Source organism: Kogia breviceps, chromosome 12, assembly GCF_026419965.1.
Source record: "Kogia breviceps isolate mKogBre1 chromosome 12, mKogBre1 haplotype 1, whole genome shotgun sequence".
Classification (NCBI taxonomy): domain Eukaryota; kingdom Metazoa; phylum Chordata; class Mammalia; order Artiodactyla; family Physeteridae; genus Kogia; species Kogia breviceps.
Window position 1 is genome coordinate 5,948,229 of NC_081321.1, and position 551,109 is coordinate 6,499,337.

General features: G+C 50.4%; 31 protein-coding genes, 5 long non-coding RNA genes, 2 other non-coding genes and 1 pseudogene across 125 annotated transcripts; 23 read left to right on the plus strand and 16 right to left on the minus strand.

Annotated features, from left to right (window-relative positions):
* Positions 1–290: 290 nt before the first annotated feature.
* Positions 291–7,778, minus strand: ACRBP (acrosin binding protein). Of its 2 annotated transcripts, XM_059082558.2 has the most exons (10): positions 7,637–7,778; positions 7,192–7,410; positions 6,905–6,999; positions 6,316–6,436; positions 5,247–5,631; positions 4,617–4,749; positions 2,492–2,671; positions 2,217–2,384; positions 1,141–1,224; positions 291–601 (listed from the first exon to the last, which is right to left on the minus strand). In XM_059082558.2, the coding sequence occupies exons 1-10, from the start codon at positions 7,677–7,679 to the stop codon at positions 479–481; spliced, it is 1,551 nt and encodes a 516-aa protein (XP_058938541.1). In that variant the 5' UTR covers positions 7,680–7,778; the 3' UTR covers positions 291–478. The 2 variants fall into 2 exon arrangements, with proteins under 2 accessions (XP_058938541.1, XP_058938542.1); XM_059082559.2 differs by lacking the exon at positions 7,192–7,410.
* Positions 7,779–7,815: 37 nt separating this feature from the next.
* On the plus strand, positions 7,816–13,754 carry LOC131767377 (uncharacterized). 2 transcript variants are annotated; one of them, XR_009338682.2, is made up of 3 exons: positions 7,816–8,105; positions 11,123–11,248; positions 11,398–13,754. It is a non-coding gene; the product is annotated as an uncharacterized lncRNA (long non-coding RNA). The 2 variants fall into 2 exon arrangements; XR_010835746.1 differs by having other exon boundaries at positions 7,835–8,105; positions 11,109–11,248.
* ING4 (inhibitor of growth family member 4) lies at positions 8,597–16,028 on the minus strand. 3 transcript variants are annotated; one of them, XM_059082603.2, is made up of 8 exons: positions 15,955–16,028; positions 12,528–12,599; positions 10,638–10,804; positions 10,344–10,458; positions 10,068–10,173; positions 9,670–9,817; positions 9,329–9,390; positions 8,597–9,225 (listed from the first exon to the last, which is right to left on the minus strand). In XM_059082603.2, exons 1-8 carry the CDS (start codon positions 15,989–15,991, stop codon positions 9,186–9,188), a joined length of 747 nt encoding a protein of 248 aa, XP_058938586.1. In that variant the 5' UTR covers positions 15,992–16,028; the 3' UTR covers positions 8,597–9,185. The 3 variants fall into 3 exon arrangements, with proteins under 3 accessions (XP_058938586.1, XP_058938587.1, XP_066864727.1); XM_059082604.2 differs by having other exon boundaries at positions 10,353–10,458; positions 15,955–16,026; XM_067008626.1 differs by lacking the exon at positions 15,955–16,028 and adding an exon at positions 15,699–15,776.
* Positions 16,029–18,593: 2,565 nt separating this feature from the next.
* ZNF384 (zinc finger protein 384) lies at positions 18,594–37,964 on the minus strand. 19 transcript variants are annotated; one of them, XM_059082547.2, is made up of 12 exons: positions 37,765–37,783; positions 36,538–36,597; positions 29,866–29,936; positions 29,341–29,578; positions 29,057–29,104; positions 28,521–28,854; positions 27,581–27,673; positions 23,850–24,074; positions 22,967–23,149; positions 21,411–21,489; positions 20,479–20,637; positions 18,594–19,918 (listed from the first exon to the last, which is right to left on the minus strand). In XM_059082547.2, exons 3-12 carry the CDS (start codon positions 29,929–29,931, stop codon positions 19,553–19,555), a joined length of 1,791 nt encoding a protein of 596 aa, XP_058938530.1. In that variant the 5' UTR covers positions 29,932–29,936; positions 36,538–36,597; positions 37,765–37,783; the 3' UTR covers positions 18,594–19,552. The 19 variants fall into 19 exon arrangements, with proteins under 19 accessions (XP_058938530.1, XP_058938519.1, XP_066864728.1 ...); XM_059082536.2 differs by lacking the exon at positions 37,765–37,783 and adding an exon at positions 37,499–37,749; XM_067008627.1 differs by lacking the exon at positions 37,765–37,783 and adding an exon at positions 37,127–37,287.
* Positions 37,965–42,004: 4,040 nt separating this feature from the next.
* On the minus strand, positions 42,005–48,614 carry PIANP (PILR alpha associated neural protein). 4 transcript variants are annotated; one of them, XM_067008645.1, is made up of 6 exons: positions 48,365–48,614; positions 46,121–46,180; positions 45,364–45,875; positions 44,535–44,616; positions 43,534–43,755; positions 42,005–43,215 (listed from the first exon to the last, which is right to left on the minus strand). In XM_067008645.1, the coding sequence occupies exons 2-6, from the start codon at positions 46,135–46,137 to the stop codon at positions 43,194–43,196; spliced, it is 855 nt and encodes a 284-aa protein (XP_066864746.1). In that variant the 5' UTR covers positions 46,138–46,180; positions 48,365–48,614; the 3' UTR covers positions 42,005–43,193. The 4 variants fall into 4 exon arrangements, with proteins under 4 accessions (XP_066864746.1, XP_058938575.1, XP_066864745.1 ...); XM_059082592.2 differs by lacking the exon at positions 48,365–48,614 and adding an exon at positions 47,882–48,321; XM_067008644.1 differs by lacking the exon at positions 48,365–48,614 and adding an exon at positions 46,558–46,826.
* COPS7A (COP9 signalosome subunit 7A) lies at positions 47,876–73,308 on the plus strand. Of its 7 annotated transcripts, none has more exons than XM_067008648.1 (9): positions 47,900–48,042; positions 66,919–67,335; positions 67,815–68,019; positions 69,641–69,716; positions 69,931–70,019; positions 71,087–71,313; positions 71,908–72,013; positions 72,153–72,304; positions 72,460–73,308. In XM_067008648.1, the coding sequence occupies exons 3-9, from the start codon at positions 67,858–67,860 to the stop codon at positions 72,497–72,499; spliced, it is 852 nt and encodes a 283-aa protein (XP_066864749.1). In that variant the 5' UTR covers positions 47,900–48,042; positions 66,919–67,335; positions 67,815–67,857; the 3' UTR covers positions 72,500–73,308. The 7 variants fall into 7 exon arrangements, with proteins under 7 accessions (XP_066864751.1, XP_066864749.1, XP_058938577.1 ...); XM_059082594.2 differs by having other exon boundaries at positions 47,909–48,042; positions 71,111–71,313; XM_067008650.1 differs by lacking the exon at positions 66,919–67,335 and having other exon boundaries at positions 47,876–48,042; positions 71,111–71,313.
* An 11,908-nt stretch (positions 73,309–85,216) lies between these two features.
* MLF2 (myeloid leukemia factor 2) lies at positions 85,217–102,840 on the minus strand. 7 transcript variants are annotated; one of them, XM_067008655.1, is made up of 13 exons: positions 102,586–102,840; positions 101,728–101,816; positions 95,625–95,710; positions 91,392–91,614; positions 89,661–90,394; positions 89,004–89,081; positions 88,624–88,750; positions 88,332–88,367; positions 87,642–87,695; positions 87,116–87,244; positions 86,792–86,951; positions 86,006–86,218; positions 85,217–85,759 (listed from the first exon to the last, which is right to left on the minus strand). In XM_067008655.1, exons 6-12 carry the CDS (start codon positions 89,051–89,053, stop codon positions 86,031–86,033), a joined length of 744 nt encoding a protein of 247 aa, XP_066864756.1. In that variant the 5' UTR covers positions 89,054–89,081; positions 89,661–90,394; positions 91,392–91,614; positions 95,625–95,710; positions 101,728–101,816; positions 102,586–102,840; the 3' UTR covers positions 85,217–85,759; positions 86,006–86,030. The 7 variants fall into 7 exon arrangements, with proteins under 7 accessions (XP_066864756.1, XP_066864753.1, XP_066864755.1 ...); XM_067008652.1 differs by lacking the exon at positions 95,625–95,710 and having other exon boundaries at positions 91,392–91,650; XM_067008654.1 differs by lacking the exon at positions 95,625–95,710 and having other exon boundaries at positions 102,586–102,617.
* On the plus strand, positions 97,756–104,073 carry PTMS (parathymosin). Its single transcript, XM_059081453.1, has 6 exons — positions 97,756–97,791; positions 99,329–99,901; positions 102,838–102,909; positions 103,079–103,154; positions 103,295–103,356; positions 103,521–104,073. Exons 1-6 carry the CDS (start codon positions 97,756–97,758, stop codon positions 103,569–103,571), a joined length of 870 nt encoding a protein of 289 aa, XP_058937436.1. The 3' UTR covers positions 103,572–104,073.
* A 1,473-nt stretch (positions 104,074–105,546) lies between these two features.
* Positions 105,547–111,488, plus strand: LAG3 (lymphocyte activating 3). The gene is made up of 8 exons (XM_059082619.2): positions 105,547–105,927; positions 106,232–106,379; positions 106,761–107,020; positions 107,670–107,933; positions 108,340–108,615; positions 110,371–110,613; positions 110,902–111,029; positions 111,314–111,488. Exons 1-8 carry the CDS (start codon positions 105,870–105,872, stop codon positions 111,422–111,424), a joined length of 1,488 nt encoding a protein of 495 aa, XP_058938602.1. The 5' UTR covers positions 105,547–105,869; the 3' UTR covers positions 111,425–111,488.
* Positions 111,489–114,052: 2,564 nt separating this feature from the next.
* CD4 (CD4 molecule) lies at positions 114,053–139,998 on the plus strand. 4 transcript variants are annotated; one of them, XM_067008665.1, is made up of 11 exons: positions 114,067–114,107; positions 119,013–119,217; positions 126,463–126,568; positions 126,704–126,868; positions 134,038–134,196; positions 134,721–134,954; positions 135,966–136,304; positions 137,025–137,225; positions 137,787–137,908; positions 138,158–138,225; positions 138,484–139,994. In XM_067008665.1, exons 3-11 carry the CDS (start codon positions 126,520–126,522, stop codon positions 138,512–138,514), a joined length of 1,368 nt encoding a protein of 455 aa, XP_066864766.1. In that variant the 5' UTR covers positions 114,067–114,107; positions 119,013–119,217; positions 126,463–126,519; the 3' UTR covers positions 138,515–139,994. The 4 variants fall into 4 exon arrangements, with proteins under 4 accessions (XP_066864764.1, XP_066864766.1, XP_058938553.1 ...); XM_067008664.1 differs by lacking the exons at positions 114,067–114,107; positions 119,013–119,217 and adding exons at positions 120,025–120,147; positions 124,393–124,543 and having other exon boundaries at positions 138,484–139,998; XM_067008663.1 differs by lacking the exon at positions 119,013–119,217 and having other exon boundaries at positions 114,053–114,107; positions 138,484–139,998.
* An 824-nt stretch (positions 139,999–140,822) lies between these two features.
* On the plus strand, positions 140,823–146,608 carry GPR162 (G protein-coupled receptor 162). The gene is made up of 5 exons (XM_059082549.2): positions 140,823–141,000; positions 142,593–143,893; positions 144,609–144,798; positions 145,392–145,549; positions 145,853–146,608. Exons 2-5 carry the CDS (start codon positions 143,027–143,029, stop codon positions 146,405–146,407), a joined length of 1,770 nt encoding a protein of 589 aa, XP_058938532.1. The 5' UTR covers positions 140,823–141,000; positions 142,593–143,026; the 3' UTR covers positions 146,408–146,608.
* A 603-nt stretch (positions 146,609–147,211) lies between these two features.
* P3H3 (prolyl 3-hydroxylase 3) lies at positions 147,212–157,739 on the plus strand. Of its 5 annotated transcripts, none has more exons than XM_067008661.1 (16): positions 147,829–148,239; positions 148,324–148,381; positions 148,916–149,068; positions 149,407–149,605; positions 149,762–149,893; positions 150,368–150,504; positions 150,946–151,035; positions 152,090–152,142; positions 152,262–152,329; positions 152,442–152,566; positions 155,142–155,243; positions 155,519–155,669; positions 155,891–156,008; positions 156,086–156,161; positions 156,898–157,038; positions 157,184–157,739. In XM_067008661.1, exons 3-16 carry the CDS (start codon positions 148,973–148,975, stop codon positions 157,337–157,339), a joined length of 1,644 nt encoding a protein of 547 aa, XP_066864762.1. In that variant the 5' UTR covers positions 147,829–148,239; positions 148,324–148,381; positions 148,916–148,972; the 3' UTR covers positions 157,340–157,739. The 5 variants fall into 5 exon arrangements, with proteins under 5 accessions (XP_066864763.1, XP_058938504.1, XP_066864762.1 ...); XM_067008659.1 differs by having other exon boundaries at positions 148,206–148,239; positions 148,324–148,389; XM_067008662.1 differs by lacking the exons at positions 147,829–148,239; positions 148,324–148,381 and adding an exon at positions 147,212–147,265.
* Positions 157,740–157,832: 93 nt separating this feature from the next.
* GNB3 (G protein subunit beta 3) lies at positions 157,833–165,507 on the plus strand. Of its 2 annotated transcripts, none has more exons than XM_067008667.1 (10): positions 157,833–158,918; positions 159,159–159,245; positions 159,527–159,565; positions 161,358–161,464; positions 161,553–161,616; positions 161,734–161,896; positions 161,981–162,047; positions 162,137–162,338; positions 163,903–164,119; positions 165,109–165,507. In XM_067008667.1, the coding sequence occupies exons 2-10, from the start codon at positions 159,189–159,191 to the stop codon at positions 165,222–165,224; spliced, it is 1,032 nt and encodes a 343-aa protein (XP_066864768.1). In that variant the 5' UTR covers positions 157,833–158,918; positions 159,159–159,188; the 3' UTR covers positions 165,225–165,507. The 2 variants fall into 2 exon arrangements, with proteins under 2 accessions (XP_066864768.1, XP_058938567.1); XM_059082584.2 differs by having other exon boundaries at positions 158,260–158,918; positions 164,908–165,507.
* A 1,904-nt stretch (positions 165,508–167,411) lies between these two features.
* Positions 167,412–169,246, minus strand: CDCA3 (cell division cycle associated 3). The gene is made up of 5 exons (XM_059082599.2): positions 169,057–169,246; positions 168,680–168,806; positions 168,127–168,420; positions 167,885–167,988; positions 167,412–167,760 (listed from the first exon to the last, which is right to left on the minus strand). Exons 1-5 carry the CDS (start codon positions 169,174–169,176, stop codon positions 167,605–167,607), a joined length of 801 nt encoding a protein of 266 aa, XP_058938582.1. The 5' UTR covers positions 169,177–169,246; the 3' UTR covers positions 167,412–167,604.
* A 713-nt stretch (positions 169,247–169,959) lies between these two features.
* On the plus strand, positions 169,960–183,468 carry USP5 (ubiquitin specific peptidase 5). Of its 2 annotated transcripts, none has more exons than XM_059082618.2 (20): positions 169,960–170,504; positions 173,254–173,379; positions 173,632–173,698; positions 173,898–174,031; positions 174,188–174,333; positions 174,577–174,761; positions 175,227–175,321; positions 176,171–176,364; positions 177,094–177,165; positions 177,419–177,506; positions 177,635–177,760; positions 178,241–178,394; positions 178,731–178,905; positions 179,527–179,615; positions 180,439–180,561; positions 181,143–181,286; positions 181,372–181,517; positions 181,737–181,890; positions 182,136–182,220; positions 182,846–183,468. In XM_059082618.2, exons 1-20 carry the CDS (start codon positions 170,394–170,396, stop codon positions 182,937–182,939), a joined length of 2,508 nt encoding a protein of 835 aa, XP_058938601.1. In that variant the 5' UTR covers positions 169,960–170,393; the 3' UTR covers positions 182,940–183,468. The 2 variants fall into 2 exon arrangements, with proteins under 2 accessions (XP_058938601.1, XP_058938600.1); XM_059082617.2 differs by having other exon boundaries at positions 170,064–170,504; positions 180,439–180,630.
* A 1,400-nt stretch (positions 183,469–184,868) lies between these two features.
* On the plus strand, positions 184,869–188,521 carry TPI1 (triosephosphate isomerase 1). The gene is made up of 7 exons (XM_059082601.2): positions 184,869–185,118; positions 186,254–186,377; positions 186,481–186,565; positions 186,640–186,772; positions 187,059–187,144; positions 187,710–187,797; positions 187,928–188,521. The coding sequence occupies exons 1-7, from the start codon at positions 185,004–185,006 to the stop codon at positions 188,044–188,046; spliced, it is 750 nt and encodes a 249-aa protein (XP_058938584.1). The 5' UTR covers positions 184,869–185,003; the 3' UTR covers positions 188,047–188,521.
* Positions 188,522–188,630: 109 nt separating this feature from the next.
* On the minus strand, positions 188,631–214,933 carry SPSB2 (splA/ryanodine receptor domain and SOCS box containing 2). 6 transcript variants are annotated; one of them, XM_067008673.1, is made up of 5 exons: positions 206,245–206,377; positions 197,701–197,986; positions 191,336–191,464; positions 189,947–190,697; positions 188,631–189,005 (listed from the first exon to the last, which is right to left on the minus strand). In XM_067008673.1, the coding sequence occupies exons 4-5, from the start codon at positions 190,611–190,613 to the stop codon at positions 188,878–188,880; spliced, it is 795 nt and encodes a 264-aa protein (XP_066864774.1). In that variant the 5' UTR covers positions 190,614–190,697; positions 191,336–191,464; positions 197,701–197,986; positions 206,245–206,377; the 3' UTR covers positions 188,631–188,877. The 6 variants fall into 6 exon arrangements, with proteins under 6 accessions (XP_066864774.1, XP_066864773.1, XP_066864771.1 ...); XM_067008672.1 differs by lacking the exon at positions 206,245–206,377 and adding an exon at positions 206,578–206,621 and having other exon boundaries at positions 188,631–190,697; XM_067008670.1 differs by lacking the exon at positions 206,245–206,377 and adding an exon at positions 206,548–206,618 and having other exon boundaries at positions 188,631–190,697.
* On the plus strand, positions 206,752–213,679 carry LRRC23 (leucine rich repeat containing 23). Its single transcript, XM_059082586.2, has 8 exons — positions 206,752–206,866; positions 207,502–207,674; positions 207,752–207,861; positions 208,314–208,567; positions 209,657–209,787; positions 210,448–210,584; positions 212,503–212,794; positions 213,369–213,679. Exons 2-7 carry the CDS (start codon positions 207,552–207,554, stop codon positions 212,768–212,770), a joined length of 1,023 nt encoding a protein of 340 aa, XP_058938569.1. The 5' UTR covers positions 206,752–206,866; positions 207,502–207,551; the 3' UTR covers positions 212,771–212,794; positions 213,369–213,679.
* Positions 213,669–222,009, plus strand: ENO2 (enolase 2). Its single transcript, XM_059082572.2, has 12 exons — positions 213,669–214,106; positions 215,242–215,341; positions 215,856–215,951; positions 216,113–216,171; positions 216,470–216,539; positions 217,120–217,253; positions 217,474–217,696; positions 218,952–219,149; positions 220,013–220,214; positions 220,461–220,569; positions 220,734–220,792; positions 221,094–222,009. The coding sequence occupies exons 2-12, from the start codon at positions 215,257–215,259 to the stop codon at positions 221,161–221,163; spliced, it is 1,305 nt and encodes a 434-aa protein (XP_058938555.1). The 5' UTR covers positions 213,669–214,106; positions 215,242–215,256; the 3' UTR covers positions 221,164–222,009.
* A 4,063-nt stretch (positions 222,010–226,072) lies between these two features.
* ATN1 (atrophin 1) lies at positions 226,073–237,731 on the plus strand. Of its 5 annotated transcripts, none has more exons than XM_059082510.2 (10): positions 226,074–226,221; positions 230,479–230,665; positions 230,939–231,127; positions 231,222–231,335; positions 232,020–234,004; positions 234,167–234,383; positions 234,773–235,469; positions 236,352–236,495; positions 236,824–237,004; positions 237,173–237,731. In XM_059082510.2, the coding sequence occupies exons 2-10, from the start codon at positions 230,639–230,641 to the stop codon at positions 237,204–237,206; spliced, it is 3,588 nt and encodes a 1,195-aa protein (XP_058938493.1). In that variant the 5' UTR covers positions 226,074–226,221; positions 230,479–230,638; the 3' UTR covers positions 237,207–237,731. The 5 variants fall into 5 exon arrangements, with proteins under 5 accessions (XP_066864769.1, XP_058938493.1, XP_058938494.1 ...); XM_059082511.2 differs by having other exon boundaries at positions 232,023–234,004; XM_059082512.2 differs by having other exon boundaries at positions 226,075–226,221; positions 230,939–231,076.
* Positions 237,732–238,443: 712 nt separating this feature from the next.
* Positions 238,444–240,417, plus strand: C12H12orf57 (chromosome 12 C12orf57 homolog). 2 transcript variants are annotated; one of them, XM_059082611.2, is made up of 3 exons: positions 238,444–238,946; positions 239,244–239,420; positions 240,187–240,417. In XM_059082611.2, the coding sequence occupies exons 1-3, from the start codon at positions 238,895–238,897 to the stop codon at positions 240,336–240,338; spliced, it is 381 nt and encodes a 126-aa protein (XP_058938594.1). In that variant the 5' UTR covers positions 238,444–238,894; the 3' UTR covers positions 240,339–240,417. The 2 variants fall into 2 exon arrangements, with proteins under 2 accessions (XP_058938594.1, XP_058938592.2); XM_059082609.2 differs by lacking the exon at positions 238,444–238,946 and adding an exon at positions 238,965–239,051.
* Positions 238,570–238,631, plus strand: LOC131767502 (U7 small nuclear RNA). Its single transcript, XR_009338712.1, has one exon. It is a non-coding gene; the product is annotated as a U7 small nuclear RNA (small nuclear RNA).
* Positions 240,418–240,491: 74 nt separating the features above from the next.
* On the plus strand, positions 240,492–256,528 carry PTPN6 (protein tyrosine phosphatase non-receptor type 6). 2 transcript variants are annotated; one of them, XM_067008674.1, is made up of 15 exons: positions 240,492–241,101; positions 246,603–246,725; positions 246,926–247,120; positions 249,595–249,784; positions 249,943–250,059; positions 250,146–250,259; positions 250,385–250,481; positions 250,841–250,920; positions 251,086–251,235; positions 252,637–252,768; positions 252,892–253,046; positions 255,161–255,228; positions 255,329–255,480; positions 255,579–255,670; positions 256,027–256,528. In XM_067008674.1, exons 1-15 carry the CDS (start codon positions 241,088–241,090, stop codon positions 256,139–256,141), a joined length of 1,794 nt encoding a protein of 597 aa, XP_066864775.1. In that variant the 5' UTR covers positions 240,492–241,087; the 3' UTR covers positions 256,142–256,528. The 2 variants fall into 2 exon arrangements, with proteins under 2 accessions (XP_066864775.1, XP_066864776.1); XM_067008675.1 differs by lacking the exon at positions 240,492–241,101 and adding an exon at positions 245,539–246,524.
* Positions 256,529–260,408: 3,880 nt separating this feature from the next.
* Positions 260,409–265,252, minus strand: PHB2 (prohibitin 2). The gene is made up of 9 exons (XM_059082621.2): positions 264,819–265,252; positions 264,571–264,655; positions 264,182–264,261; positions 263,113–263,297; positions 262,573–262,702; positions 262,367–262,470; positions 261,875–261,952; positions 261,431–261,514; positions 260,409–260,742 (listed from the first exon to the last, which is right to left on the minus strand). Exons 1-8 carry the CDS (start codon positions 264,943–264,945, stop codon positions 261,434–261,436), a joined length of 870 nt encoding a protein of 289 aa, XP_058938604.1. The 5' UTR covers positions 264,946–265,252; the 3' UTR covers positions 260,409–260,742; positions 261,431–261,433.
* Positions 262,044–262,298, minus strand: LOC131767539 (small nucleolar RNA U89). Its single transcript, XR_009338745.1, has one exon. It is a non-coding gene; the product is annotated as a small nucleolar RNA U89 (small nucleolar RNA).
* Positions 264,346–270,758, plus strand: EMG1 (EMG1 N1-specific pseudouridine methyltransferase). Its single transcript, XM_059082606.2, has 6 exons — positions 264,346–265,500; positions 269,177–269,278; positions 269,388–269,529; positions 269,889–269,947; positions 270,024–270,173; positions 270,484–270,758. Exons 1-6 carry the CDS (start codon positions 265,333–265,335, stop codon positions 270,595–270,597), a joined length of 735 nt encoding a protein of 244 aa, XP_058938589.1. The 5' UTR covers positions 264,346–265,332; the 3' UTR covers positions 270,598–270,758.
* A 222-nt stretch (positions 270,759–270,980) lies between these two features.
* LPCAT3 (lysophosphatidylcholine acyltransferase 3) lies at positions 270,981–303,440 on the minus strand. 3 transcript variants are annotated; one of them, XM_067008680.1, is made up of 14 exons: positions 303,160–303,412; positions 300,918–300,998; positions 277,444–277,551; positions 276,634–276,740; positions 276,046–276,139; positions 275,862–275,899; positions 275,297–275,475; positions 274,470–274,578; positions 273,732–273,818; positions 273,473–273,639; positions 272,083–272,230; positions 271,849–272,007; positions 271,613–271,741; positions 270,981–271,383 (listed from the first exon to the last, which is right to left on the minus strand). In XM_067008680.1, exons 4-13 carry the CDS (start codon positions 276,736–276,738, stop codon positions 271,625–271,627), a joined length of 1,203 nt encoding a protein of 400 aa, XP_066864781.1. In that variant the 5' UTR covers positions 276,739–276,740; positions 277,444–277,551; positions 300,918–300,998; positions 303,160–303,412; the 3' UTR covers positions 270,981–271,383; positions 271,613–271,624. The 3 variants fall into 3 exon arrangements, with proteins under 3 accessions (XP_066864781.1, XP_066864782.1, XP_058938547.1); XM_067008681.1 differs by having other exon boundaries at positions 300,918–301,028; positions 303,160–303,394; XM_059082564.2 differs by lacking the exon at positions 300,918–300,998 and having other exon boundaries at positions 303,160–303,440.
* LOC136792242 (uncharacterized) lies at positions 273,869–277,693 on the plus strand. Its single transcript, XR_010835747.1, has 3 exons — positions 273,869–274,941; positions 275,107–275,315; positions 276,241–277,693. It is a non-coding gene; the product is annotated as an uncharacterized lncRNA (long non-coding RNA).
* Positions 303,441–318,719: 15,279 nt separating the features above from the next.
* C1S (complement C1s) lies at positions 318,720–330,664 on the plus strand. Of its 6 annotated transcripts, XM_067008679.1 has the most exons (13): positions 318,720–318,862; positions 318,982–319,078; positions 321,979–322,107; positions 322,344–322,551; positions 322,749–322,926; positions 323,791–323,916; positions 324,712–324,911; positions 325,105–325,258; positions 325,766–325,881; positions 326,296–326,374; positions 326,917–327,045; positions 327,606–327,680; positions 329,437–330,664. In XM_067008679.1, exons 3-13 carry the CDS (start codon positions 322,085–322,087, stop codon positions 330,234–330,236), a joined length of 2,088 nt encoding a protein of 695 aa, XP_066864780.1. In that variant the 5' UTR covers positions 318,720–318,862; positions 318,982–319,078; positions 321,979–322,084; the 3' UTR covers positions 330,237–330,664. The 6 variants fall into 6 exon arrangements, with proteins under 6 accessions (XP_066864780.1, XP_066864779.1, XP_066864778.1 ...); XM_067008678.1 differs by lacking the exon at positions 318,982–319,078 and having other exon boundaries at positions 318,736–318,862; XM_067008677.1 differs by lacking the exons at positions 318,720–318,862; positions 318,982–319,078 and adding an exon at positions 320,890–321,082 and having other exon boundaries at positions 321,976–322,107.
* A 5,328-nt stretch (positions 330,665–335,992) lies between these two features.
* On the minus strand, positions 335,993–345,668 carry C1R (complement C1r). Of its 2 annotated transcripts, none has more exons than XM_059082523.2 (11): positions 345,469–345,668; positions 344,523–344,751; positions 343,064–343,256; positions 342,602–342,748; positions 342,301–342,497; positions 341,862–342,009; positions 341,633–341,754; positions 339,535–339,613; positions 339,047–339,202; positions 337,441–337,515; positions 335,993–336,881 (listed from the first exon to the last, which is right to left on the minus strand). In XM_059082523.2, coding segments are annotated over exons 1-11 (2,118 nt in total). In that variant the 5' UTR covers positions 345,471–345,668; the 3' UTR covers positions 335,993–336,111. The 2 variants fall into 2 exon arrangements, with proteins under 2 accessions (XP_058938506.1, XP_058938505.2); XM_059082522.2 differs by lacking the exon at positions 345,469–345,668 and adding an exon at positions 344,850–344,995.
* Positions 345,669–346,306: 638 nt separating this feature from the next.
* Positions 346,307–357,714, minus strand: C1RL (complement C1r subcomponent like). 6 transcript variants are annotated; one of them, XM_067008702.1, is made up of 6 exons: positions 357,572–357,714; positions 356,175–356,451; positions 351,583–351,769; positions 350,126–350,251; positions 349,926–350,000; positions 346,307–347,537 (listed from the first exon to the last, which is right to left on the minus strand). In XM_067008702.1, exons 2-6 carry the CDS (start codon positions 356,433–356,435, stop codon positions 346,699–346,701), a joined length of 1,488 nt encoding a protein of 495 aa, XP_066864803.1. In that variant the 5' UTR covers positions 356,436–356,451; positions 357,572–357,714; the 3' UTR covers positions 346,307–346,698. The 6 variants fall into 6 exon arrangements, with proteins under 6 accessions (XP_066864803.1, XP_066864801.1, XP_058938552.1 ...); XM_067008700.1 differs by lacking the exon at positions 357,572–357,714 and adding an exon at positions 357,169–357,293; XM_059082569.2 differs by lacking the exon at positions 357,572–357,714 and adding an exon at positions 357,017–357,161.
* A 6,674-nt stretch (positions 357,715–364,388) lies between these two features.
* LOC136792243 (uncharacterized) lies at positions 364,389–370,873 on the minus strand. Its single transcript, XR_010835748.1, has 3 exons — positions 369,610–370,873; positions 367,116–367,266; positions 364,389–365,860 (listed from the first exon to the last, which is right to left on the minus strand). It is a non-coding gene; the product is annotated as an uncharacterized lncRNA (long non-coding RNA).
* CLSTN3 (calsyntenin 3) lies at positions 370,182–398,226 on the plus strand. 3 transcript variants are annotated; one of them, XM_059082616.2, is made up of 19 exons: positions 370,182–370,286; positions 371,287–371,958; positions 374,248–374,370; positions 374,803–374,998; positions 376,558–376,766; positions 377,027–377,176; positions 377,434–377,619; positions 378,171–378,452; positions 379,595–379,707; positions 382,877–383,039; positions 383,877–383,933; positions 384,630–384,787; positions 384,918–385,066; positions 389,427–389,653; positions 389,956–390,126; positions 391,285–391,430; positions 391,666–391,801; positions 397,190–397,392; positions 397,500–398,226. In XM_059082616.2, the coding sequence occupies exons 2-19, from the start codon at positions 371,895–371,897 to the stop codon at positions 397,638–397,640; spliced, it is 2,874 nt and encodes a 957-aa protein (XP_058938599.1). In that variant the 5' UTR covers positions 370,182–370,286; positions 371,287–371,894; the 3' UTR covers positions 397,641–398,226. The 3 variants fall into 3 exon arrangements, with proteins under 3 accessions (XP_058938599.1, XP_066864784.1, XP_066864783.1); XM_067008682.1 differs by lacking the exon at positions 370,182–370,286 and adding an exon at positions 370,542–370,696; XM_067008683.1 differs by lacking the exons at positions 397,190–397,392; positions 397,500–398,226 and adding an exon at positions 391,995–392,231 and having other exon boundaries at positions 370,220–370,286.
* On the minus strand, positions 370,891–373,379 carry LOC136792244 (uncharacterized). Its single transcript, XR_010835749.1, has 4 exons — positions 373,129–373,379; positions 372,254–372,478; positions 371,533–371,583; positions 370,891–371,207 (listed from the first exon to the last, which is right to left on the minus strand). It is a non-coding gene; the product is annotated as an uncharacterized lncRNA (long non-coding RNA).
* Positions 380,272–382,785, minus strand: LOC136792245 (uncharacterized). Its single transcript, XR_010835750.1, has 2 exons — positions 382,657–382,785; positions 380,272–380,540 (listed from the first exon to the last, which is right to left on the minus strand). It is a non-coding gene; the product is annotated as an uncharacterized lncRNA (long non-coding RNA).
* LOC136792308 (uncharacterized) lies at positions 394,345–397,183 on the plus strand. Its single transcript, XM_067010278.1, is given in 3 exon segments — positions 394,345–394,363; positions 396,000–396,344; positions 396,347–397,183. Coding segments are annotated over 3 exon segments (933 nt in total). The 3' UTR covers positions 396,916–397,183.
* A 12,861-nt stretch (positions 398,227–411,087) lies between the features above and the next one.
* On the plus strand, positions 411,088–431,042 carry PEX5 (peroxisomal biogenesis factor 5). 15 transcript variants are annotated; one of them, XM_059082528.2, is made up of 16 exons: positions 411,088–413,600; positions 414,216–414,378; positions 414,697–414,732; positions 415,002–415,134; positions 415,358–415,489; positions 421,381–421,486; positions 422,011–422,101; positions 422,503–422,613; positions 422,879–422,971; positions 423,339–423,458; positions 427,467–427,610; positions 427,816–427,886; positions 428,272–428,484; positions 428,730–428,895; positions 429,236–429,393; positions 429,594–431,042. In XM_059082528.2, the coding sequence occupies exons 2-16, from the start codon at positions 414,232–414,234 to the stop codon at positions 429,793–429,795; spliced, it is 1,923 nt and encodes a 640-aa protein (XP_058938511.1). In that variant the 5' UTR covers positions 411,088–413,600; positions 414,216–414,231; the 3' UTR covers positions 429,796–431,042. The 15 variants fall into 15 exon arrangements, with proteins under 15 accessions (XP_058938511.1, XP_066864797.1, XP_066864798.1 ...); XM_067008685.1 differs by having other exon boundaries at positions 413,422–413,600; positions 423,363–423,458; XM_067008686.1 differs by having other exon boundaries at positions 413,422–413,600; positions 423,369–423,458.
* A 30,140-nt stretch (positions 431,043–461,182) lies between these two features.
* On the minus strand, positions 461,183–499,138 carry CD163 (CD163 molecule). 2 transcript variants are annotated; one of them, XM_059082514.2, is made up of 17 exons: positions 498,868–499,138; positions 497,641–497,727; positions 496,660–496,980; positions 493,445–493,765; positions 491,258–491,578; positions 490,415–490,735; positions 480,690–481,004; positions 480,278–480,592; positions 479,813–479,905; positions 479,419–479,733; positions 477,976–478,296; positions 467,394–467,702; positions 467,003–467,038; positions 466,692–466,799; positions 465,358–465,453; positions 464,255–464,390; positions 461,183–461,419 (listed from the first exon to the last, which is right to left on the minus strand). In XM_059082514.2, exons 1-16 carry the CDS (start codon positions 498,911–498,913, stop codon positions 464,374–464,376), a joined length of 3,342 nt encoding a protein of 1,113 aa, XP_058938497.1. In that variant the 5' UTR covers positions 498,914–499,138; the 3' UTR covers positions 461,183–461,419; positions 464,255–464,373. The 2 variants fall into 2 exon arrangements, with proteins under 2 accessions (XP_058938497.1, XP_066864805.1); XM_067008704.1 differs by having other exon boundaries at positions 464,255–464,307; positions 498,868–499,137.
* LOC131767332 (dihydropyrimidinase-related protein 3 pseudogene) lies at positions 474,588–476,416 on the plus strand (annotated as a pseudogene).
* Positions 499,139–551,109: the final 51,971 nt, after the last annotated feature.

A 551,109-nucleotide genomic window follows, 5' to 3' on the forward strand; every position in this document is an offset into this window, starting at 1 on the left:
CTCCGGAGGGACAATCCTACACTCACATCTGAGATCATGGGATCAGGGCTTCAGAAATGGAGGCACCCACGCCCTCATGGCCCACATGGTCCCCGAGACACCGGCTGTGACCTTCTTCAATCCAACTCTGATTTCTCAGGGCTTCTCCTCCTGGCAGAGGGCTGCTTCCCTGAGTACGATTCCCATGGTTCCCTCGCCTGCAGATGGATCCAGGGGTTGGAGGGTTGACTCCCCCGGGGCAAGGGGGGCAGGGCCAACGAGGGGATAAGAACCAAAACAGGCCACACGGGTTGAAAATAAACACTTTATGTAAAGATATCCTTTAAGGTAGGTGGAGTTCCCATCGCAGACCTCTCCGGGGACGGGGACGGCTGCCCCAACCCGAGGGAAACGTGAGCCTGGGCCAAGTAAGAGGCAACCTGGGGTCTGAGAGCCATGGAGGGTGTGGCAAGTGGGTGGGGAGAGGGCAGAGTCCAGCTCAGCCGGCCTGGTTGAGAGTCAAGGTGCTGAACTCCTGGCTCCATCGAAGCACGAGGTCCTCGCTCTTGGCCGGGGTCAGGACGATGTACGTCTCATTCTGCAGACATCTCATGCGGGACACCTGCACGGGGATTGGGCGCACGTGCTCCAGGCAGGAAAGCCAGGAGCCAGAGGCGTCGGAAATTCAAGAACAGGAGGTGGGTGGCGTGGGCACAGGCGGCAGAGGGAAGGAGGAAGCTCAGACGCAGGTTTTAAAGCGGGGGACACGCCACGTAGCCCGACCGCCCCCCTCAGACATGAGGAGCCTGAGGCTGGAGAGGAAGTGACTTGGCTGAGACGACTTGGTGAGTAAGAGAGAGAGGCAAGACTGAGGCCTCAGCCTCCCTCCTGGAGTATCCACAGGGCCTCTGATCTGCAGCCTCCCTCCCTCCCGGAACCCTCTGCCTGGGGGCCTGGGAGAGCTGCTCGCCCCAAGGTGGGAGGGGTGGGGGCAGAGCTGCACGGAGGAGGCCCTGCCCGGACACGCACCCGCTCTCCACACCCGTGATGCTCGGTCGTCACGGCGGGCCCAGAACGGACCAGGGAGGCGGCACGGCGGGCCCAGAACGGACCAGGGAGGCGGCGGGTTGGGAGGGGCCCGCGGCAGAGGGAGGGTCTCACCTTCCGGTTCCGGTTTCTCATCATACACTGCTGGCTTTTGAAGGCACAGTAGTTCGGGTACTGCACATATTCTGTGTCACAAATCTAAGCCAGGGGCGGGGCATGGGAGGTGGGAAGACATCAGAAGCCTCCCGGACACCAGCCCTGCAGAGCGTGCCCACGATGGCAGGACCAGGGCACAGAACCAGGCCCCCTGCACCCGGGCCGTCCCCTCTGCCCTCCCCGTCCCACCCTCAGCCATGGTTCAGTTGCTGGGAAAAAGCCAGGAGCTGGAGCTGAGAAGGGGGCGCCCTGCTGGTCACCTAGCTGGGAAAGCAGCCGAGGGACGAGGGCCAGGGAAGAAGGGGCCCAAGCAGCAGTCCCACCTCAGGGAGCTTCCCAGGGACTGTTCAGTGAGGAAGAGGTCAGAAGTGCCTCTGATGTATGACCCTGGGGCAGTCACTTCCCTCTGTGAACCTCGCCTGCCCATCTGTAAATCCAGGGGAGCAGCTGAGGCCTTCCGAGACCCCCTCCAGATCTAGGGGGCCAGGGAGAAGAGCTGGGCAGAGACCTCTCGGCTCAGATAAAAGCCCTTTCTTAAGCTGCCTCTGCTTTTCCTGGTCTTGATTTTTCCTGCTAAACCACAGAAGGGAGGGGCCGGGCTCTCAGCTACAGCAGCTAGTTCCGGGGGCAGGGAGCAAAGTTGATCCCATTGAGAGGGAAAGCACTGGAAGATGTGGGAAGGAGCCTCCAGACTTAGGCAGGGAAGCACGGGGTCACGGCCAGGGAGCAGCCGTTTGGGGCAGAGATGAAGTCCCCCACCCCACCCCCTGCAGGTAAACCGGCAGGGCTGCGACCAGACCTGTCTCGTGCCCCCCATATGCCCTGTGCCTGCCCAGCCCTCCAGATCCCTCCTCCTTTGCTAAGCACAGTCCTGCTCTCCTGGGGGTCCGGGGGGCGGTCTACTGGGGAGAGGCAGGAGGCTCCGTGAGGCCGGGGCCCCAAGGCCCCCTCCACATCCTAGGGGTCCCCAGAGCAAGGGACGGGAAGGAACCAGGATGAGCAGGGCGGGGCTGAGCTTTGGGGAAGGCGCTGACCTTGGTGGGGAAGTCCCCATCCTGGAAGCTGAGGAACTCGGCCTGGAGCCAGCTGGCGACTCGACTGTCCTCGCAGCCCTTGGTGGCCAGCCGGGCACACCAGAAGTCCACGCGCAGCCCGCCGTACAAATCCAGCCCGTAAAAGCGGCCCGATTTTAGGGTCCCTATCTGTGGCGCAGGGCACAGGGGAGGGGTGGGCGTCCTGGCCCCCCCCCGCTGCCCCGTCCTGCCGGGGGCCTGAGGCCCCGGCCGCCGCGGGCCACCCTCCTCGGTACCTGGGCGCCGGTGGACATGCTCTGGGACGTGAGCAGGGGGCTGAGGAAGGGCGTCCTGTGGGAGCTGTCACACCGCTGCCGCTGCAGGTTGGCCTCCGAGTGGCACTGCTCCAGCTTCAGGGAGCAGAAGTCACAGAGGGTGCACGTGGCGAGGTGTCGCCGCCCGAGGCTGTCACAGACCTGAGGAGGAGTGTGGCCGAGGAACCGAGGCGGGGGCTCCCCCGCTGCCGCCCTCCAGAGCCGCTCCGCAGAATGTCTCCGCATTAAGACTCTTCCAGAAGCTCCCGTGGCTTTTCCCTGCCCCCCTCCCCAAGGGTCCTCAAGGGCCTCCCGTCGGCTCTCTGTTTCTTCACCCTCTTCCTGGATAATTTATCTACTCACAGGTAATGTTCATCTCCCTGCTGGTGACACCCAAACCGTTACCATCACTTTTGGTCTCTTTCCTGAGCTCCAAATCCCCACGGCCAAGTGCCTGACAGACGTCTAACTTAGGCTGTCTGAAAAAGACTCATAACCCTCCCCTCCTCTCCGCTAGTGGTAAGGCTAACATTCACAAAGAGTTGGCACAGAGCTGCACACCGTGGCGATAAATGCCATCATCTCCTTTGGTCCCCACGGGAACCTTCTATTAGCATAGGTACTAAGCAGGCCTCCGTTTGCCTGACGAGGAAACCGAGGCTCCGTGAGGCTGAGTCAGTTGCTCAAACCCACGTCTTGTGCGTGTGGAGCTGAGGCACTGGTCCTGGTGCTTCCAACTCCAAAACGTGTCCTCTGCCCGAGCACCTAGGTTCTGAGCCTCCAAGTTCCTGGAGGACGTTTTGGACGTGGAGCCCATCACCTCCTGGTGGGGCTCTCTGCCCTGAGCGAGTCTCCCCAGCCTTCCAGGAGGAAGGAGGATCCCGCCCCGCGGCATCGCCAGTCCACCCCGTCAGCGCAGTCGCAGAATCTCTTACGTCGCCTTGCTTGCTCCTCCTAACAGCTCACGGGGGGCGCGTCATCATGTCCCCGACCCCAAATCATGATTGAATTCTCTTTTCTTACCAAGTTAAATACAAATGCTTCAGACTGCCATTCGGGATTATTCACATCATGACCCTTATTATCTCTTTGCCTCTATCTCCAGGTCAAACGGTCTCCTTACTGTGCCCTCAACCAAGCCTCAAAATCCAGGGAGCCCTCCACCACTCCTGACTTCCTACACTCCAAAACAAAAACGAAAAGACCCAGAAAGGCTCTCTCTCCAGCGCCTGCCATACTCCTTTTGTAGGGCCACTGAACGAACCCCTGCTCTCGGCTCCCTGCGGGCCGGCGGCAGCAGCAGCGCGCTCGTTTTTTGGTTCCACGTGGAATTTCTTCTCTTTCTTGCCTCCGAGACTTTGCACATATTGACACTAACCCCTCCAGCAGGAAGTTCTACCAACCCCTTCTTTCGCCTGGTTAACTTCTTTTAGCTCCAGGTCTCAGTTTACACGTCGGTTCCTCCCAGAGGCGGTTCCCCGATCCTGCCCCGCGCGCCGCCTGTGCTCTCCATCTTCTCTCTGCACTTTGTACTTATCCGGGCTCCAGGAGGACGGGATGGGATCTGTTGCACTCATTGCTAAAACCCCTAAGACAGAGTTGCTAACGTCTCCAATACCTAATAGCCCGATCAATATATGAACAAACGGATGAATGGGTTGGCATACCAGCTCTCAACAAACATTTGCTAACTTGCACTTTTTGAAAGTCCTATTTCCTGGGAATAGGACTTGCTGGGTGCCGAGGACACATCGAGGCTGGGATCTCTCTACAGATCCCTGGAAAGGGTTCTACGATCCCTCTGGAAAGAAGAGCTACATCTAAGGTAAAGCCAAGTCCTGCCGGTGGCGAACTGGCTCAGAAGAGGACTCAAACCTAACAAGGCACAGCCACAGAATGAATTCTGGATTGAAATGGATTCCAGACTCCGTCTTGTGCCTTCCTCCTTTACGGGGAGCTGGAGACACCCTTCCAAAGAAGGGATTCTCACTTGGAGAGAATCTCCCCAATGATGCCTCGGGCTTTGTGTAGCCCCGCCCATTAATCCTCCCGAGGCCCAGAGGATGCCCGGCGAGCATGGAGCCATTACACAGCACGGTGGGCATACCGACTTCCCGAAACCAAAGATCTCATCTTCCAAGTGCTGCCAGGCCTTGGCTGTAGGGGTTATGACACAGGTGTTCTCCACAATCGAGTAGCACAGTGCCAGCAAGGCCTCCACGTGGGGCAGTTGCAGGAGACTGCAAGAAGATGGCACCGGCTGGGAGGGAGGGGCCAGAAGGCTGGGGCAGAAAGCCCGCCCACTCCCCTCCCCTCCCCTTCCCTTAGCCTCTCGGCTCAGTCACACACATTCAGCATGCTGGATGGGGCCTCGGAGGCCTCCAGACCAACTGCCTCCTTTTACAAATGAGGAACTGAGATCCAGAAAGGGGAAGTAAAAGTTGCGGAGCTCATCAGGGCCAGGGACAACCCCAGAACCCAAGTCTGGTAGCTCTAGGTTCAGGGCGCACCCCAGTACTTCATGTAGAGACAGACGTCTAGGGCAGTGCTTAAGCCCATGACGGCCACAGAGCAGGCGAGGCGGGCAGCGGCTAGGTGCACCTGAAGCCCAGGCAGATCTGAGTGGGTCTGAAGGTCGAGACCTCCAGAAAAGGGGTCTTCTCCAGCAAAGGGGGCTTCTCATCCCCAAAGACAGCAGGGAGGGTAGGGCCAGTGGGGCAGACAGAACTTCCTGTACCTGCCGGGACTCTGGGCTTTCCAGATATTCTCCTCCTCATACACATCATTCATTTCATTCATTTCATCCATTTCCTGCACGGATCGGATGAGCTCTTGGACGTTCTCCATCACGATGGGAGTAGACTCCACTTCCCGCACCCGGCGGGTGAAGGAGACAGGGTTGGAGGATACAGATTCAGACTGGGTCTTGGGCTCCGGGTCTGCCTGCAACCCAGACATGGCCTCCAGCGCCTCCTTTGTGCCCTGTCCTTCCTCCTGCTCCTCCTCCTCCTCCTGCTCCTGCCCTTGATCCTGGCCGCCCAGGGACAAGGAGGATTGTAGCAGCTCCTCCACGTTGCTGTTAAGCCGCTCGGGCCAGGGCTGGAAGGCCTGTCGTTCTGTGGCTGCAGCAGGGTTTGGGAGGGACCAGGAGGGAGAAGGGAAAGGGACGGTCAGGTTTCTGACCCCAGGTGTCTTTGTTCGCAGAGGGACGCACAGAAACGCAGACATAAACACGTAAACACACACAAACACACACATAAACACGAAGGCAGAGGAAGGCAGCGCAAATGACACATATTCACGCAGTTGAGCATCAAAAAACACAGGAAAGAATACAAATAGCAAAATAAAAGAATATTAGCACGGCGACAGCGGTGGCAGCGTTACCGGTCCCCTTTCCACCTCCCTTACAGGTGGTCCTCTTCTCTAACCCACCTCAAATACCACCTTTTGTCCCCCTCACTTAGGAAACACCAAGTATTCTGAATACTTAGCAACCAATCCTTTCTAGAGTGAAGATCTTAGCTGGGAAAAGTCCCAGAGCACTTCTTAATGCAGGAAGGTCTTGGGGAGCTAGGAAAAATCGGTTCAGGGCAGAAATGTACGTAATGTCGTAAAACGTCCTGGGACAGGAAAGCCCTAACTTGTATTCAGAAAAAGCAGGCTCTCCCTTATGTAAATAGCTGCCCGTGGCCACCTCCACTGGCTCATCTCCCCATGTCCCTCCCACTGATGCCTTAAACCCTGGGCTCGGGCACTCGTGGGAGGAGAGGCTGGGAGTCTCCCGGGTGCTGGGAGGGTCTCACCTGTGATGTGGGAGGACTTGGGGGAGGTCATCGTCGTGAGCAGCGGCACTTCAGAGGAAGTGTCCACCTCCTTGAGAGTGTTTGGTGGGAGTATTGAGAGTGGCTGGGAGCACCGGACCCTCTGCAAGGAGAGAAGCAAAGTGGGAACGCCGTTCCCAAAGGGTGGACTTCTACTCCTGCTTATCCTCAGTCCCTGTCCCTCGGGTCTCCTCTCTCACAGTTCCCGGGCGGGAATGAGGGGACATGGCCCCCGGTGGAACTCTCTAGACCTGAGAAAGGGTCCCCTGCAAGATCAGACTCCCGTCTGGCCCACACTCCTGCCTTCAGTCTTTTGCTTTTGACTTGAATGACATCACTGACCTGCTGGAAGGGCTTATCTCTGCCCCCTCCCATCCCTCTTCCCTACTTTTCCTGCAGTAACAGGACTGTCCTGACAGTCTGAATGCCCAAGGTGAGACTGTACGCACGTATAATCTGGGTAAATGATGGCAACGTGGCAGGGAGGGAGGCCCTAAGGCTGGCTTGGAGCCACTGCCACCGCCTGTCCCTTGATCCTTGACACCAGATCGGACCTCTGTCCCGGCCTCACCTTGGCGTAGTAGACGTGGTTGGAGCAACGGTACTGAGTAAACTGGCAGAAAGACTCAAACCAGGAGGCATAAGGGAGGTCGGAGCAGACAGCGCCTGCGGAAGGGCGCGCGGCGGAGGTGAACACACCAGGGGACAAGCCCTCTGGGAGGGGGGCACGGCCTCTGGGAGGGGGCGGGAAGGGGCGGTGGGCTCCTGGGGTCTGGAGAGGCCAGCACGCGGGCTCAGCGTGAGGTGCCAGCCACGGGTGCAGCGAGCACAGGCCTGGCCCTCGAGGCGGGCCCTCACCTTCCGGCACCAGGCCGTGGTTTTCATACTGGTCCAGCTGGACGAGGGTGGGGTTCCGGCAGCCGTGGGTTGCGCGGAGCCGGCAGGAGGTCTCTGCCTTCCAGGTTGGGGTCAGCAGCGCAAAGAAGCGCTCATACTCGGCGGGAGAGAGGGGGCTGCCCGGAGTGGAGGTCGAGAGGGAATCCTGGGCGGGGGCCGATGCCGGAGGCAGGAGCAGCACTGCGGGGCGGGGAACAGACCACGGATGGACCCAACTCCCGACACCCGCCGGGCCGGGCGGCCGCAGCCGGGTGAGCGGGGCCGTGCACACGGGGACAGGGGCGTCTGGCCGCCGAGCCCGCGGGCGAGGGCGAGAGGGCTGGGGGCGGGGCTGGAAACGGCCGGCCCCGGGGAAGGCGATTCAGAGACGGTGCCGGGAGGGCTCCGGGGGCGGACGCGCGCTCACCCCTCAGGAGTGAGAGAAGGGAGGCGGCGGCGAGCTGCCTCATGGCCCCGGACGGCCGCCCGTGTTCCCCGGACCGAGCGGCCTCTAACGGGCCGAGCCAGGGCTGGCCGGCGGGCGGGTGCCGCGCGTGCGAGGCCGCCGACGTCACAAAGGGCGGGGCGGGCCACGCGGGGGGCGGGGAAACGGACGCTGGGCGGGGCTCGGCCGGAGGGCGGGTGCGGGTCCGCGCGTGTCACGCTCCAGCTCGAGAGGACAAGGAGGGCGAGAGCGATCACTGACTCGGTGCCGTGGATGGCGGAGCTCCCGCGTTGTTCCTTACGTGTGACCGCTATTCCATCTCAAGGTGGTCCCGTAAAGTGGGTACTGTTATTAGCCCTATTTCACAATCTGCCCAAGAGCGGGTGAGGCCTGGAGGTGAGGCGGGCGGACATGGGACGCACAACACAAAGTCTGGAGAGGGCGCCTCCAGGTAAGGAGCCGAAAGAGAAGCAAGAGGGGGTTCCAGGGGCTTCGGGTGAGGGGGAGACGGGGCATAAGCGGGGCTCAGTCTAAGGAGGTGGTTTCCTGGTGGAGGCGGGCCAGACAGCTCACAGGTGTAGGGCAAACTACGTATTTTTCTGTTTTGTGTTTAAAATAAGTCAGCCTGATACTTAGTATAATTGCTCACGTATAAAGCACAAAATACACATTTACTGGAAATTAAGTGAAAGGTATCTGAGGGAGAAAAGATGCAGAATCTTAAAGGTTTTGTAAACCCCTGGTCTGAGGCCCAGTCCCCAGGCAGCTCTGGGGGTTCCCAAGTTGAGAAGTTGTGGATTCTGGGGCAGAGGTACCACTTCTGGTTCCACATCTTGTCCCACTTATGGCATGTCATCCTCCCATCTTTTAGCCAACTCAGAGGATGCAAAATATGCTTAGCACATGTACTAAAATAGTGTCTCTACAATAAACACAGCAGGCCAACATGTACAGCTTTTATTCACCGACCCAATTCCTTTACATATGAGATATCTGCACTCCACCCTGCCCCTCCCACTCACAAACCAGGACGAATCCTCTTGGCACAGAGGAAGGGGTGACCCTTCAGCCAGGGCCGCAGCCCAGATGATCTGGAGGAGCCCCCACTGGAAAAGCAGGAAGAGAGTGAAGAAAGTTTATCACGCCATGGCCCCCCACGAGGGGAGGGGATCAGGAGGCTGGGGGAGGGCCCCATACTACTGCCCCAGTCCTTAAATACAAAGCAAGGGGAGTAAAGAGGACCATCCCTCAAAAATACAGCACCAACCTCAGCATGGAGGCAAAAGGACAGTGGGCAAGACCCCTTCCCTCTGGAGGGGGCAGGCTGAGTGAGAGCACATACCGTTAGTGGCTGCAGCCACCCCCGTACCAGGGTCTGGGTGCAGCCTCAGCACCAGGAGTGGGGATGGGAGGAGCGGGGATGACGGCTCTGCACCACCCGCCTCTCCCTGACCCCAGCCGGGCATCCCGCTCCCCACTCGCCCAGGTCAGGGGATGTGGAAGAAACTCTGTTGGAATCCAAGGCCCTTGTCTATTTCTTCTTCCGTTCTTGGGAGCAGCGTGGGCAAAACCTACAGAGGAACGTGGCAGAGAAGGGGAGAGAGTGAGCGAAAGGGGGGGTGCCCTCTGTCACTGAGCTCGTGACAGCCCAGCCCCACCGCAGCTCTCACTCACCACTTCCCCCGAGGCTTGGTGGTCAGCCCCACGCAGGCAAAGTGGAACCACTCGATGGAACACTGGGAAAGGAAGAGGATGGAAGAAGCAGAACTCAAGGACCAGGGTGGGGCAGAGGAAAGAAAAGAACCACCCCCCCACCCTCCATTCCCCCCCCATCCCTTAGGAGTACTCCCTTATTCCGTCCCTTGGGAGAATTCTTGAAGGGTCCAAGGCCAACCAACTCCAACTATGTCCCTCCTACCCCAGAGTCCCACTACTCAACCGTCGCCCCCCTTCTTGTACCCAGCCCCCTTCACGTCCACCAGAACCCCGCCACCCTGAGGCGAAACCGTTCTTACGTCAGGATTGTCACAGCCAATCATCTCTCCATAGGAGACCTGGTGACAAAGGCAATAGGTGGGCTCGTTGGGGTCCACAGGCATATCCAACACATCAGAGGGGTGGACACTGCCAAAGGCCACTGAGGGCATCCCATACTCGGGGCTTCTGCGTGCCAAGAGGAAGAGAAAGTGTCATCTGCAGGAAGGGAAGCTACAGCTTGAGATGCTCCGAGCCGGCAGAGGAGGTCCCTGGGGGGCTAGTGGTCTGTGGCCTCTCCTCTGTATTCAGCAGATACCAAAATGGCAAGGAGAGTTGTTGGCACAGAAGACAGCAAAGTGGCAAGGGGCGCTGTGGCTGGGGTGGTGGCGGGAAAGAGGAGTCTGTCCCTTGGCAAAATGCTTCCTGACACACTCACGTGCGCACAAGTTTTAACTTCTTCTGGGTGGCCTTGGGGGCTTCCTCGTCGGAGTTTTTCCCTTTGGAACGAGCACGGGCAGCTTTCTTCTCCTTTTGAGTCCGGCCTTCTGGGCAAGAGGGGGGGAAGCCAGAAGGCAGGGAGACAGAAGGATGGGTTAAGGCCCCCTCCCCCGGCCCCTCCTCCGACGCGGCGGCCCTCCCTTGGAGCTGAGGACCAGGCCGGCTTCTCCCTGGGGTCCTCGCCCCACCTGCCACAGCCCCACCCCCTCCTCACTCTTTTTGCCTTTGCTGGAAGAGCTGTCATAGTCGCTTGACTCAATCTGCTTCTCCTTCAGATCAGCCTCGAAACGGGCCAGGTCTGTGTCCAGTCGTCGGATGTGTTTGTCCACCTGGGTGGAAGGAAGGGGAAGGAAGGGCTACAGGGCTGGTTCCAGTGAGAGAAAACAGGCTGAGGCAGAGTCTGTGGATCTCCCAGACCCAGAACAGATCCCAACACGGCTGAAGGAGGGGCTCTAGGACCCCGAGGAATAGCCGGGAGGCAGGTGGGGAGCCATGAACAGGGCCATACCATCTCATAGGTCTGCATGGCAAGCTGCACCTTGTCGTCACCAAATCCCTTGCACTTGCCATAGGCTTCCTGGATCTGTCTGAGAAGGGCCAACTTCTCCTCGGAGCTCAGGCTGCGGGCGCTACTCATATACTCAGTGGCCAACTTGTCAATTTCAGCCTTCAGGTCTACAACAGAGACAGAGGCCTGGTCACAATGGCCCCTGAGTGGCTAGGTGGAACACACTTCTTCCTCTTGCTCCTTGGACCTTTTCCATTGACCATCATAACCTTCGAATTAAAACGTACTGAACGTTCCTAGGTACTGCGCCACGTACTCAAGTAATGCAACATGTTCACAATATTTGTTTCAAAGGTGCTTTCGGGTGCTGAAAACATTGCTATCATGGTTGGAACTGAATTTATTGAACCATAATGAGGGATTCTTTGTACCCGGCACTAATACGAAGTGTGTTTTTGTCGCTGTCTGAAGATGCTTCTTTGCAGGGCTTGCTGCCTCGTGAACCATGAACTTTGTCTCAAAAGTCATTTGGTTTCTTGTCTCGAAAACATCCCACGACAGCTCTGAGTGCTACAAACCAGGCTGGGTGATCTGCTGCTGCTGGCTTCCAGGTCTGTACATCTATATCTCATCATTTAAAATTAGGCCCTGGTCCATGCACGGCACAGTCCTTCTACTTACTGCCCACCCTGTTTTGCTCATCGTTTACAACTTGCTTATATTTCCCATCACTTTTTTTTTTCCTGTTTGTGCATTTTAGATATTGCTCCAAACGTTTCTGCGAGGCTGGTGAGTCCCAGGACAGCGAGACTTTCAATGCCCACTGCCCGGTATCTGGTAGTGCTCACAAAAAATGTCGATGGAGAAAAAAGTAGGACTGCGACGCGGGGCAGCAATAGGTAATAGGGAAGACGTGCGCGCACACCAGGTTTACGCCCCGCTTCGTTCGAGGCCCTTGGAGGAAGCTGGACAAGCATGTATGGAGCTCAGTTAACCTCCAACTGGCCTTTCTGTGCACGAACTCAAGAGCTGGGACGGCATGACAAAGCAAAGAGCTGGTACTCAGCATTCGGCAGGGAGTTCTCAGGGGCCTACGTCCAGGATTTTAGATGACGTTCACCTTTTCACGAGTAAACTTACCAAGGGTAACTTAAATCACAGCGTTAGGTATTCTAACAACAGCTTGTTACATCCTTGGGCACAGTTACATGGGGACGCACCTATATATCCTTCAGCAGGTGTGGGGAGAGAGCTCCAACAAACACCTTTGACCTTGAAGAGACAAAGCTGGCCACTGTAGTGTGGCCTCAGGCTCCAAATGAATGCCTCGGTGCAGCCGAACTTGCGCAACGTCCAGGCAAGGCCACAGATGGCACCTAGTGCTTCTGTGCGGCTGAAGAATGTAGTGTAGAGATCCTGATGTTTGTGAATTGCTGCTCTCCCTTCTTTTTTTCTTGCTTTTTAAGATCTTCTCATGCAGCACAGTTCCTGTCTACCAACATGAGTTGCAGTCTAAAGCCACAGTGAATTTTGTGACAGTAACATTAACAATCCAATGGAGTAGAAACACTCTAGTCTTCCTATAAACGTATTCAACATGGAGAACAGAAATGATTCTAGGAATGACTTTGGTTTTTTAAATTCTTCTTGAGGGAGATATAAAGAGCATAGCATCTTTGAATTCTTGAGGCACTGTCACAATACTCCATATGTTATGGAAGAGCTGACACACAAATATAGGTCATTATTACTCTCCTTTTAAGAATTGCAAGAGAGTGAGAGAGAGAGAAGCTGCAGCAATCCAGACCAGATGATATGGTAACACCAAACAGAAGAAGACACGATCATATACACACTCACTGTACACTGGACTCCTTACTCTGTACGTACCCTCTGTTCTTTGGTCCAGGTCCCTCATGAGCTGGAAGTTTCTCTGCAGTTCGAAGGGGAGGTTTTCAATACCTGGGGAGAAGAGGAGAAATTGAGCCTCCCTGGACGCCCTAGGCCCTACAGCTGCTTTTAAAGAACAGGTCCAAACGCACACTCGGTTTTCCCTCCTTCAAACCGCTGGATTATCTGTGATAGCACTCACCATTCTGCTTTCAGGAGAGGTCACGTCTGCCTCGTTCCACAACTAACCCCTCCATCTGTACACAGTTTTCCCACCCTTCCTCCCTTCAGTGACTTTACTCTACAAATCAGCCTTCCCCTTTCCTTTCCATCTCTGTCTCCAAGCTCCTTGCCCTCAACTTACAAATACCCTCCTGGCATCCGCCACCACTCCTCACACACACACTTCCAATCTGCTCTCCATACAGCAGCAAGAACGTTCTTTAAAAACTGCAGATCTGATCAAGTCACCATCCTGTTTATAACCCTCTAGTAACCTCCTACTGCAATATTCCTATTCCTATTCTGCACTTTCTGGCCCTTGCTTCCCTCACACCAGCCCTAACTCACGTCAGCCCCGTCTGTGCTCTCTCTGCTCTATCATACTGGCCTCCTCCGAGTGCCCTGAACTTGCCAGTGCCCTTCAGGACACTTGGCTTTTCACACGCTACCCTCTCTGCCCAGAATGCCCTGCCCAGTCTTCTTCATCCCACCTACACCACACCTCCTGGCCTACAAATTCCTGTTCATTCTTCAAAGTTCAGCTCAACCCTGACTGCCCCAGACTCCAACAAGTGCCCTGGATTATGCTGTCATACAATTTTTTTTAATATGTATTTCGCTGCACGGAGTCTTAGTTGCAGTGCACGGGATCTTTGTTGCCGCATTCGGGACCTTTTAGTTGCGGCATGTGGGATCTTGTATTTGCAGCACGTGGGATCTAGTTCCCTCCCTGACCATGGATCGAACCCGGGCCCCCTGCATTGGGAGCGTGGAATCTTAACCACTGGACCACCAGGGAAGTCCCTGTCGTGGTATTCTATGTCTACCCTTTTGGGCTCTTTATCCAATGTACTTAAATAAGTAATTGTGTAATTAGTTATTTGGTATGTCTCCCCAGCTCTCCAGAAGGGTTAGATGTATCTGTCTTCTTTCCTATTTCTCTAGAGTTTAGAACTATGATGTGCTACAGAGGATCTTCAATAAATACTTGAGTAAATGCATAAATACTTAAGTCTCTCTCATAAAAGAAAAATCTCTTCCCATGACTCCACTTCCAACTTTTAAAATGCCTCCACTGCTTTAACCTATGAACTCAGGTTCGCCACCACCAGTTTACTGAGATTAAGTCGTCAATGACTTAACAAATCAAATGCTCGGTTATTAGTCCTATCCTAAAAAAAATTACGTTTGCAGCATCTGGCACCATCTTCCCGTCTTCGAGTAACTTTCTTCCTCTTAAGATTCCAAATCTCATCACATAATTTTCTAGCAATTCCATCATTGACGTTTCCTTAGCCTGTCCCTTAAATGTTAATATTTTCTTGAGCTTACACTTAATTTAATCCTCTAATTTTCTCACTTGCTTTCTCTGAATGATCTCCATCTCAGTCACTCTTACAGATACAATTACCATTCCTATGCTTAAATCTAAGTTGAATAAATATGTTACTGTTACTCCTGAATTTCCTATGTTGTTGATGACTTACTGTCTACCTCACCTCCCAAACGGGAAACAGAGAAGTCACCTTAGATTCCTCCTTCTCTCTCAGCCACTCAGTCATTCAGTGAATCCTGTATTATCTAACTCCTAAACACTTCTGTCACTCCCTGAGATCAGGTCGTCATCTCTGACCAGGACTGTTATCACTAACTGATCTCCCTATTACCAATGTCATCATGCTCCAATTTATCATACAACATTTATTTTCCTTTATATTAAAAAAAATCACCCTATTTAGAAAATCTGTTGGTTCCTCGCTATTTAAAGTGCACGCTGGTGGACTTCCCTGGTGATGCAGTGGTTAAGAATCTGCCCACCAATGCCGGGGACACAGGTTCGAGCCCTGGTCCGGGAAGATGCCCCATGCCGCGGAGCAACTAAGCCTGTGCGCCACGACTACTGAGCCTGCGCTCTAGAGCCCGCGAGCCACAACTACTGAAGCCTGCGCGCCTTGAGCCCGTGCTCCGCAACAAGAGAAGCCACAGCAATGAGAAGCCCGCGCACTGCAACAAAGAGTAGCCCCCGCTCACCACAACTAGAGGAAGCCTGCGGGTGGCAACGAAGATCCAATGCAGCTAAACCAAACCAAACAAAAATAAATAAATATAACGTGCAAGCTTCTTAGCTTGGCTTAAACGACCTTGCACAACCTAGCCCCAGCTACCTTCTCCAGTCTCATTTCCCAATCTTCCACCTCGGAGTCCTATACATCAAACACTCTGGCCTCACTTTTCCCTGGCTTTGCCACAAACCCATCACAACGCCTTTGCTGATGCTCTCCCCAACCTGCAATTCCCTCTCCCTCTCCGCATTCAACCTTCCAGTTTCTATACATCACATCCTCTGTAAAGCTTACCTACACCCCCAGGTAATGAGCCCCTCTTTCTCCAGTGTTACCTACTGTCCTTTTAATGTATTTCTATTATTTCATTTGTCACACTGTTTTATAAATATTAGCAGAACCTGTGTTCTACTAGACTATGAGCACTTGGGGGCAAGAGCCGGGTCTTATTCATTCTTCTATATCGCCAGTACCTGCCATTATGTCTGACCCATAGCAGGACTTCAAAAAACGAATGAATGAATGAATGACCCTCAACGGTAAGGCAAATGTAAGGGCATAGGGTGACAGACTCTGTGAAGAGGTAGGTTACACAAATGGCATAAACATAACACCAGATTTCCATCTGATGGGAATTGGATCTTCACTCCAAGAGGAGAAGCCTTCCAGTTCATCATCTGACAGTGGTCACTCGTAACCCCCCATCCCCACGAGAAGCCGCTTCTTCGAAAGAACTGGTTGGAGGAGCCGCGAGCAGATCTTCATCGCTGCTCCAAATGGCAGTGGATGATACATCAATACGAAAACGACCGATTCGGAACGACTTTAAGAAAATGATATATGCTGAGGCCACAGACCCTGCAGACGCGGACAGCAAATATCTTACCGGCTATGCCCACCAGCCCTTCAAGAGCTGTCCCCCAGCACTGCCGCGCAGCCCCTCCCTCGTCTACACCCCAGAGCGAGGCCTCGACCCCGGTGCCCCGCCCCCTATTTCTTCACACCCTCCAGTATTTTCTCTCACTCAACCCTTCACGACTGTGACTTTCTGACCACCGTGACTTCGGGGCCGTAGAGCTCCTCGGCCCCGATCCCCCCCACCCGTCTGTGACCCCTGACCCCCTCCTCCAGCCTGCTCTTACTGTCCAGATAGTGTTCCAAATACATCCCCGCAGCCATCTTGAAGCAAAACAAAGCAACTTCCGCTCCGCCCCGGAAGTGACTGAAAGCGAAGGGAGCCGAAGCGCTCCTACCCGGCCTGGAGCCCTTCCGCCCTCACGAGGGGAACTTCCGCCCTCACGAGACGAACTTCCGGTCTGAGTAGAGGGCCCTCCGAGTCGCCTTCGCCTGGCGCAGACGCTAGTCCGTGGCGGGTCGGCCGGGTGCCGGGCCGGCGGCGGTGGCCGCCGCGGCTGAGGGCGCCATTTTGCGTCCTCGCTCAAACTTCCAGCCCCTCCAGGACGGGGACGTGCGGGCGTGAGAGCAAGGAAACCTGTCTCTTTGGGCTCTCAGCCCACAAAGAGTCCTTCTCAGCAGCTGGGGAATGTGAATCGGCCCCTTGGCGGAATGTGAAGCTGGCGACCAGGGCAGGTGCCTTCTCCCGAGTCGCCGGTTTCTTTGGGAAGTTGAGGAGGCGCCTGGCGGTGCGAGGTTTAAATCCTCCCCGTTTCTGTTCACTCGCGCGAACACCAACTCCCCAGGATTATGTTTTAACGTGGAAACAATTATTTATAAACTCTACTTAGGAGTACAAAGAACTACTCACACAATAAAGCTGCGACTCTCCACACCTTTTGTCAGGGTACCTGTCACTTGAGGACGTTCTCGCTTGTAAAGTGACAGAGTGCTTCTGGCCTTGCCCTCCTGTTTGTCTCCCTTTTTATTCGAGTTTGTGTACGATGTTAACTGGCACCATGATTCTGAAAGGATCGGGGCACGGAGCTGTCACAACGGGGCCAGTTGGATGCCCGCTATCACCCTGGTCCGCGACATCACAGCGACAGCTACGCTCCTCGTCCGGATGGAAAGCCACCAAGTGCACGACAGGCCGCCACCACACCAGGGACGCAGAACTCAACGCCCAGAGCCGCAGAGTGTTAGTAAGACAGTTTTGGAGATCACTGTCACCCCTAATCACGCGCTCTTAATATTAATGTCACGTGGCAGGTTTGGGTTTGGGGGTTTATTGGGTTTTTTTCGACTGCCGCGGCTTGTGGGTTGTCGTCCCCCGACCAGGGAGTGAAGCCACCAGGGAGGGAAGCCGGGTGGCGGCAGTGAGAGCCCAAAATCCTAACCACTAGGCCACCAGGGAACGCCCACATGGTAGGTTTTCAATGAAACATTTCAGCCACATCATTCAGCTCAAATAGGTAAAAAGGGGGCAAGGTGAAACCCCAGGTTTACTACTGAGCAGGTGGTGGACAGAGCAATAGAATCTAGAAGACGTCCCTCTGATTGCAAGCGGCAGGCCCTTGGATGACACGATCTCCGTGCCTATTTCCTCCTCTACCATATGCCTGGGACACTGCTTACTTCATAGGGTTGTTGCTGTTGAAGTGTGAGGGAGGGCACCCTTCCAAAGAGATGCTGGTTGTAATACCGGTGATGAAGGTAGGGCTCTCAGTGTCAATTCAACAGTGGGAGAGAACAGGGGGGAAAGGAGTAAACACGCAGGCAACTAACACGCTGCACGTTTGGTCATACGTGATACGGTCGTCAGTATCACACCACAGGCTGAGACTATCTTGGATGCCCACCCGAGAGCACAAGCCCTAAGCTAAGAGGTGTTATTTCACTGCCTATCCACACGCCACCAGCTAATGAGCGTGGCTGCCCGGCGGTCCCACACAGGACGGCCACGTTGTCAGACGTGGGAGCTCTGCCACAACTTTTTCGGTGCTTAAAGATTTTTAATTTTCGGAAAGGAATCTTGGAGGTGATGTAGCCCAATCCCTTCATTTAACAGCTGAAGAAGCACTGCGGCCGACACTGGTTGATGGGAGAGCCAGGGCGGAGGTCCAGGTTTCCCGCCCATGCTCTCCGCCTCAGCACTACAACTGTCCTGTTTCGTTCTTCAATCCCGGTTATGGGTTCCACCACTGGAAACCTCTGGTTTTAGGTGCCACAGGATATGCCAGCTGGAATTAGCACTGAGCCCACGGATGCTCTGGCAGCAGTGCAGGTCCTTCCAGGAGGCCGTGCTTCCATTTCCTGGATAGGGAGAGCTTCGAGGTATCTTGTTAACACACGACTGAAACCCTGCTCTTACACCTTAGGCGACACAGTCCTGACAGCAGGATTTGTACGCAGGAACCCTCATAAGCCAAGATTTCACTTCAGAAATTTCAAAGGTGTGCCCTTCTATGGCTAGGGATACACACACGGCCCCATCACACAGCATTCGTTCTTACCGTTCGCACACTCTACTGTAAATCCTTAGCACTGGCCTTGAACGTCTCCCCAAATAGCTGTTTCCCACGCTTATGCTCACATCAGTAGCTCCACTGCCTCTGATCCTTTTACACGAATTTATTTCTATACAAGGTTCTAAAAACACCCCTTGGTTTTGTACATAAGTTTTTCTTTTTTTCCTCATTTTAAATTACTTTATAACAATTGGTTTCCTGATTTTTTTTTTCCATTTTCTCCTTTCTCTGAAATCTGCCATGATTTAAAAAAAAAAAAAAAAAAAAGACGAAAGGAAATTAAAATGCCATTGGCCAGAAGACAGGGTGGAGAAAAACAAAAGGGACAAAAATAAACAGAACATCAAATATGAAAATTCTCAGAGATAATGCATTTATAAACACAGAAATGGTTACAACAAAGATGGCCGTGATGAGTGGGTATATATATATTTATATATATATATTTATATATAAATCCGTGTCCGGCAACTGACCGCGGCACCTAGGGAGCTAAGTCCAGTCCTTGCATCGGCCCCGAACCCTCCCTTCTCTGCAGCCCCCTTATTGTGGGGTTTCATAAAGAACCCGCAGCTCCTTAGGCTGGGGACGGGGAGACTGAGCACAGGGCCTCGGCTGGCAGCGAAGGGGAGAGGCTCCAAGGAAAGCCATAACCCACACTTCTAAGCCACCGTCGGCCATTTTGGGGATCTCCGGCCCCTTGGGGACCACATCTCGGCCCTTTTGCCCCTTTACAAATAAAGGGGGTCTGACCCGCCCCAGACCTCCCTCCAGCATCAGGTAGGAAGTGAAGTGAGATCATGAGGGGAAGAAAACGGCTCCCAGGGACAGGGGCACGGGAGGAACCTCTGTTCTCTCGCAGGCAAGAACAGAACAGGAGGCTGCTTGCATTTAGGGCTTCCTCCTCTGTGACGTCTGGGAGTGCCAGCCTCTAGTCCTCTGTCAGCCCGAGCTTGGAGGATTACGAGGGTGAGGAGAGAGTAAGTGCCCACGCTGGAAAAGTCTCTATGAGGTCATAGCAAACCCCTCCCCTGAGCACCAACCCCCAATGTGAAAAGCTACGCTTAGGCGGGAGGCTGCTGGGTTACGCGACCAGCTCAGTGCTCCTCTGCCATTCGGGAGGGCTGACGTTCCTTCGGAAGAGGAGCTGAGACAATAAGGATGGTATCCTGTGAGAGAAGGCCATGCCTGAGGCCCAAGGAGATGGAGCCGTGGCCTGTCAAGGAAGAAGAGGACTTTTCCCACCAAGAGGAGCTGGAGAAAGAAGGGACCAGAGCCTCTCTCCCCTCTCCCCGGGGGACGGCAGCACAGGTCTCTACGAGCTGGCCAGGTGCTCTACCTGGATGGTGCTGGTGGTGACGGTGAGGCAGATGTCCTTGTGGTGCTCTGCCGTCTTATAGGGGGTCAGGTCGAAGGAGCACTGGGGCGGGGGATTGGGGTTGCTGTCCCCGCCACCCCCGCCCTGAGGAGCCGCCCCCGGGGACTGGAAGTGCGGAGGCTGTGGCGGCTGCTGCTGTGGCTGCTGCGAAGCCTGGGAGGCCTGGGCCTGCGCCTGCGCTTGGGCCTGCGCTTGCGCCTGGGCCTGGGCCTGGGCCACTGCCGCCGCTGCCGCCGCTGCCTGCACCTGCTGCTGGAGATCAGGAGGGTTGTGTTTGCGCATGTGCTTCATCAGGTACGTTTCCTGAGGGGGATGGAAGAGGGGTTGAGGGGAGAAAGAGAAGGAAGGAAGCTCCCTGTAACCAGCACCCCGGGCTGTTACCTTGAACAGAACGACGCTTATACAGAGGTGCTCTGGAGCCACGCACGTTCTCCCCACGAGCCACTTTCAGTGCTCGCACCAGTGGACAAGTGGTGGGGGGAACCTTTAGGGTAACCGTGGGCATTCAACTGGCACGGGGAAAGCTGTCACTCTCTCAAAGATCTCTGACTGGAACAACCTGACCACCTTTTTCTGGAGTCTAATGGAAAACATCTAACTGAAATCTCTCGTCTCTCACAATTCCAAGATGCTTTCTTTTGTCCTATGTCTCAGTAAAATGAAGAATCACTGCTGAGCAATCGCTATAGGCTTAAGGGACCAGGCACCCCCCGATTCCTCAGCTCTGGGTCTTTTCAGTTTCTGTTCTCTTTACTGATCCTGGAAGTTGGAGCAAGGGATGGGGTGTGTTCACTGCGGCAGCTCTTTATCAGAAAGGTGGGGTGAAGCCGCTTGCGGGGGAGGGGGGGTCTGTGAGTGCTCACCGACGTGTATGCCCGGCTGCAGATGGTGCAGGTGTACACCTTGGCATGCTTCACTGTGTGCGTGGACAGGTGCACCTCCAGCGAGGTTGCGTCTGTGTACGCCCGGTGACAGTTGTGGCACTTGAAGGGTTTATCTTTGTTGTGCTGCCGCCTGTGGGACTGAGAAAATAAGGAGAAATCAGGATGGCACGCGCCAGACTCTGCCCTCCTGCCTCCTTGACCTTAATGGAAAGCCCTGGGCTGGGTGCCAGGCCTCCTGGGTTCTCTTCCGTCTGAAGGCAGCAGAAATTGCTTCAAATGAAACTTCCGACGCTACCAGCTAAGGGAAGCAGCATCCTGCAGGATCCTTAAAGCCAGAACGGCGGCTACGCCTGGTCCCACTAGTCCAGTGGTTCTCAACGGGAGAACGGGGATTGCTAGGGAACACCAAGACCTTTTCAGGGGGCCCACAAGGTCAAAACTATTTTCAAAATGATAATAAGAAAAAGACCCTGTTTGTCTTCTCACTCTCATCCTTTCATGACTATACAGAGATTACACGATGTGTAATGTTGTAAAGACTGAACGCAGCACATAAGAGAATCTCTCCATCTTCTAGTAAGCCAGACATTAGAGAAACGGGCATAAACATAAAGCAATGCCGTTCCTCTCACTAAACTTCTTTTTGTGGGGAGGGAGGTTAAGAGATATGTTATTTATGTTAATGTACAATGGGGTTTGTTATTTTTAAACAAATTACTAAGTAGCTTGTCAGTTTCATAATGTCTACGTAATTAGGTGTTACCCACATCAACGAAAGCTCTTTGGGCTCCCCAGTGACTGTTAAGAACGTAAAGCGTCCTGAAAACGTTTGAGAACCACTGTACTAGTCAAACGGCACTGTGACCCCAAGTCTTAGACTCAAGGCCTCGCGTAGAGGGTGGAACACCTACCTGCAGGTTGGAGAGCTGTGTGAAGGCTTTCTCGCAGCCCGGGTGGGCACATTTGTACGGCCTATCCCCGGTGTGGATTCTGCAAGGGACGAGAGAAGAAGAAAGGGGAAGGACATCAGCAAGGCCGCTCAGGGACCAGCGGCTTAACAGGCCTCCTCTGGGAGCACAGGGTGGGTCTCCAGGAGACGCCGGCTCAGGCCAGCGGGCCCGACTGCTGCTCGCTGCCCACACCACTCCGCTCAAGCTGGGCTCCTCTCTGCTGGGGCAGGGCCGGGGGCTTGGCAGCCAAGGCGCAGGGAGGCCACGATCCGGCAGCCAAGGCAGCTCCGACGGTCACCGGCCCTCACGAGAGTTCAGAAATGTGAGATAAACACACGGCGAGAACAAAGAAACACGTAACACTTCTCCCGTGGCCCCCAACATACAGCCAGAAACTACCCCTTCAGCCTTCGCACCAATCCCAGAGAAAGTTCTGGGGTCAAAGAAAAGCACAGAGTTATGCGAACCGTGAAGGGCAGCAGCAACATCGATGCTGGTGGAAGCTCCTTGGGGCCTTTCCCAGCTCAGCCCCTAACGGCAGGAAATGCGTAGGTTAGTACTGACGTGACCTCTTTCCAAACACTATAGGGCCCTGTACTGAGACGAGCCAAGGACTTGAGGGGTTGGCAGACCTCTGCTCCTCGGCGGGGACTTCAGAAGCATCTCTGTGACCAGGTGCTTTTCGAGATCCCGGGTGTAATACCCTGAAAACCTCGCAGGACACGTCTCCTTGCGAGGGAAGCCCGATTCCTCCTCTTTGAGAAGCAAGCTGTCGGAACACTTTAAGGGAGATCGCCACCTCCGGAAGCAGCCGGGAGAGGAGACCTGTGGCCAGCAGCAGTCTGGACTCCAGCTCAACTTGAGATCCCACTGAAGGAGACCATCAGCTCTTCCAGGAGGCAGGCCCACCTCCGAGCCACTCCAGATTCACGGGACAAAGTGCACGTCCTTACGGAGTCGGGGCGTTTCTGTTTCATTTGCCGCTCCTCTGTGAACATTTACGCTGCGCTTTGTTCTCTCCTGTACTCCTGGCATCCCTTGGAGTTTTGCTTGGTGCTGTAGGTGTCGCTGGGTTGGTACCCAGCTAAAGTCTGATTATGCCTCCTCCCATTCACAATCGGTGCCCCAAGGGCCAGAGGGATGGTCTTCTCCAACCAAATGGCTCTGCTTTGGCATCGAGGAGAGAATCTTGCAGGATGTGTGCACAGGTGTCTCCAGGGAGGGAAATGAGGGAAGGAAACGTCGGCTCTGCTCCCAGTGAGTTTCCTCCTCCCTCGGATCAGGGAACGTCCCACAGTCACTGTGTCTGCTCGGCGCTGCTTCTGCCCCACAAGGGCTCTCTGGGCATCCACTTGCATCTCCAGTCCTGCTTGGTCTTCCTCCCAGATGCCAGCTGCGCTCTCCTCCGGCCAGCTCTCTCCCCCGCCCCCCGCATGCGGGTTTTTGTGTGTGTCCGGGGCGGGGGTGGGGAGGGCATGCCCGCGGGGCGGGGGCAGTCGCCCGCCACTCTCCCTTACCGTGTGTGCTGCTGGAGGTGGGAGAGCTGGCGGAAGGCCTTCTGGCAGTAGGAACAGTTGTAGGGCTTGGCCCCCGAGTGGATACGGAGGTGCTGGGCCAGGTAGGAGGTGTTGGCGAAGGTCTTGGAGCAGTGCGGGCACTTGTGGGGCTTGATGGTCTCCGTGTGCATCTTGGAGTGGATCCTGCCGGAGAGGAGAGGAGGGAAGGGGGCAGGAGGGAGCGGTTCGACACCAAGGGCTCAGCTCTCCGCTGGGTGAAATGATGTTGCTTGACGGATGAGAGCACCCCTCCTCCCTCCCCCCAAACCCGCGCCGGCCTGGAGAGGCTCGTGAAGAGGACACCCACATCTAGGTTGCTGCTGATCTTAAGTCGGTGGCTAGAATGGCAGTGAGATGATGAAGAGCTGCGCCCCCGGCTCCTGCGACCTTAAAGATCTCGGTGTCGTCAGCCCTCTGCTTTGCGCCAAGGTTACACACTCACCACAGACACCCTGCTTCCAAACAGTAATCTGAACAAAGACCAACACCGCCTGTGCCCCATGGACCTGAGGTTGAATGCACACCTTGGCTCTGAACTGAAGCACACAGTAAAAGCAGGGCCTGCTCTGCAGAAGATTTCCAAACACAGACACAGAGAGAAGCCACACAAATCGTTCCAGACTTTGGGACCGGAGAGCACAATTTTCCAGGCACCACCCCCAAGCTGCAGGGATGTGTAGTTTAGTTTTCACAGACAGCAGTGGGAGAAAATCGAGGCTCCCAAAGGGCAGAGTTGAAAGGGACAAAAGAAAACATGTGGAGAAAAGAGGAGGCGTGGGCCACGTGGCCTCGGGGTGAGGGGTCCACGGCGGGGAGTCAGGGGGGAGACTGAAAGCAGCCTTACCGGGTGTGCTGCTGGAGGTGGGAGAGCTGGCGGAAGGACTTCTCACAGAAGTTACAGCTGTAGGGCTTGGCCCCCGAGTGGATGCGGATGTGCTGGGCCAGGTAGGAGCTGTTGGCGAACGTCTTGGAGCAGTGCGGGCACTTGTGGGGCTTGGTCTCGGTGTGTGACTTGGAGTGGATCTGCATCTCCGACTTCGAGTAGAACGTCAGGGAGCACATCCGGCACCTGGGCCGAGGGAGGCGGCGGTTAGGCCCCGCCCACCGGGAGGGCGCCGCTGAGCCCGCCCCTCCGCTTCCACAGATGCCGGCCTATCCGCTCTCTCTTCTATTCCAGCGACAGCGCGAGGCCCTCGAGAGGAGGAGCTCCATGTTTTCTATCTTTACAGCCTGCACTTCTAACACAGCCCAACACAAGAATTTCGTAAGTGTTTGCTGAATGCCTGGACTCCCTAAGTGTGCACGTAAACAAGAATTCAACCAGGTAAGACGGGAAAATCTTATTACAGGCCCTGGGCTGGCATGGCTTTCACCGGACCAGGAATATCACCTAACTTCTGTTTTCCTTCGGCCTGTAACTTGACTTCAGCCTTTTACAGAACCCCTTTCCCCAGTTTCCCGTGGAGAAAGCACATCCCTCAGGTAATCCTCAAGCCCCTGAGGTGACAATGCGGACAAACGGACTAGATGCCTCAGGGGACTCTTCTCCTGTCTCCTCAGCTAATTGTCTTCTCTCAGAGTTTCTCCTTTTTGCCAGTGATTTCTAGAGGGATGAGGTGAAGAATTATCAGGATTACTTGGAGGGGGCTTTTCCCCAAACCGTATGTCCGGCCTCCGCTCCGTATCTGATGTTCCACCGACTCCCCCCATCCCCCGGCCCCCTGGCAATCAAGTGAGAATTACTTCCGCAATGAGCCAAGGCGACTGCCGGAGTGGCTGTGGCCCTCAAACATTCAGGAGCAAAAGGCTGGCGAAACGCCGAGCTTCCCCGCGAAACCTTCCTCCTTCCCGGCGCACCGTGCCCGCGCTTCGGGTTGACAACAGTATCATCGGAACATACTTTCACGCACCATCTGAGCCGGTAACCCTTCTCCCTGCTCTGACACCGCCCAACAGTATCAAACAAGGAGGCCCGCGGGCAAGATAAGTCACAGCTCTTCAGACTTTACTGGGCGAAAGCTATCTACGTGTGAGCTGGCGCCCATCCCTCAAGCGACTCACGGGCACACGGTGTGGGCTGGCAGCCGAGGGCCGCGGCCCAGAAGCCAAGCAGCTGGGGCAAGTCCCTCTTCTCTGAGACCCACACAACTTCTCTCTCTAAGAGGGGCTTAGCATGGTGAAGGGTGACTTCTGCTGTTCTCCTGATCCCAAGAGAATATTCAGAGAATAACTGAGATGCAGACTAAAAAGAACTCTGAGCTCCTCAGAGAAGCAGAGACCACTGTTACTTGGGGGCATGGTTCCTGTATTAATGCTTCTATTAAAAATCCAATCACTGAGGCCACTTTCTAGTTCTCGACTCACCTGGTAAGTCTGAAAGAAATCCGATTACCTGTTTACCAACCCCCGGCTGCTGTCTGCGATGCCCAACCATTGGGCGGGAGGGCGGGGGGTTCTGTTTCTAGTTAGCAGGCTCCGAAGGACACAGCCAACGGAAGCCTGGACACCGGGGCTCTACTCAGGGTTCAGTTACAGGCTGGCTCGTCAATCTAGACCTCAATTTTCTGGTCTGTAAAATGGAGAGATAAATAACTGCCCCCAAAAGGGCCAGCAAACACCCAGGATGGTCAATGGGAAGCCACGCATTCTCTAACAATAAAACCGCATTCATGTTAGCAGCGTCAGTGCTGAATGAGCTCATGCTACTATGTATTTCACTAAAACTGAGGTTAGAAAACTAGACACATTGCCACTTGGAGAGGAACTGCACTGGAGTTACAAAATAACTTCCCTCCACTAAGATTTCTCAGACAGGTGGAATGATTTTAGCTCAAACAAAACCTCCTTAGTTTGCCTGGGAATGCTGAACACATAACTGCACCCCTTAACCTGAAATTAATTATAGAAGAGAAAATAACCCTCTTCCTCAAAGTTTTCAACTAGGCAAGAATCTGCAAAACTTAAACTCACCGATAACGGACTGCCAACGAAACGAGCCGTCTCCGGAGGTGTGAGTATAATACGGAGAATCATCACAGTAACATCATAATCACGGCAGTAACAGTTGCCACCTGTTGTGGTGCCTGATCCTGCTGGGCGCCAACTAGGTCCCTTAAACACATTGTTTCCGCTCCTTAGAACAACCTGGCAAGTACTGTCCCTGTTCTACAGAAAGGAGCACAAAGGCTCAGAAAGGTAAAGCAATTTGCCAAAGGGCGAACAGTGATTCATCCTCACCTAACCCTTAGATTCCTCACACTAGACGTATCCAGGGGGAAGCTGGACCATCCTATCACCTGCCAGAAATGCTTAAACACTAGAAGTACAGAGAAGCCAAATAAGTACAAGCCTAACGCAAGGTGTCAGGTGCTGGGAAAGAAACCCGATTACGAGAGCTGTGGCAGTGGCAGTGGCCGTGTCGCTGGGTGCACAGCTCCGGGGGCACCATTCACACCCGACACCACAGCAGTGCTCCCTTGGAGGCATGCCAGGCAATGGCCTTGGTTACAGTAACCGCTTTGAAGTGAACTATCAACCCTTTTTCCCCTAAGATGTTCAAAAACACTTTCAGATACTCTGATTTTCCCTCGAAACATTTCCACGGGATAGATGAGGGCCATGACTGGTCTTCAAATTTTACTAGAAATAAGTTGACTTGCCCAGAGAAAAAGAACCCAGTTCCCCCAATACCTAGTCAAATGCCACAGACCACAGGAATGGATGTGGTTGGCCCACACCTGCATCGAAACAGGGATTCTTGGTGATTAAAAAGATTCCTTTGGAACCTCAGAGTTCCGAGTTTCTGAAGAAATTCCGTTTCCCTATAACAGAATCAGTCTCCCTTACATTCAGAGTTCTCTTTAGTCACCTGGAGGTAGTGTGTGGAAAACCCTATCAGGGCTGCCCTCCAATCGTATGGGAAGTCCAGAAATAGCTTTAATGTGGGTCCGGAAGACAAAGAGAGAGAAACCTTGGCAGAACCAGATGACGCTGATCCACGTGAAGGGCCCTACAGAGCGTCAGGGAGCCCTCCCACCGTTCCTGCAACAACCGGTCTTGTTCAGGTGTAGCTCCACGTCACAATGACCTCACTTTAAGCCAATACATACAAATCCAAATTTCTATAAAATAAATTTAAAAGGGATTTGCATTTTATGGAATGATACCTTTAAATGAACCAAACTTGTCAAGTACCTTTATAATATGATATGATGTAATAAACATTGTTCAGGAACTCTTTTACTGTATAAAGTGGGGGCACACCTGTAATAATAAAGCTGCAGTGAACTTTCAGATTATGAGCTGGAATTCTGCAGTGCTCAATACTTTCTGCATAGCAACACTCCCCTCATTCTGACTTACAAAGACGAATTTAAACGCTCTGAACTGTCCATGGTAGAAGTGTACAACACATAAAAGTAAATGCTAAATGATGACTATTTCTCATCTCTTTCCAAGTTCCCAACATTTCAAACCTCATTTGATATATACTCCCAACAACTGGGAGGCATAAACAGAATTCTCCCCATTTTACAGATGAGGAAACTGAGGCCCAGAGAGGGGAAAAGGACTTGCCCAGGGTCACACAGCAAGTTCGTGGTGGAGCCGGGAACTGAATCCATGAGCCCAAGGCTCTGTCCATTTCCTGTGCCGCAGTTCCCTTCGCTCCTAAAATGGGAACAACATTGCCCATCTCGGTACCCTAAGGACAGACCCAGTCTCCCAGCCATGCACATCTACCCCTGTCTGCGTCAAAGCTGTGACGGTGGTTATTCCACTCTGTACACTGGGACCAGACTCCCCAAACCCACTAGGGTCCTTGACGGTTCTCAAGGGGATTAAAAGATTTCCACCTTTCAAAGGGCGGGGAGTTTAGATATGTAATTATTTTTGTATAGTACCGCATGCAAATATGCTTATAATGCTTTTTGGCAGTGGACCACTTAAAGGAAGTGGAGGATCAAAAGAACTTCCATGAATGAGAAAGTGAGCAAATAGCCATTTCACAAGCATATACTCCACAGGGGGGAAGGGGAGGTATCCTATTCATTCCACCTTTTTATACAGACCCCTCCCATCATCCCAACCATGCAGGGTCAGGCAGGCTCAACGCTCAAATACGGCCCAAGAACCGGTGGATAGCACACCGGTTAAGGTTAGGGGCTTGCCAGAAATGTTTCTTGGAAAAATAGGAATGGAAAATGTAGAAACCAAAAAGGAGCTGGAGACAAGAGTCTCAAACCCAGTCTAAAGCCTCATTACAAGAAAGAAATTCCATTACGTCACCCCAAAATAAGTCAATGCTGAAGACCTCAAAAAAGGAAGGGGTGAAATGGGTCTGCATCCTGGGGAAGAGGAGCCAGAGAAGGGCCAGAAGCTCCACCTTCCTACCCCTCAACGGAACACCTGACATGCACGTGGATCTGAGGTGGAAGCTGCCAGAGCACAGAGCCCGACGGGGGCGAGGAAGCTGAGCGCGCCCCACCCCGTCCTGCCCAGGCTCTGATCCTTTTACCTGTAGGTCTTGCCGTCTTTCTGATGGTCATCGTCATCCTCGGGAGAGAGGACGTAAGGGTCGTTCATCTCGGGCAGCCCCGATTCCAGCATCCGCTTCTTCTTTCGGCCCCGGGGGGGCTTAGCGGCCACAGTGCCACCGCCGCCGCCACCGCCGCCTCCTTCCTCTGTTAGGGTCGATGCTACCTTCTTAGAGAGGTCAGGGACCACCTGCAGGGCTTGTGAGCCAGGGGGAAGAGCTGAGACAATCATGGGAGCCGAAATGGGGAAGGTCTGAGCTGACGAGGCTGTGGTCACGAGGGAGCCTGAGGGGGATGTGATGACCAAGCCGGGACCTAGGATTGGGAGAAACAGGAGACGGTGTCATGTTGCCCAGTCCTGGTCCTGGTCCTACGTCACTCTCCCCACATCATTGTCTATTTAACCCCTCCCCCCCACCCCCCCGCCCAGAGTATACAGGAAACCCCAAACCCTGTAGAAAAACAATGGTCTCCTAACCCCTGTCCCCACCCCGCCCCCAGTAACAGTGAGATTTACCCCTTGATTGACTCCCTTCTCTTCTCCACCTCTGAGAACAGGAGACTCCTTGATTCAGAGAAGGAAAGAATGTCACCTCCTCAAAGGCAGGGACCGCATCTTCTACTTCTTTGTATCGCCCACAATGCCTAGCGCATTGCTAGGCACACAGTAGGCACTTAATAAAAATCTGATTGAGTAATCAAACACATATCCCACTCCCCATGTCCTTGGCGCCCTCCAGCCTGGGGTACTGATCGTGGAGGATCAACACCTCAGATTGGAGAAGAGCAGAGGGTGCTCACCAGCGGTCATCAGTCCTGTCGACGGCACAGGGACCACCGTGATATTCTGGGTAACGGACGCCTGGCTATGTGGGGTCAGCTGGTCTGACTTGGACTCTGTGTCCATGCTGATGCCCGAGGGCAGGGACACGGAGGCAGGCACTGTCAGCAAGGTGGGGTAGTGGGGTGGAGCCAGCCCACAGCCCTTCTCTGGCAACAGCTGGTCCTTCATCTTGTTGATGAACATCGTGTTCTCAATCTGAAAGACAAGCAACGGGACAGTGGCCTCTGAGGGAGAGTCCCGAGTCCGTCTGCTCCCTCGGCACCTTGCACTGTCCATCCTCTGTGGGGATCAAAAGCGGGTGGTTAGTATCTGTGCTTCCAGAGAGCAGCTGAACAGAAACACTGTGTAATTCTCAATGATGGGGGGCCTGGCGAAACAGCATGGAATCCATCTTGCTTCGGTGTCCACGGTAATAGAACTTGCTACGCAGAGCTGAAAGAAGTACACAATGGAGCAGGAGCAAAAAACCAACCGCCACCTACCTGTCCTGAGACCGTGGGGATGGAAGGCCAGAAGTACGGGTTAGAATTGAAGTGAGATTCTTCCATTCTACCTGAAGAAGGAAACGAGACCACATCACACTCGGGAATCATGTGAAGCAGCGAGCAACGGGCGAGGGGCGCTGGGGAGCGCCTGGTCTCCTCCCACAGGGCTGGGGGTGGGTACTCACGACCGCAGGAGCTAGCGTACTAGTCCCTCTGGTCAGAGCCACTCACCACTATGTCCCCCTCCAACAGAGGCTATCCCCGTTCAGATGCTGGTGAAAGAACTCACACACGCCTCATCTACCCACACAGTGTTTCCTGTACCCCAAATAAACAGAATTGGTATTTCTTTCTTTTGCTGACAAAAAGAGAAACTGAAGTCACGAGAGAGGAAGGCATGGACCCAAGGTCCACACAAAGCAGATCACCGATCGGCTTGAAAACAGCCAGGGTACCTATGATTGTTCCTCTCCTTTCATCCCTCAAATCCATCTTCCTTGAAATAAAAAATTTCAAGGGTTCCAACTGACATGTCTATAGTTTCTCTGTAGCCTGAAAAGGTTCTAGGGAAATGCCCAAGAGAATTAAAGAATGAAATTGGCGAGAATCAGAATCAAGGTCTTTGGGGAACCAGACGGTATCTGAGGACCACGCCCCGTGGATCCCACCAAGGTCTGAGAACATCTGTGATGCTGCACTGGGTACCACACACACTGGACTCAGCAGTAAGAACCTAGGAGTTACCAGTTTTAAAAGGGGTTCTAGGGAGTTTCCTGGAGGTCCAGTGGTTAGGACTCTGCGCTTTCACTGCCGAGGGCTCGGGTTCAATCCCTGGTCAGGGGACTAAGATCCTGCAAGCCACATGGCATGGCCAAAGGAAGAAAAGGGGGACTGTTTCTAGCACCAGCACCCCAGATCTCCACCTAAAGGGATTTAGAACAGGGGCAATGGTGGGTGAGAACACACACACATTAGCAAACTCCTCTGTAGCTCTCAAACACTACACCTCTAAGAGTTCAAGTTCTCCTCTGTAGGCGGATGACAAGTAAGCTTAAGACCTGGGGAGGGAAGAATAAGAAGCAAGAAAAGGAATCCCTCAGAATCATGTTGCAAGTCACAGATGGGTCCGAACCCAGGATCCCCCCACTCGGTTTCATACTCTGACCGCTTCTCCTAACAAGGCTTAATTGCAGGCTATTGGTCCAGAGTAGCTTCCCAAAAGCCTCGGCCAGGAGAGGGCCGGGCTGGCAGCAGGCAGGTGAAGTGGGAGGAGGAGCCCAGCGGGAAGGGGAAGTGCGGAGGAGCGGGAACAAACACTGACACCGCGGTGCTGCTCTGGGCCGAGGGCGGCCAAGCTCCAGGAGGGCGGAAGGACCCACAGGACGCTGTGACTTGTAGCCTGGTCACCACATGGTCCCACTGAGGACACGCTGGAGGCGAACACCAGGGATTCTAAGAGATGGGTGGGTAGACCGGGCAGAGAAACTGGGGCTCAGGCAGTGACTAAGGAAACCAGGAAAGTTCTTCAGCAAAGGAGGTGAAGCAAAAGATCTCACTCTAAATGCAACGGTGTTCCTGGTCCTTCTCCAGAAGTCTCATCACATTTTTTGCTCTACTGAACAACACTCTAAATTTTCATAAAACCTATAAAAGGAAGCAGAACTGAATTTCAGCCTATTTTTCCCCAAAAGTAGCAAAGTAGAGTAGCAAACCTGTGGCCACCACAGCTTCACACAAATGAGACTCAACTTTAAATGCCCTGAGGGTCAGGCACAGACAAATCCTGCTCCCGGAGTTATAAACACAGTAAAACCAGACACTCTCCGCACGGGTGCCACCCAGTTCCCTGCCAGCTTTATAAAGGGCCTTGAGCCTCAGGCCCTCCGTAGGCAATGGACATTGAGAAACAGTGAGATCACAGTGTAAGGGGACCCGATCTTGCCCAGCTTTGGGGGAGGCAGGGGCCACATCCTGAACTGCCCCCAGGCTCTAACACAGGACCCCACCACCCAGTAGGCAATTCCATACTTGGGGAATCGAGTGGCAGCAGACTACGCATACGGACCCTGAAAGCCAAGCCAAGGGCTCCAACTGGGACCCACAGCCCCCATCCCTCTAACCATGTAGCCGAGAGGCCTGAAATCGACAAGGGTGGCGGCTGTGGTGGAAATGCAGTAGAGAATCAGGCTGGAGAGTAAAGGAAAGGAGGATCTAATCATAATATCCCCCAAAAGAGACAAGGAAGTAAACGCATTACGGATGTGAAAACTTAGGAGGGAGGAACTGAGAGCCTGAAAATAAGGCTGTCCTCAGGGTCCTGGCGAATAAGGCTCCTCCCTGTGCCCAAACTACATCCATCTTAGTGTCCTGCCACGGGCTCAGGGGAAGCAGTTTCTGAGTCAAACATGGCCTGCGGGTTGTTACAAAGGGGCACGAAGTGACCTGGAGGACAATATCACCACCACCATTAGCATCTATTAAGAGCCCGCTGTGTTCAAGGTTCTGTTCTGAGCGCTTTACAACCATCACGCCATTTAATCCCACAACAATTCTATGAAGCAGGACAGTGTAATCCCTATTCTTCTGTTTTCTTTCTCTTTAAAAAACATTTTACTGAAATGTAGTTGATTTATAACCTTGTGTTACCCATTTTTCAAATGAGGAAACTGGAGGCAAACAGTAAATAGCAGAACAGCGATCTGAACCCAGGACCAAAGAGCAAGCTAGAAAAGGGTCCTACAAGAGACCAACTTAAGTACATGCTCTCTGATGCTGGGGCTTGATTCACAAATCAAAATTTAAACTATTTCCAGAAATGGACTATATACTTTTCAGGTAGTTCTCAATAAACGCTTTCAACAATGAAGTTTTCGGGGAATTCCCTGGTGGTCCGGTGGTTAGGATTCCACACTTTCACTGCCAAGGGCCCAGGTTCAATCCCTGGTCAGGGAACTAATATCCCACAAGCCACAGCATGGCTGCCAAAAAAAAAAAAAAAAACCACACCATAAACGAAGTTTTCAATGACAGCAAAATGCAGTGAAAGATGATATCCTCTGTCCACATCCAGTGAAACCTCACTGATTTTAGAATGATGGGGTCTGAATTAAAAGGCCAGACTGTCCGGAAGGGGTAAATAGAAGAAAAGGCCTCTCCACCTCCCTGGATACCCAGTCTCTCACTCTGCTTTGGTTCTTAAAAGAACAAAGCTGAAGATCAGAACCACAGCTGCTCCTAGGACAAAATGATAACACGTGTCTGTGGGCTCCTGATAAATACATGAGCCCAAAAGGGGGGTGCACGGGGAGCCCTGCTTGCCCAACTGGAAACAATATCTGCCTGCAGGGTGACACCAGAGAAAGGGTCAACACTGATCTGATGCCAGAATGTGATGTAAATGGCCCCCCCTGGGGCTGGGTCACAGGGTGCCCTGGCACCAGCTCACCCAAATACCTGCCAACTGTTGTTTTACCACTTCTCCTTTCAACTCTCTATCACGCATGGAGGAACGCCCACCAAACCATCCTGACATCCAGGTACGCACATATGAACATTCTTGAAACCCCAAGAAAGTAATGATATCACAGGGAAACTTCATCTCTACACAGAGCGCCAGTTTTCTTTTGTTTGTTTTATATTTTGGCCACGCCGCACATCTTGCGGGATGTCAGTTCCCCAACCAGGGATAGAACCCAGACCACGGTAGTGACAATACCGAATCCTAACCGCTAGGCCACCAGGGAACTCCCCACAGAGCGTCAGTTTTGATGATTATGCCAACACATTAAAAACAAACCAGAAGGGGTTTACCCTAGACTGGGAAGGAAGAGGCAGGCTTCTATGAAAGCCCCAAAGCTCAGGAAAGAAGGAAAAACACAGTAGGTGGAAAGATGATGTTGGCAGATTGAAAATCTGGGTTCTAATTCCAACTTTAGTACCGCACCATGCCTCCGCTGTTCTCCAATAAGAAGGGACGTTTACTATAATTAAGTTGGACAGCATTTTCCTTTCAAGAGGTTCGGGAACTACATACTCCTTTTCCAATCTCAAAAGAAATCTTGGAAGACTGAGAAGGTGAAGAAAAAAGACAATATTAAGTTACGTCCATAAAACACATAGGAGGACTTGAACTCTTGAACCAGAGCTTTGTCCACCTGTCCATCCTTCCCCAGTGCTACCAGCCATCCAGAGATAAAGACATCACTGCCTCCAGCATTGCAGTTTTCGTAGAAGTGCTGAAGACCACCACTTCTTTCCTGGTACTTACAATTTTTACATTTTTTTCCCCAAAAATAAAGCATGATTTTCTTTTCTCAAGAAAATAACATTCTCTCACACAACCAACCTTTAGGAAATCATGAAATACACCAACCCAATTTAGTAGCCAGAGGATGGACCGAGGAATCAAGGCTTCCAGAATCTAGGTTTCGGCCCTACATCAGTAAATGACTCTGAGTAATTTACGACTCTCCTAAATTTCTACTTGGGTAGAGGATGGAAAAGTATAAAACCCCTAAAAAAATTCATATGGCACATGGGATTGAGATGGAGACAACACACAGGAGAAAATGAACAAAAGGCTCAAAGTACCCCTGAGGAGAGTCAGAGAGACACCTCCATGGGATGAGGACGATCAGTGACAATCTGCAGAAATTACACAGAGACCACATAATTATAAAGGAACTACCCAAAAGTATCAGATCCACAGCCCCCAGCTTACTAATCACCACCTAGAAGCACTAACAAGAAAAAGAGATGCAAAAAACAATCAACTCAAATTCAACTACAGAAAGAACTTGAGGGGCTTCCCTGGGGGCGCAGTGGTTAAGAATCCACCTGCCAATGCAGGGGACATGGGTTCCAGCCCTGGTCTGGGAAGATCCCACATGCCACGGAGCAACTAAGCCCGTGCACCACAACTACTGAGCCTGTGCTCTAGAGCCCTCGAGCCACAACTACTGAGCCTGCATGCCACAACTACTGAAGCCCGAGCGCCTAGAGCCCGTGCTCTGCAACAAGAGAAGCCACCGCAATGAGAAGCCCACACACTGCAACGAAGAGTAGCCCCCGCTCGCCGCAACTAGAGAAAGCCCGCGTGCAGCAACGAAGACCCAACGCGGTCATAACTAAAAAAAGTAATTAATTAATTAAAAGAAAAAAGGAGGGCTTCCCTGTTGGCGCAGTGGTTGAGAATCCGCCTGCCGATGCAGGCGACACGGGTTTGTGCCCCGGTCCGGGAAGATCCCACATGCCGCGGAGCGGCTGGGCCCGTGAGCCATGGCCGCTGAGCCTGAGCGTCCGGAGCCTGCGCTCCGCAACGGGAGAGGCCACAACAGTGAGAGGCCTGTGTACCACAAAAAAAAAAAAAAAAAAAAAAAAAGAGGAAAGAACCTGACACATGGATCTCAGACGCTCTATTGAAAAAAACTGTTCCAAAATGCACAACTGCAGAAAGGTTGCAACATTAGCTAAAGATTTGAAGTGAGGAAACACACAGGACCATTTTTCCTCAGGAAAAAAAATCTTTTTCTCAGGTCCTAAGGGCATTCAAGAAGGGCCATCCCAATAGGATCTGGGGACTTCCTACTGTGAACTCTCCCAAGTACAAAATAACTGAGAACAGGTTTATCCCAATTCTATTGGGAAAGACCATCACACCATGCCCAAAGAGAGCAACAGGACCACTACCACCACACAGCTGGCAATCGGAGCCAGCACCTTCTACCCTGGGCACCACTGGCCCACTGTACCTGCACCCTGCAGGAAGAACGCCATAGCGGCTCCCCTTGCCCTGCCCGTTCCACTATTAACTGACGGATCAGAGCATTGTGAGGCAGGAAAGAAAAAACAAACAAACAAACAAACAAAGACTGGAGAAGAGGGAATATGCACCTAATATTTAATCACCAACTTGGCTCAGAAACCGATGGGGAATAAATTTTATAAATCAGCCTGGAATTGGTTCTCAGAAGACACCTCTAAGATTATAAGCTCTGAACTCAAACTCTTTGGGGTTGATATATTGTCACTTGCAGGGAACCTAAAACTCAATCACCATCAAACCTCATATTCTGAATTCTTCCAGAGCTACTTCTGGAGTCTACTCCATACAGTTTTATCCATTTTACTTCAAACTACCCACGAATCAGTTTTTTTCCCCAAAACTTCACCCTGCCACGTCAAATTCAAATGACACCACGCCACGGATTCTAATCACTCACCAGATCCACGCCAAACACTGAAGCAACGTTAAGGATACAAACTCCACTCTAAACTCAGTTCTGCTTGTTCCAAACATGGGAAAGCAATTCCATTAGCTATGCCACAAAGGCTACACTGGCAACTAGGGCCCATTTATCTCCAAAGCAGAATAAATTTCTCCTTTGGACACAATGCAACACTGCTTAGTGAGTTCACCTGAGCATTTCACAACTCATTCTTGTTGAGGACTGGTGGGTATGGAAGGTGACAGGGTACAATGCCAACTTTCTGCACAAAACTTCCTGCGTATCCTCAAGAGATAATACGAAGAGGCTGACTTTTCTCCCACAGCAAACACCAGTATTACTATTACTTGAACAATTGTCACGCTGTCCGCAAAAGGGCCATTTGATTATGACCCCTTCGCCCCCCAAAACTGTAAAAGCCATTAACCCCAAATTGTCTTACCCTCTCTCTCTCTTCCTCCTGTCGTCTTATTCCTTGTCCTTTCCAGGGCTCCTGAACTTTCTGTAAACAAATTGTCTGGGTTACAGGGGCCGGTAAGGGTGCAGCCACCGGAGAACTGTGGAGAACCTCAGGAATTCTTTGACCATCAGCACTCAGTCCAGAAGGCAGGCGGACCCCCGACCAACGATCCAAAGATGCAAGGATAGAACAACAAGAGTGCAGGGCCACCCCCTATGTGGATACGAGGGAAATACATCCAATTCCCAGGAACTAAGATGAACTCTACCACCAGTGCGTGGGGTCCACCCCTGGGCTCAGACACTGGTTCTTCTTGGTCTCCCGGGGCCGCAGGTAACCGGAGGCGGGGGCGGGGGGGCGTGGGGATGGTTAGAGAACAGAAGAGCTGGAAGAAGAGAAGCGTCCCTGCCTCCCAAGGATTGGCTCAGAAGGCAAAGCTGAGGACCCGGGGGGGATGCACAAGCCCTTGTGTCAGGCACAGTGCCAGTTCAGGCCCAGGCACTTCCTCTGGCCTCCCCCCCACCGCGAGGACTTCGCCCCTGCCTACCCAAGGCCCTGCGCCAAGAAGTACCTCCCTCAGCCTGCACAGTGGTTTAGCTACTGGAGACCCCGGCTGTCCCCCAGACACCTTCGCTGCCCTGAGACAGCCCCTGGGCGCCTTCTCCTGAGGTCGCCCACCACCCCTTCCTCTAAGACCCCTCTTTGGGACACCTCTCCTTCCTCTCCAGGGAGGTGAACTCTGCCACCCACCAGACAGACACCCGCCCCCTAAACCCCCCCATTCCTCCCCATCGCCCGCTCCTCCACAACCACTTCCGGTTCCGGGACGGACACACGTACAGTCCCATCGTGGACCCCCCCCTTCCCCGCCCCCCCAAGGAAAAGGGGAGGGGGAAGGAGCAGAGAGCTCGGCGCGCGCCGGCTGCAGCGGCGCGAGACTCACCCGGCGGCGACGGCTGCGGCGGCGCCAGAGCCGGAGCCAGAGAGCGGGAGGGGCGGCGTTTGCTGGGAAGGAGGGAGCCGAGTGCGGTGGGAGGACCCGGAGGGGGCGAGGGGAGGGGGATAGCGCCAGGCGAGCGCGCGGGCACGCACTTTAGGCGCGAGGCAAACCCACACACTCACACGCACGGATCGTGCGCGAGACACCCGCAGGGCGGGGGCGCTAGGCAGTGGGTGGCCCCCTCCCTCCCTCCCTCCCTCAACACTCACCCGGAAGTGGTGCCGCAGCTCGTGCTCCCGAGAACCCCGATTCCTCCACGCCCCCTCCCTCCCTCCCTCCCCCCACTGGCTCGGAGTTGAGCCGCGGTTGAGAGAAGGCGGGAGCGCCGGAAACGAAAAGGGGGGAGGGAGGGAAATAGCAATGTTGGGGGGGTGGCAATGGGGAAGGGGGGGGAAATGCAAAAGTCGAGTCACTTCCGGGAGCAGTTAGAGCACATCCGGCGCAGCTAGCGCTCAAGCATATGCAGGGCGGAAGTTACGACAAGTAGGGGCGGAAGTAGCTTCTGCCCGGGGACACGGTAGACCCCCCAGGGATGTGACGCCACAGCGGAAGTGAAGGTGGGTTCTGCTAAGGGCAGGAGCCGAACCTTCACGACTGCGGTTCCGGGCTTCCGGAAGGGACTTCAGAGGAAGTGGGAGGGTGGGAACGCGACAGGTTCATGAATTATGCATCAAGGTACGAGGGGCGGTATGGATTCTTAAAAGACGGGTCTTGGTTCCCTTACCCCAAGGGGACATAGGCAGACGTAGGGAGTTACCATTCTTTTTTCTTACATACTCTCAAGAATGTCGCAATGCTTTGAATATGAAAGAAAGGAAAAGGATGTGTCAGTTTTCTGAGGTCCCTCCTTAGGCCCAAAGCATGGCTAATAACCCCTCCCAAGCCTCAGGATCCGACCCCTGCCTAGCCACACCCTTTACTCTCTTTGCTTTGGTCTCTAAGTTCTTGTGGCCCTCTTCCACATCTTTATCTCCTACTCACCCAGCTTTACTTTTAAATATAGCGTTCACCTCTACCTGATTCTATATTGTTGGATGTCCTCTTCTCACTGGAATATCGGCCCCACGAGGGCAAGGACTCTGAATTGTTCGCTGCTGTATCCTCAGAGCCTGGCACTTCGTTAAGCAGTTGGTAAACGTTTGTTGCATCAATGAACAATTAATGTGAACTCTTTCAGGAAGCCTTCCTTGATTGCTCCAACGGTCTCGTTCTCCGAATTTCCACAGCATTTAGTCCGTACCTTTTTTTTGGGGGTGGGGGCTGTTTTAACTGTTTCATATATGTGACTCTTCAGCAAGTTTGTCAGCAACTCGGGAAATACTCTCATACATGGTACCCGCCCACTGCTTTGCTGAGCACACAGTAGATGCTAAATAAATACATGCTATTTGAGTAAATGAATGCTGCCACCAGCCTGTCCCAGATCTGACCAGAATCCCTCTGGGCTCAGCTCTATTTTAGTGAAACAGAATCAAAGTGCCTCCTATTAACAGTAATAGTTCCTTGCTTAGAGATCAAAATAACCCGGATAGGAATAACTGTAATGCCAAATTTTACATACAATGAACATAAGACTCTGAAGACTTAAGTGATTTTTCCCAAGGTCACAGCTTCCGCAGGAAGTAGCAAAAGACACCTAAAATTAAAAAGTCCAATTAAATGCTTAAATAGGAGATACGTATTTGTAATTGTATCTTTTTAAAAGCGTCTGCTCTCTTTATCACATTTTGGGACTCTGTAACCTGTGTCAACCCAATAGTGACACAATAAGATAAGGGTCTTAAGGGCGCAGATGTGACCAGACATTGTTGCTGTATGGGTTAGAGATCGATGATTTGAGAAACCTTGACTTTGGGGGCAGAGATAGAAAAGTGGGAGCAAAATGGTGGTAATCACTATAAGTCCTGGTTCTCTTTCTGTTGTTCTCCTGTTTACAATAACTGGCACCCCCACCCGGGGCCTCGGTGTCTCCAATTGTCAACCCTGCCCTTGCTATAAGAAGCAAGTTTTAGTGCTTTGAACTCCTTAGAGAAAAGCTTTAGAGAGATAAATGTGGGGCGTAGGGGGAGGAGGGCTGTTAATTTTAGCCTGGGGTTTTCCAGCTGGCACACTGTTTTCATCTTGAATCACTTCCACACCCTGAGCTCTGCCTGGGGGATCCCTCCTCCTGGGGGCTTCCCCACTCCCTGATTTGGTCTGAGCCACAATGGTAAGCATTCCAGAAAAATGCGTAAGAGAAGCCTGGCTTACTCATTCGATGCACAGCTCAGGAGGCAAAGAAAGCATAGAGATGAGAGATGCGGGTCCCGGTAGTGATGGGCGGCCTCCAAAAAGCAAAGGGGTGGTATGGCCACTGTTTCTGTTCTTGATCTGTGACTAAGCAGTGACTCTGCTTTGCCACTTCGAGCCTTCTGAGGACCTCCCGAGGCCCCACAGTTTCAGTTTCAACTCTACATGAGACAGTTAGGATCCTTCCCCAGGGCCTCCTGACTCTTCCTGGTTAGCATAACAATGGAATTTAGTTTGGGATCATTCCTTTAGGACAACTCAGAACACTCGGACATCTTTCTCCTCTGGCTCTCCCTGCCATCTGACTTTCCATGGGGAAGGAGGGCATTTAGGGAGAAGGAACAAGTAAGAATTTCCTGTGTCTTGCTGGTATATTTTATTTAAATTTAGAGGAACAGGGCTTCCCTGGTGGCGCAGCGGTTGGGAGTCCGCCTGCCGATGCGGGGGACGCGGGTTCGTGCCCCGGTCCGGGAAGATCCCACGTGCCGCGGAGCGGCTGGGCCCGTGAGCCGTGGCCGCTGAGCCTGCGCGTCCGGAGCCTGTGCTCCGCAACGGGAGAGGCCACGGCAGTGAGAGGCCCGCGTACCGCAAAAAATAATAATAATAAATAATTAGAGAAACAGCAGTCTACTCAGGTGATAATTAATTCCCTCTTCATTGGGGACCTTCATGTGTGCCTTTTGCATATGGATGAGACTTGGGGCCACACTGTCCCTCTGAAGAGGAAGGTGATAAGAGACGCGTGCTGTCCGGGCACTTCAGCTCTTCCCCCCAACCCCCAGCTGACAAGGACTAGATTCCTGCGGGGAAGGAAGGGAAAGGGTAATGAGGCTTCCTCTCCCGTCATCCTCCTCCCCCTCCCCCTCCCCCTCAGGTCCTTCCCTCAGTACCCCCAGCCCATCCCAGCAGCACCTCTTCCTGCACCCTCAGGTCTCATCCAGCCCTCTCCCTTCCACCAGCTTCGGGCTGGGGTCTCTTCAGGTCCCACTGGGTTGACTGAGCCCGCCTGAGCAGCATGTTTGCCTCGCACCTCTGTTTTTAGCTGGTTCATCACCCCTTGGCCCGGATCTGCTGCTTCTTTTTCTTAGAGAGTCTGATGACCCGAACCCATAAACTGCTCTGATCCTGAGAAGTACACTCCCTCCACCTCCCTCACCGCTGTGTGCTTCGTGGACTCAGGCTCACTTCACTTGAGTACACAGTAAAGCGCCCCAACCCCTAGAGCACCCACCTACAGATACATAGACATTCCTGATTCTAGCTGCACAAATAAATACATGGAGGCCAACACACGCCAGGGCAGCCCCCCTCTTGCACGTGACCATCTCCTCTCCTCGCCGGAGCACCCCCATTTCCTGGGAGCAAGTGGGGCACAGATGGGGGTGGGGGGAGAAATGGGACCTGGGTGGTTACCATGGGAACAGAACCTAGCAACAGCTGAGAGGCTGCCGTGTGGGTTTTTGCAGGGCTGTTCTGAGAGCCAGACCTAGAACGGGGGGCTCAGAGGTGACCGATCCCAGCTGGGCAGCCTGCATTCCCTCCTCCAGCCGCACCCCTCGATTCCGCGCCCACACCCCAGCAGTGCCTCTCAGAGAGGGCAGAGCCGGGAAAGCTGAAGAGAGCTAACCGGCTCCTGGGGGCGGCTGTGGGCGGGGGCAGGTGAGGGTGCAAGGCTACAAATAAGGCAAGCAGGGCAGCCACAGCCTCTTTGCTGCGGCTCCCTCTCATTGCTTGCCCGCTTCTCCATTTTTTCTTCTCCTTTTGCCCTTCCACCTCCGTGTGTCTATCAGCCTCGCCCCTTCCTTTTCTTGCTGGCGCCACGTCGCCTGTGCTTCTACGTAAGTTTCCCTTTTCTTCTGCCTCGTTTTCTCTCTCGACCTGCTCTTGCAATGAACAAGAAGCCACTCTTGCAATGAACAAGAAGCCACTCTTGCAGTTTCCCTCTTGCTCTGGCTGCTCTTGGTCAAGACTGCGCCCTTCAGTGTCTCTTCCTTCCGTTCCATCCCGAGTCAAAGCTGCCCCGGGTCAGAGCAGGCCGGGTCACAGGCCAGGTCCGGAGGGGTTGCCCGCACCCCCCCATCCTTCTTTTCCTCCCTCTTAGCTGCCCATCGCCCCTCCTCCTCTCTGTGGGGCTCATGAGGCAGAACCAGGGGACTCAGGTATCTTGCAAAGGCTTTATTTGAAAATTCTGAAACTTACATCCCACAAGAATTCAAGATTATCACCACAAGAAGAAAGAGATAATACAAAAATATATATCACAGCATAGGAGCCAGGTAAGAGAGGGAAGTAGGAAGGAAGGTGGGAAAGCCATGAGAAGTCAGGACAAACCCGAGGGGGGGGACGGTGCAAAAGGAGGGAGAGTGGAGGAACCAAGGTGGGAGGGGGGGGGCAGATCGGGAGGCTGAGCTCCCAAAGGCCTTGAACCAGCCGGCTCCGTCCCCGGCAGCCTAGGTGGAGTCAGGGAGGCCCTCGGGGAGGCCGGAAAGTGGAGGACTGGCTCAGGGGGCTCTGAATTCCAGAGCGACACACACAGACAGCCAGGACAGACAAGACAGAAGGACTTGGGAGGGAGGCAGGGGAGGGCAAATGGGAGCCCCTTTCTCATGTAGTGCAGCAGGTGACTCCCCACAAGCCATCTCCCAGACAACAGAACTTAGCAGTGGAGGGGCTGGGAGTTTGGGCCCTGAGTACTCCCATTCCCGCAGGGAGCCCTCAGGGTAAGGGGTGCTCGCGCCCTCGGAGCGGGATGGGGGAGACGGCGAAACACAGGACGCGAGCGGGACGGGACCGTGACGGATGGAGGTCCAAGGGGCCCCCAGCTCACCTCCCACCCACCTCCGGGGCAGCATGCAGGGGCCACAGAAACTCCATCAGTGGGTGTTCATGAGGCGAGAGCGACACACAGCGCCACAGCGCGGGGCTGGGACATGCACACGGGGGTCCACGGGAGTCGCCCACTGACCTCTGAGCGCTGGGCCACCGAGCGATGGGTGGCACGTGGGAGAAGACAAAGGCAACGGTGTGAGACGAAAGGGAGGATGTGAGGGATCCGCGGCGGGGGGAGAGACGCGGCCAGGGAGACGGGCCGTACGAGAGCGTGAGTGTGCGCGGTGGCTCGTGAGGGGAGAGGTGAGTGTGCAAGGCTCTCGTGTGAGTGTGCCGGGCCGGGGCCGGGGGCCAGAAGCCACAGCCACGTGAGGCCCCCACCTAAAGAGGCCCAGCAGGTGCGCTCACCCGCGGGCTAGCGAGCGTTCCGAGGTGCCCGCGGCCGCCCTGCCCTCAGCGGGATGGGGGCTGTGCCGGCCCCTTGGCCCCCTGCTCGGTGGCAGCCCAGCCTTGGGGGGCATCACAGATTCACCAAGGGAATCCTGAGAGGAAAAGGGAAAGGGCGCCGTCAGGAACCAAGAGGCAGGCCAGACTCGAGAGGGCAGTCCAAGAAATAAAAGGGACCAAGGTTAAGAGGGCAGAGTTGGAGTTAAATGGAGGCATGAGAACAGGACACGGAGCCACAGACAGAGGGAGATGGAAGGGTGCCCCCGGAGAGGAGGGGTCCAGCCTCCCGGGGTGCGGGTGGGGGGCAGGTCTGCCGCCTTTCCACCCACCCGGGAGGGAGCGCCCCGATCCCACAATCGCAGCCCCGAGATGCGTCCCCGGCCCGCCCTCCCAGCCCTCTGCCCTGCCCTCACCGGTGCAGCTGGAAGGCCGGAGCCCCCTTGGGCTGGGGCATCCCAGGCCGGGGTCCCCCTCGGGGCTCCTCGTGGTCAGGGGTGGGGGTGGGCGAGTCCCCGAAGGCCCCCAGCACAGTGACCCCGGCTGGGGACAGGTCTGTCAAGGGCTGCTGGCTCTCCTCCTGCCTCAGGGCACCTTGCTGCCCAGAGGGCCTGCGCCGCTTCTGGCTGCGGTCCCAGCTGGTGCCCCGGAAGGAAAGAGGTTCTCACACACTCAGGAAGCCCCAAGCTGGGCTTCCAGCGCTGCCCACCCCTAGCCTCCCTCAGGCACCTGCAACATCCTACAGCAGAGAAACCAGCCTCTAACAGGTCCCTAAGCCCCGCGTTCTGAGACCGCGTCCACAAAACCACTTCCTGTCCCCGCCAGGGGGCCCGGGAATCTAAGCCACCCTCTCACCTGGTTCAGATCCACAGAATGAGTAGCCCCTCCCCACAGACAGAGTCCCCCAGAACCGCCTCTCCCCCACGCATACCCAGCAGAGCCATTTCCCTCCGCAGCAGGCGCCTGGCAGGTTGAGCTCTAGTTCAAAGTCAAGCTAATGACCTGGACACCTGAGTCTAATGATTCTTACAGTACAGTGGGAAGGACTGAGCGACCCGACATTAAGTGTGTGCAAAGGAAGCTCGGATTTTTCTCCCTCCTCCGCAGGCAGCCTTAAGAAGGGGCTCTGCAGGATGGGTCGTGGAGGGTACGGGGACAAGGGGTAGCCACCAAAGCCCCCGCGCACACAAATGACTCCCCCCCCCATCTCCCATCACCCTTGTATTTCCCCAGAAGGAATCTGCACTCATTTCTCAGAGCTTCCCCCACCCGAAACCTTCCTACCTTTTCCCAAAGGCTTGCCTTAATCCACCACTTCCTATCCCACCGCCAGCAAAACTGCCGCCCTGGCTCCTTCCCTCCTTCCAGCCAAACATTGATGGGGATGCCAGCATCTCCTCCCCCCACCCCAGCTTACCAGAACTTGCAGATGATGCCGGTGGCCACGAGAACAATGATGACGGAGATGGTAATTGTGACATAGAGCTGAGGGTCCACACCTGCTTGGGGTAGGGAGAAATTTTTAGGGAGGCCTGAGGTGGGGGGAGCCGAGAGAGGCTGGGGGTGGGGTTGGAGTGTTGCCGTTTGAAGCCACGTCGCCCAACTCTTTCTGCTTCTCTGGAGCCTCCCCGCTTTATTTTTATCATCAGCTTTCCCCAGAGTTTTCAGCTCTTTTCCTCCCAGATCCTTTATCTCCACTTCCCCAAATCTTCTGTATATATGGGATGAGGAGGAGGTTCCAAGATCAGAGAGAACTTCTCTCTCTGCACAGAAACTGGGGGCTGGAAACGCCCATCTCCACCCTGGCCCCACCCCCAGACCACTGGCCCAGTCTCAGCGCTCCCTGAGCCGAGATGTCACCCTGAAGGGCTCGTTCATTTCCTCTGCCTGGAATACTTCCACTGTTTCCAAGGTCCAGCTTAAATGTCAATTCTTGGAGGGTGTCCTGAGCCCCAGGCAGAAGTAGTCTCTCCCTTCTCTCTCTGCCTAAAAACATGCTGTGCGCGCCTCCATTAGAGCGTTAATTACATTGACGCGTCCCCAAGTGTTTACACATCCGTCGTCTCCAGTGGACTGGAGCTCCTCTGAGGCTCAGATGCATCTTCATCTCGGCCTCCTGTGCCAGGGTTCGTGCCCGACACATTTGTGGAAGGAGCTAACAGGCAGGACCTCTGCTGCTTCCTGTAGAGTCTTCAGGCAGCCTCCCCACCCCCAAATCCCTACCAACCTCCCCAACTCCCACTCACCTTCCCCGCGGCCCCCGAACAGGACCGGCCGCAGGGTGGCAGGTGCTTCTCCAAGGCTAAGCCCATCTCCATCACCCCGCATGGAGTCTGAGTTGGGGTGTGGGGTGGCCAGCCCATGCGGGGCTGCGAAGCCATAGTCCAGGGGCAGAAATCCAGGATTGGCAGGGTTGGGGTCCCCCCCATCCTCTCGAGACACTGTAGGACCCCACACAATAGCCCAGGGGTACTGGGATGAGGGTGGCCCCTCTTCAAAGCCTGATGGGGTGGCCGGGGGCGAGGTGCCCGGCAGGACTTGCCGACGTGATCTTGGGACCCGCGGGGAGCGGCTCGGTGGGGGTGCCCGCTCCCACACGCACACATGGCGTGGGGCTGAGGGCCCTCCCCGGGCACAGGGGGGCCGGGCTGGGGCTGGTGGGGTCCGAGGGGAGGAGGAGGAACCTTGAGCAGGTGGTGGGAGGGGCAGCAACAGCAGTGGCCAGAGAGGGAGGAGACGGGACAGCAGCAGTGCCGGCCTGCGGGAAGGGAGAGAGAGCGCGGGTGAAACCGAGGCCATCTGGGGCTTATGTGTGCAGAGGACAGGCTGCCTCCCTCCAACACGCTGTGCAAAAAGTAGGTGGGCCTTGGGAAGACCGGTCTCATTTCCCATCTTCCTAGGCTCTAGCCCTCAGGATGGAAGGCCCCCGGTGGGCCTACCAGGGAAAGGGCCAAGACCCCAGGGAAAGTGGCTTCCAAGCTTCCCCTGCTGGGCCAGACTTACCACATTCTGGACTCCATGTCCAAGATCGTCCTCAGAGATGACCCAGATTTTCGGCTTTTACTGGGGGAGAGAGAGGTCGTCACATCCCAACCCTGCCCTGACTTCCCCAGCCCATCCATCCACCAGCTCCCCTCCAGCTCCCCTCCCAGCTGTGGCTGCCAGCTATGCTGCGGCTGCCAGCTATGCTGCGGCCACTCAGGACCCACCCCTGCCTAGCATCCTCTTGCGGGGGGCGGGGAGCAGAACCCCCAGAATGGTCCCCTGTCTAGCCCCAGGCCCCTACCTACACAACTTCCGGGGTCCCCGTTACCTCCCCACCCCAGGGTCTACCCTCACTTCTCTGGCTTCCTTCCCTCTCACTTCCTCTGCCCACAGCTCCTAGCTTTTCTTAGATCTTAATTTAGAGCCAAGAACCTTGTGATTCCTTGAGCACCTACCGAGGGAGGGAGGGAGTCTGAGTGGGGGAGGGAAGAGGAAGTCAGTCTGAGCGAGTGTGTGAACGTGTGTGCGGCCGCACAGGGGGAGCGTCCCAGCCTGCCCCCCCCCCCACTTGTTGTCTGAGGCATTTCGCTTACGACTGAACGGCCCCAGGAAGCTCATCTTCAGGAGCAGGGGAAGAGGAGATGGAGGGATGGAAGGAAAGAGAGAGGTGGGCGGGAGAAAAACTACAGAATATAATATCTGCTCAATGTTCGATCATCCAAATGCAGAGGTGCCCTCTGAGGGGAGGTGGAGTTGGGCAGAGGCCACCCCCCCTCAAACGTAGCTCTCCTGGGTAAAGAGTCCTGGGAGAATCGGGATGGATGGTTTTGAAAGAGGAGGACATGTTCTCAGAGCTGAGGGTGGTGGATCCAGGCGGCGGCAGCAGCAGGCTCCCCAGTGAATGAGGATCTGACACTTGGTGTCCTCTGGGTTCTGGGTCTAAATCTGGACACCAAGCACTCTCAGAGAATAACAGGGGAGTAAAGGTGGGAGAGTCTGGGGAAGGGATCGGGCAAGTGGGCTGTGGGGAGAGATGTGAAGGGATGATGGCCTGAGAAAGGGAAGGCTGGTCAGGCGTGAGAAGGGAAGAGAAAGGTGAAGAGGAAGGAGGTAAAGGGGGCTAGTCCTGAAAGAACGGACTGGGGGGCCGCAGAGAAGATCGGCAGCCGGGGGACGCTGAGGATGAGAGGAGAGGTCAGGGAGGGAAGCTGAGAGGGTGAAGCGGGCACAGGAGCCGGGAAGAAGCAGGAAGGGCAGGAGGAGGAGGAAGGAAAGGCCCAGGCAGGATGGGAAGTGGAGATCGTGGAAGGGGAAGGGCGAAGAGGGATGGAGGAGACCAGGGACGGGGAGGAAGGAAGGGGGAAAGGAGAGAACGTGGTACTGAAGACAAAATGAGACAAGGAGGGGACGGGGGACGGAAAACGGGAACAGCAAAGATGGAGGAGATGGAAATTGTTTCTTCCAACGGAAAGGGATACGGAGCTACGGAGAGAGGCAGGGATGGGGGCCTGGTGGGAAGAAGGGAGACGGAACCGGGAAAAGAGCGAAGCTGCAGGGACAGAGGAAGGCGTGTGAGCCAGGGGAGGGGAAGAGGGCTCCCAGGGACGTCTGCGGCCAGCTGACTCCAGGACCCACTCGCCTCTCCGCCTGTGCTTTCCCCCCTCCCCAACCAACGTCATCTCCAGCCCCCGGACCCCGCACCCCTTAGCCACCCCCTCCAGGAAGCCCCAAGTCCCCAGGCTGGCGCGCCGCCCCACCCTCCCCTCGCTCCTCACCGACCTGTTGTGCGCAGGAGACGAGCTGGGGGTGGGGCGGGAGCCTCGGGCTGGGGGAACCGGGCCCCATCCCCAGCGCGGCCGCGAGCCCACCCCTCCCACCGGCCCACGCTCCCCGGACAGGGCTGGAAAGCGACAAGGGGGGCGGGGGACGAGGACCGGGAGGTAGGCGAGGGGTCTCCTCGGGCGGGAGCGCCGAGAGCAGGAAGGCAAGCCGAGGCAGGAGGGTGCAAGGAGCCGAGCCGGGGGCTGAGCCCAAGGCGGGAGGAAGGCGGCGGCGGGGACGGCGGCCGCTGCGCCAGGAGGGAGGGATGGAGTCGGGACCCGCGGAGCGAAGGAAAGCGTGGTGGGGAGGGCGCGCTTATGGGCTGGAGGCTCGAGCCGGGCGAGGGTCGGCGCCGGGAGGGGCGGGGGGCGAAAGGCGCGGAGTCGGGGAGGGCAGGGCCGGGCTCCCTCGGGCGGGGGCGTGGGAGTCCCTCTCGCTCACCTGCATGCCCGGCGCGGCGGCGCGACGGCTGCGGGAGCTCGGGGCTGCGCCGGGCTGGGGGGTCGTGGGAGCGGGTGGGGCACTGGGCATGGTCGGGGGGTTCCGAGGGCAGCGGGGTGCTGTAGAGGGTGGGGGCGGGCGCCCGGGGCGCGGGGCGGCGGCGGCGGGAGATGCTCGGCTCGGCTCGGCTCGGCTCGGGCTGCGCTCGGCCCGGCGGGGCTCGGCGCGGCAGCTCGGAGCGCTCGGTCTCCGCCTCTCCCCCTCCCGCGTTGTTTAACCCTCCCGCTGCCGCGCCTGGGGAGCCGCGCCCGGCTGCGTCCCAGGTGGAGAACGCGAGAGGGCGGCGGAGGGTGAGCACCGTCCGATTCCCCGGGTTCCGGTGGCGGGCTTCTCCACCCTTCACCCCAACTCCATGGACACCCTTGGTTGCCCCAGTCAATCTCTGAGATTCTGAGTCACCCAAAGCTCTGTGACCCCAACTCTGTTTCGCTCCTGCTGCAGAGTGCTGAGTACCGGGGATGAGGTCGGGGTGAGGGTGGGAGTGGAGACCTTGGATTATCCCAACAGCTTGATCCCCTGATTCCATTCTGGTCCTGCTGCAATGCATTCTCCCCGAAGCAAACCAAACGATCTTTAAAATAGGTATACCGAGTTGCATTACTCAGCTTTTCTAGCGCTCAGGGTATCCAAACTCCTCACCGTGACTTACAGGGCCCTGTATAACCCGCCCCCGCCCCTCCTAACACTCTTCATGCCCCAGCCACACTGGACCTGATCTATGTTCCTAGAATTAGAAGGGCTTCACCTGCCACAGGGCCTTTGCATTTGCTGTTCCCACTGCCTGGCTTTTCACAATGATTCACTCATTTCATTAAAATTTCACTTAGATCCAATGTCACCTCCTCTGCGAGGCCTTCCCTAACCTCTCTAAGTGGGCTTCCCCTGACCCCACTCTCATCCTGTCCTACCCCCTCCCCCGCGCTTTCAGGTTACCCTGTTTTACTTGAGTTGCACTTCTAGGACACCACACTCTTCTAGTTTCCCTTCAACCTCCCTGGCTTTTCCTTCTCCATCTTCTGCTTGACCTCTAAATGTTAGAGCTTCCTAGGGCTTAGTCCTTGGCCCCCTTCTCGTTCCACATTCTCTGTCCAGTGATGTCATCCAGTCCCAGGGCTTAAATACTATGTAAATGTCAGCAAGTCCTAAATTTACATCCAGCGCTCCAGACTCATTTATCCAACAGCCTACTTGACATCTCCACTTGGGTGCCTAATAGCTGTACAAAGCTCATATGGCTCAAATAGATGTCTCACATTACCACTGCTGCCCCCCACCAATCCATTTCTCTCCCAGCAGTGTTCCCCATCCTGGGATATGATGGCTTCTGCTTGTTCAGGCTAAAGACCTAGGAAACATCCTTCCTCCCTTTCCCTTTTCTCACTGATTCCCACCGTGTATCTAATTCTTCAGCAAGTCCTGTGAGCTCTGCATCTAAAATATGCCCTGAATTCCTCTCCTCTCCATCATTGTTATAACCTTGCTAGAATCTTGTTGCTTCTGCCTTTGCCCTTTACAAACTAGTCTTCACAATATCTAGTAATTTTTTTATACAGCAGGTTCTTATTAGTTATCCATTTTATATGTATCAGTGTCTACATGTCAATCCCAATCCCCCAATTCATCCCACCACCACCATCCTCACCCCCCCGTGGCTTTACCCCCTTGGTGTCCATACGTTTGTTCTCTACATCTGTGTCTCAATTTCTGCCCTGCAAACCGGTTCATCTGTACCATTTTTCTAGGTTCCACATACATGCATTAATATACGATATTTGTTTTTCTCTTTCTGACTTACTTCACTCTGTATGACAGTCTCTAGATCCATCCACGTCTCTACAAATGACCCAATTTCGTTCCTTTTAATGGCTGAGTAATATTCCATTGTATATATGTGCCACAACTTCTTTATCCATTCATCTGTCAACGGGCATTTAGGTTGCTTTCATGACCTGGCTATTGTAAATAGTGCTGCAGTGAACATTGGGGTGCATGTGTCTTTTTGAATTATGGTTTTCTCTGGGTATATGCCCAGTAGTGGGATTGCTGGGTCATATGGTAGTTCTATTTTTAGTTTTTTAAGAAACCTCCAGACTGTTCTCCATAGTGGCTGTATCAATTTACATTCCCACCAACAGTGCAGGAGGGTTCCCTTTCCTCCACACCCTCTTCAGCATTTGTTGTTTGTAGATTTTCTGACGATGCCCATTGTAACTGGTGTGAGGTTATATCTCATTGTAGTTTTGATTTGCATTTCTCTAATAATGAGTGATGTTGAGCAGCTTTTCATGTGCTTCTTGGCCATCTGTATGTCTTCTTTGGAGAAATGTCTGTTTAGGTCTTCTGCCCATTTTTGGATTGGGTTGTTTGTTTTTTTAATATTGAGCTGCATGAGCTGTTTATATGTTTTGGAGATTAATCCTTTGTCCGTTGATTCGTTTGCGAATATTTTCTTCCATTCTGAGGGCTGTCTTTTCGTCTTGTTTGTAGTTTCCTTTGCTTTGCAAAAGCTTTTAAGTTTCATTAGGTTCCATTTGTTTATTTTTGTCTTGTTTTGTTTAATTATTTATTTATTTATTTTTGCTGTGTTGGGTCTGTGTTTCTGTGCAAGGGCTTCCTCTAGTTGTGGCAAGCAGGGGCCACTCCTCATCACGGTGCACGGGCCTTTCACTATTGCGGCCTCTCTTATTGCGGAGCACAGGCTCCAGACGTGCAGGCTCAGTAGCTGTGGCTCACGGGCCCAGTTGCTCCACGGCATGTGGGATCCTCCCAGACCAGGGCTCGAACCCGTGTTCCCTGCATTAGCAGGCTGATTCTCAACCACTGCACCACCAGGGAAGCCCTATTTTTGTTTTTACTTCCATTACTCAAGGAGGTGGAGTGTTCTTCCTAGGTTTTCCTCTAAGAGTTTTATACTGTCTGGTCTTACATTTAGGTCTCTAATCCATTTAGAGTTTATTTTTGTGTATGGTGTTAGGGAGTGTTCTAATTTCATTCTTTTACATGTAGCTGTCCAGTTTTCCCAGCACCACTTATTGAAGAGATGTCTTTTCTCCATTGTATATCCTTGCCTCCTTTGTCATAGATTAGTTGGCCATAGGTGAGTGGGTTTATCTCTGGGCTTTATATCCTGTTCCACTGATCTATATTTCTGTTTTTGTGCCAGTACCATATTGTCTTGATTACTGTAGCTTTGTAGTATAGTCTGAAGTCAGGGAGTCTGATTTCTCCAGCTCCGTTTTTTTCTCTCAAGACTGCTTTGGCTATTCAGGGTCTTTTGTGTCTCCATACAAATTTTAAGATTTTTTGTTCTAGTTCTGTAAAAAATGCCATTGGTAATTTGATAGGGATTGCATTGAATCTGTAGATTGCTTTGGGTAGTATAGTCATTTTCACAATGTTGATTCTTCCAATCCAAGAACATGGTATATCTCTTCATGTGTTTGTATCATCTTTAATTTCTTTCATCAGTGTCTTATAGTTTCTGCATACAGGTCTTTTGTCTCCCTAGGTAGGTTTATTCCTAAGTATTTTATTCTTTTTGTTGCAGTGGTAAATGGGAGTGTTTCCTTAATTTCTCTTTCAGATTTTTCATCATTAGTGTATAGGAATGCAAGAGATTTCTGTGCATTAATTTTGTATCCTGCAACTTTACCAAATTCATAGATTAGCTCTAGTAGTTTTCTGTTGGCATCTTTGGGATTCTCTATGTATAGTATCATGTCATCTGCAAAAAGTGACAGTTTTACTTCTTTTCCAATTTGGATTCCTTTTATTTCTTTTTCTTCTCTGATTGCCGTGGCTAGGACTTCCAAAACTATGTTGAATAATAGTGGTGAGAGTGGACATCCTTGTCTTGTTCCTGATCTTAGAGGAAATGCTTTCAGTTTTTCACCATTGAGAATGATGTTTGCTGTGTGTTTGTCATATATGGCCTTTATTATGTTGAGGTAGGTTCCCTCTATGCCAACTTTCTGGAGAGTTTTTATCATAAATGGGTGTTGAATTTTGTCAGAAGCTTTTTCTACATCTATTGCGATGATCATATGGTGTTTATTCTTCAGTTTGTTAATATGGTGTATCACATTGATTGATTTGCGTATATTGAAGAATCCTTGCATCTCTGGGATAAATCCCACTTGATCATGGTGTATGATCCTTTTAATGTGTTGTTGGATTCTGTTTGCTAGTATTTTGTTGAGGATTTTTGCATCTGTATTCATCAGTGTTAATTGGTCTGTAATTTTCTTTTTTTGTAGTATCTTTGTCTGGTTTTGGTATCAAGGTGATGGTGGTGTCATAGAATGAGTTTGGGAGTGTTCCTTCCTCTGCAATTTTTTGGAAGAGTTTGAGAAGGATGGGTGTAAGCTCTTCTCTAAATGTTTGATAGAATTCGCCTGTGAAGCCATCTGGTCCTGTACTTTTGTCTGCTGGAAGATTTTTAATCACAGTTTCAATTTCATTACTTGTGATTGGTGTGTTCATATTTTCTCTTTCTTCCTGGTTCAGTCTTGGAAGGTTATACCTTTCTAAGAATTTGTCCATTTCTTCCAGGTTGTCGATTTTATTGGCATAGAGTTGCTTTTAGTAGTCTCTTAGATGCTTTGTATTTCTGTGGTGTCTGTTGTCACTTCTCCTTTTTCATTTCTAATTTTATTGATTTGAGTCCTCTCCCTCTTTTTCTTGATGAGTCTGGCTGATGGTTTGTCAATTTTGTTTATCTTCTCAAAGAACCATCTTTTAGTTTTATTGATCTTTGCTATTGTTTTCTTTGTTTCTATTTCATCTTTTTCTGTTCTGTTCTTTATGATTTATTTCCTTCTGGCAACTTGGGTTTTTGTTTGTTCTTCTTTCTCTAGTTCCTTTAGGTGTAAGGTTAGATTGTTTATTTGAGATTTTTCTTGTTTCTTGAGGTATGCTTGGATAGCTATAAACTTCCCTCTTAGAACTGCTTTTGCTGCATCCCATAGGTTTTGGATCATTGTGTTTTCATTGTCATTTGTCTCTAGGTATTTTTTGATTTCCTCTTTGATTTCTTCAGTGATCTCTTGGTTATTTAGTAACGTATTGTTTAGCCTCCATGTGTTTGTGTTTTTAACGTTTTTTTCCCTGTAACTGATTTCTAATCTCATAGCGTTGTGGTCAGAAAGGATGCTTGATATGATTTCAATTTTCTTAAATTTACTGAGGCTTGATTTGTGACCCACGATTTGATCTATCCTGGAGAATGTTCCATGCGCACTTGAGAAGAAAGTGTAATCTGCTGTTTTTGAATGGAATGTCCTCTAAATATCAATTAACTCTATCTGGTCTATTGTGTCATTTAAAGCTTGTGTTTCCTTATCAATTTCCTGTTTGGATGATCTGTCCATTGGTGTCAGTGAGGTGTTAAAGTCCCTCACTGTTATTGTTTTACTGTCGATTTCCTCTTTTATAGCTGTGAGCAGTTGCCTTATGTATTGAGGTGCTCCTATGTTGGGTGCATCTATATTTATAATTGTTATATCTTCTTCTTGGATTGATCCCTTGATCATTATGTAGTGTCCTTCCTTGTCTCTTGTAACATTCTTTATTTTAAAGTCTATTTTATCTGATATGAGTATTGCTACTCCAGCTTTCTTTTGATTTCCATTTGCATGGAATATCTTTTTCCATCCCCTCACTTTCAGTCTGTATGTGTCCCTAGGTCTGAAGTGGGTCTCTTGTAGACAGCATATATATGGGTCTTGTTTTTGTATCCATTCAGCAAGTCTGTGTCTTTTGGTTGGTGCATTTATTCCATCACGTTTAAGGTAATTATTGGTACGTATGTTTCTATTACCATTTTTTTAATTGTTTTGGGTTTGTTTTTGTAGGTCCTTTTCTTCTCTTGTGTTTCCCACTTAGAGAAGTTCCTTTAGCATTTGTTGTAGAGCTGGTTTGGTGAGGCTGAATTCTCTTAGCTTTTGCTTGTCTGTAAAGCTTTTGATTTCTCCATCGAATCTGAATGAGATCCTTGCCGGGTAGAGTAATCTTGGTCGTAGGTTCTTCCCTTTCATCACTTTAAATATGTCCTGCCACTCCCTTCTGGCTTGCAGAGTTTCTGCTGAGAAATCAGCTGTTAACCTTACGGGAGTTCCCTTGTATGTTATTTGTCATTTTTCCCTTGCTGCATTCAATAATTTTTCTTTGTCTTTAATTTTTGCCAATTTGATTACTATGTGTCTCGGCGTGTTTCTCCTTGGGTTTGTCCTGCATGGGACTCGCTGCACTTCCTGGACTTGGGTGGCTATTTCCTTTCCCATGTTAGGGAAGTTTTCAACTATAATCTCTTCAAATATTTTCTCGGGTCCTTTCTCTCTCTTCTCCTTCTGGGACCCCTATAATGCGAATGTTGTTGCATTTAATGTTGTCCCAGAGGTCTCTTAGGCTGTCTTCATTTCTTTTCATTCTTTTTTCTTTATTCTGTTCCACAGCAGTGAATGCCACCATTCTGTCTTCCAGGTCACTTATCCGTTCTTCTGCCTCAGTTATTCTATTGATTCCTTCTAGTGTATTTTTCATTTCAGTTATTGTATTGTTCATCTCTGTTTGTTTGTTCTTTCATTCTTCTAGGTCTTTGTTAAACATTTCTTGCATCTTCTCTATCTTTGCCTCCGTTCTTTTTTCAAGGTCCTGGATCATATTCACTATCATTATTCTGAATTCTTTTTCTGGAAGGTTGCCTATCTCCACTTCATTTAGTTGTTTTTCTGGGGTTTTATCTTGTTCCTTCATCTGGTACATAGCCCTCTGCCTTTTCATCTTGTCTATCTTTCTGTGAATGTGGTTTTTGTTCTACAGGCTGCAGGATTGTTCTTCTTGCTTCTGCTGTCTGCTCTCTAACGCATCTATTCTTGATAAGAGCCCCTAGAAGGCTCTAGAATGTCCTGTCTCTATCCCTCCTCCTGGCCCCACTTTTCCTGTCAGCTTGGTTTTTAGTTCAGCCATTCTTTCTTGAGATTCCTTTCAAAACAGGCGAACTTTTCACACTCGGTGTCACCTTTCACCTGTTGTGGGCAGTGATTTGACTGTGGACCCAAGCCCCCTTGATTGGATTCCTCCAAAGAAAGTTCAGCACTAGGATTAAGCACCTTTAACTGGAAATGTTGGCTTATCTGCTGCTAGTGTTGGAGATCTCCTGCAGAGGCAGCGGGTGGCTGTGGCTCACCGTGGGGACAAGGACACTGGCAGCAGAAGTTCTGGGAAGTGATCCTGGGCGTGAGCCCTCCCAGAGCCCTCCATTAGCCCCACCAAAGAGCAGGTAGGCCTCTAGTAATGTTTTGAAAATCTAAATTGTATCATTCTTGCCTGCTTAAAATATTTGAGTGGCTTTTCATTGTGCTTGGAGTAAATCTGAACTCCTTGTTAGGAGAGGCTCTCCAACTCCTACTCCTCCATAGTCAAACAATGTGCCAGATCAAACTTCTTGATGTTCTAAACATCTGAATTATCCTCTTGGCACCCCTGTACTTTTCATGCCCTCTTCCTGGAATCCTTTGCCCCCGGCATCTTCACCTAATTGGCCCCCTCTTGTCATTCAGCCACCCACTCTGTCTCATTAGTACGGTTCACTGTTTTTCCAACTCATCACTCTCTGAAATGATCTTATATTTGTTTACTGTTTATTGTCTGACCCCACCCACCCCCACATACGCTAGAGAACAAAGACCTCATTTGCCTTGTTTACCCTGTATCTTTCCTTGGCACCTGGCAGATAGTAGATGCTCAATGTTTATTGCTTAGCAAACTTCACCTGGGACCCCTGCCCACTCCAAGCTGTTCATTCTCTCCTCTGCTCTCCACTGCCTTTCCGGTCTCTCTGCCTGCTCTCCCTGATCTCTTCCCTGTGCAGAATGCTTTAAGCCAAGTCTCTGCTTACACCCTGGCCCCTCCAGACTCTCACCCCTCATCCCCTGTGTTAATTGCTATCAGTAGCCTGACCCGCTCTCCTCCCGGAAGGAAACCTGCTGTTCTGACCAGCATCTGTGGTGGCTGCCCTCCTGCTTGTCTGTCCCTGACAGCCCTTTATTCCGAGCTCAGAAGACAGTGAGTGAGCCCTCCTCCTAGTGTCTCCCAGTGGCAGGGAAAGATGGTGCACACCGGAGGCAAACCGGGCCATGTCAGGCAGGGTGTGCAAATCCTAGGCCCCAGTGAGCCCCAGCTGCATCCTGAGGATATGATGGGTGTGGGTCAGATTTATCAAGTGAATATTCACTAGCAGTGTAAGTGACTTTTACACTGAAGACTTTGGGTCATTATGAATGATTTCTCATATTCTCGATTGATTCATTCTTTCAGTGACTATTTTTTGAACACCTACTACACGCTGGGTACTGTGTTACAGTCTGGGGCGTGGTGGAGAGCAAGAACAAAGTCATCACTCTCTTCGTGGAAACTTAGAATGGAGCCAGGGAGACAATGAAACACAGAGAGGTACATGTGTCTTCAGATGAATTTGAGGACCTTCTCACACTCCACAGTCCTTAAATTCTCTCCTTGTGCCTGGCTCTGCTGGTATCTTTATCATTATCTCTGCGCTCACTGGGACTCCCCAGTATTTGTCAGGGTCAATTTCTGTCTGTTTCCTGTCCTCAAATGTAGGTTCTCCTGAACCCTTCTCACTCTCAGCCAGCTGATGATCTCACGTGTTGCTTTTTTGAGAAAATAGAAGCAGAAGAGAACCTCCCCACTTGCACCACCGCCTCCCAGCCACACCTCCTTCTGGGAGGGATCCCAGGCCTTTTCAACCACCCAAAGCCATCACTCCAGTGACTGTCCCTCCCTCTCCTGCCGCATCGCTCTCCTCCTCTCTGCTTGATTACGCCCAGCAGCACGTACACACACTGTAACTTCATGCAGTTTAAGCCTGAAACAAACCCTGGTTAGCTTCACGTTTCCCCTCCAGCGTCCGCCCTTCTCTGCTTCCCGTTACAGGCAAAGATCTCAGAAGATGCTCTCTGTTCACCAGCTCTTCCACTTCTCCTCCCACTCCTTCCCTTTCTCTTTTATTAACTTAAGCTTTAATTTTTGTGATTTATTACTTTGAATTGGTAATACATTCCCATGTGCAAAAAAACGTTTCCAATGTACAAAAAGGTATGTAGTGAAAATTCTCATTCTCACCCCATCCACTATCTGTCCAATTCCCATCTTCTGCCTCCAGCGTGACTAATTTCGACATATTCTTCCAGAGTCTTTTTATGCCCACACAAGCAAACAGTAATGCAAGTTCTTTTTCCCCCATGTATTTGACATAGACTTGCCATACCATGTACACTGTTCTACATCTTTCCTTTTCGACTTGGAGTATCTTTGTTATCTTGCCATAGCAATCAATAGGGGGCCTTGCCATCCTTTCACACATCTCCATAGTATCCTGATGTATGGACGCCCTCCTGATCTCGCTTGAACCCACTCCCGTCAGGCTCCTGCCCAAACTATGCTGAAATGCCTCTTGTCAAGGCTACCTGGGACCTCCATGTTTCCAAATCAAGATGCCAATTATCAGCGTCATATTACTTGGTGATCAGCAGCCTTTGGTACAGGTGATCGTGTCCCATTCTAGAAGCACTTTCTTACCTGACTTTTATGATACTACGCTGTCCTGATTTTGTGCTACCACACTGGTTCCTCCTTCTCAGTCTTCCTTGCTAGTTCCTCTTCATTTCCATCACAGCCACATCTTCCAACGTTTTCCCAGTAAGAATGGTGTTTGCTGTAGTGTTTTGTTGGTTTTTTTTTTTTTTTTGGCTGTACGCGGGCCTCTCACTGCCGTGGCCTCTCCCGTTGCGGAGCACAGGCTCCGGATGCGCAGGCTCAGCGGCCACGGCTCACGGGCCCAGCCGCTCCGCGGCACGTGGGATCTTCCCGGACCGGGGCACGAACCCCTGTCCCCCGCATCGGCAGATGGACTCTCAAACACTGCGCCACCAGGGAAGCCCTGTAGGTTTTTTTTTTAGTATTAAATTTTATCAAGTTAAGGAAGCCCCCTTCTATTCCTAGTTTGCTAGGAGTTCTGTCACATGTGGTTGTTGAATTAAATGCTTTTCAAAGCCAGTTTTTATTGTGAAAGCTAACACATAAAGATAAATGCAATGAGAACATAAAGTATATTGACTAGTTATAAAGGGAATGCTTAGAGAGTATGGTTACTCATGTAACCACCATCTAGGCCAACTAAAAGAGCCTTGCCTGTATTCAAAAAGGACCTCTGTGGGCTTCCCTGGTGGCGCAGTGGTTGAGAGTCCGCCTGCCGATGCAGGGGACGCGGGTTCGTGCTCCGGTCCGGGAGGATCCCACGTGCCGCGGAGCGGCTGGGCCCGTGAGCCATGGCCGCTGGGCCTGCGCGTCCGGAGCCTGTGCTCCGCAACGGGAGAGGCCACAGCGGTGAGAGGCCCGCATACCACAAAAAAAAAAAAAAAAAAAAAAAAAAAAAAAGGACCTCTGTGATCTTACTCCAACATATACCATTCCCTCCTCATGGTAGATCAGTAGTATTTTGACTTTTATGGCAATCACTTCCTTGATTTTCTTAGTAATATCCCGGTATGTGTCTACATGCCTTAACAATATAGTTCCTTTTGTCTACTTTTGAAGATACACATGTAATAATACTACGTGTATTTGTTATACGTGTAGCAGTGAATTACGGCATCATAGATGGGCATCTCCCACTTTATTAGATAATGCTAAACGCTTTTCCACGGTGGTTGAACCACTTGTCCTCTCATTAGCTGTGTAGGAGAGTTTCTCTTGTTCCATGTACCCGTCAACACAATATTTTCAGACTTTAGTTTAGGCTACTTTGGTGTATACAGCGATATTTCATTATGGTTTTAATTTGCATCCGTCTAATTATAAATAAGGTTGGGCACTTTTTCCTATGTTCGTTGACCTTACGGATTTCCTCTTGTGAATTGCTAGTTCAACTGTTTCGTTCACATTTATAATTTTTATGGTTAGGATTTTTTCTTACTCACTTGTAGGAGTTCTTTATACATCCTGGACACATCCTTTGTCGGTGATAATGTTACAAATTCTTCCTTCTATTCTGTGGTTTGTCTTTTGATGCACAGATGTTCTTGATTTTAATGCAGTCAAATGTATCAATCTTTTCCTTTATGGTTAGTGTATTTGTCTTAAGAAAGATTTTCCTACCTTGAATTCGTGAATAAATTCTTCTACATTATTATTATTTTGGGGGCCATGCCACATGTCTTGTGGGATCTTAGTTCCCCAACCAGGGATGGAACTGGGGCCCTTGGCAGTGAAAGCCTGGAATCCTAACCACTAGGCCACCAGGGAACTCCCCTACATTATCTTCTAAAACCCTTTTAATTTGCCTTTTACATTTAGTCTGTAGCATAGTAGGGAATGATTTTTGTATATGGCTTGAGATAGGGGTTCAGTTTTATTTTTTCATATGGAGACCCCCTTGTCACAGCAACATTGAAATGTGTGTCCTTTCTCTCCTGCTCGAATGTGCAAATCTATCATAAATCGTGTCTATGTATGTGTGGATATTTTTCTGAGCTCTGTATTATGTTCTAGTGGTCAATTTATCTATCTATCTTGTGCCAGTACTACACTATCTTAATTATTATGGCTTTGTAATTATGTCCTGGTATCTGGTAAAATAAGTCTTGTTCATTTTCAAGAGGCTATTTTTGACCTTTTGCAACTCCATGTAAATTTTAGAATTGGTTTGTCAGTTTTATACACTCACAAAAAAAGCCTGTTGGGATTTTGATTAGGATTGTACTGAATCTATGAATCTCTTTAGGGAGAACTGACTTCTTCATGATATTGAGACTTCTAATCTATGAATGTGAAATATCTCTCCGTTTATTTCAGGTCTTCAGTGTCTCACAATAAATAATAATTTGCTGCATATGGGTCTTTCTCATGTTTTGTTACATTTATAGCTTGATATTTGATATTTTTCATAGTATTGCAAGGGGTAACTTTTAAATCATTCATCATCTGATTGTTGTTCATATATAAATATATTAATTGATTTTATATTTTCTTAAGCAACCTTGTTAAACTCATATTCTAATAATTTATTTGTAGATTCTTTTGAATTTTCTACATATGCAATCACATTTTGACATTTTCTGTAAATGATAACTGCTTTATTTCTTTTTAAATCTAATTGTTTTACCTTTTTTTTTTCTTTCTTTCTTTTCTTACTCCTCTGTCTAGGATCCCTGTTACAAGACTAAATAGAATTGGTGGTACCAGGCATTCTTCTATCAGATGTACAATTTCACTTCTAGTTTTCTTCTCTTTTTTTGACCACACTGTGTGGCTTGCAGGGTCTCAGTTCCCCAACCAGGGATTGAACCCTGGCCGCACAGCAGTGAAAGCCTGGAATCCTACCCATTAGGCCACCAGGGAACTCACACAAGTTCCCTTCTACTTTTCTAAAAAAAAAATATTTTTTTTAACCACAAATGGATGTTGATTTCATCACATGCTTTTTCTGTATTTATTGAGATGATTGTGTGATTTATTCCTTTAATCTATTAAAATGATGAATGAAATGAATGTATTTTCTAATATTAAGCTAACCTTAAATTCCTGACATAAATTCAAGTTAGTCTTGGTGTATTATCTTTTTTGCACTTTGCTAGATTCAGTTTGCTCTTGTTTTATTGAAGATTTTTGTATCTCTGTTAATAAGTGAGATTGGCCTGCAATTTTCCTTTCTCGTATTACCCTTTTCTGGTTTAGTTATCAAAGTAATTCTGGCCCCATAGAATGAGTTATGAACTGTCCTTTCTTTTCCTAATTTTTGGAAAAGTTTATATAAGATTAAAATGATCTGCACTTTGAAAGCTTGGTGCAGCTTGCCTGTAGGATGTAATTTTTAACTTTCTTTTCTTTTTACACCTCACATCTCATCCATTTGCAAATTCTGTTATCCTCAGCTTTAAATTAAATTCAGAATCCAACTACTTCTCACTTCCACTGCTACCACCTTCATTTAAGTCACCACAATCTCTCACCTGGATCACTGGAGTAGCCTCCTAAATAAACTCATTGTTTCTGTCCATGCAGCATCACAATATTTTAAACATATGGGTCAGATCCTATTCCTCCTCTGCTCAAATCCTCCACTGGGGCCCACCTCACCCAGAGTAAGAGCCAAAGTCCTTACCATGACCCACAAGGCCTGATATGACCTGGCCACCGGGCTGTCTCTCCCACCTCAGCCACTACTTCTCTCCCTTCTCACTCTGATACCGACTAGGGTATCAGATCAATATAAATTGACTAGAGGCCAGACAAGAAATTCAGGCAAAGCTTTACTGGGGCTCCTGCAGCCACAGGCCGTAGCGAGAACAAACAGCAGCTTCCCTTGATTGCTTGCTCCCCGAAGGCGGGTCGAGCTGGTTTCTTATACGTGATGGTCGGGGGTGTGTCGGGGGGGGGTCAGGCCGGAGTGGTGGCTTAGGTGTTTTGCTTACCCCTTAGGTGGTGTTTTGTGTGGGGGTAGGGGGGCATGCACAGTACCCTGTTTTTGCTCCTGGCTCTGCAGAAGTGGCAGTTGAGGTTTTAGGTCTTTTTGTATCGTTTTGTCCATAATTTGTCCCAACTGTGCTTACACATGGTTATTTTTAGTCCCTTATAGTTTCTTTATATCTTGTAGCTCCAGGAGCTGTTTGTCCAGTTGTAAGCGTCGCAGCACTGCAGCAAAGAGTCCCAGGTCCCAGCCTGTTTCAACTCTGCTCTCACCACACAGGCCCCGTTGCTGTTCCTCATACTCATCAAGTGTGTTCTCATCTCAGAGACTTGGCACTTGTAGTTTGCTCTGCCTGGGACACTGTCTCCACAGAAATCCATATGACTTGCTCCTTTTTCTTTTTTTAAAGTCTCTGCTCCATTGTCACCTTATCAGAGAGGCCTTTCCTTATGACCATATACAAAAGAACAAATGTCTCTTGCATTCCCTATCCCCCTCCTTGTTTTTTTTTTTGCTTCATAATTTTCTCCTGACCACTTATGTGTGGACCTATGTATTTATTGCCTGAGTCTCACCACAAGAATGTAAACACCAAGAGGGCATCTATTTTGTCTATATCCCTAGTAGTTAGAACAAAAGCCTGACAATGAGAGGTGCTAAATATATTCTTCTGAATCACTGATGAATATTTTATTATGTGTCTGACTCCTTAGACATCAGACAGCTTCTCTAGCTTTATTTCAGTGCATCTTGTTTTCTACCCTTAGCATTAAAAACACAGCACCTGACACATGGCCTTGTAAACAACTGTCACTTAGTAACAAATGAATGAATAAATGTTACATCCTAATCTTTGTTTACATTTAATTAGCTCCTATCCTCCCTTGGAGATCTTTACTTTTCTTCCCACTTTCCCCTTTTTCCTTATTTCTATTCTTCTCTTTCTCATATCTACCCCTCTTCCTCTTCTCTCTCTGCCCTTTCTAATCTCACTTCTTTAGTCCATCCCCTCTCCTTTCTCCAAATTCTCCTTTTCTACTTATCAATTGTCCCCTCATTTTCTTCTCTTATTCTTCTGTCTCTCACGGGACCATAAAACATCAGAATCAGAGCTGGCCTTAATCTCTTACTTTGCAGATACTGAAGAGGAGCTACCACAAGATGGCACAATTCACTTTAAGGTCATAGCTAGTGTAAAACTGAATGAGTCAGGACTAGATCTCAGACTATCTCTTTCTCCCTCCTCTCTTCTCTCTTTCATTTCTGCTTTTTCTTCTCTTTCTTAGCATAGTGTTGGAGTCAGACAAACTTGCATTTGGATCTCAGTTCCATCACTTATACTGGTGACTTTCAACAAATTATTTAACTTCTGTGATCCTCAGTGTCCTCACAGGTTAACTGAGATATTAATGTGCACCTCAAAGGGTTGTAAAGGTTAAATTAAAAGTTGAACAACAAAAACATACACAGACCCAAAAAAACCCCACAGCTAACATCATACTTACTAGTGAGAAACTCGAAGCTTTCTAAGATCAGGTACAAGGCAAGGATATCCTCTCTCAGCATTCCTTTTCAACATTGTACTGGAAATCCTTGCTAAAGCAATAAAGCAAGAAAAAGAAATAAAAGGTATACAGATTGGTAAGGAAGACATAAAGCTGACTGTGTTTGCAGATGACATAATCATTTATGTAGAAAGTCTGAAAGAATCAACAACAACAAAAATCTCCTGGAACTAATAAGCAATTATGGCAAGGTTGCAGGATACAAAGGTTAATATACAAAAGCCAATTGCTTTCCTATATATCAACAATGAACAAGTGGAATTCGAAATTAAAAGCACAATGTCATTTAGTAACCAAAAAAAGTGAAATACTTAAGTATAAATCTAACAAAGCATGTAGAAGATCTATGAGGAAAACTACAAACCTCTGATGAAAGAAATTGAAGAAGAACTAATTAAATGAAGAAATAATCCAAGTACATGGATAGGAAGACTCAATATTGTCAAAATATCAGTTCTTCCCAACTTGACCCATAGATTCAATACAATCACAACCATAATTTCAGCAAGTTATTTTATAGATATCAAAAAACAGATTCTAAAATTTATATGGAGAGGCAAAAGAGCCAGAATAATCAATACAATATTGAAGGAGACGAACAAAGTTGGAGGATTGACACTATCTGATTTCAAGACTTACTCTAAAGCTACAGTCATCAAGATGGTGTGGTATTGATGAAAAAATAGACAAACAGATAAATGGAACAGAATAGAGAGCTCAGAAATAGACTCCCATATAGCCAACTAATCTGTGACACAGGAGCAAAGGCAGTACAATGGAACAAAGATAGTCTCTTCAACAAATGGTGCTGGACATCCACTTGCAAAAGAAAAAAGAATCTAGACACAGACTTTACACCCTTCACAAAAATTAACTAAAATGGATCACAAACCTACATGTAAAATGCAAAACTATTAAACTCCTAGAAGATAACATAAGAGGAAACCTAGATAACCTGGAGTATGGTGATGCCTTTTTAGATATACCACCAAAGATATTATACATGAAAGAAATAATTGATAAGGTAGACAATTAAAATGTAAAGCTTCCTCTCTGAGGTAGACAATATCAAGAGAATTATAAGACAAGCCACAGACTGGAAGAAAATATTTGCAAAACACACAGCTGATAAAGGATTGTTATCCAAAATATATGAAAAACTACTAAAACTCAACAAATAAGAAAACAACCCAATTAAGAAATGAACCAAAGACCTTAACAGACACTTCAACAAAGAAGATATACAGATGGCAAGCTCCACATCAGATGTCATCAGGGAAATACAAAATAAAGTGGTAATGAGATACCACTAGACACCTATTAGGATGGCCCAAATCTGGAACACTGACAACACCAAATGTTGGTGAGGATGTGGAACAACAGGAATTTTCACTAATTGCTTGTGAGAATGCAAATTGGTACAGCCCAGTTGGAAGATAGCTTAGCAGTTTCTTACAAAACTAAGCATACTTTTACCATATGATCCAGGAATGGGGCTCCTTGGTATTTACCTGAGGGAGTAGAAAATTTGTGTCCATACAAAAAACTTGAACATGGATGTTTATAGCAGCTTTATTCATAATTGCCCAAACTTGGAAGAAACCCAAATGTCCTTTAATAGGTGAGTTTATAAACAAACTGTGGTACATCCAGACAATGGAATGCTATTCCTCACTAAAAAGAAATTAGTTACCAAGCCACAAAAAGACATGAAGGAAACTTATAGTGAAAGAAACCAATCTGAGAAGGCTACATACTGTATGATTCCTACTCTGTGACATTCTGGAAAAGACAAAGTTATGGAGATGACAAAAATATCAGTAGTTGCCAGGGGTAGGAGGCAGGGAGAGATAAGTAGGCAGAGCACAGAAAATTTTTACAGCAAGGAAAATACTCTGTATATTATAATTATGGATATATGTCATTATACAGTTTTCCAAACCCACTGAATGTATGCCACCAAGAGTGAACCTTTAGGTAAACTATGGACTTTGGGTGATTAGGATATGTCAATACAGGTTTATCCTAGGTAAAAAATGTACCATTCTGGTGTCTGATGTTGATAATGGAGGTTATCTATGCATGTGTGGGAGCAGGGGGTATAGGGGAAATCTCTGTACCTTCCTCTCAATTTTATTACTATAAAACTAAAACTGCTCTAAAAATATAAAGTCTTTAAGGGACTTCCCTGGCAGTCCAGTGTTTAAGACACTGTGCCTCCACTGCAGGGGGCAGGGTTCTATCCCTCGCTGGCAAACTAATATCCTGCATGTCACAAGGCCAAATAATAATAATAATAAAAGTCGTTAAAACGTTGAACAAATAAAGACCTGGCACATAATAGAATATATGTTGCCTCCTTTCTCGTTCTTTTCTTGTATTTTTCTTTATCCTTACCTCTTTAGATGGATATGGTTGGACTCATTAATTCTTTGGTTCCTTCAAACTTTGGATGCTTTATTATGCCTTTGATTCCTTCTCCTCACTTTCATGTATCAGCTCTTTCATTTATTTCTCCTTCTTTCTCCTCCTCTGCCTCTTCTTCCTCATTTTCTTCTTCTCCTTCTCTTTGACCTTTCCCTGTTTCTGTTTCTCATTTTGTATCATGAACCAAGCCATGTGGACAATAAACATTGAGCTTAAAGTCCCCTCAGCTCCAGCAATCTACCAGTTCTATGATTTTTTTTCTTCAGTTATCTTCTTTTTCCCTTTATCTTTCCAGTACTTATAAATTACTTAACTTCCCTGGGCCTCAGTTTTTCCATTTGGAAAATGGAAACAATAATGGATTGTTATAAGCATCAAATGAATGAAATAAAGCTGTTAGCTCAGTGCCTCACACAAAGGCTCCAAGACACCGTTAACTTTGCTCTCGTTTGACTTTCTGTGAGCCCCGTATGAAATAAAAAACACTATAGAAATGTTATTTCTTTTTCCCCTAAAGTATCACGGTGAACTGGAAAGTTGGCTCCAGGTTTGAAAAGACATGGGTTCCAGGGAAAACTCTGAATTCTTATGAGCCTCAATTTTCTGATCTATAAAATGAGAATAACAATATATGCCTTCCCTCCACCTAGTGTTTTTTTCCTTCCCGGGAATTAAAAAAAGTCAATGTGTAGGAAAGCATCACCCTGTAAGTACATGTTGTAATCATGACAGATGGTGTTCTGGAGTCACAGTGGGGATGCTGTAAAGTTACGAGGATTCAGTGGGATACATTTTTAATTTTAAGTTTCCTGACCTACAGTAAGCATTCGATACACGCTAGCTATTACTATTTCCTTTACCGTTTCCCCTCTTTTCTCTAGATCCTCCAAAAAAAATGAGTGGTTGCGTTACCCAGGTGATCTCTGCTGCTCAACTTCTATTATTGATTGTCCCCGTCCTCTCTCCTCGTCAACCCACCAGGCTTTTTTCCTCCTCCCCCTCTCTTTCGACCATAGCTTTCCTCTCGCCTCACGCACCCTGTGCAGCCAGATGTCCAGATCTCAAGCAGCTTAGAACTGCCGGGACCGGCCTGAGACCTGGAGTTCCTTCCGCTTTTAGCGTCTAGCACTCTTCCAACAATAAAGTTTTATTGAAAAAAAGCCGGAAAAAAGGCGCCCGTCCTTCTTTCTGCAACGGCCAATCAGAGAGCAGAATGCCTGCTTCACTCACGGGAGCTTCAGCAGTCAGAGGCAAGGGCGGGGCATGTCGCGCCCGAAGCCCGCCCCGTAGGAGCGGAAGTACGGCCGGAAGCCAGCCATAGAGTTTAGGGGCCAGAGCGGCCCTGCAGGGAGTGGGCAGGAAAGGCTGGGAACAGCTGCCGGAGGTGACGGAGCGGTGGCCCCGCCCGGTGCGCTGGAAGACGAAGCTTCCAGGTAGCTGTCCGCAGAGTCTGACCCAGAGTACGACGGGGCAGCCGGCGAGAGCCCACGGTTCCTGGGCGGCCTCTTTAAGGGAGGGGGCGGAGCCACGTGGAAGGATCCCGAGGGTGAGGTCACGTGGTTCGGGGCACATGCGGGGCACAGTGGCGATTTGAGGGAGCGTCGTCGTTGGGGTGGCCACTATGTGACATCCCTCCCCCCAATACCTGTGCCTTGGGGTTCAGTGGGGTGCACTGGTGGGACTTGGGGATAGGCCCAGGGATGGGGGAGGTGGGCGTGGCAACCGTGTGTCAGCCAGGCTGCCATCCAAGTGGCCGAATTTACGATTCCTAGATCCAAGTGTTAGACTGTTCCATCTCTGATTTCCTCGTTGCAAAAGTGGCTCAGTGCCTCTGCAATAGAGGTCCTAGGCCTTGTGCTTTCCATCCTCCCCAGTTCAGCAACCTCCAGCTTCACATCCTCTTTCCTTGCAGCTCCAGACTTCCTGAGCCCAGGTACCCCCAACTCAGTGCAGCCATGAGTGCCGAGGTGAAGGTGACAGGGCAGAACCAGGAGCAATTTCTGCTCCTGGCCAAGTCGGCCAAGGGGGCAGCGCTGGCCACTCTCATCCACCAGGTGCTGGAGGCCCCTGGTGTCTACGTGTTTGGGGAACTGCTGGATATGCCTAATGTTAGAGAGGTGGGTTCTTGGCCTGGATAGCACCCAGGGAGGCTTGGGGCTAAAGTTTGAATCTGAGAACGGGTGGGCAGGGCTCATTCTGCAACCCCATAAGCATTCAGTTGAACAAGAATATGGCGATTATTAACTGGCAGCATGCGGAAGTAAGTAGGCAAGTAAACCTCTTAATTCCCCTTTGGAGATGAATGATCTGTAAAACCCAGTATTTTTCATTTGTAAGCAAAAGAGCCTGTGATTCAGAATAGGAGACCTGATTCTAGACTGTCTCCATCAATGTCGTAGCTCTTAATAATCATATTGCCTTGATCAGGTCACTTTTATTTTAGGGCCTAAATTTTCTTTTAAAAACGGACCTGATACTGCCCCTCACTATTGTTGTAGAAATCAGATGAGATTATGGGAAGGTATAAAGTCTGTTACAAGTGGAAGGAATGAATGTGAAACTGGCATGACCTGTTCTCTCCCATTTGCAACATATGCTAATTCACTTAAGGTAGAGTTGTCTTTTTCCCAAAGACACATGGCAGGATGCTAGGAACACAGCAGAGAGAACTGTTCACACAGAAGTGGCAGAGTTAAGAGTTTAAAGTCCAGTAGGTTGCCAAGATGTATGACACCAGCCAAAGCCCTGACATGCTATGACAGTGGTAGGAGGACAGCCGTGAGTGAAGTTTTTGAGTGCCAGGGATTGAGTCAATGAATTTAGCCTTTCGGAAGCCTTCTGGTCCAAAGAAATCTGGCTGCCTTCTTTCCCTGCTTTCCTCTGCAGTGGAATTAAAGAGAATCAGTGTGAAGAAAAAGAAGTATGTTTGGGGCGCCAGTTTAGCACTCTGCTAGTCATCTGGGAATGCCAGAAAAGTACAAGACACAGTGCTCCCCTTCTGAAACTTACATTCCAGTTGCGGAGAGAAGATGAATGGATATCCATGTGTAAATCATTTATTTAGCAAGTATTTATCAGCAGAGCCAACTACATGCACAGCTCTGCCAGACCTCTGCCACATCTGTTGAAAAGAAAGATATTCTTAGGTAACAACCTCAGGTGGGCTTCGATTGACTACGTGGTGACCAGTGGTAGGGGAGGAGGTCTGGGTGGTGGAAGCTCCCGGGTGAGGCCGGTCTGAAGCAGAGGCCACAAATCCCAGTGCCGGCTCAGTTCGTGCAGCCGTGAAGGGAGTGAGGCTGAGGCAGAAGTCTTTGGTGAATTGGGGGGTACAGCAGACCCCCTAAAGGTATCCAGATTCAGAAATGCTAAATATACTCTGAGGACCAGACAACACACTTTGCAGTGTTTGCGGGGTGTGCGTGGTGTGTGTGTGTGTGTGTTAGATACTAAACACTGAAAGTTTTCAACTCTGAATTTAGGGTAGGAATTGGAGGCGGATGGAGCAAGAGGGCATTGTGGATTGGGGGGGTAGTGTAAGCAAAGGCCCGGAGGTGGAAATGAGGCCTTGCTGTGGGGAGAGTGATCGGAGAGGCAGAGAGTTCCTTTCGGTGAGCTGGGGAGCTAATGTTGGAGGGAAGGCTGGGGCCAGAAAGTGGAGCTCAGACTGGGCGAGGCTGGGAGGGTGGAGAGAGAGGCCCTTGCTGTCACTTCTTCTCTCCCATCATGTTCTCACAGCTGGCTGAGAGCGACTTTGCTTCCACGTTCCGGCTGCTCACCGTGTTTGCTTACGGGACGTATGCTGACTACTTAGGTAACGGGAGGGGCTGGAGGTGGGGGAAGGGCAGTTTACCGAGGGACTAAGAAGAAATTCCGGGGATAACCGACTTAGATCCCTTCAGTACACAGGGTCAGGGTCAAGACCTGAATTGGTGTGGAAAACTCAAAAAAAAAAAAAGGCAAGGGAAGGAGGCTAGGGCTTTCCACAAATGTGAAATCAGGATTTCTTTGTCTTTTTTTTTTTCTAGCTGAAGCCCGGAATCTTCCCCCACTCACAGAGGCTCAGAAGAATAAGCTTCGACACCTGTCAGTCGTCACCCTAGCTGCCAAAGTCAAGGTGAGTGACGGTCCCCCCAGTCCCGCGCCACAGAGAACCTTCTGTGTCTCCCTTCTCGAGGGTCCATCTGAAGGGAACGGCACTTGGACGGCCTTTGACCACCGGGTTGCTTCTTCCTGCCTCGCCCCATGCCCTCCCTCCAAGGTCTGTGTCTGAACTCTGCGACCTGCGGCCTTTGGGGCTGAATATTATTCTCCTAGTTTTCTATTTTTTCTTTTTCAGCCAACTTAAGTTCTAATTAAAACACCTTTTCTGTTTGGGGTCAGTTACCCCTCGCTGTCGTTCAGCAGCTATAAAGTCCTTCCCCCCGCTGTAAAGTCCTCTGCAAACAGCCGCGGCATCCAGAGCCGGAACGAAGCCCTCTCTTCTGTTGAGGGGCCAGCTTCTGTTTTGCTAAAATAAGAAACACATAACCCAGGGCATTCCCTGACGGCCCACTGGTTAGGACTCGGCGCTTGCCCTGCAGTGGCCTGGGTTCAACAATCCCTGATCGGGGAACTAAGATCCCGCAAGCTGCACGGCGCGCGACCAAAAAAAAGAAAAGAAAGAAGGAAATACATGACCCAGAAGTGTCTTTGTATATCCTGTTGGGTTCTGTTTTTGTTAACTGTCCGCCTCCGCCCACCTGCATCTCCCAGTTGTTACTGACTCTCTGGCATGCTCGTGGTTTTACTTAAACCAGGCTCTACTGCAAGATGCCTCTTTGGAGGTAGACGGAATATAAATGGTAAACAGAGTAGCTCCAGACCTCTCCCACACCACATCCTCCCATTGTGTCAAGCTCATCTGGACCAGGTCCGTGTTCTGTCCTGAGCTGGGCCAGAGGATGGACATCCAGGCAGATGTCACCCTGGGGTGGGGGAGGGAAGGGAGTAGGGGAGCGTATGTCTTGTATTTAAGATTGTTCTTCTCATGTTGTTATTTCTCAGGTGGGAGTACTTTTATTTATTTTACCTTAGAACCAGCCTCTTAGAGGCAACGATGTAGGAGTAGGAGTGGAGGGTGGGTGGCGGGGAAAGGAGGGAAGAAGAATCTTGGAAGCCCTTCTCTGCTGCGGAACCTCACAGCCCCAGCCCGCCCTCGGGCCCCAGTGTATCCCATACGCAGTGCTGCTGGAGGCCCTGGCCCTGCGGAACGTGCGGCAGCTGGAGGACCTCGTCATCGAGGCCGTGTACGCGGACGTGCTGCGCGGCTCCCTGGACCAGCGCAACCAGCGGCTGGAGGTTGACTACAGCATCGGGCGGGACATCCAGCGCCAGGACCTCAGCGCCATCGCCCGAACCCTGCAGGAGTGGTGAGACCCCCCGTGTCCCGGCGCCGTCCCTTCTCTGCTCGCCCCAAGAAGGGGAGGGATGCTTTGGAGGGGTGTGAGGTGGGCCGGGCGGCAGAGGTGGAACCCAAGAGGATGAAGGGGAGTGAGAGCTCGTTCCTCCAGAGGCTTCTGAGGGAGAAAAAGAGTGGAGGAGGGCCTGGGGGGTGTAGTAACTGGGGGAGGGAGGGGGTGGTACTCTTGAGCGCACCCCCTGGGGTGTGGGTCACCTGTCTCAGGCTGCATGCAGCCCCCTGGTCAGTGAGCAGCCCTGTCCACAGGCCAGGGGCCTCTCCCGCTTCTGTTTTCTGTGTTCTTGTGTGACTTCAGCTCGTTAAGACACCTCCTCTTTGCCCTCTTTCGCCTCCCCCATCTTGCACGTCACCGGGCACTTCTCTCTCCTCCCTTATCTTACCTAGTGTCCTGCTGGCTCCTGGGAGTGTCGTCGCAGGTGGCCCCCAGGTGCCCCGGCGAGGCTTCTGACTCCGCCCGGGGTCCGATGGCAGGGTTGGGGGTCTCCGCGAGCCCCTCTTGCGTGAGCCTGACCACAGCCTCCCCTGCCCGCCCTGCTTCCCGCAGGTGCGTGGGCTGCGAGGTGGTGCTGTCAGGCATCGAGGAGCAGGTGAGCCGTGCCAACCAGCACAAGGAGCAGCAGCTGGGCCTGAAGCAGCAGATTGAGAGCGAGGTGAGCAGGCGGGCGGGCGGGTCCCCCGCCTGGGCCGGGTGCCCGGGCAGCCAGGGTCGCAGGCAGGCAGACCAGGTGGCCGGGGGGCTGTCCGGTCCTGCAACCTTCCTCGTTCGCCCCGCTCCTCTCATCCTGGTAGGTCGCCAACCTGAAAAAAACCATTAAAGTCACAACAGCTGCCGCCGCCGCGGCCACATCTCAGGACCCGGAGCAGCATCTGGCGGAGCTGAGGGAACCGGCTCCCGGCAGCAACCAGCGCCAGCCCAGCAAGAAAGCCTCGAAGGGCAAGGGGTGAGCGGGGGGGAGGGGGGCGGGAGCGCCGGCCGGGGGGCCCTGCTGCTGCTTCCTCGTCCCTTCAGTCACCTGCGTGGGGCTCGGGAACTGGGGGGCTTGCAGCACCGAGGGGGTTCCCTGCAGCCTCTCTCTCTCTCTCTTCCCCTTGCCAGCCTCCGAGGGAGCGCCAAGATTTGGTCCAAGTCGAACTGAAGGGACTGTCGTTTCTTCCGGGATGTGGGGTCCTAGCTGCCCAGCTGCCCCTTAGGAGTCCTCAGAGAGCCTTCCTGTGCCCCTGGCCAGCTGATAACCTAGTTCATGACCCGTCACCTCCCTTCTTCTCTCCCACACCCCCAGGCGTAGATCACACCGTCTCTGGGGGGGGAGGCAAGTACAAGTCATGTTTTTGTTGGTACTTTTGTTTCATGTAACTTTCTCGTGTGTCCCATTGTCCCCTCTTCCCCCCTGCCACGCTCCCTCCCGGGTTTCTGTAGGAGCCAGCTCTGTCCCTGTTTATTATACGTCACTGAGTGGGCGGGGCTGCCGTGTCTCCAGCATAACCCACACGTGATCCCTTCCCCCTCCTCCGCCCCAGCCCTGCATGCCCCGCCTCCTGCCCACCGGCCTGTTTGGGCAGCATCTGAAGAGCCATAGGGCTCCCACCTTTATTCCCACCCTGAGAGTTCTGGGAGCCATTCTAGGAGTCACTGGACGCTCACATCCTAGAATCCTGTCACTCTGCAGCTGTTTCCTGTCCTCTCTCCTCCCCTTGGGTCCTGGGAGTGCTGCTGCTTCAATGACCCCAGAGCCTCAGGGCAGCTGTTTCTCGAGCTGTTGCGAGATGGTCCTTTCTTGGCCCTGGCTGTCTTAGAAAGCCTGATGGCAATCCTGGAAGGATTTATACTTCCTTCTGTGAGGTTTGTGGGGAAGGGAAGGGGATATAGATTGTATAAAAAGAGTATATATACGTATATCTATATATAACATGACACAAATAAATCTATGAGAAGTCTATCTACAAACATGCCCTGCACTGGGTATCTTCTGTCTTTGGTGTTTGTGGATGGGAAGAAGGCTCATTCCCAGTCCACTCCAAAGCAAAGTGCTAGAAAAACTAAAGAAACGGGTGCTGGAGACCTAGATCGTGGGCCGTTTGACTTTGGCCAAATTGGCTCACTATCTCGGCGTCCTTTAAGGAGCAGTGGATGCTTACCGAGCAGCAGCACGTGGCAGGCTCTGGAGGTCCAAAGTCATGGGCACTGTCCCTGCGCTCAGGGAGCTTGACTTCAGCCTGCTTCCTTCCACCTTATAGAATTGTAGGTGGAAGAGTTGCTGGTAAACTCCGATTCTTGCATCAGTACCACACAGGACTCTCAGATCTCAGTAAGCAGCAGCAGTCGGGCTCCTGTCCCCGTCCCAGGCTGCGAGGATTGGTCTCCTTGGCTCAGTGCACTGCTGCACACGCCCTGGAGTTGGGAAGCTCTAGCGTAAAGGACAGCTGGCCCCCCACGTGCATGAGAGGCGATTGCCTCCTAAGGGTCCCAGTGTTGACCGAGCTGCTCTCCCAAGCTTGTGCTGTCCTCTAGGTGGAGATGTAGGACAGACTACTCTTTACTGGTCCTAAAGGTGTCAGTTGTAGAATTGGAAGTGGCGGTAGATCCCGAGTTTTCGGTTAAACGTGGGCCGGGTGAGCCAGTTAGCTTGCGGGGCAGTGGAGACTTCATGGGACCGGTCCAGTGGGCCCTGTCTCAGGAATTGACACTGTTGGCCTCTCGCTTTAGCTTTGGCCTAGACTAGCCTGTCGGGCCTGTTGCATCTTGAGTCTAAGTCTCTGAAATAAACCCCTTCTTCCTCCCACACCGTCCACTGTGCAGAGGTCACTAACTCCTGGTGCTTCGAGCCTTTGCCGCCTTTCTCTGCCCAGGCCCCATTTTTCTCCTGAACTTTAGTATCTCATTTTCCTGTAAGCCGCTTCCAGCCATGACTCCACAGCTGCCCTGATCTCTCTAGTGCCAGCTTTCAGTGGGTATCTCTACAGTCGGGTGTGGGCTGGGCTGGGACTGCCTGGTCCTCCACCCAAGGAGGGAGGAGGGGCTGTTCACGGCCCCAGGGACCTGAAAATTCAATTTGTCTTCGATTTACAAAGACAGGGCTCTTGGCTCCCAAGGCTTGGAGATGGGGGAGTGGATTCTTTGTGGGCTGTTTTTGACCATGGACCAGGAAGGTTCTCCCAAGCGGAAGTCTTATCACCACTTGCACCTTCTCACATGCTGACCCCTGCTGTACAGCAATCTCAGAGGAGCTTAGGGCTGGACCACTATGGTAGGGAGAAAGAGGAAGAGAACTTGCCTTCTGTGAATTCAGAGTTCATGCACATGAAACAGGTGACCCTTAGCAGGTGAAGACAAAGTGTCCCTATAGCTAAAAACCACAAGTGGACTGGGGCGCACCTTTATGCACAAGAAGAGCAAAGGCAACGTCTATGGTCAGTGTTTCACGCGATCCTGTTAAAGAGAGGTTAGAAATTCTCTGCTTAGGTTCAACTTCCAACACGGGTGGAGAGAAGGGAGTTCCGTGGGGCAGGCCTAGGCAGCGTATGAGTTCCCTTGCCGTGTCACAAATTACCCTGAAACTTAATGGCTTAAAACAACACACATTGATTATCTCAGTTTCTGCGGTCCGGGAATCGGCACAGCTAAGATGAGCTCTCTGCTGAGTTTTCAGGGTCCCTCCCAAGGCTACAGCACAGTGTTAGCGAGGGCGTCTCATCTCAGGCTTCCAGTAGGAAGGACTCACTTCCGGGCACACCCCGTGATTGTCAACAGGATTCGTCACCTCTAGGTGGCCAGACTGAGGACTTCATTCCCTGGCTGACTGTGTGTCAGAGGCAGCCCCGTTCATCAGAGCAAGGGCCAGAGAGAACACATCAGCAAGGTGAAGTCAGTCTCTTGTAACCTAATCACGGAAGAAACAGCCCATCAATTTTACTAGTCACCGGGTTCAGCCTGGTGACTTTCGGAAGGCAGGGATCGTTGGAAGGCATGTCAGAAGTTTCCTACCTCAGGCAGTGTTTCTTCGGTCCCCCGGCATCAGAATCATCAGGGGAGCTTTTGAAAATGCATATTCCTGGACCCCAGTTCCTATTGAATTAGAATCTCTGGGATTGCACTGGGAACGGGACCTCACCGCCCTCATTGACTCAGCTCTGAACTGTGATGTCCCATTTATATAAGCAGACTTGCCCAGATAAGTGCCACCTTAGATAGGTAGCTGAAAAGGCTTCTACTGCAGGGCCTTGGAGGACGGGTGAGGAGGCCCTGGGTCACCATCTGGAAGAGAATGGTGAGCAAAGGTGAAACTTTGAGTACAGGGCTCGGGAGAGGACTTGTCTTCTGAGGTTCTTAAGTATATTGTTATATAATTAAAAGTGTGATAAGTACTAAGAAGTATAGGGTGACATGAAAGCGCTTACCAGGGGATCTACTTGCCTGGGGTCAGGAAAGCCTCCTCCGAGGATGTGACCTTTAAATTGAAATTAGAAACCCAAGCAGCAGCTAAGCTGATAAAGAGGAGGGAGGATGAGCTTTCTGAGTGGCAAGAAAAGTGGGGTGAAGGCCTAGAGGCAGAAAGGTTTCATCCTGTGGACTACTGCAGCTCCCCTAATGTGAAATGTGTAATGTGGGGAATCCCATCCTATACGTTTACTTATTGTTCATCTGTCCAATCAATTGGTAAATAGATCTTGACTGAAAAATCTGAAATAATACAAACCATAATGCATATATTATACTTCTGGGCATTGGGATTTGGGGTGATTTTTGTCTTTTTGCCTGTCTCTACTTTCCAATATTTCTATGATAGTTTCTAATAATAAATAATATTATTTATTACTAATAATATTTATTAAGTGCTTACTGTGATCAAGCACTGTTCTGAGTGCTTTATGTATATAAACTCATTTAATACACACAACAACATTCTGAGATTAATATCGCCATTATCCCCTTCTAAAGATGACAGAAGTGGTACAGAGAGGTTATGTAACCTGCCTAGGGTCACACAGATCATAAGTGGATTAGGCACACACCACCCTGTCTCTCTCACGCTACCGGACAGAAGGACAGAACCCATGGAGCAGTTATCCGAGATCTATGGTAAATAGTAAACAAAGTAGGGAATTCCCTGGCCGTCCAGTGGTTGGAACTGCATGCTGTCACTGCCGAGGGCCCGGGTTCAATCCCTGGTCGGGGAACTGGGGTCCCGCAAGCCATGCGAATTCAAAGTTCCACTAAACCGGTGGTGAGTTTACCATTTCCCCCGCCTCCAGTGTTGCCCAGATTAGACTCAAAGACAGCCCCAAACCTAGCAGTGTACATGAGGTGTGCACTGAAAGAGCCCCCTTGGAGTCTCCTATTGCACATCTAGGGAGCAGAAAGCGACGCCTACGGGTCAGCGAGTGGGGAAATCCCGTTTTTCTTTTTCCCTTCTCCCACCTCCAGCCCCAGGGAACACCATGGTGGCGGCAGCAAAATGACAGCAGCAGTGGCCTGGCAGGCACCTAACTCTAGGGAGGAGAAGCTTCTCTCTGACCACAGGAGCTCTGGTCCCCAAAACGTGAGGCAAATCCCCTCTGCTTTTTTCTTTCTCTGTTCTCCTGATGCTTGGTCCAGACACACAGTGAGAAATGCCCAGCAGAGTAGAGAAACTAAAGGCCCGACTTTGGGCCAGAAGACTGGGAAGGGGAGAACCAGAAAGTGTCAGGATATTGCAGAAAGGGGGGAAATCAAGAGAACAGCCGCATTGAGCTCTGTGTGAACTCCTGGGCTCACCTGCAGACGCAGCGTGGATCTCACCTGAACAGCTGAACTGAATGGGGTTTTCGGCCTCTTCGGTGTAATATGTGTGACAACTACAACACAAAGGAAGGAAAGTCAAGGGACCTGGGTGATGGTCAAGTTTGTACACTTAAAAGGAGTTGGTGAGGTACCAGTTCTCAGTGAACTGTGAGCATATGTATTTTATAATCCCTAGAGCAGGGGTCAGTACACCAGAGTCCACAGGCCAAATCCAGCCACTACCTGTTTTTGTAAATAAAATTTTCTTGGAACATACTTACACTTCATTCATTTACATATCATCTGTGGCTGCTTCCACACTATAGTGTCATAATTGTGTGTTGTAACAGATACTGTGTGGCCTGCAGAGCCCACACATATTTACTGTCTGGCCCTTTACAGAAAAAGATTGCCAATCCTGCCCTAGAGCAACCACTTAAAAACTAGTGAAAAAAATCACTAGACAAAGTGGAATACTAAATAGTATCCAAATAAACCAAAAGAAGGCTGGAATGTAGACATAGTGGAATTATAAACAGAGGGCCAGGGACTTCCCTGGTGGCGCAGTGGTTAAGAATCCGCCTGCCAGTGCAGGGGACAGGGGTTTGAGCCCTGGTCTGGGAGGATCCCACATGCCGCGGAGCAACTGAGCCCACACGCCACAATTACTGAGCCTGCGCTCTAGAGCCCGTGAGCTACAACTACTGAAGCCCGAGCGCCTAGAGCCTGTGCTTGGCAACAAGAGAAGCCACCGCAAGCAGAAGCCCTCGCCCTGCGACGAAGAGTAGCCGCCACTCGTCACAATTAGAGAAAGCCTGCGCGCAGCCACAAGACCCAATGCAGCCAAAAATAAATAAATAATTAAATCTTAAAGAAAAATAAAAATAGGGGCTTCCCTGGTGGCGCAGTGGTTGGGAGTCCGCCTGCCGATGCAGGGGACGCAGGTTCGTGCCTTGGGTCTGGGAAGATCCCGCATGCCGCGGAGCGGCTGGGCCCATGAGCCGTGGCCGCTGAGCCTGTGCGTCCGGAGCCTGTGCCCCGCAACGGGAGAGGCCACAGCAGTGAGAGGCCCGCGTACCACACACACACACACACACACAAAAAAAAAAAAAAAAAAAAAAAAAAAAAAAAAAAAAACAGAAGGATAACAGGGAAATTGTCAAACACTTGGAAACTAAACAACACACTTCTAAACCCAGAGATCAAAGATGTGGTCTCAAGAGAAATTAGAAAATATTGTGAACTTAACAAAAAGGAAAATACAAAATATCAAAATATGAGATGCATCTAAAGCAGTGATTATATGACAAATTATAGTATCAAATTCTTGTATTAGTAAAGAAGGTCTGAAGTCAACAATCTGCACTTCTACCTTGAGAAGGTACATAAAGAAGAGCAAAAATAAGCAGAAAGCAAGTAGTAGGAAAACACAAGAGCAGAATATAATGAATATGAAAACCAAAAAAGAAAAAAATTGGGACTTCCCTGGTGTTAAGAATCCACCGTCCAATGCAGGAGACGCGGGTTTGATCCCTGGTCGGGAAGCTAAGATCCCACATGCTGCAAAGCAACTAAACCCGCGCACTGCACTACTGAGCCCACGTGCCACAACTAGAGAGAAGCCCACACGCTGCAACGAAGAGCCCTCGCGCACCAACTAAGACCTGATGTAGCCAAATAAATAAATATTTTTTTTAAATCAATGAAACAAAAAATTGATTCTTTGAAATGATCAATAAAATTGATAAACCTCTAGCCATAGTGACCAAAAAGAAAAGAGAGAGAGAGAGAGAGAAAGAAAGAAAAGAGAGAAGATAGATACAAATAACCAATATCAGGAATAAAAGGAGATATCACTGCACACCCCACAGACATTAAAATGTTAGTAAGGGAATACTACAAATAATTCTACACACAAATTCAACAACTTAGATGAAATGGACCAAATCTCAAAGTTACAAGCTACCAAAACACAACCAAGAAGAGAGATGTAAATATAAATGTACAACTATAAAACTTTCAGAAGATAGCAGAAGAAAATCTTAGTTACCAGGAGTTAGGCAAAGTGTTCTTAGATATGACACCAAAAATATGATTTGTAAGAGAGAAAGGTGGTAAGTTGGACTTCATCAAAATTCAGAACTTTTGCTTTGAAAAAGACCACACCAAGAGGAGGAAAAGATAAACTACAGAATGGAGAAAATATTTGCATATCCCTATCTAACAGACAACTTCTAACTGGAATATACAAAGAACGCTTAAAACTCAACCGTAAGAAAATAACCCAATTTTGAAAAAAATGACTGAAGGACTTAGACACTTCATCAGAGAGGCTATAATGATGACAAATAAGCACATGAAAAGATGTTCAACATCATTAATCATCAGGGAAATACAAATTAAAACCATGGTGAGATGTCTATAAATATCTCACTGTGAATAAAAGAATACCCACACACCTAATATAAAAACTGACAATACCAACTGCTCTCCAGGATATAAAGCAACTGGAACTCTCTTACATTTCTGGTGGAAATGCAAAATGATGCAGCCGCTCTGGGAAACAGTTTGGCATTTTCTCACAAAGTTAAATATGTACTTACCCATGTGACCTAGCAATCCCAAGCCATTTCACTCCTAAAGAAATTAAAATATGTTCACACACGTGTACATGATTGTTTATGGCACTCCTGTTCATAATTGCCAAAAACTGGAAACAACTGGAATGTTCTTTGACAGATGAATGGGTAAACTGTAAACACACAGTAAAATAGTACTCGCCAATAGAAAGGAGTGAACTATTAATACACACAACAACGTGTGTGCATCTAAAAGGCATTATGCTGAGTGTAAGAGCCACTCTCAAAAGGTTACACACCACAGGCAATACCTTTATTGCTGGTTTGGTTCCAGAGCAAGTCCCATGAATTTTTTGGTTTTCCCAGTGCATACAAAAGTGATGTTTACACTATGCTCTAGTCTATTATATGTGCACTGGAATTATGTCTAAAAAAAATGTACATACCTTAATTTAAAAATACTTCATTGCTGGGGACTCCCCTGGTGGTCCAGGGGTTAAGAATCCGCCTGCCAATGCAGGGGACAGGGGTTCGATTCCTGCTCCGGGAAGATCCCACGTGCTTCAGAGCAACTAAGCCCGTGTGCCACAAGTACTGAGCCCGCACTCTAGAGTCCGCGAGCCGCAACTGCTGAGGCCGCGTGCTGCAACTGCTGAAGCCCACACGCCTAGAGCCCGTGCTCCGCAACGAAGGGTAGCCCCTGCTAGCCGCAACTAGAGAAAAGCCTGCGCGCAGCAACGAAGACCCAGCACAGCCATAAATAAATAAATAAAACAATGAAATCTTAAGAAAAAAATACTTCATTGCTAAAAAATGCTAACCATCATCTGGGCCTTCAGCAACTCATAATATTTTTGCAATAGTAACATCAAAGATCACTGATCAGCATCACAAATATGATAATAATGAGGAAGTTTGAAATACTGCCACACTTACCAAAATGTGACACAGAGACATGAAATGAGCAAATTCTATTGGAAAAATGGTTCTGACAGACTTGCTCGATGCTGGGTTTCCACAAATGTTCAATTTGTAAAAAAACGCAGTATCTGTGAAGCACAATAAAGCAAAGCGCAATAAGGCAGGGTATGCCTGTTTATGATTTCATTATGTGACATTCTGGAAATGGTACAACTATAGCAATGGTGAACAAATCAGTGGTCGCCAAGGGTTAGGCCTGGAGGGAGGGGCGGCCGCAAAGGAGCAGCAGGAGGGGCTTGGGGGCGATGGAACTGTTGTGACCCTGATTGTGGGGGTGCTTACACAGACCTGCATGCGTTCAAACTCAGAGAACACACACACAGAAATTTTATTGTATGTTAAAAAAATATTGGCCTTCCCTGGTGGCGCAGTGGTTGAGAGTCCGCCTGCCGATGCAGGGGACACGGGTTCGTGCCCCGGTCCGGGAAGATCCCACGTGCCGCGGAGCGGCTGGGCCCGTGAGCCATGGCCGCTGAGCCTGCGCGTCCGGAGCCTGTGTTCCGCTGCGGGAGAGGCCGCAACAGTGAGAGGCCCGCGTACCGCAAAAAAAAAATAAAGAAAGAAAGAATCTAGCTTTGTTTACTTTCATCAGACCATTTCCCACCTCGGTGTCACCTTGACCTTTCCCAGGGTATCTCTGCTCCTTCTTTTAGAGGCTCAGTCCCACCTCTTCGGGCCTTTCTCATGCCGGCTTCTCTCCCACCTTCCAGCTTCATGTGTCCAAATGTCCCGGCCGCAGACCCTCAGACACTTAGTTGGCCTCCCGGCTGGAAGACACTAACATCTTGGGAATAATTGTTCAGAACCTTCAAGTCATCCAGGGGGCAGGAGACAGAGGAGATGAAGAGGATGCGATGGATGCTGGGAGAAAGCAGGGCAGCACCCTATTCCCATCCTCTAGAGAAGTCTCCGGGGAAGAAGAATCACAAAAGGCAGAGAAAGCCCAAGCAACCCTGACTGCTGACCCAGCTCATCTCAGGGATGGTCCCCTTCCCAGAAGGGGGAGGACGCCCTGCTTCCCCCTGTCTCCCTGGAGATACTGTTCAAGGCCAGACACTGAGGCTGGGAAGGCTCAGGGCCCGTCGGCGCTCTGCAGAGAGGGGCTTCAGGCCCACCTTCTTACCACGGCTCTGCCGGCCTCTGCATCCCAGGCCCCTCGGGTACCCTTCCCTCAAGCCACGCCAGCTCCCTGCCCCCCGCAGGCTCTCCCTGGGGATGGAGGCTAGTTGGGAGGCTCCTTCGGGGAGCAGCTACACCAGGTCTCTCCCTGTGCCCCGTCTCCGTGCTCGTTTCTTACCTCTTGGTGCCTCCTGTGCCTAACCGTCTTCATCTCTCCCTCCTAGTGCCGCCTCATCTGGCTCCCACTTCTCCTGTCTGAAGAACCCACCGATGTCTAAGAGGAAGAGAGGTTAAGGGTACCTTTTTCTTACCCCGACCCACGGCAGTGGCCTGGGAGGCGGGAATGACCCATTCCTAAAACTCAGGGCCTCGAGGCAGGACAGGTCTGTGGAGTTAAATGCACTTGGAATATGGGGGCTGGGAGACCAGACCCTGGGTTCTTCTTGTGGATCAGCTCCTGGTTCTCTGGGTAACCTGTCTATAGGACTTGGGCACTGGGCAGAGGAAGGGGGCATTGGGTAAAGGGTGTTACTAGGACTCGAGGCCCTGTTACCTCGGGAGGGGAAAACTCCCAAACTGCAGGCAGGACTGGGTCAGCACAGCCCCCAACGTTTCTACATGTTGGTCTGTGAAACATGAAAGGGTGAAAGACAATAGTCGGTAGCTGGGAGAATGGAGGCTGATGCAAAGCCAGTAAGACCATTTCGAGGCCGTGTCTGAAGGTATCTCAGGGGTCCTGAGGATGGAACGGGGCATGAGGGCCACCCTAGAGCACTGAAGGTGCAGGACAGAGGCAGGGGAACGGGGGCGAAATCAGACATCCATCCTGTGCCCTGCGTCAAATGCTTCCTCTGTACTAACTCACCTAATTCTCGTAATTCTGAGGTATGAATCCACGTCCCCACTGCCACCAGATCCTAGAAAAAGGCCCATTTTACAAAGCGGGAAACCGACGTTGAGAGATTAAGACTCTTCGTCAGGGTCAGAGGTAAGCGGCGGGACCCGGGCTTGCTTGTAGCAGTCTGTCGTCGTAATTTCACTCCTCTAATTCACAGCCTGCCACCAAGTATCCGCCTCTCCCAACCTGTAATTTTCTGGGGTGGGAGAAATAGTCCAAGTGAGTGTGGCCATGTGCCCTGGACACCTGTCAGGTGGGGGGCTGGGTGGGAGGGGGGCTGTGGACAGGCACTGTGAATGAGGCGGGCCAGACCTGGAAGTCAAGGGTCAGCATTCTTCCCGAGACTCCTTTCCCGTGTCTGCTCCCCGGCTCTCACCCCACATGGTAGACAGGTCAGGAAAGGGCCAGGGGGCTGGTCCTAGAGCGTCTCACTCAACTCTGCTAACGCCCAATGCCCCACCACGTACCCTCGCTGAAAAACGCTGTCACAGGCCCTACGAACACGTCCTGGGTTGCAGGCTGGTCCTCACCCAAGAGCAGGGAGCAGGGGTGAAGACGGATTGGTTTCTGTGTCTGGAGCCAGGACCCAAATGGGAAAGCCTGTGAAGCACTGGAGGACTCATCTGGATTGAAACCAGGGCAGCCCCTGTCCTGCTCCAGCCCCTACACGGGCACTGTGAATGGAATCCAGGCTGAGAGGTTGGCCTTGAGCTGTGCTGAGAAGGGACCCCCACAGCTGAGGCCCAGGGAAGGGAGGGACCTGCCCAAGGACACACGGCTGCGCCGGTGGCAGAGCTGAGCTGGGGGGCTGCCTCCTCAGGGACTGACCACAGCTCCTGCAGCTCCCAGAGGGCGGAGCCACGTGCAACCCGGACGGTGCACAGGTTACGCTGGAAGCCGAGGGCTGTGGATGCTTTGAGCTCCACCACCCACAGGTCGGGACCCGGGCGGAGAGGAAGTCCCTCTGCCTGTTTGACTTGTGGGATTCCTGGAGCCTTTTAGCCACTGGCTTGGTTCCATTGACCCTGGTGGTGCGTCGTTAGTGGCCTGTTTACGCAGTACCTGCCCTGGATAGGACGTCAGTGCCCGCTTGCCAAGCTCACCTTTGTCTCTGCTTGTGGAGGGACTCTGGACAAATCCTCTTTTTTTTTTTTAATTTAAGTTTATCTTTAATTCATTGCAGCGTAACATGAGTTAGAGCTGCTCTAATACATGAATTCTTCAGTTTGGTCTTAAGGCAAATCAAACAGTCCTTTTTTCAGAAGAGTAGCTTCTGACGTGATCAACGTAACATATAACCATCTTTAATATTCAGAGTTGCTATAGATTGATGCTTACCCCTCAGGCTGCGCCATGGAGCCAGACTTCTGACCTTATACAGAAGTCAAAATGGTAAGGCATATAACAACAACAACATAAATATATAAATACAAATAAATAGATGGATACACACATTGACATATGTGTATATATATATGTGTGTGTATATATATATATATATATAATTCAAAAATAAACATTTGTGTGATGTCATAGTTTACAAAGACTGTTGATATATATCCCTTGGAAACTCTTTGGCTCATGTGATTTTTTTCAAATGTCCCAGAGATAAACTATAGATACTCAGACCCTTTTTGATTTCTACATTCTGCTCCTTATGGCTTCAACATCATCAGGATGGACAAATCCTCTTGAATCTGTTTGTCCACCAAGGAAGTGGGGAAAATCCCCTTCCCTGAGAGGACCCGGGGCCTGGAGCGGGCTGTTTTTGCCTTTGATTTACCAACTGACAAGGACAGAAGATGTTTATAAAGCAGAAACCGGCCTCGGACTCTCACAAGCACTTGCCATCACTGAAGAGTCCCCGGGAGGAACAGGGCGGCCCGTTTGCTGAGCCGGCTCGAGCGGCGAGCAGCGTCTTGAGAAATTTGAGTGCCTCGTGCCCGTCCAGTGCTGCTCAGGTTCCAGGCTGGTTTTCTTCCCTAGGCTCAAGTTCTCAACAACTGGGGCTGGAGGGTTTGAAGAACACTGCTAACCCGACTTCCTCCCCTCTAAAGACCTGAGTGGGGTTGTTTGGGCTTCTTCCTGCTCGGCACCCCAAGTGTTCCCGCCCACAGCCCAGGCCAGAAAGCAGCCCACGGACGAGGGGCAGAAAGCTCCTCAGGCACCTGAAGGTGTGCCCTGTAATCCCCCTGACGAGTGAAGGTACAGTGAAAGCGAGGGAGCTGGCAGGACAGCTGCCGCTGGTCTCACCCCCGGCCCAGCCTGGCCGCATCCACTGCGGCTTCCCACCCACCAGAGCTCCGGCAGCCCCACTGCGGTACCACTGAGGTGCTGGGCTTGAACTTGACTTAAGAAGGCCACACACGGAGATAGAGGGAAGGGAAGGTGACTAGGAGACAGGTGGGTTGAAATGGAACAGGGAAAAGAGCAAAAGTGAAGCCAGACACCGCACCGTAGATCAACGACATTTCAGTAAAATAAGTTTTAAAAAAAAAAAGTAATGCCAGAATCCTACTTGGTCTTTTCTCCATTCTCCTTTATTCCATAAACACCTAGTTACAAGCTGCACAAATCAAAAAATAAAGGCAGAGAAGGATGTGGGGCAGATTTTATGATGCGTAGCGGCTGGGAAGGGAGACTGGGCTGGGAGCCGGTTCTTCCCTCCACACACAGCCCTGGACCGGGGCTATGGCCCCTGCAGCGGGGAATCTGGGGAGGAGGTGGGCAAGGATCCAGGGTCACTGAGGCCCCTCAACCCAGAGCCCACCCCAAAAGCCCCTTCGATGCATGGCAGGGGTAGAACAGAGAAGGGAAGGAGTTTCAGAGATGGGGCAGCAAAGTGAAAAATCAAGTTCGTGGATACAGAAGAAGTGGAGTTATCATGGTAAGCAGATTAAAGAAGGAAAACGGAGGTAAAGGGGCAGTGAAAGGTTCTCGCTGAGACCCCCCAGGGAGAGGTGGGGGCCAGCTGGCCTGTTAATTTAATATTAAATTGGGAGTGGGAGTTGAAGAGGACAAGTTATTTCAGGGGATGATTTCTCAGCCTCTCAGCCCGTACCTGGAGGGGGAAAAGAGATGAGCACAAGTCAAAAGGAAGACAAAATATAAAAGGCAGGGCTGGTGTCTAATCCCTCATTCCGGTGAGGACGCTCGCTCATACCAACTAAAACTTCACTGGCAAGGGCGGTGTTTGCTGGACACGTGGGCTGCTCCTGCCTCAAGGCTGAGAGGGCGGGCACCACGCACTCCCCACCCCCGGCCCCCAGCCCCGCCCGTGCCTGAGGCCTCAGCCCCCAGTACTTACCCGAGAGGCCGAGGGCCCGGGGCCCTCACCAGTCATAGCGGCGGGACTGTCGGGAGGGGGAGTCCTCAGGTCCCTGGATGGCCAGGCGGGGCGGCCCCTCAGCCCTCCGCCCCCCACCGCCGGAAGCCTCGTGCCTCCGAAATTCCAGGGGGCGCTGCTGCCGGTATCGGGAAGTCTCCCTCCGCCACTCATCATCAAAGGCGGCGGCCTCACCTGGGGAGCACACGGAGAGCGCACACGACCCCTGTGTACCGCCGGGCTTCCCGGGGGCAGACGCGGGCCCCGAGCCACAGGCTCTGCGTTCAAAACCCAGGGCCAAGGCTGAAAGGCTGGGGGCGGGGTGGTGGTGCTGGGGAAGGGAAGCTACTTATTTAGCAATTTTGAATTCAACATGGCTCCTGGAAGCATGGAGGCAATCAGGAATGGGATAATTACTTAGTTACTTAGTGCAGTCCCACGCACACTGTAAGCATTTAATAAATATTTGTTGACTTCAAAAAAATAAGTAAGAAGAACTAAAAAAAAACGGATCCAGATGGAGACGGGTAGATTACTATCAGTATCTGACTTAGGTGACAGAGTTTGCCCTCCGCGGGGCACGCACTTAGCCCTAAGCTGACGAAAAGGCTCCAAGTAAGTTAAGGACATGGGGCTCATCCATAACCTTGCCCAAGAAACATATACGGAGCTAGGGAGAGAAAGCTGCCATGTCGTAGCCCACGGGGCCGGGGCGAGGGGCTGCGGGCCAGGACGCTGGCAGGCTGAGGAGCGGGAGGCAAGGCTCACTCTCGTCCAGGTTGATATAGTCCTGCCGCTCCTCCTGGTCCCCCGTGCGGTGGTTTCGGGAGCGCTGGAGGATGTGAGCCCGGTCTCGGATGTGATGCCCAATGGACATCTGCTCCAGCCCACTGTCTGAGTCCCGTACAGTCCTCCGAGTCTCCCGGATCTGGGGGGAGACAGAGCACGGCACACTCAGCAGCTCCTTCCAAAGCCCGGCCACACCAGCCCAGAAAGGCCGCCCGGGACCCAATCCTGAAAACAGCGGCCAGGATTTCTGTGGGGGCCATCCGATCGTGCCTCCTCTGGGATAGGAGGAGCCCTCCAACTCACCCCGCCTGGGGCCGAGCGCATCTCTGCTGTCTCTTGGTAGACCTTGGGCGCGCCGGCGCCCGTATTGGAGTAGGAGATGACAGTGGAGGAGGAAAAGGTCTGGCAATTACCTCCAGCTGTCATGTGCTCCTGAGGAGGGAAGGGAACAGCAGGGCTGTGTGGGAAGGGGTTCGCCTCCAGAGAAGGGATCCCTCCCTTCAGCCGCCTGTGCCTGCCCATATCTTTCTCACAAAACGTGAGAACCAGGAAAACATCAGGACTCATCATTACCCCCCAAATTCCTCTGAGTCCAACAATACGCCAGAAGGACCTGAAGAGATGAAGCCTTAACTGCACACTTCGCAGGCTGCACTGCTGCTTCCCACGCAGGAAGCCGCACTCTCCGGGCCCAGGGGCCTATCCAGCTTGCACGCGCCCCAGGTATGCCCATGCCCTCCCCCACTGCCGCCTCCGGGGACTCGAGGTACTGCCAGCCATCCCTGGGGACAGGGCCAGGGAAGGGGACGGGACGGGGCAAGAGTCTCACCATGTTCCCGATCATGTCGTTCATCATCCCAAACATGTCCATGAAGCCGCCCGACTGGAGCAAAGAGATGGAAAACAGAGTCAGGAAGCAGGGCCATGATCAGAGGTGGGTGCGCTCCGGCTCCCACGGGCTACACAGCTACACGTTCCCTCTCTCCCTTTCCTTCACATCTAGCAGCTGCTCTTCTCATTCATCGTGAACAGGACCAGAATAGGCGTGCTCCTCTCCACGCTTCTCTTCCTGTATGCCACTGCCCTCCTCCTCCTCAGTCTCTATGGCTGCTCTGATGCCATGTTCCTTCTCCTGGCTGCCCTATTTCCTCCTACCTTTAGGAAGCAAGCCAGTGTCACTGGATTCTAACCTATAAGGGGTTGGTTCTGAAACTGTAGAAAAATCTTCAACAAGCCATCTCTAGTTGGCCTTTCAACAGCACCTCCTTCCTCAAAAGAACAGTTATATCAGGCAATTATATCTTCCTAATGGGTACAGCTCCTAGAAGTACAGCAGCTGGTAAGTTAGCATCGTGAACTCACAGGACTCAGCACACAGCAGCAGGCCCAGAGCTCTGTGAACACTACATGAGTATTCCAGGGTTACCCATAAGGCTAGCCAGAGAGGCACATTTGGAAATAATATCTAAGGGTATAGAACATGTCTGAGATGGAAGGACGCAAGGAGATGAGGACTCACCATTCCCAGCATCCCGAAGGGGGAGACAGCCCCAGCCTACAGGAAGACGTAAGGAACAGCAATTAGGGACCACATACTATCTCATGACCATCCCAAACCAAGCCCATGGCCTCTGTTGCTTATCCATCCTCCTCTCAAAAGGGGATCACAAAGCGTGTTTTTCCAGACCCCTTTCCCCAGTCCTCGAAGGCATTCCACTTGCTAAGCTGGTCACTGTGCAAGAAAAATCAAGCACTTTACTGACCACGCTCCAACCTTTTGTCGGGTCTCAGGTCTGTTGCAGCACCATTACCTGCATCCTGCGGCTGGCAGGCCTGGTCCCTGGCATGTTGCCATCTGTGATGCTGAGGAAGGGGCTGTATCCAAAGCCGCCCGACAACATCCGGTTCATGTGCTGACGGTGAATGGCAAAGGGGTCCCTGTGCAGGGAGTACACGGTGCGGGTGGCCGAAGGACCAGCAGTCAGTACCTCCCACCCGCCCCTCCCCCGAGGAAAAGAGCCATAGGGAAACAGTGGCACAGATTTCCCCTCGAAGTCTGAGCTGGGGCTGAGTGGCCACCAAGCTGTGATCAGTGCCCGCGACGGGAGCCCAGATGTCTGGCTCAACTAGTCAAGAGACCTGAAGTGGAGCGGATGCGTGCTCTAGAGCAGGAGGGGGAGGGGATACTCACATCAGGAACATGGGGTCCTCAGGCTCCACGTCCCTCATGAAGCGGAACATCCTGATTTTAGCTCCAGGGGGCTCCACGCTGTGAAGATGTGGAGGCTCAAATGTTGGAGGCGGCCAGGCTTTTCGCACACCCGCTCAGGGCAGGGACTCTCAGAGCATGGTCCCTTTCCAAATACTGGAACTGGCCCCCCAAACTCCAGGGAGACCCTCCTGCAGGTGTTCAACATCACCCTCTAGGGAAAGCAGAGCTCTTCAAACCTCTCCCCGAAGGAGGACCATGGAAAATTTTTCCAAGCCTGTTTTCTGCCTCCCCCACTCAGAGCCATCCTCTTCCCAAAGCCCTGGCCAGAAGCATACTCCCCTTCCCCCGACGCCACCTTTCCGCAGGCGAATCCCAAGTGCCGGCCCTCCTCCCGCATTAATGACCCCCACCCCGCCCCCTCCTCACACTCGGCCGCGGCCAGGCCTCCACCGGGCGGGCCTCACCGTCCCCTCCGCGCCTGGCGGCGGCACCCCCCCAAACACTGCCTCCCTGCCGGGCGAGCAGGAGAGGCAGGCCTGACCCGCTCCCCTCCCCGCAACCCAGGCTCCTGGGGACCCTGCAGCCCCACGGGCCGCTCCCACCCCGGACCGGCTGCCCGCTCCGCTCGACCCTCACCGGTCCCCGATCCGGACTCAGCGGCCCATCCGGCAGGTCTCGCCTCTCGGTGCGCGGCAGGATCGGGGCTTGCGGCCCGGGACGCGGGATTGGTCCGGGCGTGAGCTCCTCGGCCTCCCGCACCGCCTCCTCGCACAGCTGCCACCTCTGTGCCCCCCCTCGGCCCACTGAGCCCGAGCCCCGGCCAGGCCCGGGCGGAAGTGACGTCACGACGGGACAGCCCGCTTCCCCCCCCCCCTTAGGCCTGCGGAGCTCCGCCTACAGGCGGCCTTGTGGCGCGCGCGCGTGCGCGCGCGCGCGGCTGGCTCCCGGGCAGCGGAGCTGGGAGTCGCGGAGTCTTCCGGGACCAGGGGAGGGGAGGCGTCGTTAGTAACCTGGATTTGGGTCCTGTGGACTGGAGGAGGCTCCCTGTAAGGGTGTGGGGGAGGAGCAGAGGAGTCCATTGCCGCGAGGGGAGGAAGACGGAAGAGGACGCGGGCAGATTCCCATGGGGGAGGGCGGGCTCCTCACGGGCCCCACGAGGTGGGGCGGATCCCTGGGGGAGCAATAAGCAGATTTCTACCTGGGAAGATTTCATCCCAAGAGGGAGGAAGGGCGGCAGTTTTACGGGGGAGGCGCTAGGGCCAGTCCCCTCGAGAGGAGGTGCGTTCCAGGCAGGGGCAGGGCCCTCGGAGTGACGTAGGAGAGGAGGTGACAGTTCTGCCCAGGTCTTCCTCTGGCTTCGAGAACTCGGGCTGGGGCAAAGAGAATCCAGGTTGGGGACCGGCCGCCAGATGGCGCTCTTTGGCCAGGCTAGAACCGCAGCCCCTTGGGAACTGGAGTTGGCGAGGCTCTCGGACCGCCCCCCCCCTCAGTTACCCTGCTGTGAAGGGTCACACTGGGGAGAGGCCCTAGTTCTGAAACCTTTTCGTTTAATGCCAATGCCCGCTTTCTCTTCTCTAACTCCTGTATCCTCTGGAGCTCCCAGTCCGCACAGATCTTTTCTTGCCTCGAGTCAAGTAGGTAGGTAGGTCAAGGGTCTAACGTTTGGGAGAAGAAAGGGGTGGAGCTCTCCATTAACTAAGCTCACCCAGGGGCAGAGTTGCAGACAGGCCCAGGAGACCTGACTCGAAGGCCAAAGACTGACACTTTGACATACTAAATGTCTTGCATAAAATCTGGCCCGACTGGAGAGAAGGGCCCTCCCCCTGGGTGTCAGGGGATTTGGACTGTCCGGGGTGGACTTTAGACCGGACCCCTCCAGACTCCAGCTCTCCTAGTTCTTTACACTGGCCGCTAGCCACGTTAGCGGGCCTGACGTCTGTGGGCCTGACAGTGAGAGAGACTTGTTCCCATCCCCAGCACTTCCCTGGGGAAGGAGGTGAAGGGGGTCCCTGGTGACTCAGGAGAAGGTGGTGGGAGTGGGGCTTCTCAGGTTTCTTTGGACTTGATCATTATTAAAGAGGAAAAACACAATAGTGGAGACAGAGGGGAACAGAGAGAAATTAGAAGCTGGCAGACTGGCAAAGCTAAAGCCAAAGACAGAAAAAAAAAGAAAATGTATTTTCCATTGAGATTTCTGGGGAAGAGACTTAGTAAAAATCTTTTATCTTCCAGATGCTCTATCTCTAAACATGCCATCATGCAAGTGCCCCTTTTCCTCTTGCCCCCAAACAAAAGCATTTTGACATGTGATCAAGAGTTGTCCCAGGAGAGTTCTGCAGCTCAGACTTAAGGAAGAGTGGGCCTTACCTTCCAGCCTCTCCCTCCTCATTTCATGTCCAGCCTTCCGCAGAGATGCATAGGAGATGCAGCTTAGCTTCTAGCCTCCTCCTTTGGTCTTTTTCCATTACCTCGTATCCTCTACCTACTGCCTTTAGGTGTCCAGAGCTCTTTCTCTTCTTCCTTCCAAGACTTAAGAATCTGATATCAGGGACTTCCCTGATGGTCCAGTGGTTAAGACTTTGCGCTTTCACTGCAGGGGGCACGGGTTTGATCCCTTGTCAGGGAACTAAGATCCCGCATGCCACACGGTGTCACCAAAAAAATGAAATTAAAAAGAAAATCTGATTATCAGTCATTTTTACCTTTGCATGATTTTAAATCAATTACCTCTCCTAGGAATATTTACAAATTACAGTTTAGCATCTAACTATGACCTGGGCTTTGTCTCAGCTTAGAAAGAGATCCTTGGGACTTCCCTGGTGGCGCAGTGGTTAAGAATCTGCCTGCCACTGCAGGGGACACGGGTTCGAGCCCTGGTCCGAGAAGATCTCACATGCCACGGAGCAACTAAGCCCGTGAGCCACAACTACTGAAGCCCACGCGCCTAGAGCCCGTGCTCCGCAACGAGAAGCCACCCAAATGAGAAGTCCGCTCACCACAAGGAAGAGTAGCCCCCGCTCGCCACAACTAGAGAAACCCACACACAACATCGAAGACCCAACGCACCCAAAATAAATAAAATTTTTTTAAAAAAGAGATCCTTGAACAGATGGGGATGAAGGAGGAAATGCAGAGCTCATTTTCAGAGTGCCCAGCGATGGACCATATAGGCAGCCATACAGTCCAGGAATTGAAGGAATGTAATTTTACAAGTAACCTTTCTGTCCCCCAGACGCAGTTTGTGTCTGTCTTCCTTCTCTGTCACCTTCCCATCCCTTCCGTCCCCCTCCCTCCCCGCTTCCTTCCTTCCTTCCTTCCTCCCTTCCTTCCTTCCTTCCTTCCTTCTGTCCCTCCTTCCTTCCTTTCTTACATCTCTGTCCAGTGAATTCTGATGAACAGAAATTCCTCAGTCATTAGAGTTTCCTGTAGATGATAAGATGTAGGAGGGAGGGTGGGCCCTGCCAGGGGTGAGGCTGAGCTCAAAAGGGGATAAGCATTGTTGGGAAGGAAGAGAAACAGTGGTTTCTCTTCACTGCTTTATCTGATAGAGCCAAAGTCAGGAAGTCCTTGAGAGTAGAGCTGGGATAGAAAAGAGGCCCTTGTTAGATGTGAGCTCACGCATCTGGAGCAATCCCAGGGCAGTTGGTTATTGGAGCAGAGTGAGGATGGGGTGATGATGGAGTTAGGGGAGACGGGATTCCAGGATTCCAGCCTGAGCCAACGTGAATGGCTGTGATGATTTGTGTATGTGTATGTGCATGTGTATTGGTGGGGGGGAGATAAACCTTGACAATTAGCACTAAGTTGCCCCAGGTAGAGAGACAGCTGTATAGTGGACACCAGATCAGAGTGAGATTGAAAAATGACTCAGGAACATGTTTTTAAGAACCAGCTTTTCAGTTTGTTTTATATTCACATCCATTCAACAAATATTTATTGAATGCCTACTGTGTCAGGCACTGTTCCTGGCTCTGGAGATATAGTAATACACAGAGAGAAAAATAAAGCAGGTTGGAAGTTAGGTAGAGGAACAGGCAAGCAGCTGGGAGGTGGTAGTTGCTTTTTAGAGTGACTAGGGATGGCCTCATTGATAAGGTGACTCTTAAGCAGACTGGGGTTAAGGCATTCTGGGCAGAGGAAAAAGCAAGTGCAAAGGCCCTGAGGCAGAAGTATGCTTAGTGTGTTCACGGAACAAAGAAGCCAATGTGCTTAGACTGATGTGAATGAAAGGAAGAGCAGTAGTGAGAAACAAGGCACAGAGCAAGAAGGAAGCCAGATCCCGTGGGACTTTGTAAGACCTACAAAGGACCACTCTGGCTGTTGTATGGAGAATAGGCCATTGGGGGGACCACAGCAGAAACAGAAGGACCTATTAGCATGCTGTAGCCATAATCCAGATGGCTTAGAGTAGGTTAGAAACAGTGGAAGCGAGAAATGATCAGATTCTAGGTATGTTTTGAAGATGGAGTTAACACTTTGCTGATGGTTGGATGCAGTAAAAGGGAGAAGAGTCAAGAATGACTCCAGGGGGAGTTCCCTGGCGGTCCAGTGGTTAGGATTTGGCGCCTTCACTGCTGTGGCCCTGGGTTCAATCCCTGGTCGGGGAAGTAAGATCTCCCTCCGTGAGCCGCAAGGCGTGGCCGGAAAAGAAGGAAAAAAAAAAGAATGACCCCAGGGTTTTTTGATCTGGGCGACTGAATGAGAAATAAATGAGCAATCTGCTGTACTGTGGGCACACTGTACTGTGTGCATATAGGATTAGCTTGAGAATATATGGAAATTGTGTCTGGCTGAAATTGTGATCCTAACCACATGGCCACACAGGATAACTGAGTGGACAGTCTTCCCTTTAGAAGCTAGCCACCCAAAGCAGGAGGAGGACGACAGGAATCCATGAATGCCATGCCTAGTTCGACCATAAGATATTAGATGTTAGACTACCTTGGGCAGGTATGCTAATGTTAATGGTTGGCATTAGCAGTGGAGTTTTAAGTCTTAAGAACTTCCTGTTGTCTGTTGATCGATCGTTTCAAGAAGGCATCCCCAAGGAGGGAGCATGTCTCGTGATTAACGTGGGCTTTAAGGATTGAAGTTTGCGCTACCTGTGTGGTAGTTCCTGTCAGTGACCATTTACGGAGCTCCGACTATACGCCAGGCACAGTGCAAGGTGCTGGAGATGAAAAGACAAGTAGGACATGGTCTCTGCCCAGCAGGGTTCACAGTCCAGTGAGGGTTGCCAGCATGGAATCCATGGTAATCCTGGGATGAAGGCCGCCATAGGAAGATGTATATGAAAAGGGCAAAAGTGGTTCAGAAGAGGGAGTGAGTGGCCGGGGGGTGGGGTAGGGCAGCCAGGAGAAGCATTTCAAGCGGAAGGTGAGATCAATGCAAAGGCACAGAGGTAGGCCCCATTAGGGAGGAGCTATGAGGAGTAAAAAAAATGCTGAAGCAAAACTTTTGAGGGAAACTTGGTGAGAGCTAAGGCTACAGAGGTTAAAAGGGACCAGACCTTGAAGGGCTGGGTTTGCTTCTGGACTTTATCCTAGAGGCCGGGGAAGCTATCAGAAGGTTTTATGGAGGGAGATGACAACAGTCTATTTGTATTTTAGGTAGAAAGGCAGTTTGTGCATTTCAGCAAATTTTTACTTTTTACTTTTTTTTGCGGTACGCGGGCCTCTCACTGTTGTGGCCTCTCCCGCTGCGGGGCACAGGCTCCGGACGCGCAGGCTCAGCGGCCACGGCTCACGGGCCCAGCCGCTCCGCGGCACGTGGGATCCTCCCGGACCGGGGCACGAACCCGTGTCCCCTGCATCGGCAGGCGGACTCCCAACCACTGCGCCACCAGGGAAGCCCTCAGCAAACATTTTTGAGCATCTACAATATGCCAGGTACAGCGGTAGGTGCTGAAGATACAAAAACTCTTAAATCATGATTGAAAACCCAAATTAATTAAGCTTAAAGTCAGTGAGTGATGTTGACCCTTGGAGCAGGGGCAGGACTGGGCTTGGAGAGAAGAAGAGGTGCTCAAGGAACCTTTAGAAAGTGAAATGTGAAGGATCTAGGGAAGAAAGGAAGAGGCGGTGTCTCGGATGACCCCTTGGCATGAATAAATGGGTGGGGGACAGGATCTTTAACCGAAATAGAAAAATGGGGAAGTTGCAGTTGGAAGGCATGGGGTTGAGGCACTGTGGAGGATCCAGGGAGAGAAGACAGAAGGGAACTGGAGTCATGACTCGCACTCAGGAGAGAAGCCGGCGCTGGAGATACGGGTTTGAGAGTCATCAGGGTTTGAGGTGTGCGTTGGCAGCGGGACTTGCACCATTGGAGGTACATGATGGAGTCGCTTAGGGAGACTGAGTGAGAACAAGGACCCCTGAGACCTGAGCCACCTGCATGGGTTCAGTTGGCACTTGGCTGAATAACCTCCTCCTGGTTATTAAGTCCTCCCTCGGCCTTTTACCCCGTGGGCAAAACAAGCCTCTAGCTGTCACTCGTGGTCCCATCTTCCCTAGCTTTTTCACTTTCACTTTCCTCTACTCTGGGTCAGCCACATCGCCTGTTTCATCTGTGAAAATGTGGAAATCCTGAGCAGTCACGCACCTGTGGTAAAGTACATGACAACAGTGGCCCAGGTGACCTTCCAACACGGCAGCCAGAATTGCTTTTGACTTTCCATGTACAGAACACTGGGGACGGAGACAAGAAAATGAGATAGAAAAAGATAAGGCATTTTAGGACCAAGGTCTGAAGTGGTACTATCCAATATGGTAGCCACTACGGCTATTTAAATTGAATTAAAATTGGGACTTCCCTGGCGGTCCAGTGGTTAGGACTCAGCGTTCTCACTGCTGTGGCCTGGGTTCAATCCCTGGTCAGGGAACTAAGATCCCACAGGCCGTGCAGCATGACAGAAAAAAAATAAAATAAAAAAGAATGAGGTAGACTTCTATTTAAAGTAAATAAATAAGGGACTTCCCTGGTGGCGCAGTGGTTAAGAATCCACCTGCCAGTGCAGGGGACACGGGTTCGATCCCTGGTCCTGGAAGATCCCACAGGCCGCGGGCTACTGAGCCCGTGCACCACAACTACTGGAGCCCACGCGCCTAGAGCCCGTGCTCCACAACAAGAGAAGGCACCGCAGTGAGAAGCCCATGCACCGTAAGGAAGAGTAGCCCGCGCCCAGCAACGAAGACCCAACACAGTCAATAAATAAATAAATAAATAAATTTAATTAAAATTGAAGTAAAAAACGCAATTCCTCAGTTGCACTAGCCGCATTTCAAGTATTCAGTAACTACACGGGGCTTGTGGCCACTGTATTGGAAACTGCAGATATAGAACATTCCCGTCATCACAGAAAATTTTATTGGACAGAGTCCAGCCTAACTAAATCTAGGAATCCATCTCCTCTCAACTCTCTACTGTCTTGAGTTTTGAAAAGATTTTTTTTTTAAAGCAAAGGAAAAATGAGGAATAGCAAACGAGGTCATTGGGAGTGGAATGGGATGATAGCATAGTGAGGAGTGGAGAGGCCCAACTTTCAGGTTTCTGTCCTCCCATCCTTGAATGATAGCTAACAACACCTTCCTTAGCACTTAACCTATCAGATAAAGAGGCAAACTGAAAAAACCCAGGAAGCTGAAGAGGGGGAAGAATTTACTTAAGAATGAGATGGAAATAGTTATAGAGTTGAACACCTTCTACAGAGTAGTGAGGGAATTGCTGGGATGTCAGAAGTCATAGTTTCCAGGGGGCTCGGGCCTCCCCTATTCTCACCTGGCCTTCCTTTTCCCACCTCCCGAAAATGTGTAAGAAGGCACAGGTTTCCCCATTCTACCAGTGGAAAATTCTCCGTTGAATTGTGGACTGAAAGAACTCTAGGAATAGGCAAACTTCCACAAGGCCTCAGAAATCATTCTTTGGAAAGTAGTAAACACAGGCTGGCATCATTTAACACTCTTGGCCTCAGAGGCCCAGAGACCAACCCCAAGGAATAGGGGGTGGGCTTTCGGCATCCCACTCATTCGGAATTCATCCTAAGTGTGTAGCTTTCTTCTTAGGAAGCCAAGACTTCAGGAGACATGTGTTGTCCAACCAGAGAGCGAGGGCTAAGGGGTGCTTCTCCCATGCAGGAAGGAATTAGATCCAGCCCTCCTGCTTCCTACTTTTTCCTTTGGTCCCTGCGGACCCTAGTGTCCAAACTCTTAGATTCTCAAGGCTCTCCCTTGGGCCTTGGGGCAGGATTCCCATTCTCTGCCTCTCCATCTCCCTGGAATTTTCCACTGCAGCTGCCTCCGCTCCCAGACACCCCTCCCTGGGCAAAATTCCCGGCTCCCTCCGCCTCCCCTTCCCTAATCACACCTCATTCCCACCCCCGGCCCTCAGGCCCAGCCCACAGTCCAACCCACAGCCCACACTAACCCCGGTGGTCCCAGTTAGGGAAATGGGAAGCCAGACCCTTATAAAAGGGTGAGAGGGAGGGTCCCAGGTTCTCTCCAGGGCGGGGATAAAGGACACTGGAGGGGCTGGTCCCCTGTGGGGCTGGAGTGGGGGGAGTGGCCCTCCTCAAATCCCCATATAAGGTAGGGCAAGCAGTTAGGCTCCTGGATTGGCTGATTCAAATGAGCATTCCACCTGGCAACAGAGTTTCTATTGGCTCTCAGGAAAAATAGGAGGAAGGTGGATGGAGGTTGTTGGTGGCGGTGATTGGAAGGGGGGGAGGGGAGTGGAGATGACCGGAGTGGGGGGCGGTTACCAGGGCAACAGGGTAAGAGCCCAGCAGGGTGTCCGAGACAGCAGGCGGGGCTGCTAGGTGGAGAAGGGGGGAAGAGGAAAGGAGGGTGGGAGGGAGAGGAAAGAGACTGACGGGGAGGGAGCGAGACAGGGAGACTGGGCGGGGGGGGGGGGAGGAGGGGGGAGAGGGAGATAAATGAAGCAAGAGAGTACAGAGATGGAGAGGGTCAGAGATCGCTAAAGACATCAGCGAGTATGTCAAGAGAAACAGAGACAGAGATGGAAAGATCTCAGAGAAAGATGGACAGAAGTCGGCAAGGAGAAACCTGGGTGGGGCTCCAAGATTTCGGAGGAGACAGAGACTGAGAAACTGATAGAAGAGTCGAAAGAGAAATTAGGAGGTGTGGACACCAAGGGACCAAAAGATGGGGTATTTAAGCACTCAAAGACTAAATGGTGATGATTGGTCAGTTGTCTTTTTTTATTAAGAAAATGAAAATGATAAAAAGATGAAGACTAATGATAGACAAATACAGGAGCGCACATACACCAAAGATATCTTTTTCCAAACCCTAGACTTCCATTCCATCCACCTTCCTGACCTTTGCTACACACCCCAGGCCTCCTGTCCCCTCCTGAAACCCCAAGCTTCTCAAAATGACCCAAAGATACTGAGACTGAGGGAGAGGAGCTGAGCGTGTGTGGAACAGTGGGGGCTGGAACCCCCTGCAAAGGAAGCAGATATCCAGAAAGGCTGGGGAAGATGGCAGCAGAGGAAAGAGAACGACCAAGAGAGGGAAAATGTGGGAAATAAGGACAGGAAGAGGAGTTGAGGAAAATCAGCTAAGGATATAGGGCCGGGTGACAGACTCAGATGAGACAAGAACTGTGTTGTCTGGAGAGAGAGGCAAGGCAGAGAGGGAAGGTAGAAGAGGGCAAGTAAGAAGTGGAGAAGGGGCGACAGAAGAAGAGAGATGTGAGACAGAAATGGATGAGGAGGGATGAAGATAGAAGGACCAGGCAAAGAAGAGTGAGGTGGGATGGGCAAAGAAGAAAGGTCGAAGATGGAAAAGGGGAAAGGAGATTGGAGGGCCTCTGACTACTCCCCTCAGATCACAAGCGAGAGCCCGGAAGGGAGGAACCCAGCAGGGGTCACAAAAGTCAGCCTAGGGCTGGACGGAGGGTGGGCGGCCCTTTCTGCTCTCTCAACCCCTCCCAAAGCCACCCAGGGAACTTAGATGCCGCAGGAAAGGGGAAATCAGCGAGATGTGGAAGTAGCTCCCGCCCTCTTCCTCCTCTTTAAGCTTTTGGTTTCTCAAATACCTGCCCGGCCTTTCCATCTGCTTCCCCCCCACTTCACCCCTTGGCAAAAATCTCGAGGCTATTGGTGGGGTGTCTGTAGGATCCAGGCCATCCCTCCCGCCCGCCCCCAAAAGACACACTCCACATTCACCGGCAGTAGGTCGGGATTCGGAGAGGTCCCTCCCCGCAGGAACCCCACCCCTTCCCACCTCCTCGCCCCACTCCTTTCGCCGCGACCGTAGTCTCTCCGTTTCCCCCTCCTGGTGTAGTCCTCCCTCCCGCCTCTCGCGCGCTCCCTCCCCTCGCTTTCATCCTCCTATCCCCACCTCTCCAACCTCCGCTTTCATCCTCCTCCCCTCTCCTCTCCTCCCCGCTCCCGCCTGCCCCACCCCTGGGAAGCCCCTCCCGTCGGGCAGCGCCGCTTTATAAGCGGGTTCCCTGGCCGGGGGCGGCAGCGGCTGGTCGGCGGCAGCTCTGCGGGTGCGGGGGCGGCGAGCAGAGGACCGAGCGACCGCGGCCGGAGCGCGCCGGCCACCGCCCGCACCGCCCTTCTGCCCGCCCTCCGGACGGCCGCAGCCCTGCGGGTCTCCGCTCCAGACCCACCCCCGCCCCACCCCGCGCGCCTCTGCCGCCTCTTCCTGAGCCCCAGCTTGCCGAGCGGCCGCCGCTGCCGCTGTCGCCGCCGCCGCCGCCACCGCGCCAGGTTCAGGCCGCGGCCACCCTCCGCCGTCCAGGGCCCTTCCGTCCCGGCCGCGGGACCCCGACTCCCCGCCAGCCCCGGCCCCGGCCCCGGCACCATGTCGGAGAAGAGCGTGGAGGCAGCGGCCGAGTTGAGCGCCAAGGTACGGGCGGGGCCGGCGGCGGCCCGGCCCCCGCACGCCCCCCGGGCTCCGCGCAGTCGTGTGCCCCAGGCCGCCCCCGACGGCCCCAAGCTGCTGCCCGGGTGCGGGGTCCCGGCGGACCCCGCTCCGCCCTCCCCCCGCGCCCCAGCCTGGCGCTGCCTGCCCCGCTCCGCGCGGCTCGCGCCAGCGCCCTCTAGCTTCCCGAGCGCTGTGCGCCCGGCTCCCGGCCTGGCCGCTCCGGCCTCGCGCCGTCCCCACCCCTCTCCGGCCCCGGCTCGCGCGCCTTCACCCCGGCCGGTGACCGTCGGAGCTCTGCGCGTCTCATCTACCCTTCCCCCTCCCCCGCGCCCCTCTCCGGCGCCCCGTCCCCTGTCTTCCCTTGCAGTCTGACCTCACCTTTCCTCCGCTAAGCGGTTTGAGAGCCTCCGGTGTAAACAGGACTCTCCAGGGAGGCTGCTTCTCTCGGCCCCTCCCCTCGAGGCCCAACCGTCTCTTGCTTCTCTCCTCCGACAGCTAGTGACTGCCTCTATTTGCTCCTTCCCTCCCTTCCTTCCATCTGAACCCACTCCTTCATCCACTGGCCTTCAGCTCTGTTAGTCTGCATAGCCCTCCTCCATCGTCTCCCCCCACGCTTAAAGAATCTTGGATTCCTAAAAACCTGAAGGGGGCCAGGAACAGCCTTCGAAAAAGCTGGGGCCCAGCATTGCATGGCATTGCATCGCGCCGCCCTTGCTCCCGTCAGCTCCCTCCCTGGCCCCATCCCTTCGGCCTTGCCTCTCTTCCAGCCTTTCTCTAATTTCCCTAGGGAACCTGCTGAGTGTCGCTTGGGGAAATTAATTCGGCCAGGGTTTGGGGGCTGGGAGCCCGACCTTGGGTGGGGGAGTGATTGCTGAGGAGGTCACAGAGGTCTCCTGGAGGCCGGTGAAGTGAAAGGGAGAGCCAATGGGATTCGAGGCAGTGGGAGACAGGGGCTCCGTGTGAGATCTGACAAGGTGTGCTGAGCGGCCCTCCGGTGGGCTGTGCGGTGGCATGTGACTTCACTGAGTAGGTGTCTTTGTATGTCTGAAATCCAGCGAGTGTGTGGGACTGCCCGTGTCAGTTACATGTGTGCGTGCGGAGACGTAGCTGTTCTGGAGCCGTGATGCTGTTTTGTGAGTGCCGAGTGGCTCCACTGTGCTCTTGTGCTGTCTCAAGAGTGTGTGCCAGAATGCCCAAACACCGGGCCATGTGTCTCCGGATCGCGTGGGCGCTCCTCTGTAGCTGTGTGTGTGAATCAGTGTCAGCCTGTGTCAGTGTGTGTCCCCGTGTTGAGTAAATGAGGCCAGAGAGCTGCCTAGCACAAGACCTAGGTCACATACCCTCCTGGAAAAGGGATCATGGAAGGACAGTGACCAGAAGGACAGGACCAGACAGGGGAGGAGAGGGCCCGGCCCCTTGGACTTCGGCCTCTGGTAGACTCCCTCTCTCCCTGGCACTCACTCTCCTTCCCTCCATCAGCCCCGATGAGAAACTCAGGCCAGGGCCGTGCAGACCTGGTGCTGGGGTCCCCAGAGAGAAGCTGACAATCCCCTGGCTCTCCAGGCCCAGGATGTAGGGGAAAGCCCACCAGGTGGTAGAAATGCCATACCGACCATGTGGCAGAGAATTGAGGACAGCGAAGTGGCACGAAGAAGTCTAGCTGGAGTGAGAGGGGCAAGCGTTTTGCGCTCCCTATAAAGGGAGAAGGGAATTGAGCGTCCCTCCAGGCCAACCACCCAGCACCAAACCTCTCTCCTGTCCCAACCCTGTTCCAGAAAGGACACACCCTCCCAGGGTGATCTACTCACCCAGAAAACTTCCATCCCCGTGGAATCGGATACACAGAGTTGCACACCAACACCAGATCCGATCCGATCACACAGAGACACCACAGTGCCTGCCAAGGGGTGGGGTAGAGAGAGGACTGGAATCTCAAATGGAAGGGCCGGTGTGGTGTCCCGAGAGAGGGGACTCTGTGAGCGCCTCCCTGGGCCACATCACATCAGGACAAGACACCAAAGGTGTGCCTGCTGGGGTCTTGGGAAGGAGAGAGGGGCCGTGTGGAGGGAGGGGACTCTACACAGGGACCTTCCCCTCTACTTTCCCATCCCGCCCGCACAGACCTTGTCTGTCTCTTCGTCTACCAGGTCCCAGAGTCTCCCTTCCACGTTTCCCTTATCCTACTTCCCCTACATCCCCCCCCCGCCCCCCGCAACGGTGACTCCTAGCCTTCTGCCACACCAGTCAGTGCACACGCCACACGCGCCATGGGTGGTCGGGAGGGGGAAGCCACCTGCACTGTCTGGGGGCAGGAGTGGGCAGAAGTGAGAGGGGGTACCGGGAGTCGCGCTCAGGGGCTCTTCCTATTCCTGTAGCGTTGGGCCAGGTACGAGCCTGGGATTAGGGGGGCACAAAGGCAGAAACAAAGGCTTTCGCAGCTGAGAGGGAAGCTGGGAGGGATGCCCAGGAGAGAGTACTCAGGAAAAGGCCCCAGAGGTAGACAAAAGGCAGAGCAGGGCCGGCAGAGGGAGGGGGCAGGCGAAGGAGGGACCTCCAGAGGGGGTGGGGCGTCAGGGCTGCGAGCGGACGAGGGGATTGGCTTTGCCGAGCTGAACTCTTCAGCCCGCGAGGTTGGGCAGAGCTCGGTGGGGGTGATGAGCGCTTACCTTGGCTGCCTCTTCCCGGGCTTCATCACTTTTCTCCTCCCTCGAGTCTCGGGGAAGGTGTCTGGTCCCAGCCCCTCTGTGGCTGTGCGGACCCTGGGACCTCTGTGCAGTCTCTACGCCGCACTGCCCACTTTCTCCATCTCCCACTCCTCTAAAGTCACTGCACAGGGAGAACTGGGCCTGGAGGGACTTAAGGGCTGCAGATCGTTTGTGCTGAGAGGAAGGTGACCTCTCTCTCTCTCTCTCTTGCAGGACCTAAAGGAGAAGAAAGAGAAGGTGGAGGAGAAGGCAAGCCGGAAAGAGCGCAAGAAGGAAGTGGTGGAGGTGCGGAGGGGTCACCTGCCCACCGTGCCCCCAGCTCCCTTCCTGGGGGCCCGTCTTTCCCTGACCCCTCCCATCCTCGCCGCCCCGCCCCCTCAGGCCCCTTACCCTCGGCGGTGATGGTGGCTGGAGGCACAGGGCCATCCTGACCCCTCCCTCTCCCGGTCCGCAGGAGGAGGAGAACGGAGCTGAAGAGGAAGAAGAGACCGCCGAGGACGGCGAGGAAGAGGATGAAGGAGACGAGGAAGGTGGGGAGGGGCAGGGCAGGCTGGGCTCCAAGGAACCGTCAGGGTGGGTTTGAAGAGCTGAAGCAGGGCTGAGGGCCGCCACAGGGGGTCTCTGCTGGAGCTACCAGCCCTTCCCCAATGACCCATTTCTGGCTCCTCAGATGAGGAAGAAGAAGAAGATGAGGACGAAGGGCCCGCGCTGAAGAGAGCTGCTGAAGAGGAGGTTCGGGCTGGGTTGTGGGCTGAGGGGCTGTCAGGGATGCAGCAGGGCCGGGAGCCCTTTGGATTTGGACCTAGATCCCGGTGGTGCAGGGCGGGGGCTGGAGCAGCACAGAGGGCGGTCCCTCTCCCAGGTGACAGCTACCGCAGCTCTTTCCCTCTCCACAGGATGAAGCGGATCCCAAGCGGCAGAAGACAGAAAACGGGGCGTCGGCATGAGCCCCCTGCCAGTGGGCTGGGGGTGGGAGGCCCCGCGGGGGCCTGGAGGGGAGGGTGGGGACAGCCGAGCACAGCCGCTCTTCACCTGGCTCCCTGCTCCGGGCCCCGCGCCAGAGCTGCCGCCCTCTGTCTCCCCAGCCCTCTCATGCCGCCCCTCCACACACTGCCCCCTCCGTCCTCACTGCCATCTCCCACCTCCCGACCTGCTCCATCTGAGCTCCCCAGCTGCTCCCCAGTGGCCCCCTCCCTCTCCCCCCTCTCTTCCTCCATCCCCGCAGCCCACCCGACCCTCCTCTGGGAGCCTCTCCTTCCAAACTGCATCCCAGCCTCACATCCTGCCCATCCCTACCCTGCCTGATCCCTGGGTCTCCCTCAGATCTCCTTCTCTCAGACAGCGCCAGGCCGGGGTGGGAACAGGGTTGGGGCCGAGCCCCACAGCTGCCCCCCTCCCCTCCCCTTTTTGTATAATTTAATAAAGAAACGGTCGCGCTTCTGTTTTTAACCTGTCTCCTGCTTTCCCGGGCAGAGCGAGGAGGGTGGCCGATGGCACATTCTCTCAGGACCCCTCCCCTCTATAAAAAAATCAGCGGCACCCTCCTACCACCCACCCCGCGAAAAGACAAGAGCAGCAGCGCTCCGGGTGGACGGTGGGGGGGGGGGCGGTGTCTGAGAGCTGACTCGCGTCCCGGTTTTGGATTCTTGGGGATGCTCCTCCGAGCCATACACACACCCTTCCCTGCTAACCCACACCAGGCTAGACACCGCTGAGCCCAGTGGAAAGCTACCAGCCCTATTGTGCTGAACCAGGCAAAGAAACAGCCTCAGAAACAGGAAGTCCCGCCGCTGAAGTGGGAGAGGGCAGGAGACCTGGGTCTCAGCCTCTTTGGATGGAGTGAGAGTTGCCCGGCACCGAGCAGTGAGCTCCTTCCTGGTCAAGCAGGGAGAACTCCAGGACCTCTTGTGGTTCCAGGCCTGCTGCAAGTTCTGGCTCCGCAGGCTGGGTGGCAGGCTGGGTGGCGTGGGGAGCAGGAGTTCCCCTCTGGCCTTCTCAGGCTTCCTTCCCTAGTTCTGCCTCAGTTTTTCCTGAGGCGAGATCCCTGCTGCAACATTTCTGCATTTTTCCGTATCACCCTTGCCCTCTCTTAGTTCAGAGCCTCTGGATTGGGAGAGCCTGCTGATTACACAGAGGTCTGAGCTGTAGAGGGGTGTGTGTGATTCACTGATACCATTCATCCCCAAAGATGAGAAGACACCTGTAACTCACCCGGGGTCAGGGTCACACACAAACACACACACACACACACACACACACACAGAGCTTTTGTCTTCACACTCCCTACCTGACCTTTCATCTCTGAGCCTGCCTCAGTTTCCTCGTGTGTACAATGGGGGATAGTATTAGATTTCATGAGTTACTGTACACAAAGTGCCCACTACAATGCCCAGCACATAATGAAGGCACAATACAGTGTAGCTATTCTTTTCCCTGTGTGTGGGGTGTCCCTCTTCAGACCTACCACCTCTTAGAGTACAGTAGAGCTTCTAGGAGTCATTGGATGGGTGGAGAGACAGGTAGACGAGGGTAATGAAGTTCTGGGAAGGTAAGGGAATGAGGGAGGGGATGAGTACCAAGGAAAGGGCTTGCCAAGAAAGTGTGACTGGGGCCTGGGGGGGCAGCGCAGAGATGGGCAAGTGGGTAGTTCAAGGCAGAAGAGAAGGGCAGAAGTTCCTAGGGAAAGAGAACAGTCAAGAGGGTGGGGGAGGAGTGGAGAGGGCGGTGGGGACACCCAGGACTGAGGAAATAAACAAGGGGAGCGCCACCACAGGGGTGGAGGTAATGCTGCTGGGAATCAGCCCCCTCAGACTTTCCACTGCGAAGCGAAACCGTGAGCCCTGGGGTGCTGGGGGCGGGGGGGGGGGGCAACGGGGAGGGGAAGTGCAGAAGGTGGAGGGAAGACAGAAGGACAGGGGCCAGGGCCCTGGGAGCAGCAGAAAGGCCTCTAGCTCAAGACAGCCACCTTACCTCCACTCTGCTCTCTGCCAGCTCCCTGCCCCGTCCCCCGGGACCCCCACACCATCCCTGACCGCACCCTCCGTCGGCCCGATCTGCCGGGCTCTCCTCTAGATTCCAGCCCCTGGTCGTTGGTTCCTCCCTCTCTCTCCAGGCCTCCATTCCTCTTTTTCTAGATTCTCTTTCTCCAACACGTTCTTTGCAGAACCTCTCTTTTGAACATCAGTCCTTCCCCACTTTCTGACCTCTTCCCTTTGGAGGGCTGTGTGGCCCAGGCCTCAGAGGAGATGCGGGAGGCTCGGTTCCCAGTCTGGTTGCTTCTGCAATCGCTGTGGGCAGCTGCAGGTAAGGTGGGGACCACCCTCTGGGAGGGTTGACCTCCAGACCCACAGCAGGGGGTGAGGAGGGATTTCTCGATGACCACACAGATGCCAAGGTCCTTAGATTAGGTGGATTCTTCTAAGGCCTTTCTTGGGGCAGTCCTTCAGCCCCCAAAGCCTCTCTTAGGTCTCCCCCTTGGCAGGGAAGTGGCAGAAACCCAAGGTCTCCCTCAGCCCTATTTCTCCCTCAGAAAGCACTGAGGCTCCTTCCCTGCTTTGAAGTCTCTTGTCTCACGGCCCCTCCCCTTGGCCTCTCCTTTCCTCCCCAGTGGAGGCTCCAGACCCTGGGGCAGAGGTCCCGGTGGTGTGGGCCCAGGAGGGGGCTCCTGCCCGGCTCCCCTGCAGCCCCACAATCCCCCTCCAGGATCTCAGCCTTCTGCGAACAAGACAAGTCACTTGGCAGCATCTACCGGACAGGTATGCACCCCAAACTGCAGCAACAAGACCCCCAGATCCAGCAGTAAAGGCATGCAGACTTCCAGTCCCAGGCCCAAGCCAGCGCCCTGTGTTCTCCCCCGAGCTGTCAGTCCCTCTGAAGCCAGTGGCTCAGCCTCCCCTGCCGCCCACCGCCCCCCTCCCCGCCCTTCCTCCGCAGCCTGCCCCCCTCACACCTGCATCCCCCAGCACGCCTGCCTCTCTCCGGTGCTGGCCTACCGGAGCCGGGACGGGACGGTTAGCAGTCCAGAGAGCTTCCCTTTGGGTGGGCTTCCTCATCCTCAAAGTGTGGTTGGACGGCCTCTTCCCCGGGGGGCGGTTCCTTCCCCTCGGATTTCTCAGTCCCATCTCTCTCCCGCCCAGTGAGCCCGCGGCGCTCTCCCCCCGGGGCCCGGGGCCCCGCCGCTACACGGTGCTGAGGCTGGCTCTCGGAGGCCTGCGCGTCGGGAGGCCGCCCCTGCAGCGCCGCGTGCAGCTGGATGAGCGCAGCCTCCAGCGCGGGGACTTCTCGCTGTGGCTGCGCCCGGCCCGACGCGCCGACGCCGGCGAGTACCGCGCCGCTGTGCGCCTCGGGAACCGCGCTCTCGCCTGCCGCCTCCGTCTGCGCGTGGGCCAGGCGGCGGGTAGGTTGGGGGGGGGCGCGGAGGGGGGAGCGGGGCTAGGAGGAGGGCGCCCCATATCCCGCCGCCCCGGAGGCAGGAAGGGCTGGGCAGAGGCTGGCAGTGCTTCTAAGGATGCGCCCCAGGTCCCGCCGGAGAGCCCCGAGCGGAGGGGCGGAAGGGGGGCCGGCGAGCCTGCCTGCGGGGTGGAAGGTGCCCCCGGAGAAGCACGTGTGTCGGGGGAGGGCCCGGTGGAGAGATCGTATCACCCCCTGAGCTCCCCTTCCCCGACCCACAGCGGCAGTGCCAGGGTGGAGGAGGGGAGGCACCCCTTCGAGGGGAGAGTGCGAGCCTGGAGTGACAGCGTTGAGACGTCTGTAGTCTGTAGCTGGGGTGGGCTTAGTGGGGACCCTCAAGCGAGGCCTGGAGAAGGGGAAGCGTAGACCAAGCCCAGTGAACTGGAGGCAGCGGGCAGGGGAAGTAGGCAGGGGACTCCTGGGCATGCCTTTTAAGCACCTCCAGGGGCCAGGCCCTGGGCTGGGTGGGTGGGAGGAGCGTTGGCAGAGAGAAGACAGAGATCTGCAGCCAGGTGCCTGCTTCCAGGAGCTTCCAGCTTAGTTGGCCTGATGTGTTGGGAAAGCGGGCCTGACCAACCTTCTCTGTCCTTGCCCAGTGACTGCCAGCCCCCTCGGGTCTCTGTGGACCTCCAATTCCGTCATTTTGAACTGCTCCTTCAGCCGCCCTGATCTCCCAGCCTCTGTGCACTGGTTCCGGGGCCCGGGCAGAGTGCCCGCTCAGGAGTCCCCCCATCACCTCTTAGCCGGAAACTTCCTCTTCCTTCCCCACGTCAGCCCCTTGGACTCCGGGACCTGGGGCTGCACCCTCACCTATAGAGATGGCTTCAATGTCTCCACCACGTACAGCCTCAGTGTTCTGGGTAACTCCGCCAGTCTGCCTTCACGCTTGACCACAATCCCTTCCTGCCCCCCCCCGCCCACCCCCGTCACCTCCCCCGGACTTATGAGCCCCCAAACCAAGCTGATGACACCTGTGATTGCTCTGGGCCTCACTGTCCCACTCCTTTCTCTTTCCCTCTGCAGCCTTTCAGCGGCTTCTCCCTTCTAGCTTCTCCCTTGGTCATCCAGCCTCACTTGCCGGCCTTTGGTCCCCTGCTGGCCCGCGCACATTGGGGTTCTGGGGTTCTGAGCGTCCTCAGTTCATGTACCTTATTCTGCTCCGTCGCACTCTTCAGAGCCGCACCCCCCCTTCACCCTTCTTCCTCCCTCCCCTGCAGACCCAGCGCTCCAGCCCCTTTGTAACTTGGGGTTCCCTTTTCTTTGCAGGCCTGGAGCCCCCAGTCCCGCTGACAGTATACGCTGGAGCCGGTTCCAGGGTGGAGCTGCCCTGCCACCTGCCTCCGGGTGTGGAGACCCAGTCTTCCCTCAATGCCACGTGGGCCCCTCCCGGCGGAGGCCCCGACCTCCTGGTAGCTGGAGACCATGGCAACTTTACCCTTCTGCTAGAGGCTGTGGGCCAGGCCCAGGCTGGGACCTACACCTGCGGCGTCCAGCTGCAGGGGCAGCAGCTCAGTGCCACTGTCACTTTGGCAGTCATCACAGGTCAGCCCCAGGTGGGAAAGGACAGGAAGGGAAGGCTAGCTGGGCCAAGACTGGGCAGGTCCTCCTCGTGATGCCAGGCCACTAGGCACAAGTTGCAGGGGGATGCCCCTTGTGGCCTCCGCTTTTCTCGCCCCCATATAACGAACAGAAACTGAAAATCTCCCCCGAGTCACTGGATGAATGTTCCACTCTTCCGTGAGGGACTCCCCTGCTCTGAAGTGGGGGGAGGGTCAGAGAAGTTAGAAGGAGAGGTGGCAAAAGTTTGAATGGTTCAAGAAAAGTGGAATACAGTTCAAGAAGCCGTGCCCACTTTGGGGCCAGGGCCTGGGTTAAAGTTGCAGGAAGTGGCCTGGATTGGGGAGGAATTAATAAATCCGTCCCTTAGTCGGCAAATATTTACTGAGCGAGGGCTTTTCAAGACAGTATAAAACAAACATAGAAGAAAAAAACCAAACAAACTCAGAAAGTATGTGTTGATTGATCGGTAGCTCTCACCGCTTGGTTATGTCTGCCGTACTCACCTATGCCACTAAATAGCAGCACCACCACGTAGGCACCTAATAATGCATATTGGTTGAATGAATAAATGAATCTGCCAACAACACATCTCCTGAAGCAAGTGGATTTCCACTTGCTTCCCACATATCTCTACATAGATTATGGTACCCACACCTCAGCCTCACTCGGAGCCCCATCTTTTCCTCGCACCCAATCCTCTTGCTAAGTCACCTTCCTGTCAGTAACTGCACTCGTGTCCTACTCATCCTCAACTTCCTCCTTCCCAGTCAGTTACCGCAGCTTACCAATTCTTTCTGTCCAAGGTCTTCTTGAGGGTCAACTGTCTTGAGGCAGTTTTCCAAGCTATCTGCACGGCAGCTCAACGGGAGAGAGATTGTTGTCCCTGTTTTACAGAGAAGGAACTTTCCCAAAGTCACAGAGCTGGGAAGTGCCAGACTTGGGGCTAAACGCAGGTGTCTGTGCCAGCAAACCTTCCGGGGCCTGCATGCCATGCTCAGCTCCAGGCCATTCATCTATTTTCTCCTACCCATCCCCACCGCACAGCTTCGAGATGCTCTGTCTCTAGATCGGTTGATCTGTCCTCTAGACATTCAGAAATGAGGAGAGAATTCATCTGGGGGACACAGATGTGAGCCACAGCATGGAAGCAGGAAAAGTGCAAGGTCTCTGGGAGGCCAACTCACCTGAACGATGGGGGTTCTGAGCGTTTGAGTAGAAAGTCATGGAAACGAATCTGAAATATTTGTCATGTGGTCCTTCGGGCCCGGTTGGAGTTTGAACCGTCCCCCGAAGGCAGTAGGGAGCCTGGAAAGTTTGGGGGCAGCAGACTGATCTGACCAGAGCTTTGTCTTTTTTTTTTTTTTTTTTTTTTTGCGGTACGCGGGCCTCTCACTGTTGTGGCCTCTCCCGTTGCGGAGCACAGGCTCCGGGACGCGCAGGCTCAGCGGCCATGGCTCATGGGCCCAGCGGCTCCGCGGCACGTGGGATCCTCCCGGGCCGGGGCACAAACCCGTGTCCCCCGCATCGGCAGGCGGATTCTCAACCACTGCGCCACCAGGGAAGCCCCAGAGCTTTGTCTTGATGAGATTAACTGGGCCATGACCCTGATCTCCTCCCCTCAACCTCACCCAATCAGAGCCCAGGGGAGTCAAGGCAATTGAGACTTGGGAGTTGAGCCTATGCTTTCACGTAAGGGGGTCGGGGCTCCAAAAGATCTCTTCCCTCTAATTTTTTCAGTGACCCCCAAATCCCATGGATTACCTGGCGACCTGAGAACACTGCTTTGTGAGGTGACTCCGGCGTCTGGACAAGAACACTTTGTGTGGAGACCCCTGGACAAGGAGTCTCGCAGGACCTCCACAGGCCCCTGGCTGCTGATGCCGGAGTCCAGGCTCCTTTCTCAGCCCTGGCAGTGCCGTCTGTACCTGGGGCAGAGGCTTCTCGGGACCGCGGTATACCTCGCGGAGCTGTCCCACCCAGGTCCGAGACCCCACAGCGCCGTAGCCCCAACTCCAGACCAGTCACCCCCATCCCACTTCCAGACCTCCTCCCCACACCACGCCCCGTCCCCGCTCCTTCTCTCCAGCCAGGGAGCTGACCTCCAGCTCTTGTCTAGGCCTGACCCACTTCTGCCGATAATTAGCTGAGTGACCCTGGACAAGTCCCTTAAACTCTCTGGGTCTCATTGTCGGTAACATATGGGGCTATGGTAAGATGTCCTTCCAGCCAGGACCCTATGGCTATTGCAATCCTGACCTCTCTCCGTAGGTGCCCAACGTTCCGGGAGAGCCCCGGGGGCCTGGAAAACAGGCCACCTCCCTCTCCTCATCCTCGGTATCCTCTTCCTGCTCGTGTTGGTGACTGGAGCCCTTAGCTTTCATCTTTGGAGAAAATGGGTGAGCCGGGAGCCCCCCTCCCCAGTCCTCGGTGTGCTGTCTGGCACCCCTTCCTCAGGTAGATGAGCAACGTTGACCCCTGAACTTGCCCTCAGAGCCCCCTCTCCATGAGCCTCTGCACTCCAGGGACCCCCTGTGCCTGAAGCAACCAAAGGAGGCTCGGAGGGGCTGAGAGAAGGCCTGGGACCATATGGGCAGGGAGGGGCCTGGGAAGGAATAGCTTTTCCCCTTTCCCTTCCCCCTCCTCTTCCTCCTACCCTCCGTGTGTGTCTGTCTTCCCACAGTGGCGCCCAAGAAGATTCTCTGCCTTAGAGCATGGGACTCACCCACCTCAGGCTCAGAGCAAGATAGAGGATCCGCAGCCGCAGCCGCAGCCGCAGCTGAAGCAGCCCTGAGCTGGAGCCGGGCAGCCCCTGCATCTCCGCACTTCAGTGCAAATAAACTCCCCGTCAGCAGCAAGCCTGAGTCTGGCCCCTTCTTGCCCGGGGAAGGTTCTGTCTCTCCCCAGCCTCTCGGGCTCCCTTCTCACACCCTGGCCTTCTGACCTACTTTCCCCAGGCAGCCTTGCATCTTCCCCTTTTCCGTTCCTGGTTTCTTCGTGATTCTCTCTTCCTGGTCTCTCTCCTGGGGAGTCGTTTTCCTGAAGGTCCGAGCAGCCCTCACCGCTCAGCCCTCCAGCCCTCTCCTCCGTCCTGCTCACGTTGCTCTGGCTGCCCGCTTTCCTTTATATTTTGCCCCTAAGGCCCACCCCACGCACGCCATACCTCAGCACTGTCCTTGGCCCTCTGGCGGCAGCGCGCGCGTGCGCGCGCGCACGCGCACGCGCACACACACACACACACACACACACACACACACACACACACACACACACACACACACACACACACACACACACACACACACACACACACTCAGCCCCGCCGGGTCAAGTCCTCCAGGAGATGGGGTCTCGCAACCTTTCTGGGTGGCAGCCTCCGCCTCACCCCTACGTTCCGCAGCCCTGGGCGACCTGTCTGGTCCCAGGCACGAGGGCACACCGCCACCCAGTGGTCTCTGTTTGTCACACACCACCGGAGGTCACAGGGCAGGCTGAGGCAGATTAGCGGTGCGTGCACGGGGACCAGGCAGCTCCGATGCCCCGTGGGCTGGCTCTACCTTTGTGACTGCGCTCTCCGTGGTCCGCGCACGAGCGCGCACCCAGCAACTGTCTCCCGCCCTGTATGGCCTCAGGACAGATCACCCTGGCCCTCGCAAAGTTATGACCCAAGTCTGACACAGGGGAGTCCTGGGGACAAAGTCCCCCACGTGGGCAAGAGAACAGACAACCCAGACTCTGGCTGCTGCTAAAGCCTCAGGAGTCCGCAACCCTGGCTTCTGATCCTGGCTGTGCTGATGTGACCAGAGCTAGTCTCCTTGAGCCTCAGTTTCCTCATCTATTAAATGGGACAAGGACGATAATACACCAAAAGGGGGTTGTGCAGATATTGGATAATACAAGGGCTCTGAAAGCTGTGATTGTGCTGAGCGTCCATTCGTGAAGGAGAAGACCCACGAGCCTGATTGCCTCCTTGCTCTGTCTGTCTGTCTCTCTGGGAGGGAACATTTCTCTGGGCGGGGCAGATGGTGCTTTAGCAGAGCGCGCGCGCGCGTGCACACGCACACGCGCACACACACACACGCACACACACACACACACACACCCCTCCGCCTGCAGTGTTTGCAGGGCGCTGGACTTGGGCTGAGGGAGCTGTCGCCCTGGGCTGGAGGGAGAACACACTGCAAGCGGGTGGGAGCTGGTCTACAGGCGCCAAGGGGTGGTGCGACACGACACGGGATGTGGCAAAGGCCCTGCCACTGTCCCCCGAGCCTGTGTGCTGTGTGCAGTGACACAGACACGAACCATGAAGCTGAAGACCTGCCCTGTGGAGACACAATGGCCAGAGACTTGGGGACAGAATGGGGAGAGGGGCACCTTTGTTCCGTGCAGAGCCCTGGTGGGGAGGGGCCTGAATAAGGACCCATTTGAGACCATCTGAGGTTCCCAGCCTTAGGAGGGTGGTGACCCTTGTCTCGTCACAGGCAGGGACACAGGGGCGCAGAAAGGAGGCCCTGGGGCTCGCCAGGGACGGTCGCACTGCAAGGAGAGGCCTGAAGCCCCTCTGAGCGGCCTTCAAAGCACCATCTCCTCCCTTTGCTGTGGGCTAGGGGTGCTGCCAAGGACACTCCTTAGCTCTGCCCACAACCTGCTCTCCACGGCTGTGGTGGAAGCCGCCAGGTTTTCATGGAGCAGGGGTTTCCTGGAAAGTTCTGTGGGTGACATTCTTCCTCTCTACGAGGTGACACCCTCTGCCCTTTGGGCTTCTGAGAGGAGTCACTGAAGATTCACAGGCTCTGTGCAGGGACATCCCCTCGCTCCTGCACAAAGGGGACAGGGAGGGGACAGAGGCCACCTGTTCCTCCACCCACTGAGGAAGAGAAGAGCAGAAAACGAGAGCGGAAGGAAGAGGGGGCAGGGGGCTTGTGTAAACAGTGCTCCTTTGATTAATTCTCACCCCTGTCCCTGTGGGATCTCTCCTGGGGGCAGGGTCACTTTCCTGCTCCTGCCTCTCTGGCCCTGAGCCCCACTCCCCATCCAGCAAGAGAGCCTCCAGCCCTTTCCACGTCCTCTTAGGGTCCAGGGAGTGAGGTTAATCCATCTTGTTTCACCAAGTTTATCTGCAAACTGACATTCCAGGTTGGGGTCCTGGAGTGGAAAGGGCAGCAAGGAGGCAGGGAGCTCATGGGGGGGTGTGGGGAGGGGGAATCGTCTTAGGTCCTCGTTAAAAAGGAAGGGAGGGGAGCTCCCTGGTGGCCTAGTGGTTAGGATTCCGGGTTTTCCCCGCTGTGGCCTGGGTTCAAGCCCTGGTAGGGGAACCGAGATCCCGTGAGCCACGCGGTACAGCCAAAAAAAAAAAAAAAGGGAAGGGGTTGTATTAGTTGTTTACTGCCACGTAACAAATCACCCCCAAACTCAGTAATTTAAGACAGTAAAGATATTCTCTCACAAGTTCCGGAATCCGGAAGCAGCCTGGCTGAGTGAGTAGTTCTGGTGCGGGTCTCTTACGGGGGTTTCTGCTATGATTTGGGCCAGGGCTGTAGGCATCTGAAGGCTGGGCCAGGCTGGAGGATCTGGTGGTGAAAAGGTTCCGTCAGGCGGCCGCCGGCCAGGGGCCGCTGGTCTCTCCCCACATGGGCCTCTTCACAGGGCTGTTCATGACCTAGCAAGACGAAGGCTACCATGTCTTTACAACCTAATCTGGAGAGTGCCAGGCCATTCCTTCCGCTGTTTTCTGTTGGCCACAGAGCCCATGCTCGTACAGTGTCGGGGACAGCATGAGGGTGTGAGGTGAAGGGAGCAGGAATCGTGGGGGCCATGTGGCACCCCGCTATCATAGTGGGGAACTGTGCCCGAAGGAGACATAGGCCAAGAGGGGGAAGAGGCCTCTCTGAGGACCTCCACCCCCAGCCCTGCCAGGAACCTGACGGCCTCCTCCAGAACTTCTGGAGGCCAAACGAGGTCCAGAGCTTTGCCCAGTCCAGCATTTCAGGCAAGAGCCCATACCGTGCGCCTTCAGGCCTGTGGTCACCGTGGCCGGCGTGTCCCCCACCCCTGATCTGGTCTTCTCATCTCCACGGGGCAGGGCAGCCCCGCAAAGGGCCCTGCCTCACCTCCCCCAGCAGCCAGAGGTACTAGGCCTGGGCACCTGCGGTTACCCCTCCCCCAAAGGAGGTGAGCTTAGCTTTCCCTGCTCGGGCCCACCTCAAGGTGGGGTTCGCCCTTTGAAGGGAATGAGGTTCGTGTGGGGATGGGTTCTATCTGCTCCACTCTGTGGCTGACAGTTTCTCCAGGGCCTGCAGGTGCCAGCTGGCAGAGCCCAGGCTGGGCTCTGAAATTTGCCTTCTCATACTTCCCACGGGGCGGGAGGCCTTGGAACCGCCCTCTGAGAGTTGTAGAAAGTGGTCGTGGAACCGGTGGGGGGAATGTGGCCTGGGTGGAGGTGACTCAGCCCTGCAGAACTCTGCTTCCCAGAGAACAGCCTCTGTGTCCCCCTCCCCCCACCTCCCCAAGCCCCGCCTGCACCCCGCTCTGCCGAGGCTGTGGAGGGTGCCGCTGCAGCTGTTCTGGTGAGGAGGCCACCACAGGACTGCACCTGGGGCTTCCAACCTCCCTGCTCCACAGGCGGCCCCAGCCCTCCTCCCACCGCAGCCTGGGTGCTGGCTACCCTCTGCCTCCATCTCTTGCTCCCCCCTTGGTCTACCCCCGCACCTCCAGGCTGGAGACAAAATACACGCAGCAAAAATAGCTTTGTCTCAGGAACCAGGAGACTTCTGGAAACCCCCATGCTCCGTGCCTACCGTCATATAATGGGGCAGAGAGCTTAACTTCGGTTTCTTCTTCTGTAAAATGAGGCTAGTAAAACGTGCTGGAAAGGTCTGGCACGTGCTAATGTATGTGACAGTGCTTTGAAAATGGAAAATGTCTCTATAGATGTGAGGGATCGTGGTGATGCCGAGCTTCAGAAGCCCCAGATGAGGTCACTGGCCTCCTACCCGCTCCACCGCTGTGGGAGGAGACTTCCCGCCGCCTCATCCTGGCCTTCCCTTTTTTAAAAAATTGAAGTATAGTTGATTTACGATATTATATTAGTCTCAGGTGTACAGCATAGTGATTCAATATTTTTATAGATTATACTCCATTTAAAGTTATTACAAAATGATGGTTATATTTCCCTGTGCTGTACAATGGGTTCTTGCTGCTTATTTATTTTATACATAGTAGTTCGTATCTTGACCACCTACCCCTATCGTGCCCTTCCCCCTTCATCCTGGCCTTTCTTTTTTTTTGAATTTATTTTATTTATTTATTTTTGGCTGCGTTGGGTCTTCGTTGCTGCGCACCGGCTTTCTCTAATTGCTGCGAGCTGGGGTTACTCTTTGTTGCGGTGCACGGGCTTCTCTTGTTGTGGAACACGGGCTCTAGGCACACGGCTTCAGTAGTTGTGGCACATGGGCTCAGTAGTTGTGTCTCTTGGGCTCTAGAGCGCAGGCTCAGTAGTTGTGGCACACATGTGGGATCTTCACGGACCAGGGCTCGAACCCGTGTCCCCTGCATTGGCAGGCGGATGCTTAATCACTGCGCCACCAGGGAAGTCCTCCTGGCCTTTCTTTTTTTTTTTTTTGCGGTACGCGGGCCTCTCACCGCTGTGGCCTCTCCCGTTGCAGAGCACAGGCTCCGGACGCGCAGGCTCAGCGGCCACGGCTCACGGGCCCAGCCGCTCCGCGGCACGCGGGATCCTCCCGGACTGGGGCACGAACCCGCGTCCCCTGCATCGGCAGGCGGACTCAACCACTGCGCCACCAGGGAAGCCCCTCCTGGCCTTTCTTAATGCAGAGGAGAGGCAGTAGGGTGAGGGGACCATCCAGGGATTAGGGGCCAAGCATGTAAGTCCAAATCCTAGTGCCATCAGGTATAGTTACTAGCTTTGTGACTGTTAGCGACTCTCTTCAACTTTTCGAGCCTCAGTTTCCTCATCTGTGCATGGTCTGGAAAATAATACTTATGCCCGATCATTGCTGTAAGGATTAAATAAAATACACAACCATATAAAGCACACAGCAGTTCTAAATGTTCAATATAAACTTGCTGTCTCTTCCCCTTTTCTTTTCCTGCTTGAAAACCCCAGAGGGAGGCATTGTTTCCTGGGAACCCACCTTCACAGGCAGTCACAGGCCACAGACCCAAGAGCTGGGTAGCATCACACCGTCCATCTGGTACATCAGTTGCAAACTGGTGAGCCCTGAGCTAGATCCAGCCCTTGGAATGCTTTGTGTGATTTATTCAGTGTTAGAACAAAACACAAAATTAGTTGCCAACATTAAAATTAGGAGATATTACATAAATGTCTGGTTTTCCACCTTCTCTTGAAATTTTGGCAGAGCTGGCGACTCTGGGTTCACGTTCCGGTACTACCTCTACTGTCAGCTCAGCTGGAGCTGTGTGGTTAGTAGCTGCCCTCATTAGCTGAGGCAGGGCCTCTGTTTACCTCAGTCCTCACCCCTCCCTATTGTTTACTACCAGCTTTTCTCAGTTATAATGCCTAGCAGGCTCCTATAGGCATTTAAGTCTGTGAGCCTTTCTGTAGCCCCTCTGCATTCATTCATTCAGAAAGTATTCAACAGCCAGGGGCTGGGGGGAGGGGGGAACAGAGAGTTTGCTTTTAAGAGGGACAGAGTTTCAGTGGGGGAAGATGAAAAAGTTCTGGAGATGGATGGTGGTGAAGGTTGTACAGTAACATGAACGTACTTAATGGCATAGAACTAAACACTTAAAAATGGTTAAAATGGTAAATTTTATGGGATGCATCTATTACCACCATCTACTTAAAATCAATCAATATCAATACAACTTAATATTTAAAAAAGTATTCGACAAGTATTAAGAGTCTACCAGGCGCCAGGCTCTCTGCTGGGTGCTAAGTAAGACAGACGTGGTCACCACTGTAGCCCGAGAGACAGACACTAAACAATAATTTCATAATTGTTTCACTTGGATAAGGGCTTCCAAGGGAGAAGCCGCGCGGGGTACTGGGAGGTCTTACCATAAGGGAACCTTCATTCAGCTGGGGCGCCTGAGCAGCCTTCTCAGACGATGAGGAAGGGTCACGCGGAGGACGATACAAAGAGCTAATCCTGCCACTGGGGTAGGTGTGCCGTTCCGCACCCCACAACCCTCACCTCTGGACCACCCACCTCCAGGCTTCTTTCAGGGGAGAAATCAACTTCAGTCTCATTCCAGCCTCTGTTATGTTGAATTTTCTTTCACTGAGGGCAGAGCCCAGTGGTTACTGATCCGTGCTTCCCGTGGAAGCCTTTCTCAACCTCCCAGTTGCAATGAGGTTCCCTATGATGAGCTGTCCCAACATTCTGTGCTTCTCCCTTTGTAGCACTTATCCAGTTGTGATGGAATTATTAAATGTTTCGAGTCCCTGTCACCACGTCTAGCTTACTCAACATCACACCCCCAGGCCTCAGCAGAGTGCCTTGGGCTGGTAAACACTGCCCATTTGTTGAATATACGAATGAATGGAGAGAACTGGGCCAGGTCAGGGGTTATAATCTTAAATGCCTACAGGAGCCCGCTCAGTCATGTAAATGAGAAAAGCAGGCAGGCGGTACACAGGAAGGATGTTTGCATTCCTGCCTGAAGGAGGACACACCCTCTCCCTTGAAGGACACGCCTTAGAGGTTGCACCTAACACTTGCTCTTATTTCCATTAACCAAAACCGAGTCATTTAGCGATACCCAGCTGCAAGGGAGGCTGGGAAATATAACTTAAATCTGGGCAACAATGAGCTCAGCTAAAAATCGAGGGTTCTATTCCTAAAGAAGAAGGAGAAGACAGATTTGGGGGACAACTTAAAGGTCTGTGCAGAGAGAGAGCTAAGATCTGAAGAGTGGATACAAGTTTTCCAGTCTGGTGATTCTCAACGTGTGGCCCATGGGGGTCCCTGAGAGCCTTTTGGGAAGGGGGCGTGGCCAGGTCAAACCATTTTCATAAAAATAATAGGACATTATTTGCCTTTGTCACTATGTTGACATTACAGCGATGTTGCAGAATCTGGGTGAGACTTGCTGCCTTAGCACAAATCAAGGTCATGGTGTCAAACCATGCTACGCGTCAGTCATTGCGCTCTCCGCCGCCAAGCACTTGCAGTAAAAAAGGAAGAAAAAATTAATGCCAGTTTCACTTTAGAATGCACTTGATGAAGCAGTAAATAAATATTAATCGTATTAACTCTCAACCCTTGGGTACACTGTGTTATGAAATGAGAAGTAACAGAAAGTGCCTTGGCTGCAAATAAAGCACAATGGTTGTATCAATGGAAACACTTGTATTAGTAGCTGGAGTTGCAAGCTGAACTAGCCACTTTCGTTCACAGTAAGGGAATGCCGCGATGACGCGTGCATATTGGAAGGACCACTCGGGCTGCCGTGCAGAGGATGGCCCGGAGGAAGGTAGAATGGAGAGGCCAGGAAGCCAGTGAGGAGGCAGGAGCTGTGGTCCAGACGAAGGATGATCATGGCACCGTGGGTTGGAGTGGTGGTGGTAGAGTGACTTGGACGGACTTCAGAGCTGCTTAGAAGGTAACGTCCAGGGGAATTGGTAAATCAATCCATGGGAGGGGGTGGGTGAGGAAGGAGTCAGAGATTGCACCCAGTTCCTCGGGCCTGAGCAGCTTGCTGGATGGTGGGGCCCTCACCGAGTGGGAAACTTGAACAAGAAGTAGGTTTGGAGGGTAGTAGTTTTCAGGGGATGAGTTTGCTTCGGGATGCATTGAGTTTGCTATGTCTGATGAGCATCCAAGCGGAGAAACCCGACGGGTAGACGGATACCCCCATTTGGTGCTCATGAGAGATCTGGGCCAGAGAGACACATTTGAGGGTTGGCAGGAGACGAAGGCCCAGAGGAAAGGAGCCCGGTCCACGGTCACTCTGGGTGTCTGAAATGCCTCAGCCCAGGCCCTTTCTGCTACACGGGCCCAACGATAATGCCCCTGTGGAGGGAGCCCCAGAAGCTCCCCCTGAACAGATGTCCTCAGGGCCCCGGAGCCAGGGGCCGTGTGGGGCTGACCACAGCGGCTCTCTATCGCAGGCCCTCTACCTCCCCGCCTCCCGCGTCTGCTTTCCCTGAAGCCCAGGCCAGATTGTAGTATGGCTGACACAATCTTTTTCTTGAAAAGCACAGTGACCCTTTTTCTCGCTGCTCAATGAGAAGCGCAGTGACACTCTGGGCTCTGGCCGGGTTCTGCTGTGGTTTTTCCCTTGACTCGGCCATTTTCAGTTTGACAACTTCCCCGAGAGGCAGGGGGTGGGGACCCCAGCCCCAGGTGGTGACGCTGGGGGCTGGCCCAGGTCTGGGGCGTGGAGGAGCCTCACTGCCAGGCTTCCTGTCTCTCCGCTTCAGCACATCTCTGCAGAAGTAACAGGCGCCCTCCCCACTGGGCTCCCGCTCCCCAAACTCACATAGACACACCTGTGTAAGAAGCAGAGGGGAAGAGAGATCCAGGCTCAGAGGTAAGAGGGACAGACAGGGCTTCGTTCCTTCCCAAGGGTCGGGGAAGGGGAGGGGAACGTGGCAGAAGATGTGTTGGATTTCCAGGTTTCTGCCCGCAGCTCTGACCACCTTCTCTTGCATTTCTTGAGCACTGCTCTCCCCTTGGGAATGGGAGCTTGCAGAGGCCAGGGATAAGGCCACCCTTCTCTCCGCAGTCCCATGGCGCACAGCTCAGTTCCCGGAGCGGAAGGGTGACGACTCGGAAAGGGTGACTCTGAGAGCAGAGAAGGAATGGGTGCTCAAGGGCCCCGGGCTGAGCGAGGCCACTAGTCGTGGGCAGTGGAGGAGGTGAAGACAGGGAGAGGGGGAAAAAAGACAAGAGGGAAGGAGGGATGGGAAAGACATAAAAATAATCCACAAATATTAAGGAGGGAGGAGGCCTAGAAAAAAGAAAGGAAAAGAGAAAACAAAATAAAAGCAAGGAAAAGAGAAAGAGAAGTAGAATCTGGTCTAGAGACCACTCTCCCCTAAAATTAATTTTCCTAATGACCCGATCACCAAAAACTCACACCAGAACTCATACTTGCAGCATTTCATAAGCTGTGTGATTCATGGAGCCTCCATCAACTCCCTGTTTATGTGTTGCTACACTTTTGTTTACTTATTGTGCATTTTTAGGAGTTTTGAACAATATGTCTAAAGGCACTTGCACTTTAATTAGCTTTAAAATGATTAATGAAGCAGCAGAAAGGTAAAATTCCCAGAAAGGGTTGAAACTGAGCTCTTCGGTATGACACGCTGTAAAAGTGACAGATACGTATTTTTAGGCCACGACATCATTAGAAAAATTGGTTCTAAGGAATTGGTTTTAGGTGTCTCAGCTGCTCTGGAAAAGGAGGCTAGTGGGGGGTCAGAAAAGGATTTGCAGACCCTCCCCGGGCTTGGTGGGCGTGCGTGTGTGTGTGTGTGTGTGTGTGTGTGTGTGTGTGTGTAACGCAGGAGGTGATACCCCTCAAGGGGGATGCCCTGAGGACCCCAGCATTCCGCTTCCACGCCCTGGGTTCTTTCCTCTTTCCTGAGGCCTCCCTGGCCTCCAGCCCTGTTCCCTGGGTGTCCTCTGTCCTCCCTTCCCGGCTGGATTCTGGGCGAGGGGCCTCCCTCCCCATGGCCAGATCCCTCAAAATAGAAAGGCCCCATGCTCGCTAATTCAAAGATTTCCCTCTGGGTGGGATAGCTCTACCTGAAAGTCCTGCTCTTGTGGCGTGACTTTTTCGGGGTGCGAGGCTGACGGTAGAACCTGACCGGGGAGGTCACCACACCTCATGTTCTGACAAACAATTTCTTGCGCTGTGTCGGCTCTGGGCTCGAACAAAATGGCCGCCCTCCTCACCTCAGATGAAAGGGTTCCCAGAGGACCAGGTCAGAGAGAAGCCCGGGCTGTTTCCCTCGTTCAGCGTGGGGCCCCTTAGGTAGAAGAGGCCCCCCTGGGATAAAATCTCCCCTGACCGACCAGTTTGGGGCAGAAGCCCCTCAGCCCTTGGGCCCTGACCCTGGCCACGGTGGTGGTGTCCGCCACGCAGGTCGGGGAGCAAGGGCCCGGCGCGCCCTAGACCCTGCGTGAGTGCTGGTTGCATGCACTACCTCTGAGGAGGGTGGGTGTCGGGCAGGAGCAGGCGGGGGCCTGGGTTTGTGGGCTCCGAGGCTGAGGACTGTTCTGCACCTTTCGGGGGATTGTGGTGGGACGGGGGCTCCGCTCTCCCCACGTGGGCGGCAGAGGCAAAGGAGAGGATGGCGGAGGTTGCAGCCAGGGAACCACAAGGGTCCCTTAGAGGGACCACGTCTCTAGGAAGTGAGTTCCTGTGAAGCCGGGGAGCAGCAGCCGGGCGCGTGGAGGCCGCATCCCGCGGCGGGGCTCGAGGGGGCTGGTGGGGGCCCCGGGGAGGAGATGAAAGTGCCTGTGGGACCACAGACTGTCGCTGCGGTGGGGATGCGTCCCCCCCCCCCCACAAGCCTCGCTCCTCAGCCCAGCCCGGGGCGGGGGGAGGCTCGGGGCGCCAAGGCCCGGGGCGCCAAGGGTGTTGCGATGCCTTTTGCCACTTTGGCCTCTCCTCGCCCCTCTTTGGGTGTCCTGCTCCGGGCGTGGGTCTGGCCTCTCGGAATTTCCTTCGCTTTCCCTCTGCCTCTACCTTGTTTGTACGACCCTGGGCTTTGTGTGTGATCCTGCGCTGTGCGAAGTGCAGCTGCTGCTTTAATGAGCTGCTCTGGGTCTCTCCCTGCCGCCCTCTTTCCTACCCATCCTCCCGTCATCCTCCCTTGGGGCTTCTGTGTGTTTCTCTGAATCTGTCCTTTCCCTTTTCTTTTCTTTCTTTTTTTTTTTTTTAAATTTATTAATATAATGAATTGATTTATTTTGGCTGCACTGGATCTTCGTTGTGGCACGCGCGTGAGGGATCTAGTTCCCTGACCAGGGGTCGAACCCGGGCCCCCTGCATTGGGAGCACGGAGTCTTACCCACTGGACCGCCAGGGAAGTCCCTGTCCTTTTCCCTTTGTGCAGCCTGCAGCCGTCCCCCTGGCATCCGCCCCTGGGCTCCAGGCTGTGTTCTGCAGGCTCCCTTCACATGGAGGCTTGGGAAGCCTGCCTCGCTGCCAGAGGTCTGGATGCCGGTTTCCAGGTCAGAAGGGCCTAGAGAGTAGTGGTAGCTGGAGAGAGGAGGGATGCCAAAGGAGGAGAGGCGAGGGGCTCTCCAGGTGAGCCCAGGAGAGCCAGACTCGCCTCCTGGTGTCTGAGGCACAGAGGAAGGGGGACACGGATGCAGGGAGTTGGAGGTGGAGGCATCGGTGTGGGGAAGCATAGGTGCAGGAATGCCCGGATGTGAGCGGAGAAACGGTGCAGGGAGAGGAGCCAGGCCCCCGGGGACCAGCGGGCCCTTCCAGCCACTCTCGGGGGCTGTGGTGTACAGGATGCTACTGTACCGGGGCAGAGCATCTCTGGGGAGGCTGAGGATGTGGAAATCAAAGGCAGCAGCGGAGGCCCCAGGCAGCAAAGCAAATGGCAGCTGGAAACCCAGAACCTCCCCCATCAAGCTGAGCCCTGCGGTGGTTTGGGGCAGCTGCAGGGAGCTGGTGGCAGAGCGGCCCTTGCGCAGACCCCAGCATCACCGAGTGGGGAAGAGAGAATGACCGCCACCTGGGGAGAGGCAAGAATGTCCCCAGCCTTGCTCAGGCATCTAGGCTGACTTTGGACCCCAGGGGAGGGCTATCCCACATGCAGACTCCTTCACCCTCCGCTCACCAAGGACACGGTGAGTCTAGCAGTGGGACCCGCTCTCAGCTGTCAGCGTGTGCCCTGCGCTAGGCTTCCACCCCGGCCTTCCCCTCTGTGCCCCGCGGCCTAGGCCAACTTGCAAAACAACTTCACCCGTGACTAGCCTTCTTCTTGCTTTCCCGGAAACCTTCTTCCTGACCTCTCCTCTTCCTGTTTCCCTGGTTTAAAAGAGTTCTATCAAGTTCCCACCATGAGTTAGGCCCCGGATAAGTCCTCTTTCAGGGAGATGGGGCAACAGGAGGGGGCTTTCTCCCCACCCCCCCAACCTTATGAGGAGGACCAAGCCCTCAGCATCCATCTGAGTGCTACCTCCTTATCATGGATCAGTGCCCAACGGGAAACAGAACGCATCTCAGATGGTTCAAGAGCATCTGCAGAGAGAGCTGTGGGCTGGGGCCCAGCCGGCGTGTTGAGGCACACCGGACACCAGTAGGAAGAGGCAGAGTCCCGAAGGGGAAAAGGCCAACCTGGTGTTTCTAGAACCCAGTGAGGGTTTGAACTGTGATTAGGGAGCCAGGAGCATAGTCGCCAGGGGAGGGAGCGGGGAGATAGGGAATACAGCCATTGCCAGAAAATATGCCCAGAGCCGGGAGAGAGTAGGGATAAAATACCCCAGCCTCTCTCCCCGGCCCTCCCATCTCTCGCGGGTGCTTCCCAGCGGCCAACCCCAGCCAGGAGGTGGAGCGCGAGGGAGCCGGGGTGACACGCTGTGCAGGGCGTGTAGCAGACAGCCTCCTTGTGGGAAGCAGGGCAGAGAGGGTGGAGCCTGCCTGGGGGGAGGCGCTCAAGAATAGGCAGCGTGGATGCGGATGACTGGGCTTCATCCAGGCCAGGCTTGGCTGGGTACAGACCCTTCCATGACCCATTTTAGTAACAGAATTAACATGTTGAGTACAGAAAAAAGTAATCAACGGTTTCCCCTCTTCTGTTCAATTCAGTTTGGTTCAAGTTACCCAAACACACCCCGAGACCCTTCTCTGTGCTCCAGCTGGTGCTGGTGGAAGCACCGCTGGCTGGACCATCACCTCCAAGCCAGAGGAGATCAAGGTGGTGGAGGAGAGGTGGGAACCCAAGTCACTGCACCCGAAGGTAGAAGGTGGGACGTGCCCGAGGGGGTGGTGTCAAGTTCAGAGTGGGAGGCTGTGGAAGTTCAGAGGGGGCAGATCACTGCAAAGGTGGTCTCGGCGGGGAGAGAAAGACCAGGCAGGGGGGAGAGAAAAGTAGGTCTGGATGCACAAATTCTGGGCCAGGTGCAAGCCGACACTGCCCCCAAGGCCGTCTCTGCTCTGAGGCCCGCCTTACAGCCTGGGCCTGGAGTTCAAAGACACTTTTCTTTAAATTGCAGTACAGTTGATTTACAATGTTGTGTTTGCTTCTGCTGTACAGCAAAGTGATTCAGATACATGTATATATATATGTTCTTTTTCATATTCTTTTCCATTATGGTTAATTACAGGATATTGAATATAGTTCCCTGTGTTACACAATAGGACCTTGTTGTTTATCCATTCTGTATATAATAGTTTGCATATGCTAATCGCAAACTCTCAATCCAACCCTCCTCCACCCCTGCTCGAAGACACTCGAGCCTGCCCCTGCCTGCCTTCGAGGCACTGTCTGGTGGCCTTCCTTTAGTCTCTATTTCCTCCGTGTCATCTATCTGGTCCCGTCCCGTCACCACATCAAGCCTCCTAAAGCTCTACAAAGACCACTCACATCTCTGCTCAAAAAAACAGCAGCGACTCCCAGTGGCCTGCAGAGCCGAGCCCTAACTCTCTCGAGCCTGCCTCTGAAGATTCAAGGTCAGGTTCCACGCTGCTTCCCATGTCACCCCCCACTACTTCCCTCCCCAGTCCCCTGACCTTGCACATGGCAGGGGGATGCCCCTCCCCTTTCCTTTCCAGCTAGCGCAGGGTTTTCAGACTTGAGTGTCCATTGGTCGCCCAGAGGTCTGTGAAAACACAGACTGCTGGACACACCCCCCAGCCTCAGATTCAGCAGGTCTGGGGTGGACCCGAGACTTTGCCTTTCTCACATGTTCTCAGGTATCAGCCGCTGCCCATGACCTGTGACCACACGCTGAGAATCACTGCTCCAACCCAGTGCCGCCCATCCCTTGAGGCCTGTTCAGAGCCTTTCTGCAACCCCCTCATCCGCAGCCTTGACTGTCTCCCAAGCCCACAGAAACTCTGAAACATCATCTTTCTCCCTGTCCCGCTCAGAGGCCTCACAGGGTCGGTCAGACGGCGAGCAGGGAATCGCCCTCTGCTCTTCCTCTGACTGCATCGCTCACACGGAATGAGGCCCCAAGTCCTGGCAGTTTTATTTTATTTTTAAAATATTTATGTATTTGGGCTGTGCCTGGTCTTCGTTGCGGCATGCGGGATCTTTAGCTGCGGCATGCAGACTTCTTAGTTGTGGCATGCATGTGGGATCTAGTTCCCAGACCAGGGATCAAACCTGGGCCCCCTGCACTGGGAGCGTGGAGTCTTACCCACTGGACCACGAGGGAAGTCCCAGTCCTGGGAGTTTTGATTCAGAACCCCTCCCTCAAGTCCGTCTCTCTGAGTTCAGGCCTCATCTTCTCTCACCAGGATTCTTGAAATCCTGCCTCCGGAGCTTGACCTCCTCCAGCTCATTGTTTGCTGGGCAGCTGAAGGCATCTATCTTGTAAATCTACTCCTGTCCTTCTCTAAGTAAAGCTCCCTAACGCCCAGGGTCCCAGGGTCGAGTCCCAGCCTCCCAGTATGGCACTCAAGGACCTTCATGACCTGGCTTGGCTCCCTGGTCCTAGTTCCAATTTACCACCTTCTCCCAGAATCCGTTTCTGGTCCCACCTGGCAGAGAACCCACCCCTGGCCTGGGCGCAGCATGCGTGGTGCGTCCAGTGGGTGTCTTGTTTAGAGATCTGCATGTCCAGGTCCTGGCCAGGCTGCCCAGGTCCTGAAGGGGTCCCAGGCCAGGTGAATGCCTGCTGACTGCTGACTGCTGACTGGTGTCTCCCCCAGGCCCTGCCTTTTCTTCGGGGGAAGGCCCAGGTCCCTGCCTGCCTCAGCAAAGCCACAATGGACCCCGGAACCTCTCTTCGGCTCCTGTTCCTGGTGCTGCATCTGGGTGAGTGCTCAGACTTGGAGTCTGGGTGCAGGGGGCCTGGGAGGAAGGGCTGATTGGGAAATGCAATGGGTGGGGGATAAGGCAGAGGCAGGGCAGCCACACCCTCGAGGCCTGACCCCCTGTTCTTCCACCTAGCGGTGCTCCCGCCTGGCACTCAGGGGACAGAAGTGGTGCTGGGTAAGGCAGGAGACCTCGCCGAGCTGCCCTGCAAAGCTTCCCAGAATAAGAACCTGCCCTTCAGCTGGAAAAATTCTTACCAGGCCAAGATTCTGGGGCGTCTTGGCTCCTTCTGGCACAAAGGTAGGCTGGCCCCACTCCCCGTTCAGAGAGGAAAGCCCCAGGGATTGAACACCCCTGGTGTCAGAGCCCAGCTCCTAGTAAACTCTGGGATCCTGGAGGTTCCAGCTGAGAGTCTCAGGGACTCTCCAAGTCCAGAGCCTCCCTCAGCCAGCTGCTGGTGGTCTATTATAATTTCATCATTTTAATGGATATTGGAAAAATAACTATCATATAAAACCCATGATTTCAGGAATATTGTTGCTACAGATCCATGACCATACTTTGTTTACTTCCATTAAAAGCAATAGAATGATTTATTTCTAGCTTTTAAAGTGGCAAGAATGAAGATTTCAATACTCCTTAGGAACGTTATTTTGCAGTAAGGGAGATAATTTTCTCACATAAATTTTACCCTCATGCTTCTCTTTAAATAACTCTTCTGTTTTCTGTGTATGGCCTCTAATATTCAGCACATTTGAATGAGAGTGTCATATAAGTCAAAAGTAGGGAAAAAAATGAGTCAAAATGCCACCAGTGGCACCTCTAGCAGCATGAGGGGCGGAGCCTCGGGTGCTCCAGGATCGTGAAGAGTTGCAGCAGGGATAGGGGAGGATGGGGGCGACGGCTGCTTCTTCTAGACGCTAAGGAATGCACCTGGACCTGGATCCAAAGCAGGCACTCCATATCAAGCGGACCTGGAGGACAACGCCTGGCTGGAGGACCAAGCGGAGCAGAGAAGGCCAGCCACCCTGTGCCTTTGGATTCAAGAATTTAACCCATTTACATGTAAGCTGTGTGGCTGACAGGGTCTTAGTGCTCTGGCCGGGTGTCAGGCCTGTGCCTCTGAGGTGGGAGAGCCGAGTTCAGGACTTTGGACCACCAGAGACCCATGTAATATCAACTAGCAAGAGCTCTCCCAGAGGTCTCCGTCTCATCTCTGTCTCAACGCTAAGACCCAACTCCACTCAACGAGCAGCAAGCTCCAGTGCTGGACACCCCATGCCAAACAACTAGCAAGACAGGAACACAACCTCATGCATTAGCAGAGAGGCTGCCTAAAATCATAATAAGTTCACAGACACTCCAAAACACACCATTGGACGTGGACCTGCACACTAGAAAGACAAGATCCAGCCTCATCCACCAGAACACAGGCACCAGTCCCCTCCACCAGGAAGCCTACACAACCCACTGAACCAACCTTAGCCACTGGGGGCAGACATCAAAAACAATGGGAACTACAAACCTGCAGCCTGTGAAAAGGAGACCCCAAACACAGTAAGTTAAGCAAAATGAGAAGACAGAGAAATACACAGCAGATGAAGGAGCAAAGTAAAAACCCACCAGACCAAACAAATGAAGAGGAAATAGGCAGTCTACCTGAAAAAGAATTCAGAGTAATGATAGTAAAGATGATCCAAAATCTTGGAAATAGAATGGAGAAAATACAAGAAACGTTTAACAAGGACCTAGAAGAACTAAAGAGCAAACAAACAATGATGAACAACACAGTAAATGAAATGAACAATTCTGTAGAAGGGATCAATCACAGAATAACTGAGGCAGAAGAACGGATAAGTGACCTGGAAGATAAAATAGTGGAAATAACTACCACAGAGCAGAATAAAGAAGAAAGAATGAAAAGAATTGAGGACAGTGTCAGAGACCTCTGGGACAACATTAAACGCACCAACATTTGAATTATAGGGGTCCCAGAAGAGGAAGAGAAAAAGAAAGGGACTGAGGAAATATTTGAAGAGATTATAGTGGAAAACTTCCCTAATACGGGAAAAGAAATAGTCAGTCAAGTCCAGGAAGCACAGAGAGTCCCATACAGGATAAATCCAAGGAGAAACACACCACAAATTAAAACCACAATGAGATATCACTACACACCTATCAGAATGGCCAAAATAAAAAATAGTGACAACACCAAGTGCTAGTGAGGATGCAAAGACACTGGTTTACTTTTACATTGTTGGTGGGAGTATAAAACGGTACAGCTGCTCTGGAAAACAGTTTGGCAATTTCTTTAAAAAACTAAACATGCAACAACCCAGCAATTGTACTCGGAGACATTTACCCCGGATAAATAAAGATTTATGATGACACGGAAATCTGTATAAAATTGTTGACAGCAGCCTTATTAGTAATAGCCAACAACTAGAAACAACCCAGATGTCCTTTAATGGGTAAATGGTTATATCCATGCTATGTACTATTTTTCAGCAGTAAAAAGAATGAACTATAGATTCAGACCACAACCTAGATGGATTTCCAGAGAATTATGCTGTGTTAAAAAAAAAAAAAGCCAATCCCAAAAGGTAACATACTGTATAATTTCATTCATATAACATTCTTAAAATGACAAATTATAGAAATGGAGAACAGATTAGTAATTGCCAGGAGTGGGGGGAGGGGTCTGGGAGGGAAGGGGGTTTGGCTGGAACAGGGAAAAGGGTAACATCTTTATGCTGCTGGAAATGTTCTGCATCTTGATTTGTATCAATGCCAATATCTTGGCTGTGATACCGTGCCATAGTCTTGCAAGCTGTTACCTTTGGGGTGACCTGGGTCAAGGGTACTCCAGATCTCTCTGCACTATTTCTTACAATTGCATAGGAATCTACGGTTTTCTCAGAATAAAAAGTTTAATTTAAAAAATCAGGGACTTCCCTGGTGGTGCGGTGGTTAAGAATCCACCTGCCAATGCAGGGGACATGAGTTAGATCCCTGGTCTGGGAAGATCCCACATGCCGCGGAGCAACTCAGCCCAGCTACTAAGCCTGTGCTCTAGAGCTTGCAAGCCACAACTACTGAAGCCTGCGCGCCTAGAGCCCGTGCTCCACAACAAGAGAAGCCACCGCAGTGAGAAGCCCGCGCACCACAACGAAGAGTAGCCCCTGCTCTCTGCAACTAGAGAAAGCCTGTGCGCAGCAACGAAGACCCAGCGCCGCCAAAAATAAAATAAATAAATCTTTTAAAAAAGAAAGAAAAGAAAGTAAGCTATATATGTATCAATAATATACTCCCTTTTCTTTTTCTCTTTTTTTTTTGCGGCACGCGGGCCTCTCACCACCGTGGCCTCTCCCATTGCGGAGCACAGGCTCCGGACGCGCAGGATCAGCGGCCACGGCTCACGGGCCCAGCCGCTCCGCGGCACGTGGGATCCTCCCGGACCGGGGCACGAACCCGCGTCCCCTACATCGGCAGGCGGACTCTCAACCACTGCGCCACCAAGGAAGCCCTATACTCCCATTTTAATTTAAAAATTCAATGTGCGTGAATATATGTCTGCATGAGCAAAGAAAAAATCGTGGAGGAATCCACACCAAGTTGTAGTATTAAGAGGGTGGGCAAAGGAGAAGTGTTGAGTCTGTATAATTTTTGTAGTTCAAATAAGTAACGGAAAAAGTAAAGATGATCTTAACACAACTTAAAAAATGTATATTATGAATATTTCCATTTCATTAAAAATTATTTATAAATATCATTTTTGGTGCCAACCTAATAGTCCATCAAGTTTATATGCTCTAGTATACAGCCATTATCCTTTGATCTGATCTTGTACCCTATTAACAACACTGTAATTATTGTTTTTGTACCTACATTTTGGCTTGCATTAAAAAAAATTTTTATTGGGATATAGTTGCTTCACAATATTGTGTTAGTTTCTACTGTACAGCAAAGTGAATCAGCTATACGTGTACATATATCCCCTCTGTTTAGGAATTCCTTCTCGTTTAGGTCACCACAGCTTGCATTTTTTAATTATCATTTTAAGGATAAAGTTCTAGAAATGAAACTAAGGGTATGAGCTTTTAAAATTAGTTGGTATATACTGCAAGATCACTTCCAGAAAGGTTCTAGCCATTTACAGTAAGTCTAGATAATAATGTCACTGTGTGCCTATCTCACCAGCACCCTTGCGGACACTGAATAGTAATATTTAAAACTTTTTTTTCTTGGCTAATTTGATAGTTGAAAAATATATCATTGTTGGTTTAATTTGCTTTTCTATGATCGCCTGTGAGATTGAAACATATGTGCTCCCTTCTAAACATTCTTACCTCTTTTGTGTCCACGTTTCTGTTCTGTTCCCATGATTAGAATTTCCTTCAGAACAGCTCCCCTTCCCGGCTTCCTGAGCTCTGGCCACGGCGGTATCACTCTACTGACTCCCCCAGTTTCTGAACCGTAGAGGCAATTTTTTTTTTTCCCCTGACTTCAGTCCCTGATTTCCCATCAGTCACTGCTTATGGCCATTCCTTCCCGTGGAAGTGTTTTTCTGTTTCATCTTCTTTGTTCTCATGGGAACGCCACCCTCATTAGCCAAGGCCACATACCCCTCCCCTGGATTACAGTGGAAGCTTCCTGGCAATTCTCTCTGCTACCAGTCTCTCCTACTTCGATTCTCTTCCTCCTGCAGCACTACCGGCTCCCAAAGCAATGCTTTGCGTGTCACTCTCTAGTCCATTAGGCTAAGCCTGGAAGCCTCTGCCTGACATTCTTCCCCTCGGCATCGCTTGCTGCAGCTCCCCAGCTAGAAATCTCACCCCCAGGTGTTTTCCTCACTGCTTTGAGGCGGTTGCCTGTGCAGCTTTCCTGGAGCTTTTCCCCTCTTCCTAGATGTCCTTGCTGCAACCCTTTCCTCTAGGTCACCGCCTGTACTTCTTTTAAGGCTTGGTTCAGTACTGGTCTCCTCCATGAACTGATCCCAGCCACACTGATAATCTTTGACCTTTCACAAAGTAGAATCACTTTTACAAGGTACGGAACAGTCTGTACGAGGGGGTCATGATGAGGCTCCGAAGCAAGGAGGAAAAGCTATTTTAGGGAAAGGGTGTTACATTTCATTTGGAACCAATTGAGTTTTGGGTGATGGCAGGACATCCAGGTAAAGTCATCCCTTGGGCCGCTGGAAATGTGGGCCCAGGATGTAGGCAAGAGGCTGGGGCTTGGGGTCATCTGCAGAGCCGACAGGGGATGCAGTGGAATTGAGAATGTCTACGGAAACGGGGAAGAGGATCCAGGAGAGAGTCCGGGGTAGCACCTCAATGTAGATAGCAGAATAGGAGTCCAAGATGAAGAAATGGAAAGGGTCCTCAGATGTGGAGGAGAGAATCGAAAGACGTGACACGGGGGCAGAACCAGAGGAGGCTACCCCTTCAAGAAGTTTGGTAGATTGTAAAAGGGATGTAGTAGGATTTCAGAAAAATTGGGGAGCTAACCAGCACACGGATCCAGGGGAGAGAGCGGGGAGGGTAGGGACTCCTGCAGGACAAATGAAAGGGGAGGTGGGCAGAGCTGGAGGAAAATCTGGGGTGGGTGTGAGCCCAGGGCTACAGGTCATCTGGAAAGGCCTCCTGGAGAGGGTGGAAGCGAGCAGCGAGAAGGGGCTGTGAGGTCTGGAAGAGGCAAGAAGGGAGAATGACAGCCGACTTGACAGTAAGTCTCCCGCACCAAGGCCAGAATGGGGAGAGGGTCAGGGGGTTGAGGGTGGGAGCTTGATCTCAGCCGCCTTCTCCCCGTCCCTCCAACTATGCGTTCTAAGAAAAAGCCCGTGTGTTCACTATGCACATTTAGCTTCTAAAGCCCTTCATTGTAAGGAAGTTCTGGAGCTGCTGCTGCACCCAGAAAATGGTTAGCTACAGAGCAGAGCTCCGTCTGGGCACTGGTTGTTAGTTCTGATGGGGAGACCGGAGGAGGCCGCATGTCCGTGCTTGCAGTACTTTCCAGAGACAGTATTTCACAGCATACCCAACAGCCTGAATCTTAATCCTGGCTCCACCACTTACTGGTGTCCAAATTCAAAAGGTAGAAAAGGGCATAAAGTGAAAAGCCCTCCCACACCTGTCTCACGGGGATGCACTTCCTCTCCCTAGGGACTACCTAGGCCACCATTTCCTTATGTTCACCTCTAGAAATATCCGTTCATATACAAGGCAGGATAGATAGAGAGACAGATACATAGATGGATAGATAGATAGATGGATAGAGATAGAGAGATGTTAAATAACTTTCCCCCTCCTTTTCAAGCAATGGTAGCCTGCTTAATATCTTGCTTTATTCAGTTAATGATGTTTCTTAGATATTATTCCATCTCAGAATAGAAAGAGTATTCTCATTCTCCTCTTACAGCATTCCACTGAATGGGTGAACTCTAATTTATTTAACCTCGCCTTTCTTGGTGAACATTTAGTTCTGTATGTGAATTTGTAATTCTGGTAGATATTACAAATTACCTTCCAGGGGAAGGGATAAATTGGGAGATTAAGACTGACATATACACACTACTATATATAAAATAACTAACTAATAAGGACCTCCTGTACAGCACAGGGAGCTCTACTCAATACTCTGTAATGACCTATATGGAATAAGAATTACAAAAAGAGTGGATGTATGTATATGTAGAACTGATTCACTTTGCTGTACTGCAGAAACTAACACGACATTTTATTTTATTTATTTATTTTATTTATTTATTTTTTTTTTTTTTGCGGAACGCGGGCCTCTCACTGTTGTGGCCTCTCCCGTTGCGGAGCACAGGCTCCGGACGCGCAGGCTCAGCGGCCACGGCTCACGGGCCCAGCCGCTCCGCGGCACGTGGGATCTTCCCGGACCGGGGCACGAACCCGCGTCCCCTGCATCGGCAGGCAGACTCCCAACCGCTGCGCCACCAGGGAAGCCCCTAACACGACATTTTAAATCAACTATACTCCAATAAAAAATTTTAAAATGAAAATGAAAACAAAACAAATCACCTTCCACAGAAATTGTACTGGTTTATGTTTCTGCGGATAATGTGTAAGCAAGAGTTTGGGCAACTACTTAATTTCTCTGAGCCTCAGTTTCTTTATTTGCAAGATAAGCAAAACAGTACCTATTTCTCAGAACTGTTGTGAAGATTACTTGAGATGATGCATGTAAAGTGTTTGGCGTGTAGGAGTTGGTGCTAAGTGAGGATAAGAGTTTATATTTGGGGTTAGTGAGATGTCGTCCTGGCCTGGTACAAGAATGTGTTGGGACCTCCTCGCCAGTCTGCGGTTCTCGGATTAGGGCCGGAGGCAGATTCTGCTGGAAATGAGCAACTCAGATCAGCAGAGTTGTGGGCACCGCCCTCGCCAGGGGGTGCCGTGCCTCCAGGGTACCCCAACCTCCTCAATAAGCTGGCGCTCTACTCCCAGGTTCCTCCAACCTGAACTCTCGAGTCGAATCAAAAACAAACCTGTGGGACCAAGGATCCTTTCCCCTGGTCATCAAGGATCTTGAAGTGACTGACTCGGGGACTTACATCTGCGAAGTGGAGGACAAGAGGATGGAGGTGGAATTGAAGGTGTTCAGATGTGAGTGGGACAGCCTGGGATGAGGACACCTCCAGCCAATCTCCCTTCCTCCTTGACTCCCATCCCTGTACCCAAACCAGGGCCTGAGCTGGTGGCATTTCAACAGTCCAGAGGCTGATCCCACAGGCCGCTGCGTCTCCTCAACCCCTCCTCAGGCCTTGGGTCAGGCAGGGGGAGTCAAAGAGACCTAGGGGTGGGGGTGAGGGTGATGGAAAGGCAGGAGACAGAGGGAGGACTGAGAGAGACAAGAGGGGAGGACTAGGAGAGACAAGGAGGGAGGATTGAGAGAGACAAGGAGGGAGGACTGAGAGAGACAAGGAGGGAGGACTGGGAGAGACAAGGAGGGAGGATTGAGAGAGACAAGGAGAGGGGGAGGGGAGAGGGAAAGGCTGCCTTGGGCTGGGGACGGGCCGAAGGGAGATGTTGGGATGGGGGTAACGGAGAGAGGCCCTTGGTCTCCTGGCTTCTTCCCTTCTCCTTGGAGATGGTGCGTGTGTGACACAACTGGCCTGCTCCCCCCACAGTGACTGCGAGCTCGGACACCCGCTTGCTGCTGGGACAGAGCCTGACCCTGACCTTGGAAGGCCCCTCTGGCAGTAACCCTTCAGTGCAATGGCAAGGTCCAGGGAATAAAAGGAAGAATGAGGCCAGGAGTCTGTCCCTGCCCCAGGTGGGGCTGCAGGACAGTGGCACGTGGACATGTACCGTCTCCCAGGGCCGGCAGACGCTGGTGTTCAGCAAGCGCGTCCTGGTGCTGGGTAAGAGGCGCTCCCCTCCTCTGCAGGCCCCCTGCCCGACAGACACTCCGTCTTCCCCCGCTGCTGCCCCACTTCTGGGTCTGGTGTGGGCTGGAAGGAGGCCAGCGCCAGGGCCCCCTGGAGCAGAAGCCTGGCCTGGGGGACATACTGGGCCCTCTCTTCCTCAAGATGCTGAGTTACAGCCACGCCTCAGGGTAGTGGACATGGGGGAAGGAAGGGACGGGGGTGGGGGTGTGAGGACGTGAGGGACCCCAGAGACCCAGGAGGAAGCCCCAAGCGAGGGCTGTCAAGGGCGTCTATGTTCTCCGTTGCCTCAGCTCCCCCCTCCCACCAAGTTGGCAAAGCCACTAATTCAGGGACACTCACAGCAGCAAGCCAGCCCTGATGAAATTTGACGTTGAAAATTTGATGCCTCCTGAGCTAGGCATCGGGAGGGAAAAAAACAGCCCAGGAGGCAGGCAGTACCCCAGATCCTGTCCTCCAGGTGCTTATGGGACACACGGTAGGGTAGTGTGGTGGTGAAGCGCATGGACTCTGGTTGAAATCCTGGCCCTGACTTAACCGTGTGGCCTTGGGCAAGTTACTGAACCTCTCCGTGCCTTGGTTTCTGCATCTGTAAAACAGGGACGGTCTAGCCTACCTTGTCGTGCCATGGGCAGAAGTAACGTACTGAATGCACTCACAACAGCGCCTGGCACGTATCTGCTCTTATCTCGCGAAGGGTGATAACTTATGTACCCAAGTGGTGCAGGCCAAATGGCCTCTGTGCTCCAGGATCCTGAGGAGGTTGTGGCTAGGCTGTTCTAGGAGGGCTTCTAGGGGGAGGCGGTGCTGCCGTGGGAACCTCCCTGGGGTGCAGAGCTGAGAGAGGAGAGGAGAGGTAGATGGGAGTTTAGGCGCCCGAACGGCAGCCTAGGTGTGTGGACTCCTCGGGCCTCCTGCCGTCTCCCCCCACTACGTGCCCGCCTGCCGCGTGGCTGCGTGCGGACCGGGCTCTCTCGTCCCCTCCAGCCTTCCAGGAGGTCTCCAGGACGGCCTATGCAAAGGACGGGGAGCACATGAACTTTTCCTTCCCACTCACATTCGATGATGAAAATCTGAGCGGGGAGCTGAGGTGGCTGCAGGCAAAGGGGCATTCCTCCCCCGAGTCCTGGATTACCTTCACCTTGAAGGACAGGATGGTGACTGTGCAAAAGGCTCGCAAGGACCTCAAGCTCCACATGAGTAACAGGCTCCCGCTCCACCTCACTTTGCCCCAGGCTTTGCCTCAGTACGCAGGTTCTGGAAACCTGACCCTGAATCTCACCAAGGGGAAGTTGTCTCAGGAAGTGAACCTCGTGGTGATGAGAGGTGAGTAGCTAGGCTGAGAAGGTGAGGGCGGGACGGGGGAGGAGGGACCCGGCCCTGGGACCCTCCAAGGCAGGACAGGCCCCCAAAGGGATGCCTAGGCCCTGGCTGCCCGACGGAGCCAATCAAGGGCTGGTTTTGAACTGAGGTTGCAATCCTCTGTCCTTTGCTGACGTCCAAGAGCCGGCCTAGGGTGGCCTCCGCTAGGATTCCCAAGGGGCCTCCCTGAGAGCCAGGCCCTTGTTCTCCCTCTGCCTGACCCTCCGGGGGTCGGCTTTCTCCTAAGGAGGATAACTGTATGAGAGCGTTGGTGACAATGTCAGGCGTCACGTTGAGTTCTCCCCATCCTCATCTCCTTAATCGTCATAACAGCTTCGCAAATAATAATGGCTAATATTTGACGCTTTGTACCTGCCAGGCCCCATTCAAGCGCTCTACATGTATTTCTCCATCTAATTTTTGTCTGGGGCTCAGGTGGGTAAGTAGCTTGTTCAGGGACTCACAGATGGTAAGCAGTGGGGCTGGGGTTCAAATCTAAGACTGCTGGACCTCAAAAACCCTGTTCCCTCCATTATAACTGCATGGAAATGTGCTCTGAGAGGCTAAAAGAGGGATGCCAACGTAAAGTCTCATTTTCATTGTCCTACGAATCCCCTTCGAGCATGGAGGTGCCGGGAACCCAGAGGTCCAGGCTCCCAGTCTCAGGCTCTTGTCCCTCTGCAGTGACTAAGTCCCCAAACAGTTTGACCTGTGAGGTGCTGGGACCCACCTCGCCCAGCCTGACACTGAGCTTGAAGTTGGAGAACCAGAGTCTGAGGGTCTCAGATCAGCGGAAGCTGGTGACGGTGCTGGACCCTGAAGCAGGGATGTGGCAGTGTCTACTGAGCGACAAGGGCAAAGTCCTGCTGGAATCCAAGGTCAAGAGTGAGTGAGAGTCCAGGTTCCGTGGCCTAACCCCGAGCCCCTACCCTCCTCCACTGCGGGACCCTCCCAAGGCTGGTGGAGACCACCCAGCCTCCCAGTTGCTCTGAGATGGGTGGGTTATAGGTGTGGTGCCTGGACACAGGGGTGATGAGGGGAGGTGGGGTGTGGTCCTGGGCTCTTGTAGTCCTACAAGTTCCCATCTCCCTAAGGTCTACAGCCCAGAAATGGGGCCCACCTTACCAAGGGCCCCCCTCCCTGGCTCAAACCCAGACAGACAGACAGACAGACACACACACGTACACACATTCACGCGCCCGGCACGTGGCGTGGACCGCCGCGTCTATCTCCCCAGGGTACAGTGCAGGACCTAAACCTTAAAACTCCTTCCCCAGCCTTTCCCTTCCAGCCCTGGGGGCCGCTGAGGGCCCCGTGCAGCCTGGCCCGCTCTCCCAGCCCAAGGAGCAGACACAGGCGAGGCAGGGCAACGGGGCCCTCCCTCCTCGGGTCCCCCGAGCCTGACTGCAGCGGGCAGGGCGCTGAGCACTGCTCTCTCTCTTGCAGTTTTGCCCCCAGTGCTGGCCCACGCCTGGCCGAAGCTGCTGGCTGGGGGGCTGGGGGGAATCACCAGCCTGCTGCTTCTCATTGGATTTTGCATCTTGTCAGTTAAATGCTGGCACCGCAGGGTGAGTGAACCTCGCCAGACCCCCTTGTCCCCCCACAGGGCACTGGCGCGCCTGAGGCCCGTAAGGCAGTGACCTGGCAGCTGGGCCCAGACCCCACGAGGAGGGAGGGGCGGGAAGGCGCAGAGTTAATTCTGGGACAGATGGCCTCAGCCACAGCTACTGCCTCTCCCCTCCCACGCCCCCCTCGAAGGGGCAGCTCCCTTTCAGAGGCCTGGGACCCTCACAACTTCTCTCTTTCTCCCTGGACAGCGCCAGGCAGAGCGGACGTCTCAGATCAAGAGACTCCTCAGTGACAAGAAGACCTGCCAGTGCTCGAAGTAACTAGGGGGCGGAGGGGGGAGGGGGGAGAAGGGAGGGGGGAGGGGAGGGGAGGAGAGACGCGGGCAGGGACGGCCCAGGAGGTAGGTAGCTGGCGGGAGCAGAGGACGGTGAGGTGAGGGGCAGGGGGCCTGCGATGTGTCCGGAGGCCATCACTGAGCTGGAAGAGAAAAGCAGGGTCTGGGAGCCAGGGAGGGCCTGGAAAGCAAGGAGCTGGGAAGGAACAGGCGTGCGCCTCTTGTCCTTCGTCCCTCCAGCCAACTCCAGAAGACGCGTAATCTCGCCTGAGGCCCCAGCCAGGAGGAGCTTCCCACCTGCAGCCTCCCCAGCTGGCTCCCCCTGCATTTCCTGTTGGTCTCCTGGGCCTGCGGACCACATGAATGTAGCCGGCATAGCGCCTCTGTCCGCCTCCTGCCCTCCCCGTCCAGTGGGCCTTGGGTCCGCCCTTCCAGAGGCTCACTCACACCCCCTCTTCCTCATTTCCTTTTCACTCAAACCCTGGCCCTTCTCTGATGATTTCTTCTCGACCCTCTCCCTCACTGCCCACTTGCATCTCAGGGGAGCACGTGGGACCAGCCCTGCCTGGCCTGGAGGGTGAGGCTGGGTGTCTAAAGCACGGAGCACAGGGCTGTCACTGTACGGGAGAGGACCCTGGGACCAGAGAAGGCAGGGACTAGCCCAAGATCACACAGCCAGTCAAGGACGGATCCAGATCCAAAGGCTCCTGACTGCCAGTCTGTGCTGCTCCATTCTGCCTGCGTCTTACCCTGTGTTAGCAGAACCACAGACTTACATCCTGACCTGAGCACAGACCAGCACCCCGGGCACACTCGCGCGCAGATACAGTTCCTTACCCCCCAAGCAGCGTGGCGCTGTCTACAAATCAGTTTCACATCCTTTGTCTATTTGAACCTCATGAAAATCCTACAAGACTGGTAGTGACAGGACCAAGATGATCATCTCCAGTTTATAGACCAGAAATGGAATGCAGAGAGGTCAGACGATCGCCTAGGTTCACACGGCTAGTACGTGGACTAGCCCAGGTCTCTTGACCTCTAGGTCCACTGCTATCTCTTGAACACAGGGACAAATACCACGCAGATCTCTGCAGCTGGCTGGTCATAGATGCCCGGTATGTACCTTGGATTCCCTTCACCGCAGGGAGGTTGCCTCAGAGAGTTCAGGGCCTCCCTGCCTAGGATACCCTCCTTCATCACCTGCTGGCAGCAGAATCCTGTTACCAGAGGACAAAACCTGCAGTTCTCCTAATCAGGGCACAGGCTGCGAGCACAGGCCCTGTGGGAGAGTGTGCAGTGACCCGCCACTCACCCTATCAGAACCTTCTAGAAGGTGAGCTTTGCCAGAGGGACAGGGTGGGGAGCTGGCCAGAGAGTGAACCCTCTGAGGGTACCTCTGGGCCTCAGAGATAGCCCCTGGGCCTCAGTCTCCCTCCCCCATACCCCCCTTCATCCCTCCCCCAAATGATTCAGGAGCCAAGAAAATTGGGTTTCCAAGTTTTCTTCTTCCTCCTCTTCGTGATCCATTTCTCTCAGGATCCCCAGCCTCCTCTGCCTCTCTCTCCTCCCCTCTCTTTCTCACCACCTCCCGCAGTCTCTACCGTTTCCCCCTTTTCCTTTCCTTGCAGCTTGCCTCTTCCAGGAAGACCACCGGTTTGTCTCCAGGGCTCCCCACGGCTTGCTTTGTATTCCGGCCCACTCCCCACCCCTGCCTCCCTGAGATGACAGAAAAACTCAAGAGACTGACTTTAAGGCAGATGCTCTTCTTCATTTGTGTGTGTGTGTGTGTGTGTGTGTGTGTGTGTGTGTGTGTGTGTGTGAGAGAGAGAGAGAGAGAGAGAGAGAGAGAGAGAGAGAGAGAGAGAGAGAGACCGCTGGCTCTCTTCTGGGACCTGCAATCTTCTGATCTGTGGGGTCAGACCCAGAGGAGAGGTTGCCCGGCTTGCCCCAGGCAGGGGACGAAGTTTCCCTGGGGAGGGAAAAATCCTCTGGAGGCCGATTACCCACCTCCCCACCCCAGAGGGCCCTGAGTGTGCGGGTGTGCGATACACTGAAGGAAGGGCAGAGACTACAGGGGCTGTGTGTGCCCTGCCCGTGAAAAACTGTGATGTGTGCCGGAGAATTGTGCATGTCGCTCACACAAGTGTGCATCTGTGCTCCAGGAGGGGGAAGTGGTGCGCATTGGTGGGGTGCTTTCGTTCAGCCTGTGCACCCCGCATCCCGCCAGCAGCCCCGGCGTCCTCACCAGCGCCCCTCGCTCGGCAGCCTCCAGCACATGCCCGCGTGAGCTACGCCCGGGCACAGCCCTTACAGATCCACACGGTGACACTCGGTGACACACGTGTCCAACTCCCCGAGCAACACCAGCTGCCTCACCGAGCTGGAGTTCCTGTTGGAAAGCGGGTGGGGTGGGGGCAGGACACGATCCAGTTCTCCAATGAAGCCGGTTCCCCGCCGTCCTCCTCGCTCCCTCCCTCCCGGCGCCTTCTTCGCCCCTCCCCCTCCGAGTCCCCACCGTCCAGGCCCCCGCCCCGCGCTCGCCCCCGCCCCTCGAGGCTCGCCTCCGTCCCGACCCGGGGCTGCGGCGGCTGGACCCGGGAGAGAGGGGCTCGGAGGGACGGAGGGGCCCGAGCGGAGAGGCTGGGACGGGCGGGAGGAGGGAGGCCCGGAGGGAGGAGGGCGGAGGGCGGCGAGCTGGAGCCGGGGAGAGCCGCTTCGGGAGTGCTGTCTCCATGGCAGTGCTGGGCGCAGCCCGAGGTAAGGCGACCCCGGCCCCGTCCCCCGTGGTCCCCCCCGCTGCCCCCGCCGCCTCCTCTCCCCTCGGGCCGGCCCCTCCTCCCCAGCCACCTGCTGTTTCTGCCCCGGAGACCGCGGTGGGTGGCGGGCAGGAGGGAGGAGCCGCCTGACCTTACCCCTTTACCCCGAAGGGCGAGGGACCCCTTTCCGCCCTGGAGTCCCCCGGACCCCCTCCCACCTTCCTGTGATCTCTCTCCGTCCTTCACCTCCTCTCTCTGTCCTTCACATCCTTCCTGCCTCCCTCCCTCTCCGAGTCCCCAGCTCTTTCTTCCTGAGCCCACCCTCTGGGCCTGGGTGGGTGTGGATGGGAAGGGGTCCAAGGCTGGAGGGGAGGTGGGGGCGCTCCTGACCGACTCCCTCCATCTCCCTCTCGCTGGCCATTGCCATGGCAACTAGGGTGTACTGGGCTCCGAGGGAAGACAAAGGTGGGGGATGGACTAGGACCTCTTGGGGAGGGCAAGGGTCTAAGGGTCTGCTACCGGAAACAGACCCTACCACTGATGCGCCCCATTTTTACTTCGCTTACCCCAGAGCCCTTATGCCCGTTCTTCCTGGCTCCACTCTCTTCAGGCTCTCACCCGAGTTCCTCTGAACCCCCTCCCCAGGGCTCCACGAAGCTCAGAGCCACCAAATTCAGAACATCCCCCGTCCCAAAAGGGGGAAACTGAGGCTCGGGGCAGGGGAGGAAAGAGTTGGGGGCCTATGAGGTGGAGGGAGTCCGCACCTTACTGAACACTGGGCTTTTCTGCTCAGCCTCCCTATTCCTTGCTCCCTCCCTCCCTCCCCCCTCACCTCCCCCCAAAGCCTCCTCTCCAGGGGTCTCTCGGCTTTTCCTTCTATTTTCAAATACTATCACTTTGCCCCCTCTTTCCTTCTCTTCTGTTCAAACTCTCCTCCTTCCCCCTAGTTCCCCCTCTTTCCTTTTCTGGATGCTTCTGATGCCAGTGGTTCCCCTGCCTTCGGCTTCCCTGCCACCCCCCACCCCACCCCACCCCCGCCTCGGTCCCAGCCTCCTTTCTCCCGTCTTCCCAGAGAGCCGGCGAGTGGTGAGTGGGCGGGTGATCACGCAGGCTTGGGGAGATGGAACTGGGCACCTGGACCCCTGGACCCAGGAGCCCGGAAGGTTGGGGAATGGCTGTAATACCATATCCCAGTTTCCAGTGAGCCCTCAAGAAGAAACAAGTCTCTCCTCTGCCATGGTAGCTCTGAGGAGAGATTCAGGGATGTGAAGATAGCGGTTGAGGAGTGCTGGGCAGGGGACAGAAAGAGGGACCCGAGAGCGCCAGAAGCAGGAAAAATGGCTGACGAAGGGTGGGAGACAGGAGGTCAGGATACCTTCTTTCCCGGAGGTCTGGAAAGCAGGGCTCTCATCCGCGCGGGGTGTTAGAGTGACCGTCTGCTTTAAGGCAGGAGAATGTTCTGAATGACCCCATGACCCCTAGTAACCAGTCATTTCTTTCATTTCAAGAGAAGGGAGCCTTGGGTGCCAGCTGGAGACCAGCCTGGACCCCACCTTTGCTCCGCCCCTTCCACACCTCATCTCTCCCTTGCAGTGTGTCCAGGCGGCTGAGCCCCGCCCCCATGCCCCTTGAGGCATCCAGAAGACCCGTGACTGGCCAAGCACCAGAGGCAGCAGACAGCTGGAAGTCCTGACATGGGGACCGGGGCTTCTCAGCCAGCCTCCTAGTTGGGAAAGCGGTCAGCTTGCCCCCCCCCATCAACTACAGGGATACTTCTGGAAAGGTCCCACCCAGCATGGAGGCGGAGGACCACCTCTGCTGACCCTCAGTCTCCTCCCCCGCCCTCCACACCCGGCCTTAGCTGGGTCAGTCGTGCAATGCTGAGCACGAGGGTTGGCCTAGGGGCGGCCTGCCTCCCTCCAGGGCAAAGGCTGCGGGCATCATGGCGGGGTGTGTGAGTGGGGCTCCCGGGTGAGGCCTAGCCCCCACCCCCAAGAGTTCAAGGGGGGTGGGGGGACCGGCGAAGGATGGCTCGGGGTGGGCCGGGGGCAGAGGAGGCCTCCCTCCGCTCAAACGCATTGTCCTGGCTGGCCTGCGGGCTCCTGGCACTGCTGGCCAACGCCTGGATCATCCTCAGCATCTCGGCCAAGCAGCACAAGCACAAGCCGCTGGAGCTGCTGCTCTGCTTCCTGGCGGGCACGCACATCCTGATGGCGGCCGTGCCCCTCACCACCTTCGCGGTGGTGCAGCTCCGGCGCCAGGCCTCCTCCGACTATGACTGGAACGAGAGCATCTGCAAGGTCTTTGTGTCCACCTACTACACGCTGGCCCTGGCCACCTGCTTCACCGTCGCCTCGCTCTCCTACCACCGCATGTGGATGGTGCGTTGGCCCGTCAACTACCGCCTCAGCAACGCCAAGAAGCAGGCGCTGCACGCCGTCGTGGGCATCTGGATGGTCAGCTTCATCCTCTCCACGCTGCCCTCCATCGGCTGGCACAACAACGGCGAGCGCTACTACGCCCGCGGCTGCCAGTTCATCGTCTCCAAGATCGGCCTCGGCTTTGGCGTCTGCTTCAGCCTCTTGCTACTTGGGGGCATTGTCATGGGGCTGGTCTGTGTGGCCATCACCTTCTACCAGACGCTGTGGGCCCGGCCCCAGAGGGCTCAACAGGCCCGGAGAGCGGGGGCTGGGGGCTGGGCCAAGGCGGGTGGGCCAGGGGGGTTGGGCACCCGGCCAGCCTTCGAGGTGCCGGCCATTGTGGTGGAGGATGCCCGAGGGAAGCGGCGGTCCTCGCTGGATGGGTCCGAGTCGGCCAAGACGTCCCTGCAGGTCACCAACTTGGTCAGCGCCATCGTCTTTCTCTATGACTCACTCACAGGGGTGCCCATCTTGGTGAGATTGGGGCTCCCCCCGACCTGCTCTCTCTACAATATCCAGACCCCAGCATGATCACCTGACCTCTAGCTCCATCATCCATCTTCCTCTCCTCTACCCAGCCCCACCTGTGAACCCCCATCTCCAACCTCCATCTCCTAGTTCCCATTAGCCCGGCTCTGTAGCCTGTTCGCCAGTGACCAGTACTCAGCTCCATCGTCCATCCTTCCGTCCCACTCCCTGTCCTCTGGCTCCGTCATCTATCCTGCAGCTCCACTCTTCAGCCCCCCAGGCCTATCACCCAGATGCTAAGCTCCACACTCCACTCCCGAACCCCCTCTGGATACAGCAGGGTCTTGAGCACCCCTGGGTGGCAACCCCAGAGAGCTCACCGCCCCCCCCCGCCCCCAGCTTTCTGAATCCCCATCTAGTCCCTCCTTCTGAATTTCAGTCTGTCTTCGAGGTTTACTGTACCGCGTCGGCTCCTCTCCCTCTGGACCCCTGGGCTTCCTCTCCAGTACTCTCTCCCGACCTTCCTCTGAGTCAGTCCCTTCCCCTCTGTTCAACCTTCTTCACCTCCAACTTTGCCTCGGTCCTGATCCGATGTGATCCGGACCATCCGCTCCCGACTTCTTGGCCCGCCCCCGGCTGCACTAGGATGTCGGATCTGGGGTCGAGCGGGCCCCCTCGGCTCTGGGCCCTGACCCGGGGCCACTCTCCATCCTCCTGCCAGGTGGTGAGCTTCTTCTCCCTGAAGTCGGACTCGGCTCCCCCCTGGATGGTGCTGGCTGTGCTGTGGTGCTCCATGGCACAGACGCTGCTGCTGCCTTCCTTCATCTGGTCCTGCGAGCGCTACCGCGCCGACGTGCGCACGGTGTGGGAGCAGTGCGTGGCTATCATGTCCGAGGAGGATGGCGACGACGGTCAGAGGAGGGACTGGGCTTTCGCTTTCCTAGGCGTCGGCTCCCTTTCCTGCCCTTTTCTACCAGCCCTTTTCCTTGTGGGGACGGGCTGCCCTGGAGTGCCCCCTGCTGGACAGAACCTGCAGCGCCCCTGGGTTGACTCGTGGCTCCCCTCTCCCCAATCATCACCCCGATGCACACCCACTGCTTCCTCCTCTCGGTGTCTGTTCCCCCTCGAAGGCCACACTAGCCAGCTCTGCCTCCGCCGAGCCTAAGAGACAGTCCAGAGAACTAACACAACCATAAAGGAAGGCTGTGGAACCGAGGGAAAGCTAAGCTTCCTGAGAGACACTCCCCAGCTACAGGGACAGCTCCTGGCGTGGGACTGGGGGGCCAGGGGTAACTGTTTCAGATAAGTGTGTCTATATGTATGAATCGCTAGGGATTCGGCACTGAATGCAACAGACGTTGGCCACTCTTGTTTTCCTCTTGGAGCTTACAGACTAATGGAAACAGGATTCTCTGGGGAGCTTATAAGGGGGTGGGAGCTTTTAAAGGGGGTGGGGAAGTGGGTATTCCCTGCCTGTAACCACTCTGCCCCTTTTTTCTCCTAGATGGGGGCTGTGATGACTATGCAGATGGCCGAGTGTGTAAAGTTCGCTTTGATGCCAACGGGGCCACAGGACCAGGGGGCAGGGACCCTACCCAAGTGAAGCTGCTGCCTGGAAGGCACATGCTCTTTCCCCCTCTTGAGAGGGTCCACTACTTACAGGTATGGGACTAGGCAGTACATCTCCTATTCTGGGTATCCCCCCACTACTTTTCTCCAGTCTCTGTTATCCATCCCGAGCCCCTATTCCCTAGCCCCAGCCTGCAGGGCACATGAGGAGTAGGTGAAAGGAAGGCATGGCAAGGGAGGCTCCCCTTCAGACCGCTCAGAACCAGGTTTGCCCATCAGAGGATGTTTTGCAGAAGTGTAAGGGGTGGAGCCATCTTGCAGAGTCCCCACTTTGGTTCCTGCCTCTACCCCCTTTGTCCCGGCAGCACCCCTGGGTCTACTTGCTCCTCTCCCCAGGTCCCTCTGTCCCGACGTCTGTCCCACGATGAGACCAACATCTTCTCTACTCCTCGGGCACCTGGCTCCTTTCTGCACAAGTGGTCATCCTCTGATGACATCCGCGTCCTCCCAGCCCAGAGCCGGGCCCTAGGGGGCCCTCCTGAGTACCTGGGACAAAGGCAAAGGCTGGAGGATGAGGAGGAGGAGGAGGAGGCTGAAGGTGGGGGGCTGGCCAGCCTTCGCCAATTCCTGGAGGGCGGGGTTCTGGGGTCAGGTGGCGGACCCCCCCCACGGGGTCCAGGCTTCTTCCGAGAGGAGATCACCACCTTCATTGACGAGACGCCTTTGCCTTCTCCGACGGCCTCGCCAGGGCCCTCTCCTCGCCGGCCCAGGCCGCTGGGAGTCTCACCCCGCCGACTCTCCCTTGGGTCCCCTGATAGCAGAGTCGTTGGACTTCCTTTGGGGCTAAGTGCAGGGCGACGCTGCTCCCTGACAGGAGGTGAGGGGAGTGCAAGAGCTTGGGGAGGATCGTGGGACCCAGGTAACCCCATCTTCCCCCAGCTGACCCTGTGAGCCCAAGTGGGCCTGCTGGACTCGGGTGGGGGGGCGGCCTGGGTGGGTAACACCTCGTTCTGTCCCTGAGCCTGAAGCAGCTGCCTCCAGACTCTGGGGAGATGGAACCCCTGCTGTCTCCCATCCAAGTGACCAGATGCCCGACTCACCTTCCATCATCCCTAGCAAAATGTATTAAAGTCTGAAGTGTCACCATGGAAACCTGTGTCCAGTGTGCTGTGGTGGCCAAGGGGATGGTCAGAGGCTTGGGGGGTGGAATGGCTCATAGAAGACAAACTAGAGCCGGCACACTGGACAGAGGCACAGAAAGAGACACGGAGAAAGACAAACATGCAGACGTTCACAGAGACGGCCTTATAAGAGCACCTCGGGCTGGGCTGGGCTGGGCTGGGCTGGGCTGGGCTGGGCTGGAGGGGGGTGTGGAGGGTGGAGGACATAGGGAGACACTTGAGCTAGCTGGTTTGGGGTTTGAAGGATCTTCGTTGAGATCTGTGGAGGTGGTTTTAGAGGATGTCTCTTATCTCCCATGCCTCAGCGCTCCTCCTTTTCCCAAATGTGTATGCGCGCACTTTCTGGGCAGGAAAGGGTTCGAGCAGACTTGGTGTCACAGACCTTGGAGTTTACCCCCTCCCTGCTGCATTCGAAAGTTCTTTGTCCAAAAGTGCGTGTGTGCGGGTTTGTGGGAGGCATCCATGCTCCTTCTCCTGGACCCGAGAGCGGAGGGGAACGCAGCCGCAGTAGCTCTTCCCGCCCGCTGGGCCTCGGCGGCCGGAGTCAGGGGTCCTAAGAGGCTCCTCAGGCTGTCTTCAGAGCTCCAGGTCCGCTCCACTGCGGGCCGTCTGCCCCGCGCTCCCCGCGGTCTGTTTCTTGGTCCACACCACCCCGCTCGTCCTAAAGCCCGCGTTCTCCACGTTCCGCCAGGCGTCAACTGCCTCCTGGCTCTCCTTCCCAGGGTTGGGGCTCGCGTCGGCGCCGCTCATTCCTCCTCTCCTCCCTCCTCTCTATCTCCTTCCTTTCCCCTCCCTCTTCCTTCCCCGTCTCCTCCCTCTTCCTCGCGGCTCCCGCAGTTCCCTCCTGCAGCCGGCCGGCGGCTCTCGCACGATGTTCCGGCTCCTCCGGTGGCTGCCGCTCTTGCTGCTGCTGCCTCCCACGGGGTCCCCCGAGCCCCCCGGCCTGGCCCCGCTGTCCGCGGGGGCGCCCCCCCAGGCCCCCGACTTGCTCTACGCCGACGGGCTGCGCGCCTACGCGGCGGGGGCCTGGGCGCCGGCGGTGGCCCTGCTGCGGGAGGCGCTGCGGAGCCGGGCGGCGCTGGGCCGCGCGCGGCGGGACTGCGGGGCGCGCTGCGCGGCCGAGCCGGGGGCCGCGCTCCCCGCCCTGCTCCCCGCCGCCCCGGGGCCGGACTCCGGGCCGGGAGCCGCGCTCGGCGCCTGGGAGCCGCTGCTCCTCCGCGCCGCGCTGCGGCGCGCCGAGTGCCTGACCCAGTGCGGGGCGCGCAGGCTGGGTCCGGGGGGCGCGGCGCGGCTCCGAGTGGGGAGCGCGCTCCAGGACGCCTTCCGCCGCCGGGAGCCCTACAACTACCTGCAGAGGGCCTACTACCAGGTGCGCGGCGGCCCGGGCCCCGGGGGTCCTCCCCGGCCCCGCCGCCGCCGTCCTCCTCCAGCTCCCGGGAGGGGCGGCGAGCCAGCGCCAGGACCCGGGTGGGGCTGTGTGGATAGGACCTCTGTCTTTGGAGTCCGTCATCAAACCGCGACAAACACCCATCGAGGCCGCCGAGGGACAGCCTTGGGAGAGTGGGAGCGAAGTTGGAATGGGTGTCATGCGGCAGGGTGGAAGTAGGTCGGAGAAGGAGGACAGGGGCCTGGAGTTTTAGAAAGTCTTACTGAGACCTACGTGGAGTGACAGCCGCCTCTTCCCAGGAATGAAGGGGGAGGATTAGGGTTGAGATCCGCCGCTGGAGAGAGAGCATGGGGGCGGGTAAGGGGGTGAGTGTGAGCCTTCGCTTGGGGGCAGGAGGGAGCTTCGGGAAAGAAAGAGGAGCGGACCAGGGCTGAGGGGGTCCCGGTGTCCCGGGGCAGGGGCAATGGACACTGCGCGCTACTGGTGCGGTCGCTGTTGCCTAATAATGCCTACGTGGCCGGGGAAGGGGGGCGCTGGTCACACACACCTCAGCTCAGGGTCCTAGAGCCCAGCGGCTTTTGCTGGTCGCTCGGGTCACCTCTACTTCCGCACCTCGCTTAGCCACCACTTCCACTTCGTCTCTCCAGCGAGGCCCCTCTGCCCATATCCCACACACTCCGGTCTTCAGACCCCGCTTCCGTAGCTACCAGACTCCTGAGAGCCCCAACATAGTGGGGGTCTGGAGGTTGGGTGGTGGGCAGTTCTCACCTACCGGTCTTCCAGAAGGCTCTGGGGCAGCGCCAGGTGTGTCTGGGCCGGGGAGGCTGGGGAGGAGGCAGAGTCTGACACCCCTACCCCAGGGCTGACTCCCTCATCCTTCCCGCTTCTCAGCTGAAGAAGTTGGACCTGGCAGCAGCCGCAGCGCACACCTTCTTTGTGGCCAACCCAATGCACCTTCAGATGCGAGAGGACATGGCTAAGTACAGACGGATGTCCGGGGTTCGGCCCCAGAGCTTCCGGGACCTGGAGACGCCCCCATACTGGGTGAGACCCTCAGCACGACCCCTGTCCCGCCCCCCAGTCTTTGACTGGCTGGATACACAGGTCTCGCCATCCTGCGCATTGTACGCCGGGCATCAGAAAATCTGGATACCGTCCTCCGTGACCCTCATGGGAAGTCACTCTCTGGGGCTTACTTTTTTCCTGAGATTCACAAAGTCCCGCGTCCTAACATTTGGATTCCGAGGCCCACCCTGTATTCCCCAAGGTGAACCGGGACCTGGAGTCCAGGCCCCAAATGAGACCCACACCCCTCCCCTTGATCTGGTCTGGCAAGCCTCGCCCCAGGGTTTCAGGTGGGTGACCACTCCCCTCCCCATCAGGCAGCCTATGACACCGGCCTGGAGCTGCTCGGGCAGCAGGAAGCAGCACTGGCACTGCCCTGGCTAGAGGAGGCCCTGCAGGAGAGCCTGGCCCAGGTGGAGAGCTGCCGGGCTGGCTGCGAGGGGCCTGAGGAGCGGGAAGAAGAGGAGGAGGAGGAGGGGGCCGGGAGCCAGGGAGGCCTGTATGAGGCCATCGCGGGTAAGGGGCTGGGGCTCGGGAAGGAGAGGAGGAGGAGGGGGCCGGGAGCCAGGGAGGCCTGTATGAGGCCGTCGCGGGTAAGGGGCTGGGGCGCGGGGCCTCGTGGTGCCGGGGAGGTGCATCACAAGCTGAGTGGCGCGCCTGTGTCCCCCGCAGGGCACTGGATAGGGGTCCTGCAGTGCCGGCAGCGCTGTGTGGGGGACACGGCCACACGTCCTGGTCGCAGCTTCCCTGTCCCAGACTTCCTTCCCAGCCAGCTGAGGCGGCTGCATGAGGCGCATGCCCAGGGTCAGTGGGGCAGAGGGTGAGCCCTGGGGGTGACTGAGGTTGGAAACGGGGAGAGGGAAGGTTTGTCTCTGATGGTATCCCGAGGCCCATCCCTGCATCCCTCCGTCTGTGTCCGCATCTGTAGTCGGTCAGGGCTCCATGGGGACCACCACCTCAGGAGGACTCTTGCTCTCCTTTGGTGCCGTTGTGGAAAGCTTGGAGATGGGTCACAGGGCTTCTTCTGTCCTTGCTGTTTCTCACCTTCCTTTATCCTCTCTTCTCTTCCTCCCCTCTGAGCTCTGCCCACTCAGCTCAGGTATGTTCCCGTAAGCTTTGGAAAGAAGCAGTGGATGAGCCTGTCTGCTGGGTGGGATGGGGCCCTGGGAGGCCACCTTCTCTGGCTCTGCCTCTGTCCCCTTGGCTTCTTGTCTCTGCCCAGGGATCACAGCGGTGCCCCGTCGCTGGGTCCCACCCCTCGCTATTCTCTGTCTCCAGTAGGGAATCTGTCCCAGGCTGTGGAAAATGCGCTGAGCGTACTCCTCTTCTACCCGGAGGATGAGGCTGCCGGGAAGGCTCTGGACCAGTACCAGGCCCAGCTAGGAGAGCCGCGACCTGGCCTCGGGCCAAGAGAGGTAGCCCCTCCACACTCACCCTGTGAGGTAGCCCGACATCAAACAGATACACTGGAGAAGTCACCTGGATCCCGCCCCCTGTTCTGGCCGAAGGCGACCGCAAGTCCAGCATCTACTCGGTCTCCACTCCTTGCTCCCCACCGCAGGCTCTACTTCTGAGTCCAAGCACCAGCCCCACCCTCTTCCACTAACCTCACCCCTGCCTGCCCCCACCTATGCACAAGTGCACATGTGCACAACACACACACACACACACACACACACACACACACACACACACACACACTACCTCCAGTCTGAGCCCCGACACCCTGATGCTGCTGAAGGAGGAGGGTTGAGCCGAGGGGCACAGCCAAGGTTAGGGAGCCTGCGGGCTCCCCTGCCCTTCTCCAGCCTTAACTTCCCTGCCCCCCACTCCCCCCCGCTGTCCCCCTTCTCCAGGACATCCAGCGCTTCGTCCTTCGATCCCTGGGGGAGAAGAGACAGCTTTACTATGCTGTGGAGCACCTGGGGGCCAGCTTCAAGGACCCCGTGAGTGACCCCCCCGCTCCCCACCCACCCCCAGGAGGGGGGCAGCAGTAATGCCCTATGTGGATGTGCCACATCTGTTGCCAACAGCGTCGCCCATTTCTCCATAACCCTTCGAGGGTTGGAGAGGACTCTGTCCCAGCGTCGCAGGGACAGAGGCAGGCGCCTGTAGTTGAGGGCGGCTTTGGGGTCATGCAGGCCTAAATGTTGGTCTCTCTGCCACAAACAAGCTCTGGACCTTCACTTGCCTCGGCCTCAATTTCCTTACCTGTAAAATGGGAACATCACACTTATCTCATAGCCCTGTTGAAGCCATGTCGCTTGCTCCCAAGTACAGAAAGCTCTGTTGCTGCTGCTTTTCTTACTCTTTGTTGTAGTTGTGAGAGGGAACTAAAGGGCAGAGGTTAGTCTCGCTAGTGCTGCAGCATAAGGCAGGCTTCCTCAACCTTTTTGCCACTGTTGCCATTTTGGACCAGATACCTCCTAACTGGGAGAAGGGGGCTGTCCAGGCAACGTAGCACCGCGTAGGCCAGCTTACCCGGCCTCTGCCCAGTAGGTGTCGCTAGCACTCCCTGAGTCCTGACAATCAAAACTGTTTGCAGACATTGCAACATCCCCTAACGGGCAAATCTCCCTGTTGGGAAACCGTTGGTTAAATCCCAGCTCTGTCCCTGATCAGCTGTGTGATCTTGGGCCTGTTACTTTACGTCTCTGTGTCTCAGAGTCCTCTCAACTGCAAAATGGGCACATGACCACGACCTGTTTGATAAGACTATTGTGAACTTTAAATGATAAATTCCACATCCGTGTATAAAGCTCTTAGAATAGCACTTGGCAAATAGTGCTACATAAGTTGGTGTTTTCATTATTATCATTATTATTGCAGAGTTTGGCCCGGTGCCCAGTGCCCGGGGCTCCCGACAATGAGTCCAGGGCTTTCTCCCCCTCCCCCTTCCCCTCCGGAAGCAGGAGGACCTTCATGTGGTAGCTCAGGGTCTACCGTCAGGGATTCAGGGGCGGACTTGATGGGTGATGGTGCTTTTCCTGACTGTCCCAGGATCTCTGGACCCCAGCAGCTTTCATCCCTGAGGCCCTTAGAGAAAAACTCAGGTAAGAGGTGCCTTTTGGTGGGAGGGGCGTGGCCTGAGCTGCAAGGGGAGGGATGGGTGCTGGGGAAGATGGGTCTGGACTGGCCTGTGCGTCCGCTGAGCGTGTCTCTCACCCCTGAGAGAGGATCGGGAGAAGAGGCCGTGGGACCATGAGCCTGCACAGCCGAAGCCCTTGACTCACTGGAAGGGTGAGTTCCTGGGACAGCAGGAGACAGGAGCCTGGAGGGGCTGGGGGCTGCCAGCTACCGCTGGGCCTGCTCTCAGGGGACCCTCAGCCCCGGCCGTGTCCCTCCCCGGCAGATGTCCTCCTCCTGGAGGGGGTAACCCTGACCCAGGACGCGGGGCAACTGAACGGCTCGGAGCGAGTGGTTCTCGACGGGCTGCTCACCCCAGCCGAGTGCGGGGTGCTACTGCAGCTGGCCAAGGTGAGGAGACCTGTGAGGGGGGCTCAGCCGCTACTTGGGGACCCTCTGGCACGGCTGCCTGCCCCCTGTCCCGCCCTCCCTGACCCTCCAGCGGGGACTGCTTGCCACTGCCTCCCCGCTGGGGACAAGTTCCTTTTCCTCTTAACTTAGCTGACACGGGCTGGTCATTTTACAGAAGGATTTTGCGAGAAACTGATAGGAAGAACAAAATACAAAGCATAAATGCATCAGAAAGGGTGAGTGCGCAGGTGCAGATTCCTTGGTTGGTTTCTTGGCCGAGAGCTCGGTTATTGGCTCGGCAGACGCGCAAGCTGTTTCTCCATCATCGCATCCCCTCCTAGATTGGGTGGGATGATCTGTATTCACCAGGTTGAGTCTGCCATTTCATGAAGCTTCAGTCTCACTCTGGGCTAGCGTTTCTTTGACACACGCTCTTTGAGACCCTGCTGTATACTGGAAACGGCTAGGTTCCCGGGAGAGGTAAATGAACACAGACCGTGCATTTGGGAGCTCAGTGTATAGAGAAGGACTCAGGCCTGGAGACATAATCGGAGTGGGTGGTGAGTCTGATGAAAGGAGTCTGTACGGGGCACTCATCCAGGGACTTCCCTGGCCATCCAGTGGTTAAGACTCCAAACTTCCACTTCAGGGGGCATGGGTTTGATCCCTGGTCGGGGAACTAGGATCCCGTGCCAAGATGCAAAGTCACGGAAGGCTTACCGGAGGGGCTGGCCTTTGAGCTCAGTCTTAAGGATGAGTTAACCAAACAGAGAGGGAAGGAAAGTCAGGCTGCAAGGGAGAAGAGCAGGGGGGGTTCTGGGCACTGCAGTGGAGTTAGAGCACAGGAGTGAAGAACACAGGCCAGTCCCGGCAGGGATTACCTGTGTGACCTTGGGCAATGTATCTTAACATCTGTGAGCCTAGTTTCCTCTCTATGAAATGGGGCTAAATGCAGCGGTTATGTTGTAGGGTTGCTGTGCTCGCTGTGAGGATTAAATGAGTCAGTACATGGTAAAGTTCTTGGAGGAACGTGGAAATAGTATGATCTATCTCTGTTAACATCAGGCCATATATTATCCAGAGGCGGTGTAGGGGTGGAGGCACAGGAGATGGGGAAGGGCCTCTGTACCCTACCAAGGAGTTTGGACTTTATTTGTGGATGGCTTACTGAAGGATTTAAGGAGGAGTGGACTTTTGTCTTCCTGCAGAACCTCCAAGGGCAGGGTCTGGAGCCCTCATCCTGTAGGACTGGGAGCTCCCTCTAGTGGCAGTGTGGAGAATGCAGCGGGAGAGGGAAGTGAGGGGGAGCTTCTGGGATTGCAAGAGGGCCACCGCCCTAGGTCAGATTCTCATTTCAAGGGAATGAAGGTGGGGACAGATGCGAAATATTTAGAAAATCAAAGAAAGAGAATTTGAGGACTAAATCTATGTGGAAGATGAAGAAAGAATGGGGTCAAGGATAACTCCCAAGTATCAGACCTTTCTGTTCCTTGACTACACTAAACTCATTCTGGCCCCAGGACCTTTGCACTTGCTATTTCTGCTGCCTGGAACATTTTTTCTCTCAGCTATTCCTTCATATCATTTGGTTTCAATGTAGATGTCACCTCATCACTTAGCTGTCCCCTGACCCCTGCTGGGGCACTCTCAGGGTTGTAACCCTGCTTTAATTTTCCATGTGACACTTATCACCGTCTGAATTGATCTGGTTTGTTTGTTTGTTTATTATCTCAACATATAAACCCCGCCGGAACTTTTCATGTTCACAGTTGAGTCCGCAGTGCCTAGAACAGTGCCTGGCATATAGTAGGTGCTCAGTGCCTACTGAGTGAATGAATGAATAAAAGGATAGAGGGTTAGATGGCTTGCGTGGCCAGGTAGCCTCTTTATAAACCTCTCAGAGATGAGGCTTAGATACGGGGTAATTAGATAGTGGTACCTTGAGTTTCAAAAAGCAGACGGAATAGAAAAAAGAAAGAAAAAGCAGACCGTAGGTGTCAGGAAAGGGACACTCAGATACTAGGAGACCCCCAGTTGATAAGAGTCATGTAGGCAGTTGGGTAACTGAGACTTAGTATCAAGGGTCCTCAAGTTCTCCAAGAGCACGTAAGGTGAGAAGGGATGGAAGAGAGACACCTTGGCTGATGCCATGTCCCTACCTCAAGACAGCCAGGACGTGTCCCGACTGTCGAACCTCCTGCCAGCGTCCTTTTCCAGAGAAACTGCCCTATTCTCGGCCCATCGGGATGAGAGATCAAGCCCCTCCTGCCCCCTTCCGCAGCTGTCCTTAGCTCTCAGGGCCCCTTCCCCACTGTAGGAAGCTCTCCAGAGTTCTGTGCTCAGTCCCTTCTGTGAGTGGGGTTCCAGATCTTTACCAGGAGTGACAGCACAGACGCGGAGTTAGTCGTTCTCTGGGAAAGGGCAGCAGCTCAGAGAACTCCGGGAGCTTCTGGCCTCTTCCAGGGAGTTGGGAGGGTTGGAGGGAAGGCCACGTGGCCCTGTGGGCAGTGAGGTGGGCAATAGCCCGGGGCCGGGGAGGGTGACTCCCCAGCCAACCCCCTCCCTCCCTGCTTAGGACGCGGCTGCGTCTGGAGCCAGGTCCGGCTACCAGGGCCGCCGCTCCCCCCACACTCCCCACGAACGCTTCGAGGGGCTCACGGTGCTCAAGGCCGCGCAGGTGAGAGGAGGCCCCCAGGCCCTGGCCTGACGCCAGAACTGGAGGAGAGGGCCGGGCATCTCCCGGGGAGGGCTCTCCCGGGACCCAGAGTAGCTGAGTCCTCGGCCCGGGGTTGAGGAGGGGCTTCCAGACCGAGGGGCCCGGGGTGCCGTCATGGAGCAGCTGGGCGGAGGGGCGCCCCCAAACTGTGGGTGAAGGGCAGTGGAAGTGGGGCGGGGGCGGGGTCCACCCTTCCAGTGCCTCGCCCTTCCCGGCCCTTCCTTCTCTGCTGGCAGCTGGCCCGGGCTGGGGCTGTGGGCAGTCAGGGCGCCCAACTGCTTCTGGAGGTGAGCGAGCGCGTGCGGAGCTTGACACAGGCCTACTTCTCCCCGGACCGGCCCCTGCACCTCTCCTTCACCCACCTGGTGTGCCGTAGCGCCATAGAAGGTAACCGCCGGGGACCCTGCTGCTCCGCCCCTGCCTCGGGGCCCCTCGGGGCCGGCCGCACACCTTCCGCAGCCCCAGCCGTGTGTGTCCCAGTCCTCACTGCGCGAGGACTGACTCCCCCGCCCAGGCCGGGGCCCGGCTGTGACCCCGGAGCTGCAGGGTGGGTGTCGGTGGGAGGGCACCAGGCAGCAGGGCGCCCACCAGGCCCCTTCACTTCCCAGGAGGGCAGGCGCAGCGCATGGACCTGAGCCACCCGGTGCATGCAGACAACTGTGTCCTGGACCCTGACTCCGGGGAGTGCTGGCGGGAGCCCCCGGCCTACACCTACCGAGACTACAGGTGGGCGGCCCTCCAGGGGTCGGGCAGGGGGGGCCTGGGCCGGGGTCTCACCGCCTCCTGTCTTCCTCCCTCCCCAGCGGACTCCTCTACCTCAACGATGACTTCCAGGGCGGGGACCTGTTCTTCACAGAGCCCAACGCCCTCACCGTCACGGTAAATGGGTGCTGGGGCGCGGGACAGGGAGCCCAGCGGTGGGCTCAGGATTCGAAACAGAAGGTTCCCAGAGGCAAATGCAGGGAAATGGCTGGGGCCGCCTTAGCCCTCTCCTTCTCTGGCCTCCCCAGCTCCTCCCACCACTTGTGTGTTCAGGGGCTCTCCTAGCCCCTCCCAGGAGACCTCCAAGGGGCCCCTCCAGGCCCTCCTAAAGGAGGGCGGGTGAAGCACGGGGCCCCAAGCCCCTATCCCAGGTAAAAGCCCGGGGATAGGACGAGTAGGAGCGGAGCAGTGCTTTTTCAATGTGCATGGCTCTGCCTTATCCAGTTACCTCCTTCTCTGTTCACCACCTGTAATCCAAGCTCTCTTTGGAGTGGAAAAGTGTCCTCAAGATCCTTATGCCCAGAACCCAGAGTCTGGCACTGCTCTCGTGCCTTCGGGCGGCTTCACACCTGGTACAAAGAGTTAGCCGGGAAGTCAGGGCACTGGGGCGGATGGAGGTCCCTTCTCCTTTTGGCTCCAACTCCTCTAGCCTCAGTCTGGCACCTGTGCTCCCCAAGTGGAGGCCCGTTTCCCATTTCCCATTTGCCCCCGGACTGCCCTTGAATTAAGGAGGGCAAGTGGTGGGCAAGAGAGCTGCCCTCCCTGGGCCCCCTACCCTGGTCCTACTCCAGGGACTCAGGACCAGGTTTTCCGTGGGTCTCTCCCTGGAGCTGAATCCGCCATCGCCCGCCAGGCACAGGTCCGTCCTCGCTGCGGGCGCCTCGTGGCCTTCAGCTCCGGCGTGGAGAATCCCCACGGTGTGTGGGCCGTGACGCGGGGGCGGCGCTGCACCCTGGCGCTGTGGCACACGTGGGCCCCTGAGCACAGAGAGCAGGTGAGGAGGCGTGAGCGGGAGTAGCCGTGTGAGGGGTGGGCAGGCTTGACGGGTTAGGCGCCAGGGCCGACGTGACCCAGGGAGGGTCCTTGGGGCACGGTGGATGCAGGAGATCAGGCCAGACTCTCCTCTCCACGCCCCCCAGGAGTGGACAGAAGCCAAAGAGCTACTGCAGGAGCCAGAGAAGGAGGAGGGAGAAGAAATACCCAGCAGAGACCCCGCCCCAGAACCCCCCAGCCACAGGCTTCAGCGGGTCCAGGACAAGGCTGGGGAGGCGCCTCGTGTCCGAGAGGAGCTGTGAGGGGCTGAGCCAGCTCCTTGGGGGTGTGGCCTCTTGACTTGTGGGGGGTCTGCCTTGGTGCCAAGACCCCCGAGAAGTCCCCAGGTGACAGGAGGAGAACAGCGAGCTCTCCGTCCCTGCGCGCCCGCCAGCCTGGGGGTCACAAGGGCCGTGCAGCCCCGGACTCAGAGGACACTGCACAGACTAGCCTGGCGAGCCAGGCCTGGGTCCGGCTGACGGACCTCCAGCCCTAGGACAGACAGAAGACGCGATGATGCTGCCGCCGCCGCCGCGGAAAGCAACGGCAGGGGGTAGGGCCCCACTGCTTTAAATGAGGAGGATGCGAGGGAGGGTCACCCCGCTGCCCGCTCCCCGCCTGTCAATAAAGATCCTGAAGATCCCTCAGCCGGGGCCCGGTCAAGTGTGTCGCAGCAGTTTTCCTGGCAGCTGGAGGGTGGAGAGGCTGTGACCGGCCAGGGAGGACAGGTACCGTGGGCCTCCCAGAGGCAGGGCCTCTCCAGCCTGTGGTTAGTCAGGGAAACCTCAGCCACCTGCTCCCCTCACGCAGATGAACCCTAACCCTGACAGCTGCTCCTTGGGCCTCCTACTCTAAGCCCTGTCTTCCCTCTGAGCTTGCCTGGGACTCCGGGCAGCCTCACCCCTCTGGTTCTTGCCTTCTCAGCCCCAGCAGGACCCTGTGAGTCCCGGGGGCCAGCAGTGGGCCCAGCCCCGATGGGAGCAGGGGACGGGGTTGCCCTCCACTTGCCATTCTTTCTCCACCCAGAGCTGGGCCAGGCCTGTCCATCCTCCTCTCTGGAGCCCCCGGACCTTCCCCCTCTCCCCAGGATCAGACCCTGGGGGCAGCTGGTTGGGGCTTGTCCAGAAGAAGGATTATCCAGATCAGTCCCTTCTAATCTCAGCTCGGCCTACACCCTCCCCGTACTCACCGTAGCCCTCTCCGCGCCCCACCCGGAGCTAAGGAACACAGTTTTGGGTATTGACAGTGGGCTGTCTCTCACCCTCGTTCTCTGGCCCCTGGACTGGTTGCCAGCCCGGCCCTGACTGCCAAGATCATCACCAGCGGTGGGGGCCAGGGCGGGGCGGCGGGGGCCCCCCCACGGCTGTGGCTGAGCTGCCCCTTTGCACCCCTCCCAGACCCAGCCCTTAATCCTCACAGCTTTGCTCTAATCCCATGGGGCCCGATGCTCTGCACCCTGCCTGGAGACTGGCCGGGGAAGCACCCGCACCCTCTCCCCGCTCCGGGGCTCGTTATGGGGGGGCCGCTTCTCCCTAGAGCCCCGCACTCCTGCTCCCACCCCCCCGCCCAGCCTGGGCTGGGTCCGAGCCTCTGGGAAGCCACATGCCTCCCGCCCTGTCCTCTCCCCCCATCCCGGCCAGCTGACTTCATTTGCCTGACGTCGTTGGCCCTACCCTTCCCTGTCGGTGTCCCCCCGCCCCTCGCCCCCAGTCGGGGCCAGGCCAGGCCAGCTCCCCTGGCAGCAGAGCCGGGGCAGGTGACGGGCGGGCGTCACAGCTGAGGGAGCGACGAGGCACCTGGGAACCGGAGCTGGAAGCCTAAAGAGGCCCAGTCAGAGCCCAAGTAAGAGGGAGCTGGGCTGGCTGTGCCCTCTGGGGCTGGGGGCTGCAGGCAGGGCTGGGCCAGCGCTGGGCCGGCTGCACAGGACTCCACGCCGGGAGGGGTGGGCGGGGAAAGTGGTGCAGACCAGCCAGTCGGTTCCCTGTCTGGGGAGTGGGCTCCCGCCTTCGTGAGGGGTCCGGTGTGGGATGTGAGGGACAGAGACATGGGGACCCCCCTACACCCACCCCGTGTTCCTGGCAGGAGCCGGAGCCACCCCTCAAGCCGTCCGCCATGGGGGAGATGGAGCAGCTTCGGCAGGAGGCAGAGCAGCTCAAGAAGCAGATTGCGGTAACCCCAGGACCTCCCACCAGGGAACCCCAGAAAACAAGGAACCGGCCCATGCGGGAGTGGGGCCTGCGGGGGGAGAGGGCTGGATTCATTTACCCTTGAGTGACACCCGAGAGACCCCTGACCTGGGAGTCACCAGAGACCTCCTGAATCTGGATCTCATATTTGAGAGGCACCCCCAAACCCTAGAGCCCCAAACCCACCCACATCAGACGCCCACGCACACACACCCCCACCGACACCCTGCCCTTACCGTCCCCTGATGTCTGCTTTGCCCCCAGGATGCCAGGAAAGCCTGTGCCGACATTACTCTGGCAGAGGTGAGCGCTCCTGTCCCCCTGACAGGGCCGGGGGGGTGGGGGGAGGAGTGGGGAGGGGAGGGGAGGGGAGTGGGTGGGAGCCCCTGACCAGCCAAGGCCTGGTGCCCTAGTACAGCGTGTCCTTGGAGTGAGGAATGACATGAATTCATTCATTCAACAAACATTTTGCGAGGTTGGTCTGCTCTGGGCCAGGCACCGAGTCGGAGGCTAAGGAGGCAGACTCTGTCCTGTTCTTATCCATAAAACGAGAGTGAGGGACTTCCCTGGTGGCCCAGTGGCTAGGACTCCGCGCTCCCAATGCATGGGGCCTGGGTTTGATCCCTGGTCGGGGAACTAGATCCCACATGCTGCAACTAAGAGTTCGCATGCCGCAACTAAGACCCGGCACGGCCAAAAAAATACATAAATAAAAATATTAGAAAAACAAACACACAAACAAAAAAACCCGAGCGTGATTACCCCCCCTCGCGGGGTGGCTAGGATGAAGAGCGGAAGGGCTTTGTCAGTCAGAAGCCCTTCGCGACTCTAGGTGCTAACTGTCTAATACTGAAGTCGTCAGTTCTAAGATGCATTTTTTTTTCACATTTTGACGTCTCGGAAATTGAGATGCATCCAACAATCGATGCCTTACAATTACAATTCGCAGCATTTTTTCTTTCTTAGTGATCCATGTAAGAATCGTGCTTCTTAGAACTGGTGGCATCTTAGATTGGATTAAATGTTAATAATAAGAGTAAACATTTACCGAACATGAGCCAGGCCCTGGGCTAAGTTGCTTAAATACATAATTTCATTTCATTTTCAAGACAACCCCATAAGGTAGGTGCTGTAAACCTCATTTTACAGGCTCAGGGGAAAACAGGCTCAGAGAGATGAAGTAACTTGCCTGAGATAACAAAGCAAGTAAATGGAGAGTCAAGTCTTTTGACCCTGGAGCCCCAGCCGAAGTCTAGAAGGTCGAAGGGGTTTCAGGGGCACAGGACTACAAGTTTCAGGAGGTGCAGTTCAGGGCCATGGAGCTGCTGCGGGTGCCCCGTGAGATCTGGCCGAGCAGCAGCGCCGGATGAGGGCAGAGGCTCCTAGCAGCTGGGGTCAGCCAGATGTGTGCATCTCCTCCCAAGTCCATGTGTGGTGGTCTCACAGTAGCAGCTTGAATTGGTCAAGGTGGCATTATTTATACGATGGCAATCCCCCTCCCCCTCCCCCTCCTCCCCCAGCCCACGCAGGAGAGGCGGTGGTTAAACCCTTAGCAACGTGCCTGTGTCTGTCTCCGCAGCAGTCGAAGCCACTGCCGGGCAGGGCCTGGTAACTCTGAGGCTGGGCCCCTGACCCCCAGCCTGGCACGAAACAGAAACTTGTACAGATCAGTGGCTGTGACACGGACACGTGGGCACGCGCCCCGCTCAACCCCTGATTTTCCTTTTTTTTTTTTTGCGGGACCTCAGTTCCCCGACCACCACGGATCGAACCCGTGCCCCCTGTATTGGGAGCATGGAGTCTTAACCACTGGACTGCACTGCCAGGGAAGTCCTCACCCTGATTTTTTTTTTTTTTTTTTTTTTTTTGTTGTATGCGGGCCTCTCACTGCTGTGGCCTCTCCCGTTGCGGAGCACAGGCTCCGGAGGCACAGGCTCAGCGGCCATGGCCCACGGGCCCAGCCGCTCCGCGGCATGTGGGATCTTCCCGGACCGGGGCACGAACCCGTGTTCCCTGCATCGGCAGGTGGACTCTCAATCACTGCGCCACCAGGGAAGCCCCCTCACCCTGATTTTTAATGCTCCCTTTCCTGCAGCTGGTGTCTGGCCTAGAGGTCGTGGGACGAGTGCAGATGCGGACGCGGCGGACGCTAAGGGGACACCTGGCCAAGATCTACGCCATGCACTGGGCCACCGACTCCAAGTGAGGCTTAAGAGGCGTGGGCGGCCGGGGGTGGGTGTTAGGGGGACACAGGAAGGAGAGTTGGGTGGCACGAGTGTTCTCTCCCCAGGCTGCTGGTAAGTGCCTCACAAGACGGGAAGCTGATTGTGTGGGACACCTACACCACCAACAAGGTACCAGCCCTGTCTCCCGGCCCCTCTGCCACCCTCCTTCCTGGGGGCGTCCTGCTCCCCTTCTCTGCTCTCCACCTGGGAGCTCAGCGCCGGCCCCCGCTGCCCTGCCCCCCACAGGTGCACGCCATCCCGCTGCGCTCGTCCTGGGTCATGACCTGTGCCTATGCCCCGTCGGGGAACTTCGTGGCATGTGGGGGGCTGGACAACATGTGCTCCATCTACAGCCTCAAATCCCGGGAGGGCAACGTCAAGGTCAGCCGGGAGCTGTCTGCTCACACAGGTGAGTGAGAGACTGAGGGTCCCTGGAAGCCCCGGCCCTTCGGGGGGCAGCCGGCAGCCAGGGCACTGTCCTAACTACCCCCAGGTTATCTCTCCTGCTGCCGCTTCCTGGACGACAGCAACATTGTGACCAGCTCCGGGGACACCACGTGGTGAGGACCGAGCGCTGTGGGTGCTGGGGCTTGGGGGGCACCTCTGTGCTGGCCTTTCTCTGTGACCCCCCTCTCCCCACCCGCCGCAGTGCTCTGTGGGACATCGAGACCGGGCAGCAGAAGACTGTGTTTGTGGGACACACGGGGGACTGCATGAGCCTGGCCGTGTCCCCTGACTTCACACTCTTCATTTCGGGGGCCTGTGATGCCAGCGCCAAGCTCTGGGATGTGCGGGAGGGCACCTGCCGGCAGACGTTCACGGGCCACGAGTCGGACATCAATGCTATCTGCGTGAGCAGCCCCTCCCCCCCGCCCCCTCTGTTCTCTGACTCCCGGGAACACCTCTCCACCTCCAACACACACAGCCTTCATCCCCTCCTGCAGCCCCCTGCCCCTTTCCAAAAAAAATTTATTCATTCATTTTTTGGCTGTGTTGGGTCTTCGTTGCTGCGTGCAGGCTTTCCTCTAGTTGTGGCTCGCGGGCTCTAGAGCGCAGGCGCAGTAGCTGTGGCGCACGGGCTTAGTTGCTCCGCGGCGTGTGGGATGTGGGATCCTTCCGGACCAGGGCTCGAACCCGTGTCCCCTGCATTGGCAGGCGGATTCTTAACCACTGCGCCACCAGGGAAGCCCCTGCTCCTTTCAACTTTCCGCTGTGAAATAATTTTCCCTCACAGAAAAGTTGCAAGAGTAACAAAAAGAGCTCCCATCAACCCTTCACCCATATCCACTGTTACCTTTCTAACACACTTGCTTCTTCATTGCCTCTCTGTAGAGTGAGGGAGGGATAGATGGACAGACGGACGCAGACACACACACACCTAGATGTAGGTATAGACACGCTTTCTCATTAACTTTTTCCCTGGGTTTGAAAGTAAGTTGCAGACCTCATGCCTCTTTACCCATTAGTTACTTCAGTGTGTGCTTCCTAAAGTCAAGGTCATTCTCCTTCGTAGTCACAGTCTAATTCTTAAAATCAGGAAATTTAAGTTGACGCAGTACTATAGCCTATAGTCTATATTCAGATTTCACCAATTATCTGAAAAATAGCAATGTTTTTTTTTTTCTGTCCAGGAACATGTATCGCATTCCCTTGCCTTGTCTTTTCAGTTTCTTTTATTTTTTAAAATTTTTTATTTTATTTTATTTTTTTCTTGCGGTACGTGGGCCTCTCACTGTTGTGGCCTCTCCCGTTGTGGAGCACAGGCTCCGGACGCGCAGGCTCAGCGGCCATGGCTCACGGGCCCAGCCGCTCCGCGGCACGTGGGATCCTCCCGGACCGGGGCACGAACCCGTGTCCCCTGCATCGGCAGGCGGACTCTCAACCACTGCGCCACCAGGGAAGCCCTCAGTTTCTTTTAAACCGGAACCGTTTGCGCCCTTTCTCTGTCTTTCATGAGATCGACATTTTTGAAGAGTACAAGCCAGTTTTCTGTAGACTTTCCCTCCATCGGGTTACATGACATTTCCTCACGATGAGATTCAGGATATGCATTTGTACTTGGCCCTGTGCTTACACACGGATCCAGCCGCTCGTTGGCGTCTGGGACAGCCTCCACCCTTCTGGCCACGTGACCCTGGGCACGCTGCCCCCCTCCCTCAGCCCCGTGCTCTCCCCTGAAACGTGGAAATACTGTGGAGCAGGGAAGGGGGTAGGGAGCCCGGCTGCAGCTGGCATGTGACAAACGTCAGCGGTGAAGAGCGACCGTGCTGGTGGTGGAAGGGATGGGGGCAGGGGCCAGAGAGGCTGAGGGAAACAGCTGGGCCTGGAGCCGCCAGGGCAGGAGCAGGGAGAGGTCAGGAAAGGCAGCAGGCTACCCAGGTCTGAGTCCTGACCCCTGGCCACCTGTACCTGCAGTTCTTCCCCAACGGAGAGGCCATCTGCACGGGCTCGGACGACGCCTCCTGCCGCCTGTTTGACCTGCGGGCAGACCAGGAGCTGACCAGCTACTCCCACGAAAGCATCGTCTGCGGCATCACATCCGTGGCCTTCTCCCTGAGCGGCCGCCTGCTCTTTGCGGGCTACGACGACTTCAACTGCAACGTCTGGGACTCCATGAAGTGCGAGCGAGTGGGTAAGAGCCTGCCCACCGCGGCCACCTAGCCCCCCTCGTGGGGACCCTCTTCCCGCTGCTCCCTGGTTACTGGGTAACTGAGCTCTACCCCTAGAAGCCAGTCCCCCTTGCTTCCCAATCTAGGACCACCTTGTCTCAAAGCAAAGTTGCTCTAATGGGCCCTTCCCCAGTGCCCCCTGCCATAGCTGCTTCCCACCAGAAGAGCTCCTTCCGGTCACCCCCAGACCCATGGGCCTTGAATGTCCAGTCAGTGCTGGGTTTCAGGGGCATCCAGCAAAGGGGAGGGCCATCTCAGGGACTATGCAGTGACAGAAGTAAGGGGATGGAGAGTGACCTGATGGCCCTGACCCCAGCCTGGGTGCTTCTCCAGGACTGGCCTGGTCTGAAGTTGACTCAGACAGTGTGGCGGCTTCTCCTGGGAGAGGCCTGGTGGCCAGTGAAGATAAAGCTGGCCCAGAGAGTCAGGATCCGTCTTCATCCCACTGCTTACTTTCTGAGTGGCCTTGGGCAAGTCACTTCTCTCGGGGCCTAAGTCTCCATTTGGAAGCCCTCCCCATTTTCTAGTGCCCTTGCTTTTCTCCCGGCCACGTTGACATGTCCAGCCCTCCCAGGTCCCTCCCCTCCCCTCCGCCACGGCAGGTTCTACACAGAGAGACTGGCCTCAACAGAAGACCCGCCCCTTTGGGCGAATCCTCTTTCTCTTCCGGGTCAGATGTCCCGCCTAGCTAACCTCGGGGCCCTGTGTGCACACACTCCCTGCCAGGCTGACTCCCCGCCCTTTTCTTCAGGCATCCTCTCTGGCCACGACAACAGGGTCAGCTGCCTGGGGGTCACAGCCGATGGGATGGCTGTGGCCACTGGTTCCTGGGACAGCTTCCTCAAAATCTGGAACTGAGGAGGCTGGAGGAGGGGAGGTAAAAGGCCACGAAGACACTCGGCTGCCCTCTCCCCTGCCCGATTTCTTTAAGATTTTCTCTTCCACCCCGCAGCCGCCCTTCCCGCCCAGCTGTCCCCTTTGAGGGCGTGGGGAGTTTGGGGAGCGCGCCTTTGGGAGGCAACACCAGGGACATGGGTGGGGAACTGCCTCCCCTCTCCATGGTCCTGACAGCTTCTCCCTTAGTGAGCAAGGACAACGGACCCCCGGACCTCCAGCCTTGGCAGGCCTAGGAGGCTTCCCATCTGAGGCCACAGGCCCTAGGATTCCCCCCGCCCCCCACCGAGCCACCACCTTTGTCTAGACCCGAGTGGCGCAGAGCCCTCAGCCCCGTGACTACGGCTCTGGCACCACTAGGGTCCTGGCCCCCTTCTCCTTTGTACTTTCTCCTTTGTCTACCTTCTTGCCTCTCCTAAAGCGCTGGCAATAAAGTAGTGCCCTGGTATGTCTGTGACGTTTGCCTCCCACCCCACTTCTGTTCCAGACAGACGCAGGTCCCACTGAAGTAATAAAGTATTACACGTGCAGTGATAAAGGCTGGGTACCAGAGAGCTGTGGGCAGAAAGGAGGGTGGAGGCAGGAGCCCAAGGCTCACGGGCAAGGCCTGAGCTGGGGCCGGAGGAGAAGGAGGCTGGGAGCGGGGCTGCGCACAGCAGTTCCCCACCACCTGCCTTTGGCGCATGTGTGCGTGTTTGTACGGGAGGGTTGTGTCGAGAAGGAATCAGACTGTGAGAGGCCTAAAAAAGCTAAACAGTCTAGACTTTATCCTACAGGCAATGCGGGACGATGGAAGAGTTTTGAGTGCAGTAGTAACGTGATCGGTGATGCTCCTCGGGAAGACGGCCCTGGCAGCAATGTCGGTTGATGAAAGGGAGGAAGGGGAGCCTGGAGGAAATGGAGGGAAGCAAGGTAGGAGGCAGGTGGCAAGAAATGCAAGAGCCATAGGACAGAGGGGGATGGGAAGGGATGGGGAAGGGAGTAAAGATGCAGAATCGCCAGGAGGAAGAGACCGACGCCTAGGCTATGGGATATTCAAAGGGAAGGATTCACGGTAATGGCCAAGGTTAGGGTTTGGCAACTGGGTGGACAGTGCTGTCATTCACTTGGAGGGAGAATAGGGGAGGATGAATAACTTTGCGGGGAAGATCACAAATTCAACTTTAGACAAAGCTCTGAAGTTCCTCTGGGGCAGCTGGATGAAGATCTGGGTTAGGTAGAGAGGCCTGGATGTCACCAGAATACAGATGAGTAACAGATGAAGCCCTAGAAGTGAACACCCAGGGACAGCAAGAGGAAAGGGCCAAGGACAGTGCCCTAGGGAACACCAGGATTTAAGGGAGGTGCGTAAATGAGGCCTGGAGGTGTCAGTGCGGGGACACTCAGGCCGTGGAACACAAGCCCCCCCCCCCCCCCGCCCCAGGCTGCCTTTCTGCATACAGAAGACCCAGTGCAAGGTTTAGGTATAACACTTAAAAAACATCATTTAAGGGCTTCCCTGGTGGCGCAGTGGTTGAGAGTCCGCCTGCCGATGCAGGGGACGCGGGTTCGTGCCCCGGTCTGGGAAGATCCCACGTGCCGCGGAGCGGCTGGGCCCGTGAGCTGTGGCCGCTGAGCCTGTGCGTCTGGAGCCTGTGCTCCGCAATGGGAGAGGCCACAACAGTGAGAGGCCCGCATACCACAAAACAAACAAACAAACAAAAAAACAAAACTAAAAACAGAACTACCATATGACCAAGCTATCCCACTACTGGGCATATACCCTGAGAAAACCATAATTCAAACAAACACATGCACCCCAATGTTCACTGCAGCACTATTTACAATAGCCAGGTCATGGAAGCAACCTAAATGCCCATCGACAGAGGAATGGATAAAGAAGATGTGGTACATATACACAGTGGAATATTACTCAGACATAAAAAGGAAGGAAACTGGGTCATTTGTAGAGACGCGGATGGACCTAGAGACGGTCGTACAGAGTGAAGTAAGTCAGAAAGAGAAAAATATCGTATATTAACGCATATATGTGGAACCTAGAAAAATGGTACAGATGAACCTATTTGCAAAGCGGAAACAGAGACACTGACATAGAGAACAAATGTATGGACACAAGGGAATCTGGGATGAATTGGGAGATTGGGATTGAAATATATACACTTGATATTATGTAAAAAGATAACTAGTGAGAACCTACTGTATAGCACAGGGAACTCTACTTAGTACTCTGTGGTGACTTAAATGGGAAGGAAATCCAAAAAAGAGGGCATATATGTATACGTAGAACTGATTCACTTTGCTGTACAGCAGAAACTAACACAACATTGTAAAGCAACTATACTCTGATAAAAGAAATCATTTAAAATCACTTGCTTTAATATACAGAAACACATAAGACACAAAGAAAGCCAAGGAAGCTCTCAGTCCCAGAGCTGGTAGTGTAGGGGGAGTTGGAGAAAACGAGCCTTTCCAGTCTCCCAGGGAAAGAAGGGGTGAGAGGACACAGAATATCACTAGGCCCCTGGTGAGTCCCAGTGCTGGGGCCGTGCATGCCCTAGTTCTCTACCAAAGGAAAGTGTTGATTTTCCTTGTCGTGGCCCTGGCCTTGCTCCCATGCTCGTCCTCCAGTTTTCAGAAGTCGTCCAGTTCCCAGAACAGCCCCTTCCTTTAGTTCCCTAACATTTTCACTCAGGGGAGAAGGCCACTTTCCCTGCAAAAGGCAGTGGGTAAGGTGAGGGAGGGCGGGAGGTTGTTCAGGGGAAAGAAGATCGGGGAAAAGGGCTCCCATCTTTATGGTGGATTTCCTAGTAATAGCTTTCACCCTCTCCCTTTACCTGTCGTGGGGTCAGAGTCCCGGGGGAGTTGTCGTCCTGCAGGACGGTGAGAGGGGATCTCCCTAGCACCTTGCTGTGTGGTTTCCATCTGCTGCACTTAGAACCTAGGGTTGGTAAGGAGTTAAAACAAGGAGCCAAGATTAGGGGGTTTACAGTTTATTTCTCCTCCATCCATTCATGGACATTATCCCAGAGTGTTCTCCCAATTTCTCTACCCCATACCTTGCCCTTAGATTCTGTACCTGAAGACCGAGGAGTCTCGGGGTCTCTCAACGGCTTGTCTGAGTCCTGGCTGGCCATAGGGGTTTCTGAGGCATGTCCTATTTCCTCCTTGGAAAACACCTGCCTGGAGGGGAGCTCAGTCTGGCTCCAAGGTGGCATCTGATCCTCAAGGGAAAACCGGGTGCCCAGAGGCAAGTCCAGTTGAGAAGATGAAGGTGTCTCTAGGGGCAGAACAGGCTCTGGGGGAAGACTTAATGTGGGGTCTTCGGTCTCAAATACGTCACTCAGCTGTTTCACCAGTGGGCTTGGGGGCTCTATGGGGGGGAGAAGTGAAGTGAGATAGTGACCCTCTGTTACAAATCATTCAGCAAGGAGGAAAAGATACATGAGCCTTAGGGGTCATGCCCTGGTGGGTGAGGGACTGGGAAGAGAGAAGTTGGTGAGAGGGAGCAAAGTGTTGAGAAAAGAGTGACATGGGTTCAAAGCAGGAGGATGGAGGCCCCTTCTGATAATGCTGTCACCCAAGGATGCTAGGTGACAGCATTACCAGAATTCCCTGGGCCCAGCACTTACCTCCGCTGGTCTTCATAGGTGTCCGTGCAATACCAAGGGTAGGAGAGCGGGGATCTGAGTCCTGGGACTGCTTAGGGCCCCCCAGCTGCTCCCCTGCTGGCAGGTTTGGCTGAGGAGAGCTCTCTACCTGTCAGGACCAAAGACTAGAACAAGTCTGGGCCCTCGCTCTTCCCCCGCCCCAGGTCTCTAGCCTCAGGTCCACACTCCAGACGGGAATTGCCAAGGCCCTCAGACACTCAGCCTACTTCACCGGGATTGAGAATGTGGAAAATAAGGCGGGTGGTGGTGGCGGGGAGTGAGCTCTCTCAGAATCAGGTTAGGCAGAGGCCCCCAAATTCAGACAGTTTCGCTGCCTCCCCCACCCCGATCCTGAGTACCTGGATGGGAGTGCGCAGGATGCCGGCGCTAGGGGAACGGGGGTCCGCCACTCGAGCCAGAAGCTTGTTGTGAGGCGGAGGCCGCGCTGGAGTGACTGGGACGCTCTTGGCTGAGCCCATCTCAACCAGAAGAAATAGGATGGGGCAGGGCCCGGCCCGGGCGAGGAAGGGATGCCTGTGTGAAGTGACTCAGGTCTCAGTCCTTACCGCGACCACGTTCGCCCTCTGACTCCAGACCACCCGAACTTCCCCAGTTCCCCGCTAAGGAAGCGCCTGGCCGCCGGGCCAGAGGTCTCAGAGAGGATAATGACTGATACAGATGACAAGGCAGCTCCTTCCGGGCCTCCTGGGCCCTCTAACTTATTCACTAATTTATTCAAATCATTTACCGCGCCCCAGTTCCAGCTTTGGGTGCAAAACAGCTCGATCCTCAACTCCCGAAGCTAAGTTTCAAACTTCCCGCCACGCCCCTGCCCTGACCCTATTGGCTGAGTTACCCTGTTCCCTATAGGCCTGCTATGTGAGACCCGCCTCCAGTGCAGGAAGCCACTGGGCTGGGAGGACGTCTATCATGGGGACATTGGGGCCAATGGACGACGGCTTGACTTGCCGGGGTGACGCCCCCTCGATAGGGGGACTTTGTTCAGTATAGGGCTGCGAGCTGTCTGCCGTAAGACTTTGCAGAATGCCCATTTTCGCTTTTGAGACCTTCAGTTTCGAAATCAAATGATTTTATTAAAAATAGAATCATGAATTATTATGCTATTATGTACATATCCAGCTGGAGACGGAGTTATGAAGATTTTTCTGAGGCCAAGGAGATCGTAATCCTTATTGGTCGACAGAGCTCGCAATCACTCGACACTAACTCTCAAACCCCGCCTCATTGGACAGCCCCTTTTCAAATATCAATACTACAACTGCCCTTCTATTTTCCCATTGGACAGGTCCCCAGGAAAGTTTCTGGGATTGACTGGTTTAAACCACCGTCAGTTTCTGCTCTTCATTAGACAGCACGCTAATGGATTGTAGGGTCCCGGAGTCCCAGCAGCCAAAACTCCGGGGCCCACCTCACTGCTCTACATGCGCTCTGCCCTGGAGGAGTGGGATTGGCTCTTCCGAGCATCGATTGCATTAGAAGCGCTTTTCATTGGCGATAGTCAAGAGCCGGGCAGAGGGCGGAGCACTAGCGGGCAGGCTCAGCCCAACTGCCATTCTCGCGCGTCTTTCCTTCAGCGCATGCACCTAACGGGTGGCGCTCATTGGACTAAAGGGTAGGGGGTGGGGGACTAGAAGCGGTGGGAGCCGCTGTGTGTGGAGGAGCTGCTGCCGGTGTCATGGCGGAGCTGAGTGAGGAGGCGCTGCTGTCAGTATTACCGACTATCCGGGTCCCCAAGGCTGGAGACCGGGTCCACAAAGACGAGTGCGCCTTCTCCTTCGACACGCCGGTAAGCCCATTCCCCACGGCCGCAGCGAGCACGACTTCCTTCCATCTCCCTGGTCATTCCGCCGGGGCCTGCAAGTCTTGGGCCACCGCCTCCCTGCGGTGCACCATGGGACTTGTAGTCTCCCACGCTACCCCTGCCGTTGCTTCGAATTCGCGGGAGCTGTCGTGTGACTACCGCCCCCGGAAGCCACCGCGCCCGCCTCACCCGCACCCGGTCTCGTGGAGCGCTGTGGGGATTGTAGTGGCTCACTCCCCTCGTTACCGTTCTAAGCCAGAGGCGCAACCCGGTTGCCGGACTACATCTCCCATGTGGACCCCCTACGAAAGCCTGGGAGTTGGCCTTGCCTATCGCGCATGGCTCTCCGGGTTTTGTAGTCTCGTGTGGGAGGGATGGTGTGACTCGCCTCCACCCCCACCACACACAGGTCTGGGCCCGGGTTGGGGTAGGAGGGTGGGGGCTGCAGTTCCCAGGCTCCTAGTAGTCTGGAAGTGGCCTTGAAGAAACCCGGTTCTGCAAAAGGCAGAGTTAGAGAGCCTCCACCCATGGTTAATATAGACAGGGGCCGGGGAGGTGGGTCATTGGTCATAATTCTCCTTTGAGGTGAATTATGGCCGCAGCCCTCTCTCTTTCTCCCGCCCATCACAGTCAGCAGAGGGAACCCTTTTGAAAGTATTCCCAGAGAGGTGGTTTCTTTCGTGGCGGGTACTAAGGCCCCTTTCCCATCCCGCTCCCACTCTTGACTAGTTAGGCAAAGCCGCCACCCACACCGTGCTTCACGTTTTGCAGGCTCCACCCGGTACCTCCCTCCCTTGCTGCAGTTCTGCCTTCCTGTGACACCCTCAGGCAGACACAAGCCTCCTGCTAGGCCAGAGCCTGAACTGAGAGGGCAGCATCCTGGCTGGGATCCGCCCCCCTCACCACCCCTCCCTCAAGCCGCTTCTGGGCCCTGCCCAAGGGTGTTCAGCCAGACCAGCTCATGGCCGGGAAAACTGCAAGTCAGTGGAAAGGCTTCATTAATGCATCGCCAGTACTGAGGATAGCAGCGTGATCTGAGGCCCAGTTCAGGATCATCACTGTGATTTGTAGGTTGCTTGGTTTGCTAGGCTTTGATCTGGGCCCCAGGCAATGTGCTGCTTCTCTGAAGTCTGGCTTTGGCAGAGCTAAAAGAGGACGGCTGCTCAGAGCAGAGCTCCAGGGTTCCCAATCTTTGGTGGAATCAGCGTCTTCTATTTGCAACATAGAAGTTTAATCACTGCAGAGCTCCCACAGGCCTCCCAGTTTTATCAAGTGCATGCATTGGTGAAGCACTGTTTTTCTCAGGAGGGAAAGGTTTTTTTCCTTAATTATCAACAGATGGTAGAAGTCTCCCTTCTTTCAACTACCTACAGTGGCTCCTTCTCTACACCCCTGTCCCTCTCCTTAGTAATGGTTTGAATAATCCAAAAGGGGTTCTTGTAATCTCATTACACTTTCCTTCTCTCACCCCAAGTCAGGAGCTCTCTATTGGTTGGCTTTGCTAACCAACTTCTGGCATATTTGATTATCTTCAAATTGGGTTCATGGTAGAAAGAGCTTATTTGACCTCCGTGATGAGAAATGCTCTATTTGTTCATGAATGTTATAACCCACACTGTTCTAGGGAGTGGTACAGAGCAATCTATGGGACTGAGAACTGTGGTGCGGTGCCCTATTTTTAACTCACAGCAGAGAATTTTTCAAGGCCACTGAGGCTTTAATTCCAGGAAGAAGATGCCTGTCGTTGCTTGGATCTGAGGGAAGACTGTGTTGTCCAATTTCCTCCTCCTCCTCCTTCTCCCTCACTCTCTCCACAAGGGCAAGGGGGGACTTGCTCAGTCTGGGGAAAGCCCGTCTTCTCTCCTCAGCTGTGATTTACAGTGGACACTTGTCTTTCCCTGTTTTCTTCCTGGGTTATATGTGTTCTTGTCTCAGAAGGTGTTGATAGATGGTTCTAGAAAGGGGATGGCTGTGAGGTTGGAGGTTGACGGGACTTCAGTGGGGATTTGGTTACTGGTCGGGGGCGGGAGGGGGGAAGCATCAGGGCGGTGACTGGAGAAATGCTGGCCTTCATGTCCTTGCCGGACTGGGTCCCAGTTCAGCTGTGAGCCCCAAGCAAGGCATTGTTCTCCTGGAGCCAGGCCTCAGCAGGCAAGGAGGGAGGAGACCCGTGTGGACCAGGGATCGACTGCCTGGTAGAGTGAGGGAAGGGAAAGGTCTGGCCTTGCCGGCAAGCTCGGGCTTAGGTGTCTTGTTCAGGTGCTGGCATCTGTGCTCTTCCGGTCTGGAAGGTTTGCTGAATCTTGGAGCTCGGGTGCGGTTGGTCATGGTGTCCCTAGGTTGGGTTCAGTGTCTGACATGGAGGTCTTTCCAAGTCTATGGTAGCTGATCCCCATTCACTCTCTGGATCTCTAGGCTCCAGGAAGGAGGTAAAGGGAGTTCTCTGCAGTAGACCAAAGGGCTCCAGAGAAGGAGCAAGAAGGAAGAGGAGTGGTGACTGATAGGTGTCGCTCAGCCCCGGTGTCCCTGTGGGTTGTTATTAAAGTCACAGGAGGATGGGGAGACTCTTAGCCAGGTGCCAGGTCCTAAAAGTCTAAGTGACTCGCCAAAAGCCACGCGGTGTTTGAGGACAGATCTTCCTTCTGGAAACCAGCAGTTTCTGACCCCGGGTCTTGGTTTCCCCTGGCCAGGCTTCATCCTGCCTGTGTCCCCTCCCTTGCCTCTTGTCCTGCAGGAGTCTGAGGGTGGCCTCTACATCTGCATGAACACATTCCTGGGTTTTGGGAAACAGTATGTGGAGAGACATTTCAACAAGACGGGCCAGCGAGTCTACCTGCACCTCCGGCGGACCCGGCGCCCGGTAGGCAAGGCCGGAGGACATTCGGGCACATCCCGCTGGGCCCCCCCCGTATTGAATCTGTCTGTTCCATCCTGACCTCCCACAGCCCTCAGTTTCCCCCTCACCCATGTCCGTTGGTGTCATCCAAGCCCAGCGCGCGTGCTTTTTAGCTCCTTTCTCTTCCGGGATTAGCCCGCTCCGTCCTGTCCAGCCCCCTCGCTTGTACCTTCCTGGCTGCTCGTGGCCGACGCGGCCCTTCCTGCCTCGTTGCAGAAAGAGGAGGACACAACTGCAGGCACTGGAGACCCTCCCCGCAAGAAGCCCACCCGTCTGGCTATCGGTGAGCATCAGTGCCGTCCTGCTCTCCTCCCTGAGCTGGCCAGTCCTGCTCTCAGAGGTGCTAGGAGAGCCCCCGCAGGATGGGCCTGATCCGTGTGGCCCTGGAGCTCTGGAGGGGACCAGGTGAAGTGCTGTGTCAGAGGAGGGGCGTTGACCGGTGGGGGTGGTCCTACTCCCCCTCTTCTTCCCTGTCTTCCCAGGTGTCGAAGGCGGGTTTGACCTCAGCGAGGAGAAATACGAATACGATGAGGATGTAAAAATCGTCATTTTGCCGGATTACCTGGAGATAGCCCGGGATGGGTTGGGGGGACTGCCTGACATTGTCAGAGATCGGGTATGAATCCCTTCCTGCCCGACCGAAGATTCTAGGGCAGGCGGGGCCAGAGCAGTGACGTCGTGGGCAAGGCCCGAGAAAGCTGAAGACCGCGGGGCTAGAGGGGCAGGTGGGGCTGTGGGCTGGGTCCTGTCTCTCACCCTCTGCTTCCCCCAGGTGACCAGTGCGGTGGAGGCCCTACTGTCGGCCGACTCAGCCTCCCGCAAGCAGGAGGTGCAGGCCTGGGATGGGGAAGTACGGCAGGTGTCTAAGCATGCCTTCAACCTCAAGCAGCTGGACAGCCCTGCTCGAATCCCTCCCTGGTGAGGCCTGGCCCCTCCACCTCGGGGTGCAACCCCCAGAGCTGGGGCAGAGAGGCCACCCTCCTGGGGCTCTGGTGGGAGAGAGGGTCGGGAGCAGGATAGGAGGGGGACTTGGGGAAGCTTCGCTACGTGAGGGGACCTCCAGAGGGGAGGAGAAGAGAGAGGTCTTGGACCAGCGGGGGACCCAGCACCCCCACAAAGCCCTGACCCATCTTTCGGCTGATTTTCTTCCCCCGGGGTTAGTGGCTGGAAGTGCTCCAAGTGCGACATGAGGGAGAACCTGTGGCTCAACCTGACCGACGGCTCCATCCTGTGTGGCCGGCGCTACTTCGACGGCAGCGGGGGCAACAACCACGCCGTGGAACACTACAGGGAGACGGGCTACCCGCTAGCCGTCAAGCTGGGCACCATCACGCCCGACGGAGCTGGTACCGCCCCCCCACCGCCCGCCGGCCGCCTCCGCGCGGGAATCGCCGCCTCCTAACCGTTAGCTCGTTTTCACGTGACACGAACAGGACGCGAGTTTGTTCTCTTGATGAGCGATGAAAATATGGCAGTAAAACTGCATTTTCAGTTAACCCCCCCCCCCCTTCCTGGTGCTTAACCGTCGTTATCTTTTAGTGAGTATTCTTTCAAACCCATCTCACTCTAGAACCTTACCTACAGGGTGGAGACACAATGAGTTCCAGCCCTGATCCTGCTTCACCCCATCTTCCCGGACAGCCAGTCCCAGAAGGGCTTACGGCCCCACTGATGCTCGAGGGCGCCAAGAGCGTTACCCTCACGGCTCGTCCTTGGGTCCCACCAAGAGGCCTCTCGGGCAGGGGGTGGGGTTGGTGGTCAGGCTGGGCCTGAGCCGCCCCCTCTGACTCTGCTGCTGCCTCCTATGCTAGACGTGTACTCATACGACGAGGATGACATGGTCCTGGACCCCAGCCTGGCCGAGCACCTGTCCCACTTCGGTATCGACATGCTGAAGATGCAGAAGGTGAGAGCCCTTCAGCTTCTGGGAGCATTTCGTCGTCCGTTGGCTACTCCTGAGCTCCTGCTGTGTGCTGGTCACTGCACACGAGACAGGGTGGTCCTCGCCCTCCTAGGCTTACGTTCCAGATAAGAGGCGGGCATTGGTCAGACGCTCACGCAGGTACGGGAGGGACTGCAGACGGTGGAGGGTGTGCAGGAGTTCCCAGGGGGTGGAGGAAATGGCGCTGAGGAAGCGATGCTTGGGTGATCTGAGGGGGAGAAGGGGTGGCTTCAGCATGGATGAACGCTTCAGCTCGGGGCAGCTGAGTTCGTTTCATCCCCTCACTTGGGCAGAGGCCTGCTGCCTAACGGGCCCTTGGGACAGTTGCCTGTGGCCTTCCGGAACTTGCACTGGAGGATACCCAGGGGGCCCCCCGTGTCAGAGCCCATAATTCAGCACATTCCAGGCTCCAGCGGGCTCTCGTCCTAGACCAAGTGAGAGAACAGAAAAGACGCAGGGCTGGGGCTTCCCTGGTGGCGCAGTGGTTGAGAATCTGCCTGCCGATGCAGGGGACGCGGGTTCGAGCCCTGGTCCGGGAAGATCCCACGTGCCGCGGAGCAACTAGGCCCGTGAGCCACAACTACCGAGCCTGCGCGTCCGGAGCCTGTGCTCCGCAACAAGAGAGGCCGCGATAGTGAGAGGCCCGCGCGCCGCGATGAAGAGTGGCCCCCGCTTGCCACAAATAGAGAAAGCCCTCGCACAGAAACGAAGACCCAACGCAGCCAAAAATAAATAAATAAATAATAATTTAAAAAAAAAAAAAAAAAGACGCAGGGCTGCGTCCCTTAGCCTGAGGTGCCCCTTCCCGTGCAGACGGACAAGACGATGACGGAGTTGGAGATAGACATGAACCAGCGCATCGGCGAGTGGGAGCTGATCCAGGAGTCGGGGGTGCCGCTCAAGCCCCTGTTCGGGCCCGGCTACACAGGCATCCGCAACCTGGGCAACAGCTGCTACCTCAACTCGGTGGTCCAGGTGCTCTTCAGCATCCCCGACTTCCAGAGGAAGTGAGTGCTGCCCTCTCCCCGAGGCCGGCCCCTGGGCTCTGCACCTCTCATACCCTCTCCTCCCCTGGCGGCCAGCCTCCAGGCACCCTCCTTTGACTGCCCTCAGGACCTCTGTTCTAGCTCAGTCTTAGTTCCTGGTACACTGCGAGGGGAGCAGGTTCTAGGGCTGTATCACCATCAACCCGGCCACACACAAACCCACTGGTGGGGCCAGATGCCCAACCCCAGGGCCCCCCGAGGCCTCCTGACTGACTCAAGGGCGAGCACGTGGTCTTTATTTTAGGCCAGTGACATCAGGTGAGCACCTGACAGGTACATGGAGCATTTGGGGACAGGGGAGGGCTAGGGACGTGACGATAGAAGAAAGGCAGGTTCTCAGCATAAGTGAGTTTACTGTCTAATTGGGAAGGCCTGGTACACACGTGAAAACTTAGAACATATTTACACGTTCTTTTCAAAGAATATGAACCGTATTTATCCTTTTCCTGGGCTGTCTTCTCCCTTCCCCCGACTCTCTCTCAGGGAGGGGGCTGGAGTGCCCTGCATGCTGACCGAGTTGGAAATGGGAGGGAGGGCAGGTTGCTGGAAAGAAGTGGACCCCAAGGGTCAACTGCATGCCTCCCCGCTCTGGAGGGAACCTGTTCCCTGAGCTAGTAGATAATTACTCCCTTCCCTTTTCCTCTGGGCCTGGGCCAAAGCCCCTCCAACGATCCTTCCCTTTGCTCTCAGATATGTGGATAAGCTGGAGAAGATCTTCCAGAACGCCCCGACGGACCCTACCCAGGATTTCAGCACCCAGGTGTATGTAGCCAGTCCTGTGTGCCTTCTTGCTCCTCCATGACCCCCTGGAGTGGACAGCAGTTTAGCCCCTGGCCAGCTAGAGGCTTTCAGATGACTGCCTTCCGGGCATGCTGTCTGCCTTGAGTGGGGTTCCCATGGCATCTAAGGTTTTTCACATTTTAGAGAGTTGTGTAAGGGGGCTTTGAGCAGGGGTCGAGTTGGGGAGGGTTGGTGTCAGACGGAAGCTGAGTGGTTCTCTTGGATGTTAACGCAGGGCCAAGCTGGGCCACGGCCTTCTCTCGGGAGAGTATTCCAAGCCAGCACCAGAGCCGGGCGATGGGGAGCAGGTGCCGGAACAGAAGGTGAGTCTGGGCCTCCGTCCCTTTCAGGCTCTGGAATTGTGGGGAGACTGAGATCCGGGAGGTGTCTAAAGAAGGCCACTTGGTGGCCTCTTGGGCCCCAGCTGAACCGCCGCCCTGGCTCTGCCTAGGAAGTCCAAGATGGCATCGCCCCTCGAATGTTCAAGGCCCTCATTGGCAAGGGTCACCCCGAGTTCTCCACCAACCGGCAGCAGGATGCCCAAGAGTTCTTCCTTCACCTTATCAACATGGTGGAGGTGAGGGCGGGGAAGGTGGCAAGGGAGGGCGCTCTTCACACTCCTCCTGGCTGCCTGCGATTCAGTTCCCTCCCTTCCCCTTGCTGCCCATTCTTTCCTGCCAGCCCTAACCCACTCCCACCCCGGGCCCCCACAGCCTTCGCGCCCTGAGCTTTCCCTGCGAGGGGCAGCTGCACCTGAGGGGAGCAGCAAAGGCGTGACCCTTACAGTCGCTGGGCTTGCAGCCTAACGAAGGATGCACCCAAAGAAAACGATAGGCAGACACGTAGCACTTAGAAAGTACGGGCACTTTCCCACGCAGTCCCACCGAGCCCGGATGGGCCAGCACTGGCGGGGTTGATCAGGGAAGGCCTCTGCTCCGCTCTGGCACCCCCGCACCTCTTCGTGGCCGTCTCTCTCCCTGACCCCCCAGTGACTCTTTTAGGCTCCCATCCCGGGGCCTGGCTGCCCAGACCTCCCCACCCTGCGTCTTCCCCATAGAGGAATTGCCGGAGCTCGGAAAATCCTAATGAAGTGTTCCGCTTCCTGGTGGAAGAAAAGATCAAGTGCCTGGCAACAGAGAAGGTGAAGTACACCCAGCGCGTGGACTACATCATGCAGCTGCCTGTGCCCATGGACGCGGCCCTGAACAAAGGTGGGCACTCTGCTCTCCCAGCGGGGCCTGGAGGCGGAGGCGGAGGCCCGGGAGCAGTGCTTGGGTGCCTTACGGAAGCAGAGCCCACGGTCCGCCCTGCTCCCCAGCCAGAGGGCTGAGGCGGGGCTGTTGGGGGCAGGTGGGATTAACCTTGCCTGCAGCTGGTCAGCAGAGCTGTGCTGAGAAAGAGGCAAGATCACAGACGGACGTGTGTCCGGTAGGTTTGGGGAGGTGGAGGAGCTGAGGTGGTCGTGGACGCAGAGCCAGTAGGGAGAGGCTAAGGGGGGAAAGAGGCAGCCCGTTCTGAAGGATCCCCCCCACCGATTCTGTCACCAGAGGAGCTCCTGGAGTATGAGGAAAAGAAGCGGCAAGCCGAAGAGGAGAAGCTGCCACTGCCAGAGCTGGTTCGGGCTCAGGTGCCCTTCAGCTCCTGCCTGGAGGCCTACGGGGCCCCCGAACAGGTGGATGACTTCTGGAGCACGGCCCTGCAGGCCAAATCGGTAGCCGTCAAGTAAGTCCTGTGGGTCCGGGCCCGCGTCAGGGTAAACCCAAAGATGCTGTCAGCCTCTCTTGCACCCTCGAGTCCCTTCGGGGTCAGAATCTCAGACTTGTATCAGTGGAGGCTGGTACCCTGGTCCAAGAGGCCCTAGCAGGAGTGGACTCGGATAATTGCAACACGTGACCTTGACCCGCCCCTACCAGTCCCTCGTCTCTCTTGGGATGGGATCCGTTTCCAGGGCAGCCTCTCTCCGCTCACTTCCCCGATCCTGGCAAAGCACAGGCACTTCGTAACAGTCGTGGACAGAATTGAAACTTACAGTGTACGATCTTACCTTTTTGCTAACCCATCACGGGCGTGAACCTGAGGTGCGAAAGGGTCTTTGGTCTCCGGGATTTCAGCCATCTGCCCCTTTGCTGCTCCTGCCTGTGAGGCGCCCCGCCCCCCACCCCCCCCTCACTTCCCTGGCTTCTGCTTCTCCTTGTCTGTAGATGCTCTTGATGCCTGGCCAGGGCGAGAAAAGAATACGGAGTGTCTTCTGGGCTGTTAGGTCTTCTATCCATGACAGGCTGAACCCAGGGTGGGGCTTTCAGGAGAGGTTCTCTGGGTACCAGGACTTTCTCTCTTCCCTAGGACCACACGGTTTGCCTCATTCCCTGACTACCTGGTCATCCAGATCAAGAAGTTCACCTTCGGCTTAGACTGGGTGCCCAAGAAACTGGGTATGGTGTCTGGGACGAGCGAGGGAGGTAAAGCAGAAGGTGCTAGAGAAAGAAGGGGCCTTAACACATAAACTGGTGCTTCTCCAGCTTCCCTCTGAAAGGGGAATCATTACCTTAGGTGTTTCAAAACGTGTCTAGTTTGAGAAACGCTGACTAAAAATATTAAGACTTCTTTGATTTTTTACTTTTTTCACTACATTTTTAAATTGAAGTATGGTTGATTTACAACGTTGTGTTAATTACTGCTGTACAGCAAAGTGATTCAGTTATATATATATACACATTCCTTTGTTTTTAATATTCTTTTCCATTATGGTATGTCACAAGACATTGAATACAGTTTGCTGTGCAGTGCGGTAGGATCTCGTTGTCTAAGACTTCTTCCATTTTACAGTTATGACTTAAAACCAGAAGTCATCTTCATAGTTTTATATAATTGGTAAGATGCTTTCATTTTGATAATCTTGAAACAGTTTTTCACGGGCCTTACAGGCCCCTGACGACTTTGCGAACTGCAGAATTAACTTCATTTCCCAGATAAGTGGAGCCCCACGGAAGTGTAGACTCATTCTGTGGCACAGTCAGAGGCCCCTTCCTGGCTCGCGGCTCGTTGGTGGTAGATCCAGGACTGGAATCCTGGCCTCCCGAACCCCGGCCCGTGATGATTTTTATTACACTGAGACCCCTGCAACGGGTCCTGCTCTGGGCAGCGTCTCACTACAGAGCGGGATGGGGGTAGGGGCTTGAGATTCCCGGAGTGCCTATCCCCAGAGGGCCTCGGGGAGCTGCCGAGGTGACCTGTGTCCTGCCGTCCCACTTGCAGATGTATCCATCGAGATGCCGGAGGAGCTAGACATCTCCCAGCTGAGGGGCACAGGGCTGCAGCCTGGGGAGGAGGAGCTGCCCGACATCGCCCCGCCCCTGGTCACTCCGGATGAGCCCAAAGGTAGCCTTGGTTTCTATGGCAACGAAGACGAAGACTCCTTCTGCTCCCCTCACTTCTCCTCTCCGACATGTTAGTGACTCTTCTTCCTGCCTGTCTCTTTCCCTTGCTGATGGGGGTCTTCTCTGCCTGCCTCCCCTTGTCCCTGTCCATTGTGTTTCTTCTGTCCTCCCTTTCAAATTTCCTCTGCCCTCTTGATGGACGTGAGGACCAGTAGCGCGCCCCCAGCGCTCACACGCAGAGGTGTGTGGCTGCCTAATTGCCTCTGTCCTCGTTCCCCTCGAGTTGGGTAGGGGGCGGGGGCAGGTTATCATATCCCGGAAACGGCCTGTTCCGAGAGAATGGGCAAGGAAGGGGCTCCCTGGGGGGGGTCCTCTAGCCTCGGTCCTGTACCTTGAGGATACTGCTGGCCACACGTGATGTTGTGCTGTCATTTTAGTTCTGGAATAAGGTGCCAGGCCATGGAGGAAAAACACATGGGACGGGTGGCTGGGAGGGGGCTGGGGGTGGGCCCTGGGAGCGAGGGGGGAGCAGGGAGTGGCCCAAGAACTGAGGCCCCTGTGCCCGCGCTTCTCCGCCAACAGCGCCCATGTTGGATGAATCGGTCATCATCCAGCTGGTGGAGATGGGCTTCCCGATGGACGCCTGCCGCAAGGCCGTCTACTACACGGGCAACAGTGGGGCCGAGGCCGCCATGAACTGGGTCATGTCGCACATGGATGATCCAGGTAAGCCGAGCTGGGGTGCTGGCGGGTGGCGAGCAGGCAGGGCCAGCACCCTCCCCCAAACACTTCAACCCCTTCACACCCGCAGACTTTGCAAACCCCCTCATCCTGCCTGGCTCCAGCGGGCCCGGCTCCACGAGCGCGGCAGCTGACCCCCCGCCAGAGGACTGTGTGGCCACCATCGTCTCCATGGGATTCTCCCGGGACCAGGCCCTGAAAGCCCTGCGGGCCACGGTATGGGCGCCCCCACATGAGGGCGGGACCTGTGGGGAGAAGCGGGTGGCGGCGAGGTTCCGTGCCTTGTGAGCAAGACCGAGGACGACCCGTGTGCTACGGCCAGTCTGGGGCTCTGCCCTTCAGTGGCTGTGATGAGGGAGCAGCGGCCTTCACTGGGGGCTTTCTTGACCCTGACTTCGCCGAAACATAAAAAGTAATGCTTCCCTCCTCTCCCAGAATAATAGTTTAGAACGGGCTGTGGACTGGATCTTCAGTCACATAGACGACCTGGACGCGGAAGCTGCCATGGACATCTCCGAGGGCCGCTCAGCTGCCGACTCCATCTCCGAGTCCATACCGGTGGGACCTAAAGTCCGGGACGGCCCTGGAAGTGAGTGTCCCGGGGAAACAGGACGGGCCTGGTAGAACCTAGCCAGTCGGCTTCCAGGTCCTCATCCCAAGGCAGCGCCGCTTCCCTCGGGCGGGGCACAGAGGTCAGAAGCCTCCTTCCACTTACGTGACTCCTGAAGGTGGGATCCTCGGGGGCTGATCCACACTCCCTGAAACCCCGTCCCGGGTGTGAGCTGCCGGATGCATCCGCCCTCACCGTCTCCTCCCCTCCCCCTCCCCGCCTAGAGTATCAGCTCTTCGCCTTCATCAGTCACATGGGCACCTCAACCATGTGTGGTCACTACGTCTGCCACGTCAAGAAGGAAGGCAGGTGAGGGGACGGCACGTGCCTTTTGGATGGGGCAGCGTTTCTGGGGAGGGGGCGGGGCCTCCGGGAAGTCCTCGAGTATTGGGGAGGGGCAATAAAGCACTGCCTGGTGGTGGCGCAGAGTCACCAGAAATTGACAGAAAGCCTGGCAGGGATGGGCAAACTAGGGCCCAAGGGCTGAATCCCGCCACTCGCTTTCATAAATAAAGTTTTTACAAGCACGGCCACACTTAACTCGTTGATGCATCGCCTGTGGCTCCTTTCACGCTGCAACAGGCAGGCTGAGTAGCTGTGTCAGACCGGATGGCCTGCGAAACCTGAAACGTTTCCTGTCCGGCCCTTGACAGACACAAAGTCGGTTGATCCCTACCTAAAAGGAATGGGTGCAGGTGGCTGTCAAGATACCGCAGGGTCTGAGACACCGAGTAGAGCAGGAATGAGCCTGTGAGATGAGGCTGTTCCCTTGAGACAGGTGGCAGCTGGACTGTAGGTTTGGGCAGCACCCAGGCAGGGAACGTTGGGAGCCTTTGCCCCAGAGTCACCAGGGTCAAGTCCAGGGGCCACGTCAGAGAGACTGAGTCGAGGATGCCCGGGTGGTTCATCCTTTTTCCCCCACCCCCTTCCCCAGGTGGGTGATCTACAATGACCAGAAAGTGTGTGCCTCTGAGAAGCCGCCCAAGGACCTGGGCTACATCTACTTCTACCAGAGAGTGGCCAGCTAAGAGCCTGCCCTGAGCCCTTACCTCTGAGGGCGGGGGACAGACCACCCAGCATGAGGGATGGGCGCCCCCCTGCTCTGTACCTTTTTTCTTTTCGTCCCCAGCAGCAGGGAAGAAGCTAGTGGCCATGGGAGAATGGCCAAGCGAAGCGGGGGGCGCTCGGGAGACTTTGGGGATAGAGCAGGAAGGGGACAGGAGGGGCCGGCTGCCTGTCTGGGAGGAGACTGTTGCTTTCCTGCCCTTGACCCCGTAGTGCTCTGCTTCTCTGTGATCCTGCCGGCCTGGCGTGGAGCGGCCTTGTTTGTGTGTGTGGTGTGGGTGTAGCTTCGTGCGGCCTCTTCCACGGGAGGGGGCTTCTGTGCCTGCCCTCCCCACTTTGTGTTTGCTCCCCGTGTGGTCGGGCAAGGAGGGACATAAGGGAAATGGGGACCCCCTCACCCTCCTGCCTCAGTCTTTTCCCCACCCCGTCTCTCCCCTGTCCTTCCCCGGAAAATGCCAAAATACAGGATGTGAATAAAAGTACAGTGGCTCAGTCGTGTCCTGTCTGATAACTTGGGGGAGACCAGTTTCTGAAAACTCCCGGCCCCAGCCCTTTGACCCTCGTGCCCCCTCGTAGGCAGTTCTGTGCTTTTCACCGTTCTAGCGCTCTTGGGAGATTGGGGGCTGAGTGAGGTGGGCACTGGGGGAGTCGAGGAACGCTGAGGGCTACGGGCTGTCAGATGAAGAAAAGTGGAGTGGGGTGACACAGAGCACGGATGGGGTGAAGAGTCCTTCCTTCCAGCCATCACAGGAGAGGGGGCCCAAATGGGTACCTCCCAAATGTCCCCAGTGACTAGGGAGCCCTAGGCCCCAGGCCCTACAGTCCCTTGTCAGGCCTTGGCCCGCTGGAGTAAAAAGTGGGGAACTCCATGGACTTCCCTGGTGGCGCAGTGGTTGAGAGTCCTCCGGCCGATGCAGGGGACACGGGTTCACGCCCCGGTCCGGGAAGATCCCACGTGCCGTGGAGTGTATGGGCCCGTGAGCCACGGCCGCTGAGCCTGCACGTCCAGAGCCTGTGCTGCTCCGCAACGGGAGAGGCGACAACAGTGAGAGGCCCGCGTAACGCGGAAAAAAAAAAAAAAAAAAAATCCGCCTGCCAATGCAGGAAACACGGGTTCGAGCCCTGGTCCGGGAAGATCCCACATGCCGCGAAGCAACCAAGCCCGTGTGCCACAGCTACTACTGAGCCTGCGCTCTAGAGCCCACGAGCCACAACTACTGAACCCCGTGTTCCGCAACATGAGAGCCACCGCAGTGAGAAGCCTGCACACCGCAACGAAGAGTAGCCCCTGCTCATCGCAGCTAGAGAAAGCCCACGCGCAGCAACGAAGACCCAACGCAGCCATAAATAAATAAATAATAAAATAAATTTTTTTTTTAAAGTGGGGTACTTCTGTGGTCAGGGCAGACTTCTGAACTGCCTCTTTCTTAGCTGCACCGTCTCCACCCAACGTGGGCCGTCCCTCCGCCTGTGAACCCTGTTACTTGCCCAGTCTCTGTTGGGCTGGGTTCTCCCTGGTAGGTCAAAGGCGCCTGCTCAGCAGTCAGGGATGTGCCCGCTCCGATGTGGGAAGGGGTTCATTTTCCCAGAGTTGGGAGAGATGCCCCTCAGGGCTCTGAGGCCAAGCCTGGGAGTGGAGTGGCCGGGCCTGCAGCCAGCGCCCCCCTCGGGATTCCTCTGGTCCTCTGGGGGGCTCCAGCCGTGAAGCGGGGGCTCCCCTGAGTGCCTGTCAGGCGCCCAGTTCTCGCCTTCTCCCCAAAGTCTGGCAATTGCGGCGGAAGCGACTGTGGAACGTTGCTACAAGAATGGTGATAACGTCAGAACCTCGCAACGCGGGCGGGGGGCGGGGCCGGGGGCAGGGCCTCCGCGGGCGGAGGGCGGGGCCGGGGGCAGGACTTCCTCGGGCTGGGCCAGCCATGGCAGAGGACGCGGTGGGGGCGGAGTTCTGCCGCTCCGTCTTCTATATAAGTGGCCAGGGGCAGCAGCTGAGCGCCGCTCCTGACCTTCAGTGTGCGTGATTTAGCGCAATGGCGCCCTCCAGGAAGTTCTTCGTGGGGGGGAACTGGAAGATGAACGGGCGGAAGAACAATCTGGGGGAGCTCATCAACACTCTGAACGCGGCCAAGGTGCCGGCCGACACCGGTGAGCCTTGGCCAGGGCGGGCCGGGGTGGGAGGGCCGGCGTGGCGGCGCCCTCTCCCGAGCTCTCTTAGTCGTTGTCCGCGTGGCCCTGCGTGCACGGCTGGGGACCAGGGCTGTCGGGGTCCGGGCCTTGGCCCCGCGGCCGCAGGACCCGGGGTGTGTCGACGCGGAAAGGCGGGGTCGCATCTCACGGTGCCCTCCGGCTGTGGGTCGTTGGGAGGATGGTTGCCTCGGGACGCGGACGGGGGCTGCACCCTCCGAGAGCCGGGGATGGAAGCGGAGCCCAGCCCCTGCGGGCGATCGGGAGAGGCCGGCGGCAGCCCGGTGTGTGTGGGAGGAGGCTGAGTTCGGGCTTAAGCTGCCCCCTAGGCGCGGGCTTCGTGCGCCGCCGCACGTAGCCCGAGACTCCTCCCCGCGCCTTGCCTGGGCGGCCGAGTGGCTTTGGCCTCTTGAGCTACCGCTCTGACCCTTTCCCCTCGGCGGCCTGCATGACTCCTGCCTTCCGCGGAAGGGGCTGAGCCATTTGGGAGTGAAGAGCGATCCTACCGCTTTCTCCAGCCTGGAAACGGGAAAGCGCAAGGCCTCTATGAGCCAGTCGACTCGCTGCCACCCACGGCAGAGTGCAGTCCTCAGCCCTTCCCCTCCCACGCACCTAAGTGCACAGAACCCCGGGTCTGATCACGAGGCATCCCCTTCTGGTTTATTACCCCCAAAGACGCCAGTACAAATCCCAGGAGTTGGCCCCTTCTGCTTTTGCTAAAAACCCTTGCCTGGCCTGGTTCCGAAGGTGGGGATGGGCTATTTTAGAAGGAAGGCGGGGTCGGCCCCCAGAGAATGCTGAGTCTAGGAGGTGCCCAGGCCCAGAATAGCCCGGGGAAATCGGAGCCACAGCTGTTAAAAGAGCAGAGGGCAGGGCAAGGGCCATGGTCTCTCAGGGGTACCCGGAAGCCTCAAAGAGTTGGGTCCAGGCCCAGCCTGAGCTGCAGAGTGGACAGAGATGATCGTGCTGGTGTGAAAAAGGGCAAAAGCAGAACTAAGAAAGTGGTGAAGGCTAGGGGGCTCCCGAGCACTGGATGGGGTCTGGGGAATGAAGGCTTCCTGTGACCTCATCCCCTCTGTCACCGTCTCATCCTCAGAGGTGGTTTGCGCACCCCCCACCGTCTACATTGACTTCGCCCGGCAGAAGCTAGATTCCAAGATTGCAGTGGCTGCGCAGAACTGCTACAAAGTGGCTAACGGGGCCTTTACGGGGGAGATCAGGTGACATGTGGGTGGGTGGTGGACGCAGCCCTCATTATTCTCATGAAGGGGAAAGCGACAGGGTGGGCTCCCTGCTGAACCGTGGCTTGTTCTCTTCCTTTAGCCCTGGCATGATCAAAGACTGTGGAGCCACGTGGGTGGTCCTGGGGCACTCGGAGAGAAGGCATGTCTTCGGGGAGTCGGATGAGGTTAGTAACCAGGAGAGGAGATAAGAGATGGCTTATCCCAAGACAGGTGTCTCACCAAGTCTGTTCCTCAACAGCTGATTGGGCAGAAGGTGGCTCACGCCCTGGCAGAGGGACTTGGAGTAATCGCCTGCATTGGGGAGAAGCTAGATGAGAGGGAAGCTGGCATCACTGAGAAGGTCGTTTTCGAGCAAACCAAGGTCATCGCAGGTATCTCTGGAGAAAGGGACCTTTGAGCCTAGCCAGGGCTACGGAGGCACAGAGGGTGGGGTCAGATGCCCTGCAGCCTGACTTGATCCCCACGCTGATGCACGAAAGGGGAGGGTGAGAACCCTTGCATCCTTGTCACTTCTGCTCCTGCCCCATGGTATAGATGCCACTTGGAGTTCCTTTAACGGCCGCCAGGGGGCAGTAGGCCACCGTCACTCATTCCCTGGGGAAACAGCTGGCTATCTCCTTCCTGTTCACGCTTCCACCTGTGATCTCTGTCCCACAGATAATGTGAAGGACTGGGGCAAGGTTGTCCTGGCCTATGAACCTGTGTGGGCCATTGGTACTGGCAAGACTGCGACACCCCAACAGGTAACCAAGCCCAGGAGCCCTACCCTCATCTCCCCTGCCTTGGTAGAACTGGACAGTCACAGAGACCACCTGGGCCCAACCCCTCGTTTAAAAGACAGGAGAGGGGAGGGACGAAATGAGAGAGTGGCATGGACATATACACACTACCAAATGTAAAATCGATAGCTAGTGGGAAGCAGCCGCATAGCACAGGGAGATCAGCTCCGTGCTTTGTGACCACCTAGAGGGGTGGGATAGGGAGGGAGATGCAAGAGGGAGGAGATGTGGGGACATATGTATATATGTAGCTGATTCACTTTGTTATAAAGCAGAAACCAACACACCATTGTAAAGCGATTATACTCCGAAAAAGGTGTTAATAAAAATAAATAAAAATTTAAAAGACAGGAGAAAAGAGAGTGACATGTCAAAGGACATCCATTCCAGGACCTGGGTGGGATCAAAGCCCTGGTGGTTCCATCTCAGATCCCAGGGTTCTTGTCCCCAAACCACACTGCCTGTCTCCGCTGGTGCGCGGGGGTTTTGCCCCTTTGAGTGAAAGTCTTAGTCTAGCTTCTTGTTCTAGGCCCAGGAAGTACACGAAAAGCTCCGGGGATGGCTTAAGTCCAACATCTCTGAAGCAGTGGCTCAGAGCACCCGCATCATTTATGGGGGTAAGTGGGTTTGGTTCCAGCCAGAGGTGGAGTGGGCTGAGAACCTGATTGAGTCCTTCTTCGACACGGAGGCAGGGCTGGAGTACCCCCTCCCATCCCTGACCTCGCCCCCTCTCTTTTCCCTTCCCAGGTTCTGTGACTGGGGCAACGTGCAAGGAGCTGGCCAGCCAGCCTGACGTGGATGGCTTCCTTGTAGGAGGCGCCTCCCTCAAGCCTGAATTCGTGGACATCATCAATGCCAAACAATAAGCCCTGCCCGTCTCTGCTACCCTTCCTGCCGAGACAGGGACTAGGTAGCTCAGAAGCCCAGTAACTGTACCGCACCGCCCCCCCACCCCGACCTTCACACATGCTTCTGGTTGTGTCACCTGCTGCCTCTTGTGGCCTAATCCAAAGTGTACCTCTTCCTTTACCCTGGAATGGTTGGGACCAGGCCACTCCCGCTTCCACTTACTGTATCAGTTGGAAATCAACCTGTCACCAAGGTGGCTTTTCCTTGGCCGAGAGGTGGGAGGGGTGTTTGCTTATGGGCCCCCTCCGTCCCCAGTGAAGGCAGGAGAAAGAACCCGTCCTGTCCCATCTCACGCCGTGAGGTCAGGGGCTGAGAGAAAGCCCTGTCCTCTGCTGAGGCCGGGGTGCTGCTCCCTCCCACGGTGCCGATGCCTGTGTGTGTTCTGTCTGTGAGCAGTCCTGCGCGTGCGGGAAATAAAACACCTGGCACTAAGCCTTGCAGTGTGTCCTTCTTCACCGAACTTGTCCCGATCATCTTTTTCCCTTTTGAGGCAGCCACGGGGCCCTTGTGCAAAGAAAAAAACCAAAACCACAAGCAGGTCTCTACAGCAGCACATCTCTTCCAACTTTTACTTGCAGAAATGTCTTGTGTCCCAGGCTGCCGCAGCCTTGAGTAACAGCTCCCTCCCTTCCACCCTCTGGGTGGCCCTGGGGCTGTGGTGCTCCCCAGAGCTTGGGGTGGGGTGGGACCCATCCTCCCGGGCTTTAGGCAGCTGGTCTAGGCCAGCAGTGCTGCCTCCCCCCGAGGGGTGGGTCAAGGCCCCAGCGCAATCTGTGGTATCACAGGGGTCACCGGTAGAGCAGGTAGCGCTTCATGGCGGGGGGCAAGGGCAGAGCAGAAATGTGGCCTAGCCGCGTATCCCCCAGGGCGTGGCGCACACACAGGCGGCTCAGGTGCAGAAGGGAGTGTGGCTCGGCTGGGAGAGAGAATGAGGGAAGGTAAGTAGGGGCGCAGCCACCAGCCAGACATCCTCAAACCACGGGGTCCTGCCCAGAGTCCCTTCCGTTTTCCTGCTGCAACTCTGCTTCCACCTCGGTTCAGGGGAGGTCTAAGGTGCCCTGAAGTTCTGCATCTGCTATTGTGGCGGACGCATCATGGATCTCACACGTCCCGGGTCGGACTTGGGGTGAAGCTCTAAGTAAGGCCCTCTAAGCAACAGGCCGAGGCGGCTGTGACCATGGAGCTGGCCCAGGCTTTGAATCCAGAGAGGCCCCAGAGCTGGGGCTGAGGAGGAGAAAGGAAGGGTAGCCCTCCTCCACTCTACAATAGCTCCCACGGGCTATAGGGGAGAGGCAGCCACCCTCTGCTGCAGACTTGGCAACTGCAGAACAGTTAAGTCCGCTCAGCCCCAAGGCCCTGCCTCCTTCACTGCTCTTCCAGGTGCCTGGACCTCAATGGCTCCTTCCCGGGGTTCTACTGAGTTAGGAAGTAGGTACGTGTCAGAGTCAGAGCCCAGTGAGCCGGGTACACACCCTGGGTGCCTGGCACCGCCAGTCCTCTTCCTCTGGGACTTGTACACCTAGCCCAGGACAAATCTAACCCTTTGCACCTCTTGCTCCAGGGGCTGATCTCTCCTGTGAAGCCCTTATCCCCACAGCGCTTCACTCCATTCTGAGGGTTCACCTCTCACTAGCAAGTTGCTTTCCCAAGCCTTACTTTTACCTCTATGGCTGTTAGGAAGATTGAGTTAGGTAACAGCTGTGCAGACTCTTAGCCATTCCCGGCACTGAATAGGGGTAGGAGGCGGGTCAGATGAAGGCCAGTTCCCTCTGCTCTTGTAAGGCGTTGAGCTTCCGTCCCCAAACCACAGACCCCAGTGACAGAACTCACTCTCCCCACACCTGCCCCAGGCCTCACCTCTCCTTTCGCCCAGGTAGCTGATGCGGACCTGGCACTGGCCCCAGACAGCGCTTACTGCTGGATAGAGGGTCCTGCCCTTCAGTCCGCGGAAGGCCGGCCCCAAGTAGGTGCCCCCTATAGCGTAGCCCAGAGTTCCCTCCTCCATATCCAGAACCACCAGCAGCCTCTCCGGCACCTCCAGCTGCTCGCCCTGAGGTCCGGCTGGATACCGGGGGGCCTCGGGCCCCTCGCTCTGATGGTACAGCTTTCTGCGCCCAAGGTCCCAGCCCCACGACTCGCTGTTGCTGCCCAGCAGCGCCGCATAGTGGTCAGCCTGCAGCGGCGCGAGGGCCGTGGCCACGCCCACCACAGCGTGGGTGCCTCTCTGCTCCCGGGGCCAGCTGATCTCCCAGGCGTGCAAGCCCCTCGAGTAGCCCCTCTTACCCCGGGCCCCATCAGTGCTCTGGGCCACGGGCCGCCGTTCAAAGCACAACCCCCCTTCCTTGACCTCGATGTTCTCTGAGCAGTCCTTGGGGTTCCAGCCGTGGCGCCGTTGGGCCCCCAGGTCAGGAGGGGGGGCCGAGAGCAGCTCCTCCAAGCCCTCGGGACAAGACAGGTTAGGGTACAGGGCCTGCGGGGTGTGGGTGCTGCTGCCGCCGCCCCCTACCGAGGCTGTCTGGCCCATGGAGGTGAAGAGCTGGAGAACTCTCCTAAAGAGGCTTGCTGGGGCGTCTCTCTTCTGAAAGCCGAGCTCCCGGTCGGGATCGACCTAGAGAGGAGTTGGGAGAGAACAGTGTGTGACGCGAGGTATCCTGGAGGGGACTCCTCACCCAGGCGCCCCCATCCTTTCCCCAGGTTTGCTCACCGCCCCGCTCCTCCCTCTGCTCCCCCAAAGCTCCCAGGCCCATCACTACCTTGCCCTCACCCACCTGTCCCGGTCTCTCGAGACTCGCGAGTTCGCCGCCTTTCGGCCTGTCGAGGGACCTTCCCCCTCGCGCGCCCCCGCACCCCTGTCACCGCCCTCGAACCTCGCTCGGCTTCCCGAGCCGCGAGGTCGCCGGCACTCCGGTGCAGTCCAGCCTAAAGTGGCCGAAGCGCTCCGGGCGCGGACCGCCCGCCTCTTCCGCCCCCAGCATCTCCCCAGGCCTCGCCCCGCCCCGAGGCCCCGCCCCCATGACCCCTCCGGGCGGTTAACTCTTTTGTTGACGTCTCAGGTCGCGCCCCGGCCCGAGACCGCGCCCCCGCGGGGCCCCTCGCCGGGCGGTTAACACTCGGCTCCGGCCTGGGCCGCTGGGGGCACGTAGAGCGTAGAGCCCATTCCCAGGCGGTAAACCTCTGGTCAAGGTCCCAGGCCTCTCCTCGCCCCGAGGCCCCGCCCCGGAGGCGGGCCAGGCGCTTAAATCTTACCCGGCTTCTCTGGAGTCCGCCCCTGGCCGCCCGAGCTCGGAGTTAACCCTTTCATGGTATCATCGCTTTGGAGCTCTGTTCTCCACCGTCAAGAACTTTGAGGCTCCTGGGCCAGCAGCTCCTGAGCCCCTAGGGATATGGGACAGGCGGTCAAGGAAGGGCTTCCATTGTGGTGACATCTATTTCCGAGTCCTGGTGACTCTGGGTCACTGTCACTGTGCTGATCTTTTTCTGACCCGGGTTGTGAGTCAGCCTGCTCTGTCCCTGAGCTTCTGAACTCTTGAGTTTCTGGCTCTGAACGGTAGGCGTCATGGGTCTGCGTGCTGTTCTAGCCTTCATCCTACGCGTCAATCCATTCCTGAGCTGTCGGCCTCATCTGGTAGAGTGTGTGGATAAGACCTTGGTTGTGAGTGAAGCTATACCACTAATTAGTTCTCTGACCTTGGAGAGGTTGCCAGACTTCTCTAAAGCTGTTTTCTCTTATGTAAAATGGGAATAATGATGGTACTTACCTCACAGGGTTGTTATGGAGTTGAGATAATCCAGGTGAAGCACCTAGCACAGAGTCAGCTAGCTAGTTTGTACTCACTAAGCATAGCTATTCCTGTTTCCTTAACATTTACTAAGTGCCCGCTTTATAGAGAGGCAATATAGTATCAGTGGTAAATGATGCCAGCTGTGGAGCCAGACTGACCGGGTGTGAACACCTGAAGGCCCGTATGCGGGGGACCTTGGACAAAGTTATTAACCTCCTCATGCCTGTTTCTCCCTCTGTAAAATGGAGATACTATTGGTATCTACTGCATAGGCTGTAGTGAGGATTCAGTGAGGTTATATACATGTAAAGCACTTAGTTTCTGATTCAAATTTAATCATCTGTGCTGAGCACTGAGGATTAAGCAGGGAATCTTCAAGGAAGTTACAAGGACATTTATGAAACAGTTTATCGTGCAGTAGATAAAATTCTGGATATCCAGAAAGTACTATAGGAGTAAAAAGGATGGGACTCCTAACCAGAGATCAAGCAGTTCAGAAAGGAAAGTGTCCTGGAGGAGATGACACTGGGCTGAATTTTTTTTTTCTTCAGTATTTATTTATTTTTTATTTATTTAGGCTGCCTGGGGTCTTAGTTGTGGCACACCAGATCTTAGTTGCGGCATGTGGACTTCTTAGTTGCGGCATACATGCGGGATCTAGTTCCCCCACCAGGGATCGAACCTAGGCCCCCTGTATGGGGAGCGCAAAGTCTTACCCACTGGACCGCCAGGAAAGTCCCTGGGCTGAATCTTTAAGAATGACAAGGAATTTGCCTGAGAGGTGGTTCTGCAGGACTGGAGGTTGGATTAGAGTTGCTGCATGAATAAGACATTTAGACTGAGAGGTCAACATGAAAATAAAACAGAAGCGGTAGCTGGGTTTGGGGAACTTGGAAGATTTCAGGGTTGCCACAGCGTGAGATGCAAGCCTAGGGAAGTCGGCGTGAGATCAGGAGGGCTTGCAGGCCAAGTTAAGAATGCAAATGTTACCCTGTAGGACAGATGGGTGATGGGGAAGCCACGTAGGAGAGAGGCGGGAGAGGAACATGGTCAGAAACTCCTTTTAGAAAAACCATCCCGGCAGCAGTGGAGTGGCCCAGGTGACAAGTGTTGAGAGCCTGGAATAGGGCAGTCAAAATAAGGATGAAAAGAGTTCAAGAAACACTGATGAAACTGCAAGACCTGGTGACTGATGCTGAGGCCAGGGAAAGGAGAGAGAGAAAGGGAAGTTTTCTAGCCTGGAAGACTTTTTTGGAAGGTGGTGCCACGAGAAGACAGAGATGACAGAAAGAGGAGCCAATGGGGGCAGGGGCAGGAGGGTGGGAGAGAGAGATGGTGAGTTCACTTTAAGACGTGTTCTTGAGGTGCCTGAGCAACAACCCAATGGAACCATCCAGAACACGCTTGACAGTGGCAGGTCTGGAAAAGAAAAAGAAAATGGTGGGTCTGGAGGGGGCAGTGAGAGGCCTGGACTGGAGATATAAATTTGGGAGGTGTATCAGCCTTTAGCCAGGAGTTAACTATGAGAACACGAGGAGCCCTGGAGAGAATGTGTAGAGTGAGGAGAGGGTCAAGGAGGACACAGCACAGCAGACAATTCAGGTTTGATTACATACATGACTTTTGTGGTCATCGGCAATTTTAGTGAGAGAGTGTGTGTGGATCGTGGTAAGTGGGTGTCCAGGCTGAAGGCACTGAACTGGCACCTCCTGTGTGTCAGGCACTGTGCTGCACACTTCACATTTTTAGGAGATAGAGAGTTGGCAGAGGTAAGGTGACAGGTTTGTCTCAGAGTTAAAATTACCCTTGAAAATACCTTACTTACCTCATCTATTAGGTACAGCATGTTACTTTCAGGTAAAATACAATACATGGCAGTACACATACAGCGATGTACAGAATAACATTTTACATTGTTTTAATTAAAGAGAAAGAAGAGGGCTTCCCTGGTGGTGCAGTGGTTGAGAGTCCGCCTGCCGATGCAGGGGACACGGGTTCGTGCCCCGGTCCGGGAGGATCCCATATGCCGCGGAGCGGCTGGGCCCGTGAGCCATGGCCGCTGGGCCTGCGCGTCCGGAGCCTGTGCTCCGCAACGGGAGAGGCCGCGACAGTGAGAGGCCCGTGTAGCACAAAAAAAAAAAAAAAAAAAAAAAAAAAAAAAAAAAAAAAAAAAAAGAGAAAGAAGAAAGCATATTAAAAAGAAGGATGTGAGGACTTCCCTGGCAGTCCAGCGGTTAGGACTCTGCGCTTCCACTGCAGGGGGCACAGGTTCAATCCCTGATCCAGGAACTAAGGTTCCACATGCTGCAAGGTGCGGCAAAAAAAAAAAAAAAAAAAAAAAAAAGAACCTGAACACTTGAACACTTGTCATCCACCCAACCTGGATAGTCTTGCCAGTGTGACAACAAAAATAAAGACATCACGTCTTGGGGGTCAGATACCAAGCCTAATCCAAGGCCAACTCCAGTTCAGTTTGAGAAGTTGCAGCTGCTCAGCTGCTGGTGGTTTAAAACGTTTCTTCACCAATTGTTGCCACCGAATCGTGAACTGCTCAAACATTTGTTGGTAATAGCTCAAATGTTCCACAATGCTACAAGTAATTTTAACTTTTACATCCATGTTGTTGCATGAAAAGGTAGCTCATTACTTCCATCATTTTACAGTATTCTGTTGTATGCATATACCACAGTTTACCTATTCTACTGTTGATGGACATGTGAGTTGTTTCCATTTTCAGCTATTATAGAGAAAGCTACTATGTACAGTATTGCAGAATCTCTTGATGGACCTAGGCACTCATTTTTGTTGGGTGCATACTTACTGTGCAGAATTTCCGGGTTACAAGGAATTACAATGCATAGATTTAACCAAATGTAATTTTCAGGTTTCTCTCCATGAAGGGATTTTATTCAGAAATTAAATCAAAAAAAAAAAAAAAAAGAAAGTAAATCATTCAGGTATTTTACAGCATGGAACACTTCAACAAGTTTATGAAGATGTGAACTGTTCTTCTCTTCCTGTCCTTCCTATCTTTATCTTCTGGGGATGATTTTATCAGTTCCTCAGCTTTTTATTAGTGTTTCTCTGTGGCTCTCAAGTTCTTTAATTTCTTCCACAAAGCCATAATGATCCACTTGTTAGGCCAAACAGTGAGTTTCACTTCTTTGTCAATAGAAAACCCTTAAAGGACTTCCCTGGTGGCGCAGTGGTTAGGAATCCTCCTACTAATGCAGGGAACATGGGTTCGAGCCCTGGCCCGGGAAGACGCCACATGCCGCGGAGCAACTAAGCCCGTGCGCCACAACTACTGAAGCCCGCGCGCCGAGAGCCCGTGCTCTGCGCAACGAGAGAAGGCACCGCGATGAGAAGCCCACGCACCGCAACAAATAGTAGCCCCTGCTCGCCGCAACTAGAGAAAGCCTGCGCACAGCAACAAAGACCCAACGCAGCCATAAATAAATAAATAAATGTATTTTTAAAAATTAAAAAAAAGAAAACCCTTAAAATACTAAACACATTCTTCCCAACAAGCAAGGACTATTTGAGGCTTGGTTTGTTTCCATGACTGCTTAATATAAAGGATGCAACTGGCAATACCGGAGCACTTTCAACTCTTCCAACTCATGACCACATTAAGATCAGGGTTACAATTCAGTTGGCTCTGGGAGTCAAGGAGGAATCTCACTCAGCCTCATGCATGTGCCTTTGCAACAGCAACTCATGCTGAATCAGCAGAATGAAGGACAGGGGTGATGTTAGAGGGAAGAAGACGTCAAAGCGTTTATGAGCACACTCATAAAGCGTGTGGTACCTCAGACTGGTACTGCCGCAGCCCGTGAGCAGCAACAACAAAGCCGAGGCTTTTCTCTCTGAGATCCTACTTCGCTTCTAGAATGTAAACTGCAAAACCAAATCAGGAAAAGTGCTGCAGCCACCCAGGACTTTGCATTTGATTGCTAGAGTACAGCAAACAACAAAACAAAACAAATGGCAGGAGGGCGGGGGCACTGGAATTTGTACCTCTGTAGAACTCTGTGGCTTTATTAAACAGAGTGCTACACTGCCACCAGGAGAGAAGAAGAGAGAGGTGGTCACAAGGTCATTAGTTGCTATCAAACCAGGGCCTTGTGTTTCTAGTTTGGAACTTTAATGGCAATTGGGCATTTCCCCATCAGAAGATACCAGCCTCATTATATTCTGGAAGCTAGCCTTTGCCCAATACTCCTTTTTAGTAGCTCTGGGTGGCTTTTGCTTCCTGTTCCTCCACTGATACAGCCTCAACAGTTTGAACGTTTTTGGTTGCTAAAACTGTTATGCCATCCTTGGCTGGTTTTGAAATCCTTCCATCCCAAGGCTGTCTTCTCGAGCCGGAGGTGTGAACTGTGACTTGAGACCAAGAGCTTTTCTTTTTCCTTTTCTGCCATGTATGGCCATTGTGAGGCACGTACTTCTGCTTCATTTCTTCCAGGAATAAGTTCAGTGCTTTTCAAGATTTATCACATGTACTTTGCTGTCACTTTAAAAGTTATAGAACTTGATGACCTGGCTTCACGAATCTGTTGAATCTTGATTGCACATGTGATTTTTTTTAAAATAAATTTTATTTATTTATTTATGGCTGCTGCATGCCGGCTTTCTCTAGTAGCGGCGAGGGGGCTACTCTTCGTTGTGGTGCGTTGTTATCTGACTGCGGTGGCTTCTCTTGTTGCGGAGCACAGGCTCTAGACGCGCAGGCTTCAGGAGTTGTGGCTCGCCGGCTCAGTAGTTGTGGCTCACAGGCTCTAGAGGGCAGGCTCAGTAGTTGTGGTGCACAGGCTTAGTTGCTCCGCCCAGGAAGATGTGGGATCTACCTGGACCAGGGCTCGAACCCGGGTCCCCTGCGTTGGCAGGTAGATTCTTAACCACGGTGCCACCAGGGAAGGCCCACATGTGATTTCTTGAGATCATACTCATGTGCCACGTTGGAGATGGACACACTGCCCCTCCTTAAGTAAGGTCATTTTTCTTCCAGCATGGGAAGGGATATCTGTTTCTTTGGTTGGGCGCCAGATGAAATGGTTAGACTGCCTTCAGGTGGGTCGTGTTATGCGGAAAAGAGGCATCTTAAAACACTGGAATCTAGCTTGAAAAGCAAAACACTAGAACCCAGTCAGCCTCCCAAGAAACACACAGAGGCTGAGAACCGGCTGAGAGTACAGAGTCCAGTCTCCCGCCTCCTCCCGCTCGCGTGGAAAGGTGGCTGGAGACCTTCCGCCCTATTTAATCTGAGAATCGTTGCGCTCACTTTAAGGGTGCCTATGATGAAACCCCACCACATCTCAATCCCCACAACGAAGACGGCCCAATGTTTACAGATTCACAAAGACAGGCTCCGAAAGGTTAAACGACTTCTTTGTGACTAGAGCTGGTAAACGGTAGCAACGGGGCTCAAAAAAATGAGAAGCCAATGCGCCAAATCCCCGGGCGGGGACGAAATGGCGACTGCAGGAAACGCGGCCTGAAGCAGACGTCACACCCGCGCTACCGCCCGGGCGCCGTCTACGTAACAGCGGCGCAGCGGGAGGAGGGACATGCTGACTCCCCAGGGTGGCGGTCACGTGCGCGGTTACGTGCGCGTGCGCGGTTACGTGCGCAAGCGCGGCGGACGGGCCGCCCGAGTGGCTCGCGCGCCTCCCAGCGGCCGCAGCGGTGAAGCGGTCTTCGCCACGCCCGCCACGCCCGCCACGCCCGCCACGCCCGCCACGCCCGCCACGCCCGCCACGCCCGCCACGCCCGCCACGCCCGCCGCAGAGGGCCGCCGTGGGCCTGCAAGCTCCCGCCCCCGCTCACCTCCTTCCGGCGCCGGCGTTTGCGTCTGGAACATTTTGCGCCGGAACAAAGGCCCCAGTGCGGAAGTGAGGGCCAATGAGGGGCCGGGTTCCACGGGAGAGTAGCAGGAACTAGTGCTTCAGCAGATCTGCTAATAGGAGATCTGCTGATGGAGTTTATCTATGTTTGAAGGGCTTTCTTCCTCCGTCACTCAAAAAACCGTCCTTACTTCCCACCTCTCTCCTCTTCCCACGGTCAGCGTAGTTCTGTCTAGGGACCCTCCACAGGAGACAGTATTTGTGTTCACCTGGGATGAAAACGAGGCCGGAAGTAGGAGACACCCAGGTTATTCTAGAAACTACAGGGGAAAGGAGCACGCCTACAAAACGCACTCCCTCTTAAACTCTGCCAGCCTAGATCAGTCAGTCATCAAAAGTCTTACTTGCCAAATCGAATGCCCCTTTGTTTATCATTGCTAACTTTTAAAAGACTGAGTTTTTCTCCACCTTTATATCCTTCAGGGCCTTCACTTCCTTCTAGTGAATCCTAAGTGGGGCTAGCTCCCTGGTTTGTCCTTTGTTCACTCTTTAGTGATTCACAAAGTGGAGGGAGGAGCTAAAGGCATTTCATCTATACAGCAAATCCAAATTGAGGGCCGGAAGTTCTTAATTACCTTAAAAAATCACATTTAATATTCATTCTGCAAGTATTTATTGAGCACTTACTATGTGGCATGCACTGGGCCTGGGCGGTAGGGATGCAGAGCAAAACTGAAGGTCTGTTGGGGTTAGAAGAAGCTGACATAGAAGTACTTGATGACATTTGGAAAGGAACAAACTCGATCCACAAATTCAGGTATAAAGACAAATTGTGTTTGCTGCCATCAAGGAGAAGCAGGGCCCTGTAAAAGGGAATCCTAATTTAGATTATGGTTAAGAACGGCATTTCTGGACTTCTCTGGTGGCGCAGTGGTTAAGAATCCGCCTGCCAATGGAGGGGACATGGGTTCGAGCCCTGGTCCAGGAAGATCCCACATGCTGCGGAGCAACTAAGCCCACGAGCCACAACTACTGAGCCTGCGCTCTAGAGCCCTCGAGCCACAACTGTTGAGTCCACGAGCCACAACTACTGAAGCCCACACGCCTAGAGCCCGTGCTCTGCAACAAGAGAAGCCATCGCAATGAGAAGCCTGTGCACTGCAACAAAGAGTGGCGCCTGCTCGCTGCAACTCGAGAAAGTCCATATGCAGCAATGAAGACCCAAGGCAGCCAAAAATAAATAAATAAAATTAATTAATTAATTAAAGAAAAAGGAAAGAAGAATGGCCTTTCTGAGAAGGCCTATAAGACCTCAGGATGTAACCGAGCAGGACCCTATGGGCCTTCCTGGGACAGCCCCTCCCACACAGCCTCTGTTTTATAGCTCCTCTCCAAAGTACCTAGATGATGGTATCTGATGCACATTTCCTGAGTTGTTTCATAGATGCTAGAACCACCACCAAGTGGAAGAAATTAACCACTTGATGGCCATGAGCACATAGCCTTACTGGTGTCTAAGGATTGATAATGTTAACCCGTGACATGGGCCTGTTACCTCACCATTCAGAAAATTGTACACGAGCTGATCACATACACTGGGACTCCCCCTTCCTCCCCTGGCCTTTAAAATTGCTTTGCTGAAACCCATGGGAAGTTTGAGTGTTTTAAGCACCAGCTGCCCTGGGCTGCTCTCTTGCAGCCCTGCAATAAACACTGCATTTTCCTTCACCACAACGTGGTGTCATTAGATTGGCTTTACTGTGCACGGGCAAGCAGATCCAAGTTTGGTTCAGTATCAAGGTGTTAGTTAAGGGTTCCACACAAAAGAAAAGAATATAAGTGAAAGCCACAAGAAGGAGGGAGTTAGGTGGGAGAAGGAACCGAAACAGGAGGGAAGGGGGCAGGGCACAATCTTTAAAAGAATGATGTAGCCATACGACAGGACAAAAACTGGTTAGAACCAACCAGGTCCAAGATGGCAGAAGTTTCGACTTCCAGTGGACCTTGAGCCTCATTATACACTCATTGTAATATATTAGCATATGCTAAATGACACACCCCAAAGCGCCAGGACAGTTCTGAGGCTAACCATAAAAGGCCCAAAAGTGGGCAGTGGCCCAGTTCCTGGAAATCCCCCCCCCTCCCCGAAACAGTTGGAATAATCCTCCCACGCATTAGCCTATGAAATGACCCAACCCATAGAAACTAACCACCCCCATATTTCAGGGCCTCTCGCCTTCCACACTCTGTCTCTGGAGTGTGTTTCTCTCTAAATAAGTCCACTTCTTACCTGTCACTTTGTCTCTCACTGAATTCTTTCTGCCATGAGACATCAAGAACCTGAGCTTCTTTAAGTCCTGAGACCAGGTGTGTGATCTCAATTAAAAAACCGTTCGTTCAAGTCCCAATCTGGGTTGCACGGTTTCAGAACTGGCCCTGTGACCCAAGTGTGGCTGGAGCTCAATAGCAAAGGTCATGACAGACCTTGCTGGGCTTGCTACAGAGCACAAGTTCATGTACCCAATGCATGATGAGCCCAAACAAACCAAAACGTTGGAGTTTGGAGCAAAGAAAGGTTTATTGCAGGGCCAAGCAAGGAGAACAGGTGGTCTGGGCTCAAAAACCCAGAACTTCCTGATGGTTTGGGGGGAGAAATTTTTATAGGCAAAATTTGGGGTGAGGGCTACAGGGTGTGACTTTCTTCTGATTGGTTGGTGGTGAGGTAACAGGGCGGGTGCCATCCTCCACCTGGGTGGGGGCCTTAGTTCCTGCAGAAGAGCTAAAAGGTATTATTATTATTTTTTAAAATTTATTTATTTTTTGCTGCATTTGGGTCTTTTGTTGCCGTGCACAGGCTTTCCCTAGTTCTGAGTGGGGGCTACTCTTTGTTGTGGTGCGCGGGCTCTAGGACTGCGGGGGCTTCACTAGTTGTGGCCTGTGGGCTCTAGAGCGCAGGCTCAGTAGATGTGGCACATGGGCTTAGTTGCTCCACGGCACGTGGGATCTTCCCGGACCAGAGATCGAACCCGTGTCCGTGTCCCCTGCATTGGCAGGCGGATTCTTAACCACTGTGCCATCAGGGAACCTCAAAGGTATTATTATGTATATTCCTTGGGGAGGAACCAGGACCCTGCCCCAAGGTTGCACTATTGTTTCTTCACTGCTCTCCCTTTTTTCTGCATTCCCTCCCTTCCCTGATTAGCAACTGTTTGAACCTGCCCTTTGGAATTCAGGGAAGTTTGTGAATGAAGCCTATTTTCTACAAATAAGAAACTGGGGACACAGAAAGGATTTGTACCAGGGAGGGCTCCACAGGGTCCTGCTGGGTTTCAGGCTTTGCTTCTAGGCTAGGGTGATGAGTAACCATTTTATCCTAAGAGCAATAGGAAAAGCCAGAGGCTTCTCTTTACGTTTGAAAAAGCTTACTATGGCTGCTCTTGAAAGATGGTTGGATGAGAGAGTGTGGAATCAGTAAGACGATTTAGGAGGCTATTGTACTAGTTCCAGAGAGTGATGATAATAGTTTGGGCCAGAGAGGTGTCACAGAAGATGGAAAGAAGTAGATGGAATCAAGACTGAGAAATAAAACATTGCCGGCCATATCGGTAAACAAAGGATGTCACAGTCATCAGCGATTGCAGCCCTCCAGTGGTGAGCTGGTGAGCCCTGAGGGAACCCAGGAAGGAGACAAAGAATACCTGCCACCTAGCAGCCATCAGACTGCAGTCACTCCCCACGATGAACCTGAGGAAACTCAGGATGTGAAAACACAGGAGACTGGCCCCAGATAGCTGAGGTGCACATCAAAGGAATGATTTCAGTGAGCCCAGACTTTGCATCTTCCCAGACACAGAAAAGCGCTAAATTTCTTAACTTGAGATGTATAGTTTTCTTTTATTAACAGTAATCTTTTTTTTTTTTTTCCTGCTGAAACCGTGCACCTCAGATTTGGACTTGAACCCCCGTACCGGGACTCGAACCCAGTCTAAACCCAGATTGGGACTTGAACCCACGTGGCCGGGTCTCAAAACCAGCCAGAACCCTGATTGGGACTTGAACCCCCTGGTCTTTTAATTAGAATCACCTGGTGTCTGGACTTTACTGAGGCTCAGGTTCTTTGTGTCTCAACGCAGAAGGAATTCAGTGAGAGGTGCACGGTGAAGCCAAAAAAAAAAAATGTCTTCTGAGTATCTATCACTAATTTTGCAAGGACGGGTATATCGAGATGCTTTCTACTGAGTCACAGAAACTCTGACCAAATGGTGTTAAAGGACATCTCATAAGGATCATCTCATTTATTATCTCACATTAAACTGAATCCAAGTGTAGTGGGGTATGCTGGAAAAGAAGGTTCTTTGCTCTGCCCGAGGTAGGAGATAGATGGGCCCCTGGGCTGGACAGCTGGGGTTTGTCAAGTGGAGTAAAACTGAAGCTTTGTTCTCACCCAGACACTCCAAGGACAAAGCTAGTGGCAGAAGCTCAACTCTGCTAAAGTAAAGAGATAAGGTGCTCACTCCTGCGGCCAAGGAAGCCTTCCCTGTCTGCACATGCGCAGGAAGGCTCCTTGGGGGTCAAAAAGGGAGGGGGGCCCCACCCCGTAGTAAGTGTGGACATGCACCCACAGGCCTCTGCGGTGGCATCCATCTTAGCAAAAAGTTGCACACGCATGTTGGGGGCGCATGTATGTTGGGGAGGGTCCTGGGGCCAGTCAGGTGTGAAAAAAGAAACGAGATAATTGGCCCAATGTAAACAAAGACCGGAAGGACTGTCCTATATAAGTGATTTAAATCACCTCTTTACGATGCTCCTCTTTCAGGACTCCCACACTCCTCTCTGGGTGTGTATTTCTGCCTAGCTTCTGACTTAAATAAACAAACTCCTCCCATACACTGTGCTCTGTCTCTAATAATAAACTTGGTACCTGTTTTTACAGTTTTTGTCTCCTTGGAACATTCGTACTTTCAACGGGGGAAAGAGCAGGAGCCACTTTGTTTCTAGCCTCTAGCCCCTAGTGGTCTAGTGGATTCCTGGTTTTCCTCCAGGCTACTCAGGTTCAATAAGTAAGATCTCTCTTCAGGATCGCTGACCGCTGTCAGCGACATCGTTATGACCTCGGATCTCGCTGACCTCCGAGATCATTATGAGAAAGCAGCAGGAAGAAACTCTCTCTGGCTGAATGTGGATGGTTTCACCTGGATCGCAGATTGCTCTCTGCATCCATCACATGACAACGGGAAGACAGCCACAGGGGAAGGCAGTACAGTACTGCGGACTGCAGTCCTGGAGGACATAGCGGAGGGGAAGGACCAGCCAACCCTGAAGCTCAGCTCTAGCTCCCTGTTTCCGGTGGTCTAATGGACATCTCCACCTGGATGTCCCACTACCATTTCAACCTCAGTAAGTCCCAAAGAAATCGATCATCTGCCAAATCTCCAAGATCAAACCTTTCTGTTCCTTTCCTTGCCAGTACTATTTCCCCAGGAACACTAGCTTCAGGCAAACCTTGGGTATATTCCTCTTCTTCATACTCTATGTCCATCCAGTTGCAGAGTCCTGTTGAACTTTCCTCTCCACGCCCCCCTCCTTACCCCAGATTCTTCCACCTTCAATGAATCATTATATATATATATTCATATATATGTAGTTACTCTGCATTTTCTGTCTATTTTAAGAATTTAGCATCTTAAAATTTATTGAATTCCTCTACTTCTCTATCCAATAGACAGACTATTCTATTACTAGAACTAATAAGATAGCAGGATAAATTATATACATAGAAAAATCAATAGTTATGACAGTGTGGTACTAGAGCAGAAATAGCTATATATATATTATACATAGGTCAATGGAAAATAATAGTCCAGGGTTTTATATATATATATATATAATGGCATTTCAAATCAGTAGGTAAGGATGGGATTAATCACTTCTTTAAGGCGACACTCTATAAACAAAGTGAAAAGACAAACTAGGAAAACATTTTCAGTGTTTATAAAAGACAAAAAGTTAAAATATATGTGTGGTGGTTTAAAAATATGCCCACCAGGAATTCCCTGGCGGTCCAGTGGTTAGGACTCCATGTTTCCACTGCCAGGGGCCTGGGTTTGATCCCTGGTCAGGCAACTAAGTTTCCGCAGGGCAGGCTTCGCTTGGTGCGGCCAAAAAAACAAACAAAACAAAACAAACGACGAAAAAGCCCACGCCCACCAATTCTTTGATACTCTTCTCTTCAAGAGGTGGAGCCTATTTTCCCTCTACTTAAGTGTGAGCTGCACTTAGTGACTAGCTGCTAAAAATAGAATAAAGTGGAAGTGATCTGTGTGACTTTGGAGACTAAGTCATAAAAGTCACAGTGGCTCCCACCCTGGTCTCCTTCTCTCCTGGGGGAAGCCAGCTGCCTAATTGTGAGGACACAAAGGCAGTCCTGTGGAGAAGCCCATATGGCAAGGAACAGTCCTGCTAACAACCATGTTACAGAACCATCTCCAGGCCCAGTCAATCCGTCAGATAACTGTAGCCCAAGCTAAGATACTTTTAGATTCCTGATTCACAGAAACTGAGATAATAAATGTTTTAAGCTACTAAGTTTTGAGATAATTTGTTATAATCAACTAAGAATTGCATTTGGCTACAACATAGATTCCCCAAACCCAGTGGCTTAACCAGTTTTTCTCTTTATATAAAATAAGTCTGGAGACAGGCAGTTCAGTGGTGATATGATAGCTTCATGATATTTTCTCTATCGTAGGCTGCTTTCTACTTTTGTTCTTGCATCTTAGCATGTGGCTCATATTCTCTGGGTCATCTCACAGCCCCATGTGGTTGCTGGAACTCCTGCCATCACATTTCTACTTTACAGAGGAAGTAAGAGAAAGGGGAGGAGGAAAAAGGGACATTCTAGAAGTTTCACTAACTGACTTATCAGCAGTGAATGGAGGGTGAGAAATATATATATTTTTTAAGCTGGGCACAGTGTTGCCCCAATAATATAAAAGTTCTGTTAGCTCAAGAATGAGAAGACAAAAAAGTTCAATTACAAAATAAGCAAAGAGTTTAAACAGACAGTTCCTCAAGGAAAATATACAAATGGCCAATGAAAACAAAAAAGATGCTTAACATCTTTAGCCATCAGGGAAATGCAAATCAAAACCACAAAGAAATACCACTTCATATCCACTAGGACAGCTATAATCAAAAACAGGTAATAGTAAATGTTGGCCAGGATATTAGAACCCTCAAACACTGCTGGTGGAAATGTAATGTGGGGCGGCCACTTTGGAAAGCAGTTTGGCAGTTTCTCAAAGGATAAATATAGAGTTACCATATGATCCACTTACAATTCCACTTGCAAGGAAAAAATTGCCAATAAACTAGTTGAAATATATGAGGTCTGGTTCTATTTGTAACATTTCATTCCAGACTCCTAGCAAAATGCCTGGTACCTAGTAAGCACTCAATATTCATAGTTGAATAAATGAATATGTTGAAACTGTAAATATTTTAGAATGAAATATCCACATGGCAAAGAATCATGTCCTCCTTTGGAATCCATTCATTACTGTATGGAATTCAATATCTTGATACTAAAACTATTATCTTTTTAATTGATACTATTTGGGTGTATAACCGAGGGAAACGGAAATATTCGGCCACACAAAAATTTTTACATAAATGTTCACAGTAGCATTATTCGTAATAGCCAAAAAATGGAAAGAACCAAATGTCTCTCAACTGATGAATGAAGAAATAAAATAAAATGTGGTATAAACCATACCATGGAATGCTGTCCAGCAATTAAGTGGGATGAAGTAGTGATGCAGCTACAACACAGATGAACTCTGAAAACATAATGCTAAGTGAAAGAAGCCGGACGCAAAGGACCACATGTTGTATAACTTCATTTATATACACCGTTTAAAAACAGTTCTGTTAGTAAGAAATATGGAAAGCATGAATATCAGGTAAGAAACTGGCAGTTTCCACCACAGTTAATATTCAGATCATATAAAGCTCCTACAAATCAATTTTTAAAATTAATGACTTAGCAGGAACATGAAAAAGGACATGAAAAGGCATTTTGTAAAATAAATACAAATACAAATACATAGACATATAAAAAAAAAAAAACCTCACCGGGCTTCCCTGGTGGCGCAGTGGTTGAGAGTCCGCCTGCCGATGCGGGGGACGCGGGTTCGTGCCCCGGTCCGGGAAGGTCCCACGTGCCGCGGAGCGGCTGGGCCCGTGAGCCATGGCCACTGAGCCTGCGCGTGCGGAGCCTGTGCTCCGCAACGGGAGAGGCCACAGCAGTGACAGGCCCGCGTACCACACACACACACACACACACACACACACACACACACACACACACAAAGATACATCGGGCCTGGGCTCCTTCCACTCCAGGAAGCTACCTGCCGGAGGTCTACCTGAAAATAATTATTGGGTGGGACCAATAATTATTGGTGGGGGAACCAGACCAAATACCACTTGGCATTTCTTTTTTTAAAAAATAAGTTTATTTATTTACTTATCTTGGCTGCATTGGGTCTTCCTTGCTGTGCATGGGTTTTCTCTAGTTGTGGTGAGAGGAGGCTACTCTTGTTGTGGTGTGCGGGCTTCTCATTGCGGTGGCTTCTCTTGCTGCGGAACATGGGCTCTAGGCGCGTGGGCTTCAGTAGTTGTGGCACACGGGCTCAGCTGCTCCGCAGCATGTGGAATCTTCCCGGACCAGGGCTCGAACCCGTGTTTCCTGCATTGGCAGGCGGATTCTTAACCACTGCGCCACCAGGGAAGTCCTGGCAGGTGGATTCTTAACCACTGCGCCACCCACCACTTGGTATTTCTTGCCCTTCCTCCCCACCTTTTGCTTCAGGGAATGAGTTTCTTTTGAATTCACTGTACTTCTGCAGTGAGGTTGTCCGGTTCCTTTAAGGTCTCCCATGATGCAATGGCTAGCCGCGCCCCTGTCTCGCCCCTCAGCTCTACTAAGCCTCGCCCACTGGCTTTTTCAGCCCGGGGCCAATTACCGCCCCTCATCCGGGTTCCTAGGACTGGGACGTAACCAGGCAACTACCGGTCCACACGCTTCGCGGCTGATTTTCAGTTCGGTTTTTTGCACCTCTTCTCTCAACGGCTGCCAGCTGCGGGAGGCGAGTGCCTGCCCCCCCCGTTGCCATAACAGCAGTACACAACTCCTTCTCCCTTGCCCTCTACCAAACAGTCCTTCCCTCTCGGGGCCAAGACCTCTCCAGTACAGCTTCTAGCTGAGCAGAACCAGGGTCTGCGCCCCTTTGCAAAGGAGGATTGATTGAGTGGGAGGGTTGGAGGCTGCGCGTCAGCCTGGTGTCCCAGAGGGGACAGGGAAATGGGTCTACGCGTCGTGGGAGAGTTAGAAGAAAGGAGTAGAGCAGGGGTTATAGAGATGGAAGGGGATGGGAGGGGGTGGTAGGGAAGTTTGGAGGAGAACGTGGCTTAAGGCAGAAGTGGGAAGAACTAAGGAGAGGGAAGTCCAGGAAGCTGGACACCGAGCTGCTGGAGGAGTTGGATCCAGCCCTGAGAAAGGCAGGAAATGTCTTGGGGGTCTGGGAAGGCATCCAAGTGAGAGGGGTCCTCGGTGGGAAGTATGAAGTGGAGGCTGTGAGTCAAAATGAGATATTCACAGGGATGAGGAAAGAAGCATCGCCGGCAGGAGGTCTGGGGTGATCGGGTGATGAGAGGGGTGGTACCCATTCATGGAGGTGGGGGAGGGAGCGTTGGCAGACGCTGAGGAGACCTTCTTTCTCAGGTCCGGAACCTAGCTGGATTTGACTCCAGAGCCTTCAGCAGGGAAGACAAATGTCAGATGAAGATGATCTGGAAGACTTTGAGCCAGACCTGGATGGTCTGGAAAGGGAAGACGATGAGAAGGAGACAGAGGAGTGGGAGGACCACAGGAAAGAGGGAGAAGACTCTGAGGAAGTGAGAGCTTGGAAACAGAGGGGGCCGGGCTTAAGGGCTGAGGTTAAAGGGATGCCTGAGTCCGCTTCCTCCTGCAGTGGATGTCCATGCCTCTCACAGAGGACATGATGAAGGAAGGGCTTTCTACGCTCTGCAAGACGGGTAATGGACTGGCCCATGCTTACGTCAAGCTGGAGGTTAAAGACAGGTGTGTTCATGGGGGACCAGAAGAGGTCTGAGGATGTGGGACCCAGTGTCCTTTCTCAGCCTCCATCCTGGGGGTTTCGGCTGAGGTTGGATCTCTGGCCTCCTGGACCAGCGAGGAGGGAAGGATAGAGTCTACTTTTCAGGACGCTGTGACTCCCTGTGTCAGAGCTGGCCTGGGCAATTGGAGGCTGTGAGGGTATGGAATGGGGGTGGGGATTCCTGATGGACTCCCTCACTTGTCTTTCAGAGTGTCGCTTCTCGGCCCTTCACAGACACAAGGTCCCTGCCCACCACTGAGAACCCACCTACCTTCTCTTCCCCCTCCCCAGCCCTCCCTTCTGTCAGCCACTCTTCTCTCCACTCTAAGCCATCTCCATACTGCCTTCTGCTTTAGTACCTCTGACAGTCCTTGCTGGATGCTTAACCCCGACCCTGGCCTCTACCGTCTCCTAGGGATCTGACAGACATCTACTTGCTGCGCTCCTACATCCACCTGCGCTACGTGGATGTTTCCGAAAACCACTTGACAGACTTGTCCCCACTCAATTTCCTCACCCACCTGCTCTGGCTCAAGGCTGATGGCAACCAGCTGCGGAGTGCCCGGTTGAATGAACTGCCTTACCTGCAGATCGCCAGCTTTGCCTATAACCAGATCACCGACACTGAGGGCATCTCTCATCCTCGTCTGGCCAGCCTGGATCTCAAAGGTAGGGCCTTAGGATGGGCCTCACAAGACTCCTTCCTCGCCCGGGGCCAACAGAAGTGGGCAGTGTGGTCCTTGGCTGTGCCACACAGCAATCTGCATTCATTCATTCACTCATTCAGACACTCATGATGGTTCACGATGACAGTTCTGTGTGCTGGAGATGTAGCAGTGAACAAAACAAAGAAAATCCCTATTCTCCTGTAGCTTACATTGTAGTCAGGGGAGGCAGGCAATTATCAGTGATCAGTATTTTATTTTTAATTTTTGGCTGCACTGCGTGGCATGCGGGATCTTAGTTCCCCAAGCAGGGATCAAACCCGTATCCCCTGCAGTGGAAGCATGGAGTCTTAGCCACTGGACCACCAGGGAAGTCCCAATGATCACAATAAATAAGTAAATTTAGGGACTTCCCTGGTGGCACAGTGGTTGAGAATCTGCCTGCCAGTGAAGGGGACATGGGTTCGAGCCCTGGTACAGGAAGATCCCACATGCTGCGGAGCAACTAAGCCCACGAGCCACAACTACTGAGCCCATGCGCCGCTACTACTGATGCCGGCGCGCCTGGAGCCTGCGATCCGCAACAAGAAAAGCCACCGCAGTGAGAAGCCCACGCACTGCAACTAGAGAAAGCCCGTGCACAGTAACAAAAGACCCAACAAGGCCAAAAATAAATAAATAAAAAATTTTAAAAATAAGTAAATTTATAAAGCATGTTAAAAGGAGATAAGTGCTATGGAAAAAATCAGAGTAAAGGAAAAGGGGGGAGCAGGGGTGATGATTTCAAACAGGTTGGTTAGGACAAGTGTCATTGGGAAGTTGACATTTGAGCAAAGAATTGAAGGAGGAGAGGGAGTTAGCCATATAGATTGCTGGGCACCCCTCATTCACTCCTCAGAGACTTAGGTGGGCACATCCATCGGGCCCTTGGACCGCCAGACCACTGTCCAGGGCTCCGCAGCTGTTAAGTCTGGAGCTGTCCCTCCTCGTATCACCTGGCATTAGAGGAGATGATGCAGAGGCTCCCCAAATTCAGGCTCTGCTGCTGAATATTTGAAGTGGCCCCTTGAACTCTTGACACCCTCCTTCTCAGGGAACCACATCCGCATGGTGACGGGTCTGGACCCCCAGAAGCTGGTCAGCCTGCACACACTGGAGCTTCGGGGGAACCAGCTGGACAGCACCCAGGGGATCAAGCTTCCTAAGCTGAAGAGCCTCTTCCTGGTAGCTCACTGGGTCACAGGGAGGTTGGCGCTGGGAAGGGGGCACTGTCCTGGGGGCCAGGGTGCCTGGTTCTAGTAGACTCGCCTACCAACTTCATCATCATTATCATTGGTGTCATTTCCTGAGGGCTTGCTTGGTGCCAGGTGCCGTGTGGATTCGGAGTCAGAACAGACAAGGTGCTCACCACCTAGCAGGGCTGGTACTACACGATGTGTGGATAATATAGAGACAGTTTGCTTTGATACCGGTAGCAGCACCATGTGCATAACTGAGGTACAGATCAGGCTAAGGAGGCCACTTACGTGCCTAGGCTTTTAGGCTCTTGCGTTGCCTCATTCCAGGATGGAGCTGAAGCCGTTTCTCCTCCGTGGAGCAGTGAGGCTCTTGGCCTGGGCGGTGGGTTGAAGAATCTCCTCCTTAATCAGAGGTGGCTGTGCTGGGATGGGCCGTAGGGAGTTACTGCTGAGCTTTCTCTGGGTTGGCAGCTTCTTCTGGATTCTTTACTCTCTACACGGGTCTCTACCCACCTCCACTCCCCTCCTGTACCCTCTCTACCTCTTAGATTTGCTCTTTTGCTGCATCTCTTTCTGATTTCCTTCCCTCTCCCTGCTCCCCTCTCCCTCCCCTCTCCCAATCTATCTACTGTATCCTGGGGTCTAGGCCCAGAACCTGTTGAAGAAGGTGGAAGGCTTGGAAAACCTAAGCAATCTCACTACCTTGCATCTTCGAGACAACCAGATTGAAACTCTGAGTGGCTTCTCCAAGGAAATGAAATCACTGCAGTACCTCAACCTAAGGTATGAACCCCCTCCAGGCCCACCTTGCCTCTCCCCCTGACCAGGAGCCACCTTTGACCCTATGTTTCTCCCTGGTCCCAATCCCCCAGTTCTAGACCACCCCCAGATTCGCACCTCATCCTCTGTCCTGATCCTCACCCCTCCTGTCCTTACTTTCTTCTGCATCAGTCCTAATTACAGCACTGAGACCTTTGTAGCCTGAGACCCCTGAATCCTATTCAATCAACCCACATATTGAGAAAGTACTATGTGCCAGGACTTGTGCTGTGTTTTGGGAACCATCTGAAGGAATCACAGATAGTCCCTGTTCTCAGGGACTCACAGTCTGGCTCCATCCCATATAAGTCTCCACTGCCCTTCTCCATCTCCTGGGCCCCAATTCCCCTTCCAGTTTCCTGCCTCTCTTCTCCTGAGCCCCACCTGTAAGGGATGGCCCCATACTGCTATAAAACACAAGACATGCTCAGATTTGTTTTTTTTCCCCCCAAATTTATTTATTTATTTATTTATTTTTGGCTGTGTTGGGTCTTCGTTGCTGCGCGGGCTTTCTCTAGTTGCGGCGAGTGGGGGCTACTCTTCATTGTGGTGCATGAGCTTCTCATTGTGGTGGCTTCTCTTGTTGTGGAGCACAGGCTCTAGGCGCACGAGCTTTGGTAGTTGTGGCACGCGGGCTCAGTAGTTGTGGCACACGGGCTCAGTAGTTGTGGCGCACGGGCTTAGTTGCTCTGCGGCATGTGCGGCATGTGAGATCTTCCTGGACCAGGGCTCGAACCCGTGTCCCCTGAATTGGCAGACGGATTCTTAACCACTGCGCCACCAGGGAAGTCCCCATGCTCAGATTTGAGGCGAGAAGAGTATATAAAAGAAAATCTCTGGATGGAAAGGCACTGAGGATCAGAGGTGATTTTCTTGTAGCAACTCTTGTCGGATGGAGGATTTTATGTGTGTATCTTTAAGCAAAGATGTAAGGAAATTGCCTCCTTCATCAACAAAGACAAATCCTCGAGGCTGGCAATGGAAAAAGAGTCTCCAAGTAGGGAGTGGCGGTTGTACCTTGAAGCCCAAAGTCCTGCTTTGACTGCTGGAGCGATCTCTTGCTAATTAGCTGTGCCCCCTTGGTCTGGTAGGGTGCAGGGGGTATTGTTTTCCTGTTAATGGTCTAGACAGGGATAATGGACCTTCCTCAGTGGCTATTTACCAGGGATGTTTGGAAGTTAGTGTGGGGCGGAGGGGTTGTCTCAGTGACTGGGAGGTGCCCCTGGAGCCAAAGACCTGCAAGCAAGGACAGTCCAGCCCCTGAGAAACACCAGAGTGGTTCAGTGCCTCTCTTGAGATAAGACTGAAACATTTAAGCCTGATTTCACAAAGGCGTGAGGCAAGAGCATGAAAACAGTCCACAGTATCCTACAATGAGGTACTTTAGGGGAGGCAGCTTATTCTTCAGGCTGGGAGGCCCCGACCCATCCCCAGCTCCAGGCTCCTTCCTGTGGGAGCGCCGCGACGGCACCATCTCCGTGACCCTAGAGCCCATTTCCTTCTCCACTGGCTCGGGTCCTACCTTCTAACCTTTGATTAGGTGTGATGACACAGAAATCTGTCCCTACAAAGGAGATTCCCCCCTACTCCCCAACTACAAGACAGGGCTGAGACCTAGCTCTGCTGCTCCAAAAAGCTAAATGTGACACATTACAGAATAGACCGTGGCACCTAGGGATTCCCCGAAGGGTAGAGCAGGACAGGAGGGGGGTTACACGGCGTCTCTGCAGCAGCTCTGGCAGTGCGCGGCAGCCGATCCACTGAGGCCATGTTTCTAGAGAAACTGGAGCCCAGTGGCAGATTCCCCCTGAGGGCCCATACCTGGTAGCTGGCCTCCGAAGCCCATCGTTCTCTCGTGAACACCTCCCCGCCACACCGGCAGGGGCAACGTGGTGGCTGACCTGGGGGAGCTCGCCAAGCTGCGGGACCTGCCCAAGCTGCGAGCCTTGGTGCTGATGGACAATCCATGTACGGACAAGAGCGACTACCGCCAGGAGGCCCTGGTGCAGATGGCGCATCTCGAGCGCCTGGACAAGGACTTCTTCGAGGAGGAGGAGCGGGCTGAGGCTGATGAGACCCGGCAGAGGAGGAAGGAGGAGCCGGAGGCTGAGCCCGAGCCCCCGTTGGAACTGGACCAGTCATGGATCTAGCAGTTCCCCTAGCCTCCAAGGACAGTAAGGAGGGGGGGGCAGGGAGGCCAGAAGAGGAGGCCAAGGGCCTGGCAGATGGGAAGGGAAGTTGCTGTAGGAGGAGGTGGGTGAGGAAGGCGGAGGCAAGGCGAACCCTTGGGGAGACCTGGGTTAGGAGTCACGGGTGAGGAGAAAGAACCAGAAGAGCCTGCGAGGAGCTGAGAGAGGCTTAGGAGATATATCAGGAGGCCTGAGGAGTAAGCAATATGAATGGGGTGGCAGGCAGAGGTGTGGCTGTGGGCTGGGCAGCCACACCTGATGGGAAATGCTGGGTCTGGGGCATGGCGGGGGGGGGGGGGGGGCGGGGTTGGGGGCCGTGGTGTATGAGGATGGCAGCTGGGCCTAGAGAAGAAGGCAGGAGAGGAAGATCCTGCACTGAAGAGCCAAAGCTAAAAATAACAGGACACTGGCAGAAGGAAAAAAGGAGGACAGAATGAGGCGGAAGGAGACCGAGGCTTTGAGACCAGGAAAGCGTGGCAGCTGGCACTTCAGATGGGGCAGAGGCAGCAGTGGGGGTGCAGTGGGGCCCAGAGGGTTGCCTTCTGTCCTCTCCCTCCAGGAGACCAACGATGCTGGCCCCAAGACTGAGGAGACTCCCAGTTGGGGGGCCCACACCCCCTCTTCCGGAGGCAGAGGACGCCTTCTCTTGCCCCGGCCTAGGAACTCATCACAGCCTGCCTCCCAGACTCTGTGGTGGGGCACCTGGGCAGCGGTGACTCCGCGGGAGCAGCCCTCGGGCAGGCCCGGTGGGGAACCAGGCCTGGGTGGGGCAGGGGAGGCTTGAAGAATTGGCTGCGGAGGAGCTGCGGAGGCGGCAGCCTGGAGCGTTAGGAACAGTTGTTCGTTTTTCCAATAAAGAGACATTTTGATGCTATTGTGTCTGACCGGGTTTGTGAGACTCTGAGGCTGTCACGGGCTTCACTGGCGTGAGGCTGAGATTGTTACTTTCCACGGGGTCGCAGTGTCGGTATGAGCGCGCTTGGGCGGCGGGGGGCTAGGTCCTGGGTGGCCCCCGGCCCCTCCCACATCTCTCTCCTCCTGCCCTCCCCGCCCCATCCCGTCGGTCCCCCCCCCCCCCCCCACCGCGCGCTCCTACGTGCGCCTCCGCTGGCGGCTCCTGAATCATCGGGGGCTCCGGGTCACATGCGCCCGCCCGGCCCTATCCGCGCCTCCCCCGCCCGCCGCCGGGCGCCGCAGCCGCCGCCACCGCCACTCCCGCTCTCTCTGCGCCGCCACCGCCACCACTGCCAGCGCCACCGACAGCGCCACCGCCACAGGCTGGGTCTGCAGCCCCGAGGTGAAGCCCCGGCCGAGCCCCGCGCCCCTACGGCCCCCTCCCCTCGCCGCCGCGCCCCCGCCCCTCTCCCCGGGCCTCGCGCATCCCTCGCCCCGCGGCGCTGCGCACCTGCTCCGCCACCCGCGCCCCCCAGGCACCTCCTTCCCCAGCCTTCCCGGACCGCTCGTCTCGGTTTCAGGCTGTCGCCCCCTCCTCATTCGCGCGCCAGGCCTCTCCGCACCTGTGTCTAACTGCGTCTTTCTCCACCCTTGTCTGCCCCCTCCCCATGCCCCTTTTCGCCTCCGGTTCTGTCGATGATAAGGTTTCGCGGTCTCCCCGGGCTGTGCATTTTTACCCTGGCGCGTCCTTTGGCTTTGCATCGGGGAAGTGTCTTTCTCACCCTTCCTCGGCACCCGCAGACTTCCTCTAGACGCCCCTCTCCCACTCCTCTCCCGCATCGCCCACTCCGGTCACAGTGTTTGCACTGCGCCGGGGAGGGGTGGGAAGAAGGGAGAATTTGTCTAGGGGCTGGGGGAGGACCGGCCCGCTGTGCCTCTCCCCACGGGTCTCTCTTCGTCCTCCTCCCTCCCCACGGCAGCCCCCAGAGACTGAGGACCCTCTCCGCAGACTTCTCTACTGTCCGTCTCGCGGGAAGAGGAGGGACATACATTTGGAGGGAGATGGGGACCTTGGAGTAGGGGTTGGAGCGTTAGATTGGGGGGGATGGGGGCTCGGGAGGAGAGGCCTCCCGCTGCTCTTCTGGGCTCCAAGGAGGAATGCAAACCTAGCAGCCGGGCCTCCCTGAGGAGATCTGGGGGAACCCCACCAGCCGGCTGCTGAGGGGGTGAGGGAACCACTGCCGTGCCCCTCCCCTCCTCACTGCGGAGTCCTCCCATCTCGTTTTCTTGATCCTACCCCGCCCCCCACTGCAGTGACCTCCCCTTCCTCACTGCATTGACCTTCTCCTCTCCCCACGGGCGGGGGGGGGGACCCCTTCTACAGCCGACGACTGCAGCCAGCTCCTCGTCACCCCCCACCCAGTGCAGTAACCTCTTTCCCATCCCTCCCAGCCTCTCAGCCTTTGGCCCCTCCCACTGGTCTCAGGCTCCACCCCTCTAAACCTCTTACCTTTCTTCTTCCTTCCCTTCCACCCAAGGAGATCCCAGCCATCATGTCCATTGAGAAGATCTGGGCCCGGGAGATCCTGGACTCCCGTGGGAATCCCACGGTGGAGGTGGATCTCTACACTGCCAAAGGTAATGGGCAGGGCCTTCCCACAGGCCCCGTGCTGGCTTTGCCCTCGCCTGGCATGGGAGGCTCCCTGGGGATTCCCAGTGGGGATGGGGTGCTGGGCCAGGCTCACGAGCCTGGAGCGGGGCGGGGTGCGGATCCTCCTTGTCCAGGGGAGCCAGGGGAGCCCGGTCTCTGTGTGCCAGTTTAGCGTGCGCTACACACCCTGCCTCTGCCCTCTGTGTTCACCGTGTGTGCGTGTGTGTACCGTGTGTGCCTGCACCATGTGTGCTGCCTGCATAGCTTCATTTCTGTGGGTTCCCACTCGCGCCTGTGGGACCTCAGTTGGGTGGAAAAGGAGGCCACTGCTTGTGCGTCCGCCTCCGTGCCTGTGGCCGGGTCGGGGGGCGGGGGGTTGTTAAGGACCGCTGTTGGAAGGAGGCTGGATGCGGCTGCAGGGGCCGAGAGCCGGAAGGCTGAAGAGTCCCCGGTCCCCGTGGTGTCCTCTCTCAGCATCCTCATTCCACGTTCCCCTCCCAGGGCTTTTCCGGGCTGCGGTGCCCAGTGGAGCCTCCACTGGTATCTATGAGGCCCTGGAGCTAAGGGATGGGGACAAACAGCGTTACTTAGGCAAAGGTGAGGCCCTTTGTCTTTTCCCGGCTCTCGCGTCCCTCCACTGGGGACCTCACAGCAGCCCCTAGCCCTCTTCCTGCATGCCTTCCCCCCACCTTTTCTCTTCTGGCCCCTCCTGGCCTGGCCTCGCCTGACCTCGCCTGACCCCCTCCGCCTCTCCCTAGGTGTCCTGAAGGCAGTGGACCACATCAACACCACCATCGCCCCGGCCCTCATCAGCTCAGTGAGGCCCGCTGTTTGCTGCAGGGGGTGGGGGGGCGGGACCAGGGTCCTGGAAGGAACCCTGGATCAGGGGAGGATGAAGAAGAGGGAGAAAGGCCCACCTCTTGGGAATCATGGTCACAGGGGAAGGATGCCCCCTGCTCCCATGGAGCTTCAGGTCCCCTAATCCAGACAGGCCGCCGTTGCAGCAACCTGGTTGGACCCTGGCTAGATGTGAGCCTGTGTGTGGATGTAGGGGGCCCTCTGGCTTAGGGTCCAGCCTTCATCCCGGCTTTGGGTGATGGAGGCTCTGCTCACAGGGTCTCTCTGTGGTGGAACAAGAGAAGCTGGACAATCTGATGCTGGACTTGGATGGGACTGAGAACAAGTGTAAGCAGGGGCCGGGAGAGAGTGGGGGTGGGGAGGGGACTCACGGAGCAGATGGAGAACTGAGGGGCCAGCGCTGTGGGGGCTTCTTAGGAAGGATGACCTGGGACTTCCCCGGAGGTCCAGGGGTTAGGACTCCGTGCGTGAGCTTCCGCCGCAGGGGCCACGGGTACGATCCCTGGTCGGATCCTGCATGCCGCGAGGTGTGGCCAAAAAAAAAAAGAGAGAGAAGGATGACCCGAGGAGGACTAGCCCTTCAAGAAACCATGAGTTGAACGCCAGCGGGAGGGGAATGACATTAGACAGAAGGGAGAGCTCTGCAGCGTAAGGAGGGGGGAGTTGGTGGCAGGTGGTCTGTGGTCTCAGGGATGTTTAGCAGTCGTGCCGCTCTCCGCCCTTTCCGGTCACCTCCCCTCGCCGCCCCCCACTATTTCCAGGAGAGGGTGGATGAGGTGTTGCAGGAGTGGAGAGGGAGGAGGGGGGGGTCTCCTTTACTGGCTTCTTTTGGGGAGTATAGGTGGAGGCGAGGCCTGGAAGGGGAAGGGGACGTGTTTGCTCAGTGCCTTCCTCTGTAATCTCCCAGCCAAGTTTGGGGCCAATGCCATCCTGGGTGTGTCCCTGGCCGTGTGTAAGGCAGGGGCGGCCGAGCAGGAATTGCCCCTGTACCGCCACATTGCTCAGCTGGCCGGGAACTCAGACCTCATCCTGCCTGTGCCGGTGAGACTAGGACCTGCCCCTCCCAGGGGTGGGTGGGGAGGGAGTACGAAGCCTTGCGAGGACTGATGGGAGGGAAGCGAAGGGGCGCAGCTAAAGAGAAAGGATGGGGACGGGGACTGTGAGTCCAGGAAGCTGGAGGAAGTTTGGGATTCAGGGTTGACACTCCCAGGGGTGGAGAGGGAGGTGCTCCGTGACTTTTCTGTCCTCCTGTGGCTCCCAGGCCTTCAACGTGATCAATGGGGGCTCCCATGCTGGGAACAAGCTGGCCATGCAGGAGTTTATGATCCTCCCAGTGGGCGCTGAGAGCTTTCGGGATGCCATGCGACTCGGGGCGGAGGTCTATCACACACTCAAGGGCGTCATCAAGGACAAGTATGGCAAGGATGCCACCAACGTGGGAGATGAAGGTGGCTTTGCCCCCAATATCCTGGAGAACAGTGAAGGTGAGGCCAGGAGCCCCGCTCCTAGCTCGAAGTCTCACTCCGTCCCGGGACATCAGGAAGGGCCACACATTTCACCAAGTCCTGAGGAGGCTGCATGAGGGTCCCTGAGCTAATTCCAAGAGGTTCCATTCCTCGGAGTGGGTGCCAGAGGGCCTAACAAATTCACATGCAGGCCTAAGAGGACATTCGTTATCCACCCAGCCAGATCTGTTAGCATCTGCGAGTTCCCACTGGAGGCCCTGGGGATGCTGGGAGATGGTCCAGGTGACCTGTGGGCTCCACCCCCACCTTTAACTCCGTCGGATCCTCAGTTTGATGAGATACACCACACTCCAGGGAATCCACTCCAAATCTATCCCATTCCCACCCCAACCTCTTAGACTTCTAGGATTTCTAGTCTTTCTCTGCCCTGGGAGAAACCTTATAGTGAAGAGAAACTATACAGGCAGGTAGTGGCTAAGAGTTAACTTTCTGGTGCCAAACTGCCTGGATTTGAACCTTGACTTGAAGAGTTACTGGCTGGTGATCTCGCTCACTTAACTTCTCTGTGCTTGTCTTTCTCACCTGTAAAGTGGGAATGACAACAGCATCCACCTCTTAGCATCATTGTGAAGATTAAATGAGATCGCATGCGTAAGTGCTTAGGTGACATAGTTAAGCCCTCAATAAATTATAGCTATTTAAAACAAAACAAACAAACAAAAAACCAAAACTATGGGACTTCCCTGGTGGTCCAGTGGTTAAGAGTCCACGCTTCCAATGCAGGCGCTGCGGTTCGATCCCTGGTAGGGGAACCAAGATCCCACACACCGTGAGGCGCGGCCAGAACAAAAACAGAACCAAAAAAACTATTATTAAGGGCTTCCCTGGTGGCGCAGCGGTTGAGAGTCCGCCTGCCGATGCAGGGGACGCGGGTTCGTGCCCCGGTCCGGGAGGATCCCACGTGCCGCAGAGCGGCTGGGCCCGTGAGCCGTGACCGCTGAGCCTGTGCGTCCGGAGCCTGTGCTCTGCAACGGGAGAGGCCACAGCAGTGAGAGGCCCGCGTACCACAGAAAACAAAAACCAAAAAACCCCAAAACTATTATTAACACAGTTCCATTCCTCTGCCTTCCTAAAAGGTGGTCTGCTTGTCGCAGACCTGGGAATAACCGCAAAACCACCCTAACCAGACCTCTCCCTAGCAACAGCCCTCCACTTCTGTTCCGAATTTCTTTCTTTCTCTCTTTCCTCCTCGCCCGTTGCATTCCATCCCCAGCCCTGGAGCTGGTGAAGGAAGCCATTGACAAGGCTGGCTACACAGAAAAGATCGTCATCGGCATGGATGTCGCCGCCTCGGAGTTTTATCGTGATGGCAAATACGACTTGGACTTCAAGTCTCCCGCTAATCCCTCCCGATACATCACTGGGGACCAGCTGGGGGCCCTCTACCAGGACTTTGTCAGGGACTATCCTGGTGAGAGCAAGAGCTGTGGCAGGGGGAGGGCAGGGGGCAGGCAGGGACGTGTTGGACCTTACGGGGGTGCTGACCCGGGTGCCAGGGAGAGATGTCCCGAGAAGAACCTGAGAACCAGGGATGGGGTGAAGGAGCCTCCTGCAGAGGTTGGGCTTCGGATGTCGTGGAATTGTGCAGGGACCTGTGGTGAATCTGTTCCATCTGCTTTGGATCCTGATTAGAGTGATGATCTCTGAAGCTGCTGGGATCAGGGGGCGGGTTTGGGAGGAACCAGGCATGGTAAGAGGGTGACCGGAACCAGCACAGTTCAGGATCTTTGGTTGATCAAACTGGATGCTGGGGAATTCCCTGGCGGTCCAGTGGTTAGGACTCTGCGCTTTCACTGCCGAGGGCACGGGTTCAATCCCTGGTCAGGGAACTAAGATCCCGTAAGCCACCAGTGTGGTGGCTGGATGCTGGGTGCTGAATGGAGCTGGACGTCATGTAGATGAGGAGGTGCTGAATCACCCTCTCTAGGTCCCCCAATGGCTTTTACCCCTGGATGGAGGCAGTTGGTTTCCAGTTCCTGAGACAGAGCGAGAGAAAACAGACATAAATTGCAGAATGAAGTTTTTAGAATAGCAACGAGGAAGGGCTTCCTGGTAGAAAATGGGAAAATACAAAGATAGGTTGTGAGAAAGTTTCTAAACTCTTGTTTTTTGAAAGGTTTTATGAAAGAATCAAGAAGCAGCCAGGGCAGGCTTATTTCGGGGGAAGCAGGGGTGAGGAGGCTGAATTGGCCGGGGGGTCCGAGCTGTCCATTCAGGGAACCTAAGCGGGGTGTCCCTGCCTGACTCAGAGCCTCCGCATCGCTCTCCCAACAGTGGTCTCCATTGAGGACCCCTTTGACCAGGACGACTGGGCTGCCTGGTCCAAGTTCACAGCCAACGTGGGGATCCAGATTGTGGGTGATGACCTGACGGTGACCAACCCAAAGCGAATCGAGCGGGCCGTGGAGGAGAAGGCCTGCAACTGTCTGCTGCTGAAGGTCAACCAGATCGGTTCGGTCACCGAAGCCGTCCAAGCGTGAGTGCCTGCGTCCCTGACTCAGCCCGTGTCTGCAGGATGCCTCTCACCAGTGCTCCCAGCCCAGTCTTGCCCACAGGTGCTGGAGGGGGCAGGGAACTGGAGTCACTTTCACGGCTCCCTCCACCCAGCTTCCCTGCTCCCCTCCCAGACAGCTTCCCTCCAGATGTTTTTTGACCGACAGAGGGGACGAGAAGAGGGTGCGGGGGTGAGGGGCTGGGGCTCAGTGCTGCTGTACGGCTGCAGGTGCAAGCTGGCCCAGGAGAATGGCTGGGGGGTCATGGTGAGTCACCGCTCGGGAGAGACTGAGGACACGTTCATTGCGGACCTGGTGGTAGGGCTGTGCACAGGCCAGGTGAGCGCCAGGGAGCCCTTTGTGTGCAATTGGTGGGTTCTAGGCTCAGGTGGCTCTCTCCTTCCAGGTGTTTGTGGGTGTTGGGGGAATTTCAAGGGAGTGTAAGTTTTCTTTCACGGGGCAAAGGGCGGCCACTGAGCTGCTTATCTTTTGGGGTGTTTCAGATCAAGACTGGTGCCCCATGCCGTTCTGAGCGTCTGGCTAAGTACAACCAGCTCGTGAGGTGAGGGAACCCGGGGAAGGGAAGCCCAGGGCCCAGGGGGTTATAAGCTGTGTTTCTCCACCATTTCATCTCCAGTGCCCGGGGCCTGGAGAACAAACAGTAGGCATCCAGAAAATACTTGCTTTTGATTGATGGGTTTACAGATAGCCTGATGGACAGCCCATGGAAAGCCAGGGAATGCCCTCGCTCAGGCCAGGACCCGGGAGCAGGTGGTGCGAGGGGCTTGGAGGATGGCGGCCCCGTGCGAAGGCGGGGGCTGTCTTCCTGCTTCCCTGTTTCCTTTCTGACTCACCTCTCTCAGAATCGAAGAAGAGCTGGGGGACGAAGCTCGCTTCGCCGGACATAATTTCCGCAATCCCAGCGTGCTGTGATCCCTCTACCTGCCTGGAGACTTGGAACCCCTCGCCCGTCCTCCTGGAACCTCTTCTTTCCGGTCCTGCTCGAAATTTCACCCCAGACGCCCCGGCTGACCTGCTGCGCTGCTCCTTGGCTGGTCCAGCCCCTGCTGTCTCCGCTCTCGCCCACGCTGGGTTCCACACTCTCCACTCCTTCCTTCCTCTTCTCCCTCCTCAAAAACTGGCCACGGACTGAGGATGTCAGGGCATCCACGGAAGACCGATCAGGGTCTGTGCCGGAGCGTCAGGGTTGGTTGTTGCGATGTGTAGAGGGGCCGTGTGTCATGTGCTTTGCGCTGGGTCTGTTCCTTTCCAGGTTGCATATGAGGCAGGAACTGCACAGTGCTGAGTGGAGGGGAGTGCTGGCTGCGCGCTCAGGCCTAGCCTAAGGCACTGATGTATTATTTATTCATTTATTTATTTTTCATTCATCCTGTTAATGATTCACTTCCTCATAGCTCCAGGGCCAGAAACTGGCCTGACTGGACGGGACCATGTGTCTGTATTTCATGTGACTGTAGATTCTGAGATGGCCTGGGGTGGGGGGTCTTGCTGGAATGGGAAGGGTCACAGAAAGGGGCCTCGATGAGGGTTCCTGTGTGTGTGCCAAGCCTTAACCGCAGCCTGGCTCGGTCCAGAGGTGGGGCTGTGTGCCCGGGGCTCCCCCCCCCCCCCGCGTCCCTCTCTCCCCAGCCCGATTCCCCCTCGTTCCTCCTGCAGCTGCACCTGAGCACCGTCTCACTCCCCTGTGCCGTGTTCCACAGCTGCCAGCACCTCTGCGGTGTTGAACTGAGCACCACCATTAAAGTCTGAGTCACCGTGCGTGACTGTGTCTGAGGAGTCTTACTCTGTCCACACGAGGGGAGAGAAGGTGGGGCTCCTGGAAGTCGGTGAAACTGGATAGCAGAGCTGGGGAGGGCACAGAACGAGGAAGAAACCCAACCAATAGGCCAGGAGGATGGCATTGCCTACCTCACCCTGGCCAGCCCTGCCTTGTCAGCAGCGAGCCTGGCCCCAGGACCCGGGTGAATTAGGGGTTCTTAACCTGGGGCCCCAGAATTCCTAAAAGTATCAAAAATTGTGTGTGTATACGCATGTTTGGAGAAAGGGATCCAAAGGGTTTGGACTCACCAAGGGCCTTGACCAGAGAAGGGATAAAGCTGCGGGCTGGAGCAGCTCTGCTACGGGGCCTCTCCCAGACCAAGTCCTGGCTGCTCCTGGGATGGACCAGCACTGCCTGGGCAGAACCCCTTGCAAGGTGGGGACCCGGGGAGGAAGGGATGGTACGAGGGAAGCATGGGACTGGGGGTACAGATGCCTGAGGAAACAGCCTTCCAGTAAACTGGACGTGCAGGACCTGGCGTGTTCAGCGGGCCCCTCCCTGGGTCAGCCTGCGAGAAAGGTGCCAGTGTGTGGCTGGGGAGATGCACTGTCACCCTTCGGCGGAGCCGAGCCCCAGCATTGAGATGGGAACCCAGGAACCACCGGGGAGGAGGGGGGCGGAGCCTGATCCCCGGGCGGAGCCGGCAGGGGCTGTGGGGAGCCGTGGCCACTAGAGGGAGTCACGCTTCCGCAGGCTGTTGGCTGCACTGGCTCCGGGGCGAGGGTGGGAGGAATTGCAAGGCTGCTCCCTCTGTGGGCCTCCCACTCTTGTTTCTTCTCTGAGTTCTGGTCCTGGGCCCCCTCTGCCATCCTGCCCAGCTCCAGGACTGGAAGAGGGTTCCCGTTCTGGATGGGCAGGACCCGCTTCTCTGCTCTTCTCTTCCTGTGTCGCTGACAACTCAGCCCTTTTCAGTCCAAGAGTCTCTCGCCCCGTCCTCTGCGCCTCTTCACTCCAGCGTGGGCATCTCAGCTTTCCCTTCTCTGATGTCTCCTGGTGCCCCTTTCTGTTTCCCTTAGGGGCGCACCGTACTTTTCTCTAGGGTCCATCATATCCATCTTTCTTCAGTAACTCCTGGTCGGAGCCACACTTCCTAACCTCTGCCCTTTCCTCCTTGCTAGGTCGCCTTCTCATTGCTCCCCACACCCCAACCCCTCAGGTACGGCTTGGATTGGGTTACAGCTAGCTCTGCCTGGGCCTCCCAGGCCCCTCTCTCCACTTTCCTTTTGTGCCGTTGCCTGGAGACGGGTGGGTCGCGGGGGCCAGAGAGGGAGCTGGGGTGAGGGGTGGTGATGGGGTGTGTGGTGCTCCCTGCAGCTGCATTGTGAGCCCGGCCCTCAGGTAGGGGAGGAATCAGAGGGGGTAGGCCCTGCCTTCTCTCCTCCCTCTCCTCATCCCGTTTCTACCACTGCCTACGTTTTTGCTTTCGGCTCGGATATGTCACCATCCTAGCCCATCCCTCAGTGGTTAAAAAAGGAGGGAGAAGAGCTCGGCCTGGAAAGGAGCTGGGAAGAGGCTGGCCAGGGCCCAGCGGGGGACTGAACTGAACGGTGCGGACAGGGAGGAAATGCAACGGAGGGGGGACCATGGGGAGAGGAGGAGTCTTGGAACAAAGTTGGGGGGCGGGGAGAAGGAGCTGGGGTTCTCCTAGGACACAGATGAAGGGAGTGGGCAGCCAGCGGGGCGGGCAGGGTGGAGCTGTCTGGAAAGCCCTGAGGGATAAGGAAGGTGGGACTGGGGTAATAAAGTGAGTGCCAACCAGTTCAAGAGTCTGAAGAGCGGTGATTCATTCCCAGGCCAGGGAAGCCTTCCTGCTCAGGTTCCCCGGTGCCACAGAATCCATTTAGAGCTTCTGGGTATTCCTAGAACTTGGCTGAGCCTGGCCCAGGGAAATATGAGGCAAAAATCTACTAGTTGCTACAGAGCCAAGCTCCTTCCTTCTCAGAAGGCTGGTGGGATCCTACCCTCAGGGCCCACCCTCGGCCTCTAGCTGGCAGGCTCACACACAAACGCCACCCCCAGCCCCAGCCCCAGCCCCAATCTGGAGCGCTATTGAGGGCTCCCAATCCAGACTCCGGCTCCAGCTCTTCCTGTTTCCCAGCCTGCCTCCCTCCCATTCTCTGGCCTTCCCAATCTCAGCTGCCAAAAATCACCCAGCATCTTGGTGTCCTTTGTCCTGAGAGATGTTGCTGCTTGGTGTGGGGCAGGGAGAGAGCCCAGGAGACTCTGGGGGGTGGGGACCGGGGGTGCTGGCCTCCTGGCTGAAGACTAGGAGTGGCTGCGGACCGTCAGGGGCAGAGGCTGCCTGGAGGGGGGCTCTGCGGTGGAACTGTCTCCACATTAGAATGAGCGCGATGGGGGAACCTGGGCACCTGGGGTTGTCTCCACGTGGAGCCTATAGTCCCCACCCAACCCCTTCCCTGTAGCCCAAAGTACTGTGAGTGATGACTTCGAACAGATTTGAGAAGGAAAATGGAGCTGCTACCAGCCAGAGGGCCTGAGGATGGTGTCCCACTCCCATAAATGAACGCTCATGCGCCCCATTCCTACCATTTCCTTCTACTGCTTTCTCTTTCCATCTCCCCTAGCTTGTCCTCCCTATCACTGAATTTCCCTCCTCCTCCGCATGGCCACCAAAGACCTTGTCTATCTTACATTTCTTTCTCATCTTCATTACCACTCCCTTCCACCCGCACCCCACCACCCACCCTGGAATCCAGCCACCACCACCCCCGCCGCCCCATCTCCACCTTCCTCTCCCACCCAGAACCCAGTCCCCTAGAATCTGCATCTGGTCCTACTGTCTCCATGCTTTCTTAAGGTTCCTCTTGCTTTCCCTTCTCTCTCCACATGACATCTCTAGACTTGTCATTCCCCCAAATTCTTATATTTGCTGTTCTTTCCCCAACACCAATCACCCCCAAACTCTTCACTCTCGTCCAGAAACCCCATCCTCCTGTGTATATCTCCATCTTTTCAATTTCTTCCCCTCCTTATGACCCCAGACCTCCATCCCATTCTCTCTCACAAATGCCCTCCCAAACCTCTTCTGCTACATGTCTGCCAAAGACGCTGTCACCCCAAGCTTTTCCCCTCCCCTTGTCACACACCTCACTGCCCCCGTGGCCCCCAAGAAGCTCCATCTCTCCAACCATCCCTGCTACAAACCCACAGGCTCCCCCCCCTCACCTCTACCGCACACCCCTTGGCCCCCAAACTTCTCCAGCCTCCCTCATAACTGCCCATACAACCCACGGCCCCTCCTACCTAGCCCTCTCCCGCGCCAGGCCCGCGGGCTCCCCGCATTCCGCCTGAGCGAACCCCTCCCCGCGCCCAGGCCCCCTCGGCCTCGGTCTCTGACAACTCGCACGGCGCCTCCCCCTCTCCGGATCCCCCTCCCCCCCTCGCCTCGCCGCTCGCCTCGCGCTCCCTCCCTCCCTAGCGGCTCCCTCCCGGCCCCTCTCTCCTCCGTTCCTCCGCGCTCCCTCCTTCTCCCTCTTCCTCCCTTCTCCCATCCCCCTCTCCCAAGCTCCCTCCCTTCGCCGTCCGCTTTCCTGTGCGAGTCGCCGGACGCGCAGCCCAACCCGCCCGCCCGCAGCCCCGCGTCGGGCCGGGGCCTGGGGCCGGGACCCGTTTCGGGGGGACCGCCGGCCTCCGGGAGGGGCCAGGAGGGGGCAAGGGAGACGACCGCCCGGGAAGGGGCGGGGGCCGCGGGCGGAGGCCGCCTAGGGGGCCGGGGATCGCGCGACTGCGGGCTGCGCGGGGCGGGCGCGGGCGGCGGGCGACGGGCGGCGGGTCGGAGCTGAGCGGAGCGCCAGCGGGGCCGCGGGGGCGGGCGGCGGCGCGGCGGGGGCGGGCTGCGCGGCCCGGGCGTTCCGGGTGGCCTGGGGAGGCGGCGGGCCTGGGGAGGGGCCGAGCGAGAGCGGGGATCGGGATTTGCTCCGGAGGCGGGCGGGCGATCCGGGCCAGGTGGGGTAGAAGGGGGGATGGGGGCCGCCCTCCGGGGGGGTCGGGGCCGCCGCCGCCGCCGTCGCGGCGGCGACTGAAGCCGGGAAGAGGAGAGGGGGGCGGGGGAGCGGCCGCCGCCGCCCCCCGGAGGCGCCGGAGCCCCGAATCCCGCTCGGAGCCAGCCAACCGTCCCGAGCTACAACCAGGTAAGATCTGCCGCGGCTCGGGCCTCGGGCCCGCCCGGGCTCTGGCCCGCGGCTCCCCACCCCCACCCCTCGTAGTTCCCCCTCCCGCCGCCGCCGCCTCCATTTGTTATTTTCCCCGAGCCGGTCCCCCACTGCGGGCCTTGCCTGGCCTGAGGCTGGGGGCTCAGGGGGTGGGGCCGGCCCCCGAGGAGGGATGGGGGCCGGGGCACCCGGAGGATAGGGAAGGTGGGAGGATCTCAGGAGGAGGGCTGATGGGGCCGGAGGGTAGCCAGGACCCTGGGACCCAAAGAGGAACCCCGAGCTGGAGGGTCGGCGGAGGAAAAATGGGATGCCCGTGAAGGGGCTTCGGGGCGAAGGCAAAAAGGAATGGAGAGATGGCAGCGAGGTGGGGCCTGAGGACTCCAGGAAAAGCCCCAAAGGCCCAGAACCCGGGTTTCAGAGCCCGGGGTTCGGGGTGCTAGGTGTAGAAGGGAGCTGGGAAATGGGGAAGGGGTGTGGTAGGTGGGAAGAGAGGGATTGTAGTTGATGAGGGAGGAGAATGGAACCTGGGGAAACGGGGGCTCTGAGAGGGCCGCCTTTGGGAAGAAGAACCCGGCGTGTTCCCGGGTGGAAGTGGGAGAGTGATGCCTTTGTGACTCAATTTTCTTTCCCCTACCCCGGGTCACCTCTGACCTTGTTTTTCCAATCTCAGGCACAGGTACTTCTTGGAGAGGGGCACACTGGGGCCCAGTCGTGTGGGTCCTCCTGCAACTGATGAGGAGGAAGACTGGAACCCCGAAGGGAGAGTTAGGGAGCAAGGGTTTCTGGGAGGGTGGAAACAGAGGAGAGAATTGGGCAGTCTTATAGGCACTCCAAACAAGTTGTGAACCCCATCCTCAAGTCCCCAGAGCACCCACTGCCCCTCTAGCTGTGGTTTCCTTAAGAGGGGGTGGATCTTCATTACTGTTTTGTGCTCAGAGATTTCCCTTTATGCGGGGACTTATTTCTACTGGGGTAGGTACTCTTAAGCTCCCTTCCCTGAGGGTGCTGTAGGAGGACAGGAGTTGCTTTGGAACTGTAGGGGGAGTTGCTGGCAGATGGACCCCTAGGATGGACTGTTGAGGGGCAGGTTCTGCCATTTTGTTGCCTTGGCAATGATCCAGCGGGATGTCTAATAGATGGGGGTTCAGAATCTTGATCTGGGCTTTTGGCTATGCCCTTGGAACTCTTGGCTGGGTTCTGGAGGATGTTTCTGGTGCTGCTCATGGAGAGGAGGTTCCCCAAGGGGTCCACCCCCTTCCACCCAGCTGTCTTTAGGAACAGGTAGACATATTACTTGCAGGTCATAGTTGTTTCTCTAAGACCCTCCCTTTAGGCATGGTGGGGGGATAGAAATGCTCCTGTTCCAAGTTATACCATCTTTTGGCAGTTCATTATTAGGGACTTTTTGTATAGTCTTTTTGCTTCTTTGCACGGGTATTCTTCCATTTTCTTAAACTTGAATCTTCCTTCCCAAGTATCCCTTTTCGTCTTCCCCAGACTATCCCCACAGTGACCCCTTCCCTCAGCTAACCTTGGACCTCTGTTTCTCTGACCTTGTGGGTAATGGCTGGGCTCTCCAAGCCCATCCTAGGTGAGGGTGGCCCAGGGGAGAGGGCTGTGGAACAGCCTGGTGTAGTGGAAATGCTCCAGAACCGGAGCCAGGAGACCTGGGTCTAGTCCTGGCTGTACCTCTAACTAACTGACCTTGGGCAAGTCACTTCTCTTTCTTTGAGCCTCAGCTTCATTGTCAGATGAAGGGATTATAGATAAGATGATATCTGAGGCCCCTCTGACAACTGTACATTCTAAGGCTTAGGCCAGTGCCTTGTTATCTGCTGGTCTGGGCTGCACTGTTATCTAGGACTGGTTTGTGAGTCTGGCAGGTCTGGAATGATGGTGGAGGCTGGGCCGAAGATCCTGGAATTCACCCTGCAAGCCCATCCTAGAAAGCCTTGTGCCTCGAGTGTATTCCTTCAGACAGCCTCCTCAGATTTCTCCCTTCTTTTCTTGTTCTTACTTAGAGACTCTTTCCCTATTTTTCATGTTTTCACTTCCGCAATCTGGCCTCTATCCTTTTGTTTTTGCAGTAAGGTGCTGAAGGTGAATGTGCTTAGTGTTTTGCAGACACATAGTAGGTGCTTGTAGATAGAGCGGAGTTACAGTGACCGGCTACTAGGACAGGAAGGAGTTTAGCTCAGCTTGTTGGTGCTAACACATGCTCCATGTATATATATATACACACATGTATATATACCCCAATGTATATATAACCCAACCCTACCTCCTTCTCTCTCCTGCCACTCCTTCTCCCTGGGGTCACCTACCCTTTTATGACTGCTTTTCTCCTTCAGAGCTACTCATTGCTAATTTTATCAGATTTTAACTGATTAAAGAAGTTGAGGTGGGGGAGGGTCACGCGAGGCTTGCTCTGTTCTTCAGGTGCATCCCTGCCTTTCTCTGACCTTTTGGATCCCCTCTCACCAACCATGAACAGGTTCTGTGATAGGAAGGAGAGATGAGCACCCTCCTTTAAGGGCCTGGCAAAGACACACCAGTCACAGTCACCTCTCTTGTGCTTTGGTTAGGATTGTTTTCCCCTTTTGTTATGTTGGGTTTTGTTCTTTGGGTTTTTGGGGGGTTGACAGTATTTGAAAACCAATTCACACAACAACTCAAAAATGTTGTAATGGAAGAGAAATGGCTGGTGTACTGAGCAGAGCATCAGCTGTAAGTTCAGAAGATGCGGGGGGGGGGGGGGGGGGGCCGCGCCCTCCGTCCCAGCTAGTTCGGGCGGGACTCTAAGTAGGTAAATTGTTATTAAGTTTCCTGGAAAGGTTAGGCTCACCCCTCACTGCATGCCTCAGTAGGGTTCAGTGGAGGTGAGTGAGAGGTATTTACTCTGTATTCCTTGGGAAAAATATGCTACAGCATGTAGAAAGGCTATTTCCCTAGCCAGGCCTCCTAACTAACTCCGAATAGGCGGCTAAGCCTACTCCATTTCCACTGAAGCCAGCAGCGCTTCATTCGAGAAGACCTACCGAAGTTAGTAGGTTTAAAGGTCAGTAGCAAGAACAGACCAGAACATCCATATATACATGACATCTGTGGGGAATACAGAAAGGAAGAAAACAGTAAGAAGATACCATTTTTGTTCTCAAAAGATCTTACGGTTAGTAATATGGAGAGATGTGACACTTAGCAAGAAATACAAAAAAAAAAAGAAAAGAAAAAAAATACAAAGAAGTGCAAATGGAAATTGCTGGCTATGTAGATGGAGATATGTGGATGGGCTGTGAGGAGGTGTGAGTCCCTGTCTAAGCCAGGTGGGAAGACAGGCTTACAAATGTGTACGTTTGCCTTGTTTACCCACTGACATTCACTGATTGGGCTGGTAGAGTGAGAGCCTTGACTTCTCCTCTAGCCATAGGGCACGCAAGCACTAGAGCAGGGATCCTACGAGACTCTCAGAATTGAAGTTCGACACTTTGGGGATACCTAGGCTTGGTCTTGGGCTCGGTCGGGCTGTGTGCCTTTGCATTGTAGAATGGGACATTGTTCTCCCACCTACTCTGATGTGAAAAAAGATTCTTTTCATATCTCTGGGACTGATCTAGGCCTTCTGAGAGTTCTCCCCACCAACTTCTGATGAGAGCACAGCTAAGTACTAAAGAGCGAGCATGGGCTTTGAAGTCAGGGAGACGGGGCTTGATGCTGGTGCTGTCACTGGTTCCTCACTGTGTATTTATCACACGAAGTTGGGCAAGTCGCAGTCACAATCTTTGAGCCTCGGTTTCTTCACCTATATGACGGGGATAATCAGAATACCCCCTTTTCAGGGTTGGTTGTAAATATTAAATGAAATTGTACATGTAAGGGCTTGATGTAAAGAAGGTACTCCACAGATTAGCTAATACTCCAGCTGCGTTTCTTTACGCTCCTCTCAAAGGCTCTGTGGAGTTCGCGTGCGTGCGTCTATTTTTCCCAGGGATCACGAAGGCTGAAGCCGTGATCTCCTGAACTGGGTGCACAGGCACCTCGGCGTTTCCTGCCTTCCCACGAGATGAAAGGGATGCTATTGCCGGCAGAGTCACCCTCACAGGTGGCTGGGACGGCCCGTGGGCATGCCAGCAGTGTCTCATGGCTGGGCTGCTTACTCAGCCCCTTGACAGGCACGGTGGTGTCCCCTTCAGACCAGTGTTCCCCAATTTGGAGACTCTGATGGTCTTTTCCCAACAGGCTTCACTGAAAACAGACCGTGTGAGTTCCAGGTGCCTGTACTGGAAACTTGGAGATCCTGCTTCCTAGGCCACAGCTGTGGGGACCTTAGGGTGAAGCAGATAAGTTTCTGTATTCAGCTGCCCAGGCGGAGGAGAATGGGGTCTCCACAGCCTGAAGAATGAAGACACGACAGAATAAAGACTCAGTGAGTAGGAGCTAAAATGAGAAACACGAAAGATCAAGGCCAGGGAAGCTTCTGGCCTGTCCCAGGGCCCAGCCCGCCCCTGCCACCCAGCTCCACTCTTTCCTCCCTCTCTTTCACCACCAGGCAGCACCTCCACCCCCCAGGAGACGAGCCTGGCTTTGAACCCCATCCTTCTGGGACACCCACTGGAGGGGAAGAGTAGAAATAAGGCACATGATAAAGTGAGGTGCAATGTAGAAAACGACATTATCTGCTTGCTTCCTTCTCCCTCAGATGTCAATGAGGAGTGGACGGAAGAAAGAGGCCCCTGGGCCCCGGGAAGAACTGAGATCGAGGGGCCGGGCCTCCCCTGGAGGGGTCAGCACGTCCAGCAGCGATGGCAAAGCCGAGAAGTCTAGGCAGACGGCCAAGGTATTCTGTCCCCATGTCCTGCAACAGGATGCCCAGGCACCAGGGCTGATGGTGTGTATGTGTGTTGGGGGGAACTTCCTGTCTGGCTGAGGGTACCGGTGGAGCTCGGGAGGTATAGGACAGGAATTTTCTTTCTCTCTAACAGAAGGCCCGAGTAGAGGAAGCCTCCACCCCAAAGGTCAGCAAGCAGGGCCGGAGTGAGGAGATCTCGGAGAGTGAAAGTGAGGAGACCAACGCGCCCAAAAAGACCAAAACTGAGGTGGGAGACCCTTGCAGCCATCCTGACCCATTTTCTGACCGTTCTTCCACCCCAACTTCCTTTTGCTCACAGGTCTTATTTTCGTTTTGCCTGGTATATGAGAGAAAAGTCTTATCCTAGTGCTTATTAAAGTAGCCTGTCCATGTGTCAGTCAGATGGTTAGGGCTTTGGCCAGACTGTCAGATGAGGAGGCAGGGCCAGAAGGGGACTGGAGAGTGTGGGGATTCTAGCCCTCCTTTTCTGGGTGCTGCCTTTCGCGCAGGGGCTGGGGAGGAGATCCAGGTTGAGGAGTCTCAGTGGAAGGAACAAATAAATCATAAGGAGCATGCAGAAGTGGTCTTTTAAAGGACCAGTGGTTTCTGGGATGTTTAGTGAAAGGGGTAGATGAGAGGATGGCAGATGGGCTGGTGGAAGACAGGGATTTGGGTTCAGCTGTGGATTGGGAGAAGGTGCTAGAGATGGACACTTGAGGAGGGAACTCAGACGGCTGCTGGGGAGCAGCAGAGACGGTGCGGAGAGGGGGGGATCCCCGGATGGCAGGGAGAGGGGCTCTAGTAAGAGTACTCATCGCATCGTGGTGCCGTGGTGTGCTGTGAGCCGGAGGTTATTTTGTGCGAGGGAGGCCCCAAATCCAGAAGCAAGGAAAGAAAAGGAAAGGGAAAAATGGCCCTCCCTCTTCTACAGCAGGAGCTCCCTCGGCCACAGTCTCCCTCGGATCTGGATAGTTTGGATGGGCGGAGCCTCAATGATGATGGCAGCAGCGACCCTAGGGATATCGACCAGGATAACCGAAGCACGTCCCCCAGTATCTACAGCCCTGGAAGCGTGGAGAATGACTCCGACTCGTCTTCTGGCCTGTCCCAGGGCCCAGCCCGCCCCTACCATCCACCTCCACTCTTTCCTCCCTCCCCTCCCCCTCCAGATAGCACCCCCCGACAGCCAGAGCCTGGCTTTGAATCCCATCCTTCTGGGACACCCACTGGGTATCATGCTCCCATGGAGCCTCCCACATCTCGAATGTTCCAGGTTCCTCCAGGGGCCCCTCCCCCTCATCCACAGCTCTATCCTGGGGGTGCTGGTGGAGGAGTTCTGTCTGGACCCCCAGTGGGCCCCAAGGGGGGAGGGGCTGCCACTTCAGTGGGGGCCCCTAGTGGGGGTAAGCAGCACCCCCAGCCCCCCACCCCCATTTCAATATCAGGCTCTGGGGCTGGTGGTGCTCCCCCAACAAAGCCCCCCAACACTCCAGCTGGTGGTGGAAACCTACCGTCTGCTCCACCACCGGCCACTTTCCCCCATGTGACACCAAACCTGCCTCCCCCGCCTGCCCTGAGACCCCTTAACAATGCCTCCGCCTCTCCTCCTGGCCTGGGGGCCCAGCCGCTAGCTGGGCATCTGCCCTCTCCCCATGCCATGGGGCAGGGTATGGGTGGACTTCCTCCCGGCCCAGACAAGGGCCCCACTCTTGCTCCCTCACCCCACCCTTTGCCCCCTGCGTCCACCTCTTCTGCTGCCGCCCCACCAATGAGGTATCCTTATTCGTCCTCTAGCAGCAGCTCTGCAGCAGCCTCCTCTTCCAGTTCTTCTGCCTCGGCCTCGGCCTCCCAGTACCCAGCTTCCCAGGCACTGCCCAGTTATCCCCACTCCTTTCCTCCCCCCACCAGCCTCTCTGTCTCCAATCAGCCACCCAAGTATACTCAGCCTTCTCTCCCATCCCAAGCTGTGTGGAGCCAGGGTCCCCCTCCGCCTCCTCCCTATGGCCGCCTCTTGGCCAACAGCAATGCCCACCCAGGCCCCCTCCCTCCTTCAGCTGGAGGCCAATCCACTGCCCACCCACCAGTCCCGACACATCACCACCACCACCAGCAACAGCAGCAGCAGCAACAACATCATGGGGGCTCTGGGCCCCCTCCACCGGGGGCATATCCTCACCCCCTGGAGAGCGGTAGCTCCCACCACGCACACCCCTATGCCATGTCTCCCTCCCTGGGGTCTCTGAGGCCCTACCCACCAGGGCCCGCACACCTGCCTCCACCTCACAGCCAGGTGGCCTACAGCCAAGCAGGTCCCAGCGGCCCCCCAGCCTCTAATTCTTCCAATGCCTCTTCCTCCTCTCAAGGGTCCTACCCGTGTTCACACCCCTCTCCTTCCCAGGGCCCCCAAGGGGCGCCCTACCCCTTCCCACCGGTGCCTCCGGTCACCACCTCCTCGTCTACGCTTTCCACGGTCATTGCCACAGTGGCTTCCTCGCCAGCAGGCTACAAGACAGCCTCCCCACCTGGGCCCCCACCGTATGGCAAGCGAGCCCCGTCCCCAGGGGCCTACAAGACAGCCACCCCGCCCGGATACAAGCCGGGGTCCCCGCCCTCCTTCCGAACGGGGACCCCACCGAGCTACCGAGGCGCCTCGCCGCCCGCAGGCCCTGGGACCTTCAAGCCGGGCTCGCCCACGGTGGGGCCCGGGCCGCTGCCGCCTGCGGGGCCCTCGGGCCTGTCATCCCTGCCACCACCGCCTGCGGCCCCCGCCTCAGGGCCGCCCCTGAGCGCCACGCAGATCAAACAGGAGCCGGCTGAGGAATATGAGACCCCCGAGAGCCCGGCGCCCCCGGCCCGCAGCCCCTCGCCCCCTCCCAAGGTGGTAGACGTGCCCAGCCACGCCAGCCAGTCGGCCAGGTGAGCGGCGGGGGGGTGAGGGTGGGGGTGGGGGTGGCGGGCGCGGGACGGGCCTTGCGTTCGTTCGTGTGGTGCTTTTCAAAGTACTCCAGACCCTGGTCTCGGCCTCTGGTGCGGGGCCGCTCGCAGGGGCTGAGCGCGCGCTGCCTCCGCGCCCGGCAGGTTCAACAAACACCTGGACCGCGGCTTTAACTCGTGCGCGCGCAGCGATCTGTACTTCGTGCCGCTGGAGGGCTCCAAGCTGGCCAAGAAGCGAGCCGACCTGGTGGAGAAGGTGCGGCGCGAGGCCGAGCAGCGCGCGCGCGAAGAAAAGGAGCGCGAGCGGGAACGCGAGAAGGAGCGCGAGCGCGAAAAGGAGCGCGAGCTGGAACGCAGCGTGGTGAGTGCGTCACCGCGCGCCGCCTCCCGCCTCTGGCCCGCCCTCTACGCAACTCGGGGAGGCTCGAGGGGTGGGGATGGGGGTCATGCGCCACCTGTCGGAGAGGAGGAGCCACTGCAGCCCAGGAAATGGAGACCAAAGGATTCCAGCGGGAGGAATTGCATCTCTGGGCTGGAGGAAGGCAAGCTCAGGTCAGAGTACCTGTGGATCGCAGGAAGAGCCACTGACCTACATAGGAAGAGAAGGGGCAGGGAAGTCCCTGGAGGGCTGAGTTCCAATAAGTTGAAGCTTTAGGTATTCAATGCTGAGACATGAGCAGCTGAGGACCAGGACCAGCCACCTCTTTTCAAACCTGCCATTTTGACCCCGCTTCTCCGTGTATCCCACAGAAGTTGGCTCAGGAGGGCCGTGCTCCAGTGGAGTGCCCACCTCTCGGCCCAGTGCCCCATCGCCCTCCATTTGAGCCGGGCAGTGCTGTGGCTACAGTGCCCCCCTACCTGGGTCCCGACACTCCAGCCCTGCGCACCCTCAGTGAATATGCCCGGCCCCACGTCATGTCTCCTGGAAATCGCAACCATCCATTCTACGTGCCCCTGGGGGCAGTGGACCCGGGGCTCCTGGGTTACAATGTCCCGGCCCTGTACAGCAGTGACCCAGCAGCCCGGGAGAGGGAGCGGGAAGCCCGTGAACGAGACCTGCGTGACCGCCTCAAGCCTGGCTTCGAGGTGAAGCCTAGTGAGCTGGAACCCCTACACGGGGTCCCTGGGCCAGGCCTGGATCCCTTCCCCCGACACGGGGGCCTGGCTCTGCAGCCTGGCCCACCTGGCTTGCACCCTTTCCCCTTTCATCCGAGCCTGGGGCCCCTGGAGAGAGAACGTCTAGCGCTGGCAGCTGGGCCAGCCCTGCGGCCTGACATGTCCTACGCGGAGCGTCTGGCAGCTGAGAGGCAGCATGCAGAAAGGGTGGCTGCCCTGGGCAACGACCCGCTGGCCCGGCTGCAGATGCTCAACGTGACCCCCCATCACCACCAGCACTCTCACATCCACTCTCACCTGCACCTCCACCAGCAGGATGCCATCCATGCAGGTGAGACTCCTGCTTCCTTGCCCAGGCCCTTTGAGGCCACCTTGCCCCCCTGGCAAGTGACCGGGTGCTTCTGTTCCTTGGGCCAGGACTTCCCTCCCCACGTCTGGCCTGAGCCTCTCTCCTGAGATTGCTGCCCTGGTCTTTGCCTTCGCAGCCTGTCTCCTCCTGCCCCAGCCTTGCCACGGAGACCCTTCCCCACACCCCAGCCCTCTTCAGGTCTGGTGCCCACCCACAATAGAGGCCCAAGGTGGAAACCTTTGAAGGAGCACGGTCTTCCTCCCCTCACAGCCCCTGTCTCTGAGCCCTTCACATAACTATTTTCTTCTTCCTCTGGATTCAACTCTTGTTCCTTGCCATCTTCTCCCCTCCCTGGCGGAGGTGTTTCATGTTCCTCTCTGCCTCTAGATCTGTGACCTTCTGGAAGGAGCCTTGTGGCTCTGGTTGTGGGATCACAGTTGACAACGAGCTTTACTCACTGTCTTTTCACTGCATTTCTTATTGTCAGAACACTGCCCCATCTAGCCTCACGGTCATGTTCATTGCAGGCTCCTTGCGCTTTCTCTCTTTTAAGCTCCTCCCCGTCTCATTTCCTAAACTTCCTATCCTCGTCCGTCTCAACAGTCCACTCCTCCCTCCCTATTCCTCAGGTCCCTCTGACAGCTGTAATCTCCTGTCCTCTGCCATCGGCACATCCCCGCTGCAGTAGGGTCTTGTCCTGTCCATCTCCCGGGCCCCTCGTTCCTCCATTGTGCCTCCTTGATCCACTGGATCTCCCAGTGTGTGACTGTCCACCTCTCGTCCCAGGCGTGGATGCCTTCACCCAAATGCATGGCTTTCCCCAAACCTCCCTCTGGTGACACCTTCCTCTTCTCTACCCTCCAGCCTCTGCCTCGGTGCACCCTCTCATTGACCCCCTGGCCTCAGGGTCTCACCTTACCCGGATCCCCTACCCAGCTGGGACCCTCCCCAACCCCCTTCTTCCTCACCCTCTGCACGAGAACGAAGTTCTTCGTCACCAGCTCTTTGGTAAGGATGGAGGTCTCGGGCTTGGGGAAGGTCTCATGACGGAAGGGCCGAAAGGAGGCAGTTAGGTGGTGGGATTGGCCTGGTTGGGCTTGGGGAGAGATGAGGAGGTACCCAGAGGAGCTGGGAATGGGAGTGGGAGGGCTGAGGCCCTGCCCAAGAGAGGCATAGGTTTTAGGGCCAGGCTAAGAGGCCTGAATCCTAACCACCCCTGGCAACTTGCTGGACTGGCCGTCACCCAAGTTGATTAGTGGCAGTTCCTCTGTATGGAAAGCGGCTGGCTACTTCAGTACGCCATCAGTCACGTGGCCCCTGCCCTTCCTGCCCACAGCTGCTCCTTACCGGGACCTGCCAGCCTCCCTCTCTGCCCCGATGTCAGCAGCCCACCAGCTGCAGGCCATGCACGCGCAGTCTGCTGAGCTGCAGCGCTTGGCGCTGGAGCAGCAGCAGTGGCTGCACGCCCATCACCCGCTGCACAGTGTACCGCTCCCCGCCCAGGAGGACTACTACAGGTACCGCAGGGCGCCCTAGGCTAGCCGGAGGGGACGCAGCGCAGCCCGCCTGGGATGGGGTGTGGCTCCCGTGGGAGCGGCCCCCTTCCCCACCGTCCTCTGTGAGAGAGGCCGGGTCAGGATGGACCTGAGTCTCTCAGTCCCTGATCTGAACCCCTCTTCCCCCAGTCACCTGAAGAAGGAAAGCGACAAGCCGCTGTAGAACCTGCGATCAAGAGAGCACCCGTGGCCCTTGCATCTGGACCCAGGAGGCCTTCCTCCCGGCCTGCCACTCAGAGCGGAGGGGGGTGCCGCTCCGTCCCAGGGCCTGGGCCTCTGCAGAAGGGAGGAGGAAGGGACAGATGGAAGGCCAAGGCTCCTGCGGTGTGCGGAGGTGGGGAGGGGGCGGGGGTGAGGGCGGAAAGCGCGCAGCATCTTGGACCAGGTCCCTCTCCCTTGGCCCCCGCCTTTCTCCCCCCCACCCCCACGCTCCATCCCCGTGGCCACCGCCTCTCCCCCACCCCTTGGTGTGATTATTTCATCTGTTAGATGTGGCTGTTTTTCGTAGCATCGTGTGCCGCCCCTGCCCCATCCCCAGCCCCCGTGTGCGCGCCCCCCACTGCGATGTATGCCCCTTGCCCTTCCCCCACATTAATAATTTATATATATAAATATCTATATGACGCTCTTTAAAAAACATCCCAAACAAAACCCACCAAACAAAAACATCCTCACGACTCCCCAGGAAGATGTCTGTGGCTGTTTCTTTGTGGGCTACGGGGCGTGGGTTGGGGGCGTGGGTCTCTGCGCGGCGACGCCTGGAGAGAAAGCTGTGGGATCACCGGAGACTAGCCCGGAGGTGGGTGGGGCCCCTGGAGAGTTGGAGAGGGGACCTCGAAGAGCCCGGGGTCCTGGAGCCCTGGCTCTGCCCTGACGGGGTCCGTCATGGCAGCCTTGGCCTTCCTCCCAAGGCCCGCAAGTCAGGATGCTGGCGGCCTGGGACAGACTTGGGAGGCGCTCCTGCCACTGGTCCCACAGCTATGGGCCACCAGAGACCTGCATCCTTTCCGTAGGATAGTTAGAAATGGTGTTGAAGCGGAGGTGCGGGGGGCATGGCTGCAATAAGTTAAAGCGTTCAGAACCCAGGAGTCTTAACCACCCTATAGTTTGAGGAGGGAGTGGGTAACAGTTTCAAACGCCCAGAAGGGAAAGGAAATTAGAGGGCGTTAGCTTCCCCGCACCCCGCCCCAACACGAATCCATTTTCGGAAAGCGCGGGAGCTGCTTTAACGCCAAGCTTTTACTGCTGCGAATCCCTGTCTACGTTCTGAAAAACTAAAGGGGAGTGACTGGCTTCTTCCTCAGCCAATCGGCATCGAGTTATTTGCATAGGCCTGTACCAAACGTTCACAAACTCTAGAAACGAATGATTTAAGAGAGTTCTTTTGAATACTGTTTTCCATTCTGAAAGTTGCAGTGTGCCCTATTGCTTGCATAGCAGTAAAGATTAGGAGACGCCATGGGAGCTCACCCTCACCAATAGTGGAGTTGGTGGACATGCCACCTTCTCTCCAGGGTGCGTTCTAGCAGTGTTACAGCTCTTTTAGAATTTGTCTAGTAGGTTTTCTGGTTTTTACCGGAAAACCCCCACCATCTAGCTTGTTTTCAACGGTAGAATGGTTCTAAATGAGTGGTAAGAATTTCAGGTTGTAGGCTGGTTTGCTTTTTTTTTTCACGACAAACTCGTTATCGGCTGTTAAAAGTGGAGAAATGGAAGCTGTGTCAGGAGGTTTCCGGCTTCAGCTGATGCAATTTCCCTGCCGCCCCACCCGCTGCGAGAGCCGCTCTAGGAGAGACGGCTAGTTTCTTCGGGGCGTTTCCCTGGCGCCGTTGCACGTGCATCTTTTGTCCTATGGCGTCCGCCTCGGCTCAAGCTGCAGCGTTGAGCGCCGAACAGGCCAAGGGTGAGAAACCTTTTAGTTGTCCGGTGGGCTTTTTGCTAAGAGTGCGAGAGGAAGAACCGGGCCGAGAGACATGGCTGCAGCTTCGCTGGGAAATGCGGGTGCCCGGTACCGTAGTCTCTCACTTAAGAAGGGTCCTTGCTCCTAGAGCGAGGGGTTCGGAGGCCGATTTCTTTGGGTTACTATGGTTTCAGCCCGTTAAGTAATTCTCTGTCCTCTTCCTTGTGCTCCCCGCTGGGCCCGCCGGCCGTGCTCCGATGCGTACCCGGGACTCCTTCCGGGGATGCGTCTGATGCACAGTGGTCCTGGCCGAGGTGATCCAGGCGTTTTCGGCCCCGGAGAACGCCGTGCGCATGGACGAGGCTCGGGACAACGCGTGTAACGACATGGGCAAGATGTTGCAATTCGTGCTGCCCGTGGCCACGCAGATTCAGCAGGAGGTTATCAAAGCTTATGGCTTCAGCTGCGACGGGGAAGGTGGGTCGGAAGGGGCTCGAGGAGAGAGCAGCGATGGATCTTTTGGGTCTCTGAGCCGTAGTCCCCTTTCTCGCCACATGGCGGCAGCCACACTCTAACTGTATTGGCACTCGGAGCCCAGGGTCTATTCGTGAACTTGAGCCAAGCGAAGTCTGAAGTGCGTTTTCTAATTACCATTAATTATACTGTTATCCCATTTTAAGATGAGGAAACAGACTCTAGAAATAAACCAAGTGCAGGAGGTCACAGCCGAGTTGGACCTGAAACCCGTTCTGATGGCTTGTAGTGAGGTGTCTCCATGACAGCACAGTTCTGCAGCCCCTCCAAGGTGTTTCGGCTCATCTCTGAGGGTTGGCAGTTCAGTTTCTTTGGTGAGATCAGGGTGTTCCCCAAGGGTGTTTATTGATTCAGCCCAGCTGGCCCAGGGCCCTCCCGTGTCCTGGTTAGAGACTGGTGATCTTGTGGGTGTGCATCCTTTGGGGTCTTGTGATTAAATTGCTAAAATGTTTCACCTGATGGTGGGAAGCACACTGCTTCGGGATATTTTCATTCACTGCATCCCATCCAGTTGTGCCCCAGTGTAGACCAGGAAGTAGTTGATCCAAACCACACAGGGCAGAGGCCTGCATATGTCTTGGTTTGCAGACAGCTACCCGGGGCCAGAGCGAGAGTAGCCAGCGACTCGGGCTCAAGCTGCCCCCTCCTGCCATCTTGGGCACATCCATCCGCTGGGGGTGTGGACTGATGCTCCCGTTTCCCTTTGCAGGTGTCCTTAAGTTTGCCCGCTTGGTCAAGTCTTACGAAGCCCAGGATCCCGAAATTGCCAGCCTGTCGGGCAAGCTGAAGGCGCTGTTCCTGCCGCCCATGACCCTACCGCCCCACGGGCCTGCTTCGGGTGGCGGTGTGGCCGCTTCCTGAGGGTTGGCCCTCCCGTGGCACTGCTGGGGCAGGGAAGACCCCGGTGTTCCGGAGGATATAAATGTGCCTATGACTTCGCCTTGCCGTCTGTCTTTTGTGACCCTGACAACCTCTGCGTCCTGGCCTGATGCGCTCTGCCTTTCAGGCTGCTCCATCTCCCTGTCCAGACCCTCCCTGTGCTCCTGCCGGGCCCAACCAGCTCCAGGGCAGAGTGGGAGGGGCCGGCTCCTCAACGCCCTGGGTTGGGGGGGCCTGCACAGGCAGCCCCGCCTCTGAGGAGTGGGGCTTCCTGGGTTTTTCCTGAGGCCCCGTGGCTTCTGTGTGCTGGGAGGCTCCCCCATTTGTTGGTGCTTCCTTGGCCGGGGTTACTTCCTAGTCTTGGCCCGCAGCACCCCTCCTCCCTCAGCTCCGTCGGCCGGAGCGCCAGGTGGAGCTCCAGGTGGCTCCTCCCTTCCCCAGGGAAGGAGGCGGGGGACAGGCAGGCGGCGCTGGACTGCCGCGTGGGGCTGGAGGGAGAAGCCAGCTGCTGTGGGCGGTCTAAGGCCAGCCCCTCCCCACCTGTCCCTCTTCCGGGTTTCTTAAGTCCAGGGGCTCGTCCCTGTGGCGTCTTGGCCTGGCAGGCAGCCTCGAGAGGAAAGTGGCTGAGTACTGAGTGTTCTTCCTCACCTCGGGCCACCGCACAGCTGCGCCACGGGCTCAGCCCCGCCCCCTGTGGCCGTCCGCCTGTGACTCCCTACCCCTCTCGGGAAATGGTGTCCCGTGGGTAAGTCCCCTGCTGCACTTGGGTATCATGGTCTCCTGTTCGTTTGGGAGGGAGGGGCAGTGTTCCTGCTCACTCCTGACAGGTGTGTGACCACCAGTGCGACCTGCCCCTGCCCCCGCCCTGGGTCTGCTTCCCCGAAAGATGTCAGGAACTCCGGGCTCAGGGCTCATTCGTAGCCCTCTGCACCACCCCGCCTTCTCTAGCACTTTCTCCCTGACAGATGCATATTTCTTCTCACCATTGCATTTCTCCCTTCACTCTCTGGTCCCCTGCTTCTGCCATCGGCTTAGGATCTGTCCCCCTGGGGAGCCCATGTCACCTGAAATGTTACACGTCTGAAAGGCAAATCTGAGAAGGCTCCCCTGCTCCCACTCACCTTCCCAGTATCCTTCATTCAGATTTCCTTCAGCTTCCCTTCACTCCTCTGCACCAATTCATTCAACAGATACCTGTTGAGCATCTGTTATACGCCAGGTGCTTTTTAAGGTGCTGCCAATACTGTAGCAAACAAGAGAGACACGGTCCCTGCCCTCACGGAGCTTCACTCACTCCAGTGGAAGGTGACAGACTGCCCAAGGAACCCACTAAATAGGATAATTGCAGGTTCTCAGAAGTGTTACCCAGAAAATGAAACAGCTTCACGTGCTAGTAAGTGACTGGGGTGCCAGTGGCGTCACTGGCTGGAGGGGGCAGGGAGGGCTTTCCTGAGGAGGTGACACAGGAGCTGTGACCTGGAGGAAGAGGAGGAGGAGCCAGGCTCCAGTGCCCCTGAGTGGAGGGGACGGCCAGTGCAAAGGCCCTGCTGGGAGAACAAACTAAACGACAGTGCCTGCAGCAGAGTAGGCCAGTGGGGAGGGCCGGGACAGACCGGGCCTTGCTGGAGTTTGGATGCTACAGTGAGGACCTGCTTGGCGTGTTGGTGAGTTGATGGCTTGGTCACCCCCGAGTCCTGCAGGTTCTCGCTTCTCACACCGACATCTGCCCTGGGGTGTGCCCTGCTTCCCCCAGCGCACACCTTGTCTCCTTCAGCCCTGACGTCAAGGTTCTCATTGAGTTGTCTGGTCTGTGACCCCTTCCGTACTCCCGCCTCGGTTGTTTTCCTACCAGGTGGTTGGCAAGGCCTCTCCTGGGACAGAATCCTGCCTTGGGTCCCCAGCCTGGCCCTGTGAGACCCCCTGCCATGGGTCCCAGCCTCTGAGAGCAGCTCAGCTCAGCCACAGTACCCTGCTCACACCCAGTGCTGCTCCAGTGGGTCCTGTGCCTGCCACCCGGGTGCCTCTGCAGATCCTGCCTCTGCAGGAGTGCCGGCCCCTGTGGCCTCATTGTGGGCTGTGCCAGTGCCCTGCCTCCTTCTCCAGCAGTGGTTGGTGTGGTGGGAAGGGCAGTGGCCTCACGTCAGACAGCCTTGGTTTGTTGCCTTCCCCTTACTAGCTTGTGACCTTGGGCAAGTTACTTCTCTGAGGCTTAGTTTTTGTTTCTAAAATTGGGCTAACGAGACCTACTAAATAATGTTGGCATGTGGATTAATAATGTCACATAGAAGCCGTTTGTGCCCAAAACTTACTTCATATTGGTCTTTTGTACCAGTATTTGGGAAATATTGTTAAGCCCATTTATCAGGTAGGGATACTGAGGCTCAGGGAACTTCAAGAACTTTCTAGATATCATTTCACCTTCTTTGCTCTTCCGGACTGCCTGTCTTTCTGCATCCCCCTTGATCCTCATCTCTACCTTTATTTCCTTGCTTTCCAAGTGAATTAATTTTCTCTTTGGAATTAGTAGGCCCTTGCTTCTGTAACTCTCAGCTTCCTTGAGCCTGTTCTCCTCCCTTAAAAAAAAAAAAAAATTCAGAAAAATAATTCCTACATCGCAGGGATGTCTGAGGCCCAGATGGGATTGTGTGTGTGTGCCAGTGCTCTGTGAAATCCAGAGCACTTATGTCAAGGGAAGGGAGGTACTTCTTATTTATTTTCCTGCCAGAGGACAGCAGAGATGGTACATCTCATCCTGGTGTCTGTCTGTCTTCTGGCTTGACCCCCTTCAGAGAAATTCCTGCTTCTTCCATGGTCAGGAGTTTCTGGGTTGCTAGTTAGTTTCTCTCCACCAAGTGGTGTTAAGCTCCAGAAGGAGACTGGCTTGTGGCCAGGGTGCAGGGAGCGTTTAGCGTTGAGCATGGACCTGCAGCTTCGTGTGTGGTCAGGATGCGGTGTCCACGTGTGGATGTTTGCACCCAGCCAGGTACGTGCGTAGATGGACGTGGATGGTGAAGTGCATGTAGTGGGACTGTGTGTGCATAAGTGGATGCTTGTGTGCTTGTGTGTGTGCCTGTGTGTGTATACTCATCTGTCTATGACAAGCAGGGTGTGCATGTGTAGGACCGGACCTGGGCTTGTGACCATGTATGTGCCTGGGTCCGGATGAGCTTGGTTATTGGACGCATACTCTGTGCGAGGCACGATGCTAAGTTTTGAGCACTCAGAGGTGAACTGGCAGCGGACCCCCTGGGGTGGAGACACCATGTCCATCTCCTTCCTGCCCCCTGCTGTGGGGGTGAGTTCATGGTCTTTCAGGGCGGCTGTCCAAGACTGGAGGTAGTTAGTCAGTGTTAGACCACGCAATAAACAGACCAAGCAAGGCTCCCAGGGCCCCAGAAAGAGGTGGAAAAAAGAAGCCCTTTTTGGGGTGGGGGGGAAATTGATGTTCAAAAAATGATAAAGTAGCCAACATAAGAAAATAGACTTTTGTTGGGCTTGAGCACTTTGTTATTTATTTTCCTTATTTTTTGAGGCACAACATACATGATGTGCATGAACATTGAATATCACATTTATTCTATCCGTGTATACACCACCCAGATCGCGATGTAGAGCATTCCCAGTACCCCAGAAGTGTCCCAGGAATTGCCATCTCCCAGTCAGTTTTCTTATTTTTATAAAGGTAATACATGCCCATGTTATAACTTTCAAAAAGGTGGAAGGGAGAAGGAAAGGTCCCTCCCAGCCCTCTCCTCCAGCCACCTGGTCCCCCTCCCTAGGGAAGCCACCAACAGGAGTTTCTAGCGTCTGTTTCCTTGGGCTTCTTTCCTCTCGCTTTGGTTTGGGGATGTTTGTGTTTGTATCTGGAATTACAGGGAGCACGGCAGGCTTTTAGTGTTTGGGGCCTCTCCAGGTCAACCGGCCCTGAGGATAAGCCCTGGCAGGCCCTGCGCCCCCAGCCCCAGTCCCAGGAGACAGGCCTCTGGTCAGAGTCCTGAACTCCAGTGGATTCAGACCAGACCCCCTTGGCAAGAACCTACAGCTCAGGCATAGGGTGGATGCACCCATGGGAGCTGGTGGCTCCGCCCACACCTGCTTCCCTAGGTCTGCTGCTTGCCTGACTGCAGGGGTGGGGCCAGATGCCTGAGCCAAAGGCTGAGGACGAGAAGCAGAGAAGGTGCAAGTTGGACAGGGCATAGGGGTCATTCTGTCTGTCCCCCTGCCCCAGGGCGCACCTCTTCAGCTATGTGTGTCAAGGGACGGGAGGGCATCCCTCTGTAGGCATCTTCCCGGCCTTGGCAATTACGGACTCTCCCCCTCCCACTGCGACCCTAGTGGAAGAGTCTCCCAACCTCTGTTCTTTTTTTTTAGTTTTTTATTTTTATTTTACTTTTAAAAATATTTATTTATTTATTTATTTGTTGGCTGCGTCAGGATTTAGTTGGGGCGTACGGGCTCTTGCTTAAGTTGCGGTGCGTGTGCAGGCTTCTCTCTAGTTGTGGCATGCGTGGCATGTGGGATCGGGATCTTATTTCCCCAACCAGGGATCGAATTGGCGTCCCCTGCGTTGCAAGATGGAGTCTTTTTTTTTTTTTTTTTTTTGCGGTACGAGGGCCTCTCACTGTTGTGTCCTTTCCCTTTGCGGAGCACAGGCTCCGGACGCGCAGGCTCAGCGGCCATGGCTCACGGGCCCAGCCGCTCCGCGGCACGTGGGATCTTCCCGGACCGGGGCACGAACCCGTGTCCCCTGCAATGACGGGCAGACCTTCAACCACTGCGCCACCAGGGAAGCCCTGGAGTAATTAAAAAAAAAAAAAAAAAAAAAAAATTTTTAGGGCTTCCCTGGTGGCGCAGTGGTTGAGAGCCCGCCGGCCGATGCAGGGGACGCGGGTTCGTGCCCCAGTCCGGGAAGATCCCACATACCGCGGAGCGGCTGGGCCCGTGAGCCATGGCCGCTGAGCCTGCGCGTCCGGAGCCTGTGCTCCGCAACCGGAGAGGCCACAACAGTGAGAGGCCCTCGTACCGCAAAAAAAAAAAAAAATTAATTATTTTATTTTATTTATTTGTTTTTGGCTGCATTGGGTCTTCGTTGCTGCACGCGGGCTTTCTCTAGTTGCGGCGAGCGGGGGCTACTGTTTGTTGCGGTGTGCGGGCTTCTCATTGCGGTGTCTTCTCGTTGCAGAGCACGGGCTTTCTGTGCGCGGACTTCAGTAGTTGTGGCATGCAGGCTCAGTAGTTGTGGTGCACGGGCTTAGTTGCTCTGCAGCATGCGGGATCTTCCCGGACCAGGGCTTGAACCAGTGTCCCCTGCATTGGCAGGCGGATTCTTGACCACTGCGCCACCAGGGAAGCCCCAGCTCTGTATTTTTTTATTGGAGTACAGTTCCAACCTCCGTTCTTTGAAGCCCTGGGGCCTGGCATACAGTTGTTAAAATCACCGGCTTTGGAACCAGGCCGTCTGGTTTGCATCCCTGCACAGCCACTTACTGACTGTTCGACCCTGGGCGAGCCCCCTGCACTCCCCGAGCCCCAGGTTCCTTGTCTGGAAAGTGGGGATAACGAAGGGACCTGCTTCATGGTGATGACACGTGAGCTCAGGCATGTAAATATCATATCATACAGTACAGTGCCTGGCATACAGACCCCACTAATGGCAGTTGCCACCGTCACCATTATCAGCGGCTTGGGCCAGGGAAGGCTGCGTGGAAATGGCCGGTGGAGCAGGAGTAGATGGCGCGTGGCCGGGCGGCTTCCCACATACCGAGCAGGGTCTGCGCCCCGTGTGCGCCAGGCGCACGTGTGTCCCGGCTCGGGTGTCCCCCATGTGTGGAGGGCCACGCTCCTGAGGCCTTTGATGGCAGGCGTGTGGGAAGTGGGCCCCCCCCCAGCCCACTGCCACCCTGCGCAGCTTCTCCCCGCTCTGCTCTAAAAGGAGAAGTAGAGTGAGTTCCCCCAAGGGGTCGGCCGCGCCCCTTCCTGTCCCCGCCCTTGCCGGCTGCCCCAGGCCAGTGAAGTGGCAGCCCCAGAACCAGGACCGCGGTGGTGAGGTGACCTGGGCGCTGAGAGCCTCGGGAGGCTTAGCCCCAGCGTCCTCCGCCTGCCTGGACTCGGCAGCTCCAAACCTGTTGCCTGCACCCCCTCCCCCCCGGGCACCCCCAGGATGGTGAGGTAAGGGCCGGGGACCCTGGGTAGGCAGGAGGTGGGGTGCCCCAGGGCCCTCTCCTCACTGCCCTCCCGGCCTCCCAGGTGGTTTCACCGAGACCTCAGTGGGCTGGATGCCGAGACGCTGCTCAAGGGCCGAGGGGTCAACGGGAGCTTCCTGGCTCGGCCCAGTCGCAAGAACCAGGGCGACTTCTCCCTCTCCGTCAGGTGGGTGGCCCGAGGCTCTAGCGGGGCCAGGACTTGGCCTCTCACTCTGCTCGCCCAGAGGCCCCAGCGCGCCCCGGCCCGGCGTGTGTCCACCCCGCCCCCGTGCGCGCTCCCCACCCGGGACCCCCGCCCATCCCCCACGCCGCCCCCACCTCCGCTCTCCCGCACCGCCGGCCTCACCACCGCCCGGTGCCCCGCAGGGTGGGGGACCAGGTGACCCACATTCGGATCCAGAACTCCGGGGATTTCTATGACCTGTATGGAGGGGAGAAGTTCGCGACGCTGACGGAGCTGGTGGAGTATTACACGCAACAGCAGGGGGTCCTGCAGGACCGCGACGGCACCGTCATCCACCTCAAGTACCCGCTGAACTGCTCAGACCCCACCAGTGAGAGGTGAGGGGCTTCGCGCCCTGGCCCAGCCCGCGGAGACGTGCGCTGGCCTCCACCCCCAGTGCCCCTCCCCCGCCCCCGCTCCTTCTCGGGGCTCCGCGGGCCTCTTCCCTCCGTGTGATCCTGGGGCCCCCTTTCCAGCCACCCCTGAGGAAGCAGCAGAAGGTCACCTCGCCCTTCTCCAGGGTCCCTGTCTGCCAGCAGCCCAGGCTCTACTAGCACCCGAGAGGCCACTCCTCGTGGCTGTGTTCCCAGCGGTCCGGCTCTGTTAGAAAGAACTTCTTACCTGGCACAGAATCCGCCCTCCTGTAACTGTTCCCTCCCCAGCAGGGGTTAATACAGGGAGAGGCTGATGTTCAGGAAGAGCCTAGGGACCAACGCTTGATGAGGAAGGACGCGGGACACTCAGTGCCTCATCTCAGCAGCCCCGTGAGGACGGGTCTGCCCCATTGGGCTGGGTGGAGCTGGCCGGAGTCCCTTGACCAGAACCCAGATCATTGAAAACTGTGTGACGGGTGTGTGAGGGGCCTAGTACTTGGGCACAGGGTAATAATCCAGGCATCATTTTGGCTCCAAAGATGTGGTCCCCCAAACTGGGCTGGCTACTTCCCATGCAGTCTCCCCAACGCACGGGTGGAGGGTGCTGGGACCCTAGCCCTCGGCAGGACCTGGTGGCTCATTTTGTAGCTTCATCTCCATGACAGCTCCTGTTAAGGGCAAGGGCAGCTGAACAACTCTGGGTGGTTGGGTTTTTTTTCACACTCCTGGGGCCACGTCAACTTGCCCTTGTCCTGTATCTGTGTATCGATTGTTGAAATGATTCCGAACTTTGGTTCTGTCCGCTTTCAGTCTCTCTGACATGCAGGCTTCCCAACGTGCGTTCATATTTTTTTCAAGTCAGTGATTGAAACTTAGCCCTGGATGAGGCTGAGGTAAAGGCCCTGGGGCCCCCCCCGGAGACCTGTTTCCCGAGAACCTGAAGCCACTGGTCCACCTCCTGTGAAGCTACCTCTTCTAGGAGGGAAGCCACATTGATGACCTTCCTTGGTGCCTGCCCCCTCTTGCCCTTTTCCTGCACCCCACCTGCAACATGCAGGGGGTTTTCCACCTAGACTCTCTTGAGCTCTTCATGTCCTGGCTTCCTCCTCGTCCTGGCTGGGATCTGCCCAGCTGGCTGCTGCAGGAAGAGGGTGGAGCTGAGCAGACCCCCTGGGAGGGGCCTGAGGCCTGGGTTCCAACGGGGGGGGGGGGGGGGGGGGCTGGGAGAAGTCGAGGAGGACCGAGGACCGAGGGAATCAAGACCAGGGCAGCTGACTCTAAGAGGCCCTTTTGGTTACCCGTGCCAGGAGGCCTGGGCTCACCCTTGACCCCGGCAGTGTGTGGAGGAGGCTTTCTCCAAACCTCCGCTGTGTTCTGGCCGCTGCCCCACCCCCTCTGCGGGAATTTGCATTTGTCCCCTCACTGGCTAGCTCTCCCCTGTGGTCAGCCTGACATTTGCATGGAAACTTCCTCATCCTGGGGCCTGGGGGGAGCGGGTCAGCCCCCTCTCCATAGCCCTGGGGACCTGGCCTATCCCTGAGTGATGGGATGGGGTGGCCCAGGGGGTCCTGGACAGGGCAGGAGACTCTGGAAGTCTCTGAGCTGCAGTCTCCTTGGGGCAGGAGTGAGATGGGGCGGGACACACTGGCCCCCTCCCTCCTTCTCCCCATTCCTGCGGTTGGAAAATGCCCCCCCTCCCCTGGTCCCTGGGCTGAGGAAACCTCACAACCTCACTTCTCACTCTCTCCCCAGAAGGAGTTTTGTGTTTTTTCCATCACGTGGTTTCCTGTGGGGCTGGGCATTGCGGGGCTACAGTTTCCTCCTGGGAAGGGGGTGTGCTTTGGGGAAAGGTCCTAGTTCTGCTTTCTGCTCCTCTGAGCCCCTCTGAGCCCCTCTAACAGCTCGTTCAGTGACATCATCCGAGGCACCCCAGAGCCCCCAAACCACTCTTACCCAGGGGGGGTTGTTTGCCTTCCCGGCCCCCCTGGGGGACTTCTCCCCATCATACCTCCCTTGTGACTTCCGTCTCTCCCATCCCCAGCACTCTCTGTGGTTTGGCCTCTGCATTTGTTCCCCTAGCCCAACCCTGTCTTTCATGGAGACCCTTCCTGGGTTTCTCCCCTCCAAATATTCTGGATATGGCCTGCCTGTCTGCCTTTGTCTTAAACTTTCGGAGGTGGGCCTGCTTAGAAGTCCTGAGGCTCGCCTCTTATCAGCAAGGGCCTTGGGCCAGCGTGCCATCACTCAGCCTCAGTTTCTTCATCTGCAGAATGGGTAGTATCTACCTCTCGGCATTTTTGTGATGGTGGTGGATTTGAAAGCATGTGGCAGAGTGCCTGCATGTGGCAGGTGCCCGGTTTCCCTGCCCCCTCTGTGAATGTCTACCCAGCACCTGCCCCTGGCCTCGGTCTCACCTCCCCGGATGCTGTCTTCTCTAGGTGGTACCATGGCCACATGTCTGGAGGGCAGGCAGAGACACTGCTGCAGGCCAAGGGTGAGCCCTGGACTTTTCTTGTGCGTGAAAGTCTCAGCCAGCCTGGAGATTTTGTGCTGTCTGTGCTCAACGACCAGCCAAAGGCTGGGCTGGGCTCCCCGCTCAGAGTCACCCATATCAAGGTCATGTGTGAGGTAAGGCATCTGGGTAGTGGGGCGGCATCCTGCTGGGGGTCCCATCTGTGCTCCTAGCGTTGCCCGTGGGGAGGGTCAGCCCGGGCTGCGGTCTGAGGCTGGGGGTCCAGGGAGGGAGACTCGGGTCCCGAGAGGTGGCCTGACTCGGCCCCCCTCAGGGTGGACGCTACACAGTGGGCGGTTTGGAGACCTTCGACAGCCTCACGGACCTGGTGGAGCATTTCAAGAGGACGGGGATCGAGGAGGCCTCGGGCGCCTTCGTCTACCTGCGGCAGGTGAGGGGTGGGCCTGGCTGCCTCCTTCCTTCCCCTGAGCTTCTGAGCTCTAGAAGCGGCTGACTTCTCGCCCTCCCTCGCCCCAGCCATACTACGCCACCAGGGTGAACGCAGCTGACATTGAGAACCGGGTCTTGGAACTGAACAAGAAGCAGGAGTCGGAGGACACGGCCAAGGCTGGCTTCTGGGAGGAGTTTGAGGTGCGTGATGGCGGACCCCGTCCCCTCTCTCCCCACCCCTTGCACTGATCTGCCCCATGTCCTCGCCACCCGTGGACGGCCCTTCTCCAGGGCCTGGGGCTCCATCTCCCCCTCTTGCCCCACAGAGTCTGCAGAAGCAGGAGGTGAAGAACTCGCACCAGCGGCTGGAAGGGCAGCGGCCAGAAAACAAAAGCAAGAACCGTTACAAGAACATCCTTCCGTGTGAGTGCCCTGTCCCCGAGCAGCCTCCAGCCCTCCCCCGTCCATTCACCCAGGAGATTCCCCTTCCGCCAGCCGACCTCTCCCCATCTCAGAGGGTGTCTTCCCCCAGCTCAAGGGGGGACCCCTCTCCGCCCGCAGTAGAGCCTCCCCTCCTCCAAAAACCCTCTGCTCCTCCCAGAGGGGTCCCCGGCACCACCCCCCACCCCCTTCTTCCTCTGAAACCTCCAGCCCCGCCCCACACAGATCCCTCCCCCCATAGAGATCCCCCATCCCCGCCTGCCCGCAGGGCTCTGAGAGCCCTGGAAACTCAGGAAGGGTCTGACCCACACCTTTCTTGCTTCCTCTCCACCCGCTCCCAGTCGACCACAGCCGAGTGGTCCTGCAGGGACGCGACAGTAACGTCCCCGGGTCCGACTACATTAACGCCAACTACGTCAAGGTGTGTGGGCCCGCCGGTCATGGGGGAGGCGGGGCTGGGCCCTGGGGACCCCCGTTCTTGGGGGGGCTGGGTTCAAAGATGCACGGGTGAAGTTGCCTTGGGTGGCTGAGTGTGGCAGGGGTGCGAGGGGCTCACTGTACTGTGTGTCTCCGCACCCGCGTCCAGAACCAGCTGCCAGGCTCTGATGAGAATGCTAAGACCTACATCGCCAGCCAGGGCTGCCTGGAGGCCACGGTCAACGACTTCTGGCAGATGGTGTGGCAGGAGAACACCCGTGTCATCGTCATGACCACCCGGGAGGTGGAGAAGGGCCGGGTAAGCCGAGCCCCCCGCCACCGAGCCCCCCAGCAGTCGCCCACCGCCATGAAGCCAAAGAGGCTTGGGGCACCTCGGAGGGCAAGGGTCCTACCTCGTTGGGAAACTGAGGCACGAGGTCTGGGTGCATGATGACTCCCGGATCCCTGCTTCCCACCCTGGGCTCCCCTGACCACCAGACCCAGATCTCCAGTGGCCTCGTCCCTTAAAGTGTCCCTCTGGCCCGCTCTGGGCAGCAGCCCTTCCTGTCCTCTTGGCCTCATAATACTCTCTGGAGTCAGCCCCAAACCCTCACCCCACGGGCAAGCTACCTCCCTGCCTGCAGGCTGCCCCCATCCCATGGCCCCCTCTGCAGTGGAGTGGCCGTGACCCGTGCAGAGCACACGCCGCCCCAGGCTGCTCCCTCTGAGAGCCCTGCCGTGGCTTCCAGCTGCCTTCAGAACACACGCTGCTGGACCCGGCTCTCAGGCCCGGCGGCTGCCCTCCAGCCCTTGCTGCCTCCGACCGCCCGGGCTCCCTAAGATTTCCATGCCGTCGCACGAGCTCATTTCTGCTAGGGACTGACTTCCTGGCTCTGCGCTCTCTCTGCCTCACAGCCGCCTCGCTTTTTTTTTCTTTTCTTTTCTTTCTTTCTTTATTTTTGGCTGCGTCGGTTCTGCGTTGCTGCGCGCGGGCTTTCTCTAGTTGCGGCGAGAGGGGGCCACTCTTCGTTGCCGCGTGTGGGCTTCTCATTGCGGTGGCTTCTCTTGTTGCGGAGCACGGGCTCTAGGCGCGCGGGCTGCAGCAGTTGTGGCACGTGGACTCAGTCGTTGTGGCTCGCGGGCTCTAGAGCGCAGGCTCGGTAGTTGTGGCGCACGGGCTTAGTTGCTTCACGGCATGTGGGATCTTCCCGGACCAGGGCTCGAACCCGTGTTCCCTGCATCGGCAGGCGGATTCTTAACCACTGCGCCACCAGGGGAGCACGACTCCTCGTGTTTTGAAGACCCAGCTCAAATGCCCCCTCCTCTGTGAAGCCGTCCCTGATTTCCTCCGTTCGGAGAGGGAGGCTTAGTCTCTCCCTCCCCCTGGCTCCTCAGCGGCTCTGGTTCCCCGCTCACCTATCTCTCTGTGAGCTCCTGCAGGCACAGGGGCATAGGCTGCGGCTTACTTGTGTCTGTAACTCCAGCCCGGTTTGCACAGCTTCAGGTTCAGTACGTGTGCCAGCCAATGTGCACTGAACGACTTGTCAAGTGGCTGGTGAGGTCTCGCCGCCTGTAAGAGGCTGAGCCAGGCTCTATGTCTCTGACTCTTGGCCATTTGATCTGTTTGTCCATCGGATGCTGATGGGGCCAGCACCAGGGACTCAGGCCCTGCTCGAGGTGGGCACAGGCCTCAGTCCCCACCTTCCCTCTCCCTTTTCAGAACAAATGTATCCCCTACTGGCCAGAGGTGGGCACTCAGCGCGTCTATGGACTCTACGCTGTAACCAGCTGCGGAGAACGTGACACACCTGAGTACAAACTCCGCACCTTGCAGGTCTCCCCGCTGGACAATGTGAGCGGCCCCCGCCCCCGCCCCTGCCCCATGCCCGCGGCCTTCCTCACCCCTGTTCTCTTTGGTTGGGTCGAACGAGGCCACGCATGGGAGCAGGGGGCACTGACTCTGTCCTTGACCCAGGGGGACCTGGTTCGGGAGATCTGGCACTACCAGTACCTGAGCTGGCCTGACCACGGGGTCCCCAGCGAGCCCGGGGGTGTCCTCAGCTTCCTGGACCAGATCAACCAGCGGCAGGAAAGTCTGCCTCACGCAGGGCCCATCATCGTGCACTGCAGGTGAGAATAATGATAATGACGATATTAGTAATAATAATCAGAGTAGTAGCTGGCAAGTGAGTACTGCTAAGTGCCCTGAGCGCTTGTGAGCAATTTACATATTAAATCGTTTAACGCCCGCCTCCCCTGGCCTCCACCTCTCTGGGTTCCCTGAGACTGTTTTTTGTTGTGTTTTGTTTTGGCCACGCCATGTGGCGCGTGGGATCTCAGTTCCCCCACCAGGGATGGAACCCACGCCCCCTGCATCGGGAGCGAGGAGTCTTAACCTCTGGACCGTCAGGGAAGTCCCTGGGTTCCCCGATGACTCCAGACCCATGGGTGGAACTTAAGGTTGAACCAAGCCCATTGTTTGATCCTGTGCCTGGTGGGGCGGGCTTCCTCAGAGACTTCCCTGGATGTAGCGTCTAGTCCAACCCTGCCACATACAGATGAGGAAGCAGGCCCAGCCTCTTGCCAGGCCACCGCTGGTCAGTGGGGGAGCCTGGAGCAGGACTCACGGTTAGACCCGGGTCCTGGTCACTCCTGTTTTCTCCGACGCGCCTACCCAGCCGGTGTTTCTGGTGTTTCTCCTTGGGGTTGGTGTAGCCCCCCATCCCTTCTCTTTTCCATCTGCAGCCCTGGGCGGCAGGCTGAGGCTTCTTCATTGCTGCAACCTATCTCTCCCTTCCCGCCGGTGCCCCCACCTCAGCCCTTGGGCTCGTGCACCACTAGCTCCACCGGAGACCCTCATGTTCATGATCAGGAGACCCCGTTCCTGCTCAGGTGGGAAGCTGAGGGGTCAGCAAGGAGGAGCAGGTGTCCCAGCAGGCCTGAGGGGCGGCGTCCCGCAGACGGGCCTACTCAGCCGGCCTGGCCTGGGGGGACGGGAGGCAGCTGGCACAGGGTCCCGGGCAGACGCTGCTGCTCAAAATGCCAGCTCCTCCGCTCACTGGCTGTGCGATCTTGGGCAAAGGACTTCCGTTCTCTGACCCCCGGATTCCTTGTCCATAAGATCCAGGTCTTATAGGGTTGTTGCGAGCGTGAGACCCTCTCACTGTGTGTGGGATACCGTGAACGCCCAGGAATGGGAGCTGTTAACGCTTTAATAACTCACGTCTCGGGCAGGGAAGGGGGAAATGGGAATCTGCTCTGTCCTCTCCCCTCCCAGCTCCCTCCACGTGGCCCCGGGGCCCGTGAGGGCTGGGGCTTCCTCCTCTGCCCCACCAGCAATTGCGTGTCCTGGGGCAGGGCCGGGCGGCTGAGTCCGGAGGTGCTCCCCACGTGCTGCCTCAGGGACTCGGCCTCCAGGCCGTGCCCCCCCCCCTTCTTGAAATCCCCATGGCCTTAATTTAGACGTTACAGGAAGGAAGTGGGTGAGGGGGTGTTATTTTTGACAATCTGGGTTTGAAATTAGACAGTGCAACTCAGGGCATTGGCCTGACTGGCCGAGCCGAGGGGGTGGGACTGGGGTCTGTGTGCGGTCCTGAGGCTCCTGGGGTCCGTTTGCCCAGGGGTGGCGGGCAGAGGGTGGGGAGAAGGCAGACTTCCTGCTGCAATGCTCCCCCAAGTTTCCTGAGCCCGGTGGCTCCGGAGGCCTGCTGTCTTGGACGCTGCCCTCGCCCTGCCTGCCATCAGGATCTGAAGAAAAAGGGAAACGGAGCCTTGTGTAAAAGATGCTCCCGAGGCGAGGAGGGCAGCCTCGCTGGGGCCAAGGCTGTGGGAGAGGGCCGGGGAGGCCCAGAGTACCAGGGGAGCAGGCAGGATGTGGTCGGGGAACGGGGTCCCAGACCTCCTGGGGTGGGGTGCAAAGTGAGGGGTGGAAGCAGGCGGTGGAGTGCGGCGCTGGGAAGAAGGAGAGTGATGGGTGTCTGGGGGAGCAGCGGCTCGGAGAGCCAGGCTCTGCTCCCCAAATCCCCTGGCTGGAGTGATGAGCGCGGGGGCAGAGCTGGGCAGACTTCTACCCTGCCTGCCCTCCCAGTGACCCGGCCTGGTTCCTGCATCTCGCATCTGGCCGGTTCCCTACGCCCCGCCCCTGCCGGTGCTGCGCTGACGCCCCGCCCCCCGCCCCCCGGCCCTTCCCCCCACTTCCCGGCTAGTGCAGGCTGGGCCTCTGATGGTGCCCCTTCTCTCCCCAGCGCCGGCATCGGCCGCACCGGCACCATCATTGTCATCGACATGCTCATGGAGAGCATCTCCACCAAGGGTGAGGGTGACCTGTGGGAGATGCGGGGCAGGTGGGGGAGCGGCCCCCTGTGTCCACCACCTCTGCCCGGGGCCTGACGTCCGGCTGCCCTCCCCGCCAGGCCTGGACTGTGACATCGACATCCAGAAGACGATCCAGATGGTGCGGGCCCAGCGCTCGGGCATGGTGCAGACGGAGGCGCAATACAAGTTCATCTACGTGGCCATCGCCCAGTTCATCGAAACCACCAAGAAGAAGCTGGAGGTCATGCAGGTGCGGGCAGAGCACGGCCTGGAGGGGCCGAGGGGGGGCGGTGGGCCTTGTCCGGTGCTGCTGGGACCACCGGCCTCCCACCACGCTTCTCCCCACAGTCCCAGAAGGGCTGGGAGTCGGAGTACGGGAACATTACCTACCCCCCGGCCATGAAGAATGCCCATGCCAAGGCTGCCCGCACCTCCTCCAGGTGAGTGGCCCCACCTCCCGCCTCCCAGCGTCTGCCCCTTTCTCTTCCCCAGCCCGACCCGTCCTTCCCAGGGAGGTTAGGGTTAAAGTTCAAGCTTGGTTCTTACGACCTGCTTTCACGAGTGTCTCCCGAGTGCCCTCCACGTGGGGCCTGTGCTAGGCGCTGATGTGTGAGATGGAGCCTCCGCCCCCAAAGGAGCTTCTAGTCTAGTGTAAGGACGCTGTCGGGACTGCTCTCCTCGCTCTGCTGGCCTCAGTCTCCTCACCTGTGAGGTGGGGGTGGCCCCGAGGGGCTGCTGGTGCTGGAGACCCCTGCCCTGCCTCCTGACCACCCGCACCTGCCCGCCCCGCCTGCAGACACAAGGAGGACGTGTATGAGAACGTGCACAGTAAGAGCAAGAAGGAGGAGAAGGTGAAGAAGCAGCGCTCAGCGGACAAGGAGAAGAGCGAGGGTTCCCTGAGGAGGAAGTGAGCTGGGCCTGTCCTGGGGCGGCCGTGGCACGGCCCCTCCCTGGCCTGCCCTCAGGGGCCCCCAGGCTCGGTGCTCTCCCTGGGATGCACGGGGTGGCTGCGGCCTCACCCTGTCTTCCCAATCCAACCAGACCTGTGTCTCGTCCCCCCTCCAGGTCCAACCCCCTCTTATCCCTTCCTTCCCTGTCTCTGCAGCCTCAGCCCCATCCCTGCAGAGGCCTCCAGTGGAAGACCCAGAGCCTGAACCTCGGAGCCTGGCCCCCCCCATTCCACTGTAATTTAAATGGCCACGTCCCCACCTCCCTCTCCCAGCCCCTGTATATAGCCCAGCGAGGCCCCTGGCAGGGCCAGGCCTTTCTCTTGTAAATAAAGCCCCTAGGTCACTGTGCGTGGGTCTCTAACTCTGTGTGCCTGGGCGGGAGGGGGAGGCGGGCAGGGAGGGAGTGCTACATGTGGACACGGAAAGCTGGGCCTTCACAGTCTGACGCACGAGCGTGAGTGTGGGTCAGGTTCCGCCGTCTCGTCCCTTTAAAGTGGAGGATGATCCTGCCAGGCTGGTTGTGAAGGTCACTGAGATCAGGGATCATGAAACTCGTTACACTCTTGCCGTGTGTCAGGCGCTGTTGAAAAGACTAAAAGTGGTTATTGAACCGAGGTACCTGTATCATTCCTATTTTACAGTGGGAGAAACTGACACACACAGAGATTAAATACCTTGCTCAAGGCCACAGGACTATTGAGCAGTGAAGCTAAGATTTGCTTTTAACCCAGGCCTTCTGGCCCCAGAGCCTACATTCCTGGAGACGCAGCCAGGGTCACCCCCAGGGGGACACAACCACATTCTCCGTCCTGACTTCTACATCCAGGAGCTAAGAAGATCGATAACAGCGGCCAGTTAACACAGGCCCAGGGCCAACCTCCCTCCCCCAGGCACCTGGTGTGCAAAGGGGCCCCGCGCTCCTCCCTTTCTGGGGCTACTAAGAGCCCTTAGGCTCTTGGTCAGAGTTTCAGTTCTTCCTTCCCCTGGGCCCAGAGTGGACAACAGCGATGATTGCTTCTTTGCGTTAAGGCTTGATGTTGATTGATGGCGCTAGTCTCCTGGGGAGTTGAGCCCGAGAGTCTGACTCGGCTCCCTGCTGCTGGGCCGGCTGAGGCTGGGTGGTCGGTCATTCACTCGGTGTACACTTTGTTTATTGAGCTCCAGGCACTGAAGCAGTGCTGGGGCGTGATGGTGAACCCGACAACTGCTGTCCTGGTGGGAAGGCAGACCCAGAAACAGTCCACAAACGTAGAATAAGTACAGACAAGAATTAAGAAGGGCGCAAACAAAGGTGGAGGTGGAGGTGGAGGTGGGGGTAGCGAGGGAGAGGGCAGAGCCTGGATTGGGCGACACAGCCAGCTGAGCTCCCAGGAGCTATCGCCCTCCAGGGGGTGCGTGGGTGGAGCATCACCTGTGGGCCTCAGGGCCCCCCTCCCAGCAACGCCCTTTCTAGCCCAGCCTGAGCCACACAAAAGAAAGGCGGGTCCCATCCCCTCTCGCTGCCCTCGCCCTCGGGCTCACTGCCCGCGGCTGGGATGTGGACTCTCCCGGGCTGTGAGGTGGGTCCAGGGGCAGCTCTGCCCGGCGGGGTGTCAGGTCCCTCTGGAGAGCAGAGCCAGGGCTGCAGGAGAGCGTCCTGCAGCTCGGAACTTGAATCGGCCAGGTCAGTGCCGACGCTCCCGGTCAGCTTGGGACTCGCTGCAGGGGCGGGCGCCCCAACACTAAGGGTGAGGAGGAAGGCGCCCCTCGGGGACCCGCCTGCCCTCCACAGGCCGGGATGTCCAGCACAGGTGGGCACCGGGCAGGGGCACAAGCCAATCCCTGCTGAGCTGAGCCCTCTCTGCCCTCAGGCTCTCTGGCAGGGGCCTGGGGGAAGGGGCTAGCTGCGGGTGGGAGTGGCCGTGGGGCGAGGCCAAGGAGGAAGGCGAAGGGGGTGAAGACAGCCCCTCCCTCCGACACCAGGCTCCCCTGGGCCGGGCCCTGGGGCAGAGGAGGCAGGTAGGAGAGGAGACCGCGGCCGAGGGTCGGGGCCTGCCGGGGTGACCAGGCCTCAGAGGAGACGGCTGCGGCTGGCGCTGGGAGGGAAGGGGTTAAGGCAGCGGGGGGGTGCAGCCTATGGCTGGAGGACACACCTGTGCGCAGGGGCGGCGGGCGGGGCCCAGGTAGGAGCCTGCGCTGCCCGGCAGGCGAGAAGGAAGGAGGAAGAGTGGAGGCCAGGGCGGCTTCTAGGCCTTGAATCCCGAGCCTCGATTGATTCCTCCTCCTCTCCGAGGCCCTCGCTCCCTGGGGGGCAGGCGGCCTGGTGACAGGTAAAGGCCGGCGGGAGAGGGGTCCTGGGGCTGAGCGAGGGACTGCCGGGGTCGGGGGGTGCTGAGGGCGGTGAGCTGGTGCCTGGGGAGCAGGGAGAGGCTGGGGGGGGGGGCGGCGGGGAAGAGATGGGCGGGGGGCTTCCGAAGCCTTGACCCGGCCTCAGTGGATGTGGATCAGCAACCCGGGGTGGGCCTGCCGGCCTCACCCGGAAGTGTCCCCAGGGACACGGGCGGTGGGGGAGGGGAGCCAGGGCTCCGCAGCTCCACGGGGCGCCTCGGCGGCGAGGACTGCCGGCCCTGCCGGGCGGTGGGGTGGGGGCCCCCGTCTTACCCAGCAGTGTTTGGGTGCCGGTTGAGAGTCTCTAATACTGCCGGGTAATGATGGAGGCCCCTGCCCCGTGGCAGCGACGTCCACCGCCCCGGGCCCCCAGCGCCCAGCTGGCCGTGACGCCCACTCCCGAGCCTCCCCCAGCCCTGGAGGCCCCTTCCTCTTGAGCAGAGGGTGCTGAGAAAGAGGTGGCCCTCGGTTGGCTGTTGGCTGGTTGCCCACGGAAGGGACACAATGGCCCCAGCCCCTCCCCCAACCCAGTGTGATTTGTCATCTGGAGGATCCAGAACCCCCAGCTCGACCCTGAGCCGGGGACTGGCTCGCAGACTTTCAATAGACCTCAGCTGGCCTGCGGCCGGGGTCCTTGGAGCGACCGGCCGGCTTCAGCCCGGACGCCTGTGGCCGGCTCTGGGTCCATCTTCCAGCACAGTGTTGGATGGTCTAATGGCGAAGCTCCTAACACTGTCTGGTAAAGATGGCCCCCGGCCGGTGCCCTCGGCAATGACCTTCAGGGAGCCCTGAAGACCACGGAGGCCTCCAGACCAGCAACCTCTGACCTTTACCCCTGGGGAGCGGGGGGATAAGTCACTAGGAAAGGGAAACAATGGGAGGAGACAAAATGGCTGCCTCGGAGACACAGCGGGACTTGGAAACACGCTGGTTCTCTGGGCACCTCCATCCTCTTCCTGCCTCGGGAATGCGAAGGAGATAAAACGTGGGACTTGGGCGGACTCGTTCTGCTCGTTCACCTCTCACCTCAGGCTTCCGGTTCCTCAGGGCTGGGGGCGGCCACATCTGCTTGGTCTCCCCGTCCCTTTCATGACACTCAACCTGCAGAGCAGGGGACAGTCAATCTACTTCCTTCAAAACGCGAAGCTGCTGAAGGTGAACCCAGGCCCTCTGCCCTCTAACCCCGCCACTAAGAATTCCAGGATTCCCGCCTACACTTTGGCCCCGGCACGGCTGGGGTGGCACGTGGGCACAGCCAGCGGCCTCGTTTCTTTGCCGCCCGACCCTCAGTGAGGGCGGCGCCGGGAAGGGAGGAGGCGCCTGTCCTGTTGGGGGCCCAGGGCTGTGGGAGTGAACAGCCCACCTCCAGAGGTCGAGCCCTGATCGAGAGACTGAAGTGTGGGTAGCCTGCAGCAGGCGACACGGCCCGCCAGCCGTCTGAACACGTAAGCCCCCTGATGAGCACGAGCGGTCTCCCCACAGCTGCATGGAGCCCTGTTGCCAAGGAAGCGGCTCCTGTTGGGGTCATCAGATTTTTGGTCTAGCTCAGCAAAGCCACAGCTGCTCCAGCCTTTAAAAAAGAGATGTTGGTAAGCAAAGGGGTGATGCGGTTTAGGAGGGTGGGGTGGGGCGTGCAGCTGGCCTCGGGCTCCAGAACTCGCAGTGCCCTCCCTGGGTCCTGTTCTGGATCCGGCTCTGCTGGCCTCCGGCGTGAGAGCAGCAGGCCCCAGCTCTCCCCACCTGCCCTGGCCGGTGTCCTCGCGCCCCCTGCTGGAAGAGACGAAGAAGGACCCAGGAGCGCGCGGTGTGAGCGTGCGCATGCGTGCCTCCCCAGCCCATTTCAGACACCAGAGGCTTTGACTTCAGCTTGAGTAATAAACATTTATTGAGAATCTCTGGGGTGGTGGTTGTTGCTTCTGACCGCGAGGGAGGAACCAACCCTGCAGGAAATCACACACTGTCCCAACACCCCTGGCCGACACGGAGGAAAGTCGCTCCCCTGAAAAATTTGGTCAGTCTTTGTTCATCGGAGAAGAGCTGGGAGGACAGATGCAGAGGGACCATCACATGACAGTGTGGGCGGGGTAGGGCCCCCAGCTGGCTCCTCAAAAACCGGGGAAGGAAAAGATCCGCTTCCTCCCTGGGGGTGGAGTTCTCGTTCAGCAGTTCATTTCTTACCCTTGATGAGGCTGTCACTGTGGAAGTGAGACAGACGGTGGGTGACATGATTAGGCGACGCACCTGGGAGAGGCAGAGCACCTCGGGCCACTCCCTCAACTGCCCGCCTCCCTGAATGTGTGGGCAGGGGCGTGAGAAAGGTGATGTGGGGAAAAGGCAGGACCCCATACAAACAGGGATGCACCATCAACTTACCTTCCCCTGTGGACGCCAGGCCACCACGTGAATGGAACGCAGAACGACAAGAGAAAGGTACATGTGATATGACAGTCTCATGCCCCACCCAACTCGAAACCCTCCTTCGCTCTCGAGAGAAAAAGACAAGCACGCTGGAAGCCGGGAATCTCAGGCTCTGGAAACACTTGCTCCCTGGCCACTGCCATTTCTCACCCCGGCCTTCCTAGCATCCTTCCGTGCCCCAGAGCAGCTCCCGAGGAAGAACAGCCAATATCATCTTTTTCCACTTTTCACTTAACACTTCACAATTAAAAAGTGCTTTTTACATGAATAATCCCATTGGATCGCATAAAATCAATCCCGTGAGATTCAAGTTAGGAACTGTCAACCACCCACTTTACTAACTGGTTCGGAGACATGGTGTTTTCAATGGTCACACGAGTAGGCTGGTAACAGGCTCCACAGCCCCAGCGGCCCGACTCGGGGGCCCCCCTTGTTCTATGTCAACACCCCGCCTGAAGGGCGTGCCTCTCACCGGGTGAAACTTTCATCCTGTAGGTTCAGCACAAGGTTGTCAGCGGTGAGATAGATGCGATTCTGCGACGTGGCGATCTACAGGGCAGGAAGTAAGACGCATGTTTGTACCAAGCAAAAAAGACCTTGATTCCTGCCCTTGCAATTCAGCAACCACTGGTGAAACACGTGTGGGCACGAACAGGGATGTGGCGATGTGAGAGCCACGGTTTCTGCGCTCACACAAGGATCCAGGGCAGCGAGCAACTGTGATGTGTCAGGTCCACCAGGGGCATGAACAACAGGTCAGGGGCGCCCAGGGGACATCGTTTATGATGGGAGGAGGGGTGTCGGAGAAGCCAGTTTGACTAGAAATCCGAACAAGCAAGATCCTAATTCCCTCATTTCAATGTGTAGAAACACTTTCCCCCCTCAAGGCGGCCTTGAGCTCACACTCACCGTCTTGGAGATGTTCTGGGCTGCCCGAATCTTGCGCAGCTTGATGTAGCCTGGGTTCTTGCCCAGAGCTTCTCCCAGGTGAGCAGGGTGGGGTTAAGGGTTCACGCAAGGCCAGATCGCAGCTGGGGCCGTACCCGCATGCCTCCGCTCACACAGCCGTCCTCTGGGCTGTCAGAGCCAAGGTTGCGCTCACGTGGCTCTCGCCCAGCCCTACTTTGCCCCCACCTGTAGGCCTCCCCGCAGGCAGCTGCCAGTAACAGAAGGCAGCAGCACGGATGGAGGCAAGGCCAGCAGTGCTATTGATCTGCCTTACGGTGAGGAGCCAGGCCTCAGGTGCCCCACTAAGACTTCAGATCCCACCCGGCACCCCAAGCCCCAGGGGTCGGAGAGCACAGTTCGCATTCGCCTTAGTCTCATCAGCCAGCCCACGGGGCCGGATGGGGAGCAGAGCGTTCCAGGGGCTGGGCTGAGAGCTCTGCATCAGAAGGATATCATCTTGGCAGCCTCAGCCTCACCCTCGGCCTGCACGATCTTCTGCCGCTGTTCCTGCTTCGCTTTCTCCACCAAGAACTGGGCCCGCTGGGCCTCTTGCTGGGCTGTGGTGGGAGAGAATCGGGGTCACAGATGTAAGGTGTCAGGAACCCCATCCCTCCTCCTGCTTCCTCAGAAACCCTTGCCTGACTCCTCTTGCTACTCACCCACTTGTTTAGCTTCTACAGCAGCCGTGTATTCTCGGCTAAAGCTCAGCTCAGTGATGGCTACATCATCCAGTATGAGGCTGAAGTCCTTGGCCCTCTCTGTCAGCTCCCGTCGGATCAACAAGGACACCTGGGGGCCGGGGGGGAGGAGAGAGGGCCGTTGAGGGGACTGGAGGACTGAGAGGAAGGCGTGCTGTTGTGATCATCAGAACCCCAGGTCTCTGGAAAAGCGCAGAAAGCGCACTAACGCTTTCTTAGTTCCGCACTAGGCCAGTTGAGCTGGGAAGGACTTGGGTCTCGCTGACTCCTCCACGCTGTACCAGCCCCACACGCACGCCTGGACCACTTCTCTCCCACGCCGCCCGACGCTAACTGCTATCGAGCTCCAACCTCGGCTCTCCTTGTTTCCCACGGTGGCCATCTGCACAGCTTTTTGGTGGCAACGGACCTCGGGTCACTACCCTTTCCTGCCACCCAGTGCGCCGGGCCTAGGAGGGCAATGCTGACGCCACGCAGACGGGGACGGGAGCAGAGTCAGACCTGGGCCCGCTGGGTGATCAGCTGGGAGGCGTTGAACTTCGCCACCACGCTCTTGAGCACCTCGTTGACGATGGACGGCAGCACGCGCTCCTCGTAGTCCAGCCCCAGGCGCTGGTACATGCTGGGCAGCTCCGTGGCGTTGGGTCTGGACAGCACCCGTAGGGAGATGTTCACCATCTGCAGGTCTAAGAGTGAGGTCAGCAGTGGCTGGGCAAGGCCACGGGGGCCTCACCTGGCTTCTCAGCAGAGCCTCCCTCCCCAAGCGTTTTCTCCTCTGGCTTCTCTCTTGACCCAGGGCAATGCCCTGTGGTCCGGAACAGCCCCGCGAGGAGGAGAGTGACTCAGACACACCAAATGCGTCCTTGTCCACTGTCAAGTCTTCTCTACCCACAACACTCCTCCAGTAAAGCTGACCTTTCTTTGCGCTACTCTACTTCAGGCTCTGTTACACTGTACCGTAATCCTGAACTAGACTGTAAGGACTTGAGAACAAAGACGGTGTTTTGTGACTCCTTGATTTCTCAGGGCCTAGGGTTTCAGGAATGTTAAGCAACCTGCACTAAAAATCGTGCAAAACAGTACGTTACGGGTGAGCTACCTGCCTCATTGTGTATCTCTGTGTGTGTGTGTGTGTGTGTGTGTGTGTAAGGGTTGGTGTGGGGAATCTCAAAGGCACAGCTTGAGTGAATGGTGTAGGAGGAAACAGGTACACCAGTGAAGAGTGCAGCCAAGTTTCCCCAGGACAGAGCATACCAGTAGATTAATGAGTCAAAGAATTAAAAAAAAGAAAGGTTTTAAAATAAGGGTTTGATCTAGGCAGTGACTAAGACAAAGGACAAACAATGCTCTCACCGAGTTTACACTGGTGGGGAGGAACAGTTGAAAAGCGTACAAACGCACAGCGTGTCCAGAATGTACTGCTTGAATTCCCGAAGCAGGTACCTTTATTTTAGCTCGTTTGCAGAGGTGGAAACCAAGGCCCAAGAGATCTGACACTCCCGTCTTGCCTAGTCTCTGGCCAGGCTCCCTTGTTTACTACTGCGAGTGACACCCCAGTGCCCAGACCTACCTTTGGAGCCTGTGGGGGAGGAAATTTTTCGGGGTCTGGCGCGAATGTCATAGATGATGGGGTACTGGAACCAGGGGATCCTGGAGGGGAGGGAACAGGGACAGGGATTAGGAGACTATAGTTTCCCTAGTTTTATCCGGTTTTCCTTCACCACGTGTTTCTTGGCCTGCTCCTCCTCTCAATGACCACGGTCTAGAAGAAATTCTCTTCTCCCTCCGGAGAACACCAGTATGTGCTCCTGAAGATGTGGCCAGCACGCACTGTTCTGGGAGATGGGGTGAGGAGGATAAAGAGCGGCGCGGAATCCCGCTGAAGGTCCTCCCAGAGCCATAGGTGGGTCGGCGTTCAAGAGTGAAGGGTCAGCGTCAGTCCGCTCTGCCCGCCATTACCTGAAGTGAAGGCCCTCGGCCAGAATGGTGTCCTGCTGCACGCCTCCGATCCGATTAAAGAAAATGGCTCTGTGCCCTCCTTCCACTGCAGGGAGAGGGGTAGGGGTCAGCCTAGGCCGGGCTCAGAGTACGTGCCAGCCTCTGGTGGGGCGGGGCGAGGAGCTGGGTGAGCGCGGGGACCTGGCGGGGCTGGGCAGGGGTCCGGGAAGGGTCGGGCGGAGGCCGGAGGGCAGGCTGAGGTTGCTCACCGGTGAACACCGACTCGCGGACGCCGTACGCCACGGCGCCGGCCCCCAGCAGCAGCTTCAGCGCCGTGCCCATGCCCCGGGGCCCGGAGGGCAGCCGTCCCGCTAAGTCCTTCAAGTTCTGGGCCATGTTCGGTCCTGAGGCCGGCGGCACCAGTGGTCCGAAGGGGGTGCCGGCCCGCCTCTACAGCTCTCCAGTTTACGGATCGCAACCTCCACACGAGGGTCCGGGCCCCAGGTGCTCGCGGGAGAAAGGGCACCGGAAGTGCGCTCCCTTCTAAACTCTCCCCCCAGCCTACGGCGGACCCGAGCTTGAGGCACAGGAAGCACGCCTCTGGAAGTTCCCGCCCCTTTCTGGAACCCTGCCCTCCCAGAGCGGCTTCGGGAGCACCGGCAGGCAGCCGTCGCCATTTCCGAGCGCCCACTTTCAAAATGGCAGACGGAAGGAAGGTTGCCTTTGGGGCGAGCGCGAGGCCCTAGTTTAAGGACGTTACGCAATTTCCGGTCCGGTTGCAAGATGGCAGCGCCCGGTGGTGGATTCCAACCTCGAGAGCGGCGCGCCGCGGAGCAGGAAGAGGACTGGGATGCTGTGACGCCCAAGCGGCCCCGACTCGTGGCGGGAAGCAAGATCGGAGGCCGTAGGCTCATTGTGGTGCTGGAAGGGGCCAGTCTGGAGACAGTCAAGGTAGTTTCGGACTAGGGGGTGAAGAGCTAGTAGATCGATGGGATGGGACCAGGTTGGGCGAGGGTGATGGGCGCAAAGTGGATGGAGAAAGCGGAGACAGGTGAAACATACTTTTGGAGAAAGAGTGGTCTAGTCGACTGTGTCTTCCTTTAACGTGGGTCGGCAGTGCTCGTTTTCTTTGCCCTTGAATCCCATTGCAGCCGTCACATGCTTCCGATTGATTTACTAGGATTCTGTGGTAACCCTAACCCCGTCCCCAACCCCAAAGTCGTCTAAGGGGAAGGGGTTTCGTCCATCGCGTCGTCCCGCTTCATCCCAAGACAAGCTTACTAGGCAGAGGGGAAAGGTAGTTACTGTAGCTCAGTCTTCTCACCCTTTTATTTGTAAGGACTTAATGTTTTAATACGTTGAAAGGTGTCTGTCACTCTCCTTTATATTACTGTACATTTTAAAACACTGCCTGGACCAGATTAATACTTTCACATCTTTATTTTTACTTATCATTTGGCTCTTCTCCCGAACAAATCCGGCAGTGCCCTGTCTTAAACATTTATACAGTGTTCTCATTTTTTCTGATATTGTTTCTCATACTGTTTAGAACTAAACTTGTTCAGTGAGTAGGGCCAGAAGAAATAGCACTGGTTTGGAAGCCAGAACCGGATTTTAATCTCGGTTCTTACACTTATTTCAAGTGTGTGATTTTGAGAAAACAAGTTTGTCCTTAGTTTGTAAAGCGGGGGTTAATACTTTGCAGGGGGATTGTAATGAAAGTGCTTTAAAAGTAGTACGTTGCCATAGTAATCTGAGTGCAATTCATTTCCATCTTTTCTTCCTCAGCCACTATGGCACTTTATTAAGCTTGCAGTTTAGAAAACTTTTTTTTTTTTAATGACCAGCTAATCAGGTTTCCTTTAATTTTCTTCTACAATTGATATTTCTAACGTAATTATAGGTTCATATATTCATCTCTCACTTCATTGCCGCTGTCTTCCCAGGCTATTAATTCTGAGCGTCACTTAACCACTTCATTTCTTCATATCTGTGGGGATGACAGTAGTACCTATTTTACTGGGTTGTTGGAAGGATTAAAGGAGTTAATGTGTGGAAAGGGTTTAGAATAATTTGTCACTTGGAAATAGTTGTTATTATTATCCTTGATTCAGGTTACTTATTAGCAAGTTGAAAAGGTTGTGGGCAAATTAAACTTCCTAGAGCATGCTCTGGAATAAATTAGGCCAGTTGTCATTAATGGTACTCCAAGGGTGATGGACTCCATAGCTGGTTGAAATCTTCCATACTGTTAGCTTTTGTCTTCCTTGTGCTGATACCTCTTGCTTCTGCAAGCCTCACCTGGGCCTGCACTCTCCATTTATTCTTTTTCAATTTTAAAAAATTGTTTATTTTTTATTAAAGTGTAATTGTTTTACAATGTTTTGTTAGTTTCTGCTGTACAATGAAGTGAATCAGCTATATGTATGTGTATATCCCCCCCTTAAAAAATTAATTAATTAATTTGGTCGTCCTGGGTCTTAGTTGGGGCAGGCGGGCTCCTTAGTTGTGGCTCGCTGGCTCCTTAGTTGTGGCATGCGAACTTAGTGCGGCATACCTGTGGGATCTAGTTTCCTGACCAGGGATCGAACCCGGGCCCCCTGTGTTGGGAGCAGAGGGTTTTATCCACTGCACCAAAAGGGAAGTCCCTCCATTTATTCTTTGTACTCCAGCCTCACTGGCCTTCTTTAAGGCTCTTTGAAAGCACTACGTTCTCTTATACCTTAAGGTCATTGCAGATAATGTTGTTTAACTGCAAGCACCCTTTACTCAACTGTTTGCTTTATTAATTCCTACTTAATTTTTATTCATTTAACAATTATTGAGTCTATTAGGCTACTCATTCTTCAGTTATTAGGTTAAATGTTATTTTCCCATAGAAATGACTCCCTTCCTGGTGTAAATCAGGTCCTCACAATCCTTACTTTTTTTTTTTTTTTGCGGTACGTGGGCCTCTCACTGCTGTGGCCTCTCCCGTTGCAGAGCACAGGCTCCGGATGCGCAGGCTCAGCGGCCATTTCCTTCGTAATGTTTATCACAATTCGAATTAAATACTCATGTGCTTGTTTAGTTTGTCTCTTCCACTAGAAGGCTATAATGAGGACAGAGAGTAAGGTTTTAAAAATTTTTGTATCTCCAAGTGCCTATTACAGAATACACATGGTATTGGTTCTCTGATTATTCTAGTTAGTGGTTTTCAAGCTTATCAACCAGCCCACAATAAATAAATTACATTGTGAGCCAGTATGCGCACTCAACTATATGAAGCCGAAAGTTTCATAAGCCTTTACTTACCATGATTACACCTGAAGTACTCTGATGTTTTCTATTCTGTTCCAGTAAGAGAACGAAATCCTGGTTATAACTTACTAATGGGTCCAAACTAGATTCTTCTATTCAAGAGGTTCTTTTTTTTCTATAACTAAGAGTGTTCCATGGACTTAGTTCTTGGTCCTTTGTTTTACTCTCTGTGACATTCTTGTTATTTCAGTTACTCAGTTAATTTCAAAATCTATATGCCTCTTCCCCCAAACTTTTTGGAGTCATATCTCAAGATGTTGCCGGACATACAAATGTTGTGTTGATACATAAAAACGTGGCCTTTTCAAAACCTGTGTTTGTACTTACTGGCATGTTTTTAAACTTTTTATTGACCGCCCTGTAATACTCCTCAGGGCTCTGATTTGCAATTGTTTCTTTTAGCGATTGCTCACATGCCTTAAAACTGGAACCGCCCCTCTTTGTTTTACTTATGAGAATGTTCCTTGATTAAACTACCTCTTGCCTCATTAGAATTTTCACATTTCTTCCTGCTCAGATTTGCAGCTCTTTGTGCATGTTTGTTATAAGCAAACTGAGGGTAGTGACGGTGTATGTTTTGCTCAGCGTATACATAATGCTTTTGTGATAAACAAGCATTCAGTCTTGCTCATTAACCTCACTTCTGCCTGGTTCCAGAATCCCTCACTGGCTTTGCCTAATACCCATAGGTTTTAAAATTAAATCCAGTTTAGGGACTTCCCTGGTGGCGCAGTGGTTAAGAATCCACCTGCCAATGCAGGGGACATGGGTTCGAGCCCTGGTCCGGGAAGATCCCATGTGCCACGGAGCAACTAAGCCCATGCACGACGACTACTGAGCCTGCGCCCCAGAGCCCGGGAGCCACAACTACTGGAGCGCACGCGCCTAGAGCCCGTGCTCCGCAACAAGAGAAGGCACCGCAATGAGAAGCCGGCACACCGCAATGAAGAGCAGCCCCCACTCTCCGCAACTAGAGAACACCTATGCGTAGCAACGAAGACCCAGCGCAGCCAAAAATAAACAAATAAATTAAAAAAATTTCAATCCAGTTTAGATCGTGTGGAATCACAGGCTGCACTCTTCCTCCCTTTTTCCCTCCAAGACCGGTTATGGGATGGGGGTGCGGGAGGTTGTGGCCACACAGTAATCCCCTGGAGGGTTTTCAGGGCTGCACACCGTGTGTCTGATTTAGTAGATCTGGAGTAGACCTGAGAATGTGACTGTCTAACAAGTTTCCAGATGTGCCGCTTTGGGGACCATCTTTGAGAACCAGTGTTCCAGGTGAAAGCAGCTTATGTTGCTCTTGATCTTGTTCCCTGTTCTTCAGGTGGGGAAGACATACGAGCTGCTCAACTGTGACAAGCACAAGTGCACGTTGTTGAAGAACGGACGGGACCCTGGGGAAGTGAGACCAGACATAGCTCACCAGGTAACTCCAGGGAGAGAGCTCAGGCCCCCGTGCCTCTGTACCGAAGGTAAGGCAGCTGCGTGCGACTCCTCTTCAGTCTTAACCGTGCCTTGGTCTCCGCCTCCCTCAGAGTCTGCTGATGCTGATGGACAGTCCCCTGAACCGGGCTGGCTTGCTACAGGTTTATATCCACACGCAGAAGAATGTGCTGATTGAAGTGAACCCCCAGACTCGAATTCCCAGAACCTTTGACCGCTTTTGTGGCCTCATGGGTGAGAGAGAAGCCTTAGGACTTCAACTTGGCAGTAGTGATAAAGAGGCAAAACGATAGATTAAGTGTGGAGTTTTTAAGTGGGGGAGGGGCACACATGGCTGTTTCCAGAACGGGGGTCTGTGCTTTCTTCCCACGCACAGTGGGTACAGCCTGCGTGCGTTCCTGGCTGAGGACCAGGGAGGGGGCCTGTCACCACACAACCAGTGTGTGCTTGACAGCTGCTCGTTCATGACTTTTCAGTCGTGTAGACACACAGGGCATGTGGAGCTCCGCTCACCTAAGGTTTTCCTGGTTGAATTGCTGGGCGTAAGAAGCGGGCGCTCTGGCTAGCTCTGAACTCTTCTTTTCCCGCCCTAGTCCAGCTTTTACACAAACTCAGCGTTCGAGCAGCTGATGGTCCCCAGAAGCTCTTGAAGGTGAGGTGTTGACAGCCACTGGTTGGAGGTAGTGCTCTGGGAATGTGTCTGGGGCTGATTTTTTGTTTTTCTTTAGGTGATTAAGAATCCAGTGTCACATCACTTCCCAGTTGGGTGTATGAAAATCGGCACCTCTTTTTCCGCCCCGGTCGTCGGCGATGTGCGGGAGCTGGTGCCCCGCAGCGACCCCATTGTCTTCGTGGTGGGGGCCTTCGCCCACGGCAGGGTAAGGCCTGGGCTCAGCTCTTAAGATTCTTCCCGGAGCTGAAGCTCAGGACAGAATCCCAGGAGCGCTTAGCGTTTTGACGATCCTTGTCCTTAGAAGTTGGGAACAGATGAAGCTTCCATTTCCTGCCCCCAGGGTGCATCCTTTGAGGCATGCTGGCAAATGTGTCGTGGTCAGAGCCAGGGCCGTCTCCGTCCTTTGCCCACATTGGTATTAAACAGCACTGGGAAGTGGTAGTTTTCCTGCCCCAGACAAGGGCTGAACCTGTGACGGAGTGACAGAGCCGGCTGACTGACTGCTCTCTCCCCAGGTGGATGTGGAGTACACAGAGAAGATGGTGTCCATCAGCAACTACCCCCTCTCTGCTGCCCTCACCTGTGCAAAGCTCACCACAGCCTTTGAAGAAGCGTGGGGGGTCATTTGACAGAACGCCCTGCCCTGACACAGAGACTGTGGACATTACCTCCCCGCCCCGGAGCTCAGCTGACCGCCGCAAGACCCCCTTCCTGCGCCGAGACCGGGGTTTGCGTGGGTCTGGGCTATACACCTGCTATTCGTTTATCTTACAAACATTGTTCTTGCAAACCTGGTTGTCCTTTGGGGATTCCTAAGCTCAGCAGCCTCTGATGGTGTGACCTGGCGTAACCCCTCAGACCTCAGGAAGACACATGAGGTTACAGTGTTTGCAGTTTGGCCCTGGGTTTCGCATGTGGGCCTTGTGCCCTAAAGGAGGGAGCCCTCATTATTTCAGCCATGGCAGGTGTGGAGGGCTGTGTCTGAAAAGAAAGCAGCCAGGAGTGCTAGCAGTGAAAAACAACACACTGAGGTGACTTTATCCGGTACAGTCCTAGGTAGAAAAGTGGAGCAGGTGGGGCCGTGCCCCTCCCCTCCCCCCATGGGGGGGGGGCGGAGGTAGCGGCACATATACAATCATAGTAAATTGGCAGAAGAAAACCACAACAGATTCCTGGCTAGAGGGGGAGAGATAAGGCAACGTGCATGGGGGAGCCCGGAGGGGAGACAATGGGCCCCTCTACTCCCACGAGGGTCTCCCCTTTGGCCCCAGATGGAGACGTGGCCGGCAGCAGAGGCACAGCTGGGCGAGCCCCATCTTCCCGCACCCTGGCTCCTGGGTCTCTGTGCTCTGGGGCGAAGGAGTGCTGTGCAAAGGGAGGCGAGTCGTTTCTGCACCAGTCCTGCTCTGGGCCACCTGCAAGGGGAGAAGGCGGGCAGGCAGGTCGGTCTCGCCCTCCCAGTCCCGGGGTCTGCAGCCCTTCCAGCTCCCTCCGGGCGCGCCTCAGGGTAGCCAGTGCCCCGCGCTGTGGTTGCTGGCAGCCAGGCCCCGTGAGCTTCCCCCCGCCCCTCCAGCGCTACCCCCGCCCTGGTCTGTTGCTCTCTTCTGCAACCTGGTAGTTTCAGCTCAGCTGGAGGGCTCTTACCAGGGAAACAGATTATTCCATTTTCTTTAACTTCTCTTTCCTCGGCACCATTGCTTTGCGCACGTAAGGCAATGTGAATAGTAGACTCAAGAAGAAGACGTGGCCAACGAAATAGACGGCTTTATACACCTGTGGAGGGAGACAGGCCACCGCGGTAGTCGGAGGGCCTGGATTCAGCCCCACTGCCTGAGCTTCCAGCGGCTCCCTCCCCTCCTGGCAGGCAGGCCCTCGTGTACCTTCAGCCATTTGTCCCACGTGAAGAGGCAGAAGGCAGTCATGGAGTAACCCATGAAGAGCCAGTGGATGGTCTGCTGCACCAGATAGTAGAGGGGCTGCAGGACCCTGACGGAGGCCAGGCTGCTGAGGGCTGGGCTGTCTTGAATCAGGCTGGCAGCCTGTGGAGGAAGGGGAGAGGGCTCAGCATCCTACCCCTTCTCAGGCCCCTTGCATCCACCACCCTTAAGGCTTACCTGTCTTTCCACAATAACAATGAGGAATTCCATCTGAAAGCAGACCAGGTACCCAGAGTGGAGGCCGTGCCAGAGGGACAAGAATAGCAGTGAGAGGCCCTGGGATAGTTGTTTATTTCCAAGGAACTTGAGTCGTTTGAAGAAGTAACTAGAGAGAAGGGTGAGAAAGGATGAGACTCAGATCCATCCTGCCTCTGCGTTCTTGGAGCCCTTAGGGGTGCAGGGGTGGCGGCTGCTCCCACCGGGCCCCCTGGGGGAGGGGAGGCAGTGCCCTCTGATCACTTTATTTATTTATGGCTGCACTGGGTCTTCACTGTTGCTGTGCGCAGGCTTTCTCTAGTTGCAGCGAGTGGGGGCTACTCTTCGTTGCGGTGCGCGGGCTTCTCATTGCAGTGGCTTCTCTTGTTGCGGAGCACGGGCTCTAGGCGCGTGGGCTTCGGTAGTTGTGGCTCGCGAGCTCTAGAGCGCAGGCTCGCTAGTTGTGGCGCACGGGCTTAGTTGCTCTACGGCATGTGGGATCTTCCCGGACCAGGGCTGGAACCCGTGTCCCCTGCATTGGCAGGTGGATTCTTAACCACTGCGCCACCAGGGAAGCCCCTCCGATCACTTTAGGATGAAGGCAGTGAAGCTGATGAGTCATGGTTTAGACAGAAAACAGACGTAAGTCTCAGCCGGGGCCCCGCCTGGTACAACAGGTAAGGACAGACGGCCTGCCAGGCGCCTGGTGCTGAGGCTGCAGCGGTGAGCAGGGCAGGCCCTGCACCCACGCTGCTGACAGGCCCCCCCAGTCGTGGGACTGAGGAAGTGTTTGTGAACATAAGGCCAGCAGCAGAAGTGGGGTGAAAACCCAGCCCTTAACGGCCATGTATGCCTTGTTTCTGTCTTTCAAAAATGACAGGGATGGGACTTCCCTGGGGCACAGTGGTTAAGAATTCGCCTGCCAATGCAGGGCACACGGGTTCCAGCCCTGGTCTGGGAAGATCCCACATGCCGCGGAGCAACTAGGCCCGTGCGCCACAACTACTGAGCCTGCGCTCTAGAGCCCGCGAGCCACAACGACTGAGCCCACGTGTCACAGCAGCCAAAGCCTGCACGCCTAGAGCCCGTGCTCTGCAACGAGAAGCCACTGCAGTGAGAAGCCCGCGCACCGCAACGAAGAGTAGCCCCCGCTCGCAGCAACTAGAGAGAAAGCCTGCGTGCAGCAACGAAGACCCAGCGTGGCCAAAAATAAATAAATTAAAAAAAAAAAAAATGACAGGGACGGTTTGGGGGGGTTGGGTTGGGGACAAAAGTGGGTGTGGCTGGGGTATGAGAGTGACTGACGCGGGGGCCCCCTGAAGTGGGGAAAGCTGGAGGCAGTGACGCGCGACCTCCCCGGCTGGGCGCTTACCGTGCCACCCAGGCGTTGGTGTTGATGTTGAAAGAGGCGATGGTGCCCGTGAAGCGGGCGTCTGTCTCAAAGAGCCACACCTTCATGTTGGCGCAGGCGTCCCACTTGGCCCTCCCGAGCTCGTCAAAGCCGTGGAAGCCCAGCCCCGTCAGGATGCACACGCCTTCCTGAGGGAGCCACGGCGTAAGCGACCCCGCCGCTCTGCGCCGCACCCGGCCTGCAGCTCGTCTCGCTGCGGCCCCAGGCCCGCTCTCCTTACCGTGACCAGCCAACAGGCGACGTATTTGTACAGCACAACCTTGCCCCAGACCAGCATGTACGCGCAGCGGAACCAGAAGCTGCGGTTCTTGACAGGAGAGAAGGCACGAGCATTAGGGACAGCGCCAGGCCGGGAAGGGCCCCCCGTGCTCCCCGTCCTCACGCGCGTGCTGACTACCACTCTGTATCCCCCCCGACGGTCGGCCTAACAGCTTTGCCACAGGCCGAGGGGACCCAGCAGGGAGTCCCCTCGGAGAGGCCCTCCGATGGTGCTGTCCTCAACTCCTCTCCTAAAGGGCCGGGCACCTGGGACACTAGTGCTGGGGGACTCTTACACCCACGTTCGACGTCAGCTGAAGGAGACCAACCTCCCCAGCGCTGGGACGGAGCCCGAGACAACACTCCCCCTCCCTGGGTCCTGAGCTCCTCGAGCCCTGGTCTGCCTGGGCCAGAGGGGGCTCGAGCCGCCTGGCTGTAAGAGGGCGAGCTCGAGCCGCTGGGGGAAGGTCAGGGGTGCTGAAGTGCACCTGGCACAGCCCTGTGCCCGCGAAGGTCGTTCAGTGCTGGCTGATGAACGGGTCCCGGCCCGGCTGGCATTGACACCAACTCTCAGATCTAGAGCAAAACCAACACGCGTTTGTAGGTGGTGTTACCCACTTCTCGGCTATCTACGGGCTCCTGGCCTGGCCACTGTCTATCTCTGGCGCAGTCGCACTGCTGCCGCTCGGGAAGCACTCACTTCGTAGTCGTCGGTGAGGAGATAGTCTTCCGTGACGTGCTGACTGAGCAGGGTGTAGCCCACTAGGTAGACGAGGCCCAGACTCAGGCGCCTGAGAGCAGGTGCGGCGCTGGAAAGGAACAAGCGGGCTCACCACGGGCGGAGGCCCCTCCCTTCGCCCTCCGACCTTCACGAGGGAGCAGCTTCCCAGGATGAGCGCAGCCTTAGGGCTGGACGTGAGGATGGAGTGTGCAGAGCCTGCGAGTTCCGGGCTGGGGGTGGGGCAACGGGGGGGCGGGCCGGGGAATCTTGGGTGCTCGCCCTCAGGGGTCCCGTGGACCTCGAGGGCTCCCCCAGGTGCTCGGGCTACGTCGGGACCGAAAGCCTGATGCAGAGACGGGGAAGGACCGGTTTTGGATCTGCTCCCTCCTCTCCTGGCTGGATCGATGCTCCAACGCAGGCTGGCCAAGTTCTCGGGAGAGGGATTTTCCTGGTAACTTATCAATCTTCTACTGTAAGACATACTTCTCTATATATAGATTTTGATATATTTAACAGTATTTTTTACACTGGGAAAGTGGGTGTTAAAGGCAGGGACATGACTGGTTCCGGCAAAATCCTATGGCATAAAAGCGAATTCTTAATGTTTGTACTACAGGGTCGGCAGGGATGGCGGGAAGTGAGCCAAGCTGCAAAGGGCCCCCTTCCCGCACGGAGCGCCCATCACAGGCCGTGAGCCAGGCCCAGGCCAGAGAATGCAGCCGGCCGGCCTTCCGCAAGTCACTTCAGAAGTGGCTTTGTGTTGGGCCAGACACCTACGCAGACGTCCTGCCCGAAGGGGTCGTTACCTGTTTGGAATCTTGCCTGGTAGGTCAGTCAGCTGTCCCTGCACCAGCTTCATGTAGTGGTTCATTGAGAACTGGGGGCCCACCAAGAAGGCCCCATAGAAGTAGGAGAAGCCAGCCACCTCCAGCAGGGAAGGGACAGCCCGTATGGCGTATTTCTGTTGCTCAGAGGACAGGGATTTCTATGCCGAGAAGAGAACGAACAGTTCAGGACCCCAAGAGCCTGTCTGACGGCTCCCCACCCTCGTCCCCACTGATCCAGCTTCTTCAAATAGAGCCTCTCTGAGGGGATGACAGCACGGAGAAGAGTCGGGGCCTCAGGGGGTAAGGGGCGTGTGCGGGCGTAGCTCGGCCTCGGCTGGCGGCTGCCGCTCTCCGAGCGCCCTGCTGGCCCGGGTCTCTGCGCTCTGAGCAAGAGCTGGGCCCGGGCAACTAGACTGGTCGGTCCTTGATCAGTGCGGCCGGAAATGGCGATCACACGGGTGGGCACGAGGGCGCGGGGGTGACAACAGCTGTCCTCCTTCCCTCTGGTTAAACTTGCCGCCTCTACGGAGGGAGGGGTACTTACTTGATCTTTTCCTCCGTCATAGTAGTCGATGGTGAGACCTGAGTAGAGAGAGAAGGCGTGGGTGGAGAGGAGGCAGGGGACACAGGACGTGGCCAGGAGCGCATGGGGCCGGGCCCGGGGTAAGCTTACGGTCTGATGAGAGGAGCCTGGGTGTCAGAGGGGAGGGCAGGGCCCCACCACTCACCGATCAGCTTCAAGGTCAGGACACAATGTGGCATTGTCCACTTGATATCGTAGTTGCCAGTGGCTGTGTAATAGTATCCGGCAAGAAGGTAGGCCTAGGAGAGGGGCAAATATTTATTCTACCATTGCTATGATTTATTTTCTCCCTGCTCTGCAATCCAGTGTATTCCTTTCACTTTTCCTTTTCCTGGTCTAGAAGCTGAAGCTGTAAAGGGGAAGAGACGTCCTCCATGCCTACACTCAGCGGCTCATTCTGCGTGGATTTTCTGCCTTGCCTTTCACTGACTCCCCTCGTGGACGGCTGGCCTAATCTGGTCAGACTCAGAGAACCCCGACGGCACAGTCCTATGCCAAGGACTTGCCGGCGCCCCGTCCCTGTGGCGGGTGAAGCGTCGTCACTTCAGCCTCTGCAGATGGAACACCCGGGCTTCTGGAAAGCGACCCAGAGCCACACTGCCAAGTGTCGCGGGGAGAAAGGATTAGAAACTGGATCTCCCCGTCCACGGCCTCTTCTACACCGCAGTCCCCATCCTCCCCGCCCCCCACTGCTGTCAGCTGTGACCTGAGCTGCCCAGGGAAACGCGTTTACCATCTGGAAGCAAAAGGTAGTGAGGACGGCAGTGATGGTGCGGCCCATCAGCCGGAGGATGAGGAACTGAAGCCCGATACACAGCAGCGAGTGGTACAGCTGCATTCCTGGGGGCGGAGGAGAGAGCAAAGTTTGGCCTGGTGTTTTTTCTGCATTCCCACCCTTCCTGAGACTTCTAAACACAAAGAGAATATACACATAGAAAAACAACTTTGGCATTACGCGGGCCTCTCACTGCCGTGGCCTCTCCCGCTGCGGAGCACAGGCTCTGGACGCGCAGGCGCAGCGGCCACGGCTCACGGGCCCAGCCGCTCCGCGGCACGTGGGATCTTCCCGGACCGGGGCACGAACCCGTGTCCCCTGCATCGGCAGGCGGACTCTCAACCGCTGCGCCACCAGGGAAGCCCATGATTTTTCTTCTTTTTTAATAGCCTCATGTTTTGGAAGAAGGGAAGGAAATTAACTGTATAAATATAACCGACTGCCGGGGAGTTGCTGTATTTCTGAACTTTGGGCCTAAGGGATGCTCCTGAGGGGACCGCTTGGGTCTGTCGGCCAGTTCCAGCCACAGCAGAGACAAACTGGTGCTCCTCTGTTGATGGTGTCTGGTAAGGGTAACCATTCTCAACATGCTTTTACCGGGGAGAGGCATGTATGTGAAGGGAGATGTTAAGCTTGTGTCCCTGCCCATACAAACCCTCTGCTACCAAAGCACCACAACTTCCCTCTCCATCACATTCTCTCCAGGAAATTTTGTTCAGGTCTGTTCCTTCCCTGGTTCCCTGTAATCACAGTGCGGAGTTCACTCACCAAAGTTATAATAAGCAATTGAGAGGCCTGTAAAGGTGTGGAAGAGATGGGTGAGGTAGCTGTCCTTGTAGAAAAGGTAATGCCGATAAAACAAAGCCAAGGGGTAACCTGCAGGGGGAGGAAGAGCAGAAGAGGGTTACTCGTGCCTGGTGTGTCCTCCCAGGTGATCTGGCATGAAACTCAGCCCAGAGAGGAAAAATCATGCATTATATGGATGTCTACAAAGACAATAACAGCATCCCCAATTATCAAAAGATGTCCTTCTTTTTTGTGTGTGTGTGGTATGCGGGCCTCTCACCGCTGTGGCCTCTCCCTTTGCGGAGCACAGGCTCCGGACGCGCAGGCGCAGCGGCCACGGCTCACGGGCCCAGCCACTCCGCGGCACGTGGGATCCTCCCGGACCGGGGCACGAACCCGCGTCCCCTGCATAGGCAGGCGGGCTCTCGACCACCGCGCCACCAGGGAAGCCCAAGAAGTCTCACTGAAGATATTTTATATTGAGGCAATACAAACTGGGTCTGAAGACTAGGTTTCATTTTTGGCTTATTAAATATTGCTAGGAATTTTATCTTGCATTTTCCTTAAATGATACAAGGGATTCAGGGTGCTCGACTATGCCCAGAAACACCATTCTACACCTTTATGATCTATAATAATTTCATCACTAGCAGAGTATTATCAGTCAGATTATTTTTTCTTTTTCCTTTCTTTCTTTCTTTTTTTTTTTTTTTTGGCTGCCCTGCATGTGGGATCTTAGTTCCCCGACCAGGGATCGAACCCACGCCCCCTGCAGTGGAAGCGTGGAGCCCTAACCGCTGGACCACTGGGGAAGTCCCTCAGTCAGATTGTTAAGAGGATAAATATAAATTATTCCCGGCTACAAACTGGGGCTGCTGACGGCATATACAGTTGCATAGCAGTTACAGGATACATGCAGATACTCCTTACATAATGGGCAACGACCCAGTTATAAATCCATCTAGGTATACTGGGAAAATGTCTTCTCAAGCCGTGACTTAAGAGTATGGTCCCGGGGCTTGACTGACCTGCAGCGGATTTCCTGATGGGCCATGAACTGATGATGCATGGCCAAGGCTTGCTTACTGAATTAAAAAGGGCCAACAACATTGGTTATTCCTAAACTAAAATTAGCATGTTCCCTGGTTTTATTACAGACCCACATTCAGTGTTCCATCAAGAAGTCTCGCTGATGAGCTTGGCAACCTTTCTACTGCAGTAGCGCGTGTGCGAAGAGTTGGGATCCCTACTGGTTTTTGGAAGGACACTTTACCCAGTCTATCATTGCATAATCAGGGTTCTGAGTTGGTCATGGTTTACAGCTGCTGCAATTCTTACTTTTTTTTTCTTTTTTTTTGCCATGTGGCTTGCGGGAATCTTAGTTCCCTGACCAGGGATCGAACCTGTGCCCTCAGCAGTGAAAGTCTGGAGTCCTAACCACTGGACACCCTGGGAATTCCCCTTACTTTTCAATCATAAGTTGCAGTTAGTTTATCATTGGCGATATAGTTGTGAGTTTGGTTAACTCTGCAAGGCTTAGATGAATGTCATACATAAAGTGCTCGATTATTTAAGTGAATAAGTAAATGGATAATCATGTTATATATTAGCTTATGTCCTTCTAGTCTTTTTTCCCATAACTTTTTTTTTTTAACTTATGATCACAACCTGTGTACTCACGTATCCTAGTTTTTTCACACAACAGTGTATCAACCATTTATCTTCTTGGTGCCAGGATTTGCTGGTGTTCTTTTTTTAAAAAATTTATTTTATTTTTAAATTTATTTTTGGCTGTGTTGGGTCTTCATTGCTGTGCGCAGTCTTTCTCTAGTTGTGGCGAGCGGGGGCTACTCTTTGTTGCGGCGCGCGGGCTTCTCACTGCGGCGGCTTCTCTTGTTGCGGAGCACGAGCTCTAGGCGCGTGGGCTTCAGTAGTTGTGGCTCGCGGGCTCTAGAGCGCAGGCTCAGTAGTTGTGGCACACGGGCTTTGTCGCTCTGTGTCACGTGGGATCTTCCCGGACCAGGGCTTGAACCTGCGTTCCCTGCATTGGTAGGCAGATTCTTAACCACTGACCCACCAGGGAAGCCCTAGTACGTCGTTATTTTTTATGGCTGAATAATATTCTTTTGTTTGGACAGACCATACTTCATTTATTCCAATCATCAGCTGATAGACATTTGGGTTGTTTCCACTTTGGGGGTATTAAGAATAAGGCTGCTATGAACATTCCTGTACAACTTTTGGTGTGGTGTATGTTTTCAGTTCTCTTGGGTATATACTTAGGAGTGGACCTCTTGGCTCTTTTATCCTCTGACTAGCCCTTCTCGGTCAGTGGTGTAGACCAGTTTTCAAAATGTCCCATGTGTTGTGGACCAATACTTTTGTAAAATACAAAGTCATGGGCTTGGATGATGCGGTGCTATGGAATGGCTACGAAAGTTCCTACATGTTTACTTTTCACTCATTGTGCTTGCTTTGAGCTTTGCCTTGGCCAAGGGTGGCGACGCAATTCAAGAGATCGCGCCAACCTCTCTTTCTTTGTCTCTTTCACCCAAGGCTTTTCTCTGGCTTCTAAATACAGCTGACCTCCAGGAGTCAGCCCTGGTCCTCTGCTATTCTTGCTATACTGTCCTCTGGAAACTCCATCCACTCTCATGTAACTTAATGTGATCTTTATGCCAAAGACATCTTTAATGTCCACATCTTTAATCCTGACTTCTCAAGTTTCAGTTCCACATTTCCTACTTCCTGGCTGGGCATTTTCAGTTTGATATCACACACCATCTCAAACTCTGTGTGACCACAACACGGACTTTCCCCCAATCAGTCTTCTCTTGGCTTCTTCTTTTGTTTGTTAATGGTGTTACCCTTCTCCAGGCCACACAACTACATTCAGAGGCTTGAAGTTGTCTTTGCCTCTTCCCTCTCCTTGGTTCCCTATACCTAGCCACCAAATCCTGTTGATTCCTCCTTTCCAGTGTTTCTCACCACCGTCACAACACCTTCCTTTCCTGTGCTACATCTGCAGGGAAGACCCTCAGGCACTCCCCCTTCAACTCTGGCCGTGACCTCATCTCTGCCTGCAGCCTCATCCTCCAACAATCCTCCACCAGAGGGCTCTTCCGGTAGCCCCTGCTCAGAAAACATCAACCACTCCAGCTGACTACTCAACACAGTACCAGTTCCCAAGCCGAAGATTCAAGGTCTATCTTCTAAACTACATTTCCGGTTAAAGCCTCTCTCTCCCTGCTCCAGCTGACTGATATGCTAGTTTTTGCTCAAATATATCTTGTGTCTTTCATCTCTAGACCTTCGCTTGTGCCAATGCCTTTGGGTGGGACACCTTCTCCAACCACTCCTCGACCCAACAGAGTGCTACCCATTCTCGGAAACCCAGTTCAAGTGTCTCCTCCTTTAAGGCTACCGCAGCCCATGATGAACTCATGGCCCTGTGCGTTATGGACTCATGCCTTAAATGCATGGCACTTAGGGCAAAGACTCTCATTTGGCAAATCATTATATACAACAAATCGCCATTCCATACATTCTTGTTTTATATTAAAATTAACACATGTTCACCACCTCTTTTCCTAAAGTCCTCCTAGACCTTTGGGTCTCCCATAGCATACTATCCTCTGTACTCCATTTTCTGATTGGCTGACCAACAGTAATGGACACTTAACAGCCACTGATGTTGAGCGTCAGTTTCCTCACCTGCAAAATGGGGACAGTACCTGCCTCAATGAGTTGCTGTAAGGACTAAAGGAGATAATGCATATAAAGTAGTTGGCACAGCCTAAACTATTGTAAGTGGTCACAAAAATTACACACACACACACACACACACACACACACACACACACACACACACTCTCACAGAAAGTTACAGGGAGTTTGCAAAGCAGGCCTTAACTGAGAAATTCTGGTGAAAGTGGGTATCAGGGCTTCTGAATCTAATCTCCATTCCATGTGACAAATGACTAAGGGATTTCCTTCCCATCTTCATTTCAAAAGAAGAGTCATAGCATATTTATTTTATAAGGATACTGATTATGGTTTGCCAAGAGCATTTTTTCTGAAATGCCACGTACTATTAAATTAAGGCACTGTATGGTTAGAAGAACACGAACTCTGGAGTGGAGACAGATCTCAGTTTGAATCCTGGTTCTGCTACTTACTAGCTGCTCCCTCAGGCTGGTTGATGAGTTAAACCCCACCCTCCCCTGCAACCAGTCGGTCAGCAAACTGTCTGTTCTACCTTCAAAGTGAACCCGGAATTTGATCACTTCTTCCCCTGGTCCAGGTCAACGCCATCTCTAGCCTGTACCATTTAAAATTTTTTTTAGGGGGCTTCCCTGGTGGCGCAGTGGTTGAGAATCCGCCTGCCAATGCAGGGGACACGTGTTCGTGCCCCGGTCCGGGAAGATCCCACATGCCGTGCAGCGGCTGGGCCCGTGAGCCATGGCAACTGAGCCTGCGCTCCGCAACGGGAGAGGCCACAACAGTGAGAGGCCCGCATACCGCAAAAATAAATAAATAAATAAAATTTTTTTAATAGTATTTTCTGAAAGTTTTATTTATTTATTTCTGGCTGCGTTGGGTCTTCATTGATGCACGCGGGATTTCTCTAGTTGCGGCCAGCGGGGGCTGCTCTTCGTTGCAGTGCGCGGGCTTCTCATTGCGGTGGCTTCTCTTGTTGCGGAGCACGGGCTCTAGGCGCGCGGGCTTCAGTAGTTGTGGCACGCGGGCCCTAGAGCACAGGCTCAGTAGTTGTGGTGCACGGGCTTAGCTGCTCCGCAGTATGGGGGACCTTCCTGGACCAGGGCTCGAACCCGTGTCCCCTGCATCGGCAGACGGATTCTTAACCACTGCGCCACCAGGGAAGTCCCTCTGGCCTGTACTATTACAGTCGCCTCCTGACTAATCTCCCCATAGGCCTTCAGTCTCACTCAGCAAAAGCCGAAGTCCAACCAGAACCCACCAGACTGATCTGTTCATCCGTCCCCCACCTTCCTCTGACTCATCTCTTACTCTCAGCTGCCCTTCCTGGAATGCCAGGCAGGTGCAACCTTAGAGCCTTCACATTAACAGGTTCCTTGCCTGGGATGCTCTTTCACAGATAAGCTCGAGTCCCTCCAGCCCTTCAGATTTTTAGTAAAATGTCACCTTATCAGTGAGGCCTTCATTGTATCTAAAATTGCACACACTCACCCCACCCTCTATGCCACCAACACACACTTCCTGTTCTTCTTTCTTACTTCATTTTTCTATTTCCTCTCAACACTTTTTACGCTTTCACATACTATGTATTCTACTTATTTATCAGTCTTAGAAGGCAAGGATTTTTGTCTCTTTTTTTCCCCTGCTGTACCACAAGTGCCTTGTACAAAAAAGGTCTTTTCCTGGTACAGAAACGGTCTTTTCCTGGTACAACAAAGGTCTCAAAAATATTTGTTGAATGGAGGAAAGAATAAAAGAATGAACAAATACTATATTCTAGGCAGTCAATAAAATATTTATAGAGCATCCATTATGCAGTCAGCAATGCATTAGGCAAAAAGAGAATATGGTAGAGTGTAAGAGATGCTTTTAGACTCTTAAGGAGCTTTTTAGAGAGAAAAGAAAATCAAGCAACGATGTTCGATAAGTGCTAATTGCATGGAATAGCCAATGTTGTAGAGGTTAGAGGAGAGGTCAATAATGAACACAGCAGTTAGGGTGAAAAGAGAAGAAATAAGGAAGGGGCAGGAGAATTAGGTACTAAAGACATGGAGGCAAGAAACAGCACGGAACAGTCACTTCACAAGACCCGGTTGACCACAAGAAGGGACAGGAAGGTTTGGAAAACCAGGCAGAGTCTGAAATTGATATAATAGGGAAAAAATCAAGAGGAATGACTGGAATGGGGGATATGATGAAAAGGGATAAATTAAAGGTGGCTAAGTCCCTACAATGGTCTTCAAACTTTTTTGATGGAATAGCCCCTGAAAGAATTCTGAAAAATTTTACATGCCTTCTCACATCTGTAAGTTGCCATCTAACATTTATAAGTTTTTTTTGGCTTTTAATTAATTTTTATTAGAGTACAGTTGCTTTACAATGTTGTGTTAGTTTCTACTGTACAGCAAAGTGAATCAGCGACACATATACATATACCCCCTCTTATTTGGATTTCCTTCCCATTTAGGTCACCACAGAGCATTGAGTAGAGTTCCCTGTGCTCTACAGTAAGTTCTCATTAGTTGTCTATTTTATACATGGTATCAATAGTGTATACGTGTCAATCCCAATCTCCCAATTCCTCCCACCCCCCAACCTTCCCCCTTGGTATCTGTACGTTTGTTCTCTGCATCTGTTGTCTGTAAGTTTAAACAACAGCAAATGATGTGTTTTAAAAAATGTATATTGAAGATGTGCTTTAAGTACACATGGAAAATGTCTGCCTTGTGATCTAAACGGCAAACCAATAAGCTTGATCACTTTCCGTCGAAAGAGGTCTAACCTCATTTTCTAATTCAAATAAACAAGTTAATATGTCTCCCTCATGACAGCCACCTTGCTTCTGAATCCTCCTTCTAAGATGCAACGATAAGGCAGAGGGTTGTCATGCGTTTGTCGCCTGGATAAAATAAGGGGCTGCTCCTCTCTGCTTCACTTTCGTGGCTCCTGTGAAATGTTTCCCTGGGGTACCCCTTACCCCCGGGCCTTTCTCCTTTTTTTTTTTTTTTTGCCATGCCGTGCGGTATGCAGAACTTCCCCGACCAGAGATCGAACCCACATCCCCTGCAGTGGAAGCACAGAGTCTAAACCGCTGGACCACTGGGGAAGTCTCCTTTCTTTCTTTTTTTTTTTTTTTTTGCGGTACGCGGGCCTCTCACTGTTGTGGCCTCTCCTGTCGCGGAGCACAGGCTCCGGACGCGCAGGCCTAGTGGCCATGGCTCACGGGCTTAGTTGCTCCGCGGCATGTGGGATCTTCCCGGACCGGGGCACGAACCCGTGTCTCCTGCATCGGCAGGCGGACTCTCAACCACTGCGCCACCAGGGAAGCCCATGTCTCCTTTCTAAAGGCTGGTGAAGAGTGACCGTAAGAGAACTTTCAGAGCAGACACTGTCTCAAGCATGTCAATTTTAGAAAAGAATACACATGGAAGCTGAAAATCGGAAAGTGGATGCCCTCATCTGTGCCCACGTATCCCCTGGGAAGTCTTCCTGGACCCCTGGGGTACATGGACCCCAACGGGAAGACCACTGGCCTCGAGGTTCCATGTCAGAAGGTGGTGCCACTGACAGAGACACACGGATCGGAGGAGACAGCTGGCTCTGCTGGCAACAACTGAAGCCAGATAAACTCTCACAGTGAGAGGCCGCACAGGGAGGGCTGAGTCCTGGAAAATGCCTGCACTTAAGCGAGCACAAGCAAAAGAAACGGAGATAAAGCAGAGAACAAGAGGTCAATGAGGACAGTACCCATGTGAGGCAGGAAGATGATTTCTGCGGTAGGAAAGGAGTTTAAAAACATCGAATGTGCCCGAAGTCTAAGGAGGGTGAGGAAGACGTTCACAACGAGGTCGTTAGTCACCGTGAAACAGGGCAGCACGAGGGACACGGGGGCCGGGACCTGGGGGCCAGCGAAGCAGCGGGCGCTGGACCGAGAGGAAATGCAGGCTGGACGTGGAGGCCAGGCAGGAGGCAGTACAAGACTCTGGCCAGAGAGCGTGGCCACTGAGTGAAGGGAAGCATTTCTAAGGCAGAGAAGTTCTATCCATATGTGCTTTTGTTGTTGTTTTTTTGTTTTTGGTGGGGGAGGGATGCCTCTGGATTCTTTCTGTTTGTGTATGCTTGGGAGATGGCATGCTGTTTTGTTTTTTAAAATTAATTAATTAATTAATTAATTAATTAATTTTTGGCTGCGTTGGGTCTTCGTTGCTGCGCATGGGCTTTCTCTAGTTGCGGCGAGCGGGGGCTGCTCTTCGTTGCAGTGCACGGGCTTCTCATTGCGGTGGCTTCTCTCGTTGCGGAGCACGGGCTCTAGGCGCACGGGCTTCAGTAGTTGTGGCACACGGGCTCAGTAGTTGTGGCTGGCGGGCTCTAGAGCGCAGGCTCAGTAGTTGGGGCGCACGGGCTTCGTTGCTACGCGCCATGTGGGATCTTCCCGGACCAGGGCTCGAACCCCCGTCCCCTGCATTGGCAGGCGGATTCTTAACCACTGCGCCACCAGGGACGTCCCCATATGTATTGTACGGAAGAAGAAAAGCAGTATAGTGGGTGAGGACAGTATCTGTGGGAGAGCAGCAAGCGTTTACCACCGAAGGAGGGAAAAGCCCTGGCTCCTCCCCTGAGACTGGAGGGCGAGGCGAGAAGACGGGCCGAGAAACGGGGGAGGCGGGTGGGCAAGTTCAGGAAAAGAGCCTTCCTCTCCTCGGTGAGATGGGTGATGAGGGCTGTCCCTCGGGAAGAACGGCCGTGTAGGAGGAGCTGGATGGGACCAGGGGCTGAAGGGACCCCAGCCCACCCCCAGGGAATCGGTCAGCCCAACCGATTCTCTCTGGAAAGGTTACCGAAAACAGGAGTGGGCAGTTCCTCGGCTGTGGAACACGCTTCTTTCTTCAGAAGCTGGGACTGCGTAGGAGCATGGCAGAGGGCTCCCAAGTTCTCATTTAGAACATCGCCGCCAATGTCTGTGTCTCACCGTCTAAACGTGAGCAGCTGGGAGACACGTGTGGCATGCCCACTTTACTAGACGTTCTGCAGGAAAAATTCTCAAGTCATTTAACTGGTAAAACAAATCCATTATACAAAATGGAATGCCAAGTTGTCCTGTATTTTAAAGATCCAACACGAGCCTTCAATGACACGTCTGTCTCTCAACAGCTGCTTTAGGCTGAGTACCTGAGCCCCGGCCGGAGAGGATGCCTTTCTTTAGTTTTCCGCCCTGGCCTTCAGGGAGCTGTCCGCAGGAAAACTGAAGAAGCTCTGCTTGAAATCCAAGCTTTTCTCCTTCTCTCCAGACTCAGAGGAAGATGTCCCTCCCTTCTCTTTAAACACCCTCCCCTCCTTTTCCCTTTGGTCCCAATCCTCTGAATTCTGTCCACCCCAACCACTCTTAGGTGGGAACTCCGTCGGTGATCTTTCTTGCCAGCTTCCTCAGTCTTTTCTCCCCGATGATAGCAAGTATTAGCATCAATACTGGCAACTAACCTTTATCAAGCACTTACCATGTGTCATGTATTGATTTTACACGAAATTTAGGCACGTTATCCCAGTTGGTCCTCACAACAACTATAGGAGGTGAGTAATCGTTTATGGTCTGCATTTTATGAATACAGTGACATCAAACACATCAAAGCAGTTATCTAACCGGTCCTGACTGCTCGTGGCTGGTGAAGCTGGATCCACCCATGACTCAGTGGCTCTGCACATCCCCTCCGCCCCCTTCCAGAGGCGCAGCCCCAGCCCTCTAGCCCCCGCCCCTCGGCCCTGTGCAGCTCCTGCCAGCTACTGTCCTTTTGCAGTCAACCTCCTAGAGTTGTGGTCTAGCTCATCGCCTCTGTTTCCTGTCTACCCATTTCTTCCTGGGCCTTCAGGAACGTGGTGACATCCCCCCAGCCCAGGGCAACTTGCCCTCACCTCCTGTGAGAAGATCTGGTTCAGAGTGTCAACGGGCTCCTTAGAGCACAGTGACTAGGAGTCACATCTCAAACTCAAAATCCATGCTTACGGTCAGAGATAAAAGGATGGCGGACAGAGGATCTCAAAAAAAAAAGGCTGTGCCCGTCCATCACTGCTCTTAGGGATTGTTTACTGACAAGGTTATGGTGACTCTGGAATTTCTAGTTAAAGGAGATGGCTGGAAAAACCTGTTTCAGCCCGGCATCATCTGGATGTTGAAATTTTTCTAGACTATGTAATGTTCCCATAGATAATGGGTATTTTGCTTTGGGCAACTGGAAGGCCACTTTCAGGATCAAATTTCAGTTCAATTTTCTCAAGAATCACAGACTAGAATATAAAATAGGACTTCTGAATATGGCTTATTTGTAGATTATTTTTATCAAATATTTTCACATGATAATTTTATCATTCTTATTTCTACTGTGAAGATCTGCCACTCAAATTTCTTTTCTTTTCTTTCACCAAAGTGGAAATTCCTTGTGCTGAAGAACTATACAGAGAAAACGAAGACAAGTAGAAACAGGAAGGAGAGTGAAGCCCCGCGTGACACCGTCTCTTTTCGGTGACAGGTAACTGATTAGGCACCTAATGCTTCGAGCTTAGCTACCGAGCTCTGCCGGCTGGAGGAACACTGGGAGGTTATGGACATTGAGGTGGGGATGAAGCTCGCCTTGAAAAGTTGTTCACAATGGCCCTGTTTCTGTTTTGCAGATTAAGCCTTGTTGATAGTATGGCCAAGATGCCAACACACCCTCCCCACTCGACAGTCTGTATGGCTCGGGCTGATTCATATGCTGAATGGTTATTCATAAGATCCAGATTCTTCGAAACCCACGAAACCTTAGGAGTCACTGACTCCAAACCCTTCATTAGATAAGAAATTAAGGCCCAAAGGGGATAACTGGCATGCTTCAGGTTAACAGAGCAGAGCTCCAACTAGAACCCACATCACTTGATTTCCAGGTTGAAACTTTGCCGCATGCCTTGAGGCCTGCGAGTGCACCTCTAACAACCAGCCGTGTGCTTTTAAAGCTGCAGCTGTATGATTCTCTGATTCTCTGTTCACGGATGCATACAGGCGCACAGAGGCCCATATTTATGTCTGCTTACCTTCCCATCTAAAACCACTCAAAAACTTCATTTCAGCGTTAAATTTAGGTGCTCTTCCCTGCTTTCTTTCTTCATCAATTCTTGGGGACTCCCTGTTCCTACCCTCGTACTGTGCAGTTCATTTCTTTCTTTTTTTTCTCCAATTTCTTTTTCTTTTTTTTTTTGGCCATGCCACGTGGCGTGCAGAATCTTAGTTGCCCAACCGGGGATCGAACCCAGGCCCACAGTGGTGCAGGCGCCAGGTCCTAACCCCTGGACCACCAGGGAATTCCCTGTGCAGTTCATTTCTGAAAGTGACCTCCAGCTGAGTATCTCAAATGTTTTGACAACTGTAGTAGAGGATTCAGGAAAACTGGGACAAATGATCAAAATGTCCTGGGAATAAATGAAGAACAGAGGGGACATTTTAAGGGTAAACTAGTAAACGGCTGTTACTTGTGAGAAAGAAAGGAAAAGTGTTCTTATGAAGACTAAGAAATATTACTTTTTTTAGTCACTTAACCCAAATAAACAACCTAAACCTGAACTGCCCCGAAGTCCCACCAAAAGTCAGTCTTTAATCGCTCCACTCAAACCACGTGCTCTTGGTAATTAACAAGCAAGGACTTCTTAAGCTTAGTGTCAATGACACACATGCCAGTGGGCTGGTGGAACCTGCTGCCAAAGCTGAAAAGTTATAATACTACAACAGACCAGCCCTGAAGCTGACAATCCCCTCTGTGTGACCCTATGGGGAGCAGACACTCACAGGCGCTCACTGGCTTCTGAGCCCAGGAAAAGTCAGCCACCCGGCAGTGGCCAGCCCTCCGGAGTATCTCAAGCCTGATCAGATGGCAAAAGGGATGCTTGGAACACCATCCTCATCTGTGAACATCTGGAGTAGTCTTTTCTGTACTACTGCAGATTGTACAGATGGCCACGTAGTTATTTTGTTACGACAAAAATTTATAGACCGAAAGAATGTTAAGGTTGTAGACTAGCAGTTCTTCCTTTTAGTGGAATGGGGACAACAGACGTTGACTGACTTTGATGCACTTAAGACACCGAAATGCCTTTTCTAGCAAAGATAAATGGCACTCCTGTTGCTTATATTCAGTGCATTTTACCACATTTTACTTCTTTGTAAGTTAGTGAACCACATGGTGGCAACTTCTAGCCAGATTATCTGATTCTAGCTAGAATATCCCCGGACTCAGGAATCAGAGTAAACTGGTTTAGAAATTCAGCTCTGCCACTTGGGCGAATCACTTAGATTCTTTGTACCTTAATTTCTTCATCTCTGAAATAGGGATGTAAAGAAAAGAATGTTGCCCCCCATTCCAGTTCTACAGGGACCAAGCCATCAGGCACTGCAGTCACCCACCAACAATGCACCCAGAGGGGAATTCAGGATGGAGAAAAACTGGAAGGATTCTGGGCTTTGGATATGGGCCCTAGATAGTTAAGATGTATATCTAAGGAATAGTTTCAACCAGCCCAGATCCTTGCATCTTCCCATACACAGAAGAGCACTAAAATCATTAATTTGAGATGTCTGTTGTGATTAGCAGTAATCTTTTGATGCTCGACTACATGTTTTTTCCCAGCAAAAAATTCCTATATATCCTGGCTCCTCCCTTGCCTCTTCAGGCAGTTCCTCAGAGCTATCTGAGAGGTTAGAGTCCTCAGTAAGTCCCCGAATAAAACTGAACTTGCAACTTTTAGGTTGTGCGTTTTTCTTTCAGCCGACAGGGAAAATATTAGCCATCTTGCAGGCTGCTGTGCAGATTAAAAGAGAAAATATCTGTAAAAGCATTATACATGTACTTCCTTGAGGCGACTTAAAAAATATTTACGTATGGACAAATATTTAAAAAAAAATTTTTTTTATCACAGTGTTCTTTCTTTTTTTATATAAATTTATTTTATATTATTTATTTACTTTTGGCTGTGTTGGGTCTTCCTTGCTGTGCGTGGGCTTTCTCTAGTTGCGGCGAGCAGGGCTACTCTTCGTTGCAGTGCATGGGCTTCTCTCTGCGGTGGCTTCTCTTGTGGAGCAAAGCCTCTAGGCACACGGGCTTCAGTAGTTGTGGCGCGTGGGCTTCAGTAGTTGTGGCACGTGGGCTCAGTAGTTGTGGCGCACGGGCCCAGATGCTCCGCGGCATGTGGGATCTTCCCGGACCAGGGCTTGAATCCGTGTCCCCTGCATTGGCAGGAGGATTCTTAACCACTGCGCCACCAAGAAAGACCCCTGGACAAATATTTTATATAAGCATATCTATAGGTAATTTCTTAAAATTTGAGTATTCATTTAACCAGTTTTAAGATATAAAAATCTCAGGCTCAAGCCTCTAACCTAGAGGTGGGAAATTTTGGCCTTTGCCCACCTCAATCTGATTTAAAGTAAGCCTATAGCAAATTTCAAAAATAAAGGTGTCAGTTGCACCCAGTAGTCCCAGAAGAAGCCGATTTACCAGGAAGTTTAATCAGGCTTCAGGCTGAGGGCCTTCATCTGCACGGGCCCCTTTAAGACCGGGGGTTGGGGGCTGGGGGTGGTGGTGGAGGTAGGAGCTAGAGATGTGTTCCCAAGGTCATACGTTTTTATAAAAACATGCAAGATGTTTTTTGTATTCTTTTTCTTAAAGAAGTTCACCAAGATTATAGAAGCTTCAGGTCCCACAAACACTGGGTTATTTATAAAAAAAAAAATGTCAACCACCACAACAAAACTAGGCATACACCAGACAATTCAGCCACTCCCCAAATTCCATGGACACAGGGCTTCATCCAAGGTCCTCCAAATAATAGGCATATTCCCCAAAGAAGTTCTGGTGGGCATTTGAGGTGGGGGGCTGGGGGCAGGAGTGTTGGTGGCAGCAGGATCCTGGCTCTCAGGAGCTGCTCAGGCCTGGGCAGGATTGTGGCTGGTAGCAGGCAGGGTGGGCCAGCTGGGACGCAAGGGCTGGGAAGCAAACTGTGAAGAGAAGGGGCGGTACGGCTGTCAGTCTGGACCCTGGGGTACGTCGTCGCCCCTAGCTCGGTATGTGGAGTAAGACGCAGCACCACGTAGCACGGAACTCCTCTTCCGGGTGTGTTCACCTTTTTACATACAGTGGCTGAAACGCATACCTCAAGGAGAGTAACTAACTTCCGGGATGGGAATTCTGGCCAACGGGAAGGGAGTTGGGCCCTGGGGGTGGGAAGGGAGTTGGGCCCTGGGGGTGGGAAGGGAGAAGGATCCTGTGATTATCCGCTGAGGCTGAGTATTTCAGACCTGGGGCACCTGTTTAAGTCCAGGAGTGGGAAGGGGTGCACAAGTCAACTAGCAGAGATGCTTCTCACCTGGGAGCACAGGCTCATCAGAGGTACAGGGAGGGGGCGCGGAGGGCTGGCCAGACCCGCAGAGCCCCCAGCCTCATCTTCTCTGCTCTCTGACCTGTCTGCCCCTCCTCTCGCTTCTTCACTTGAAAAAACAATACTTTTTCTCAGCAAGTATTCCAGCAAGTGAAACAATAAACTTTCTGAACCAGCTAACATTCTAAGATTCTAACAGGAAAAAAGGTAACAGCATCACACCCTCTCATTGTCCGTATGAATATGAATGGTTGTAATTATTTGTTGGGTTCTCTTTCTCTACCTTTGTGCTCATACATGGTCATTCTTTATTCTTCAAGTGTGCAATTCGGTGAATTTTAGTACATTCACAGTTTTGTGCAACCATCCCCACTACCTAATGCCCGACTCCTTCCATTACCCTAACAAGAAACCCCACACCTCTCAGCAGTCACCCCCAATTCAACCCTCCTCTCACCCCCTAGCCACCACCAATCTATCAATACTTAACCACCGATCAATACTCGCTGTGTTTATGGATTTGCTTATTCTGGGCATCTCACATAAGTGGAATCGGATACTATGTGGCCATTGTGTGTGGCTTCTTTCACTTTAGTACCGTGTTTTCAAAGTTCATCCATGTTGTAGGAGATATCAGTACTGCATTCCTTTTTACGGCTGAATATCCCATTTTATGGGTATAACATTTTGTTTATCCATTCACCAGTTGGGTCATTTCCACTTTTGGGTTATTATAATAATGCTGTGAACATGTGTGTACAAGTTTTTGTGTGAACATATGCTTTCAATTCTTTTGAGTACATAACTAGGAGCGGAACTTCTGGGTCATACTGTAACCGTTTAACTTTGACAACCTGCCAAACTGCTTTCCACAGTGCCTGAGCTGTTTGACATTCCCACCAGCAATGCATGAGAATTCCAGTTTCTCCACATCTTCACCAACACTTGTTTATTCTTTTCTTTGATTATAGCCATCCTGGTGGGTGTGAAGTGGTATGTCACTATGACCTTGATCTGCATTTCCCTAATGATGTCGAGCATCCTTCCACGTGCTCATTGGCCGTTTGTATGTCTTCTTTAGACAAATATCTATTCGTATACTTTGCCCATTTTTTAATTGGGTTATTTGTCTTTTTATTGTTGAGTTATAAGCATTCTTTATATATTCTGGATACTGGACCCTTATCAGATATATGACTTACAAATATTTTCTCATTCTTTTTTTTTTCTGTTTCTCATTCTTTTCACTTTATTTATAGTATCCTTTGATGCACAAAAGTTTGTTTGTTTGGTTGGTTTTTTTGGCCACACCCCAGGCATGTGGGATCTTAGTTCTCCAACCAGGGATCGAATCCATGCCCCCTGCATTGGGAGCACAGAGTCTTAACCACTGGACTGTGAGGGAAGTCCCAATGCACAAAAGTTTTTCTCTGGACACGCAGGCTCAGAGGCCATGGGTCACGGGCCCAGCCGCTCCGCGCCATGTGGGATCTTCCGGGACCGGGGCACGAACCCGTGTCCCCTGCATCGGCAGGCGGACTCTCAACCACTGCGCCACCAGGGAAGGGAAGCCCCTGGGTCAATATTTTTAACCAGGGCCCTGTATGCTGTCCTCCAACTGTAATCAGTCTGTTCTACTTTTGTCTGAGGTATAAGCTATAGGAGCCTTAAAGGGCACCGTTCCAGTTGGCCTCTGCTTGCTGGCTTGCAAACAGAAGTTTTATATTTATGGACAGTAATCCAGAGTGGTGTCCATCTGAGTTTAGAATTGCTATCACAGCAGAAACTGGAAACCTCGAGAGCTATAAGCCATTTAGCATGCCTACATGGAAGCCACTTCTCATTAGAGCACATACAAATATACAGTGACCAGAACTTAGCCTCCTGGGCTCTCATATCCTCCTCAGATTTGCATACAACATATGCACACGAGTCCTCTATTTTTTGTTTATAGTGAATTCTTAATTGCCTGCAAAATTACTATCTCATCACTTATAATTTCATGTAGCAGGTATGACTATGTATACTTTTTTTTAACATCTTTATTGGAGTATAATTGCTTTACAATGGTGTGTTAGTTTCTGCTGTATCACAAAGTGAATCAGCTATATGCATACGTATATCCCCATATCCCCTCCCTCTTGCGTCTCCCTCTCACCCTCCCTATCCCACCCCTCTAGGTGGTCACAGAGCACTGAGCTGATCTCCCTGTGCTGTGCAGCTGCTTCCCACTAGCTATCGATTTTATATTTGGTAGTGTATATATGTCCATGCCTCTCTCTCACTTCGTCCCAGCTTACCCTTCCCCCTCCCCATGTCCTCAAGTCCATTCTCTACATCTGTGTCTTTATTCACGTCTGACTATGTATACTTATCAAAATGCTGTAGCAACATGACAGCTACTTGATACTGAAAAGTATCTTTAATTGACAAAGCTTTTTATTTTTAATTTAAACTTAGCCTATGGTTAGCGTGAGGCATTTAAGCCATCTACTCGACTTCATGTGAATCAAGAACAAAACCTGAGTCTGATCATTTCTGGCCTGAACTTCTACCCGCTTTCTGGCCAACTGTCCCTATAATTCGAATGCAATGACATTTCCATCAGAAGCCTCATTACTAGCAATTATAGTACACATGGTTCTCAGACAGAATCCTTCATTCAGGGTATCCAGAGTTTTATGAATCTCAGTTATCTTCAAAGCCACTGCTTGAATAGGGAGGAACTTAGATTTAAAAAGCAGTCCATTTTAAATCAAAAGGAAATTCTTATCCAGAAATTACTTATCCTTATTTTTAGTGTCTTACTCGCTCCCCTGCTTCCCCTTCTTGTTTTGAAAATAGGGGTAAATAAAGATGCATACAACATCTTTTGGGCTACACAAATCTTAGGCTTTAAGGTCTCTAGAAAGCTATTATTGTTTCATCAAGAGAACTGCAAGTGGGCCCTAAATCTCCTTACCCTTGACTTCAGCAACTGCTGGGAAAATGTCAACACACACACCCCTACCTTAAAAACTCTCTGCTTGAGAACGACAGTTCACTTAGAACATCTTTCCCCAGCAGCTGCAACGAGGGCACCTAATTTTTGTTAAAGCTCCAAGTCACAACAGACAGTGTGGGTAATGATGATAGTTCTGATAATAAAGATGATAATGATATAATAACGTCATTGTTATAATGACATTAATCATATGATTCAAGAATGATAATGATATTTGGAGAATAACAAGAGATGTTAGCAAACAGGGAAAACTAAACCATAAAGAACCTGAGAGCATTTTGTTTATTCCAAAGATCATAGGATACAATGACATTTCAAAAAGTTGAAGGTACTATCAGGACATCAAGTATTACAAAACAGATACTTGAAGCCACACACGAAACCCGTGATCCTCAAACATCAGGGGAACCGGTATAACCTGGAGGGCTTGTTAAACCGCAGGTCACTGGGCCCCATCCTCAGTTTCTCATTTAGTCGGTTGGGGGTGGACCTGAGAATCTGCGCGTCTAATGAGTTTCTAGGATAGCTGATGCTGCTGGTCCCAAGACCACACTTGGAGTCTCCTGGGAAAGGAAGGAGATGAAGATCTATTGAGGGAAGGGAGAGGATGGTTACTTAAAACCACCCTGGGTCAGGCTTGCTCAGGTGTTTATACAGTTCATCTCCTTTAGTCCTCAGAGCTTCCCAAGGAGCAAGGCTTCTCAGGCTTTGCCAGAGCAGAACGGGAGTGAACACACATAAGTGAAGGATCCGCTTAGGCGGTTCTCTAGAAATAAAAAAGCTCTTTGAGGACTGTATTATCTTTTTAAATGCAGGTAAATTTTGTATTGTTTCCAAATATTACTGCTCCTTATGAATTAAACATAATTTAAAAATTATTTATCAGATGCACTGCTTAACTCTTAACCTCAATTTCTTTAGTAAAATTGGCCTTTGGGAACATGAGGAAAAGGATGGCTGAAGTTTAGTAATTGGTCGATGGTGAAAGAGCTAGTACATATTTAATCTTTTTTTTTGTTTGTTTTGGCCGTGCCGTGCAGCATACGGGATCCTAGTTCGCGGACCAGGAATCAAAGCCGTGCCCCCGGCAGTGCACGCACGGAGTCTTAACCACTGGACCGCCAGGGAAGTCCCAGTACATGTTTACTCTTAATCCGTGTTAGAGACGTGCACCTAGGCCCGCAGGTCTCTGAAGATGATGCGCATCCTGCCAGCTTACTCGACCTGCTCGGCCACCTGCACCTGCCACACACCTGAACCCCCCATCAGGCTCCTCTCTGCTCCTCCTTTATGGAGTCTCTGTTGTTCTGGCCAAACTGGATTACTTGCTGTTCCTCAGATCTTCTCACTTTTCCTCTTCTCCACATACATGCTCATTATTCTTTGCTGCTGGAAAGCTCCCCTTTCTATTTCCACCTGACTAGAATCTTCCACACCTTTTAAGGTCCAGCTGAAATGCCAAATCCCATTTTTAAAAGGCTGCTGGACGGAACTCCTTCACTGAGTGCCCATGGCTGCCCAGACAGATTTAATGTCAGTGGGCATGTAATTGCTTTTGTTCAATTACTCTGTGTGTATAATCTCATGGGCCCTGATTTACCCATGCCTCTGCAAAGAAATGGTTCTGTTTGACATTAAAGTTATACTTGTATTCAAACATGAAATTTTGTGCAATGTAAGAGGTTGGAGTGTAGATAAAAAGTAGGTGGAAAGAGGGAAGAGATATGGGGACATATGTATATGTATAACTGATTCACCTTGTTATACAGCAGAAACGAACACACCATTGTAAAGCAATTATACTCCAATAAAGATGTTAAAAAAAAGAAAATGAGTAAAATTCTAATTAATTGCTTTAAAGTCATGAATGTGTCCAACTGGTTTGTTGGAGCATTTATTTTCAAAAAAAAAAAAAAAAAAAAAGTAGTTGGAAAAATATGTTTAAAAGAAATCCCCAACAGGGAGCTTTAGGTGATGATGAAATTTGTGGCTATGAATTAGAATAAAGTCTAAAATGTAGAATGTACCTAGCCTTTTAGGATGTCAGAAGAGGCTTTGAAAGTCATGTAGGACAACTCCCTTATTTCACAATCATAGAATTTTTGGAACCTGCTTTGTATTATGGCCCGAAGTTCCATTTGTTTAGTTAATGCAGTTCAATTTCCATCTTGCTTAGCTTTGGTTTTCTTCATATTGCTACCCGAAGAAAGCTTTTTGCCCTGAATGATGATTTAGTTCTGAAGGGCCAGACCTGACTTTGGTCCAAAGGGAGCTTAACTGCAGTACCTCCTTTGATTTTAAAGGTTGTTAACTGTAGTGGTTCAGAACCTCCGAGGAAGGAGCCCTTACCCCCAAGTGCCATTTTTGATGAGTCCACCAGCCAAGCCACAGCTGCGGCCAAGCTTGGGGAGGAAGCTTGCGCTGGGCGGGGTGGCCATCTGCTTCATTTGGCCTGCGCCAGCTTTGGCCTCAGAGAGGTGTCTCACGTACTGACTACATCTCGGTTCAATCACGTAGAATGAAAAGAGTGAAGGATACCAAGGGCCTTTGTCTTTCCCACCTCTGCACGCTCCTCCCAATCCCAAGGTGGTGAAGAGCAGGGATTTTAGAGGTGGGTAGAAACAGGTGTGACCTTAGGAAAGTCATTCAACCTTTGGAGGTCCCAGTTCCCTATCTACACAAAGGAGATGATAAGAGTACTGTAAATATCTTAGGGGTAATTGGCAAGCTTAGGTGGGGTATTGTTGAGTACTTTATAATGTCAGCCACCGTCATTATCAGCAAAGGGTAGCAACTCAACGCACTCTAGATTCTCTTCTGTGTAAGCTTCAGTCCCTCCCTGACTCAATTATGATATCACTATTGACTCCTAAAACTATATCTTTTAAAATTAATTAATTAATTAATTAATTAATTAATTTATGGCTGCATTGGGTCTTCGTTGCTGTGCAGGCTTTCTCTAGTTGTGGCGGGGGGGGGCTACTCTTCGTTGCGGTGCGTGGGCTTCTCATTGCGGTGGCTTCTCTTGTTGCGGAGCACAGGTTCTAGGCGTGTGGGCTTCAGTAGTTGTGGCACATGGGCTTCAGTAGTTGTGGCTCGAGGGCTCTAGAGCACAGGCTCAGTAGTTGTGGCACACGGGCTTAGCTGCTCTGCAGCATGTGGGATCTTCCCGGACCAGGGCTCGAACCCATGGCCCTTGCATTGGTAGGCGGATTCTTAACCACCGCGCCACAGGGAAGTCCCTAAAACTATATCTTTAGTCCAACTTTTTTCCCGAACTGAACACTAGGCTTCACAAGACAAGCTGGAGGTGCCCTTGGAACCTAAAGCAAGTCCAAAACTAGATCATTCCCTGGCACTGAGCACCATCTCCTCTTGACCTCTCATTTGTGAAAGGCACTGTCACCTCTCCAGATACGCTGGCAGAAGGACTGAGTTTGGTCTTTTTTTTCAACTACTTCTTTATCCTCCATGTAATCAGTTGCCAAGTCATTCATTCACACATTCACCTATTCAACAAATATTTATTGGGCCTTTTCCATAAGCTAGGTACTGTATTAAACTCTGGGTACACAGCGACGAACAAAACTTACATGATTTCTGCCCTCATCTGCAAATATATAATTACACGTTGGGATATATACTTAGAAAGAGATTTCAGTCAGTAGGAGAAAGTCCAGCAGGGGACTTAATTTAAAATGAGAGGCAGGAAAGAACTCGTGGAGGAAGTGAACATTGGAACTGAGGCCTGACAGACGTAAAGGCTCCGTCAGGTGGGCAATGAGTGCAGCGCGCTGCTGGTGGCAGCATCAGCAGGTACAGAGGCTCGAGGCTGGAAAGGACCTGGTGCATTTTCTGAGGAACTGGGGGAAGGCCACGTGGCTACAAGGCTGTGAAGTTGCTTGAGTCAAGGCTGGAGCAGGAGATCCCCGGGGCTGTATGGGAGCCCCTGAAGGGGTCTGAGTAGGAGAGGCGCAGGCTCCCACCACCCTGGCTGCTCTCACAGAAAGGACTGGGTGGGCAGGAAGAAATCAGAGACCCATCCGGGGGCTGCTCAGGCGGTTCTGGTGACAGATGGTCAGTGGCCGTGGTGACGGAGGAAAGTGGTGTATCTGCCACACAATTTGGAGGTGGTGTTGATAGGACTTGGTGATGGCGGGGAGGGGAGACAGAAAGGGAGGTGGCAAGGCCGCTTCTTAGGCTTCTGGCTCGAGCAGCTGTGTAGATGAAAGTGGCCACGGAACCTACCTTCCAAAAGAGCCTCTACTGCTGTATCAGCTCCCAGTACAGTGCCAGGCACATCGCCCCCCTTTCAGGTATCTGGGATGGCTCCCTATCACACTCCTTGCCTTGGCTTTCAAGGCTCCACAACCCACGTTTCCAGTCTTATTTCCCACCACTTCTCTACTTAGGTTCTGCTTCGGTCCAACGGGACCACTTCCTGTTCCTTGGATGTGTAACCGCATTACACACTGTGTACACATTACACGTCCCTGCCTCGGTGCCCCGGCTCACCCTACTCCTCCGTCTCAGCATCTCTGTCTGCTGAAACCTTATTCAACGACTTTCTAAGTTCATTAAAGGTCCAGTGTTTAAATCTCACAAAGCTCTGGAACTCTCTGATGGCACTTAGACTTCTGCCTGTTACTGTGGTTATGACAGTACTTATCTTGTGCCCATTCCCTGCCCCCAACAGACCGTATGACATACCTTTGAGTGCCCGGCCCTATTACTCATTCTGCATCACTGCCCTTGCCCTCGCAAGGGTCAAGTACAGTGCTTCACCCACAGGAGGTACATTTTACTGAATTCGTTTGGGACAATTCATGTTATTAATTATGCTAAGGAACGAGGAGACCCAAGTTTTTGAGGCCGAGACGTCTTCCAGTGGCATCTGCCAGCACCAGAGCTCACAGCAGAATTTCTCTTCCACCAAAACTCCTGGCAAATCACACGCAACACACACCATGCCTCCCACAGTCCTCTGCCTGTTCAAAATACTCCAGTGCAGCAGTGCTTGTAAGCTTACCCTTTCCTTGAAGTACGGAATATTAAAAATTACAGCCTCTAACTCAGGATTTTTCAAACTGCTTGTTGTAACCCATTAATGGGTCATGAAATCAATTTAGCAGGTCACCAACAATACTAAAAAATAAAATAGAAAATAGCCAAACACACTGTCTATACTCAGGATGAGTAATGTTTCCTGAAACATTTGCTTCCAATGCAAGCATTCACCTATGTGTATAATGGGTCATGATGTAAAATGTATTTCTTATCATGGGTCTCAGTTAAAAAGGTTTAAAGGGGCTTCCCTGGTGGCACAGTGGTTGAGAGTCCGCCTGCCGATGCAGGGGACACGGGTTCGTGCCCCGGTCCGGGAAGACCCCACAGGCCGCGGAGCAGCTGGGCCCGTGAGCTATGGCCGCTGAGCCTGCGCTTCTGGAGCTTCCGGAGCCTGTGCTCCTCTGCGGGAGAGGCCACAACAGTGAGAGGCCCGCGTATTGCAAAAAAAAAAAAGGTTTAAAGACTAATGCTGGGTGGCCCACCTCAAGATCAGCACACAGAACTCAAGTAGGGAGAGTAAGATGTTAAGATGTTAAGGAAAAAGTAATGAGACTATCTAATTAAAATAGTAATCATATGATTCAGTAATGATAATAATATTTGGAGAATAACAAGAGATGTTAGCAAACGGGGAAAACTAAGCTGTAAAGAATCTGAGAGCATTTTGTTAATTCCAAAGATCACAGGATACAATGACGTTTCAAAAAGTTTAGGTATTGGGACCTCCCTGGTGGCGCAGTGGTTAAGAATCCGCCTGCCAATGCAGGGAACATGGGTTCGAGCCCTGGTCTGGGAAGATCCCACACGCCGCGGAGCAACTAAGCCCGTGCACCACAACTACTCAGCCTGCGCTCCAGAGCCCGCGAGCCACAATGACTGAGCCCGTGTGCTGCAACTACTGAAGCCCGCGCTCCGCAACAAGAAGCCACCGCAAGGAGAAGCCGGAGCACCGCAACGAAGAGTAGCCCCCGCTCGCCGCAAGTAGAGAAAGCCTGTGCGCAGCAATGAAGACCCAACGCAGCCAAAAACAAATAAATAAATAAAAATTTAAAAAATAAAGTTCCCTTAAAAAAAGAAAAGTCGAGTACAATTTTTAAAAAAAGTAATGAGACTATCCCTTTAAAATGTGAATGTATGATATCAATATATAATACCTAACCCTTCCCTCAGGGTACCTGCATTTAGGTGCTTTTAACCCAAATTAATGTCATTAGTAGAAAGTGAAGAAAGTGAGTCAGGAATCATTTCGGACTACAGGTATTCTTGGTACCTCAAGCAAGGACTTCCTCCACTATCCCAGCTCCCCAAGAGAGCTGGTTCAGGAACTCCACTGCTGAAAGGCTGCTGGTTTCTAGGTTACAGTACACAGAAGTGAGAACACCTTTGTAAGAGAAACATATTTACAAACAGAATGCACTCTGTCTTCCACACAGTTGCCAACAAGCTTATCAATTTATGTTTCTATGCATGTATTTAACATAAACCTAGAAACTACAGTCCTATACATCCACGCGCAAGACCTATGCCTGATCTGAGGTAACGTGAACCCCAAGTTGATCTAAACGCGAGATAAACCGTGAGGTACTGAAGGCGATAGCGCATGTGGGATAGGAAGGGGGGATGTGGGAAATGGTACAATGGACAAGGGGGCTCAGGAGTGTGGTAGACGTATTATGCCAAGTGTTTATTACTTTGATGCTTGGTGGTAATGACAGGATGAGGTTAGAGGGGTGGGATACACAGAAAACAATTTTCTAGACAGCTGTATGCACCATGATAGTATATAGTAGTCCACCAGGAGTGCACAGGCTGTATTTGATTATGTCAGCACTAAAAGGACAGATTCCAAGTCCTAATTCCAGCCCCGGCTCCATTTAACAGGTTGCCCCTTATAATTTGTTGCTTCTTGTGTTACATTCTCAATTTATAGTTGAGACATCAACAGTGAGCCACAAGTACTAAGGAATGAAATGTAAACACTCTTAATTGACAATCAGAATCCCAACAAATAACTGGGCCAGAGAAAAGGATGAAGAAGTAGGAAGTTCAAAGTTGGTGTGGTGCAGAGAACCTTAGACTGAGGTACTGATAAATTTGGGTTAAATCTGGGTGAGGTGACATGAAGCAAGTCACACAACCAAACGTTCCTTCCGCCTCTAAAATTTTACAGTTCTACAAGGGAGGGAAAAGGTGACCTTCATCTGGAAGAAAGGAAGATTATCTTGGTTTTTGGAGTGTAATAGGCAAGTGACAATGACATTACCCAAGGTTGTTTAAATATGAATTAATGCCTCTCCCATTATCTAGTTCCGGTTAGGTGATATATGTCAGTGTCTCTACTGACTACGGGATAACTTCCAAATTTCTTTCCCGGTATTTAAGGCTTTCCACATCTGCCCAACTCATCTCCAATTTCTTGTGGTTCAGACCCACTCTTGCCCCCCGGTCTTGTGTGCTTAATTCTTCCCCACCCCTACTCTCCTAGTTAATGTCCCGTAACCTTCCTAAAACCTTCCAGCTACTCAAATATTTATGTATCAGCTCTTCACCTTTGAATTCCTACAAGACTTTACAGCAGTTCTATCAGATAGGCATTATCGTCCTCATTTCATAAATAAGAAAATTGAGGCTCAGAGAGGTTAAGTGGTTTGCCCAGGGCTCCACAGTTTGTAAGCAGCAGCAGGGCTGGGTCTGATTTGTTTGCCTTCCAAGTCCACACTTTTTTCTCTCATTGTGCCATGCTGCTTCCGTGTATTAAAAAACCACGGAGGAAGGACACAGTAAAAAAAACGCCTATAAACCAGTTATAATACAGTTTGTTGTAACATAAATGCAGATACAAAACATCCTTTGAACCACGTGTGCAATAAACGCTTGGGGTAGCATGGATAGTTTTTAAGAGGTTGCCACTCTTGTTTCCCAAGCCCAGTATTACAGCGATATTGCAGGGTAAATGACAGGTGTGTGGCTAAGGAAAAGAAAAAGCAATATGGTATAAGAAGAAAATATTAGTAGCGGGACAAAAAGATGAAGGTGTAATACAAGCTGGGAATGCACAAGAGACACTCAGAATATGCAAGTATGGAGTGTGGGGCTGAGGGGGCCCATAGGACTAAAGTATCTAAGTTAGGGGGCCTATACCTGCCAATAGGAAGCGCACGTGTGTGACGGTTGATATTAATAATAGCAGAACACATGGACAGAGAGTAGAACTCCAGAGAGAGACAAATAAGGACGGGTCGCCGGGATACAGGGTAGGGCATGGCAGGATGAGAGGGTGGTGGCGCCTAATAAGGGGCCAGAAGGGAAGGGTACAGCAGGGGTCGAGGGAAAGGTGAAGAGGTTCAGAGGGCACGGCGCCCCCAGACTCGGAACTAGACTCGTCTTCCTCTCCACAGCTGGTTGGTGTGTTCTAGGATTCACAACTGCACCCCACAAAGCCCTCCCGGTGGCTCCGGGAAGTGGGGGCGGTCACTTCCCCGTTCCTTGGGGACTCCGCGAGGGGTCCTTACCTAGGAAGATGGAGATGATGAGCCGCAGCGCCTGTTCTGACGCGCCCAGGGACGTCGCCAACTTGTTAAGGCTCAGGTCCTGGAAACCCCACCGCAGCACCGTCGCCAGCTCCGCCACCGTTCCCACGTCCCCCTCAGCTGCGGACGCCATCTTAGCTGCGGGCGCCCCCCGGGGACCCCTCAGCTCCGCGCGCCCAGAATGTGGGCACAACGCTGGAGCTTCACCCCCAATTCCGGCCCGGAGCCCGCCCACGGCGTGCGCATTGGCTGCAGGACCGCCCAGCGGCTCCGGGATCAGCCTATCATTGGTCGGCCCGGGCAGGGGGCGGGGCCTCACGCCGCAAGGTAGGCAGGGGGCGGGGCCGAACGTTTGTAAGGCAAAGGTGACTCGGGCCGAGAATGAACGCGGGGCTAGCAGGGGCGGGGCTTGGAATCGGGAACTAGACCCGTGATTGGAAAAGTCAGAAGCCGGCGGCGCGGCGACGGTAGAACTCAGTTCTAACAGCTCGGGGGAGGAGTCGGGGCGGGCGAGAATCCGGCCTGCTCGAGCGCTGCCTCCCCATTGGCTGAGACGGAGCAGGCGAGAGTCAGGGCGGGGGGGCCGTCACCCGACCGCGAGGTTACTCTCGGTCGCCGGCGCGCCGGGGTTACTGGGGCATGTAACGGGAGGGCGGGAATTCCTGCCGCGGCCTCGCGAGCGCCCCCTAACGGCGCCTCGGCCGTTTTTGAACCGTTAGACACGCCGCCTTCCCTCCCCGAAGGTGGGGAGAGCCCGGCTCCCCCAGCACTCTTTGCCTGCTCCTTTGGTTTCATGTAACTTCCTGTATTAAAACGTTACCTCCCCCCCCGAGAGGCGATGAAGTTAAGATATGCTGATTTAGTCCTTATGACTTTCATTAAAAATTAAACTAGTTTGTCATTATTCAGGTAATACAGGTTCAAGATCAAAGTGCAAAGAGGAATGAGACTGAAGACAAAATAAAAGTCCTTTCTTCCCACATTGCTTCCCATTCTTACTTCCACTGTTCAGATTAGAGGAACGAAAATGTGCCAGGGCCTGTGCTGGCCTCTGAGCCCAAAGCTGTGGAGTGGGGATGGCGCACGGTCATATAAAGCGTGTAACTGCAAGAGAAAGGATCAAGGTTCCGTGAGAATACTGAACAAAGGAACACTAAGAGTTTCCAGTAACCACTGGAATTCGTGGAGCACTCTTGTACAATTACAGCTAATACTTCTATAGCACTTCGAGCTTTATGCAGCTCTGATATACCATATTATTTCACTTAATTGATTATGAAACAGGATATTTATTATTACGATGTCCTCTTACAGACACAGAGGCTTGGAGATATTAAGGAACTCGCTAAATTCCTTCCCTAGTAAGTGGCAGAGACAATTGAAACCTTAAATTTCACCTCCCTCCTCTTTTAGGGGGGACAAAATTTTTTTAAAAATCAGAGAAGTCAAGAATAATATAACATTCCCCAGATTAAGAAACAAACATGACATGTACAGCTGAAGAGCCTGGTGTATCCCTTCCACAGGGCATTTCCCTCCTTCCCTTCTCAGAGGTCACCTCCTATCTGACTTTGGTACTTATCAACCCCATGCCTATTTTTATACTTTACACTCTCTATATATCCAGAAACAATTATAATATAGTTTTGCATGCTTTTAAACTTTATATTTATGGTTACAGTGAATGTATCATTTTGCAACTTGTTTTTATGCTTAACATCTTTATTGAGACCTTCATGTTTCTACATGTAGCTGTAATACAGTCGTCTTAACTGTAAAGTAACATTGCACTGTATGATTATACCACAATTATTTTTCATGATTATGTTGAGGAATACTTGGATCACTTCCTATTCATGCATTTCTTGTATTACAAACATGTCTGCTCTGGACATTCTCCTTTAAGCAACAGTGAAAGTTTCTCTAGGGCTGTAACTCCAAACTTTTTTTTTTAAATTAACTGGGGTCTATTGTAGGAAACACATTGCTATCCAGTATACACACACGCTCATACACTACGCAACTAATACGTACACGCATGCGTGCAGCATGTGTATGTGATGTGTTCTCTTATATTTTCTATTTTATTTTAATTCATTAAAAAAATTGCTCATCAGGATCCACTAACTCGATATCACTACTTGCTCAGCGTAGAAAACACCCCTCTAGGGTTTATAACCAGGAGGGGAATCATGAGTTGTAAGTTTTGCACACCTTCAATTTTACTAGATTTTGCCTAATTAAAGTGTTTGGCTAAATGTTATTTAAGACCCTTAAAATCTTTGATTTGCTGAATAAGTAAAATATATTTATTAAAGCATCTAGTTACTTAGACCCTATTTAAAAATAGAGGAAGTCGGTTTCTTTTCGTTTTATGCAATTAGGTAATATGTCTGCCCCTTCTTACACCTCTGGTTTTCTAAGACAAGAGTCTGTGGCAAGAGGCCGTGTCTCCGTTGACACACAGGTTCCTGTTTGCCTTTCCCCTCAGGTGTTTGATCTGCTACATTCCCTTCATTCTTCCTACTGTTCCGAAGCACCTGTTTCTCCAGTTACACTAGCTGCTGAGCTGGTGAGTGGGAGAAGATTAAGATTATATGGCCTCTTACTTTATAATGAAGCACATTCATGGAGGGCTTAGTAAGTCAGGTTCTGTGCTGGTCCCTCGATGCAAAGATCGATAAGAGACAGTCCCTGCCCACAGGAACCACAGGAAGCTCTGTGTATGCAGGAAGAGAGACATGAAAAGATAACGATAAACCAAAGTGGATGTGTCTGTATAGAAATAAGCGTAAGGTATTAGTGAAATCCCTCCTCTCTCATTACTGCTTTCCCCTGCCCTGCCCTTCCTTCTTTAGCAAGTTTGGTATTTCCTTCTACCCCCTTTCCTCTGGCTCATTGACCTCTACTATCTATTACTATCTGCAGGGCTTCCCACCTTAAAACATCTTCCCTTTCTCTGAGGTTACTGCCCTCTTTTCTCTCCCTACCGTACTTGTGGAGAAACAGTCTGGTTGGAGTTCACTCAATATCCAGGTATGCGTTCACAACTTCTCAACCCCCTTGCAGTAAGCTTGAGACCACGTGACTACTTATGGCCGATGCACTGTAAGCAGAAATGAAGTGTCATTTCCTGGTCCGGGAGGTGCGCAGCTAGCGTGACTCCCAAATTTCTCTCTTCCCTAGACAGTAACACATACAGAGGCCACGCATCCTGACTGGTATAATATGAGATGGAGGAAGCCGCCCAACTGGCGTCTTGCTCAACACTTAGCTTAAACCCCAAGATTTAAGGTTACTGCTTTAACTTACCCTGACTAAGACACTTACACACCAGTCTTTATACCCATTAGAACTTGGTACTCATTTTCACCACTTATGAAACTATTCACGCAAAGGCCACCAACTATTCCTTAATAGTTACATGTACTCTCCCTTCTCCATCTCATTTTTTTTTTTTTTTTTTTTTTGCGGTACACGGGCCTCTCACTGCTGTGGCCTCTCCCGTTGCGGAGCACAGGCTCCGGACGCGCAGGCTCGGCGGCCATGGCTCACGGGCCCAGCCGCTCCGCGGCACGTGGGATCTTCCCGGACCGGGGCACGAACCTGCGTCCCCTGCATTGGCAGGCGGATTCTCAACCACTGCGCCACCAGGGAAGCCCCTCCATCTCATTTTTAATAACCTTTTTTTCTTTTTCTTTTTTTTTGCCCGCGCTGCCCAGCTTGCAGAGTCTTAGTTCCTCCACTAGGGATCGAATCCACACCCCCTGCAGTGGAAGTGCAGAGTCCTAACCACGGACCTCCAGGGAATTAATTAATTCCCTCCATCTCATATTCTTAGTTTTCAAGAACTCTTTATGCTGAGATAGCATCTTTTTTTTTTTCCCCACAGCATTCTTGTTTTATGGATGAACTTTGCTATATTAGCCTTCTGAGAAGATTAATTAGGGATTTTGGGGGATTTTTTTATTTGTTTATTTATATTTCTTCTTTTTTTATTCCCTGCATTTTTCCTTTTCCCTCAGGATTTCTGCCTTCCTTTTGTTTCTTTTATCTCTTTTTTGTTTTGTTTTGGTTTAGGTTTGCTTTTTTTTTTACGGTACGCGGGCCTCTCACTGTTGTGGCCTCTCCCGTCGCGGAGCACAGGCTCCGGACGCGCAGGCTCAGCGGCCACGGCTCACGGGCCCAGCCGCTCCGCGGCACGTGGGATCTTCCCGGACCGGGGCACGAACCCGCATCCCCTGCATCGGCAGGCGGACTCTCAACCACTGCGCCACCAGGGAAGCCCTCTTTTATCTCTTTTAAGATGCCGACTGTCCTTTCTAATACAAACAAGGCATTACAAAGTTGATTGGATATATGGGCCCTGAGTAGGGCTTGTTGACTGGTGAATTTCCCTGGAGGGGATTGGGCTGGGAGCTTCCCTTTTGACCTAGAAACTTCCAAATGTCTGTATGTGGAGGGTTTATTTATTTATTAAAAAAATGTCATTCTATTTTAGGGCTGCATTGGGTCTTCGTTGCTGTACTCTTCGTTGCAGTGGGGTGGCTCTGTACTTGCAGCACCCAGACCCTGGAGTGCGTGGGCTTCAGCGGTTGTGGCTCGTGGGCTCTAGAGCTCAGGCTCGGTAGTTGTGACACACGGGCTTAGCTGCTCCGCCGCATGTGGGATCTTCCTGGACCAGGGCTCGAACCCGTGTCCCCTGCTTGGCGGGCGGATTCTTAACCGTTGCACCACCAGGGAAGTCCCTAGAGGCTTTATTCTTTAGGGTTATTCAGTCTCTTCCGAGAGGAGTTTGCCAGTCGCCTCCCTGGAAGATGTCTGTTTTATAGGTGCACAGCTCTCTCTTGTTCCATGCAATGCTTGATGTCTTTGGGTCCAGAGTCTTTCCTACCCGTTTTCGCAGAGAATATAGCATCAATTCTCTGCCTGGTGGTGGTGGGGTTAGGTACTTCCCCGGCTGTGCTAGGTAGGGAGGGGGCTTGAGGGCCCTCCTTTTTGGAGTCTAGGCTTTCAGGCCATTCCTCCTGTTTTGACTCCTCGTCAGCTACTTCAAGCCCTGGGCTGTATCATCACTGCACCCCACCTTCTTTCCATTTTTCAAAACTGTGTTTAAATGTTTCATCTGCTCTTCTTCCATTCACTTTGTTCCTATAGATTTATACCTTCTCTGCCTCACCCTTTACTATATTTTAGTGGGATTTTAGGCACAAGAAGCAAGTTAATTTGCCATCCTTATGAGAAGTTTTCCTCTTTGTTTTAAACTATTTTTCTTTCCTTTTTAAAATTATTTATTTGTTTATTTATTTTGGTCACATCATGTGGGATCTTTTTTTTTTTTTTAAATTTTATTTATTTATTTTTGGCTGTGTTGGGCCTTCGTTGCTGTGCGCGGGCTTTCTCTAGTTGCGGCCAGCCGGGGCTACTCTTCGTTGCGGTGCGCGGGCTTCTCATTGCAGTGGCTTCTCTTGTTGGGAAGCACGGACTCTAGGCGTGCGGGCTTCAGTGGTTGTGGCACTCGGGCTCAGTAGTTGTGGCTCGCGGGCTCTAGAGCACAGGCTCAGTCATTGTGGCGCATGGGCCTAGTTGCTCCGTGGCATGTGGGATCGTCCCTGACCAGGGATCGAACCCGTGTCCCCTGCACTGGCAGGCAGATTCTCAACCATTGTGCCACCAGGGAAGTCCGGCATGTGGGATCTTAGTTCCCTGACCCTGTGCCCTGTGCATTGGAAGCGCAGAGTCTTAACCACTGGACTGCCAGGGAAGTCCCTAAAAGTATTTTTCTAATGGTCTGCTTAAAAAAAGTAGTTTTAGGGAATACCCAGGCGGTCCAGTGGTTAGGACTCCGTGCTCTCACTGCCGAGGGCCCGGATTCAATCCCTGGCTGGGGAACTAAGATCCCACATCTCACAAGCCACGTGACATGGCCAAGAAAAAAAAAAAACCTCTTCGATAATCTATATTTTGAATAGTTTTATGTCTTTAAAGAACACACTTAAGCTTCTGTATTAGTCTGGGTTCTGCAGAGAAACAAAGCCAGTAGGATAAATGTATACAGTTGACCCTTGAACAACAGAGGCTTGAACTGTGTGGGTCCACTTATACGCAGATTTTGTTTTACTATATGCATGCTGTAGTGCCACATGGTCCACGGTTGGTTGAATCAGCAGATGCAGAATCACTGACACGGAGGGTCGACTGTATAGTTATACATAGATTTTCAACTGTGTAAGGGGTTGGCATCCCTAACCCCCATGTTGTTCAAGGGTCAACTACATATATATAGGTATATATGTATATATATAAAGTAAGGAATTGGCCCATGTGAATATGGAGGCTGAGAAGTCCCAAGATTCACAGTCAGCAAATTGGAGATGCAGGAGAGACAATGGTCCAGTTCCAGTCCAATTCTGAAGGGCTGACAACCAGGAGAGCCGAAAGTGTTATTTTCAGGCCGAGTCTGAGTCTGAAGGCAGGAGGAGACCAATATTCTAGCTCAAAGGCAGGCAGAGAGAGCAAATTCTCCTTTACCCAGCCTTTTATTCTATCAGTCCTCCAAAGAACTGCATTAGTCCCACTCACGTTGGAGAGGATGATCTGCTTTACTCAGTCTGCGTATTCAAATGTTTATCTCATCCAGGAACACTCTTACAGACACACCCAGAATAATGTTTAACCAAATATCTGGGCACCTTATGGCCCAGTCAACTGACACGTAAAATTAATCATCACGAGTCTACCCCCTGTCAATCTGGCACTCATACGCGTGTCCTTAAGCCATACTTATTCTCCAAATAAAGACAATAAGGTCATGATTCCACCTCATGTGATACAACCATTCTGTGTGCAACTGCAAATGCACCCACCCCTTCCCCAGAAGGTGAGGTAAAGTCCTTGAGTGATTTTTACTCTTCTCCTTGATCTCTCATAACTTCAATACTATGATGTAAAATTAAAAACATTGAAATCCGGGACTTCCCTGGTGGTCCAATGGTTAAGAATCCGCCTTCCAATGCAGAGGATGTGGGTTCGATCCCTGGTCGGGGAACTAAGATCCCACATGCTGCAGTGCAACTAAGCCCGCACTCTCTAGAGCCCATGTGCCACAACTACTGAGCCTGCATGCAGCCACAACTACTGAGCTTGCACGCAGCAACAAAAATTCCCACATCCTGCAACTAAGACCCGACGCAGCCAAAGAAAGAAAGAAAGAATGCAAGGGGCGGTCTAAATAACATGATGTATGGATGTCATGAGGCTGGTGAGGAGCAGGGACTCATTCTAATGAGGAGAAATCACTGAGCCTAAGTTAAAAATAAACCACAATTCTATGAAAGAAAGTCAATATATATTATGGTACATGATAAGGGAATAAGAGGGAAAAAACCATAATGTGTATATATATAAATTCATAACAAAGTAAGGAGGAATACTTTTCTTTTTGATAGGCAAGAAGTAGATTTATGAATATAGGACTCTTGTAAGAGATGCAGGCGGGCAGGCGAGGGAGATCTGCCCTGAGGATTAAGTGGGCTACGGTTTTATAGTCAAGGGAAAGGGGGAGGGGAAAAGACTGCCTTCTGGGAGTAGACATGAGGCTTACATCACTAGTTCCAAGGAGGAATACTTTTGACAATTACAGTCTTTATGTAACTGATCACATGGCCATAGCTAGTATTTATAACTACCTTCTTTTACTACCCATCCTATGTTTCCTTTGCCTTCAGCAAGCACCTCAGTTGCTTGTGGTTCTTTACTTGGTGGAGTGACTCGCACCTTCGTTCCTGAGAGGTCTGGGTCATTAATAGTCCTGCCTGGATTGGACTGTCCGTTTTCCACTGCCCCTCATCACGGGGCATGGTAACGGGAAGAGGAGCCCTAAGGGATCGCTTGTATGGCAGACTTACTCTCTTATGCCCATTGCGGAGAAGCAGTACAGTTTCCCCTCGGAAGCCAGGGTCCATCAGCCCAGCCAGCACAGTAACTCCCTTCTTTGAGTTCCTCATGCCTCTAAATCAACAGGCAAATCGGCGGGGCAGCAGTCTTAACTTCCAGTTCAATGGAATCATTGTTGTGTCTCCTAGTGGAAGCATTCCTTCCTCTGAACCAAGACCTCCAGGCCAGCAGAGCATAAGGACACAGGGACAGGAAGCAAAAATTTCGCTAGTGGCTTCCTAGGCTTAGTAGTGATCACTGCCGCTCCAATTGCCACCCCCTGATTCCTGGACCCGTGAATCTTGGCTGTGGGTGAAATATTTTAGATGCTGATTCAGAGCATATACAGCCTTCTGGAGGGCCTTGCACCAGCCTTGCCAGGTATGACCACTGGAGGGGAGCAAAATTTGTCATCCCCAAATGTCTCTTTGGCACGTGGATTGTTTTGAGCTGAAAATAATCAAGGCCTAAAAGACGCAGGAAGAACATTCGACCTTCTCCCTAACTGCCTAAAACAATTCAGGTAGAGGGTTTGTTCCTAGAATAGACCTATCACCAGAGATATTTGCAAAGAATATGGGCTGAGTGTGGTGGGGGAAACTCCGGCAGGGCCTGAGATCAGAGTGCACTCTGGGTCCAGTAACTGCACAGCCCAGAAAACATTTGTTTCCCAAACATTTGCTTTTTCACCCCCATATGAATTTCTTTCCTCCCCTTTGAAGTTCCATCCATTGTCCCCACCATTTTCTTTTGTCTTTAGCTGAAGATGCTATTTAAGGTGAGGAGTTTAGCCATTTTGTTGCTCAGTTTTCCTGGGTCTCTCCCACGTAAACATCTTATTAAACTTTTGTTTGATTTTCTCCTGTAACTCTGTCTCATGTCAATTGGATTCTTAGACCAGCCAGAAGAACCTAGAAGGGTAGAGGACAATTTCTTCTTCCCCAAAACCACTGCGGGGGAGGGGAATTTCCTCCTCGTTCCCCTCTTAGTTCTTTCTGGCTGTCAATTAAAATGACGTAAGGTAGATTAACAGGAGAAAGTCAAATTTATTACGTGCGCGTGGCAAATCCACATAAGCGTGAAGAATTCCAAAGACCGCAAGACAAGATGAAGAATATATATTATTCTAGACTAAGGATAAGGAGTCCGACACGTCAAAGGGAAGTAAGGTAATTCACAGGAAGATAAAAAGAGTTAATATTTGGCAAACAGATCCAAAGGCAATGGCACACAGAGAGGACTTTGATCAAATGGGCCTTGCTAGGTTTCTCCCTGTCTATCACACCTAATTTATACGTTACTATAGTTATCTATAATTCCTTCCTGGGACAGCCCTCCTCTCTTAAATTCTTTTGGGCAATAAGAGCGGGGAGTTGTTCAAAGGTTCTTCCTGAGTCTCTTAGGTCTTGCTGTTTTCAGCTCAAAATAATGTGCATGTCAGCCGGACACATCTTGGGGTGACCTGTCCTGAGCCCCATCGCCACCTAGCTGGCACTGTAACTGAGTCTTCAAAAGTCTACAAAAGCTATCAAGCCAGCTGCTTCAGGATGCTGAGGAACATGATGAAACCAGTGAATTCCAGGAACATGGACCTGTTGCTGCCCTTCTTTTGCTGTGAAGTGAGTTCTTTGTTAAGAAGCAATGCTATCCATCCATGACGGTGGATAAGGCTTTCTGCAAGTCCACAGATGGTAGGTTTGGCAGAAGCATTGCAAGCGGGAAGGCGAATCCATGTCCTAAGTGTCTAATTGCAGTAAGAACAAAATGCTGGCCTTCCATGATGGAAGTGAAACAGGAGGGAAGGGGGCAGAGCAGAACCTTTAAAAGAATGACAGAGCCATTGAGGACAGGACAAAAACTGGTTAGAACCAACCAGGTCCAAGATGGCAGAAGATTCGACTTTCAGTAGACCTTGAACCTCATTATACGCTCATTGTAATGCATTAGCTTTTGCTAAATGACACACCCACCAGCACCACGACTGTTCCGAGGCTAACAATAAAAGGCTCAAAAGTGGGCAGTGGCCCAGTTCCTGGAAATCCCCACCCCTTCTCCAAAATAGTTGGAATAAGCCTCCCACTCGTTAGCCTTTGAAATTACCCAACCCCTAAATACAAAATAACCCATATTTTAGGACCTCTCACCTTCTGAGACGGCCCACACTCTGTCTATGGAGTGTGTGTCTCTTTAAATAAATCTACTTCTTACCTATCACTTTGTCTCTCACTGAATTCTTTCTGTGATGAGACGTAAAGAACCTGAGTTTCATCAAGTCCTGAGACCACATGTGTGGTGTGATCTCAGTTAAAAGACAGTGGGTTCACGTCCCAGTTTGGGTTTGGGCTGGGTTCGAGTCCTGGCCCATGGGCTCAAGTCCCAATCTGAGTTGTGTGGTTTCAGAAGTAACTCAGTGTAATCAGCTTGCCACCATGTTGATCACCCCTGGGGAATGTTGCCACATTGGAGACTTAGGGTTTGTTTCTACTGTTGGCAGAGTTTGTTTCTACTGTTGGGAGATTGGGCATCGAGCAGTGACCACAGCCAAGGTGGCCTTGGTGAATGCAAGTTCCTGTGGCTGAGGCCGTGCATAATCTCCACCCCAGCCACCACGACCACTTTGTTCATAAGCTCCTTAAGCAGTGATGGGAGGCTGGGAAGAGGCTGACTGAGATCCACAGAATGGGTCATCTTTTCCATGTGATTCTTCAAATCCTCCTCTGCTGGGGTCACCCTTTGGTGAACATTCACATGGGACAAAAATATATTCATGCTTTTTGCCCATTCAGAGAGGCCTACTATATACCTTTTCCCCCAATTTCCTCGTCATCTATTTTCCAACTGTGTTCCTCCCAAGTGTTCCACCATCCAACTAAACCACTGGCTACAGCCCATGAATTGATATGTAACTGCACATCTGACCATTTCTCCTCCAAGCAAACTAAACAGCCAGTTGCACTAATCTGTGTTTTGCCCACTGGGGTTTCCCTTCACCTCTTTTCTTCAGAGATGTTCCAGAAAGGGACATCTGTCCACATTCGAATGCTACCTGTGTATCCTGCGACGCCATCTGTAAACCAGTCCTTCGCTTTCTCTTTCTCTGTCAGCTGATTGTAGGGACTCCCCGTGAGGCCGTAGGTACAGGCTTGGAGAGAGGAGGCAGTGTAGCAGGAGTGTGAACCGTGGGCATTCGAGCCGCTTCTTCCTGCAACTTTTTTTGTGCATTCAGAGCCTGCTTGGACCACTTCCATTTGGTGATGGAATGCTGCTGTGCACAGCCAACTTTATGGGTGGCTCATGTGACACCTAGTTCATGATGGGTAGCTCAGGTTGCATGGTAATTGGGTGGCCCACGGTTAAGCATTCAGTCTCTACTAAGGCCCGGTAGCAGGCCAAGAGCTGTTTCTCAAAAGAAGAGTAGTTATCTGCAGAGGATGGCAAGGCTTTGCTTCAAAATCCTAAGAGTCTGCCCTGCGATTCACCTATAGGGGCCCGCTGAAGGTTGCAAATGAAACCGAACAAAGGACTCGTGTGCCCACAGCACAAAAAGCCAAACTCTGAGAGTGGGTGTTTAAAAAATTTAATTTAATTTAATTTAATTTTTCTGGCCGTGCCGTGTGGCATGCGGGATCTTAGTTCCCAGATCAGGGAACTCGGCGTGAGACCTCTGAGTCCTAACCACTGGACCGCCAGGGCATTCCAACAGTGGGTGTCTGCAGCAGAGTAAGGATTTTATTGCAGGGCGCCAAGCAAGTCTCAGATCCACTCCAACTTGGTCTCTAAATTAGGGGTTTTTAACGGGGAAGAACAGAGGAGCTGGAGTTAATCATCTTAGTCATCTGCAGTCCACTCTTTGGTCTGTTGACCTGGGTGGGGAGAGGACCCTGTCAACGTGATCTGTAGAGGCCATCTTGCCCTGGAAGATAACTTAAACAGCCCATAAATAGTGATGCTTGTCGGAAAGTGTAGCTCAAGTCACCTGATCTTCATTCTCCTTATTGATTAGCAAACATGTGGTCAAACAGGTATGGGCTAAGACAAAAGGGAACAAAAGAGGAATGAGAAACACAAGAACAGAAACCCAGGCATTCGTCTTAATTATAAATGAATCATAGGACTCGGTTTCACAAACAGCATCCCTATCTGCCGCTGCCGCTTCAAACATCATTGGATCTGCTGGACCACATGCACCCAGTAGCTGAACAGCTCGCCTACCAGTCTGGACCTGTTATAGGGTATCCCCGTGTTTAATCTCCACTCAAAACTAGTGGGTTTTGGTTACTTGGAACAAACCCAAGTGAGGGCTATGTTACCTCCCCAATCCAAAGAGGCTCAATAGGCATTGTGCCTCTTTTTTGATCGTAGGAGGAGCCAGATGCAACAACTTACCCTTTACCTTACAAGGTATATCTCAAGATATCATTGGACTCCTAGAATTTCACAGAGGTAAAGTCTCCTGAATTTTGTTGGATTTTCCCCCCCACCCTCTGCATGCAAATGTTTTATCAGTAAGTGTAGAGTATTTGTTAATTTTTGCTCACTAGGTCAATCAGAATAATGACATCAGTGTAATGGAAGAGTGTGGTATCTTCTGGAAGTCAAAGGCAATCGAGATCAAGAACTAAATTATGACACAGGCTGGAGAGTTGATATGCCTCTGAGGTAGGCAGTGAAGCTGTATTGCTGGCCTTGCCAGCTGCAAGCAAACTGCTTCTGTTTTGTATTGATAAAAAAGCATGTGCCAGATCAATAGCCACATAGCAGGTACCAGGGGATGTTCATTTGCTCAAGCTATGAGAGCACGTCTGGTACAGCAGCTTCAGCTGGGGTCACTTACCTGGTTATACTTACGATAATCCATCTGTCTTCTGCACAGGTCAAATAAGTGAGTTGAACGGGGATGCGGTGGAAATCGTCACCCCTTTCAGGGCCTTGATGACGATGCTAATTTCTGCAATCTTTGCAGGAAGGTGGTATTGCTTTCGGTGTACCGTGTTCCTAGGTAGAGGCCATTCTGGTGACTCCCACTTGGCCTTTCCCACCATAAGGGAGGACCAGCGAAGTAGGTGAGGGAGATTAAGAGGTACAAACTTCCAGTTACAAAATAAGTGAGTCACAGGGATGACATTTACAATATGGAGAGTACAGTCAAGAATATTGTAAAGACTTTGTATGGTGACGGATGGTAACTGAACTCGTCACGGTGATCATTTTGAAATGTACAGAAATAGCTGATCACCGGGCTGAACACCTGGAAAAAGAAAGCGATGTGATAGAGCAGAGGATGCACCAAATTGCTTAGAAAGGGTCCTGATGCAATATGATTGAACTGACGCTGATAACTCCTGTGAAACATCCCCTACGCTTTCCAACACGGTTTGAGAGCCAAGATGAGAAATAAGCAAACAAATCCAAAATGACACTTACGAATAAAAACTGTGAGAAATGACCATTTCCAGTAGTAAAGAGAGCACTGATAGTCCACGGTGTGATCTGGCATTAGAGGTGCTCAAAATATCTCCTTTGGATACTCCTAATCAACCACTTGTAATAAGAAGGAGCTGGATGAGTGTGTATATAATATACTTCTGTGGGTGAGGAAAAGTGATTTCCCCTCTGTGTTCTAGGTTCTTGGCTGAGACACCCCTGTTATAAAAGACAGATTGATAAAAGAAAAGCAAAACAGAAGTTTAAAAACATGTATACCTTCTGTATACATGGGAGATGCCTAGGGAACCTGAGTAACTCCCAGAAATGGCCAGGCCATCACCTTAAATACCATCTTCCACTAAAGACAGAAGATCTTGGTGGAGGGGCGGCCAGTTAAAGGAGGATATCAGGCAAAGCACAGGAGGGTATGGTTGTTACGTAGTCAGTCCCTGCCTTCTCCATTGATAAGAGTTTCTAGACATTCCGTTTTTGGCCTCTTCCTGCTACAGAGAGGAAGACACACTTAGAAATGCGGATTTCCCTTACCAAGGTAAATGTCCCTCCCCAAAGCGTAACTCCTACTTGGTTTCAGAGCTTCTCTGATGTCTGCTGTTCTTAAAAATAACCAGCTCAAGGGAATTCCCCGGCAGTCCAGTGGTTAGGACTAGTTGCTTTCACTGATGAAGGCCCAGGTTTGATCTCCGATCAGGGGAATGTGGTCCCACAAGCCTCGCCGAGTGGCCCAAAAAAAACCAAAAAACAAAAACCAGCTCAAGATAATCCTTACGTCAAAGAGGCATGTTTTGGGGTGTCGTATTCTGCTCCCCTTTGGTGTCTTCAGCAGAAGTTTCTTTCATAGTCATCTGGTAGGAATATTCTTTATTTCCATAAAGAAATAGTTTCTGTCCCACTTTTCTTAATCTTGTGAACTTGTTTTCCCACTTTCGATATATACAGGGCTATGAACATTGTTCCCTTTACTCTTTCTCTAGGAAAAACAAAGTGACGAATGACAACTGACTGTTGACCTCAGAGTCAGGGACAATAGGGAGTGGTAGAGACTATGGAAAACATTATGACGTATGCCTCATGTAGAACTGCAGGCGAGATATTCTGTTTCCTTCAAAGAAGCTGGAAGCGTGTGTGTGTGTGTGTGTGTGTATAACCTTCTGTATTCTTTTATAATTAAAAAAATTATTTATTTTTGGCTGCATCGGGTCTTCATTGCTGTGGGCGGGCTTTCTCTAGTTGTGGCGAGCAGGGCTACTCTTTGTTGCAGTGCACGGGAGTTTCATTGCTGTGGCTTCCCTTGTTGTGGGGCACGGGCTCTAGGTGCGCAGGCTTCAGTAGTTGCGGCACAGGGGCTCATAGTTGTGGCTCATAGGGCTCTAGAGCACAGGCTCGGTAGTTGTGGTGCACGGGCTTAGCTGCTCCGCAACATGTGGGATTTTCCCAGACCAGGGCTCAAACCTGTGTCCCCTGCATTGGCAGGAGGATTCTTAACCACTGCGCCACCAGGGAAGTCCCGAACCTTCTGTTGTTTTTTTTTTTTCTTTTTACGGTACGCGGGCCTGTCACTGCTGTGGGCTCTCCCGTTGCGGAGCACAGGCTCCGGACGCGCAGGCTCAGCGGCCACGGCTCACGGGCCCAGCCGCTCCGCGGCATGTGGGATCTTCCCGGACCGGGGCACGAACCCGTGTCCCCTGCCTCGGCAGGCGGACTCTCAACCACTGCGCCACCAGGGAAGCCCATTCGCTGCTTTTTATTTCTCAGTTTCTCTAGAACTTGGAATGGGAAGATGGATGCTATTATCCAGCCCCTTCAGAGACCCTAATGTTGTGACTAGAATAGTTATGACTTGAAGTTACGCTAGGGATTATTTTCTAAAATGTCCTATTCATAGTTATGTACATATGTGTTAATTCTCTTTAATACTAACATGTACAGGTCTAATTTCTGGTTGGTATATCAGCACGATCACACAGGCTGGGGTGCAGACAACCCCGAGGTGTTTTTATGAATCCTCATGGTACCAAGAAGATTATGTCACACGGCCCCCGATCTTTCAAGGCTGTCACTGTAAGCGGTCTTGGTTTGAGTCCTTGTTGAACTGGGGAAGGGGGCGGGGCCCAGGGATGACATCACATGTGTGATTTGTCGTCTCCTTGGGAATTAGAGAGAAAAAAATAAAGTTTCAGTTGCATGGCAAAATTGAAAAAGAGAAGACTGAACACATGTGTGGGTAGGAGAGAGTCATCAACTTTTCTGGCAAGTCTTGAATTCGGAAGGAAAAGGAAAAGGAAAAGGGAGCCTGGACCATTTGGTAAGATGGTCCTTTTCCTTCCCCCTGTGTACTGAAGCGTGCTCTGAAGCCTTTGTGGAAGGTGATGCTGGTACTCTGCTGTTGCTGTTTGGAGATGAAGTTATTGTTGTTTGTTTAAGGGCTTACTGAGTGCTGGATATATGCCGAATGCCTAGCATACATGATCTCATTTAATCATGGCTACAACAGGCCCTGACAATGATAGCTTTGTCTGAGGTAGGTGATATTGTTCCCATTTTACACACGATGAAGCTCAGAGAGGTTCAATAACTTTTCAAAAGTCACACAGTTACAAGCAACTAGTAAATGGTCTGAATTCATTGGTGCACTCATGCAGTCATTCATTTCTCAGGTACTCACTGAGCATCGTTCATTTTTAAAAATTTATTTTATTGAAGTATAGTTGATTTACAATGTTGTGTTAATTTTTAAAAATAAATTAATTTATTTAATTTATTTTTATTTTGGGCTGCACTGGGTCTTCGTTGCTGTGCGCGGGCTTTCTCTGGTTGTGGCAAGTGGGGGCTACTCTTTTTTGCGGTGCACAGGCTTCTCATTGCAGTGGCCTCTCCTGTGGCGGTGTGTGGGCTCTAGGCGCACAGGCCTCAGCAGTTGTGGCACGTGGGCTCAGTAGTTGTGGCACGTGGACTCCAGAGCGCAGGCTCAGCAGCTGTGGCACACGGGCCTAGTTGCTCCACGGCATGTGGGAGCTTCCCGCACCAGGGCTTGAACCCGTGTCCCCTGCATTGGCAGGCGGATTCCCAACCACTGCACCACCAGGGAAGCCCTGTTGTGTTAATTTCTGATGTACAGCACAGGGATTGTTATACACATGTATACATTCTTTTTCATAGTCTTTTCCATTATACTTTATGACAGGATATTGAATATAGTTCCTTTTGCTGTACAATAGGATCTTGTTGTTTATCCATTGAGCATTGCTCTTAATTGCAAGAAACAGAACCCAACTCTGGTAGATTTTAGCAGAAGAAGAATTTATTTTATTTTATTTTTTAAATATTTATTTATTTATTTTTGGCTGTGTTGGGTCTTTGTTGCTGCGTGTGAGAGAGCGGCTTTCTTTTTGGTACTAAAACTCATTTGGCAGAAAAACCTAATTTGAACGAATGTGAAGTAATTTATAAGTAATTTATAAATATAATATATAATGATAACTAAATGATAACTTTATTCTACTCACTGTGAAGATCAAGCTGTTTAGCTGCAGACATATTAATGTTTGAGGATGGAGTGTTATCTCAGCCCCTTGCAGGGTGGGGGACAGGAGGAGATGTTACGTAATATTGGGATATTGGGTCTGTATACCGCATTGGCACTGCCTTCTTCTTCCTCTTATTATTTTTTGGGCCGTGTTGCGCGTCTTGTAGGATCTTAGTTCCCCAACCAGGGATCCGTCGAACCCGGGCCCTGGGCAGTGAAAGCGTAGAGCCCTAACCCCTGGACCATCAGGGAATTCCCTGCACTGCCTTTTAAAAGGCCATAAAATTCTGAATTTTGAAGCATATCTTGACCCAAGGTTTATGGATAAAGGACTCTGGATTGTATCTGAACTGCAGGTTTATGGGTGGATATCATTTAGATGTGTGAAGATGTGGAGGGGATTTTAGGGACAGGAAAGAGCATCATCCCCCAGCACCTGGGGTCTAGGTATAAGTCGTTATCCAACCATTACGTCTGCTTTAAAGGCAGCGATGACCTGCCTTTCTGATAACTCCTCTCCCTTAATTCGTGATCCACGCTCAGTTGGAGGCTGGACTTTCTGGGTTTGGCTTTTCCCTCCTTTTCCCACAAATCACCTGACTTCCCCGCAAACTCTGTTAACACACCCTTTGGCTGAAAAAGAGCATTAGGCAATTGGGAAAATTCCCCCGTCCCTCCTTTTTCCCCTGGGGCCCGGGAAGGAGGAATCTCAGGCCTCGGCAGATGCAGTTCTTGTTTCCAAAGCAGAGGGAGCTCCAAGATCAAGGCTGAGTTCCCCTTTCCCTAAGTCACGGTCTCCCAGCCCCCTCTTTGTTTGGATCAGGGAATTTCAGCATGCACACTGGGGTAGAGAATCACAGGGACGGAACCAGGACAGGGAGGCGGAGGTGCCTGCACCCAGGTCCCGTGCTGCTCTTCCTGGGAGCCGGCAGGGTTGCCCGGCACGCCCACTGGCAAGAGAGACGGCACTGACCCGCTTGTTCCCATCAGCTTCTGAAGGTAAAGACCTTAAAATCAAAGAGCAGAGATTTGATGGAGGAAAAAGGAAGGCAGAACACTTTACATAGGGAGGTTTTGGGCAAAGATGGAGGGCTGGAAAGAGCAGAACCCAGAGGGAGAATATAGACCACTTATTTCTCTTAGGTTGACCCCATCCACCCCCGTGTCACCCCACCACCACCTACCACTGTTTTCAGGGTTAGAAGCATATTTGGCAACGCTTTTCTAAGAACTATGGGGAGATGGCTTGTCTTTTTAGTAAAGGTTAAAAAAAAAAACAACAACTGGAAAATTAGGGTAGGAAACTGAGGGAATACCTCTCCTTTCCTTTCATGTTTCTCGTCATTCAGCTGTCCCTTTTCTCCTTCCACATCCAACCCTGTCTCAGACCACTTCTCCCGAGGTCACTGCCTTCCCCTAGGAAAAGAAGTTCATTCCTCCATCCGTGGTCATTGGGAGAAATACATGCAATAATACACAGTCAGGAGCGCTGGTTCGAGGTGATAAGGGGGATCCTCGTCAAAAGAAGAAGGAGACATGTCATAGGTGCAGGGTCACGATGGGGAAAGACTCCCGAAATCCTGAGCGGAAAGGGGGATATTTATTGTTCTGTTAGGGCAGGAGAGAGACTGACCGAGTCGGGGCTGGGATGAGTGTTGAGGGTGAGGGAGGAGAACAGAGGAAGCAGAAAACTGGGAGAAATTACTCATTATTTTGGAGAAAATCTGGGAGAAGGTCCTGAGAAGCCAGGGGAGAAGGATAAGATGTAGTTTCAGTCTAGAACCAGGGCGAGTGGGAGAGGATGGGTGTCGTCCAGTAATGATTAATGATACAACTCTGTTGAACCTCTGTGTTATTCTTACCAAGGTGACATTGGCCCCTTACCACCCAAGCAGGTGCCTGTGTGCTTGTTAGACAAATACAACCAGGTCTGCCACCGCTTTAGGTCCAAAGTCCAGAGGTGCAGAGAGCCAGGACCAAGAGACGAGCTGCTCACCAGGGATGGACAAATTGCCAGAGATGTGGTGAGCTATCACGGGTCTGCGGAGCTGTATATGGACCCCATTCCCTTCATCTTCTTAAGAAAATGGCTCAGATCTGAAGCCTGGGTTTTGCTTTGACCTAGGCCTTTTTGCTGCATTCCAACCCAAGATTCTCCTCCACGTGCTGGAGCCCTTCACCTTTCCCATCCCTTCTCCCTGCACTTGTCTGCTGGCACCTGGGTCACCCACCTCTCCATATGCCTTTTTTATTTTTTCAGGTGCATTGTCCTGTTCTCCCTTTTGGCATGGGTCTATGCTGAGCCTACTATGTATGGGGAGATCTTGTCCCCCAACTATCCTCAGGCATACCCCAATGAAGTAGAGAAGTCTTGGGATATAGAAGTTCCTGAAGGGTACGGGATCCACCTTTACTTTACCCACCTGGACATAGAGCTGTCTGAGAACTGTGCATATGACTCAGTGCAGGTACATTGTAATAAGCACGTAGAGGATGGGGCTGGGGTGGCGGACCGAGAGGATGCAGGAGCGGGTGCCCCCGGCATACAGTGAGCTGCGCTCACATAGACCCAAGATGGGAAATGGTCCAGTCTCTCTGTCCCTTTTTCTCTGACCTCCATACCAAACCATTACCCTTTCCTAGCTTCTTTTGACTCTTCTCTTAGATAATGTCAGGAGGCCTTGAAGAAGGGAAACTCTGTGGACAGAGGACCGGCAAGAATCCCAACTCCCCAGTGGTGGAAGAGTTCCAAGTCCCATACAATAAACTCCAGGTGATGTTCAAGTCAGACTTCTCCAACGAAGAGCGTTTCACTGGGTTTGCTGCGTACTATGTGGCTGTAGGTAAGGCTCACCCCTCTGTGTGCCTCATTGATCCAACCACATGATTAGAAGCCGGAAAAACATTGAGCAATGCAGGGCGTGAGGGTTCTGTTTATAACTCTCATGAAGTGTTGACTTGGCTTGGATCCCTCCATGAATTGCTTTTGTGAAATTCAAATGCATAATCATATCCTGGTGATGATGATAGTAATGATAAAAAACAGATAATAGGCAGTAATTTATTGAGAACCACTATGAACTGGGCACTGTGTTAAGAACTTTACCTATATTAATTTAATCTTCACCTCAGTTCTTAAACTAGGCGTTATTATCTCTACTTAAAAATAGGGAAAGTAAGGACTAAGAAAGTTAAATAACTTGCCAAGGCTCACATAAGGAATGTATGGTATTCAAACCCATTTAAAATATGGCAAACGAACTTTCGAATTCGGTGTGCGTCTCCAGCTATCTCCAGGGTGAAATGAAGTCAGGACATCTCATAAAGCCAAAGTATTGTTTAGATTTGACAGAGGTGCCAACATCATATAAAGTAATACACGTACTAATTGTTCCTTCCTGCAGAAGACATTATCAAGTTAAACTTGCAGAGTGTTGTCTCTGGAGCCGAAATGCTCTGTTTGTGAGAAAGGTCAAGGGTCTCTGGCATTGAGAGCGCTCCCCTATAGCTGTGCAATGGTAGAGCGCAACTCTGGAATCATAGTTCACAAGAGTAATATAGAATAACACCATCCTGAAACGTGATTCATTGAATGTCTTTAAGCAACAGACCCTTCCTACTTTTCTTACCCTTGCAGTGTGGGGCTTAACCTTATTCTTCCTTCTAGGTCTCTGTCCTTGACCTCAATCTTCCTCTACTCTTTGCAGATGTAAATGAGTGCACAGACTTTGCAGATGCCCCTTGCAGCCACTTCTGCAACAACTTCATTGGTGGTTACTTTTGCTCCTGTCCTCCAGAATACTTCCTCCATGATGATATGAGGAATTGCGGAGGTGAGCTTGGCATCAAGGAGGGTGCATGTTTCCTGGGATTTGGAATGGCTTGAGGCTTCAGTAGGGGGCTTGTCTACCTTTCGATTTTGATTAGCCTCAGCCTTGACTTGGCATCGATTTTAATATTTTAATAGTTTACAAGCTGATTTCTTTCTTTTTTAAAATTTATTTATTTATTTTTGGCTGCATTGGGTCTTTGCTGCTCCACTCAAGCTTTCTCTAGTTGAGGCGAGCGGGGGCTACTCTTCTTCGTTGCACTGCGTGGGCTTCTCACCGCGGTGGCTTCTCCTGTTGCGGAGCACTGGCTGTAGTTGCGCGGGCTCAGTAGTTGTAGCATGCGGGCTTAGTTGCTCCGCGGCATGCGGGATCTTCCCGGACCACCGCTCGAACCCCTGTCCCCTGCATTGGCAGGTGGATTCTTAACCACTGAGCCACCAGGGAAGTCTGGCATCTATTTTTAGTTACCCATAAACTGAAGGGGAGCTACAAGAGTGGAGGAAGACAAACCTACAGGGTCAAGTTAATTAATTGGAGAAGAGAGATAGGTGCCTGTGTCAACCTGGGGCTCTCCATAACCATGAAAGGCTCTATCATCAGCAATGTGATAGAAACCCAATAGGTATTGGGTATCTCTGCTATGTATTGGGTATGAAACTGTGGCACGTGGGCTTCAATCAATCGATGTGACAGTCAATCATCGTGGACTGTCAATTCTTGAGAAGTATCATAGAAAAAGGCAGGGACTCCTTTGCTTGACCCTATATTTGATTCTCCTTTTCTCCTTTTCTCCCTTAGTCAACTGCAGTGGGGATGTATTCACCACACTGATTGGGGAGCTCACAAGTCCCAATTACCCCAGTCTATACCCAGAGAACTCGAGGTGTGACTATCAGATCCTGTTGGAGGAGGGGTTCCAAGTGGTGGTGACTATGCAGAGAGAAGATTTTGATGTCGAACCAGCCGATTCTGAGGGCCACTGCGCTGACAGTTTACTTGTGCGTGATGGATGATGAACTTTTCTCCCAACTCACACAGAGAGACTTCTCCTTGAAGACAAATTATATCGCTTTCTACCCCTTCTTTTCTTTTTTTCCCCCTCCTTATTTTATTTTACTTTTATCCCTCCCAGTTTGCCTTTTTCTTTCAGTTCTTTCTCTCTTCTGATTTCATCATTTTGTTTCTCTTCAGTTTGTTGCAGGAAACCAGAAATTTGGCCCTTACTGTGGTAATGGATTCCCTGGGCCACTAACTATCGAAACCAAGAGTAATGCTCTCAATGTCATCTTCCAAACTGATGAAACAGAGCAAAAAAAGGGATGGAAGTTTCGTTACCATGGAGATCGTGAGTAACTTAGAAGTTGCTCTTTGGTCGGTGGTACCAAAGTCCTTGCGCAATGTAAAATCAGAACAGGTAGATTGTTGTATGGATAGGTATCCTGAGAATACTCCACTTCCTCAGCAGGATCTAAACCTGTCAGTAGTTGCCAGAAACGCCTCAACTTCTAGGAATCTTTCAACTGGACTTGTGAATGCAGACAGCTTGGGGCTGGTTCATTAGTAATGCCAAATTAATTAATTAATCATTCTTTTCGCCACACCATGTGGCTTGTGGGATCTTAGTTCCCCAACCAGGGGTCGAACAGGTGCCCTCGGCAGTGAAAGCACCAAGTCCTAACCACTGGACCGCCAGGGCATTCCCTGTCATCTTATTTTAGACACCTCCGTATTGGAATGCTGGGCGTCAGGATTGAGGATGACTGGACAACTGTAGAAAGTGTGAGAATGATGTAAATATCACAGAGATTCTCCAACTATTTGGTAAAACGTTTTTTTTCCTATCCTTTCCAAGCAATCCCTTGTCCTAAAGAAGTCACTGCCAATTCTTTTTGGGAGCCTGATAGAGCAAAATATGTGTTCAAAGATGTGGTGAAGATAACCTGTGTGGATGGGTTTGAAGTTGTACAGGTAAAGCACTGTTCGAGGCTTCTCTCTAGTCCCTAGGTCAGGATGAGCGTACTGGAATTGTCTCATCGTTTACCGAGCGTTCCTGTTCCAGCAAGGTCTAGCACCTTCTCCATAAAGAGAACCGCTCAGGATCTTTAGTCTTTCCTTGTCAGTCATGAAGATCCTTGGACAGCTTGACATTCCCTTTTTGGCTTTGGTCTTCCTGGGGCAGGGGGGCTGATATGCTGGGAGTTGTCTAAAAGTTGTCTTTGAACCCCAACTCCTGGGTGCTTTGGGCCATTCTGCTACGATGTCCCCAAGCTTCTTGTGGTGAGGACTCCTCATTGATCCAAGACCAGAGATCGATTCCATTTCTGGATTTTGATTCCCTATATCTCTCCTTATAAATTAATGGAGATGTTTATTATTGCCCAGGGAAGCGTTGGCTCGACATCTTTCTATTCTACTTGCCAAAGCAATGGAAAGTGGAGTAATTCCAAACTGCGGTGTCAACGTATGTACCTCTTTAAAATGGGACTCTTCTTCTTCTTCTTCTTTTTTTTTTTTTTTCTTCCCAAAGGGAATGGAGAGGTTAGTGCATCAAGATACAAATGCATGGTTTCCTCTTAGGCCTGTGAGAGCGTAGACTGAGTTTTTGAAGCGAAGTCAGTCATGGAGTCCCAGCCCTGATCTGATCCCAGGCCAGCCAGACTAGCAGGTTTCTTCCAAAGAGGCTATGAGGCTGGTAGAGTTAATAGCATTATATGGGTCCATCCCTTCAGAGGCCTCACCAACCACTGAGAAGCAGGTCCATCCTTGCAGCTTTCAAGGGGCTATCAGACCTGGCAGGACTCAGTGGGCTAGGGTGTTGAGGGATGCCAGTTGCAGACCATGGCCACAGAGAGGCTGGCATGGGGGACCCCTCCCAGGTGTGCTTATGGACGTGGGGAGTGGGGAAGGAGTCAGGAACACGGCTCGGAGGATGGGCTGGCCCGGCGACTCCTCCTGGGAGGAGGCAGCCATCCTGACCTTCTCTCTCCTGCCTTCCTCTTGTAGCCGTGGACTGTGGCGCCCCCGAACCCATTCGGCACGGCGGAGTCGAAGATCCAGAAAATACTCTATTTGGTTCTGTCACTCGCTACACTTGTGAGAAGCCATATTACTACATGGAAGATGAAAGAAGCGGTAGGTTTCTTCGACTAAAGAAAAGAGAGGGAAAGAATGAGAGTGTTGGAGGGTGAAGAGCACAGGCTTCCTGGCTTGGGTGCTCCCTGCAGTGGAAGCACGGAGTGCTAACCACTGAGCCACCAGGGAAGTCCCCTGACCAACTATTTCATGTAGAACAGGAGTAATGCTTCCAGCTTCAAGTCATTCTATGTCGCCTGACTTTCTCGTTGGAGAGGCCTTGGTGGTGCTGGGTGAAGGTCTGGATGGCTCACACGATGTCCCACTTCATTGCTTTTAATTTAATTTAATTTAATGTAATATTTTCCCACTTGAAGCACTTTCCCAGCCTCTACCGTAACCCTCTTCCTTCTGCTTTGGAGACTGTTTCTTCCCCTCCCTTGGCAGGATAGGGGCCAGAGACATTGTTTGGAGGGTGTTCTCAAGATTCTTTTCTAGTTGGTTTGATCTGATCACCTCCTCAAATCCCAGAGGTGCTAAGGCTCTGAACGAAAAGGGGGGGGGGCGGACTCCAGAAGATGTGAAGATGAGTGTGTCCCCTGTCCCTTGTGCTGTTCCAGAGGAGTATCGCTGCGCTCACAACGGGAGCTGGGTGAATGAGCTGCTGGGCACAGAGCTGCCAAAATGTGTTCCAGGTAATCAGGGCTCAGGCTTGGGTAGAGAGCACGGCCACAGGTGCGGTTGCATGGGTCTCACCTTCTAAAAGTGGCTGTAATCCTCTTGGGAAGGGACTTGACAGTCTGGGCTGCCAGAGTCTAGCTCAGTGAGGTGGAGACAAAGCTGGCCTGTGGACCTGCCAGGGCCTTGGGGAATTCATCAGCCACACTGTCAGGCTGACGGACGGGAAAGAGAAAAGTCAGCCGGTGACAGATGGTGTCAGAGTCCGGGCCAGTCAGGTTTGGTAATGTAGATGTAGTAAGGGCGTCTAGGATTGCTAAAAACAGGGCCTGAAATAAGAGAGGAAGGAATCAACACTCAGAAACAAGACTACTCGAAGAGCCTAGTTATTTTTATTTTTTTTTTTTTTTTTTTTTCTGTACGCGGGCCTCTCACCGCTGTGGCCTCTCCCGTTGCGGAGCACAGGCTCCGGACGCGCAGGCTCAGCGGCCACGGCTCACGGGCCCAGCCGCTCCGCGGCATGTGGGATCTTCCCAGACCGGGGCACAAACCCGCGTCCCCTGCATCGGCCGGCGGACTCTCAACCACTGCGCCACCAGGGAAGCCCGAGCCTAGTTATTATATTAAAAGTCTATCTGGGCTTGTTGCTCCGCAACAAGAGAGGCCGTGATAGTGAGAGACCCGCGTACCGCGATGAAGAGCGACCCCCGCCTGCCACAACTGGAGAAAGTCCTCGCACAGAAACGAAGACCCAACACAGCCATAAATAAACAAATAAATTTTTTTAAAAAGTCTATCTGACAACAAGATATAGAGGAATAAAAGAAATAAGGGTTTGCACAGAGATCAGAGTTGAGTAGAAGAAGGTTCCCAGGCAAAGCCAGAATAATAGTAATCATCCTCTTAGTAACAACAGTGTGATTGAGAGCTAGGGACTGAGCTGGCTCTCAATCAAATAATCAAATGCAATGAAATAATTGCATTTATTATCTCATTCAATTAAGTCTTTGCAACAACGCTCTGGGGTAGGTGTTATCGGTCCCATTTTACAGTTGAGGGAATTCATTGCAAGTTCACAGAGTCAGGAAGGGGCATGGGTAGGCTTTGAACCCAGGTCTGTCTGTTATGCTCAATTCAGAGTCCATTCAGGCTGACTAGTGAGGGATTTAGGAAAGCCAACTTTATCTGAAATAAAATTCCGTTTTAGTTATATTCGGTGATGGCAAAGCAATCAAACCTGGATCCAGTCAATGGGGGATGAGATGAAAATGAAAAAATAGAACCCTCCACAGGTTACTAGGAGGGACTCAGCTGCAATTAGGACTTCAGAAAAGAAGGTGATACGTGTTTGATCTGGGCGCCAGAGGAAGGTAGAATTCTCACCTCCCCTAACACCTGTAGGAGGACAGGGTTGCCCAGCTCTGGCTCCCAGCTGGGCCCCCGGCCCCATGTGCTGAGCCTGGGGTGAAGTGTCCTCCCCACACTGTGAGCTAAGCTGTCCAGAGCGTGAGGCTCGTTTGGGTTCAGTAATTCGCACACGGCCTCAGTTTAAACCAATCTTTCCCACAAGCCTGCTTTTGGCACCGGCAAAGAGGGATGTTTGGTCCTTAGGTCAGTTCAGGACGAGTCAGGCGCTGAGATCGTTGACCAAATATTTGGCTATGTTGTGCTGAGAGCGTTGAGGCCCCGCAGGTGTTTGCGTGGCTCTAAGATTTGCAGGGGACCCAGCAATCTACCCTGCTCCCTTCCCACCTTGTTTTCGTTCCTCCCTAGCCTGTGGCGTCCCTGGTGAGCCCTTTGCAGAAAAACAGAGGATATTTGGAGGCTCCATGGCAAAGATTGAAAATTTCCCCTGGCAAGTCTTCTTCTCGAACCCCCGGGCTGGCGGGGCTCTCATTGACGAGCACTGGGTGCTGACAGCTGCCCACACCGTGGAGGGAAACCGTGACCCGGTGATGTACGTTGGGTCGACCTCAGTGGTCACTTCACAACTGGCACATGCCCAGATGCTCACCGCTGAGAAAGTGTTTATTCATCCCGGCTGGAAGGCCCTGGATGCCTCTGAAATACGGAAGAATTTTGACAATGATATTGCGCTGGTGCGGCTGCAAGACCCGGTGATGATGGGACCCACCGTCTCCCCTATCTGCCTGCCAGGCACCTCCGCAGAATACAACCCCTCCGTGGGAGATCTGGGGCTCATCTCAGGCTGGGGCCGAACAAATACCAGAGATCATGTTCTTAAGCTCAGAGGGGCCAAGTTACCTGTTGCTCCCTTAGCAAAGTGCCGGGAGGCGAAGGGGCAAAATCCCAGAATAGATATAAATTCCTTTGTTTTCACTGAGAACATGATCTGTGCTGGAGGTGAGAAGGGCGTTGATAGCTGTGAAGGGGACAGCGGTGGGGCCTTTGCTCTACAGGTCCCTAATGAAGAGAACCCCAAATTCTATGTCGCCGGCTTGGTGTCCTGGGGCCCCCAGTGTGGTACCTATGGGATCTACACTCGTGTCAAGAACTATGTTGACTGGATCATGAAGACGATGCAGGAAAATAGTGCCCCCAGTACAGGCTAACCCCACAGGTCCCACCAGCCTCTCTGAGGCTGTGACCCGTCTGTTGCTTTCGACTCCTCACAATAATCCCATTCTTTCACCGTGACCGAGAGAAGACACGGGGGTATGATTTAACTAGAACTTGATTGTTGGGATACCTGGTTGGAGGTGGGGTTTGAGCACGTCATTGTGTTGGTCATTCAGTGTAGTTGGAGCCCCTGGGGCCCTCTCCCCTGAATCTGTCCTGTGGACAACAGAGTGGGAAGGGGACACTTATCTTGTACTGTCCCACCGGGAGCCCTCTTTCCTGATGATTGCCTCCTGTTCCAGTTCTGACTCTGCAATTCATTGTGGGGCACACCCTTGATTTTTGTTTCCCCTTTACCTGTTTGCAGTTTATCATTACCAGTGTCTACTAGCTACCAGTAATAAAGCATGTTTATAACCCAGTTCTGGCTGACTTGTCTTTTGTCTTATTCCACATCAAGACTTCAGCACCATAGAAGGGGAGTGGGTGGAAATTCGGGCCCCTAGCAGCTTATATGTATATATATATATATATATATATATATATATATATATATATATATATATATATATATATATATATATTTTTTTTTTTGGTGGTATGCGGGCCTCTCACTGCTGTGGCCTCTCCCGTTGCGGAGCACAGGCTCCGGACGCGCAGGCTCAGCGGCCATGGCTCACGGGCCCAGCCGCTCCGCGGCACGTGGGATCCTCCCGGACCGGGGCACGAACCCGTGTCGTCTGCATCGGCAGGCGGACTCTCAACCACTGCGCCACCAGGGAAGCCCTATATTCTTTTTCATATTCTTTTCCATTAGGGTTTATTACAGGATATTGAATATAACTCCCTGTGCTATATAGTGGCAACTTGTTTTTCATCTATGTTATATATAGTAGTTTGGAATCTGCTAATACCAAACTCATAATTTATCCCTCCCCCCGCTTTCCCCTTTGGGAACCATAAGTTTGTCTTCTATGCAGAGATTAATATTTTTTAAACTGAGGACAGAAGAGCTATCTTAGGATGGCCATTGCCCTAACAGGTGTCTTACGAAAGCCATAGCCTGAGATTAAGAGTTCAGGGACACTCTGGTCTGTTTGATGTGACACGTGGCTTTCAGGAGAACAGTTTTTATCAGAAGCCAAAAGGGGTATATTTGTGGCCCATCAGAAAGGACTTTGATCTTCCATGGACCAAAAGGGCAAAATTCAACAGCTGACCTTAGGTTGGTGGTTAACACGTGATGAAGTAACCAGAACTCTAATCAAAAGTTCTGAAGAACCAGATGGGACTTCCCTGGTGGCGCAGTGGCTAAGAATCTGCCTGCCAAGGCAGGGGACACGGGTTCGAACCCTGATCCAAGAAGATCCCACATGCTGCGGAGCAACTAAACCCGTGCGCCACAACTACTGAGCCTGCACTCTAGAGCCCGTGAGCCACAGTTACTGAGCCCGCGTGCCTCAACTACTGAAGCCTGCGTGCCTAGAGCCCGTGCTTTGCAACAAGAGAAGCCACCGCAATGAGAAGCCCGTGCACTGCAACGAAGAGTAGCCCCTGCTCGCCACAACAAGAGAAAGCCCGTGCGTGGCAATGAAGACCCAACACAGCCAAAAAACAAACAAAAAAACCAACAATAGGAAGCTACTGGAAGTATCGTGTCAAACCAACCAAGCAGCGTAAAGCCATTTACTTTATTTCTTACCTCTACACCTGCCAACTGCCTTCCCCTGCCTGCCTGTGGCTACATGTGCCACGGAGGTGACAGTGTACCCTGGACTACAGAGTTTTAGGCAGGAGAAGGGCGATTCCTCTAGAGAAAAGAAAAATTGGAAAAATATTAAGAAACATGCTTGTGATGTAGAAATTTTCCTTCTTTTTAATAATTGGAGGAATAGAAAAAAAAAATCAACCTGGAATCTGACAAATAACAGAAAAAGGAAGTCCATCCCTGCCAGAGAGAATGTTGTTTTTTTTTTTTTTTTTTTTGCAGTACGCGGGCCTCTGACTGCTGTGGCCTCTCCCGTTGCGGAGCACAGGCTCCGGACGCGCAGGCTCAGCGGCCACGGCTCACGGGCCCAGCCGCTCCGCGGCACGTGGGATCTTCCCGGACCGGGGCACGAACCTGTGTCCCCTGCATCGGCAGGCGGATTCTCAACCACTGCGCCACCAGAGAAGCCCCTCATTGTAGTTTTTTGATACCTCATTTTCATTTCTCTAATAATTAGTGATGTTGAACATCTTTTCATGTGCTTTTTGGCCATCTGTAGGGTACTATTACCTTTCATCATCTCATAAGGCTTTCTTCTCCATCCTTCAGTAATTTCCTTGCCTGTGGGCGAATACTTGTAGGGATCTTCTGGTGTTTTCTCTGTATGGCTGTCTCCTCTCTGATCATCAGTTCTGTGCACTTTGGCTCTGTCTTCTCAACTCAGGGAGTCTGCTGAGCCCTGCCTTGGTTTCTCCTTCTAGCACCTCAGCTTGGAATCTCTCTCAAGGCAGTAAGCTGGGGTAATCACAGGGTTCGGTCTCCCAGGAATCATTGTCTTTGGTACCTGAAGTCCACGCCTTGAAAACCATTGTTTCATATATTTGATGTTTTTGTTGTTGTTGCTGTTGTTTGTTTGTTTCAGAAGGGAGGGTCAATCTGATTCCTGTTATTCCATTTTGGCCCTAATCAGATAGGCATTTATTAAAAACTCAACATGTTCAAAACAGGACTCATGTTTTTCATCAAACCTCCTCCCCTGGTAATCTTCTGCATCTAGTTGACTTCTCTCTTTTTCTCATTCTTCTCTCTCCAATATTTACTCCATCACGAAATCTTTCGGCTCTCTGCAAATTTTATCCATAATATGACTACTTTGTATCACCTCTACTGCTGCCACCGGCTCTGAGCTGCCATCATTTCTTGCTGGATTACCAAAATTGCCTCCTAACTGGCCCCTTTTATGCTTTTTTCCACATATAGTCTGACCTCAATTCAGCAGCCAGAGTGAGCCTTTCAGAATGTAAGTTTGTATTACTCTGCTTTGGTTGCCTTTGTAATTCCCTAATGGATCTAGCATGTTTTTGCCTCAGGGCCTTTGCACTGGTTGTTGTCTCTTCCTGGAATGCTTTCCCCCTAGATCTCTGAATATCTAACTTCTTTCAATCTTTGCTCAATGTCAACTTTCTCAATGATGCTATTTCCTTAACATTTTTTTAATTAAAAATATTTTAATACAGCTCTGTGCCTGTTTTTTTGGAATAGATAAAACATCTACATGGCTCAAAATTTTGAAAGATAGGAAGAGAATACAGTGATAACTTTTCTTCTCCCCCAGAGACCACCACCATTTCTTATATAACCTTCCAGCAATATTTTATACATATAAAGCAATATAAAACCACTCTTCTTTTTTATACAAATGGTAGTATTTTATATACACTGTTCTGCTTTTCATTTATCTTAGAGATTGAATGGCTACATCATATTCCATTATTTGGATATTCCATAATTTACTTGAAACTTTGGTACCAGACCTTTCAGAATTCAGGATTCTAATCCTTTGCTATTATGAACAATGCTGGGATGTCTAACCTTGTGCATATGTCGTTTAACTCATATGTGAGAATATCTGTGGGAAAAATTAATGGAATTGGAATTGCGGGGTCAAAGGCATGTGGATTGGTAATTTTGATTACATGTTGCCAAATTGCTGTTTATAGAGTTTGTACCAACTTACATTCAAAAAAAAATGCATGAGTGTCTGTTTTCTCTACGTCTTCACCAATATATTATCTTTGCCAATCTTACTGGTAAAAAGATAGTGTTTTAATTTAAATATTTTCCTTATTATGAGTTAGGTTAAGCCCCAAAGTCCAAAAGCAATTTGTATTTTTTTCTGTTAGTTTTCTATTCACAGAGTATTGGTTTTGTCCTTATTTTTCTACTCCAGTGCACTTGAAGAGTAAGATGCACATGACTTTGTGGGAAGAGAGTGGGAACCAGAAAGGACAGAGCAGTCACTGGATTCTCCTGAGATCACATTTGATGATTACAATAAGGACCAGGGACTCAGAATCTTAAATTTGCCAGGAACCTTAGAAATAACATAGAATTGAATTTTTAAGTTTTTACCATTTCCATCTCCTCCACCCACTGAACTCCTGCCTCCATTGGAGTCCTGAAGGTGTTTCATTTCTGAAAACATTTCTAATCATTAAAAGAACTGCAGGACTTCCCTGGTGGTGCAGTGGTTAAGAATCTGCCTGCTAATGCAGGGGACATGGGTTCGAGCCCTGGTCTGGGAAGATCCCACATACTGTGGAGCAACTAAACCCATGTGCCACAACTACTGAGCCTGCGCTCTAGAGCCCGTGAGCCACAACTACTGAGCTCACATGCTGCCACTACTGGAGCCCGTGTGCCTAGAGCCCCAGCTCTGAAACAAGAGAAGCCACCGCAGTGAGAAGCCCGTGCACCACAACGAATAGAAGCCCCCTCTCACCACAACTAGAGAAAGCCTGCGTGCAGCAATGAAGACCCAACGATGAAAACCCAACACAGCCAAAAATAAATAAATAAATAAATTTATTTAAAAAAAACCAAACTACAATCAATGTATGCTCCTTAAATGTAACCCACACCACTTGTGTATGCTTTTGTGTAGACTATATGAGAAAACGTTTTCATTTCCACCTATACAAGTCCACAATCCTAACGCCTAAAATGCTCTTAAAAATAGAAAGTGTTTTAATAAGTTTGGCACCAAAACTTATTTAGTGGCAAAACCTGACAGTAACTGGTGGGTATTTGTCTAGAGCCCTTATCTAACTCACTTACTGTGAATATTCAAATGTTTTTCAGAATTATTCTTCTGTGTTCTTACAGGGTGTTGCTGGGGCCATTACATTACATTACATAGATGGTATATTGCACTTCTGAAATCGGTAAAATCTTGAACACTGAAAGGCATTTGGCCTTGAGGGTGTCAGATAAGGGATTGTGGAGCCGCATTTGGACTTAAAAACTCATCATTACTTAGGAATGTTTTAACTCTGCCCTGGTGTTCTTGAATTCAGGTCTGTGTGAGTCAGTTCGTGTAAAGTTGTTCAGACGAGTCCAGAAGAGTCAGTTGTGCAATAATATCGTGATAATATTCTACCATAAATACTTATAATGCTTATCCCAAGTTTTGGGTACTTCTCTGGCCTTTAAATATATCTTAAAGAATACAGATTATTTAAAAATATTGTTAGTGACTCAACTTGGGAACAAAAATTTCATATCACTCCTCTCTTAAGGAATATTTAGAGATTGGAAAGTGAGCTGTTAAAAAAGCTCTTATATCTGCAACTATGTATGCGGGAAAATAAGGATTTTCTTCATATTGTACAAGCAAAACAAAATACAGAAATAACTTGTTATCTACAACTCTAATTGTAAATGTGGGCATAAACTTAATTGTTCTCATTGCCTTCCTAAGTAAAATATTTTAAATATGGTCTCATTAAATATTTTTATATTTATTAAATACTGCTTTTAATTCATTTTACACAATGGGCTTTCTCATAAAATTTTATTTGGAAGTTCTATTCAATTACCCAATGGTTATAAAAATGGAAGAGGACAAGGATAACTAGAGATTGTGGAATATATCTTCTGCAACCCTAGGGCGGGGGTGGGGGGAATAAAGGTGACCTTTGGGTTGTTTCGGGTGAAGAGTGTGGAATGGAGTATAGAAAAGAGAATTTATTTCACACAGTGTCTTTCTGCATCACTGATTTTAATATGGATTCTTAGTGGTTGCCAACAAGTGGTTAGATAATTTTTTTTTTCTTTTTTTACACACTGCTCTTTGGATTCTGACTTAGTGAATTCTGGGCTCAGTCCTCCTCCTCCATCTCTTTCTTGATCCAGTCCACGTAGTTGAGTAGTTTGGTGTAGAACCCGTACCCCTTGCTGCAGCCGATGCCCCAGGATATGATGCCTGTCGCCACCCAGCGATCATTTTTCTCATCCCTCACTGCAAAGACCCCTCCGCTGTCCCCCTGACAGGCATCTTGCTTTAGAGTCGGGTCCCCGGAACAGAACATGTTTTCAGAAAACACATCTTTTCTATTTTTTTTCCGGAGCCATTTCTCACAAACCTCTCGCTTAGCTACGGGCAGACGGACAAACCTGAGGCTGTGAGAAAGTCTCTCCTCCATGATCCCAAAGCCACTGACATAGCCCATGAGACCCTGGTCATAGAAGGTCTCGTTGTCGGGGAGGCAGATGGGGAGGAGGTTGGGGCCCAGGGTGACACTGTTTTCCAGTTCCAGGAGGGCGATGTCCCCCTCGAAATTGTGGGACTCTTCCTGGCGGTAGTCCGGGTGGATGCTGACCCTGCGGACGGGGTGGTTGGCCAGCTTGGTGATCTCTTCCACGTCGACGTGGCCCAGGAACACGTCCACGGTGGCGTTGCCCTGCGCTTCGTACTCCTTGGGGTAGAGGGTGTGCGCGGCCGTGAGGATCCAGCGGTCTCCCAGCAGCGCGCCGCCCCCTCGCCCGTGGATATTGGTGAAGGCCTGCCAGGGGAAGTTGCCCATCTTGGCCTTCTGGCCTCCAACGATGCGCTGCTTCTGTTCCACAGGGTTGACGGGTTTCCCGCACACTGGGGAGGAGAAGGGGGCGGGGCGGGGGAGAAGGGGGCGGGGCGGGGGAGGAGTCAGCGCCCGGCACCGCGGGCTGTCCCCTCCCCTTCTCCCCCACTTTTTGGCTCGGGGCCCTTTCTTCTCTCTCCTCCCTCCCTACTCTTCCGTCTTTGGCATATGGTCAGCCTCTTCTCCTCCTTCTTGTTTATTCTTTCTGGGGCTTTTCTCGCTCTTTTTTTTCTTTTTCTTGTTTTGGCCGCGCCGAGGACCCGTACCCCCTGCAGGGGGAGCGTGGCGTCTCAACCACTGGACCGCTAGGGAAGTTCCTCTTGCTCTTTTTAAAATTCCTGATCTCCCACCTAATCAGTGAAAAGTCCAGGGATGTCGGGACAGGCCAAGCTCTCTGGGTTCGTCTGCTCTTCTGCTGCGGCGTCTCCTCGCCTTTTTCCTGATTCCTCCCTCACCCCATGTCTACCTTCGCTTCAAGCTGAAGTGTCTCTCTCTTCTCTGTGCCATGCCTCCTCTGAGGCCCTGCAGGGCTGCCAGGGCCACAGGGGACGGAGGAGGGTTTCCACTCACCTGGCAAACACCGAGGCATCTTCTCTCCTGCCAGCTCGTTCTTCCAAATGCCCTGAGCTGTGCAGGTGTACCGCCCTGAGGGGAAAGGGGCTGCGTTCAGGCTGGGAGGTCGTGGGCAGGGGCCAGTGAGCACCAAAGTGCGGAGAGGGAGAGGACAGGCTCAAAAGGAAAGGTTCAAATATATGTGGATGGGATATTGAAAGTGTTAAGAGGCTCCATACGTATATTTTTGTTTTAATGCTAAGTGGAAAAATCAGAATACTTAACTCTTATATTCTACATGATCCCTATTTGTGAAAGTAGACACAAAACCTGCAAGGAACTTATCAAACTCCCATTAGTGATTGCATCTTGGTGCTGGGTAGTAGATGTTAATGGTAGCTATGTTTTGGTTTTTTGGGGGTTTTTTTTGGCGGTGCTGGGTGGATCTTAGTTCCCCAACCAGGGATTGAACCCACACCCTTGGCAGTGAAAGAGTGGAGTCCTAACCGCTGGACCGCCAGGGAATTCCTGCCAGCTATGTTTTCTGATCACGGACAGTGTGCCCGTGCTCATTGCTCAGAACTTTATCTGCATTATCTCATTTAAGCGCCACCGTGAGGCTTTCAGATATGCATCATTATCCCCACCCTAGAGACGAGGAAACTGAGTTTAAATAATTTGCACAAGGTCACATAATTTCTAAGTGTCAGAACCAAGATGCAAAATGGGGGTTGTCTGACTTCAAAGCTCAGCTCTTAAGTAACACCTGGAATAGTCTATAAATAAGATTTTTTTTCCTTTTTTTGCATGTTTCACACTTATTGTACAAACCATGTGATTTCTTTTATTAAAAAAAAAGTTTTAAAGATACCCATAGATGAGTTTGAGAGTAATTTAGTAAACCTAAATGCAGAAATTCACAACATAGCAGCCTGAGAGGTTATGTGGGGAGAAGGCTGAGGAAGTCTCACTGATAAAGCTGTAGTGGTGGTGGTGGTGATGGTGGTGGTGGTGGTGATGATGGTGGTGATGATGGTGGTGGTGGTGATGGTGGTGGTGATGGTGGTAGTGATGGTGGTGGTGGTGATGGTGGTGGTGGTGATGGTGATGGTGGTGGTGGTGATGGTGGTGGTGGTGATGGTGGTGGTGATAGTGGTGGTGATGGTGGTAGTGGTGATGGTGGTAGTGATGGTGGTGGTGGTGGTGGTGGTGATGGTGGTGATGATGGTATTGGTGGTGGTGATGGGGTGGTGATGGTGGTAGTGATGGTGGTGGTGATGGTGGTGGTGGTGGTGATGGTGATGGTGGTGGTGATGGTAGTAGTGATGGTGATGGTGGTGATGGTAGTAGTGATGGTGATGGTAGTGGTGGTGATGGTGGTGGTGGTGGTGGTGATGGTAGTGGTGGTGATGGTGGTGAGAAGAAGCTGTTTATGAGATTCAAGTTTTTCTTTGTATCAGCTCAGATGTTTCCTTCTTCAGCTTTACTAGATGCCTCTTGGTACCTCAGAAGCCAGTGCCCTGGATAAATATCTTAATATTCACTTTGTAGGGATTCTGTTGGAAGAAATTGCAGAAGATGTGCCAACGAGAGGGAGAAGGCTGCCATTTGCATGGGTCCCTACCTCGCTCAGATGTGCCTGTGCCATCTCTGGTTTGCATCTTGTAATACGGCTCGTGGCAGTAGTACTGGATATGGGCCTGGTAGGTGTTCACCCCCGTTGTGGTGGTATAATTGAAGGCTCCATTAGGCAAGCTTCGGGGCTGCCCGCAGTCCTTGACTTGGAGAGAACACAGGGCCGCATGAGAGCTGGGAAGGATGGTACCAGCCTTCAGTGGGAGGAAGGTGAGCAGTCTGCCCACAGAGCAGGAGTGGACCCACAGAACATGCTGAGAACCTTCGGGAAATATGGTGAGGGGGGGCCTCTCGTGATGTACGGGAACTGGATACAATGAAATTCAGCTCTGGGTACAGCCTGTGAGTCCTGCTGAGATGAGGGCTGACTGGTTCCTGGATGGGCCAGAGGCCCAGAGGGTCTTTTGGGGGAGATGCTTAGGCCAGACCCCTCTTCCCTTCTCCTCGGGGGAGACACATCCCTGAGTTGCAACTTACTCTTGCACCTGGGCATGGCACGATGCCAGGTGCCATCGTCCTGGCAGACAGCTGTGAAGGACAGGAGCGCCTGTTTCCCCTGTTTGATCAGAGATAGAGGTGCTGTTAGTACAAGGAGGTGCTGCAGCTCCCTTCCTGTCCTTGCCCACACGGGAGCAGTAGGCATACAAAGGCATCTCTCAAGCCCTCAAACCTTAGCACCCATGGACGTGGCTCCTTGGTCCTTCTTCCTAGCCGGGCCTTTCAGACCAGACGTACCCATGGGCACACATGAGCCACACAGCAGGAGGCCAGACCTGGGGCTACTTGTTAGACCCAATAATCCTCTCTCTAGACTCTTGCCTGTTTCCACTGAGGTCCAATGGAACTCCACAATATTTTTTGGTTTTGTTTTTGGGTTTTTTTGGTGGTACGCGGGCCTCTCACTGCTGTGGCCTCTCCCGTTGCGGAGCACAGGCTCCGGACGCGCAGGCTCAGTGGCCACGGCTCACGGGCCCAGCTGCTCCGCGGCACGTGGGATCCTCCCGGAACGGGGCACGAACCCGCGTCCCCTGCATCGGCAGGTGGACTCTCAACCACTGCGCCACCAGGGAAGCCCACACCCCACAGTTTTAAATTAAAAAAACCAACAAGCCCAGTTGTGTGTTCTCTGCATTGAAACAGAAGTTTCTGCCCTGAAGTGGAACCATGTTTCTCTTCCTCTGGAGCACCTCATCGCCCCTAGACCGTAGTCTTCTTAAGGGCAAGGGCCTTTCCTAAAACACTGGCGCAGCCCAGCCACTTTCAAGGGTGCTTGAGGATGCTGAAGTGTGCTAAGTGCTGTCGTAGGTGAGCAGATGGCAGGGACCAGGGCAGGAGATGGCCCCCCTGAAATGAAAAGTGATTGGACAAAATGAATGAGTTTTATTAAGATCAACAGTCATCCCAGAAAATTCGCCCTGGAACAGATTGCAAGAGGATGTGTATGAAGACTAGGATGTCCCAGTGAAATGTAAATAATGTGACATAAACCGTGTGACCTGTTTTAAACTCTGTGATGTGGATGACAAATGCCAAGGTAAAGGTGCGGGTGGCATAGGACCATAGGACGCGGCGAGTTGTAACCTGAGCAGAGAGGAGGGGTCTAGGACACTGAGTCCTTCCTGGAGCAAAAGGAGCAGTTACCTGGCTAACTCAGCTTGATGCAACATTCAAAGGTAAGCTCCACGAAGCCTGCATGAATATGTGTTTCTTTTCAATGTACTTCCCACATCCAGAACACTGCCTGACACTCAGTAACACGTAAAATGTTTGTTCGGCGACTTTGCTACAGCTGAAGGACAAACCAAAGGTCTCTTCTCTGATTCAGAGGGGGTCTTCCAAGTGGCTCTATTGAACAAAGATGGGATGTCCAGTCCCAGGTCCCTGCCCAGGGGTAACTCCAACTGCATGCTTTTTAAAAATAGCATTTTAGTGTACCAGCTTTTGTGAGATTGACGAGTGGAGAAAACCACATTCTTTCCCGAGTCCGCAAAGCTGAGGACAGGGTGGTGGACCTGGGGTTAAGACCACCAATGTACAGAAAAGGAGCCCCTTCTGGCTGTTAGGTGGGATGCTGCCCGATTCATGAATCATTGAATAAAGTCAGTTAGGTCTTTAAAAAAAACCCCAAAATCCCCAAACCCAGATCCCTGGAGCAAGAGGCAGGGGATTTGGTGGTAATCCTTGCTGTACACAATCCCGGGGGAGTTGAGTCACTCCTTGCACTTCACTTCCGCCCCCGCCTCTTTGGTTCCTAACTCTACAAGGAGTAATTGGGCAAGGCTAGTAGCTCTTGAACTTGGCTGGGCATTAGTATCATCTGAGTAGCTTTTAGCAATCCTGATGCCCAGGCTGCACTCCAGACCCATAGACTCATCTCTAGCAGGGGACCTGGGCATCAGTATTTTAAAATCCTGAGTGTTTCCAATGAGCAGTCACGTTGGAACAGGCCGGGTGACCCTTCCAGCTCAAACATGTATGATTCCACTTGGGGCTGAGCCTCAGTCTGCTGTGGGCCTGGCTGTGTGAGTTATTCCCGATGCTGGGTCAGTTCCTCCCCCTCAGCTGTGCCTCTTACCTCCGTGAGCTGGTAGCCTTGTTTGCAGGTGGCGATGAAGTAGTCCCGGAACTCGTACTGAGGCTGCAGGTCCTGGATGATGGTGAACGAGTCTAGGGTCTTGGGCTGGGGGCATTTGATGACTGGCAGGGAAAGCAGAGGGCACATTTATTACAGAGCCACTGGCCTTCCTTCTACCCACTACCTCCTGCCCCCTTGCTGGCCAGTGAGGGGCCCCGGGCAGCCTTACTTTTGCTGGTGTAGTGCAGCTTCCAACCCTGGCTGTCCCCTGACTCGTCTGTGAAGAACAGCAGGTCCACGGAGTTGCTGCTGGTGTCAATGGGCTCTGGCCTTTGCTTCCCACAGAACTCACCGATGTTCCTCTCGTTGGCATAGATCTGATGGGGGAGGAGGGAGGGTCACCTCTCCAGGTCAGACACTTTCCCCCAGGGCTGGGCCGGTGTTGCTGGGGGTGGGGATCCTGCTTTGTGTATGTTTTCAGCTGGAGGGTAAAAGGGATCCCAAGTACCCAGCTGCCAGGTGTGTAGGAACCTGCCCAACTCACGTGTGACGTTGGCCATTTCTGTACCAGTTGGCCAGAGGGTCCAGCGGGAAGGAGGAATAGGAGGAGCCACATGGTGATGGGAGGGAGAGGGCAGGGTCTCCGGGGGTGGGGAGTTCTGCTGTACCTGTAGCTGGTCGTAGGGACAGTGGACTTGCTGGTGGTCATCGATTTCGAAAGGCTCCAGGAACTTGAGTTGGAGGGTGAGGCCCCGCTCTACCCGGATGCTGTAGTTGCAGCGTAGGTCGGGGGGGTAGGGCCGGGGGTACTCCAGGCTGGAGATGTAGCCCGACGGCTCTGTGAACAGCTCGCTGCTGCACTCGACTGTGAGAGCAAAGCCGGGAGCGGGGGGGGGGGGGGGTCACCCGGAGACTCGGGCTGGCCCAATAAACCCTTGCTCAGTCCCTGCCTCCCAACCCTGACCTCACCCTGGCAGGAATGCCTGTCCTTCTGAAGCTCGTAGCCCGGACGGCAGGAACAGAAATAGCCACCAATGTAGTTGTGACACAGCTGCTGGCACCGGGGCTGGGGATTCTCCTCGACCAAGTTGAGCTGGGAGGCACATTCGTCCAGGTCTGGAAGAGATCCCGGAAGGAAGGATTCAGTTCCTGCCGGGGGACTTCTGTGGTGGCGCTGGTCTCAGCGAGGTCACTCACCAGAGGCCTAAATAGACAAAGTCAGCTCCTGGCCACCTGGACCTCCCGGCCCCTCTAACGCTTTCTGGGAACTGTCCAGCGGGGACAGGGCCCAGGTGGACCGCCCTTTTCTGGAAAAAGCTCTCTTGGGAAAAGCAAGGAGGGCCAGGCGTCCTGCTTCTTGGGGGTCAAGGTTCTCCTTTCCCGGCCCCCGTGCAATATGGGGCCTGGGACACGGGCACAGGGGCCGCTCACCCACAGCTTGGTAGTAGGCCAGGAAGCCCTTGTAGAACATGACGGTGCCGTTCTCCTCGTTGGAGAAATCCGTGTGGAAGGTCAGTAGCATCTTGTTCCCTTGGGACATAAACTCCTTCCTTCCGGGAGGGTTGCCCAGTGGAGAGCCCAGCTGCCCACAGAACCTCCCCAGGGTTTTCTTATCGGCAGAGATCTGGTGGAGGAAGGACAGTGCGGTAGGAAGACAGCTGTTGAGGGGACGCGTCCCACGTGGAGGGTCAGTGAAGGTCATCCTTCTCTCGTCCCAACGAGCGGATCATGCCTCCTTGCTGGACGGCCTCCAGCTGCTCTCTGCCTGCTGGGCTCTGGCTGTTGCAAGCTTCCCCAGGTGCCTTTCCTCTGTCCCCTGCATCTCCATCTGCTAACTCTGCCCGTTACCCTGTCCCCCAGACGTCGCCCTTCCCCTTTTATGAGCCCCGGCATGTTTCAGACCTTTCTTCACGCCCATCTCCTCCTGTGCCCACCTCCCACTGGAATCCTGGTAGCCTCTACCTGGCCTCTATCATTCCTTCATCCCTAGAGCCTGGATGGTCTGCTTTACCTTCCGCCCTGTCCTTCTACCTCGTCTTAGTCAAACCACTCACGTCCAGCCATGCCTCGGGACGGACTCAGCTGAACGTGAGCCTCCGGGGCCTGGTAGCCTTAGCAAGCGCGGCTGAACTTCCCTTACCTCTTTCTTCACAGACTCCTTAACCCCTCCAAAGCAGAAGACATCTCTCCCCCAAACTCATTCTTCACCATCCCTTGCCACCAAGACCCCTCGCCTCCAACACTGCCGTCTCAAGTCCTCTGGGCTAGGAAGATGTTTCATTTTCATGTTATTCTTTCATAACCTCCAGGAGGTCTCCTTGGAATAGTCTTTATGGGCTGTGTGCACGCTCTACCTGAATCCTGAGTCAAGAATCTCATTTTTATTGGATGTAGAAAGATGGGACTGGGACGGTACCCCTGGTCATGCCACAGGTGAGGAGACAGCTCCTTGTCCTTGCTGAAGCCTATGCTTGAGCCACCACCATGAACGTCTCCCTTCCCCATGTCCCTGTGTTCCCGGTGAGGTGGCAGCCAAGGTGATACTCTCCATGGAAACAGGGAAACTGAGGCACAGCGATTTCCCAAAGACTCCTAGCAAGTAAGAAGATGGGGCAGGTCTCTCCGATTCCTGTAGGCAGTGCATTTCCTGAGAGTGGGGCCTGTACCTTCCCTCTGTGTCTCTCCCCTCAGTCCTCCCCTAGGGGCTCTCAAACCAGTGGACACCCACCCACGGCATCACTTGACTTTCAGAACCCCACTCGGCCATCAGCTTCTACAGGCTTGGGGCTTTGTCCACAGGTGGGGGTCCTCTCCAGGGTGGTCAGAACACAAGTTCCCAGGTTCCAGAGACACCCAGCTCTTCCTCAGCCCACCCAACCTGCCCCCCTACCTTGACATAGTCATAGAGACAGCCTTCCGAAGGCTCCAGGTCAAACTGCCAGAAGACGAGCTTCACCCTGTATCCCGAGGGGACCGTGATCACAGTGGTGGTCTCAAGGTTGTCGGGGTAAGGCTTGGGGTACAGAGGGGAAGTCACTTCCCCATAGAGCTTCCGAGGGGTGAAGACGGAGCCTCCCACCCTGTAGAACAGCACTGGCACCAGGACGTATAAGAGCCACCTGCCAAAAAAAAAAAAAAAAGGTATCTGTAGGGCTGGAGGGGTGCAGCAGGCTTGCTGTTTGGGCAGTGGCTGCGGAGGGGGTGCGGATGCTCGTACCGCCCGGCGTTTTCCTCTCGGCCCATTCTCGACCTCACAGAGATGTTCTGGGGGGCGGGGGCGGGTGGAGCGCAGAGGCTGGTCTCTGCAGCTGCGGCGTCGTCCAGGGCAGTGTCCAGTCCAGAGGTCATCACACTCCCTCCACCTCTCTCCCCAGCCTCCTCCTCTGCCCTGTCCCACCACTCCCCTCCGCTTCCCGGAATAGGGCTGGCCTGGGACCAGTTAATTGAGGGTGAGGGTTTCCAGGCATGGCTCTCTGAAAGCGCTCCCAAAGGCTCAGCAAAGGCTTCTGGGAGAAACCACCTATGGAAGATGGTTTCGGGCACAAAACGATGCCTCTCCAGGGCCGAGTGGGTCCCCCATCTCGCTGCTCCCTAGGAGCTGGAGGAGGTAGACAAGGTGGCATCACCTCCTGGGTCTGAGGTCTCCTTCTGTCCTCAGGGGGAGGGACGGGGCGTTTGTGTTTGCATGTGTGCACGTTGGAAGGCGTAAGGTATATACGGAGGGGAAGTGTGTTCCCACCTCCCTGAGTAAATCTGGGGGCAGGGTTGCCTCCCGTGCCCAGGATTCTCTGCTCTGGCTTCCCCCTCCCTCCTTGGTCCCCATCAGCCTTACTCACATTTCTCAAGGCCCGTTTTTGGGTCCCTGACTCTCCTGACAGCGTCTTCATCCAGTCTGCGTCCAGGGAGAGCAGGGTGACGCAGAGGAGGGAAGGGGGAGGGAATGAGGGGGAAAAGGGGGGGACCATTACGGGAGGAATGTTGGAGGGAATGAACTATTTGCATAAACCAAACCACACACACAAAAAAATCTGTTTCCAGTGTAATTTAGTTTTGGTTTTGAAATCCCTGATGGTGGTGCCACCTGCTGGCCACATGGGGAAGGTCTGGAGATGGGTCTGCATTTTTAGGGTCAGAAAAGCCTTTGGTCGGAGGCCCAGACTTCCGTTTCTAAATCTGATGGGGGGCTTTCCTGGTGGCGCGGTGGGTGAGAGTCCGCCTGCCGAGGCAGGGGACGCGGGTTCGTGCCCCGGTCCGGGAAGATCCCACGTGCCGCGGAGCGGCTGGGCCCGTGAGCCGTGGCCGCTGCGCCTGCGCGTCCGGAGCCTGTGCTCCGCAACGGGAGAGGCCACAACGGTGAGAGGCCCGCGTACCACACACACACACACACAAAATGTAAGTAACCACATGTATGTATAACTTTGAATCCTGCTATTTTTTTCAAAGATAAATGTAACCTTTAACCATATAGCTAACTTGACCTTGAAGTCTAGCAAATTGGGTCTCTTCTGTGTCATCCCGTATCAGCTGTGGGGTTTGGAAGGGTCCCTTCACCTCCCTGAGCTTCAGTTTCCTCCTCGGTGAAACGTGGATAATAACTGAGCCTTTGCAAAGCTGGTGTGAGGAGTCAGTGAAGTAACACACGGCAAAAGCGCCTGATGTAAGAAGATACAAAACAACGTAAAGAGCTGTGACTATAATTGCAGCCAAGGAGTTGTGCTAGGTGAAGCCAAGACTATTTGACTAGTTGAGGGTCGGCCTCAGGGGCTATGAAGTGTTTCAGAAAGGAAATGAGCTGAGACTACTTTGCCGCAGGGCACTCGAACAGGAGGATGAGACGATTGTCTCTCGGGAGCGGGAGCGCAAGCGCAGAAGACGCCGTGTCCGGGGGATGGAGTTCAAAGCGGAAACTCGGGGAGGAGAGCTGTGGGTGTAGCGCGCAAACCCGCAGGAAGGTGGAGGGTGAGGAGAAGCGGGCTGAGGCAGGCGGAGGATTTCTCTGGCTCAGTGCTTTGCTGCAGCTGTGACCTGAATAGGACTCTCTGTCCCCACCGCCCCACGCTCAGGGCTCAGTCCCCAAGCCACCCCTCTCCCGTCTGGGCTCCACGGTGGGCGCCGCCGCTCAGCAGCCCGGGGTCATCCTTCCCGCCCATCACTCCTCTGATCCAGTCCACGTAGTTGAGCACTTTGGTGTAGAAGCCGTACCCCTTGCCACACCCAATGCCCCAGGAAACGATGCCCGTGGCCACCCAGCGACGGGCACGATCGTCCCACACCACGTAGGCACCACCACTGTCCCCCTGGCAGACACCCTGCGGCCGCGTGCTGTCCCCGGCGCAGAACATGCCGCCGGAGAACACCTCGGTCCTCCGCTTCTCCCGGAGCCAGGCCTCGCAGGCCGCCCTCGGGGCCACGGGCAGCCGGGAGTATTTCAGCTCCGTGGTCAACCAGCCGTTCTCCACGCCAAAGCCACTGACGTAGCCCACCAGGCCCGGGCGGTACAGGGCCTTGCGGTCGGGCAGGCAGACCGGGAGGAGGTGGGGGCCCAGGGGGACACTGTGCCGCAGCTCCAGGAGGGCGATGTCCCCGTGGAAGTTGTGGGTCTGGTCCGGGCGGTAGTCTGGGTGCACGACCACGCGGCGAACCTCGTGGCCGCCCAGCTCCAGCATCTCGTCGACGTCCGTGTGGCCCAGGAACACCTCGGCGCGCCGCTTCTTCCCGAGGAAGATGCCGTCCTTGGGGTAGATGGTGTGGGCGGCGGTGAGGATCCACCTGTCGCCCAGCAGGGCCCCGCCCCCTCGGCCGTAGATGCTGGTCAGGGCCTGCCAGGGGAAGTTGCCCAGCTCAGCTCTGGAGGCACCAACGAGCTCCCCGTTCTGGGCGATGGGGACGATTGGCCGTCCGCAGACTGGGAGAGAGGAGGACCAGTGAAAAACCAGCCGCCGCATCTGAAAACCTACTTCTGTGAAGGGCCCCTTCTCCTGCCTCCTCAGCCATTGTAAAGCCACTTTTCAATTTTTACTTATTTATTTGTTTTGCCACACCGCGAGGCATGCAGGATCTTAGTTCCCTGACCGGGGATGGAACCGCTGCTCCCTGCAGTGGAAATGCAGAGTCTTAAGCACAGGACCGCCAGGGAAGCCCTAAGCCACTTTTTTAGACTCTTGGTGGGACCTTCTTTGAGCAAAATCGTGCAGCAAGCAGAGTTTGTCTTCAGTGTCTCCTGTCCTTTTTTCTGGGTCATTTCTCTGTTTTTTAAATAAATAAATAAATAAATTTATTTATTTATTTATTTTTGGCTGCACTGGGTCTTCGTTGCTGTGCACAGGCTCTTCTCTAGTTGTGGCGAGCTGGGGCTACCCTTGCGGTGCTTAGGCTCCTCATTGCGGTGGCTTCTCTTGTTGTGGAGCACGGGATCTTAGACGCACGGGCTTCCGAAGTTGTGGCACACGGGCTCAGCAGTTGTGGCTCGTGGGCTCTAGAGCGCAGGCTCAGTAGTTGTGGCACATGGGCCTAGCTGCTCTGCGGCACGTGGGATCCTCCCGGACCAGGGCTCAAAACCCGTGTCCCCTGCATTGGCAAGCAGACTCCCAGCCACTGCGCCACCAGGGAAGCCCCATTTCTCCATTTTCAACATCTCCCCCTCCCAAAGCACTATGTCAGGCTGTGGCCCTAGAGCTTTCTGTGGTTTGGGAGTAAAACCTGAGAAATGTACTCAGATTGGGTTAGAAAGGCACATTTGACTCATAAAACTGGGTTTCAGAAATGGTGGACCTGGGCTTCCCTGGTGGCGCAGTGGTTGAGAGTCCGCCTGCCGATGCAGGGGATGCGGGTTCGTGCCCCGGTCCGGGGGGACCCCGCGTGCCGCGGAGCGGCTGGGCCCGTGAGCCATGGCCGCTGAGCCTGCGCATCCGGAGCCTGTGCCCCGCAACGGGAAAGGCCACAACAGTGAGAGGCCCGCATACCACAAAAAAAAAAAAGAAATGGTGGACCTGAGGGAATTCCCTGGTGCTCCAGTGGTTAGGACTCTGTGCTTTCGCTGCTGAGGATGCCCGTTCCATCCCTGGTGGGGGAACTACAGTCCCACAAGCTGCTAGGCTGGGCCAAAATATTAAAAACACCAACCCCCCCCAACAAAGAACCCCAAAATGGTGGACCTGAACCCTAATCTATTGCTGGTGGGAATGTAAAATGGTGCAGTCACTGTGGAAAACAGTGTGGCAGTTCCTCAAAAAGTTAAACAGGGTTAGGATGTGAACCAACAATTCCACTCCTAGGCCTATACCCAAGAGACCTGAAGACATGTGTTCAAACAGAAACTTGTACATGAATGCTCACCGTGGCAATATTCATAAAAGGCAAAAAGTGAAAACAACCCAAATGTCTATCAATCTACGAATGGATAAACGAAATGTGGTCTATCTGTACAGTGGGATTCTATTCAGCCATGAAAAGGAATAGAGTACTGGACTTCCCTGGCGGTCCCGGGGTTACGATTCCCTGCTTCCACTGCAAGGGGCGTGGGTTTGATTCCTGCTTGGGGAGCTAAGATGCAACACGCTGGACAGCTCAGCCAAAGCAACAAAAGAAAAGAAAAGGAATTGAGTACTGATACATGCTACAATGTGGAAGAACCTTGAAAACGTTACGCTAAATGAAAGAAGCCAGACACAAAAGGCTAATTATATGATTCCATTGACATAAAAAATGTCCAGAATAAAATCCATAGAGATAGCAAGTAGTCAGTGGTTGCCAGGAGATGGGAGAAGGGGGAGTTGGAGTTTCTTTTTGGGGTGATGGAAATGTTCTAGAATAAGTAGTAATGGTTGCACCACATGAATACACTAAAAATTACTGAATCGTACACTTTGCAACAGTGATTTTTATCTTCTGTTAATTTTATCTCACAAAAATTTTTTTAAAAAAATGCTGGGCTTTCTGGCACTGTGGCGTCAAGGCAGGGAAATATTTGGGGGACAGAGAGCCTGTCTGGGTATCGTTAAAGCAGACCACGCCAAAAGAGGGTTTTTCTCTTATTTCAACTCATCTGTCCCTCTGATTAACTTCCTTCTGGCTCTTCGTTTCCCAGTTATCCCTTGGTCCTCGAAGGAGAAGGGATGAGCTCCTTCCTTCTCCTTTTCTGGGCCTTCTTGGTTCCCCTTTTCTTCCTCACTTCCTGCCTTCACCTCCCCCTTTCTACTCTACGGCTGTCCTGCGCCCTTAGACAGGCCCTGTGCGACAGCTGAGGCTTGTCTGGGAAGCGGCCGTCGTCATGGTGCCACAGATCCCCACTCACCAGGCACACAGCGAGGAACCTCCTCCCTTTCCTGTGTCAGCTTCCAGGGCACCTGGGCGGTGCAGGTGAGTGTCCCTGGGAGTGAAATGAGGGAGGCACAGAACAGGCTCAGGATTGGGAGGAGGGGCTGAAAGAGGCTTCTGACCTCCTGGGGGGAGTGAGGCAGGTAGGAGCTGGTTCTTCAGCAGGTGGGGACTCACCTGCGGGCATAGCCTGATAATAGGGCTCCTGGCAGTGGCTCTGGATCTCAGTGGAGTTGTTTCCAGGTGTGTTGATGGCCTCAGGGCCCCCACTGGCCTGGCTGATGGGCTGACTCTGATTCATACCTAAAGGAAAACAGAGGTCAATAGGCCAGAGAACAGAACTGCAAACTGGCAACCCAGGGACTGATTCTGGTCCGTGACCATATTTAGTTTGACCTGCACAGTCTTCCTTTAATTTTATTTTTTAAATTAAAAAAAATTTTTTTTTGGCCGCATGGCTCGTTGGGACCTTAGCTCCCCAACTAGGGACTGAACCCGGGCCCTCGGCAGTGAATGTGCTGAGTCCTAACCCCTGGACCATCAGGGAATTCCCAGCACAATCTTCTTTTTTAAAATTATTATTTGGATTATTTTTCACTGCAGATTGTTAATGCTATAAAAGTTTGAAAGTAACTGTGAAAGTAGGGTATGGGAAACAGGCATTTTCATATATGGTTAGTGGGAGTGTAAATTAGCAAAACTTTTGTAGGGAAATTTAGCAATATCAAAATTAAAATTGCAAATGTTTTTCACTTTTTGAGTTCTAAGAATTTATCCTCATATATGTGCTCAAAGATGTATATACGAAGATATTCAGAGCAGTACTGTTTGTGGGAGAAAAATACCTATCAGTGGAGGACTGATTAAATATATTAGGACGCATCGATCAAAGGAATATTGTATGGTCATTAAAAAGAAGTAGGCAATGCTAACCACATGTATATGGGATGATCTTTAAGATATATCATTGAACCAGTTCCCTGTCAGTCCAGTGGTTGGGACTCAGCGCTTTCACCACCGGGGCCTGGGTTTGATCCCTGATTGGGGAGCTAAGACCCCAGAAGCTGCACAGCATGGCCAAAAAAAAAAATATATATATATATATATATATATATAAAATGAAAAATGGCAAATTTAAAACATTGTGACTATTAATAAAACACACGCCTTACAATATTTATATTCGAGTGGCTTGGAATGTCTTTGGAAGAATACCCAGGAAGTAGAGAACAGGGTCGTTTCTGCACAGAACAGCCAGGAATTAAGGGCCAGAGATTAGAGGAAGATTATTTTTTTGAAAATTTTACTGTGGGCATGTATTATCTTTCAAAAAACCTGTGGTTACCATTTGAAAATCTAGAATTTCACTGAAAAATCTGCATTTTGGGCTTCTCTTGAAAAAACGAGATGATCTGCAAGTGCCGGGCCTGTAAATATGCAGGGAGACAAGAGCTGGAGCTGAGCTGGGTGCCTCTGTGACTGGGCTGCCCGCCAGCAGGGGGGGCCGGGCAGCAAGGGGCTGAGCCCGGGTGTCCCGAGCCCCCAGCCTCAGCTCCCACTTCTCACTTCAAGATACCAGGGGCCAGGGCTATGGGCAGGGGCTTCCCTCCCTGCACGCCACGGGGCTCACTCACCCACGGCTTGGTAGAGGGCCAGGAAGCCCTTGTGGAGTCCCGGGGTCCTGTCCTCAGAGGCGGGTGCACGGAAGGTCAGCCGCAAACTGTTCCCTGAGGACACAAACTCCCTCTGACCAGGGGGGTTCCCCAGCAGGGAGCCCTGCTGCCCACAGAACCGGCTGGGATCCATTCCACTGGCTGTGATCTGAAAGGCGAGGGGGGGGCGGGCAGGCGTGGGGTGAATCCGCACCACAGGCGGTGACAGGGTCATGCCCCAGCCTGGACCCCAGCCCCGCCTTGAAGGTCTACATACCGCTGGGGCCCAGAAACTGCACCACCCCATGGAGCCCTCCTCAAGTTGCTTCCTGTTCCATTACTGACTCCCAGGTTTCTTCCATCCATGACCAGATACCTAGCAGATTTCTTTAGCCTGCCATGCTTATCTCATACGGCACACAATATTTCAAGAACTGAAATAGAAACTTATAATAACTGGATTCTAAGTTCTAAGAAGGCAGGAACTGCATCTGCTTTGCTCCCCACTGAGCCCCTGATGCTCAACATCTGGGAAGCGAGAAGACCCTCTGCGCGGACCGAGCCCCTGGGTTCCTGGCCTTCCCTGCTGTCCTGCTTTCGGAGTGTCTCTCCTCTTACCCCACAAACTATAAATGAAGCCCCCGCAAGGTATGGAATCTAAGGACACAAAATCTACACGGTGTGGTTACACTGTCTATTGTCGCCTAACTTAAATCAAAACCCTGCTCAAATGCCTTTCGATGGGTTCCCCAACCCAAGGAAAGGCACCTCGGAAGGAGTTCGTTCGCCTGGCCACCGCTTCAGGTTTAATCTCTCTCCTGGGCATACAGCTCACTGCTCAGCTCATTGTATCGCTGACTTTCATATTGATCCACATATCCTGGGTTCTTGCGGGCTCTTCCTTCCTTCCTTCTCCCCAGATCTTAGTTTCCTCTCCTATACAATGGTCTGTTGAGGCCCCTTCCAGCCAGGACACCACTGTGTCCTAGGGCAGCTCTCCAGTATCTGCAGAAAAGCAGTGGGGAAAGTGATACCAAATACCCGCTCATTCAGAAATCACTGTGTTGTGTGTTGTCTACGCATGACAAGTTTGGGTTCCATTCATTCTTTCCTTTATTCCTTTGACAAACAGCCGTTTATTATGTGCTGTGTGGGAGATGCTGTGCCAGGTGCTGGGGATACAGTGCCGTGTGAATTAAGACACAGTTCTGCTACCGAGGAGCTGAGGATACTGGTGGGCAAAAGATGAACTAGGTTACAGTGTGTTGAATTCTGCATTCGAGGTGTGTGTGTGTGTGTGTGTGTGTGTGTGTGTGTGTGTGTGTGTGTGTGAGATTTACTCTGGAAGCAGGAAGGAGGGAACAGTCCTACTCCTGAGCTTGAACTCCATCAGTGACAAGGGAAGAGTCAGGCTGAGGTTAAAATTATTCAAGGCTAAGGAGAACAGGGCACTGTAGGTGCTCGACAGACATAGGCTGAGTTCAATAAAGTGTGGTCCCGACTTCAGCTAAATCTGAAGAAACAAATACATGCATGTATCTCCTCTCCCACCTCAAATCCCACTAACAGGACAGCAGAGGGATAAAGATTGATATGTTATCAAGGACCAAAAGGTGAGGGGAGGAGATAGCTGCTGAGAGATGCCCACAGAGTTTGGAAGGTGGCGTGGAGATGGACACATGTAACCTGAGTCTTGGGCTGGGGCGACAGGAAGCAGAGGATTCTGATCACAGATCCCTGGGAGGTGTCAGAACCGGGGGAAGCAGGAGACGGGAGGATTCCTCTGAAGAAACCGTCTGTCACCAGAGGACACCCTTCTGCTGTGGACGTGCAGGAGGCCCCCAGCAGTACATCTGGGTCACCTCGTGGATAACCCGATTTTCAAACCTGTCATTTGACAGATTTCAGCTATCCACACAGAGCATCCAATATCGTTCTGCATGTCACTCTTCAATATGAATGGACAGCCAAAGATTATCACACATTGCAGGAAAGTCTCCAACATGAAAAGCAGAGGCCAGAACAAATGAACAGTACAAAGGAACTTGGTGAAGAAGCAGAGAAATGTTTTAAAATAATCCCAATAGAGGGAAAAGAGTAGATATTGCCTCTATGAAACAAGAACAAGATTCTTCAAAAAGGCACGTTTAGAAAATCAGAATGAACCTTTAGACATGAAAAAATGTTAGCAGAAAACAAAAATCGTTAAAAAGTTGGTATTTACAATGAGATCTCCCAGAAAGTGGAACAAAAAGACAGAGATGGAAAACAGAACAGAATGGATAACAAAACTGGATAATCTGTCCAGAACCTAAGAGCGGTGAAATTATAGGAGTTCCAGAAGGAGAAAATTAAGTAGATGGCTGGAAATGATTTAAAAATTAATACAAGAACATTCTCAAATTGAAGGGTCTTGATTAAGAGAGTCTCTGGATTAAAAGAACCCTGTACAATGAGTACAAAATGACCTGACCTGCATCAAGGCACATCCTGATGAAAGTTCAGAATGCTGGTAATAAGGAAAATATGCTAAAAGTTCTAGAGAGAAAACTCTAAGGATCAGGAGTTATAACAACACTAGGGCTAGAAGACAATGTCATTAAAATTCTGAGAGAAAATGACTTCTAACCTAGAACGTAATCCAGATGAACTATCCACCAAGTGTGAGGAGAGAACTAAGACATTCAGGGCTATATAAGATCCTCTAAAATGTGTTCCCTCATTCCCTTTCTGGAGGAGAATGCGTTCCTCCAAAAGGAGAGAGTAAACCAAGAAAGAGAAGGAGATGAGAGTCACTTCCAACACAGGACAAGTAAAGGAAATCTCCAGAACGTGGGAAAAGGGAACTCCCAGACAAGTGAAGGCTTAGAAAGCAAAGAACTCAGACTGAAGAAGTAAGTCATGGGGACGTCACCCCCTGTGGGATGGGGTGGGATGTCACCAGCGCAAAGGAGGACCGAGAGACTGAGATTTGTACTTGAAGATGTCGAGAGATTTACTCTCCTGGCTGAGAGTTTGGGGGAGATTTGTTACAGAGAGAACTCAGCAAACTAAAAATCAAAACAAAAACCCCCCAAACCCCCAAAACACTATGTAGTTATTGACTGCTGGGAAATCCAAAAGCTGGAGAGAGGAAATTGTACACCATGTGCACAGATGTGAGTATTTCGAAGTCATAATGATGTAAAAAATGAATACAGTTTCGGGCTTCCCCGGTGGCGCAGTGGTTGAGAATCCGCCTGCCGATGCAGGAGACACGGGTTCGTGCCCCGGTCCGGGAAGATCCCACGTGCCGCGGAGCAACTAAGCCCGTGAGCCATGGCCGCTGAGCCTGCGCGTCCGGAGCCTGTGCTCCGCAACGGGAGAGGCCACAACAGTGAGAGGCCCGCATACCGCAAAAAAAAAAAAAAAAAAAAAAAAAAAAAAAGAATATAGTTTTAACTAAAAACCATAATAGAGGTAAACTGAGAGGATGGGGGAGGGGAAACGTGGGTGGTGAAGGTCTAAGAGAGATAAAGCTAGTCCCCATCTTTTACAGCTGGAAGTTAATGAAGAAGTTATTTATACTTCTGAACATAAACACCAGATGAGACAGCTACATGCATCGTAAATGACTGCCCCGGGGAGCAGCAATGGAGGCAGGGGGACGAGGCTGGAGATGATAAGCCTTGGTGTACTCTGATTTTTTTCAAAAAAATTATGCGCATGTATTATTTGGATAGAAATGAAATTTAAACCAAAAGATAACGTAGGGACTTCCCTGGTGGCGCAGTGGTTAAGAATCCACCTGCCAACGCAGGGGACACGGGTTCCAGCCCTGGTCCGGGAAGATCCCACATGCCACGGAGCAACTAAGCCCGTGCGCCGCAACTACTGAGCCTGCGCTCTAGAGCCCGTGAGCCACAACTCCTGAGCCCGTGTGCTGCAACTATTGAAGCCCGCGCACCTGGAGCCCGTGCTCTGCAACAAGAGAAGCCACCACAATGAGAAGCCCGCACACCGCAACGAAGAGTAGCCCCCGCTCTCAGCAACTAGAGAAAGCCCACGCGCAGCAACGAAGACCCAACGCAGCCAAAAATAAATAAATAAATTTATTTTTAAAAAAAAGATAACGTAAAGTACTGTTTTTAGAGTGTCCTTATTCTGAATAATGCCCTTGTCACATGTGAGGCTTTGCCATAGCGCCTCTAAGGGAAACTCATATCACCTAATCTTTTATTATATTTACATCCAGCTTCCTAGCCTGACAGAGCAGGCACTCAGCATACTTGATGATGGATTTTTAACGACTGATGTGTGAGTTCTTGCTTTTGACTCCAGGAATTCGCAGTATTTGTGTGGCCCTTTGTGAGACTTCCAAAGGCAGGGCCAGACCTGCTGCCCTGTCCTCGTCTATGGGGGCCCAGACGGCAGGGGGCACAGGTCGGCACCGGGCCTCGCCTCCGGTGGGAGGGAGGCTGTGCGCTGGGTATACCTGGCCACCCAGCTAAGCCTGGCGCTTCGAGCTTCGGGGCGGGCCACCTCCTGCTGCCCCAGGGCTCCAGGCCGGGAGGCTCCCTCCCCTCCCAGCTCACCGTGACGGAGTCCAGATCACAGTCCGGGGATGGCTCCAGGTCGAAGTCCTGGAAGACGAGCCTCACGGCAAAGCCCTCTGGAGCCTCCATGTCCGTGGAGCTCTCTTGGCCTTTGACATACGGTTCCGGGTACCCTGGGGACATCAGCTTCTGGGGCAGCGGCTGGGCCAAGAGCACGGAGCCCTGCGAAGGGCAAGCCTGGAGGACTCCCCAGAGGAGCAGCCACCACCCGGGGGTGGGCGAGGGCAGATGAGACCACATGGCTGGGGCCTGGGGCCTGCGGAGATATGAACGGGGCAGGCAGTGCTGAGGGCTGGGAGGCCTGGCAAAGGCTCAGCAGCGGCGGCCTCAGCCCTTGACTCCCGGGCACCTCTGGCCACTCCCTTATTGCACCCCCTCACCCCAACTCCTTCAGCCTCCTGGTCAGCCCGCGCTAGGAAGGGGAGTTTCCCACCATTGCCCACCTCCCTGGAGAGTCTCATCCCCGCAGGGGCTGCTTTCTGCTTCAGCCAGCCTCACCTGGGGTCTGAGGGAGCGACGGGAGTACGAGTGGGGGCCATTTATTATTTTCTTTTATTTTTCTGGCCACATGGCATGTGGGGTCTTAGTTCCCTGACCAGGGATCCAACGGCAGCCCCTGCGGTGGGAGCAGCGGGTGTTCACCGCTGGACCGCCAGGGCCATTTAAAGGTGACGGGGTCCCGTCTGGAGCGTTGAGCCTGAGCACCCCGGGGAGGGCTGCTGGAGGCCGTGGGTGTAGACATCCGCCCCCGGGTCCCCTCCCGCGTCCCCACCCTCCTCCGCAGCCTCCCCAGCCTCTCCGGCCCCTCCAGGCACACTCACGCGTTGCCTGGGCAGCGAGTGGAATGGGGCTTCCCCAGAGACACTTCCCCCACTCTGAGCCCGGGCATCTGGGCCCTGAGGGGGGCTGGCCGGGGCCGGGGAACAGGAAGCGGGGCTGGAGAACGCCCTGCGGGGGAGGACGCAGCACTTACTGGAAATGCGTTGAGTAACTCTCTGCAGTTCCCTTTTTCTAATTCTCTGGCTTGAGCGCCACCTGCTGTCGGAATCAGGAATAGCTCGCCCACCGCTACTCCCGAAAAACATCTCAAAAACCACGCTGGCCCTCAGGAGAGACCAGGGGCGGGAGGGCACTGACTCTTGACTCTTTTGCACCATTTAAAGCTATTTAATTTTTACCATATGCATGTATCACACACGGTAGGATGGCTCCTTGTGAGTTAGGCTGTCCCCTTTAATGGACCGTACCTCTCCCTCCCTGACCTCTCCGCTCATACTGTGAAAAGCCCGCCTCTTGTAGAAGCTGAAGTTTGTGAGCCTGAACTGGAGCTCCTCCTTCCCCCTCCCTCCTCACCAAGCATGGCTGGCGGCACTCACTCAGGTAGTCTTTCAGTCCTGCCCACGACCCCTGGGCGCTGCTGGTCCAGCAGGGTCAGGCCGGCGCAGGGCCGGGGTCAGACCCAGCCGGAAGCTTCTTTAAGCAGATACCCGGGGCCACGTCTGTGGGCAGGGGCTGCCCTCTCTGAACGCCCAGTGGGGGGCGCTCTCACCCACAGCTTGGTAGGGGACCAGGAAGCCCTCGTGGAGGCTGGGAGTCCTGTTCTCAGAGGTCACCCGCAAACCGTTCCTCGTGGACGCAGACTCCCTCTGACCAGAGAGCGAGGGGGTGGGGAGTGCCCGCTGGGGAACGCTGCTGCCCGCAGAGCTGGCCCACAGCACTCTGCACACCCACTGTGATCGGAGAGGGGAGGGAAGGGCGTGCGGGCAGGTGTGGGCGGCCTCTGCACCCCTGGAGATCACAGGGTCATGTTCTGTGGTGGACTCCAGCCTGGTCTAGAAGTTCTGCGCACCTCTGGGGCTCAGGGTCTTAGCCCGTGGTGGCTTCATCGCAGGGTCCTGTGTACCCTTTCCCTCCCTATTCTCCACCCACAAAGGCTGCCATTTGCTGAGAAAGGCTCCTCACCCACGCCAGTGCTCTCAGTCCATCAGCAGAGGAGTGGATAAAGAAGATGTTACGTGTATGCAATGGAATATCACTCAGCCATCAAAAAGGACGAAATAAGGCCATCTGCAGCAACATGGACGGACCTAGAGACTGTCATACTGAGTGAAGTAAGTCAGACACAGAAGCACAATATCATATGCTATCGCTTATTTGTGGAATCTAAAAAAAGGCTACAAATGAACCTATCTACAAAACAGAAATAGTTACAGATGTAGAAAATAAACTTACGGTTATGGGGAGGTAAAGCGGGGGAGGGATAAATTGGAAGATTGGGATTGACCCATACACACTACTATATATAAAATAGATTACTAATAAGGACCTACTGTACAGCACAGGGAACTCTACTCGATACCTTGTAATGGCCTATATGGGAAAAGAATCTAAAAAGGAGTGGATCTATGTATATGCACAACAGAGTCAGTCTCCTATATGCAGAAATTAACGCAACATTGTAAGTCAACTCTACTCCAATGAAAATAAAAAAGAATAAAGTAAGGTATAGAGTGAAAAAAACGATTCTCTCTGGGAACCCCTAGGGGCCCTTCCAAACCGTCCCCCAGGCCAGCTAGCAGGCTCCACGAAGGCAGGACTGTGGCTGCTGGGTTCTCCATCACTGATGGCTGGGATGCTGCCTTGCCTGGGTGGGTACGAGATGGTGATGTGCAAGTAGCTGAATCTTGAATACCTGGGTAGAAAGCCTCTTAGCCAGCTTCCTCCCTCCCCCCCCACCCGTGCTCACCCTCCAAGCCCCCTTCTTCCAGCCTCACCATCACTTTGCTAAGCACTTTCTGCTGCCACTTTTGGGGACCTGACTTTCCCCTCTTCCCCTTCTCCTGTAGGATGCTTCCCCTATCCTACACGAGGCAACAAAACACAGCTAGCCAATAAGTGAGAACAATCTAAAGATACAAAAGATTCTTAACATGGTTCACGTCTGTAATATTTTGTTGTCCTGTAATAGCGACAGGCACCTCCTTCCAGGCTCACTCTGGATCGTCCCAAATGACAAGGCTCCTTCTCAAGCACCATTCCTCTGGGTTCCTCTCCTTCTAGAGCATCTTTCCTCCACCCTTGGTCCCAGGGAGAGCTTGGGAGGCAACTGCCCGCACCCCATTTCATGGCTCAGGTACCTGGGGGATGCTCCCTGCTTCCCGTTACTCTTCCTTTATTTTTCCCTCTCCTCCATCGCTTTCTTCCCTTTCTCCAGGTCTCTGTGTTCTTGTTCTCATCCTCCTCCATCCAAGCTTAATCACTTGGAGCTTCCACTCTGCTAAGCGTCATGTAGCTCCATCCTCCTGGGAGCTTCTGACTTGAGGAGGTAGCTTGCTGTCAGGCTTGGGAGCTTTTATCGTCACCTAGTAACGGTCACCATGGAGATGAGGACCCCACATACGATGGTCAGAGCATTTGCCTCTCTTATGATCACCCCGGGGCAGTGGTGCTATAGGTCACAGACCAATTCCAAATCCCTTCAGGTTAACTGAACTCAGGGTTCTGCTGTTTCCCCTTCTTACCTTTCTTTTTTTCTCTTTTTAAAAATTTATTTAATTAATTATACTTTTGGCTGCGTTGGGTCTTCGTTGCGACGCGCGGGCTTTTCTCTAGTTGCGGCGAGTGGGGGCTACTCTGTTGCGGTGCGTGGGCCTCAGTAATTGTGGCGCATGGGCTCACTAGCTGTGGCTCGCGGGCTCCAGAGCGCAGGCTCGGTAGTTGTGGCGCACGGGCTTAGTTGCTCCGCGGCATGTGGGATCTTCCTGGACCAGGCCTCGAACTCGTGTCCCTGCATTGGCAGGCGGATTCTTATCCACTGCGCTACCAGGGAAGTCTCCCTTCTTTCTTTTTCCAGCCCTTCCCACGAGGCTGATTCCTGCCTCTCCTGGTAAGGCACAGGGCAGGGATTTCTCCTGTTAATTCAAATAATTGCAGGCTCTTAAGCTGTTGAAAAGTCTTTAAAAAAAAATCAAGCAGAGTAATGGGATTTTACCTTTATGCTAGAAGGGAGGAGAAGAGAGTCCCAAAGGTATACTTTTGGTCTAACAAACAATAGTTTCACAAGTACTTATGCTTTTTCGAAATTGAAGTGGTTAATTTAAATATTGTTTTCAGAGTAATAAGTTATCAATGGCCAACCAGAGTTGCAACTTTTTTTTTTTTTGACAGCACCTCACTGCATGCAGGATCTTAGTTCCCCAACCAGGGATCGAACTCGTGTCCCCCGCAGTGGAAGGGTGGAGTCCTAATCACTGAACTGCCAGGGAATTCCCAAATTGCAGCCTTTCAAGGTTTATAGATGATATTGCAGTGCTCCTATAGCAATCACCTCTGAAGTCTGAATATCTTGAAAGATCCCTTTGTACAAGTTACACTTGCAAAGAGGACAGAAGCATAACAGAGAACAGGATTATCTATTTTCACACCATTGAGGTTGAATGTTCTTGATTCACCACTTTATCAGAATTGACTCTGTGAAGCAGAATCATGTCTGATTTGCTGCAGCTCCAGGATAAGAGGGATTATACTCTCGTCCTCCTGAGATTTATTTCATGAGCATTTGTGGGTCTTGCTTTTTAAAACCAAGTACCAGCATTTCATTACAGAGTATTTAGAGGGAAAAAAAAGGTAGGCCTAAGAAGCTTAAAATGTAGAGAAAAGAGAAAGTTAAGTGGATATGGAACACATTGTGTTTTTCATCTTCAGTTGGGAGACAGGTCCCTTCTCTTCGAGGCAAGGGTGAGGGCTTGGCCCGAGCAAGGCAGTGGAGCTGTGGCTGGGGGTGACCCCAAGGTGCAGGAGACCAGAAAGTCCCTGGAAACAGTGATCGTCAGCATATGGCCTTTCAAAAAGCTCTAGGGTCGACACCACTTGCTGTCTGGCTCAGGGGAGCCCCAGAAGAGGAAGCCTCCTCCTGACACCTGCAGGTAAAAAGCCAGGACCCGCCAATGAGCGAGAGGGGCCATTGGCGTGAGCCCCCGGGACTCGGCGCTGGGAGGGGGGGATCATGAGGCTCAGGCAACCACGTGTCGTGCTCTTTGTCTCTCTGACTATAGCTTCACTATAGCTATTGCATCCTATACCTGTCTAACCGCTATCCGCTCTCACAATACTGGTGACCTTCTGCATTTATTTTCACCCATCCTGATTCACTTCATTTGAAGAAATTCCTAGAGGCAGCAGGGCTCCTCCTCTCCATCACTGTCTCATCTCCCTGAGGGACTCTGATAGGTCTAGCAAGATTGTTAGTGCCTCACCCACCAGGGTGTAGACTCTCCCCTCTTTGTAGCTTTGGTGGACTAACTTTACCCCATCTTCCAGAACACTCTTTAGGATCATCTTTTGGGAGAGCATATGTCTCAGTTTGGTTGGAACAGTCCTAGTTTACACCGGTTGTTCCAGTGTAATTACTAATAGTTTCCCCTTTGGACAGTGTTATACGGTCATCTTAGCGGATGGTGCTTGGCAGCTACTTCAATATGGTGGCTGTGCTGCAAGAGACCTTCCTCTTCCTTAGCCCCACTCGCTCTCCCAGTCTCTGTGGCCGTGACCCAGTCTGAGCCCTGGTTACCTGGAACACTTTCCAGCAGCTCTGTGCTCAGTACCTCAGTCACCAAGCTCCCAGGAGCTACACAGAGATACTCCCCTAGAATCGCCACTGAAATTCACCCCCTTCTCTCCAGTGAAATCAGAGACTCCCTTCTTCTTCAGCACTAAAAAAACGTCATCTCAACGTACTCATGGAGGGGGATGAGTTTTTCCCAAGGCTCTGAAGTCTGTCCACCAGCCACAAAGAACTTAGTGGGAGAAAGAGGCCGGGGAACCTCCCGCAGAAGAACCCTCCTGCCTCTCCCCTGCCAGGGTGGCCGGAGGGCAGGGTAGGGAGGAAGCCTCAGAGCAGAAAGAGGGTCGTGGAAGAGATTTGCAATGTTCTGGAGTGAGAAAGCCAGTGCAGTGGGACAGTACTGTGCCCTATTTTGCTTGTCCCAGAAGGAGAGAAGAGACAGAGCAAGGCAGAAAAAGCCGTCAAAGAAATAATGGCTGGAACTTTCCAGCATCTAGCTTTAGGTTCAAGAAACTGCATACACTTCAAGCAGAATTGAAAGTAAACAAAAAAGCACATCCAGGCACATCGGAGTCAAACTGCTAAAAACCAAAGATAAAAAGGAGATCTTGAAAGAGGCCAGAGATAAAGGACACACCGCAAGCAGAGAACGACACTGTCAATGTCACTGCTTTCCCATCGAAAACCATATAGACCAGGAGGCAGTGGCGCTACATCTTTAGAACACCGAAAGGAAAAAAAAAAAAGTTGTCAACTCAGAATTACTTTTCCAGTGGACATATTCTTCAAGACTGAAGATGAAGTGAAAGCATTTTCAGGTAAAAGAAAACTTCAAGACTTTGTCGTGAGAAGACCTGCTCTGGGAAAAATGCTTCGGTTCTTAGCCTGAGGGGCAGGAATCCAGGTGGGCGAGCAGAGCTGGAGATCAAGGGAAATGGTACATTTGTAGGTAAATATAAGACATATTTTTCTTTTTAATGTCTTTACAATACATATACCTGTTTAAAGCAAGACATAACGTTGTATCGTGGGGTTTATACCATATGTGGATGTGACATACATGGAAACTCTAGCATAAGCCCTGGGGGCTGGTTTCTTCATGTGGTATTAACTCCAATTGCTAGATGCTGTTGTTCTCTCTAGAACCGTGGTTTTCTCCCTGTGGCCTGGGAAGCCCCGGGGGTGTCCTTGACGTCTTTTTCTCTCTCTTCCTCTCATGAGGGCACCGTGGGCTTGGTTACCAGAGGCTGCATGAGCTGTGCCGACATCACCCTGGACAACTAACGGGACGTGTGCTGTGTATCCTGGTGTTTTAAATTCGTCTTGGTTTTCATTTCTAACACAGTGAATATGAATAGATATAACCTACATACACAAAAGCTCTTTGGGGTCCACAATACTTTAAAATAATTTCTTGTGTTGAAGTACAGTTGATTTAAAATGTTGTGACACTCTGAGGCGTTAAGAAAGGCTGTGGACAGAGGAGCAGGAGGCTGTACAAAGGAGCAAGAAGCTATAAGAAGGAGCCACGAAAAATGAGAAACTCATTTGCAGAGACGAAAGCTGAGCTGAAGGTGCTGAATAGCAGAATGAATAATGCAGAAGAAAGAATAAGTGATCTCAATACTTTTTAAGGGTATAAAGTTTGAGAACTGTTGCCTAGAGCAACCACTAAAAATAAATTAACATAATAAGAAAAGAAAGGCAAAGAGGTAGAGCTAAAAGGCCGCTCGCTGTATGCGGCCTATGACCATGGAATTCTGAACTCTAACCCGGTTTAATTTGGGGGGACTTGCTTCTAGTAGGGTGACCTATTAGAAATCGTCCTGGTTTGTCTGGGACATGGAGCTTTCAATCTTAAAACTGGTTCAGTCCCAGGCAAGCCGGGTCAGTTGGTCATTTCTAGCCTTTCAATCATCTATTTCGTCTCCCTTCCCTTAGCCGAATGTGAGCCCCTAAAGAGCAAAAGCACACCTGATCTGTGTGCAGGCCCCCAAGATAGGTAAGAGGACTGAATAAAGAAAATAAAGGAAGCGAAATCCTGAGTACACTATGTCCACAAAAATAGAAAACACAGGACCAGTCTAAGATAACTGTCTGTTAGAGTATATCACCACGGATGTTTCAAAAAGTGTTTCTCTGTTTAGTGAAATTTTTGTAATGTTATTAAATCCTTTTGATAATTACAAAATAAATGTATTTGAAATGATCCCTGTGACCAGACAGCCCTTTCTAAGCCAGACGAGATTAGAAGGAGGAGGCCATGGATGCTGAAGATGATGCTAGACCTTGGCTCTGGGGGCATCTTTAACCCACGTGATTAATGGAGAAGAGCTCTTGGTCCTTGGGTACGAGCTCAGGCCACACACGGATCCTTTCAACCCTGGGAACTTATGTCTCAAGACGAATCTGTACCCCTCTGTCTTGACTTTGTCCCTCGTCTCCAATTCTCACTTACACCTTCTGAGCTTGCTTCTGGGTTCATTGAGTTGTGTTTCTCATTAACTGAAGAGGGCAAAGGGCAGAGGCGGGGAGGGGGACGGTCTTCAAAGCTGTGATGGGGGAATGGAGGCCAGGCAGGGGGAGAACACGGCCGTGAGCGCACCTGGTACACAGACTCATTTTCAGAGTTTGGATGTTTAGTTTTGCTTTTATTTTTGCAATTCCCCGTGGTGCTGCCACCTGCTGTCCCACATGGGGAAGGACCCAACCGGGCAGGGATGGCGGGGGAGGGGGAGGGGTGCGTGTGTGGAGGGGTGGGGGAAGGGCGGTGCTGGGTTTTCCAGATCAGGGAGGTTTTTTGTTGTTCTTTTTTGTTCTAGGCGGGCCTCTCACTGTTGTGGCCTCTCCTGTTTCGGAGCACAGGCTCCGGACGTGCAGGCTCAGCGGCCATGGCTCACGGGCCCAGCCGCTCCGCGGCATGTGGGATCTTCCCAGACCAGGGCTCGAACCCGTGTCCCCCGCCTTGGCAGGCGGATTCTCAACCACTGCGCCACCAGGGAAGCCCGATCAGGGAGGTTTTTTTTTTTTTTGGCAGCCTTCAATAGACCCCAGCATTTAGAGAGGAGTTTGCTCTCTCTCGGAATCCAAACAACCTCAGAAGACCCTGGGCTGAGGGGGCGGAGCAGTTTCCCTTCTGGACCAGGTGAGGAGAGATGCAGGAGCCAGGTGGAGAGCAGAGGGGGCAGAGGAGGGCTGAGTCAGCCGGGCTTCCGTCCTTAATGGCCGGTGGAGATGCGGGCGGACCCGGGATTTAGGGGTAAGAGTGGCTCTGGGGGTTAGGTCTGTCCTGTTCACTCCCCTATTCCCAAGTCATCTCTGGTTTCAGGTTGTCTTCCATAGGTTAAGGATAGTTGGGAGGGGTTGAGTCGAGCCCAAAGGTGGGTCAGCCACTAGCCTCGCCCCTCTTGTCCACCTTCCCTACTCTTGTCGGCTATCTGTCTGCGGTAGCCACCAATCATGCGCCTCCCCAGCTTAAAGGCCTTCGGTGACTCTGCCCTCTGATCCACGAGATGAAGCCCAAGCTCCCTGACTGTCGGGGCACATTGCTCATTCGTTACTGGGGCACACGGAGGTACCCAGCTGTGTCTGTGCATGAGCTCACGCTACGGGGCAGAGAGGGAGCGTGTGCTCCAGGCAGGTGCTGGAGTTTCTAAGGCAGGTGCCCGGGGAGGAAGAGAGCCCGTGGCAGACAGGTGCGTCCAGGAGCTGGGGTTGGCCGTGGAGCCATTGGTCCACGAGAGGGTGCCTGAGCCTCCTTCCTGTTCTCCTGAGCCAGTGGGGGGAGGGAGTGAAGTTCACTCCCACCGTAGCCCTGCCCCTTTTACTGTTCCCCAGTGAGGGTCCTGGCCATTGTCATGTGACACTGCCCCTCACTGCTGGGTACCTTGCCGTTTTCGGAGAGAGCAGCCTTGTAAATGGAAGGTGTCCTTGAGATAGCTTGGCTGGTCCTCACCTGGGGGCCAGGCTACTACCCCCTCTGGTCTTCATTTGGTGATAGGGCTTCTGGCAGTGGTAGTGGATCTGGCCTGGTGAGCAGTCTTCTTCTCTGGGGTGACAGCAGAAGTTACAGTATGGCAGGATGGTGGGGGGGGCATAGTCTCTGTTGGGGAGAGCACAGCAGAACAGAGAGTCATTAAAACACTTCTTTGGGGGCCTCCTCTTTCTAGCCCTTGGATCTGGCTACACCTCCTGGCATCTACACCAAGTCTTCTTCCACCAACGTTTCTCCATTTCACCCCCCTCTTTTTTTTTTTTTTTTTTTTTGCTGTACATTGGCCTCTCACTGCTGTGGCCTCTCCCGTTGCGGAGCACAGGCTCCGGACGCGCAGGCTCAGCGGCCACGGCTCACGGGCCCAGCCGCTCCGCAGCACGTGGGATCTTCCCGGATCGGGACACGAACCCGTGTCTCCTGCATCAGCAGGCGGATTCTCAACCACTGTGCCACCAGGGAAGCCCTCTCACCCCCCTCTTTTCAGCAAAGAAACCTCCGGCTCCGGTATTGCTATGCTGGCCCTGGAGAGTAGGGGAGGACCCCAGTGCTTCCTTACTCTGCGAGGTAAAGCCACGTCCGGGTGTGGCTCTTCCCTGCCTGTACATCGGGACACCGCCTTCCCCTCATTGCTGCTGGTCTTCAAGACCCTGCTGCTCTGTCCTCTGCGGAATCTGTCAATCAGCTTCCCATCAGCAAGGGTCTGACTCTAGCTAAGATATCCTCCCTGCCTCTGGAAGGACACTCTCTCTGACAACATGGGGCTTACTGAGTTGGACTCTGCTGCACTTGTCCTATTGAAGCCACAGACTAAGGTCACACACTGGTGAAAGGGGTGGGGTATCACCCGAAGATGCTGGATGTTCCTTTTCACAGTTACCTTGGGAAGAGGTGGGTTCCCAGACAGTAGTCCAGCAGGTGGGCCTCAAGGAGGAGGGACAGGCGACACCTCTCTGTCTCTGAACTCCATTCTCTTTGGACTTCTAGTGGGGCTGATGCTGAGATTTGGGTCCCCAGTGCTGGGTGCCCAAAAGGTGTCTGAGCTGAGCGCTAGGATGGAAGGGCCTATGACACTGGGTGGAGAGCCATATCTTTTTGTGGATGGACAGGTTTTTATCACCCTACGTCACTTGCCCCCAACCCTTTTGCCAGTTACTGAGGCTATGGTGATAGGATGAGGGTCATTTATGGTGAACCTCATATTTGAGAATATGTGTTATCTGTCGTAGAATAGATCACTTGCATGCCTAGCAGTTTAAAACAACAGACGTATTATTTCACATAGTTTCTGAGGGTCAGGAATCCAGAAGCGGCTTAGATGTGTGGTTTTGGCTCAGGGTCTCTCACAGTCAAGGTCTGCAGTTACCTGAAGGTTTTGACGGGGCTGGTGGTCCTGCTTCCAAGATGGTCCCCTCACACGGCTGAGGGCTGGGGGCCTCCGTTCCTGGCTGCATGGCCCTCTTCCTAAGACACTTGAGCGTCCCCATGACACGGTAGCTGGCTTTCCCCAGAGTGATCTAAGATAGAAAGAGTAAAGTGGAGGCCAAAATGTCTTAAAATTTAAAAAAAAATTTTTTATGGTGGTAAGAGCCCTTGACATGAGATCTACCCTCTTAACAAAATTTTTTAAGTGTATAGTGTTAACTACAGGTACACTGTCATAGTGAAAATCCCAAATGTCTTTTATAGTCTAGCCTTGGAGGTAACGTAGCATCCCGCTGCCATATTCTTTTTTTTTTTTTTTCTTTTTTTTTTCCGCTGCCATATTCTATTGGTCACACAGACCAACCCCGATACAATGTGGGAAGAGACGACACAAGGATGGGAATTCCAGGAAGCAGGGATCCTTGGGGGCTGTCTTGAAGGCTGGCTATCACAGAAGTAGTAGATAGATTATGTTAGTACAATAAATGCAGAAGATCAGCTAGCAGGACGTTACTTTTGCTAAGTATGGTTGTATTTCAGATGCAGTAACCTGAAGTCAGGCTCTGATCCTCTCCTCCTCATCCCTAACATCTGAAATACTCCCTCCCCCCCGCCCCCCATCAAGTAGCAAGACTGCACAGATCCAAGTATGACCTACAGGGGACCAAACACGAGAGAAGGTGGGAATTTAGGAGGACAGCAAAGGGTTAAAAAGGACCAAGAAGCTGTTGGAAAGGAGAGGGATGGTCAGGAAGGAGGAGCCCCAGGTGGGATGCCCTTTCCAACCTTGAGAGGGTAGCCATAGCGTGAGTCCCGAGAATCCCACCAGCACATTGTCCAAAGGGACAAGTTCAGAGGCTGGAGATCTCAGTTCCAAAGCTCCCACACCCCAGGGGCTTTGTGTGGACTCTCAGGGCTGAAATAAAGTCTTTTAGTAAAGGACCCTTTAAACATACTGTGTATGTGCCTGGCTTGCTAATGGCGAGGCGGTTGGTTCTGCTGTGGCCAGCGCCGTTCCTTCCTACCACATAAGGAGTTTATGGGTGAGGCTGCACTTGGACCTCAGCTGATCGACTTCTGTAATACTCTGTTCTAGCTCTCTTTGTTTCCTCCAAGCCCCTTGACCAGGGCAGAGGCCCACCAGGGACTCAGGGGTGGAGCCTCGTGGCTCCGTGAACAGCTGCCACCACAGCGCACTTGGGCCAGGCCCCTGTCCACCCATCAGTTCCCTCTCTCCTGCACTGAAGCCTCCTCTCGGCTGGTGGGGGGGTGGTGGTAACAGCGGCTGTTGCTCTGGGGGTTGCAGCCCTTGGACAGGAGTAGAGGTCTCGCCCGGATGCTGGCGCAGGGCTCGGCAGGGGTGCCCTGTCTGGGATGCACTCTTGTCCTCATGGACATGGGGGCGCTATGGGATGCAGTGAGATTCTGGTTGTGGAGCCCCAGTGGGGGCAACAGTTCTCCTACATCCATCACCCCCAGATGTTTACCTGCCTTTACTGTCTCTAAATCTCTGGTATCAGTCATTACACTGTGGTATAAATGTCAGAAGCGGGCTTCTCTGGTGGCGCAGTGGTTAAGAATCCGCCTGCCGATGCAGGGGACACGGGTTCGAGCCCTGGTCCGGGAAGATTCCACATGCCGCGGAGCAACTGAGCCCACACGCCACAATTACTGAGCCTGCGCTCTAGAGCCCGTGAGCCACAACTACTGAAGCGCGAGCGCCTAGAAGCCCGCGCGCCGCAACAAAGAGTAGCCCCCGCTCGCCGCAACTAGAGAAAGCCCGCGCGCAGCAACGAAGACCCGACGCGGCCAAAAATAAATAAATGAGAAAAAAAAGATGGGAAATTAAAAATTAAAAAAATATCAGAACTGTGTGACCCCAGGGCATGGGCAGTGAGTCCTTATCCTTAACTGTCGAAAACAAGGCTTTGTGTCCAGTTAAGAGAATTTCAGTCAAGTGAAGAGGTAGGGATAATCCAAGTAATGACAGCTAACGTTCATCAGTGCTTCCTCTATTCCAGGTACTATGCTGAGTGATTTTATGTAGAAACTTCACAAAATTCCTAGCAGGAAGCAAGTACTCTTGGTACTGCTTTGGGTGACCAGCAAACGTGGCTCACTTAGTGAGGGTTAGTGGCTTGTATATGTTCACACGGTGAATGAGAGGTAGCTCTTTGACACGGGGTCTGCTCATCTGCCCACTGTGTCTTACTCCCTCCCAATTCTGGAGGCTCATCTAGAGCCTCTGAGGCAAGTGGTTTATGCGTGAACACAGTGGCCTAGCTATGCCGGCTGCCCTCTGCGTGGGCGCTGCCCACGGGGGACAGAGCAGAGGCTCCCGAGGGCTGCACCCTCTCCTGGTGGCCGGAACAAGAGTGAGGGCAGAGGCCAGTGAGACTCGGGCCTGACTGGGTCGGGGGAGGCAGGAGGCTCACCCGCAGACAGGAGGTGGGGCTGGCAAGTGCTCGAGAAGATAGAGGCCCCCCGTTGCTGCTGGAAGGATGAGTGTGACAGGTCAGCTCCATCTCAGGCCCCTGGAACCTAAATGGCCTCTGGTGAGGGTGGGTGTTCCGCATGGAGCCCAGGTGCCTGCAGAGCCGACCCAGAGCCATCCTGTTGGCTGAGATCTCAGGGAGGATGAGGACGGCCTGAGGGGTGCTCAGAGTTGGCAGGAAGTCTTCCAAGTTCTTCTGCGAGACAAAGCTCTAGTAGCCGGTGAGGTTGGGAGGCACGGTCCAGGCTGGCCAAGGGGGAGGTCAAGATTTCGGGAGAATAGAGGGGACAGGGCAAGGAGGGAGGGGCTGTCATCTGACAGGTGGGGCTGGGAGGCTCCTGACCAGCGTCTGCACACACAGAGGCCGCTTGTGTAAGGTCTGTGCCGCCAGGGTTTTTATAGAGCTGAGGCCCCGTTGCACTAAGAGCTCCTGCCAGACTTCCTCCTTCCCCCTCTCCACCCCCCACCGCCCCCGCGATGAGTGTGAGGCTGGTGTCTGCAGCTCCAGAGAGGGACAGGGACTTGGCGAGTTTTTGCCTGACCTCGGCTTTTCCCGAGGAAGGAACCTGGACCAGGATCTGGGGCTGTCAGTCAGGCAACACTTGAGCCTTCCCGAAGGTCAGTTTTGGCTTCCAGCCCATTTCTGGCAGGTTTGTGAAGCGTCCTGAGACTCCAGGGGCAGCCTCTCCTGGGAGAGGGAGCTGGTCTTGCTGGGTGGACGGGGGCGCCCTTTCAGACTCCCCCAAGGGTGAGTTCTAACAATATCCTGAGATCCTGGGGCTGAGTCGGGGATCCCGGAAGGTATGAGGGGGAGGAGGTGGGGAAAGCAGGGGGAACAGCCAGCTGGCCGGGAGCCCCGGTGAAGAAAATCCTCTAGCGCTGGGCCCTACATCTCCCTCAGACAGCCTCGCTGAGCTGGGGCCCCCGACACGGGCTTTCCAGACTCCGTGCTATGGGACCATTGGGAGGGGAGCAGAGAAAATGCAGAGGGGCCGTCAGCAGCCTGACAAAGTCTGGCTGGAGCAGAGGTGAGGGAGGAGTCGGGTAGCTTGTTCGGGAGAATTCTACGCGCCTTGGCTTGGGACCCAGAGGTTCCCCTCTCCTTTTGGAGTCCCTGATGGTAGCGTCAGCCACCCGCGTCCCCAGCCCTTGGCCAGCCCACGCTTACCAGATGGACTCCCATTGCGGGGGCCGGTGCGCCTCGATTTCTGGGTGCCCCGCCCCGCACTCCCTCCCCCCGACGCGCACCCTTCTTTGCCTCTCGAACCCCCCAGCCGCCCTGGCTTCAGAACCAACTGGGCTGGTTCATCAGGGTTTAAGGTGGGAAATTTGGGGCGAGCGGGTGAGGGAGGGGGAGCGCAGATATCTTGCTCCTCCTCCGGTCCCGGAGCCGGTCCACGGCCCCCGGCTGCCCACCCCGTGGCTTCCTCAGAGGCCGGGGGCTGGGAAATGAAAGGCTGGCACAGGTCGGGGTCAGGTCGTGGGTTTGACTGCGCGGTTCCCAGGAGGCACCCAGCAGGGACTTGCGGACGGAATGGGCTGCGAAAAGAGGTTAATGCAGAGTCGGTGCTGCTGGTGGTGGGGTGACGTGGATACCGTCCCTCCTCGCCTCCCTCAGGTCTCCGTTGACGTCTCCTCTCCCCACCCCCGGGCATCTCGCTTCTTCATTCTCCCCGTGGCCCTCTTTTTTCCCACCCCCTCTACGGCTTTCCAGCTTCCTCCCCAGCCCCCGCAGTTCCCTTGCTCCCCCAGATTGCAGTCGGGGGGAAAAAGCCCTAACACCTCCTCCCACCCCTGCTCTCCGGTCCCATCGGTTCCCTCCCCCACCCCGCCTGCAGCACCTGGCCCCCCCCCACCCACTCACCCGATTGGCCAGCGGCCCCATCAATCCTCGCCTGGCCGTGCTGACGTCATCCTGCAGTAGCGGGGATGGGGTGGGCATGAGACGGAGAGAGAGAGAGAGCGAACGAGAGCCAGGACGCCGGGCTCCGGAGCGAAGGAGAAGCCACGGCCAGTCCCCCACCTCAGCCGCCCAGGTTGGGGGGCTGCTCAGCTCTGCTCTATGGATTAGGGTGGGCGGCAGGCTCCTTCCTGTCTCTGCCCGGCTGCCTGCTCTCTTCCCTCCCCTCCTTGGAGAGCCCCTGCATCCCTCCCCCGAGGTGGAGTAAGCGGGCCTGAGGCTGCCGGGGGAGAGCGATCGGGGCCCCGGCCTGCCCGCGCCACACCATGACCCTCCTGCTGTTTCTCCTCTTGCCCGGCTCCCTGCTCCCCTCCAGCTCCTGCAACAAAGGTGAGTGAGGCGGGGGCACTGAAGGAGGGGTCTCGGGCAGGCCGGGGTGGGGAGCAGGCTCCCTGGCGCATGACAGGTGGTCCTTCACACACACCCCCTTCCCGTCCGTTTTCTCAGACCTGCCCCCCTTCTCTTCTCCCTCGCACCCCCCTTCCCACACCCTCCTCTCTGGTCCATCTCTGCCCATGTGCTTCTCTTGCTCGCATTTGGTCTCCATTCCCATCCTGGGGTCTCTCTCTCTCCCCTCCCCCAATTCCTCCCTCCTGGAGCTATCTCAGCTCTCAGAAGGACTTGCCCCTGAGGGCCGGGACACATCTCCGGGCGGGTCTCCGTTTTCACCGCGGTGTGCCGGGGCTGAGGGTGTGTGGTACATCCGTCTGGTTCGCCTCCATCCCATCCTGGGGAGAAACTGTTCCCTGCAGCTCAGCAATTCGGAGCACGTATGTTTTGGCGTGTTCCTCTGCATCCATAACCTTCCGTCTGCATACAGCTGGGCTGAGGGTTACCAGAGCTGCCCTCTCTGCAGACAGCAGATAAATTCAGCTGGGTGAGGCCGTCCGAGGGACCGGGAGGGAGGGAGGGAGGGGGTGGGGGCCGAGGGCTCAGGTAGGTGGAGACGGGCAGGGAAGGGCAGAGGCGGGTGTCTGGGAGCGCTAAATGAGTGGTGAGAGGGGAAGGGAGAAGGAGAAGGGAGATGAGGCGTGGGAGGGGATGAGGAGGGGGTGGACCAGGGTCAAGGTGGAGGCCAAAAAAAAAAAAAGAAAAAGAGAGAGCGAGGAATGAAAGGGAAATCAGGAAGAACAGGTGAGGAGGTTGCGGGGGTGGGGGGGAGAGTCCAGGAGGGAAAAGACAGGGAGCCCAGGAGTCAGTGAGAGGAGATGGACAGGAGGAGAGAGTCGGGGCCAAGAGGAAGGCAGCAGAGAGGCAGGGTGGGGCGTGAGCTGTGCGCAGCCCCTCCGTCCTGGGCTCAGTCTCTGACCTCAGCCGGCTTCCGAGCCTCCCGCCACTTCCTGTGCTGCCTTCTGGGCACCATCTTGTGGCTTTCTCCTCCGCCACTAGAGAAGGGGGTCGTGGTGGGTCCTCGGCGAGGAAGGGGCCGGCATTCGGATACCAGAAGGCTTTGGGGGATGTCGCTGGAAGAAAGAACGGAAATCGGGATTTCTTGCTCACCATGACATACTGGGGATGAATTTCCTCTTGGAGACTCAGTTTCCCTCTGATGATATGTCTTCCTCTGCCCAGGTCTCGCTGATGCGCCATCGCGGATGTGCTTTGGGAGCTTGGGGGTTGGCTTGACGGGATTCAGTAGAGCAGGCGGTGGAGGCTGGTGCTGGGCAGGGGAAGGGAGCCCCTCACCAGGCTGGTGGGAGATTGGTCCTGGGGAGGAGACGTGATTGAGTCGAGTCTGGGAGCAGATGGGGAGATCTGGAGGCTGAGTGAGTCCCACATCCGTCGTGGATTGGCTGGTGGCTGAAGGGAAGAGGGGTGGGGTAGGCGAGAATTAGGACTCAGCCACGAGTCTGTATCAGAGCGGGGTTCGGGGAGTGTGGGGTTTGGTGGCCTTCTGGGGGACATAGGGCCGTGTTGGTTATGAGTGTGCCCTCTGGGTGTGAGGGTGAGAAGCAGGGAGAGGATTTGTCGTGTTTCTAGGCCAGTTCGATAATCCCTGAGGATGTCGGCTCTGCTGGGCCCAGTCGTTCGGCATTGATTCCTCTGCTCCATCCCTGCCCCTTCTGTCCTCCTCCCTCTGTCCTATATATTTTCCCTTCTCTCTTTTCTCCTCTTTCCTCTCCTCTGGGAGAATGGTCTTAGGATGGGGCTCGGCCGGGAGAAGAAGGGATCAGGATGGAAATGGGGTGGTGGTGGTGGAGATACTAAACAATCAGGATCTCAGGAAGCTTCTAGTCTGCTTTTCCTAATCTCGACTCCGCCCTTAATCTATCTCCGCCCTTTTCCAGGGCCTTCTGATGGCCCGCCACCGCTCCCTGAAGGCCCAGCGTCCACACTCTAGCTCTTGAAACCCCTAAAGAAAGTCTCCACCTTCTGACCAGGTTTCCCAGGGGACATGGCAGTCCCCCTCCCCTCAGGGCAGGCTGTGGCCATGGAAACTGTCTCTCCTGTGACCTCCCGCAGACCCTCTGACTCCTTTCATGGCTGATTTCTTGTCCTCAGTCCTTTCTCCTGCAGGTGCTTCTCTAGGGGCTGGACAGGGTGGTGGTGCTGGAGTGTGTGGTCCGGAGGCGGAGGGCCGGCTCACAGGTGCTTCCTCTCCTCTCCCTGGGGGGGCAGCCAACAAGCACAAGCCATGGATCGAGGCGGAGTACCAGGGCATCGTCATGGAGAACGACAACACTGTTCTGCTGAACCCGCCACTCTTTGCTTTGGACAAGGATGCCCCCCTGCGCTACGCAGGTAAGTGGGCTTGGGGCAGAGGAGGGCGGGTAGGATAGAGAGAAGTGGGCGGGAGGGCAGGGGCAAGGGAGGAGAGGGGAGGTCCTGGGAGGGAGAGCAGTGAGGACGTGGGGGAAGAGGAGGAAGTAGACTCCAGGAGGAAACGGGCCACGGCGGAGAACGGCCGTAAAGTAAAGGGGGTCAGAGGGGAGGACGTGGGCAGGTGGGGGTCAGCGCAGCCAGATCTCAGACCTGGGGGCTCCGCGAGGTTGCTGCTCAGGGAAGCTGGGGTTGGAGCTGAACGTCTGATAATTCATGCTTTTCCACGTGCAGGAGGAGGGACAGGGGTTTGGAAGGAGAGGTGAAGTGCGAGCCTGAGGGGGGTTGGCGAGTGTGGGAAGGAGACCCTGGAGGTGGTGCAGGAGCTGAGTCCTTCCCTCCCGCCCCGGCCAGGAGAGATCTGTGGCTTCCGGCTCCATGGGTCTGGGGTGCCCTTTGAGGCCGTGATCCTGGACAAGGCGACAGGAGAAGGGTTGATCCGGGCTAAGGAACCCGTGGACTGCGAGGCCCAGAAAGAGCACACCTTCACCATCCAGGCCTACGACTGCGGCGAGGGCCCCGACGGCGCCAACACCAAGAAGTCCCACAAGTGAGGACGCTCCGCCCCCCGCGCTCGGCTGCAGGCCCCCACCTCCTCCCTGTCCCCTCCCCAGCCTCTGCCCTCGCCCTCACTGACTGTCTACCCCCTCCCCTCTCTGTTCCTGGGGCAGCCAGGGGGGCAGAAGCATGTGGGATCTAATCTGGCCCCTGCCTCTCATGACCTTGGGTGCCTTCTTAGCCTTCCTGGATTTGCTTTCCCTTGTCTGTAAAACGGGGCGATGATGGCGCCTACTTCCTCAGGTTACTGTGAAGATGAAAGGAGACGGTTTGTATAAAAAGCAGGCGCTGCAGGGCCTGACACTGAAAGGGCTCAATGCGCGGAGTCAGGATGCTGAGAGAACGAGGAAGACGACGGTACATTCAGCGCACACCCAGGTTCCTTCCGACCGTCCAGCCGTCTGCAGCGCGTGCCACGCCCACACACAGAACATGCGCGCGCGCACACAGCAGTGGGCGAGGGTGGGCGGGAGACGGCCACGGCAGGAAGAAGGCTGGGGCTCAGGGCTCCGACATCTGTTCCCAGCTCACGTCTCCTTCTCCTTTGAGCAGCCAGGACTCCTGGGCCACCACGAGGCACTAGAGATAAACCACTCCTCGTGATGACTCAGTTTCCCATTTGGAGACAGGACCCTTGCCTCCGGACCCTGGGTGCCAGGATCTGGGCTGGGCGCAGGGCTCAGCAGGAACGGCTTAGCCCCTCCCCAACCTCTGCTTGCCCCGCGGGGGCCGGGGCCGGGGAGGGGGCACGGCTGGCTTGCTCACTGCACACGTCAGATGCCTTGTGACTCTGGTACAAATGCCACTTCACTGAATATGGTTGCTTTTAATTTGGTTTTTGTTCTGCATCTTCCTTTTTTTTCTTTAAGAAGGTTTATTTATTTATTTATTTATTTATTTATTTTGGGCCGCGTTGGGTCTTCGTCGCTGCGCGCGGGCTTTCTCTAGTTGCAGCGAGCGGGGTCTCCTCTTCGTTGTGGTGCGCTGGCTTCTCATCATGGTGGCTTCTCGTTGCGGAGCATGGGGTCTAGGCGCGTGGGCTTCAGTAGTTGCGGCTCGCGGGCTCTAGAGCGCAGGCTCAGTAGCTGTGGCGCATGGGCTTAGTGGCTCCGCGTCATGTGGGATCTTCCCGGACCAGGGCTCGAACCCGTGTCCCCTGCATTGGCAGGTGGATTCTTAACCACTGCGCCACCGGGGAAGTCCCTGCATCTTCCTTGATTATCCCACTGGATCTGACTCTCACGAAGGAACAGCCTGCTGGACACGGAATCCTCTGTCTCACGGGGCTGTCCCCAGCCTATAGCATTCTGTATAGAAGTCATCAGAGTCGGCCGCTGGCAACCCCTGGGGTCATTCCTCACCCCGTCCATCAGTCACCCTTTCCCCGGTGGCTCCTGTCCCTTGCTGTGCCTGGCGCCCTGCTTGGGGGGGATGCGCGTGCCCGCTGCCCGAGGCTCCAGGACCTGCTGGTCCTGCGTGCTCTGCTTCCCTGGCTGGGCTCCTACTCGCGGCTGACTCTTCCTCGTCCTCCTCCCGCTCCGGCACCTGCAGGGCCACCGTGCACGTGCGGGTCAACGACGTGAATGAGTTTGCCCCAGTGTTTGTGGAGCGGCTGTACCGCGCGGCCGTGACCGAGGGGAAGCTGTACGACCGCATCCTGCGGGTGGAGGCCATCGATGGCGACTGCTCCCCGCAGTACAGCCAGATCTGCTACTACGAGATCCTCACGCCCAACACCCCCTTCCTCATCGACAACGACGGTGAGCCCCCGCCCCACCAGCTGCTCAGCCCTGGGCGCCCGCGGCCCTCGGGACGTCTTGGGGCTGTGCCCTCCACTTCCGCCCCTCACATCCTCTTCCTCACCCTCCTTCCCAGATGTGGAGCCTCCTTCCCTAGATTCCTTCCTCCCCGCTTGCCGCTGTCTAATTCACCTGCCGCCCTATTAGCTCACAAGTCCTCCCTGGCCTCCCCAGACTTTCTCTAGCGCTCCTGACCTCTCCACCCCCCACCCCCACCCCAGGGAACATTGAGAACACGGAGAAGCTGCAGTACAGCGGCGAGAAGCTCTACAAGTTTACGGTGACGGCTTATGACTGCGGGAAGAAGCGGGCGGCGGATGACGCTGAGGTGGAGATCCAGGTGAAGCCCACCTGCAAGCCCAGCTGGCAAGGTGAGGAGCTCTGCGCTGGGACCTGTCTCGTAACGCATCTTTCGCCTTGGTCTCCCTTTGCATCCCTTCTGACAACCACACGGGCTAGGCTAGGAGTCAGGCGAGGGATATTTGGGGCAGGCTTCTAGCTGCCTACCCTGGCTGGCTATTTTCGTAGGAGCCCGAGACCGTCTGTGGACGTGGCCAGAGCAGGGTGGATGGGAGGGGCTGCCTTACCCATCTCCGTCTCCGCTGCCAGCTCCCTCTCACCCCTGCAGGCTGGAACAAAAGGATCGAATATGCACCAGGCGCTGGGAGCTTGGCTTTGTTCCCTGGTATCCGCCTGGAGACCTGTGATGAGCCTCTCTGGAACATTCAGGCCACCATAGAGCTGCAGACCAACCACGTAGCCAAGGGCTGTGACCGAGACAACTACTCAGAGCGGGCGCTGCGGAAACTGTGCGGTGGGTGCGCCCCCTACCCCCAGGCTCTGCCCGCAACGCCTCTGCCTCTGTCTTAACACTCGGTCTCGGGGATTCCGCGGCGGTCCAGTGGCTAGGACTCTGCGCTCGCGTTGCACGGGGAGTAGGTTCAATCCCTGATCGGGGAACTAAGATCCCGCAAGCCGTGCGTTATGGCCACAGACGGAAACAGAAGTAATGAATCTGTCCTACATCCTCCTTTGCCCATCCGTAGATGCACGTATCTGCTGGCACGTGGTTATATCGCTTGTGGTCCAAAGAGCACAGAAATACGTGGTTGGCAAAGGTGCATGAGTGCGGCCCAAGAAAGGCCCCAGATACGTTATGGGACAATGGCAGGGAGAGATGAAGGGTTGGAGTTGAGGTCACTGGAGAGCTATTCCTAGCCATTCCTTTCTCTTCTCTGAAAGGCCAGAAGAGGCAGTGAAAGTAGCCGTAGGAAATCTTTGCTTGTCCCTCTCTCCCTGCCTGCATCCTGTTCCCCATCTGCTGCCTTTCCGCTCTGACACCTGTGCCTTCTGGGGCTCCGGCAGGCGCGGCCCCTGGGGAGGTGGATCTGCTGCCCATGCCCGGCCCCAATGCCAACTGGACGGCGGGCCTCTCGGTGCACTACAGCCAGGACAGCAGCCTTATCTACTGGTTCAACGGCACCCAAGCTGTGCAGGTGCCACTGGGTGGCACGGCTGGGCTGGGCTCCGGGCCCCAGGACAGCCTCAGTGACCATTTTACCCTGTCCTTCTGGATGAAGCATGGTGTAACTCCCAGCAAGGGCAAGAAGGAAGAGGAAACCATCGTGTGTAACACTGTCCCAAATGGTGAGCCTTCCTTAGGGCACCCGTCTGAGTGTGGGGAGACTGGCTTCTTGTCCTGCCTCTGTCGCTGTCCAGCCTGTGGCTGTGGACGGGCCACTCCTCTCTCTTCATCTGTAAGAGAGCCGTGCTAGGATTCGCATTGCTGTGACTTACTCCTAACACGACAAGCTGAGATCTCACTGCCCTTCCCACTGGCGGCTGCTTGCTTACCCTGCACCTACCATGTAGTAGACTGCCCCCCAAACCTGCTCCCCGTAAAGCCCCCCGTCGCAGTGGAAGAGCCCGAGGAATGCTGTGTCCCATTCTTCCTCTTCCACCACCCCCTCCTCCTCCTTTAAGGGCCAGTGGGCTCCAGCCCCCAGGACCCCTCTCCCTCTATGGCAGTAGCACAGCCCTCTTGAGGGGCTCAGCCTTGACCTGCTCTTTCATTTCTGCCTCTTCTCGGAGCTCATCTCTCTTGACCTGGAAAGGAGTGTTGCCCATGAAGTTTGTATTAACCAAAGGACCGGTAAAGAGCTGGGTGGAGGCAGGCCGGCCAGTGTCCCCCCCTCAGCTAGTCAGAGTGCCCAAGACAAGCCCGACACTGGACTCTGTGTGTGTGTGTGTGTGTGTGTGTGTGTGTGTGGGAGAGAGAGAGAGAGAGAGAGGGAGAGAGAGAGAGAGGGAGGGAGAGAGAGAGAGAGAGAGAGAGAGAGAGAGGAGAGAGAGAGAGAGAGAGAGAGGAGAGAGAGAGAGAGAGGAGAGAGAGAGAGAGGAGAGAGAGAGAGAGAGAGAGAGAGAGAGAGAGAGAGAGAGAGGAGAGAGAGAGAGAGAGGAGAGAGAGAGAGAGAGAGAGAGAGAGAGAGAGAGAGAGGAGAGAGAGAGAAGGAGAGAGAGAGAGAGAGAGAGAGAGAGAGAGAGAGAGAGGAGAGGAGAGAGAGAGGAGAGAGAGAGAGAGAGAGAGAGAGAGAGAGAGAGAGAGAGAGAGAGAGAGAGGAGAGAGAGAGAGAGAGAGAGAGAGAGAGAGAGAGAGAGAGGAGAGAGAGAGAGAGAGAGAGGTAACCTAAAGGGATGAAGAGAATCCAGCATCCCCTCCCTCCTTGTGCTTTGAAGCTCTTCTTGCCCATGCTTTGTGTTTGACCTCTGTCCCCATCCTCTGCCCTCAGAGGACGGCTTCTCTCACTACTCGCTGACTGTCCACGGCTGCAGAATTGCCTTCCTCTACTGGCCTCTGCTGGAGAGTGCCCGGCCAGTCAAGTTCCTGTGGAAGCTGGAGCAGGTGAGGCCGGAGCCAGGCTCCTGGGAAAGCTGGGTGGATGTAAGTTCAGGGGAGGAGGTCCTGGGGCAGGGGTGGGCATCTTCTGGGTTGCCCTGTGTCCCTTCTTTCAATCTCCACTTTCAGTTCCTGACTATTTTTACACCCCCCTGCCCCCCGCCCTGGCTCCGTTTTCTTGTTCTCTTTTTCCAAGGCTTGTCTCTTGCAGAAAGCACTCATGGATTAAAAGGAAGTAGGGAACAAATCACTACGAACACCAAACCCGACCAACCATCTTTCCTCTCTTGTTTTCTTTCATCTGTTTCTTATCTAGAACCTTACCAGTGCAGATCCCTGACTCTCAAACAGTTAGCATGTTGTAATTGAGGAAATAAGTAATCTGAGGTACATACATTCGTTTTCAGTCCCGCTACGGGAACTTCCTAGCCATGAAATCTTGGTTAATAAGTTTACAACTCAGTTTTTTTTTTTAACCTATGAGTTGAGGATAATAAGAATTCTATATCCCAGGGTTGCTGTAGGATTAAATGATGTAATAGACCTTTATAGACTAAAAAGCAGTATATATATGTGTGTTTGTATATTTATATATCCATGCACATATATATATACATATATATGTATATAAATTCTCACGATTTTCATGGTTATGAGGGATAAATAAAAATGGGCAAAAAAGAAAAAAAAGAAAAGAAAAATCTCTTGAGCCAACAGTCGCAGCCTCTTCTTTATCCATTTCTCCAAGCTGACCACAAGGACCGTGGGTTGAATTGTGTTTCCATCTCCTTCTGCTTTTCTTGTAAAAGCCTCGGTGGAGTGGCTGAGAAAGCAAATGGCTGAAAAAGGGCAGGAAGTGGAAGAGAGAAAGGGGAACGAAAAGCCACAAACTGGATCATTGAGGGCTGCCTCCAAAAGCGCCTGCTTTTTGTAGCACTCATTTTTTAATTTATTTTTTATCTTTTTTAACATCTTTATTGGATTATAATTGCTTTACAATGGTGTGTTAGTTTCTGCTTTATAATAAAGTGAATCAGCTATACATATACATATATCCCCATCTCTCCTCCCTCCTGCGTCTCCCTCCCACCCTCCCTATCCCACCCCTCTAGGTGGTCACAAAACACCGAGCTGATCTCCCTGTGCCATGTGACTGCTTCCCACTAGCTATCCACCCTACGTTTGGTAGTGTATATATGTCCATGCCACTCTCTCACTTTGTCCCAGCTTACCCTTCCCCCTCCCTGGTCTTCAAGTCTCTTCTCTATGGCTGCATCTTTATTCCTGTCCTCCCTGTTGTGGTACTCTTTTAAAGAGATATTCTGCCATTTGCTTCTTCTGGATCTTTCTCCCACGTTGCTAATACTGGTAACATTCCTCTTTCTATTTTTCTTTTATTTACCCTTATTTATTCAACAAAGATTTAGTAAATACCAATTCCCTGCCATTCTGCTAGGTTCTGGGGATACAGTGGGGTCTAAGATGGAACAAAATCTCTGCCTTCTTGGAGCTTACATTTTAGTTGAGGAGATATATTTTTAAAAAGTAAGCAGACATATAAACACGATAAATTGTGATAAATGCTGTGAAAGAAGAAGCAAGGGACTGAGGTAGAGAATAGGAGGCAACGAGAAGGGAACTCACTTTAGATTGGATGTTCAGGGAAGGTCTGATGGAAGTGAAATGTAAGCTCATCCTGAAGGATGAGGCAGAGCTGTGTGAGACAGTTCCAGGCAGCGGGAAGAGCAGATGCAAAGGCCCTGAGGCAGGAAAGGGATCAACATGTTGCAAGTATGGAAAGAGGACCAGGGAGTTAGAGCACAGTGAACAAGGGCAGAGACTGGATTTGAGGTTGGAGAGCTGGACGGTGATCAGGTGTATGGTGGACTTTGTTAGTTGCGGTCATTTGGATTTTGTTCTATGAGAAGTCTTTTGAAGGGTTTACAGCAGGGATGTGACCTGATCGGATTTACATTGTAAGAAGATCCCTTTGTATGTGTCTATGTGTAACTGATTCACTTTGCTGTACACCCGAAACTAACACAACATTGTAAATCAACTAGACTCCAATTGAAAAAAAATCTTAAATTTTGAAGGTGCTGCTCCACCAAATTTGGGATGTATTTCTCAAATTAACTATAAATTTTTGGGACGTCCCTGGTGGCGTGGTGGTTAAGAATCTGCCTGCCAATGCAGGGGACATGGGTTCGAGCCTTGGTCTGGGAAGATCCCACATGCCGCAGAGCAATTAAGCCCAGGTGCCACAACTACTGAGCCTGCGCTCTAGAGCCCGCGAGCCACACCTACTGAGTCCGTGAGCTGCAACTATTGAAGCCCATGCGCCTAGAGCCAGTGCTCCGCGATAAGAGAAGCCACCGCAATAAGCCCACGCACTGCAATGAAGAGTAGCCCCCACTCGCCGCAACTAGAGAAAGCCCGCATGCAGCAACAAAGACCCAACGCAGCCAAAAAAAAAAAAAAATTTTTTTTTTGTTGCAAAAATAGGAAGGATTTTTCTAATTTTGCTTCAGAAAAGATTTGGTTACAAGTAATTTATTTAATTTGCAATTAGCTATGATTTTTCAACAATTGTCATTTATATTTGGGAACATTTGTGAAGTGAGGAGAATCCAATCTTTTCAAATATAATGAGTTGTTAATGAATCCTAAGTTTGACAACATTAAATTCAGTAGCGATTTAAAGATGAAAACAAAAAGAAGATCCCTTTGGCAACTATGGGAGGAAGGTATTGGAGACACCTAAGACTGTAAGTGTTCAGACCAGACTGCTGTAACAGAGGGAGACCGGGGACTTGAATGATTGGGTGGCAATGGAGACGGAGAAAACGGCACAGAAACCCACAGCTTTTGGTTCTGTTTGGACTCGGGAGGATAGCACCTGCTGACGGACAGTGTCTACTCCTCTCAGGAATGTTGATGCTTTTAAAGGCTTACCTGCAGAGTGGAATTTTAGGTACGAGCTTGGAGGCTGATAGATTCTGAACAAGGATGTTATTCCTTGAGCTGGGTGGGCAGCGATTCACTAGCAGGACCTGTTGATAGGACAGGGACTATAAGGGACTGTCCCCCGCCTCCCAGGAGGTGGGGCAGTGCCTGGCGTTCGTTCCCTGGGGCTGATGTGACTGACAGGTTTCTGCCCTTCCCCACCCCCCAGGTCTGCGACGACGAATGGCACCACTACGCTTTGAACCTCGAGTTCCCCACGGTCACCCTCTACGCCGATGGCATCTCTTTCGACCCTGCCCTCATCCACGACAACGGTCTCATCCACCCGCCCCGAAGGGAGCCCGCGCTCATGATTGGGGCCTGCTGGACAGGTACGTCCCGCTGAGCTTCTCCGTGGAGGCGCGAATGGTTGGGGCCTCCGGTGGCTGATGGAGGAGCGAGGGCAGCCCGACCTCATGAGCTCATCGCCCTGCCGCTGGGCAGGGAGGCTGGGAAGGGTCTTGGGGAGGAGACCACAGCCCCTCAGGTCTCCTTCCTGTTGGACTGGTCACCCCTGACTCGGAGGGATTTCCTGCTCAGGCATCACCAGCATCTTTCTTTCTGTAACTTCAGTCACTTCCTCCCACTTTGTTCCATCCCAGTAATGACGATTCCACAGCCCATTCCCCTGCTGGAGGACAGGAACCCTGCAGAGAGTCAGCAACCTTCTAACTTTTAAGCTGTTTCTTTCATTTTTTTCCTTCTGGGAGGGTGTGTGTGGTGTGGTGTGTGTGTGTGTGTGTGTGTGTGTGTGTGTGTGTGGTGTATTTGCATATGTGGTGGGTTTATGTATGTGGTGTCTGTGGTTTGTGTGTAGAGTGTATCTATGTATGTGTGTGTGGTGTGTGTGTGGTGTATTTGCATATGTGGTGGGTGTATGTAGGTGGTGTATGTGGTTTGTGTGTAGAGTGTATGTGTGTGTGTGTGTGTGTGTGTGTGTGTGTGTGTGTGTGTGTTGTACCAGAGCCCTTGTGTTTCCTCAGCAGCACATTTGGAGTTTGTCTATAACAGAGGCCTGAGATAATCTCAGACATGACAAAAGAAGGGTTGGGATTCAGCAGAGAGGTTCAAGTCCTACACGGGCCGGGGCAACGCCTGGAAGACCTCCCCGTCCTCTCTGTCAATCTGGCCACACACCCCTGAGCTCACTGGCACTTTTTCTCCCCCAGAGGAGAAGAACAAAGAGAAGGAAAAGGGAGGCGACAACAGCACGGACGCCACAGCAGGTACTTGCGTGTGAGATCTGGAGGCTGGAGAGCTAGCATCTCAGCGTAGGGCTCCCGGCTCCCGCGTCCGCATGGTCCTAACGCGGCCTCACCGTTCAGCAACTCGCCCACCACCAGGGGGCAGAGCCTCCGAGCAGCGCAGCCAGGTGGGCTCGCCCGGGAGAGGGCGGCCAGACGGAGCCGGGCCGGGCGCCGGTGTCCTTTCCTGCCCGCGGAGTGAAGTCGAGGGTTCTCGTGCTGGCTTTCCGCGTGGCAGAGCGCAGAGCGCAGGGGGCAGGGGGCAGCCACGCGGCCGGGAGAGCCGGGCATCCCTGAAGCTCACGCGCATCCTTCCCGGTGCTCCCCGCATTCACCGTGAAGACCCCCTCGCGCACTCTCCTCGTTTTCTGCCTTGAGTCTCCTCTTTCCTCCCTTTGGTCCTGCTTTCCTTCTCTTTTTGCCTCTGCCGGAAGCTTTTCTCATTTCTGTGCCTTCTATTTTTCGCCCTCCGTCCCCCCCTCCCCCCCGGTTTTATTCTGTCTTGTGGCTCCGCCTCGTCCCATCTTCCTTTAGCCTCCCTTTGCTCATCACTCTTTTCTCCTTTTAGCTCCCACCTGGCCCCTCCCCGTCTTCTTTCTCCAGCCTGCTGTCCTTTCTCTCAGCTCCTCCCCTGTGCCCTCCTCTCACCTCTGGTCCGCCCCTGTGTTCCTGCCCTAGGAGACCCCTTGCCGATCCACCACTACTTCCACGGCTACCTGGCTGGTTTCAGCGTGCGCTCAGGTCGCCTGGAGAGCCGTGAGGTCATCGAGTGCCTCTATGCATGTCGGGAGGGGCTGGACTATAGGGATTTCGAGAGCCTGGGCAAAGGCATGAAGGTACCGCCCCTTCCTCTAGCCCCTCCCTCCAGGCATGCGCCCTGACCCCGCCCTTCCCCACCCCCACCTCTGCTCCCTTCCTCCCCCGCCTCTGGTCGTGCTCTCAGCCCCGTCTGTGTCTGGGGCCCAGGTGCACGTGAACCCCTCGCAGTCCCTGCTCACCCTGGAGGGGGATGATGTGGAGACCTTCACCCATGCCCTGCAGCACGTGGCTTACATGGACACTTTGCGCTTTGCCACGCCCGGCGTCAGACCCCTGCGCCTCACCACTGCCGTCAAGTGAGTGTTGGGTGGGCGGGCAAGTCACAGAACGGAGCCAGACCGTGTCAGGACTCCTTGGCCTTAGGCACCACCTACGTCTAGCCACACCTCGCTGGTCTTAGGGATGAAAAACTGACCTGCCCAACTGACACAGCAATGCTGGGAGAAGAGCCTGGACCAGACTCAGATTTTCCAGTAAAGGGTTCATGACTCTTCCCACTGAAACATGCCTCCAGGATTTGGGGGTTTTAATCTCTGTGTCTCTGTGCTGATGGGTAAAGTGGGATAGAGGAGGGTACTGGATTAGGAGCCAGGAGACCTGACACGAATTCTGACTCGGTACTAATTCTCTGGATGACCTTTTGGGCAAAGACCTCTAGTTGCTTGATTCATCAAGCTCTTGAAAGACCAGACAGGATGATCTAAGTCTGGGGATTGGCAGCCTGTGGCCCCAGGATCAAATCTGGCCTGCTGCTCATTTGCATATTGTTTATGGAAATGAGCTGCTTCCACCCTGTGATGGCCGGGCTGAGTAGTTGGGACAGAGACTGGTACAAAAAGTCGAAAATATTTACTGTCTGGCCCTTTATAGAAAAAGTTTGCTGACTTTTGTGTTCTAAGTGAAGGATTCTGAATTCTTTAAATGAAAAATTGTGCATTACTTCAAGGTTTAAGTATATTAGGTATTTAAAAATACAGATTGAGAGGTCATGAAAGCATAAGAGTTATAGACACAGAGTCTTTTACTTACTAGCTTTTAAAAAATAAATTTATTTATTTAATTTATTTATTTTTGGCTGCACTGGGTCTTCGTTGCTGCGCGTGGGCTTTCTCTAGTTGTGGCGAGAGGGGGCTACTCTTCGTTGCGGTGCGCGGGCTTCTCACTGCAGTGGCTTCTCTTGTTGCGGAGCACGGGCTCTAGGTGCGCGGGCTTCAGTAGTTGTGGAGCGTGGGCTTCAGTAGTTGTGGCACGCGGGCTCAGTAGCTGTAGCTCGCGGGCTCTAGAGCACAGGCCCAGTAGTTGTGGCACACGGGCTTAGTTGTTCCGCGGCATGTGGGATCTTCCCGGACCAGGGCTCGAACCCGTGTCCCAGGCATTGGTAGGTGGATTCTTAACCACTGCGCCACTGGGGAAACCCCTTACTAGCTTTTTAGCACTGAGAAAATGCCATAGAGCAGGGATAACAATAGAATCTAACTCATGGAAATGTTGTGAGGGTAAATGATAGAATCCAGATCAAATGCCCAGCGAAGTGCCTGCTCTGTGAACACTGGCTACTATTATACAGAGGCATTTTCACTCCGTATTATGTTTATGGGGCAGTTTTTAGGAGCTACTGCCATCCAGTGGGTGGATCACATAATGTAGGGGTCAGGATTCCTGTGTTCCCTTCTCCCCTGCTCTGCCTCGGTTTCTCCAAAAGCTATCTGAAGAGAAACATCTCTGACTTGTCCCTATCCTGGCATGGGTGGGTTTGGAGAGGAGAGGGCTCTGAGCCCTGGACAGTGACTGGGCATGATGGATTCTGGGAAAGCTCATCTGGCTACCACATCTTTTTCTCTAGCTTTGTTCTCTTTCCCTAGCTCTTGAATTTCTTCCTGCTTGTTGTAACCTCCATCTAGAAGTTCTGCCAGCGCCTCAGATAAACAAGCTACGGCTTAATAATGAACTTCGATGCCTGAACTCGCCCCTCCCGCTGAATTCTCTGCTTCTGTAATGGTGTCTCTGTCCTTGCAGTTACCCCTGCTTGCAGCTTCTGAATCGCCTTTGATTCCTCCGTCTTTATCCTCCACACCCCATCGGTTACCAGGTCACCTAGATCCCGCTCTGTGCCCATGTCTGGCATCTGTCTCCTCTTTTTCCATCTCCAGCAGCTCTCATTACCTCTCATCTGGCCTATTGCTCTAGCCTCCTAACTAGTGGACTATCTCCAGTATTCTAACTTCAGTTCAGTTTCTACCCAGAGGCTACGTTAGTGATCTGAAATCAGAATGTCCGTCCTCACACTTCCCTGCGGAAGAAGACATTCCACGGTTCCCTCCTGCCCGCTGCACAAAAACTGCACTCAAAGCCCGTGACCATCTGGCCCAGCGTTTCCTGCCTCATGCTCCTCTACTCTACCACCCACTCTAGGGTCAACTTTCTGCCCTCCTCCAGAGGCTATAGCTCACTTGCTACTTCTCTTGCTTATTCCTACCCTCCCTTGCCAAATGCCCCACTCCCGACCGTGTTGGCTCTTGTTTTAAGGTTTGCGTGCCATTTCTAATCTCTTGACCAGCTCATTAGCGTCCTTCGGGTCTGGACCAGCCCCCTAGTACCTTTTGGGTCCCCTTTGGATCACCCATCACAGTGGGAGTGTCTGTTGGAGTCTGTGCTTCCAGAGTTAGCTGGGGTTGTTTTCCAAGAGGCTTTGATCCGGGGCTCGCTGGATGAGTGTGCATTCTGTCTCAGGCCCTGCTCCTTATGGCACAGGAGCTCAGCAAACTGTGGGTTTGGTACCTGCAGGGGCTCTGCGTTCATGGTATCCGCTGAGGTTACACCTTCTCCCTCTGGCTACAGGAGTCAAGCTGGGCCTGCTCGGTAATACGTGTGATAGTCCTCTCAACAAAATCATTTCTGTTAGCCCAGGTGCATGGACCACAGGCCCTGCTCTGGAATTGCCACTTCTCCTGTGAAGACGGCTTGTTCAAGGGGCACTTCCTTTTTTTTCGGCTGTGCCGTGCACCTTGCAGGATCTTAGTTCCTTGACCAGGGATTGAACCTGGGTCCAGGGCAGTGAAAGCGCCACGTCCTAACCACTGGACCACCAGGGACTTCCAAGGGGGCACTTGTTTACAAATAAATTTGACTAATGCAAACCCACATGGTGGCTGTGGTTTAGGGGAAGAATCGTGGACTTGGAATGAGAAGAATGGGTTCAAGCCTGGCCCGGGACACATATTTCTTACGTGGCTTGACCCGAGAGCTTTGGTTTCTTATCCCTATTGCAACAGCAGCCAAAGAAGGTTAAATGAAAGAATGTGGACAAAATGCTTCACAAAGCAGCAAGCACTCTGAGAATTAGTGATTGGCTGGAGGCAATCCTGGGAGCGCGTTCCCCGAGCTGTTGTGATATTGTTGGTTTGGGCTGGCTCAATCCTCTAGGGAGGGTTTGTCTGGCACCAGGATCAGTGAGGCTTCATGGGATGGTGGATGCAGGTCCAGGATGGTCAGATTAGCTCACCTACTGAAATGTATTTCTCTGATACTGGAGGGGATGAATTGAAGACACTCCAAGCAGGAGGACGTCCTTTTTTTTTTTTTTTTTTTTAATTCACGTATAGTTGGTTTACAGCGTTGTAACTTCTGCTGTACAGCGTGATTCAGTTATACATATATATATGTTCTTTTAAAATATTCTTTTCCATTATGATTTCTCATAAGACAGTGAATATAGTTCCCTGTGCTCTACAGTAGGACCTTGTTGTTTATCCATTCTATGTATAAAAGCTCACATCTGCTCACCCCAGCCTCCCACTCCATCCCTCCCCCAATCCCCTCCCCCTTGGCAGCCACCAGTCTGTGCTCTACGTCCATGAATCTGTTTCTGTTTTGTAGATAGGTTCGTGTCGTATTTTAGATTCCACATAAAAGTGATATCATATGATATTTGTCTTTCTCTTTCTGACTTATTTCACTTAGTAGGATAATCTCTAGGTCCATCCATGTAGCTGCAAATAGCATCATTTCATTCTTTTGTATGGCTGAGTAGTATTCCACTGTACATATGTACCACATCTTCTTTATCCATTCATCTGTCCATGGCCGGTTAGGTTGTTTCCATGTCTTGGCTATTGTGAACAGTGCTGCTATGAGCATAGGGATGTATGTATCTTTCTGAATTATAGTTTGGAGGGCTTCTTTTGATATGCTCCCCACCCCCACCCCACTTTTGTTGTTGAATATTTGTTGACACGTATCCACCAGATATTGTACTGAACACACTTTTTTTTTTTTAACGTCTTGGGTGAAGAACTATGTGTGTATATATATTTCTGTAAGTTCAGTTTGTAAAATGCTGTTTGATCGACGGCCCATGGTCTTGGGGTCGGGCATTGGTGATGTCATCATCCCCATAGGTCAGGGTCAGGGTTGCCTAGCGTTCTGCCCCTGGCCCTTCCCTGCACTGGCATCCTCCCTGGAAAGGGTATCTCCCCCTCCAGCTTTGCTGTGGGGGCGACGGTCGTGCAGAGACACTATCCCCCTTTCTTCCCCTTTCCCTCCCTGACACGGGGTGCTCTCTGTAGAGGTGGAGGCCCAGAGTGCTGGTTAGAATATAGATGATAAGGGAGGGGGTGATGGGGGTCACAGGCTGCCTCTCTCCCTCTTCTCATATAGGTGCTTCAGCGAAGAATCCTGTGTCTCCATCCCCGACGTGGAGGGCTACGTAGTGGTGCTCCAGCCTGATGCGCCTCAGATCCTGCTGAGTGGCACTGCTCATTTTGCCCTCCCAGCTGTGGACTTCGAGGCACCCGAGGGGGTCCCTTTGTTCCCTGATCTTCAAATCACTTGCTCCATTTCTCACCAGGTGGAGGCCAAAAAGGATGAGAGTTGGCAGGGCACAGGTAAGGATGACCTCCAGGAGTGATCGTGTCCAGAGAAGGGGTCCGTGACTGGAACCAGAGTGAAGGAAGAAATCTGGGGCTGGCCACGAGAGCGACATCACCCCTCACTCACTTTTCTAGAACCACTGACTGTTAGGAACGAGAGCCAGCGTGAGACCCCCGGGTGTCAGAAGGTCGATGGGTAGTGACGTTTTTGACAATGATGCTGGTGGCTCTCAGGGGGTGACCCCGGAAGGGGAGGAAGCGTGGCCGTGAGGTGGGCCCTTCAGCTCTGACCCAGACCCTGACTGCCTCCTGCCCAGTGACAGACACACGCATGTCGGATGAGATCGTGCACAACCTGGATGGCTGTGAGATTTCTCTGGTGGGGGACGACCTGGACCCCGAGCGGGAAAGCCTGCTCTTGGACATGGCGTCCTTGCAGCAGCGAGGCTTGGAGCTCACCAACACGTCTGCCTACGTCACCATTGCCGGTCAGTGGGGCCCGAGAACCTGTCCTCTTTCCTTGGGTGCGCCCCTCCCCATGGTCAAGTCTCTGGGAAACTCAGAGGGTCCTCCTTCCAGGCTCAGGGATGTGGCCAAGTGCCCCCTTGCACCTTCCTTGCCCAGAATGTCCTCTGGCTTCCAGATTGTCCCTAGAGGTGGTGGCTGGGGTTTAGGCTCCTGATGGTTCCTTCCCAGCTTCTCTCTCCAGCCCAGCTCACCTCCACTTTGGTCTCCACTCTTCTTTGGCTCAGTCTCTGAGTAGCTTTCTTCTTTTTAAAGCTATTTATTTAGTTTTGGCTGCATTGGGTCTTCATTGTTGCTGCGCGCGGGCTTTCTCTAGTTGCGGCGAGCGGGGGCTACTCTTTGTTGCGGTGCGCAGGCTTCTCATTGCGGTGGCTTCTCTTGTTGCGGAGCACGGGCTCTAGGCACGCGGGCTTTGGTAGTCGTGGCACACGGGCTCAGTAGCTGTGGCTCGCGGGCTCTAGAGCGCAGGCTCAGTAGTTGTGGCGCACGGGCTTAGTTGCTCCGCGGCATGTGGGATCTTCCCAGACCAGGGCTCGAACCAGTGTCCCCTGCATCGGCAGGCGGATTCTTAACCACTGCGCCACCGGGGAAGTCCTCTGAGTAGGACTCAGAGGACTTGCCCTCTTTTCTGTCTTGCATCTCGCTAATCTCATGGACACAGCATAGCTTTAAGTCAAGTGCTCATCTCTTAACGTCTGGTGGTCATGATTTTTTGGTAGCTTCCCAGGGAAGCCTCCTCCTCTCTGAAGGACCCTCCATCAGGGAGAATAGGAGAAGATGAGGCCGTCAGTTCCTTCCTGTTTCCGTTCCCTTCCGGAGCCTCACTGAGAACTTCTGTGTTATCCGCTCTCCGTTCCCTGCCTGCTGCCGCCTCCCTCTGTCCTGCAGGGTGTCCCTATTTCCTTCTCTCCACCCCTCCTCCCAGCTCTCAGAGGAGGGCGGAGGCAGAAACGGAGCCTCGGTTACCCTATCCCAGCCAGTCGGAGCTGGTGGGGATGCAGGGGAGCAGCTCTGAGGACTCGGGTCGCACCCCTGTTGGGGGTGGCAGCTGGCGGGAGTCTGGGAGAGAGACTCCAGGCCTCTTCGCTGGCTCCTGCCCTGAGCTGCCTCCTGGTCGCCAGGGGTGGAGGGCATCACTGTGTATGAAGAGATCCTGAGGCTGGCTCGTTACCGGCTGCGACGCGGGGCTGCCCTCTATGCCAGGAAGTTCCGGCTTTCCTGCTCAGAGATGAATGGGCGCTACTCCAGCAATGAATTCGTCGTGGAGGTACCCAGAGTCCTCTTCCTTCCACGGCCAGCCCCGCTGGCCAGGAGCCCGGGGTGGGGTGGACCGACCCTGCTGGCGCGTGGGGATGGACACGGCAGCCCAGGGCACTCCTGGCCCCGGGGGCGGCTGGAGAAGAAGGGGAAGCTGGGGGGCAGGGGGCAGAGCTGGGCCCTCGGGGGGGTGGAGAAGGGGCGGGGAGAGGCGAGCGTGCGCACTGAGCCCGCCCTCGCCCCAGGTCAGCGTCCTGCACAGCGTGACCCGGGTCACTCACCCCAGCCACATGCTCAGCTCCCAGCAGTTCCTGCACCGAGGTCACCAGCCCCCGCCTGAGATGGCTGGGCACAGTCTGGCCAGCTCCCACCGGAACTCCAGTACGTAAGGCTGCGTGGGTCCAGCCGGGCGGGGGGGGGCGGGGGGCGGAAGTGGGTGGGCACGAGCAGCCTCCCCTCCACCAATGGGCCGTCAGGGGGTGGTGTGGGGGGGGAAGGGGGTGGAGCCATGGATTCTGTTCCCTGTGGAACTTGACTTAGTTGACGGCTGTGATCCAATCCCTTTATCCCCCAGATCATGCACTTTGCCTAGTGGAGAGTCCGAGCCTTGGGTCATCACAGGGGCACTCGTGCCTGGGATCATGGTCAGTGTGGGTTTAGCCTTTGTTGTTCCCGCTGCTCTCCCCCAACAATATCAAGTTAGCCCTGGACCTAGGGATCCTCAATAGTGAAGCTATCAAGTACGTATTAAGCACCTGCTGTGTACTAGCACTGTCCACAATACAATTAAGAATACAAAGTTTATAGGATAGATACAGTTCCTATCCTCAAGGAGAAAGTTGGTGCTATTACATGTGTAATTATGTGCCATCTATAAAGTCATAAGACTGTTTCTAAAACAAAATACGCAAACACGCCAAATATTACATCCAGCTGGAGCGCTGCCCTTCAAAGCAATCTCGTTCCCTGGCCATGACTGTTTACTAGTGATGCAATTTTTAATTCACAATTTAAGTTAATTAATTATAGAAAAACTAGAAACTAGAAGTATAAAGAAGAAAAGTCAGCCATAATTCCACCACAGCTGACCGTTGTTAATATGGTGTTATTATGTGCCAGCTTTTGTCTGTGCCTGATTTTTTTTTTTCTTTTAACAAACTTGGGATCAGACTATTTTGTAACCTAATATTTACACCTAATATTATAAAATGAGTCTTCTCCCACCTTGTTAAAAACTGCAATGATGCTGATGTTGCTGGAAGTGATTTTTGGAATCCCTTTTTAGAATTGCTTTCAAAGTCAATTTATGAGATGCATTTATTTTTGTTCCTTTTGGGACACACCTTGCTTTTGGCCCAGTTCAGTATTACCCAACTTCAGCATCCACTTTTGTCAGAGTTGGCTCTGGATAGCATTCTGTGTTTGTAAACATAAAACCAACTCTCAAAGGGCAGAGATTTGTCACTTTTTTAAAAAGTCAAAAGGCGTATCACGGGCTCTGAATTCCCTAAAGAGTTCCCAAAATGCTCTCTTGGAAGGTCATGGTCACTGAACCCTACCCTGAAAGGACAGCTTGCACGTCAACTGTGTAATCAGAAGAATAATGAAGACATCGGTGTGCCAGGCACCCTGCCTGTGGGCTTTACACCTGTTAACCCAGTGAATCATTACAGACAACAGATGGAATAGGTACTAGAATTATCCCCTCTAAAGGCAAGGAAATGGAGGCCCAGAGAGGTTAAGTACCTTATCCAAAGTCACACAGCTAAATCATGGTGGAGCCAGGATTCGAATCCAGGCAGCAGGATTCCAGAGCCCGTGCTCTAACCTTCACCCTCTATACCCTGTCCATTTATGTTTGATGCTTTAAAAAAAAAAAGTCTCATTACTTTATAGTTGCATGTAATTTGGGAGAGCTCCTTAGGGCTTCCCAGTATGTCTTTGACCAAGGCTAGCTCCCTGGTACCCCCGGAATTCAGTCTGTTTTCCTCTCCTTGGGCAGTGGCCACCACTGCACTGTCCCTTGTGTTTCCTTTTCCCTGGGACTGGCTCCCTTCATCCTTGCTCTCTCTGAAAACAACTGCAGACGACTTTTAAAATGTTCTTCCTGTGAGTCCCACAGCAAAGCAGATGGAAGTAGGAGTGAGAAGGGAGTATAAGGCGTAACCAGGTTGCAAAGGTTCTAGGAAGCTTCACACAATCTCGAGAGGTGTGTGAGTGAACTAAACCTGTTTTTGTTAAATAGACTTTTGGGGCCATAACTTCCTAGCTCTTCCTCCAGTTCTTTCCTTGGGAACCATCCCATTCAGCCTCTTCGGGGTTGGATACCGGGTTCTGTCACTCAGATTAGGCTCAAGGCGCGTCCAGGTTGGCATTGCTGCTGGGCTCGGTAAGACTCTCATCCTTGTTTTCTCTGCCTGCTCTGAGATCCCAACTGAGAGCGGCAGCCTGCTTTTGCCTTTTCCCCTGATTTTGGCCTGAGTAGGACACAGAGTTCATAGTTCACCTGAGGGCCTAGGGGATTGACATCTCCTGAGCTTATCAGGAGATCCCATTTCATCAAACCTGTTCTGTGTGCCCTTCCGGACTCTTCAAGGTGTTCTCTCCCTTTCCCCTCCCTCCCAGCCCCAAGAGTGGGGTTACAGGATTGTGGTTTTGCAATTTCAAATTACTCTGACCATGCAAAAGAATAAGAGATAGAATTCCCTCCAACGAGACAGGGGCTTCATTTCTCTGAAGCTCCTAAGTGCACGAGGAAAGAGAGATCAGTGTGAACCAGGACAGTCAGCCAGGGAAGGTCCGGTGGTGCATTCAGACCTTGAGCTTGGACCTTGAAGGGTAGAAGGGCAGACGGACGTGAGGGAGAATGAGAGTTTGAGAACTGAGGGTGGGTGGCTGGTATGGGGGAGTTGTGTTTAGGGAGAATGAGGCTGTCTGAGAATGGTAAGATGAGCGATGAAGATGACATTTGTCCAGTCTTCCCAAACGTTGGGGCACATCACAGTCGTCTGGGGACCAGTAAAGACGCTTGGTGCCTAGGCCATACCCAAACCAGTTCAATCAGAAGGTCTGGGGTCGGGAGCCAGGTATCAGGGGTTTTTAAAGATCCGCAGGTGATTCCAACGTGCAGCCGAGTTTGGAACCATTTCCCGGTTTGTTACCTACATGTATCCGAGACTTTGCGGAAAGACCTGCAGTGCAATAGGATACGAATAGAAAATGAAATTGGAAGTGAGGAGGAAAGGACAATGAGGAAAGGAGGCGATGAAGCCAAGGAATAAGTCAGTTCATAAAATACCTGCTGTGAGATGCTGCGACGTTGCTAGAATGGCCATAGTTTGGACTCTGAGCTTCCTTGTGCCTGAAGCAGAAGGAAATAAGCTGAGCAGTTAGGAAAGTCCTAGGACGGGACCAAGCAGTGCTCCAGGAGAAGCCCGGGGACCCAGAGCGGAAGGACATTTCTCTCTAGGCTCTTCAGACAGGGGGCTCCGTGTGCGGCTGTGCCCAGGGCTTCGACCCTGTCTCACAATCACACGGAGCCAGCAGTTTCACACGGGCCACTGGCTAAAACCGAAACACCCCTTCGTGTTCTCCTTGGAGGTCATTCAAGGCCAGGATCAACTGCTTGGGTCTAATGTAGAAAGAAAGGTTGATGGTACTTCCTAAAGTCTTGATTTTTGTCCGTAGCTAATTTAAAAATTCTCCCGTCTCCCTGGCCTCCTGGCTGATTAGCAACTAATTAACCGTACTTGTCTGCCTGCAGATAGAGGGTCTGCCTTTTGCCTTTCTTGTGGTCGTTTCTGATTCCTGGCAGTCAGCTTGTCACTTCCTTCACCAGGCCAGGGGCTCAGAGGAACAAATGCACGGACTGAGGCACAAAACAGACGCTCTGGCTTCTCGTCACGGCGTCCCTAGAGCAAGTTCACCTGCTGTGGCCTCCACTCTGAGGAGGGCTTTCTACTCCTCCTAGAGCCTGGGCTTAGCTACAGGGGCAATTCTGCCGGTGGGGTCACTGCCCTCGGGTCTTGCCCACTGACACGGAGACCCGGGAGGGGCTGTTGCCTACAGAGGAGCAGGAAGGGCGACTCTGCCTCCCCCGTCTCCTCCCCCATCCCGACAGTTGAGCAATTCTCATCCAGCCGGTGCCCGGGAGCCCAGCCGGTGCCCGGGAGCCCAGCCGGCCTGCTCAGCGGAGTCAGCTCTCGTTGGCCCCGGGGGGCTACGGGTGGGGTCAGGCTGGGCACCGACCTGGCAGAGCGCCGTCAGGGCGGCCTCAGGGAGGTGTGAGGCCAGGATGGCTGGCAGGCAGGGGTGCCCCCACACCTGGTGGGCTCTGGAGCGCGCGGCAGCGTGTCCGGACGATGGCTGTGCCCCAGCGGTGGGGGCCTCCTGTGCTGCGTGCTTCCCTGCGCTCTGCTCTGTCTTTCAACATGTGAGGCTTAGAGGCTGTGGGTAGATTCGTGTGCGCGTGCGCGCGCGTGTGTGCGTGTGAGACGCGTGCATTAATAGTCCCTCAGTAACCGGACTGCCCAGGGGCCCGGGAGGCTGTGGGCCTCACGCAGCCTCTGTGGTCAGTGAGCTGCTGTGCCTACACAGCAGGCAGGGTGCGCACCCGTGTGCCGTGCAGTGGCCCAGCCGCCCCTGGGGGCCGTGTGTGTGTGTGTGTGTGTACAGGAGGTGGGCAAGGCTGTGCTCACGGCTGTTGGCTCTGTGGCCCTCAGGGCCCAGGTCTGTGGCGTTTACACCTTCCTGCAGAGGGTGTCCCGGTCTGCCCGGCTGGCGGGGAGCTGGGTGGCACCGCACGTGTGGCCCTCCTGTGCCTTGGTGGAGACCCTCAGACGTGTCCCTTCGATGCTGCCGTGCGAGCGGGTCTCCAGGTGGCTGGCGTGGGCAGTCGCGCAGGCCGGCAGGGGCCCGGCGCGGGTGCGGGCACCGTGAGCCCGGCCCAGCTGGGCGCCCACGCGCTCTTCCCGGGCGCGTACCTGCGCCTGCACGTCTGCTTTGCTGCCATCAGCTCTAGGGTCCGAGTGAGGGTCCACGCGCCCTTCTGGGTCTCGCTGCCCTTCAGGGTCCACGCCCCCCTGAGCCCGGGCTTCAAGGTGAGGCTGCGGGCCCAGAGGCTTGACAGGGCCGAGGGAGAGGTGGGTGTACCCCGAGGGGAGCAGAGGCCCCAGGCGTCCAGGAGGCTCGAGCCCACAAGGAGATGGGAGGCGTCACTGAGCAGGGGTGAGCTCTGTCCAGGTGGGTACGTGAGGGGGCTACTCTCTGTCCCCTGGACCTGTCCCCAGCTTGGGTGCCGGGCCATGCTTGGAGCTTGCTCTTCCTCTTACGATGCGGGAGAACATTCTCTCCTCTTGCACCGTCAAGCCTGTGTGGTCGCCTCTCTCCTTTCCCCGCTGGGCTCTGGGCACCTCCTTCCCCGACTACGTGGTCCCTGGGGAAGGCACAGGCAGAAGGGAGCCGGCGGGGCCCAGGCCTCGCCCTCCGTGCGCTGAGAGCAGGGCTGCTCAGGGCAGCGCTGGGCTGGGAGCCCTTCTCCTGGCCCCGCCCTTGCCTCCTTTGCAGACCTCCCTCCCTCAGGCTCTCTGTCCCTCCCCGTCCCTGCCCTTCCCCGGGTGGAGAGCTCTCCTTTCCCTCCAGCTTCTGCAGGGCAAAACCCTCTTCTGGGCCACCGTGGACCCTGCCTTCGGCTCGGGGACCCCCTCCGCCCAGGCCCCCGACTCTCCCCCTGAGCGGAGTCCGCTCAGGTGCGCCGGGCTCTCCCCGCAGTGGTTCCGAGCGCGGCGACCCTCATCATCGTGCTGTGCGTGGGCTTCCTGGTCCTCATGGTCGTCCTGGGCCTCGTGCGCATCCACTCGCTGCACCGCCGCGTCTCGGGGGCCGGCGGGCCCCCGGGGGCCTCCAGTGACCCCAAGGATCCCGACCTCTTCTGGGATGACTCAGCGCTCACCATTATCGTGAACCCCATGGAGGTGCGCGGGGGGGGGGGGGAGGGGGTGTCGGCAGCGTCGGGGCGCAGCTGGGGCGCACCCCAGCAGGCGGACTCCCGCTGAGCTCCCCCTCTCCCTGCCTTCCCCAGTCCTACCAGAGCCGGCAGGCCTCCATGGCGGGCGCTGCGGGCAGCCAGCAGGAGGACGAGGACAGCAGCGACTCCGAGGCAGCCGACTCGCCCAGCAGCGACGAGAGACGCATCATCGAGACCCCGCCCCACCGCTACTAAGGCCTCCACCCCTCCCCAGACAGAGAGAGGATTCCGCCCTGGTGAGACTGACACCCCCCCGAAGAGAGAGGAGGACATGCTGAGAGAAGAGAGACCCGGAGAGAGCAGCTCTTGGAAGAGTCAGCCTTTCATCTCAGAACCCCGTGGCCCCCTCCCCCTCTCACCCCTCCCCCCCCCCCAGCCTCCGAGCCTCGAGCCTCCCAGCCTCCGAGCTGGGCTTCTCCTCCCCCGGGGTGGGAGACTTTGGCTGGCAGCCGGCCACTTCGCTCACCCCTGTCTCTCTTTCCCCATGCCGGCCACGTGCTGTATGGGTTGTAGGGGGGACTGAAGGAAGCCCTGTACCCCGCCCTGGCCTCTACTCTCCTGTCCACGGAGCCCCCCACCAGACCCCCAGCCGGGCCGTCCCTGCTTCTCTTATGAGCCCGCCTCTCCATGTCCTTCTGGGGATCCCTGCTTCTCCTCCTGAGCCCCTTCCCTCCTCTCCTTGCCTGAGGTCCTATAGCCCCTGCCCTTCCTACAGGACCCGGCTGTGGCTGGCTTGTAGGGGCCCCGGGTGTATTATATATAATGTATATTTTTTCATGTCGTCGTGAGCGCAGCCCCTGTGTTCCGTGTGCAGCTCACAGCCTCGTGTGCGTGTGGCCTCGTTACGTCTTGGGGTGAGGGTAGGGATGGGTGTGCTGAGGAAGGGGACACACCCTAGGGTTTTCAAATAAAACAACCAGAAAAAAGCTCGGTGAGCTGCCTCTGGCCTGGCTGATCCCCGGTGGGCGCTGTGCGGGTGGCAGCTCTGGGGTCTCGGGCCCCTTCGGCCTCTGAGCTGACTTAAGGGGCGGGGCTGGTTGTTTCCCACTGTCTTCTTCCCTCAGCACCTGTGGGAAGAGCATAGACAGCTGAGTGAATGCCGCAGACGCTGGGGCTTTGTGGGGGACGTTGTCAGCCCCTCCCCATCTCTTGGCATTTTCAGCCTGGGGTGCTGGGGCGCCCTGCCCGGGGAGTCTAGGGAGAGAGTGCAGGCAGCCCTGCTATTTGTTTGTTTGTTTGTTTATAAATTTATTTATTTATTTTTGGCTGCGTTGGGTCTTCGTTGCTGCGCATGGGCTTTCTCTAGTTGTGGCGAGCGGGGGCTACTGTTCGTTGCGGTGCGCGGGCTTCTCGCTGCGGTGGCTTCTCTTGTTGCGGAGCACGGGCTCTAGGCGTGCGGGCTTCAGTAGTTGTGGCGCGCGGGCTCAGTAGTTGTGGCGCGCGGGCTCAGTAGTTGTGGCGCGCGGGCTCAGTAGTTGTGGCTCGCGGGCTTAGTTGCTCCGCGGCATGTGGGATCTTCCCGGACCAGGGCTCGAACCCGTGTCCCCTGCACTGGCGGGTGGTTTCTTAACCGCTGCGCCACCAGGGAAGCCCAACCCTGCTGTTTGTAATAAGAGAGAAGGGGCTCTGAGACATGTTCCCCAGGCTGTAAGGGGCGGGAACCAGATGGGGTTATTTCACAAGAGTGCGCTGTACGGGGAGCATCCTTCCTGTGCTGTCCCAGCCCCAGGAAAGACTAGGGAGCCAGGTCTTAATTCCTTTCTGTGGGATGGGGGGGTTTGAGTATCAGTAATGTTTCCCCTACTTCTCTGCGGTTCTCACGGGCGCAGTGGGGTGGAAGTGGAGCTTACCGGCCGGCTGCGTGCACCAGCTGTGCCCGGTCTCACGTCTGCCAGGTGCCCCTTCTTCCCCCTGGCTTCAGCCCCCAGCCATGTGTTGATGTCCATACTTAATCTCCCACCCAACTACTATTGGCAGTTCCCCTAGGACGTCCTGTGCCTAAACGCAGCCTCGTCCCGGATTCGGCTCTCTTCTGTTACCTGTCCCTTTCACCTTTCTCCCAGTTACCTAAGCAGAAACCTGGGAGCCAGTCTGGATTTCTCCCTCTCCCTTAACCTCATGTCCAAATGATGGCTAAACCTTCTCATTTTCACCCCTTAAGATCTCTCAAATGTGTCTTTTCTTTCTCTTTCCCTACCGCTGCCGCTGCCTTGATCATACTGTCTTCGATGCCTGCCTATTGCCTGGTCTATCGCAAGAGCCTCGCACCTGCCTGCTACCTCTTCTCCTTGCCTCCCGTGTTTTGCTCCACTCTACCCGCCTCTGGGTCCGAGTGACTTTTATAAAGTGCAGCTCTCCTCCTAGAACCTTCCCTACTTCCATATCACTGCCGGGGTCAAGTCCCGACACCTTGAGAGGCCCCTCAACCCCCCTCCCTACCTCCCTGCCCCTCTCTGCCCCCACCCCTGCACACCTGGGTGTCAGCCACACAAACCACTCGTCCTTCACCAAACTCATCCTGCTCCTTCTTGCCTCTGTCTTCGCGCGTCCCGTTCCCTCTGTCGGGGGTGGCCTTCTCCACCATGTGCCTAGCAACCTTCTCCTTATCACTGAAGACCTGGTTCCAGCGTTGCCTCTTCCAGGAAGTCTTCCGTGCTCTGGCACCTCTTGTTCACGCCTCCATCGCAGCACTCCTCACTGCACGGTGCTGCATGTCTGTCTCCACCACCAGGTTCGCCGTATTCTCAGAACTCACACAGGGCCCGGCGTGCAGTAGGGGCTCCATACGTGATGAATGAGGTGACGTGTGTAGCTCAGACTGATTAGAAGAGAAAAGACGTATTGGTAGGAGGGGAGAATGACGCTGCCCTGATGGCCCTTTGGCCCGGGGGCCGGTGCACAGAGGACGGCGGTGGCCCAGCAGGTGCCTGCAGCAGCCTCCCCCGGAGGGGCCCCCGCAGATGCCAAGGTCACGTTTCCATGTCTGTGGCAATAACACGTGGGGGGCAGCCCTGCCTGTTCTACCTGGAGTTGCTCAGAGGCTCCGAGAGACGGTTCAACGGGCAGAGCCTTCAGACACATGGAGCCTCAGCACTAATGGGGTGAGAGAGAGCTTTTAATTTATGGTCTTAAATTTCAGGGTGCTCACCGCCCTCCCACTCTTACCGTCCCCTCTAGTCCTCACGCACCCCCGGCCTCAGAGGCCACAGTTTCCCTTGAAGGGGAGCCAAAGCTAAGTGTTTGCTCTTGGAGCCCCTACACTGTGTCTGAGACTCGGGAGCTGGGTTCTTCATTCAAGTTCAAGCCCCAGCTCTCGAGTGGGGGAGAGGGCGAGCTTGCAGGGCCCTCTGTCCCTCCCTTGAGCACTCACGTATTGGCAGCACAGAGTCCGTCTCTTAGCATCTGCCCAGCTCCCAGCCTTCCTGGATCATGTCTCTGGGACCAAGCGAGGGGGTTTCTTCTGAAATGCGCCGTTCTGCATTCATTTTCCAGACACTCTCCAGGGTCAGAACCACGGAGCACTGACTGTGTCTTATAGGTGTAACGTTTCCCGTCCCTCCATCCCTCCCCCCTTGTTTTTGGCTGAAGCGTGAGGCATGCAGAACTTCCCTGACCGGGGATCGAACCCATGCCTCCTGCAGTGGAAGCACAGAGTCTTTACCACTGGACCACCAGGGAAGTCCCTCCTGTCCGTCCTTGTCACTGTCAGTGTTGACACCCCAGATGCCAGCCCATGGTTGCCGGGCCCTCCCTACATGACAGCTGGGTGGTCGTGTCGTGATGGGGTCGGTGGCAGCAGGAGTGTGGGTGCCTGGAGAAGACTTTGAAGCCCTTGTGCCCCCGCAGCCACACATGCCCCAAATTACTGCTCTTGCTTGTGGGTCCACCCTCCTCTCTCACTGTCTCTGTCTCACACACACACACACACACACACACACACACACACACACACACACACACACCCCACTGGAAATAGGCATCAGGAATGAGTCAAGGTGCCAACCCCCATCGTGCAGAGAAAGGGCAGCAGGCAGGAGTCCAAATGGGTTTTTATTTTGTTGCTCAAGATCTTCTGGAAAGTTCTTCCCCAGCGTCCCTCACAGAAGATGCCAGAGCCCCAGGGCGATGCCAGGCCTTGGGCAGGGTTTCCAATTTCCCTCTTCCCGTTTAATTTGAAACAGCAAACATCTCCTTTGGCCTCCTCACTCAAGTCTTTTCTTTTGCCCTGAAAGGCTGTTTTCCTCTGCAGTCCGCTCTCTGCAGTGAAAAGTAACGAGCTTCCTGAAAAGTGTGCCTGATGGAGAAACTAGGCCTTGGGAGAAGCCGGGCTGTAGAGGCGGAGACGGTAACCAAGTGCTCAAGAACCAAGTGCTTTCTGCTTCCTGTTAGCAGAGCGGAGACCTGAAAGCTCACCTTTGTGTCTTCCAGGCGGGTGGCGGGCGCACACACACACACACACACACACACACACACACACACACACACACACGAGACGCGCTCACACCCCACGGCTCTGCCCTCTTCAATATTCCACCTCCCTGCAACCTTCGGGCTTCTGTGCCATCAGCACCGATCCCGAAACCCGCATCTCCCCAGCCGCCAGCCCCTGCCCTGGGGCCGGGGAAGATCTCGTATTCCCCCTGAGGTTTTAATCTCCACCTTGGCCCCCAGGGTATGTCCCCCGGGCCCCTTCAGGACTCCTCTGGACTGCGTTGATGGGTGAAATCCCCAGGCCCTTGGGTGTCTGTAGAATGAACTGAGATTGCACCCACGGTGCTCCTCGGTGCGCTGTGGGTTCTGGGGTCCGGGACCTCGGCTGCCTGCGAGTCCTCTCCTCGAGGACCCGGCGTCCTGCCGAGGCTTCCCTCCCAGGGCGCCTCCTCCTCCCGGAGGGACGAAGAACGGGAGGAAGGGAGACGGCGCGGAAGGAGATCTGCGAGGCCGGGGCGGGCGGGCGCCTCTGGCCCACGCGGGGAGCCGGCACGCTTATTTTCACGGCGCTGCTGTTGTCACTGCGTCTCCTGCGGCACCACGCTGTCGCTCCCTAAAATACCCCCGTCCTACAGGAAAAGGACAGATGAGGGTTTAAATTTAGCAGCAGTGGGTGGGAGGGGGTGGGGCGTGGGGACTCTGGGATGCGGTGGAGCTGGATTTGCCAGAAAAGGAATTGGAACCCCATGAGCCTCTGTTGCCTTAAACAAAGGCGCACGTGAGAGCTGCGAGTTAAGTTTTATTGGGGGCAAAGTGAGGACGGCAGCCGGGGAGGTAGCGTCTCAGGCAACTCTGAAAAACTGCTCAGGGGAGGCGAGGGGGCAGCCAGGATATATGGGAGTTTTGCAACAAAGAGCTGGTAATTGGGAACGTCAAAAGATTATGGTTAAATAAAGAAAACCAGCTATCTCAAGTTAAGGGATTTAGCGCTTTTCTATGGATGGGAAGATGCCAGAGTCTGGGCGCACTGAAATCATTCCTTTGATGTGCACCTCAGCTGTCTGGGGCCCCCGGTGTTTTCACACCCTGAGTTTCCTCAGGGCTCACCAGCTCACGCTGGAGGGCTGCAATCATTGGTGACTGTGACATCCTTTGTTTGTTGATATGGCAGGAAATATTCCATTTGTACATGTTCCGTTCCACTTATAAATGTTCCATTTATCACCTCGACGAGGATTCCAATCCGCGGGATAAAGGCACTTCCACCCCGATATCCACTCTCAAAGGCCTGACCCAAAGGTCCGAAGTTCTCATCCGAACTCTGCAGCCCCTCCCCTATCCCCAGGAGATGCGGTCTTTTCCCTTAAGCAGGTGAGTTGGGATTATCCCGCCCTTTCTCCATTGGCTGCGGAGAGGCTGTCAAAGCGCAAAAGCAGCAGTTGAGAAAAGCCCTGATTTTCAGTTAGGCTGCTGAAGGGAGAGGGGTCTTTCTGCGCTCCCGGAAGTCCAAAGGGCACAGAGCCGTGAACAGAGGGTGATGCGATTTGCAGACGACCACAGAGCGAAGCCCCAGGGTACCAGGCGCAGGTGACTTCGCTGCTCTGCTGCCTTGTCCCCTCACAGGCCACCAGGCCGCCTCAGGGCCCTCCTCTTCCTACACCATCTTGCTGCTTGGAGGAAATCCCAAAGCACAGAGGGCACCTTCTACTGTGAGGTGGTGGGGAGGAGGGAGGAGGGCTTCAGGAAGCCTTTGCTATCAGTTCCGCCTGCGTTCAAATCCCAGCACTCCGTGTTCGGCCTTGGTCTTTAGCTTCTCTAAGTGTTGGCTCACCAGGTGTCAAGAGGAATTGTTTACTCCAAGGCTTGAGTGAGGCTTCAATAAGATCACTTTTTCTGAAGCAACTCAGAATCGGCTTATTACACGTGAGCTATCATGATCATTAATTATTGGGAGATGGACAGAGCCATCCCTAGCCTGGTGACAGTGGAGTCTTGCAAAGCATGGAGTCTCGGGGATGGCGGGATCCCTAAAGCTCCTTCCCCCTGAAGCCCAGGCAGCACGGGCTTGTGGTTTCGAACACATGCTTTGGAGCCGGACGTGCCTGGGTTTTTCTTTACCTTGGCGGCTCACGGAAGCTTATTGTAGCTAATGCCCATAGGAGATTGGCTATGTTTATAGTTACCAGGCTGACTTAGACAAGCACAGGGTATTTTGTTAATAAGTGGGGACCTTACCAACAGGAGCTGCTAGGGTCTGTCGTGCTCTGAACGTGGGTTGGAAAAGAATTTCCAGATATAAGGCAGAATGTAAAGAAGATAGAATTTATTAGAGGGAAGGGTCGCTGCCAGGACAGCAGGCTGACTTCCTAGTAGTGTGGGAGAGTCGAGCCCGAACATGTGCTATTGATCAGTTTTTACAGCCAGAAAACAAAGGAATGGTCCGAGGTGAAAATTTCATTTACTGATTGGTCGAGGCACATATACCTTCCTTCTATAGGTGGGAGTGGGCAGGGCAGATGCTTTTCCTTACTTGGGACAGGACCCTTTGAGCAGGTGGGCGTCGCCCAGGTGGGCTCAGGAATTTCGTAACCATTGCAACACAGTGGGAGGGCGAGTAAGAGGCCGGTAGGGGGTGTAACGGCTGAAACATTTTCAGGCAGGGTCGTCCTTTGTCCTTGGAGCACCACAGGGTCTTGGTAACAAGAGCTCACAGGCTTTTGGGTGCCGATTTCATGGGCAAAGGTGACCTGGCACTACAGATAAGGCAAAAATAGAGGTTAGTTCACCAAATATATGGTCATTTGGTCTTACCTCAAAATGGGCAGAATATTAGCTACAAAGGCTTTCCAGGGAAGGTGCTGGTGGATTGAATAACTTTTTGTTCTGCCATGTTTTTCAGCCAGATTTTTAGGCTGACCCTCAAACCTCAAAAGGAGCTGAGTTTCACTCCTGAGCATGTGTCCGTGAACTTTGTGTAGGCTCAACTAGGCCATGCGTGACCAGCCTCTACCTGTCCTTGTGAACTGTGTCAGGGACAAGGGAATGAAGTGTGAAAAGGCCAGCCTCTCCGATCCTTAGGCTTATCCACAAGCTCCCAAGAGCTACCAACAACTGCCTCAAGGTGGCTCTGGAACTGTGACCTTTATAACCCTTTCGTCAATTATACAATCCTTGGCCAAGACTTTGCATTTTGGACTCTGTGGTTTTAGCTGCCAAGGGTGGTATATTTTTTCCAGTGAAGAGATCAAAAGGAGTGAGGATCCCTTATTTAATAGGGGATGTATCATTTTCCTGTGAAGATAGAGAAAAAATTGAACTTACTGCAAACCCAAGGGCTCAACGGGGCAATTCAGAAGGCCAGGGTCTGGAACGTTCTGATTCTAACCAGCATGTTTGTTCAAGGAGTCAAGAAAGAACTGCTTAAAAACAACAGCAACAACAAAATAACAACATAAAGTTTGGTCTTTCTTCTGGAATAAAAGAGGTGAAAATTGAAGGAAAAAGACAAGGCTGATCAGCTGGAGGAAGAGGTAGATTTCACTGGAAGAAAGGCCTATGGTCTTTGAAGACAGGCTAGATACACGTGGAAGGAGTGCAAGGTCTGGGAGGCCAGGCAGATATGAAAGGGAAAAACAGGTTTATGTGGGTCTGATGACACTTAATTAGAGGCTTAGAAAAGAGAGGCCATCGACAGGGCTAGAGGATCAGGTAAGAAAGAAAAATACAAAAGGACTTAATAAGTGAAGGAAATTTGCTGACATCTAGGTGGGGATACAGTAGCAGATCATCTACCCAAGGCGGGATAAGGAACAATGCAAAAGATGACCTGCTCATGTGAACTGTGAGCCGGTCCAGCTGAAAACCCGCCCTGCGGTCAGCAGAGGTAACTCTACCTGGCGAGCGCTCAGTGAGTTCACAGGAGGATTACTTTGCAGCATGCAGCCCTGAAGCCCTGAGCTCTCCTGCTCTGCTCTTCAATCTGACACGTAACTGGTCTATGGCACTAATTTTTTGACCTAATAACCTCAGCCTTCCCGATGGTCAAACTGACTCTCCTGGGAAAGAGTAGAATTTAGAATAGAGACAGTGAAGTAAATCATAATATTTTGATGTTAACTTTCAGTTAAGTTTAAAAATCTGTATGGGCTTCCCTGGTGGCGCAGTGGTTGAGAATCCATACCTGCCAATGCAGGGGACACGTGTTCGAGCCCCGGTCCGGGAAGATCCCACATGCTGCAGAGCAACTAAGCCCGGCGCCACAACTACTGAGCCTGTGCTGTACAGCCTGTGAGCCACAACTACTGAGCCCATGTGCTGCAACTACTGAAGCCTGAGCACCTAGAGCCCATGCTCTTGCAGCAAGAGAAGCCACCACAAAGAGAAGCCCGCACACCGCAACAAAGAGTAGCCCCTGCTTGCCACAACTAGAGAAAGCCCACGCGAAGCAACGAAGACCCAGCACAGCCAAAAATAAATAAATACAATAAATTTATTTTAAAAATCTGTATGAATTTAAGTTAAACTTTGTTGTTTCCAACTTGAAATATCTGTTGATTTTAGAGTTATGATTTTTAGCCGAAAGCTTATAAACAGTATTAGAACATTCAAGAGAAATCAAACAGCAGAACATGGTAAATTAAGTAATTAGATTTACAAGAGTTGCTTATGTTATAAGAAAGATTTTGTGAGTATTTTAAATACTACCTTGTCGGGAAACTGAAGTACATGAGGGGGAAGAAATCAGATATATTAAGTGTATGAATATTGTGTAAAACAGTTATGGAAATTTTACCAACTTGTAGATGAGACTAATTGCTAAGGAAATTTAAATCTGTTCAAGTTGAGTTAAACATCAATCAAAGAACAAGTGGAAGTAATTTTTTTTCATGTAGTACATTTATAAATAGAATTTCAGGATTTGTAAGTTGAATTTCAAGGTTTAAGTAAAACCATGTTTTATACTTACAATTTTAATAAATTAAATATTAATTTAAACCCCAGGTAACTGGAAATAGTCTTTTCCACGCGCATTAGACATCGCGAATATTCACAACGATGGGGTGTTTGTGGAGCTGGTAGCAGTTGTTGGATCAGAAAGTGACGGGATCTAAAGAAATCTGAGATGGAGAAGGCATGGCCCAGACAAGACAGGGGATGTCAAGAGGGAACTCCTGTCCAGGACACAACCGAGAGGAAGAGAGAGTTCTCCCAAAGAGAATTTAACAGGTAAGACAGGTCCAACATGTTTTTCTAAAGTAGTTTTTCATTTACAGGTTAAGGAAGATTTCAATGGCTCCAAGTATTCAAGTAATTTTAACAAAAACCTCATCAATCTCAAAGCTTATAGTAGTGATGATTTTTTCCCTGAATTATCAAAAATGACTGATGCCCATGTTGCAGCAAAAATAGAAATGAGACTTTTCTGATCAACAAGGAAAATGAGGAAACAATGAACAGTCTGGGGAAACAATGTAAACAGGCCTGAAAGAGTTAATTAATCTTGGTTATTCTTTAGCTGTTACTACTAACAAACACTGGTAGCTAGACTTGTCCTTCACCAAGCTGATTCCTCTCTGACTCCATACAAATTACCCTTTGCACCTGGCATTTCTTCTCCCCGTACGCTCCCTTGTAGCACTCTTCATTTCAGAAAGAGGGTCACGGGCCGATAACTTCAGGGACAGCAGACCGGGTTGCTGAGGCACCTGATGCCAGCTTTGGCCATGAGTTTGCAGAAGAAAAGAAATGCAAGACCTTCACCACTTTTGATCCTTATCACACACCCCAGACTGAGAGCCCCACGTATAAATGCTTCCCTGATCCCCCTAGGAGGGTGGCACAGTTCTTGAGGCACTAGCCTCCTGTGTCTTCCCTTTGCCTGGCAAAGAAAAGAAGAAGCCTCTCTATTCCTTATCTTCCAGTTCTCTGTCTCCGTATTTTTATTCGGCATCGATGCATAGGGAGCCAGATTTGGCAACACCCATACATTATAACAGAAGTCTCTCTGTGATAAGAGATAGCACTTAAATCTGAGGTTTGTACAAAAAGCTGAGTTTCAGTCTGGTGGCGGGTCTTTATTACAGCTCAGATTTTTCCAACTGGGGCAATTCCACAGAGAGGATTCTCCATGACAGTGTAATGATTCTCAGTATGGAGGCTGGAGTCAGCTGCAGTAGAGTCCATGAGGGAACAGCTAAAAACTGGAAGACTGAAACAGCTACACCAGCTTCCGTGTTGCAAAATCCTTTCTATGGAGTTTAATATCTTAGTCTCTGGCATAGGCTGGCACTGGTGACCAGAAGGGTGGACTGTTGCCGAGATCGTCAGCCGCTCACCAAACCTTAGTCCAGCGCATTCTGGGCATTAGTCTAAACTACGTTTCTCAGGTTCCTTCTCTATTCAGGTGGCCGAAAGGCTAAGCCAGTGGAACGTGCGCGTTCCACCACGTCAGCCTCCTGATTGGAGAATCCCTTCAACAGAGTTTAATTTCATAGTCACTGGCATAGCCTGACCATGAAACCAATATTTCTCCTATTATTCATTTTCTCTAGTTACTTCTAAGTCTTTACTATGGGCTTTGGCTGCATAGTCACACAATCTCTCAGCAGCCATCCTGAAGTCCACAAAATTCTGAAAACCAAAAGTGTTTTCAATTAGTCTGATGCCAAAATTCATCCTGCCCTGAACAGGTGAAACTGTTTATAGACTTTATCTCAAAGTAAATATTCATATTTTTTCAGAAGAAGTATTCATGTGCTTGATTCTAGGGGGCTGCCCCAGCCCTGGCTGGGGGAGGTACGTAATCCATACACACTGCTGTGATGCATATACTATACAGTGCTGTAATGCATATACTAGACACTGCTGTAATGCATATACTAGATACTGCTGTAATGCATATACTATACATACACTGCTGTAATGCATATACTATACACTGCTGTAATGCATATACTATACACTGCTGTAATGCATATACTATACACTGCTGTAATGCATATACTATACATACACTGCTGTAAGGCATATACTATACACTGCTGTAATGCATATACTATACATACACTGCTGTAATGCATATACTATACACTGCTGTAATGCATATACTATACGCTGCTGTAATGCATATACTATACACTGCTGTAATGCGTATACTATACATACACTGCTGTAATGCGTATACTATACACTGCTGTAATGCGTACACTATACACTGCTGTGACGCGTATACTATACATACACTGCTGTGACGCGTATACTATACATACACTGCTGTGACGCGTATACCAGACACTGCTGTGACGCGTGTACCACACGCTGCTGTGACGCGTGTACCACACGCTGCTGTGACGCGTGTACTACACGCTGCTGTGGCGCATATACTATATTTACCTCAGTAAAATCCCCAGACTTCTGGATACTGAAACATAACTGGTCCCCAAAAGTTGAAGATGAGGGAATACGGACCTGAGCAAGTATGGGTTTGGATTGTATAATGCACTGTTCCAGATTCTGGGAACACTAGTTTGCTTGGGGCAATCACTTTTGAATTAGAGACGCAGGCTCTGTCTGTCTAGTGCCTCTGCCATGGTCAACACAGCATTCCCAGGGTCACTGTGTGTGGCTGGCTGCACCAAGCTGGAAAGAGCAAAGCATCAGAAGATGGCACATGGGGGGATTTCACAGGCCAGACCTGGAGGGAGTGATTATTCTGCTGAGGTTCCATTAGCTAACATCCAGTCATGTGGCCACCTTAACAGCCGGGGAGGCTGGGAAATGTAGTTTAGCTGTGTGCCCCAGATGAGGAGGAATGAGGTTTAGTAATCAGCTGGCAGTCTCTGCAACAGTCCGTCCTTCTGGTATTTTTGGTGCAATATCCATTTCACCCTTCTTCCCACACGGAGAATACCCTCCCTGCCACCTTCCTGAGAGACACATCCAAGTCCCATCCAGGATTTCTGGGTGGGGTATAGTCTCGCCTACATGACTCCTCATCATCTGGTGACCTATGAGCTAAAGACACAAGTTATCGGAACATTGTCTACTCCCCACAACCTTTGCTATGACTACATTGGAGTTCAACTTTTTTTTTTTTTTCTAGGTTTCCAATTTGGGAATATTATAGGCCATGCTGCTGTGGACATTCTTGTACCTGTGCACCAGCAGACACTTATGAGTTTTCCTAGGTAAGAGTGATAGAGGTTTGGTCGTGTACACCTTTACTATGTAATGACCAACTGATTTCTGCTCAATAAATCAATTTATCTATTTGTCAACACATCAATTTATCTATTCTTGTACCAAATACCATATTGTTTCTAAGTCTTGGTATCTGGCAAAGCAAATGCTCTCACCTTGTTCTCCCTCATGTGTGTCTTTATTATTGGCTCCTTGCTCTAGCAAGTGAATTTTAGAATCAACTTGTTTAGTAAATTACAAGTTCTTACTAAGGATCAACAATCAATCTGGGGAATTTCCAATCCACGGATATTTTTTCTATTTTTACTAGATTTTCTCTAATGCCTTCTAATAAACTTTTAATTTTCTCTATAAAAGTCTTGCCAATCTTCTGTTGGGATTAATTTTAGCATTTTATATTTTGTGGTTGCTATTATAACTGTTCCTTTTTTTTAAACTATAGCTTTTGATTTTTGCTGATGTATAAAAATAAAACTGATTTTCATTTATTGATTTTTTTCCCCCCAAACTCGTTAAACTCTCATTCTTTCTACTAATTTACCTATATATTCTTTGAGGAGGTGGAAAGGGGCATAGGGGCACATAGACAATAACTCATCCACGAATATGAGTTTTTTCTTTTTGAATTTTTGTGAAGTTTAATTCTTTTTTTTTTTTTTTGGCCGTACCATGCGGCATGCGGGATGTTAGTTCCCCGACCAGGAATTGAATCCGTGCCCCCTGCATTGGGACCGCAGAGTCTTAACCATTGGACCTCCAGGGAAGTCCCTGTGAAGTTTAATTCTTGAGTTCAAATTCTTTCTTTGCTCAATCTTGCTTTCTTTGTTCTCCCCAGTTGTGGATCCTGAAGGCATTCCCTGATAAACGTGCATACAAATTTCCGTATCAGGGTCTGCTTCCCAGGGAACCCAACCTGTGACAAAAGAGTAATGTGAAGTAGTCTCATAATTTTTTCAAAAAAGTTTTGTTTTTATGATTATTTCTTCCTTGTTATTTCTTATTTTTTGTGTTCATATTTTCCCCCTTGACTAAGTTTGATAGTAGTTTATTTTCTTAAGTTTTCAAAGAACGACATTTTTGATATATTTGTTTTGCTATTTACTAATTTTTTTAAATTAAAAGACTTTTTATTTATTTAATTTATTTATGTTTTTGCGGTACACGGGCCTCTCACTGCTGTGGCTCTCCTTTTGCGGAGCACAGGCTCCGGACGCGCAGGCTCAGCGGCCATGGCTCACAGGCTCAGCGGCCATGGCTCACGGGCCCAGCCGCCCCGCGGCACGTGGGATCTTCCCAGACCAGGACACGAACCCGCGTCCCCTGCATCGGCAGGCAGACTCTCAACCACTGCGCCACCAGGGAAGCCCCAGTTCACGGATTATTTTTTCCTCTGTCCTATCCATTCTACCTTTGAGCTCATCACTGAGCTTTTAATTTAGTTATTGCATTTTCAGTTCTAGAGTTTTCATTTGGTTCTTCTTGATAGCTTCTATCTGTTTGCTGAGGTTCTCTATGTCATTTGTTTCAGTGGGTTTGTAATTGCTTCCTGAAGCATATTTATCATGGCTACCTGAAAATAATTCTAATATCTCTATCGTCTTGGTGTTGGCATCTACTGGTTGACATTTAAAAAATATTTTTATTTTATATTGGAGTAGAGTTGATTAACAATGTTGTGTTAGTTTCAGGTGTACAGTTAAGTGATTCAGTTATACATATATGTGTATCTATTCTTTTTAAAATTCTTTTCCCATTTAGGTATAATGGATATATAATGGATAGGTATTTGGAGTTATGTCTGGATTGAACTGTGACTTCCTAGCTGTCTGACTTTTGGCTAAGTCTTAATTGTGAAGTGGGATTAGTAATACCTATTTCACAGGGGTATTATGAAGATTAAAAGTGTTAATGCACATAAAATATTTAGTACAATGCCTGGATTTAAGTAAGCATTCAATAAACATCTGTTATTATCATTGTTACAATTCTCCTACAAGCGGCATACATAGTGAGTTATTGTTAATCAGTTACTAAACGCCTAGCAGAGCTAGGCGTTGTGTTATGGTTGTGTTATGGTTTGAATGCTACTGGGATCTGGTTGCCTTGATTTTCTGACATTCTACTGTATCATATGCTTTCAGTTAAACATTGCTCTCTCCAGGGATCCTCTTTTTTAAAGTATGCACTTTCTAGAGGGCATCCCTTCCTCACTGGCATGATTTAGTTTATTAGGGACTAGGTATTTGCTTTACAATGTCAGCCGAAGACCAGAAAACAGGCAAGGGCTGGGATCCATGGTGAAAAGGTAAAGGAAAAAGAGAAATTGTGCACACTTTCAGGTTTTCCCTGCTGTTCTGTTCCCCTGAGGTGTCAGAACAGCTTCTCTACCATCTCAGGGACAAGTTTACACAGCCATGCCCCTCTGGTCCCCTGGGGCCTCCACCTGTGAAATCTGCAGGACAGCCAGGAAGCCAGACTGGCCCAGGGTGCCACCTGCCGACTACCTGACTCTCTCCTGTACCCTAGGCTGGGACGGTACTTTTGTCCTTTTGGCACAGATGTGTCCTTACTCATCCACCAGCAGCCCCGAGCACCTCCTGCCCTTCCTTCTTGACATCGGGACACCCTTGGACTTGGAGGCAGGTGAGATTGCAGGGTTTGTTTCCCAGTGTCCTTGAGGTTTGACACCAGAGCCAATTCTGTGGCAGATGGTGGGGCCTGAGGCTTATTTCGTGGTTAAAGATCACTTCTTGCATCATATTTGTGCATTCCCCTGTCGGGGCAATGGGAGTAAGGCCACCACGGTGACCTTGACCAGCGGTGAGGGAGGAAGGAGGGGAGAGGAGTGACTCACTGTGCACCTTCCCAGTAGGTTCTCGGCTTGAGGTCTCAGGATGCGTTGGACCCTACTTTAGTCACCGGAATTTGTCGTCATCCAGTGCTATTTCCCCCAATACGCAGATGTGGCAGAGGGATTGGGGGCAGGCCTCTGTCACCATGGAGGCTGTGACTGCTAGGGGCAGTTTGGAAGGGGGCAGGCCTAGAAGGCTGGGGAAGGCCCCGGATTTGACCCCCACCACGCCCGCATTAGGGCCTTTCTCTAAAACCGAGGTCCAGAAAGGGAGGGAATCCCCTTGGGTCACAATACGCCCCCGGGAAGAGGCAGAATGATCTGAGCCCAGGATCTGCGTGCTCGGCTTTCCCCCAAAGGTCAGGATGCCCCTCCTAGCTCCATCCTTCTTTGAGCTTTTCATCCAACAACCCCTAGTGTCCTCGATCCTTTCGAGTGCTCGCAGTCGAGGCTCCAAGACTTCTCCTTTAAGACCCACGGCTCCTCCCATCACGCTGCGTCGCAGACTTAAGGCCCCGCCCCTCCAAACAGCTTCCGCAGGGCCGAGACCGTCGCGCGGCGGTCACGGCCCCTTTAAGCCCGCGCCCCGCCCCTGGCTCCCCAACCCCTTCTCTCCCCTCCCCCTCCAGCCCGCACCAGGTACCCCGGCGGGTCGTGTGGCTTCGCGCGCGGCGGTGAGTGCCGGGCCCCGAGGGGGCGCGAGGACACCTTCCTGGTCTTCCAGCAGCCCTTGCGGTGTCCTCTGGGGTCGCGGGGGGCGGAGCTTGAGCAGCGACCCGGGATGGGGGAGACTGGGTGCTTTGAGCGCGGGAGGGGTGGGCTGGGACCGGCCGAGCAGGGGGAGGGGCTCAGGTGACTTACGGAGAGGGAATGGCCCCCAGCAGTGCTCGCCCGGTGACTGCGGGTGTAGGGGACTGGGCTCACGGTCCCGCGGCGTGTCCCCTCTCCCTTGTCCGGCCAGTGCTCCCGTACAGCTCAGTTGTGGAATCGTCCTCCCGGTCCCCTGGGGTTCAGGCTTGTCTGTGGGGGGCGGCTGCCGCGTGTCCCGCCGCCTGAGACCGCAGTCGTGGAGGCCGCTGGAGAGGCCCAGGCGGAGAGCGGTGGCCTTTGAGGGGGGCGGCAGGAGGGCAGCGACCCCCCGACTCCTGGCGGAGGTGGGGGCCGCAGCAGAAGGCGCAGGGGTGGAGAGTGGCCAGCGGCCGACAACCGCCTCCCCCAGATCTGGGCCGAATTGTGGGTTGGGGAAGGGTTTGGCTCCGGGACCTCAGTTCCAAACCTCTGCCCATCAGAGAGCCGGCGGTCACCATGGCGATGCGGGAGCTGGTGGAGGCGGAATGCGGGGGTGCCAACCCGCTCATGAAGCTGGCCGGGCACTTCACCCAGGACAAGGCCTTTCGGCAGGAGGGGTTGAGGCCTGGCCCCTGGCCCCCAGGAGCCCCAGCCTCGGAGGCGGTGAGTGTTCTTCAGGCGGAAAGCCCGAGTTGTGACCTGGGATGGAGGGTCCGGATGCACACTTTGGGATAACTGCTGTCTCTATTGTGTTGCAAGTGATCATAGTTGCCACGCAATGGGTGTTTGCTGTATTAAACATTGAACGTCTTTATATAGACGAAGGCAACCATATTATATAGATGAGGAAACTGAGGCTTTGAGAAATTTTGTGACTTGCCTTATGAATGGAAGAGCTGGAATTTTAACCCAGGGTTAACTGAGTTGTGTGGCTGTGGTCTTCACCACTGTACCATATTGTCTCCCTTTCTTTTGTCTTAGGTCTCTAAGCCTTTGGGGGTAGCCTCTGAAGATGAGGTAAATATGCCAGTCTTTTCTGGCGCATTTTTAGTTCGCTCATTGTATTTTTACTTTAAACTTGGCTCATCCGTATTTCAGTCTGTGGACTTCCCTGATCAAATGAGATTTGCCTCAGCTCTCCTGCTTGTTTTTGTTTTAAGTATTCTTCGAGTGTTTCCAAATCTGTAGTTTCTGTGTTTCCCTTTCCTTGTGTTTGATGTTAGTATCCCTCATCCAATGGGCCCCTGTCTCTTGCTGGGTTCATTTCACCATCTCTCTTCTGACAGTTGGTGGCCGAATTCCTCCAGGACCAGAATGCACCACTTGTATCCCGTGCCCCTCAGACCTTCAAGATGGATGACCTCCTGGCAGAGATGCAGGAGATTGAACAGTCAAACTTCCGCCAGGCACCCCAGAGAGGTGGGTCCAGAGTCTGGTTCTGGGGGGTGGGGGGGCGGGGGTCACCATTTTCTGTGCGGGTAAGGACAAAGGGATTCCGTGTGTAGATGCTGCTGGTATTGAGGAACTGAGATGCAGAAGGAGACAAAAGGACCAGAGTGTTTTCATGTGCACTCGGGGTTCCTTAGGCATATGATAGAGTGATAGGTATTTTCCTTAGTTCTCTCCCTGTCTCTCTCTTAAGCCCCTGGTGTGGCAGACTTGGCCTTGTCGGAGAACTGGGCCCAGGAGTTCCTTGCAGCTGGAGATGCTGTGGATGTAACTCAGGATTACAGTGAGACTGACTGGTCCCAAGAGTTCATCTCTGAAGTTACAGGTGAGGCTTCTTGTGGGAAGATCTACAATGGTGCCTGTGATGCAAAGTTCTACACTGTTTCCCTCCTTCATTGTAGGATTTAGAGAGATTTCAGCTGCTTATGACCTTTCTGGACTCTTGACTCTTTCCTGTAGGGCACTGAACCTGATTTCTCTTAGGTGGTAACAGGGAATTGAAACTTATATTAAACAGAGGCGTGAGTTTGAACTGGATGAGAGATTTTGAGGAGAGAGAGAAAACACAAGGAGTTAGGTTTTCTTCTTTGTTATCTGGAACTTCAGTGCTGTGGTTTGGGGGAGAGGATCCGCAGATTGGAGGGATGGCAGTGTTGCCCAGGAAGAGAGAAATGTTTAACACATCGCTTGGGATTCTGGCATTAAGTCATCTTGAACAGGGTTAGAGCCTTGGAAAGTGGAATTGTGGAGTTCAAAGGCCTGAAGTATATGGTCTTGATGATAATAATAAAAATTAATAACAAGAGCTAATGTTTAGTTAACCATGTTCGAGGCTTTGTTTTAGTGCTTTAAATGCATGATCCGTTTAATCCCCCTGAGAACCCTTGAGGTAGTGATTATTCCTAGTATATAGATAAGAAAACTGAGGCTGAGAGGTTAAATAATTTGCCCAAGGAGTCACGGCTTTGTAAGTGGTAGAGATGGCATTTGACTCTGGGCTCGAATGATTCCAGAGTCTCTGGGCCTACCCACTGTGCTGTACTGCCAGGCCTGCAGCTTACGCTCTTCAGGGTCCCAGCCTAATTTTCCCTCTGAGTTGTCTGTGCTCACTGCATCCTGGGGGACTGATTCTTCTCCCCAAAGCCTTTCTGATTACAGGCCTGGGCAAGGGTACTCTCTTCGTCTTTGCTCTTCCTGATTGCTCTCAAAGACAGCACTGTTAGCCTGTTTCCAACTTAAGAAATCAAGAATCACAAGAGAGAGAAAGGGAGAAAGTTGCAAAGATTCTGGCCTCTCCGGGTGCTCCCATCATCATAGTTCCTGAATTTTCATGACATGATTGATGGGACCTAATTGGTACCCCCTGCCCCCAATCATTTTTATTCTCCTAAAGACAGGGCTTCCTCCACACACAAGAGAAAACCCCCCAAATCTAACAACTAAAACTCACCTTTAACAAAAGCTGTTGGTCTCTTTCATCGTGGCTCCCTTTCCCTCCTTTAAGTTGGAGTTTAAGGAAGAACAATGGGTGTTCTTGGTTTCTAGGCACTTTCTATTCTCAGAGTCAGTTGAGCTTCGCAGAGATACAAGGTAGGTATTCCTCCCCCATCTTATAGACAAGGAAACTGAGATTTGCAAGGATTAATACTTTGTCTGAAATCATTCAGTAATAGAGATTATATGCAAACTCATGTCTGTCTGACTCCAGCCTCCATACTGAGAATCATTACGCTGTCATTGAGAATCTTCTGTGTGGAATTGCCCCAGTTGGAAAACCTGAGCTGTAATAAAGACCCGCCACCAGACTGAAACTCAGCTTTTTGTACAAACCTTAGATTTAAGTGCTGTTTCTTATCTCAGAGAGACTTCTGTTATAATGTATGGGCATCAGTCATTTTTGATAATTCAGGAAAAAATCATCACTACTATAAGCTTTGAGATTGATGAGATTTTTGTTAAAATTAGTTGAATACTTGGAGCCATTGAAATCTTCCTTAACCTGTAAATGAAAAACTACTTTAGAAAAACATGTTGGACCTGTCTTACCTGTTAAATCGTCTTTGGGCGATCTCTCTCTTCCTCTGTTTTGTACATTTTTTGAGAACGGTGCCTGCTTCACAGAGGCAGGGATATGGAAAGCTGGAAAGGGATATTGAGCTGTGTGGGATCTGCCTTCATATCAATGTCCTATTGCAGTAGTATATTGCTTTGTATGTAGTGGCCCTTCAGAATTTATTGAGTGAGAGAATTGAGATGTGGGAGAAAGAGCTAACGGGGATTGATTTTCTAGTACAGTTATTTCTTGGTCTCTGCAGGGGATTGGTTCCAGGACCCCTGTGTTTACCAAAATCCTGGATGCTCAAGTCCTTTATATAAAATTGTAATTTTATATATAAAATTGCTCAAGTCCTTTATATAAAATTTATATAAAATTGCATAGTACTTGCATATAACCTACCGTCCCATATGCTTTAAATCTCTAGATTATTATAATATCTAATACAATGTAAATGTTTTGTAAATAGTCGCTAGCATGGGGCAAATTCAAAGCTCTGCTTTTTGGAACTTTCTAGAATTCCCCTGCCCCTCTCCCTCTGAGTATTTTCCATCCACAGTTGGTCGAATCCGTGGATGTGGAACCCGTGGATACTAGCCTCATAACAGTTATGGCCGACATTATTACAGTAGTGATATAGGTTACCTATTTCTTTGTGGATAAGTGGACTGCAAGTTGAGAGAAGGTTATATTCTTTAAATCTTTATTATTTTTAACTCCCCATTGTTAGGATTCTAGAATCTAGTTTAAAGGGAACCCTGAAGCTTAGTTTTTTTCTGGTTTGAATGTTGTACTTGGAAATATAGTTTCACTGGAAGTTGCAAAAAAACGTACGGAAAGGTTCTGTGTGGCTTTCCCTCTGTTTTTGCCGGTGGTGACGTTTTGCATTTGTTAGTTATGTACAATATCAACAGAAAATTGCCACCGGTACAATCCAGAGATCTTACTAGACTTCACCAGTTTTACATGCCTTTATTGGTGTGTTTACAGTTTTATCACACATGTAGATTTGCATAACCATTACTGCAATCAAGATATAGAATTATTCCATTACCACCTGAAGCTCATTCTTTAGCCTGAAATGTTTCCTGATGGAATTCCGCTCCTCCCTCTCACCCCAGTCTTCTGCGCCAAGTAATTGTCCATCTTGTGATTGCTCGGCTCTAGGGAAGAGACGCATCTTTAAGGGGTTTTGAGTTTAGACAGCCTCAGCTAAAATGGTGTGTGAGGTTCATGTGACAATTATGAGAGATAAACCTGTACTTTCCTAGGAAGGGCCGTGGCCAGCGGTAGCGGATGATGATTGGCAGTGGCTCTCCCCTGGATGGCAGAGCAAGAGGCTATGGAATAACAGGCGTAATAACCTCATTGTGATGTTTTCCGCTTTTGTGTGGATTTGCCTTGCGCAGACAGTGATGATAATCATAGCTAGTGTTTGTTGCTCTGTGCTTTGCATAGGCATTATCTCATCTGGTCTTCACAAGGATCCCTGTGAGGTAGCTATTATTATATCTACTCCACAGGTAAGGAATTGGAAACTTAGAGGGTTGATAACTTGTCTGGAGACGCACCGTGAATAAGTGGTGGGATTGGGGTGTGAGTGCAGGTAGCCTGACCCTGGAACCTGCATCCTTGGTCGCTGTGTTACTTAGTGGATGCGGAAGCTTTCGTGGGTGACGGTGGGAAGTTCTGCGTTTCTGACTGTGGAGCCTGGGGTAGGTGTGCCTAGATGAAGTGAACACGCAGTGAGAAGCTAGGCCGGGCGGACGCTCTGGATCAGAGGTCTGGTGTCTAGGTCGCTGGGTGTCACTCTGTGACCTCTGTGACCTAGCGTAGTCCCTGCCGCTCAGCAGGACTTAGTTGCCTCCATCTCGCAGGTGTCCAGATCAATCTGATTTTCTGTAAGAATTTCTCAAAAAATATTATGAAGGCCAGGGTAGTAGTATTTTGGTTATTTTATTTTGGCTTCTTTGTTGGAGCAGGTTCCCAATGCCAGAAAATCCTGAGTCCTGTGGCCAATATGGCTAAATACCAAAGTACAGCTGTATGAGGATGACTCCTGTCTGGGCTTCTTTTTTCTAAGCCACCTCTCGTCTGTTTTAAAGTCCAGGTGCTTTGTGCTTTTTCTGTTGCTGCCTGTCCTTTAGAGGAGCTTTTCACAGAAACGGTGTTCTCTGCAATTTGAGGAGTACTTTTGGCCGGAATATGTGTTTGGGAAACACTCTAGTTGAGAGGGTGTGACTGGAGAGTGAGGAGGGAGGCTGGGTATTTTTCAGCAGAATGGGACGCGGTATTAAGCATTTCCTTCTTAGGTCTCCAGACTTGAGCTAACAGTCTAGCTGGGGCAAAGGAAAGAGAAATGTTGCCTGTAAAAGCTAGTGAGGGAAATCTTGATATAAACGGTAGGAGTTCTCGAAATTAAGAGACCAAGTCTGTGATCAAAAAAATTGTCAACCGTATCTTTTATTTTATTAGTAATAGATCACTTATTGATGATTAGGTGAAATCTGTGCGTCTTGATCTTTTTTTTTTTTCTTTCTTTTTGAGATTTTGACATTATTGTCTCAGATGCTGAGATTAGTTTGTTGAAATTATTCAGGCAGAGTCTCGGTTAAACGGAATAGAAAGTTCTGTTGTATATGAATCCCGAGGAGGTAAACCTGCCTTCTTGGTGTTAAAAGCAGCAATAGATCTTCAAATTAGGGACAAAGACAGCATGACCATTAGTAAGGACAAGGGTGCAGAGCAGAAGATAGAACACGTCGGCCCATCCTTCTCTGTGTGCACTCACTCTTTAGGGTTCCTTTAAATCCTTTAACTAATCTGTGTCATTACTTTTTTGTTTTCCTGGCCCTAGAATAGCAAAGAGCGAAGTCCTGGAGGTTGAGGAAAGTTCAGCACCCTCATTTGATATGTTTATTCTGATGTTGCAGCAATGCCCTTTTTCATGAGAGCTGCTAAGATGATTTCTGGAATTAGACTTAAAAACATAGCTCTCAAAAGCAGTCCAAAGTGACAGAATTCAGCATAATGTTTATCCTGGGGGGTGTGGGCCTGCAGGAGCCTGTGAGGGAACTGTAGCTGGTCCATGTCGTGATCCGGGTGCTGGAGGCTTGAGTGTGTTCACGGGTAGAAATTAGTGAAGCAGCACACCCAAGTTTGGTACGCTTTACGTACCTTCATGTTTGTATGTCCAGTGGGAAGAGTGGACCCTTGTATCTTTAGTTCTAGCCCAGCATTCAGCTTCTCAGATTCTCTTGGTAGGTATATTAGGATGAAATTTGAGGTTCCTTTTTTTTTTTTTTTAAATTTTTATTGGAGGGCTTCCCTGGTGGCGCAGTGGTTGAGAGTCCGCCTGCCGATGAGGGGGATGCGGGTTCGTGCCCCGGTCCGGGAGGATCCCACGTGCCGCGGAGCGGCTGGGCCCGTGAGCCATGGCCGCTGAGCCTGCGCGTCCGGAGCCTGTGCTCCGCAACGGGAGAGGCCACGACAGTGAGAGGCCCGCATACCGCAAAAAAAAAAAAAAATTTTTATTAGAGTACAGTTGCTTTACAATATTGTGTTAGTTTCTACTGTACAGCAAAGTGAATCCGTAGTACATATACATGTACCCCCTCTTTTTTGGATTTCCTTCCCATTTAGGTCACCACAGAGCACTGAGTAGAGTTCCCTGTGCTCTACAGTAGGTTCTCATTAGTTATCTCTTTTACACATAGTATCAATAGCGTCTGTATGTCAATCCCAGTCCCCCAGTTATGAGGCTCCTTTTGTTGGGGGGGGGGTGTGACCTCTGTAGGTGGAGGACAGACCAAGGTTTGGTTAAGGAATGGGAGCTCCTGTGTTCTCGCCGGGTTCCCTGCCAGCTCCCTGCAGTACCTTCGAGGAAGGTGGAGGCCCAGTGCCTGCCATTTCTTAGCGAGGGCTCTGGCACTCCAAACAAAAGGGTTTGGCCCCTACTCCTCTCCTGAGCCTCCTTATTTGGTCTCCTGTCCCCAGTTCAGTAAACTCCTGCCCGCGGCCCCTTGCGAGCAGGTTGGATGTTGAAAATTTAGGAGTCTTTTCTTTTGACCAGTGGTCTCTGAGGGATTCTGCTTTGACTTGGTTAATAGTCTCCCTCTCCTGCGCCCTCACTGATTTCCCCGCCTCTGTGCTCCTTGCAGACCCTTTGTCCGTGTCCCCGGCCCGCTGGGCTGAGGAGTACCTGGAGCAGTCAGAGGAGAAGCTGTGGCTGGGAGAGCCAGAGGGGACGGCTGCCACCCGTCGCTGGTGAGTGCGGCCGCGTCCCCCTGGGTGGACCCCCGCGGAAGGAGTGCTGGGTGGTTTTCCCGCCCCCCTCCAGCAAGCGCCTCTGTCCACATGCCTAACCCCAGTCGCAGTCCCTTCATTTTCTGCTCCGAGGTGTCCGCTTGTATCATTACCCCGATTCATGTATGTCTCACATATAATCGAGTCGAGAAACCCACCTGTCCTGCCAAAAGTTTGTCACTTTATCTCACGCACCCTTGTTCCCCTTTTAATTTGGAGCCCGCATCCGTCCACTCCTTCCCTCTGGAAAGACGCGTTTGGGAACGAGAGAGGTGAAAGCGTGTAGCTGGTGCTTTGCCACTCCTGCCCCAATGTCCTCCTCTAATGTAACTGGGAGTCAGTCGGCCCTCAGCCAGAGAGAGGAGCAGAGTCACCCTCTGTTGTTCCCCAATGGATGCGATGTGAGCTGTAGCTGCCAGGGGCTGGGGGCGGGGAAGCATGTGGCCGACGAATGTGTAAGACGAGCGAGCGCTCACCTGTCCCAGGTATGACGAGTACCAGCCCGAGGAGGACCTGCAGCGCGCGGCCAGCGACTTCGTGGCCACGGTGGACGACCCAAAGCTGGCCGACTCTGAGGTGAGGCCCGTCCCGCGGCTGCTTTGCCCAGCAGAGCTGCTCCGAGAGGCCAGGAGCCCGGCTCCTCCTACCCCGGTTGAGTTTAAGGCGAAAGAGAGGAGATCCGAGGTCCACTCCCTCCTGTCTGGAGGACAGAGACTCACGACCCTGCCTCTTCTTCCAGGGTTCTTGCCCTCGTTTCCTTGCCTGCTAACCCGGTGTCTTCTCTGTGCCTTCTCAGATCTCTCGAGCCAGAAATCCCTTTCCTTTTGCTCTCTGCTTTTCCCGGGGCCTTTAGCCTGTCTTGTCTGTAGCTAGGGATGGTCAAGGGGAGGGGTAAGTGCAGGCTTCTCGGGGCGTGGCTGAGAGGGCACGCCCGCAAGTCCCCTCCCAAGTGGCCTGTGTGTGTCTCTGTGCCCCAGTTCCTGAAATTCGTGCGGCAGATTGGCGAGGGGCAGGTGTCCCTGGAGCCCGGCGCAAGGTCGGGCCGAGCTCAGGCAGAGCAGTGGGCAGCGGAGTTTATTCAGCAGCAGGTAGGACACTGTCGCCTCCCAGTCCTGCCTCGGAGCCGGCCGGTGCCCCCGGCTGCGGGCTCAGCGTTCAGTGGCCCCAGACGGGGAAGGGGTCTTATTGCCAGCTTGTTTGGTAGCATCCAGGGCCTGAGTGGGTGGGAAAGGGATTCTGAGAATGCTCTTCTCAGAAGTGCCCGGGTTGGTGGTGTCCAGTGGCTATTTAGTTGATATTTCGTGGGTAGAAAGTTGGTGGTGGTGGTGGTGTGACCAGCGCTCTTTGTCGCAGGGTGCTTCGGAGGCCTGGGTTGACCAGTTCACGAGACCAGTAAACACATCTGCTCTCGATGTGGAGTTTGAACGAGCCAAGTCAGCTATAGAGGTGAGAGTAGCTAGTACAGGCGTAACCAAGTCCAAGAGAAAACACTTCTTTGGAGAGAGCGGGTGTCTTAACATCAGAGATGGGTGAACATTGTATTTCATAGTGTTCTCGGATTCTCTCTGTCAGAATTGCTTGGGATGGGGTGTTTGCCTATCAGGAACGCAAATTCCTGGGCGTCACAGACTGCTGAGCCAGAACCTGGGGGTAGGATCGAGGAACCTGCGTGAGAAAAAGCTCTTCAGGGGATCTTAAACACACTGACGTTAAACAACTGCTGCCACAGGGACTCCATCTTAGCGGAACTGAGGGGGGGGGCGGGGTGCTCGTGACGAATCTTCCGTTTGTATCTGCCTTGCCTTCCTTACAGTCTGAGGTTGATTTCTGGGACAAGTTGCAGGCGGAGTTGGAGGAGATGGCCAAACGGGATGCCGAGGCCCACCCCTGGCTTTCTGACTATGACGACCTCACGTCTGCCTCCTACGATAAGGTAAGAGCTAGTTTTTCAGACTGCAGGGTTTCCTTGTTTTATTGTCTCTCCTTTAATCATGAATCTGAAGGGTACCCACTTTTAAGTAATTATTTTTTGAGCCCCTTTCCGTGAAAGGCAGCCTGAATTGTTCCCTGGCCCCTGCTCTCCTCCAGTTGTTGAGAGTATGCTTTATTCTTGGGGTATAAAAGTTAATGATAACAGACCACCTCTGTCAAATAACAACAGTAAGTGACAGAGTACCTAGAGTAGAGGTTTGCACACGATGCAGTGAGAGCACAGAGGAAGGAGCCCTGCTTTGGAGGCTGCTTGGAAGCATGTGAAGAAGCTTGACAGCTCCTCTCGTAGACAGTGGCAGGTGGCGGGCCACCTCTCTGCCCTCCACCTTAGTATCTGTTCACTTTTCTAACGCACAAGTTTATTTTAAATTCTCATCTCTTCCTGTGGGTACTAACCACTTGCCCCCAATTTAGGGTATTTTCAAAGAATTATATTAAATAATTCAAATGCTAGGAAAGTTTCCCAGAAGTTGGTGGTGAAGAATGATTGAATTTTGCATGTAGTATATACTGTTGCCTTAGAAGCGTATGTTATATCAGGGTATCACTGTGAAAAAAATCTGCTTGTGGGTTGTGGGGCATTCGGACATGTGGGTAATAATTGAGCTGTGAGTTGAAGCATGATGGGGGAGGGAGAGAATTGCTTGGTTTTGAAAAAGGCAGAACAGGAACTGGGGAGGTGATCAGTGGTGTCTTTTTCTCAGCTCAGACCTGGTTGGGGCTAGAACTAGAGGGCCAGGATTCTGGAAGTAGATCTTGCAAAGATAGAGAAGAACAGAGTTCAAGATAACTTAGAAAAGGCTAGAATTTAAAAGCCAATGAAAATCTTAGTACTAGGAAAAAGATGATTTTGTTTATTATCCCAGCCTGACTTTCTGAGAGTTGTTCTGTGATATAATAGAAAAGGGAGCTTACCTTTTGGGACCCCGTCCTTTGGTTTTTCCATAGTAAGAGTTTCTTCTATAGACTTGTGATGAGGAAGAACTGAAGGAAATACCTGGAGATAATACTTCTATTAATTTGTAATAGACACTTGATACGTTGCACAGGCCCTGTCGACTTATAAATGGCAAGGTATAAAGTTTAGGTAAAAATTTCCTGGGACTTCCCTCGTGGCACAGTGGTTAAGACTCCGCCTGCCAATGCAGGGGACACGGGTTTGATCCCTGGTCTGGGAAGATCCCACATGCCACGGAGCAACTAAGCCTGTGCACCACAACTACTGAGCCTGCACTCTAGAGCCCGTGAGCCATAACTACTGACCTATGTGCCACAACTACTGAAGCCCGTGCACCTGGAGCCCGTGCTCCGCGAAAAGAGAAGCCACCGCAATGAGAAGCCCGCGCACTACAATGAAGAGTAGCCCCGCTCGCTACAAATAGAGAAATCCTGTGCACGGCAATGAAGATGCAACACAGCCAAAAAATAAATAAAAATAAAATAAATTTTAAAAAATTTCCTGGTTTTTGATATAGACATAGCTCTAATTTCATATGAGCAGCACCTCCTCTTACCATTTTTTACTTCTGTATTAATGACATAATAGTTGGAATAAATTCTTTAATTCAAAACTTAAAAACATAATTATGTTTTTCAATCTTTGAACCCGATTTTGATATCATTGATACCTTGGGATATTGCAAAATTAGGATTAGAAACATTTGCATTAATGTTCCAGATTTTGTCTGCCTTTTGTTAAACTGTTAATAAATTATATATCAATAGTACTTTTTTTTTTTTTTTTTTTCAAATGTTGATCTGACTCTATCAGGTAAATTCATGGGTATCTGAATGTCGTATTTTTTATTCATGATCCTTAAATTTTCAAGGCTACACCTACAGCTGGAGCAGATATGATACTGTGTACTGTTAGCGTGAAGGAGAAATTTCTGTGATGGGACACACTGTACTTAGTAGTGATCCTATTTTTGTAGTATGATCGTATGAAATGTTGAGCAGGCCAGACGATGGATCAGACCTAATGAATGGCTTGGATTAGACTTTTTAAGATGCAACAGTGATCCCAAGCTTATCCTGCATCCTGTGGGTTGTTAAAGGTTCCTCCAGGGGACTCTTTTTTCACCTATACAAATATTCTACTTTTGAAAAATTCCTCTCTGATCAGCGATTGATAAAACCTCAAGGAGGATAGATAACACAGACAAGAGCGTACTTAGAGAACCCTGTGGTTGCAACGTGATGGCATTGCTTTGTTGCGTCGTCTGCTGAGGGTAATAGCTGTTCACACATAGTATTTTAAGCTTTCTGGTAAGGCTGTGGTAGATATTCTCATTTGATGCTCTCAGTAGCTCTGAGAGGCAGCAATTACTTTCATTAGGAAATTGTGTTATAGGTGACAGTGATCTGTTTCCTACGGGGTGGCTTGAAACGTGGATTGCGGATGGGCAGTACTGGAGGGTGAATGCAGAAGGCTTTATCTTGCGGGACTCTAACAGTCTAGGTGGCGCTGGCGGACTGTGGCCCACGGGGAAGCTATCCTTCCATCTTTTTTTTTTTTTTTTTTTAATGGCCCGTGAGCTGAGAATGGTTTTAACATTTTTAAATGGTTTTTTTTAAAAAAGAAAAGTAATAATTTGTGAAATGTGAAAACTATATTTTGATGAAATTCAAACTTCAGTGTCCATAAATAGAGTTTTATTGGAACACAGCCATGCTTGTTTACATATCATCTGCGGCTGCTTTCTCACTGCTCTGGTGGAGATGAGTAGTTGTGACAAAATAGTTATCCTCTGCCCCTTGCTGATTCTTGTTCTAGGGTCCTTTTCTATCTTCTGAGTTTTCCTGTTGCACGGAGGTGTACCAGGAACATTACCTGTTTATTCTCAACGTGAATATGCTTTTTATACGTTTATCCCAAGTCCATCTCCTGTATGTCTCGCTTCTTAAATCCCCGTTGGGTAATTATTTAATTTTTATTTGTCACAAGTAATTTGCAGATTACTTATAATGGTTTAGAACTTTGCTGGCAAGATTTAAGCGTTTCTTGAGCAGTTTCACAGTGATAGGGAAGCAGGGCCTCACTCACGTCTTTATTTCGTACAGTTTCATTCTGCTTTGTCCTTAACTACCTTTAGAAAGGGCCCTGCCCTGTATTTTGCATCGTGTTTTCATTCTGGGGTATTGTTTTGTGATGGTCACCACTACTCTCCAGAAAGGAGCACTTTATTCCCTTGTCCCAAGTCCCACGCTTACTAGGGACCCGTTTTATCTTAACACCTGTCTGCCTACGTGGAAGGCCCGGGGACAGAACTCTGCACAGAGCATTATAACTTCCCTCCAAGGAGAGAGCCTCGGCTAGAAGAGGACTGGTCTTTCTGAAGCGCTTTCTGCCCTCAGGATTTTGGAATCTAGCTTTCATTTACTATCAGATACAGATGAATATTAATAACTTTTAAGAATGAAATTGGGGAAGAAATTAAAATTTTCTACGTGCTTGAACACATGCTGCCCATTCAGCGAGCACAGGACTCCGTGAGCTGGGTAAGAGTTGCATTTGAACAGCAGGGCCTCTGACTCCAAATTGCATTTCCTTTATAGATGATCACACTATTGCAGGATAACAAGAAATGCCCCTTGAATAGCTAAAGAGAACTTACCTCATTACTGTAAGCAGATCCTGTTAAGAAATGAGAAATCAAGGATGTGGAAGCACTGGCTGATTAAAAACTTCCTAAAATGAGCTTAATCCCAGCGTGGATCAGAGTTTGCCTGGCTTTCCAGTGGCTCTGGGCATGACACGGAGTTTCTTCACTGTGGTCGCGGGTGACCTCCTTTCAGATACGGAGGATTTGCCAGCGTTCATCCGGGTACCTTTCTGGAGGCCTTCAGCTTCTTTTCCACCTCAGTCTTGGTTGTCAGCTGCCGTCCCTGCTGCTCTGTGATGGCTCCCTCTGAGATGGGGGTCTCTCTTGGCTTCCCTTCCTCGTAGGGGTACCACTTTGAGGAGGAGAACCCCCTGCGTGACCACCCCCAGCCTTTTGAGGAAGGGCTGCGGCGCCTCGAGGAGGGGGACCTGCCGAACGCCGTCCTGCTCTTCGAGGCAGCTGTGCAGCAGGACCCCAAGCACATGGAAGTGAGCAGCTCGTTCTCCTGACTTCAGATTTAGAGCCGCTGCCTCCAGTTTTGAGGGAGGCCCCTAAGGGTAGTGCAGGTGGATTAGGGCCTGGGTGACAGCCTGGGGTCGGGTTCTGAGAGTGAGATGGGTGAGTGGGGGAGCAGAGGAAGCAATGGTGGGAAGGTGAATACCGGGGAGACGAAGTCTGGCACCTTCTCTCTAGGCTTGGCAGTATCTCGGGACCACCCAGGCAGAGAACGAGCAAGAACTCTTGGCCATCAGCGCGCTGCGGAAGTGAGTACGCTGAAAGGGTGGGGGGGGGCAGCAGGGTGGTCCCGGGGCTCTGCAGATAACCTTTAGAGTGACCGATCCTTCTCTTCTTTCTGGCTACTCACACGAGTGTTTTCTCATGATGAAACTCTTAAAGTTTGGGGTGAGTCTGGAGATAACTGGCTCCATTCGTTCCTCAGCTCTGGGTTTTATTTGTGGGACCCTGGCTGGTTCCTTGGCTGCTGAAATGTTCCCTTTCTCAGCTCTGTAACTTTACTAATAACGCACCCATAGAGGATTCCTCTGTACCGTAATCGAGGGAGTTGGCAGGGAGCTCTGCGTTCTGAAGCTTGGCGATAGGTGCGGCGTCAGCCGCAGAGACCAGCTCTGTCCCTCTCTGTCCAAACAGGTGCCTAGAGCTAAAGCCAGACAACCGGACGGCGCTGATGGCGCTGGCTGTAAGCTTCACCAACGAGTCCCTGCAGCGGCAGGCCTGCGAGACCCTGCGAGACTGGCTGCGCTACACGCCGGCCTACGCCCACCTGCTGGCCGCCGGGGAGGAAGGGGCCGGCGGGGCGGGGCTGGGCCCCAGCAAGCGTATCCTGGGCTCTCTGCTGTCCGAGTGAGTGTGGCGAGCTCCTGGGTTGGCGAGCGGCGACCCGGGCGGAAGGAGGACCTGGCTTGTGGGATTTCGGGTGGATGGAGGCTCAGGGTGCAAGAGCGGGACGGAAGACTCAGGGTTGGAAGGAGGATCGATGGACGCGTCTTGGGGGTACGATTGGTCAGTGAAAGGGTTATTTGGAGGGGTAGGAATATAGACGTACCCGTCCACCTGCTCTTTTGCATTTTTTTCCCTTCCTTGTCCAGCTCCCTGTTTCTCGAAGTGAAGGAGCTCTTCCTGGCAGCTGTGCGCCTGGACCCTACATCCATCGACCCCGATGTGCAGTGTGGCCTGGGGGTCCTCTTCAACCTGAGTGGGGAGTATGACAAGGCGGTGGACTGTTTCACAGCCGCCCTCGGCGTTCGTCCCAATGTGAGCCTCGGGGGAGGACGGGAGATGGGGCAGGACTCGGCACCTTATGGAGGAGTCGTGGGTTGGGGCCTTCGGAGTCATGGGATGTTTCATTCCAGCGTTCCGTGTGCTGCTTGCCTTGGGAGAATTGGGAAAAGGAGAGCGGGAGTCTAGAGTCATCTGGACCTAGGGGAGCCCGCGGGGGGTGAGCGGTTACGTCGTGGCCACACAGTGACCTGTGGAGACAGGCATGGAATCGTAACGTGCATCAGAGAAGCAGAGTGGGAAGCCAGGGGGAGATCGGGCAGAATTTGGTCTGAGCCTGGCTCGCGTTTCTAACCCCGGTCCATCCCTGTCTTAGGACTATTTGCTGTGGAATAAGCTGGGGGCCACCCTGGCCAATGGAAACCAGAGTGAAGAAGCAGTAGCTGCGTACCGCCGGGCCCTCGAGCTCCAGCCTGGCTATATACGGTCCCGCTACAACCTGGGCATCAGCTGCATCAACCTTGGGGCCCACCGGTGAGAGCATCTGCTGAGGAATGAATGAATGAGGGAATGAATGAATGAATGAACTCCCTCTCCCTGCCTTTGGCCCTGGCTCCTCATTCTCTGGTCCTGTTATTTGACTACGAGCTCCAGCTTTCTTTCTCCGCATGCCAGCCGACCTGCCTCCTTGCACCGGTGTCCTGCTCACCAGCTCTCCTTCTCCTCCCTTGCAGTGAGGCTGTGGAGCACTTTTTGGAGGCCCTGAACATGCAGAGGAAGAGCCGGGGCCCTCGGGGCGAGGGGGGAGCCATGTCGGAGAACATCTGGGGCACCCTGCGTCTAGCCTTGTCCATGTTGGGCCAGAGCAACGCGTACGGGGCGGCCGACGCCCGGGACCTGTCCACCCTCCTCGCGATGTTCGGCCTGCCCCAGTGACAGTGGGGTGGGCTGCCCTGCGAGTGCTTGCCTGGAGGGGTGCCTGCTCTGGACGTGACCCCCTCTCCCCAAGAGGGCCTGCCAGGGGGGTGGGCTGGTGACCACAAGCGGCCCTGCCTCTCAGGAGCTGCCTCAGTGTAGGGCTGGCTAGTCTGGGTTCTAGTTCCTGCATAATTGTAGGGAAATGAGCTGTGCTGTCGGAGTCCTTTGGTAATTCAAGGGCTGTCCATCCAGCTCCAGGTCTCTGCTCACCACGCCCTTTCTTGGTGCTGCTTTTTGGGAAGGACCTGAAGATACAGGTTGTCATCTGCTGCCGTTTCTGGTGGGGTTCTATACCACATTTGTAGCGTCTGTCGTCCCCCCCCGCCCTGCCCCTCCTTTTACTGGGACTTGAGCATAGTTCAGCCTCCTGGCGCAGCGGTGCGCGGCAGGCCCTGTCGGGCACCCCTGTGACGGCTGCGTCTAGGGCGGGGTGTGTCGGGAGTTGGCCTGCTTGGCTTAAATGTTGACTTGGCTCAGCAGAGCCGAGGTTTTAGGGGTGCTCGAGGTTCTGTCATCCTTGGGCCTCTCCTGGCTGTAGCCCAGAGTCCCTGGGTAACGCTGCACGCACTGCTTGGCATCATTACCTAGGGGTCCTCGGGGGCTGCCGGGCTGAAGCCGCTGCGGAGTGTTCGGGGGTGGGGAGAGGACGCCTCGTTGTGGAATGAGCCTGGAGGGTCCACATGGGCTCGGGTCAGGGGCTCTGGCTTGGGGGCCTGTGGAGGGAGGACAGAGCAGGTGGACGAGGAATGTCCCGAGTGCAGCCATCCCCCTCCTCTTAGAAAGACCTGCGAGTGGGAATTGAGCTAGCGCTTCTGGAAGGTTGGTTCAGAAATTACAGTCTTGCCAAATTCCTGACAGAGAGAGGGTTCAGTGTTACCTCGAGCCTCTGCTGTCCTTGAAATGTTTGTAGGGGGGAGGGTCGGAAAACCCCCTTGCCCCATATCACGTCCACAAGGTGAAGGCTGAGGGAAGGCGCGTGAGCAGCGTGGACTCCGCTGGGGAGATGCGCCAAAGCCCGGAGACGACTGCAGTGGCCGTGAAGCCTCTTGCCTTGTCTTCAGTAGCTAATGGTCAGAGAGATTTTTTTTTTGAAAAACCACCGTGGTCCCAAGTTTCCATCCTAAAATTTATTTTTCTTTGTATGAATATGTGTAAATGATTTAAAAAATAAAACCGTAAAATATTGGTACGAGGAATAAACGGAACAGACATGGCTTTGAGCCTTGCTGCTGGGTGTGCAGTTGGGATGGTGGGAGGGGAGTTGCTGTTTGGAGGTTGGTGTTCAACAGTTTTTCTCGATTTATCTTTCAAATTCTCGTTGGTACATTGATTACCCATCTGTCTACCAAGTAATTACTCAGCACCCACTATACGCGAGGTACGTGAATAAGGTGGTCAAGGTCCCTGTGTTCGTGGGACTGATGGCTTAGCGGGAGACGGATGTTTGACAGTGATGCGGTATTTACATTTGTGTTCTATACGGGAAAATATGGGGTGTGATGTAATTGTTTGGTATTTTTTGTTACGAATTATCGCATGGGAGGACTTTTGTAGTTGCTTCAATGCTTAGGGCATTGAGATGCCACCATTTCAATGCTGGCTCTACCTGGTTTTATCAGGAGCTGTCAAGAGACATATCAAGATGGGCCTCTACCCTGGGGAAAATTTTTAAAATATGAATATTTATGTTTGGAGATAAATGTCCATGGCCGTGTTAGAATTTAAAATGTCTAAAGGAGAACTGGTTCGGTAATTATCCAGACAGTGAAATATTATTAAGCTATTTAATTATATTTATGAAACAATTTCCAATGACAATAAATGCTAACAGTATAATGAGAAGAAAAGTTTAGCAAACTTTTTACAGTTTTTAGCTCCAGAAGAAAGTGCCTTGAAAAGAGAATAAGGAAATTCCCAGTATGTTAAATGTATCAGAATTATGAGCAATTTTCCCCCTTCTTTGTCATACTTCTCTGTAATTTACAAATGTTCTTTGTGTGTAATACTTTCATAGAAAAGAAAAGAAAAGAAAGAAACGATCACGGGGAGGAGGGCATCTGCTGCCACCGCCTGGGGCTCTGAAGGCCAGTGGTGCAGGGCCCAGGGGCCTGGGAGTGGGCTGGGCCGGCTGATGCGGCGGTTTCTGGAGTGGAGATCTAAGAAGGAAAAAAGTCTGGCTGGGTAAATGGCTTAGGAGTTGAGCTTCAACTTCTGGTTTAAGCAAAAGCTCCAGGTTGATCTGCTGTGTCTGTGTTTGGTGGCGTGAAGGTGTCCAAGAGGATGCTTTCCCTGCCTGCTCAGGTCCCAGCGCCTCTTGAATCCACATCAGATTCAGCCAATATTTACTGAGCCCCTATCACGAGCCAGGTGCTGTCGGGTACCAGGGGTGCAGTTCACAAGGCAGACAAGGTCCCAGCTCTCACGGCTGATGTACTGGTTGAAGGAGCAACGGAATAAATAAGTAAATAGGCAACTTCAGTTGGTGTGGTCAGGAAAGGCCTTTGTCGCGGGCTGGTCCGAGGGGGAGGAGCCAGCGGGGCATGGGGTGGGCTGTTCCGGTGGGAGCCTGGTCCGGGTCCCAGGGGGGAAAGCAACCGCTCTGATCCAAGCTTAAAGAGCCCCGTGCAATCCAGCGGGAAGGGAGCCGGAGCGCAGGGAGACGCGGAGCAGGAGGGGACAGGGTGGAGGTGGTCAGGAGCGTGGCAGCCTGGCAGCTGGGCTCTGTTCTTTTTAAATTTTCTTTATCTTTTTGGCTGCGTTGGGTCTCACTTGCGGCACGCGGAGTCTCCGTTGAGGCATGTGGGATCTTTCGTTGTGGCGTGCAGGCTTCTCTCTAGTTGTGGCATGCGGGTTTTCTCTCTCTAGTCGTGGTACGTGGGCTCCGGAACGCACGGGCTCTCTGCAGTTTGCCGCATGCCGGCTCTCTCGGTAGTTGTGGCGCGCGGGCTTAGTTGCCCGGCGACATGTGGGATCTTAGTTCCCCAGCCAGGGATCGAACCCGCGTCCACTGCATTGGAAGGCGGATTCTTTACCACTGGACTCGTTTTGATTATGGTGGAGAGTTTCCATTTTGTTCCGAGTTCCACAGGAAATCACTAGAGAGTGTTAAGTAGAAAAGTGACATGGTGTGATTTAGTTTTCAAAGATCACTGTGGCTGCAGTGTAAAGAATGGGTCCTGGGGATGTGGGCAGCTGGAGTGGTTGGAGCTGAAGCGGGTGGACCAGTTAGGAAGCTCCCGCAGTAAGCAAGCCAGGAGAGAGACGGTAGTGCTTGGTCTGAGTTGGAGACGGAGTGAGGACAGGGATGGTAGCACAGAGATGGAGGAAGCCGGACAGATTTTGTAGGTGCAACTGTTAGAACTTGCTGCTGGATTGAATGTAGAGGGTGAGGGAAGGAAATGAAGGCTGACTCCTAGGCTTTTGGCCTGAACAACTGCAAGAATGGTGTTGCCCTCAACCGAGAAAGGGGAAACTGGACGGAGCAGGTTTGGGAAGGAAAATACAAAGTTCTATACCGAACACATCAGATCAGAGGTAGAGATCGCTCCAAGTATAGATACCAAGTAGATTAATTGCATTTATAAATCTCAGGGGAGAAGTCAGGGCTTGGTCTATAAACTTGAGAGTCTTGTTTCTATAGGTGGTGTTTAAAGCCACGAGACTGGCTATGTTTGCCTAAAGAGACAATTGAAATGAAGAGGTAAAACACACTGATTATCAGGCGTGCAGGATCTATTGAGGCAGTTGTTTGTTCCTGAAAGATATGAATCTATAAAGAATGACTTTTCTTTTTTTTTCTGAGTTGTAGGTCTTCTGACAAAAAAGAAACAAGCAACTTTTAATGCAGGTTTTTCTATTTATAGGAAGAAATGTAACTGGCAGATGGTCTGAGTGCTTACTTGAGTATGGCCAGAGCATTCTCCCTCTCTAGGTAAACTAATAGGAGGTGAAATGATTAAAAGGCTGCTTTGTGAATGAGGGCAATTAGCTTAATAAGGACATCCTAATGCCCCCAAACTCTGGTTGCTGAGGGACCATCTCCACGATACTGTCAAGCCAACCAGCACGTAAGCACCCGGGGCATCTCCTTCTCCAAGTAGTGCTTCACGGGCATTGTCTCCTTGAGGCTCCTCTCTACTTATTTTCTTTTTAAAAAAAAATTTTAAAAATGATTATTTAAAACATTTTAAATTGAAAAGATTTTAGAGCAGTTTTAGGTTTGCAACAAAATTGAGAGGGAGGTACAGAGATTGCCTATATATTTACCTTCTGTCTCCAGACATGCATGGCTTCCCCCATTATCAACATCACTTACCAAAGTGGTACATCGTTTACCAAGGATGAACCTACATCGACACATCACAGTCCCCCGAAGCCCGTACTTTACGTTAGGGTTCACATTTGGCGTTACACATTCTGTGGGTTTGGACAAATGTATAATGATATGTATCCATTATTATAATATATTTTAATTGCTTTAAAAATCCTCTGCTTTGTCTTTTCCCCCTTCCCTGAACCAATCAGTGATCTTTGTACTCTCTCCATAGTTTTTGCCTTTTGCAGACCATCATATAGTTGGAATCATACAGTATGTAGCCTTTTCAGATAACCTGTTTCACTTAGTAATGTGCATTTAAGGTTCCTCCATGTCTTTCCATGGCTTGACAGCTCATTTCTTTTTAGCGCTGAATAGTCTCCCGCTGTCTGGATGTCACAGTTTATTTACCTCCTGAAGAACATCTTGGTTGCTTCCAAGTTTCGGCAATTATGAATAAAACTACTATAAACATGCTCACGGAAGCTTCTGTGTGGACATAAGTTTTCATCTCCTTTGAGTAAAATCCAAGGATTGTGGTTGCTGGATCGTATGGTAAGAGTATGTTTATTAGTTTTGTAAGGAACTTCCAAACTGTCTTCCAAAGTGGCTGCACCATTTTGCATTCCCTCCAGCAGTGAGTGAGCGTTCCTGTTGCTCCACATCCTCGTCAGCATTTGGTGTTGTCAGAGTTTGGATTTGGGCCACCTGAATAGCTGAGCGGTGGTATCTCCTTTCGATCTGCGACGTGGAGTATGTCTTCATATGCTTATTTGCCATCTGCGCCTCTTCTCTGGGGAGGTCTGCTCTATGCTTTCTTGATGACCAAGTCCCTTCCTAATGCTTATATCCTTTCTTTAGACACTTTCTTTAAAACATGAAACCTGGTTTTAGGTTATGTTTTTTTCCCAGGAGCTGTTAAGTTCCTCTTTGTACTTAGAGGCCCTACTTGGCTTGTCTCTACTTGGCAACTCGCTCTCTTTTGTCTCAGCAGATGATCCTGCATCTGAACTTGCTGAGAATCAGGGTCCTCAGGAAAGAACTGCCCCCTATAAATTTACCTCTACATGCATCTATTGCCTTCTTCCTTCCCTGTGTCTTCCCAGGTATTCCTCCTCTGCAAGGATAATCCCTGTATCCTGCTTCTCAACTTTCTGTCTTCCCAGAACTTCACTTAACTAGACTTCATCTTTAATTTCTCCCTCCTGACTGGCTCTTTGGCTTCATTAAATAAGCATGCTCAACTATTTCCCATGCTAAACCAAACAAAAATGGAACTGGTCCCCTCATCAGTCAACCAAATGAAATAACTTTTCCTCAGCTGTGAATGCCCCACCCCCAGCCTGACCCCTGTCTCAGGAAGTCAAGCTCCTTCAGGGAAGTGGGCCAGGCTCGCTGCCTCCACTCAAGTCCATTCCGTCCACAGCACCCACTGTGCTGTTTCCTGCCCTCACCAACCACTGAATCTGCTTTGCTGAGGTCACCACTGACTTCCATATATTGCCGAAGCTGGTGGACACGCTTACTTCTGATCTTCCCTTACATAAGTGTGGTGTTTGATCCTGACGCAGGCCTGCCACACCCGGTTGTGCAGACGGTGCACTGCACAATTCTGGGGGGCGGGGGCACCATTAACGTGATCCGTGTCCCCAGTGTTGTGCATCACAGCTGTGAGGCTGCACTCAGCGGCCTTGCACTGATGACCACTCTCTCCTTTATTTTAATTAATCAATTTATTTTTTAAAATAAATTTTACTTTATTTATTTTGGCTGCGTTGGGTCCTCATCGCTGCACGCGGGTTTTCTCTAGTTGCGGCCAGCGGGGGCTACTCTTCGTTGTGGTGCGGTGGCTTCTCGTTGCAGAGCACGGGCTCTAGGCACATGGGCTTCAGTGGTTGCGGCATGTGGGTTCAGTAGTTGTGGCTCGCGGGCTCTAGAGCGCAGGCTCAGTAGTTGTGGCTTGCGGGCTCTAGAGCGCAGGCTCAGTAGTTGTGGCTCGTGGGCCGTAGAGCTCAGGCTCAGTAGTTGTGGCTCACGGCTTAGTTGCTCCACGGCATGTGGGATCTTCCCGGAGCAGGGCTCGAACCCGTGTCCCCTGCATTGGCAGGCGGATTCTTAACCACTGTGTCACCAGGGAAGTCCCCCACTCTCTTCTTTAAATCCTCTCCCCTGCTTCTGTTATTTTTTCTCTCCTAAGCTGCTGCTTCCCAGTCTCCTTTAAGTGTCTCTTTGTCTACCTGCTCCTTAAGTGCTGATGTTCCTCAGGGCTCTGGTCTTGGCCTTTCCTTGCTTTGCAGGGTTCTTTGACGACCTGATCCACACCTGTGGCTGTAACTACCATTTAAATGGTGATAACAGACCAGCCTAGATCTCTGCCCCAGCTTTGGATACATCGCACACTTATCTTCTTTCTCCTCTGCTTGGATGTTTCCCTGCTACCCTATATTCAACAAGTTCAAAACAGGAATTTCATCCCCAACATGGCTCCTCATTTTGTACTCCTGGAGACTTATTAGGAGAAAACTGAGTGGCTCTGGATTCCTCCTCCTTATTTTCCTGTGACACTCCTTAGTCACCCAGTTCTTCAGGGTCTACCCCCTCAATAAGGCCCACAAGTGTCTTCTGTTTTTTGTATTTTTGCTATTGCTTCTGTTTAGGGGTTCATCTCTCGTGAATTACTGTGATGGCTTCTTGATTTTTTCTCATTTCATTTACCCCCAACTCCTCATCATGACACGGATATACTTCCTTAGACGTGACGTGCCGTCTCTTCCCTCTGACTTCTCACGCTGCACAACAGATGAAAGTTCAGTCAATGCCTGTTGAATGAACCAAATACAGTAAGTCCCCTACATATGGACGAGTTCCATTCTGAGAGCGCGTTCGTAAGTCCAATTTGTCCGTTAAGTCCAACAGCCTAGGTACCCAGCTAACAGAGTCGGCTATTTAGTACTGTACTGTAATAGGTTGTAATAGTTTTCACACAAATAATACATAAAAAACAAACACAAAAAATAAACATTTAAAATCTTACAGCACAGTACCTTTAAAAGTACAGCAGTACAGCCGGCACACAGGGGCTGCCGTCGAGTGAACAGGCAGGAAGAGTTACTGTCTGGGGAGAGAGAGGAGGTGGGAGATGGTAGAGCTGAAGGGTCGTCAGCAACAGGAGACGGAGGGCAAGCTGCAATTTCGCTCACGCCTGACGTTGATGGCACAGGTTCTGGTTCCTTGCTGGATTCAATTCTAGCTAACCTCTTGCTTCCGGACACCCTGGGCTTGAAATAAAGATACTGTACTACTATCCTCTATACAGTACCGTACGGTAAAGTACACAAAAGCACAACCACTTGTGGAGGATGCACGCACGTGACGATGTACGCCAGACACGTGAACTAACTTACGTGATTGGACATGGGAATGCAGTTCGCATCTTTGAAAGTTCGCCTCTTGAAAGTTCATATGTAGGGGACTTACTGTATGTGCTAGAAATGTGGGCAGAGAATCCAGAAATGCCCAAAGAGCTGATTCGCATGTGGAGATAATGTTTTGATTCTTCCCTATTTGGAGAAGATGGACTGAAATCCTTTGTCACCGTGCCTTCCCCCTCCAAAAGAAACTGCCCTGAGACAAAACTATAGGACGGGTACTTTTCTGGAGGGCTCTGCTAAAGGACAGACACACAGGGTGCACGCTCCTTCAGAACAAAGCCATGGGACGAGCCAAAGACCTTCTTTAACTACTTTTGGTGCCACGGAAGGGAGAGCACGGCTGGAGAGGGAGCTCTGCGGGGGTGGGGCAGCCATCCTGCACAGAGGCTCCTCGGGGCCCAGGGGTCACGTGTCAGCGGCCATGTGGTGTGGGCAGGAGCTCTCTGTGGCTGTGGCCTTGGGGACTGCAGCTTGGCTGCAGAGCTTATGAGTGATTTGTGAGGGACCCCGGTGCCAGGAATCAGAGGAGAGCAGCGTGACAGAGACAGCAGCAGCGGCAGGGGACCACACTGAGAATGACGGAGCGGTGACCACCAGTGACATCGCAGAGGCCACTGACAGCGATGAACTGCTTTCTGGTGCCTGGGGGGCTGCACCTTTGTTGGTCCTGCTTTCATTTACACGGGCAGGAGGAAGGAGGAGAGTATTGGAGCAGAACTCAACCATGGCCAATTGATAAGAGAATCAGAAGAGAACTCCGCAAAACACACACACACACACGGATTCTCAAGAAAATGCCAATAGAGCACAAAAGGACTTCTTTGGACTAATAAACATGATTTTCTTTTTTATTTTTAATTTTTATTGGGGTGTAGTTGATTTACAATGTTGTGTTAGTTTCAGGTGTACAGCAAAGTGAATCAGTTCTACATCTACATATATCCAGTCTTTTTTAGATTCTTTTCCCATATAGGCCATTACAGAGTATTGAGTAGAGTTCCCTGTGCTATACAGTAGGTTCTTATTAGTTATTTATTTTATATAAAGTAGTGTGTATATGTCAATCCCATTCTCCCAATTTATCCCTCCCTCCCTTTCCCCCTGGTAACCGTAAGATTAATAAACATGATTTTCTAAGTAAAAATGCAATAGAGAAACAAACGAAGGATGATCACTGCTGAGAACAAAATTGATGCTCTGAAAAGCAAGCAAAAACAACAGAAAGTTATAAGAGCATAGACATAATAATGAGGGGAAAGCCAAAGGACTTAAGTGGACAGATCTAGGAAACCTAATGTATCAAACTTAGAAATTACAAAAGAAGAACAAATGAAGAAGTAAACGAATAACGGAAATTGTCCTGGGGCTCAAGGCTCAATTAAAAAGATATACTGAGCCCCATATAAGATTAATTTAAAAACTGTTGTCCCTTGGGCTTCCCTAGTGGCGCAGTGGTTGAGAGTCCGCCTGCCGATGCAGGGGACACGGGTTCGTGCCCCGGTCGAGCGGCTGGGCCCGTGAGCCATGGCCGCTGAGCCTGCGCGTCCGGAGCCTGTGCTCCGCAATGGGAGAGGCCACGGCAATGAGAGGCCCGCGTACCGCAAAAAACAAACCAAAACAAAAAACACCAAAAAACAGCTTGAGAGAATCCAGACCATTCGCTACTGCCCACCCTGGATGAACAGCAGAGGGCGCCAAAGGACCTTAGGAACAGCTCGGCTACCAGCTCCGAGGCGGCCTCCTTCCCACTCCATTCACCCAGGGTTGCTAAGGAGTGGAGGTTAAGAGCACAGACTCCAGAGTCAGACTGCCTGTCTTCACAATGCTGCATTTGCTCGCTGGGGGACCTTGAATGAGTTTTGAACTTGGTTTTCCTCTTGGTAGACTAAGGATGTTAATAAAAACTCTATCTCACAGGATTGTTGTGAAGATTACATGAATTCTTACACGTAATCACAGGCAATAGTTTCTTGTACATAATAATCTTTCAAAGTGTTATTTGTTAGTGAATACATAATATAAAAAGAAGTACTGCTGTGACATCAAAAGCATAATCTTTAGGAGGGAGAGCAAAAGGTTAAGCTTTTGTATGGGATTGAAATTAAGTTCTTATCAGAATAAAATTGACTGTTAGTTATGTCTTTTTGTAAGCCCCATGATAACCAAAAAGTAACAACCTTCAGTAGATACACAAAAGGTAATGAGAAGGAAATCAAAGCACACCATTATCCAAAATTATCAGTTCACAAAGGAAGATCACAAGAGAGGAAGAAAGAAACAAGGGAACTAAAAAAAAAAAAAAAAAAGAAAAAGGCAAGAAACCAATAGGATGGCATTAGTAATTCCTTACCTAGCAATAATTATTTTAAATGTGAATTCATTCAATTCTTCAACAAAAAAAGCAGAGTGGCTGTATGAATAAAAAAAATAAAACCCAGCTATATGTTGGCTACAAGAGATTCACTTCAGCTTTAAGGATACATATAGGCTCATTAAATAGATGGAAAATGATATTCCGTGGAAATAGAAACCAAAAGAGAGCAGGGGTCTTATATTTATATCAGACAAAATAGGCTTTAATTCAAAAGCTGTAAAAAGAGACAGAGGTGGTCATTATATAAAGGGTTCAGTTTATCAAAAGGATGTAACAATAATCAATATATATGCACCCAACATCAGAGCACCTAAATATAAAAGCATGTACTCGCATCTCTAAAGGGAGAAATAGATTACACTATAATCAGGAGGCCAAGAATAATCAATGGGGAAAGGATAGTCTCTTCAACAAATGTCACTGGGAAAACTGGATAATCACATGTAAAAGAATGATATTGCACCCCTATCTTAATCCACACACATTGAATTGAAATGTATTAAAGACTTAAATGTAAGACCTGCAACTGTAAAATCCTAAAGGAAAACATAGGGGAAAACTCCATAACATTGGTCTTGGCAATGATTTTCTGGAAGTGATACAAAAGCAGAAGCACAAAAGCATAAATCAAGTGGGACTGCATCCAACTAAAAAGCTTCTGCACAACAAAAGAGCTATTAACAAAATGAAAAGGCAACTTCTGTGATGGAGGAGTATATTTTCAGACCATATATCTGACAACAGGTTAATATCCTTTCAATATATAAAGGGGGAAAAGTTTGAAGCTTAGAAAAGCTTAGTCTTTCAAAACTATTTATTTTCTTCTTGGGACCCGAAAATCCTATTTTGGAGGGCTATTTCCTGTAACAGCAAAATCTCTTTCTCTCCTGAAGCCTCATTTGGTGACTAGCTGAAAGGGATATTTCACATAACATGAAATGCAATAAAGGAAAAGGCATTTAGCGTGTCTAAAAAGCCCCTTATATATAGCTATTGTGTCTCTGTATCTATGTATCTATCTATGTATCTATGTATCTATCTATCTATCACCTTCGCCATCATCATCAATCCATTATCCCATCTATCTAATCTATTTTTTAGTGTCTATTTATATTGCTATTTTAATTAATTTCTTTATAGTTCAAACAATGACTCTCTGGTGTCTTCAACAAGAGACCATTCTAAGATGTTTAAATATGAAAATAACATTAATTGTGATCTTTTTAAAAAAAAACCAAGCACTTAAATTTTACTTGACTTTAGCTTCCAGGAACTTGTCATTCCCAGCTACGCCACCTCGTGGCAATCCTATAAACTGCACCCTTGCAAAGTGGAACCTGATACTATTAGCCAAGCAGCATCGGTGTAGAAGCTGAAACCTTCATGCGTTGGACAAGTGCACAGATACAGTGAGTGGGTTACAATTTGACCTTGGACTTTCATTGTAAAGATTAATCATTTAAATATTTGGAACTCAGAAGTCTAGAACCCGTTAGGGCTTTGTAAATATTCCATGTCTACTTGAGCCGAGGGCCTGCAGTAAGACCTGGGAAAGAGCAGGGGTGGAGACTGGGAGGAAATCATCAACACGAAAGTCTCCACTGCCTGGAAACCTCCCATCCCAGCCACTCCTGGAAGAGCTAGTGACCTAGACCTGGAGTGGAATGAAAGCGAGAGGTTTATTTTTTCCTTTTCCTTTTTCAAGAAGGTTGAGTGATTCAGAGGAGAATAGATAGATTTCCAGGTACTATATAGCAATACGGTAAAAAATTTCTCTCTGATAATGATTGATAAGTTATTACCATTAAGGTAGCTAGCTGTTAATATGTTCTTATTTTCAAAAGGGTATGAGATGTCTACCGACTGCCACTTTTCATAAAACAATTTAAATGTGCATCCTAGGAATATGTTTATCAATATACTCTGGGAACTGCAACTGTCAGGTGGGCTGGATATTACCTAAATGTGACCAAAGCATCTTCAGACTGTCCCCTCAGAGAAATCTGAGGCTGGAAAGTGAGGATCGAATGTGGCCTTGCGGGGAGAGCCAGCCTGAGGCCTGCCCTCCTCCTCTTCCCATTTCCTCACCTCCCACACAGCCAGGGGCCTGGCCTGTGAGCAGGTGCTGCACCCCAGTCTGGGTGTCTTTGTTCCCTATAAACCAGTACCTTCAAATCCTGATGTGCAGAAGGACACCCTGAAAAGCTTGTGACACACACAGTCTATTTGCTAGGCCTGGGGTGTGGCCCGAGATCTTTCTTTTCTAACAAGCTCCCAGGTGTTGCTGATGCTGCCTGCAGGTGGACCTCGCTTTGAGAAGCCCTGGTCGAAACTGCACCCCCACCGCCACAGCAAACAGCAGGCCCCTGGTCACCCTCAGGACCAGGGCTGACCACTCGTTTTCCGCTCTCAGGAGCACGTGTTGGGAAGAGACCCATGTTGGTTTTGAAGCAGGCTGGGCGCCATTTGGGCAGGGAATTCCTGGTTCTGAGAACGCAGATTGGTCTAGAAGGGGGATGGCGTGGCTGTGCGTGTCCACTGGCTCACAGACTCCTCTCCCTCTTGGGGGGCCGGCTGCGGGGCAGCCGGGGCAGCGTCCTGTGAAGTGCAGCATATCCAGGGCGGGGCCTCTCCGGACTGAGTCTGAGAGGGGGTTCTGCCTGGACACACTCTAATCACTGCACTGAGCCTGTGTTTTGCAGGAAGAAAAATGGTAAAGTGCACCAGCCAGGTGGCTCTCAGGGCAGGACTGCTGGCTCTAGGCAGCTGCCTAGAGTGGAGATCGGGTCTGTAAATATCCTGAAGACTACATCCACATTCACCTGTGAATTCCTGTGCTCCTGGTCCTCATTTTCTGCTGGCCTGATCATTATTCTTGTATTTCAAGCCTTCTCTTAGTTCTCTGCTTTGGCCCTGAGCTCTGTCACAGGGAAGAGCAATGCTTGATTCCATCAACGATGTTCTCCACGGGCCAGCTGATCCCAGCACCCTGGCCCTGCGAGATCTCACAGGCTGCCGAGATCAGCCAGGATGATTGGGGGAGAGAAAGCCATTCACGCTCTTTGATGCAGCTTTTCTACGCCAGCCCCGGTCATGGGGGCCTGGTTCTCAGGGCCCCACAGAAGCAGGAGGTCAAAGGACCGTGTTGCTTATCTAAGCAGATGTTGAAGATTCAGAAGCTAATTGGCGTTTGAGCTGCAGAAAGTGGCAGATGAAGCCTCCGAGAGCGTCTGAAATGGTAAAAGGTGTCGCCATTGGCTCTCGGTAGGGAGGATGTCATGAGATGCGTCTACAGAGATCTGTGCCGGTGCCCTGGTGCCTCGTCACAGGGTGGTTTTGCAGCTGGGATTGTGACCTTGATGACTTGGGTGTCAGGATGGTTCTGAACGGACGCCTCCCCCTTCAGGCCTCAGTTTCCTCCTCCTCAGCACTCTGTCGAGAGGGCAAGGTAAGAGCTACCCCTCTTTCCTGGGGTGAACAGCAAGGGAGTGGACGCCTTGGGAAAGGGAAAGGTCTCTGGAGTTCTGGAGCCGAAGCCTCGGGGTAGACCTGTGTTTTTGACCATAAAGGAACCATGCTGACTGTGAACCTTGGTTCCTCTCCTGCGGGGGGGCGACTGGGCGTAGTGGCAGGTTTTACAGAGAAATGATGCTTGATCTGCACTGAGGTGGGTCAGCTTCGGTCCCCTCCTCTGTCTCCCTTGTTTTCAGGGCGCCTCTATGAGTCCCAGGGACTCCCAGTGTGTGGAAGATCCAGCGATTGAGCTCAGCTGTAACTCTGGGCTGTTCCCCACACACTCTATTTGCCTGCTGTGTAGACGCTGCCCCTGGGATTCCCATGTTGTGTGCATTTGCGCCCCTTTAGGCTCTGTGCTTGTGTGTGTGTGCTTGTGTGTGCTTGTGTGTGTGTGTGTGTGTGTGTGTGTGTGTGTGTGTTTGGAGAACGTGAACCCTGTCTGTGTGAGAGGAGCAGGGCGGCTGAGGAGGCATTGAGTCAGTTGGTCTGTGAAACACACAGGGTGCCCCCACGGCTGGGTGTCCTGTCACCTGCATGTAACCAGATCATAGACACTTGTGCGCCTGCCTGCTTCTCTCTGGCTCCTGTCCTCCAACCCCAGGGCCTCCCCTCTGCTCGTTGCAGTGTTTGCCCAGCACCGGGCTCTGTGAGAGGCTTTGCCTATTGGCCTCACCTGTTCCCACCAGGTGTCCCTTGTGAGGCAGAGGAACCTGCAGCCAGGAGCGGGTACCTCTTGTTTATAGAGATGAGCTGATGCACAGCACCAGTTATATAATGTTTCCAAGTCCCTGTCCCAGTCCCTGTGAGTTGTCTCCTGCTGTGCTGGGGTCCTGGGATGGTCCTTTCCCCTCCCGAGGATCTGCTGTGAATTCTGTAGGGTGCATTTTCTCCCTCTCATGCCAGCTTCTGTCCCTCCCCGGGGGCTGGTTTCCACTGACTGAGAGGATGACAGGCGGGCAGGAAATCTAGTCCTCAGCCTGGAGGAGGCGGCGCTTTCAGATTTGGGTGTTGCTCGGGCTGAGACTCAGTACAGCCCTGTCTCCTCTCCGTGCTCAGTGTCGCCCCCTAGACCTCAGCTTCTAGCCCCACAGCTCTCGGTGGGAAGCCCCCTCCCTCCCAGTCTCTGCTCCTCCAGCGCTGGGCAGATGCTAGGGAAGATTCTCCCGCTGGCGGCTGTGAACTGCAGACGTGGGTTTTGGCCCCAGGAGGGGGAGAGCTAATGGATGTTCTGATACAAGGCCCCCTCCGCTTACTAGGAAAACTGTAGGAAATTTCCTCAGTACTTTTATAAGAAGCAAGAACTTTTCACCAAAGCAAGCACTGTTTTCATTTTCCACGAAACAGCACCGTTCAGAGTTACCCTACTAAAATTTTGTTCTTCTACTTCATACGACGTTGGACACTTGCTCCTTGGAAAACAGTGGTCTTGGCCTTTGTGAGGATCTGATGATGTCTGAGCTGGGCACACATTACAGGAGTCTCTACCTTGACATTGGCATCTAATTATCCCTCAAACGCAATTTATGCCATTAGACACAAAAATGTAGACCCTCAAGATTAGATTATTTGGTATATATGAGTTTGTAACCTGTTTTCACAGTCAATAATATATTTTGGACCTTTTTCGATATCATTAACTATGCTTTAACACACTAAAATATTTTACTGTAGAATTAAAAAACATAGGATATCACAGGGATAGTATTGAAATTTTGTAATTGTCTTCAGTTATTTCACTATATGAATGAAATGCAATATACTCACCTAACCATCTGTATTGGGCATTTAGTTGTTTTCAACATTTTTGCTATTTTGAAAAAAGTTGCTCCGAACTTCCCTGTATTTAAATGTAAGGACCATCCATGATTGTTTCTCTTAATCACATTTTAAATGTGGAGTTGCTGCTTTATGGGCTATGAGTCCCTTTAAGGCTTTCGATATGTAGAGATTAATGCCTGCCAGAAACGTTTGCACTGTATTTTAGTTCCACACATGTTGTATGGGAGTGTTAGTTTCCACATACCCTCACCAACTTTGTCTTCTGATGAAGTTTTAAAATCGTAGCCGGTTTTGTAGGCAAAAACTGGCGTATGTTAACCAATTTAATCCTTCATTTGTGAGTTACTTGCTCGTGACATTTGTCCTTTTAAACTTGTGATGTTTGTCATTTTTGTCATGATTTATGTTGAAGCTCTTTGTACTACTGCCCCTACCATCTTCTACAACGACACCACCAGATACCTGCACTGCATTCACTTATATGACCTCACTGAGTGCACAGCAATCCTATAAGGAAGAATATATTTTTTACCTCCCCAAACAGATCACTGAGGCGAAGCAAAGTGAAGTCACTTGCCCAAGGTGAGACAGGTGTAAGAAGTAGAGGCAAGAATTGAACCCAAGCAGTTTGGGTGCAAGTCCTCGTCCTTATTGAATTATTCCATTTGTAGGCCGAAGATATGTCCTTCAGTTTATTATTTTAATTTTATCTTTCCTTTGTTTTTCGTTTCATGGAAGTTTCTAATGATATTAATTGCCTATTAAAATTCCCCTTTTTTGTTTTTGCTTTCAGAGCCTTATTAAGAAGGTTCTTCTCCACTTCAAGTTTAAATCAATTATTTTACCTTTAATAATTTTATAAATCTATTTAAATATATGTCAATACTAAATAACTGTGTAAGTTATTTTATATCCAATATGAAATTCTTATTTTATTTTTTCATATATCATTCTTGTAGTATGTCTTTTTCTTTTCTCACTGATTTGAATGCCACATAAAAAACATGCTAAATTACATCATTTCCATACCTTCTTTTTGGAATGTATTTAGACTTTCATTCCACAGTATTTATTGATTTAAAGAGGGGCTTGTGGGCTATTAAATGCATACCCTCTGCAGTTCACCAGATACTGAGGCACTCATGGTGCTGAATGAAGTTCGCTGGCCCATAAAGCTCACAGGCTAGTGAAGCTAGGCAGCAGAACAAGAATTTATAATAAACTCTGACAAGTGCCATCAGTTGGGACACTAGTGGGGTTACTTAATCTAGCTGGGAGAAGCAGAAAACCTGTCGCTAAAGAAATAAATTTTAAGCTGAGGCCATGCGTTCTAGAAATGAAGTTATTTAAAGTTTAGAATTTATAGTATTGACAGTAAAGCCTAATATAGAAACTCTTGTATGCATACATGTCTAGTATATGTCACTTTTATGTAATGTAATTTATTTAAATTGTTTATTTCAAGTATTAAAGGCTGAGAAATATATTCCAAGCTCCCATTACTATTATTCCTCTGTCAGTTTTTCCTTGCATTTGCAAGAGTTTTAGTCTATATACATAGTTTTTTCTATTTTTTTCTAGCTTTATTGGGATATAATTGCCATAAGATATGGTATAAGTTAAACTCTTAAAAATAGAGTTAATGATGGTTCCCAGGGGCTGGGGGGATGCAGAATGGAGAAATGGTGGTGAAAGGGTACAAAACCCCAGCTACAAGATGAATAAGTTCTGGGAATTTAATATCAACATGGTGACTATAGTTAACAATACTATATTAAGTACTTGACAGTTGCTCTTACACAGTAGATCTCAAATGTTCTCAACACAAGAAGAAAGAAAAGGTAACTATGTGAGGTGGTGGAAGCCTTTACTAAATTTATTGTAATCATTTCAAAATATATACAAGTATCAAAGCGTTATGTTGTATACCTTAAATTTACACATTGCTATATGTTAATTATATCTCAACAAATCTGGAAAAAAATTCTAAGGAAAATAAAATGTAAAGAGATTCTATTTTTTAAAAACCTTTTTATTTATTTATTTATTATTTTTTAAACATCTTTATTGGAGTATAACTGCTTTACAATGGAGTGTTAGTTTCTGTTGTATAACAAAGTGAATCAGCTATACATATACATATATCCCCATATCTCCTCCCTCTTGTGTCTCCCTCCCACCCTCCCTATCTCACCCCTCTAGGTGGTCACAAAGCACCGAGCTTATCTCCCTGTGCTAGGCGGCTGCTTCCCACTAGCTTTTTTTTAAATTTTTTTATTTATTTATTTTTGGCTGCGTTGTGTCTTCGTTGCTGCGTGTGGGCTTTCTCTAGTTCCGTCGAGCGGGGGCTGCTCTTTGTTGCAGTGCGCGGGCTTCTCATTGCGATGGCTTCTCTTGTTGCGGAGCACGGGCTCTAGGCGTGCGGGCTTCGGTAGTTGTGGCACGCGGGCTCTAGAGCGCAGGCTCAGTAGTTGTGGTACACGGGCTTAGTTGCTCCGCGGCATGTGGGATCTTCCCTGACCAGGGCTCGAACCCGTGTCCCCTGCATTGGCAGGCGGATTCTTAACCACTGCACCACCAGGGCAGCCCCCCACTAGCTATTGATTTTACATTTGGTAGTGCATATATGTCCTATACCATTTCCTGTACTACTTTAACCTCTTTGTTCCTGTATTTGTCTTTGCTCTTATTTGTTCTTTGTCCTCTGTAATTATTTATATTCATATTTTGAATCATTAGATGAAACTTCAGATTTAAAATCCCCGGTTTGTTAAAAGAATAAGGCAAATGCTATATCGTTTTTTTTAAAGCCTCCTCACTTAGGATTTTTTTTTTTTTTTTTTTTTTTTTTTTTTTTTTTTTTTTTTTTTTTTTTTACAGTATGCGGGCCTCTCGTTGTCGTGGCCTCTCCCGTCTCGGAGCACAGGCTCCGGACGCGAAGGCTCAGAGGCCATGGCTCACGGGCCCAGCCGCTCCGCGGCACGTGGGATCTTCCCGGACCGGGGCACGAACCCGCGTCCCCTGCATCAGCAGGCGGACTCCCAACCACTGCGCCACCAGGGAAGCCCACTTAGGATTATTTAAATTGCATTTTTCCCAATTTTTTCCTATACAAGGGGTTATAAACAGACTTTAGATGAAAAAGAATAGAAAATTGAACCGAGTTCTGCATAAGGAGGAAAGAGCTTTATTAGGAGGAGAAAGATGTGCTGGAGCCAGTGAGTGTTGTTTTAACCCCAGAACGTGAACCTTTCTGTGTGAAGATGTCACCACAAAACAACACAACACAATCACGTAGATTTTATTATAGTGTAGTTATTAGCAATGATAAGAGTAAAATAGTCTGAACACTTTTTCTTTGCTTCAGCTTTTAAACATTCGTTCTTATCTTGATAAGTTAAAAAAAACTTGGAGAATTTTAATATCTGAGACTCAGCCAAAAATAAAGCCAATAAAGGCACATAGGCATCTTGGTTTCCTGTTTACATCCCTTAGAATCAGGAAATCATTCTGATTCTCAACAGATAATTTCCTTCCCGTTGCATCTGCTTAAAGGTTATTTTTCTTCTCTAATGTTCCGTAAAGCTTTCCCCCGTGATCACAGTCCATAATGACCCTTGCCTTTTCCACCTGGGATTATATTTCCTCAATTGGATGAGAAGCAGTATTTAGACCTCATATTTCTTATCCAGTCCCGCACTGGGCACATTTTTTGTTCTTAGGCAGTGTCCTGGTATCAAAGATTTCTCTTTGCTGTTCTGGTTGAGAAATAGGGGCTTTGTGGACCTTGAGGGGAAACACACACCCGTGGCAGATGGAGATGAGGCGTGAAGGCTCCTGGAGACGGTACATAAGAAGTCCTGGGAGCTGGCAAAGACTATGGAACCACATCAGCGTCTTGTCAGCGGCTCTGCGCTGGTCAGTCACCTTAGAGAAGGTTGAGTTCATACCAGGAATTGAGATCATTGTGCGTTCGGGGGAGTGTTCCCTGTGGCAGGGAAAATCTGTCCTTTTTTTGGTTTTTCAATTTAGACATTGTTCTGCTGAATAAGACTGGCTCTAGGGCTGTGAAGTCTGGAGAAATAGTTTCTTCATTTTGTGAATGGCTATGGTTCCGGTGCAGTGAGAGGGACATTCTGAATATGTGTAGTAAAATCTACCCTCAGAGGGCCTGGGGCTGGAGCTCACATTACGTTTTGGGCCTTCACAGAGGGACCTGAATCAGGAAGCTTTAGGGAAAGAGATGGGCTCTCCTGGGAGTGTAGAGACGGGAGACCCAGGGCTCCTCTAACTCTTAGGTCTACTGTTGCCATCCCAGCGGCCCCTGCTGCCCAGATAAACAAGGAAAGTGAGTCCTCTACTTCAGGGTGGCCTTGAGGCTAGGGAGGCACAGGATGAAAGCAGCATGTGGCTTATCTGGGGTCAGTGCTGAGGTGTCCAAATATGGGCCCTAGCAGTGGAGGTAACCACTGAGCGGCCAGCTAGCAGGCCTGCCAGCCTCTCACTACCTGCCCCAGGAGAGCCCTGACCCCAGACCCAGGAGAGAGAGAAGCAGTTCTCCTTCAAAGAATGAAAAAATGAAAACTAGAAACAGAAGGGCTGGGTGACAAACGAGCTGGGCGCGGGTGAGGGAGAGAATGAGAAGTTGAGCTCGGTGCCAGGCAGGAACGCAGGCCAGGGCAGGCGGCAAGGCCGGTAGCGCTGTGGGCACCGGAAAGGGCCTGGAGCTGGGGCTCAGCCGGGCAGCTTTCAGCGCCAGATCAGCTGCTCCCAAGCTGATCCTCGGGCGAGCTAATCTGATTGTCTAATATTTTTGGTTCAGTGGAGCTGTGGTGGAAGTGAAGTCTCCTGAGATTACTTGTTTCTATCTAGCAGTTATAGGATGAGGCTTGGCCAGTCGCCACCCAGATCTTCATGATTCCTATTGTTCCTGAAGCTGTGACTTCATCACCCTTATCACCTAGGAGGCGAGAGAGCTGGGGCAGAGAATTCCGTGTCCTCAGATCTCGATGGCAGAAGTTGTCCCAGGGGCCAGTTTATTCCCGAATGGTGTTGCTTGGCTCTATGCCTTGTTTGCTATGCTCTTTGTATTTTTTCTCTTTGTCGTGTTTTCTCCCCTTTTACTTGAGATAGACCAATATGTAAAGAAATGTAAGTGCCATGGTGGGCTTTAGGACACAGGCCAATTATAATGAGGAAATGTGTGTATGGAGCGAGGAGAAGGAGTTATTATTATATGTCATATTTATATGTCATATATTATATGACATATATTATATGTCATATATTTTATATAATATATAACACATAGTATATGTGTTATATATATGTTATATATATGTTATATATATGTTATATTATATACAATATATGTTATATTATATATGTATAATATATTATATATGTTATATATAATATGTTATATTATAATGCGGGGAACACGAGGAAAAATGTCTACTCTTCTCTGACCTCCAAGGTCTCAATGACCCAGGGCTAAAGGTCTTAGAATTATAATCTTATACGTGATAGAAGTACTTGGGTAACACAGGTCGGGACTGAGCTAAGAAGTCCATTCCCGGTGTACCTGTGGAGTATGAGGAAGTATCAGGGGCCCTGCCTGAGCCTACGTAATGCCCAGGCTTAAGGATATCAGGAAGCCTGTGGAACCTGGGGATATATGGAGTTTCCAGATGATGATCTCTGAGCCAGTGTGCTTTGTCTTAGTCGTGCTCAGATGCAGGTATTTTCTGCACAGTGCTGTCCATAAGGATAAAGAAAACGATGACATAGAGATGGATCACCTGGGAAGACCGGGTGTGTATTCTTGGCCCTTCACCTTTGGGTTCATATGGCCATAAGCTGACAGCTCTAGTTACTCTTACAGTTCCCGTGCTAGATATCTGAGAATCCCAAACTCAAATGTGGTCTCAGTGAGACATCCCCCTCATGTTCTGTTTAGCCTAAGACTTCTGAGTCTTCTCTCTAGGGAGAACATTTTTCAAGCAGATGTGTCTGGTTTGGAGCTCTCATTAACTCCTCATTAACTTCATAATAAACAGAGGTTTAGTATTTAGGGACTCCTGTATGTGGAAGGGTTTCTCTTACTCATCTATACTTGTGACGTTCCTTTTCTTATCAAGGTTCTCTCTCAAGTGACTCAGTGATTAAGCTACTTTTTTTTTTTTTTTTCATGCTAGACAGTGAAAAACAAAGTGCCTCTTCTCCAGGCACTTGTTATGAAGTTGTCACTGTGATAGGGATAAGTGATGGGATAGATCATCATACAAACACCCTGAGGAGACTGAAAGTCCATTTTTCTAGGGGACATTCTGACCACCTGTTGACCATGATTCCAGCAGACGGTGTACGTCAGGTGACTTGCCTCTACAGATAAGGGCACTTCCTGTCTTCTTCGTGCTGTTCTATGGCACCCTTGTGACATCACTGGGAGAGGACTCCGGTTCTCTGAGCCAACCATATCACTCCTCCAGCATGGACGTCAGATGTCCTACAGATAGTCTGACCAGGTTTCCCTCACACAAAATTAAAATGCCTGGTCTGTAAAAGGTTATTGGGTTTCTCTGAGGTAAAGTAAAGTAGAACATGGTTTTAATTGTAAGCAACCAGAGCGTCTAGCCCAACACTGCCATTATATAAGTGAGAATATATACTTTATTGTCGTAGTTGGAAAAGTTTAAGTCAATTGCCCCAAACTTCACATGAAGTCACTGTAGCTCCCAATCATCTGTATAAATGTCCCCATTTCCCTATTTCATGTTGCACTTCACCTCCGCCACCGTCCTTGAGACCCTTGTCTGCCTTAGAGTCCAAGGTCAGAACGCAATTCCCCAAGTGGTGATTTCAAAGAAGTCAAATTAGTGGCTTTGTCTGAAACGGTTCCTTTTCCAGCAATGAGTGGAGCGGGTATCTCCTTCCTGGAGGGGTTCAGGTTTGTCACCTAGGCCTCTCTAAGTGACCACGGAAAGTACAGCTAGCCTTTCTGAGAGTAGAAAATCTGAGTGGGTTCCTATCTCTCTCATACATCGACTTTGCCCTTTTCAAGGCATTTCTGTCATTTCTGCGTCCTCACAGAGGCTGGCTAGATCTCAGTTTCTGTGGTTACACCTCCCTTCCACCCCTGTTCTCAGTCACTGATGCTGTGCTTCTATGACCATATTTCTCAAACTTGAATATTAGTTCCATGCATGGTCAAATGATTTTTGCACTAATTCTGCATGTGAACCAAAGTATAGAGTGTCTGGTGAAATGCCAGAATATGAACGTTTTGTGACATTTCTTACATTACGAGGGCCATTGCCCCTAATATACTAGATTGACCTTCCTTACAGATATATAGTTTCTTGGGTTAGATGGGGTACAACATTAATCCAGATTTCTTTAGAAACTCATAGGGCCTTAGAGATAGAAGCATGAGAGCGCGTGTAGAAAATATCAGCCGTAATATTTTTTAATTAGCAGATTCGAAAGCTGTTGTTTTCTTTTTTCTGTGTAAGGTGAAAAGTCGTAAGCCTTCTGGTGAAGACTGACTTTTTTTTATAGCTCTTGTAGCAACCCCCATTATATAACAATTATTATAAACTTTGGGGTTATCTTCGTAGATATTTCAGAAATCAGGACAAGTCACAAAGAAAAGGTTGATCTGTCACTGAGGACTGACTATTTTGGAGCTGTGCTTTCCTCCTTCCCACTTCTTGTATATGCACCTTGAGAAATAGTAATGTCTTGTTACAAGTTTTCCCCAGACTATGGGCCAAGAGCCATAAAGTCCTGTTGTGACAGGACGGTTCTAAGTGTCTGCTGATGTACAGCAATTTTTACCGTCTGCATCTCTTCCATTGTTCCTGCTCTCTAAAATGAGTGTTATGATTCTTCTGGGTCACAGGTAGAATCAAACACTTTTCTTCTTGTTTCAGGCTGTCCCCTGGAGTCACCAAGGACAGAAGTTCTTGGAGGGCAGGAAGATGAGATGAGAGAAGATCCCCCACTATTCGTGAGGGTAGCAAGAGAGACCAGGGATTCTGAGGCTGAGATCTGTGGCCCTGGGCCATCAGTTTGAGAGCGGCTAAGCCTGCAAGGAGTCCTGTGACATCCTATCTCAGATGGGGGAGGTCTTCTAAGACCCTCACTATCTGTGTTTATACTGGAAAAAAAGATAATACATATTTTGAGACTCTCAGAAAAGTTCTGTGCTACCAGGAATTTTTTGTTGAACTGATAGCTTCTTACACTCAACTGCTTTTACTCAGCTTAAATCTCAAGAGAATTTCCTATTTCCAGGTGAAATCCAAGGCGAGTGACTTACATTATCTTATTCACCTAAAGCAACATATATAGTCATTCTTGCAGGGGAAGAAAAACTCATGGTCCTTATAAGACTAAGCAGTCACTTAACCCAGGAGCATAGCTGAGACTTTTCTCTCTGCATCTAAGATGATCACGTAGCAAACTCATCTGAACATTCTGAAATGTTCCGTCCACATTGCACTGTTTCCTTATATCAGCACCATGCTTCTCTCCCATCTTGGAATGGAACATGGTTTCACAGAGACAGATGCCCAGAGAAGGAATTTCTATAGATTTCTTTTTCTACCCAAAGCTTCATGGCCCCCAGACATTTCTTCTTTATTATCAAGTGAAACTAATTTTTATCGTTCCTCTCCCACATCAGGTTTTCTTTTCATGTAAGTTCCTACACAGAATTCTCCCTCAGCTTTACCTATCATGTTTACCTGTTTACCTCTGTTCACCTCTCTTAACCAAGTGCAATATGATCATCCAGGTGGGTCATTAAGGCATCTACTTGGAATCTCTAGTTGGAGAAGCATATAAGGAACTGGAGGGGGGTGGGGAGAGAGGGAGGTGGAAAGAGAAAGACAGGGAGAGACACGGAGGAAGCTAAGGGGGCGGGGAAGGGATGGACAGGAGAAGAAAGAGGAGGAGGGGGAGGGAGACAGAGAAAGAAGGAGTTGGGGGAAGGGAAGGAGGGGAGGATAGAGGAGTGGAGGGGAGAAGAGGAGAGAGATACCTGGACTGGAGACATGAAATAGATTGTTTGGAGGTGAAACAAACTGTCAGTAGAAATGTTAAAGAAAAATCTGGTGCTACCTTTCAGAACTGTTAGGTGAGGAATTTCCACACTGAGTGGGAAGTTAAAATAGTCTGGGAAAGTCCCTTCATTGTCTAATAATTATAATAATTTGTGATAAAGAGCTGTTGAAATCACAATTCATTTTGGTGTTTGTAAAACTGTGTGGATGTCTGTTAAGGTGATATTCAAAATGTCCGTGGGATGCTGGTCTTTTCTGTCTGCGTCTGTTTCTTTGGGGGTGTGTGTCACTTTCTATGTTTGTATATTCTTTTTCTCTTCATAGGTGCTCCTGCCGTTTCTGGGCACACATTTCTTCTTGTTTATTTTCCATTTTATTTTGATTGTTCTATTAAAATATGTTATTTATTAAATTTTATTGATTTTTCTTAATAGCTTGTTTCAAAAGTTTTATTTTTTGTTTTCTTCATCTCTAGGCTTGTGCATTTCTTTTGTAGTTTTGTTTCTTAAGTTTCTGATTATTTCTTATTGAGTATAATTTCTTTTACTCTGTCTCTCTCTTTGTCTCTCTCTATCTCTCTGTCTGTCTCTCTCTCTCATTGGTCTACTTGCCCAACAAATTGCTTGTAACTGTTGTTTTATTCGTTATCTTTCACTACTTTGGAGTGAGAGGATACAACTCTAAAGCCTGATTGTCCTGTTCCTGAAATGTAATTTTTCTAAGGGTTAAGTGAATTCAAGGAATCAGACATCAAACAAAAAGTCCTGTAGGTATTTAAAGCAGGAAGTGATTTACTCAGGAAATCAGGTGCTTACAAAATCCTCATCAGAAAGTTTCAAATACCCCAGGAAACCACTTCTGGAGGATGCAGCAACAGCAAGGCTAGCAATTTTCAGGCAAGTGCAAAGGCCCCCGCAAAACTAAAGCCCCCCTAAACAGGAGGACGTATCATTGGTGGAATTTACGTCAGCTTCTTCCTGCAAGTGATTGTGGGAAATTGTAAGTCTTCCAGCTCCCACCATTTAGAGCATAAAAGGAGACAGAAACAGTGAGGAACCGATGAGAGGAAATGCGGCTCTGTTGCCTATGTAGTGCAAAGGGGAGCGCTCTGTTGACCTTCAGTAGAAAACCTAGCGATCGCACCACAGGACTCTTCTAGCTACTTCTATTTCTTTTCTTCACAGGGATTCTTCAGGGTGCTGGGTCAGGAGGGTTAAACATTGGTCACATACTCTTCTAAGAGTTCATTCTTTTAGAAATTCATTCCAAGAATGGAAACCATCCTCTTAGCTTTCTAAACGTATACTACCATCACAATAGTTTTTCACTCATTTCCTCCAAATCTTGGTTACTTCAACATACATATCTTCACGTGGGGGGCACCAACATTCTAGCCTTAATTTCCTGCTCAGGAAACCACTGCTCTTCAAAGATGCTCCCTGGCAAGGAATATGCCTAATATATTTATTTGAAAATACACATTGCTACCCAATCTCTGGGACCTAAATTGAAATTCAAGATAGCCTTGAATAGATAGTTTTCTCCATGGACAGTGGTTGGTTACTTCCCTTATATTTGTATAAAAAATTTCCGAAGTCAAAAGCAGTTGTTTCTTATGCTAAGGATGCTATGGACCGAAACTTCCAGAAACCCCTCAATCGCCACTCCCTCGATAAAATAATGCTCAATATAAAAATTTAAAAATGGATGGTTCCATTGTACTATTAATGTCTTTCCCTGTGATCTTCACATATCATTTAAAATCAGCAAACCCATTTATTACTCCTTTTTTTTGTTTTGTTTTGTACTTAAATATGTACAGCTTTTAGTATGTCAATTATATCTTAATTTTAAAAAATTTTTTTAAAGAATAAAGAGTTCTAGGCCTTTGTGAGAGGGAGATGGTCTAACCAGAGACTGCAGATTTGGAGGTTGGACTCACGCACCAGAATGAGACCAGGAGACCTGGGAGAGGGTTCACTCAGCATTGTCCAAAATGAGGAAGAGTAACATTCGGAATGTTGGCTGTCAGGAGAAGGGGGCAACATCTCAAAAGAATCCACTAGTCAGGACCAGGGAAAAATTTCATTTGAGAAGGTAGGCACTGAGATGGAGGGGTCTGGCAGCCACAGACAGTGGTTTAGCTGACAGGCCCAGTGAAGGGGAGGCTATGGCTGTGAGCTGAGGGTGGCATCTAATCTCAGGAGCTGGCAGTCAGAGATGAGACAGTGCCCAGAAGGATCAGAAAAAACAAAGCAAGACCCTGATTCCAGAAACTTCATTACCAGACAATTAACCCAGGCAGGAATTCAACCGTGAGGGACAAGGAGGAACCCAGACACTGCAATTGGAGAGGAGAGCACTATGTTATAGGGGGTTTATTTTTTATTTTTTGGGTTGTTTCCAATCTGGGGCTCTTTTTTTTTTTTTTTTAAACATCTTTATTGGAGTATAATTGTTTTACAATAGTGTGTTAGTTTTTCCTTTACAACAAACTGAATCAGTTATACATATACATATGTTCCCATATCTCTTCCCTCTTGCATCTCCCTCTCTCCCACCCTCCCTATCCCACCCCTCTAGGTGGTCACAAAGCACAGAGGTGATCTCCCTGTGCTATGCAGCAGCTTCCCACTAGCTATCTAATTTACATTTGATAGTGTATATATGTCCCTGCCACTCTCTCACTTCGTCACAGCCCACCCTTCCCCCTCCCCATATCCTGAAGTCCATGCTCGAGTAAGTCTGTGTTTTATTCCCGTCCTACCACTAATCTCTTCATGACATTTTTTTCCCTTAGAGTCCATATATATGTGTTAGCATACGGTATTTGTTTTTCTCCTTCTGACTTACTTCACTCTGTATGACAGACTCCAGGTCCATCCACCTCATTATAAATAACTCAGTTTCATTTCTTTTTATGGCGGAGTAATATTCCATTGTATATATGTGCCACATCTTCTTTATCCATTCATCTGTTGATGGACACTTAGGTTGCTTCCATGTCCTGGCTATTGTAAATAGAGCTGCAATGAACATTTTGGTACATGAGTCTTTCTGAATTATGGTTTTCTCAGGGTATATGCCCAGTAGTGGGATTGCTGGGTCATATGGTAGGTCTATTTGTAGTTTTTTAAGGAACCTCCATACTGTTCTCCATAGCGGCTGTATCAATTTACATTCCCACCAGCAGTGCAAGAGGGTTCCCTTTTCTCCACACCCTCTCCAGCATTTATTGTTTCTAGAGTTTTTGATGATGGCCAATCTGACCGGTGTGAAATGATATCTCATTGTAGTTTTGATTTGCATTTCTCTAATGATTAATGAGGTTGAGCATTCTTTCATGTGTTTGTTAGCAATCTGTATATCTTCTTTGGAGAAATGTCTATTTAGTTCTTCTGCCCATTTTTGGATTGGGTTGTTTGTTTTTTTGTTATTGAGCTGCATGAGTTGCTTATAAATTTTGGAAATTAATCCTTTGTCAGTTGCTTCATTTGCAAATATTTTCTCCCATTCTGAGGGTTGTCTTTTGGTCTTGTTTATGGTATCCTTTGCTGTGCAAAAGCTTTTAAGTTTCATTAGGTCCCATTTGTTTATTTGTGTTTTTATTTCCATTTCTCTAGGAGATGGGTCAAAAAGGATCTTGCTGTGATTTATGTCGTATAGTGTTCTGCCTATGTTTTCCTCTAAGAGTTTGATAGTGTCTGGCCTTACATTTAGGTCTTTAACCCATTTTGAGTTTATTTTTGTGTATGGTGTTAGGGAGTGTTCTAATTTCATACTTTTACATGTAGCTGTCCAGTTTTCCCAGCACCACTTATTGAAGAGGCTGTCTTTTCTCCACTGTATATCCTTCCCTCCTTTATCAAAGATAAGGTGACCATATGTGTGTGGGTTTATCTCTGGGTTTTCTATACTGTTCCATTGATCTATATTTCTGTTTTTGTGCCAGTACCATATTGTCTTGATTACTGTAGCCTTGTAGTAGAGTCTGAAGTCAGGGAGCCTAATTCCTCCAGCTCCATTTCTCGTTCTCAAGATTGCTTTGGCTATTCGGGGTCTTTTGTGTTTCCATACAAATTGTGAAATTTTTTGTTCTAGTTCTGTAAAAAATGCCAGTGGTAATTTGATAGGGATTGCATTGAATCGGTAGATTGCTTTGGGTAGTATAGTCATTTTCACAATGTTGATTCTTCCAATCCAACACTTATTACTCCTTTAGCTATATTCATGTTAGTATTTTGAGTCATTAATCTTAAAGTTTCAAACATCATTTTTAAATGGAAAGGCAGATATTTATATACTTTATAAATATCTCACTCACGATTATTAAAATGCTATCTTCCCCTGATGTTCATGCAAGGAGAAATAAGCAGACTTTATATGAAAAAGGATAAAAATATTTGAACAGAGTTCTGCATGAGGAGGAAAGGGCCCTTTTGGAGGAGGAAGATGTGCTGCAGTAAGGGACCCTTGAGGCTTTCATAGAAATGAAGCTCTCTGATTTTACTAAACGTTTCCTTTGTGATATATATAGGATAAGGCCTGGCTAATTCAACTGAGACATTCATTATTCCCATTGTTTCTGTGGCTTCATCACCCTGATAACTCGGAAGGTGACAGAACCGGGGCAGAGAATTCCTTTATCCTTATTTGCACCTTCACGTGTGAGTTTGAATCAGGCACCAGTGTACCCTTAAATGTGGCCTTTTGACTGTATGTCCTATCTGCAATGACCATCCTTTTCAATGTGTTTTTCTCATTTTCCCCCGTGAGGTTAATGAACACATTCGCTCAGTGTGGAGCCTAGAAAATATATAGAGAGAGATATGGAAGGGAGGGGTCCCATTAACATGTGAGGTACTGAAAAATATGTTCCTTACTACATGGTCTGGGGAAACAATTCCTCTTCTCTGGGCTTTAGAGACTTTTCGGTGACCCTGGGCTAAGAGTTCTTAAAAATCGCACTTTCGCGTATGATAGAAATACCCGGGGGACACAGGTCAGGGCTGGGCTAGGAAGTCCGTTCCTGGTGTAGCTGTGAGCATGAGGAAGTGCTGGGGGCCCTGCCTGAGCTGAGGTTAATGCCTGGGGATAAGGATATGGGAAACCCTATAGAATCTGAGGATCTGTGAAAGAGTTTCCGGATATTCGTCTCTGACCCAGAGAACTTTATCTTAGTCTTGCTCAGATACGGATATTCTCGGTGCTGATGTATGAAGAACGACGACAGCATGATAAAGGTGGGCCATCTAGGAAGGCCAGGTGAGTATTCGCCACCCTTCTCCTTTGGGTTCTTCTGCCCATAAGCTGGCAGCTCTAGTCAGGTCCACAGTCCATGCACTAGATAGTTAAGAGACATCACACACAAATGGGGCCCCAGTGGGACAGCCCCTCCTGTTCTGCATGGGACCTCCCCTTCCTCTCAGCTAAGCCTCTGACCTTTCCCTCTGGGGAGAACATATATCAAACTTGTGTTGCGTTCTGAGTGCTCCTGAGTTCCTGTAAGTGGAAATGTTTCTCCTTTTTGTCTATTTCTGTGATGTTCCTCTTTCTATTATAAGTCGCTTTCAACTGACTCAGGGATGAAATCCTCACATGCTAAACAGTGAAAGGAAAGGTGACGCTGAATCTTTTCCAGCCACTCGTTATAAATTTGATTTTGAAATGGGATTAAGGATAAAAGGACCCAGGCACGGGGAGAGATGAGACAGAGCAATACACATTGAGGAGAAAGTGTATTTGTCTAGTTTCGAATTTTGATCTCTCCCCGGGCTGGTGACATGCTGCTGCACTCTCGCGATGCAGAGCCGTGGCGGCAGTGAGACACAGCGCTCCCATTCAGTCCCACCGTCACGAGGGCCAACAACCGTTCTGTACCCAGACAGCCTTTCCGTTTTTCCTTCTCAGTGCAGCATTCAGTGAATTATGTGAGATATTCAACAGTATAAAATAAGCTTTGTATTAGATGATTTTGCCCAACTGTAGGCTAATGTAAGCGTTCTGAGCCCATTTAAGGTAGGCTAGGCTAAGCTATCTTGTTCGGGAGGTTAAGAGTATTAAAAGCATTTCGATTTAGGATAGTTTCAATTTACCACGGGTTTATCAGGCGGTAACCCCATCGTAAGTCGAGGAAGATCTGTCTTTGAAATTGACAAGAGGTGCAAAAGAAAAGGGAAATGAGCCAAATGTCATGTTTCTACGTGATAGTTGCTTTGAGGCCCTAAGTGCTAGAAAAGGGTGCATGCAGTACTCAAATACTGAGAAAGGATTAGAAATCGAGTTGCATCTAACACTTGGATATTTAACAAGTCAATAAACTCTAAACAGTCTTGAATTACTATATATCTTTCTTTAAATGTTAACCTTTCCTTATATTAATATGTTACATGGATAAGTGATTTCTAGTAAATTATGAACTTTCACTGTAAGAGGTATATTTATATAGAAACGACATAATTTATGCATTCATTGCAGCTTTAGTTATGCTGCCCTAAGAAACGAGGAAGTGAGCCATTGAGTCTCTGTACCCTTAGCAGGCTTTGCTGTGCATTTTTTGTCAGCGATCAGAATTAGAGTGACAGAAAGAAATGAAAGAACCCAAGAGCGTTACGCGTTGTAGAGATAACCGTACGTTATTAATAAAACCGTCAAAAATCATTAACTTTCCCTTCATTAAAAAAGTATAGGAAAAATAAGTTTGATTTGGTAATAAGAAGAAAATTATTATTTAAACCAAACTAGAAAAAGATACATGCAAATGAAAGCATTGTCAAATAAAAGTACATATTTATGAAATCCTAAAAAAGTCAGAAAGCCCATTCAGAAATTCATAAAATCAAGAGCAAGAAGTGAAGACAAATTCAAATCAGCAATACTCCTTTTTATTTATTTATTAAACGGGCATATTCCTTTTAACACCCTTGAAAGTCTTACATACAATTTTTAGCAGTCACATTCACCAATTTAATTTTTAGAAATTCATCAGCGGTCTTTGGAATACTAGGAGACAAAGGACTGTACTGTAATCTTCAGTATACAGGTAGATTTTTGCTCATTCAATAGTCCAGGTCTTCATCAAGGTACCTTAAATGCTGAACTGAAGACATAAATAGAAAAAATGTTACTTTTCTCTTCATACTCACATGCTAGAAGAATTACATTATAATGTAATATAATGTATTACATTACATCTGTCCCTCTGTCTCTTTCTCTCTCTCTCACAGACACACACACACACACACACACACACAAACATGCTCGCTCAGTCACATATATTAAAAATCATACTACTTTCCTGAACAGAAAACTTAAATGCAAAGATTTTCAAACTTCAGTGTGCATAAGAATTATTTCTATTCCAGAGAACTACAGTGCAGAAATGCCATTTTTAAAAGCACCCCCATGTGATTCTGAAGCAGTGGTTCAGTAGTGATTACTCTTTAAGGAAAAGGTAGTTTAATCATTATTTATTACATCAGAATAATATTCATATGTTTGAGATTATCAATCAAAACTACTCAATGCTCCGTGGTGATCTAAATGGGAAGGAAATCCAAAAAAGAGGGGATTATATGTGTATGTGTAGCTGATTCACTTTGCTGTACAGCAGAAACTAACATAACATTGTAAAGCAACTATACTCCAATAAAAATTTTTTTAAAAGTCATTCACAGTCCTTAGTTTACAATCTGTTAGAATTTTTTAATGTTTCTTTACATGTATACACGGGATAATTTTATAGATGTGAACATTATGTTTAATTGTATTCAATAACATGAACACAAACTTGGAATCATATTATTAACTTTTGTGCACAATTTTCCCGTTTTCAGTTGGCTGCACTATAATTTTTCCAGCCACCACCCCACTGACGGGCATTCAGTGTGTTTCCAGCTTTGGGGCGGTGCTCACAAGGCTGCAAAAAGAAACCTTTGTATATTTGTTCTTACACACTCATAGCTTTATCTGTATGGAAGACATTTTTAGGGGTAGAATTGTTGGATCAAAGGATCCGTGAAGTATTTTTTTAAAAAATTAATAGAAGTTTCCAAATTACTTTCTCCAAAGGCTACCACACTTCTCATTTCCAACAGCAATGTTTGAAATTACATTTTTCTCTGTATTCCCACCAACAAGAAATATTGGTGCTGTTTTAAATTTTTGTTTGTCTGATTTACATAAAGCAATATCTCATTGTTAATCATTATTTGAATTGCCCAGGCATACTGTGAACCTGAGCATTTAAAAAATATGTATTAGTCATTTAAAATTCATTTTTTGTGAACCGTTTTTCATAACTTTGCCCAATTACTTATTAGATGTTCTCTTTGTCTTAACAATTGGTTTTATGTATATATATATATATATATATATTATAATACTATATGTTTTGGATACATATATTAACACTTTATCCTGTATACAATTTATAACAGCTCTATGTGTATGTGTATATAAATATGATATTACACTTTACATTTATATACTTTTAAGAATTCCAAATTTTTTCTGTCTCAATCTGTATTTCTCATATGTCATGTAAAATATCCCAACAAAAAACCCCATACTTTTGCCATGTATCATTTCCAAATGTGTAGTCCTCCCAAAATCGTTTTAAAAAATAGAAAATGTGGGGCTTCCCTGGTGGCACAGTGGTTAAGAACCCACAGCCAATGCAGGGGACACGGGTTCGAGCCCTGGTCCAGGAAGATCCCACATGCTGCGGAGCAAGAAAGCCCATGTGCCACGACTGCTGAGCCTGCGCTCTAGAGCGCACGAGCCACAACTACTGAAGCCCGTGCCCCTAGAGCCCGTGCACCGCCATGAGAGAAGCCACCGCAGTGAGAAGCCCGCGCACCGCAGTGAAGAGCAGCCCCCGCTCGCCGCAGCTAGAGGAAGCCCGCGCGCAGCAACAAAGACCCAGTGCAAACAAAAATTAATAATAAATAAATTAATTTTTAAAAATAGAAGATGTACCCACTAACTCATTTCACCATCTTTTATTTTTGATGTATAACTTAAATTTTTTGCCTTATTCACTTTTTTGGTTACACTTTCCTCATGAAAGCAAATTATAAAATGCAAATCTGATCATATCTTGCCCCAGCTTTATCTTCCAAAGCCTACCATCTCCCCAATAGTCCCTAAAATAAAGTATGAACGTGAAATACAACAGAGAAGACCATTTGTCATTGGGCTCCACCCAGCCTTCCCCGCCTAGAGTCTCCCCACTCCCCTCCCTCCTCAGAGCCTCTCCACACCCCCACACAAAGACTGTGAGCTCTTTCATTAAACAATCATGTCATTGTCAATAGCATCTTTTGTATCTGTATCTTCAGTGCTCAAGACACCTCTGGTCACCACAAATATGTTCAATATTTTTTTAACATAATATATTTTTGAATGAAAACTTACTGTTCCCCAAAGGTGTGATTCTCTTTTACGTCACATTTTGTACACGCTGTGTGTCCTTTCCCTAGAATGGCCTATCTTTCAGTCATCTGATGTTTGCCTTGAACATCACATCTTCACAATCTCTCCAAACTGTCTCAGGCAAGCTTTCTATACTCCTATAGTATCTTATACTATATCTTTACCCTAGCAGGCATTGTGCAACTGTAGATATGTCTTATCTCTTTTCTGAAATGACTCCTATAATATCTTTAGAAAAGTTATTTACTTACCCAGCTTCTCCTTAGCAACATGATGTACAATTGCTGTTGCTTAAAATATATGTAACTAAGGGATGGACAAGAGTCATATTTATAAAAAGTTGTTGCATATTCTGAGTATGGATATACATACAAGCATAAACATATACATGGAAATATATGTGTATATACACTCTTTCTTTTTAATACCAGAGGTGTTCTCAATTCTCAAAAGGAATCTAACTGTTTTGAACAATGATGAATAAATTCTTCTCACCCACCTCACTGGGTTATAATTCCCATTTTCCTTTTCATTGTACCTCAGAGTGGTCTCCTTTTTTCATCCAGAAATAGGAAGAGATTTAGACACAGAAATTAGTCCAGCATGATTAAAACCATCTTACTCATTGGAATTTTCTGAAAAGAAGAAAATAATTACTGGGAAATAAATCAGACCTCCCCTCAAGTGCCTTAGAAGATCTTTGTGACCACCTAGAGGGGTGGGATCGGGAGGATGGGAGGGAGACACAAGAGGGAGGAGATATGGGGATATATGTATACGTATAGCTGATGCACTTTGTTATACAGCAGAAACTAACACACCATTGTAAAGCAATTGTACTCCAATAAAGACGTTAAAAAAAACCAAAACAATGTTCACAATTAGGAAGACAAACGGTGTGATTTAAGAGGCACAGAAAGTCTTTCCTATGCCTTATGTATATTTCCCTGTGTTAGTTTTGGCAAATACCAAATCCCTTGGATTGAAGAAGTGAGGCAGGTCCCTCTCAGAAGGTAAGGACTATTGAGAAGGCACTGAGCCTTCACAGAGTAAGTGGCTATTGCAATATTTCTTACAACCCAGCAGAGTTACACTTCCTAGAGGTAGAATTGGTGCTAAATAGAAGTCAGAGGACAAAGAAAGAATTATTATGTAATGGGAAATAAGGCTAGTCCTGTGAATAGGGATGGCTTCTGATGGGATGAAGATATAGAAAGTTTAAACTTTTAGAAAAATATAATAAATATAAGTTAGAGAAAGGAAAGGAGCGGGGAGTGGGAATGGAAGAAACTATGAAAGAGATATGAAAAGTTTAACTTTTAGAAGATTAATTTCTCTTTTAATAAAAAGAGGTCCAAGTCGTAATATTCTACCACGTGGTTCCTCTGTCAGAAATAATCACGGGTCTCCTCATGACTGCAATTTTTATGTTCTCTAAGAATAATTTTTAGTTCATTCTTGCTTTTCTTCCTTTTGTACATCACAGACTTCCTATTATGTCTGAGATTTCTTTCCACCACTATGCAAAGTAGAATGCCTCAGCCTCAACTGCAGCTACTGGTCTGAACCTCAGGGCTACAGACGCTCAAAGAACTCACAGACCTGAGGAATTCTGTAGGTCCAGATCATCCGTCTTCAGGCAAGAATTCATCTCCCGGTATTGAATTTGGTGGACAGAATTCTCTCCTCTCGAAAAAACTGGCAACAGAGGTTGTAGTTGAGGGATCAGAGGGCCATAATAAAACTCCCTCCCTATGTGTGCTTTTCCCCAGCAGTGCAAACACAGCTAATCATTACCTACGCCCTTGACTTGTTTCCATTCCATTCTACTACCAAGCTTTATTCTCATGATGCCACAAACTCAAATGTAATAGGGTGAGGCTAAACCGGGTCCCCAGTTGCCATCTTATAACAACCCAGTTTCTTCCCCCAAGGCAGCCAGCGTCTTCTGTAATTCACTGGAGATTTGTCTAGCATCTTTATAAAATTTATCCTTTCCCTTTCATTCTCACTATAAAGTCCTTTTCACCTTTCATCTCAACAATTTCCAAATCCTATCCTTGCCGGTAATGTGGTTTTCTTTCAACCCCTCAGACAGCCCATTGCCAAACAGAACTTTGTACGAGCCTGCCTGGCGACTTTGCTCCCTTGCACTATACTCCTTAATGACTATTAACCTTCTTATTGGGTGATACAGAACTTCATTACTTGTTTCTTCCCTCTTCTTCAGCCTTATCAGGAGCTTCTCTCCTTGAACTCAACGTTTACTTCCCCCCCAAACAATAAACGTTCCATCCTTTAAGCTTCTCTACACTTGTACACTTCTTTCTCTTTCCCTGTAATGCACTTTACCCAGTTCTTTGATCTCTAGCTTCAAAATTTGTCTCAAAACCTCCTAGAAGCCTCCAATGCTCCCCTTCCCCTTTCAGTAAATTATTCTCTGTGCCCCTTTGTTCCTTATTCATAATACTGTACAATAATACATTGCAATTTATTTGTTTACGTATATATCTCTTCCACTAGACTGGAAATTCCCCGAAGACAAAAACATTTGATAATCCGAGTCTGAACCATCTTTGGAACCTAGCACATTTCTTGACAGAACAGTGAAATTAGTAATAAGTATATAGTAGGAGCAAATAAGTGTTTGGGCAATAAAGGAGTCATCCTGAACCATACAAGAATACTCACTCTAAACTATCAATTCTATAATGTCCCAATCACACATGTAGATAATGTATAGCAATCATCAATAGAAGCAGTGCCCCTTTTCTTCTCTGAATTCTTGTTCCCTCTTTTGGGAAACTGCTTAGATCTCTACTAGGTTTCTTCTTTCTGGCCATCTGACACCTGAATCTAATTTTTTTTTGGTTTTATTATCCCAGGAAACTTCTTATCCCATAGAAACGTTAGAGACAACATAATTTGGCTCAGACCTGTAAGCCGCTGTCTCTGTCTTCGCTTCTGAATCCACAAGAGGAGTACGGCGAGAGAGGCGAACAGGATGACCCCAAGGACCCCAAGTGCAACAACGGGTGAGTGACCTGAGCACAGGTAAACATCACAAGAGGTAATAACGTCTTAGCTAAAAGACCTGGGTCCCCAGTTACTATCCCTCGCTTAAGTCAGATACAGGATTGCTGAAGTAAATTTCAAATCCTCAGAACTTCTGACCCAAAGTGTCTTAATAAGAGGGATTCTAAATAATGCAGACAATTAGTCCCATGCTCATAACCCCCTTGTATACCTGTGGCATTTAGTGATCCTTCATGCTTTGCAATTTCTGTGGGAGAAAAGAGGAGAGACTCAGTTCTGGGAGTAATACATGGAACCACTATGTCTGTTTCTTGTCTGAGGCCTTAGCCTCTCAACCAAGAAAATTACTCCTTCCCACCCAAAACTAGAGGTGCCTAGTTTTTCGTCTCTCTGCACACGGATACATGTAAGTTATGTGCTTGTCCTCGCTGAAGGCCAACGTATACCAACACAGGCTTTCATCATCCTTCAGACGGAAACATCATGATTCTTGCCCCACTAGACCCCGGTTGGTACTTCCAGTCCCGCCATCACGCACTTCGCCGCCCACCCTCTCCTTGTTGCCAGAGGTGCCAAGCCCAGTCCCGGCTCCCTGCACTCACCTGAGCACTTCACGGACGCATCCTCCTTGTGCCCACAGGCACTGTGGCCCCAGGACAGCGCAGGACAATCCCACAGGGAGGACTCATTCCCCTTGCACTGCACTTCATTGAGCCATATGGGCCCCGTCCCCTGGCCAAACGCCGCCTCTTTTCCTGCCTCCAAAGCTACGCCACAGCCCAGCTGCCGACACACCACCTGAGCATCGTCAAGGTCCCAGGAGTCATCGCATACGGTGCCCCAGGAACCTCCGTGCCAGACCTCCACACGTCCAGAGCAATTAGTGCTTCCTTCCTGAAGTCTTATTTTGTCTGAAAAGCCAGAGAGAGACACCTAGATCATTTCTGAGAAGATAAAACTGCCAGGAGGTCACAGGGCAAAAGAGAGATTTGAAACTCTTTTAAAAATCTGTTTTAGTAAGCTGGGGCAAAGTGAGAGAGTGGCGTGGACATATATACACTAGCAAATGTAAAACCGATAGCTCGTGGGAAGCAGTCACATAGCACAGGGAGATCAGCTCAGTGCTTTGTGGCCACCTAGAGGGGTGGGAGGGAGATGCAAGAAGGAGGGGATATGGGGACATATGCATATGTATAGCTGATTCACTTTGTTATACAGCAGAAACTAACACAACATTGTAAAGCAGTTATACTCCAACAAAGGAGAGACCTTCAAGATGGCGGAGGAGGAAGACGCGGAGGTCACCTTCTTCCCCACAGATACATCAGAAATACATCTACATGTGGAACTGCTCCTACAGAACACCTATCGAATGCAGGCAGAAGACCTCAGACCTCCCAAAAGGCAAGAAACTCCCCCACGTACCTGGGTACAGCAAAAGAAAAAAGAAACAACAGAGACAAAAGAATAGGGACGGGACCTGCACCAGTGGGAGGGAGCCGTGAAGGAGGAAAGGTGTCCACACACTAGAAGCCCCTTCACTGGTGGAGACGGGGGCAGGGGGCACGGTTGGGAAGCTTCGGAGCCGCGGAGGAGAGCGCAGCCACGGGTGTGGAGGGCAAAGCGGAGAGATTCCCGCAGAGGATCGGTGCCGACCGGCAGACCGGCACTCACCAGCCCGAGAGGCTCGTCTGCTCACCTGCGGGGCGGGCGGGGCTGGGAGCTGAGGCTTGGGCTTCGGTTGGATCCCAGAGAGAGGACTGGGGTTGGCTGCGTGATCACAGCCTGAAGGGGTTAGTGCACCACGGCTGGCCGGGAGGGAGTCCGGTTGAAGTCTGGAGCGGCCGGAGAGGCAAGAGACCATTGTTTCGGGGTGCGTGAGGAGAGGGGATTCAGAACGCCGCCTAAACGAGCTCCAGAGACGGGTGTGAGACGCGGCTATCAGCGCGGACACCAGAGACGGGCATGGGACGCTAAGGCTGCTGCTGCCGCCACCAAGAAGCCCGTGTGCGAGCACAGGTCACTCTCCACACCTCCCCTCCCGGGAGCCTGCGCAGCCCGCCACTGCCGGGGTCCCAGGATCCAGGGTCAGCTTCCCCAGGAGAACGCGCGGCGCGCCTCGGGCTGGTGCAGCGTCACGCCGCCTCTGCCGCCGCGGGCTCGCCCCGTCTCCGTGCCCTCCCTCCCCGCGGCCTGAGTGAGCCAGAGCCCCTGAATCTGCTGCTACTTTAATCCCGTCCTGTCTGAGCATAGAACAGACGCCTTCAGGGGACCTACACGCAGAGGCGGGTCCAAATCCAAAGCTGAATCCCAGGAGCTGGGCAAACAAAGAAGAGAAAGGGAAATCTCTCCCAGCAGCCCCAGGAGCAGTGGATTAAAGCTCCACAATCAACTTGAAGTGCCTGCATCCGTGGAAAACCTGAATAGACAAGGAATCATCCCAAAATAAAGGCGGTGGGCTTTGGGAGCAACTGTAGATTTGGGGTTTGCTTTCTGCATCTAATTTGTTTCTGGTTTTACGTTTACCTTAGTTTAGTATTTAGAGTTTATTATCATTGGTAGATTTCTACCAATGATAGTAATACCAATAATACCAATTTGTTTATTGATTTGGTTGCTCTATTCCTTTTTCTTTATATATAGATATACATCATTTTTTCCTTTTTCTCTTTTTGTGAGTGTGTATGTGCGTGCTTCTTTGTGTGATTTTATCTGTATAGCTTTACTTTTACCATTTGTCCTAGGTTCTGCTGTCTTTTTTGTTTGTTTGTTTGTTTGTTTTTAGTATAGTTTTTAGCACTTGTTATCAGTGGCAGATTTCTTTATTGGTTTGGTTGCTCTCTTCTTTCTTTCTTTCATAACTTTAATTTTTAATAATATTTTATTTACTTTAATAACTTTATTTTATTATTATTTTCTTTCTTTCTTCTTTTTCTCCCTTTTCTTCTGAGCCACGTGGAGGACAGGATCTTGGTGCTCCAGCCAGGAGTCAGGCCTGTGCCTCTGAGGTGGGGGAGCTGAGTTACGGACATGGTCCACCAGAGACCTCCCGGCTCCAGGTAATATCAAATGGTGAAAACTCTCCCAGAGATCTGCATCTCAACACTAAGACCCAGCTCCGCTCAACGAACAGCAAGCTAGGGTGCTGGGCACCCTATGCCAAACAACTAGCAAGACAGGAACACAACCCCACCCATTAGCAGAGAGGCTGCCTAAAATCAGAATAAGATCACAGACACCCTAAAACACACCACTGGATGTGGTCCTGCCCACCAGAAAGACAAGATCCAGCCTCATCCACCAGAACACAGGCACCAGTCCCCTCCAGCAGGAAGCCTACACAATCCACTGAACCAACCTTAGCCACTGGGGGCAGACACCACAAAAACAGAAACTACAAACCTGCAGTCTGTGAAAAGGAGACCCCAAACACAGTAAGTTAAGTAATATGAAAAGACAGAAAAACACACAGCAGATGAAGGAGCAAGGTAAAAACCCACCAGACCTAACAAATGAAGAGGAAATAGGTAGTCTACCTATAAAGAGTTCAGAGTAATGACAGTAAAGATGATCCAAAATCTTAGAAAGAGAATGGAGAAAATACAAGAAATGTTTAACAAGGACGTAGAAGAACTAATGAGCAAACTAACAGTGATGAAAAACACAATAAATGAAACTAAAAATTCTCTAGATGGAATCAATAGCAGAATAATTGAGGCAGAAGAACAGATAAGTGACCTGGAAGATAAAATCGTGGAAATTAACTACCGCAGAGCAGAATAAGGAAAAAAGAATGAAAAGAATTGAGGACAGTGTCAGAGACCTCAGGGACAACATTAAATGCACCAGCATTTGAATTATAGGCATCCCACAGAAAGGAGAGAAAATATTTGAAGAGACTATAGTTGAAAACTACCCTGATATGGGAAAGGAAACAATCAATCAAGTCCAGGAAGCACAGAGAGTCCCATACAAGATAAATCCAAGGAGAAACATGACAAGACTCATATTAAACAAACTATCAAAAATTAAATACAAAGAAAAAAATTAAAAGCAGCAAGGGAAAAACAACAAATAACACACAAGGGAATCCCCATAAGGTTAACAGCTAATCTTTCAGCAGAAACTCTGCAAGCCAGAAGGGCATGGCAGGACATATTTAAAGTGATGAAGGAGAAAAACCTACAACCAAGATTACTCTATGCAGCAAGGATATCATTCAGAGTTGATGGAGAAATTAAAGCCTTTACAGACAAGCAAAAGCTAAGAGAATTCACATCAACAAACCAGCTTTACAACAAATTCTAAAGGAACTTCTCTAGCAGGAAACACAAGAAAAGGAAAAGACCTACATAATAAACCCAAAACAATTAAGAAGATGGTAATAGAAACATACATATCAATAATTACCTTAAATATAAATGGATTAAATGCTCCCACCAAAAGACACAGACTGCCTGAATGGATATAAAAACAAGACCCATATATATGCTGTCTACAAGAGACCCACTTCAGACCTAGGGACACAGACTAAAAGTGAGGGGATGGAAAAAGATATTCCATGCAAATGGAAATCAAAAGAAAACTGGAGTAGCAATTCTCATATCGGAAAAAATAGACTTTAAAACAAAGACTATTACAAGAGACAAGGACACAACATAATGATCAAGGGATCAATCCAAGAATATATAACAATTGTAAATATTTATGCACCCAACATAGGAGTACCTCAATATATAAGGCAAATGCTAACAGCTATAAAAGGGGAAATCAACAATAACACAATAATAGTAGAGGACTTTAACACCCCACTTTCACCAATGGACAGACCATCCAAAATGAAAATAAATAAGGAAACACAAGATTTAAATAATACATTAAATAAGATGGACTTAACTGAAATTTATAGGACATTCCATCCCAAAACAACAGAATATACTCTCTTCTCAAGTGCTCATGTAACATTCTTCAGGATAGATCATATCTTGGGACACAAATCAAGCCTTGGTAAATTTAAGAAAATGAAATCATATCAAGTATCTTCTCTGACCAAAATGCTATGAGACTAGATATCAATTACAGGAAAAAATCTGTAAAAAATACAACCACGTGGAGGCTAAACAACACATTACTAAATAACCAAGAGATCACTGAAGAAATCAAAGAGGAAATTTTAAAAATACCTGGAAACAAATGATGATGAAAACATGATGACCCAAAACCTATGGGATGCAGCAAAAGCAGTTCTACTGGGGAAGTTTATAGCAACACAATGATACCTCAAGAAACAAGAAACATCTCAAATAAACGACCTAATCTTACACTTAAAGCAATTAGAGAAAGAAGAAAAAAAAAAAACCCCAAAGTTAGCAGAAGGAAAGAAATCATAAAGATCAGAGCAAAAATAAATGAAAAAGAAATGAAGGAAACAATAACAAAGATCAATAAACCTAAAACTTGGTTCTTGGAGAAGATAAATAAAATTGATAAACCATTAGTCAGACTCAAGAAGAAAAAAAGGGAGAAGACTCAAATCAATAGAATTAGAAATGAAAAAGGAGAAGTAACAACTGACACTGCAGAACTACAAAAGATCATGAGAGATTACTACAAGCACCTATATGCCAATAAAATGGACAACCTGGAAGAAATGGACAAATTCTTAGAAATGCACAACCTTCCAAGATGCAATCAGGAAGAAATAGAGAATATAAACAGACCAATCACAAGCACTGAAATTGAGACTGTGATTTAAAATGTTCCAACAAACAAAAGACCAGGCTTCACAGAAAATTCTGTCAAACATTTAGAGAAGAGCTAACACCTGTGTTTCTCAAACTCTTCGAAAATATAGCAGATGGAGGAACAGTCCCAAAGTTATTCTACGAGGCCACCATCACCCTGATATCAAAACCAGACAAAGATGTCACAAAGAAAGAAAACTACAGGCCAATATCACTGATGAACATAGATGCAAAAATCCTCAACAAAATACTAGCAAAAAAAATCCAACACCACATTAAAAGGATCATACACGATGATCAAGGGGGTTCATCTGAGGAATGCAAGGATTCTTCAATATATGCAAACCAATCAATGTGATACACCATATTAACAAATTGAAGGAGAAAAACCATATGGTAAACTCAATAGATGCAGGAAAAGCTTATGACGAAATTCAAGACCAGTTTAAGATAAAAACCCTCCAGAAAGTAGGCAAACAGGGAATTTACCTCAACATAATAAAGGTCATATATGACAAACCCACAGACAACATTGTTCTCAATGGGGAAAAACTGAAACCATTTCCACTAAGATCAGGAAAAAGACAAGGTTGTCCACTCTCACCACTATTATTCAACATAGTTTTGGAAATTTTAGCCACAGCAATCAGAGAAGAAAAAGAAATAAAAGGAATCCAAATCGGAAAAGAAGAAGTAAAGCTGTCACTGTTTGCAGATAACATGATACTATACATAGAGAATCCTAAACATGCTACCAGAAAACTACTAGAGCTAATCAATGAATTTGGAAAAGTAACAGGATACAATATTAATGCACAGAAATCTCTTGTATTCCTATACACTAATGATGAAAAATCTGAAAGTGAAATTTAGAAAACACTCCCATTTACCAATGCAAAAAAAAGAATAAAATACCTAGGAATAAACCTACCTAAGGAGACAAAAGACCTGTATGCAGAAAACTATAAGGTATTGATGAAAGAAATTAAAGATAATGCAAGTAGATGGAGAGATATACCATGTTCTTGGATTGGAAAAATCAACATTGTGAAAATGACTGTACTACCTAAAGCAGTCTACAGATTCAGTGCAATCCCTAACAAACTACCCCTGGCATTTTTCAAAGAACTAGAACAAAAAATTTCACAATTTGTATAGAAACACAAAAGGCCCTGAAGAGCCAAAGAAATCTTGAGAATGAAAAATGGAGCTGGAGGAATCAGGCTCCCTGACTTCAGACTATACTACAAAGCTACAGTAATCAAGACACTATGGTACTGGCACAAATACAGAAATATAGATCAATGGAACAGGATAGAAAGCCCAAAGATAAACCCACGCACATATGGTCACCTTATTTTTTTTTTTTTTAAGCAGTACGTGGGCCTCCCACTGTTGTGGCCTCTCCTGTTGCGAAGCACAGGCACCGGACACGCAGGCTCAGCGGCCATGGCTCACGGGCCTAGCCACTCCATGGCATGTGGGATCTTCCCGGACTGGGGCATGAACTTGCATCCCCTGTATCGGCAGGTGGACTCTCAACCACTGCGCCACCAGGGAAGCCCCTGGTCACCTTATTTTTGATAACGGAAGCAAGAATATACAATGGAGAAAAGACAGCCTCTTCAATAAGTGGTGCTGGGAAAACTGGACAGCTACATGTAAAAGAATGAAATTAGAACACTCCCTAACACCATACACAAAAATAAACTCAAAATGGATTAAAGACTTAAATGTAAGACCAAACACTATAAAACTCTTAGAGGAAAACATAGGCAGAACAGTCTATGACATAAATCACAGCAAAATCCTTTTTGACCCACCTCCTAGAGAAATGAAAATAAAAGTAAAGATAAACCAATGGGACCTAATAAAACTTAAAAGCTTTTGCACAGCAAAGGAAAACATAAACAAGACCAAAAGACAACCCCTCAGAATGGGAGAAAATATTTGCAAATGAAGCAACTGACAAAGGATTAATCTCCAAAATTTACAAGCAGCTCATGCAGCTCAGTATCAAAAGAACAAACAACCCAATCAAAAAATGGGCAGAAGACCTAAATAGACATTTCTCCAAAGAAGATATGCAGATGGCCAACAAACACATGAAAGAATGCACCATGTCCTACCAAGGCAAGAAGATCACCCTGCGGATCGCGAGCGAGCGTTTTCTGATCAAGGGAGGCAGAATCGTTAACGATGATCAATTCTTTTATGCTGATATTTACATGGAAGACAGCTTAATAAAGCAAATTGGAGACAATCTGATTGTCCCTGGAGGGGTGAAGACCATTGAGGCCAATGGGAAAATGGTGATTCCTGGAGGCATTGATGTCCACACTCACTTCCAGATGCCCTACAAGGGAATGACCACAGTGGATGACTTCTTCCAAGGGACAAAGGCTGCCTTAGTGGGGGGGGCACCACCATGATCATTGACCACGTGGTGCCCGAGCCCGAGTCCAGCCTGACAGAGGCCTATGAGAAGTGGCGGGAGTGGGCCGATGGCAAGAGCTGCTGTGATTATTCCTTACACGTGGACATTACCCACTGGAATGACAGCATCAAGCAGGAGATGCAGAGCCTTATCAAGGACAAAGGGGTGAACTCCTTCATGGTTTCCATGGCCTATCAGGATTTGTATCAAATGTCGAACACAGAGCTGTATGAGATCTTCACCTGTCTGGGAGAGCTGGGAGCCATCGCTCAGGTGCACGCTGAGAATGGGGATATCATTGCCCAGGAGCAAACCTGGATGTTGGAAATGGGGATAACCGGCCCAGAAGGCCATGTACTGAGCAGACCAGAGGAGATGGAAGCTGAGGCTGTGTTCCGTGCCATCACCATCACCAGCCAAACCAACTGTCCTCTCTACGTCACAAAGGTCATGATCAAGAATGCAGCCGACCTCATCTCGCAAGCCAGGAAAAAAGGAAACGTGGTCTGTGGTGAGCCCATCACTGCCAGCCTGGGCACGGATGGGACCCATTACTGGAGCAAGAGCTGGGCCAAGGCGGCTGCATTTGTGACATCCCCACCTCTGAGTCCTGACCCAACCACCCCTGACTACATCAACTCCTCGCTGGGCAGTGGGGACCTGCAGCTCTCCAGGAGTGCCCAATGCACCTTCAGCGCGGCCCAGAAGGCCATCAGGAAGGACAACTTCACAGCCATTCCCGAGGGCACCAATGGTGTGGAGGAGTGGATGTCTGTCATCTGGGACAAGGCAGTGACCACGGGGAAGATGGATGAAAACCAGTTCGTGGCCGTGACAAGCACAAATGCTGCCAAGATCTTCAACCTGTATCCCCGCAAGGGCAGAATATCTGTGGGCTCTGACAGCGACCTGGTGATCTGGGATCCAGATGCTGTCAAGATCGTCTCTGCCAAGAACCACCAGTCGGCTGCAGAGTACAACATCTTTTAAGGGATGCAGCTGCGTGGGGCTCCTCTGGTGATCATCTGCCAGGGCAAGATCATGCCGGAAGATGGCAACCTGCACATGACCCAGGGGGCTGGCCGCTTCATTCCCTGCAGCCCCTTCTCGGACTATGTCTACAAGCGCATTAAAGCCCGGAGGAAGATGGCGGACCTGCACGCAGTGCCCAGGGGCATGTATGACGGGCCGGTGTTCGACCTGACCACCACGCCCAAGGCGGGCATCCCCGCCGGCTCCACGCGGGGCTCTCCCACGCGGCCTGTGGTTCCTGTGAGGAACCTCCATCAGTCCGGATTTAGCCTGTCAGACACCCAAGTGGATGAGGGGGACCGCTTGGCCAGCAAGTGCATCGTGGCGCCCCCTGGAGGCTGTTCTAACATCACATCCCTGAGTTAAGCGACCCCTCCCCCAAAGAGAGGGGCAGAAGCAAGAAGCGATTCTTTTGAAGCCCAAATGGTGCACCACTATTTAAGAAGGAAAGCGAATCCAAACAGTTTCGATCTAAAGAATCAATAAGCCTCAAGCCTTATGTTTCTCCAATGTTAATGCTTGCTTGCCTAGCTTTACGAATATTGCTTTGTTTTCTGTTTAAAACAAACAAACAAACAAAAACTAAAAATAGAACTTCCATATGACCCAGCAATCCCACTACTTGGCATATACCCTGAGAAAACCATAATTCAAAAAGAGTCACGTACTACAATGTTCATTGCAGCTCTATTTACAATAGCCAGGAGGTGGAAGCAACCTAAGTGTCCATCGACAGATGAATGGATAAAGATGTGGCACATATATACAATGGACTATTACTCAGCCATAAAAAGGAACGAAATTGAGTTATTTGTAGTGAGGTGGATGGACCTAGAGTCTGTCCTACAGAGTGAAGTAAGTCAGAAAGAGAAAAACAAATACCATATGCTAACACATATATGTGGAATAAAAAAATAAAATGGTTCTGAAGAACCTAGGGGCAGGACAGGAATAAAGACAGAGACGTAGAGAATGGACTTTAGGACACAGGGAGGGGGAAGGGTATGCTGGAATGAAGTGAGAGAGTGTCATGGACATATATACACTACCAAATGTAAAATAGATAGCTAGTGGGAAGCAGCCACATAACACAGGGAGATCAGCTCGGTGCTCTGTGACCACCTAGAGGGGTGGGATAGGGAGGGTGGGAGGGAGACGCAAGAGGGAGGAGATATGGGGATATATGTATACGTATAGCTGATTCACTTTGTTATAAAGCAGAAACTAACACACCACTGTAAAGCAATTATACTCTAATAAAGATGTTTTTTAAAAAGGATTATGATATAAAAAATCTGTTTTAAAACTTTGCTTATTTAATGTGTATTTTAAATTTTACATTTTTGCAAAATTCATCTTTTATGAAAGCATATGTCCCTCCAGCAAACTGGGTGTATTTCATGCTGGACATAAGAATGTTAGTGTGACACCTGAAACTAACACAGCATTGTAAATCAACTACACTCCAATAAAATTTTTTTAAAAAGAATGTTAGTGTGACTTAGGAAATGTCAACTAGATAAAGTTGACATTGTAAATATACAATGTTAAATCCTCTCAAACTGCCAGGTAGATAGAAATCTTCTTCCAGTTTAAAAAGGTGTAGAATGGGAAAATAATTCAGGATTGATCTTTCTGAGTGCTTCTCTCTTTATATTAAGGGTAACGAGATACTATCTGAAAGAAAAATGGGGCGATTCAATAGTCAAATGCTGAATTACATATTCTCTTCTCCTCATTTGTTCACAGAGGTAGCAACTGAATAAGACTTTGAGAAGACCATCAGAGTATGATAGTCTCTGGGGAAATGATCACTGATCCTGAGTACCTACAGGCCAAATTAAATACAACCCATTACGTCATCCGGGTAGAATAAGGATTAACCAGAGTTCACTCATTCTTGCTTAGTTAGATCAGAAGATGCTAGTGGAGCTACAGCATGGAAATTCATATAGTCCGATGGATACTCACTGGCACACGTGATCCAGGTCTCCTCCGAGGGGCTGGCCTGTCTCTTCTTCCATGGAGATGAGGGGCACTGCCATAAGGTGTCAGGCCCCTTAGGACACTGAACATTGTCCACCCACATGTGCCTGGACGTCGTCTTGTCTGAAGAGGCAGGGATGATGCTGCCTTTGTCCGCACAGCCCAGCTGCCTGCATACCACTCCCACCGTGGCTGCCGACATGTTACTCTTGCCAACGCTGCCCCAGGCTCCATTGTAAAAAACTTCCAGGTGTCCTGCACAGGTCTCTCTGCTGGTTTCACTGATGAGTCTCAGAGACATGAACTCTGGGGCGAAATAGAGAGTTAGCAGTTTTAAATCTTTTCTGAAGATTCAGAGGACTCTCTCCCTTTACTCTGATGTGAGAATGGATTTAAAAATAGCTACGATACACTAGTAATTTCATTACTAGTGATTCTTTAGAAACGTCTGGATGATTTGGTAGATTTTGTTAAAATATAGTATTTGTTCTATAAATATTTCTGGTTTTCTCGTCTTGGATTTTGTAATTAGAGACCTCTTGAAAATGCCAACATTGATTCTAAGTTGACTTCTAAATCTTAATCAAAGGCTCAGAGCCTTTTATGAATTACATAGTTTGGATTTTTTTCTTCCTAAATTACTGTAATTTTAGCTTTCTAACCCTATTCTGTTCATTTTTGGACAGTTGTCCTTGATAGTTAAAATTTATTGAGATACTCAGCCACTAAAACCAATGTTTTATATGCATTTCCTTAAGATGAAATATTCCCCTTTCTGACACTTCACAGTTCTGTTGTGTATGTCCTCTACCAGCTTTACGTCACTGAATGTGAGTGATAGCAAAATCTCTTCTGGCATACAGAACTTTTCACTGCCCTAAGTCATAGCACTCTTTTTTCCAATACGTTACAACTGAGTACATTTCTGTACTTCACAATGCTTTCTAAAATCTTACCATGTATATACAAAACAAGAGCAGTGTCCTGTTGTGGTAATTTATCTGTCATTAAAAATTACTTGAGCATATGGTGATTATCTTTTTCTCTGTAGAATGTAGCACCAAATGTATTTCTGCTCTTCTTTTAAATCTACTCCATTAATACAGCTATCATCAAGTGGTGCACTAAATCCTTACCCAATATCCAGCTCCACATATGTTTATAAAAGAACTTATGATTCGTTGTGCTGTCATTTTCATGATATGCAAACTCACTTCTGAATGCTTCTCTTTCTGATATTATACTACCTTGCACACGAGGTAGCACTAATTCATCAAATCCACACTTCTGGCAGCCTGAATCTCACAAGGGTTCCCTCTGAACCTGTACTTTAGGGAATTTGCTCAGATTAATATCCCTCACTCCCCTTTGCCCCACCTCAGTCCTTTCTCATATAATTATAATCGACTGTAATTATGCAGAGCTTACCTGAGCAGAGAACTCCTGCATCCTCCTTATGCCTGCAGTTGTGTCGCCCCCAGCCGTGGGAATGGCACTGCCGAATGTGAGATTCTCTTCCATTACAGTTCACCTCATCCAGCCAGATGGGCCCTGTTCCTTCCCCAAAATGAGCAGAACCAATGGCATTAATGGCCCCTCCACAGCCCAGCTGCCTGCACACCACGTGGGCGTCATTCAGGTCCCAGCTGTCGTCACAGATGGTGCCCCAGGAGCCCTCATGATAGATCTCTAGTCTCCCAGCACAGCGCCCGCCTCCATTGACCAGGCGAAGTTGACCGCTCCCTGCAAAGAGAAAAGAAAATAGAAATGCATTTCTAAGGATTTTGAGATCAATTTTCATAGACTGGTCACTGATTCTTACCTATGCAGGGAACACCACTTTCTTCTGAAAAAATGGAGCTTGTTGGGTCCGAGGATGACGAATTGCACGGGGGTAGCGTCTGACTCTGGTTTCCTGCAAACACCAAACGTCTTCAGTCACAAGAGATGCAGAAAGTCGGGGTGAGGAAAGGAGGTCAGCTGGAGTGGTAGACAGGTGAGCTAGGACAAACGTAGCTTTAGAGACAGGTGGATGGGTCAGCCAGGCCGGGAATGAACCAGGCACTCTGAGAAGGCACACGGTAAGCACGAAATAATCATGGGGGCCACGAAAATGAAGTTGACTCTCCCTCTAAAAAGATACATGAAGTTAACATTCGGGCCCACTTCTCATGACCCCTCAGAATGGATCGTTCCCTTTTACTTCTGTTCTTCGCTATAGTTCCGCCCTCTCTTAAGGCACACCAGCATGGGAGAGGCTCATCGTTGGCCGCCCTTTTTCTCTTACCTGAGCAGATCACAGAGGCCACCTGCCCCAAAGAACACAGCGACGCACCCAGCGCAGTCACGGGACAATCTCCCACGTGCCGCTCGGTCCCAGTGCAGTGAAACATGTGCCTCCACACCTGTCCGCTTCCTTTCCCAAAAGGTGCTCCTCTTGGGGTAGAAAGGGCAACTCCACATTTAAGCTGCTGGCAGAAAACGTGAGCGTCCTCCATGTCCCAGTGAGAGTTGCAGAGAGATCCCCAGGTCCCAAGAATCTTGAGCTCCACTCTTCCTTCGCATGGGGCCTTGCCATTAACCAAGCGAACTTCTGTGTATCCTGAAGGGAGACAGGGCTTTAAAAAGGTGTCCGTGGCTACCTAACCCCACCCTCTTCACAGCAGGGGAACAAACTGAACATGTGCTCTGGGTCTCACTTGAGCAGACTACTCCAACATCCCTGCTGTGGCTACAAGTCCCGTCTGGGCGGGGTGCTACTGGGCAGAGGGACAGATGCGACTCGTGCCCCTCACACTGGAATTCTTCAGCCCAGATCTGTCCGTTTCCTTCTCCAAAGTGAGCTCCCCCCAGGATAGAGACGACCGTGCCGCACTGTAATTCCCTGCATAGCACACTGGCCGCTTCCAGGGAGAAGTCAGAATCACAGACGGTGCCCCAGGTGTCGCCATGTTTCACTTCAACACGACCAGAGCAGGGAATGTCCCCTCCGACTAGTCTGGGTTCCCTGTGGGCTGAAAAATAATATTTCAGTGAGAGAGAACATGATTCCAAGATTTTCCTTCATGAGGAGAGTGAGGCAGGGAGTGGAAAGCGAGAAAGGGAAGCTATTCTTTCCTCTTGGCTTTTCTGCCTCGAGTTCGGTTTAGCAAATTCCAGACCTCCCCATCCTTCATTGGACCACTTCATCGGAGACAGTTCTGGAACTTTGCCTCCTGGAACCTGTCATTGCGGGAGCACGATTACTCTTTCCTTTCAGTATTTTGCCTATATTATACATCACATCGGAGACCACAGATAATGGGTGTCCATTCTCTTTCATTTTTAGCCCTATATGCGGTCCTTCACCCAAGGGGCCTGCCCCAACCATTTCAAATGGTTCTAGGTAAGGATTTTTAATATATCAATACTTCCTGTTTCCAAAATGAACAGCAGACCTCTTCTTCCCTGTCACACTTACAGGAGATGCTCCTTTTCTCCTGTTTTCTCCTCCTTCCTGCCTGACGGTGCTTTATCAGAACCTTTCATGTGTTCCCCAACCAAAGTTCTATCCTCCTTTCTCATCTTCTCAATGGACATCTTCTCTTAACTGCCAATAAATGTTTTCATCTATACATTTCTCTTTAAATTTATATCTATAAGCAGATCTACTTGGACATCTGGAACTTAAGGTGTTCAAAATTGAACGAATTACGTACTGACAAGCCCACGGTATTCCTTACTCAATTAATGGTATCCAGGACCAAATTAGAATCACCCGAAACTGAACCCCCTTTTATCTCCCCATAAATAATGGTAATAACGATAGTAGTGAATATTAAAGTGAACACTTATTTTGTATGTATATATATACATATATATGGCATTTTAGTAAGTATTTAACAAACATTATTTCATCCTTACAATTGCCTTAGGGTATAACTATTAATAACATTCCAGTTTTACAGACAAGGAAACTAAAACATAGAGAACTGTAGTAGTTTGCTAAGGTCGCACAGCAAGTTAGTGAAGGGCCAGGATTTGAAGCCAGGCAGTATACTAGAGAGCCTAGAATCTTGATCGCCTACAATGCACTGCACATGTAGAAGCCACCAGTATGTGTCAGTCCTCCAGCATATTTTTCCTCCATATTTATCATTACTTTGATGTAATTTGTCATCATATGTCATGTAGACTTTTTATTTATTTATTTAATTTATTTATTTTGGGCTGCGTTGGGTCTTCGTTGCTGCACGCGGGCTTTTCTCTAGTTGCGGCGAGTGGGGGGCTACTTTTCGTTGTGCCGCATGGGCTTCTCATTGCAGTGACTTCTCTTGTTGCGGAGCACGGGCTCTAGGTACGCGGTCTTCAGTAGTTGTGGCTCATGAACTCTAGAGCGCAGGCTCAGTAGTTGTGGCGCACGGGCATAGCTGCCCCGTGGCATGTGGGATCTTAGTTCCCCGACCAGGGCTCAAACCCATGTCCCCTGCATTGGCAGGCGGATTCTTAACCACTGTGCCACCAGGGAAGCCCTGTCATGTAGACTTTTGCAATAGCTTCCTAAGTGGTCTCCTAGCTTCTAAATCCTCTTTCCAGTAAATCTACACCATGACCATGAGTGTATTATTCAAGCTCAAATATTTTCACCTAATTTCTTTGTCTTCAAGGTAAGTCGGTGTTTCTTTACTACTTATATAATAATTTATCTTTTTAACAAATATTATTAAGCACCTACAATATTTTAGGCATTTGGATGGGCACAGGGTTCAGTCTATCAGTGAGAATAGATAATTCTAATACTACTACTAATAATCATAACCACAGTAGCTAACATGTAATTCCCATGAGGGAGTAGATATTATTATTATCACCATTTTTTTCTTTTGAGGAAATTGCAGCACAGAGAGCTTTGGCAGCTTCCCCAATATCACCCATCTATTCAAATTAAGGGGGGATAATAAGTATTATTTTCTTAGCATACTTGAAAATACTCTATGAGGTCACCTGAAAAGCCTTAACATCTATTACTCTACCAATCATACCTGATACCTCAGCCTAAATATTCTTTCTCAAGCTTCTGTACCTCTGCAGACACTTTTCTCTCTACTTATTATGTATTTCCCAACTTTATGTACCTGGGAAGAAGTTACTTCTTTTCAAGCCTGCTCAGTTTCTCATTAACTGCTCTCTCCTTCAAGAACACGTAACTTAGTAGAAGGTACACATGTTCACATAATAATTTGAGTCCAAAACTAGATACATATTTTAGATACAAAACTAACAAATGAAGGAGTCATCAGCTCTATTAAATCTGAACTGAGTTGGATAAAAAGCTGAGGAGTTTGCCAAGTAAATAACGTGTGATATGGCATTTAAAGAATAAAGTCATGAAATAGCATGATGTAACTGAGAAATTATGGATAATTTACCACGGTTGGAATTTAAAATGTAAAGAAAAGACACACCAGAAATAAAGCTGAAGAAATGGGGCTCAGGTTTTAAGGACACTCTTTGCCAGGCTGAGAGCACACTTATCAAGATAAGTCTGAGTTTCTTTTAACATACTCAGCGGTAATTCAAGTTAGGTGAGAGATACAAACTATTTCCTTTAACTCACCTTAAAAGAGAGGAAGGAAAGGAAATGCATATGAAATTGGACCTTCTAAAAGGCATAAGTCTTTTAGAGATGCCTGCTGTTAAATATCACTAATTTTTACGATCCCTCAACATTACTATCAGCATCAGCCCTCGCCAATTTCCTAAAGTGTTCTAGATCTGACTATATTCTCTATTATAAAAGTATAGAATAACTCAGCATGCAAAAATTTCACCATTTATCCATTCAATATGTACAAAGCAAGTTTTATCCACATTTGAGTTGAAGAACACGTTGCTTTCTAAACACAGCTAAGACTTTAAAGCAAATAATGCCTTTACAACACAAATAATGAAAGATTCTTGAGTCAAGTCCTTGATTTAATCTTGTTGAATCATTATTTGAGCATGAAATTCCTCCAAGATATCATTAGCTAATGTTCATGTAATCCTATTCTACTTTTGGACAGACCTAAACCCTTGAATAAAAGCTGTTTCTTATGAAATTGAGTTATTTGTAGTGAGGTGGATGGACCTAGAGTCTGTCATACAGAGTGAAGTAAGTCAGAAAGAGAAAAATAAATACCGTATGCTAACACATATATATGGAATCTAAGAAAAAAAAAAAGGTCATGAAGAACCTAGGGTTAAGACGGGAATAAAGACACAGACCTACTAGAGCATGGACTTGAGGATATGGGGAGGGGGAAGGGTAAGCTGTGACAAAGTGAGAGAATGGCATGGATATATATACACTACCAAATGTAAAATATCTAGTGGGAAGTAGCCGCATAGCACAAGGAGATCAGCTAGGTGGTTTGTGACCACCTAGAGGGGTGGGATAGGGAGGGTGGGAGGGAGGGATACACAAGAGGGAAGAGATATGGGAACATATGTATATGTATAACTGATTCACTTTGTTATACAGCAGAAACTAACACACCATTGTAAAGCAATTATACTCCAATAAAGGTGTTAAAAAACAAAAAAACCCAGTTTCTTAGATTGAGCCAAATTCAGCTTTCTTTTAACCTCTTGTTCTCTCATCTAGATCAATCTCGAACAAAATAAAACACAACCAGTGAAAAAACAACCTCTCCCTAACCAAAAAAAACAAAAACAAATAACTTTCTCTTTAATGGTGAAAACTTGTGAAGCACTTGAAAACAAGTCCCTTCTGTAAGTATCCTCTTATTTCCTTTGTCATAAAATATTTGAGTCCAGGGCAAAAGAGAAATTCTTCCACCCAGAAATGTCTTGGAGACTGTATCCTCAGCCTTTATTTCATGAATCTGCTAGTAACACACTAATCTGTACCACAGATTGGCTTCCTTATACCATTTACTCTGTGTACATGGTTAGAATATTGGTAATTTACCCCTTTAAGGGATTTTTTTTTTTCCTGTTAAACCTATGAGTGCATTTTAACATAAAAGCCATTAATTGAATTTTTGTGCCTGGATTTAGCTCCTTTATTCAATAAGTTAAACTTTCCCTGACATCAATAACTAAATCTGTATTCATTTCTTTCTGTAGAAATGAATAAATGGAGAAATGGAGAAATGAAGAACAAATATAAGAAATCATTAATTAGAGTTACTTCCTTTTGTTTAGTAATAGATAAAATACACAATATGCTTTAAAGAAGCATTGATACATTTTCATCATTTATTCCTTTCCAGACTCTGAAGAAGTATACATCATTCTAGTCTCAAAATTATTTTCTAGACTTTAGCAAAATAAAACATAACTCAAATGAACCATTTCTTAGGTTCAGATGTCCTCTACAGCAAATATACAGTCATCACAAACAAAATGTCTGGGATTCAAAGCAATTTTGTGGCCAAAATTCTTAGACTTCTTTGTAGCTGGCTCGTCTAAACTACGTGTCAGGGATAAATTGTTACTTTGTCTTTCTAGTCCTCCAGATTTACTGAGTTCTGGCCCCTATCAGCCATAAAACCTTGCCCTTTATAAAAGTCTAAGAATTTGAACAGATTATGGAATTCGTAGTTTGAACTTGACAGGCACATAGACAGTATTTCCATAATTTTTTTCCTGGAAATCTTCTGAAAGTATCAAGTAAATCAAAAAATAAAATTACGAACTCTATTTCTAGAAAACCAAGGAAAGAGCTAAAATCTAGGCCCCAAAATAAGTATTAATAGAAGAGCTTCCAAAAAGCTACAGAAATATAGTAAGAGAGTTTACAAAAGGAAGCAAAGCGCACATACGGCTGATAGCAGACAAAAGTATAATTTTGTAAAGAGAGGGGCCCACCTTAAGTTGCAGATTTATGCTATTTGCGATTTCTATTATAGGCAGCTTAACAGAATCCTAAATAATTCAGAATGTGTTACCATGAGTGACGTACTCTAGTAATAAAACCTAACTTTTGGATGTGGTTGAATGGAATTCATGGGCAGGATATACTAATGACTCAGACACTGTAGGCTGGAAAGCTAATAAGTCATGTTATCCGTGGTAAGATATTTGGACAAATGTCACCTTGAAAAGAAAACCAAGTGCTTACTAAAGGTGAAAAATTTGAGAACGTATTGGGAAAAGTGTAAAAAAAGAAAAGTATACGTTTATAAAGGTATAAAAAAAAGAAAAATATCAGGATGTTGACATGGCATGAATCCTCCTTGCCACTTTTAACACTTAAGAGAGAGGTAAGCTCAGACTAGAAGAAGCTAGACTGCAAGAAGAAATGGAAGGATAAATACTAATTTCGTGAGGGAGACATCCTCTGCCTGCAGCTACTATATGTAGTTAATTGAGAGTCCTATAATTTGCAACTTAACTGGATTGAAGAAAAAAAAACCCCTGCGTATCCTGTCCCCTAAATTAAGGTGGTGATAAAACTGCAGATTTAGCAGCAAATAAAATTGCTGCTCTTCATACAAAGACAGTGAGCCTACCAGCAGAGACAGGAGTTAGGTCTTGCCTTTCCAAACACAGGGTTTCAAATGACCTTAGGGCAGTGGCCAATAAATTAGGAGGAAGGGCCTGGTCACAGGATAGATCAAAGTATGTAATTTATTCTTTGTTGTTACTTTCACATGGCATTGGATTAAAGCGAACAGACTAGAAGCCTGCTAAGTTTGGAGAGACTTTTTTGCTGACTTTGAGGGCAGCCCACATCGGCTAATGATGACGCAGCCCTCAAAGCAATCCAAGGTTTGCAATCCAAATCACTATCAGCAGAAAGTGGGTTGTGAGAGCTGTGCAGCCCCCCGGACACGTATCCTCTCCAAACTGAACTCAGAATTGACCATGAGGACAACGCAGTAGGAAGCGCTACCCTGAGAAGAGCATCTGGGCTCGTGAAGGGCGGTGCGCAGAGAGCAGCTCCTCAGAGGGCAGAACCTGGTCTATCAAACTGGCTCACCGACACATTCTGTCACTTGCAGGGCAACTCATCAACCTGTCCAGTAGGATTTGATAATTACTGCAGAAGAACAGCTCTAGGTGTTTCTTGGCGGCCACAGCACCAGCCAAACAGCCTTAAACTTCTTACCTATTTGCCTTATTTTACATGAGAAAAAAAATTTTTTTTTCTTTAGCCACTCAGGTGGTTTCTCTTGTAGTTGCAGCTGAACTTCATACTAATTAAATAAAATAAATTAATAGGAAAATAGACAACCCTTTCTAAATGTAGAAGGAAATTATCAGACATACAAATATGCTTACACATTCCCAAACACATGCAAAGACCCCATAAAGGTCATAGAGTGAAATATGTTTTCAGTTGTAGCATATTACACGACAATAAATATTATGTATATATAATATGACAACATAATTATGCATAATATGACTAAGTTAAGGTCAAATACATCTCCCATTTCAAAAAAGTAACTCTATCAGTGTCCTTTTCAACATAAATCCCAATTCTATTATGAGTACAAGTGATGCACCTGGAACAAAATTATTTGTAAAGGCTGAAAGGAAGAGAATAGAAAATAAAGCAACAGGTGAGATATTAATATCAGACAGATTTGATTCAGAACAAAAATTTTGGGGGAATTCCCTGGCGGTCCAGTGGTTAGGACTCCTCGCTTTCACTGCCGAGGGCGCTGGTTCAATCCCTGGTCGGGGAACTAAGATCCCACAAGCTGTGTGGTATAGCCAGAAAAAAAAAATTGTTCAACCATAAATGATGGAAAACTTATACTACTAAAAAGAGCAATTCACAATGACCACATAACAGTCATAGGAAGTTCTGTGTCCCAGATTCACAGAGCATCAATTCATCAATTATACGATATAGCTACTGGTACACTCAGTGGAAAACCTATAACCTCAAATGGTTATATTAATAAACAGGAAAGAATCAAAATTAATTAAGCATCCAACTTGAGAAGTTAAGTCTCATATCAGGCTCCCCAGCCCAGGGATCCTGCACCAGGAAGACAAGCCCAGGGGCCCTGCACCCCCAGAACGTTTGGCTTTGAAGGCCAGCAGGGCTTACTTTTGGGAGAGCCGAGGGTTGTGGGAAATAGAGACTCCACTCATAAGGGACACACACAAAATCTCACCCTCTCCGGGACCCAGGGCAGAAGCAGTAATTTGAAAGGAGCCTGGGTCAGACCCACCTGCTGATCTTGGAGAGCCTCCCGGAGAGGCAGGAGGTGACTGGAGTTCACCCTGAGAACATAGACACTGGCAGCAGTCATTTTGGGGAGCTCATTCTGCCACAAGGATACTGGTGTCAGAAAAAGTCATTTTTGGAATCCTCTCTTTAGCTTATTAGCACCAGGACCCAGACCCACTCACCAGCCTGTCAGCACCAGTACGGAGACACATGAGACCAAGCAATTTATCAGGCAGCGACACCCCTCCCCCACTACTGCCCCTACTAGCAGGCAGGCTTCCTTGAGACATCCTGAGCCCACAGCTACCCTGGAACATGGCCCTGCCCACCAGAGGGCCCAAGACCCAGCCCCACACAACAGTGGGCCAGCACTAGTGCAGGGACCGCTAGGGCCCTGCAGCCAGAGACCCTGGGACCCAGCTCCACCCACCAGAGGGCTGTTGCTAGCCCTGGGACAAGGCTTATCCCCCAGTGGACAGACCCAGCCCTAGGACCACCGTAGCCCCACAACCTGCCTTGTCAGGACACAGCCCACCCACAAAGAGGCCAGTACCAGCACCTCTGGGACCCTGGCCCTGTCCATCAGCAAGCCTACACCAGCTCTGGGATTCCTGGGCCCTATAGCTGGGACCCCAGGACCTGTCTGCCTTCCAGTGGCTGGCATTACCCCAGGACATGGCTTCATGCACCAGTAGGTGGGCACCAGCCCCAGGATCCCTTGGACATTGGTCCCACTGACAATCAGGTAGACACCAACTCTGAGACATGTTGGACCCCTCAGCCATCAGCCCCAGGAACCAGCTCCACTTACCAGCAGGCCAACACTAGCTTTGGGACACTCCGGAACCCACAGCCATGTCAGGAACAAGCTCCACCCACCAGCAGTATGACACTAGATCTGAGAACCCTGGCTCTGCAATCACCCATTGTAGAACATTGCTCAACCCACAGTGAAACAGCGCTAGTCCTGGGACACCCCTGGTCTCTGCAGCCAGCTACCCCATGCCAAACACATCAGAAGGACTTGTGCAGTCAACATGGGGGGAACCCCTAGAGCATATAGCTCTGGTGACCAGAGGGGAGTGTGCTGCTGAAAGCATAGGACATTTCCCACAAAACGCCATTTCTCTAAGGTTGGGAAACGTAACCAATCTACCAGATATGTAGAACTGAAAACAGCAAGTTACACAAAATGAGGAAACAGAGGAACAAGTTGCAAACAAAGGAACAAGATAAACCCCCAGAATAAGAACTAAGTGAAGTGCAGATAGGCAATCTACCTGATATCAAACGCAATGGTAAAAAGCTGAAAGCATTTCCTCTAAGAACAGGAGCAAAGGCAAGGATGCCCACTCTTGCCATTTTTATTCAACGTAGTAACTTAAGTTCTAGGAACAGCAGTCAGACAAGAGAAAGAAATAGAAGGAATCTAAACTGGAAAGGAAGAAGTAATACTGTCACTGTTTGCAGATGACATGATACTGTATATAGAAAGCCCTAAAGAGGCCACCAAAAAACTACTAGAATTCATCAACGAATTCGGTAAAGTTGCAGGATACAAAATTAATATACAGAAATCTGTTGCATTTCTATGCACTAACAATGAACTATCAGAAAGAGAAATTAAGGAAACAATCTCATTTACCATCACATAAAAAAGAATAAAATACCTAGGAATAAACCTACTTAAGGAAGCAAAAGACCTGTACTCAGAAAACTATAAGACAATGATGAAAGAAATTGAAGATGACTCAAACAGGTGGAAAGATATACTGTGTTTATGGACTGGAAGAATCAATATGGTTAAAATGACCATACTACCCAAAGCAATCTACAAATTTAATGCAATCCCTATCAAATTACCGATGGCATTTTTTCGCAAAACTAAACAATAAATTTAAAATTTGTATGGAAACACAGAAGACCCCAAATAGCCAAAAACAATCTTAAGAAAGAGGAACAGAGCTGGAGGAATCAGGATCCTTGGCTTCAGACTATACTACAAAGCTACAGTCAACAAAAGAGTACAGTACTGGCACGAAAACAGACACGTAGATCAATAGAACAGGATAGAGAGCCCAGAAATAAATCCACGCACCTATGATCATCTAATCTATGACTAAGGAAGCAAGAATATACAATGGAGAAAAGACAGTCTCTTCAATAAGTGGTGCTGGGAAAACTGGACAGCTACATGTAAAAGAATAAAATTGGAATGCAACTTCTTAACACGTTGATTGAAAGTCTTACCTGAGCAGGTAACTTTGGCTTCATCATAGTGATCACAACTAAGTCCACCCCATTGCCAATTCTTGCAGTCCCAAAGAGAAGTTTCATTTCCATTACAGCTGCTTAAAAACAGCCATGTGTTTGTTGCCTTAATTTTGGAATAAACTTGATAGGATGTTTTGAGTGCAGATCCACATCCCAGCTGCCTGCAAACCACATCAGCTTCTTTCAGTCCCCAGACTCTGTCACATACTTTCCCTATCAATTTCTGAATTTCCACCTCCACTGTCCCAGCACACTGGCTGCCTCCACCTTTAAGTCTCAGTTCCAGATCTGATCCATCTGCAAAAGAAACATAAACTTAGGCCATAGATACATATGGAGGTTAGCTCTCAAAGGGTAATTTTAAAATCTTGTTCCTTCCCAGATACTGAGACACTGGAAATTCTGGCTTACCCATCTCCTGGCTTTTTGAAGAGTCAGTATAGACCATGAATTTGCTTAGAAATGGGATTACAGTTTCAAAACTTAATAAAAATTGTCAGTGGCTAAAAAATACGAGCAAATCAGATATAAAGAAAAGACCTATATCATTTTGTCTTTTGGAGCTCCAGGTAGATTTAGAATTTGAAGTGTGGTCCCTAACAGCAGTCGGAAAAATTATTATAGAAAATAGAGTCAGACAACCCACCAAACTAGTCATATAAAGAATATGTTAAAGATTCCTCACAAGGGTAAAAGAATTCCCAACAAGGAAATTACTAGATATTTCTCTCTCTCACATCTCACACCTACTCCTACTCCTAAAGAACACAGGTCCTTCCTCCTCTGTTTTTGTTTTTGTTTTGTTTTGTTTTAACTTACCAGAACACGTCACACCAGCATCTTCATTATGATTGCAGTAATGCTTTCCCCATTCTTGGTGTTTACATTGCCAAAGGGCAGACTCATGTCCATGGCAGGAAACACTGTCAAGCCAAATGTGTCCAATTCCTTCACTGGCGTTGACTCGACCAATGGCAGTGACGGCAGTTGGACATCCCAGTTGCTTACATGCCACAGCAGCATCGTTACTATCCCAGCCATCATCACACACTGTCCCCCATTCTCCTTGGAATTTCACTTCTAATCTTCCTGAACATTCAGTGACTCCATCTACCAGTCGCAGGTTTAGGTCTGCTCCCTCTGTAAGAGGGACACAAAACAAGTCAGTGATAAAGAAACAAGAATGAAGGCACTCTAAACAGCTGTACCTGACATGAGTAAAGGGAGAGATAGAGAAAACAGCGATATATTACCACTGAAAATTGTTAAAGATGGAAGGAGGAGTGGATCAGGCAAGAAGACAGGACTTTTTATGGATTGGAAGTTTGGGACTAGCAGATGCAAACTATTATATATAGAATGGATAAACAAGGTCCTATTGTATAGCACAGAGAACTATATTCAATATCTTGTAGTAAACCATAATGGAAAAGATCAATCAATAAAAATTAAAAAAAAAAAAAAAGAAGACAGGGTTTCTCACTATGGAGAGCATGCATTATAGGAAGAGTTCCTAACAGGAGGCCCAGGGACCGAAATTTATCTAGAGATTTGCTTGTTTGATCACCAAAGATTTTTTGTTGGAATTGTTTGAGTTTTTCCCTTTTAAATATATATTTGCAGGTGTCTAGGTGGGACCTACACACTCCAGTTTGCCTCAATACTCAATACTCACTTTTGCCTCTGGCTTCATTGCCTACCCAGACTACCTGGTTTGTATTACATGCCTGACCCCTTTCTGACCACTTCTGTAGTTTAAAAGCAAAGCAAAGAGAAAAGGGACCTCACCATTACTACTTTCAACTTCCTCCAATCAATATTTCTCAAAGAACAGAACTTGATTCTAAGTAATATCCTATAATTAATAAATTGCTTTTTTCCTCAGGCAGGTTTGGTTCTTGTCACAATGCTGTTTATTGTGATTACTCAGCATGTATAAAACACACTGAGGGAAACAGAAGGTACATACTGGGTTTTTTCTATGTCAAATCCCTTTCACTTTCTTTAGCTAACAGAATCCATCTTTTCTGTAGGAATCCCATTCTTTGTGGTTTAGACTATAGATGGTCACATTATTCAACAAGAAAAAAGCCAATTTGGTAATTCGCTGGCTGTCCAGTGGTTAGGACTCCGTGCTTTCACTGCTGTGACCGGGCTTCGATCCCTGGTCGGGGAACTAAGATCCTGCAAGCCGCGCAGTGCTTGGATGGAGCCAACTGTACCTCCTGGATTTCCCAGTTTTCTGAGTCAGTATTGTCTCATTTTAAAGTTAGTTTGAATTGAAATTCCTTCATTTGAAAAAAAAAATACCTGGTGAATACAGGGACATTTTTACCCTAGTTATAGTTTCCTAAATATTCCCTGGGGTTCAAGACTTACTAGGTCTTCTTCAAACTCGGCACTCAAGTGAAGAAAGGAGAGTGACTGTCTTGTACACGCAAAGCCATGTCCCTGTCCCGTAATCAAGCGTGAAACATGAAATTTTCTAGACAGATGCAGTGCCTGCTCATAACATAGCACTAGCATAAATGAGGTTTTAACAGGAAAACAATTTTTTAAATCATTTGATTCTGTGAATTTAAGAAAAGGTGGGTTTAAGAAAGAGTGGGTCAAAATGGCTAAAGAGGAGACTTTTGTAGGTAGAGGGTGATAAGGGGGGTGCTCCAAAACATCGAGAAAGCAAAATTTTAACCTGTTTTTAACAGTTAACCTTTTCTTTCTTTTTTTGGAGGATGGGGGGAGTGGACTATTCTCTAAACACTTCCTTCTATCCTCATGACTTGAATCTCAATTTCACTGTCATCATTCCCCCCTAACCTATGTATCCTAATTACAGTTAAGGTAAAAATTCCACAGGTATCAGAACTGCATCCTGAAATTCGGTAATAATAAAGCGATAAAAGAAGCAGACTTCATTATGTTTTTAGGAGTTCAGCCTTTTGAGACTTTTATCCCCTTTTTTTTGTCCTCTCGTGGAGAATAGAAAGAACACAGGCCAGTCCTTACCTAAGCAAATCACTCCGGCATCCTCAGCGTGATCACAATTATGCTTTCCCCATCCTTCATGTCTGCAGCTCCAGAGAGCTGACTCATTTCCATTGCATACAAGATCATCAAACCAGATTGGTCCAGAACCTTCTCCAAAATTAGCTGAACCAGAGAAACTGACAGCACTTCCACATTCAAGTTGTTTACAAACCACAGAAGCATGATTTATATTGAAGTTATCGTCACACACAGTTCCCCACCGTCCTTGGAATTTGACCTCTATTCTTCCTGAGCACCGGTTTCCTCCATTCATCAGCCTCATCTCCAAATCAGATCCATCTAGAGTGGAGAAAAGACCAGAATTCAGAAGTAATATTTATTCAGAAGTGATTTTAGAAAACAATATTCCTCTAGTCACTTGAGATTTGATCCGATCCTTAAAAATGATGCTTCATTTTGGATGCTGCCCCTGTTCACATTTTGGAGAATTTTAATCTTTTGAAAACCAACCCACGATTAATCTGTAAAAAAGTCTTTAACAGATTAAACTTTACTTTGTGTTTTGTTTTGTTTCCTTCCATTACTGAGGCATAATAAACACTTCTATGTAGAAATAGATACGTTTGCCTCAAAGTATTTATTTAAAAAGCTTGAGAAAATAAAATTTGTTCATACTACAAAGAAGCAAAAATGACAAACCAGTCATTTGTTGAACAGTTAAAATTTTTATTTTAATCTTTTTTATGACCATCAGTTTAGAGCATGAATGACTGCTTGAAGTTGAATTTGAAATTAGGAAACAGGAAAAAGCAAAAAAAAAAAAAATGCATAAGCATGCATGATAGTTTGCAAAAGTGGTATACAAAAACATTAAATATTAGGACTTCCCTAGTAGCGCAGTGGTTAAGAATCTGCCTGCCAATGCAGGGGACACAGGTTTGAGTCCTGGTCCGGGAAGATTCCACATGCTGCAGAGCAACTAAGCCCGTGAGCCACAACTACTGAAGCTGAGTGCCACAGCTACTGAAGCCCACAATGCCTAGAGCCCGTGCTCCACAGCAAGAGAAGCCACCGCAATGAGAAGCCCGCGCACTGCAACAAAGAGTACTCCCTGCTTGCCCCAACTAGAGAAAAGCCCATGCACAACAATGAAGACCCAATGCAGCCAAAAATAAATAAATAAATAAACATTTTTAAAAACAACATTAAAAATTGGAAATTAATCAAGATAATTTATTTCTTACCAATTTTTTTCTGAATCAAAGCTTTTTTTCCCCTCCCCCGAAGCACCTGCTACCATTTTTAGCAAAGAATGGCTTTTTCAGAAAGAAAATTCTCTCTATACGCTATCCTTAGATTTTCTATGATGAATAAAATACCTGAGAAAAAGAGACTTGGGATGAAATTTTGGGACACTTATCAGAAAGTGTTTGTGGTTGAATAAAATGCTTAGAAGTTCTTGTTTGAAAAAGTAATTCAATTTTAAAAGCACTGAACTCCAGACAAGGACATCCACTCAGCAAGATTTTGTATCATGAATAATAATAATAATAATAGCTTACAATCAAAATGTGCATATGCTGTTCCAAATGTATTACATATGCTATCGTCAGTCTTCACAACAACATTAAGCATTACATGTCATTACCACTATCTCTACTTCACAGATAAGCAAATTGAGGTTAAATAATTGACACAGGATCAAACACCCAGGAAACAGTAGAGACAATGTAAAAAAACCCAAACAAACAAAAAGACAATCTAGCACCAGAGTCTATCCTCTTTACTATTATGCATGTGATAATAATAGAATTTCCTAAGTAGATGCTCTGAGGATTGAGCATTGACCAGGGTAGAGAATCTCAGAAATACAGACTCTGAAACCTCAGAAACCTCATGAAACTCATGAGTCCCTCAGTGGCTACACATCCCTTTCCATCATTACGCACCAGTTGGAGGTTTAGGTGTATAAACTTCAAAAACCAAGTTTGAGTAATGTCATCCTTATATAAAGGATCCTTATGTAAAGGTATGAAAAACAGAACACAAGTTAAAAGTACTACACTGATGTCTTAGTTTAAACAGTCAACTTATAGACAGCAATAATTATAGTAAGAGCCTGGCAAGATTGATTATCATTTTTAACTTTGCTGTAGATGTTACCATTGTTATTTCTTATCTTTCCCTGCAAAGTGATTAACAATAAAAGACAAGAAGAAGGGAAGAAGAAGTGGGAAGAGGAGAAAAATGGATGAAAAGAAGAAATAGAAATGAGTTGTCTAGGTAATGAGAAACGGTGAGCCGCGAGGAAACGAATGTTAATTTTTAACACCTATTACCTACCAGTGTACCAGCAGCTTTACATGTATTATATTATTGGGTGCTCAGAAACTGAAGTTTAGAAAGATTTAGCAACTTGTTCAAAATAATAGCATTAATGAGCAGCTGAGCAATTTTCTAGATACTAGCCTGTGTTGCTCCCATTACACCACCGTGCCTGGAGAGAGATTAGTCCTTTCTAAAATCAGTCCTATGGAGGAGATGATCTCTAATAGAAAGGCTGGGTGGTGATAAAGTTACATAAAGGTCAATGACATAAGCAAAGAGAAATTGGAAGCCCAGGAATCTGAACTGGGTCAGAAACATGACCTTGGGATTTGTCAGCAGAAAGGTCTGGGCTATTGTAAGGACAAATGAGATGAAACAGATGAAATGTTTTATAAATTAAAACTAAAACTACCTTGTAATAGTAAATGAACAGCATTGTACCGTGAAAGAAGCAATTCTACTTTGCAAAACATCCTTCCTCCAACAAAAAAGGATTAGTGCTAAGAATATTTATTTCCTGATAGAGTAAGTTGATTATCAATTAATGGGCAAAAGGGTCATGATTTATGGGCCAATGCATGAAAGCAGCATTTTATGGGGAAAGGGGACAAGAAATTAACTTAGATAATCATGGTATTTTTATGTAGACGTAGAAAGTTACAGTAGGATTACTTAATATAAATTGAAGCTAGTCACTTCCTCATTGATTGTCGTATTCAGAATCTCTTTCGATTTTTTTTAAAACATGGGCTTTGTCATGTGTTTTCTGGTCTTTTAGCAATGGATTGGGTAATTTTATACGTGGACTAGATTACTTACAGAAAACTGGCTCCTTTTAATTTTTGACCCATAGGTTTTTTTTCACAAAGCATTTCATGTTAAGGCTTGACTTATGCAAGTCTTACCTGAGCAGGTGATTCCAACATCCTCTTGGTGAGTACAGTTATGCTTTCCCCACCCATCGTGTTTGCAATCCCAGAGAGTTGATTCATTTCCTCGACAAGAAACATGATCCATCCAAATGCGTCCAGAGCCTGCACTGGAATTAGCCCATCCAGTGGCTTTGATAACAGTTGGACATCCCAGCTGCCTACAAACAACGGAGACTGCGGCCAAGTCCCAGCCATTATTACACACAGTTCCCCACTCCTCCTGGACTTTCACCTCCACTCTCCCAGAACACTTGTTTTCACCAGCCGTTAGCCTCAACTCCTTGTCTGTTCCTCCTGTAACAGTAGGTAAAGGCAGCAATTGGTCAAGATCCAAAGAGCAAGTAGAAAATTATTATTCTTTAGATTACTTATTTATTTTTCAAAGCCAGATTCGAGAAATATTTCTGGACTTATCCAGGGTACAATAGGAGAATGTTATTTCATAGAAATTAAAAAAACAAGTATGAGTATCACAGGCTTCAAATTAAGCAATGACATAAAACCAGTAAATCTGGGTAATCCAGTACTGTATGATACCTTTATTTAATGGCTGATATTCTTTATAACGTCAATTTATATATTCTCATGGATAGTTTACTCTAAAAAAAAGATACTACAAAATTTTATAGGGATAAGCTATGTAAGTTTCTCCAGAATCCTAAGATCAGTAGAAAGAAGGCTGAGGGTGAGGATGAAAAGACCAGTTGTAAGGAATTTAGTGCCTATTTCACACATATATGGAAAATATCATGAATTTTTAAAATGCTAGTTAAAATCTAACTGAAACTTATTGACTCAAATGGAAATTGAAATGGAGATATTTTCCTATTATCTTCTACTTTGAAACCATGAAGCATGTTTTTAGATGCTATTTAGCCTTCAGGAGAATTATTTGCTTTTTAGTGACTTGCCACAGTGGGCTAAGGTTGCGAGTAAATTTGACAATGTACTCACCAAGAGAGCTGGTGACCAAACAGGCACTGAGAACTGAGACCACAGCAATAGTGAAAGGACTTAAGTGGGCAGAACATCTTCTAAATTCTGTGAAAAGACGAAAGAGAGCAAAAGTAGAGTCTTCCCAAAAGGAGGCTTTGGAGGAGACAGATGGTTCCAGAGGTTTGAGGTTAACAAAGAAGGCCAAACCAAGACAGAATATCCTCCCCACTAAATGGCAAAGCAGGCAGGAAAAATTCGTAGCCAGGATCATACAGCCTGCGTAGCTTTGAAAACGTTCATGTTTACAGGCAATCTAGGGGTGAGGAATTAGAAGAGAGTTGGGGATGGAAAAAGCATTGCAAGATTGAGCCTTAAAACCCGGAAAACTGAAAAGGCATTGATGAAACTTAGAAGCGGGCAGTTCTCCCTTCAGGCACAGAGCAATATTCAACCACTGATACCCTCATCTCCAAGCCTACCGGACCCACATTATTAGATGGCATGTTCCATGAGGGAATGAATTATATCTATCATGTTCACCAGTTTCACCAGTACCTGGCACAGTGCCTGCTAAATAGTAGTTGAACAATACTTTGGAGGAAAAAGTGACAAAGATCATATTTGAAAACCCCGCTATTGGGCCTTATCTCCAAAAATAGCATAAAATGCTCTATCACTCAATTCTCCTTCTTACTCTCACCTAACAGTAATTTAAAAGTAAAAATGCTATGATAGTCACTCCTCTGTGATAACTCACTGAACTGTGCATTTATGACCTATGCTTTCACGTGGTATGTTATACCTCCGTCTAAAAGCTTGAAAAAAAAAGAGTAAGAATGCTAAATAAGTTTCATGCATCCACATAGGTCACGAAGTAGATTTCAACGCTCAGCTGTGTTATTCTAAATGTCCTCTAGGGAATCAACTTTCAATCAATATGCATTCCTCCTTGTTCTATTTTTCTAACAACGGTTAGTTTCAAACTCAATACAATTCAGTTAATTTTAGTTCCTTGCTTTATTGCACCTCAGCAGTTTTACAGACTTGATGCCAAATCGAATCCTAATCTCACATCTGCAATTTCGAATCTATGGAAGATAAAAGTACTGCCTTATAGGTTTATTGCCCTTTTCCTATCACTTACCCTCCTGATGCCCATCACTATTAAATCAGATCCACTGACTGCCAGAATACTGCTATACTCCATTAAAGAAAGGGTAAATAGAACAAATGAGAAGCTTTTACCAGTAGATCCAGAGTTTTCATGTAGCACCATTCTGAGTTTGTCCATTCCAAAGTTTTATGATACTTAAATCTTCTTATATTATTCCCTAGGAATGGCCTCCTAGAGAAGAGGACCACTAAGAATTCTAAAAATCATTTCACATCCACAAAAAAACAGAAAGACTTCATAATGGAGGTGGAGTCAATCAGAAAAGGGAAGTAATTAAAAGAAGGATGTTCTCTTTCGTGCTGATGTTTTCTTCCATTTGGGACATGAAACAACCAAAGAAAACTGAGAAACAGTCACTACAGATTTATAAAAATTAAAGGGGAAATATTGACTCATATAGTGTTGTTATTGAATTGAATATTTTAAATTTCTGCACTTTGTTTTGGACTAATATATTAGAAGCATAAAATAGTTGTTGTTTTGTAGTTAAATTATGTCAAAAAATTAAAGTAAAATAGGCAAAATATAATTAAATCACTAAAGCTTGATTGTTATAACAACTTTTAATATTATTTGCATAATCAAATGTGTCTAATGAATAATTTTGTGCAGATTACCTATAGACAGCTCTTGCATTTCTTTTCTTTTCTTTTTCAAAATTTTTATTGGAGTATAGTTGACTTACAATGTTGTATTAGTTTCAGGTGTACAGCAAAGTGAATAAGTTATAAATATGCATATGTCCACTCTTTTTTAGAGACTTTTCTTGTATAGGTCATTATGGAGTATTGAGAAAAGTTCCCTGTGCTCTACAGAAGGTCCTTATTTGTTATCTATTTTTTATATAGCAGTGTGTATATGTCAATCCCAATCTCCCAGTTTGTCCTTCCACCTTCCCCCACCCCCACTTTCCCCCCTGGTAACCATAAGTTTGTTTTTTACATCTGTGACTCTATTCTGTTTTGTAAATAAGTTCATTTGTACCATTTTTTTAGATTCCACAAATAAGCGATATCATATGATACTTGTCTTTCTCTGTCTGACTTACTTCACTCAGTATGACAGTGTCTAGGTCCATCCATGTTGCTGCAAATGGCATTATTTTATTCCTTTTTCTTTTCTAATGGGATGAAGAGCAGCAATAAAATTAGCCAAGACAGTTACAAATTCTACAAATTTTGAAATAAAAATTTACAAGACTTGATTTTAGCTCTAAATAAGTCAAATTCAAGTAAGAGAAATACATCTAATAGCAATAATGAACATAGTTTCAAAGCACAGTGTGAAAAATAAAGAACTAGTCATACCAGCTAGAAGACAGGAACAAACAGTTAGAAAACTCTTTTCTGTGGTAAGTTGCTTAAATTGTATCCTAAAGTATGAGAAGCACTTTGCTAAAAGGAAAAAAGAGAAAGGGATTTAAGGTATAAGAAACAAAAAAAGAGAAATAAAGACAATTCTCACTGTTTTTTTTCTACATTAGGAATAATGGAGGTTGAATAGTATTTTTTTCCTAATTTTTATTTTATACTGGCTTATAGTTGATTTACAATGTTGTGTTAGTTTCAGGTGTACAGCAAAGTGATTCAGTTATACATATACATATATCTATTCTTTTCCAGATTCTTTTCCTATATAGGTTACTACAAAGTATTGAATAGTGTTCCATGTGCTATACAGTAGGTCCTTGTTGATTACCTATTTTATATATAGTACTGTTTGTATGTTAATCTCAACCTCCTAATTTATCCCTTCCTCCCCCAACTTGTCCCTTTGGTAATCATAAGTTTGTTTTCTGCATCTGTGAGCCTATTTCTGTTTTGTAAATAAGTTCATTTGTACCATTCTTTTCAGATTCCACATATAAACTGTATCATATGACATTTGTCTTTCTCTGACTTCGCTTACTATGATAATATCCAGGTCCATCCATGTTGCTGCAAATGGCATTATTTCATTCTTTTTTATGGGTGAGTAATATTCCATAGTATACAAGTACCACATTTTCTTTATCCATTCATCTGTTGGTGGACATTTAGGTTGCTTCCACGTCTTGGCTATTGTAAACAGTATTGCAATGAATATTGGGGTACATGTATCCTTTTGAACCATGGTTTTCTCCAGATATATACCTAGGAGTGGGATTGCTGGATCATTGTGGCTATATTTTTTAAAAGAACCTCCATACTGTTCTCCATAGTGGCTGTACCAATTTACATTCCCACCAACAGCATAGGAGGGTTCCCTTTCTCCACACCCTCTTCAGCATTTATTGTCCGTAGACTTTTTGATGATGGCCATTCTGACTGGTGTGAGGTGATTATTTCATTGTGGTTTTAATTTGCATTTCTCTAATAATTAGTGAAGTTGAGCATCTTTTCATGTGCCTGTTGGCCATCTGTATGTCTTCTTTGGAGAAATGTCTATTTAGGTCTTCTGCCCATTTTTAAATCAGGTTGGTTTTTTTTTTTTTTAATGTTGAGCTGCATGAGCTGTTTATATATTTTGGATATTAACCCCTTGTTGGTCATATTATTTTCAAGTATTTTCTCCCATTCAGTAGGTTGCCTTTTTGTTTTGTTGATGGTTTCCTTGGCTGTGCAAAAGATTTTAAGTTTAATTAGGTCTCATTAGTTTATTTTTGTTTTTAATTCCATTACTCTAGGAGATGGATCAAAGAAGATATTGCTGCAATTTACATCAAAGAGTGTTCTGCCTACATTTTTCTCTAAGAGTTTTATAGTATCCAGTCTTACATGTAGGTCTTTAATCAATTTTGAGTTTATTTTTTATATATGGTGTTAGTGAGTGTTCTAATTTTATTCTTTTACAAGAAGTTACCTGCTCAGGTAAGACTTTCAATCAATGTGTTAAGAAGTTGCATTCCAATTTTATTCTTTTACATGTAGCTGTCCAGTTTTCCCAGCACCACTTATTGAAGAGACTGTCTTTTCTCCATTGTATAATCTTGCCTCCTTTGTCATAGATTACTTGATCTTAGGTGTGTGGGTTTATTTCTGGGCTTTCTGTCCTGTTCCATTGATCTACATTTCTTGTTTTTGTACCAGTACCATACTGTTTTGATTACAGTAGCTTTACAGTATAGTCTGAAGTCAGGGAGCCTGATTCCTCCAGCTGCATTTTTCTTTCTCAAGATTGCTTTGGCTATTTGGGGTCTTTTGTGTTTCCATACAAATTTTAAGATTTTTTTGTTTCACTTTAAAAAGCTGAAATAATTCATCACCAGTAGACCCACACCACAAGAAATGTTAATGGAAGTCTTTCAGGCAGAATAAAAATGGTATTAGATAGAAATACGGTTCAACACAAGGAATGTAGAGCACCAGAAATGGTAACTACATAGGTAAATATGTGGTTTTTATCATTATTTATTTTTTAAAATAGTTGATTGTTTAAACAAGAATAATAGCTATATAAGGTGAGCATATAACATGTAAAAGGAAAATGTATGAAAATAATAACACAAAGGGTGAAAACACAAATGAAAGAATATTATTAAAAAGTTTATTTACTCTATGTAAAGTAGTCAAAGGCAGACTATGGTGAGCTAAAATCACATACTATAAACCTAAAGCAGCCACTAAGATAATAAAACAAAGAGTTATAGCTAATAAGCCAATAAAGTAGATAATATGAGATCATAAAAAGTATTTAATTAGTCCAAAAGAAGGCATAAAAGAGGGAAAATGAACAAAGAATAGACTGGAGAAGTAGAAAATAAAGAGCAAGATAGTAGATTTGTACCCAACTGTATCTATAATCACATTAAATGTAAATAGAGCACACCCAATTAAAAGGCTTACATTGGCAGACTGGATTAAAAATCAAAATTCAACTATATAATGTCTAAATAATATAAAGAAAAAGTAGAATAAAAGTAAAAGGTTGGAAAAAGACATGTCATACTAACACCAATTTAAAGGAAGACAAAGTGACTATGTTAAAATTAGCACAAAGTGATTTCAGAGAATAAATATGTCCAGAAATAAAGAAAATCATTTCATAATGATAAATGGTACATTTATCAAGAGTGCACATCAGTCCTAAATGTTTGTGAAATTAACATCAGAGCTTCAAAATCCATGAAGCAAAAACTTATAAAACTGAAGGAGAAATAGCAAATCCAGAATTATAGTAGGAGATTTCAAAATCTCTCTCAATAATTTGTAAAACAAGTAGGCAGAAAATCAGTAGGAATAGAACTGAACAACACTATCAATCAACATAACCTGAACAACATATATAGAATATTTCTTCCTATAACAACAGAACTTACATTCTTTTCAAGTGCATACAGAACATTTCCTAAGATAGATAATGTTTGGGGGCATAAATAAATTCTCAGCAAATTAAAGTAATTCAAATCATACAAAATATCTTCTCTGATCACATGGGAGTAGAAATCAATAGAAAGTAATATCTCTGGAAAATCTCAAATCTTTGGAAACCAAAATAGCTCACTTTTAATAATCCAATGGTCAAAGAAGAAATCCATTTTGAGTTTATTTTTGTGTATGGTGTTAGGGAGTGTTCTAATTTCTTTTTTTTTTTTTTAACGTCTTTATTGGAGTATAATTGCTTTACAATGGTGTTTCTGCTTTATAACAAAGTGAATCAGTTATACATATACATATGTTCCCATAGCTCTTCCCTCTTGTGTCTCCCTCCCTCCCACCCTCCCTATCCCACCCCTCTAGGTGGTCACAAAGCACCGAGCTGATCTCCGGTGCTATGAGGCTGCTTCCCACTAGCTATCTATTTTACATTTGGTAGTGTAGATATGTCCATGCCACTCTCTCACTTTGTCACAGCTTACCCTTCCCCCTCCCCATATCCTAGTAGGTCTGTGTCTTTATTCCCATCTTACTCCTAGGTTCTTCATGATATTTTTTTTCTTAGATTCCATATATCTGTGTTAGCATACGGTATTTGTCTTTCTCTTTCTGACTTACTTCACTCTGTATGACAGACTCTAAGTCCATCCACCTCACTACAAATAACTCAATTTCGTTTCTTTTTATAGCTGAGTAATATTCCATTTTATATATGTGCCACATCTTCTTTATCCATTCATCCAATGATGGCACTTAGGTTGCTTCCATCTCCTGGATGTTGTAAATAGAGCTGCAATGAACAATTTGGTACATGACTCTTTTTGAATTATGGTTTTCTCAGGGTATATGCCCAGTAGTGGGATTGCTGGGTCATATGGTAGCTCTATTTGTAGTTTTTTAAGGAACCTCCGCACTGTTCTCCATAGTGGCTGTACCAATTCACATTCCCACCAGCAGTGCAAGAAAGTTCCCTTTTCTCCACACCCTCTCCAGCATTTATTGTTTCTAGATTTCTTGATGATGGCCATTCTGACTGGTGTGAGATGATATCTCATTGTAGTTTTGATTAGCATTTCTCTGATGATTAATGATGTTGAGCATTCTTTCATGTGTTTGTTGGCAATCTGTATATCTTCTTTGGAGAAATGCCTATTTAGGTCTTCTGCTCATTTTTGGATTGGGTTGTTTGTTGTTTTGTTATTGAGCTGCATGAGCTGCTTGTAAATTTTGGAGATTAATCCTTTGTCAGTTGCTTCATTTGCAAATATATTCTCCCATTCTGAGGGTTGTCTTTTGGTCTTGTTTATGGTTTCCTTTGCTGTGCAAAAGCTTTTAAGTTTCATTAAGTCCCATTTGTTTATTTTTGTTTCTATTTCCATTTCTCTAAGAGGTGGGTCAAAAAGGATCTTGCTGTGATTTATGTCATAGACTGTTCTGCCTATGTTTTCCTCTAAGAGTTTGATAGTGTCTGGCCTTACATTTAGGTCTTTAATCTATTTTGAGCTTATTTCTGTTTATGGTGTTAGGGCAGGGCAGGACAGATCTCACAGAACACGCAAATCCATGTTAAGAACTTTTCTTAAGGGCATAAAGAAGATCCTGAGTGGTAGCCAACAAGATAGTAATATGGTCAAATTTCTATTTTCAACAATTACTCTGGCTACATTATAAAAAGAGCTTGCAAAAGGGCAAAAGTAGATGTAATAATGCAAGATGGGAGGCTTTAATGATGCTCAGTAATAAATGACATGTGGTATGGATGTTGGATGTAGTCGTGGGTTCAACAGCATTTCATTATTCCTAGAAATAAATGACTGACTGACTAAATAAATAAGGTGTACACATGTACGGATAATGAAAATGTGCCAAAGCTCAAGGATATCAGTGATTGATTCTATTATGTCTTCTCAAGATCCAAGGATAGAGGGAGAAAAAAACACGTGGATATGGGCAAAATACATTCTGGTAGTCTAAAAGATAAACTTTGATGATTGATGGTGAAGGGGTGAAAGAATTCAAGATTATGGATTGCACAACAGATAAGGTTATCATTAACTATGACAAAGACACTGGATGGAAAAAGGGCAGATTTGGAATGAAAGGTAGCAAGTTCAAAATTGGGCGTGTGACATTTGAAATCTCTTTGAAACATCCAAGAGGAGGCAATGAGTAAATAATACATGTGCAATTAAGAATCATGGAGGAGAAATCTGGCCTGGAGATGTAAGCTTGGGAGTATGCAGACGGTGATTGAAGACACAGAAATCAAAGAGGTCACTTACCACAAGAGTATGGGTAATGATAAACATACAAGAAACTCCAGTATGGAGTGGTTAAATGAAGCAGAAAAGGTTTTCAAAAATAAAAGGAGGGAGAAATGCTCAGGTATATATGAGAAAATCCTGGAGAATGAAACACTATACTCAAGAAAATAAAATATTAGAAACAAACAAAAAGAAAATAGTCCATGTGTCAAATAATGTTGACATATCAAATAAAATGAGGACTGGCGAGGGTTTTTTGATTTGTGATGTAGAGGTCAGTAAGGAATTTGGTGAGAAGCTCTTCAGTGAAGTGATTTTTTTTTCTGTGAAATATGAGAAAGTGACATAGCACAGATTGTGGTAGAATGAGCCTAATGACAGAAATGAGGGCCCAGGTGAGGACTAAGATCACTTAAAATGGTTCGTATCTGTTCATTTGTTTCAGCAGTGATCACAGCCAGGGGAGATAAGCTAGAGCAGAACAAAATCCAACGACAATGTCTCTCTGGGTCACCCCCTCAGAACTTCCCCACCATTGTGTAACAATTCACATTCTTACTAATCTCAGAAGCAACACTGCAATCGTACAAGAAAGGGGCCATTTCCCATTATTCCCATCCCACTTTTTTTTTCTTTCACCAGACCATTGTGTAAATAGTTCCTTCTAGCCCCTGTGAAAATGTTCTAAAGAAATGTGATACAATAAGAGAAACAATTATCTTATTCTGCAACTGGCCACTGCAATTTCCAGGAACAGATACAGTAGAAGTTTGACTGAAAGGAGAGTTAAGGGTTAGTGGTTTCAAAAACAGGAATAATATGTATCTTGAAGGAACATTAAAAAGTTCAACTTGTATTGTCTAAGAAATTAGACAAGAAAGATAATTTTTTACTTAACTTGACACTAGACAAGTGAAGAGAAAAAAACAGCAATGTAGAGCAGATGAAAGTCCTACAGGATTGTTAATTTCAGTACTCTATTGACATAGCACATGCATATATGGCTCCAAGAAACAAGAAAAGATTTATGGATTTAACCAATCCCCTTTTCTGAGAAGTAAAGGGAATCACCATCAACATGAGTTTGAATTCAAACTCATGTTTGAATTCAGAATTCATATTCAGAAGGTCCTGAATATGAATATGAATTCAGGACCTTCTCGGTTGAACTGATAAGAGGAGAAAGGAGAAGTGTGAGCCCTGCTATTCTGCTACAGTACCTGAAAGCTCATTCAAGTTTCTTTTTTCTTTTTTTTTTGCGGTACGCAGGCCTCTCCTGCTGTGGCCTCTCCCATTGCGGAGCACAGGCTCCGGACGCGCAGGCTCAGCGACCATGGCTCAGGGGCACTTCCTTTGGTTTATTAAAATTTGCTGGTGCTGTTATACATGCATAAAATAACAGGACTGCCAGGATGAGGGGGCTACAGAATAGGATATCCAGAAGAGAAAGCAGACATTGCAGAAGTCTCTTTCCTTTCCACAAAATCATAAGGTCTGGGAAATGGGTATCAAAATTTGAAAGAATTAGACTTCTTCTTTTAAAATTAAGGAAAAGTTACTCTAAAAATCAGATATTGAACATGAGGAAGGAAAACCTATTCCCAGGGACAAAGAGGAATACTAAGTACTGGATTCTGACATCAAAAGAACAAAGAGAAGGAAACTAAGGCTTTTGTGAAAGGCAAGCTAATCTTGTCTGCTAACAGTCGCAAACGACTCATTCTTTACTCAGGTAATGTGCTGTACATTTCATTTACTCTTGCCCGCTACCTTGTGAAATAATTAATAATTTCTTCATCTCGCAGATAAGAATACTGAGGCTTAAATAAGTTAAATGGTTTACCCAACATTGTTTATTATGTAGAAGAACAAAGACTGACACAGTGACATTCTGACTCCATGCCCCACTTTCCTTTCCATTTAAGCATATCCTACTTCAGAGTTAGAAAACTCTTTGAACTCTTTATCAAGAGATCCCAGAAATCCTTAAGGGAAAGCAAATCATACAATGCCTTTCCATCATGAAGAACATAATCCCAAGGCCAGAAACTTGCATTTTGTATGAAGAAATTGGAAAGAAGGGAAAATTTGAACTTCAAGCAAAACTTAAATCCTTAATAAAGTGCCAGTACAAGTGGGCAAATATAACTTGGTGGGGTTCTGAGATATTTGTATCTTTTTTTATTGTTAATGTTCCCTGTGTAAGGATGTTGTCACTTATTTATGGTAAAAAGAATCATTTCTCTTATTCTTTCTAGAAAAAAAAGAGAGTAGTAAGTTAGGAGACAGCCAAAATTATTCTTCCTGTTGAATTCCAAAAGTGGTATGTGAGCTATGTTCATTCTGGTAAAATTGTTTTATATTTTGTCAGCATAGAGATGAATGTTTTCATAAATGGATTCTTTTTGGAAGAGTGTAATGTTCTTCCCTTTTTGAAAGCAGCTGTTGCAAAAACCAGGAACATCACACCCAGTTACTTGCAGAAAACCTCAGCCTTTTATATCCATAAGAAGGGTACAAAATGTACACAGCACAGACTTTCCCCCTGTGTTTACTATTAAACACTAAAGTCCAAGGTATTTTATGAATTCACTCATAGGCATAGATCCAGAGGAAACAAATGGAGAAGTATGCAAATATAAATATGCATAGTCATTTAGGATAGTGAAAGTTTTGAAATAAGCATATGTCTAACAAGAGACAATTGTCAATAAAATTTAGAACATCCATTCAATGGAATTGTATGTAGCTGTTAAAAATAATAATTCACTTTCTATGTACTGACTGGGAAAATCCATACTATTTTATAAGTGAGAGAAGCAGGAATATTATGACACAATATGAAAAAATTTTACAAATATCTGAAAATACTTGTATTTGTACATATAAATCTATGCATATACTTAAAGCTCTGAAGTGATAAAACAAAAATTGAATTGTATTTAATTTATGACTGATCTATACTAAATATTTTATTTTTCTATTAAAGGTAAATGAGTATTTTTTATAACAGCATGAGGCTCCCCAACTACTATAATTTATTGATTTGATTACTTAGGAAATATTTACTGAACACCCGGTAGATGCTAGTATCTGGGATAGTTGGTATGAATTCATAGCTGAACATGACACCATAAACAAGAAAATCAGCAACTACAGCAGAGTCTGGCATAGGTTTTGATGGTGGTGTACACGGATACTATGAGAGCATGGATAAGTATATCCTAACTCGACATAAAGGGGATCGAGAAAGCTCTTTCTTTCTGTCTTTCTGTAACTGCATCAATAATCATCATTCAGAAAAGGGAGGAAATATTTCCATCACAGGTATAATTAGTGCAAAGACTTTGAAGCACATGAAAATATGACTCACTAAGGAACTTAGAAGTTGGATGAATAAAATATAGATTATCTAAAGATATGGAAGGATTTACATTTGGAAGTTAAGGAGAAAAGGACAAGCAAGCAGTCTTGACTTTGTATGGAAGATAATGGGGTTTTAATGAAAGAGGTTAGTCAAGAGGGAAATATGGTTATATACAAAAGACAGAACGATCGCTCAGAAAGAGAACAAAGAACAATATTGAAAGCAGGCTGTGTATCCCAAGTGGGCACAAAATACCCACACATCTAAAGTTAACTTTCCTTTTAATACCCAAACATCTGTAATTTGAGCCTCTCCCCTGTGATCCATCAAGGAATTCAGTTCCGGTGGTGCCTAAAAGTTCTCAAACTGCAGTGGATGTTTACATCTTTTGATTACCTCTCAAACTACCTCTCTTCCTTATTTAAGATTACTTCTGTTCTCTTGTCCATGCCTCTTCCTAATATTTCTGCAGATAATTCTTAAATAAAGATTTAAAGAAATCATTAGGAAAACAAAACTGAAAACTTAAAATTGAGTTTCAGATAGTGCCTTCCCTTGTGTCTATTAACCTTCACCTGTTACAGGGCTTCCTCTAACCTTCTGTCATGTTTCTGGAACTTGTTTCTACTCAAATCAGATGTCTCTCTCTAATATTACTTCTTTGCCAGGCCCCAAGGCTTCAAAGAGTAAGAAAAATAAAAATAGTAATAATCCATCATAATTTAGCCAAATAATAATCTTGACACACATTGAGGATAATTATTTTGCTTTGTTTGTAGAGCTTTCCTACTAGTTTCAGTTACTTGTCTTTAGCTTTTATAATCAGAGGTCCACTAATGGGTTTTTCCAAACAAATGAGCCCCTAAAGATGACTTCTGCAATTCTTAGAATGTTGAAGTAACTATAGATGGCTTTTAAATAAGTAATTTTTGCTGTATTTGCTACGCAAGTAATTCAAGAAAGAAAGGTTAAGGATGAGTTGAAACAGGTGTGGTGCACATTGAGAGGAGACTGTAGCTAACAGATATTAGAATAAAGAAGAAAATAGACTTGGTTATGGATGAGAGTGATAATGGAGTGGTGTGGATGACTTCTAAGTTTTCTGCCAAGCAGCTAGGTCAGAGAGGAAGAAATTTTGAGAGATTCGACATTGACTGCAATTATCGGTACATGAAAACCATCAGAGTATGGATAAAAAGAAAGAAGAATCATTCATATAGATCATGACCTGTCAATCAGCTCAACTTATAAATACACAGAGAAACAAGTGCCTAAATAGTAACCACCAAAGGCCAGTGGGTAAAAAACAAACCCTAAACAAATGAACAAAAAAATAATTTACTGTAATTATTGTGTGACAGCTTTTATGATCAAGATAAATGACATCTGTTATGTTGACCACCAGATCAAGAACTTGACTTAGATGCTAGGAAAATATTATTAGAGAACAAGTATGAATAGCCACTAAGAAATGTGCCAAAATGGACTGCTGTGTAAGTGTGAATGGAATATTTCTGGGGACCGATTCTAATTCAGATTCAAACTCAGCTCTAATTCTTTGAGCACAGCCAACTCCATAAAGAAAATAAAGAAGGCAATCTGAAATAGATATTAAAAGTTTTCAGCAGAACTTTTCTAACCAAAGTAAGACTAGGCATTACAGGAGGTAAATTGAGAAAGTCCATGGGTTACCAATATGGCTTCTAGGTTTTCACTGTCAGATTTTTTATATACATCTTTATTGGAGTAAAATTGCTTCACAGTGCTGTGTTAGTTTCTGTTGTACAACAAAGTGAATCAGCCATATGCATACATATATCCCCAAATGCCCTCTCTCTTGAGCCTCCCTCCCACCCTCACTTTCCCACACCTCTAGGTCATCACAAAGCACCGAGCTGATCTCCCTGTGCTATGCGGCTGCTTCCCACTAGCTATCTATTTTACATTAGGTAGTGTGTATACGTTGATGCTTCTCTCACTTCACCCCAGCTTCCCCCTCCCCACCGTGAGTCCTCAAGTCCATTCTCTATGTCTGCATAATTATTCCTGCCCTGCCACTAGGTTCATCAGTACCATTATTTTTAAGATTCCATATATATGTGTTAACATACAGTATTTGTTTTTCTCTTTCTGACTTACTTCACTCTATATGACAGACTCTAGGTCCATCCACCTCACTACAAATAACTCAATTTCATTTCTTTTTATGGCTGAGTAATATTCCATTGTATATATGTGCCACATATTCTTTATCCATTCATCTGCCGATGGACATTTAGGTTGCTTCCATGTCCTGGCTATTATAAATAGAACTGCAATGAACATTGTGGTACATGACTCTTTTTTTAAAAAAATTATTTATTTATTTATTTATTTATTTATTTATTGGCTGTGTTGGGTCTTTGTTTCTGTGTGAGGGTTTTCTCCAGTTGCTGCGAGAGGGGGCCACTCTTCATCATGGTGCACGGGCCTCTAACTATCACGGCCTCTCTTGTTGCAGAGCACAGGCTCCAGATGCACAGGCTCAGTAGTTGTGGCTCACGGGCCTAGTTGCTCCGTGGCATGTGGGATCCTCCCAGACCAGGGCCCGAACCCACGTCCCCTGCATTGGTAGGCAGACCCTCAACCACTGCACCACCAGGAAAGCCCCATGACTCTTTTTGAATTATGGTTTTCTCAGGGTATATGCCCAGTAGTGGGACTGCTGGGTCATATGGTAGTTCTGTTTTTAGTTTTTGAAGGAACCCCTACTGTTTTCCATAGTGGTTGTATCAATCTACTTTCTTACCAACCGTGCGGGAGGGTTCCCTTTTCACCACACCCTCTCTAGCATTTATTGTCTAGAGTTTTTGAAAATGGCCATTCTGACCAGTGTGAGATGATACCTCATTGTAGTTTTGATTTTCATTTCTCTAATAATTAGTGATGTTGAGCAGATTTTTATATGCCTCTTGGCCATCTGTGTGTCTTCTTTGGTGAAATGTTTATTTAAGTCTTCTGCCCATTTTTTAATTGGGTTGTTTGTTGTTTTGATATTGAGCTCCATGAGCTGTTTGTATATTTTGGAGATTAATCTTTTGTCAGTTCCTTCGTTGGCAAATATTTTCTACCATTTGAGGGTTGTCTTTTCATCTTGTTTATGATTTCCTTCATTGTGCAAAAGCTTTTAAGTTTCATTAGGTGCCATTTGTTTATTTTTTTCATTTCCATTTCTCTAGGAGGTGGGTCAAAAAGGATCTTGCTGTGATTTATGTCATAGAGCGTTCTGCCTATGTTTTCCTCTAAGAGTTTCATAGTGTCTGGCCTTATATTTAGGTCTTTAATCCATTTTAAGTTTTCTTTGTGTGTATGGTGTTAGGGAGTTTTTAAATTTCATTCTTTTACATGTAGCTGTCCAGTTTTCCCAGCACCACTTATTGAAGAGGCTGTCTTTTCTCCATTGTATGTTCTTGCCTCCTTTATCAAAGATAAGCTGACCATATGTGCGCCGGTTTACCTCTGGGCTTTCTATCCTGTTCCATTGATCTATATTTCTGTTTTTTGTGCCAGTACCATATTGTCTTGATTACTGTAGCTTTGTAGTATAGTCTGAAGTCAGGAAAACTGATTTCTCCAGATCTGTCTTTCTTCCTCAAGATTGCTTTGGCTATCCAGGGTCTTTTGTTGTTCCATAAAAATTTTGAAATTTTTTGCTCTAGTTCTGTGAAAAATGCCATTGGTAGTTTGATAGGGATTGCACTGAATCTGTAGATTGCTTTGGTTAGTATAGTCATTTTCACAATGTTGATTCTTCCAGTCCAAGAACATGGTATATCTCTCCATCTATTTGTATCATCTTTAATTTCTTTCATCAGTGTCTTATAGTTTTCTGCATACAGGTCTTTTGTCTCCTTATGTAAGTTTATTCCTAGGTATTTTATTATATTTGTTGCAATAGTAAATGGGGTGTTTCCTTAATTTCACTCTCAGATTTTTCATCATTAGTGTATAGGAATGCAAGAGATTTCTGTGCATTAATTTTGTACCCTGCTACTTTACCAAATTCATTGATTAGTTCTAGTAGTTTTCTGGTAGCATCTCTAGGATTCTGTATGTATAGTATCATGTCATCTTCAGTGAGTTTTACTTCTTCTTTTCCAATTTGGATTCCTTTTATTTCTTTTTCTTCTCTGATTGCTGTGGCTAAAACTTCCAAAACTATGTTGAATAAGAGTGGTGAGAGTGGGCAACCTTGTCTTGTTCCTGATCTTAGTGGAAATGGTTTCAGTTTTTCACCATTGAGAACGATGTTGCCTGTGGGTTTGTCATATATGGCCTTATTATGTTAAATTCCCTCTATGCCTACTTTCTGGAGAGTTTTTATCATAAATGGGTGTTGAATTATGTAAAAGCTTTATCTGCGTCTATTGAGATTATCATATGGTTTTTATCTTTCAGTTTGTTAATATGGTGTATCACATTGATTGATTTGCGTATATTGAAGAATCCTTGCATCCCTGAGATAAATCCCACTTGATCATGGTGTATGATCCTTTTAACATGTTGTTGGCTTCTTTTTGTTAGTATTTTGCTGAGGACTTTTGCATCTATATTCATCAGTGATATTGGTCTGTAGTTTTCTTTTTTTGTAGTATCTTTGTCTGGTTTTGGTATCAGGGTGATGGTGACCTCGTAGAATGAGTTTGAGAGTGCTCCTCCTCTGCAATTTTTGGAAGAATTTTAGAAGGATAGGTGTTAGCTCTTCTCTAAATATTTGATAGAATTCTCTGTGAAGCCATCTGGTCCTGGGCTTCTGTTTCTTGGAAGATTTTTTTTCAATGTTTTCTTTTATTTTTTTTTAATTTATTTTTTCGGTACGTGGGCCTCTCACTGTTGTGGCCTCTCCCATTGTGGAGCACAGGTTCTGGATGTGCAGGCACAGCGGCCATGGCTCACGGGCCTAGCCACTCCACGGCATGTGGGATCCTCCCAGACTGGGGCACGAACCCGTGTCCCCTGCATCGGCAGGCGGACTCTCAACCACTGCGCCACCAGGGAAGCCCCTTGGAAGATTTTTAATCACAGTTTCAATTTCATTACTTGTGATTGGTCTGTTCATATTTTCTATTTCTTCCTGATTCAGTCTTGGAAGGTTTTACCTCTCTAAGAATTTGTCCATTTTTTCCAGGTTGTCCATTTTATTGGCATAGAATTGCTTGTAGTTGTGTCTTTTGATGCTTTGTATTTCTGCAGTGTACATTGTGACTTCTCCTTTTTCATTTCTAATTGTATTGATTTGAGTCCCCTCCCTCTTTTTTTGATGAGTCTGGCTAAAGGTTTATCAATTTTGTTTATCTTCTCAAAGAATCAGTTTTTAGTTTTATTGATCTTTGCTATTGTTTCTTTCTTTCTATTTCATTTATTTCTGCTCTGATCTTTATGATTTCTTTCCTTCTACTAACTCTGGCTGGAAGCTGAGGCCCCGGCTTCGGTCAGATCCCAGGGAGAGGACTGGGGTTGGCTGCATGAACAGTCTGAAGGGAGCTAGTGCACCACAGCTAGCCAAAAGGGAGTCCAGGAAAAAGTATGGAGCTGCCAAAGAGGCAAGAGACTTCTTCTTGGGCTTCCCTGGTGGCAAAGTGGTTAAGAATCCGCCTGCCAATGCAGGGGACACGGGTTCGAGCCCTGGTCTGGGAAGATCCCACATGCTGTAGAGCAACTAAGCCCGTGCACCACAACTACTGGGCCTGCACTCTAGAGCCCATGGGCCACAACTACTGAGCCCACATGGCACAACTACTGAAGCCCGTGCTCCTAGACCCCGTGCTGTGCAACAAGAGAAGTCACCATGATGAGAAGCCCGCATACCACAATGAAGAGTAGTCCCCACTCGCCACAGCTAGAGAAAGCCCATGCACAGCAACGAAGACCCAACGCAGTCAAATAAATTAATTAATTAAATTAAATTAAAATTAAAAATAAATAAATTTTTTTTAAAAAGAGACTTCTTCTTGCCTCTTTGTTTAAGTTCTGCTTAAAGGAGCTCAAGATACAGGCGCAAGACACAGCTATCAGCACAGACCCCAGAGACGGACATGAGACACTAAGGCTACTGCAGCCACCAAGAAGCCTGTGTGCAACCACAGTTCTACCACTGCCAGGGCCCCATGATCCGGGGACAACTTCCCTGGGAGAACACACGGTGAAACTCAGGCTGGTGCAATGTCATGTTGGCCTCTGCTGCTGCAGGCTTGCCCCACACCCATACCCCTCCCATCCCCCAGACTGAGTGAGCCGGAGCCCCCGAATCAGGTGCTCCTTTAACCCCGTCCTGTCTGAGAGAAGAACAGACGGCCTCAGGTGACCTACATGCACAGGCGGGTCCAAATCCAAAGCTGAACCCTGGGAGCTGTGCAAACAAAGAAGAGAAAGGGAAATCTCTCCCAGCAGCTTCAGGAGCAGTGGATTAAATTTCCACCATCAACTTGATGTACCCTGCATCTGTGGAATACCTGAATAGACAACAAATCATCCCAAATTGAGGAGGTGGACTTTGGGAGCCATGATATATATATTTTTTTGCCTCTTTCTCTTTTTGTGAGTGCATATGTGTATGCTTCTGGGTGTGATTTTGTCTGTATAGCTTTGCATTTACCATTTGTCTTAGGGTTCTGTCTGCCCTTATTTCTTTTTTTAAAATTTTTTTCTCAATAATTTTTTTTGTTTATTCTAATAACTTTATTTTATTTTAATTTATTTTATTTTATCTCCTTTCTTTCTTTCTTTTTTCTCCCTTTTATTCTGAGCTGTGTGGAGGATAGGCTCTTGGTGCTCCAGCCAGGCATCAGGGCTGTGTCACTGAGGTGAGAGAGCCAAGTTCAGGACACTGGGCCACATGTGACCTCCAAGCTCCACATAATATCAAATGGTGAAAATCTCCCAGAGATCTCCATCTCAATGCCAAGACCCATCACCATTCAATGACCAGCAAGTTACAGTGCTGGACACCCTATGCCAAACAACTAGCAAGACAGGAACACAAACCCACCCATTAGCAGAGAGCCTGCCTAAAATCATAAGGTCACAGACACCCCAAAACACACCACCAGATGTAGACCTGCCAACCAGAAAGACAAGATCCAGCCTCATCCACCAGAACACAGGCACTAGTCCTCTCCACCAGGAACCCTACATAAGCCACTGAACCAACCTTAGCCTCTGGGAACAGACACTAAAAACAACAGAAACTACGAACCTGCAGCCTGTAAAAAGGAGACCCCAAACACAGTAAGTTAAACAAAATGAGAAGACAGAGAAATGCACAGCAGAGGAAGGAGAAAGGCAAAAACCCACGAGACCTAATGTGAAAAGGAAATAGGCAGACTATCTGAAAAAGAATGATAGTAAAGATAATCCAAGATCTTGGAAATAGAATGGAGAAAATACAAGAAAAGTTTAACAAGGACCTAGAAGAACTAAAGAGCAAACAAACAGTGATGAACAACACAATAAATGAAATTTTAAATTCTCTAGAAGGGATCAGTAGCAGAATAAGTGAGGCAGAACGGATAAGTGACCTGGAAGATAAAATAGTGGAAATAATTACTGCAGAGCAGAATAAAGAAAAAAGAATGAAAAGAATCGAGTACACTCTAAGAGACCTCTGGGACAACATTAAACACACCAACATTTGAATTATAGGGGTCCTAGAAGAAGAAGAGAAAAAGAAAGGGACTGAGAAAGTATATGAAGAGACTATAGCTGAAAACTTCCCTAATATGGGAAAGGAAATAGTTAATCAAGTACAGGAAGCACAGACAGTCCCATACAGGATAAATCCAAGGAGAAACACGCCAAGACACATATTAATCAAACTCTCAAAAATTAAATACAAAAGAAAAATATTAAAAGCAGCAAGGGAAAAACAACAAATAACACACAAGGGAATCCCCATAAGGTTAACAGCTAATCTTTCAGCAGAAACTCTGCAAGTCAGAAGGGCGTGGCAGGACATATTTAAAGTGATGAAGGAGAAAAACCTACAACCAAGATTACTCTATGCAGCAAGGATATCATTCAGAGTTGATGGAGAAATTAAAGCCTTTACAGACAAGCAAAAGCTAAGAGAATTCACACCAACAAACCAGCTTTACAACAAATTCTAAAGGAACTTCTCTAGCAGGAAACACAAGAAAAGGAAAAGACCTACAATAATAAACCCAAAACAATTAAGAAAATGGTAACAGAAACATACATACCAATAATTACCTTAAATGTAAATGGATTAAATGCTCCAACCAAAAGACATAGACTGCCTGAATGGATATAAAAACAAGACCCATATATATGCTGTCTACAAGAGACCCACTTCAGACCTAGGGACACAAACAGACTAAAAGTGAGGAGATGGAAAAAGATATTCCATGCAAATGGAAATCAAAAGAAAACTGGAGTAGCAATTCTCATATCGGAAAAAATAGACTTTAAAACAAAGACTATTACAAGAGACAAAGAAGGACACAACATAATGATCAAGGGATCAATCCAAGAAGATATAACAATTGTAAATATTTATGCACCCAACATAGGAGCACCTCATTATGTAAGGCCAACACTAACAGCCATAAAAAGGGAAATTGACAGCAACACAATCATAGTAGGGGACTTTAACACCCCACTTTCATCAATGGACAGATCATCCAAAATGAAAATAAATAAGGAAACACAAGCTTTAAATGATACATTAAACAAGATGGACTTAATTTATATTTATAGGACATTCCATTGAAAAACAAGAGAATACACATTCTTCTCAGTGCTCATGGAACATTCTCCAGGATAGATCATAACTTAGGTCACAAATCAAGCCTTGGTAAATTTTAAAAAACTGAAATCATATCAAGTATCTTTTATGACCACAGGGTTATGAAAGTAGAGATCAATTACAGGAAAAAATCTGTAATAAATACAAACACATGAAGGCTAAACAACACACTAATAACCAAGAGATCAATGAAGAAATCAAAGAGGAAATCAAAAAATACCTAGAAACAAATGACAATGAAAGCACGATGACCCAAAACCTATGGGATGCAGCAAAAGCAGTTCTAAGAGGGAAGTTTAGAGCAATACAATCCTACCTTACAAAACAAGAAACATCTCAAATAAACAACCTAACTTTACACCTAAAGCAATTAGAGAAAGAAGAACAAAAAACCCCCAAAATTAGCAGAAGGAAGAAATCATAAAGATAAGAGCAGAAATAAATGAAAAAGAAATGAAGGAAATGATAGCAAGGATCAATAAATCTAAAAGCTGGTTCTTTGAGAAGATAAAAAAATTGATAAACCATTAGCCAGACTTATCAAGAAAAAAAGTGAAAAGACTCAAATCAATAGAATTAGAAATGAAAAAGAAGTAACAACTGGCACTGCAGAAATACAAAGGATCATGAAGATTACTACAAGCAACTATATGCCAATAAAGTGGACAACCTGGAAGAAATAGACAAATTCTTAGAAATGCACAACCTTCCGAGACTGAACCAGGAAGAAATAGAAAATTTGAACAGACCAATCACAAGCACTGATATTGAAACTGTGATTAAAAATCTTCCAGGGCTTCCCTGTTGGTGCAGTGGTTGACAGTCCGTCTGCCAATGCAGGGGACGCGGGTTCGTGCCCCAGTCCGGGAGGATCCCACATGCCATGGAGCGGCTGGGCCTGTGCGCCATTGCTGCTGGGCCTGCACATCCAGAGCCTGTGCTCCACAACGGGAGAGGCCACAATAGTGAGACACCCGTGTACTGCAATAAAATAAAATAAAATAAAATCTTCCAACAAACAAAAGCCCAGGACCAGATGGTTTCACAGATGAATTCTATAAAACATTTAGAGAACAGCTAACACCTATCCTTCTCAAACTCTCCCAAAATATAGCAGAGGGAGGAACACTCTCAAACTCATTCTACAAGGCCACCATCACCCTGATACCAAAACCAGACAAAGATGTCACAAAGAAAGAAAACTACAGGCCAATATCACTGATGAACATAGATGCAAAAATCCTCAACAAAATACTAGCAAACAGAATCTAACAGCACATTAAAAGGTTCATACACTATGATCAAGTAGGATTTATCCCAGGAATGCAAGGATTCTTCAATATACACAAATCAATCAATGTGATACACCATATTAACAAACTGAAGGAGAAAAACCATATGATCATCTCAATAGATGCAGAGAAAGCTTTTGACAAAATTCAACACCCAACTACGATAAAAACCCTCCAGAAAGCAGGCAAAGAGGGAACTGACCTCAACATAATAAAGGCCATATATCACAAACCCACAGCCAACATCGTCCTCAATGGTGAAAAACGGAAACCATTTCCACTAAGATCAGGAACAAGACAAGGTTGCCCACTCTCACCACTATTATTCAACATAGTTTTGGAGGTTTTAGCCACAACAATCAGAGAAGAAAAAGAAATAAAAGGAATCCAAATCAGAAAAGAAGAAGTGAAGCTGTCACTGTTTGCAGATGACATGATACTATACATAGAGAATCCTAAACATGCTACCAGAAAACTACTAGAGCTAATCAGTGAATTTGGTAAAGTAGCAGGGTACAAAATTAATGCACAGAAATCTCTTGCATTCCTATATACTAATGATGAAAAATCTGAAAGTGAAATTGAGAAAACACTCCCATTTACCAGTGCAACAAACAGAATAAAATACCTGGGAATAAACCTACCTAAAGAGACAAAAGACCTGTATGCAGAAAATTATAACACACTGATGAAAGAAATTAAAGATGATACAATTAGATGGAGAGATATACCATGTTCTTGGATTGGAAGACTCAACATTGTGAAAGTGACTCTACTATCCAAAGCAATCTACTGATTCAATGCAATCCCTATCAAACTAACACTGGCATTTTTCACAGAACTAGAACATAAAATTTCACAATTTGTAAGGAAATACAAAAGACCCTGAATAGCCACAGCAATCTTGAGAAAGAAAAACGGAGCTGGAGGAATCAGGCTCCCTGACTTCTGACTATACTACAAAGCTACAGTAATCAAGACATTATGGCCCTGGCACAGAAACAGAAATATAGATCAATGGAACAGGATAGAAAGCCCAGAGATAAACCCACACACATCTGGTCACCTTATCTTTGATAAAGGAGGCAAGAATATATAGTGGAGAAAAGACAGCCTCTTCAATAAGTGGTGCTGGGAAAACTGGACAAATACAATTAGAACACTCCCTAACACAATACACAAAAATAAACTCAAAATGGATTAAAGACCTAAATGTTAGGCCAGATACCATCAAACTCTTAGAGGAAAACATAGGCAGAACACTCTATGACGTAAATCACAGTAAGATCCTTTTTGACCCACCTCCTAGAGAAATGAAAATAAAAATAAAGATAAACAAATGGGACCTAATGAAACTTAAAAGCTTTTGCACAGCAAAGGAAACCATAAACAAGACCAAAAGAAAACCCTCAGAATGAGAGAAAATATTTGCAAATGAAGCAACTGACAAAGGATTAATCTCCAAAATTTGCAAGCAGCTCATGCAGCTCAATATCAAAAAGACAAACAATCCAATCCAAAAATGGGCAGAAGAGCTAAACAGACATTTCTCCATAGAAGATATAAAGATTGCCAGCAGACACATGAAAGAATGCTCAACCTCATTAATTATTAGAGAAATGCAAACCAAAACTACAATGAGTTATCACCTCACACCAGTCAGAATGGCCTCATCAAAAAATCTACAAACAATAAATGCTGGAGAGGGTGTGGAGAAAAGGGAACCTTCTTGCACTGTTGGTGGGAATGTAAACTGATACAGCCACTATGGAGAACAGTATGGACATTCCTTAAAAAACTAAACATAGGGCTTCCCTGGTGGCGCAGTGGTTGAGAATCCACCTGCTGATGCAGGGGACACGGGTTCGTGCCCTGGTCCAGGAAGATCCCACGTGCCATGGAGTGGCTAGGCCTGTGAGCCACGGCCACTGAGCCTGCACATCTGGAGCCTGTGCTCTGCAAAGGGAGAGGCCACAACATTGAGAGGCCCGCGTAACTCAAAAAAAACCCCCAAAAAACCTAAAAACTAAAAATAGAACTACCATACAACCCAGCAATCCCATTACTGGGCATATACCCTGAGGAAACCATAATTCAAAAAGAGTCATGTATTAAAATGTTCATTGCAGCTCTATTTACAAAAGTCAGGACATGGAAGCAACCTAAGTGTCCATCAACAGATGAATGGATAAAGAATATGTGGCACATATATGCAATGGAATATTACTCAGCCATAAAAAGGAACGAAACTGAGTTATTTGTAATGAGGTGTATGGACCTAGAGACTGTCATTCAGAGTGAAGTAAGTCAGAAAGAGAAAAACAAATACCGTATGCTAACACATATATATGGAATCTAAAAAAATAAAAAGGGCATGAAGAACCTAGGGGCAAGATGGGAATAAAGATGCAGACCTACTAGAGAATGGACTTGAGGATACGGGGAGGTGGAAGGGTAAGCTAGGACAAAGTGAGAGAGTGGCATGGACATATATACACTACCAAATGTAAAACAGATAGCTAGTGGGAAGCAGCTGCATAGTGCAGGGAGATCAGCTCGGTGCTTTGTGACCACCTAGAGGGGTGGGATAGGGAGGGTGGGAGGGAGGGAGATGCAAGAGCGAAGAGATATGGGGACATATGTATATGTATAGCTGATTCACTGTGTTGTGGAAGCTAGTACACCATTGTAGAGTAATTATACTCCAATAAAGATGTTTAAAAAAAGATGCTGAGAAATCTTGTTCAGATAAATAATGGAAATAGAAGTGGAGAAAATTTTGTTATAGAAATGCCATTTGATTTGTTGAACTCCTTTTAAGGTATATTCCAAAAATCATGTAATGAAATGATACATGCACCCCAATGTTCATTGCAGCACTATTTACAATAGCCAGGACATGGAAGCAACCTAAGTGTCCATCTACAGAGGAATGGATAAAGAAGATGTGGTACATATACAGTACAAATGTACTTATTTACAAAACAGAAATAGAGTCACAGATTTAGAAAACAAACTTATTGTGATGAGAGGGGGAAGCGGGGGGTGGTGGGGAAGGATAAATTCGGAGATTGGGATTGACATATACACAATACTATATATATAATAAATAATTAATAAGAACCTATTGTATAGCACAGGGAACTCTACTCAATTCTGTGTAATGACCTATATGGGAAATGAATCTAGAAAAGAGTGGATATATGTATACATATAACTAATTCACTTAGCTGTACAGCAAAAACTAACACAACATTGTAAATCAACTGTACTCCAATTTTAAAAATCATGTAATGAAGTATGATTAATAATTATTACTAATGATGACTCAGTCAACCATTCTAACAGACACTCCTTCAATTGTGTAACCAAGCAGAACCCTATGAGACCTTCCCAGAATAGACCCCGACCCATGTCCTCTGGCTGTTTTTTGTCTATAGAAAAACTTTAGTGAAAGAATAAATTTAATCAGAGAAGTGAGAACATGCAGAAAGGAAAACAGTCAAGCAAGACAAAATAAAAATACTTCAGCCTTTCAAAAAAGTCAAGGACTTTCAGTTCTTCCTCAAGGACTGTAGATAACATTCTGAGCCATGTCCTTTGAGCTGTTTTGCAGATACTGAAACCCCTACCAGGTGGAAGAAGTTAACTGCGTGCTTCCCAGAAGTGCCTATAACCATGAGTCTATGACTAAGGGAAAAAATGATTTAATGCTCTGTGGCCACAATATTCTTTAGACTCTGGTGAAAATTGGTTAAGATGAAACTCTCTTGAAATTCCAAAACTTGTTCTTTTGGCATGTGCAGTTAGAGAAAGCTGGCATGATAAAATACTTTTTTTCAGAACCCTGACCCTGAGAGGACAAAAATATTCTTAGGAGAAAACTTGAAGTTAACTCTTATCATGTCCTTGAAATATAAACACAGCCCACATTGATGGAGACTCTACCACCTTGGTTCAATTAGTACAACCTAAACTGAGAAAAAAAAAAGAAGACAAGAGGCATATATAATGGCCAACAGCTCCTGTTATGTATAAAGTTAAAATCCAAATATAGAATAATTCAAAAGGCAGGGGGAGGACATGAATGGGGGGTTATTCTGGGAAGGCCTCATAGGGTCTTGCTCGGTTACAATTTTACTAAAAGCAAAGAAATGGAAACATTCTTTCAAATGTAGTTGTCACCTACAAGTAGAGAAATTCTCTTTTAAACCTGAACCAGTATTTCATGTTATATTAATTGACACATTGGAGTTTTCTACACTCCAGGGAAGTGCATCTTGATCAAATTGAGAGGAAAGAAAGATGTATTTCTTTCGTGAGGTAGAGAAAGGCAGTTGTGATAGGGGAATTTGGAAGGGAGAAACTTTAACAAGGTTCATATGAAATTAAAGGTCTGGGCAATGACTGATTCCCTTTAAGCTCTCTTTGCCAGCATGACCTTTGAAAATACCACCAAAGATACAGGTACTCAAGTCTGAAAACTGCTGAACTAGATCATATGTAAGGTCCTTTTTGCATTCTAATATTTCATGAAATATAAACTGCAGGAGGGACTTCCCTGGTGGCCCAGTGGTTAAGACTCTGCGCTTCTACTGCAGCGGGGCATGGGTTTGATACCTGGTTGGGGAACTAAGATTCCACGTGCTGCATGGCCAAAAAATAATTAATTAATTTTTTAAAATACATAAATAAATAAACTTCAGGAAATTTGGAAGAGAGCAACTTTTTCCAACCACTGGTTTGAAAAACACGGTTTGTTACAGTAGTAAAACATATTTATATCAGTAAATGAGGTAACAGGACATTTCAATTACTGTTTTTGAAAAAGTTAGTAAAAATTATAAAAATACTTTACACTCTAAGGGGAACAGTTTGGGAGCCTTCAAGTGGGTATATGTAGCAGTGAGATTGGATCAAAGGTAATGTGATGAAGTGGATCTGGAACATAGTTGTTTGTTCAACCAACTAACAACCAAATAACCCAATCAAAAATGAGCAGAAGATATAAGTAGACAATTCTCCAAAGGAGACATACAGATGGCCAAAAAGCACATGAAAAGATGCTCAACATCACTAATCATTAGAGAAATGCAAATCAAAACTACAACGAGGTATCACCTCACACCGGCCAGAATGGCCATCCTCGAAAAGTCTACAAACAATAAATGCTGGAGAGGGTGTGGAGAAAACTGAACCCTCCCACATTGTTGGTGGGACTGTCAATTGGTAAAACCACTATGAAGAACAGTATGGAGGTTCCTTAAAAAATTAAAAATAGAACTACCATATGATCTGGCAATCCCACTCCTGGGCATATATTCAGAGAAAACCATAATCCTAAAGGATACATGCACCCCAATGTTCATTGCAGCACTATTTACAATAGCCAAGTCATGAAAGCATCCTAAATGTTCATCGTCAGAGGAATGGATAAAGAAGATGTGGTACATATATACAATGGAACATTACTCAGCCATAGAAAAAGAATGAAATGATGCCCTTTGCAGCAACATGGATGGACCTAGAGATTCTCATACTAAGTGAAATAGTCAGACAGAGAAAGACAAATATATGATATCACTCATATGTAGAATCTAATTTTAAAAAAGAGATACAGGTCTTCCCTGGTGGCGCAGTGGTTGCGAGTCCACCTGCCGATGCAGGGGACACGGGTTCGTGCCCCGGTCCGGGAGGATCCCACGTGCCGCGGAGCGGCTGGGCCCGTAAGCCATGGCCGCTGAGCCTGCGCTCCGCAACGGGAGAGGCCACAGCGGTGAGAGACCCGCGTAGCGAAACAAAAAAAAAAAAAAAAGAGAGAGATGCAAATGAACTTATTTATAAAAGAGAAACAGACTTACAGGTATCCAAAACAAACTTATGGTTACCAAAGGGGAAACGGGGCGTGGGGGGATAATTCAGGGGCTTGGGATGAACACACACATACTATTATATATAAGATAGATAACCAACAAGGACCTACCGTATAGCACAGGGAACTCTACTCAGTATTCTGTGATAACCTATATGAGAAAAGAATTTTAAAAATAATGAATATATGTATACGTATAACTGAATCACTTTGCTGTACACCTGAAACTAACACAACATTGTAAATCAGCTATACTCCAATAAAATGAAAAATTTTTTTAAGTTGCTGCTGCTTATTATTATTATTATTTGGATATAGTAAAATTATTCTATACACCCAAAACTTGAAACTATAACCATTAGTGATTGAAGAATTTTAGCTATCAATGGGCCTATATTTTTTATAACTTGATTTAGGTTGCATGAATTTAGACATTGTGATACATAATTTTAAAATATTTTTTGGAGGAAGGTGGTCGAAAGGTACAAATTTTCAGTTATAAGATAGGTAAGAACTAGGGATGTAATGTACAACAGGGTGCCTACGGTTAACACTGATGATGCTACGTATGAAAGTGGTTTACACAGTAAATCCTGAGAGTTCTCACCACAAGGAAAACGATGTGTTCGTTTTTTGATTTTTTAATCATATCTGTATGAGATAATGGATGCTAACTAAATTTATTGTGGGAATCATTTCACAATATATGTAATTCAAACCATTATGCTGTATACCTTAAATTTATACAGGGATATATGTCAATTATATCCCAATAAAGCTGAAAACTATTGAATAAAATAAAAATATTTTCTGGATTACATTAGAGGGAAATATTAATTTGTGAATAAAGATTTTATTTTTTGAAATATATCATTAGACAATAATAACATTCACAATTTTTTTTTTTTTTTTTTTTTTTTTTTTTTTTTTTTTTTTTTTTTTGCGGTACGCGGGCTTCTCACTGCTGTGGCCTCTCCCTTTGCGGAGCACAGGCTCGGGACGCGCAGGCTCAGCGGCCACGGCTCACGGGCCCAGCGGCTCTGCGGCACGTGGGATCTTCCCGGACCGGGGCACGAACCCGCGTCCCCTGCATCGGCAGGCGGACTCTCAACCACTGCGCCACCAGGGAAGCCCCACAAATATTTTTGATGACTGTAATACATACGCTATGTTAAGTGAATAAGAAATATGTATCTTTACTAAGAAAATATAATTTTTGTCAGAATTTTTTTTTAAAGGGGATAGATATATAAGGTTATACTCGTAGTGAATTAGACTGAGCTCGCATTAATTGTCTGGTCTTCTTTTGCACTTTATGGAGAATGGCCATCTAGACCTAATTATCCTTTGTGATAGAGTACCAAGACTCCCTTGGTTTCAAATTCTTCAACTTTTCTGGAAATGTCTTTGTCCTTCATACATATTTTTTCCTCAAATCCCCAGAATGCAATGTCTTCTGACTCCTTTATGCTCTTCACCTTAATTAACTCAATCAATATGTCCTTTTTTTCAGATTATTTTGCCTAATGTTCTAGCACACTGACAAATTTAAGCTTCACATTTGCAAACCCGCCATTTACATTGAACGTATAAAGTGTGGATGTTGGCATAATGTGATGCTTGTTGTGTACAAATAGTTCATTACAGGCTGCTTATTGACTAATAGTTGGCTTTGATTCCATCATACACCGATTTTCTTCTCCCCCAATTCTAGTAAACGGACTTCTGCTTTTGTTCGTGTCTTGTGATAGTTTTTGTCATGTACCAATTCCAGTCATTTGCTCCAGATGATCCACTTGTGCTTCACTTACTGTCTTGACTTCCTCTCCAAATCAATGAGTGCTTCAAAACTGGGAGTCCTGCCTTCCAACAGATATTTATGAGACAAAAGCAATATGTTGTCTTTGTACCATTTTATCACCAGCCACAGACTGCTTATCTTTCTGTCTACTCCATCCAAGAATTGCTATGGCTAACCTACCTAATATCACACTTTTATGGTTTACAGCTGGCCTAGACTACACCCATGTTGAGTATAAATTGTTTTTCTCTACCAAATAACGTTATGGATGCCCCTCCATGTTCACGATTCCCTTGAAAATTATCATTTGCTTAGCCTTGCATTTGTTCTTTAAGCTAGTCAAACACAACTACATTTTTTGTACACAGCAATTATTGAATATGTTATGGATAATCTGACACTGACCTTTCTTCTTGTTCTCAATCTTTTCTTGCTCTTTCTCCAGTTTCCCATAATATAAACCCTTTGCTCTAAATCTGGACTCTGATATTATCCCTGGTAGCTTAGATTTCACGTTAGTACTTGACATTCCTCAGCATTTGATATTTGAGTTCTGCAATATTCTTCAGTTAAGATTTCAAATTTCAGCTTTTCCCTTTTAAGAGTTCTTTGTGAGAAAGCAGTTTATGTTCACAATTTGCTTTTCCTTTCACCCAACCAAACTCAATACAATAGTGTCTACTCCACATTTTATGTTTCTGTATTTAATTAACAATGATTTACCTGATGGTGTCTGAAAGAACTAGAAAAAACATGTATGAACACCATGCATCCTTGATCTCAGGATGTTAGGACTGTCCAGAACTGGTAAGTACATTTCCAGTCCCACAAGTTATCAGGAGCCCATAAGAATAAAATAAGAGTCTTGAACAGTATGTCCAAGATCAAACATCTTAATCTGTGTAAGGGTGACATAATCAGCCTCCTCCCTTTTCTCCTAATGTTTCTGGTATTTGTCTAGTGATGGGCAGTTAAATGAACTAGAAATAGAGACAGGATTTAATAAAACGTGAATATTGACCAAAGGATTTTACTCATACAAACATTTGTCAGGATCAACTGCTCAGATCTGAACTTCAGTTGAAATCAAGTTAGCTGCCATCATGAATTGTCCTTTTTAAAACTTTGATGCTTCTAATTACTGATCAGGAATAGAAAATGTATTGGGGTGTGGCCACATCCCTGTGGATGATGGGAATGTATTATAATTTTCAAAGTATCCTATAAGCTGAAAATATCAAAAAACAGATATACATAGGATGGCGTTCTACTTAAATTCTGAGAAAAGTACATAACCTATAATCCAAAGGAGTAAAACAACACTGGACTCAGATTTACCTTCTGCAACAGATGGCAATGGATACAGAATAAGGAATTGTTTAAAGAAAATGTTTATGTCCCATTAATTCTACCCAATCAAGTCATCTGTCACATGTGAAGACAGCAGAATATTTTAGTTACATAATGTTTTAGAATATGTACATTCACACACAAGGCCCAAAATTATTTTATAAAGAAGAAACATAAGTAACTAGTTAAGAAAGATATGGGAAAGCAGAACAAGGAGCAAAGCAAAGGGAGACAGAAGAAAATGTGTGTCAGCAGGACTACTGAGTAAGCCCTTTTGGAATCAGCAAAACTAAGCATGGGAGGAAATGCTGAGTTTATTATTCAGGAGAATTTGTGGTTGAATTTTTCACCTCTTGCCATGCTCTTCTTCCTTCCCCAGTCCTCCTTCCTTGGCTACGGTCTCCAGGGTTAGTGAGGGAAGGAAAGTAAGCGTGAAGGGGAAGTAAATGTGGAAGGAATGAGGAAATGCAGTCAATGCAAGGGCTATGACCTCTTCTTAAACAGAGAAAGGAAGTAAAAACGTGCAACTCTGAATTCCAGCAATTAAAATGAGGGCCATAGTGTGTTCAGGAAGGCTCATATGATTTGGAAGGCTATGAATTGGGGTTAAAAGACTATCAGTTTTCCCTGTCACTTTTTTCTCTTAAGACTATGTTATGGAATACTATTTAGTTGACCTGGCTTAAAAGTTACTGGTCCTTATGGAGTGATGGCAGATAGAAAAAGGATGGTAGCAAGAATTGAACATAGGAAAAAAAAAAAAAAAGAGTTGAACATAGGGTCGAATTGAGACCTTCGGGGTCTTCCAAGATCTGAAGACACGGTGCTCTTGCACATACATAATTCAAAATAAAAATATAGTAAACTTTAAAATATAAGGAAGTTCAACAAAATTCTGGGTTATTTCCCAACAATTACTCCTTCAATGGTTTGTTCTCATTTAAAATATGAAAACGTTTTCTCCAATTGCATTTGAATGCAATAATTTGATGGTACCCTAAGCACATGCTTAGTCTTTCTGTTAGGTAAGCCTTTACTGGGATTGTATCTAAAAACTTGTGCATGTGTGTGTGTGTGTGTTTTGTGTGTGTGCACAGCTGTAAATCTCTTCTTTGATTCCCATCAGTGAAATTCATACATCCTATTTAGCATCCTCAGCTGCTTCATAACTTTACTCTCTCCAGGATTTCCTAGACCTTTTCCTAGGCACTCCCTTAGGTTATGCCTTTATGTTCCTATTTGATTCACCCTGTCCTCTTAGGCATCCCCATCTGTTCTCTCCCAAATATGTCATATTCCTGTTAGTTTATAACACATCTTGAATTTATTCTTTACAGCTTGTTTACCTCTATCTTCAATCTTCTAGACCTATAAAACCTTGATTTACCAGTGAAGGTAACTTGTTTCCTGCCTCCTTTTGCTCTAAGCCTTAGACTGTTCTGTGTCTGTGTCTCAATGAGAGACATGACAGTGAGTTTGTCTCATCCTATGTTTGTGCTCCTTCAAATTATTCCTGCCTTCTAGAAATGCTATTAAGTTTAAATGAGGCACTGATTATAAAGTGCTTACTACACTGTCTGAGAAAGATTAGACAAGCATTAAAATGTACTTCTGGTTGTTTGCCATGGAGTTAGCTGGCAGAGATTGAGGTGAATGTGAACATTTTATGCTATTAATACCCACCCCAATTTTGTTTTATTCCCACTCACACATTGGTTTTAAGGACCTATGGTCAAACTATAAAAAATAAATAATGGTGATGCCCTAAGGGAAGTGAGCAAATATAACTTTTGCAACATCAATAATGCAAAAAATTACACTCTGAAAATTTAAGAAATTTGAATACTTGTTTCTTCTCTTTCCTCCCCACCTTGTTACATATTTGATTTCTAAATAAAGATTTTAGAATTGTGTTATTATGATTGCTGTTATAATCACTAACTTTTCTGTAGGTTTCCCATTTCTCTTTAAAGAACTATTTTTTATGCTCACATAATTTTATAGCCCTAAAGCCATTATTTAGACTTAATTCTCATATTTAATTGGTTTTATTGCTCACCATCCCTTTAATTGTTTTTCTAGATTCTTGTAATTTTTTCTTTCTCTTTTTTCGCAGTAAGATATGCATAACACAAAGTTTACCATTTTAATAATTTTTAGGGCTAAGTGATATTCCATTGTATGGATATACCACATTTTCTTTATTCATTCACCAACTGAAGGGCATTCATAGTTATATAGAAATTAGGCCATTATGAATAAAGCCACTATAATTACTATAAACACTCACATGCAGGTTTTTGTGTGGACATAAATTTTCATTTTTCTTGGGCAAATGCTTTAGAATGGGATTGTAGAGTAATATTATAAATGCATGTTTAACTTTATAAAAAATTGCTAAATGTTTTTCCAAAGTGGCTATGCCATTTTGATTCTCACCAGAAATACATGAAAATTCCAGTTACTTTACATCCTTGCCAAAATCTGAAATGATTAGCTTAATTTTTATTTTAAATAAACTCATTTTTAAGTAATTCTGTCTCACTTAGGTCCTCTTCCAGGTTTTATAATCATTCCTGTTTCTCATGACCCACAAGATTTATTTAAGCTTTTATACTTGACCCAAAGTGTGTTCCAAATTCCTTGTGAAAGTGTAGATCAGGCATGACTGGTCACTCACAGCTGTAGTTATAAACCAGTTTCCTATACCTGATCCTTACATTTGATACTGTCTGGTTTCTAACTCTCCCCAGTTGTCCATTCATCATCTCATTTCCACCATTGCTTCATTCCTTTCACTTCAGGTACAGCTCCATTATCTCAGCAATATTCTGATTTCTCTGGATCTTAGTTCCCCTTCCTCTGGTTCTCTGTCTCACCTACGCTGTCTCGAGCTTCCTTGAGTAAACCCCCCTTTTGATTTTGTTTGACGCTTGGACTCACTACTACAAACAATATTTTCATTAGAATCTTACCTCAAAAAGGTGTTGTCCAATGTGGCTCCAGTATCCAGACTGCCATATTCCAGCCACATAACTATCTTCAATCTTGCAAACTCCATGAACATTGTTTGTCTATGGTCTCTAATCAAGTAAGATGTTAACTTTTGATGTAATTGGTCATATAGTTTTCAAGTCCACAATGGATTAGATATAGCAAGTCTGAAGATGTTAAGGGAGAAAAAACTCCAAGAAGTGATAGCAATAAAAAGAAAGCCAACATAGTAATAAATCAAAAGATACAACTGTTTCAGTCTGGAATTAAATAGTTCAGGAGCAAACAATAATTTACTACATGTCAATACCCCATTTCACTATTTTCTTCTGTGTACAGAAAAGGTCATTTATAATGATGATTCTGAGTGGTTAAAAATTGTCAAATTGGGCTTCCCTGGTGGTGCAGTGGTTAAGAATCTGCCTGCCAATGCAGAGGACACGGGTTTGAGCCCTGGTCTGGGAAGATCCCACATGCTGTGGAGCAACTAAGCCGGGCTCCACAACTACTGAAGCCCTCATGCCTAGAGCCCATGCTCCGCAACAAGAGAAGCCACTGCAATGAGAAGTCAGTGCACCACAACGAAGAGTAGCCCCTGCTCGCTGCAACTACAGAAAGCCCGCGCACAGCAACGAAGACCCAATGCAGTAAAAAATGAAAAAATAAAATAAATACATTTATTTTTTTAATTGTTAAATTATCTTCAGTATATTCTGATTAAGAAAGAATGAAAATAAGTATCATTTTTAGAAAGATGTTCACCAAATGTATGAAAAACAGTAAAACAAAACAAATTTTTTAAAAACACCTTATAACAGTAATTAAATTATTTGAAATTTAAAAAACTTTTTCTCACCTTGAGGAAAAAACTGTAGTCTCTGAAAATAAATAAAGAAATGAGAAAGAGAAAAGCAGTCCCTGACTTTTGGGAGCTGGCCTGATACTCACAGCTAGGCCTTAGTTTTCTCCTGCTGAGCATAAAAACTTTCACAGAACATCAACATTAGACAACTTCGTGACCATGATGGATCAAGATAAAAATAAGACCACTCCACAATCATGAACACACAACAAAAGCATGAAAGCATGAACATCGTTCAAACCACAAAAATGACCACACATCCCCATACACTGGCTAATACGAGTAATTGCTCCTTCTTTACCAAATAAAGCTTTAGCCTTTCTAGTTCTCCTTCCCTCTAGAAAAGATTTATTAAGATAATCATAGAATTATCCCCATTTTCTGACAACATTTAATCCAGAGAGAAGCCCTGCCTACTTAAACTCTCCCCAAAATTACCAACACAAGCTCAAATCCTACAGTAAATAACTTCTAACATCCTCACATGGAGCACTGCAGTGTTCCCCAAGGCGTGCATTTTCCCTCGCTGCAGAGAGAAATCAACACAAATTCCTTAGCTGCAGGTATGTTTCTGGTGGTCTTTGGATGGAGGACATTGAAAGAGGGCTGAATGTATGCTGGTTAAGAGAGTGCTGTCAGAAATAGGGTCACAGATGTAAGAAAGAAACTTATGGTTACCAAGGGGTCAAGGGGAGAGGGATAAATTGGGAGACTGGGATTGACATATACACACTACTGTATATAAAATAAATAATAAGGACCTACTGGGTAGCACAGGGAACTCTACTCAATACTCTGTAATGACCTATATGGGAAAAGAATCTAAAAAAGAGTGGGTATATGTATATGTATATGAATAAGTGATTCACTTTGCTATACAGCAGAAACTAACACAACATTGTAAATCAACTATATTCCAATAAAAATTAACTTAAAAAAAAAAAGGAGGACTTCCTGGTGGTCCAGTGGGTAAGACACTGCACTTCCACTGCAGGGGGTGCGGGTTCAATCCCTGGTCCGGGAACTAAGATCCCGCATGTGGTGTGGCCAAAAAAAAGAAAAGAGCGAGACAGAGAGACTGCTGTCATTTGAATCCTGGCTTTGCAAATCAACATCTGTTTAAATTAAGCAAGTTTAAAAACTCTCAACCTCAGTACCCTTATTTGTAAAAAAGGCATAAAAAATATTTTTTACAAAGTTGATTTGAGGATTAAATAATATATGAGTACCTGTTAGATTCTTTTGCTGTAAGAAACAGAATATCTAACACAAAATGACTTTTAAAATATCAGTTAACATTTATCCCATGCCAGTTTAGTCTTAGACGGTCTAAGGGTTCATTAAGTGGCTCATTAATGTCAAAGGCTCTTGTAAAGGACAATAGCAGTATCTGCCACTACATACAGAGTGTTGTTGTTTTTTTTAAATTTATTTTTGGTTGTGTTGGGTCTTTGTTGCTGCACGTGGGCTTTCTCTAGTTGTGGTGAGCGGATGCTAGTCTTCATTGTGGTGTACAGGCATCTCACTACAGTGGCTTCTCTTGTTGCAGAGCACGGGCTCTAGGTGCGCAGGCTCAGTAGTTGTGGCTCACGGGCTCCAGAGCGCAGGCTCAGTAGTTGTGGTGCATGGACTTAGTAGTTGTGGCACGTGGGCTCAGTAGTTGTGGCTCGCAGGCTCTAGAGCGCAGACTCAGTACTTGTGGTGCACAGGCTTAGTTGCTCCACGGCATGTGGGATCTTCCGGGACCAGGGCTCGAACCCGTGTCCCTGCATTGGCAGGCGGACTCCTATCCACTGCACCACCAGGGAAGCCCATGTAGAGTGCTGAAGACTCCTTAGGACAGAGTGAGTTCTCAACAAATAATTTATGTTATTTGTAGTAACATTCTGCCCTCGTCAAATGGCACAATGCTCTGAAATACATGATCGTGTGGTAAATAGATCCCTAAATCCACCAACATCAATGTGCTCCTCCCTTGTACGGCCAGCTACATTCCCACACCACCTCCCAGACGCCACAAAGCCAAGTGACTACAACTTAATGGTAGAGATGACATGAGACTTAAAAGCATTTCTGGGCAAGGGCTTATTCCGGTCTGTGGGGATGCGCTCTAGACTTTATCCTTCCAGCTCTTCTCTCCTATTAGGATGGCTGATTTTTTTTTTCTTTTTTTTTTTTTAAATTTTTATCGGAGTATAGTTGATTTACCATGTGGTGTTAGTTTCTGCTCTACAGCGAAGTGAATCAGTTATCTACATATACTTATATCCACTGGATGGCTATTAGTTTTTTAAAAAAGAAAGAAAGACAACAAGTTTGGGGGCAATTGGAACCCTTGTACGTTGTTGGTGGGAATGTACATTGGTACAGCCGTTATGGGGAGAGGTTTGGAGGTTCCTCAAAATATAAGTAGAACTACCAGATGATCCCACAATTCCACTTCTGGATATAAATCCAAAAGAACTGAAATCAGGATCTGGAAGAGATATCTATGCTCCATGTTTATTGCAACATTATTCACAGTAGCTAAGATATGTAAACAACCCAAGTGTCCATCAAAGGATAAATGGCTAAAGAAAATGTGGTATGTCCACACAATGGAATATCACTCAGCCTTAAAAGAGAAGAAAATCTTGCCATGTGTGACAACATGGATGAACCTGGAAGACATTATGCTACGTGACATAAGCCATATTCACAGAGGACAAATGCTGCATAATTCCGCTATGTGAGGTTTTTGAAATAGACTCATAGAAGCAGAGAATACAGTATTGGTTGCCAGGAACTAGAGTGTGGGACAAATGTGGAGCTCTTGTTCAGTGGGTATAGAGGTTTAGTTATGCTACATGAACAAATTCTAGAGATCTGCTGTACAACAAATACGGTACAGTTAACAATATAGTATTGCAAACTTCAAAATTTGTTAAGCAGGTGGATTTCATGTTAAATGTTCCTAACGTACACGCACACAGAAAGGAACACAAGGAAACTCTGGGAGGTGCTGGACGTGTCTGTTACCTTGATCATGGTAATAGCATCATAGGTGTTTGCATTATGTCCAAACTCATCAAATTGTACACAGTAAATATGTACAGTTCTTTTATATCAAATATACCTCAATAAAGCTGTTAAAAATTTTTAAATAAAAATTTTAAATGGTGCACTATGGTGGAAAGAACGTCTAGCCATCTAGAGTTCTGTGTTTTAGCTACACCTAGACCACAAATCAAATACGTGATTAGGTACATTATTTATTCTGTTTCTTTATTTGTAAGATGATGGGATTGAATCAGATTAGCAAAAAATACTTATTGTTTATCTACAATTCCAATTTTTTTGAGAAGATGGCACTCAGCTTTGTAAGACTCCTAAAAGGCCAGAAACTCTCAACAGAACTGTATATGTCCTGATTACTTTCCAGATAATTTATCTTAAAGTGTCCAGACATACATTTATTAAGCAGTGAAAAATAGAAAGTAGGAATATTTGGACTATATTGACAACTAAAATTAAATTATTGGATCTCTGAGTCAAAAAGTTATATATTGGGCTTCCCTGGTGGCGCAGTGGTTGAGGGTCCACCTGCTGATGCAGGGGACGCGAGTTCGTGCCCCGGTCCGGGAGGATCCCACATGCCGCGGAGCGGCTGGGCCCGTGAGCCATGGCCGCTGAGCCTACGCGTCCGGAGCCTGTGCTCCGCAATGGGAGAGGCCACAGCAGTGAGAAGCCCGCGTACAGAACAAAAAAAAAAAGTTATATATTATATGAGCTATATAAATTGAATTATAAATTATATAAGATCAGAATCTATCTAACTTCATATTCATTGGACAAAACATTTTAGAATATGCAGTGTCTTATTAGCAGGTGGAAAATCAGGCTAATCTTCAGGCGATCAATGACTTAGACAGCATTATAAATCTAGGAAATCCCAGCTCTTGCATTCCTGGGAAAGAACGCCTTTAGACGTCCACAGGATCAAAAATTTATCCCTCAACCAATGTGTCACAGTGAATTACATCCTACCATTAAAATCACTTCTTTGGGCCTTAAAGACCTCTCTAAAGCATAATGACAGAATATATAAAAGGAAATCATTGTTAATGTCTAACCAAACCATCATCTTATGAGGTGATGGAGGAAGAGTTAAGGGGGACAGATGTTGTATAATTACAAGAAACAGATGTATCTTGAGGTGGGCTAACTGTGGTGATCAGTAGCGGTGCTAGAGGGTGGCTGGCAAAGAATGGGCATGGTACGGTTGAGGGTATTGGGCGAAGCATCAGATGTGGACGAGTAGAGCAATGACAAGGAGCAGGTGCTGCTGTTACAAACTTCGGCAACTTTATGATTGTGCTGAGCAACGGGTCTCCTGGTACCTTATTGAGCCCAGATGTCAGAGCTGGCATCTCCTAAAGGGGGTTTTGTTTTCATGGTTACGATGAAAAGTTTGAGTTCATTCGTAAGCATTGATGTCACCTCTCTCCCCTTTCACTATCAACCTGGAATTACAGTCCTTGAGAAGTTAATAGCCTCTGGTTCTGCACCTGCCTCCAATTAGTCCAGGAGCAATGGGTGAAATTATGTTTGGAATCTTGCAAACCTCCAGGGGTAGGTTGATGTCCTCATTAAGACGGAGACTTCAGAAGAGTTCTGAGCTGTGAAACTACTCTCCTTTGGACTGTCGACAAAACCAAGGCCCCTGGAAGTTCAGATTATTGCCTGGCCCAAGAGGCTGAATAAGTTAGGAAAGGTTTTAAGCAGTAAAAAGTAAGTCTGGCAAGTTACTGCAAACAAGATAGCCTTGCAGGCTCACTGATGTAACAAACTGAGCTCAGTTAAAAAGTAAGTCTGGGGCTTCCCTGGTGGCGCAGCGGTTGAGAATCCGCCTGCCGATGCAGGGGACACGGGTTCGTGCCCCAGTCCGGGAAGATCCCACATGCCGCAGAGCGGCTGGGCCCGTGAGCCATGGCCGCTGAGCCTGCGCGTCCGGAGCCTGTGCTCCGCAACGGGAGAGGCCACAACAGTGAGAGGCCCACGTACCACAAAAAAAAAAAAAAAAAAAAAAAGTAAGTCTGGCAAGTTACTGCAAACAAGATAGCCTTGCAGGCTCACTGATGTAACAAACTGAGCTCAGTTAAGAGGAGTAAAGGTAAAAACCAAACTACAGATTTCCCAGAATGTTTCATTACTAAAAGTCTTCATAAAAGGCTTTTTTCGGGCTTCCCTGGTGGCGCAGTGGTTGAGAGTCCGCCTGCCGATGCAGGGGACGCGGGTTCGTGCCCCGGTCCGGGAAGATCCCACGTGCCGCGGAGCGGCTGGGCCCGTGAGCCATGGCCTCTGGGCCTGCGCGTCCGGAGCCTGTGCTCCGCAACGGGAGAGGCCGCAACAGTGAGAGGCCCGCGTACGGCAAAAAAAAAAAAAAAAAAAAAAAAAAAAAGGCTTTTTTCTCCTTTTAAAAAAAATTTTATTGAAGTATAGTTGATTTACAATGTTGTGTTAGTTTCTGCTGTACAGGAAAGTGATTCAGTTATACATATTCTTTTGTGTGTGTGTTTTTAATAGGCTTTTTAAAAAGATAACTTTAGACTTATAAAAAAATTGTGAAAATAGTAGAGTTCTCATATACCCTTGTCCCAGCTTCTTCTAATGTTAATATCTTATGTAACCATAAAATATTCATCAAAAGTAACAAATTATGGTATATAACATGGTACTTAATAGTGTTAGTATAATACTATTAAATGAATACAGCACTTATTACAGTTTCACCAGATTTTCCATCATTTTTCTGCTTCGGGATCCAATCTGAGATTGCACATTGGATGTAGTTTTGTCCTATCTCCTTAGTTTCTTCCAACCTATAACAATTCCTCAGTTCTTCCTTGTCTTTACGACTTGACACTTTTGAAGTGTGCTTGTCAGTTATTTGGTAGACTATGCCTCAGTGTGGGCTTCTCTGATGATTTCTCATTGTGAGATCAGGATGGTGCTCTGTTGGGAAGGATGCCAAAGCTGATGTGTACCATATCAAGGAGTACTTGATGTAGGTATATATTACTTGGTGATATTAACCTTGACTGCTCTGCTAAGATCTTGATAGGCTTTTATCATAATTTTTATAGGTGAAGAAAGAGTCTTAATGAGAAAAACAAGTTAGATTACATAGCCTAAATTCAGGGTCTGAATCCAAACATCACAGACTTTCCAAAATTCACCACATTTTTTTCTCTTTAGTGGAACTTTAGTGAAACTCCATCTTTTTAAAAAAATTTTCATTGTACTTCTCTGCTAAGATCCCTAGGTGAGGAGAACAGACTAAAACTGTTGCCCATTATGTATTTCTATGTTCTTTCAGAGCTCTAGAAAAAAAGTGAATATAATTCAAATAAAAATGTTAGAAAATTAAAATTGTGGTCTCCCCATGAGAAAAGGTATTTAAAAACATCAGTGTCCTACCCTTTCTCCTGAGCCAGATACATGTTTTCTGAAGATCCTGGATAAATATAATTTTGCATATAGTGCAGAAAAAAAAAAAATTCTGTGAATGTAGATACTAATATTCTCTGGAGAGATCTGAACATAGCCATGCTGATAAACAAAATTAAACAGTTTTGAAGGAAATTTTCTCTAGAAAGTCATTAATAATAACCTTGAGAAAATGACTATGTTAGGCTCAAAGGCTGGAAAAATGAGAATAGATTCCACCCCCACCATTTTTATCTCACCCCAATTTCTCTCCCCATCAGTTCTATGCCAGAGATAATCATTGTACACGTCCTTAGAAATGTATCACACATAATAGACTTCATATTCTGTTAAAAATAAGTCTAGTCAGTGACATTAAAATGTTATCCAAAAAACTAAACATTTTCTATAGGAAATATAAAATTGTTTTCAGTTTATATCTGTTTTTATATTTATCCATAGCCAGAAAATAGTTCTTGCATTAGAATAAATTAATATGAGTCTATTACAAGTATACCATCTCACTCTATGCTCCTAGGTTTTTCTCTCATTTGTACAGAACTACCCATGAATCACTGTTATTCTATCCTTTAAGGGGAAAAAAAACCTGAATAATCTCTCTTTACAGTGTCCTGATGGAGAGTACTTGAAACTACAGAAAATATCAGAGAGTGTGGACAGTTCATCAGTTCATTCTTTTTTAAAAAAAATAAATTTATTTATTTATTTTTGGCTGTGTTGGGTCTTCATTGCTGTGAGCGGGCTTTCTCTAGTCGTGGTGAATGGGAGCTACTCTTCGTTGCGGCGCGCAGGCTTCTCGTTGCAGTGGCTTATCTTTTTGTGGAGCACAGGCTCTAGGAGCATAGGCTCTAGGAGCATGGGCTTCAGTAGTTGTGGCATGTGGCCTCAGTATTTGTGGCTCACAGGCTCTAGAGCGCAGGCTCAGTAGTTGTGGCTCACGGGCTTAGCTGCTCCACAGAATGTGGCACCTTCCTGAACCAGGGTTCGAACCCGTGTCCCCTGCATTGACAGGTGATTCTTAACCACTGAGCCACCAGGGAAGCCTGACAGTTCATTCTTTAAGCCACAGATATTTTTCAAGTTAATATACCAAAGTGATCATGACCACTGAGGCCAGACTACCTGGGTTCAAACCCTGACTTTTCAATATCCTTGTTGTGTGGCCTTAATTAAATTATTTAATCTTTCTATGCTATGGTTTCCTCATTTGTAAAATAGAGATAACAATGGTATCTATCTCATCTGTAAGACGGGTATAACAACAGTAACAATCTCAACTGTTGTAATGAAAATTAAATGAGGAAATAATTGTAAAGCACAAATACAGCTTGTGTAGAACAGTTATACACAGAGTTTGCCTAGGACACTCTTGATTGTTCCTATTGTCCTTTCATAATTATTAAAAGGGCCTTCCTTTCAGCCTAAAAAGAGTCCCAGTTTGGAATATAAATTACATAGTCATCCTAGTTACAAAGCACATAGTAAGGGCTATAAAACCATTAGTTATTATCATAACTTTGTTCTAAGAATTTGGAACACAGCAATAAGCAACGGCAACAAACTGTAACCTCTGTCCTTCTGGAATTTGTATCCTAACTAGTAGAGATAACCAATCATCAAAATCAATTAGTAAAATATATATTATATTAGATGGTGATAAATATTATGGAGTACAGACTGAGGAGCTTCAAGATGGCAGAAGAGCAAGACATGGCGATCACCTTCCTCCCCACAGATACATCAGAAATACATCTAATTGTGGACCAACCACTACAGAACACCTACTGAACGCTGGCAGAAGACCTCAGACCTCCCAAAAGGCAAGAAACTCCCCACGTACCTGGGTAGGGCAAAAGAAAAAAGCATAAACAGAGACAAAAGAATAGGGACCGAACCTGCACCAGTGGGAGAGAGCCGTGAAGGAGGAAAGATGTCCACACACTAGAAGCCCCTTCGCGGGCGGAGACTGCGGGTGGCGGACGGGGGGGGGGGGGGGGGAAGCTTCGGAGCCGCGGAGGAGAGCGCAGCCACACGGTGCGGAGGGCAAAGCGGAGAGATTCCCGCAGAGGATCGGTGCCGACCGGCACTCACCAGCCCGAGAGGCTCGTCTGCTCACCTGCGGGGCGGGCGGGGCTGGCAGCTGAGGCTCGGGCTTCAGTCGGATCCCAGAGAGAGGACTGGGGTTGGCGGCGTGAACACAGCCTGAAGGGGCTAGTGCGCCACGGCTGGCCGGGAGGGAGTCCGGTTGAAGTCGGGAGCTGCCGAAGAGGCAAGAGACCATTGTTTCAGGGTGCGTGAGGAGAGGGGATTCAGAACGCCGCCTAAACGAGCTCCAGAGACGGGTGTGAGACGCGGCTATCAGCGCGGACACCAGAGACGGGCATGGGACGCTAAGGCTGCTGCTGCCGCCACCAAGAAGCCCGTGTGCGAGCACAGGTCACTCTCCACACCTCCCCTCCCGGGAGCCTGCGCAGCCCGCCACTGCCGGGGTCCCGGGATTCAGGAACAGCTTCCCCGGGAGAACAACGCATGCGCGCCTCGGGCTGCTGCAACGTCACGCCGTCTCTGCCGCCGTGGGCTCGCCCCGCCTCCGTGCCCCTCCCCCTCCCAGCAGCCTCAGGAGCAGCGGATTAAAGCTCCACAGTCAACTTGATGCACCTGCATCTGTGGAATACCTGAATAGACAACGAATCATCCCAAATTGAGGAGGTGGACTTTGGGAGCAACGATATATATATATTTTTTCCTTTTTCTCTTTTTGTGACTGTGTATGTGTATGCTTCTGTGTGTGATTTTGTCTGTATAGCTTTGCTTTTACCATTTGTCCTAGGGTTCTGTCTGTCCATTGTTGTTGGTTTTTTTTTTTTTTTTTAGTATACTTTTTAGCACTTGTTATCATTGGTGGATTCGTTTTTTTTGTTTGGTTGCTCTCTTCTTTCTTTCTTTACTTTTTTTTATTACTTTTTTAAAATTTTTAATAATTATTTTTATTTTAATAACTTTAATTTATTTTATTTATTTATTTTTCTTTCTTTTTTTCTCCCTTTTATTCTGAGCTGTGTGGATGAGAGCGTCTTGACAGATAGATATTGATAGAATAATCTTGTTTCAGAAATTTTTAAGGAGGAAAAAAATCACTTCATAAAGACCTGTCAAGCTGAAGGATAGATCACAAATAAAATTTGTACATCTGGGAGAAATTGCAGCCTGTTGTTTTGGGTAATGTTTACCTTTGAGATTATATTTCTTAAATGATTTTGGATTTTCTAGATGTTTTGTGCAAACTGGAGGTTGGGTAATAAAATGGTAAAACAAACAAACAAAAACAACAACACAGTGGATTGGAAAATTTTTCCACATAAAACATTGAATTGTTGGGTGGTGGAAGTTTGTTGGAACAAAAGACTGAAGCATTCAGGTTTTAGTTAAAGAAGAAAAGTAGATATTTTGGTTTTGTATTAGAATTCTAAATAAGGATTCTAGCTACCAGTATAATGATTCTTAACTATTTCTCAACAATTTATCTTGCTTTGCTGAAACAAGCTTTTATTTCTCCCCTATCCTCTGTGCATACTTTCTTTTTACACAATCTGTACCCATGAATACATTGAAGCCCATTTCAACTATTTCCAAGGGAGTTATTGGGTGTGCCAGAAATTTAAATTCATTACTAAGGTTGTAATTTTACTACTCAATGAAATATAAAAACTGAAAATAAGTAAAGTACCTTCTCGAGAGATTCAAGATGGTGGAGGAGCAGGTGGATGTGGAGGTCATCTCTCTCCATGGATGCATCAGGAATACATCTATAGATGCAACAATTCTCACAGAACACCAGCTGAAAACTAGCAGAAGACCTTGGACATTGGAAAGGACTATAAATGTCCCTGCATAACTGGGTGGGATGGAAAAAAGAAGAGAGAAGAAGGAGAGGAAGTGGGATGGGACCTATACCCCTGGGTGGGGGAGTTGAAGCAGAGGAGAGATTTCTGAATCCAGGGAAACGCCTCTCTGATGGGGAAATCAGTTGGGACAGAAGAGAAGCATTTGAGGCTGTTGGAAGAGGGTGAAGCGTCCAATCTGAGAAACACACAGATGGTCCATACCATGGTTCTATGTACCGTAGATTGGGACGTGTGTTCACTGGTGTGCAAGGGGGCTGGGAGCTGGTGTGTGGGGCCTGGAGAACAGGCCCAGAGCAAGAACTTCTGTTGACTATGGGGAGATGGACTGAGGGGACGGGAAGGAGGAAATCCACAGCAGGGATGCCTATGGAGAAAGACTGGACTGCCATGGAAGCAGGGCGCTATTGCTGAGTCACACGCAGGGGGGGGGAGCCACTATTGTAACCTCTCTCTCCCCACATGCCAGCACCTGCTGATGACAATAAAAGAAGCCTGCTCAGGGCTGGCTCTTGCACGCTGGCTGACAGATGCCAGAAAAAGCCCAGCCAGGGCTGACCTTCACGTGCTTTAGTCCAGGCTCCAGAAAAGGCCCTCACTAGGGCCATATCTCTTACACCCATGGCCTCCAGCTTCCCTGCACATTTGGCGCTGCCGGGGGTCCCCCGATCCAAGGAGTCATACCACCTCTTTGCCTGGTCCTCACAGGGGCAGACCCAAGAGCTCCAAGGCAGACTCAGGACCAGACTTCTGGGGGTGGACCACACACAGAAGTGGGGATAAAACCAAAGATGAACCCCAGGGACAGAGCGACTAAGGAAGAAGATTGAAAATCTTTCCATCAGCTGTACAAGCTGCGGATTAAACCCCCGAGATCAGCTAGGTAGACCCTGTGTCTATGGAATATCTGAGTAGATAATGAGCCTTTCCACAAATGAAAAGGGTCTAGTGCTGGCAACTATGGACTATGGGGGCAAGCAAACGCAGGAATTGGGCCAGATCAGAGTCTGAGTGGTCCACACAGGGCCCACAGCAGGTCCAGAGGCAGAGGAGAACCTCTTGGGGAGGTGGAGGTGAGCTGTGGTTCACAGTGTATGCAAGGACACTTAGAGGGGAGACCCCAGGGAAACATAATTATTACTATTAATTTTACTATGTTTTGATTCTGTCTGTTATTGGTTCTGGCTTTTTTTTTTTTTTTTTGGTTTCTTTTTCTTCCCTTCTTTATTTTTTTGTTTGTTGTTTTATTTTAGTTTAGTTTAGTCTTTGGGGATTGACGTTTTTATGACTTTAAAAAAATATATATGTTTCTTTTTAACTTTGCTTTTCTGTTGTTCTGTGTTCTTTTCCATTATTTTTTGTTCTTCTTCTTTAATATATTTTCCTTTTTATAGATATATTTCCATATTTCTACTTTGCTTTCCTGTTGTCCTGTTTTTTTCCCTTTTTATTTTTATTATTATTTTAAAATCACTTTTATCAGTTTATTCTGTTTCCTTGCTGTATTCTTCAGTTGGCACACTGCTTTGGTTTTGCTTTTAGGTTATGTGTTTTTGTTAGTTTTAATCCTAACTGATTTCATTTTTGAGTTCTATTTGTCTGGTTGTTCTCTTGCTTTCTGTTTTATTTTGCTCTGTTTTTGTTTCTTTTATGTATGTGTGTGTTTCCTTGCTAATATTTTTGTTTGTTTGATTTTTTTTTTTTTACCGTTTCTCTGGGGTTTTGTCTTTTTTTTCTTTAATATATTTTCTATTTTAATTTCTATTTCTGTGTGGATTTTCTGTTGTTCTGTCTTCTTTCCCCTTTCTCTTTTTCTTCTCTTTTTTTTCATCATTTTTATCTATTTGTTTTGTTTCTTTGTTTCATTCTTCAGTTGGCACTCTGCTTTAGTTTTGTTTTTTGGTTTTGCGTTTTTGTCAGCTTTCTTTTTAACTGTTTGATTTCATTCTTGAGTTCTTTTTTTGTCTGGTTGTTCTCTTGCTTTTTTATTTATTTGGTTCTGTTTTTGTTTCATGTCTGTGTGTGCTTCCTTGTTTCTGTTTCTGTTTGATTGTACTTGTTACCATTTGTCTGGGGTTTTGTTAGTCTTTTTCTTTTTTTTTAAACCCCTTTATTGCTGGGATGAGTGACTTGTGGGATCTTGGTCCCTCGACCAGAAGTCGGGCCTGAGGCTCTGGGGTGAGAACACTTAGTCCAGAAGGCTGGACCACTACAGAATTCCTGGCCCCAGGGAAGCTGAGAGCTCTCACAGAGGCCTCTATCTGAATCAAAGACCCAGCTCCACCCAACTGCCAGCAGCTCCCAGTGCTGAATGCCTCACACCAAACAACAAAGACGACAGGAACACAAACCCAGCCATCGGCACACAGAATACCTAAAGTCATACTATGCTCACAGACACCCCAAAACACACCACCTGACATGGCCCTACTCATCAGAGGGAAAAGACTCAGCTCCACCCACCAGAATGGAGGGACTGGTGCTTGGTCCCTCCCACCAGGAACCCTACACAAGCCACTGGGCCAACCTCACCACTGGGGGCAGAGATCAGAAGCAAGAGGAAATATGACCCTGTGGAAAGGAGACCTCAAATACTGTAAATTAGACAAAATGAGAAGACAGAAAAATATCTTGCAGGCAAAGGTGCAAGATAAAAACCCACAAGACGAAATAAATGAAGAGGAAATAGGAAAACTACCGAAAAAAGAATTCAGAGTGATGATAATAAAGATGATCAAAATCTAGGAAATAGAATGGAGAAAATACAAGAAACGTTTAACAAGGACCTAGAAGAACTAAAGAGCAAACAAACAGTAATGAGCAACACAATAACTGAAATTTAAAACACCCGAGAAGGAATCAATGGCAGAATAACTGAGGCAGAAGAACAGATAAGTGAGCTGGAAGATAGAATGGTGGAAATAACTGCAAAGAGCAGAATAATGAAAAAAGAATGAAAAGAACAGAGGACAGTCTCAGAGAGTTCTGGGACAATTTTAAGTGCACCAACATTCGAAATATAGGCGTCCCAGAAGAAGAAGACGAAAAAAAGAACGGGTCTGAGAAAATATTTGAAGAGATTATAGTCAAAAACTTCCTCAACATGGGAAAGGAATCAAGTCCAGGAAGAACAGAGAGTCCCATACAGGATAAACCCATGGAGGAACACACCAAGACACATGTTAATCAAACTAACAAAAATTAAACACAAAGAAAAAATATTAAAAGCAGCAAGGGAAAAGCAATAAATAATATTCAAGGGAATCCCCATAAGGTTAACAACTGATCTTTCAGCAGAACTGTACAGGCCAGAAGAGAGTGGCAAGATATATTTAAAGAGATGAAAGGGAAAAACTTACAACCAAGATCACTCTACCCAGTAAGGATCTCATTCAGATTTAATAGAGAAATAAAAAGCTTTACAGACAAGCAAAAGTTGAGAGAATTCAGCACCACCAAACCAGCTATACAAAAAATTCTGAAGGAACTTCTCTAGGCAGGAAACACAAGAGAAGGAAAAGACTTACAAAAACAAACCCAAAACAATTAAGAAAATGGTAATAGGAACATAAATATCAATAATTATCTTAAATGTAAATGGATAAAATGTCCCAACCAAAAGACACAGACTGGCTGAATGGATACAAAAACAATACCTGTATATATGCTGTCTACAAGAGACCCACTTCAGACCTAGAGACACATACAGGCTGAAAGTGAAGGGATGCAAATATTCCATGGAAATGGAAATCAATGCAAATGGAAATCAAAAGAAACCTGGAGTAGTAATACTCATATCAGACAAAATAGACTTTAAAATAAAGACTATTACAAGGAAGGACACTATATAATGATCAAGGGATCAATCCAAGAAGAAGATATAACAATTGTAAATATCTATGCACCCAACATAGGAGCACCTCAATACATAGGCAGATACTAACAGCCATAAGAGGGGAAATTGACACTAAAACAAGAAGACTAGGTGACTTTAACACTCCACTTACATGAATGGACAGATCATCCAAACAGAAAATAAATAAGGAAACACAAGTTTTAAATGACACATTAGACCAGATGGCCTTAATTGATATTTATGGGACATTCCATCCAAGAACAACAGAATACACTTTCTTCTCAAGTGCACATGGAACATTCTCCAGGAGAGATCACATCTTGGGTCACAAATCAAGCCTCAGTAAATTCAAGAAAATTGAAATCATATCAAGCATGTTTTCTGACAACAATGCTATGAGACTAGATATCAATTACAGGAAAAAAAAACTGTAAAAAATACAAACACATGGAGTCTAAACAATACACTACGAAACAACAAAAAGATCACTGAAGAAATCAAAGAGGAGATCAAAAATTACCTAGAAACAAATGACAATGAAAACACAATGACCCCAAACCTATGGGATTCACCAAAAGCAGTTCTAATGCGGAAGTTTATAGCAATACAGTCCTAACTCAAGAAACAAGAAAAATCTCAAATAAACAACCTAACCTTACACCTAAAGCAATCAGAGAAAGAACAACAACAAAAAAAAAAAAACCCAAAGTTAGCAGAAGGAAAGAAATCATAAAGATCATATCAGAAATAAATGAAAGAGAAATGAAGGAAACAATAGCAAAGATCAACAAAACTAAAAGCTGGTTTTTTGAGAAAATAAACAAAATTGATAAAACATTAGCCAGACTCATCAGCAAAAAAAAGGAGAAGACTGAAATCAACCTAATTAGAATTTTAAAAGGAGAAGTAACAACTGACACTGCAGAAATACAAAGGCTCATGAGAGACTACTAGAAGCAACTATATGCCAATAAAATGGACAACCTGGAAGAAATGGACAAATTCTTAGAAAAGTACAACCTTCCGAGACTGAACCAGAAAAAATAGAATACATGAACAGACCAATCACAAGCACTGAAATTGAGACTGTGATTAAAAATCTTCCAACAAACAAAAGCGCAGGGCCTGATGGCTTCAACGGGAATTTTGTCAAACATTTAGAGAAGAGCTACCACCTATCCTTCTCAAACTCTTCCAAAATATAGCAGAGGGAGGAACACTCCCAAACTCATTCTATGAGGCCACCATCACCCTGATACCAAAACCAGACAAAGATACTACAAAAGAAGAAAATTACAGGCCAATATCATCGATGAACATAGTTGCAAAAAGCCTCAAAAAAATACCGGCAAACAGAATCCAACAGCACATTAAAGGATCATACACCATGATCAAGTGTGGTTTATCCCAGGAATGCAAGGATTCTTCACTATACACAAATCAATCAATGTGATACACCATATTAACAAGTTGAAGGAGAAAAACCATATGATAAGCTCAATATATGCAGAAAAAGCTTTTAACAAAATTCAACACACATTTATAATAAAAACTCTCCAGAAAGTGGGCATAGAGGGAACCTACCTCAACATAATAAAAGCCATATATGACAAACTCACAGCCAACATCGTTCTCAATGTGAAAAACTGAAAGCATTTCCTCCAAGATGAGCAACAAGACAAGGTTGCCCACTCTCGCCACTATTATTCAACATAGTTTTGGAAGTTTTAGCCACAACAATCAGAGAAGAAAAAGAAATAAAAGGAATCCAAATCAGAAAAGAAGAAGTAAAACTGTCACTGCTTGCAGATTACATGATACTATACATAGAAAATCCTAAAGATGCCACCAGAAAACCACTAGAGCTAATCAATGAATTTGGTAAAGTAGCAGGATACAAAATTAATGGACAGAAAACTCTTACTTTCCTATACACTAACAGTGAAAAATCAGAAAGAGAAATTAAGGAAGCACTTCCATTTACCATTGCAACAAAAGGAATAAAATACCTAGGAATAAACCTACCTAAGGAGGCAAAAGACCTGTATGCAGAAAACTATAAGACACTGATGAAAGAAATCAAAGATGATACAAGCAGATGGAAAGATATACCATGTTCTTGGATTGGAAGAATCAACATTGTGAAAATGACTATACTGCTCAAAGCAATCTACAGATTCAATGCAATCCCTATCAAATTATCAATGGCATTTTTCACAGAACTAGAACAAAAAAATTTACAATTTGTATGGAAGCACAAAGGACCCTGAATAGCCAAAGCAATCTTGAGAAAGAAAAATGGAGCTGGAGGAATCAGGCTCCCGGACTTCAGACTATACTACAAAGCTACAGTAATCAAGACACTATGGTACTGGCACAGAAACAGAAATATAAATAAATGGAACTGGATAAAAAGCCCAGAGATAAGCCCACACACATATGATCACCTTATCTTTGACAAAGGAGGCAAGAATATACAATGGAGAAAAGATAGACTCTTCAGTAAGTGGTGCTGGGAAACTGGACAGCTACATGTAAAAGAATGAAGTTAGAACACTTCTTTATACACAAAAATAAACTTAAAATGGATCAAAGACCTAAATGTAAGGCCAGACACTATAAAACTCTTAGAGGAAAACATAGGCAGAACACTCTATGACATAAATCACAGCAAGATCCTTTTGACCCACCTCCTAGAGTAATGGAAATAAAATTTAAAAAAAACAAATTGGACCTAATGAAACTTCAAAGCTTTTGCACAGCAAAGGAAACCATAAACAAGACCAAAAGACAACCCTCAGAATGGAGAAAATATTTGATAATGAAGCAACTGACAAAGGGTTAATCTCCAAAATACACAAGCAGCTCATGGAGCACAGTATCAAAACACAAACAATTCATTTTAAAAATGGGTGGAAGACCTAAATAGACATTTCACCAAAGAAGACATACAGATGGCCAAGAGGCACATGAACAGATGCTCAACATCACTAATCATTAGAGAAATGCAAATCAAAACTACAATGAGTTATCACCTCACACCAGTCAGAATGGCCATCATCAAAATATCTACAAACAATAAATGCTAGAGAGGGTATGGAGAAAAGGTAACCTTCTTGCACTGTTGGTGGGAATGTAGATTGATACAGCCACTATGGAGAACAATCTGGAGTTTCCTTAAAAAACTAGAACTAGAACTGCCATACAACCCAGCAATCCCACTACTGGGCCTATACCCCGAGAAAACCATAATTCAAAAAGAGTCACGTACCATAATGTTCATTGCAGCTCTATTTACAATAGCCTGGACATGGAAGCAACCTAAGTGTCCATCGATAGGTGAATGGGTAAAGATGTGGCACATATATATAATGGAATATTACTGAGTCATAAACAATGAAATAATGCCATTTGCAGCAACATGGATGGACCTAGAGATTCAGATACTAAGTGAAGTAAGTCAGAAAGAGAAAGACAAATATCATGTGATATCACTCATATGTGGAATTTAATTTTAAAAAAGAGATACAAGTGAACTTATTTATAAAACAGAAACAGACTTACAGGTATCCAAACAAACTTATGGTTACCAAAGGGGAAACAGCGTGGAGGAATAATTCAGGCACTTGGGATGAACACACATATTACTATATATAAGATAGATAACCAACAAGGGCCTACTGTATAGCACAGAGAACTCTGCTCAATATTCTGTGATAACCTATATGAGAAAAGAATCTTAAAAAAATGAATATATGTATACATATAACTGAATCACTTTGCTATACACCTGAAACTAACACAACATTGTAAATTAACTATACTCCAATAAAATTAAAAAATTTTAAATGTGCTGCTGCTGCTTATTCTTATTCTTATTTCTCCTTGTCTCCCTCCAGACTATTTTGAGTGACCTTTTTTGAAACTTAAGTCGGATTGTATCAGTCTTTTGCTCAAAACCATGTAATTGTTCTCCATTTCAGTCTGAGAAAAAGCCAGTCTTTACAATGGCCTCAGTCTCCACATGATGTAGCCACCTAATTTCCCCCTCCTCCCCTCCTCCTTTCCCCCACTGTACTCCTCCTCTACGACCCTCTTTGGTGTTATCCACATCCTGCTTACTTCTGCCTAATTTAACCACTTGTTAGCCCCTCTGCCTGCAATGCAGTTCCCAGTGTATTCACATGGCTAACTCGCCAGCAACTTTCTCCCAATTACTGCAAAATCCACTGATGATTCCTGCCTGTAGCAATTATTAAAACTGGAGATTGATGCAAAACCACAATTTTCTAATTCTGTCATTCCTTGCATATTTATTAGCTGGCATTCTTCCAAAAGGAAGAGCTCCTCTGCCCTTTTCCTTCTCCCCCTATACTCTGAGTAACATTATGGACTCATAAATTCTTTTTAAATTTAATATTTTATAATCCATTATGAGCTTTTGTATGCTTAACTTTTTTTTTTTGGCTGCACATCTTTCCAGATCTTAGTTCCCCAATCAGGGACTGAATCCACGCCCTCCACAGTGAAAGTGTGGAATCCTAACCACTGGACCGCCAGGGAATTCCCTTTATGCTTAAAATTTTCCAAATTTGGCCAGCACACATCTCTTCAAGTTGGTTCTCTTGTCCTTTTAACGTCTCCATTGTTCTTTGAACACAATCTTGCTTTCTGGCACACACACACACAAATGATGGACCAGGCACACCTGTACCTTCCCTTCCTCAGACCTAAAATCATCCATTTCTCCAAGAACGTCTAGTTCATTTTAGTGAGAAATGATGCATCTAAGGATTAAGTGTCCTTGCCGTCTAGGGAAACACTATCTAGAGACTAAGTATCCTCACCATCAGGGTATCACTGGACTTTTTTTCTTTAAGAACTCTTTATATTAGTTCTGTATGTATGGTATATTTTACAAATATTTTTCTCTCATTTTGTCATTTGTCTTTTATCACTAGTTATAGTGTTTTAATATGTGTTATGTAGTATATATTTTAAGTTGGAATTAGTCATAGCTAAGTTCTGACTTGGGATATATAAACTTCACTTATGTTTTCTTCTTGTACTTGTATGGTTTTATTTTTGTATTTAGATTTCTTACCT

Coding starts and splice junctions, on each gene's coding strand:
- ACRBP (XM_059082558.2), bottom strand. CDS start 7,679: ATGAGGCAGCTCGCCGCCGCCTCCCTTCTCTCACTCCTGAGGG. Junction 6,437..6,904: donor ACCACGTCTACTACGCCAAG/GTGAGGCCGGGA, acceptor CTCTCCTTGCAG/AGGGTCCGGTGCTCCCAGCC. Junction 4,750..5,246: donor AAAGCCCAGAGTCCCGGCAG/GTACAGGAAGTT, acceptor ATCTTCTTGCAG/TCTCCTGCAACTGCCCCACG.
- ING4 (XM_059082603.2), bottom strand. CDS start 15,991: ATGGCTGCGGGGATGTATTTGGAACACTATCTGGACA. Junction 12,600..15,954: donor TTTGGAACACTATCTGGACA/GTAAGAGCAGGC, acceptor TCTTCTCCCCAG/GTATTGAAAACCTCCCCTTC. Junction 10,459..10,637: donor CCATGCAGACCTATGAGATG/GTATGGCCCTGT, acceptor CCTTCCACCCAG/GTGGACAAACACATCCGACG.
- ZNF384 (XM_067008630.1), bottom strand. CDS start 29,931: ATGGAAGAATCTCACTTCAATTCTAACCCGTACTTCTGGCCTTCCATC. Junction 27,674..28,520: donor AAAGACGGCAAGACCTACAG/GTAAAAGGATCA, acceptor TTCCCATTTTAG/GAGCGAAGGGAACTGCGGCA. Junction 24,075..27,580: donor AACTTGCTGTGTGACCCTGG/GCAAGTCCTTTT, acceptor CCCTCGGCCCAG/GTGCCGGATGTGCTCCCTGA.
- PIANP (XM_067008645.1), bottom strand. Junction 44,617..45,363: donor GTTCGGGGGCCGCGGGGAAG/GTGAGTGGGAGT, acceptor TACCCCAAGCAG/GTGTGGACCCTCAGCTCTAT. Junction 43,756..44,534: donor GGCATCATCTGCAAGTTCTG/GTAAGCTGGGGT, acceptor CCGGGGCACCAG/CTGGGACCGCAGCCAGAAGC.
- COPS7A (XM_067008648.1), top strand. CDS start 67,858: ATGAGTGCCGAGGTGAAGGTGACAGGGCAGAACCAGGAGCAATTTCTG. Junction 69,717..69,930: donor GACGTATGCTGACTACTTAG/GTAACGGGAGGG, acceptor TTTTTTTTCTAG/CTGAAGCCCGGAATCTTCCC. Junction 72,014..72,152: donor AGCAGCAGATTGAGAGCGAG/GTGAGCAGGCGG, acceptor TCATCCTGGTAG/GTCGCCAACCTGAAAAAAAC.
- MLF2 (XM_067008652.1), bottom strand. CDS start 89,053: ATGTTCCGCTTCATGAGGGACGTGGAGCCTGAGGACCCCATGTTCCTG. Junction 87,696..88,331: donor CCTTCGGGATGCTGGGAATG/GTGAGTCCTCAT, acceptor TCTTTGCTCCAG/TCGGGCGGCTTCATGGACAT. Junction 86,219..86,791: donor CTATATCAACCTGGACGAGA/GTGAGCCTTGCC, acceptor TGTGCTCCCCAG/GTGAGGCCGCCGCCTTTGAT.
- PTMS (XM_059081453.1), top strand. CDS start 97,756: ATGACCGGAGTGGGGGGCGGTTACCAGGGCAACAGG. Junction 103,155..103,294: donor GGATGAAGGAGACGAGGAAG/GTGGGGAGGGGC, acceptor CTGGCTCCTCAG/ATGAGGAAGAAGAAGAAGAT. Junction 103,357..103,520: donor AGAGAGCTGCTGAAGAGGAG/GTTCGGGCTGGG, acceptor CCCTCTCCACAG/GATGAAGCGGATCCCAAGCG.
- LAG3 (XM_059082619.2), top strand. CDS start 105,870: ATGCGGGAGGCTCGGTTCCCAGTCTGGTTGCTTCTGCAATCGCTGTGG. Junction 108,616..110,370: donor CACTTTGGCAGTCATCACAG/GTCAGCCCCAGG, acceptor TAATTTTTTCAG/TGACCCCCAAATCCCATGGA. Junction 111,030..111,313: donor TTCATCTTTGGAGAAAATGG/GTGAGCCGGGAG, acceptor GTCTTCCCACAG/TGGCGCCCAAGAAGATTCTC.
- CD4 (XM_067008663.1), top strand. CDS start 126,520: ATGGACCCCGGAACCTCTCTTCGGCTCCTGTTCCTGGTGCTGCATCTG. Junction 126,569..126,703: donor GTTCCTGGTGCTGCATCTGG/GTGAGTGCTCAG, acceptor TCTTCCACCTAG/CGGTGCTCCCGCCTGGCACT. Junction 137,226..137,786: donor GCTGGAATCCAAGGTCAAGA/GTGAGTGAGAGT, acceptor TCTCTCTTGCAG/TTTTGCCCCCAGTGCTGGCC.
- GPR162 (XM_059082549.2), top strand. CDS start 143,027: ATGGCTCGGGGTGGGCCGGGGGCAGAGGAGGCCTCCCTCCGCTCAAAC. Junction 143,894..144,608: donor TCACAGGGGTGCCCATCTTG/GTGAGATTGGGG, acceptor TCCTCCTGCCAG/GTGGTGAGCTTCTTCTCCCT. Junction 145,550..145,852: donor AGAGGGTCCACTACTTACAG/GTATGGGACTAG, acceptor TCCTCTCCCCAG/GTCCCTCTGTCCCGACGTCT.
- P3H3 (XM_059082521.2), top strand. CDS start 147,509: ATGTTCCGGCTCCTCCGGTGGCTGCCGCTCTTGCTGCTGCTGCCTCCC. Junction 149,894..150,367: donor GCATGAGGCGCATGCCCAGG/GTCAGTGGGGCA, acceptor CTCTGTCTCCAG/TAGGGAATCTGTCCCAGGCT. Junction 156,009..156,085: donor TACACCTACCGAGACTACAG/GTGGGCGGCCCT, acceptor CTCCCTCCCCAG/CGGACTCCTCTACCTCAACG.
- GNB3 (XM_067008667.1), top strand. CDS start 159,189: ATGGGGGAGATGGAGCAGCTTCGGCAGGAGGCAGAGCAGCTCAAGAAG. Junction 159,246..159,526: donor AGCTCAAGAAGCAGATTGCG/GTAACCCCAGGA, acceptor CTTTGCCCCCAG/GATGCCAGGAAAGCCTGTGC. Junction 161,465..161,552: donor CACTGGGCCACCGACTCCAA/GTGAGGCTTAAG, acceptor TTCTCTCCCCAG/GCTGCTGGTAAGTGCCTCAC.
- CDCA3 (XM_059082599.2), bottom strand. CDS start 169,176: ATGGGCTCAGCCAAGAGCGTCCCAGTCACTCCAGCGCGGCCTCCGCCT. Junction 168,421..168,679: donor ACCTATGAAGACCAGCGGAG/GTAAGTGCTGGG, acceptor TCCCCCCCATAG/AGCCCCCAAGCCCACTGGTG. Junction 167,761..167,884: donor GGACTCTGACCCCACGACAG/GTAAAGGGAGAG, acceptor TGCCTTTTGCAG/GGAAAGTGGCCTTCTCCCCT.
- USP5 (XM_059082617.2), top strand. CDS start 170,394: ATGGCGGAGCTGAGTGAGGAGGCGCTGCTGTCAGTATTACCGACTATC. Junction 181,518..181,736: donor TGAAAGCCCTGCGGGCCACG/GTATGGGCGCCC, acceptor CTCCTCTCCCAG/AATAATAGTTTAGAACGGGC. Junction 181,891..182,135: donor AGTCCGGGACGGCCCTGGAA/GTGAGTGTCCCG, acceptor CTCCCCGCCTAG/AGTATCAGCTCTTCGCCTTC.
- TPI1 (XM_059082601.2), top strand. CDS start 185,004: ATGGCGCCCTCCAGGAAGTTCTTCGTGGGGGGGAACTGGAAGATGAAC. Junction 185,119..186,253: donor CAAGGTGCCGGCCGACACCG/GTGAGCCTTGGC, acceptor TCTCATCCTCAG/AGGTGGTTTGCGCACCCCCC. Junction 187,145..187,709: donor AGACTGCGACACCCCAACAG/GTAACCAAGCCC, acceptor TTCTTGTTCTAG/GCCCAGGAAGTACACGAAAA.
- SPSB2 (XM_059082589.2), bottom strand. CDS start 190,613: ATGGGCCAGACAGCCTCGGTAGGGGGCGGCGGCAGCAGCACCCACACC.
- LRRC23 (XM_059082586.2), top strand. CDS start 207,552: ATGTCAGATGAAGATGATCTGGAAGACTTTGAGCCAGACCTGGATGGT. Junction 209,788..210,447: donor AGCTGAAGAGCCTCTTCCTG/GTAGCTCACTGG, acceptor CCTGGGGTCTAG/GCCCAGAACCTGTTGAAGAA. Junction 210,585..212,502: donor CTGCAGTACCTCAACCTAAG/GTATGAACCCCC, acceptor CCACACCGGCAG/GGGCAACGTGGTGGCTGACC.
- ENO2 (XM_059082572.2), top strand. CDS start 215,257: ATGTCCATTGAGAAGATCTGGGCCCGGGAGATCCTGGACTCCCGTGGG. Junction 219,150..220,012: donor CTTTGTCAGGGACTATCCTG/GTGAGAGCAAGA, acceptor CTCTCCCAACAG/TGGTCTCCATTGAGGACCCC. Junction 220,570..220,733: donor TAGGGCTGTGCACAGGCCAG/GTGAGCGCCAGG, acceptor GGGGTGTTTCAG/ATCAAGACTGGTGCCCCATG.
- ATN1 (XM_059082510.2), top strand. CDS start 230,639: ATGAAGACACGACAGAATAAAGACTCA. Junction 230,666..230,938: donor CACGACAGAATAAAGACTCA/GTGAGTAGGAGC, acceptor CTTCTCCCTCAG/ATGTCAATGAGGAGTGGACG. Junction 234,384..234,772: donor GCGAGCTGGAACGCAGCGTG/GTGAGTGCGTCA, acceptor TGTATCCCACAG/AAGTTGGCTCAGGAGGGCCG.
- C12H12orf57 (XM_059082611.2), top strand. CDS start 238,895: ATGGCGTCCGCCTCGGCTCAAGCTGCAGCGTTGAGCGCCGAACAGGCC. Junction 238,947..239,243: donor GAGCGCCGAACAGGCCAAGG/GTGAGAAACCTT, acceptor TCTGATGCACAG/TGGTCCTGGCCGAGGTGATC. Junction 239,421..240,186: donor CTTCAGCTGCGACGGGGAAG/GTGGGTCGGAAG, acceptor TTCCCTTTGCAG/GTGTCCTTAAGTTTGCCCGC.
- PTPN6 (XM_067008674.1), top strand. Junction 247,121..249,594: donor TCAGACCCCACCAGTGAGAG/GTGAGGGGCTTC, acceptor TGTCTTCTCTAG/GTGGTACCATGGCCACATGT. Junction 255,229..255,328: donor GGAGAGCATCTCCACCAAGG/GTGAGGGTGACC, acceptor CCTCCCCGCCAG/GCCTGGACTGTGACATCGAC.
- PHB2 (XM_059082621.2), bottom strand. CDS start 264,945: ATGGCCCAGAACTTGAAGGACTTAGCGGGACGGCTGCCCTCCGGGCCC. Junction 263,298..264,181: donor CTCCCCCACAGGCTCCAAAG/GTAGGTCTGGGC, acceptor CCTCACTCTTAG/ACCTGCAGATGGTGAACATC. Junction 261,953..262,366: donor AGGCTGAGGCTGCCAAGATG/ATATCCTTCTGA, acceptor CACCCTGCTCAC/CTGGGAGAAGCTCTGGGCAA.
- EMG1 (XM_059082606.2), top strand. CDS start 265,333: ATGGCAGCGCCCGGTGGTGGATTCCAACCTCGAGAGCGGCGCGCCGCG. Junction 269,530..269,888: donor CCGCTTTTGTGGCCTCATGG/GTGAGAGAGAAG, acceptor TTCCCGCCCTAG/TCCAGCTTTTACACAAACTC. Junction 270,174..270,483: donor GGGCCTTCGCCCACGGCAGG/GTAAGGCCTGGG, acceptor CTCTCTCCCCAG/GTGGATGTGGAGTACACAGA.
- LPCAT3 (XM_059082564.2), bottom strand. CDS start 303,310: ATGGCGTCCGCAGCTGAGGGGGACGTGGGAACGGTGGCGGAGCTGGCG. Junction 275,476..275,861: donor ATGACGGAGGAAAAGATCAA/GTAAGTACCCCT, acceptor TTCTCGGCATAG/AAATCCCTGTCCTCTGAGCA. Junction 274,579..275,296: donor CCAGGCAAGATTCCAAACAG/GTAACGACCCCT, acceptor GTTCCTTTCCAG/CGCCGCACCTGCTCTCAGGC.
- C1S (XM_067008679.1), top strand. CDS start 322,085: ATGGACAAATTGCCAGAGATGTG. Junction 322,927..323,790: donor TGCGTACTATGTGGCTGTAG/GTAAGGCTCACC, acceptor TACTCTTTGCAG/ATGTAAATGAGTGCACAGAC. Junction 325,882..326,295: donor ATGGGTTTGAAGTTGTACAG/GTAAAGCACTGT, acceptor ATTATTGCCCAG/GGAAGCGTTGGCTCGACATC.
- C1R (XM_059082522.2), bottom strand. CDS start 344,980: ATGACCTCTGGACTGGACACTGCCCTGGACGACGCCGCAGCTGCAGAG. Junction 339,614..341,632: donor AAGGCTACCAGCTCACGGAG/GTAAGAGGCACA, acceptor CTGATCAAACAG/GGGAAACAGGCGCTCCTGTC. Junction 336,882..337,440: donor GATGCCTCGGTGTTTGCCAG/GTGAGTGGAAAC, acceptor TCTCCTCCCCAG/TGTGCGGGAAACCCGTCAAC.
- C1RL (XM_059082569.2), bottom strand. CDS start 357,084: ATGCCCGGGCTCAGAGTGGGGGAAGTGTCTCTGGGGAAGCCCCATTCC. Junction 351,770..356,174: donor GTGATCTGGACTCCGTCACG/GTGAGCTGGGAG, acceptor CTCGCCTTTCAG/ATCACAGCCAGTGGAATGGA. Junction 347,538..349,925: donor GGTTCCTCGCTGTGTGCCTG/GTGAGTGGGGAT, acceptor CCTCTCTCCCAG/TCTGCGGACGGCCAATCGTC.
- CLSTN3 (XM_059082616.2), top strand. CDS start 371,895: ATGACCCTCCTGCTGTTTCTCCTCTTGCCCGGCTCCCTGCTCCCCTCC. Junction 374,999..376,557: donor AACACCAAGAAGTCCCACAA/GTGAGGACGCTC, acceptor CGGCACCTGCAG/GGCCACCGTGCACGTGCGGG. Junction 383,040..383,876: donor GATTGGGGCCTGCTGGACAG/GTACGTCCCGCT, acceptor TTTCTCCCCCAG/AGGAGAAGAACAAAGAGAAG.
- PEX5 (XM_059082528.2), top strand. CDS start 414,232: ATGGCGATGCGGGAGCTGGTGGAGGCGGAATGCGGGGGTGCCAACCCG. Junction 415,135..415,357: donor CCGCCAGGCACCCCAGAGAG/GTGGGTCCAGAG, acceptor CTCTCTCTTAAG/CCCCTGGTGTGGCAGACTTG. Junction 422,972..423,338: donor GAGCCAAGTCAGCTATAGAG/GTGAGAGTAGCT, acceptor CCTTCCTTACAG/TCTGAGGTTGATTTCTGGGA.
- CD163 (XM_067008704.1), bottom strand. CDS start 498,913: ATGGACAAACTCAGAATGGTGCTACATGAAAACTCTGGATCTACTG. Junction 467,703..477,975: donor GACCTGGATCACGTGTGCCA/GTGAGTATCCAT, acceptor CTGGCTTTTCAG/ACAAAATAAGACTTCAGGAA. Junction 467,039..467,393: donor TGCGTCCGTGAAGTGCTCAG/GTGAGTGCAGGG, acceptor TTTCTCCCACAG/AAATTGCAAAGCATGAAGGA.